Consider the following 487,826-nt stretch of genomic DNA (forward strand, 5'->3'; position numbering starts at 1 on the left):
GCATCCAGACTGAAAAGGAAGAAGTAAAACTGTCTCTAGCACAGATGACATGATCTTGTATATTGAAAATCCTGAGATCTACAAAAACTTAATAGAACTAATAAGAAAATTCAGCAAGTTTGCAAGATACAAAATCATTATGCCAAAATCAATTGTATTTCTATACACTAGCAATGAACAATCTAAAAACGAAATTAAGAAAATTCCGTTTACATTAACATCAAAAAGAATAAAATACTTAGGAATAAAGTTAACAAAAGAAGTGCAAGACTTGTACACTGAAAACTGCAACATATCATTGAAAAAAATTAAATATAATCTAAGTAAATTCCAATATGATACACAAATGGTATGGCAGATAAGCACATGCAAAGATGGTCAGTACAATTAGTCATTGGGGAAATGCAGATCTAACCTACAAGGAAATACTACTTCATGCCCGCTAATATAGCTATAATAAAAGAGATAATAACAAGTATTGGCAAAGATATAGAGGAATTAGAAGCCTCATACATTACTGGTGGGAATGTAAAGAGGTACAGACTCTTTAGAAAATAATTTGGCAGTTCCTCAAATTGTTAACTCATGGAGTTACCGTTTGATCCAGCAATTCTACCAGTAGGTATATAGCCAGAAGAACTGAAAACATATGTTCACACAAAAGTCTGTACACTACGGTTTATAGCAGCATTAATCATAACAGCCAAAAAGTAGGAATAAGCCAGATGTTCATCAGCTGGATAAACGGATAAACAACGTGGAGTATGTCCATGTATTGAACTGCTATTCAGCTATAAAAAGATTGCAACACGGGTGAACTTTGGAAATACTATGCTAAGTGAAAGAAGCCAGTCACAAAAGGCCAAATATTGTATGATTCCACTTATATGAAATGTCCAGAATAGGCAAGTCCATAGGAAAAGAAAATAGATTAGTGGCTGCCAGTGCCTGAGGGAAAGAGGAAATGGGAGTGACTGCTAATGGGTCCGGGGTTTCTCTGGTGAGTGATTAAAATATTCTAGAATTAGTGGTGATGGTTGCACAATCTTGTAAATATACTAAAAACCACTGATCGCACATTTTATATGGGTAAATTTCATAGTATGTGAGTTATAGCTTAATACTGTTATTTTTTAAATAATGAGGCACGTCAAAGGGCACAGGAGCAGACTTCAAAGAGCCTCCGAAGGCCTCAGCTTGAAAAATTTGAACTACAAAATAAATAATGAGGGTATTGATTTGTAACCCACAGAATAAAATAAATATCAAGTCCAGAGTAACATAAATATATAACTAAATAAATAAATAAATGGGAGGAAGGGACAGTCCTCCTTTACAGTAGAATTCCGATTTTAAAATGGAGAGGTGGAAATCACCACTAGGCAAACACCTCAGTAACAGGTGTTTCAGGCAACAAACATTGACGAATGCTAAACTCAGAGGCAAAAGAATGATGAAAAATTGGATACGCACTGTCGGCTGAAATAAATGCCCAGCCTAAAAGTTGAGAGTTATGTTTTATTTGGCGGGAGGACTCGAGCCAGGATGACAGCCTCTCAGATGCTCTGAGGGGCTGCTCCGAAGAGGTAGGGGAGGAGCTGGGATATGTAGGAATTTGACAACAAAGACCAGGTAGTTGGAACAACAAAAGATTACTTGCTATCTAAAGAAACCAGGCATCTCAAGTTAAAGAATGTAGTGCTTTTCTTTGTATGGGAGGAAGCAAACATTTGGGCTCATTGAATTCATTTCTTTGACAAGCATCTAGCTATCTGGGACCATTATCTTGCCCTTTATTATTCTGAGTCCGCTCAGAGTGCACCATTGTGAGTGGCTGCAGAGGCTGGGCTGCAGGCTTGTCTTCACTGGAGGGGGTGGGGGGGTGGCAGCCGCTTATGACTTGGTTTCAGCATTCTTTATTTACTGATGTGGTTTGCAGTATTTTCGTTCACAGTGCAAATTCTAAGTATCTTCCCGGCAAGATACAAAATTAGTTTACCAGTACTCTTTAAAAGGTTTATGATGGTCAAGAAAGACTGAGGAATTGTCACCACTGGAAGAGACTCAGGAGACATGACAACGTGAGCTCCTGCACTGGATTCTGGACAAGAAAAAGGACATTAGTGGGAAAACAGTTAAAATTCAAATCAGGTCTATAGAATAAAGTATTATATCAATGTTAATTTCCTAATTTCAGTAATTGCACAATGGTTATGTAAAATATGAACATTAGGGGTATCTGGATAAAGGGTGAACAGAACCCCCAGTCCTATTTGTGCAACTTTTCCGTAAGTCTAAAATTATTTCAACACATAAAACGTTTAAAAACTTTGGCTTAAACAAGTAAGTCTAAATTCATTTTTCTCTGAAAGTACAACTGTGGACCCCTGATTTGCCAAAAGAATAATGTGAAAAGCAGCAGCCCAGTGATTTACAACGAAGTATCTTGTCTTGGAAACATTCATTGGGTTTTAACATTTTCCATGCCACGGCCGCTTAGTTATATACACTTTGGCCAGTAGGTGGCGGCACTTGACCAGTTTCTCATCAGCAAAATCCAGGAAGAAGACAGGATATTGAAGAGGGGGAGATGAAACAATGTGTCCTGGATGCAGGGGATAAAGGTGACACTGTCATTATTTAATGTACAGTCATTATAGGGTGATGCCATTTTTTGGACACTTAAGTTATGAGGCATGGAGGAAATTACTGGTAAACAATGATGTAAGGCTTGGAGGCAAAATTATCCACCCCACCCTATCCCCACCCTGCTCCCACCCCAGCCTGGGGCAGGAGGAAGGAGTAGCCCCAGGCACTGCCTCCACCAAGCACTAATGCCACACTATTGAAAGAATAACCAAGGGTGAGTTTGAGAGACTTTCAAAGAAGAAATTACAAAGAAACTATAAATCATTAATAGTATGAAAGTTTAATAATTTTAAAATAAGACTACTACCAGATTTCTTGTTGGTTTTTCTGAGAATGGTGGGTCTGGAAGGAACTCCAGTCATTTCTCTGTCTTTTCTCTGCTGTCTTCTCTCTTTAACACCTGACCTCAGTATCTCAGCCGTCTTTGGTAGTCACTGAACCCCAGGCAGGTCAGGAGACTTATTTAAAAGACCACTGCCAGCCAGAGCCAGAACTAGGACTTAAAGCCAAGACGTTGGATGAGTCCAGCTCTCCTTCCGCAAGGTGGAAACCCATCCCAATTCCTGCCTCTTTGTTAAAAATGTTCCAATAAAACTTTATTTGTGGACACTGAACTGAATTACTATAATAGTCACATGCTGTGAAATATTATTTTTTAAATATTTTTGACTGTTAAAATGTAAACATCATTCTTAGCTCACAGATTGTACAAAAACAGGCTGTGGATAGGATCTGGCTCACAGACTATATATAGGTTGACAATTTCTGGTATAAATAATAAATTTAACCAGTTTCAAAATACCCTACACAGCCATTGTGAAAGAAATCCAGAATAGCCGTAGTAAAAAATTTCATCCAAGGAAGGGATGCTTTGTGCCTTGACCATGGACTCAAAAACAGAATATTTAATAGCCTCCAAAACAGGCATAGTGAATCCCACAGGTGTCCATTTGTTAGCTTGCCTGCCTTTGCAGATTATTCCCACTGGGGGACTTTTCCTTATCTGGAAACCACCAGGACCACCTTCCAAGAGTGGAGTTGAAGTTCTGCTGTTTATTTTTCCTGTTGTGACCTATTTACTAAGCTCCTGCCATTTATCTGTGAAGGAGTGGACTCCCAGCAGACAGGCACCAAGGATTCCCCCACGAAGCTGAGTTGTGCTAACTAAGACGATCCCGCCTCATGAGGGTTAAGACATATAAAATGTGTATTTTAATAATGTGTGATATTCTGGTTTCCCTAGACTGAGAGCTTTTGTTCCTTATTCCACTATCCAACCTGACTAACCTTTTCCTTCCCCCATGGAAGTCGGAGGATAACGGTGGTGAAACATAAAACCCAAAACTTCTGACCAGAGCTTCCTGCTGCTTCTGAAGCTTCTCCCAGAGTGACCTCAATCACTAGGCCTGAAACCAAACAAACAAAAGAGAAATCTATTTAAAGCTATCCTTTCTACCACTCCTAATCCATAGCCTACTGCTAACGGACAGAGGGGCAACATGCTGCCGGGTCAGTGAACACTCGCTGCCTGGCATCCTGAAACTGCCCCCCAGGCGCCTTCAGCAAAGCAGCGGGTCAGAAGGATAGAAGGAAAGACATGGCCTTCAGAATCAACCAGAACCAGCAGGGACCTCTGCTTGAAAGACATTAGGACTGACAGGAATAAGCTTTAAGAATCAGTTTCAACAGGAGCAGTTCTTGAGTTTCTGGTCCAGCCTAGGTAGGGGACACTGTCTCTGTGGGCGTCTCAAGGTCTAGTCCAAACCAACCATCAGGGAGCTGGGGGCCCACATCAGAGCTGGTTCTTCTCATTGGCTCCTCATAAGAAAAGACTCTTTAGTTAGACTGTCGAGGCACAGACAGGATTCTGAGGTCTGTTTGCTTGGAGGACACTGAAGTCCCACACATCTCCCGTCCCTCCAACCCGGAGGCCCAGCAGCTCGCTTTGACCCACAATAGGCTGAGGCCGGAGCACAGGTGGCAGTCTCCAGCCTTTTGTGCTGCCTCAGAGCCTCTTGCCACATCTGCAGCTGAATGTGACAGGATGTGGGTAAGAGGCTTGATGACTGTGATGCAAGAGTCCCTGGCTTTACATAACTCATGCCCGCTCTGCTGACCGTGCAAAACTTAATACAAGGACTCAACACCTGCAGAGAGGTCATTCAAAAAAGACAGCCACGCATGGCTGCAAACACACCCCACCCCTGGTTGCCAATGGTGACACTTCTTTTAACCAGCACAAAAATGAAAATGTCGTCCCGCCCTGTTACCCTACCCTGATTGATCTGGTAACCTTCATTTTAAGAACTCAAAGTTCTGGATGGGGTGAGGGGTGGGGTTGGGGAAAGTAGTTTGTTTTTTAGCTTCAGTGGATATCTTCTTAAAATAACATTTTTTTAATAGTCAAAAGAACATTTTCATATTAAACCAAATTAAATTTTATGTATATATTCCTTAACATATAATTCCTAGTTAAAATTCAAATTTCTCACATTATCCTTAAAAATGTCCTTTATAGCTGGTTTGTCTAAACTAGGATCCAATAACAGGATCCTTCATTGCACCTGCTTTTATGTCCCTATTGTCTTTTCATCTATAACGTTCCCTTTTCTCATGCTACTGACTGACTGGAGACGTGGGTCAGTTGACTGCCCCCCAGACGACTGAATGACTGGCCTCCTGGGTGCGTCTGATGACTTCTTCCAGATGTGGTTTAGCTTGTTTCTCTATGCTTTGACTTTCCTATAACCTGGAAGTTAGATCTAAAATTTATAGATTCAGGTTAAACCTGAATTCAAATGTATTTTATAAAATGAAGACAATGTCCCACAGAAAAGCTGAATGGCATAAATGACAATCAGATACATTACATAAAGTATCACACATGTATCCACTGGTACTGCTCAGTGAGGCCTTGTTTATCTCAATCTCATGAAACACAAAACCTACTTATTTATTCATTATATGGATGGGAGTCTACCTATAATTCTAACTCTAAAGTCTTGTAAGTCACCCACATGCAGTCTACTATGGCTTTGAAGAAGTTGACATAAAAGACATCAGGAAATACCCCTGGTTTCTCTTGGGAAGTGGATTTTTCCATTTGTTGACTCACAGCCCTGGCCCCACTCCTGGTCTGGTCCCCGTCCAGCCCATCTCCCTCATGCCTACTCTGCCTGGTCCCCACGTCAGCCCTAACCCTCAAAGTGACAAATCGGGAGCAGCAACCACAAATCCAGGTTGAAGTTCTTCCTTGTTCTCAAAGTCTCAAAGTTTACAAGAGCTCCTAATTTCAAAACTTAATTTACCCCCAAGTTCTAAATAATTTCCCCTTGGTATTGTGGAAGAAATAATTTGTTCTATGAGCTCATGCCTTACAGGAACAAGCCACCTTAAAGTGACCTCAGACATTTCTTCTGTTCCAGGAAACGTGGAGCCTCTGGACTACCCTTAAGACGGGTCAGCTCCGCCCTGTTATGGTGATCGTGGAAGATGGGGCAGCTGCTGAGAAGGATGAGCTCCATGTGCTGTTACCCTCAGAGTAAATAGGTCTGTAGAAACAAGGGGCCAAACATATGTGCAGGATGGGGCAAGGAGCCACAACTGTGTGCTCACATGCAGGTAAAAAACAAGGAGGGATGGCTACAAGGGGACACATTTTGCATATGCCTGAATATATATGTGTTATTTCTAGAAGGATATATGGGTCTCATGGGTATAACTGCAGGGAGACTGAGGATATAGGGTGGGAGGAACACTAATTTTAATGTATAACCTTTTGTATTATTTAAATTTTTTTACTATATATATATGTGACTTTTTCAACAACCTCAAGTTTTTTTGGTTATTTAATACATTCGTCCGTAAGGTAACCATTCTCAGGAGGATTTGCTTTTTCACTTGTCTTCAGCGAAAGGTGTCTGTCTGCAGTAGAATTTCAGGTGGCTGGTTATCAGGGACGGGAAGGTGTTTTGCCCAGAAGAAAGCCTTTCCAAACTCTTCTGATACCACGATGACAGCTCAGGACTGTCCCCACCATGCTTCTGAGAGAAGTGGGTGCTTGTGTTTTGGCACCTTTCCAGAAACAGGATGCCCTGGGCAGGCAGAGGTGGCTGGGCCTTACTGCCCCTCTGCGGGGTGAAGCCCTGCTTTTCCCCAGCCAGAACAGGGAGAGGTATTTTTAACCTTGGTGTTGGCTTTCATGGAGGTCCAGGTACTCTCCAGGGTGTGCTCTGAGACAAGAAGGCTGAGATCCGACATTTAGACTCATTTGTCCTACCTCAGTGTGCTGGTTTTATGCGCCTTGGAGAATTGGATTGTAAAAGCTGTAATAAGTGAAAACTATTTATTACATTTATTTCTGACACGGAAGTGTATTGCAGGAATGGGCAGCTAACCGGACCCCCACCCCCATGGGGAAGGGACAGAAAAATGACCTCCATATCATCTGCCTGAACTACACCAGGAAGACAAACCAGATGTGGGTCTATTACAAAAGAACTAGAATTACAGGTAGGCTATTTAGGTCCTCTTCAAAGGTGGCATGCATTAGTCATAAGATCTAATGGCACACGCATGACACAAGTCAACAGGAAATTGATCATGGTGTCAATGAGATGAAGACAAAAGTTGAAGTATGTGTGCTACACAGAAAGATTCTTAGGAAACTGGGGGAATCGTGGTTTTTTTTTTTTCTTACCAAATGAGAGAGTGAAGGGATACTGATTTACAGAATTAATAACAAAAGAGGGATGCAGACATACCACTTAGGTAAATACAAATTCCTGTAAGCCACCAGCAATACAAGTGCTGGGCTGGAAAGCAGCTTGTCTGGGCCCATTTGGAGGTAATCATTCCTTAGATTAGGAGAAAGGAAGGTAAACTTAAGCAGGTGGTGAGTTAGTTTCAAAAAAGAAACAAGAGGGAGATACAAACCTACAGAGATCATCAAAATTCTGATTATAAGGCTATGTGATCCTTTAATACCACGGCCTTTCAGAAAATGGAGCCCACAGAAGAACTAAACCAAGTTCAGCCCAGGTTTTTTGGGTTCATGCTGGTCTACTAATAGCTTGCTCCTAGCAGTCTCTGCGATCATGGTAAACAAAGGACCTACTGCTCTCCCATCACTGACATAGAATGCTCACGGCTACGGGGCAGGACAGGGTAATACACAGTGTCTGCCTGTCCGCCTTGTTCCAGATTCCAAAGGCCTTTCTGGAACCCCTCAAGGAGCCCTCAGGGCTGGAAGGAAGGAAGGTCACTTCCAGATTTCTGACTCACCTCAGAGAGGTAGCCTTGGTACCCAGCTCTGGCCCCTCCCCATCTCTCACGTCCAGCCCAGCTACTCGGCCCTCTTCTTCATGTTGGGTCTTATCTGTTAGCTTTTTAAAAATCACACTCCAAAGTCATAAAATAATTTTGACCGTGTGGCTATATAACTACCACAAGTTTATATTACACTTAAGACCTTTTTAACGTCTTCAGCAATGTGACATGACACGCTCGATGAAAGAAAACTGAAATCTGGGTAACTTTAAATATCAGAATTCATTTACAGGCCAAGTCCCGGTATTCTGAGTGGCTTTACGTGGTTATGGTCTAGTATCTATTGCCACATAAGCTTAACTAAACAATCTTGGTTCTTCTGTCTTGCTTCTTAATTGGAAGAGGAATCTGGAAATCATTGCCAAATAGGCTGCATGAGTCACAACAGGTGACTGTATTTTCCTTTCTGGTGTGAGGCAGTGCGAGATAAATTTAGTTTCTATTATTTCTGTTGTTTCTCAGGAAGAGCAGGACTTGCAAAACAAACGAGGGTTACAAATCTGATCCACTTCAATTTTCATTTCCTTCAGGGGTGTTTCTAAGGAATGACGTAAGGTCTTGTCATCAACTCCTCAAAGGCTCTCTGAATCAGGCCTCAGATGTGATCTTTTTGTTTTTAAAACCTATTTGGACCACTTAATATTGGACCACAATCAATTCTATGGTTGATGTAGTTTGTTTAATGTAGCGTTGACAGTACTGTAGTAGTTTTGGTCCTTTATTTCTCACCTTACATTCACTCATTTCGTAAACATGAAATTAGTGCCTACAGTGTCTGGGATTGCCTTTTGAGCTGTGAGAGAGAAGGTGTGGGATTTAGCCTCTGATTTCAAGGCAATAGTTGGTGACTAATTCTAAGAGGTAGCATGAATGGCAATATATAATGTATGCATTAATGCTAAGAGTTTCAGGAGGGGAGTGATTGTGGTGGGTGATTACTCAAGAAGCTGTAGAAGAAAGGACAGTGAAATTGGTACTTAAGAAAACAATAGAATTTAAGGCACTGCTGGCAGTGTGGCAGACAAGATCCTCTGAATAGATACTCCAACAGAGCAACCAGATCTGCAATGAAATACGCTCTCCTTTGCATCAGTGAGCTCTAGTAAGTAAGGGAAATTTCCCTGGGGCAGAGATTAAAATGCTGGTTGAATAATAAGCACACAGGAGGAAAACGGCACTTCCCCCGAGGGCAAATCCTAACGAAGCCCTGTGCTGCCTCTGTCAGCCTGCTCGGGCTGCAGTAACAAAATGCCACGGACTAGGGGACTTCAACATAGGAACTGGGGAGGCGGAAGCAGGCATAATTCAACCCAGAAGTCTAAACCTTGGGTCATGACTCTAGATTAAACCAAGAATCCTGGAAAGGGCCAAAAGGCACCAGTAGGAAAGGGGGAGGGGTATAGCTCAAGTGGTAGAGTGCATGCTTAGCATGCACAAAGTCTGGAGTTCAATCCCCAGTTACTCGTCTAAAGTAAATAAATAAACCTAATTACCTCCTCACACCCCAAAAAACAAGACAAAAGGCCCCAGTAGGTAGTGCCCCCTTTATGCAGATACAAACAAAAATTTTCCCTGAAAGAAAGTAACCCAGTTTTAGACCTTAAGGGATTAAGAGCAAATACATATGCCCTCATTACCAAAAATCAGTAAGAAAAAAAAGGCACCATGAGTGAGCATCAGCAAAAACAGCAGAATTAGAACGGCCTAAAACTTTATTTTTTTAACATTTTTTATTGATTTATAATCATTTTACAATGTTGTGTCAAATTCCAGTGTTCAGCACAATTTTTCAGTCATTCATGGACATATACACACTCATTGTCACATTTTTTTCTCTGTGATTTATCATAACATTTTGTGTATATTTCCCTGTGCTATACAGTGTAATCCTGTTTATCTATTCTACAATTTTGAAACCCCAGTCTATCCGTTCCCACCCTCTACCCCCCTGGTAACCACAAGTCTGTATTCTCTGTCCATGAGTCTATTTCTGTCCTGTATTTATGCTTTGTTTTTGTTTGTTTGTTTGTTTTTGTTTTTTAGATTCCACATATGAGCGATCTCATATGGTATTTTTCTTTCTCTTTCTGGCTTACTTCACTTAGAATGACATTCTCTAGGATCATCCATGTTGCTGCAAATGGCATTATGTTGTCGGTTTTTATGGCTGAGTAGTATTCCATTGTATAAATATACCACTTCTTCTTTATCCAGTCACCTGTTGATGGACATTTAGGCTGTTTCCATGTCTTGGCTATTGTAAATAGTGCTGCTATGAACATTGGAGTGCAGGTGTCATCCTGAAGTAGATTTCCTTCTGGGTACAAGCCCAGGAGTGGGATTCCTGGGTCATATGGTAAGTCTATTCCTAGTCTTTTGAGGAATCTCCACACTGTTTTCCATAGTGGCTGCACCAAACTGCATTCCCACCAGCAGTGTAGGAGGGTTCCCCTTTCTCCACAGCTTCTCCAGCATTTGTCATTTTTGGATTTTTGAATGACGGCCAGAATGGCCTAAAACTTTAAATACTAAAATATAATAATAATATGTGAAATGTCTAAATAAATAAAAGTTAGAATCACAAAAGTGGAAAAAAAAGAGACAATAAAAAATGATGGGTTTGACAGGAAAAAGATCTATATAGAACTTTAAATATAAATATTGAAAAATTTAAAATCCCAATGAAGAGATTAAATACAGATTAGAAACAGCTGAAGGAAAAACTGGCTAACTAGAAGAGAAAGCTTAAGAAATTAACCAGAATGTAGCAGAGAGAGAAAAGACATAGAAAAAAGGACAAGTTTAGCAGATGTCTAATCAGAGTCTCAGAAGGAATGATGAAAGGCAATGTTTAAAGAGATCATTGCTGAGGATTTTCCAGAACAACAAAAGACAAGAATCCACAGATACAGTGAGAACCATCTATGCCAAGGAAGGTAAATTTCTTAAAAGTCTAAACCTGATTGTATCATAATGAAATCTACAGAACACCAGAAACAAAGGAAAGATCTTTTTTCACAGAGAAAAGGCAGGTCACCTACAAAAGAGCAGTAATCAGACTAACAGTAGACAGTGAAACAATACTTCCCAAGTTTGAGAGAAAACAGCTGACAACCCAGCATCCTGTATCCAGCAAAACCATGTTCCAAGAAGACGCATGAAATGAAGAAGTTTTCAGATAAACAAAAACCAAACTTGCCACCAATAAACCTACATGAAGGGAACTTCTAAAGGATCTTGTCTTTGGGTTCCCCCAGGAGAATACTCTGATTTGAGTGAAAGTGGGTTATTTGAGAGGTGATCCGGAGAGACACTTGGAGGCGAGTGAGGAAGTGAGGGAGGAAAGGAAGGGAAGCCAGGAAGGGGTCACCACCCAGCAAGTCACCACCATGGGCGACTGGAGCTTCATCTCACCGAAGACACTGAGGGACACTGGGACCCGTGTAGAAAATGTCTCGGTTTTCCTCCGCGAAGGGTAAGAGATCTGGGCCGTCCACCAACTCCCTTCAGACCTGGGTTGAGGGCTGCTCCCAAGAGACATTACTGCCCCGACACCTCTTGCCTGCACCTGGCAGGAGCAGGCAGCAGCAGCCAAAACTGAGCCCTCAACCCGAGTTGAAGGTGCTGAGAGTTGGACGTAGGCTGGCCGAGCTTGGAAATTATAAATGTTGAGGGGGCGTGAAGGGCCACTGGTAAAGCCGCACTATCCATGTGCTGTGGGGAAACTGGAAGATGGTGGTGGCAGGGGAGGGTCTGGTGTGCTGTGAGGAATCACAAATCAGTAAGCTGGCAACCATATGTGTACATCCAACACTGTTAGTGTAACATTGCAATGTTAGTGATGAAATTGTAGACCGACACAAAACAAAACAGAGTGTAGCTACAATATTGGATACTAGCGTATTTTCAAGTCAGTATTATGGGCAAGGAATGAGAAGTTAGGAACCATAAGGTTTTGGTAAAAGAATAAAATGTGGCCGTCTGAGTTGATGGAAGGAGGATAAAGGTGTGTCAGCTGAGGTTACCTGACGGAAGAGAGGCTTGGAGGGAAGCTTGGAGGAGCAGGGGTTTCCAGAAATGGGGAGCGTGACTGGAGCAGAAGGACCTGGGGAGGTGAGGCAAAGGCAGGATGGCTGGAGAAAGGTCTTGAAGACCTAACATTTTATCCTGTAGGCCTGGGTATTTTTTTTAGTGCATTAAAATGTTTTAAGCTTGTATCCCTATGTATAGCATTTATACTCTCTACTAATATGTACATTATAAAACATACGCTCAAAAAAATTTTAACGAGATAGATTAGTTAAATCAGCATTTAAAAATAATTTTTGATATTTGTTTCTCCTAAAAACAAAATTAATAATTTATGTCTGAGCAATAAGATGGGCTATGATTCACTGTTTTGGAAATCGTGACTTAACAGAAGATGGGTATATTTTGACATTGGGTTTTAGTGGCTGTCATGGCTGATAAAAGACACCTCATCACAGTAAGGCAGACCCAAAGGAAGAAGGGGCTTATAAATCATGATAATTATTATTTTTCAATCCCACATACCCATGATGAAAGTATTTTTGTTGAAATGCGGCTGGGAAATTTCCATGTTCTCTGATTTCAATCCGCGGTTAATAGCATATTAATCAGAAGAGGCTGATTTACAGGGGTTTTTTGTTTTTAACAAATGAGTCCAAACCTCATTTGAAAATCATCAGAACGATTTTAAAACACATTAGAAATTTACATTTCTGAGTTTTTAAGCTGTCTCTGCCAAGAGGTCACTGCAGCTGTGTAGGTAGGAGGACCAAGGACCTCCAGGCAAGAGGAGGGTGGGGAAAGGAGGGGTCTGAGGACAAATGCAACAGGATTTGGTAATGGCATTTGGGAGGAGAGAACACGAAGAAGCTAGGACTGTAATCCCTGGGTTAGTCAGGTCCTTCGCAAGATGCAAAACTATAAGCTAAAAATCTCTATGAGTGGAAGTGGATTATGAGGATGCTCGGAATCCTAAGGGGAACAAGAAACCATCTCCTGAACTGCATCGCTGGCTTCACGAAAATGTCGCTCGTGCCATGTCAAGATACCATGTGGCTCTGGTGATCCAGTACGAACTCAGGGCTCAACTGCAGGCCTCATCAGTGGCCGAGTTTGTGACTGGGTTCCTCTGAGCAGAGCATGCTCTTTTCTTGTTTCTTCACTCCTCCTGCACAGCGCCACCCCCACCCCCACCTTCCCTGCCCACCTGCTTGTTCATGGTTTTTCTGCCTCATGCCTCCTCTTTGCTGCTTTCTCTGCGTCTCTCTCATATCCAACACCAATTCACTCTTTCAGCATCTCCTCTCTGTGCTTCACATTAAAAGTCTCGGAGGGAGAGTCTGACTGGTCCAATCACCACAGTGTTGGCTGCAGGTCTCTGGTGAGGCCAGTCTGAGGGTCACTGGCCATGCTTTAGATGGCTGCCTTTGGATCAGGTCTTTGTGCCTGGGGCCTGGGGTGGTGGGTCATGTCTCTGAGGCACAAATGAGAGCAACCTACACACTCAAGATTCCTGTGGAACACCCTAAGGGACCCCTCAGAATGGGCTGTGGGCCTGCAAACAACTCGAGGCTTCATGTAAGTGAGCCAGGCGGTGAGCCAGCCGCTTCGCTGTTTACAGTCAGTCCATCACAGCCTGTGAGATGGGAAGCTAGGATGTTCTGGATGTGGTTCTTATAAAACAAAGGCCAGTGTATTTCACTTAACACCTGAAGCTTTACTTCAGGTATTAACATAGGAAATAACAAATTTAATAGTTATTATTATTACTACTACTAAGAGAAGATGTGTGAGGTGCAGTGTGGTTAAGATCACAAACTTTGGAAGTAGACTGCCTGGGGTCACTCCTCAGCACTGTCACTTACTAGCTGTGTGACCTTGGACAAATTACTTAACTGATCTGTGCCACAGTTTCCTCTTCTGTAAAATTTGTATAATAAAGCCTATCTCATTGGGTTGTTATGAGAAATGAATTCATTAAAATATTTAAATCACTTAGAATAGTGCCTGGCATATAATGAACACCACATGAGTATTTGCTACTTTACTTTCCATTATGAGTTAAACTCCAACTATGTACTAACGTCTGTGCATTGTATCTGCCATTTTGGTCTCTCTAAATTTGGTCTCTGATTAAATGTTACCTTGCAGTATGTTCGAATTATTTCCTGTGGCTAGTCTTTGCTCTCTAATAAGGCTTTATACTTTAGTATGTATAAAATAAGTATTTTCTTCCTCAGAATTTGAAAACTGTTCTTTGTTTTTATTTCACAGCCAATTCAAGGACTTCTTAGTCTGATAAATAAGAAGGTCAAAATTCTGGAAAGGGAAATGATTCTCATAATAAATATTCTTTTTATTTCCTTTGCTCTACTGTTTGTCTCAGGATATTTGTTATATTATCATACTTTGATTGATTTCCCTCTGGAGGAGGCCAAATTCCCTGGAACATTTGATGTCATTATTTAGAGATGAAGTAGGTGTTATGTGTTTATTAAAAGTGATCCACAAGAGTGATTCAGAAACTGGGAGGAATACATCGATATTTTTTGCCTCAAAAATCTTACTGGCATGCTTCCATACTTGAATTTGAATGCTGTTTTAAATTAATCTTTTGTACAGTGATCAATAGTTGGTAGGATTCGCTCCAACTATTGAAACTACAATGTTCCACTCTATTTACAGATGTAAATTTAAGCAAATCTTTACGATATCACTTTATTTTGAAATTGCACACCCTAAATGCAGGACATAAATCTACAAGGCAATAAGCCAGTAGATACATCAACCAGTGGATCCATCACTCCTAGGACATGGGGTTGGCCCATCCCTGAACTGGACCCCAAGTTGTCCTGACCCGATCACTGCAACCATCTTCAGCAGCCTCACCTTCCAGAAATCTGGTTTGGAGCTTGTGCAGATCTCCTCTGTTTCCTCTCCCTCAAGGGTCAACCTCTGAGCCAGAGCAGTAACCCATAGACATCCTTCCTCCCTTAAGCCCTGGGAGAGAGAGAGCCAGCTCGTGCCTCCCCAGGTCCCCTGTCAGATAGCCAAAGCCGCCAGCACTATTGCCAACCTTCCCAGCTCATTCTCTTGCCCGCATCTTCACTGTCAATCATTGAGTCAGGGATTTCCTCTTCCCCCCTGAACCCGGTCCAGGTCAGATACTACTATTGGAGGGAGAGGGGGAGGCAAGGAATTTCAGATCAGATGAGGGCAGGATGCATGTTTCCAAATTAAGCTTAATAATGTAGGGGCTATGAAGATGACTCATTAAATAGAGATATTTCATTCCTTCTCAACTTTCTACCAACACTGAAGGCCTTTTAAATTAGTAATGGTAGCTACCATCTGAGAGAGCTCCTCCTCAGTCTTTGTGTGCCCCATGATCTTCAACACCCCAAATATAGTCAAATGGAATCACAGGGCTATGGTGCCTGCCAGTAAACTCCAATGTCCACACTCGGCCATGTGCCAGAATATAAACAGGTGGCCCTCCACATCATGAATGCAGCAATTTCTAAGCCAAAATTGTATACTCAGTATGATTCTGGGTGTTGAGGAAATATCATGATGCATGAGATTTTCTCTGCCCTGAAGAAAAGTATAGTCTTCTTAGAGAGCCAAGACTAGCAACAGGAAACAATTTGAAAACAGCGAAAGAGAACATAGAATCAGAAATCATAACTTAAACCAGACACCAAGATGGCAGGTACCACAAAGCATCCAGGGGTATGCGGCCTTGGGAAGAGGCATTTACTCTTTTTGGACCTCAGTTGCCTACTTGATTTTTGTTTTGTTTCATTTTCAGGGAGGGATAATATTACTCCCTTACTATCTTTTGAATGGTCCTGGGAGGCATGAATGTAACACAGTATGTGTCAGCACTTGGAATATTCTTAGCACTCTTCCACTGCAGGGCTTTATTATTGTTGCTGTAATCATTACCATGATTGTTGCTGGAATCATTACAGTACTTGGCGTTCAGAGAAAGGCAGGGTCCTGGTACTCAGGGAAGCCTGCTCAGAAAAGGAAGTATCTGGGAAGCTGCGCCAGCCTAGAAAGACGTGCAGGATTCAGAAGGGGCACGGACACCTGGGGTGTTGGAAAGACCAGCCAGAGCAGAGGCAAGGGGAGAGTGTGAAGGATATGGGGCATCAACAGGGTGCCTGCTTGGCTGAGAGGTTGCTGGGAGGAGAAACAGAACAATATTTGGATGGATAGGGAGACTGACTCAGGGCAGATGTTCCCGTCACGATAGAGCCTGGGTCCTGCAACTAAAAAGGGAAAAGTTGGCATTTCCTTTGTTCAAGACTAGGGATTTGCTTAGAAAAAGCAAAGTACACTTACCAGTTCAGATGTCCAGAGAATTAAGATGTTTCACTCCACTAACCTTCTGAAGAGCTTTCCCCTTCTTCCAAGTGAGTGCATCCTTTTCCTGCCTCTTTGGTTGTATCCAGCCCAGGGCTTAGCAGATAATAAGGACCCCAAAACTACTGGCTGAATTGAATCCATGCTGCCTGGATTATCTTCCATTGTCACTGCCACTGTTTCTCCCCAGTTCCTTTAAGTTACCAGTGACCTCATCCTAGGCCCACCAGTGGTCATTTCTTTGCCTTCATCCTTTTTGACCTCGGCTGAGTCTGTGCCTGGTCCTTACTCATTGCACGGGTTCACAGAAGGCTGTATTGTCTGCTCGGCACTGGGAACAATTCCACCCCCAATTTCCAGGCAAATAGCTTCATAGTTCTGCCTGAAATTTAAACCACTGAGATATCTATACCTGTAAAGCAGTGTTTTCCTTTAAAATACAAACACATCCAAGGTGGCTAAGTAAGGCTAAGATTCACACTTCATTGTTAATTATTTTAATTAATTTATTTTTCTCCTGCCACTTACCTATGAGCTACACTTGATGGAATGAATGAATGCTTGTTTTGACAAGTTTGGAAGGAAGGAAAGATCATCTGGAAGATGGAGAAATCATACAGAGCAGACTGAGGATACCAAAGATGAACCAAATTTTCAAACTTTTTCAAAACTCAACCTTGACCATATATCCAGGTTCCCCCACCAGCCCCCGACCCTTACTCCAGATGAGCCCCCATCCTCACTTCTCCTGCTGACAGCCTCAGAAGGGAAAGGCAGCTTCCAATACAAAGAAATATAAACAACTTTTTTCCCTCAAACAAGTCCTGTAGGGTTCTCGGGAGGGAATCCTTGGCTCCTATTCAAGACTGAGCTCAGAGTTTCAGTTGCAAATGCTCAAACTGAAAATTGCATTCCCCTCCCCCACCCACCACACTCACCCAGGAGCAACAGGGAGTGATTGTCACCCAGCTCTGTCCTGATTAAAACGTGGGCTCATTTAAAAATATAACTTTCAGGACCCAATGTTCTGGGGAACGTTCTTCTGAGAGGATAAGACTGAGTCACATGACAACTGAGGGAACACTTCTCTCCTTCTCCCCCTGTTCCATCGTTGAGCCCTAAAACAGTACCTTCTGCCCACACTGTGTTCTCTCAGGAAAGCTGCTCCCAGCTCTGCCCTTTGGGGAGGAGTGACAGATATGATGGGGGTCACGAGGGTGGAGGTCACACTGCTCGCTCACTTACTCCCTGATGGAGACCTGCCTGCACATCCTCCCCTCTGACTTTATTCCCACGAGGCAAGCAGAGCTGGGTGGGGGCTGGGGGCCTGCCTTCTGGAGGCCGACATCTCCCCGGGCCTCTTCTCTGAGTCTGATAGGGAGTGAGGGCAGAAGCTCCCTTTCCTGCAGAGGCAGGTCCCTATGCTCCACAGAGCAGCTCTCCCCACCCAGAGCGAGAGCTGACCGCCCTCCCTAGGCCACAGGTGTTCTCTGGTCCAGCTTCACCACTGGTACAGGTGTGGTTTTATTCCCACTAGACACATGTGCCTATTTCTCAACCAATGCAGAACCTGGAGGGAGGAAGCATGTGATTGATCGGCATCCTTATGATGTCAAGGACCACTTAAGGAGAAGGGCTCAGCAAAGATTTCTACTCCCTTGCTTCCCAGTGCCCTCCAAGGAACAAGCATCTATCCTGATCTATTTTTTAGAGCCCTTGGTCCCACCCTCACCTCAACGCCACCCTTCACCTCTCCCCTTCCCCATTTAGACCTGGGGCTTGTCAGATGTATCCCATGGGCTGGAGAACATGTAAATCTGGAGACGAGGACCTAGTCACTCACAAGTTCTGTCCTGTTCCACTCCCTTTCCGTGTCCTCCAGGCTCTGATTTGGGGCATGCCATGGATCTCCAGGATATTTGGAATGCTCTAAGACCCTCAACCCAAGATACGCTTCTGTCTATGTGGTTTCCCTGCATAGTGATCAGTATTAAGAAAAAGAGTGGACCATTTAAAAAATCTTCACTAGCCTTTAGGAAAAACCACTGTGGGACTACTTTTATTATTCATCATTGGGACCTTTCATAACACTAAATATTTTTATCTTTCAAGCAAATATTTGATGTAAGATTACTTTTAAAGACACTTTTTTTTTTGTTTCTCATATTACAAGTGGGTTTAGAACAACGACTCTAGAATCCAATTACATTGTCAGACTTATCGGGCGCAAACCATTATTGCAATGTCTCATAAAAAGCAATGAAATTAAAAAATAACACTGTTTTTGTGACTGGAATGCTGGCTGGCTCACTGCCATGGCCATATTCCAATTAGGACAATTATGCTCCATCTACATACTTTCCACCTATGGTTCAGCTGGACTGACCTGTGACAGGAAAATTCATGTCTCAGGTTTGAGGTCTCAGGCTTGATAAAATACCACCCTGTTGTACTTTTAGCAGTATGAAGTTTAAAAATTAGAAATACAGCAATTTCAATTGCCCTGTTTTGTAGCTGATCAAATTCTAAACCATAAAGTCTGTAGAATGCAGTTCATTTGCTATGTTACTTGAAATAACATATTTAAATAGAAATCACACATTTTCCTAAAGCATGTTGCTCTAAGACATTGCTGTTAATAAATATTTCTAAGCAAATTATTCTTAAATCTGATGCTTGGCGCAAATGCTTAAATTTCTGCACTATTCTGAATACATATGAATGGATGAAGAGTCTGGTGAAAATATTTGAGAAGGGGTGTTGCTCAGTCACAAAAAATCATGCATGCTAACAAAAATCTGAGATTTCCTAGGACAGAGGTTTCCCCCAGCCCAACCAATAACCCAGGATTGAAAATTTGTCATCTTCTGCTGCCTCCTTTCTTTTTTGTTCTTCCACATCTTCGTCATTTCTAAGTACTTGGAAATCTTCCCCGTGTGACCTTCCCAATTACTATCTCCATTTCATTCCTTTGGTCACAGCCTTGTTTCCCTTCACTGTGACTTTTGCAAGAATCTTCCAACTGCAGTGCTGTTCTTAGACCCAGGCAAGAGGGGCCCTCGCCCTGGCCCTCCGGCTGTGCCCTTCTCCACAAGGAGAGGATGCTGCAGAGCTGCGGGATACGCCACTCGGAGTCCAAGTCCCCGCTTCTAGGCCACAAATGGAATGCTATTGTTCAGATCCTGGAATTTCTTGTCCAAATAGTCCTAAGCCCGCTTCCAGAGCGTGGGTAGGCTTTTTCCTGGCGGCCATCCTGGCGTCGTGAATGTTGCAACCAGTATGCACAGGCCTGGATCTAAAGGGTGGCCTAGGGGTGGCTGTCTGAAGAGGGTGTGGCTGTGCAGTTGGTATGTGGGAGAGGCTGTCACAGAGCTTGACGGTATCAGGGGAAGGAGAAGGGGCTGAGAGCCAGGGTCAGCTCTCTCTCTGATGCCACATTTTGTTATGAGCTTCTGAGGATTTAAAATTCAAACCTGGCTCTTTGGATTGTTCTGATGGTGTACTTGTTAAGGTTGGAGAATAAAACATAATTTATTTAACCATTGGTCAGTTTAATCTGCAACTTTTAAGTGTTCTGACATCCGGTGTGTGGGCTTCTGCTTGTACTCTTGCCCCAGCTCAACCAGCATGAGCAACAGGCCTGCCTCACTGGTCCCCCGACACCCAGAATTTTTCAAGACAAACATTAGATCCTCCAAGTCCTAAGCACAATGGGGAGGCGTCAGTGGTATGTTAGGTTTTATGTCTAAGAATCTTTGGAAATATGCTTTGAGGTTTTGCCCTCAGTTATTCATTTTGTGTCACTTACAAAGAAGTAAAAAGAAAGCAATGAGTTTAAATGACAGACTGCGCTGGTGAGTCAGTCAGCATCTCAAACCGATCCAATCACTTAGGAGCCCAGAAAGCTATATAGGAAGAGAGGGCAAGTAGACCAGTCGTCCACCTGTATCTGCATAAGCCTCCGTAGAGTACCTTACCTCATCTGACCCCCACAAGGCAGTGAGGGTACTGTGTCAGTCACATCTGCAGATGAGAAAACAGCCTTGGAGAAGGTGAGTGAGGTAGTAAGTCGCCTAAAGTCGTACAGCTAATAAATGGCAGAGTCTCCTAAGGCCTGATTCCAAACCCTTGCTTCTAAGGGGTACAGGATCAGACTTACTCTAAGACACACAGATGCACTTTTTATATTTGGCAAAGCTACCCTAGGAAGGTACATTTGGCTTCCAGTTCTGGTTTGGCACCGACAAATGTTTCTTGGGAAAGTCATCCAACACAAGTAGGCCTCAGCTTCCATCTCTGAGATAAAGGAGTTGAAGCAGATAATCACTAAGGTTTCTTCCAGCTCTGTGGTTCTTTTACAGTCTATACCCCAGATTGCTTTTCACATCTCTGAAAGTGGCCCTGAAACCCAGGCAACGCAGTTGTATTATATTAATGAGTCTTTATCAAATGGCCCCAGGGGTCCTCCATCCCCCCAGGTTAATCAGATCAACTGGCACCTGTTTAATCAGAAGTTAAAAAAGAACCGCTGGGGACAAAATGACAAACCAACAGTACTTTTTTTGTTGCTGTTTCCAAACACTTTTAGGGACAAGACCACAGGGCAGTGTTTTGGCAGTGTTCTAGTAACAAGGGGTATTAATTGAATCCCTGTGTTAAACAATGTCAAATAGGTTTCTTTTGTAGAGTTCCTTTAATACTTACATAGATTATTAATTTTTAATATCCGAGAGGAAGATTTCTCATCTCCAGGAACCAGTGCTCAGAACATAGTCTTTGAAAACCCCTTTCTAAAGCATTTGGGATCTACTGATTTTTTCCAGCACCTCAGAATTTACCCCCAAAATGAAGTGTAGGTCTTGGTGATGGCTGTATATACTAAGTGTGACATAAGATAATGGGACTATTTTTGTGTTTTCTAACAAACCTAAATGCAAGGCTTTACCTGACCTGTCCACACAGCTGTTCTTCAGGTACTTCCCTAGGAGATGATGTACTTAATGCAACATCCACTCAAACCCGCCATGGTGACTGGTGGAATGATGCTGGTTGTTTTAAAAGTTCCAGAAGTGGGCTTCTGAAAATGAAGTCTGAGCAGGATGTGAGCCACAGAAGGAAATTATCTATTTATTATTATTTGATGGGCCTACCCTTCATTTTTTTGAATCCAAAATCAGCTTCACTAATGGACATTTTCATCAAACTTAACTTCTAATGACTTTTACCTACTTTTGAAGTCAAATCAACCACTGTGGCAGACTGTACTTTCCAAAGATGCCTGCCATAATCCCATCCCACGTGCTTTTCTTGTCTTGAGACTTTGAATCAGATCATAAAATATCGTACACTTTTGCCTTGCTTTCTTGGAACAAACAAGCCCAAGTACAGAGACCACAGGTGGGTGTGCCTAGCGATAACCCACACCAACTAGACATATGAGTGATGACGTCTTTATCTGATCCCATCCTTCAGCCGGTGGATCACCTGGGCCTTCTTCCCAGCTGAGGACCTAGAATCACAGAGCAAAGACAAGCTGTCCCCTCTCTGCCCTGTCAGAATCCCTAACCCCCAGAATCCATGAATATAATAAAATTTGTGTCTGCAGATGCAAGCAACCACAGGTCAAAAATATTCAGGAAAAAAAAAATTCTAGGAAGTTCCAAAAAGCAAAACTTGAATGAGCCTCATGCTCACGACTATTTACATAACATTTACATTGTATTGGGTATTATACGTAATATAGAGATGATCTAAAATACACAAAGGGAATGTTTAGGTTATATAGAAATACTATACCATTTTATATAAGGGACTTGAGCATCCATGAATTTTGGTATCCTAGGGGTCCTGGAATCAACCCCCTTGGATAATGAGAAGCAACGGTAGTTCAGGTCCCTGAGTTTCGTGGTGGTTTGTTAGGTAGAACAGTAGCTAAACAACTCCCAAAGGAGAAGATGTGTTCCTGCTAAGGAAATACAAAGGAATGTGCGATTTATAATCCTAGCATCTTGGACCCCTTTGTATTGAAGGTTTTTAGATCGGTCCTCAAATCATCAGCATTTTAGCATTTTAATTTTCCCCAATCATAGTTTATTTAACAGAAAATTTCCAGGGACTTCAGATACTAAAAGTCTTAGCATGTCCAATTCAACATCTAGAAACAGGGCTCACAAAATCAAAAGCCTCCAGGGGCCTGACAAGTAAAAGAAATGAGTCAAGTAGAGCCTTGGGAGCCTGGGAAAAACTAGAGATTTGCAACAAAATTATTGGTTGTGACTTCTCCTGGAGAAAGTGACCTGTTCCCAACTTCCCTTCTAGAACTTTAAAGGAAGCTCTGTTGACCTATTGCAATGCCTGCCTCATGCCAGATCTCTTTTACAATCTCCAGAGGACACAGTGACTTGCCCTGAGTCATCCCCAGAATCTGAATTCTTTGGATGTTGAAATATGGATTCAAAGGTTATTTTCAAATTAAACTCACTGAGACTGATAAATAGGTTGGTGCCACAGGGCAGTCTTGACGAGAAGCCTCAGCAGAAAATTAGTCTGAAAACTAGAAATGGGTCATTTGCTATCACATTTCCAGGAATAAAATCCTTTTATGAATTCATAAATGTGGCTTGGGTTCTTGAGAATTCCAGGCTCTGTGACTGACAACTCATCTCCACTATCAACACTTCTGGATGTACATTTATAGCAATCTCTGCACAAACAAGCAATTTCTTCTTTGTTTATTGTTTTAAGATACATTTTCAATTACTTGATTATTATGTTCATGGTTGTCTTTCCTTCTGGAGCTGACACCTCCTTGGGGGAGCCTTTTCCTGTCTTGTTTGCTGTTATATCTCCTGTACTCAGATAGTGCCTGGCACATACCATGTACACACTAATTCTTAGTCAATTAATGAACAATGTCCCATTCATTTAGTCAACATACATACAGTAAGTACCTACTATGTCAGGAATTGATCTTGGAAGTGGGAATAATATGAGCAACACAGGCGCAAATCTGCCCTCATGACACTTACAATCTAGTGAGGGGAGGGGACTGGAGAAATACCCAAGTAAATAAATAAACTCAATAATTTCAGTTAGTGCTAATAGCTGTGAAGAAAACAAAACAGTGTCCTGTGATTGAGGGGAAAATCCAGGGAAACCCTTAGAAAGACTGTTACTAATGAATGAGGGGGAGCCAGATGTTTATGTAAAGGGGAGAACAGTAGCAGTGGGATGAATGTTCCAGTAGCAGAAATAGCCAGTGCAAAGGTCCTGAGGCAGAACTTGTTTGGCTTATTTAAGGGATATGGTATGTTGAGAACACAGTGCAGCTGGAGCTTGATGGAAGAGGGAGGGTCACCTGGTAGGGGATAAAGCTGAGATGTTGGCAGGGGCAGAGCAGGGAGGACATTGTAGGCCATGACAGAGACTGAGTCCAGGGGGTGCAGAGCAGCAAGCTATTAGAAGAGTCAAAGGAGCTGGTTGGCCCAGGCCTGTCCCTCATGGACCTAAAACAACATACAGATACAAATACAACAGAAACAGAAACTTCACTGTTTGCAGCCACAGCCTCCCAGGTGCTCATTCTCACACCAGACCTCTGAACTTTAGGACATCTGACCTTGCTGCTGCCTTTCTTTGGGACCAGCTGTCAGCAATACGACTCACTAGCTCTAGGAATTTGGAGTCCTGAGTTCCTGTGGGGCAGCTGTCAATGACATCATTGTCATTATCATTATTGCAGTAAAACATCCCAAGCTGCTTTGCTGTAGTTTGGACGAATCAGACTGCAACATCAGAGACCAGGCCTTAACAACAAAAGTATTTGGGATTAGGAGGCTGTGACAGTCCAAGGGCCAGCTCCTCCCGCAAGCCAGAGCTCTTGGCCTCTCTAATGAGCTTCCCTCGGGTCTCGCCCTCCCACAGACTCTCCCTTCTGCCTATTCACAGCTGGAGCCGGGACCTAGGCGGCTGCTACTGTCTCCAGACTCCCAGATCCTCATCTTAACCTCTGTGGCAGGGGACACTCTGGTCTCTGTGAACAAGACCTAGTAGGTATGTGTCTGGAGAAAGTGGGGAGTAGGAAGAGGGGATGGGTGTAAAAAGATAAGAGATGGAGGGTTGTGGTGGGGGTGACAGGGTTGAAGAGACTCAGCCAGATGAAGGGATTTGTCATCGGATGAGGTAAGAGTCACCTGGAATATTCAAGGGTGATAAACTGGAAATTGGGTGCAATCTTTGGAGGCGTGAAAGGGACCTGTATACACTTTACGTTAAAAGGTCAATGTGAAGAAGAATCTGTAACTTGTTGTTTTATAACCAGTAAATTGGTCCTTTAAGAGAGACGGCAGAATTCGAGCCTGGGGGCAAAGTTCCACAAATACGTGAAACATTTTATGTGAACTTCTCATTCAGCGGTAACCACTCTACTAGTTAATTAAGTCCAGTGGTTTTGCGATGATAGATGACCAGCAAGAGCCATGCAGGTTAATAAATACTGGGAAAGGGGCTCCAGGCCAGTGACCACGCCAAATGTGAATTTCAAAATAATCGTGGGATTTGAGAGCTCAGGGAGAATTTAGACATCCTCGCATCTAGAGGGGCAAAACTGACCCACTTGCCTGGATGAGTTCTGTGTGTGAGGGGCTCAGGCAGGGCATGCTATCTTCATTGGCCCGGTCCTCACCTCACATCAGCCAGCTGCAGGAATTGTGGTACCGTTGCACCCCGGCCAATTTGAGGTTGTGACCACTGGTCAGCAAAGAAACCTCATTTTACCATGGGGGAAGGGAGAAGTCTCCCACAATATATTAACAAAACAATTAGCTATCCATGAACAATGGATAATGCTGGGGTGAGTGACCTAAGGGTTAAGGTAGGAGACTTGAAGAGAATTTGTTCAAACCAGTTGGAACAGAAAAAAAAAAAATGTATACACTTTTAAATTGGTGCTATACTATTTCTTTCCAAAAGCAGTTTAAGAGAAACTCTCTCTTCAGTCCCAATCATTTTACGAGGTAGATTTACGAGTATATCTGTTCCCACTTCACAAATTAAAAAACAGAAGCAAAGAAAAATGCCTTAACACCCGTGTCTCGATTCAAAAAATCCTCCAAAACCTGAGATGTGTGTAAAGTCAGTCTGAGAAGAAAGCTGTATAAATCACACAAGCAGGAAAGTTAGTGTCCTTGCAGTTTGGTAGCAATAACCCCATCAAGTGTTTTGGTTTCTGGGAATCCTAGGATTAACTTTCAGGGAACTATAAAGGTAGTAAAGACCTTTCCTTTCTTCTTCCTTTCCTCTCTTCACATCCCAGGAATTTCTTTCTTTCTTTTTCCTTTTCTCAATGCTTCTCTTTTCCAAAACAAGAAAATCTACTCCTAGTTTTTTCTTAGTCCTCTACAGCTGTGGGTTGTACTGATCCATTAGCTGATTATACTGTGGCATAAACGCATTTCCATGTTTGTGTTGCTCTGGCCAACTATTTGCATTTGAAGACTATTGCAAAGAGAAGACTGGCTTTCTGGTTAAAGGATTAAGACTCAGGTGAGGTTTATTTTGGGTGAGGAAGGAGAACCAAGAGCGGCCTTTACTCTCAAGTCTACCTGAAAATGTACTTGACTCATCTTTTGGAACCTGAAAGTCCCCTCCCCACCTTCCCTCCCTTTTCTGTTGAGAAGAGGCGGGTCGGGGCATGTGAGTGAGAGAAGGTTCTGGAATGGGTAAGCTGTTGGGTTGGAGTGTCATAGTCCCCCGAGCCACTGAACAGGACCCGGCTTCACTGATAGGCATTAGCCTCCCCTTTATTTTATTTATTTTTCCAAATTTTTTATTATTTAAAAAAATTTTTTTGGAGAGGAGGTAATTAGGTTTTACTCATTTATTTTTGGAGGAGGTACTGGGGATTAAACCCAGGACCTTGTATACGCTAAGCTTGCGCTCTGCCACTTGAGCTGTACCCTCCCCCTCCTTCCTTTCATTCTGTTCATTTCTCATTTTCTCCTCTTTACCCCTGTCCTAAATTAATAGCCACTAGAATTTCCCCAGGGTAACTGCACTCCTTTCTTGAAGTCCCAGAAAACATCCCTTAGCCTCCCACAGCTCCACCCTCTGCTGACAAGGTTTCTGCGACATAGAGATGGTGTCCATATGGGACTGGGCTTTTCCTGGCTCTCCAGAGTGAAACTGTTCTCAGGGGCTCCCATGTGAAAGGCAAATGGATTTAACAATTTCAAACACACTTTCATTAAACTTTTATGTACTGAAACACTGTAAGAATAATACAGAGAACTTCTGTGTACCCTGTACCCAGATTCATCAGTTTTCCAACATTTGCCACATTTCTTTTTATCATTCTCTCTCTCCTTCTCTTCTCTCCCTCCCTCACATGGCCCTGCCACTATTTTACTACTTTTTTTTTTTAACCATTTGAGAGCAGGTGGCAAGTATCATGCTTCTTCAATGTGTATTTCCTAAGAACAAGGGTTTTCTTTTCTTTTTTTATTTTTATTTTTAAAATTTTGTTTTTTATTCAAGAGTAGTTAATTTACAATGTTAATTTCAGGTATATAGCAAAGTGATTCCGTTATACATATACATACATAAATATTTTTTCAAATTCTTTTACATTATGTTATTACAAGAAATTGAATATAATTCTCTGTGCTGTAACCATAGGAACAAGGATATTCTTTTACATAACCACAATATAATGAACAAAGTCCAGAAATTTAATATTGATAAAATAATTATATCTAATCTACAGTCTATGTTCCAACTTTGTCACTTGTCCAAATAACATTTCCTCCATCATATAAGATCATATCATGTTTCTAGTCTCCTTTAATCTGAAATAGTTCCTCAGTCTATCTTTGTCATTCATAATATTGGCCTTTTTGAAGAATGCAGGCCAATTATTTTCCATGTTCTTCAACTGGTTTATGTAGTGTTTCCTCACCAGAATTAGATTCAAACTTTGCAACCCCAGCTAGATCATTATTTGGTGATTTTGTGTTCTCCCCAGACTGTCACATCTGGGGACACATGATACCTGCCAGCATTTACCGGGTGGTGTTAATTTCAACCACCCAGTCATTGTTTATTTCTTCACTATATATTTATTATTTGTACCCTTGCAACCAATCAACAATCTTTGGAGACAATGAGACCATGCAAATACCCTGCTCCTCATCAAACTTTCTCCTCTAGATTTAGCATCCATTCCTTCCCATGGTAGTTGCAAAATGGTCATTTCCCAATTATACCACCACTCCCTTTACATTTATCAAATGACATTTGTTGTAAGTTTTTCCTTCTACACCATTTTTTGTTTGCTTACAGCTTTAGTGATATAATTCACATACCATAAAATTCACCCTTGTGAAGTATACAGTTTAGTGATTTTTCTTCTTTTTAAAATTTATGGTAAAATAGACATAATATAAAATTTGCCATCTTAACCATTTTTAAGTGCATAGTTCAATGATATTTAATACATTCACACTGTTGTGCAGCCATCACCATCATCTATCCCCATAACTCTTTCATCTTATAAAACTGAAACCCTGTGCCCATTAAACAATAACACCCTTGTCCCCTCCCCGAACCCCTGGCAACCACCACTATACTCTCTGTCTTTATGATTTCGTCTACTGAAAGTACTCTCAGTGGAATCATATGATATTTATCTTTCTGTGACTGGCTTATTTAACTTAGCATAATATTCTCAAGGTTCATCCATGTTATCTCATATTGCAGAAATTCTTTCCTTTTTAAGGCTGGATAATATTCCTCTGTGTGTGTGTGTGTGTGTGTGTAAACACACACATACATACTACATTTTGCTTACCTATTCACTCACTGATGGACATTTGGGTTGCTTCCACAGCTATTGTGAATAATACTACTATGAATATGAGTGAAAAAATATATTTTCCAGTTCCTGCTTTCAGTTCTTTTGAGTATATACCCAGAAGTAGAATTGCTGAATCATATGGTAATTCTGTTTTTAATTGTTTGGAGAACTACCGTACTGTTTTTCACAGTGGTTATGCAATTTTACATTCCTGCCAATAGTGCACAAGTTTTCAGTTTCTCTACATCCTCACCAACACATGTTGTTTTTCTTTTCCTTGATAGCAGTCCTCCTAATGGGTGTGAGGTGGTGTCTCATTGTAGTTTTGATTTGCATTTCCCTAATGATTAGTGACGTTGAACATCTTTATATGTGCTTATTGACCATTTGTATATCTTCTTTGGAGAAATGCCCTTTCAGGTCTTTGCTCTGTTTTGAACTGGGCTATTGGTTTTATTCTTCTTGAGTTTGGGAGCTTCCTGTATATTTGGGATATTAATCCCTTATTGGATATATGATTTATAAATATTTCCTCCCACTCTGTGGGTTTCCTTTTTACTCTGTTAGTAGTGTCTTTTGATACATAGAAATTTTTAAAAATTTTCATTAAGTCCAATTTGTCTACTTTTTCTTTTGTTACCTTTGCCTCTGGTGTCAAAATCTTGAAAGTTCTGAATCTGGCTGGTGGGTAAATGAATGTACATTGTGCCATTCTATGTGTATGGGATTTTTTTCTGTTTCACCTTCCTGGGCTCCCTGATCCTGCCCTGCTACTCTGGGTCACCACTAGCAGGGGACAAGTTCTGTCTCCCCACTGGATGGTGAAACGCATGAAAGAAAGGCTTGGGCTGTGTCTATTACCACCTTATCCTCAGCATCATCCAGCACAATGTGACAAATAAACAAACCAGTGAATGGTTACATTCATTGTGTAGAGAAGTCATCATATCAATTAAAAAGAAAATACTAAATATTGTGTATCAGGTTTCTACTTTGGACTAGACTTATGCTAACTGCCTTTTATTTACATATTTATTTATTTTATTTTTTATTCTTTATTGAAGTGTAATCAATTTACAATGTTAGTTTTAGGTATACAGCTAAGAAATTCAGTATATATATACATACATATATATTTTCTAACTGCCTTTTATTAATAGTTGTGATTAGTAATAACAACAGCAAATAAAAATTTCATCATGACAAGACATTGAAATTACTTACTTTTCTCTAAATCATCCACCCCTTCAGTCATACTCCCCCTCCAGTCATTCCTTTGATCTCTCTTCCATTTCTAGTTCATCCATTACTTTGTCCTCTCCTCCTTAAGAAGTAGGGGATATAATCAACACAATAAACCATCTGATCTAATGGATTTACACAGAATACCCTACCCAACAACAGCAGAACACACATTCTTCTCAAGTTCACACGAGACATTTTCCAGGACAGACCACACGTTAAGCCACACCTCAAGTCTCAATAGATTCAAAATTTTAGATGTCATACAAACTGTCTTCTTTGACCACAGATGAGATAAAGTTAGAAATAAATAACAAAACGAAAACTCTTAGTCTATTCATGTGATAGTGGACATTGGGTTTTCCAGTTTGGAATTACTACAATTAAAGTTGCTATGAATATCTGGGTACAAAGCTTTGTATAGACATATGTTTTTGTTTCCCTTCAGTGTTTACCCAAGGAGGAGAAAAATGGTTTCTTATGAGTATCTTTTAAATGCCGCTTTTTCTATCTTTTGTGATTATCCATTCATTTTGCTAATTTTTCTATAATATTTTTGGTCTTCCTTATTTTTTTTAAATTCTTTGTCTATTGGGACTACTAGACCTGTCTTTTATATATGTTATAAATATTCTCTCTCAACTTGTAATTTGTATATTAATTTTTCTTAAGGTGTTTTTATGCAAAATTTTAAAAAATTAGGTAGTCAAATATATCTGTCTTTTCTTTAATTGCATCTGGATTTTGAATCATAGAAGTCCTTTCCCTATACCCATATTACAGATAAATTCATCCATGTTTTCTTCTAATATTACTATGGTTTCATTGCTATATTTAGATTCCTGATCCATTTAAAGTTTATTCTTGTATGTAGTGTGAAGAAAGGATCAAATCATCTTTTTCTAAGTGATTATCCAGTTATATTGGAATATCAAAAGTCCATTTTTTTTTGGCCCCACTGATCTGAAAAATCACCTTTATCATATACTATATTTCCATATATACTTGGGACTACTCTAGATCTTTCCATTCTATTCCTTTGGTCACTCTAATTTATGTGCCAGTACATAAAAAGAATAGGGCTTTTTGGTAAGTTTTAATTACCTGGTGGGACTAGTCCCTTCATTTTCCTCCCCCAACTAAGTCCCCCTTTTCAGATTTTCAGGTTGTGTGTTTATTTTTCTACATGAACTTTAATATCAACTTGTCTAGCTCTAGGGGGAAAAAAGTTCATTAGTAATTTTATTGGGATCATGTTAAATGTATAAGTTAACTTAGGAAAAACATATTTTCATGACAATTAGATGTTCTAACCATGAGCAAAGGACATCTTTCCTTTTGTTAAAGCTTTCTTTTGTTAAACAAGATGTGTTTAGGTAAGTATATCAAAAACTGAACCAGAGATTCTTTCCATGAGAGAGATTAAAAAATAAGAAGTCAATCTTGTTTTCTTTCCAATAAAGGAAAAGCAGTTTTAAAGCAATAGTAATACACTGCTTGATTCGCTTTAATTGTGTTCAGGAATTGTAAGCATCTTGATCTGCAGCATTCAAGTTTTCTAGATGTCACTTCCTTAGGTCTGCTCTGGGTAAATATGAAGGGCAGTTCCTTCTACATATAAATAATAAGCCTAATCACACTAAGGCTTTTTTTTTTTTAAAGGCAACTTGGATCCCTTTAAGAATCTGAAAGCTGTGAAATCCCTTTCTCCCAAATATATCAGCTCACAACATTTTTCATATGGGAGGACAGGACAGACTCTGTGAAGCTGACTCTTAGATGCTGGTTGCGAACCCCTGCACTATGAATTATATGTTACAGGTTTATTTACCTAGAGCTGCGTGGGCAATATCCAGACTTGGGCATGTTACCCACTGACATCAAATGTATTAATTATACTTTCCAATTTTTCCTGAGGGATTTGTAATTTAACATAATTTGGTTCTGAGCAGATTTTAATTGGCCTGTAAGGCCCTACCAATTTCATGCTAAGAATCCAAACTTTAGATTCTAAAGGACTTATACACTGAGAATAAAGTACTTGATACCACACCCACAAATATTCTGAGCATTACGGAAGAGGGGGCTATGTCTGGGGAGCCCCATGTCTAGTTTTAATTTCTTCAGGCTTGGAAATGTCACTTTAGAGCTGACAATTCTAGCAGACCAAGGTAAGGAGGCAAACAGAACTGCTACTGTCACGAGTATCCTTCAGTTTCTCACAGAAACTGAGTCCAAATGTTACAAAAGGGGCAAGAGTAAGATACCCCTAGGATCCTGGGCCATGGTGATCCTCTGAAGGCTACCCTGGGGACATTTCCACTTGATGTCACATTCTAAAGACTTGCACAGGATGCCTGCTGGGGAGATGAGGCTGGAGAGGGAGATAAGCAAGGACAGATTGTAAAAGGCCTTGTTTACCACCAGACAATTTTGATTTTATTCTGAGACACAGGGAATCACTTAAGTAGAATGACATGATTGGACCTACTTTTGGGGTAAATCACTCTGGCTGTTGGAGAGTGGAACTGGAGCTGGAGAGGGCATCTGAGGCAAGACTAATTCGGGTACTGTATTTGAGCAACATCAAGGACCTTAAAAGGCAGCAGCAGGCCTGAGCTAGGGATGAAGGTATTTGGGGATTGCATTAGGAGGACCCATCCAGGATGTCTGGGTACATTTACAAGGATGTGGGAGTACTGGGCCTTGGAGATCACACCCTGTGAGTTCCATTCTCCCTAGCCAAATGAGCTCCCTCAAGGACATTTTTCTATCTCACGCCTGACTGCAAAAGGAATAAAATGTTCTTCCGTCCCAAGTGCTATCGGTGTGAAGACACAGACAAGAAAGAAGAGAGAAAATGGGAAGCAGAGGTGACAGAGGTGTTAGCTAATGGTAAGGTGGTAATCATATTGCCATAGAAAACATATCAAATCAACTCATTGTGCACCTTAAACTTACACAACGTTATATGTCAATTATATCTCAATAAAAACTTCAATGAAACAAAACACACACACACACACACACAAAAGAAAGAAAGAAACAAAACACGTCTGATGGTTAGGAGGCCAACATTGTCACTATGTTCAGTGATTTCTGAGCCATTGGTTTCACCCACATTCTCCTTGGTCCAAGGCTGGGACGTGTGTGCTAACAGTGTATTTGCGTAATGTGCTTTTGCTTTCAAAATACTTCTATTTTCATTCTCCTTTTTACTCATCCAAGAATAACTTTCTTATTTTTTCCACTGGGTCAACTGGTGGTTTGTTTTGGACGATATTAAAACCATTTTCCAAATGGTTTCACCATGGTTTGAGTTTCCCAAAACACTACCACTTCTGCAGGTTTGACCAACTTTATTTTACTTAGTGAGTGATAAAACACATATAGCAAAATGCATAGAGTGCTCTAATCTTAAGCATATAGTTTGAATTTTTACATATGTATACCTCTGAATAACCACCATTGAGATAAAACTATAGACTATTTCTTGCGCCCTATGGGACTCTCCTGTGCATTTTTCCTTCTTTTCCCTGAAGGATTAATCACTATTCTGACTTCTAAAAACATCTTTTAGTTTTGCTTGTTCTTAAAGTGCATGTAAATGGAATCATGCTAGAACTGTTTTGTGTCTAGCTTCTTTCATGCCACATAATATCTGTGAGATTTCTCCATCTTGTGTTGGAGCCATTTTTAAAAAATTGATGGGTAGTGTTCCATTATGTAAATTATCACAACTTACCTGTTTGTGTGTTGAATGTTTGCTTTGTTTCATCTTTTGGGTATTATGAATAGAGCTGCTATGAACATAATGTACCAATGAGAGGGCATATGCATTCATTTCTTTTGGTGGTAAAAATGGAATTGCTGTATCATAAAGCAAATGCATATTTAACTCCAGTAGAAATTAACAGATGGTTTTCCAAAGAGATTATATCATTTTTCACCCCCCACCAGCAATTATATGAGTTTCACATCCTTGAAAATACCTGATATTTGAGGGGAGGGTATAGCTCAAGTGGTAGAGCGCATGCTTAGCATGCACAAGGCCCTGGGTTCAATCCCTAGTACCTCCTCTAAAGATAAATAAGCCTAATTACCTCTCCCTTGCCAAAAAAATAATAATAATAAAAATAATAAATAAAATACTTAAAAAAAAAAAAGAAATTGTCAATTCTCTAAATCTTAGCCTTTCTGGGGAGGGAATAGTGGCCTCTCATTTTGGGTTTAATTTGCATGTCCCTGATGAGTCATATAAATCCCTGTTGAGCTTTATTTCTTCTGTTTATTGCCTGGTTGGATATCCTTGTTTTCCAAGTTCCTGTTCAAGTCTTTTGCCCAATTTTTTTATTGAATTGGTTGTCTTTTTCTTTTTGCTTGATAGGAGTCTTTTTTTTTTTTTAAGAGTCCTTTGTCAGATGTATGTATTGCAAATATCTTCTACTCTGTGACTTGCAAGCAAATTTATTTATAAGAAAATGGAATTATGATAAAATTAGAACAACAGTTTTAATCTTTTCGATCTTTTCTGGCCTTGAACCCTGTTGGAAGTCTGCCTATGAAGCCTATAAATTTCTAAGAATAATAATTTTAAATGTGTAAATTAAAATATGTAAGAATTAAAAGGAATCCAATCATGCTGAAAAACAAAATTTTTCTTAATTATGATATTTGCTCCATAATTGGCATTAAAAAAGTGGTAGATCTAATAATTATCACAATTTCTAAGTAATCATAACTGTAAATGATGTCTTGAGAGATAGGTTTCAATGTTAATGTGATATGAAAATATCTGTAATTTCTGTTGATGACAGTCATGGGTTCTACAAATACTATGGTTTGTTGCTTATGTTCATAATTGAAAGAAATATTAAATTTCAGTTAGATGTTGGTTAAAATTAAAATGTACTTTTCTTATCCAGGCCACAGACCCAGTGCATCCTGTTTGTGCACCCCAGATGAAGATCCCTGTGATCAGAAGGATACCAAGCTGATAGAATAGACTAGCAGAAGGGATGAGTTGGAGGCAGGGAGGCCATTTCAGTGGTCCAGACAAGCTTGAATGGAGGCTGTGGCAGTGGGGTCAAGGGCCGTGGCTGATATTCGGAAATAGAATTGAGACGGGTGTGTTGGGAGTGGGTGGGGAAAGGGCTGGGGAAGCAGGAGAGAGGCCGCACTAGGAGTTGGCTGAGGTTCCGAGCTTGGGTAAGAGGCTTGTTGGCAGTCCAGACCACACTCATGCTTACCTGGATTCCTGGAAAAGCCTTCTAACTGGCCAGCAGTGTCTGTCCTTACCCCACTATGGGTAATTTCAACAGAGCAATCAGAGTGTACTTTTAAAACAATTACAATTACATAATGCTTCTGCTCAAAGCCCTGCAGTGGCCAAAGTCCTTACAATAGTCCTTAGGGCGCCAGATGATCTGGGCCTCCAGCCTCTCTCTGACCTCATCTCCTGCTGTCTCCTCCGCCCCTCCCCCTCCCCCATTCACTGTGTTTCAGCCACAGCTGCTCTTCTCAGACACATAAGGGAATGTTCCTGCCTCAGGCCTTTGCACTGACTCTTCCTCAGTCTGAAACAGTCTACTTCTAGGAAGCCACATGCTAGTTCCCTTAAGCCCTTCAAGTCTTTGCTCAAAACTCTTCAGGTCTTATCTCCTTTAACCTCCTTCAAATCACACCACTGAGTCCTACCCTGACTACTCTATTTGAAGTAGCATCTCCTCACATCCCACTTATTCTGATCTATATTTCTTTCCTGCCTTTTCCATACTGTATCAATTGTTCAATTTCTTGTCTGTCTCCTCTCACTAGAACGTAAGCTCCATGAGGACAGGGGCCTTTGTTTTGGTCACTGTGGCTCCAAACTTTCAAAGCAGTGGTTGGCACATAGCACGTGCTCAGTAGATATTGCATGAATGAAGAGGGGACGGTAATGCAGCTCCGAAAGAGGAAAGGGAGGAAAGGGTAGTAGGGGGAAGTAACATGGAAAAAATAGCCAGAAAAGATGTGATAGCAAAACAAATAAAGAGCTATCAGAGAACATACAGTAATATTAAATTTAAAAGTGGAAAAGTATGATAGGGAAATTGGCAGGACAAAATATTTTTTAAATTAGATTTTAAAAACCTGTAAAGTGTTTTTCTAATTTTGGCAATAGTGCTGTTGTGAAACAGTGGGGTTTTGTGTGTTACAAATGTTTGGTTTTAGCATTGTTTGTATTTTGTATTTCCTAGCTGACCTAACACAAAGGCACCAGATCCAATTTCTATTAATTCTTGGGTCTCAGAGGAGAAATGGTAATTATCTGCTTTAATTCTAAGCAATCTCGTATTAAAAATGTACTCAGTTGGAGGTTTAAGTGTGAAATGCAAAGAGACTGACTTGAAAAGCTGCAAAATTCTAGGGTATATTTTTGAAGAAAATGTATCCGAGTGTAAAGGAGTCACATCATATAGTGCACTTAGTTTAGAGAACTCACCTAGAGTCTCTGAACAAAAGAAAGGAGAGCCGGGTGTGAGAGGGAAGAAGACGATTTCAATAGTGCAGGCACTCCTATCTGCCGTTCCCCTCAATATCTTTTTCTATGTAAGCATGAGAAGCAAGGCTTAAACAGGCGATTCCATTAGTTGGTATTAGTTTTCACATGCTCTTAGTGTAAGCATTTCACTGTGTTAAGTGTAATTCTAGTGTTTCATGTAAACTTTTGTAATCAACTTGTCAGTTTCCATTTAATGATCTTTTGGAGATTTTGACTGAGGTTACATTTAATGTATAGATTGGGAAATCTTGTGTGTGTGTGTGTGTGTGTGTGTGTGTATCTGTTTCAGTTTTTATTTTATAAGTAATTTGTAGCAATTACAGAAAAATCAGAAAATGCATACCATAAACATATGAAAGACAAAAATCACCCGTATAGATTGAGAAATCTTACCTTTAAACATTGAGTTTTCCTATCCAGGAACATGATCTATCGTTCCAGCTATTTAAATCTTCTTTTATGTCACCATTTTTCATTAGATTTACTTCCAAGTGATGTAATGGTTTTGTTGCTACTGTGAATGGCTCCCTTTACCCTAACAGTTTCTAGCAGGTTATTGTTGAAGTGTTAGAAGCTATTCGTTTTTCAAATGTGGATCACATAATTGACCATGGTACTAATTATTACTTCTACTAGTTTAGCCATAGCCTCTGAAATAAATTTGTCTCTAGTGTGTTAACTAAAGCCTCAAATACAGTAGTGAATAGTAAAGGCAGAAGTATGTATCCTTATCTTGTTCTTGACTTTCAAGGGAATGCTTGCTTTGAATGTTTCACTATTAGGATGATGCTTGCTGTAAGATTGTTGGTAAATTCTCTGTAAGGAAGTTTTCCTTCCTTCTTAGCTCTCTAGGGTATTGGGCTTTATTTTTTTGGCATTTATTTTATTGAAGTATTGTCACTTTACAATGTTGTATCAATTTCTGGTGTACAGCATAATGTTTCAGTGATACATATACACACATATATTTTTCATATTCTTTTTCATTATAGGTTACTACAAGATATTGAATATAGTTCCTTGTGCTATACAGTAGAAACTTGTTGTTTATCTATTTTATATGTAGTACTTAGTATTGGCAAATCCCAAACTCCCAATTTATCCTTTCCCACCCCCTCTCCTCCAAGTTACCATAAGTTTGTTCTCTATGTCTGTAAGTCTGTTTCTGTTTTGTAAATAAGTTCATTTGTGTCTTTTTTTTTTTTTAGATTCTACATAGAAGTGGTATCATATGGTATTTTTCTTTCTCTTTTTGGCTTACTTCACTTAGAATGACCATCTCCAGGTCCATCCATGTTTCTGCAAATGGCATTATTTTATTAATTTATAGCTGAGTAGTATTCCATTACACACACACACACACACACACACACACACACACATATCATATCTTCTTTATCCATTCAATCTATTGAAGGACACAACGTTGTTTCCATGTCCTGGCTATTGTAAGTAATGCTGCTGTGAATATTAGGGTGCATGTATCTTTTCAAATTATACTTTTCTCCAGATATATGCCCAGGAATGGGCTTGTTGGATCATATAGTAAGTTTATTTTCAGTTTTTTAGGGAACCTCCATACTGTCCTCCGTAGTGGCTGCTTAAAGGTGTTTAGGTGCTCTAAGGTGTTTAATAGGTATTAAATTTTGTCAAGTGCATTTTTCAGAATAAGATGATCATTTGGTTCTTAGTTCCTTTAATCATTTAGTAGGGTGATTTGTATTAATAGATTTCCAAGATAATGAAGCAGTTCTGTATTTCTAGAATAAACTCTCTTAGTCTTGATGTGATATTCCTTTAATATACTGCCATATTCTGTGCTAATACTGTATTGGGGATTTTTGCTTCTTTGTTCATAAATGACATTTGTTTCTTGTGGGCCTTTTTTTGGGGGGGAGTAGCATTTTCCATTTTGGTTTGTTGTCAGGATATGTTGGTCTTAGAATAAAATAGGGAGCTTTTTATCGTTTTCTTTGCTCTGGACAGTTTATATAATGAAAGAATTATCTGTTCATCAATGGTTTGATAGAATTCTCTCAAACTCTTCTGGGCCTGTTATCTTTTTTCAGAAGTAGATCTTTGACTATCTTTTCTGTTTCTTAGATGATGACTAGTGTAGTCATGTTCTCTGCCTATTCTTTTTTTTTCTGCCTATTCTTGATTCCATATTATGGATTGTATTTTCCATAAGATTATCTACTTCAAATTAATTCCATAATTATATAAAATTATGTCAGTAACATTTTGTGGTAATTAAAGTTGTCTTCTGTAGTTGCAGTTCTGTCATCTCTTTCATTTCTAGTGTTGTCTGTGTTCTCTGCTTAGAGAAGCTGCAGGTGCTTAAATTGCAGCCTATTGAATTGAAGACAAGAGAAAATGTCCATAGCGGTACTATAGCAACCAGACCAAGTCTCACACAGCAATCAGAAGTTCAGGTGTGTAGGGATTTGAGTATCTTAAAAAGTAAACATGAAAGAGTTCAAATGGTAAAATATAACTAAGAGCATTTGTCCCTTGATGCTCTAAAATAATAGAGAGTCTGAGAAACTCTGAAGAGCTTAACAGTGTTCCCCCAATTCTCTGCTCTCGCTGGATCATCTTCTCTCCACGGAGAAAGACATTCACTCTTAATTTTAGTCAGTCTAAGAAACATAGCATTAAAATTTTTTGCCTGCCTGTTGAGCTACCACCAGCAGGATGCATCAATGTCAATTCCTTGACATTTCAATTTCACCAAGCACCAGATTCTATCTTCTCCATTTCTCTTCAATCTAGTTTAATGAATCACCTATATCTTTGTTTTCAGCCTTGTTATCTTGGGCAATCCATGCCATTAATTTTCAGTTTATCTTTTACTCAGGACGAGGAAAAATGTTCAGCCTTTTTACTTCAGGACCCACTTTCATTTCTAGGTGGCACATTACCACTCTTGAAAATGCTGGCATATGAATGTCAACACTTTATTCTCTGCTGTTGATTTCTACAAGCCCCCTCTTGTTACTATGCTTCTGGTTCTACTCAGGGGCCAGGTTCTAGTTAATAGTTTATAGTTTTGTTAACCCTGATTTCTGTTGTTTGCTTTGTTTTAAATATGGTAAATCTTAGAAAGCTCTGAACTAAACTTAATTCAGATATAAATGTAGGTACCCTTAGACTAAAGTATTAACACAAATATTATTGCTATATCCTTATCATTGTAATGTAGTTGGAACCCCATAAATATTTTTCTAAAAAGAAAACATATATAGATGACAAACTTCTGAGACATTAAGTTCAGGTTTGTCCATATAGTACATATTAAGACCCAAGGACTCTAAGTATCCCAGGCTATACCATAGCACCATACAGCCAGGAGTCATGTCAATCTTGTTTACTACTAAATTCCTAATGCTAGTGCACATCTGGCACATTGTAGGTAATCAGTACACATTGTTGATTGAATAATTGATGCACATAGGGACCCTCATTCAATAATGTATCCTAACATTTTCACTCATGATTGGAAAGCAATGTAAAATTGTGTTAGATGCTTTCAAGTTTCAAGCATCAGAGATCTTCAGATTGCCTTTGTTATAGGGGTTTATTGGAAAGATTCATGGAGTCATAAACGGAAGACGAAAAAACAAAACAAAACAAAAAATCTCAATGGGTGTACAGCCCGTCGACAAGGATTCCCATCATTTGGAACTGGCAGCACCTCGAGCAGCCTAGTTGCAGCTCTTGGTTTAAGAGCACTTAATGCTTTTTCAGAATTGGGTGTCTATTGCTCCTTTGTCCAATGCTCACCATTAGGGAGGCCTCTGTGTTTGCTCAGTTGCTACCAACTCTGCATGTCTGAAGTGCATCACTGCCCTCCCACCACCACCATCATGATGAATACGATTAGCCAGTCACTAACCAGTATAATGGTCCTCCTGCTGGGCTTCGTTCTCTAGCACTGAGCCACTTTGCAGGCCACTTGCCAACCTGTATAGGGTGCCTTCAGGTCAGGTGTTCAGTCACCTGTGGCCAAGGGAGGAGGGTCGCATGGCAAAAAGGGGACCACAAATGAGGCATCTTGCATGGCCTAGTACTACCTCAATATTAAAAGCAATAACAAGATCTGTCCCATATCAATATCTAATAATCGAAACAGCCATACTGGTTTTATTTTATATTTATGTTGCCATATCTTTGCTGTGTGGGTTTCATTGGGTAGACAAGCCATCAATACCCAATCATGTTTCCTAGAATCATCATAGTGTACCCTGATGAAGAAACAGAAATGAGTCATGATTTATTGAGAGAAAAATGTCATGTGTATGGCACACTGAAGAGAAATTCAATATATGGGCATTATGAATAAGAGCTGGGGAAGGGTTTTTTTTCTGATTTTTCATATGTGACATTCCTATAAATCAGAAAACACTTCTGAAGTACATTACTCTCAGCAAAACAATTTCTGTGAAACCTCTGCATGTTGGAGTTTGTTGGTACACATCATGAAATCATGGATGAGGGTCTGCCTGGGATATAGCACAAATGATGCTGAAGCCGCAAAATACGTGCTTGTAGTAAATCTATCAACTATTCTCACAGTTATGCCACACTGACCTGGTGTGAAGTAGTAATCTGATTCAAAACAGTGGCACTGTGAATTTCCCAATTGTGGGTCATTTTTCTGAGTATACAATGAGTTGAACTGAACCCAGGCTACTGCTGTCCATTTGTAAAAAGAGTTTCAAAATTGTTCCTTCTCTTAAGGATGACATGATTGCTAAATCAAAGGAATATTTCTCTGTCCTTACCTTATTTGACTTCTCCAGAACAGCCAACATTTCTGAGCTCCTTTCCTTCTGTGTCCCATGATAGCTTCAGCTACTTCCATGGCGTAGCCACCATTTGTATGGTGACGGTTTCTGAGTGACATACATCAGGATGACACCTCATCCCCAAGCTTCAGAACAGAATTTTCCTCTGCCTCCATAATGTCTGTCTAGACGATTTCAGGTTTTTCAAACTTAATATATCTAAACTAAATATGTTAAACCCCTATTCCCCACACCTACCCCAGCCCTCAGTAGCTAATCTGATATTTCCTTGTGTTTCCTATCTAAAAGTACATGGTGGTCCACCAGCTGTTCCAAGCCAGGGTAGGGTGGAGTGGTGGGTGGAGCAGGAATGCTGCTGCCCTCTCTCTGCCTACAACCAATCACCCAAATTCTATCAGTTCTGTCACCCAAACCTTTCTCCACTCTGTCTTCTCTACTCCCTTCCCTCTGCCATTGCCTTAGTTTGGACCTGCATACTCTCAGGGTTGGACCACTGGAATAGCTTTTTTGCCACTACCTCTTTCCATCTCCATCTTCCATTTTGTTGCTGGAGGCATCTTTCTGAAACAATCTAATTACCTATTTATTAAAATCCTTTATAATTTTCTGTCATCCACAGGATAAAATCCAAGTTCATTACTATGGCTGCATTGGTGGGCTGATACCTCAGTAATGCTGCATAATAAGCCACTCCAACCCTTAGTGGCATAAAACAACAGTTTATACTCGTGGATACAAGGGTTGGCTGTGGTGGTTCTGCCAGTCAGTGGTGGGATGATCTGTGGGTCAGGTGAGATGGATAAAGTCTGTCCCACTTGTCTCTCAACCCATCAAACCAGGGACCAGCAGGTTAGCCCTGGTATCTGTTTTCCATGGTAACGGCAGAGGCACAAGAGAGCAAACAACCAAGGCCTCTTAAGGTCTAGCTCAGATCTATCACGTTAGCCTTACTCTGTTTGTCAAAGCAAGTCATGTGGCTGAACCAGGAGCTGAGAAATAGATTCTGACTTATTGCTGAGACAGACTGCAAGTTACAAGGGAGCAGCAAGGATATGGAGAGGGATAAAGAACTGGGGTCAATGGCAAAAAATGGGAGGTCTGTCTAATATTGTACCTATTACTTGCATTTAACTTCCTTGAGTCTGACCTTTTAAGATGACATCTTAAACAAAACATTTTCTATCATGCCTCAGTGATATGACAGAGTGACATGCCAGGAGCAACTCTCCCCATCTCCATTCCACCTCATTTTGCCCATCTGATGACGTCCCCTTCATTCTCCAAAACATAGCTAATATGTTCTTTTTTCTTCTTTAGCAATCTCTTCTCCGAGAGAGAAGCAACTTTCCTTCTTTGTGCATGATTTTTTTTTCTGTTATCAAATACACTGCAGTTATATCTTTGCATGGCCACCTCCTTTTTACATTAATAAAGCTTTTTGAGGGTAAGTAATTGCTTTTCTGGCCTCTATATCTCTAGGGCCCAGCAAAGTATTTGGTTTGCAAAGTTCAATGAATGCTGAGTTGAATTAGACTTATGTTAGACAAAAGTGACATTTTGGAAATCAAGACCAATTATATTGAGTTGCAAGTACAGAATTTTGCCTGTGTAATTTGGAATAAGAAGGCACCTAATGTTCTGTTCTCTCTGAAGCATGGCGGTATGAAATTATTGAGATATACACGGCAGACAAATAAAAGAATCATTTCTAGAATTCTTTTTATGCTGCATTGAGCCTTTGTGTTCTGATAGAAGCAGCAGGAATTTGATTTATTAAAAATATATTACAGATTGCTCTATCATGCTGTGTCTAGTACATGTGAAGAATTTAGTTTCAATTATGAGTTTTCCATTTGTGAAAAGGGTTGGGGATTTTCTGCATTATTTTTTGCAGTCTGACATCCTTTTTTCTTTCTTAAAAACCTGATAGCATAATTGAACCTAAGAAAAGATTGTTTCATACAAACCTTCCTGAAGGATAAGATTCTGCTCGAAAATTTTTTTCTGAAATATCCAATCATATAGTTTATCACATATATTTTGAAACAGAGATCACTGCTTTTGTTTATATCTACATTCAAGTCAAATGGCATGGATTTTTTTTCACCATGGAAAGGACTATGGTAGAATTCTCATTAGGATGCAGTGGAGTGATATATTCTGATGAAAAGATTTAAAGGATCAGTAACATGATTTATAATAGACTTCATGTCTCTACCAGCTCATGGAAAGTGTAACTGTTTAGTGAAGTCCACACATCACTGCTTATGAAAATAGCTCAGACTGTCTGGGGTTAAGGTAGGTAGTTAGCTCTGTGTGTGATCCTTTAATAGGCATGAAGGGAAAAAATAATTTCTATGACAACTCCACTGAATTTAACATTTGTGTTTTGAAGGCTCGCTCGTTGCCGTGCCTACTATATCTAAGGTGTGCTCTCCCCGTTTTGTGGTACATTCAAGTCTCATTAGGATGCATAGAACTCTTGCTAGAATTAGGGCAAGCAAGAAGTTCCTTTAGTCCTAAATTTGAACTGCTAGAAGGCATCACTTTGTTGAGGAGTATAGCTGATTTTCAAATATCTTTTGTATTGTTGCTGCTAAGCCACTAAGTCCTAGAGCAGTGTAGTCTAATAGAAATATTATGTGAGCTACATATGCAACTTTATATTTTCCAGAAGTCACATTAAAAAATTTTAGAAAGTGGAGGGAGGGTACAGCTCAAGTGGTAGAGTGTGTGCCTAGCATGCACGAGGTCCTAGGTTCAACCCCCAGTATCTCCTCTAGAACTAAATAAACCTAATTACCTCTCCCCTACTGCCAAAAAACCCCTCATCTATCTAAAATATGATCATTTCAACCTGTAATCAACATTTTTAAAGTATTAATAAGACATTTTACATTTTTTGGTACTCTTTAAAACTGGTGTATATTTTACACTTACAGCACATTTCAATTTGGATGCTTAATTTTCATTAGAAATCCTTGACCTGTATTTACATTTTCTACAATTTACAGTTGGAAAAAGTGGATTCACATCCCCAAGTTGTCCTAAACATACTTAGTTTTTGAATAATGGAATCAAGAACCAGTCATTATACTTATATTTAAATTAATTAAAATGGAAAATTCAGTTTCTCAGTTTCACTAGTCACGTTACAAGTGCTCAATGGCCACGTGTGACCAGTGGCTCCCGTACTGGCCGGAGCAGTTGTAGAGAATAGTGACGGCCTCAGGTCTTCAATCATTACTTGAGGCTTTGTGCCCCGGCTGGTGCCAGTCAAAACAGGAAATAAAAAGGAAACACAAAGGAAACCGAGGTCACGGTTCGTCTCTGCCCGTAAAAAGATAAGACAAATATGCGGTTTTAAGATCACAAATAAAACGTGAGTTCAGAGAAAAGACAGACAGGTGTGTGTGAGTGTGGGCTTTAGAGGTAAGACTTTGGGCCTTGAAAGTCCACAAGGTTTTAGGTCGGAATTAAGGAGGAACATTATGTGGGGGAAATGGCAAAAGCCCAATGACAGGAAGATGAGGGTTTGGGTGGAAAACCAGACTAAATGGGACCACTCCCAGGCGGTGGTTCAGAACTTAAGCTCCACAGTCATGCTTCTTGGGTGTGAATCCTGACTGACACTTCCCAGTTGCTTGACCTTGGGCTTGTTTTTTAACTTCCCTTTTCCTGTTTATTTGGGTATGAAATAGGGATAATAATACTGCATGGGAATATTGTGAGGATTAAATGAACTAATACCTATAAAGCAGTCAGTATAGTGCTTACTGCTTAAGTGCTCAAGAAATGTTAGCTTCTGTTATTAAGTGTGACTATTTGCTTTTTGGAGTTTACATACAACAAACAAACCAGAGCCATTCCATTTAGAACTTATATCTTAAAGCATTGAGCCTAACTGAGTTTATATAAACCAGTTTATATTCCAAATGTGCAACCATTCTCAACATTTGTGAGTGTTAGTTTCCCCAACTGAAAATTTTGGAATAACGTAACCTACTTTATAATGTTGTAATGGAAGTCAATTTCCTAACCTACAAGATAATATTACCCTCTTAGGGTCAAATGTATACTTAATACATGTGAGGTACTGAGCATAGTTACTGTCACCAAAATGAGCAATTACTTTTAATTTTTGAAGAGATCTTAAGTCTCAATGGCTCAGAGACCTCCAGCAGCTCAGCAAACCTTCAGATTAAAGGTTTCCATGGCTTGAAGTTTAGAGGCTTTTGTATTTCTAAGTACTACGGTCACTTCTGCAGGCAGGAACCAGAGAATCATTTTTCACTTCCTTATACCTGTGGTTAGAGAAGGTAGACAAACATGAGTGTCAAAAAAGGACAAACCAGCCAACCAATTTAGAAGAAGGCGGAGGGTTGTTTACATGAACCAATACCTTAGCAATGACTCCATGATCTTTTTCCCTTAAGAAAGAAATGAACAGTAATGAATTTGCGTGAACAATCAGAAACAAGTTTGATATGGAAAAGCGAGCTTCCCTTTCATCTTGTTGCTTTAGGAATTACAAGTACACAGTTTGATGTTTTCTTTGCTTACTGGAAAAGATCTATCCATACATTTTAATTAATTTTACTAGTCTTTATTTCCATAATACTTTAGGATGAAACACATCTACCAATCAGTACATTTTAAATGGTGTATTTTCTGCTGTACACCTGAAACTAACATTGTAAATCAACTACACTTCAATAAAATTAAAAAAAATTAAAATAGTGTATTTTCATGAGATGATTCTTAACCACTTATTCATGATCATAAAGTTGTTCTTTTGTGATACTAGAGAGACTTTCTTCACATTTCCAACTGATTTACTGTAATTTTTACAGAATTAAAGAGCTTCCTGCTTTGGTGACCATTCAGAACCTGGAAGTTTTAGAAAACTTGCAGTATCAGCAATGCAGCTTACCAGCCAAGGGAAGAAAAATACGGCAGTATTCTTTGCTCGAGTTCTATATTAGTTTCCTAGGGCTATAGTGACAAAATAAACAAGCCTGAGTTGCTTAAAACAACAGAAATTTATTCTCTCAGAGTTCTGAAGGCAAAAAGGATGAACTCAAGGTATTGGCAGGGTCGTGCTCCCTCTGAAGTCTCTGGAGAAGAATACTTTCTTGCCTTTCACTAGATTCTGGTGGCTCTCGGTAATCTTCTATATTCTTTGATTTGCAGCTGCATCATTTCAATCTCTGTTGCCTGGTCACATGGCCATCTTCCCTGAGTCTCCTCTGTCTTCAAATCTCTCTCACTTTATAAGGACACTTGTAATTGGATTTTGGGTCCACTCCAATCCAGCATGATTCCATCTTAACTTGATTATATCTGCAAAGACCCTAATTCCAAATAAGGTCCCATTCACAGGCATAGGAGCTAAGACATCAGCGTAGCATTCTGGAAGTCACAACAAGTTCCTACTATTATAAAACACTGAAAGTATAATGAAAATGTACCATTGATGTATGAAGTTTGTACCACGTACTGATTTCCCAACTCTCTAGCTTTAACCCATCGAAGAGAAAATACCAACTGGTATTAGGGGTACAGTTTGTGGGCATGTATAAGAAAATTTTATAGCTGAATACAAAGGTTGACATGTATTAAGCTCCGACTCTTCGCCAGCTCCTATGCTTGGTGTTAGAGATACAAGAAGAAAAAGGCACCAGTCCCTGCTTTGGCAGAGATCATTCTGGTAGACTGGTTTCATGACCTTGGTAACAGTAACAGCCTGTACTAACAAAGTGAGCAAACCAGTTATCCTCATCACCTTAGTCAGTAAAAGACCATACAGAGACCTCATTAAACACATGGTTTTCTTAAACACTGCCCATTTCAACAAAACCTATCAAAGTTGAGGGGATTGCCTCCTTGCTGAAGTGAACTAACTTTTTTAAAGTTAACTACTTATAAGTCTTTGGAACACCAGGGAAAGCAAATTAGAGAGCAAATCAGATGGAAAAGGGGTAAGGTTCCTGCCAGGTGTTTTGACTTGCTTGCTTCACCCACCTTCACTCCTCACCAAGCAGGAACCAGAGATGTTTGTTTTGCTTGGGTGCTCCAAGGTGCAAACACACTTATCACCAGCACTTAAGAGTTGTCATGGTAGGTAGGTCCTTATTTCTAACCACTCTGGAAATGTTCTATACAATTATAGGACTGTTTTGCAATTAGAAAGGAAAGATTATTTACTGTCTGAGTCCAAACAACTCATTTTTACAGGTTAAAGAAGGCTGTAGAATGTGATTTGACCTGTGCCATGCAACTGTGATAGTCAATACTATCAGCTTCATGAAAGTAATGACCCTATTTTTGGCGACTTTTGTATTCTCAGAGACTAACATATGCCTAGCAGATAGTGAGTACTCAGTAAATGTGTGCTGAGTGAGAAAAAATAATTTGAAAAATGAATGGATGAGTCAAAAATACCTCTTTTAAAATTCTTTTTCCACTACTATAATGATCTCCAATTTTTAAACAGATTTAAGATTCTCAACAAAAAGCTACAAGGAAGTCTAACAAATGTTCAGACATCATTTATCCATGCACAATTAAAACTTAATTGTTTAAAAGAGAACTCTTTAGTTTGTGTTCCAGATTATCCAATATTCTCAGTTTCTACTGTCAACACTTTTCAAGTCTTTATACCTCTTCCAAATTTGGCAGAAGAGGAACTAAATCACAGATCTTGCTGCCTATTCACCTAGCAAGAAGCCTTTTACAATAGCTGTTATCTAGTCCCAGCTGCTGTGCTAAATTTAGGATTTTGGACTATCTGTAACTCTTCTGTCTCCCATTACCAAGGTTAACTGAGAAATGATTGTAGAACAAGTAAAACTTCAGTCCATAAAAGAAAATACATAATACAGTATTCAATAATATCGAAATCAAATCGCCTGGGAGTTAACATTTGTAGCCATTTCATAGATTAAGGAACTATCGTCCTTTGTCAGAAGTGTCACCTTCATGATGCCATAACATTTCCCATGAAAATGAAATATTAACCCTCCTGAATGTTCTGTCCTGTTTTGATTAGTCACAATCATAGTTAGTTTTTAATTGCAGTGGCACATGTAATTTTATGGTACATATGAAAACATCCAGAAAATATTATTTTTTCATAGTAGAAACTTCATGTATTTGATAGATTTGAGGCAAAAAACAAACAAAAAAACAAAACCCTGCCACCCCAATCTTGTAATCTATGAAAACTTTTCTGATGTAGAAGTAAACATACTTACTGTAAAATGTTGGAAACCTCACAAAAGTACAAAGACCAAAATAAATCACCTTTAGACCCATCTAGTACTTTCCTGTTGTGATTCTTGTATGCAAAGTTATTTCTGAAAAAAAAAAGTTTTTCTAATGAAACCAAAGAAGACTACAAATTTTGTATTTCTCCTTGTCTGTGCTTTGAGCTCACAACTCCGTATGGACTTTGTCTATAAATGAGTAGCTAATAGCTCAGACCTTGTTAGGACTGCTTTTTTAAATTACAGCAGATCCTTGTCATCTGTTTGTGCTGAAGTGATGCCACAACATCGCAACATGAAATGTCATCATGTCACATTGTTATAGCACAACAACAAAATTACAGTTCCCGAACAATAACACGGTGTCAAAAGTGTGTTCCCGCCATGAGTCAGTGTTTTAGAGGTTATAAAAGTTATTTTTAGCACAGCGAGTGCCTCGGGAGCTTGAGTTCCGAATCCTACTAAAATCCTTAGTAATTTGAAAAAATCTAGGGTGAAGGGTTGCTTTTTCTTAAACTTCCCAATCCCTGAAGCCTCTGGCTGCCCACTCTCCAGTCTCGGCCACATTAGACTCAGCTTCCACCGTGCGCAGTAAGCCACTCCGGGCTGGGTCACAACTCTGCGCCAGCATACAGTGTGGAGGAGGAGACTATAATTATCCTCCACGTCTGGGGCAGGCCCTCGGATGACATCGCCCCAGTTACCCTGTGCTCTAATAGCGCAGCTCGGATTCCTGGTCCCAGACGCGCCGCAGCCGGCTCGGAGCGCAGGCAGGAAGCGAGCGCGGCCGCAGCGCCGGGCCTCCCGGGCCGGGTCGGCCCTCGCAGCCCGCCGCACCTGCTCGGAAACCCAGGCCCCAAGGCTAGCGCCTGGGGACTGCGCGAGGCGTTGCCGTAACAACCGCGCGCCCGCCTCCGAGGCCGCCGGGGAGGAAGTGACGAGCGGTGGGTTGGCTGTTGTTGGGACACGTGACCCGGGCAGTGTTTTGACAGGGCAAACAGCAGAGAAAGAACTGGGCGAGCGAGGGGGACCGGGAGCTGGGGCGCCAGAGCTAGAGACAGCGGGCGGGCGAGGAGCTGGCAGAGGCGCGGGGCAAGCGGGCCGGCCGGGGCGACGGGCAGGCGAAGCCCGGGGGCCGCGGGGCTCGGGTGCGAGTCGGGCAGGGCGAGGGGCTGAGCGCCGGGAGCGGAGCGAGGCGGCGGCCGAGGCGGGGGTGGATGGCCACAGGGGCGCCGGGGAGCCGCGTCGGGCTTGTAGAGTCGGGTCCCCATGGTCCCCTAACGCAGCCCCGGGGGCCGCTGCGCGCCACACTCCGCTCTCGCCCGCCCTGCGCCTCTCAGAGCCTCGCGTCTGAGGTGGGAATGTGATGTGAGCCGCTGGGCGAGCGGCGGAGAGAAGTGCCAAGAGGAGGAGGGATTGGGACGGGAGAGGAGAGCGAGTTAGTCAGCAGAGGTCGGCCGAGGGAGCCATGAAAACAACTCTCCGGCGGGGAGAGGGGCTAGCGCGGCGCTCCGGGCGGCGAGGCTGAAGGAAATCCGGGGCCGCGGCGGGACGGAAGGGGCCCGCACGGGCAGGCTGCGCCGAGCAGGGGCGAGCGCCCGGCTGTGAACACCTTCCCGGGACGGCCTCAGGCCCGGCCACGCAGGGCTGGGGGGTGGCAGGGGCAACCCGGGACAGCCCAGTAGAGTTCGTTTGGGGCAGGGGGCTGGGCGCGAGGAGATGACTCGCGTTTCTTCCTGACCCTCTCATTGTGTAAACTTGGCCGCGGTTGCGGCCGGAAGACTAGCCAGAGGGTAATTACACAGGTGAGGCCGGGCCGGGCGGGCGGAGCTCTCGGCGAGGCGCTAGGGGTCTTGAAGAGTTTCCTGCGCCCAGTCAGCAGGTCGGAGCATTTCTATACCACTCACTGCGGAGGTGCCACTGTTTCCAGCGGCGTGTTTTACAAAGGGGTTAGTTAGCTTGTGTTGCTTGACTCCTCTTTCTTTCTTTCTTTCCCCTTGCCTGTACCTCCAGGTTATAAATAGATCTTCCTTTTGGTTCAGAGACGCTGTGTCAAAGAAGGACACTTTGGCCTAGAGAGCACAGGGGCGGGGAAGAGGGGTGCTCAGTTGGGAGGAGATGGGGGAGGCGGTGCAGAGAGTTTTGCTTTTTTTCAGACCTGCGGATGGTGCTGTCACCGCAGTTAGTGCCAGGAAGAGGCCTGTTAGCAGTAGTTTTCTTACAAGATCGGGTGTTAGAGCAGGACCAGATTAATTTTATTTTGATTTCTTTTAGCATTTTGAAAACGGAGCAGTAGCTACAAAATCAGCGGCGAGCCTGTTGAGAGAACCCACACGTGTATTTCACAGCACCTTGGGTGGAAATTGGTGTGAAAATGAAGCCGGACCGAGGTAAATAATTTATATAAGTAGGTTTTCTTTTTAATGTGCCCCATTTTAGAGGCGTTAACCTAATTCTGCAGTAGAATCAACTCTGTGAATTACGTATGATTACTTGTTCCTGTTACAGATTCCAGCTGGTAAGGTAGAGAAAAGCACATGGAAGAGGGAGTTAGGAACTAAATGGGAGAGTACGTTCTTCAGAAGTGTTTGCAAAGCATTAGTTTCAAGAGAGACTCTAGTGTAACTCAGTGAAATCGTCAAGAACAGCATTTATATCTATTGCCACAATACTGGGTATTATTTTGGAGCTACATTACTCATATTTTTAGGTAAAGTCAGTCTGATTTCAATTTTAAAGACGTTTACAAGCTTTTTCAACTTGAGAATTTGATCTTAATAAATTGAGAAAATTTAAGATTGTTTGAGTTGACAGCTATTATTTGTCATTGCTGATTTTTTTGTGCTTTAGGCAAACTCTGAAAGCTTCCAAAGTACTCTAGGGTTTTATTCAATATATCAGTATATACTGGACAGGGCTCCTGAAATCCCTATAATAAGTACTGTAAATTTGTTATTTCCTTTCTAAACCTATATTTTAAGGACTTATGAGAATAGTGTATGCATTGTATTTTTCAAGGATTTCGAAGGAATTGGAAACTACTTTTGATTAATGGCAAAGGCCAACTTTAGAAGATTTTAATATAGTGGTAGTTAGGAGTGAAGGCTTCTCAGTCATATGGGAATTTGATTCCAAGGAACACTGTAGGAAGAGGATTAGTGTATTTGGTAGGGAGTTGGACTAGAAGACAGATTTTCTTCCAAATCTGAGACATTTGGATTGGAAATGTTAATTTATCCTCATGAATCAGATGCTGATTTTAAAAAAGATATGTATTAAACTGGTTATTTTTTTCCATATATTTTTTTTCAAAGTGAATGAGAAGGACAAATATTCTTTTCTAGTTGAATATGCCTTTGGTAATATTGGCTTAAAATGCCCTAGAAAGAAGTGGAGAAAAACATACTTTATTTAATAGTTTAAATTATTTTTAAGTGTTTGGTTGTTTCTTAGAATCAGCTTTGTATGCATTAAGTATTAGCAAATAGATTGTGTAGAATGCCAAGTTTAGACTTTTAGATTACATCAGTGACTTTGGAAAGATGGCACCAAGGTCTGTAATTGCATCTCAGAATAAACAAGCAAATAAAATCAAAGTCGCTATTTATTTTGGATTTTTGTTGTTGTTAAAAATTGCTTTCAATTCCTAAGTAGTTTAAAAACTAGTGTTTGCACACAATCTCTATTTTAGCCAAAACTAATACTAAACATGATAAATTGTTATATATTGATACAGATTACTAGGAGAAATAAATAAATTTACGCATCAAGACTCCTAAAGAAGTGACTTTTTTCTTGTTGAAATTGTGGCTTTCTTTAGCATTATGATGTAAAAATGAGGGCATTGCAAGTTTGGTATTATGACTGTATTTCATAATATTATATAAATCTTCAGGCCCATGGCTTTCTTTTGGCCAGAATCTAGAATAAGTAATATGTTTTACCTTGCAAAGTCGTATAGAAATACTGAAATAAACTTTTCACAAAACATACTTACCCTTATCATGTGCAACGTGGTCTTGTATTTTCTATTTCTACTTTTAAAAATTGCTGGCATAACCTGTTGAACTGATTCCTTGACCTGTGGTTGGAAAGGCACAATTATGGGCAACACTTAGCTAGACAATAGTAATACTTCATTTTTTCTACATTGATGTCTAAGAAACTATTCTGTATGAGTTAATTTTCTGGATAACTGAAGCTTTACTCTTTAAATGCCCGAAATATTTTCAGTTGTAATCGTAATATGTGGATAGACCTCTAAAACAGTAATGTTGCCTTGCCTTTGGAAAAAAAAAAACAATATACAGAGTCAATGTAGTCTGACCTTTACTTGAAGATAAAGGGCATTGTTAGGAATTTCAATTTTGTAGTCTGTCATAATGTAGAAATGCCCTAAAGGAGATATTTCAATTTATGAGGTTTTTGTTTTTTCCTTTAGCTTAAACCACCTCAGCTTTTTTTTTTTATTTGATTTTGAATTTGCTGTCAACAGTCTTTGTTATCAATATGCTTATTCTTGCCTCCTTTTAATTTTACTGCTTTCGGTCTCTGGGCGAAAGAACTAGATAACCTTATTTAACGGTGGTTTCTCCATAAAATGAAAGTGAATAGAAAAACCTTCAGATATTCATTTAGAATCTGAGTAAAATATAAGTTCTAGTGTAGAAACACTGAGATATTTGTTTAGTGGGATGTAGCTGTGCTTCAGAGAGTTTCTAAATAAGTACAGTAAGAGCCTCTTATCCTACATGGTTGCGTCTGGTAGTTGGTTGGTTACTTGAAGTGAGGAATCAGAAAAAATAACAGCCTTAATTATTTCACGTGTCCTTTGATCTAGGCTCAAGGCCCTTTTTGAGGGTGAAATAGGGTCTGTTTTTCAGAGTTAGATATGTTCTTTCTTGTGTAAACCACACCAATAATGCCCACCTAAAATTTCTAGTTTTGATTTCTTTAAAGTGGAATAAGACTGTAGAAAAATCTGAGGGTGGAAATATTTTACATATAAACAATGTTAAATTCTTTTGTAATGTTTCACACAATTTTATAGGTATCTGTGTACACCAGAATTATAAGAATACTTGCATAGTCAACAGGAATTTGTTTTAGGGGGAGAGAGAATATGTGTTCATCAAAATTATGTTCATCAAAATATGCTCTTTCCAAAGCATTCAACATAGTTTTCACAGAAATAACCTTTTTGCATTCATTTCATTGGTTTATATAGTATTTAAGTAAGTTATTTATTATAGAGGGTCATAAGCAGGTTTGGGAACAAACACCAGATACTAGTTAAGCATACAGCTCAACTAGTAGGGGCAGAAGTATGCAAGCAACTAGAAAGTAACATTAGCTGCTAGTGTCTGTCACTTTGCTTTTATGGAAGATATGGAAAACACTGGACAGTCTTGCTAGTTGGTTAAGTGAAAGTCAGGTAGGAGAGCTTCTACTGGACTTTAAGATAATTAAGATGTTACTGGATAGCACAGTGGCTACATTTCCCAAGTTAATAGAATTTTGTCAGTCTGAGGTAAATCTTTTCTACTTTTTTTGTTTTAAAAAAAATGTTTAACGAGTTATTTAACATTACTTGGGCAATGCTGCCAAAGATGAGTCTTTAATCATTAGCACAGGTTTTGGAATCAGACCTGTATTTGTATCTTTGTTCCATTACTTGCTGGCTGTGTTATCTTCATTAAATTATTTAGTCCCTGGGAGTCTCAGGTTCTTTGTAAGATGGGGATAATTCCAACTTCTCATACTTGTTAGAATGACACTGGCTAGCATTTAGTAGGCTTTAAATAAATGATTATCATGTTAAACAAGACATTACAGGTGCTTATAAGTTGGTCAGTTATAAAATATGTTCATATAGATAAGGAAATAATCAAATGTGCAATAACCTAATAGTATCTTGTTTGTTTTGTATTCATAGTGTTCAACCTGCTAAGGCTCAAGCATATTTAACAGGCTTTTAATATATAGTTATCTGAGAAAATATAAAAGCTACAAAAGGATACTTGACATACCTGTAATTTATTTCTCTGTCTTTTTCTAAAACTTTTTTATTGAGTTATAATCATTTTACAATGTTGTGCCAACTGTCATTTGTTACTACAATTGTATCTCAATTGCTATATGTAGGAGGGGCATGGGTAGACTAAGATTCCTGGGAATATATTTTTAAATGGTGTTAAATGCTGACTAGAGCTGGGCAGCAATGGAGGTTAAATAATGGTTACTCCATCTTATACTCAAGTATGTAAAGTTTGGATCTGATCCTACTTATTGAATGTCCAGTGTTTAAAGAGAGGTCTAAAGTAAGGTCTTTGCATAGAAGCAATTGAAACATTTTATGTTTTTAACAGTTAATATTTATTTGTGTTATAAATGTGTTTCTAATTTTGCATATTTTTGAATGCATGATGTTTTTCTCCTATAAAAATATTTTTCAGAATAATAGAATATAAGCTTATGTTTTGATTTCAAAAGTCCCAAAGGTTTCAGAAGTCCTAAGTTCATGGTATTATACAACAATTTAAGTAGAACCAAAATCTTTTTAATTTAAAAGTTAAATGTCAATTTGCTATGCTTTGTGGTTTGGATAGAAACAGTTTATTCACCAAACATTTCTAAGAATGTTATCTGAGCTTATCAACTGTTAGGAAAGATTAAGGCCTATAACATCTAGTAAATCATCAATACATTAATAATTTAAACTACAGTATTTCAATTCATATTTGAACACATATTGTAGGTCATTTATGATTCTTAAGTAAAAACTGTTAGTGTAAAACCTGTTCCACAAATAAAATACCAAACAATTTGATTTTTTTGAGGCTAAAACTCAGAGGAATACTGTCTTAGTTTTTTCCCTCTGCTGTGGATTGAATATTTTTGTGTCCCCCAAATCCAGATGTTGAAATCCTAAGCCCCAAGCTGATGGTAGCAGGAGGTGGAGCTTTTGATAGGTGACTAGGTCATAAGGGTAAAGACTTCGTGGATGGCAGCAGTGCCTTTATGAAAGAGACCCAAGAAAGCTCCCTCACCTTTTCCACCATCTGAGGTTATAATGAAAGGACAGCTGTCTGATGAGGAAGCTGGTCCTCACCAGACACCCATATCTGCTAGTGCCTTGGTCTTGGACTTTCTAGTCTCCATACCTGTGAGTAATAAATTTCTGTTGTTTATAAGCCATTTAGTTTATGGTATTTTGTTATAGCAGACTGAATGGACTAAGGCACTCCCCGTTTTTATTATATTACAAATTTAGGCTTTAGCCTTAGTATTGCAGTGGCTTATGAACTTTCCAAGAATGTAATGCAAACCATTTTAACCACAAACAATTTTTTTATTCCTGGGCAACTGAAATATGAGGAAAGAAGTAGTAAGGACTAGAGAAAAATAGCAAAGGAGTTAGTTAGATGCATTGCTTACTTGCTAAGAATAGTTCATTGTTAGCCAGTGTAAATCAAACAGTAGAAATGACAGATGTTGGAGGAAAAGAAATGTTGACTTGATTAAATAGAGCAACCTTTTGCTAAATTCCCCAGGTGGAGGTGGTGATGGTACTATTACTAATAACAACTGACTCTTCTACATACTATGTGCCAGGCATTGTTCCAAGAAGTTTATACATATAAATCATGTAATCCTTACAGTTGTTCAAGGAATTAGATGCTACTGTCATCCCCATTTTATAGATAAATGAAACTGAGTCACAGAAAGAAGTTTGGTAACTTACCCAAGGTTACACAGCTAATAAGAGGGCTAGCCCAGATAAACAACAAATTTATACTGTATAGCACAGGGATCTATATTCAATATCTAGTAGTAACTTATGGTGAAAGAGAGTATGAAAAATGAATGTATGTATGTTCTTGTATGACTGAAGCACTGTGCTGTACACCAGAAATTGACACAACATCATAAACTGACTATGCCTCAATAAAAATAAATTTTTAAAAAAGGGAGCTCGCCCAGACTTGAAGTAAATAAGCTTGAATACATGCTCTCAACCCTCTCACTGGTAGGAGTAAGTTATATTAAAATATTATAAGATTTTGGGACCCATTTGGTTTAAAAATAAGCTTGAGGAACCTGACAAACAGATTTGCTAAGTGTTGTGATCTTGGAAAAGTATTTATCTTCTTTGTGCCTTACCTTTTTAAAGTTTACAGTGGGGAAAGCAATAGTACCTTGCCTTAGAGTTATTCTGAGGATTAAATAAGTTAGTGTATGTAATATGTTTAGAACTATGGCTGGCACATAGTAAACATTCAGATGTGAACTGCTCTTGTTACTGTTGGATATATTCTAATTAAGAAGTCAGTCATTCTGGGAAAGTGGGGAGGACAGAAGAAAGGGTCTAATTCAGCTATACATGTTTGGTATAGTCACTGTGATCTCAAGTCAGAAAATGACTGCTGTTGGCCTTTCATCCATTTACATTGACGGATCTTGACACATTAGTAGCTGTCAAATAATTGTTGGCTCGATACAACTTCTGAGATTCAGATACTACAGGGATTGAAATAGAAGTTCCCTATGTTTTTGCCTGTCATCCAGTTAGAAGGAAATGATTCAGTGGACGGAACACTGTCATTACTTGGGAGAAAAAGATAATTGGAAAGCAGAATTGAGAGACTAATGTGTACATAGGGAGAGTGACTCACAGGCTGATTTCCTTTACAAAAAGTGGAGAAATCCATGGGGCCTGAGCATTCTGCATTATGACAAGTATAGAAAAAAATTAGCTGTTAAATGAGGAATATTTATGTTCATTTATTCTTTTGCCCTTCTCAACTTTGTATCCAGTTATGGTAATATTTTTCCCCCATTTGAACTTGAGGGTTTTAAAAACTGAGGGACTATTTAATTAAAAAGTCTAACTTTATACTGACTTTTTTAATGAAAAAGAAAAATTACAGTACCAAGAAACAGTACTACTTTCTCAGTAGGTAAACCAAAGTCAATTTGTCAATAGTTAATTCTGTCTTTGCTCAAATGGGTGAAAAATCTGATGTTGATTATGTCAGACTTTCTTATTAAACTGAAACAGGATGGACTGGATACAAATGCCAGTAGCTAGTCAAAATACTAGACAGTAATCTATGTGTAATACTAAAGACAGACCTAGCAATAACGTAAGTTGAGATTTCTCATATTTTCCTTTTCCTGTAAAAGAAACTCATCCAGTGAAATTATAGTAAGGCCGTTTGCATTTCTTCCCCTTGTTCACTATGCTCAGTCCCATTGGCCAACTTTTAAGTTTTCGATTGCCATTCAGGGCCCTGTGTGCACTATTTCCTCTGCCTGAAAAGCCTTTCTCCCCTGTCATTACATGGGTAGCTCCTTGTCAACCTTCTGATCTTGGCTTAAATGTCACTTTTCAAAAAGGCTGTCTCTGACTACTGTATCTGAAGTGCTCAATTAATGTTAGCTGGTATTATTATTTATTAAGTTATTGTTCTCTTTTGTTCTGTGTCTCAGCTGTCTGTTTCCTTCATAGCATTTTCCACAGTTTGTAATTTTTGTCTTTGTTTGTTGTCTGTCTCCACAACTAGATTTTAAGTTCCATGAGGCCAGGAACCTTGTCTCTTGTTCACAGCTGTATTACCATCACCTAGCAGACAGCCTCATACATGGTAGGTGCATAGGAGGTGCTTAATATGTATTTGTTGAAAGAATGAATCACTAGTATATCTCAAAATTTATAGAGCAAATGGAAATAGAAGCAGATGATTAGTAATCATTGGTTGTTTTACTAGCACCAGCTGAAAATTCTCCCACTTTAGGTATTTCTTTGAATTATTGACTTTTTGGCTGTTATCACAACTTTATACCTAATTTTAAAAAATAGATTTAAAATATACTTGCCAATAACTTAAAGGAAGCTTGTATCTTAAAATTGATTAAGTCTCACTGAATTGAAATAAAATAACCAAAGAGTGGGCAAACGCTGTTTGGTAGGAGTGGTTCCCAGTTTGTATACATCTGGTTAACAAATGATCCATACAGACATTTGCTGGTAGCTCTCTGCTCTCCATCCACTGTGCTGAAGTTGTTCCTGTTGCTATTTCTTTGAAAGAGAGAGAGATTAAATTGGTTGGAGAACTTCAGATTTATGAGTACAAGTAGGATAAAGACTCAAAAGATTTAGAGTTTAGATTTGGGACCCATTTTGTTACTTACAGGTTCTATGATTTGGATCAAGTTCCAAACCTGTTTTCTCATCTTTAAAATGTACTGGGTTCAAAGTGTTGCCTCTAAGCTTCAGGTAAGATAATGTGTTGAAGAACTTTATAAGGTGTGAAGTGCTATATATGTTGACCGGTTTACCCTATGGACAGGATCATCTGTATAGATGAGCAAAGGGCTAGGTGTGCCCAAGCATATCTTAGTTGGGGTCACTCTGTCTAAAAACAGCCATTCACAGTGTCTGGTTTTTACTGTTTTTAAAGTTTCCCCTCGTTATCCTGCTTGAAATTATACCAACCAGAGATCCATTTAGATTAATAAATGTATATTTAATTATACATTTTTTAGGAATATTGAAATGATGGCCATATTTTGTTATAAAATTAGCTCAGATGGGTCCTTTTTAGCAAGAGTTAAGACCCTTAGGGTCAAACTTAGAAATTCTAACTTCAGCATTTATCAGCCAAATAACCTTGAGCAAATTACGTAACCTATCAGAACGTCAGTTCTTTTCGTTCTGATACTGTCAACCTTAAGGATTGCGGGAATGATGAACTGAGAACCTCTGATTCAGCACCCAGCACGTGCCTGATACAAGATCGGTAAGTTTTACTTCCAAGGACTTGGGTCAGTTGCACTGAGAAAATGAGTGTTTCAGTGCTCTGTTGTGAAAGCTAGTGATAACAGGCATACGAGATCAATGGACCCTTATTGTTTGTCACTCTGAACCTTGTATTCTGGAATAAGCAACTAGAGGAACTCAAAACCAATATTTAACTACACATCTGTAATGCATGCAATGGGAGAGGGAAAGTAGGTAATTGGAGCACACTACCTATTTCTGGGTGATCATACACCATAATAAGCAGAGCAGCATTAGGGCAGAGAGACTGGGATGGGGGTGGACGCAGAAAGAGGTTAGTGGAAAAGTATTAGAATGGTCAGATGGTGCCCCAAATTGCTTTTTTCTTTATTTCAGAAATTACCCAGGATTGATTCAGGCTTGGAGCATGGCCCTTCTGCTTCTGTGACCTAGAATTTAGACTTGTTCCATGATACTGCAAGTAATGGCCTAATGTTATAGGTTAAGAAACCTTTGGTAGGCTAGCCTGGGAATCTAGTCATAACTTATGTTTTTATAAATAATAATATTTATTCAAAGTATGACCATTATTTGGACTTTAAAACTTACCCTTTTTGAGAGCACAACTCATTTATAGTTAGGAATTAACATTTTTAATTAACATAGTTTCCATTTTTTAATTTTCCTACTTATTAAACTTACATATTCTTGAATGGACTTAAAATTTGGTAACAATAGCTGAAATCAGGCCATTTATAAAACTTTATCTTGACATCTAGAGAATTCTTTTATATTTTAAAACCAAATCAGCCGTTTTCTTTTGTGAGGAGATATCATGGTTTGCTTCATTATCTAGTGGGTCATTTATATGCAAATTTATAACAGTAAGAGTATATGAAATTTTAGCACTTAATTTGGCAAATTGCTTTATAAAAATGTTTTGATTTTAAGAACTTCAGGTTAAAGCTCTATATTGTATTTGATAAACTTCACAAAATTTTGACATACAAAATTTTTTTTGATATACAAAAGAATTGGCCATAGGATTTCTTTAAACTTCCCTCTATTGCTTGCTCTATAATATAGTTTACATCTAGTTGTTTATAGTTTCAAACCCACAGGAGAAGTTGGAATCATGCAATTAACATCTAAATACCTTTTCATAGATTGTGAACATTTTACCACTTTTGTTTTATCTTTCTTCAGAGGTAGATTAGGTAGACAGGCAGACATAGGGACTTTTTTGTTTTAATAACTTGAGAGTAAGTGGCAGACATCAGGACACTTCAGCTCTGTGTACTTCAACATGGAACTGGCTGGTAACAGCATGTGAAAGCTGATTGTCCACATTTCTTTCCAACTCTGCATCAAGTTGGTTGCTTGAAGTCAGCAACGGTGGCAATATTTACACCATAGAAACTGGCAGTGCTACAAACCAAGGCTTTTTTTCCCTCTGCAGAGCCAGTTGTTAAACATTTACCGTTATACCTCTGTGTATCGTCTAAAAATAAGAACATTCTCCCGTATACCTGCAATACAGTTATCACACCCAAGGAATCTAGCAGTAACACAATGCTAATATCTAATACACTGTTTATATTCATGTTTCTCTCGTTGTCCTGGTATTGTCTTTAGTCATACTACCTTTTGAGGAAGTCAGTTGCTTTCTGTTATAGAAAAGGAGTTAGACCCTTGATGTTGGACAACATTTAGAAAGAGTTTAGAGTACACCAAAAGGATATGTAAAGGTAAAGGTGAGTAAAATGATTGGTTTTTTGGGGGAAAAAAATTAGGTCATGTAAATAGGACAGTTAATCAGGATTTTAGTGGATTTTTTCTTATTTTATTTAGCTTTTTTAAAAAAAACATTACTTGGACTAAGTAGATTTTGGAGGAAAATGAGTATTGGTGAAATTCAAGACTTTTTCAATTGAAAAAGAATTATATTTTGAATTTTACTTTGAGTAATATCTGAATTGGAAAGAATTAGATTTTTAATCCTGAAGCCTCATGCTTCCTCTCTGACCTCGTTTCTTCATGCTTTTCTAAGTTTCCCTGTACTCAAGGCACATCGATCTTGCTGTTCTTCAGTGACTACATGCATACTGACACCATGGGGATTTGACATTTACTGTTCCTTTTTGGAATACAAGTCTTATGACTCTTTTACTACATTTGACTTTCTATTCAATTGTCACCTCCTCAGTGAAGCCTTCCCTGATCATTCTGTCAAAAGAGTACAGCTTTTTTATTCTCTCTTAACGTGCATTATTCTTTTTCATAGTCCTTATCACTGCTTGACCTGATGTTCTGTGTTACTTATTTCCTTTTTTGTTTTTCTCCCACTAGGAATGTAAACTTCATGAGGGCAGGGACTTAGTGGAGTTTGTTCACTGCTGTGTTTCCCCATATGTGGACTGGTGCCTGGCATTTATTAGCTGCTCAATAAATATTTATCATGGAATGAATGCTTGCATGCATTTTGATATCTTTGTGGTGTGGCATAAAACTTACTACTGGGAAATTTTTGTGTTTTTTTTGTGATTTGTTAATTTTGTAACTTTGAGAACTAACTCTATAGTGTCAGTTTTTATTTCTAAATGGGGATTTTACGCCTACTTCAAGGTTATTGGGAGAATCAAATGAGATAACTACACAAACGTATTTGATAACCAAAAAAATGGTAAAAATGTCTCTTATCAGTTCATAGGGAATGATTAATTTCAGCTGGGGTGATTAATTTCAGGGCAGAACCTGTCTTTTGGCAGAAACAACAGCTATATTGAGCCTTAAAAGATGGTATGATTTGGATAGATGGACATTTACAAAGATTGAGAGGGGGAGAATTGGAAGAGAGGACATTATGAGCAATTATGATGTTCAAGGGATGGCAGATAGACATGTGAATTGGAGGGATTACTTAGGAATGAGGGTGATTAGGGTTTTGGGTATTAAGCTAAGGACTTTGAGATTCATTCATTTGATAGTGGGGCACTATTTAGTAGTTTGGTATGATTAACGAGAACTTTTGGAAGAACAATTTGGCAGTGTATTTCTATTATTTCATTATAAACCAGTACAGAGCTATTATTGAATATCTGACTGTCTTAAAATCAATTTTTTAGCCCTCAAAATTACGTTATGACCTGTTATTATAAAAATTACCTGACATTCATCTCTACTGTTGTCACCCTTATTTTCTTTTCCATCTCTTCCCTTCACCACCATTCTTTGTAATATAAGAGGGATTAGTGTTTCCTTTTATGAAAATTCTTGGGAATATTAACGTGGCACACAATACTCACAATACCATGGCTATTGTTTTATGATACTCTTTGGTCAGAGTAGTAAACTGCACTATTTATTTTAAAGTAGCTGGGTGTTAGAACAAATAAGGAGGAAAACAGGATGAAGCTGGAGATTCCTTCTCTCATTCCAGATAATTGCTGGCAGAAATTTAATAATCTATAGGATTAAAAGCCCTTGTACCTCCTATAAGCTGTAGGAGTAAGGAAATCCCCACAAAACTGATAAGCTTTTCTAGCTGTGTTAAGGAGAGAATGGACCTGTGTCTTTTCCCCTACCCAAACCAGAACATTTTTCACACCAAAGCTTCAAAAAAAAAAAAAAATTGGGTGCCATAGCAGGGGTTTGATCAGCATTGTTTTGTAGTAAGTAGCAAGAGCATAGCAGAAAATCTTAAATTCCATCATTCATAACTCCTTTCTTAAAAACTTCTTCCGGGCATGTGTATTCTTCTTAAGTCGGTATACTCTTCAGAAGTTGGGGAAAGGAACGTACCTATGCCTTTGAGGAAGTATATTCAAATCTTAATCATTATTGTGTTGATGGAATTCTGGCCCTGGAGGCATATTTCTGTAGTCCAGCATAGAACAACCCTGGCCTGTGCTTTTTCTTGTAGCTCATGTTGCAGAGTTCAGGTATCTGCCAGGGGACTCTGAATGACTAACAATGAAAGTTATGCTATTGCTAGAAATCAGAGTTGGAAAGGTTATTAATGTGAGTCTCTTTCAGTTTTACAGTTGAGGAAGCACAAGGCCCAGAGAAAAAGAAGTAACCTGTCTAACTACAAAAGTAGAACTTTACTTACTACAGTACCTCTAGCAAGAGCACAATTGCCTCTGGGTTCTGGTGCCAAAAATGACACCACGATCATCCAGGCTTCCTCAAGGAACTTGAGAAAACAAAGGCTAGTTGGTTATATTTTAATATTCTTCTCCAAATAATATATATACACTTAAAAAAATTTAAGTGGTAATAAAGAGACTTAAAGTGAAAAACATTTCATCTTTGAAACTAGGATGCTAAAAAGAGAAAGGAATATAAAGAAATTAGAATGTCTAAAATTTAAAAATCAAGAAATAGTGTAAGCTTATTATTAAGAAACTTAGAGGAAATCTGTCTTTAGTTTTGTCATGGGAAAAACAGGGCTAGTAATAGTACGTACATAAAGGGCTGCCATAATGATTAAATGAGATAATTCATGTAAAGTGCTTAGAGTAATGTTTGATTCTGAAAAAATTGTCAATAAATGTTGCCTATTATTGTTAATAAATAAACATTTCTTCAACTGGTAAGATAAGTACATTTTCTAAGAGCTCTGAAGGAAACATAAAGGTTAAGAGGGTGACAACTTGGGTGGCAGGGAGAACACCCCTTTGGTTGGGATGATTAGCTAAGACCTCTCTGAGAAGCGAGGTGAGAACAAGAAGGAGCCAGCTGTGTAAGGAGTAAGGGGAAGAAAATTCTAGGCCAAGAAGGTAGTATATGCAAAGTTCCTAAATTTAGAAAGATCCTGACATGCTCTAGGAAAAGAAAGAAGACGAGGCCACATACCACAATCTGGTCTTCCCTGGCTTGCTCATTTTAGACTGCCTCTTTCACTAGAGTATTTGTTCTCCAAGGGCAAGACAGCATCTGACTTCTTCCCTGCAGTATCCCTCACACCTGTTATGGTGCTTGGTGTGGAGCTGGCATTTATTAGATGCTTGAAAAAACATGTAAGTTCCGAGTGCATGCTTAATCACTGTCAGTGCTTTGTGGGTGAGGATTTGATCTTTCCCTTCCCTTCAGACAAGAGTAAGCTAGGATGTGGTGAGTGGCATATGGTAACTTTTTTTAAAGGACATTTGGAAAACTTGACACACAGTTGTTAACTATTTCAGACATAAAATATCATACATTTTATATTTTGAGTCAGATCAGTGAGTTTCATAGAATAAAAATTTTACATTTGAAAAATTAAAGTAATTTGGGTTAACCATTTTATAGGTCTGTTTTAACCATGAAGTTCAGATTTTCTTGGGGGATAGGATGGAATAAATGCTACGTGGGCTGGTCCTGCTTTATGCCTATGTCCAATCCTTTTTCACAGTTGTCTCCTTTCACTCTAAATGTATCATCGTTTGGACAAAGATTTTTATGTTCACCCTAGTTATTAGCCATTTTGCTGTTCTGCTAGTGTGCTCAAAATTGTGTCTTCTATTAACTTGTATTTTATTCTGTCTTTAGATAGCTTAAATATAGCTTGAGGTAGACAGTTTGCCCCAGCTATGTTCTGTAGGCTATCGCATCTAATATTTTATAGTTTGTGTAGACTTTTGTACTAAATCAAGGGATTCACAACGTGGAATGCTTGCTTTGATTTTATACAAAACACTTGGACTTTGTGTCAGAAGTCCTTGATTTCTAAGATGTTTCCACCCAAACTCACATATTTTAACAAAATGTTTTTTTATTCAAAGTTGTCTGATTTTTTCTGAACAGTGCCTTCTGTGGTAAATATTAAATTAGTGATTACATCTTATATGGGTAAAATGACATCATTTTTAGAATTTACTGTTAAATAGAGTAAAACTTCGGGCAGTTGGATTCCTTCCCTTCTCTTCTGAAACAAATACTTGTTGAGCACCTTCTCTGTGCCTGACAAATATGTGCTGGAAATACAGCGATGAGCAAGAACTAACACGATCCCTGCCCTCTGGAATCTGTGGTCAAATGTAGCCTTTCCTTTCCTGACTTTTTTTTCCTGAGTCAGCAGACAAGTCAGGATTGGACAAAAATTACCCTGTGCTGTTTTGCAAAAAGCACAGGTGAAGAGTAGGGGAACTGGCCCAGAGGTAGGGCGTATCAGAGGGGCTGCACAGGCTTCTAGAACTTTGACATTCTACTACCATTTTCTGTTTGTGGTGGTCTCAGATATTTTCGGTTTGAATATAGGGGTGTGTGTGTGTGTTTTGTTTTCAAGAATGAGAAATGGAAATTTATTTTCAGTAAGTGCATGTTGCAGTTGAGGTGCTCAGTTCATGAAGCCTTGTAGATTTTCCCCCCTTGGCAATGTGGCTAAGTCCGTCCTGGTCTAAAAGCTGTGGTACTATTGAGGTACTCAAAAGTGTAAGTACTTGGCACTGGCTTGCTGGATGAAATGACTGTGTAAACTGAAAATGTGTTGAAAATGGAGAGTTTTGATAGATTGACTATAGCATTTGTGTGAATAGAAAGAAAACTACTGTCTCCCTCTACACAAAAGGTATATTAAGCAGTTATAGAATTCATACGTTCTGGTTGTGTATCTGTAGCAACTGCTGCTTCCTCAAATTAGGTAAAACTTAATATCAGCCTTCAATATGTGCTTCCACAGCCCATGTTGGTTGAATGTGGTAAGGTAGAACCAAACAACTACTTGAGAAAATTAAAGAGGGGTGGTGGTAGCTAAGGGGCAGTATCATACGGAGCAGTGAGTTTAAAATTTTTTTGACTGCCCACAGTTACAAAGATAGTTGCAGTTGCTGCCTTAACAGTCCCTCCTCCCAAACAAAAGTCATTACTCAATGTTGCTGATGCAATGGTGACTGATCTTGTCTTTTTCCTGTTTTATTTAAAAAGAAAATGAGGGTCCCAATCCCTTAAATTAATTTCATAGCACATTTAATCCTACCTACTGTTTTAGAAGAACTAAAAGACCCACGTTCAAGTTCTGATTTTGTCACCTGCTCTACGTAAGCTTGATCAAATTACTTAATCTCTGAGCTTCAGTTTCCTCATTGGTTAAAATTGAGATAATAATGGTAATCATCTTGTAGGTTAAGCTTTGTGGACTTAACAGTTGAGTCTTAAACCTACATGAGGTTTCCTTAATTCTACACAACTCTTTTACTTTACTAGATTTTTGTTAACATTCTCCAAAATTTAAAATACAGAGTCTGCCATTTGTATGACTATTGGCATAATTAGAAGACGTAATGATACCTACCATTGATAACTAGTTACTGAGGGGCGGGAAACAGGATTTGGAATTAAACTTGGGTTAGGTGAGTCACCCAGGTACCCATCAGCTGCCTTAATCTCAGTGATTCTACTTCTTCATCTGTGATTGTCAAACAGACAAGTAAATGTAAGATACATTATTTCCATGGAAATACTTTTACTAAAACTTCATTTTGTCAGAATAAAAAATTCTTGATTGGTTCTAGATTTTTAAGATTGAATCAAACATACCATTCTTTATAATAATAATAACAACATCCCAAACCACGTCTGTAAAGGAATATGGATATAGGTAAAGGGGAACCCATATGCATCTTGACACATATTTTATATACTAATGATATTTATTAATTAAGATCAAGTACTGTAGGATATTAAAAATGAATTCTTATACCTGATCTTGATACTTATGAAATCTGACTAGTGTGTATAAGATATTTTTAGACAGAGTGTTTGTCCAATAACTTAGATTATAAATAACCCCTGTTCTAGCTCATTTTAAACAATGTAGTATGAATGATGCCAAAAAAACAGGCTAGAACATTTTCTTCTCTCCAAGATCTTAGATTTTGTAAACAAGGCTCTGCTCCTGGAACTAATGTAGGTCATCATAACCCAAAATCTTTTGAAAGATGAGAATCCCAATTAAATCTCTTAGGTACTTTTTAGTATTTTAATTTTAAGAATTGTTTTAGCTCTGAAAAACACAGTATGTTTGAATTGCTTTTTGGCCACTTGGTTTATTTGTATCACGTTATAATGAATACAAATCAATGGGTAATCATTTCAGCAATAATGATCGCTAGAAATCTCCATGAGAATGGAAATTAACGTAACTTTTTATGGCTTAATTTATCCTAGTAATCACCAGCATAATTTTTCAGTAAAAACTCTGAAGGAGAAAAACTATAAGTTTCCCTGATTTCCAAAACTGTTAACAATCTTATATTTTAGTTTTGTTTAATCTTTCTTGCAAATGAGTTAGCTGTGAAATGTGTTGTTAAAGTGATACTATTTAAGAAACTTAAAAAATATCAGTGTCATAAAAATCTTTCTTTGGTAGTCAAGATTTAAGTTTCATCCCCATTGTTATTGGATACTACTAATGTATTGCCCTTTGTTTGTTGGTGTATGTGTATGTATGCATGCATGTACATTTGCCCTCTAGTAACATCCTATATTCCTGGTGTTTGTGAAAGAAAAGAGGAAACAAATTGCTTGAGAGCCAAGTACTAGGCTAGATGGTTTATATTATGTATCTCTTAAATAAATTATTGCTCCCATTTTACAGATGAAGAAAAAGACTCAGGTTAAATAATTTGATAGCACAGCTTGTTAAGTGAAAAGAACTTGAACCCTAGACTCTCTGGCTTTTCTCCATTATGTCTAGCTGCTTTAAGGAGTTTTTTCAGTAATGAGATTGGATTTTGTGCCAACATATTTACACTGTTATCCTCTGGACTGCAGACTACCAGAGATGGCAATATCCTATTTGTGTTGCATATTGCTATTTTCAAAATAATTGTATCTTGTCCTATTTGATCCTTATAACACACCAACATTGCAGACAAAAAAAAAAAATCCTGACTTAGAAATGAGCAATTTCAGAGAAGTGCTTAAGGTCATAAAGCTGATTAATGGTAGAGTTTAGACTAGATCTGTGGTTCCTAGTTCAGTGTTCTTTTCTGTTTCCTTTTTTCTCTGGATCAGGTATGTGATCTGTGATCATGAAGTACTGAAGTCTCACTGATTAAATCTTTTATTGTGTCCTCATGTAGTGATCATACTATATAGCAACACCCTATTTAGCAGTCAAATGCTGTTTTCTGTATTATAAATAGTGTATCAGTGACAGTTTTTAAGGGTAATGGGGCTGTAGTGGTGGTTACTGAATGAGTAATAAGTGGGAAATATTAACTTGAAATTTCTGTATTTAAACTTCCTTCTTATGTGATACCACATTTGTCTTATGGGAATGTAAATATGAAAGGGATTTTTAAAAGCACGCATATTAGATTTAGGAAGACCTACCACCTGGCTTTGCCCTCTTAGTTCTGGTTACTTGGGCAAGTGACAGGCCGGTTTCCTCATCTATGAGGACAGTAACTACCACAGAGTCAGGGGAGATGGGCGTGTAAATGCCTGGCCCATGGGCCTACATATATAGTAGCTATGTAATAATTACCTTTGAAGGGTTCCTTTTTTTAATTCTAGCAGTATTTCTTTTTGTTTAAAAAATGACCAAGCTAATATGGTTATCTCTAAGGTATGTTAACAGTAGATAGTTTCCAATTATTTCTGCTAACAGAGGACACAGATGATCTGAAACAGTTGATCCTTCAAATTTTTCCATTTTATATTTGGAATATGTAGTTTTAAAAAACTTATGGAAGATCTGCTTTCCTGTTTACTTCCCTACATTAGTATAATATAAGTAATTTATATTTCTTGAACAATTGGAGAGCACGGTTATGGTCATGCTAGGTTGGGGTGCAGGGAAAAGGGCATTTTTTATGGATGAGGGTTGAGAACTGAGAATCTGAGACTAGCACTTAGTACAGCATCTTATATTATTCAGATTCTTAACTTGTGGACTGTTGAGATCATTTATAATTGTGTGTGCCAAGATGAACTAGGGGAAAAAACAATCATTCTCCAGAATTATATAAAGTGCTATTTTGAAATTTATTAGAAAACTGGTAGCATGGAGGAAGCATTTCACTAAATAAATCTGTTGATTGGATTTTACTTTTTAAGGTGGCATGTCTTTTACTTTGTAAAGTGGTATGTCTCTTGGAGTTCATTTTAAGCATTTATAATTACATGTTTTTGACTAAACTGAATATTTTTTCAATAAGTTCTCTTTGTATATGTTAATCAATAGTTTTAGATTATAGATGTAGGCTATCATTAGCCTTTAATTAAGAAGCTTAAGAATTATATCTGAAAGGAAGTATTCTAAAACAGTTTAGAGATTATATATTAGTCTTCCTTTTTTCCCAAAGATATAGGAAGCAGTTAATTTTGAATTATAAAGTTATTCATCCCAAAATTTTGTAAAATTTATTTCATTTGATTTCTAGTTATATGACTTCAGTAAATAAACATGTAGAGCTGATTTTCTTATTTGAACAATGCAGAAAATGATACTTGTTCTATTTACACCTCCCCCTCCCTACCATGGTTGTGCAATGAAATCAAATATGTGGAATATAAATCAGGCATGGTGCTAGGTAGCAATAATGTGGACAGACGTAGTACCTCCCTAAAGCACTTACAGTGGAGTGGAGGAGAATGTCAAACTAGTCATTTTGCAAATAATTATTTAACATTCTGTGAGCTAAGTACTAAGAAAAACGTACAGGGAGCCTGAGACTAGCCTTGACTCAGGGAAAGCTGCCCTGGGCAAGAGAAATTTAAGGGAGACTCATCAATTGAAGGGGTTGTGGGAGACCACTCCTAGCAGAAGAGGAGTACTGTTTTGCAAAGTCTCTAAGTTTTGAAGAACCTTAAGAGTCCTTAATGACCAAATTACCAGTCTAGCTGGCAAAGAGTACCTTTTAGCCTTCACAATAGTCCTGTAAGTTAACCCCATTTTACAGATAAGAAAACTGAAGCTTAGCTCAGAATAGTTGAGCAATTTCTATAGCGCCTTACTGTTTGTAAATGGCAGTTTCATATTTTGCACACAGGTTGGTCGGCCTGGGTTCAAAGTCCTTATTCTCTCTTCTATGCCGTTTTTTTCTCTGAGTCACCTCAGAGAGTGATTGTGTTCCCAAACACATCTTCTCTCTTGTTATTTCTCAGAGGGCTTAGCAGCTCTCCCTCTGGCTAATTGTGGAGCCAATGATCAGGTTCTTTACACTAAGGTAATAATTAGATTTAACTCTTACAGGTTGTATCTCTTACTCGTATGCTGTAGAATTCCAGGGTTCCTAAAAGCTTTTTCAAGGGTAGGAATTTTGTGGATTCTGGGGCTGATAGGAAACTGCAGTGTTTGTAGCCTCTCATTTAAAAATAGCCTCATGGTGCTCATGGGGTGCTTTAATAGTGCCAACATTTACATCAGCCTCTGCTCCCTCCCTCCAAGACACTCCAGATAAACAAAGATCTGAGTAATAAACAGTATGCTTCTGCTGCAGCCTCTGCCTACTCCCACAAACCCCTCCTATATAGAAATTCTATTGCCAACACTAATAATGCATTTTTTTAGAAGAATGTTATTTAAAAGCGTTCCATTACCTTAAAAGTTTGAAAAACACTATCCTAGTTTATGTGATGTTCAAAGGAAATACTTCCCAAATGAGGACTTTTTCTGATGCTTCATATCTGTTTATCTCCTACTACCTGCATTGACTCTCTCAAACATCTTTGTAAGTTGGTGAGGGATTTTTGGTTTTGTTAAAGCTTGTGGAGATAGTGTAGACTGGTACTTGAAGCCTGGAGGAGAGAGAAAAAAAAAAACCAAAAACCTCCTATGTCTTCCTATCTCCAGATAATTTTATGATAAAGAAAATAAATGAATTCAGGCTCAATGTCATTGTCGTGTTATGTAAAAAGACATTTTAATGCAGATACCTAGTTAAATCTTATTTTTAGAGTTTACTAAGCACTTATTTTTACTTTTAAAAATCTTTTTCTAAGCAATCTGTTAAAATTAAGTTTTCTTGCTCCCTTAAAAGGCACTGCATAAATTTGAGGGGGGACTATTTTTAGGTCCTATCTCATTTTAACGAACTGATCAGTATTTTCTTGGAATTTGTGAAGTTTGTTGTTAAGTAATTCACAGTTCTGTGTAGACAGATGCTTTATTCTAATTGTTGAAAATTTTTATATTCTTTGTTTTTAGAGAGTTTCAGTTGGTAAAACCTGATTTACTTGAAATGCGAAGTAATAAACTGTCCCCTCCACCACCCCTTTGTCCTCAGTTTTATGTGAAACACTGACCGAAATAAATGTTTGTTCTATGAATTTCGCTTCTTTCCAAAAGGACCCAGAGACATACATTTTAGGGGCTTATGCTAGAATATCTCGTCATGATCACCCTGCTGATCTCTGCTTTCACGTTGCCTAAACACAGCTGAGTTGGTAAGGGGAGCAAAGACAACAAGATAGTGCTGCCAAGTAGACAGGAAGCTGTAGTGGACCCAGCGAGCAGGGGCGGCGGAGCACACCCTCCATCCAATCAGCTGTGAGTGCTGTTGCTATGTGCGCTCTTACTCTGCTGCCTTTGTGAAAACCTTACACAGAGGGAAGCGGAATCAGCACCCACCGCTGAACATTTGTTTTAACCACTGCAGACATCTGGATCCCTCAGTTACTGACTGTATAGCTGTTGACAGCCAGAAGGCAACTTCTTTTATACAAGGATTCCAGTATGGTTTTCAGTGGAAACAAAGGGCTTCACAGAGAAGGTGTGTAATGAAGTGTTTTTAACGGCTTTATTTTTAAGCTTCCAATTTTCTCCTGTAGCTGTTTACCAGTTGTAGTGTTTGCTTTGTGTGGATTTTTGATAAATAGGTCTAGCAAAATGTCTCACTTTGAAAAACATTGAACTTAGAGAATTTTCTTTAGCTTCATATAGCCTGTTTTCTTTGAACAGCATTGCTTAAAAGATTATTAAAATGCTGATCTGAACAATGAGTAGGGAGAAAAGAAACCAAAATACAATGTGCTTACTCTAACGGGGGAAAAATATGGTAAAAATGAAAAACCGAGAGGAGATTGAGAGTTAGACAGAAGTATTAACTGTACTTGGGGGCAGGAGGTTTTGTTTTGTTTTTTTTAATAAAAGCTGTTAAGGAGAATGTATTTAATATAATTTGCATATTTTTAACTGAAAGTCATTGTTTCTGAATTTGACAGAGATTGTCAGAATTTAGCTTAGTGAAAATTTTGACATAGTTTAAGGAATTGACATGCTATCTTTCTATGAAGGATTTCTGAAGATGCTACCTCAAATTGTATAACCTCTTAATTGTTCAGTGCATTGACTAGTTCTTCTCAGTTCAGATAAAGGATAGTAGCATAATCCAACTACAAAGCCTGTGTGAAAAATAAAGGCTTTTGAAGACAAACTGAAAATATTTAAGGTAATATTTTGAAATTGAAGTAGGCCTCTTAAATGTAATAATTCCATATCTGACTTGGTTAATACTGCAAATATAGTAATATCTTATTAAATTAAACCTCACTAATTCAATATTTGTAATAATTGAACAGAGTATGGGTTATAGTTTTGTTTTTATATCTGGAAAAACCAGTTCATCCAACTGATGATAGGAAAGTTTTAAAATACCTTAGGTAAACAAAAGTTCTTACATAATTTCAAACACTGTGAAATTATATTTCACTTAGTTGAGTTAACTAATGATTCTTTTAAGTTAATTAAAGCAGAACAGAATATTACTTAATATATTGCCCATTTATGAAGGATTTTCTTTTGCTTATCCACTTTCACCTGGTTGTGTAAGTGGCTCCTTTTTAATTGACTAGGTGATTTATGGCTGAATAAAATTAGTATAATAAAAATTCCAAGTTAATATTTGAGCTTTATTTCTTATCTCTGCAAGTGATATATTTTGGAATAAGATTGGCTTTGATGTTGTTCTCTTCAAGAATTCCTTTCATTAGAAAAGTTTAGCATTTTTGATAAGTGAGAAGAGAGATTTCTTGAAAAGATCTCAATATATTTCATGCTTTTGTTCTCACTGCTGATCATTTTTAATGATGTATATATATTTATATTAAGTTAAAGACTTCAAATAGTAGGTGCAGGTTTACAAAATAAATTTTCCTCAAACATTAAAATAATGTTTTATGTGAACCTATATGTTGCTAAACTTTAAAAGACTCTGGCATATTTTAGTTTTTTCAGTTTGTTAGGTGTACCCCAAAACTTGAATTGGTAAGAGTTAAAAAAATTATAGCAAAATAAAAAAAAACTATTATATTCTTTAGTCTTGGTGGCCTCCACAATAGGAAGCACTCATTTGCAGACGAGGAACTATGATGGGGGCAGGGATGGGAGGCAGAGGTATGTTGAGAGGACCCAGGTTCATCAAATATTGCTCTAACCACATGGAGATCAATCTAGGTATTTCCATTTTTGAGCTATCACTCTCATATTACTCATCTTATTTTTTAATTATAGAACCACAAAAACCAAAGTTTTGCTTGAATTGGTTTACTACCCCCTTCCCCTTGATTTATTTCTTAAGAATTAACAGACTTCCCAAGAGCAGGATGGTTTCATTCATATGCTGCAAAAATAAAGGAGCATGATATTGGCAAGAAATTTGGATCTACTGCTGTGTCACACAAAAGCTCTGCCATTGTGTTGCAGGAGGAATACTCTGGCAGAATCCCAGGCTTTATTCCTGGGCTCAGCACCTAAGGGTGGTTGTTATACTGGAACGTCTAAAAGTTCCTGTTCAGTAACAGAACCTCAGGGTAATAACTGATTTTTTAAATCTGATCAAGGCTAGTGACATTGCTAAGCAGATTTCAACTCTTTGAATTTGTCTATTATTTGACAGTAGAATTTTAATTGTCTTATTTTGTGTCAGATTTTTTAATTGGCTATCCTTTTTGGACTTCTAGGTAGAAAATACTTCAGTTCTCAAAATTAGTGATTTCTTTTTTGTCTTAGCCACTTGGTAAAGAATAGCAAATAGAAGTTCTAGTATTTATCAGATGCAATGATTGCTATAACTGATTTTATTTTAAACAAAATAAAATTTTTTGTTTATTTTGAAATCACCAGGCAATACTATGTAAATAGTGTCTCATTTACAGTTCTTCAAAAAAAAAATTTAAAATTTCAAGCTAGAAAAGGGTACCAATCTGAGTATTTCTTTTTTTTAGGTCTTCAGTGAAATCTTTTCTTTTTTAATCACTTCTACATCAAGTATTATTTCAAATGTTTGATTCCTACATGTATGTTCTAAGTGATGTATGGTATAGTGTTTCTTTGACTCTTCCACGCAGAAATTCCATTACTTGTTCATATTCTGAATCCCCCCAAAATTTGATTATTACAGTCATCTGGACAGAGAAGTTTAGTCTCGACAGTTTTTCATCAGGCATTTTCATGTAGCAACAGTGTTGTTGCAAATGTACTGCTTTTGCCAAAGTATAGTAAATCTTTTTTTTTAATCTTCAAGGGTCGTTGAATCTAAAATCAAAGACCCGAATTTTGAAAACAGTTGTTTGCAGTATTGCTTGAATCTGATTATATAATCCTTTGTGATGAGGCTGAGTTATAAGTGGTAGCATGATGACTGTTGCTTGAGAAACTGGAAATATTGCCTTGTTCTTTCTTCACTGATCTCAATTTTACTCATTCAAAGACTCCTGCTCATCAAAGGATTTGAATTGTAAGGTTTGTGATAAGCACTGGGACATTAAAATTATGAATTACAAGAAGTAGTCAAGATAGGGTAGAAAAAACAATCAGGCTCTAAGGTCATACATGATCGAGCTTCAGATTTTCCTGTAAGCTTCTTGTCATCCAGAGTATGAAAGGGAAACCCTGCCAGTTACTTACAGTTATTTACATAACATATTATTGCTAAATATTAGCCATTATCATTTCTTTAAAATTCTACATTTTAAAATCCTCAGAATTTTAAGTATATTTTTTTAGATTTTTCCAAGTTTCACATATGCAGACATACTTTTAGGCAGATATCTCAGTTTTCTAAGATCTTTCATGACCTAGAAAGTCATGGAAATGTGAGAATTTGGGCTGAAGAAAAGGCAGGGCTGATAGGGAAGTACATGACTAAACCTCTGAAGAAGGGTAATAGTCAGTAGTAGCAAGGAAATAACGAGTAAATGGGAAGGTATAGAAGAGAAAGCAGAAAAAAAAAAACATGTGTTCTGTTTGATGCAGTGTTATTTCTGGTGCACACATAAGTGTGTGCACACCCATGTGTGCATACAAGTGCCACAAGCTGACCGGCTAGAGTTGCTAAATCCACCAGGGATTTGTTTACTGGGAAGTAACTTGTTTCTGACTTTTCTTCTGAATTCCTCAACTAGGATTGGGCTAAAGGTGACCCTGTATTTACCACTCATTAATGACAAGGGGCAAGCCAGCTGTCTGGGAGCCAGAAATTAAATATTATCACATACATGATGAATGTAACGGTTTTGAAATATAAGAATTTACAGAATGTAAATCTGGTGGTGTAGGGCTAAATTTTGAAAACTCAAACTTGTAAGCCAAAATGTTTAGAAAATGCTCTTTTATTTGTCATTTTAATAAGTACACAAAATTTCAGGTTCTTTTCAACTGACCACAGTATTTTCATTGCTTTGGGTGGTAATAATTTTTAGTTATTTTGGGAGAGAGGTTTAAGCTGGGTTCCCATCCTGGTTTTCGTATTTCCACCAAGTGCTAAGATTTTGTGATTCTTACATGAACATTTAGTCTTTTAGAACAATTAGAATATTTAGTCTTCCAGTTTGCTGAAGATAAACTTTAGTTTATTGAGGATTAGAGAACAAGAAAATGTAAAGAAAAGGCAATCTCTTGCAAGCATACTCTGTTTTTTCCACTGTCAATGCATTCAGTGGCTTCTGCATTGGGTCCAGAGATTATTTTACATCTAACAAAAAGGGTAAGAGAACTTTTTTAGAAATAATTATCCTTTTTCTTACCTGATTGCATTGCATTGTTTTATCTGTTTTCGGGAATGCATACTTACCTTAAGTCACTTTTCTGAAAAATATCCACACAGAAAAAGAACAAAAAGGTTGCTCTATGTCAGTTTTTCTCATTTTGGGGTACTGACCTTTTTGAAAATCTGCTGACTTATATCAGCCCTCTTGCCAGGAGAAAAATGCATCTGTATATACGTAAGTAATTTTGTGGAACTATCCAGAGGTTCATAAGTTCTCTTTAAGAAATCTTTTTAAACATAATTTGGTTTTAATCAGAGAATAAAAGCATTAGTTTTAAAGAACTGAAGCTTCAAACAGACTGGATAAGGACTTTAGGATATGTACGCAAGCAAAGCATTAAGTAGTGAGCATGGGGTGCTGTTTTGTAGCTTCTGAGGGAGAAGGAAGATGTTCTAATGTATACTCCATAATTAGGACTCTTGCAGATGGATTTGTTCTGGGAAGTACCTCCATATTCCTGGACTGACTCCTATGTTCTGGATGAGCTTCTGATAGAGAACCTGGTAGAAGAGGGCCAGGCCTGGAATGCAGAATTGAGGTCCCCAGGACCTACATGCCATCTCTGAGCTGTAGACTGAGATTAGAGGAGACCTGGAAGACATCTCCTTTGGCCTCAGCATTTCATCTGGACTCTTGCATAAATCACCCTGCACTAGAGATGATAGGTCCACTGCAATGAATGTTACCTACTTCCATCTTTGTTCAAGAGAACTGATCTTACTGTGTATGTTCAAGTTGCTCAACTCTTAATTAAAAACAACTTTATCCATTTTTCATTTCTGCTGGAGTTTTAGGGTTCACGCATACCAGCACACACTCAGTGGAAAATCTGAATGTTGAAAATACTTAGAAGTAGGAGTCATGCGTGTGGTAGAGTGAAGGAGGTTGAAAGGACAGAATGTATTTTTGGGGACCAGCCTATGTTGTAACCATATTCCCATGAGGTAAAAATGTAAGAAAGACTAAATTAGGTTAAGCTTGGGGATAATTTTGGAAAGTTATGTGCCAGTTATCTGGGATTAGTAAAACTGGGACAGAACAAAACAGCACTAGTATAGTGGATTATTGCTTTTTTAGCACAAGGTCATCTTTTGAGAGTATAGCTAAATCTAGAACTTGTGGTTTTGAGAGACAGGACTTTGTTTCCTTTTGTGACAGCATTTTCTCAGCTTTTTGTCCCATGGTTTTTTGAGGTTTTTTTGTTTGTTTCTTTTTTTTGCATGTGGTGTGGAGTGATAACACCATGTAATCAGGAATATTCCCACGAAGAACAGTGGAAAGGACAATATTTTCTACTACATGATTTTCAGGCCCTGAAAAAGGGTGAATTAGGCTTAATGGTTTACACAGAGCACAGAGAAATTAAATAGGATAAGTGCAGGTAAGAAGGAAATGAATAAAAACTGTGTGGCTCTAAGTTTGTACCCATGCATCTGTGATGCATGGCTAAAAGCACAGTTCTGGCAGCCGGCACTTCAAGGAGGCAAAACAAAGATACCAGTAAATTTCCTCAGTCATACTGACTAGTTCTAATTCTTTCATTTTAAATATCAAGTCTCTGGGAGCTTTCTCTGATGTTTAAGCATTCCCACAGCACCCTAACCTTCCCTGGTATCAAACAGCACCATAAATAGACTTATCTGAATGTACTCTTTAAGACTGTTCTCTACTTGAAGGCAGCACAACAGCTCATTCTCCCATTGTCTTCTGGAGAAGAGCTAGAATTCATTTGCCTTGTTTGACATAAAGGTACGTCTTTTTCCATTTACCTTCTAGCCAATCTTTATATTACATAAAATTTAGTTTTCTTTCTAGAGCTTGAGTTGCCCCAACTTATCATGTAAGTAGTCAGTAGGTCGCTATGATGAATTCTCTGTTATCCCTAGAAATTCCAACAACTGATATGGAAATTAGAACTCAGAAAGTACTCTCTCTCTCTCTTTTTCATTTTTTAAAATGTAAGTTTTTTTTGCCCTGGGCTAGAGTCTTGGTGATTACCTAATACATTTCCATTATTTTAAAAACATATTTCCTTGTCCCATTTAAGAGAATTATATTGATAAGGGCGTTAAAAACAACTCACAAAAGCTATTTCAGTGCAAAATATCAAATCTAAGAGAAGGATAAAATGATAGTTATCTGGAAAGGACAGCAGCAAGCTTTTATCACTTTAACCTGAAATAAGCTGAAATAGGAAGAAAACAAAATATGGTAGAACATTAACCATTCATTATTTCAACAAGTGTTTGAGATTTGTTCATGCTACATGCTATGCTGGACAACTGTAAGAGAGTTGGTCCTTGTTCTCACAGAGCTTAATGGGTTAGAGAAGAGAGGCAAATAGTGATTTATTTTTATATATGCTAAGTTTTAGAAGGAAAGGCGTATCCAGTGAGGTCTTCTGAAAACAATAAACCATTGTGGAAGAGTATAAGAGGACCAGACGAGCTGGAATAAGACCTAATGAAGAATTGTGTGTTTAAGTTGAAATAGAGATCGTTATATTATTTCATACCCTATTCTTTTAATCTGTAGAACTTTGATCAAGTGGTAAAATAAAAATTTTAATTTCATGAGTAGAAGTTATTAGAAAATGTAATTTTAAAAACTCATGCACAAGAGCAACAAACATTAATTTTTAATGAACTTAATAGAAAGTTCTTTATGAAGAAAATTTTAAAACTCTGCCAAAGAAGGCTTATATAAAGGGTGAGATTTGAACATTTAAAAGTCAGTTTTTAAAAAGTTAGTTGAAGTGATTTTTGAGTCACTAGCCGTAATTTTGGGGAATCACTGATAAATTAGTGAGGTATCCAGAATGGAAAAGCAGTAAGAGCGTTACGAGGGTTGGAGTGCTCTCCTAATCACAAAGGATTAATCATCTCCTTACCACAAAGATTTTCCATGGTGTGGCTTTAGGAATATTGGCATATTTGGAGTGAAGGATTAAAACAACTGAGGTGGGGCTATAAGGCTTGCCAGGAGGGGAGTGCTGGAAACAAGAGGAATTCTGGTGATTCAGTGGAATACAGAGGGGTGGGATGTCTTGAGGTGGCTCTGGGAGAGAATGAGTAGGTCAGGTGGGCCAGACCATTGAATGCATAAAGGGTAGTAATGAGAGAAGAGGTTTAAAGAAAGATAGATAGGGTCCTTTTTCATCTCATCTCTTGTTCACTTCTGTTATGATTCAATGCTCTGGCCAAACTGGAAATATTGGGGATCAGATATTGGAAATTAATAGAAGCAGTCAGACTTTACTTTTGAGGGCTTATTGGAGACAGGAGAAAGGGAGGAGGCATAGATAATTCTAAGATTTTGAGTCACAAAAAGCGAAACAGCTGTAAGTGGGACAAGCTGTAAGTTTGTACTCCGACCAGCACCCCATGATTATTTTTAGTTTGTGGTAGGCTCGATGTACCAGGATCAGTCTGTGCTTGTGGCCAAAGTGGTACTGACAATAAATGGGATGGTAGTATTTTATAACTCCAAAAACTGGCACATGTAGATTCAGATATTACTTAAATTGGAAGGGGCCATCTAGTTTCACATTCCTTCATTTTATAAATGAGTTTGCTGAAGGTCACAGAGTTTAATTCCCCAAAGTCTTGGAGCTACTTCATTCAAAGTTTAAATAAGAATCCGGATCTTCTGGCTTCTTGGTATAGCATTTTCCATACTTTTTGCAATTTGCTGTAACATTTTTTCCACTTATTTTCTTTTTTATTGAGAAATCTCTCAATTTCAAGATCTATTACAAGTGTAATTGTTGGCATTAAGATCTGTTATTTAGTTATCAGCATTTAGGTAAAAGATCTAAGTTAAATATAGAGTTAAAGCAGATAGGCAAATTTATCTTCTAAACAGATGATTTTGGAATAATAAATGTTTGATCATAATAGCTATGCTCAATTGGCAATAGTTCTAATTGTGTGTATATTGGCTGAACTAAAACCAGTTTAATCTGGTTCTGGGAATTATTCTATACTTGGCTGATTGAAGTTGATGATAATGACCACAGAGTCATCCAATAAAACATTAATTAAAAGCATTACATTAGCATTAAATCCCACTGCTTGATCATTATCTTTATCAAAGGATACTGCCTTTGGCTGAGTTACCCATTTTAAAGGAGAAATAGAGCAATATGAAACTGCCTTTGAGGAAAAAAAATTTGAAAAAAGTATTGTTTCTGTTCTTACCAACCTTATATGGCAAGGTAGTATCTTTACAATAGCCATCTACAATTAAATTGTAATTTCCATCCTAAATAATTGATCTCCCCACATTTGCACGGAGGTTAATGAATGAACCCACTTGAACAAACAAATGGTTACAAGGGTGGCATTGTCTGCCTGCTTCAACTGGTTGAATCACTGAAGGAACCGGTGGGTATTCTTGGTGCTATTACATCATCTCATTTTCTTTTTGGCAAGCTATCATTCTCATTGACTTCTGGCCCATTGCCCCCTTTTTTAGAATTGGCAGTTTTCCACTTTTGTGGAACATGGTCTCTACCCTCCCCATCAAATGCTCCTTCAAATGATAGATAAATTTCTCAGGCTGATTGAGGTGGGAGCAGTGGGGAGAGAGGGGAGGGACCCCCAGAGAACTGTAGTTGGTCTCTTGGTTACTCTTCACACAGGGCCTGAAGTCAAATAGTTTTCGGGGTAGTGGTAGTGGTTCCCAAAGGCTGGTGCTCAGACCTGTGCTTGTCTAGCACCTGCTTTTCATTGCCCGTGGCAAAGATGGCAGCCTTTCTCAAGAGAAACTCCTTTTTCTGTGATCATGACTGTCAATTTTTGTTATTGAATGCCTTTTCTTTTATGAAATGATGGTCCAAGTGAAAGATAGACAGTACTTTCTTCTTTCTCTTCTAATTTTGCTTTTATTTAAGAAGTGAAATATTAAAAAAATTTCCAGGAGCTTTAGAAAGCTTATTTTAATTTTGTATATTCTCATTGATACAGATCATCTTTATATAAGCTTATATAATATTGAAAAAATTCAAATACAAAATCATATGTATTGCTGTTTAGCTTAATGGATTTTTCATGCATTTTTCTTAATGCATTTATTTTAATGGTTTTAGGATATTCCATCATCACCTGCATCAGAGGCATGGAGCTTTCTTGTTAAACATGCAAACCTCCTGAGTCAGAATCTCTGGCAGTAGGACCTGGGAATATACATTTTCTACAAGCTCCTAAGATAGTGCTTGTATTAGGACCCTATTGCTGCTGTAAGAAACTGCCACAACTTTGTGGCTTAAAACAACAAAAATTTATGGTCTCAGTTCTGGGGTCAGAAGTTTAAAATGAGTCCAAGGGCTGTATTCCATATCCTTCAAGAGGCTCTATGGGAAAATGTCTCCTTGACTTTCACAGCTTTCTAGAGGCCTCCTTTAGTCCTTGGCTCATGGCCCTGCCACCTGTCTTCAGAGGTAGCAGTGTAGCATCATCTCTCACCTCAGACCTCCTGCTTCATAAGGACTTGTGGTTATGTTGGGCCCACCAGGATAATCTAGGGAACACCCTCCATCTCAAGATTAATTTAACCACATCTTTCAAGTTCCCTTTGAATGTGAAGTTATATATACACAGGTTCCAGAGATTGGGACATGGACATCTTTGGGGGGGTCATTATCTACCCTAATACTTAGACAAATTGAAATTTGAGAACCATTGGCATACGGTAGATAATGTTTTTCTCTTAATTACTATGTATATTCAATCTGTTATTAAATAATCTGTTCTGTCTTGGAAAGTTTATATAAGGTAGAGGCCTTGAAGTTTTATATCTAATTAGTCATCTTAGGGACTCTCTATTTCAGTAGTCTTTTAATAAATACTTAGCAAAGTAAAAAAGTTGGTAATCCTCCTCTATAGTTTTTTTGGTGTTTCTTATCTGTGATTTTAAAAGCTTTTAAAGGCACATGTGCCTTGCATGTGTCTTTATTTGATTCTCCCCTGACCCCGTTTTAAAAAATTTGACTAAAAAATTACAGAAGTAGTACATGGTACAAATTTCAGTATAGAAGTAGTACATGAAATGAATTTCAAACAAAAATGTGTATAAACAAATAGGGAAAATTGCTGATTCCTCCTTACCTCTTCCTATGCTTACCTTCCCAGGGATAAACAGTTTTGTGCATGTATCTCCATTCATTCTTCTATCCTTATATAAGTATGCATAATATTAGGTATCTTAAAACTCTTTTTAAACAAAAATAGGATCATACCCTATATAGTGTCCGTAACTTAATCTCTTCATGCAACAGTGTTCGTGAGCATCTTCTGAAGAGACACACAGATACCTACTTAATTCTTTAACTTTAGCAGTTTTTTATTGTAGAAATGTATCATTTTGACTTTTTTAAAAAAGTCTTGATTATTCAGTTTGTTTATTATAGAGAATAGATGAATCACTTATTTATGTCATAGGTTTTTATTTTTGTATAGACATATATAACATAGCAAACCTATATGTAAGATACAGATGTCTAAATTCAGACATTAGACAATATATAACATAGGCTTACTCAGCCATCCTTCTCATAAAATACAGGATGTCTAGTTAAATTTGAATTTCAGGTAAATGAGTAATTTTTCAGTATAAATATTTTCTATACTGAAATTCAATTCAACTGGACATCCTATATTTTTATTTGTTCAACTGGACAGCCACAAGCATAGAAAGTAGATAATTCTTCATAATCCTATCCCCAGCCCCAGAGTTAACTATAACAAGCAGTTTGATATATGTGGGTTTTTTTCTGTAAATAATTAATATCAGTTGTGTAACTATACAAGTGTTATATACATTTTATACGCAGTGTTCTGCAACTTTTTTTCCCTTGATGTATTTTAGCAATTTTTCTTGTTAGTTCATATCAGCAATATTAAAAAGTTTAAATACTGTATTTGGTAGTATAATGAATTAAAATTTTTGATTAAAAGTAAAGTTGTGGAAAAGTAGACATTTCTTTATTTTAAACACAAATATTTTCAGTGGTTTCAAATTATAATAAAATAAAAACTGATTTCTAAATCCTTAAAATAATACAGAGACCTCTTCTGGGCCAACTCTTATTTCAGTTACTAAAAACAAAAAAAAATTGTTAAAATGAAAAACAAAATTGATAGTGAGGCCTGCATTTGACTCAGCAGAGTGTTGACTAGGGAACTAAGTACTGAAATAGGACTAAGATATAGCAATTCTAGAGAATTTCTGTGTATTTTTGAAAGATTATATAACCTTGTCTAGACTTTTTTTTGGTATTTCTTTAATCTTTCATCTGAGAGAATTTGTGAAAATAATTGAGTTAAGCTACATGAAAGTTTTTCTGACTTCGAAAAATTATAATATAAAATGTGCTTTATTTACTTTCATACAATTAAAAATGATTGATTCTAAAAACAGTAGGCCAACAACATAAAAATCTATAAATTTGACATTGAGGTGAACTCTAAGATGCAGATGAGGAAAAAATCACTTTAATAATGGAGCTTGGCTTGGTTTTAGGAACTCTGTTGTATATTTAGAAAGACCAAGTATGACTTTTTTCCCCTCCAGTTTTATTGAGATATAATTAACGCACAGCACTGTATAGGTTTAAGGTGTACAACATAATGATTTGACTTACATACATCATGAAATGATTATCACACTAACACCCATCATCTCATATAGATACAAAATTAGAGAACAGAGGAAAAAACCTTTTTTTGTGATGAGAACTCTTAGGATTTACTCTCTTAACAGCTTTCATATATAACATAGCAGTGTTAATTATATTTATCATGTTGTACAGTACATCCCTAGTACTTATTTATCTTATAACTGGAAGATTGTATCTTTTGACTGCCTTCATCTGATTCCCCCTCTACCTACTCCCTTCCTCTGCAATGATCTCTTTTTCTATGAGTTAAGTTTTTGTAGTATAATTGACATACAACACTATGTTAGTTCCTGTTGCACCAGCATAGCGATCTGATATTTCTGTACATTTCAAAATAATCACCATGGTAAGTCTGATGATATGTCACCATGCAGAGATATTACATAGTTTTTGAATATATTCCCCACACTGTACATTTCATGCCCATTACTCATTTATTTTACAAGTGGAAGTTTGTACCTCTTAGCCTCCCTCACCTATTTCTTTTCTCCCCCAACCCCCTTTCACTTTGCAGTCACCTGTTTGTTCTCTGTATGTATGACTCTTTCTGTTTTGTTATGTTTGTTTGTTTTATTTTTTAGATTCCACATACAAGTGAAATTATATAATACTGATCTTTCTCTGTCTGACTTATTTCAGTAAGCATAATACCTACTAGATCCATCTGTGTTGTCACAAATGGCAGAATTTCATTCTTTTTTTGACCGAGTAATGTTCCATTTTCCATTGTGTGTATATACCACATTTTCTTTATCCATTCATATATTGGTGGACACGTACGTTGCTTCTGTATCTTGGCTGTTAAAAGTAATGCTGCAATGAACATAGAGGTGCATGTATCTCTTCTAATTAATGTTTTTGTTTTCTTTGGGTAAATACCCAGGAGTAGAATTCCTTGATCATATGATAGTTCTATTTTTAATCTTTTGAGGAATCTCCATACTCTTTCCAGAGTGACTGCACCAGTTTACATTCCCATCAGCAGTGCCCCAGGGTTCCCCTTTCTCCATATCCTCACCAACACTTGTTATTTGTTGTCTCTTCGATAATAGCCATTCTGACAGGTGTGCCAGTATGACTTTTGCCGACTTTAAGTTAATATCTAAGAGAGAGAAAGAGATCTTAAAGATTTTGTAAAAAGTTGAAAGCCTCCTGATTATATAATGGAGCTCAGATTTGAATCCATTTAGTCTTTATTCCAAGACTCTCACAGCTATTTAAGGAAAAAAAATTTTTTTGAACCAGCTGACGTTATTTTTTTAATTACAATATAGAAAAATGAACTCAGTATAATTTTCTTATAGACCTCATACAATTATAAAACCAAAATGATTTTTAAAAACTTAATGCTAATAAAACTGTAGAACCAGGAAACTTTAAATCATTATAATGTATTACAAAATTATTGGTCAGAATTTGACTTTCATGCTTGGTATTATGGGGCAAGTCCTTTTGAGTTGAGCATATCTACAATATTATGGCTAGATATTTGCTTGTCATTTAACTCACTGTCAACTTTTGTTGATACCCTAAGGCCACCATTTTACACACAACACAAAAGCATCATCTGTCTTCTTATTAGCCCAGCGCTATTAAAGTCATATTATTTAAACAATGGCAAAACTGTAAATGTAAGTCAAAACTGTAAATATGAATGTAGCACTAAAATGATAAGGTAATCCTTGATTATTATTGTCCACAATGATCTAGAATCAGTTTGTGCTTATTTTTTGAGATTTTCATTGCAAATAAATCATGAATTAAATTTGGAGAGAGCGAATTGTCAGATCCCCAGAACCACTTCTACCTCAGTTACATGTTAAGAATCGACATTTGCAAATTCACGGTTATAACTGAAAACACAGCTCCGGTGTACATACGTTAAAGTGGGTCTCTTGCTTTTCTAATGTCACCACTGCTTTATGGCTTACCTTGCCTAATATCCTCATTTTGTCCCATTGCTTAGCCTCAAGCTTCCAACTAGAGTAGTGATTCTCAATCCTGTTGCACATTAGGATTATGTAAGAATGTAATATCCAGTCTTGCATGGTTCCCTGAGTTTTGTTTCTGGGTTTTGTTGTTGTTGTTTACTTATATTTTGTTTTTAAAGCTCTTCTGTTTGTTCAATGTGCGGCTAGGATTCAAAACCCAAGATTTGAGAACTATTAAAAGTTTATACCAAGATACTTTGGCTTATTAAAGAACAATAAAACTATGCATTATATAATAGTGCTTACTGTATGCTAGACATTGTGTTCAACACAACGTGAAATCAATGATGCTATGAAATAGGTATTACCTCCATTTTCCAAGAGTGTAAAGGTTAGACAGACTAAATAGGTTCCCTTGGGCTATACTGTTACTAGCAGCAGAACCAGGATTCCAGTTTTCTGTTATTCATGATCTTAACCATGAAACTGTAAGTATCTAGTCTTATTTCACCCTATTATTACAATATAAATTGACTTTAACCAATCATTATTAAACACACACTTTGATGAAGATATTTTACTTTGATCGATGTATAGTTTGACTAACAATCTATAAGCATGAAGTATGAATGCAGTTCACATGAACACCTGCAGCTATAGTGGTCTCTCTCTTTTTTTCCCCTTCAATTAAGAAGTTTGTTAGATAAATGATTTCATTCTCCAAAATTGGATTTCTTTTCAAAAGAGGCTGAACATTCTCATTTAACAATAATTACCTTCTAAAAGCCCTATCTTATAACATAGTCACATTGGAGGTTAGGGCTTCAACATATGAGTTTGGAGATCTCGGGGGACACAATTCTGTCATAAACTTGGAAACCTCACTTAAGAATAAAGAGGTGGTCCAATAACTAGTAAAATCACGCCAGTTATTTACTTTCCAAATATTTAGAGATTTTTTTCCAGATATCTTTCTCTTACTGACTTCTAATTTAATTCCATTATGGTTGGAGAACACACTTTAGATGATTTAAAACCTTTTAAACTTATTGAGACCTGTTTTGTGGCCCAGAATATGGTCTATCTTGGTAAATGTGGTTAATGTTTTTTGTGTACCTAGTGAAGATGTGTATTCTGCTTTTGTTGCATGAAGTGTTCTGTAAATATCAATTAGGTCAGGCTGATGGTACTGTTAAAGTTTTTTTTTATGTTCTTACTGATTTTCTACTTGTTCTATTGATTATTGAAAAGGGGGTTGTTAAAATCTCCAAATATAATCATGGAGGTGTCTGTTTTTCCTTACAGTTCTGTGAGTTTTTACTTATTCTAGTTGAAGCTGTTTAACTAGGTTTATAAACATTTAGGGCTGTTATGCTCTCTTGATGGATTGGCCTCATTATCATTATGAAATGGCCACCATTATCACCTGCAAGATCATTTGCTCTGGAATCTTTCATCTGATTCCTACAGCCACTCCAGCTTTCTTTTGGCTAGTGTTAGCACTAATTTTTAGCTTATTGTGTCTTTATATTCAAAATGGATTTCTTATAGGTAGTATACAATTGTGTCTTGCTTTTTTAACCAATCTGATTGTCTCTGCTTTTTAATTAGATCATTCACATTTTAGGTTATTGTTGATATGGGTGAGATTAAATCTGTCAACTTACTATTTGCTTTTATTTGTCTCATCTGGTCTTTGTTCCTTTACCCTTTTTGTGTCTTCTTTTGAATTGAGTTTTTTTTTTATATATAATTCCATTTTCTCTCCTTTGTTAACTTACTAATTGTAATCGGATTTCTAGGGGAAGGGCTGTTTATTTTTTCACTGGTTACTTTGAAGTATGCGATAATCATCTTTAACCTGTCACAGTTTACCTTCTAATACTTCAAGGTTTCCTTTAAATAATCAATTATATTTAAAAGTGGTTTAAAAACCAATAATAAATTATTTTTTTATTTGCCTACGTTTTTATGATTTCCAGTTCTCTTTGTAGATCCAGATTTTCAAATGATACCATTTTCTTTCTGACATAGTTCCCTTTAACATTTTTGGTAGTGTACTCTGTTGGTGATAAACTTTTTTCAGCTTTTCTGTGTCTAAAAAATCATTCTGCCTTGTTTTTTATTTTTGGGGGGTGTTTTTCCAGGAATTCCAGGTTGACAGTTTTTCTCTTTCACTCTTCTCTATTTCTCCTGAGCTCTCTTTCTGGTGTGCTCGTCTCTCGTCTGGTACCCTGCGCTGTTACTATAGCCACCTAACTTCCCTTTCCACTAATTCTTTTGTCCTTGATTCGGTCTCTGTCTGGCTTCTCCTTCCCTGTGCTTCAGCCTGGAAACTTAATCTAGGCATTAAGGTTGGGCAGTTGTAGGGCTCACCTGTTTATTTCCCTCTCAGTGTCTAACACTGTCTGTTGTCCAATGTCTGAAAACAGTTGTTTGTATTTTATTGTGATTTAAGTGTGTGGGTAAATCATGTCCCTGTTACTCCATTTCAACTGGAAATAGCCCAGTGACTACCAAAATCAAACCAGTCATGTTAGCCATCCCACCTGCCTTGTGGGAGAATTCATAAAATGGATGAATATAGAAATCAGTCATTTCTGTTCAGTATACCCCTTGGTGGGAAGATAAGGATTGTGGTAAAGTTCTGCTTTCTCTGTGCACAAAGACCAAATCCAAGTAAAGGGAAGCAGTTTCTTTCTCGCCTAACACTTATTCCCATTTTACAAATGAAGAAATTAAGTGACATGCCTGAACTTGCCCAGGACTGTCCTCACTGGATCTTACTGCTGTCTTTGTGAACACAGTAAAATCGAATTCTGCAGTGAATGTTTTACTTACTGCAGTTACAAAATAGTGACTAAAGTTCAATTTTATTTTCAAATCTTTACATGAATTTTAATTTTTACTTTTCTTTGGCCATCAGTTATGTTGTGTATAACTTTGTTTCTTTTCTGATGATAGGAACATTTTATGCTTCATAGCATTCCTTGAATCAAATACATTAGGAAAGCAATACACCTTGAAAATCAGTAAATTCTTAATTTATTTATAAGTCTTTTCCTTTGTATGAAAACTTCACTAAGAATGTCTTCTGACCATAAAGAGCAGTGAATTTGTGGTGGGTTTTTAAATACTTGTCATAGCAAGGTATGCCACAGATCAAAGGGTAGAATCTGTTTTTTTCCCCTCAGAAATTTCTCAGAGAAGTATTATTTCAACTTGCCTAGTCACTCAGTATTTAAATGTACATCTACTTGATCATAAAACCAGTTTTTTTCTCCCAGTTAGATCACAATTTAGAATCATCACAGTTCTATAGGAGAATATAAAATTTGAATAGTTCAAGTTTAAAGTGAGTTATCATTTTGGCATCTTATGTATCCCTTAGAAAAATTAATCTTTAAGATCATTTATCTAAAACTAACAGAGAAAATATAAGCAATATGGTTATCAAACAGTAAATCTCTTAGATGCCAGAGAAATACTTGAGAGCGCTCTTTGCTTAGGTTGCAGTCCGTATTTTATGCTCACTAAATTGAAGCACTGTACCTTTTGAACACGATCGTGAACTAACATCCAGATTGAATTGGCCTTTTCTGCTTTGAAATGTTTTTAATCAGTGGATATGCAGCTAACTGATGAACAGTTTGGGGCTTCTTTTATAGGGGTGCTGTAGAACATGTGTGAGAAGACAGGGAGGCCTACCTTGCAATGTTTGGAAGATGGGAGTTTAGGAAAAGAGCCTAAGGAGCAAGTAGGAAAGAAAAGCTTTTCCCCCCTTGTCTCTTCAGCTTACTCAAACTCTACTGTTATTCTATTTATTTCTCTTTTTATGTTTCTCCCCTTATTTTCCCATTTGTTCTTTTCTCTTAATCTATTTTGTTTCTTCCCTGTTCCTTTTCCTCCCTTTTTTTCTCTTAATTTTGATCACAATTCTTACTTACATATCCTTCTTCCTTTCTGATTGTTTTCTTTAAAAATACCCTTATCTCCACACAAATGACTGTGGTTGAACTGGTAGGGAGCCAGGAGAGGAATGTGGAGGGCACTTATGTATTAGAGGGTTTATGTGGGGACGCGGACTGTGGAGGAAAAGGAGATGCCAGTTACTGTCCTCTGGGAAGAGAGTCGCCGTGCAGAACTGTGTGAAGTATAAGCTTTACCTTCCTTGGCTTCTAATGAACTCTATTTACTCTTTTGTGCCCAGAAAATACCTATTTGTTAATGATTGGGTGAAAAATTCAATAATAAGTAATTGCATAAAATAGATGGGTTTTTTTTTAGTGACCTCACCAATTGTTTTACTACCATAAAGAGTTGTTTCTTTTGTGTGATGCCTTTGTAGCTCTTCCAGTTAGAATTATGTTAATGGAAGATATGTAAATACTAATGATGAATGCCGTATTTCTTTGTCATGCAGGCTTTTAATCTGTAACATAATTACCGGAGCAGTTTAAATGACATAAATTATATGCCTTTTTAAAACTTTTACTGTAGTTTATGATAGTGTTTTAAAGAACTACATAGCATTGTGTTTTTTCATTACTGCAATTTATTTAATAGTTACGGTAAACAAATTCAAACTGGTAGGTAATTGCTGTTTTGTATTATGCAGTATTTGCAAAGGTGGGGAAAGGGTTAGTACTTGTTTTATTACTTGACTGTAAGTAACTTAGAGAACCTAGAAACTCAGCGTGGCCTGAGTTCTGAGTACATAGGCTTGTCATAGCTCATATCAAAGGAGTACAATCCATACTTGCAGAATTCTCTTAGCTTCTTTTTTAGTCATAGAGCTAGAACTGTTTGGCTTTTAACATTATTTAGATTCTTGTTTCAAGAAGTTCAAAGTGCTTTGGAAAATACTATTAATTAAAGATATCTAAGAATGATTGAATGAATATCTTATATTGATATTTCTCACACTCATTACCTTTTTATTTTTATTTTATTTTGATGGAGGTACTGAGGATTGAACCTAGGACCCTGTCCATGCTGAGCATGTGCTCTACCACTGAGCTATATCCCTCTGCCCATTAAATTTTTGCGTATATATAAAAAGTACAGAACACTAGTTCTGAGCCTGATAGAATGTCTACAAACATGAGCAGCTTTAGGAAAATTTAAGAAACATTTTACAGCATTGAAAAGTATCTTGATTCTTGAAATTGAAAGTCCTAATTCTTACCTATCAGATCACTAAGCCTGCCTTCCTTTTGTTCATTTCCATTGGTTATACTAGTTGTGCTAATTATTAACGATAGAGAATTAGTGATTAATTAGCCAAAGCTTTCCCTTTGGTTTCTGTGAAATTTAGTGTGAAGATACCTACAAGACCTGACCCTCAAAATTACCAGCTTTCAGCATTTTAGAGAATATATTATCAGTTGGCAGAACTGGCTATCAGGTTGGAATTTAGGAAATAAATTCTCTTGAGATACTGATGATTGATGCCCAGGAACATACATGCATATAATCATTTTAGTGGTGTGTGTATGTGTATATGTTAACAACTCTTTATGAAAGTGTCACTGTGAATAAGTTAAATTCTTTTTTTAAAAAAACATAGTAAAATAAAAGTTACTATGCCATTTGTTATGGGGCTAATAATCTGAGCCCACCTGCCCTACAATATCTGAATTCTTCAGCATTGGTCATAATTTAACATAAATCTCAAGTTGATCTACAACTGCCAAATCTTATTAATTAGCTAAATAACTTCACTTAACCACTGTTTGATTTTGCTTATGTTTTCATTGAGCATCTCCTATGTGCCAGGCACAGTTGTAGGCACTGGTAATAGAATGATGAATGTGTCAGACCTGGCTCCTGCATACCAAGAGTTTATAGTCTAATTAGAGACAAATAGCCATTAGAGTAGAGTGACGATTGCAGTGGGGACACATGAAGTTTATGAGAGGATTTTCCTCTGCATCTACTTCCCACCTGACTTGAAATTTAATTGAAATCAGGGACCAGAAAAAGATTGGCGGATTTTCAACTTCTCCATTGGAAAGTATGCAGTTTGTAACATTGTACTCCTCAGTTAAACCTTTCAAAACCCCTGCTTCCCTTCCCTGTTTGGTGTTTTCCATCTCCTTCACAATTCTTCTTTTTGCAACTTTCAAAGTAGCAAGTTTAGTTTGGGTAGCCATGGCATATAGGAATCCCTGTCAAATTCCTGTCAAATATAATAGATCAAGGAAACAGTCCTGAGGTAGATAAGCACATTATGTCTCAGTGGCAAAAGAGAGTTCAGAATGGTTGCATGGGCAGAGAAACAAAGAAAATTCTGGCAGGATTGCAGAATAGTAGCCATGTAAATTGGAAAGTCCAGTTAGAATTTACAGGAGAACAGAGATTGGAAATTAGGCATCAAGATGTTTTACAGAAAGGACCAGAATCAATGTTCAGAGTTTGGGTAACTGCTACAAAATGAGCAGTAAGAATGGCCTTAATCTTAAACCAACAAATATCTGAAGCTGAGTCTCCATCCACAGTACTTCCCTGAGCCAGGACTGAATTTGGCTTCACTGGGGAGTAGAGTTTAGGTAGGCACACTGGATGAGACTTGGAAATAAGTCCTCAAATTTTTAACATTTTACGTACACTGAAGATCTTGATTTAAGGCCTCACTTTACCATTATGGTGCTCTGTGTGCCTGAGTTGTCACTTTAGTTCTCTAAAGTCCAGTTTCTTCATAGATTAATGAAAACACATGCCCTTTAAGGTTCCTTTGAGTTCTTTAATCACTGAATTCTATATGAAAGCCAAGACTTGGTGGGCCCCCCAACCCTTTTAACTTACCCCCCTATCTTTTTGCCCATGGAAGCTGCATGTTTTTCTTTGATGATAAAGGGACCAAGCTTGGTTTTAATTAACCATATGTGTTTTGAATTCAGAAAAAGAGCATTGAAGTATTTTATTTATAAGCAGATGTAGTTGTCCAGTTTTGCCAAACATTATGAGAATGTTTTTAAGTGGGATAACCTCTTGCTCTTTCTGAAACTGCCTGATCTAGTTCTTTTCCATGATATCTAAGTTGAGAGGTTTAAACAAGGGAGACATAAGGAAAGAAAGGAATAGTTTTCCAGATTGTTTTAATACCAGGAATCCTTTAAGGTATGTCCATCTGAAGAGCTTTCTGAAATCTAAGCCCTCAGTTGGTAAGGTAACCACTAACCTAAAAATGAGTTACTTTTGTGTGAAATGAAAAATAAGAATGAACTTTCATAACTGAGAATTGTTAAGAACTATTGGTCGTGGGAAGGGAGTCTCAGAGGTGGTTCTCTACTTACTGGATAATATGTGTGACCTTGGGCAAATGATTTGACTAACTTAGTTTTCTCATCTGTAAAATGGGAAAAAGATATACGTCATTGCATTTATTTTTATTTTAAATTTAAGAAACAATGTGCTGCTCACCATGTGCCAGACAATATCTAAAAATTTTACAAATAATAACTCAGTCCTTATAACTACCCTCTGAAGGTTGATACTATTATTATCTGCATTTAATAGGTTAAAAAGAAATAACAGAAAGAGAGGTTGTATGAATTATACAAAGCTGAACAACTATCAAGTGGCAGAACTGGTTGTCAGACCTTAAGAGTTCATGTTTTAATGCTACATCATGAAAAATAAAATGAGGAAGCACTTGATAAAACACTCTACAACTCAAGATGATAATGATTATGTGACAATTAAAATTTATAGCTAATTTTCAAAGAGCTAGATTATTATAAAAACATACACGAGTTAGTTTTTCATATGACATCTCAGAATATTTAGTGATTTAATCATAATTTTGAATTTTGGTGGTTACTGTATAATGTAGGCATAAAGCAGAAATATTTGGTTGAATTTAAACAAACCACACAGAAGTCCAGAAAGTTGCTTTTGAAAGTTAGTCTGTGATAAGTTTGTTCACAGGTCATTTGCCTTTTTTGTAATAGAATGCTGAGGATTTTTTTAAAATTCAGCTTACACTCTGTTGTTGGTTAACAATAACAAAAACAAAGATTATTTTTGTACTGGAAGATACTGTTCTGTCAGTGAAAATACTTGTGTGTAACTAGGATTAATAAAATAATACATAACATGACATATAAAATTGTTTTTCATTTAAAGCCACAGCCACTATTTTTTGCACTTGTCACAAAAGTCAACTTTATCTTTTATTCTCTACTTAAACACTTCTTACGATATATAAATCAAGTTGCACTAGAAATGAAGAAACCTGGATTTTAGTGTGCAACAGTGTACATACAACTTTGGACAAGAAAGTTGATGGGTTTTTTTTTGCCTTATTCTATTCATCTGGAAGTAAGGTAGATTAGGCTATGTGATTTCTAAGATCCTTTATAAATTCTCACTAAAAACAGAAACACAAAACACATACCTCTGAGATTGGAACATATAAATGAGAAACCAAAAATATTTCATTGTATGTAGAAGTTAACCTGTTAGGAGGCACACATCCATGAAATATTAAGAATATTTTTATAAAGAAATGGGTAGGTTGGTGTAACTGTGGAAGTGCCTGAAGTGTGGGAAAGGGTTGGCTGAGGTTAAGCAGGACAGTCTTTCCATGGAATAAAGTGATACTTACCCAGATGGAGGTAATTTTTGACCCTAGGATTGTGCACCAGTACCATGAAGTAACCATTCACAGCGTACATGGCTTATGTAAGTTCTGGAGGGAAGCACAAAGTAAGTGAAAGATAAGTGTGAAAATGAGTTAGGAAAAGGCTCTTTTGTAGGAAAAATAGTCAGGAAAGGTCTTCAGAAAGCTTGGGACTGGTGGAATAGAGAGGGGGAAGGAATGTTTAATAGATAAAAAAGAAAGCAGTGTTCTGAGGTGGGAAATGAGTGGAGCATGGTATAGGAAGCTGTTTGGGTAGAAGAGGGAGACCGTGTGGGGAACAGTAAAAGGTGAGATGAAGACCCAGGGGTGGGTCTTAAGAAAGGACACCTCAGTGTATAACTTAAAGAGGCAACATTCACATCAGAATCTGGCAGGGCGCATCCAGAGTATCTGGCTCTGTGTGGTGGCCCTGACCCTAATGCCAGGCTTAGGAGTTTACACTGGGTTCAACAGGCAATTAGGGAGCCAGTAAAACAAACAAACAAAAAGAACTTTGAGCTGAAAGGAATGTAATAGAATGGCTTTTCAGGAAGATTAATCTGCACCAGGGTGCAAGATGAATTAAAAAGGGCCTAGAGTCCTAGACCATAGCTAGGAGACTAGGGTAGTAATTTATTTGTAAAGTAATAAGAGCCTAACCAGGTAACTGTTTTGTGGTTAAAAGGTTTTGTGGAAGGTTTAATTAACTCCAAGAGAAATTTGAAGAACAAATTAGCCAAATTAAGTGACTGGATTTTAGGACCAGATAAAGAGGGAGAATCTTCTACCCCATAGACTTAGAAGGGAAGTCTTTTGGTCTTTTTGGGGGATTTGGAGACAATTTTATTTGGGTGATGATTTTGCGTATTTACTACTTAGCTTGCTTTTATTGAGAGGGCTGTGTGGAATGTGAATTGCCATTGTGTTAAGAGAGGACTAGGAAAGTAGGCTTTTGTATTTGTCATCTGTACCCTTCAGAATAATTGACAGTGTATGTCACATCATCAGTGTAATCTTCCGTCGTCACCATCTACTGAGATTGCTATTGTCAAGGTCACCAGAGACTTCCTTATTGTCAAGTCCAACGGTCATTTCTTTGTTTATATTTTATTAAACCTCATTAGTGTTTGAGACCATTGGTCATGCCCTCCATGAAGCATTTGTTTTTTCTCACAGCTTCCATGGTACCATACTTGACAGCTCCTTTTGCTGGCTCATCGTCTTCTACCAGATCTCTACTTGTTAGGGTGCCCTGGGGCTCTGGCCTGAATTCCCTATGTATGCATCTAGGTAACTCTTGACTCTTAATTCTATCCAAATGCCAATGATTCCTCAAACTGTATCCGCAATCCTGGAAAGCAACAATAACCTCCTAACTAATATACTCTGATTCTTTCCCTGCTATTCTGTTATCAACATAGCAATCAGGGCAGTCAATTAAAAATGTAATTCATATCATGTCATTTCTCTAGTTAAAACCCTCTCATGGCTTCCCATTGCATTTAGGATAAAATCTAAACTCCTTACCCTACCTTCAAAATCCTATATGATATAGTCCCTTACCAGCATTCTAAACTTTATTTCCCACCACTTTCCTTCTCTGCCACTGCCATTCCAGCCTTACTCACCTTATTTTAGTTCCTGGGGCATGTACCTCTTCCTTCTCAGCTTAACCCCTCTGTTTAGAATGCTCTTAACCCTAATTTTTAAATGGCTCATTCCTTGTTCAGATCTCAGTTTAAGTGTTATCTGCTCAGAAAAGCCTTCTGTGAACAGTCAATACAAAGCATTCACATGATAACTCTCAATTTTTGCAATTATGGCATAGTACTTAGCACCATCTGGTTTTTTTTCTTACTAATTTGTTTTTGTTTTTCTCTGACCCAGGGGTGGAATTCTAAGCAGGGTACAATATAAGCTCAAAGTTCCCGTGTCTAGGAAAGTGCTAGGCACACAGTTTGTGTATAAAACATATATGTTGAATAAATCAAGTCTTAATACCTACATACTGGTTCTATTAACTGAGAGTCCAATTCTTTGAGCATAACCTCTTCCACTAATTCTTAACATTCTTTCTCAGCTACTTCTATATATGTTTCTCATATTATCGGTATGAGATGCTAATTCTTACCTAATTATTTTTTAGAGGTTTATTTTTAAAGAAAAAAGAAGCAAGCAAAGCAAAAAAGTGTTTCAAACTGCTAAGTTCCAATTTTTTAATGCCGGAACCAGTATGCTGTTACCTATGTATTTCTACACAAATTCCTCTATTAAGTAGTCAAACTATGATCTACTTAGCAGGGGTTTCACAAATCATTAACTCTAATTAATTAAAATATATGACACTATGTAATCCGTTTATTTTGTTGTATATCTTTCTATGCATGTGTTCGCATTTGATCCTACAGGTACATGATCATAACATTCTTTCTTTTGATTCTGAGTTTGTTTTTTGGTGGGGGAGGGAGATAATTAGGTTTATTTATAGAGGACGTACTGGGGATTGAACCCAGGACCTTGTGCATGCTAAGCATGTCCTCTACCACTTGAGCCGTATCCTCCCCCCTCTCAATTCTTTCTTTTGAGAGTTGTATTTTCACTTACATTGTAGATAACCTTTCTTGTCTAAAGTAGATCTATATCATTATTTTAGATAAAACTGTACCACAGTTTATTTATCAAGTCCATTTTTGTTGGACATTTAGGTTGATTCTGATTATTTTTAACTGCTATAAGCATTTTAATAAATATTCTTCTACATTCAGCTCTGTGTACTTGTTCTATTATTTCCTTGGGATAAAGTCATAAAAGGAGGATTTTTTAAACATTTTTTATTGATTTATAATCACTTTACAATGTTGTGTCAAATTCCAGTGTTCAGCACAATTTTTCAGTCATTCATGGACATATACACACTCATTGTCACATTTTTTTCTCTGTGAGTTATCATAACATTTTGTGTATATTTCCCTGTGCTGTACAGTATAATCTTGTTTATCTATTCTACAATTTTGAAATCCCAGTCTCTCTCTTCCCACCCTCCCCCCCCCTGGCAACCACAAGTCTGTATTCTCTGTCTGTGAGTCTATTTCTGTCCTGTATTTACTCTTTGTTTTTGTTTGTTTGTTTTTGTTTTTGTTTTTGTTTTTTAGATTCCATATATGAGCAATCTCATATGGTATTTTTCTTTTTCTTTCTGGCTTACTTCACTTAGAATGACATTCTCCAGGAGCATACATATTGCTGCAAATGGCATTATGTTGTCGGTTTTTATGGCTGAGTAGTATTCCATTGTGTAAATATACCACGTCTTCTTTATCCAGTCACCTGTTGATGGACATTTAGGCTGTTTCCATGTTTTGGCTATTGTAAATAGTGCTGCTATGAACATTGGGGTGCAGGTGTCATCCTGAAGTAGATTTCCTTCTGGGTACAAGCCCAGGAGTGGGATTCCTGGGTCATATGGTAAGTCTATTCCTAGTCTTTTGAGGAATCTCCACACTGTTTTCCATAGTGGCTGCACCAAACTGCATTCCCACCAGCAGTGTAGGAGGGTTCCCCTTTCTCCACAGCCTCTCCAGCATTTGTCATTTGTGGATTTTTGAATGACGGCCATTCTGAATGGTGCGAGGTAATACCTCGTTGTAGTTTTGATTTGCATTTCTCTGATAATTAGTGATATTGAGCATTTTTTCATGTGCCTTTTGATCATTTGTATGTCTTCCTTGGAGAATTGCTTGTTTAGGTCTTCTGCCCATTTTTGGATTGGGTTGTTTGTTTTTTTCTTATTGAGTCGTATGAGCTGCTTATATATTCTGGAGATCAAGCTTTTGTCGGTTTCATTTGCAAAAATTTTCTCCCATTCTGTAGGTTTTCTTCTTGTTTTACTTCTTGTTTCCTTTGCTGTGCAGAAGCTTGTAAGTTTCATTAGGTCCCATTTGTTTATTCTTGTTTTTATTTCTTGTAAGAGAAAATTTTTGAGACATAAAAGGAGAATTTTGATTTCATATTACCAAATTGTCCACCATAAAGTTGAAAGGACATTATTTTTAGAGACACTCTTTTTTTAGCGGCCCCACAGGTTGTTCTCATGCTTCTCTTGCTATTTTATTCCACATCGTGAAGGGTGTGAAGTCTACTACCTTGGCAGGCTTAGAAGTAAACTGAACAGCATATACAGCAGCCCAGTGAGGAGGACATTCTTCCTCCACTTCTTTAGACAGAGCGTTGAAGTATTCTAGGTTTTTGTTCTAAATCAAAGATCCAGAGACACCATCAATAAGTGTATATGATGAGTACTGGTTCAGAGGGGCACCTGGTTAGGGCCTCCCAAGAAGGAAGTGATGGTTCTGGCCTCTCCCCTGGAATTTTACTGGACTACTCTGAAGAGCAGAGATACATAGTCTCTCGAGATGGAAGGAACCACTGTAAGCCTAATACAGCTACTTGGCGTCTAAATCCCTTCAACCACACCCCTGGCAAGTGTTTATCAGTCTGTCCTTGTAGATCCCTGGTGATGAAGAATTACTTCCCAAGTTAGTCTGTTTCATCTGTGGATCATTCTGACTCTTCAAGCTTTTCTTAGTGGCCAAATTGTTCACCTCTTTTGTTGAACAGAACAGATGAGGAACTTTAAGATGGCTGAACTCCAGAGCCAGAAGAGCGTGCCACTAAAAGGGCCGCTAGACTGGTCATGGCTCCTGGTCAGACTGAGGCCTTGTGGATAGAGGAACTCTAGAATCCCCAGCCGCTAATGGTCTGTCATCAATAGCCTGTGAAAACTTACAATTTCCTTTCTGTTCTCTTCAAAATCATATTTTACATCAAATAATTTCTCTCTTCTAAAATATATAACTAGTAGGTAAGCCTACAGCACCTATTTGTCCAGATTGAAAACTGTTTTGTTAAACTAAATTATTTTTAGAGACCCTAAAATTATACCTTATTTCTGGAGTGAGCCATGTCCTCAAAGTATCAAATTGTGTCTCATGAATTTTCGTTAGCATGACATGATATTTCCCATTACTTAGTCATATTCTTTACTACAGTAAACTCTGCTCTTTGGCAGAACTTTTAGAGGTTGAAATTACCGAAATTTTAACTATGCAGCTATTCTAATGACTACATGCTTCAGTATTCTCGTTTATTAAATTCAGACACCCATAAATTTTTCCTGACAGGTTTCTAAAGGTTGTCATCATCACATAGTCACATGCTTTTAGCTAGTATTTTATGTGTTTCATAATACCATTGTATAATCCATACTATTCCTTGCAATACTTATATCATAGTTACATAGATAACTAATAGGTATCTACTGTCATCTCTAATCTTTGTTGCACCTTTTTCATTTTAATATTGAATACTTTGGCTAAGTTCAGCAAAATAACCAAAGGACTGCAGACTTCAATCATGGCTTTGGAGATTTTTTTAGTTTGCTATCTGAAGAGGTAATGACCAAAGCAACCAATTCCAGTGAAATACTAAATTATTAAAAAGTGCTTTTTCATAACAGTTTAGTTTTTATCACTTGAAACTTGATAATTTCTAGTATGGGAGTAAGCCATTTCCTGCTAGGGCTTTGGAGACAAATTATATGTATTATGTATTTTTAAATAGTGCCAAATATATATGAGACATTACTTAGGCTGTGGACCATTCTTGGTACTCACAGAGTAGTTGACATCTTGGCATCCCTCAGCATTCCAGAGATTAGGAGCCACTGCTCTTCCATAATTCTTAGCTCTCCAGGATTGATTACCGCGCACACTGAGAGAGGGGAAAGGATGAGCCCAGAGAAATTTTCCGGGAGCTAAAATCACGCCAAGTAGCCAGTTCATGGCCAGCCTGAGCTCACCTTGAAAATCCACAGAACCATCAGAGGAAGGAATTTCTTTGTACATATTTTGCTTCCCTCTGAAGGACACCATGATTTAATTCAGTGGGTTTCAGGAGACCACAGGAGATCTTTCGCTTATGACCTAATTGGTTCCTGGAGGAGAGTTGAAAGTTGAGACCTCTCTTTCTTCCCCCAAGTTGGCACATTATTATGAATTAGAGTCCTTTTCCTGGAAATAAATCCTATACCACAAATATTCAAAAAAGAATTATTATAATATGTGTTAAATATAATTTTTATTAATATTTTTACAAACATATGTTAAAGTATATATAAAGACAAAATTTATAGCCACAGTGAAAGAAGCCATGTATGAAGTAATTGAGGACACAGATTCTAGAGCCAGATTTGTATAGGTTCAAATCGCAACTTTGCAGCTTCCTAGCTGAGTGATCTTGGGCAAGTTATTTAACCTCTCTGTGTTTCAGTTATGTGTAAAAATGGTGGTAATAGTCCCCACTCTCTAGAGGTACTCTGAGGAGTAAATGAGTTAATGTATAGAAAGTGCTGAGAACTGGCAATGCCTGATATTGTTACTAAGAGTTGGCTGTTAATTTTATATGTTAAAAATGGTCATTTTAGGGAAACTTTGCTGAATGATCTTAAAATACCAGCTCAATCAAGTAGACTCTCAAGGCTCCTTCTTTTCCTAAAAAGCCTTCCTAAGGTTAGAAATAGGCACTCTTCATTATACCCTTCAAGGCTGTTCACAATCTGGTTCCAGTCCTGCCTTTTCTACACTTTGTACAAGTGCTCCACTCAAATTGCACTTTCTTTCTCATGGCTCTGCTCAACTCCTACCTCTTTTGCAAAATTTACCACTATTATCTGAACTTCTTTGACATTTATTATATGCTTCAGTGTTCTATTTGTTTTTAAAATTATTTCTAAATTATAAACCCTTTGAGACTACAGGCTACATGCAGTAAAACTTTGTGTCCCCTTGTCACTTAACACAATGTAATTAAAATATGTGTTGCTTAGTTGGCAGAGATAAGAGAAAGCAACCTTTTCAAGATTGCACTACAAATTGAATTTCATGTGTGTGTGTACACATGCATGCATATCCAACCAATAGCAGGTTAACAGTTTTGAAAATTAACTGTATTTTAAAAATTGGAGCAGTTGTGAAAAATTTAAAAATTATTGCAACTAAGTGAAACATCTGTAGGTTGGATTATTTGGAACTACATAGTAATAAAAAAAAATCACACTTCATATATTGCAATACAGTCCTATATCTCCTGCTGGGTAATTATAAAATTTCTTCCTCTGAAACTGTTACCACTATATAACAAAGGCAGAGAAGGACCCTGTGGCTATGAGTGTCCACGTCACAGAATTAGAGCTATAAGAACAAGGAACTAGTTAAGGAAGGAAGAAGGGAGAGATAGGGAGAAATATGCATTTGGATCTGTCACTTTTTTCTAATATTTAATAACAGTAATAAAGCATCTTAGCTAAAAATATATGACATAATAAAACATTTTGACTTTTTGGCTATTGGCAAAGTTTTACGTGTGAAAACTATTGTATTTGACATCCAAAAATATAATTATCTGAAAGATTATAAATGTTTTCCTAAATCTTAGATATTTTCATTGAAGTTTACATAAAAACAATTTTATGCCACAATTTTAGCCAGCTTTGTCCTAACTGAAATTTGGAATTGTCTATCACCATCTGATTTTTGTGTACCTTGTGAATTAAGAGTTTATTGTATTCTAATTGCCTCATTTTTACTCTCTTTTCTCTCTTTGTTAATGAATATACTTGAATATGGACTATGACATTAGCCATTTTAGGCATAAAAAATGAGTTATTACCAGAATATATTAAAGCAAGGACCTATCTTTCTTTCTTTCTTTTTTTAATACCAGATACTCTAGATGAATATTTTGAATACGATGCAGAGGAGTTCCTGGTCTCTTTGGCCTTGTTAATAACAGAAGGACGAACACCTGAATGCTCTGTAAAAGGTCGGACAGAAAGTTTCCATTGCCCTCCAGCACAGTCCTGTTACCCAGTAACTACCAAACATGAATGTAGTGACAAGCTGGCCCAGGTGAGAACTGTGTGTTGAATACTTTCTATCTGTCTTTTATACAAACTAGTTTAAATTCTGTCATAACCTTTGTTATATCACAATTATCATGTTCACTTTTCAGTATAAAATCAGCCAAAACCATAAAGAAAAGAAAGAAAAAGTCCTAGTCTTGAACGATAGCTACTAACTTCGGCTCCTAAACGAGGCACAGTGGGTAGCTTTTTGATCAGCAGGCAGGTGGGCAGCCAGTTTCCTACCTGCCTCCACACAAGCCAGATTTAAGATTATTTTTGGTACTGTGAATTAGCTTTCTTTACTTTTAGACTCAGCCCTGGCTCATCGGCTTTGTGGTCTTGTTTATTTACTAGATTGATGTTCATGGTGATCTCCCCGATGTTAATCAATTTCCCTCTTATTCCCTCCCCTTTTTAATGGGAGGATACTTTTTGCTATAATTAATATTTTTATATAATACTGTTAAAAATATTTTGGAATGTAGTGTGTAATTTGCTGTAAGGGGTTTTTTCTCCCAGTTAGTTTTTTAAATGTAGTCCAAAATTGTAAATTTTTAAAATCTTGTTTGAGTGTTTAATGAAAATGAGTTTTTAATATTTTTCTCTTACAATGAATCTTTCCTCTGTAATTAATGATGATGTAATTAACAGACTAGGCAAGGCTGGGCCATCTTGAGGCCTGTCAGACGTTGTGCATGGCGGCAGTTCTTTTTCTACAAAATAAAGCACAGATATCCTCCCCCGAGAAAATTTGCATCATAATTGTTGTTCACTCCTAATCCCCGTACTCTGGAGCTTATAGTGCTGATCCATTATTTAATGAGGAAACCTAAATAGACAAGCCTGTGCAAAGCCCTGCAATAGGTGACTCATTTTCATACAGATGTCTGCTGCACAATTATACTTCAAATTTAAATGTAAAATGGGGTGGGCTATTGAGCTGTTACACTTATCATCATTTTCTCTAAGTGTCGCCAAGCCAGACGAACCAGGTCTGAGGTTGCGTTGCTGTGGAAGAACAGCCTTCCAATCATGGTGGAAGTGATGCTGCTACCAGACTGCTGCTACAGCGACGACGGGCCCACCACAGAAGGAATTGATCTAAATGATCCTGCAATTAAGCAAGATGCATTACTGTTAGAAAGATGGATATTGGAGCCAGTTCCTCGACAGTAAGTTATTGAACTGAGTTTGAAGTTGTCCTTGGTAAATCAGGTTTTCCATTACTTTCTATAAGTTATTTGAATAATATGTTATTTTTCTGAATCCATCTTTTTATGTAGTAAAATTTATGTTTGATACTTATGTGACTTCAAGTGATGCTGGTAAATGCACTCCTATACTCTTGAAAGCATACATTCTGAGTAATATTTTTATTTCAGCTTCTGTCTTTCTAAAATTCAGTCATTGTGTACTTGCTCACATTTAGATGATGCTGTTTTACTTCCCTTAGGAGTGGCGATCGATTTGTTGAAGAGAAGACTCTTCTATTGGCTGTCCGCTCATTTGTGTTTTTTTCTCAATTAAGTGCTTGGCTGAGTGTTTCTCATGGTGCTATTCCACGAAATATTCTTTACAGGTATGTCTAGGGCGGAAGGACAGTGTGCATTCAACTACAGTGGTGAGCTACTGAATGCTGTTTTACCTTTTATGCAGTTTATTTCCTTCATTTCTGAATATAAGTAAAATTTACTGAAGTTTCTCTCAAAACAAAGTAGAGAAATTTAGATGTGAATCAATATGAGTTTTGCTTGTTCAGTTAAATTTGGTGTAGAATAGTTTTTAGAGAAATTTTATGCTTACTTTAGAGAACTAGCAATGATTAAATACCACCATTATAAATAAAGGGGAAACACTTTCTGGGCTGCCGAATTTCCATAATGGTAGACTTACTTAATTTGGAAACTATAAACATATAGGCTGTTGAACAGCTGTCTAATTGTCTCTTTAAGCAGGTGGCCGTGAGATTGAGAGTGTCTCTTAATCACCTTGCACTATAGAATTAGTTGAATCCATTTATTTGGTAAAGACAAAGTCCTTGTTTTCTATTTTGCCCACTAATTTTGAATTACGATATTCTTGAGCTTTAATGCTTTAGTAGTATAGAGTTCTTAAAAAGAAGATCATCTCTATTCCAAGCGTAATCTGTTGTACTATTTATGTTGATTTTATCAGAATGACGAGCATGGTAAAGTAGGTAAGAGTGAAATCTCAATAGTAATTAATGCAAACAAAGTATATGACTGTGTAAAATTTTTAAAATAATATAATGATGTAAGTTTTTTAATGGAGTTATAATCGGTTTACAATGCTGTGTCAATTTCCAGTGTAGAGCACAATTTTACAGTTATACATGATCAGTTTTATAATCCATTGATTCCATTTTTTTCTGTGTGATTCTAGAATCAGTGCTGCTGATGTAGACCTACAGTGGAATTTTTCACAGACTCCAACTGAACATGTGTTTCCTGTTCCCAATGTTTCTCACAATGTGGCCTTGAAAGTCAGCGTTCAGTCCTTGCCCAGACAATCTAATTACCCAGTTTTGACCTGTAGTATTCACACTAATATTGGCCTTTATGAGAAAAGGATTCAAGAGCATGAACTTAAAACCCATCAGCACCGAAATTCTACTGAAGCAGAACAATGTAGTACAAACAGTTCACAGCGTCTGTGTAGCAAACAAACTTGGATGATGGCACCCGAAAGCATATTATTACATGCAAAAAATGGCACAACTCCAGAATATACAGCAGCTGTCAAAAATGTCAAACTATATCCAGGCGCTGGCAGTAAATCTGACTGTGGAACATCTCAAGGCAATATTCTGGGCGTTAGTGGTATAGGAGATAAAAAATCACATGAAACATCAGTGAGAACTGTAAAATCATTTTCAGTGATTGACTCCAGTGTCTCTAGATGCCAGAATTCTTGGCAGTCAGTTGGTGAGACTAATCCTTTAATAGGGTCTTTAATTCAGGAACGACAAGAAGTTATTGCAAGAATTGCTCAGCATTTGATTCATTGTGATCCAAGCACTTCACATGTTTCTGGACACCCACTTAATACACAAGAATCTAGTTCACTTAATTCAAAACTTCTCCGAGTTTCACAAGAAAATGAAAATGTGAGAAAATGTAAAGAAACTTTCTCCATTTCTTTTGGTATTCCAGAGCTCACCTCCTCAGAAAACACCAATGAGGGGAAAATTCGAGTAAAACCAGAAACCCCTCGGAGTGACACTTGCATCTCTAATGGTCTTCATTCTCGTCAGTCTGTTGGTGAGACTAATCCTTTGATAAGCTGTTTACTCCAGGAGCGGCAAGATGTTATTGCAAGGATTGCTCAACACTTGGAGCATATCGACCCAACGGCATCTCACATACCCCGGCAGTCATTCAACACGCAGGGCTCCAGTTCACTTCCTTCTAAAGTGTTCAGGAGTTCCTACGAAGACAAAAATCTGTTGAAGAAAAACAAGGATGATGCTTCTATTTCCATTTCTAACACAAAGTTTTCCTTGCTAGATGACATCAGTGAAGGGAAACACTTAATACCTAACAAATATTTTAGTTCTTTAAAATGCAGTAGTAAAGTCCAGCCTTCTTTGAAACCTCAGACAAGAAGAAATCTGTATCAGGACAATCCTCGTGAAATCCAAAGTACATTTCAAGAGACACAGAACAAAGCCACTGGTCTAATGACTCCCTCAAATATGTCTCATTGCAAAGAAAATAACTTAGATTTGAAAATCAGATTGGAAAACACACTTTCTGAGTGTCAGTTTAAGGAGCAAGAAATTAATGAAGTTGATAAACAGTATTCAAGTTGCAACAGTACTGACAAACAGATTTGCCCAAATAGGTATAAGGACAAAATAATAATAAATGGAAATTATAATTCAGAATCTTTAAACAATCACCAATTTGATCATTCAAAAATAAATGACTCAAAAATAAAAGTTACTGTGTTGGAAATGTCTGGATATTTGAACAAACACGAAAATGCGTGCTCAAATAAAGTGTCAAAAAGGCCCAAGCCATGTGAGCAAAATACTCAACTTAATAGTATAGAAAATTATTTCAATAAAGATAACGAAGGTTTCAAATGCAAAAAGCCAGATCAATTAAAAAATGAACAGGATAAGAAAGAAGATCCAATTGATGAAAAATCTCAAAACCGTTCTCAGAGAAAGAATGTAAAAGACTGTTTGTCTACGTGTGAACGACTGAAAAATACAGAGGTATTGGTAGGTAATAGCTAATATTTCAAATATAATCCTCAAACATTTGTTATAGTTTGCATTTTGTTTATAGGAGATCTAATTATTATGGCCCAAGATGCCCATTATTTATAAAACACACAGTCTGATATAGTAAACCTAAAATATAGAACTAGTATTAATATCCTTGCAAATAATGCACCCACTAAAGAGCACGTGCTAGGTAAATTCTTCTGGTTGCCCTTTTATGTTTATTTCAGTACTGTTAACAATTGCTGAAGAGTAAATAGAAGTCGGAAATGAAACTTGTATAGTTAATTTTAGTGTGTTGTTTGTTAGCAGTTCTGGCCTAATGTGCGTTATGCATTGCGTTATGCCAATGCTCAGCTAAGGATTTTAGGGATATCTGAAATGAAATCACTGGGCTGTTGGTCAAAATACTTGGGTTTCAGTACTGACAATTTGCTCTTTGAGTGAAGCTGAATAAATCACATTAACTTTCAAAAACCTCAACTTCCTCAATTTTAAAACAAGAATGATGTGTTTTTAATGCACTATATAAATCAAAGATATTTAAGTTAGTTCCATTTTATTTGACCTTCTACCAAATTATTTCTTAATTTTAGAAAAGTGTGATTAGGCTTGAATATCCTTTATTGAGATATAAATTTGTATTAGTTCTTGGAGTATGGGAAACTACTTAACTACCTTAATTTCCCTGATCCAAATTTGAATGACCATGGTTCATCTTTTTTATTATACAGATTAGTTTTGCTGGATATTACAGTCTTAAAATTATATCTTGTTCCCAATTTTTATTTTTCAACAGAAGATCTCATCTTTCCAACATACGGGTTTAATCAAATAGTAGTTTCCAATTTCCTAAAACTATAATTGTCACAAACCTACCTTGGCCTTTAGAATATTAGCTTTTCATCATCCTTTCTGGTACCTAATAGAAACGCTTACTCTGACCATGGTATTTTCCAAGACAGTAAGATTTGTTTTTTCATGGACTTGTTTTAAATATACTTGTACAGCATTTACTATGTGCCCAGGTACTCTTCTGAATGTTTTATACAAGTTGGTTTACTTAATCCTTACTTAACCGCTATGAGGTTAGGTGCTATTACTAACTCCAGTTTACAAATGAGGAGTCTAGGAGAGAGTAAGTAACTTGTGCAAGTTCATATAGCTAGTAAATGGTACAGCCAGGACCCCAATTAATTAGTCTTTTGTGATTTTCATTTATATGTTTTTATGACTTTCTGATTTCTGAGTATAAGCTTACCTGAATTCTTAAGAATTAGTCTATTTCTTGTATCACTTCAAAAACATGATACTGTGACAGTGTCAGATATATTTTAAAATTCACATTTATTATATTTTTATTTCATGCTTTACCAGATTGTATCCTCTGAGAATAACTCTTGCTATTGACATAGTTTCATATTTTAGAATATGATGCTAATTTTTTCTAACTGTGAGTTTTTTTTCCCACAAATTAAAAGAATTGAATATTAGCTTATACCAGATACTAGACTCTGGTTTATAAATAAGACCATATGTTGATAAGGCAATTGTATTTGGACATACTTTCTCTAGAATATTTGAGTTTATTCAGCATCTTAGAAAAAAACTCTTAAATACCGTTTTCTGATTGAAGTGTACATATGTGTGTGTATAGATAGATAAATAGGTCATTACATTTGCTTTACCACCAAGGATATAATACAATACCTCAGTACCTATTAAGAATAAATGTAAAGCTAAAAAAAATTAAATATTACCATTAAAATCTAATTCTTTTCCTAGCAGAGGACTACACCACTTAAACATTCAAATGTCTGGAGGAAACATAATTTTCATTCCTTGGATGGAACCTCAACCAGAGCTTTTCATCCTCGAACTGGATTGCCTCTTCTTTCAAGTCCTGTAAGTTTTTTTCTTTTATTTTGTGTTTAGAATTGCAAGCATGTAAAATGTTTGCAAATCATTTTGTCCAAACTTTAATGGAAAAAAATTTTAATATTTTAAAAATAAATTTCTAATTGGAAAACATTTTGTTTTTTGATACATTGAATAGCTAGATGCCAATATGGAAAAAGGCAGAAAAGTGAATAAAAATGCAATTTATTATGTTAGGATTATAAAATTTCTCTGAAATCTTTTGTCTAACATATTAATTGTTACCGAATGTAAGGAAAATACTTGGTGTCAAGTGAATAAATAGGTTTCTATCTTAGTGCTGAGGCTTGTTGACACGACCAGCTGGATCATCTGGGAATCAAATTTGTGGCTGTCTTTGACTTGAGACCCATGCAGTTAATCATCTTATTTTAAGACATACATGGTTCCCCACTCTACGTTTACAGATAGATGTATAGATCTGAGTGTGATGAAGAGCCTCACTTTGAGTCACACCAACTTCACCCTCGCTGTGTGGCATTGAGTGAATAATATTATCTCTCTCAGCCTTGGTCTCCTCATTTGTAAAGGGGGGGTGATAATATCTACCTTAGTGTTGGGGAGATGATTAGTACCTTTCCTGACAGATAGTAAACATCCAGTAGTTAGTCACTAGGGCTGCCATTTCAGTTAAAACAGAGGTAAGCAGTCAATATCCTAACAAACCAAAAACGTATTTATTTTGCTACTGATGTAAGATGAGTTTTGCTGTTTTGTGTGTGTATTTTAAGTAAACTCAAAGCATACAGTATCTGGCATATGTTCAAAAAATAATTCTTGAATAAGAGATCTAGATTTAAATTTACAACTTGGACCTTTATATGTTTATTTTAGAGAAGCTGAATTCCAAACAATTTAAAATAACCCCAAATATTTAACCTACCTATGAGTGCTTTCAAAATGCCCAAGTGATCAAGAAAAAAATTATTAGCATCATGCTAGTATAAAATGCACTACAGACTTCTGTTCAGTACGGTGGACTGAGTTGACACAAGAAGACCCTTCCTCGTTCCCAAAGACAGAAATCCTAGATAAAATGTAACACAACTTCTAAATACATAACATAGTGTTAGAGCGAGAAAGATAAACCTCAAAATACTAATGCTAACTTGAGGCTAATTGTGGCCTTCTGGGATATCTGAAGTACAGGGTTTAACACCTCTGCTGGAACAGGAGTCAGGTCTACACCAATCATAGCTGGGACCTAAAACCAAACTCTTCATAGAGCCGTAAACAGGGGAGGACTGCCATTCTAGAAATGAGAGAGGAGAACAAAATTCACCTATTTACTGAAGGGTGTAACAGGAAGGAATAGAGTAGGTGGGAAAAGAAGCCCTCCAAAGAATTTGGACCTAGGCCTAAGCCACCCATGGGCTGAGGGTTCTGAATTTGTACTGTCTATGAGGAAACATGGAACTATCTCATATTTATAATCCATGGCACCAAGGATGTATTGTCATGGAAGATACTCTTGCTGAACATGATCTCAGAGGAAAGAAAATTATAAAGCACTTTAAAAGAATCAGCAAGAGCAAGAAGTGAGAGAATTCAGATTTAGGGATCCTGTTTATCAGAGCAACTTGAAAGAGAATAAAAAATAATTCTGTTTAAAATGTTCTAAGAGAGAAATGAAGATAAAGACAAGGGATTGAGATGAAAGAGTAAGTGGACTGAAAAAATAGAAATTATAAATGTGAAAAATACTGTCATTGAAGTGTACACCCACATGTGCATACACATACACACTGGATTAAACAGTAGACTAGTATCAGCTGAATAGAGATCTAGTCAATGAATAGACACATGTTAAGAAAGCACCTAGAATAAAGTGCTGAAAGGAAGAGAGAGAGTAAAATATGAAAGAGCCCTGGAGGACAGAATGAAGTGTTCAATATAAACCCAGTAGAAATTCCAAGAGGAAGACTACATGGAATAAGGAAAATGCAGTATTAGAAGAAATTAGAGAACTTTCCAGAATTGAAGACATAAGAATTTGGATTGAAAATTTCACATTAAGTTCTGACTACAAAATATAGCATGTTGCATTTGTACAGCTCTCAAAAATACTGAGGTGGTTTAGACTTTCAGTATCATCTGTTCTTAGTCAGCAATTAGACTAATCACTCAGATACTTTATACATATTTAACGTTAATTCTAGTAACAAATCTATCTAACTTGCATGTTGTATACGATTTTACCTTTAATTTACACTTGAGAGTTTCATTTTGAGGATATTTTGAGTTTGTTGGTGGTTTGTCTTAAATGTAATCTAGTATACTATAGTAGTTGAATATCCAGAGTAGTATTTTTCAAACCTGTTCTCTGTGAAGCCCCAGCCAGGGTTCTTGGAAATGTGTGGTGAGGTAGGGATGGGTGGAGGAACAGCAGAGGTGGCAGGACCCCATGATCCCCTTTCCGTTTAATTCTATTTCTCCCTCTTTTTATTGTGAAGCTATAAATCATTTATTCCTACTGCCTTCCCCTAGTACAGAAGTATATGAAGTAAAAAAAATAAAAGTCATATATTATATATTGGGATTCCATGTAAGATTTGATTTTCGAAAAAACTGGTTCTGGTTCTTAAAAAATCAAAACCTAGTAAAAGTGCTGTTATTAATCATCTGTTTTTTTCAAACTAGTTAATAAAATGAAGACATAAGGTTAATATGTAATAAAGAGCATGATTTTAAGTAAGCTGTTATGGGAGAAGTTTTATTATTTTTTAAGATATACTTAAATTTCATTTGAAAATTATTGTATAAATTCAAGAAAAAATTGTACTCTTTTAAAATATCACAAATGATTATTTTAACCTTAGGTTCCTCAAAGAAAGACACAATCAGGTTGCTTTGACCTGGATTCTTCATTACTGCATCTGAAAAGCTTATCATCTAGAAGGTATTTATCTTAAAATTCTTTTGTGTATATGAAACAGTATTGCACAAAATTTTAGCCTTTCACAGTAAATAGTGTTGACTCTAACAATCAGAATTTTAATAGGAATATTATTTTCCAGCTTGTTATCATTTTCAATATGATTTCACATACAGTTATTAAGGATGAATGAGGGAGAAATTAAGACAATGAGTAGCTACTATAGAATGGTCGTCAAGATAAACATGTACATTAATTTTTAACATTTAAGTGAGTTTATATATTTCTGTCATTCACCTCCTTCTTTGCCTTACATTCCTTTGCAAAAAGCTTTGGCAATTTGTTCTATGTTGACAAATAATACTCTCATTATATTCTTTAGTCACATAATTTTGCCTTTGTATCCTATTTATGAACTGAAAATTAAGATTGATATAGAAGACTGTATTACAGTATTAAATATTTCCAGTAGATGCCACTATGTGATACATTATAAATTCCACCTTGAAACAAGAATGTTATATATACTCTTTATCAAATATTATGACAAAGATTATAAAATCTAATCAGGAATTTAAAACTAGATATTTCATACTTTAAAATTCGGTTACATTAGTTTTTTATTGTGGTAGTTTAAGTAAAATTGATTAGATTCTCCTAATTTAATTCTGCACAAAAGTAAATTAGAAGATATTTTAACGGATATGTCCATTTGCTGACTTGTTCTTGTTTTAAATAGTCCTCGACCGTGTTTAAACATTGAAGATGATCCGGATATTCATGAAAAACCATTTCTGAGTTCTAGTGCTCCACCTGTAACGAGTCTTAGTCTCTTAGGAAATTTTGAGGTAATATTTTCTGAAACTATTTTAAGAGTTGAAGTTTCTTAACCCAGACCCATGGTGTCATTTATGTCATTTGCTTGTGAAAAAGAAATAAAAAAATGGATTATATTTTTCCAAAGCCTGAAAATCAACCCCTCCCCTCCTTCAGTCCAGCACAATGCTGACAGCCATTCAAAATGGGTCAATTATTTGTCCCACATGGGGTAATCCCAGTGCCTCCTATTAGTATAAAATAGCTGGAATTTTCTAGAATTTTATGTAAGTAGAGTGATTTGGTATTGACTCTTTTTTAGGGTCTGGGGCTTTTTTCAAGTGATTTTATATGTGTGTGTGTATATATACATATATACACATACATATGCATGTATGTGTGTATGTGTATATGCATGTATGTAAACATATATAATCACCTATGACCTTGTTCAACTTGCTTATTAATTGATTTAGGGGGTTTAATATGTAGATTCTCAAATCATCTACAAATAGGGACAGTTTTATTTATTACTTTGTAATTTGTATGCCTTTTCTTTTCTTGTTGTTTGCATTGAATAAGACCTAGCATGCATGCTTTAGTATATTAGTTTAAAGTCACAAAAGTCTGAATAAAGCCAGAGACTAATATGGGTCACTGACCTTATCCATAAGCATTTTTATATGTGCTCTTTCTATGAAAATTTTATATATCTTTAGAATATTTTTCTTATTTAAGAAGCATTTATTGAGTACCTACTACATGTCATGCTGTATGCTAGGGATATGAAGCTAAATAATAAAGTTCCTGCCTTAAAGAAGTTTACAATCTACTGGAGAAGGTGGACATGTAAATAATTTATAAATTCAAGTAGTTAGCAGTGTGATAGAAATGTTCTCAGTCCTCATATATTTGCTCTCTCTGCTAAAGGGATTGGGAAAGCTTTGCTAAGAACTGTCACTTGAGCTTGGTTACAAAAGATGAGTAGGAATTTGCCAAGTAAATTTGTGTGGGGAGTGGTAAGGGATTCTAGACAGATGGAACGACATGTGCAAAGACATGTGTGCAAAAGTTGTAAAAGAGCATGATGGTGTTGAAAAGTATCAACTGGAACTGGAGCAGAAGACTGTGTGCCAATGAGGAGAGCTGAGGTAAGAAAGGGCAGGGTGGGCCTTACCTCCCACACTGCAAAGATTTGACTTCACCCTGTGTGGGAAATACAAAGTTTTTAACCTGGTGGGTGACATAAGACTTTTTTTTTTTTTAAAGAAAAACTCTGGCAGTAATACAGAGGATACACTAGAGGTGGAATAACTAATTCAGAGGTGTTGGATTTGTTCAGAGGAGAAGCTGTAAGGTTCTGAGCTAGGCTGGTGGTGGGGGAGAGAGCTGAGGCCATAAGACTGAGAGGTCGTATCAACGGGATATGGACTGGATTGACTGCAGGGCAGGAGGGAGAGATAGAAGGCTGGTTGCACGTAGTCTCTTGGTCTGGCCTTTTTGATCAGGAGGCTTTGGAATTGCTGATATCACTTTCAAATTTAGACTCATGAGGGCTTGCAGTGTTCCTTTTCAAAGAGTCTCTAAACCAAAGAAATGCTACTGACATTTCGTGATGTGTACATATATATGTTGATACTTGTATATAAAAGAGAGCCTATGAAAGGTTTAACATGTTCCTCATAGCTGAACAAATAACAACTAAATTGATAAAAGTGGTTACCTCAGCAAGTCAGCTTGGGAGATATGGATAAGGAGTTTCTCTACTGTTTGTATTTCGGTAGTTTAAAGGTTTTTTTCTCCCCCGTGTGCATTTACTATTTTTTAAAATTACACAATAAAACACGTGTCACGTACAAAAGTTTTCAGGAACGAGTTGTTTCTCAAAGTTATACGTCCTTGGCTTTCTCTTTTGATGGAACTCCTGTATATGACCTGTAACAAGTTTTCAAGCGCTTCTCCATGGCTCGCCCGAGGACTAGACTGTGAGGAGTAAGAAAACTTCTAACACTATACCTGCTCTCGTACAGCATATTTTTCTTTACAAAGATAAGAATAACACATTAAACAGTTAGGTCTGAATAATGGTGAAGTTCAAGGATAGTTCAGTGTGGGCTGGAATAGTGAGGAGGCCACACTTTTATAGGATGGCAGAAGATTGGTGTGGGAGGGGGTTAACTTCAGGTCAGATGAACATTTGAAATGAGGGCATGGCAATGGCTTCGGCCACCTCTCTAGTCCCAGAAAGCACAGTAATGTATTTCTTTAAACAGAAAGAAAGAATGACTGTGTTCAACTTTTAAATTTTATTTCTTAAAAATTCCTTTATTTTGTCTTCCAGGAATCTGTCTTGAACTATCGGTTAGATCCTCTTGGCGTTGTTGATGGTTTTACTGCCGAGGTCGGGGCAAGTGGTGTTTTCTGCCCCACTCATTTAACTCTTCCAGTTGAAGTGTCATTCTACAGTGTTTCCGATGATAATGCTCCTTCTCCTTATATGGCAAGTATTTAAAATTTTTTTTAAATTGTCTTTTCCTGTTCAAATCAACCAACTTAATGACAAATACCAATGTCTTTAAATTTAAAGAGATTTAGTTCTGCTTTGGTGCAATACTTGAACATATAAAGTACTTCCTAAGAGAAAGCTGAAGGCTAAATGCAGGCTAATATAACCAAAATATTACCTCACAACTTCTTTCTGAGCAAGCGCTAATGACAGATATCCTTTATTGTATTTGAGGATGGTGCTGAAAATATATTTCTTTCTGTGTAATCTGAAAAAATGATAAAAATTTGATTAATGACACTGGAGTCAGATCTGGGTTTTTATGTGAGGTCTTACTTTTACTGCAATAGACATAGAAATATACAGCTCTGGTCTTGCTACTTGAGTTTCCTAACTTATCACCTGGCCTAATTTCTTCCTTTTCCAATATCCCTCACCCCCACCTTCTAGGTTTTCAAAGACATCAGTAACAGTGTCTTTTGTTATTAATAAAAGATATGAAAAGGGAATTCTACATAATTGAGAAGTATCAGAGGAAGGGAAGTTATAATTTTTAGGGACCTAAATATAGCCTACTCATTATTGGCCTAGTTTGTTCAGGGAAAATTGTTTAGCCTTACTCCCTTCTAAGGGTGAAAATTTTAGTCAAGAGTCTAATCTGTGTTTCATACTTTGATAGAAAAAGCATAGTTGTGTCTAATCATTCAAAGTTTTCTTTTCCCAATAATATTTATATTTGTGGGTCATAATCATGAAGATGCACACCAATGGTTATCATGAAAGAAACAGGCCCAATTCTTCACAAACTTGCCCAATTATCACATATACCACGTGTTATTCATTTACCATAGAAAGATGTGTCCACTTCCCCGTATAATTTTGAAAAAAAAAATAACAGTTAAATTTGAATAATTAATAAAATGGAAAATATCATTGAGATAAGTTCAGTATCAAATGTGTATCAATTAACACAACACTGTAAATCAAGTATACTTCAATCAAAAAATTTTTAAAAAGAAAAAATGTTTATCAGTCATACTGGAATGCTTTCAATATTAGACTAAAGGTGCCCATTTTGCTTAACCAGAACATCAAAAATTCTCATCAATTTCACATACTCTTTTGGCACATAGTAATAGAGAGTGGAAAGATAAGGTCTAACATAACGTAATCTGTCATTAGTGTACAGAGTCCCTGATGACCATTAGGATAAGTTAGAAAGAAGATAAAAGAGTGAATTGGCTAAAAATGAGCTCAAAAAATATCTTTGAGTGAAATTCATGAGCAGTAGGTAATTTGAACTATGCTTTAAAAGAGCAAAACAACATTGTTCCTTGACCTTGCTTGACATCTAAAAAATGAAGGATTAAGAGAGAAAGGATTTTATCTCGCTGTCTCCAGAAACTGCATACAAATGATCGTAGATTTTGAAGAAATATTGGAAAGAGTTTAAATCAGGTTAAGTTAGTCTATCCTTTAAGAATTTCTTACTTACTTTTCTGTGATAATATTTTTTAATACATTTTCCAGTATGTAATTTTTTTTTCACTCATTAAGAATGAGTAAAGTTACCTTTGCAAGAAGTTACCCAATTGAAATCATAGACCACAGATATTTCCTACTGTAAAGTAATAAAAGTAATCTTATTCTTTAGGAAATTTGAGTTATGTTTTGGTAGTTTAGTCTGTTTTCAGAGGATTGATCATGTTTTGATAAGATAGTACATATCATAGACCAGCAGAGCTAAGTGGACACCAAACCCCTGTTTGTTACTCTAATAATAACCTTGAAACCTCTCATAACAAATTATACAAATGACTCATGAAGGTGAAATTTTAGGACAGAGAATTCTGTTTTTTGGTGCAGAGATAACATAGGGCTTTTCATTAAATAATTCCTGTAAGATAAGCTTGGAGGGGTGTTTAGCTCAGTGGGAGAGTGTGTGCTTAGCTTGCACGAGGTCCTGGGTTCAATCCCCAGAACCTCCATTAAAAAATAAATAATAAAATTAAATTAAATTAAATTAAATTAAATTAAATTAAATTAAATTAAAAAAATAAAAATAATAATTTGTTTTAAAGATTACCTTAAAGCCATAAAATATCTACCTCCACTTGGGTGTCAGTGGTAAAAATGTTCTCCAAGTGTTATGTAATATGACAACATTTCACTGTTTAGAAATTACTGCAGGGGGGGAGCCAGGCAGAAGGTCTAAAGCAAGTTTTTCAGGGGCAAATTCATAGTATGACTTGCATTAGTATCTTATTAACAATGCTATATAGTCTCTTCTATTTGTAATTAACCACATTAAGATATACTTCCTTCTGTATTCCCCAATCATTTAAGAAGGAGTTTTTGTGTAAGATTTTGACCAAATTTAGTTCATCTTAATCTTCCTATTCCATCCTTAAATAGCAGAAGAAAGTGTGTTTTTCTTCTTTATGTTAAACACAGTAACTTTCTAGGTGGAAATATTAATATGTCAACCAATTAAAATAATGAAATTATTTAAATACTAAATTTAATAATAATACTATTAAAATTCCAAATACTTTCCCAATCTCTTTCTAAAATTCCTAACTTACCATTGCCAATACTGGCCTTACATTGCTTAGAAGTAATTGTTGTAAATTGTTGCCTTAAACTTTGATAAGACTTTAAAAAAAATCTATTATTTCTTTATATATTGATTTAGTTACTGTTATCACGTTCTAAGAACTATTAGAATTGTATCTATTAAAGGAAATAAGTATTAACTTGGTAGTAGTTGTTGCCTCACTAGTTTTCCTATATGTCTTTAGGGGAGGATGGCAAGGAAGAACAGTAATGTATTGTCTGTAGCAATATGATTAGAAAGGTAGCTGTTATTTAGATATGTTTTGCTTTTTCTTCCTGGAACTAGGAAGAAGAGGAACTTCATATACCATAGCATTTTTTTCATGTAGAGAAGATTGTAAGAGAGAAAGTGTTGAAATTTTATTGCCGTTTTGGTTAGGAATACAGTTTGTTGATAATGCTGTTGTCATGCTTTAAATGACCGTGTGATAAATCAGATTTTTAAGAACCACATATGTCTTTTCAGTGCCCATTTCCATGAGCATTTCCCATTATTAACGTGTTAATTTAATATTCTGATTGTCAAGTGCTGTTCATTGGAGATTAGGTATTCACATATTGGAGTCTGGCCCTCCCTTTTACCTTTGTCCTGTCCTTCTTACCCCCTACCACCATCCCTGGTCTGTCTTTCAAACCTGACAGAGATGTTGCCTGATGGGACAGTCCTGTTTTATATTTGCTTTTACATAAGGTTGACATGTTTTGGCATGTACAGTGCATAATGATAGGATAAGAACTGTGGAGTGTACAATTACTCTACTTAACTACCCAAAAGAAAACTATTCATCCAGTTAAGACAAATGAATCAGCATTTGCTCCTTAAAACTATCTAGGAATTAAGTCTCACAATCACCACCTGTAGTCATTTAGTCATCCTGGTTATCTAGGGACTTACACGCATTCAATCTTAGCTTCCCTTGTTTTAATTTATACTGTTTCCAATTGTTTGGACCCCTGCAGTGATTAGAGCATCTTTTTCAGAAAACTGCTTTATATAATACAACAGTACTTCTTAAACTTTAATGTACGTGTGATATCAACTCGAGAATCTTGTTAAAATGCAGATTTGATTTGGTAGGTATGGGGAGAAGCCAGAAATTCTGCATTTCTAACAGGTTCATAGGTGATGCTGATGATGTTAGTCCATCTCTAGTCAGAAATCCATGTAGGTATATAACAACTCAACTTGCTGACTGAAGAACTGACTTCATTTTTGGGCAAGACTTAGACCCTTGCTCATTCCTGGCTTTTTATATGTCCAAAGACCAATAAATTGTTTTGCTTCTTCATTTCCCTCTTCCCACATGATACAAGAGAATAATTCTTACTTCCTTTTTAGTTAAGGAACTTCTCACTTCTGTATCTTACACCTTAATAGAAATTTCAGGCCGCATGGTCACTGATGTTACATATTGTTCATTGCAACATCTCCAGGAAGCGCAGTAAATTCTTTCCTTACAGGAGGGATCCTCACTATTTCATATTCATAGAATGTATCTCTATTAATTCTCTGTGAATGTTTTTCCATACAAATACAATTCTGAAATGTTAGTAATTACATGATTTATTATTATTTTAGTCTTTTGTGTGTGTGTGTGTATATATATATATATATGCGTGAGTTTGTACTCAATTTGTCTTCTTTTATTTCAAGGGTGTGATTACTTTAGAGTCCCTTGGTAAAAGGGGTTATCGAGTACCTCCTTCAGGAACAATACAAGTGGTATGTGTTTTATAGCCTACAATTGCAATAATCATTCTCTCACATACATATAGAACTTAGCCCTTTCTCCTGCTACTGCTGCTGCAACAACTTTGGTAAGTAACAGTGGGGCTGCAGCTTTGTTTGGAGTTTCCCTGCTCTGCCCCAGGAATGACCATTTGGGGACCTCCATAAAAGGAAAGCATTAATAAGCTAATCAAGGTGAATGCATTAGAAAAATAGTATATGACAGTTAACTTAAATAGAGCTATTTTTAATATAATTAGAATTTAGCAATGCCAGTGCCTTCTATTTAATATAATAAGCCAGGCTGAGATTGATCTATGTAAAATGAAACCCCAAATGTGAGTATTGTTTTGGCAGGAAAACTTGGAAAGCAATATTCTATTATCCTTAGTGTAATAATTTCTAAAATTAATCTAGTGAGATGGTTACACAAAGCAGAAATGCAGTCTGACAAATGTCAAGCAGAGAAGGCATCTCTCCTTTTAGTCTAGGTGTTGATCTAGTTTGGGCTCGGGAGACTTCTAGCCCAGAGCAATAATCCTTCATCATCCTTGATTCTCAGAAGAGTAATTTGGTATCAAGGCTAGTTTGCCATTGCGTTTGTTTCCAAGTCAGACCCAGGATAATCCTGTAAGCTTGGAAGTCTATTACAGTGTGGCTCTTGCAACTCTTGAAAAGAGTCTAGCTGGTATTTGTCAATTGTGCCTCAATAAAGCTGAAATTTAGAGAAAAAAAAAAAAGCCTAGCTGAGTTTCTCACACTCAGAATCTGGTCTAATTCAACAAACCTTTTTCTGACCTTTGGCTATAGTGTACTCAATGCTTTACCAGACCACGTTTACTCATCACCATTGTTCCAGTGCAGCAAGGAGTCTGTACATTTGTTTGTCTCATATCACACAGGGATGAACTGTAATACTATGCAATATATATGTGTCTATGTATTACAATATGTACACATGCATAAATTTTACTGAGGAAAAATCACTGCATATTAAAGTAAGATCTCTATGTTGGATGGATTTCCTGAACTAAAAGAGTGATCATCTTCTAATCTCTTGCCTCGGGCTATGTTGCTCTTGTTAAAGTGTGAGTCACTGGAAAGCTGGCTGTCAGTTTTCATAATAATGAGACATAAACCTATTACCCCTTGTTTGAAGACTGCCAACAATAATGGTTAATTCTGAATCTGAATTTTGGGTATGTCTTTCACTCCTTATATAAGTTTAATTATGTATAAACATGGTTTGAACTCCTGGCTTGCTAGTTATTGTAGTTATTAAATGTATTAGCCTTAATCTTAAGACTCACTAGATTTCAAAAATTGGATCATAATATTGATATATTTCTCATTTTGATTCAGTGAGTGATGTCCAGTGCCACGGATGAGCTTCTGAAAGCATGGGCACCAAGTTACCTATTGATGTGTTGGTAATTTGGTTAAAGTCAAATCAGCAGCTTGGATTTTGTTTAAAAAGTAGTACCTTAAAAAATAATATTTCTTCAATTATTAATGGCCAAGTATCAGTTGAACTTAATTTTGGTCTATTATGGTATTGATGATGATTTTTTAAAAAGTATAGTGTCACTACAGTTTTTGAAATGAATTCAACTATAAGAACATGAAGTATTACTTAGTCTACATTGTAACTAATAATAATGAACTTTATTTTCTAAACTTGGAAAATTTTCCAAATGGGAAAAGGTCTCTTTTTTGAGAACATATTTTAAATTTTATAATAACTATGTGTACCTAAAACACCAAAGTCTAGTTTTGCCAAGCTTTTACATTTTAAAAATTATATTTATTCTTTATTAAAATATGAGGAAAATTAAAATTCAATTTGAGTATTTTGCAACTGATGCATTTTAATGGAGCTAATTTTTGAAATAATTGAACTGGAATATTTTAATCCAGTGAAGATATATTTTGCTTAATCTAGTCGGACCATTTCTTAAAATGTGAACAAGAGTGAAAGTTATGTATTGTCCATTATTAATGAGACTTGTGACTAAAAATTCTAATTTGTTACAGGATCTTATATTACTGTGAATAAAAAATTAAACTGAACCATTTTTTAAAAATTGAATATCATTTCATAAACTTCTGAAATTGTATTAACTTTATTCCGCCAAACTGAATTGTATCCACTGGGATTAATTTATTATGAAAAAGCCTATTTTATTATTGGCTCAGTCATTTTGAGTCAGATCAACAAAATACTGTTTTTAAAGAATAATTTCTATATTGTTTCTTCAGACCTTATTTAATCCTAATAAGACTGTGGTGAAGATGTTTGTTGTGATATATGACTTACGAGATATGCCAGCCAATCATCAGACATTCCTACGACAAAGAACTTTTTCTGTACCTGTTAAACAAGAAATGAAGAGAAGTGTTAATAAAGAGAACATCCGACATACAGAAGAACGGTTATTACGCTACCTCATACATTTGAGGTAATGCTTCAGATGAATATTTAGAAGAAAACTCTACAATTTTTAAGTTTATTTTTAAAAACTGTTGCTCTAACTAGACCAGTGCCCCTTGGAATTTGCTTAATTTGGACACTTTTATGAGATGCCATGATGCAGAAAACACATGGCATATCTTCCTCTGGTCATCGTTGTTGAATAAGGGGAGTCTTCATGTATAGCTGTATAATAGAAAATATTTTATAGCGAAACAAATGCTGATATATCTGGGGCAGTGAAACCCAGTTTTCTAAACTAGTGTTGTCCAATAGAATAGTAATATGAGCCATGTATGTATTTCTGTATTTTCTAGTAGCCACATTTTAAAAAGTAGTATGAAACAAAGGATTAGTATATTTTATTTAACCTAGCAAATTCAAGTGTTATAATTTGAATATAAAATCTATGTAAAATTATCAATGAGTTATTTTACATTCTTTTGCTATAGTAAATATTTGATGTAAATACTTATTTCACACTAACAAACAGCACAACTCAATTTGAACTAGCCACATTTCAAGTGCTCAGTAGCCCCATGTGGCTAGTGGCTGCTGAATTGGACAGGGAAGTTTTTTGTTGTTGTTGTTTGTTTGTTTTTTGTGGAGGTACTGGGGATTGAACCCAGGACCTCATGCATGCTAAGCACACACTCTACCACTGAGCTATACCCTCTCCCCAAGGACAGGGAAGTTCTTAACCTTCATTTATTCATTCATTTGTTCAAGTGTTGATGTGTCAGGCATGCTTCTAGACTACAGGGAAATAGCAGTGACAAAATCTCTGTCCTCAGACAGTTTGTATTCTAGTGATCCCATCAGAAATATGTTTTCCTCTGATTTTTACTACCCAGCTCACACATCTAAGTTGTGAGAAACCATCTATTGGCTCTTGAGGTCCATGCTCCCAGCATCCTAAGGTAAGGTTTTCAGCCCTGAAATCTTAGTGTAGTTCTTAGGATCAATGAGCAAGTCTATTGGTTAAAAGAAAATTCCATAGCCTTTTGCCTGTAACTCTGTTCCTAATAACTTTCTGATGTTCACAGTAAGTCCTCAATCATGTCAGTGACAGTAATTTATCTTAGTGTAATTCCTTACTCCAGGGAGCCCTATTCATCAGGAGGAGGCACCTTCCTTCCAGGGCCCAGGCAGAGGACCTCTTTAATCTGTTACAACCTTAGCTGTATGTAACCAACATTAACCAAAGTAAAAATCAACTATCTCAGCTTTTATAATCCCCACATCATGATTAGATACTTTAAATGCTGTAAAGAAACTGCTTTGGAAAATATGGCATAATTCCCAAAGTTCACCATGTTCTCCTTCAGGTTGAGAAGGTGAAAAACTTCAGAAAGAATGAGTAAGCCAGTCAGGGGTCTGCTTTAATATATACAACTGACCACCAGATTTTTCAGCTAATTTAGGAATAAAGTCCACAAACACAGAATATTTCTGCTATGCAAAGAGAAAACCAGAGAAATTAGCACCAAACGGTATGTTTGACTATCTGCCAGTTAAATTTATGTGGTTAAAGCCTCCAACCCCCTATATTATGTTGTAGATTTAAGCAGCGGATAGAAGCTTTGGTAACTACTTTCATTTCACTGCTAACTTTCCTCTTGTTTTTTTTTTTTTAATGATGATTAGGCTTTATTTAGCTAGCCACTGCTGATTGATAGCAGTCCTTTCGTCCTTTCTCATCCTGTGATTGTCCTCGAAACTTGATCATTTTCTGTGATGACTTTCCAAGTATGGAATCCTTTTTAGTATGCTCAAAATTGTAGGAGGGCAAATTGTGTGAAATGGGTCATTCTGTGTAGCTAGAAGGTGCTTGGCCTTCAAAGCCCAAATGAAATATAATTGGCTGGCATGAACTGAAACTGGATGCTGTAGATGAGGAAAGGTATGTGCTGTGGTGCCGGGGAGGTAAAGCAGGATTGTACGTGAAACCCAGATATACAGAAAGAAGCAACTCTGTCATTGTAAGCGGGGAAGGGAGTACAGAACATTTAAAGAATAGGAAGAGGCACTTAAATAGCAGCACGAGCTTTGGCAATGTAAGACTTTAAATATCTCAATAAAGAGATCCTGTCAATATCACAGCAAGACTAATTCTTCCTGCTTTCAAAATGTAATTACTCAGGTTTGCTTATTTTAAACACCAATTCCCTAAAATGACGCATCTTCTTCTTGTGTCTTTGTTTAGGTTCCAGAGTTCTAAATCTGGAAAGATCTACCTCCACAGAGATGTACGGCTACTGTTCTCTAGAAAGTCAATGGAAGTTGATAGCGGTGCTGCATATGAACTCAAATCCTACACTGAATCGCCAACAAACCCTCAGTTTTCACCGAGATGTTGATAAGGAGTGACAGTTTAAAGTATTTGCTCAGTACCCAAGGTTGAAAGCAAAAATTAGCGTAGAAGGGAGTGTACCAAAATAACCAGCAGGAGAGTGAATCCTCTCCTGTTATCCTGGACCAGTTTTTATTCAAGGATTCCTGGAATGAGATCCACATATTCCAAGTAGACTGGAAATACTCATATCCTAATCCTTTTTGTACTGTTGAAACCACTTCATTGGACATGTTGCAATAGCAACCCCTCCACCCCCGCAGTTAGATTAGTGTTTACACGTTTTATTTTTCAGTTATTTAATATTTAATGTTTTCCCTAATACTCAAGTGATGTTTGTCTCTAGTGTTCTAACGTAGCACAAATCCTATGTAAAATCATACTATGTATTTTTGACATTAATGTTGAAATCTGAAATATATGCACAAGTCTTTTAATTTTGTGTGATGTGTTTTAAGTACTATTCCTTTAAGTTATTGAAAATGAGAATGAAATGTTGAGCTTCTTTAAGATTAACGCACTATGCAAGCATGTGTACTTTTTATATCTCCCGGGTTTAGTTTTTACAACCCGCGTCCAGGTTGCTGTCTCACGTGGTAGTCCCCTAACAGGCTGTCCTGGCGGTGCAGGCGGACCCAGCTGCTTCACACTTCCCTTGCAGGTTCAGATCATCATGCCCATTCATAGTCCTTCTAGAACCCCTTATCCCAGAAACAGTTCTATTTTTTCCTTAATCACTACTACAGAGGCTTTACATTAAATTGCTGTCCCGTGCTAGATAACTTTTGCAAATTGTTAAAAGAATATGTACTTTGGAAACAAATTAGTATTTATATTGTAAATATATGCAAAAAACAAAGAAACGTGTATTTGGCTTTCATTTTTAGATGAGACATTTATGTGATTGAGTGAATTTCTGGTACCCATCGGCAGTTTGTGTTCTGTCTTCACAGCTAACAAAAGGAGAGGGACGATGTCTTGAGCCTCATACCAGTTAATCACTTTCTCATTCAGGGAGGGTCACATGAAAGGCATTTGGCAACTGGGAAAACCACTGAGAAAGGGAATTTGATTGAGAGCATAAGAAGTCTTCCATCCAGCCCCCTTAGAAAGAAGAGTGGTTTTAGATCTTTGTACAGGGACAGTGGGCAACAGCAGATCAGATAACAAGACGCAAATACTGGGAATGCTCAGACAAAGCTGTGAATCAGGTAGAAAATACATGCCATTCAAGTGGGTCAGACATAGGAAACCTGGGAGTCTAGAGCCAAGTGTGCAGTCTGGTATTTGGGAGATGGGAAGGTTTTTATTTGGGGACTCATCTAGTGGATACTCTATACGAAGGTATCTGGACGAGAGTTGGGTGTGTGGCTGCAGGCTGTGGGGTGGTCAGCAAGAAGCCTCTTAAAAATCCCTTTTAAAATACCAGCTTAAAGAGAAAAGCCTATTTATATTCCATAAAACAAAATAAAAACATTTTCAGAGGCACAAATTTATGAAGATCTGTTCTTAATCGTCAGGTGTGTGGAAACAACATGGGATTAGGACCCAAAAGGTTTGGACTATAGTCCTAGCTCTAATAGTATCTGATGGGACTGATTCCAGGAATCCTGTAACCTTTCTGGGTCTGTGTGATTGAGAGGATGTGGTGAGAGTAACATTAATGTGCCTTCTCTTAGATTCTGTCATCTAATTAAGTATTTCAATACATGTATCTAGGCTTCTTATACATTGGACAAAGGTCAATACTGACAATTTTATTTAAAACTTGGAAAATGCCAAGTAGTTAAAACACCAAAATGCCTTTTTTTTTAATTTAAAAAAGTGTTACTGCTACGTTACCCTCCCTAGTGATGCAAAAATTAGTGATGTATGTGTATACAGGTATCTTTTTAACATAAATACCACACTGTAGTCTTTTCAGAATTCTTTCTAGTACCTAGTTTTCCACCTTGCTGGGCATCTTAAAGAAAATTTCAAGAAAACGATTTAAGCATCTGGATGCATCTTTCTAGCCAAGTTTGTGCAAGGGAAACAAGTGCTGGCATGTTGTCCCTCTACTTCTTAGAATCTTTTTTGTCCATGTTGACTTTCCCAGTGAGGTGAGGTTCCCCAGCACTTGTCTCTCTCATTTGCTTGGCACTGTCTCTATAATACTGCTTCTTTTTCTCCCCTTCTTTTGTCATAGGCTGAGACTTTTCCACACTTCCTATATGGCTCCTCTTCGTATTCACAGATTATATCATTAGACTGAGAGCCGGCATGCAGGTAAAGATTCTAGAAGACAACCAGCACTGCTGCCTGTGGTAGATAACAGATCCCCTCACTTACTGCAGGCTTACTGGGCAGTGACTAACAAAATGAGTGATACTTTTCTTTTCAAAGGACCTCCAGGGCACAAATAACCTTCAGAAAGTCTTTGGAAATTTTCTTACCAGATAAGGATGAAAAATATTAACAAGTGATGAAATGGGGACTGGCTGGAAGGTACCATCAGAAGGTTCTCGCCTCCTGCCATTTCACCCCACCAGGTCTCATTCCCAGAGGGCTAAAGAAAGGAAGAAATTTCTTCCTCAAAGACTGCATACTTAGGATCCCTATTCTTCCCTAATCAGTTTTGTGAGTGAATCAATGATTCGTTTTGAAATTTAATTTTTAAAATTTGTGCAATACATGTTTACTCTAAAAACTTTTTACACTATTATATAAAGTAAATGTGATAGCCCCTTCCTCTCTCTGCCCTTCTATCACTTTGCAGAGGTGCAAAATTTTGGTATATGACACTCCATATGGTCTACTAGACCTAGGAACACAGTATCAGTGTAGATGGGAAGGGGAATTTTCATCATGGTAGGCATTCACTCTCAGTCCCTAAGACTGTCTCTGTGTGGCATTGGAATCAGCTCATTCTACTCCATCACAGATTATCTGTGAGAGATATGTGTCTTAAACTTGGACACTGTGGGAGGAGAAAGAGAACATATGAATGCCTACCATGTGCCAGGCACTGTAAGCAATTTGTTATTTAATACTTAGAGCCATAAAACTCAGACAGAGTATGGACATAGTCTACAATGAAACAAGTGGAGGCTTGAACTGCTTGCCCAAAGTCCGCACTGTCAGTAGGTTGAAGAGCCAGGACTGAAATCAAAAGTTAAATCTCATCTTTTCCACTTTACTACACTGGCATTTTGCCACTTTTTTCACTAGTAATTGTGGCCTAGCACTAAAATATACTTTTCATCAATATTCTTGTCAAAAAGTCTATAATTTGCTATGTTATAAGTGATATATAATAAGGCAATGCCTTTTAATCATTAGGGGGGAAAAGATTTTTATGAGAAAGACTTTAGGAAGGCATGTCCTCAAACAACTCTTGAGGCCATTCAACTTAGTATAACGTCAGGAGGCATGCAAATACAGTTGTGGTAAGTTTTAGAAACACAATGTGGCAAGTCTTTTCTGAGATTTTAAATATTTGAAGTTTTCAAAGCTTTTTTCGGTCCCCACTGTTCATCGTTCTTTTTAATTCATTCAAAAATTCCTTACTCCAAAATTTCCAGTTCATACAAAGTTCTCTCATCTCACTAAGTCCCTAGAGAAGTGGCATGTTCCACTTCCAACACTCAAGTTGTTGAAACTTCTCTTTTTACAGTTGTCTGATATGCTTATTCAGGTAATGTTCCCTGGGTTTTGCTCACAGATGTCACCATAATAAACCTCAGAGTTTTGGGCACTCCATATCTCACTTGGTTTCCCTGAGTTGATCTAGTCTCTTTCATTCATTAAAAATGTATTCAGTTCTTGATGTTTGCCACAGTATCAGCAATGATACGGGTAGACTTCCTCTCTCAGCTGTTTGAGGAATGGATGGGGTGTGATAACTGATCTCCTTTATTCGATCCTGCAAACTCTTGAGCTAGGGTACCTAAACCTCAAAAAGATCTTTGATGTTTTCAAAATACACCTACCAAGTTCCAAGCCTGAAAAATCTTTTGTGTGTATGCATCAGAAGCACCAGGGGGAGCTCTGATTAAACATCAATTCTCTGACTTTGCTCCAGACCTAATGAGAATCTCTGCCATTTAGGGTTTCTCATTGATTCTAATTCCTGTGGCTAATTTAATTAATTAAAATGAAGTAAAATAAATTCACATTTCACATGCTCAATATTCATATAAGGCTAGTGGCTACTGTAATGGATAGCAGATAGACAAAATTTCCATCATCACAAAAAGTTCCATTGGACAGCACTGCTGACCTGGAATATATAAATGGCAGTTGAGGGTGGAAGTAATCTCTCAGTGTAAACCTAGAAGAGCAGGGGATCCAAGAACAGGATTGTTAGAATTTTTCCCTTAGGAGGCAGTAAAAACTCAACAAAGGAGATTAAGAAGGAATGACCAGAGAAGTAGGAGAGAACAAGAGAGTGGTATCCTAGAGGTCAAGGGAAGAAAATTCTGAGAAACAGGGCCCTGATGATTAGTGCATAATTTTAAACATTAACGTACATGGTCCATTATGCACAGGGGTGTTACTTGGGGAAGGATGGCTTCTCAGACAGTCCCCACAACGGGGCACATCCTCTATGAATTCTCCACTGGCCAAAATCTACTGCTCAGAAATTCAAACTTGACCTCATGAGAGTGTCACTATCTTTTAGAAACAGATTAAAGTTACATATTGCTGATTTGCTATATATGTGTCTATCTGATTTTAGCTCACAAATACATTGATATAAGATATATATCAGAATGACAACTTACTAATAAAAATACAACTGTTAGATGATTCAGTTAGCCTAACTAGTGCATTCTCCTTTCTCCTTGTAGGTCTGCATAAAGGAAAGGCAAATTTTCAGTAGGTTACTTTGTGAGTAGGAAATGAGAACGAATATTTAGTTGATCTTAAGTTTCTCAGCTGGTCTAGCTTAAGTCACTCTCAAGGGATAGCCTTGTCAAAGAGTTGGCCTCTCGAACCCTTGTATTTCATTTTATTTTTTAATCATTTATTTTTTGAGGGGGTAATTAGGTTTGTTTATTTATTTAATGGAGGTACTGGGGATTGAACCCAGGACCTTGCATGCTAAGCATGCACTCTACCACTGAGCTATACCCTCCCCCTAAACCCTTGTATTTTAAATACTCCCTTGTCTGACAAACCTCTTCTTTCCTTTCTCCAAAGGGAGTGCACTTTTTGTTTTTCAGGTTGTAATCCCAGTGCAACGCTTCCTGCCTGAGATTCTACCCAGGACACTGTGGTTGAGTTTTGATGGTTTCCAAATTCCTACGGAATTGCATTATCTGTTGCTTTTTACTAGTTTAATCCTTAGAGAGCAATCTTATTCCAAGTTTCCAAGAGGCACTTTATTGGAACTACCACATATTGCCAGTAACTATTCAGATGTCAAGTAGAGTAAGAATTAAATGTGAAGCTAAAGGATTTGGCAATTAGGAAGGTCATTGGAGGGGTTTGGTGCCAGCAGTTTCAGTAAAGTTGTGGGAATGGAACCCTGGGAATAGTCACACGAATGAAAGCCGAATTCCTTCATTAGATATGTAGTGACTACCTAGAAATTGCTGGGCTCAGGGAACAAAATAAAAGCAAATATGGAGGAAGTCCATGCCCTCATGTGACTTTCCTGAGCAGGAAAGGTGACATTAATAGAGTAATCACAACAAATACTATCTAATAATACAGCGTGCGTTGTTGAAGAACTATGCAGAGATGTGACAGCATTTAAGAGGTGGGTCTGGCGTATAGTGTCGGGGCTCAGGAAAAGCCTGAGGCGATGACGTAGTATTGGGGATGTGAAAGACACATAGGGTTAGGCAGGCGAAGCCGACTTGTGAAGCACAGAGCTTTGGGTCGCCCAAAATAGTCTGTGTGGCCGCGAAGCGGGGAGCGAGGAGAACCCGACTAGGTAAGTCTGGGGAAGTGGAAATAGGAAAAGTTCTTGCGATCAAAGGGACCAGAAGAGGCAGGCAAGGGAGCGGAGAGACGGCTCCGCCCATAAACTACAATTCCCAGGAAGCAATTCGGCAGACGGATGTGAGGTGAGGCGCGAGCCGCGACCTTTGAAGGAAAGAAGGAAGTGATTGGGCGTCGCAGAGCGGGAGAAGCGAGTAAGGTAGGCAAGGGCGCGGCGCGGCAGGGGCAGCGGGGCGGCGGGGAGGCGGCGGCAGCAGCGGAGAGTCGCAGTGGCCGCCGGCCGGGCGCGGCGGGGCTGAGTGTCGTCATAAAGCGGCGGCCATTTTCGCGGGCGGAGGCGGCCCCGGCGGGCGCTAGGGGAGCAGGGCGGGCGGCGCGGCGGCCGGGCGGCCTCGGCCACCCGGTAATCGCATCTCTTCCCGGCGTCTCATCCGCAGAGGGAGCAGTATGTCCGCGGAAGTCCCCGAAGGAGCCTCCGCGGAGGAGCAGAAGGTGAGTGTGTGCGGAGAGCGGGCCCGGGAGCCGGGAGGGCCCGGTGACGGCCTGCTCCGCTCGCAAACGGAGGGGCGCGGCCCGAGTCAGCCCGGCGCCGGTGCGGAGTCTGGGAGGCCAGACACTTCGGAATCCGTCGCCCGCAAGAGCTCTGATAGTAGCTGGCGTGGTGCGGGGTCCAAGCGTTCTCCACGTCTTGGCCGAAACGTGCCTTTTCTAAGGCCTCGACATGTCGGATTTTTCCTTAATCACTTGCTTGTACTCAAGAGCCCGAGACTCGGTCCTTAGGCGTGGGACCTAAGTGTTCCCGTGGGCCTCACTTGGCTCAGGAAGCTTTATTTTCCCCCCGGAGAATGAATCGCCAACTACTTGTATTGTCTGCGTGCTGTTAACTCCAAGGGAGGTGTCTTGTGTTTGGGCGTTAAGTTAGACCTGGGTTGGAATTTCAGGTCCAGTTACTGTTGGCCGTGTAACCTTGGTCAGTTGCTAAACTCCTCAGGCTTCAACCTCCACATCTGTAAAATAAGAATAATAGCCCTTGCTTGATATGGTGGTTGGAAGGCTTAAACGAGGTGCTAGCTCACGGCGTTGGCGCAGCGTGTCGTTCAGAAATGTGAGCCAGTGGAATTTGCATATGGTACTTGACTAAAAGTTGAAAGGTCGGAATTTAAATTTTTTTTAACAACTTAGTTGATTACGTCTTTCGTGGTAATAGGAACATTTTGTAAACTCATTTGTAATATCTTGCTGGTGTACAGAAATATGCCACGGATCAGTAGGATTCAAATTATAAATATAAATGTAAAATACAAGGGCTTTTTATTTTTCTAGGCTAGTGCTCCCTCTGCCACCGTAATTATTTCTGCTGCCCTGCCCTCCTGGGTACTTGTGGCTGGCCTACAAAGGTCCATGATATCTTGTTTCCTTAATTGTTTATGGTGAGTTGCCAATACCTTTTCTTAAAAAGACAGAGGGCATTATCATAAATAGGATTTGGTCTAATACTTGGATTTTGTAACAGTGTCTGCTTCAAATTACACCCATGCTTCTAATCAGGCTGGAAATTTGATTAGTGTTCTATAGCCATTCCATAAGTTCTTTGCCATGTTAACTTTTCCTGAATTGGATGGTTCTGTTATGATACTATTTGTAAACTAACTGGAGAAAAAAGCAATATCATAAACACCCATTAAATGCCAAGTACTGGGCAAGCAGCACAGATTAATGCAAGCCACTACATTATTCGAGAATATTCCAGTGATAACTATGTTGGATATTCACTCTTTGCTAAAAAGTGAACTTTGGGGGCAAATGTGTGTGTGTGTGTGTGTGTGTGTGTATACATATATACAGATATGTAATTAAAGGATTGTAATCCTAACTGTAATATTAAATGTTATGTATTTATTGTAAAATATTTATCATGATGTTCATTATTGCTTGGGATTTAGGAACCCAGAAAAAAACCCAACAAACTCATGTTTGTGCTGTCTTGTCCTAAACACTAAAATCAACCTGATGTACAATAACAGGTGCTATGTAATTCTCTTTTATGAGATTTGTTAGTATGTTGCCAAAGGTAGAGTGTTGATTTCTGCAGTGCAAATGCTTTCACTTGGGACAGCCTAATATTTTGTCTCTTAACAAGATTAAGGCTGCCTTGAATGTTTTCTCTTTCTGTCTACATTAAAAATTTAATTCTTTGGTTTTAGGGCTGCTGTCATTAATACCAAAGTGTGTTAGTAATATAATGTCCCTTGTTGAATTAAGGGTTGGCTGTAGATGTTAAGTGCGCGTAGCATGGATACCATCCCTAAACATGAGGAAAATGTGCAGAGTCACTTCTGTGTTCCTGTGGGCCAAATCACCTGTTTCTTCTGTTTGGAAGAATAGTTAGGTGACCTAAAAAATTAGATTATAGTCTGTGTACTGAGGTGACCTTTCAATTAAAGCCAAAGTATTCAGCCAAAATAACTTTTTATAGTTTTATGATACATAGCCTGTTGTCCCTGAAGAATTAAGGAAAGGAAGTGAGCTCAACATGGGAATAAGAGCTAAATCACTGTACATCTACTTGAGTACTGTGTGTACCCTTGTTAAGAAAACTGTAAGACAATTTTTATTGCTGTAATAATTAAATACTACAAATGTAAAAATAACTATAAACTATCTTTTATACCACTCTAAAACTAAAACAAACAAAAACAGTCTAAATTATTAATTCACTGTGGCATGGTATTTTGCTGAAACTAAATCTCCAATATATTGAGAAGATGGTAGCAATTGTTAAAGTGCAGGGGCGTTTTGAGTATGGCAAGTTAACACTCCCCTAGTTCAAATGATGACTCACTCAGTTCTCCCTTTTGAGAGTAAGCTGTATGGTCATTTAACTCTAAAGTCATAGGTACATCATTTAGATTTCTAAATTCAGCTTTGTTCTTTTCTCATTGTTCCCTGGACAAATGGGGTAGTACTGCTGAGTCGTAGTCACCATGAATGAAAGCTCAGACACAGAAATACCGTAGCACTGCTTAGACATAAAAGTGGCAATTCAGATGCCCTAGAATATGCTTGTATTTTTCTTTTAGATTATCACTGAAATGACAACAAAACATTATTTTAGCAGGGACTTTCATTTTGAATAACACTAACCTAAGACTGGCATGCACTCTTATCCTGGGGGTGGGGAGAGTCATATGGAGACTTAAAACACGTAATTCTGCTTTCATCGTGAGCATTTTAAGCTTGGGACCCTCCTTTATTTACCTCTTCTCCCATGGCACCTAGCATAGTACCTGGCATTGTTCAGAACATGTTAGATAACTGAAAAGTTCAGGGAAAAATTCATTAAAACCACTATTCCAATACAAATGGCAATGCTGGTACTGCAGTTAAAAAGAGAGAGAGAGACCATGAAAATATAAAAACCTTGGCTTAGACCCATTTAAGAAATCTGAATGAAAGTAGAAGGATGTTATATGTATATATATTTTTATATATATACTGTGGTTTTTAATTTTTTTCAAGAAGATCTTAATAGCAGGTTCTCTAGAAGACAGGTTTTCTAGAGATTTGACTGAGATTCATCAAATAAGATTTCCTGGGGAAGACTTAAGTAGAGCTCAATTTAAATATTTTCTTCAGTTTAAAAGATATGCTTGGTGCTTTTGTGAGTGGTGGAGGAGGAAGAGAACTATAATTTATTATGTCATCAGTAAAGAATGAATATAAAAAGCTTTTCCATTTTCCCAGTTGAAAAAAATTACAATTAATATTGGCATTTTTTGGGACTGTCTTGACAGTGCCTTTGGTAACTAAAAGGCTCAGGGTATTTTCAGTTTGGAGCACAACCTGCTAGTCTGGTTTGTGTGAACCATTGATTCTTAGCAGTCTTGAGGTAATCCTCAGAAAAGTTTAAAAATGTCTCTCCTTGGCATCTCAGCAGTTTGCTGTACAACAGTGTTTTAGGCTTGTCTCTGTTGTTTGTGCAAAGCTTTAATACTTAACAAATTCTATTCCTGAACTTGTAAATATCAACTATAACATGAAATATTTCAAAGGTAAGCTGATGGGGAAACTGGTGTTTAGAAAGTTTCTTAATTTTTGAAAAACAATTGGAGTGCGTTGTATTCATTCATTCGTAGACTTTTATTGCGCACCCATTAAACGCCAGGCACTGGGTAAGCAGCACAGACTTAATAGGACTAAAGAATATAAAGGTTAGTAGCAGTATTGGAACCTTCCTGACAGTATCTCAAAGGATTTATTGGCTTTCATTAATCTTTCCTATTTGTTTATCAGTTAGTGCATCATTGAACATATTGCTGAGCAGATAGAGGAGAATTTGCTTAGAGTGGTCAGATTCTTATTCCTAATGTTGCTGTGTAACTTCCCTGCTGAAGGCTGGAAAGTGGTATAAATCATTCAGACTTACTATCAAGTCCATGGCAGACTATAAAATAATCCCTAATTATTTGGATATCCTTTATTTATATATAGATTATATATATATATATATTTATACCTTATACCCCCACTCACTTACAGAAAGGATAGCTAATGTATTTCAATAGAATAGTTCACAAAAATGCAAGTGCCTAATATTAATAAATGTTAGGCCCTATGCTAGTTGTAGAATATGCAGCAAAGATTATTTTGGGGTATAGGTTACTTGTCGAGAGAATAACTATCATTTAAAATAGTGTTTTTAAGTTTTTGTTTTTTGTGGTTTTGGGTACATCCTAAGCATATACCTCTGTTGTGATATTCTGGGTTTCTGCTTTCCTAGTTTGTAGCCTAGAGTGAAAGTTTCAGAATTCGAATAATGCTTCTTCCCTCCTCCTCCCAAAGGTATTATCAGCAGAAACCACTTAGCTAGGTGAATTCACTCATATTCCAGCTCTGTTTCTAAGAAGTAATAAAATTGCTATATAACACAAAGGTTTCATGGAGAGTAACTTAATTTTTTTTTAATTTTATTGAAGTATAGTTGATTTATGATGTTTTAGTTTCTGGTGTATAGCAAAGTGATTCAATATATATGTGTATGTATACATACATATATATGTATGGTATATCTTGTTATTTCTCTATTTTGTATATAGTAATTTGTATCTGCCAATCCCAGACTCATGATTTATCTCTTCCTGACCCCCTTTTCCCTTTGGTAACAATAAGTTTGTTTTGTGTCTTGAGTCTGTTTCTGTTTGGTAAATAAGTTCACTTGTGTGTAAGTTCATTTGTGTCCTATTTTAGATTCCACATGTAAGTGATATCATATATTTATTTTTCTATTTGACTTACTTCACGTACTATGATAGTCTCTAGGTCTATCCATTTTGCTGCAAATGGCATTTCATTCTTTTTTCTTTCATTCTTTTTTATGGCTGAGTAGTATTCCATTGTGTATATATACCACAACTTCTTTTTTTGTGTGTGTGTGATGAAACTATAGGTGATCTTTATTCTTTTTTTTAACATTTTTTTATTGATTTATAATCATTTTACAATGTGTCAAATTCCAGTGTTCAGCACAATTTTTCAGTCATTCATGGACATATACACACTCATTGTCACATTTTTTTCTCTGTGAGTTATCATAACATTTTGTGTATATTTCCATGTGCTATACAGTGTAATCTTGTTTATCTATTCTACAATTTTGAAATCCCAGTCTATCCCTTCCCACCCTCCACCCCCTGGCAACCACAACTCTGTATTCTCTGTCTGTGAGTCTATTTCTGTCTTTATACTACAACTTCTTTATCCAGTCATCTGTTGATGGACATTTAGGTTGCTTCCATGTCTTTGCCAATGTAAACAGTGCTGCTGTGAACATTGAGGTGTACATATCTTTTAGAATTAGAGTCTCCTCTGGATATATGCCTGGGAGTGGGATTCCTGGATCATACAGCAACTCTATTTTTAGTTTTTTAAGGAATCTCTATACTGTTTTCCATAGTGGCTACACCAGTTTACATTCCCATCAACAGTGTAGGAATGTTCCCTTTTCTCTACACCTTTGGAGAGTAAAGTTTTGAAACCAGATTGATTTTTTAAAAATACATTCTTCTTGGTAAAGCTTGTCATTTCTCCCTTTTGTTGATCCTTTCTATTGTATCTTTGTTTTCTATTCATTAATATCTGCCTTTTATTTTCTCCTATTTTCTTTGGGTTCTGTTCTTTGTCTTAACTTCTAAAGTTGGGTGCATAGGTCAGTGAGTTTTAGTTTTCCTAATATAAGCCCTTAAAGGACACTTGTATTCCACAAGTTTGATATGCATAGAATTTTTAATATCAGTGAGTTCCAAGTATTTTTTTATTCCCGTGATTCCTTTTTTAACCATGAATTATTTAGTATTGTACTTTAATTTCCACATGGCAGGGATATATACATTTTTAAATAATTGACTTTTAATCTTATGAATTGCAGTCGTAGATTGTGGTCTGGATGAAAATGGTTAAGACTTGCTTTGTGGCCTAGTACTTAGTCAGTTTTTCCATTTGTACTTGAGAAGAATATGTATTTTCTTCTTTTTTTTAATCTTTTTTTGTCTGTCTTTTGGAGGGGGAGGTAATTAAGTTTATTGATTGATTGATTGGAGGTACTGGGGATTGAACCCAGGACCTCTTGCATGCTAAGCACACACATGCTGAGCAACACCCTCCCCCGAGAAGAGTATGTATTTTCTAATTGTTGGGTGCAGAATTAAAGTCACGTGCTTTGACTGCTTTGTCTTTTTCATTTACCAGTATGAGGAAGATGTGTTGAAATCTCCTTTGCTGATAGATTTATCAGTTATTCCTTGTAATTCTGTCCATTTTTGCTTTATATATTTTGAGACTTTTTTTTTTTTTAAAGAGGCATGAACATTAGATCCTCTGTATCCCTGAGAAAGCTTTTGGTCTGTTTTTTTTTTCCCTCTCATTTCTTGCTCTTCTTCCGCCCCCCACCCCAACTCTTCTTCTTTTCAATTGATTGATTTTCTTCTTCCCTTTTACCCCCCTACTATTATTAGTTTTGGAAGCTGTGTACTTTATTTCTATTGTTACATTGATTCCTCTTGAAATTTTACCATGCATCCTTAACTAAACAAAATGTATGATTAATATCATAAATCCTTTTCTAAATGATACAGGAATATAGAGCATTTAAACTCTAAAAATACTGTTACATATTTTTGTTCTTTTTTTTTTTTAACCTCACATATTAAAACATTAAAATTAGAAAAGTGAGGGGGCAGAGGGCATGGCTTAAGTGGTAGAGCACATGCTTAGCACAGGCGAGGTCATGGGTTCAATCTCCAGTACCTCCTCTTAAAAAAAAAAAAAAGTAATGACCTCTTCCCCCCAAAACAAAAAAGAATTAAAAAATAATACAATAATAAAGAAAGTGAATGTACCAATTATATCTCAGTAAAGCTGGGGAAAAGTTAGAAAAGTGACCTGTCAGTATACATGCATGTATATCAGTTTCTTTGTTTGCTATTTCCTTCTTTATCTCAAACCTTTTGAGGGATGTATTTCCATTCTAACTAGAATAAATGTTTAGAAATTCCTTTGAAGGATGTCCAGAAACATGCAGTTACACCAAATTTTGTGTCCTTCTTTGCATTTTTTAACATGGCTATAGGGATAAATTGCTTCTTATACCTGATTGTATCAGTTAGTGTCCTGTTCTGGAGAATAGAAACCACTTTGGTTATTTCAAACAGAAAGGGATATGATTTAGGGGATTAGGTTACAAATTGTTGAAGAGGATAGAGTAGCAAAAGGGAGAAGATGTTTCTAGAGGTGTGGGATTACAAAAAGCCTTTGACCCAGTAAGAGTGAGCACTCTTCCTAGTCCAGCGTCCTCCACCCCCATCTCATGTAGGTGCTACAGTGGCTACTATATTGTGCTCGATGCCCTCTGGCAGGAACTCACAGGAGCTACTGCTGCCTGCACTTTGTTGGTGGCATCACCAGGAACAGAATGGATTCTTTGTCCCATAGCTTTTAATCTGGTATAGATGCCATTGGCAGAACCTTACAGGAATGCAGTCTGGAAAATGTACTTTCAGGCTTCTAACTGTAGTGATTCAGAGGAGTGTTTAGAGAAGGGTTAAGTGTGGCCTGAATGCTCACGGACGCAGTCCACCGCCTGATGTGTTATTAATACTTCACAAGAAAATCTGTACCTGTGTCAGAACGTTGGTGAACATCCAAGCATTTGAACTTGCTTCTCAGTAAAGTCCTAGAACTGTCTATATCTGCAAAAGGTTTAAGAATGTTTCTGTATGATCCATTAAGAGTATTGTAGATGTCTTGATGGTATTGACTACATTTTAAAAATGTAGCTTTGGTCATATTTTTTTCCCTTTTAGGTATTAAATACAGCTGAAATTCTGAATCTACAAAATGGCAAGTAACAGGGACTTGCCATTTTGCTTTGCATTTGACAAAGTTCAAGAATTGGTTTGTTTTTCTAGGACACATTGCAAATTTATTATAAGTCTAAATGATACTTTTTCAGCTGTAGGTGCTGTTTTGCCTAAATTGTTCTTGTAATAGTAAACTTTCAAGTTAACTGAATCACTTCATTCAATTCATTATATATGACTATATATAAATATATTCCTTATTAAAATAAGGGAATGCCAGATAAGATGGCATATTGTATACAAAGTTTTTCCTCATATATAAAATGGGGAGAACCTGAAGAAACACTGGAATCTAGAAAAAGTTGCTACCCCATACTAGAAATTTTAGGGAGTTGTTCTCAGATATAGAGAACTGATCATTCAAATCAAACAGTGAAATGTAGGACTCTGTTAACACCTTTAATTTGAAGGTGCTGGGACTGAAAAGTTGGAGTCTTTTCAGCCAGTGTTTAAATTTAATGTCAACCAATTTAAAAAACAACTTTACAGGGGGAACCCAAGAGTAGATCCCTACCAATTCCACTTCTTTTTTTTTTAATTGTAGTCAGTTACAAATATGTCAATTTCTGGTGTACAGCATTATGTCCTAGTCAGCATATATGTACATATATTTGTTTTCATATTCTTTTTCAGTAAAGATTACTACAAAATACTGAATATAGTTCCCTGTGCTATACAGAAGAAGTTTTTTGTTTATCTATTTTTATATATAATGGTTAACATTTGCAAATCTCAAACTCCCAAATTTATCCCTTCCCATCCCCTCCCCCCTGGTAACCATAAGATTGTTTACTATGTCTGGGAGTTTGTTTCTGTTTCGTAGATGAATTCATTAATGTCCTCTTCCCCCCACCGTTTTTTTTTTTAAGATTCTACATATAAGTCATATCATACGGTATTTTTCATTCTCTTTCTGGCTTGCTTCACTTAGAATGATGATCTTCAGGTCCATTCATGTTGCTGCAAATGGCATTGTTTCATTCTTTTTTTAATTGCTGAGTAGTATTCCACTGTATAAATATACCACAACTTCTTTATCCAGTCATCTGTCAATGGACGTTTAGGTTGCTTGTATGTCTTGGCTGCTGTGTATAGTGCTGCTGTGAACATTGAGGTGTGTGTATCTTTTTGTGTTAGAGTTCCCTCTGGATATATAGTGAGGAGTGGGATTGCTGGATCATATGGTAACTGTATTTTTAGTTTTTTGAGGAATCTCCAGACTGTTTTCCACAATAGCTGCACCAAACTACATCCCCAGCAGCAGTGCAGGAGGGTTCCCTTTTCTCCACACCCTCTCCAGCATTTGTCGTTTGTGGACATTTGAATGACGTTTTTGTTTGCATTTCCCTGTATTGAGCATTTTTTTCATGTGCCTTTTGGCCATTGTATGTCTTCTTTGGAGAATTGCTTGTTTAGGTCTTCTGCCTATCTTTAGATTCCACTTCTAAATTGCAGCAGTACCAATACCCTGGGGCTATACTAGTGAAGTGAAGCCTCAGTGAACGCTGAGCCTGAGTCTCTGCAGTGACTCAGCCCACTTTCCTATGCTGAACTATGAACCTTAAGTTTATATTATTTCTCCAGTTTTCATGATGAATACAATGTAGTTACATCTTATATAGGGGTTAGGCTCTAAAGTTAGTAAAGCAAAAATCATGTTTATAAAATCACCCTTGTGCTCACTTCGGCAGCACATATACCAAAATTGGAATGATACAGAGATCAGCATGGCCCCTGCGCAAGGATGACACGCATTTATACTGTATAGCACAGGGAACTATATTCAATATCTTGTAGTAACTTATGGTTAAAAAGAATATGAAAACGAATATATGTATATTCCTACATGACTGAAGTATTGTGCTGTACACCAGAAATTGACACAGCATTGTAAACTGACCGTACACTTCAATAAAAATACAAATTTTTTAAAAGGCTAATACAATGCAAATCTAACTTTCTATATTTTTTACCATTTGATTTGCATATATTTGAATAAAAAGAAAATGCTTTAAAAAATAATAAAATCACCCTTGAAAAATCCCAGCAAAGTCATGATCACATTGGAGACTGACCCATCAGTTCTCAGTAGGTCAAGTGGTGGTCAGGTTTTTGTCTAAGATGCATTTGAACAGATGGCTGGGCTGATTCTTCAGTTGATTGGCAGCTGAGATAGTTGACTTGTTTTGTAGGGACTAAGTTTTTAAACACTGGAATGATAAAGAGTATGTTGACATGCTTACACTCTGAAAGATCACACTAAGGGACTGAGACCATCATGGGAATGGCAGGTTAGCATCACACACCTCACACTTGAGCAGAGCTCCTTGTGGCTTACCCTTTTTGAATGAAATGACTGGCAGAATCACTGATACTATTTTATTAACGGAGTCTCTGTCTCTGATTAAGCACACATAGTTGAATTTTTTTGTACATCAAGTGAGTAAATGATAACATGGTAAAAAGAATAAAAATCAAAATATGTAGATGCATGAAACTGCAGCATAAACAGAGGAGAGTAGAACATTTGAAGCAGAAAGGAGCGTACACATAAAAGAGGCCTCATAGAGAATGTATGTTTGATAGCAGCTTTTTTTTTTCCAAAATCCTCCAAGACTAAAAATGAGAAGATACAACAACACATAAAGAAGCTGTTCAAGGTGAAAAAAAAATATTGACAATCTATAAGGTGAATAAAGCTAATTATAAAACATTATGAATGTACTTTTGAGGAAGACATGCAAAAATTATATGAAGTTGTTTCTTCAGTTCCTCGATTGATGCAAGAACAACGGGCTTGGCATTTGTGGATAACATTCCTGCTTTTTGACTATTCATTAATAACTTGTAAGAATCAAGATATGCAGAGGTGTGTGATCTTGCTGAGCCTGGTATGCAGAAGTGAGTCCATTTTGACAGTGAGTCGAGAAAATGCCTTGTCATTGCTCAGCCTTCCCTATCAAGGCAGCCCTGTTCTTGATTCATTCTTCTGCAGTAGTTGCCATGAAGTGGTAATACTGCTTCCCTATAAAATATCACTCTTGGGAAGAGAAAAAGTCTGTTTTCTTAAAGTTAAAAGCAAATAGGCTTAAGATGTTGACAGTCCTTTGTCAGAAAACATGTTTTTGATCTATTAAAGAATGGGATCTTTGCATGAACAGTGTTTGTCATTAAATACGGGGAGAAAGTTGGCAATAAAATACACAGATGTAAAGATTGACAAAGATGATGTTTCTCTTTTTTAAAAATAACAAGGTCTTCTGCATTGAGTTATTCAAGGAATATATGATGGTAGGTTGCTGTTCATTTCTATTAAAGAGTCTCAGAGCTTCCAGCTATACATGATTTTGAACAAACGAGATCAAAAAGATCTTTTTTACTTTAACAGTATTAAAATGGTTCTCTAAATATGGGCAAAGAGCTGATGAGTTCTAAAGAAGGTGACTAACTATAAATGTGTTATACATGACTGGAAAGTAATGGCAAGCAAGACTTCAGAGCTGAGCTATCTTGATATTTTTATCCAGTGTGTGGGGTGTTAAACATGCCTCACAGCTATAATAGAGCTATCACATGGATCATATGAAAAACAAGACAGAGACATTTTAAAAAGCCTCTGCACTTGATTTCTTAGTCAGATGCTGCGTTATTTGGCATTTGACAACTAAAGTCAGAGTCCGGATAGTCAAGAGGTAGAATTATCAAAAATAACTGAATTGTAATAAAGAAGTAATTGATTTAAAATTATTTCAGGAAATGGAAGATAAAGTGACTAGTCCAGAGAAAGCTGAAGAAGCAAAATTAAAAGCAAGATATCCTCATCTGGGGCAAAAGCCTGGAGGTTCAGATTTTTTAAGGAAACGGTTGCAGAAAGGGGTAAGTTCTGATGTGTAATCTTCAAATGCTTGAGCCCTGTGAACTCAGTTTGCCAATAGAGATTGTGAAATGAGTGTCTGCGTATATAGCTCTGTACCTTACCTACCGCCAGATGTGTGTGTGTTACTTGTGTATATATTGGCTGTAGTTATATATGGATTATTTTCTCAAGTAAACCAGATTGTAAAAGGATATTTTTCCCAGCTTTATTGAGATATAACTGACATATAACATTGTGTAAATTTAAGGTCTGTGGTGTAATAATTTGATACATGTACATATTGCTAAATGCTTTCCAAAATAAGGTTAGCTAACATGCCCTATACCTCACATAATTACCATTTTCTTGTTATGGTGAGAACTTTAGGCTCTCCTCTCATAGCAGTTTCCAAATATACAGTCCAGTATGGTTAACTGTAGTTAACCATGTTGTCTATTTATTAGATCCCTGGAACTTACTCATCTTATTATTGAAAGTTTGTACCTATTAACCATTCCCCCCCCCCCCCAGCCCCTGGTAACCACCATTCTACTCCATTTTAACATTATTTTAGATTAAAAAGTTACTTTTAAAAGTGGCAAGATATAAAATGGTATTTTTTAATTATATGAAAGAATAACATTCACAGCTTTGAAATAATAGAATGACAAGGAAGAATTATACCAAAATATAAAATAAAATCCATGTTCCTTGAAAGTAATTTGGTGGGAATATTATTACAAAAATGATAGTTAATATTTGTAACACATAAAATGGTTTTTCAAATATACAAGAAAAACATTAAGGTGGCTTAGATAAAGGATTTTAACAGAGGAAGTATTGTTATTAAACACAGAAAAATGTTAATCCATGATAGAAATTAATGAAATGTAAATTAGAACAATTATACCATAGTATACCTATAACTAAATTAGAAAAAAATTTTAAAATAATACCCATTGGTGAGGTTGAAGTGAATGTAGCTAATATGCTCTTTGTTGTGTGTAGCATTACTCTTTGTGGAAAGGGATATGGATCAAGATTTACAGAAATTGTTCATATTTGAATGACTAATCATTCGTGAATTAATCTAAGGGTACAATTCAATATAAGGAAAATATCTTCACGTTAGAAGGTACACTTTGTAGCTTTATAATTAGAAGCAGCATCACTATTCAGCAGCAGAGAAATAGTTAAATTGTAATAAGTCAACAAAATAAAATACCATGTGGTTATTTAAAAAGCGTAATTATAGGGAGTGAGGAGGGGAATGGATGAAGGTAGTCAAAAGGTACAAATTTACTGTTATAAATAAGTGCTAGAGATGTAATGTACAACAGGGATAAATGTAATTAATACTGCTGTATGTTTTATATGAAAGTTAAGAGAGTAAATCCTCAGAGTTCTCATCACAAGGGGGAAAAAATGTTTTTAAATTTCTGTTTTGTATCTATGAGATGATGGATGTTCACTAAACTTAATGAAATCATTCCATGATGTACGTTAAGTCGAAACGTTATGCTCTACACCTTAAACTTACGCAGCGCTGGATGTCAATTATATCTTAATAAAATTAGAAGGAAAACAAAGCATTATGAGACCACAAGATGGGGGATAAATAAAAAGCAGAATGAGAAACATGTTCTACATTCTATGTAGAACATACTTGTACCAAGTCTCGTTTTGAAATGGTCCCATCAGGTATGATTTTAATTATGAAATAAATTACATAGTCTTTGATTATTAAATTATTATTTGGATTTAGGTTTTGACTGATTATTAGTGTTCAGCAAACATTCGTTAGCTAATCTTCAGTATAACTTAGGCTGACAGGCTTTCTATTTGACATTTGGGCTGTTGTCTTTGTCATTTTTCTCTAGCTTCAACTATTTATGACTCTAGGTATCTTCAAGTTAGAATTTATATACACTGTATCTTGGAGTTGGTGTTACAGATATAAATGGTTGTCAATAAGAAAATGCCTCTTGAATCAAATAATTATATAGAATTTGAGAAGGGAGCTCTTGAATGATTCTGTATTTTATCAAAAAGTCAATGAATAAGCACTTTTGTATGAGGGAAATGAAGTCTTATATTCAGCCATCATTTCTCACTATGTTAAAAGAGTTGATTTTTTAAAAATATCTGGGTTACAGGGTTGTAGTTTTCCTCTGTCGTAATAGGAAGCTGGCAAGTAATCTTAGTATCTTTGAACAGTTTCTTCTTCATTTGAGAATAGTGATTGGATGGATATCATTTATATTCAGTCCCTTTCTGGTTTATTATCCTTAATGTTATTCAGACCCCTATTTTAGGCTTTTAACAATATGACATGTGAGGGGTTTCAAGAAGCAGTCTAGCCTCTTGTTTTTTCCTATTTGTGGAGTTTTGTGAACTTCCAAGAAAACCGAAGATCCAGTTTTAAGAAACTTAGCCTTAAAATTTAAATATTGTCACTTTGGTGATCAGTTAGTGTCAGTGTAGTTATTAATACTGATGTAAGTATGGCCTTTAAATTGGAGTGGGTGGAGGCTTGTATAAAAGTGTCATCTAGATGATTCAGAGTATGTTAATTTTTTTAAAAATTTTCACTTAAGATACAAAATTTTTTAATTGTTAAAGACAAATAATACTGCCTTCTCAGACTGTTTCTTTCCCAATATGAGAAACACTGGTCTAGTTCATTTCTCTCCTTTGAGCAGTTATAATTGTTAACCATTGATTTTAATTTTGTCTCTAGCCACACTAAGTAAATTTAATTCCTTTTCCCCAAAGAAAGTAGCTTAATCTACAGTTAAGTGGGATCCCTTATGATGAACCTTTGGTGACTATAAAATAGGTATCATTAGAAACTGACTTTATTACATTGGAAAAAAATTGCCTAAGATTTGAACTGTGCGTTAAATTTCTCATTTTGTGCTTCTTACTCAAAAATTTGGCAAGCTGCTTTGTTCTTTTTAGAGGCAGAAGTAGCTCTCTAATGTAATACAGTACATAGAGATTCTGAGATTTTTTTTCACTACACATTTTAAAACATGCAGAAATGAAGCTGCAACAAACGTTAGAAAGGCCTGGTCCAAGTTTCCTATAATATGTTACATGAATAATGACATGTGAAAAGCGATTTCTAACTATAGACCCTTTGGCCGTCCGCCACATGCTTATCAAAGAATAGTCCCTGGAGGGAGGCATCCAGTGAGACCTTTTTCCAGGCCACTCCACGGTCTTAGACTAAGCTGTGAGTTCCGAGCTACTTCATTTACCACTTGAGGTATCTCTGAAGTCTCAAAGAAAATATTTTTATTTTTCCCCCTTCACCCTTTGTCCATGCCCTCATCTCATAATCTGAATTATTCCCTCTTGCCTACACAATAGGCAGAGATTACTTTCTTCTCCTTTGGATAACTGTAGCACCTTGTGTACTTAAAACAGAATAGTAATGGGTTTACTTGACTGTTACCCATCTTTGTATCTCTCTTCAAGATTGACACAGTGCCTCACATGTAGTATAACAGGTTCTTGATAAAGATGGGCTAAGCTTGATAGGTGGAAGTCAGAACCCAGGCAAATTCATCCATTTTTGCTCTGTAACAGATTAACTCATGTAGACTATATTAAGGTTGATATTTAGCTCCACAGTTTCTATTTTAGTGATAAAGGGTATGGTCTTTACGTTAGTCATCTCTCCAACTACGAGGAGTGATAGTTTTACTTAGTGTCTTAGGTGAAGTGGTGGTAAAGGATAGGGATGTGTATTTTAGATGATAATTTCTAAAGAGTTTATTTTTTCCATTACCCTAGCATTTATATTTTAACCCTAATTTTTATTTTAGTACACTGCTGTAATTCAAATAGTTTAAATCCTAACAGAAATGTTCATCTTAGATGACAGAGCACCAGCAACTTTAAGTAATAATTTTTAATAACTGTAAGGTTGCTTGAAGGCGGGGGTGGCGCATCCAAAATGCAAGTTGGTGAATTATGTGTTTTTATTTTCAAAATCATTTAAGCAAGAATTTCACCCTGGTTTTTCTGTTAGTAAATGAAAGATTCGCTCCTCACTCTTTAAGTCCAGGACTGTTCATTCGCAGATAGATTGATGTGGAAGTTGATGTCAGTCTTGACGGTTCCATACTGGAACTAGAATGAGGTAAGTGAGCCTGAGGAAGGGGGGATTCTTGCCTGACTTCTCAGTTGTTGACTTACGAGAGGACTCACTACAGAGGCATAGCTATTTTATGTAATTAATGTTTTTGTTTTAATATTTTAAGGCTTATTTTATATCAACAGTACAGGGTCACAGCTACATCTTAAACCAGTGTAATTGCATAGGAAAGCTTTTAAACTCTAATCTGACTTTTTTTTTTCCTTGTAGCAAAAATATTTTGATTCTGGGGATTACAACATGGCTAAAGCAAAAATGAAGAACAAGCAGCTTCCTACTGCAGCCCCGGATAAGACAGAGGTCACTGGTGACCACATTCCCACTCCACAGGACCTTCCTCAGCGGAAGCCATCTCTTGTTACTAGCAAGCTGGCTGGCTGATTAAAAGAGCTGAACTGCATGAATCTTCTAATTCCTGTTATTTCTCCTTAATATGTTACTTCTCTGCTTTTTATTTCCTTTCATTCACTAAGTCATTTGAGACTGACGGCTTTGCAGGTAGCGGTAGTGTGTGCTGCTATTGTAAAGGAATACACATGTGTAGGGTTTTTTATTAGCTTAACAGTGCACTGATGAAAAGAACATGTTAGAGCAACATAAAGTAATCAATCTACTTGAAAGTAATTGTATATATTACCTAACTCCTAGTGTAGGGCTGGTTCCAACAAGTAACAAGCAAGTTTTACAATTTTAATGTTTTGGCTTTCTTTAATTCATCTTAATTACAGCTTTGTATGTTACTCTTATTTAATATAACCTCTATTGTATTGATTTCTTCTGTATTTTTCCTTTGGATTTTGTAAAACAGAAGTTTAAGACCACAAGTTAGAAGAAAGGTCACATATTTCAAACACATAGATGGGGCTCCGAAAGATTTGTATCCTGTGCTTGAACTTGAATGGCCTTAAATCTGTTTTCAGCTTTAACAATAGAATTTTACTTGGGCAATATTTGCCCATTCTGGTGTAACTATGTGACTCTCGTGCTTAACAGCTGCTGTTGAAGCTAGCATTCTTATTCAGTTCTGTAGTGTTAGGATACGTTTTGTTGTTGAAGATGTGAATGAAGTGTGCATGTGCATTGACTGTTGAATTCACTTTTGTGCCATTTTTGTAAATACAATAGTTTTGCACAACCTCTCACAAATGTCTCTATTAATTTCACATATGAAAAAGTAGATGATGTGCCAACCAGAAGCACAAGAGTTCCTACACAAAACTCTGTATCTCATTAGAGCTTTTGTATAGAAAGTAGTTTACAGTCATGGGGTCATAGAATACCAAACTGAACTCTCTGCTCAGTCTGCCGCAGACGTAAGCTTTTCCATGCATCACTAATAATCCATGACATCCAGTGGCCTTGTGCAAATACGATATGTTGCTTAGGCATATCTTTTGTCCTATGCAGAACACTTCATTTTGACTTCTATGAAAATTATAATTCATGTAATTTATATAAACTTTTTTAATATAGAAACTTTTTACTTCCACAGTCAATTTTGGGGACACTAGAATAAAATACTTTGCCTCCTGTGGCCCCTTCCTCCTTTTTTTCCTGGCTTCTTTGACTCACATTGTGTTGGGCTGTGCTGTTCAGTCTATTCAGAAGCATAGATGTCTGTATCTTTACTCTTGAAGTCTGCTCTGCTGAATGCTATATTTTCTAACACAGTAATGATATTTTCCTTAATAATTTCCCAGTTGTTAATTAACTACTCTTAATCCTGAATTATTACTAATATTTGACAATTGTTTAAATAAAAGGAACTTTATAATGAAACAAATACTTGAGAAGACGGGCCCAGGAACCTATGTCAGGATGAGCTGGGTTTTAAGTAATTATAATGAGCTAAGTGAATTAGGTTTGTGACAATTAGAGTAATTTACATGATAGGTGGAACATATTCATGATAAATATTTAGGTGTTTTGCTTCTATAGATGTCACTTTAATAAAATGTAATTTTAATTTTATTTGTAAAGAACTTGTGGTAACTCTAGTTAGTAAGAACTTTAACTAACAGACTTTACTGGGACAAATTTACTGTTCTTTTAGGAGTAGTGCATCATACATACTGCTGCATGATGATAAGAATCCACAGCCTGAGATGATAGTATTTTTTCTTCATCTTTAACTTGGGCAGGGCCTCCCCTCTTTTGGATCCAGGCATCTTTTCTGGATCTTTGCTCCATTTGTACACCTGCTTTCCTGTGACCCCAAATCGCCGTAGATGATGCGTTGCACGTACATAGCACCTGCACTTCCAGGCTGCCTGGTGCTCTATGGAGCTTGTTGATTATCTTCCTGCTCCACCAGCTTAAAAGACAGAAAACAACAAAATCAGTAATATGCTAATTTGTTACAAGGATTGGTTATAAATAGATTTGTAATGGGAGTAAGGATATTCCAAAGTATGTTTAATCATTGTAGGACTGATTTTAAGAGTTACAAAATACCCCAAAGTAGAACTTCTGTAATGTTTAGTGGTTTTTTTGTTTGTTTGTTTGTTTTTAATGACTTTGCAAGCTATCACCATTAAATTCACATACACACCGAAGAAGATTAATCTGAAAGATGAGACCATGTTATTCTTGATTATGGTAGGATTCCTGCTGTGTTTCGTGACAAGTGCTGTAATCTCTGCCCTTGTTTTAGTTTGTAAAATACAATGCTAATATTTAACCTACCTCAAAACTTGTTGAGGATCTGTGAAATACTGAGTAAGTGCCCAAAATAAAATACTGTCACTGTCTTTTTATTACAAGTAAATTTTCTCATTAAACCAACCTGCCTTCTGTAAAGTCACAGTGTTTAAATAATCAGGACTTTCCCTCAGGAAAGACCTGTTATTAAGGATTTGTAGGTATAATTGCTTAATCTCCATTATTGGTGCTTGGGATAGAGGTTTTACATTCTTCTATTTTTGTTCAGCTTCAAAACTTAGTTTTAGGTAGACATTTTCAGGCTGTTTCACTATTGCTTGAATGAAGATTTTGACTAGATGAGCTTAGATTTCAGAATTGTGGTTTGAGAAATGGCCAATTTTAATCATTGTCCTATTTATTATAAATGAAATGTGGAGTAAACGGAAGTTGGACATAACAGATACTTCAAGAAAATTAGCTAAATTCTGAGCTTAATTACCTGTTTCATGTCCAGCAGCTTGTATTCAATAGTACACTTCTGAGAAACATTTTAAAAGCCTACATTTGACTTAACAATTATTGTTATTGGCATGTTGGGATAGTAAGGATTATTGAATTGTTTGGTGAACCGAGAAGGAGCATGTCTGCACTCTGTTTACCAGTTACTCAATATTGTTGTGCTGTTCACCTAAGAATAAGTTTTAACTGTTCATCAAGGCCTCTACTTGTTATTACGTCACTTAGAATTTGTTGCTCCTTTTACTTGATGTAACAAAAACTTTACTTCTGAATATTTATTGAAACTTTCTACTAAATCAGACATGTATTCTTTCTGAATCCAAATTAGTGAAGTTTTATCAATGCTGAAATGTGACCTCTACTTAAATTGTGCTATAAACTTGGTGTTTGGTGATCCAGGGGCAGGTAGCCTATAGGAAGAGCACGTCTGAGTGGCAACTACAGCAGTTTTCTGTGGTGGCCTTTTCACATTTCCCAGCATTTGGAGACTTTTCTTCCATTTTTCATTTTCTTTTTTCACCTCATTTTACTTCACACCCCACCCCCATCCCTGCTTATTTCTTAAGCCCCATGATAGCATTCATTAAATGGTATTTAGGGCTGATGAATTTTCAAGCCTTAACATCCTTCCCAATATCACAATTAAGGGCCCATTTTAAATTTTCTAAAACACTTTCCTAATCTGGATAATGACATATTTGAGCCACTGTCCCAACTCTGCAATTCAGCATGCACTGCCAGCCTTCCCCCATAACCCTTCTCCCCCTGATGCCACACCACACCTTGTAAAATTGGGATCAAAGAAGTCTCATCCTGGGATTGTTAATCTAAGGATTAACTGATAAAACTGATTTTAATACTGTTTTACTAGTTTCTGCTTTTTTAAAATAGGTAGGCCTATAAGTTTTACTATCTGCAAATCACCGATGGTCATGACAACCATTAATGTATGTTCATGTTATGTTATTTATCAATTAAACAGCATTTGAAAGAAAAATTAATTTCTTTAATATGCCCTCAAACCTGTTAACTGCATCTTTGTGATGCAATAGGACAGCTGCCTGTATTAAAAGGGCCAAGAGCAAATGCCTTTTTTTGTTGAATATATCTGGAGTTGGCAGTTAATGCTGAAATTTGTCAAATAGCCCTTCCAAAATTATACTTGTGAAATACACAAAAAATAAATTGATCTACTTAATTTCTATTGATTTAATTTGCAGTTTTTGTCTCCTTTGTTACATTTCTTCTGTATATTTTCTGATGTTGATCCCTTTAGATTTCAGCTACTATGATATGCAGAAAAAATTTGACTATTGTCTTAAATTTTGTTTTAATTTAAATAATGTGTGTTTATGAGATCCTAGCAGCATAACTTATATTTGTAAGGGCTTTGTAATCAAGGTAACATGTTTGCAGATAAAGACAGTACTGTCAAAAATAGAAAGATGGTTGAGACAAGGAGCTTACATTCTGAGAAATTTTGTATACAGTTGACTCTCAAACACCACCAGGGTTGAGGCGCAGACCCTCAGCACAGTTGAAAATTTGCATATAACTTTGCAGTCTGTCCGCCTAGCGGATTCAACCAACCCCAGATTGTGTAGTACTGTTGTGGGTATTTGGTGAAAAATTACACCTGTAAGTGGTCCCACGCAGTTCAAATCTGTGTTGTTTAAGGGTCAACTGTATATATATAATTTAATTGCAAAGTAGAAGTGCTATAAGAGAAGTAGAAATAAGTTCCAGGAAGTCTAGAGGAATGAATTATTCAATTTAGGGGATAAATGCAATGAATGGTAAATCAGGGAAATTTAAGAGGTGGTTTTTTGAGAGGGGTTGCTGTAGGCATGGGTGAGAGGAAAGGAAGGAATTAGAGCATTTTCAAATAGGTAAGGAGTTGGGGAAATGTGGCCCAGTATAAGGAGGTTTTGTTGGAGATCGTGGCATGTCAAGGAACTCTGACATTTCTCCCTAACACTCCTTTCCTCCTGCCTTCAACTCAGTAAATGATACCACTGTGCACTTACCCATTCAGGTACTCAGACCAACCTTAGAAGTTACCCTTTGTTCCTCAGAGGCTATGACCAACATCTAGCAAAATGTGCTGAAGTTGCCAGTTTCTCTTCGCTGCTGGCACCATTAACTCCAAGCCACTCTTTCTTGCCTGGACAACTGCTATAGTTCCTAACATCACTTTTCACTCCTGCTCCCTTGTCCATTCTGCACCCCAGCCCATTCCCCCTGCCCCATCCCACTTCCATTCTTAAATCACATATCCAAGCTCCTTCCTGCCCCTGTTCAGTGCGCTTCTTTTCCATTAAACACTTAACCCGGTTCATAGCTTAGCTGGCCCTTTTTCATTCTGATCTCAGCCCAAATTTGACTTCCTTAGAGAAATTGTCATTCTTCATTGCATCCCTGGCAACTAGAAACAGCTTATACATACTCAAATACTTGTTGAACAAATAAAGTGAAGTGGAATATTGGGTTGGAAATTGAGAAACCAGATTAAGGATGTGAATGTAGAGAGGTGGAGGTTGATTCTCCGTCTCAGTCATGGCTAGCCCTTCCTTTGTTGCAGTAGGCCTTTATACTCCGTGTTTCTCTGAATGAGGAGAAATGTCAAAGAGCTCTGCTCTCAAACTTCATGTCACTGAAACTGGTATGCCTGATTTTCCATGGCAAGGACGTACTGTGTTCACTGCTCCTCTACCCTTGCTTGTGATCATAACCTTACAAGCATTCTGCATCTGATTTCCAAGGCTCTTTCCTGCCCCGCTACCAATAACTTAGGCTGATTAGTGTCTTGTAGACTCGCTTTTCTGCAAGTATACAAGCTAATATTTCTAATGACTTTGTCTATAACTGTAAGTTGCCAGTTGTGTGGATTACTGCAGAAATGATCACTATAGAGCAGCCATATTTTTAGGCTAAAGATCAGAAGCAGACACACCAGTGGGCAGCTTTCTGTGAGGCCACACTTACAAGTTACAGAACACAAACCTTTCACATCTTCCTTAATTCTCAACCACTTGTAATATCAATATTATCAGAAGCCCCAGTCACTATGGATGTACTTGCTAAAAGAAAGACTACAAATACTATTTTAAGTTGGCAGCCAAGTACTATCAGAAGCCCCAGTCACTATGGATGTACTTGCTAAAAGAAAGACTACAAATACTGTTTTAAGTTGGCAGCCAAGTACTACTGACTGTCTTGAATACCTGTATTGAGTTAGAGCTATGGCTCAAGTGTTAACCAGCCGGGGTAATTTAAGGTAGTCATACATAGTATTACTCCTATCAAGCTTATTTTCTCATATGTTAAGTTTATATGTAAACTTCAAAAAACTATTCATTATACTTGTTTCCTATCTTGTAACTCCTGTGTATAGTCTGTTATAATAGTGCTAGCTGTTTGCAGTATATTCACGTTCCCATGGGAGCTCGTTTCTACAAGTATCAGAAGCAAAAGAGGAAAAAGTTTTCATAAGGGAAAGGTAGTCTACAGAGTGGAGTGTAGCAGAGAGAAGAGTGGGACCTGAGAAAAGGCCACTAGATTTGGAAACTGGTATCACTGCTCATTTGGAGAGAGTAGTTTCAGCAGAGCTGTGAGAGGGCATGTGGCAGAGGAACAGAAGAGGAATGGTAAGTGACTAAAGGTGAATTAGTGGCAAGGAAGTAGTTCTGAGAGATTCTGAGGTGTATGAAGGAAGATACAGTTTTGCTTTTCAGCATAGGAAAGACTTGAATGTGGTTATAGGCAAAACAAAAGTACAAAAGAAAAACCAAAGATGTAGAGGAGGCAAGAGTGCAAGAGCTGGGATTGAGAGCATCAGTGAAGAGATTGGCCTTGGCATGTCTTCCAAACGGAACGAATGACTAGAGTGCAGGTGTGGAAAAGAGATGCTGAAGGAGAGTGCTCACTGAATGACTGCAATCCTATCCATAAGAGAGGGGTTGAGGGCATTTTCCTAGAAGGTATGAAGAGGGTAGAGGTTTGCGACCCAGAGAACCTTTACCACTTTGTAAATGCATGTATGTATTAACAGATCCAGAAAGAATCTAGAAACTTAAAAGTGATTTCACTGGGATCATTGCTTGAATTCATAACTTTTATTTTTAGTTTTAGGAGAACTGAATGGAGCGAATGCCTTTAGAGGGGCATCAATCATTAGGGTAAAAATATGGAAAATGATAGAACCAAAACTTGGTTCTAAATTAAATTAGATTTCTTTTCCTGCTCTCCTTAGCTTTTTTAAAAAATTAAAATTATACTTGTAGTATTTCTGAAGTCAAGCAGTATAGAAGGAAATAGTGAAAAGCTAAGAATCACAAAATATGCCTCTACTACCAAGTTTAGCTCCCAGAGGGAGAACTAACTTCTGGAGACATTCAAGCTGTTTTGTGTTTCTTCTCCATGCCTCTCAATAGTATGTTTATATTGCTGTTTCTTGACTTTTAATTTCAGACATAGTTTTCAAGACTGGAAAGTGAAGATTTAGCTTTAATTTCTGACGTCCCCTCCTTCCCACCATCTTTCTAGGATCATATCACTTTTTTGATTCCTTTATAGACTTCCTTTACAATGCCTAGTAATATGTTTTCACCTTTATTTCTTATCCCGTCAACAGTATTTCTTGGCTCTCTAGCATGTAAGATGACAGTATTAACACCACTATTCTTCCTTTTGACTCTCCTCCCTTCTTTTTGTCATCTGTGTTCTTACAGTTACCTTATTAAGGTTGGTAACACTTGCATTCTATTTTATAATCATTAATAGTCCTCTCAGCTTTGTAGGTTGATACAGTTCACTGCAGATCACAATATGTACTATGATTTCATTTTCTTATATATATAGCTTTTTGTTTTCTTGGTGTTTCTAATTATTTTCCCCCTCGTCCTTTTGGCCTCTATTATAACCACACTTATTTTAATATCTTCCATTATATTAAGTATTCCATAGAGTCATCCTTTTGCTCCAGAAAACTCCCCTGCCTCCTGCAAGTCCCAGATTCCCTCCTCATTTGCACCTTGGATGCATTCAGCTGACCTAAGCTACGTCTCCTTTGCTTCAGTCTGAGCTCGTTACTCTCATCCTAACGCACAGCTGTCATCTTGGCACTTAGCTGCTCTCCTGAACTGAATCCATTATTTTCTAGACTGCATGTATGGCAACCGTTGCCTTTTGTCTGTGTCTTAGGTCAGGTTCCCAGAAGTGGAAGTTCTTTATTTTTTAAAAATTTCATGGATGGTCATAGGCATCATAAACGTCTTTCTCCAATCTGTGGCTTCCCTTGTCTTAGTTGGTGATATCTGTTGATACACTCCTACTTGTATTTTAGAACTTAATTCAAACATACCTTTGTGGAAACTATTCCCCTCCCCTACATTATGTTAATTGCTCCATTTTCTGACACAATAACCATTTCCATGTAACAGTTTTAGCACTTAATCACAGTACATTCTAATTGCCTTCATTCAGTTATCTTCTCTTGAGGAAAAGGAATCTTACTATTTCACTCTAGCGCTTACTTAGTCCAGTGTCTGCCTATAAATATTTTCTGAAAGAAATTATACCCTTGATTGTAGCCATTCCCATTTACCCTATTCATCCCATATACCACTCCATAATGGTCAGAGTGCTTAAAATCACAAACTCATAATTCTGGGGATTAACAGAAAGGGGAGTTATCAAAAGAGATCAGGTCACTTACAAAATTGTTGGTACAGCTGGAGAAACAGTCTTGATGTAAATCCAGGAACAATCCCAGAAACATGCTACAGCAATGATCTGATACAGAAAATGCTGCTGCCGCCACCACCAAACACAGAAAGCCAGGGGCCCAACTTTTATGTGACTACCGTTGTCCCCTAGACTTGGTTACCTCTGTTACCACCTTTATTGGCAAATGGAAGTTCTGGGCAGAGCATATTTCTTCTTATTTTTCACTTCCAACACCAAGTTTTGTCTGATGTATCTGATCTTTGTAGCTTAGGTCAGCTGAATGCATCCAAGGTGCAAACGAGGAGGGAATCTGGGACTTGGCAGGAGGCAGGACTATTGTAGAAAATTTCCCCAAATACAGAAAGGATGACAAGCAAGCACAAATATGACAGATCCCATTACACCTTCCTATATCTTTTCAATACAACCCTGCAGTGTTGTCTACTTTAGGGTGTGAGAACTTCAGGGGGGTTAGTATTTCCTTTCTCATTTTGATTTGACATGCCTCAAAGCAGTAAAAGAGGATCTTAAACTATACAGCCGGGTAGCATACCCAAGTTAAGTCAATAAATTTGTATAGTCCTAATCTTTGAGCTCTTCATCCTTTCTGGCTGGCCCCTGAGTTCATTTTGTTTCCCATCAAAAATGCTCTTTTAGAAGTCACTCAGTTCTTGACTGGGCTTCCAGTGGATCCTGCAACATGGCAGAACCAACAAGTCAAAGGCAGGAGGTGAATATATGGGGAGAGATAGGACTGAGAATTTGATTAATAATATCTTAAAATTGTATAGCACTGTCCAGTTTCCAGTTTATTTTTTCCCTGGTCCCATTTGAACCCCTTAACAACAATATACAATAAGTTCTCCGGTTTTTGCTCATTTTAAAAAAAAGGCTCAGGTTCCTCATGTTGGGAGAGTTTCCAGGTAAGCTAGGGGACGAGGTAAGAAAAATCTACATGATAATAGATACAGAGTTGGAGACATCAGTATGAACTCTTGTTTGGTACCTTAGAAATACTTACAGATATGTGTACACACACAGGTTAGTGTACACATAGTTCCTTGCTCTATGGCTGAGAGAGCCTAGAAGCAATAGTACCCTAGTAACAACAAGGCCCAGGTCATAGCTTCTCCAATGAAAAGGACCAGGGCTCCTTGGAGAAATGGCTGATTCTACGACTGTGGCAGGGAATATACAAGATGAGTTTGTAGAATCTTGTGGTGCTAGAAAGCAAGTAAGTGCTTAAAAAAAAAAAAAGAAACAAAGAAATCCCAAAACTCACACACAGTGATGGGAGGGTATGTCAAAGGGACCGAGGTACCAGGGGACTAGAATGTAGGTCATTTGAATCTAAGTCACTTTCACTACTGAGGGGCTTCCATCACCACCACGTGGAAGGGAGGTGTGTGTCAGTGGTTGTTGGAAGCACAGGATGACTGTGGCTAATAAGTACTTAAAATCAAGTAATTCAGGAAGAGTAAGGCAATGTAAAGCAAGTGAGTGCTATGGATTTGGGCAGACGTATTTAAAGATCTAGAACAATCAACTGATAGAAGGAATCAGGTACCACAGACCTTGGCATAGAGATTCAGACGCTGCTCCAATAGCAGGTGGTCAGCAAACAGGCTACCAAACCAGGAACAAAGGGCCAGAGATCAGAGATATTTTAGGAGAGACAAGATTAGAATCTAGAATTAGAGTAATAGGTACTGGGAATAAAAATAACTGAAGCTTTTGAGTTAAGTAGTATCCTTTCTATCCTGCTTGCCTGGAGAGCCTCAAAGTGTGGCTAGGCCTAAGCTCCCAAGTGAGAGGGGGTTAGGATAACTGGCTGCAGCTGGCGAAGTGAAGGGGTGGGGCCCAGTGGTACCTGATGCCTGCCTCCCATCTTTCAATCTTTCAGGTCAGTCTTACTCTATTCTTAACTCTGGTTTTTCTGCTTCAGAGCCTAGTTCCTTCTGGCTGTCCCTTTTTGTATCTTTCAGTGATAAATGACCCCCTTGCTCCCAATATCACCATTTGGATCTTTCAATGAGCCATTTGGGGTTCCCACCCAAATGTCACCTATGCCCATGCCTGGTCCTCTGAAACATTAGAATTACTACTTGATTAATTAACCCATGCGACATGGACTGCCCCTTCCCCTACCCTGCAGCCACTCCTTGCAGTGAGCTCCCCAGTCCAGGGACCATATTTCATTCATCTCCATCTTCACTACTTCAGTGCTACCACATGATTGGCCCTCAGTAGATTTTTTTTTTTCAATTTGAATCAAGCAATGACTACCCTACTAAAAACTACTGCTTTATTTTTCTCTCTCTTTTCTAGTTTTTCTCCATTGCACACTCTTCTGTGTTGAATTGTGTCCCCCTAAAAGATGTTGAGGTCCTAACGCCCACTACCTGTGACTGAGACTATTTGGAAATCGGATCTTTGCAAATGTTCCAAGTTAAGATGAAGTCATGACGGTGGATGCCAATCCAAAATGACCATGTCCTTATTAAAAAGGGGAAATTTGGACACAGAAACTCATTCACACAGGGAGAACACCACGTGAAGATGAAGACACAGATCAGGGTGACTCAGCAGAAGCCAAGGAATGCCAAAGGTTGCTAGCAAACCTGTAGGATGTAGGAGATGCAAGGAACAGATTCTCCCTCCCAGCTCCCAAAAGGAACTAACCCTGCCAACACCTTGATCTGGTACTTCTACCCTGCAGCTCACATAGTAAATTACTGTCTAAAACACCCAGTTCATGGTACTATATTATGGCTCTAGCAAACTAATACACTTATCACCATCACCTTCTAACTTTACAGTTATCTGTCTTCCTGACTAGATGTAAGCACCACAGGGTCAAGGATTTTATCTGTTTTGTTTACTCTTGAATCCAGCATGCAGAATAGTTTCTAGTATAGTGTAGCTCTCAATATTTGTTGATGAAAGTAATGCCCATGGATGCTTTGGAGGAAAGGGACTTTTCACGATAACTTGGACATTATTTTTATTTGAAAGCAAGCTATGGGGAAATGTTTCCACTTATAAAACAATAATTGAAAACTTGATCAATTTAAAATAAAATACAGGGGAGGAGGGTATAGCTCAAGTGGTAGAGCACATGTTTAGCATGCACGAGGTCCTGGGTTCAGTCCCCAGTACCTCCATTAAAAATAAATAAACCTAATTACCCTCCCCCTGGAAAAACAAAACAAAATAGAATACACAATGTCCCCTGGGTACTCTTTGGGAGGGGGAATCTTAAACCCTGAGAAGTTGTTTCCATAGTTCACTAATGACAAAGTGCTTGGGACTATGGCTATACATGGTTAAGGTAGGGAGGTCAGCCATCAGGGCCTTTTGGCTGCTGCTTCTTCCAGCTTTAATATCTACTCCCCTGAATGAGATAAAGTAAGAACAAGGGTAGAAAACCCTTCTCATCCTCATCGCCACTACCTTCCTCCCATTATGGGTCCAAATATTTGAGTGGTTGAATGTGTGTGTTCAGGAATTAGAAGAGAATAATTCTAGTTTCTCTTTTACCCTGTCATGAGGGGAAAAAAATCCAAAATAAACAAACCAAAAACCCCACTCACACCTATAACATCCTTTCACTTTTTTAGTCTTTTCTCAGTTTAAGAAAAGAAAATTTTTTCCTCCACCCTCTTAGGGTCCCTGGCTGGGTCTGAACATTAAACTGACAAAAATAGATTAACAGGAGAAAAGCATACTAATTGATATTGTTTTATATGACACAAGAGTCTTCATAAGGAAATGAAGACCCAAAGAAATGGTAAATCTACTTGCTAGAGAAGTTGATTTTGTTGGGTTGAGCAAAGAGGAGCATTTGTGGAAAAGTGACTTAACAATGGGAGGAGGTTAAAGGAAGATAAGAATTATTTTAACAAGGTCTGTTTGTATGGAATTCTCTTGATCTTAACTTCTTGTTCTTGATAAGAATGCTACTTTCCTTCTGATATTAGGGAGGACATTTTTCATATAGGAATTTCACATTCTACTTTTAAGAAAAAGAAGGCAGGTCAGTATTTTCCTTGTATTTGTTGTTTTTCAGGTTCTCCCAACTCAAAATAGTCAATATGCCAAAGCAGCATACCCTGAGCTGACACACCCTGAACCCCTTCATCAGGCTACTCAGCGTTTTTCAACGGTCTTGTGAAGTAGGTACTGTCTGAAAAGTGAGAAAACAGAGTGGTTACCACCTTACACAAGGCATGAAGAAACTGCAAGGGGGAGAATTCAAAACCTCTTAAATGTCAGTCCAGTGCCCTTTCTGTGTTACTGCTTATAGTCACACAGGTTTTCTCCTTTTTATGTCTGTGCAAAGAAAAGGTAGGACCCAAAAACACGACAGAGATTTGGTTTTAGAATTGGAAGGGACAGAGAATTCCACAGGGCTTTGGACTCTGTAGCAATTAACTCTAGCATCTCTGAGGAGATTGTGGGCAGTGAGCAAGGGGAGGAGAGGCCTGAGTTCCAGGGAGTGATGACTGCCCCCAGGTATCCCCCTATCAAATATCTTCCTTCAAATACACAAGCTACCAAGGGCGCCAGGCTTGAGAGATGGTCTTGATAGAAACCATCCCAGATTCCCCTGACTCGCACTAGGCAACACTTAGAGTTCATAGAAATAAGGAAAGATGAGCACACTAAAAAGAAGCTAAGATGAAAAAATATGGAGGTTAGCCAAGCTGGAAAGAAAGTGGGTGGGAAGAAGGTAGAGGATGAAGACAGCGTGGGGGTGGGGTGGAAAGGTCATCTTCTTGCGTTTGAAGTGCAAGGATAACAGCGACTAGATAGGGGGACCGCTACAAAGGCACAGGCCTAGGAGCGAAGGAGGTTCCAGGGCTGCCCCTGGGGGCATTTGTTTCAAGGCACCCTTAAATTCCTGTAGCTTAAAACAGGCCCCTACGCTCTGGCATCACGAAACGACCCTACTGCAGATGCCGAGGTGTTCGGGGTGACCTTGGTGAGCCTTGATCTCAGATTCCCGGTCGTTGCTCACTCCCAGACTTCTGCTAACAAGGCTCTTGCAGAATTCTAGGTTACTCTATGGCCTTCTAATGAGCCTCCCCCCCAAATCCTTTCCCTAGAAATGCCTGGAAGCACAGGAGAAGCAGCCTGGAGACTCCCGTCGTTTACCTGGACACCCTCAGTGACACCTGCTATCGCCGCCCCTCTCAGGGGCTGGGCTATTCTGCACGGTCCGGGACTCGCTTGGAGTCTGCGGGGGGCGTCCCAGGGTGGGTGTGTGTGCATACAGCGAGTGTCCTGGGCCTCGGCAGCGCGGGAGGAGGCGGCGGCGACACTGGCAGGCAAGCTGATGATGCTCGGTGCCCACAGCCGATGGGAGGCAGCGTGAGCCCGAGAGAACCCGGAGCAGCCGCGCTGGCAGCGCCGGAGCGCAGCCTCCTCCCGCTCCCACAATGCACAGGGCGGCGGCGGCGGCGGCGGCAGCATCTCCGGCCGCCGGGGCGGCTGCGGCGGTGACCCCGAGGACCCCCGGCACGCCGAGCGCGCGCCACTGCTCGCGGCGAGCCCGGGAGTGATGGTGCGGCCCACGCGGGCCGCCCGCGCCTGAGGCGCCCCGCCCCGCCCCGCCCCGCCCCGCCCCGCCCGGCGCGGCCCGCCCCGCCCGGCCCTGCCCTGCTCCCCGCCGGCGGCAGCCTGGGCGCTTCCTAGTCGGCGCGGGCGGCCGCCCAGGCGAGGTGCGGCCTCCGCACAGGCGGGGGGCGTCGGCGCCGCGGGGCCCGCCATGGCCGCGTCCGAGCTCTACACAAAGGTAAGGCGCCCCGCGAGCCGCGCCGTGAGGAGAGGGTCGCGCGGCCGGGCGCCGCCAACTGTCAGGCCGGGGAGGGGCGGGGGCGCGGGGACCCAGCCCGGCCCGACCCCGCACCACCCCCTTTCCGAGCATTTCAAAATCCCCGGCCCGGCCCCTCTGGTCGCCCGCAGAGGCATCTTCCTCGTTCGGGCGTTGATGGTTAACGCGGCGGAAGGAGGCCTGCCTTGGGGTGCCTCTCTGCCCCCTGCCACGCTTCTTGGGCTGGAAGCAGAGCGGGTTTCTGTGTGGAAAGGGGGCCCGTGTGGATTTAGTAGGGCTGGCCTGCGTCAGGATTGCTCTGTCCTCCGTCTTGCTTTAGGAAAAATCCTGGCTGGTGGGAGATGCTCGAGCTGGTGGATCAGATGGTCAGTCCCTCCCCTGGAGACACGCGCTTAAAATAACGTCTTGTGTTGGTATGCGGTGCCACTTCTACCGCCAGCCAACCTTTCTGTGAGATTTAGAAACCTGCAAACGATAGCCAGTCGATTTTCACCTTTAGTTGCCGGGTTTCAGACTGCTACCCTGGGGTGGAGAGGCCCTGGGGAAGATGCAGCCGAATAAATGCGAGCTGATTCACGGGCTAGGATGGTCGCACTCATTTGTCGCCGGGAGTTTGCAACCTGCGTGTAATCCCTTAGAGCCTTGTTAGGCTCCATGTCTTCACCATCCGCTGGGGCGAGCCTTTTCCTTCTGGGTTTAGTGTAAGGGAAGTGGCAGCCTTTTCTTTCTTATGCTAACACCAGTATTCTCTGGGGCTGGTAATCTCTGAATGGCACATTTTCCGAGAACTGTCCCTTCAAGACATTGATGGCCTTTGTGGCTGTGTGTAGTCATGGCATTTTGCACTGCTACTCCTATGTAGGTAGGTGTTTTACCAGCTATTAATTACCACTAGTTCCAGTTAACAGAATTGCCTTAACTTCAAGTTTGCATTTGCAGCAGAGTCTACATTTATGGTCCCAGAATCATTGCTTCTCAGTATAACCCAAGTAAGCCCAAGCCCCAGGTTGCAGCATGTTACAAAAGGAAGAGGCTGGGACCCACTGTGGAGAGACCTGGATTCTAGCCCTAGATTCTAGCCCACACTTACTGTGTGACCTTGAGCAAGTCACTTAACCTCTCTGTACTTCAGTTTACTTATCTGTAAATGAAGTTAATTATACCTGCCTTGCGTCTCTTATAAGGCTGTTGTTGTGAGGATCAAACTTAATAATAGGTGAGAATACTTTTTGTAACCTGTGAATTTCTCTACATATATGAGATACATTTCTTCAACCACAAAATGAATTTGTATGAAACATTCCCCGAGACCTCTTTCTCTTCCAGCTACAGATTTGAAGACTGCATACTTGGAACTTCTCTCCACACTTGATAATTCTTTAGGCATTGTAGATCTCTAATGTAGGACTGAATGCAGTTGGAAACGAATCTGAAGTTACTTTATTAACAAACATTTATATAAAGCTAACTATGTGCCAGTTGCTGTTCTAAGTGCTTTACAAATTTTAACTCATTTAATCCTCATAATAAACATATGAGATAGGTACCAAGAAAAATCAGTCCATTTTCACAAGAAGAGATACGAGTCTGTAAATATAGACCCCATTCTTTTTTTTTAAATCTTTTTGTTTTAATTTTTATTGGGAGGAGAGATAATAATTAGGTTTATTTATTTATTTTTAGAGGGGATACTTGGGGATTGAACCCAGGACCTTGTGTATGCTAAGCATGTGCTGTACCAGTTGAGCTATACCCTCTCCTGACCCCCTTCTTTACTGTGGTAAGGAGTCCATCCTTTAGCTGCCTGACTAATTGGCTGCTTAACTAGACACTGATTGGATAATAAGTTGCTCTTGGACTTTGGATCTGTTTTTTTTCCCCCCAAAAAATTGGCAATTAAAATATTTACAAGACACTGTGATTTTGGGGGGTGAGGGTATAGCTCAGTAGTAGAGCACGTGCTTAGTGTGCACGAGGTCCTGGATTCAATTCCCAGTGCCTCCATTAAAAACAAAACAAAACAAAAAAAAACTATGATTTTTAAATTGTAAGGTTTGGGGCTTTGGTCATACCTTCATCACAATATGTTAAAAATTCACCCTCTAGTCATTGTAAAGACAAATTAGACATCAATGGGGAAGTTGAGCTTAAGCTGCCTTCTAAATACACTTATACCTAAGAATAATTTGGTCACTTGGTTTGTTGGCTAATTCTTTTCGTTAATGGGGCTTAGTTTAATGGCGCACAAAAATATTTATTGAGCACCTCCTAGGTGTCAGGTACTCGGTTTAGTGTTGAGAGGTTCTAGCATGAACAAGACACAGTCCTCTGCCTCAAAGGGCTCACAGCCTGCTTCTTACATTCTTGGCCTACTTTGAATCTCCAAGGACATAAATAACCTGCTGTCACCTCAACAGCAGGCAGACAGCTGGTATGATATTTATTTGTAGAAGTTAGGGAATGGGTTGGGACATGGAGAAGGTTGGAATGATTTTAGAGATAAAAGCTCGGATAGTAATTACTAGAAGAGGGAGATCATTAGAAGTAATATCAGTGGATAAATACAAGGATTTTTCCCTTGCAGAGGATTCTAGGGAAGGAAATTCTGGGGGTAGACTCCAAGGAAAGATGTAATAGTGACAAGCCATAATTGTGGTATTCAATGTAATGGTTGAATCTGAAAAGTGCCCTTTTAAAAAATGTCAGTCAGAGCTTAAAGGCAGATTTTGATGTGTGATACAAATCGGCTTCTATTACAGTGAAAGACAAGAGACCATTCAGTTTATTCTTTTTAGCTAAAAATGATAATGGTTTTGTCACAGCAATTTAGCAGGGCTTCCTTTTTGTAAAACTTCCCAGCAGTATAAACATTTTAGGGGCAATAGCTTGGTTCCTAAGATATAAAATTTCTGGAAACTAACATTTTGGTTAAAACATGTTTGTTGTTTCTTAGAATAATGGCTTTATTGAGATAAAATCACACAGCGTGCAATTCACCAATTTAAAATATACAATTCACAGGTTTTTAGTATAATCACAGATTTGTGTGTTGATTTGTTTTTAGATCCACCTGACTTGTTCCTAAAAGAATTGAAGGTGGCTGTGACATCTTATTACTTCTGATTTTGAAAATATTTGCTAGTCTTGACTTGCCAGTAGGGATCTGAATCATGACATCACCCACAACTGCTTTCAGCAGCTTCAGAGGATTCAGCATTTGTAGAGAGCAGGGTTTAGTAATCAGGCCTGGCCTGGATGGATCACTGGCAACAGTACAATGACATGCTAGTCCTCCTGATGTGGGGGTCTCGGACTTCATGGACAGCACCATAAAAGCTGAAGAATGGTCAAGATTATCTGAAGTTTAATTAGGAGCCCTGCAGTATGTCAGGATGCTGTATTTTCTAACAGTACAAAAACAACTTAAAACCCTTCGACTCGAGAAGCTGTGCTAACTATCCTTAACTGAACCAACTGTTAGGTCAGCAAATTATGTATCTATAATCTTCCTTTCCCACCATAGTTCCTCATACCTACTGAAGTCACACGGACTAGATTTTTGGGGGTGATAGTTCCAGTTTTATATTCTATGCCATTGTCCCTTTAAACCATCAATCCTGGAAATTCTAATATTTTGGTGTTGAAATTGCATTTTTCAGACTGCTTCCAACATCTTAAAGCAGGACAGAAATCTCTTCTTTGATCATGTGCCCTGATCTGGGCTTTGGCAAGTACATTCGCTTTCCTTAAGTCTCCTGTTATGCTCTGTATTCTTCCTAATGTCCCTCGGCCCGTCCTTGCTCTGCTGTTCTCCTAGTCCCGCAGGTTGGAAACCTCTGCAACGTTTCCTGTGTCTCGTATTCTACCTCTCCTATACCAGTTCTGATTTTACTTGACATCCAACTGACAGTTCTCTATCTTAATGACCTATACACATTTCTATCTTATTATAGTCATTTGTGCATGTGTATGCCTCTCCCACAATGCTGTAAACCCCTTGAGATGCTGATCTGGGCTTGTTCACCTCCTGCAGAGCCTAGCACAATGTCTTACACATAATAGGTGCTCTTTAAAATTTGTTGGTTGAATGAAAGACTACTTAAACAGGAGAGAGGAAGACTGAAAATAATGATTTGGGATGATGAGTCCACTTGTAGGAACAAAGCAGGGTATAAAGAAGTGATTAAACAAGTAAGCACATTTTCAGACATGTTGAGCAGGATGAGTAATATCGAAGAGCTGGGAGCCAGGGAGACCAAGGAAACTTGTAGGAAACAAAATGGAAGGTGATGGAGGCCTGGTAGACGGAGGTACAGGCAGAAGTTGTGGGAAAGAAGGGGACAATTCAGAGACAGCTCTCTGTGATAGATTAGATATAGGGATAGGAAGGGGCGGGGATAGTGTAATTTAACACCACTGGAAGTTACTTCCCATTATATCATGAATGTTTGCTGACTCTGTGAAACTTGTAAGCTGCTCAGAAATACTTCTTTACTCTGCTTGAGCAAAGCAGAATGCTCCTGATTTCCTCTTCAAATTTGTTACTGTTTGTTGAAGTGTGACAGTTCGGTGTGTTGCTTAGTGGCTAAAAGATTACAAAAAGCTTATAATTTTAATGAAAGTTGCTACTGCTGGATAGACCTCTAAAATTTTCTTGATGCTTTTCGCTTTTTGAAATAGGGAGACACTGAAGGAAGGTCTGAATGGGGTTCCAGGGATTTAACTTCAACCTCCAAAGGGTTGTGGGGAGGGGTGTAGTGGGGCTGACTTTTCTATAGGAAAATATGGGAGATGGGGGTAATTTAGCTTCTTTGCTTGCTGCTTTATAGTGAATTTTGCCTCCATTGGGAGACTCTAGGGGCACATGGCCCCCTGGAGGATAGATTTGGATTTATTTGCCTCCACTTTAGGCAATTCCTAATGACGTATAAGGTATTATTGGAAATGTAAACTCCTTGCTGCTGTACGGAATAAGGTCTGGTGCTGTGTAAAATGTCGGGTGGGCGACCCCACTCCGCCCCAGCAGGCACGTCCTCTGTCCCACAGTGGTTTTCCCAGACTTCCTCCGTTTTACTACCCGGGGAGGTTGTCCTCTCTCTTCCCTCCAGCTCCTGCCTCTCTCTCTCTCTCTCTCTCTAATCAGCTTTACTGATGTGTAATTTACATGTAATAAAATTCACTTATTTTATGTGCACAGTTTAATGAGTTTTGATAAATATATTCTGTCATGTAACCACCATTACAAGCAAGATACAGACCATTTCTGTCACCCTCAAAAATTCCTTTGTGCTTAGCTTCCTCTCTTCCCCGGCTTATTCAAAGAGTTTACTGGAGTTGGCTTGCTCACTGGGGCAGAGGGAAGAATTGTTTGTTTTTTTTTGTTTTCAAAAATGTATGTTATAGTTTGACCATAACTCAACCAACAATGACACCAAGTACAGAGACCTGAGCTTGGGTGTGACTCCCATGGAGTTTCACTGACAGTGGGAGGTGGGAGTAGATGGAAAGGGAGTTTAGGTTGTTTATTTGATCTTCCCTTCACGCATTTACTGCCTTTACTAATGGTGTCTGCCTTCAATGCTTGTTTCTTCAGGTCCTTTATGTGCTAAAATGCCCTTTGGTCAGTTCTGCCCTTTAACAGTTCTCCTGCCCCACCTGCCTTGCTTGTAATGTCAGTCTGGGTTTGTGCTAATATAGATTCTTAAGTTTTGCAGGAATTTATCCCTGGCTTCTTCATGTCTCAGTCTCCACTTCTCTTTGAAGCCCTCCTCAGTTGAAAGTCTCTCTAACCAGCTGTCATTTGCATTAACCATTTCCTTGTACCACAGAGGCTTTTTGCCAATTGTAGAACTTAGGGGTGATGTAATTATGCTTTGATTTCAAAATAATGGCTTCAAACTTGATTGAAATCAAGTGTTCATGAAGACTGTCTGTCTACCTCCTTTGGTCTGATGTGCTGCTGTGTTTAAAAATGTGAGCTCAGTGTTGGACTGGAGGGAGACAGTTTTCTCTCTTTAGTGCCTCATACGAAAATGTGCATTGTCCTGGCCAGGAATCCTGTGTATGTGGTTGGTGTTTTTACTTCTTGATAAATACAGTTTGAAACTAGAGGAATTTCAAAATGGGAGAAATAAAATGATCAGGGCAGTAAGGAGGCTAGATGGATTAAAAGGGCAGAACTCTTCAGAAAGATGAAGGTGCTCTGGGAAAATGGTGCAGTATTTATTTAATATTAAGAATAAAAGTTTATAATGTCAAATTCCAGTTTAGTAAGGATACTTGTTAGGCCTGGAAGTAAATAAATGTCTTTTAAAGTGAATTTCTACTTTAAACACTGTTTTACACATATGAAACTCATTGCTGCAAGTTACGATATCAGCTGAGATGTGGTTGATAAATAGAAAGGGCCTAGCTAACTCATGGATGATAGTTTTGACACACTGACTTACCAAACCTGTCTTTGACAATGTTAAACAGTTTACCAGCCAGAGCTATTTTAGTTGGAAGTAGCAGAAACCCAACTCAAAGCCAAAAAGGATTTTATTTGCTCGGATGCTCTGAAAGCCTGGCATGGCTAGATTCAAGGCTCAGATGTGGTCTCTGGACTCTCTGTCACTGACTCTCATGACAGATTGTGCTATTTGACATTGATTTCACTCTCAGGACAGCTTTTCCAGGGTGAAAAAGATGGTCAGTGGCACTTGTGGACCACGTGATCTTCTAGCTCTGGGCCTGGAAGAAGAGAGCCTGGGAGCAGAATTCTGGTTGTCCTTGCTTGTGGTGGCATGTCCTCTCCTATCACTGTGCCGTGTAGGTGGTGGGGGAGGGAGACCATGACTGGTGTAGTCATGCTCATCTCAGAGGCCAGAGGAAGGACAGAGCGTCATGACTGATAGTCCTCCTCAGACCTGGTAGGGTGGCTGCAAGCTGTTCCCCATCAGAAGAAGAGTGCTGGAGAGACAAAGCAAAACAGCTACCCTCAATGTCCACTGTGAATCAGTCACCAGAAGTGACAGAGTGACTGAGTTCTGCCCCTCTTTTTCTGATCTTTGAGCAGATGAATGGGAGGGTTTGCATACCCAGGAAGACGATGGATATCTTTCCCCTAGAGAATCATTTTTAATTAAAAAAAGAAAAAAAGCCATGGAGAATCCATAAAAGCAGGTGTTAATAAAAGCATATCAGAAGTTGATGATTTGAAAAGTATTTTTTATTCAGACTTAATTAGGGGGCCTCTGAACTCTATGTCATCTATCCTTCTGATCTCTTCCTGCCATATTTCTTTAGCATTTTATTTCCCCTTCACGTCCTTGCATGTGTGCATTATACTCTTCCCCCATTTTCACCCAAAGATAAGTTGGAAACATTTTTATTCCCCTCTTTTGAATGTTTGAATCATCCCTTATTCATCTCCAGTGTTCTGTCTTCGTTGGCTCTCTTACCTTCCGCCCTGTCATCTGCTGCTTGATCCTCCTACTATTTTGTTTCATCTACGCACCCCTGGTGCTCTGCTGTGCTTTGTTATAACCAAACACACACACCCCCTAAAGTGGAATCAAATAATGTCTTATGGGGTGAATTATTTAGTAATAAGTTACTAAATATATATATGCTAAATAATTATATTATACATAATAAATATATGCTAAATAAGCATAAGTTACTCTAGGGATTAAGAATGGTACTTCATTTCCTGAAATCTATGTACTTTTGATTTGTTACCACTCCCGGAATCTGACATCACAATAGGAAGTAATTTTGCATGAGTTTACACAATAAGATAACCAGCAGTTCCTTTAAAGGTATGATCTCGCTTGGAAACATTTATATAGCAGAGTTTAAAAACCTTGTACACAGAATTGATTTTTCTATGTTCAAGCTGAGAAAAATCTTATTTCAAGTTTGACAAACATCATCCTCAGGTTGGGAGCAGAACTCCTAGGGTTATTTTCCATAAAATTAGGAAAAGTGTATAAATAATAAGTAATTTGGGCCAAAACCTGGACTAAACTTTCATCAGTTCAGAATGTGTATTTTTAATATCTATTTTAGAAAAGTTAAATCCACTAGAGCTAATATTGTATTTTAACCCAATCTTCCTCTTTATACTCATTTTTTTTTTCATTCTAACCAAGATTTCTTAACCTCTGTGCTATTGGCATAGGAGGCTAGATAGTTCTTTTCTTCTGGGGGCTTTTCCTATGTGTTGTGGGATATTTAAGCAAATCCCTAACTCTCTAGCCTTTACCTACCAGATCCAGTAGCATCCCCCACCCCTCGTTGTGACAACAAATCCATATTGTTTGTAGACATTGCCAGATGTCCCCTGGGGAGCCAGATCCCCCTTCCCCCTGCCCCTGCTTGAGAACCTCTGCCTTAATCCTTAAGACTTAGATTAGGGTAAGAAAAAGTAGGAGAGAGTTAAAAATTAAAACAGAAATTAATTGGAAAAACTTTTAAAAAAATTGACTTTTTGCTTTTAGAAATGATATATTGTAGACAATTTGGAAGATACAGCAACATATAAAAGAAGAAAATTAAAAATAAGCTAATTATACTACCCATAGATAATAATCATTTTGGACTATTTACTTCCTTAAGTCTTTCATCTGTATTCATAATGATATTTTATGATTTTTAAACTTAATCTGTATTGTGATAATTTTTATATTATTAAATATTCATTGAAAATGTTTTTAATGACTCCATAATATTCCATCATCTGGATGTACCATCCTTTATTTACTGTTGGGCATTTTCACTATTATAAGAAATGCTCTATGATGAGCATTTATTGTACATAATTCTTTGCTTGAATTAATCAGTTTTAGTCTATTTTAGAGTCCAAGTCTCCCTGGTAAGAGTTGGCACTTGCAGTTATACAGGGCAGGGTATTCACATTTATTTCATTTTAAAAATAGCACTTTTTATGTACGTTGCTGCAGGGCTAGGATGACCAGATGTCCCACTTCTGCAGGCTGCTTTCTGCCATCCAGTACCTTTCTTCTGTTTTGAAAAATCCTCTTAGAGTAGAAATATATAAATTTATTTGAAAAACTTAGCCTTTTGGAAATCTAAACTGTTTCCTTTTTCTGATAATTTTCCTCATTGTTCCTCTTATTCACTGTTTCTTCTTGATCTTAGGCAAATCTGGGCCAGAAAGAATAACTGAATTAGAAAGATTTTTAAAAAGAGAAAACAAAAATCCCATGAAGCTACTGTCTTAAGAGTATAAACAATATAATTTTAACTTGAAAATACATTAGCATTTCATTATAGACAACATATCCTTCTAATTAGAACAAACTGGCATTTGCCTGGACTGGTCAGAGGATGAGTTTGCTTTCAGTGGACAGTCAGAAACTGGAAAGACTCTCAGCATCAACCACCTACTTTAAAATAATTTCAATGGAGCAAAATATACCAGGGCTAAAGATAGCACTTTAAACTGGAATCTGTTGAGCACAAAAGGTATTTGGGGGTTTGTGAAGTGTCCAGGTCATTGCTGTGTGCAGCAGCCCTCCTTAAGAACTGGTAGCCACAAATGTAGCTGAAGGTTGATTGTGTGGAAACTTAGGTATTGGAGGCATAAGAAACTGAGTTGAAGCCTTAGCATCCTTGGAAGTTTCTTTGCTTTTCTTCCTCCATTAAAACCTGGGTTTTTACCTTATTTAGTTTTCACTTCTTTTCTTCTAAAAACTGTGGCTTGCATAAATGTGTGACTCCATAGTTGTATAATTATCAAATAATATTGGTTAATATTGACTGAGGCCTCTGTAGACCAGACACTATCTGAGGGCTTTGTTAAGCTGTTTCCTTCCCTGGGTTCCACCTCTCTCAGTGCCTGAAAGTCAAGCAGTGCATCATGGCAGTCAAGGTGTAATGCTACACTTAGAGCTTGAATTCTGGTTTGAAACCCTGGATTCACTGTTCACTTTCTGTATGACCTTAACCAAGCCACTTAACCTCTCTGTGCCTCAGTTTCCTTCTTTTTATAATGGGACCAATAATATCTACCTCATGTGGTTTTAATGATGACTAAATTATTTCATATATAAAAATACATAATACTACACACTTATAAATGTTAGCTGTTATTGCTGCTGTTCAGTTAGAGCTATCATTCTCCTTTCTATCTGGCTGCTTTGTCCTCTTGATAAGCTCAGCTGCCTCCTATTGCCCCTCAGAGATTGGTGCTCCTTGGCTCTGTCCTTGACCTACACTTCCTCCCACTGTGGCCTGATCTGCTCCTGATGAGTCAGGAACCAGCCCTATGCTGATGACTTCCAAATCTGTTTCCAACCTACTTGTTCTCCCTACAAACTGAGATCCCTGCAAACAACTGCATTATGGCCATCCTTAAAAGCACCTCAAACCTAGTGTATTTTAAATTGAATTTGTCATCTCCTTATGCATGCAACCCTACCCTACTTAACTTCTCTGTGTGTTAGTTTTCTCATCTATAGGATGGATAATAGTAATACTTCTACGATTGTTTTGAGGATTAAATGAGATAGTTCATGCAAAGCACTTAGAATAATGTCTGGCACATATTTAAGAAATGTTAGCCCCTCTTATTGTTGTGTTTATTTGTATTTCCAGTCTGGTGAGTAGCATCAACATCTAGTCCATTAACTGAAACCCAAAACTTAGAAATCATCTTGATTTGTACACCACCCCCATACTCTTACCCCAACTGATCAGTTATCATTTCCTGGTATTAATTTTACTCTATTTGGGCCCTTATTGTTTCTTTCCTGGCTTTCCAAATAGCTTCCTAAGCAATTTTTGGTTTTACCTCCTGCAATCTGTTTTTCATTGTGCTACCAGAGTGATCTTTATGTAATGCACATATCTGATCATGCCACTCTCTGGCTTGAAATTCCTCAGTGATTCCTCGTTGGATTTTGTCTTGAGAATGAATAATCAGTTTATTAGTGTAGTGCTTCCTAAACTTTGGTGTCCACCTGAATCACCTGGGAATCTTGTTAAAATGGACATTCTGATGGAGATCTGTGATGGGGCCTCAGGACTCTGTATTTCTAACAACTTCCAGTGATGCCAGTGCTACTGGATTGAAGGCCACACCTCCAGTAGTGGGGCTGTAATGCACAGGGCTCTTCCTGACCTACCTTCACCCTGGGTCTGCCTCATCTTGTGTTTCCTCCTGGCACTCAAGTCTTCACTTTAAGTCAGGAGCTCTCCAGGGTGCTTTCTTCCTCCCTTGCAGCATTCCCCTTGCCTGGCTTTCTCTATTCTTTGTTCACGAATTCGTTCCTCCAGATCCCAGTCTGGCTAAGATGCTCCTGTGTTTACCTCTGTCCCAACACTTACCGCACTTCATTGCAGTTGTCTGTCTCCCCATACTTCTCTGAGTCCCTTAAGGACAGGGGAGATGTCTCATTTGTTTTGTTTAGTTTTAATAACAACTTTATTGAGATATAATTCACATACTACACAGCTCATCCATTTAAAATGTGTAAGTCAATGATTCTCATCTGTTTTTCGACCCATCATCTAGACCAAGGTTTGGTACATAGTAAGTAACGAGTCCAAGATTGAATAAATGCATTAATTAAATGATATTAAATTACCATTGGTAAGTTTTTTCTAAATCTTCCTCTCTGTATCTGTATTTTGGGATTTAACATTTTGGATTCAAATCATCTTATTTATTCATCAGTAATTCTTCACGAGCTTCCTCTTGTCACCCCTCTTTTTGCTACCAGGGATGGGAACCACTTTATTCTTCTCTTGGTCAGTTTTGATGCCTTGTTATAAATCAGTTTCCTCAGTTCTCTAGGGCTTCCAGTACTCTTTTTCAGTCTATGCTGTAATGAGCAGTACTGACCCAAAGCACAGATCTTAGCGTGCTGCTCTCCAGCTCAAAACCCCTGGGTGGTCCCCAATCCCCCGACTCCCTCCAATTGTCTACTATAGACTTAACTCATTCCTTAGCCTGACCTTCAAGATTCCTGATCTTTTTCTAACTCTAATCTCTTGGCTTGATCTTTCACAACACTGGGGTTTCTCAGACTTTACTATATGTAGCAGTCATCTGGAGCACTTTTTAAAAGGTAAATTCCTGGGTCTTGCCTCCAGAAATTGAGCTAGTGGCTTTGGGAGCCCCAAGAATCTGGATTTAACCAACACCGTAAGGGATTCTGCTGCAGGTGGTCTGTGGAAGCCCACTCTGAAACACTGAAGCAGTCTTGCTACCGGAGCTTTTTGTAGCTGTGCTGACTCTGGACTTTGTTCACCATGCTTCCCTCTTGCCAGAATCCCTCACCTGGTAAACATTCAACAAGAGTTAGTTTAGAAAACAAACTTATGGTTACCAAAGGGGAAAGGGAAGAAGAGTATGGGATTTACAGATACAAATACATGAAATAGGTAAGCAATGAGGATTTACTGTATAGCACAGGGAACTATATTCAAAACTATATTCAATATAGCATAGTAACCTATAATAGAAAATAATATGAATATATATATATATATATACACACAATTTTTGAATCACTGAAACTAATGCAATGTTGTAAATCGAGCTCATCGCGCTTCTCCCCGCTCCCAGCCCCATGCCTCACTCCTCTCCGACATGGCAAAAATATCCAGCCCTACAGAGACTGAGCAGTGCCTTGAGTCTCTGATTGCTGTTTTCCAAAGTTATGCTGGAAGGGACAGTATCAACTGCACACTCTCCAAGACTGAGTTCCTAACCTTCATGAATACAGAACTGGCTTCCTTCACAAAGAACCAGAAGGGCCCTGGTGTCCTGAACCGTGTGATGAAGAAACTGGACCTCAGCAGTGATGAGCAGCTAGATTTCCAGGAATTTCTTAATCTTATTGGTGCCTGGCCATACATAGCTTGCCATGACTCCCTTATTAAGACTACCCATTTCCAGAAGTAAATCTGAGGAGCCTTTGGGCCTGACTTCCAGACTCACCCTCTTTCCTTCCAACCTCCCAATTATCTACTCCTCACAGCCCACACGTACACTGAGCCCGGTGTGTCCACACCCCATGCAAGCCATCCTGCTTCTAATAATAAAACAATATTGTTTTTTAAAGCCCTCCCCCCAAAAACAGAAACAAAACAAACAAAACAGAACAATATTGTAAATCAATTATACTTCAATAAAAATTTTTAAAAAAGAGTTAGTTGAATTGAACTATTTGTTGAGTGTTGATGGTGAGTCTTTTTAAAAGTGTAAGGTGACACTGTGGACATATTGTCAGCCACTTTTTTTTCCCCTGGCTATCCTTAATGTTTCACTTTTGATAGAATATGTGAAAAGGCCTGGCACATAGTAGTGACCCAGTAAATCTTTTTGCTATTTTTAAAGGCAACTGGAAAACCTGCCTCCCTTACATAAAACTTAATTGTGGTAAAAGATGTTCCATTACCTTTACTAATAATAGGTGTGAAATACTATAAAAAGTGACTTGCAAAATTACTTTGGGAGTTTTTTTTTAAACAAAGCTTTAAAAAAACTGTAAAAATAATAAATGTTCAGTGCAGAATCTTGGAAAATTCAGAAATGTAAAAGAAAAAAATTGCAGGTAATCCCACTATCCTTAGATACTCTTAATAGTTGATGTAAGTCTAGCTTTTTTTTTCTGTGTGTATTTTTTTAATCAAAATGATTTATTTTGTGCATACTGGTTGGTAGCAAGATTTTTTTCTCTAAGTAGTATATTGTGAACATTTTCCCATACCAATATGTATTCTTCTATACTGTGTTTTTAATGGCTTCACAGTATTATATTGCATGAATTAGTTTTATGTAAATCACTCAATCCCCTGTGGTAAGTACGTCCAATTTTTTGACAGTTTAACTGAAGAGAACCAAAAGCCTTTGTGTGTTCCTTTAAAAAGAAATCAATTGTAGTTGTTAATGAATTTGACTATAATTAAAACATCCCATCTTTCTGCAATAACAATATTGGTACAAAAACTTGGTGATTATCTTATCAATGTTAAGAAGATTAATCTAGTTAGAGCTTGGAAGGACTAAAAAAAATTCAGGAATATCAAAGCACTCAGGAATAAATCCTTAAATATAATTACATATTTGGTGTCTCAGAGTGTGTCAGCCACAGCAGCCCACTAGGAGATTCCCCAGACTCGAGAGGTAGGTAGATCAAGATTACTAGTCAGTGTGTCCTGGAGAATCAAGCTGTAAGTTAGGTCCAACATGAGAGGACAGGGGATCCCTTCCTTCTCCAGTATTTCGGGAACCATACAGTAGGATGAATTGCATTGTAAGCAACATATTAATATACTTGCTTTGTCTTGTTAGTTGAGGAGACTATTCCTGACTAATAAAAGTCATTTAATACTTGTCAAGCTCCTGCATTCATATTTAATGGCAGGATAGATTGCTCAGAAACTGTTGGCTTTAGAAATGAAAAGGTTGACCTAGGCTAAAGGGAAAAGAAAGAGCCAGTTATATCCAAGAACAAACACATTTGCTAAGTAATTTAGGAAATAATCTCTGAGGCGTGAGATCTTGAAAACTCTGAAAAGGAGTCTTTTTGTTAATGTATTTCAAATAGGCCCCCCTGGTTTACAAATACTATAATTAAATATTTTTTAGAATGAGTTTCCAACCGAAATATGTTTGGGAAACTGGCCAGGGGTTCACAGGGGCCTGGTTCTTCAGAAGATGTCCAGTCCCTTTGGGACACAGGTGACACCTCTTTGGGTCCCAGAGTTTCCTGAGTCTGTGTCAAGAGCAGCGCCTTAGACTCAGGAAAGTTAGAATCATCTGTGGACCATGCAAAGTTGCCTCCTTGGTCACTGCCCGCTGGAGTCATCGAGGTCCAGTTTGTCTCTTAGAACTGGGCCTTCACTACAGTGCGTTTAGCAAGGATCTGGACAGAACATGTAGACTGCAGCTTAACAGGTTAGAAGGAAGGACTGGGATGTCTCATCTGAGTTCATGAGAATCTACGTGGTGGGGTAATTTAGAAGAAAGTTAGTACCAATTTAACAAATCTGTGAGATTGAGTTGTAATCTGCGCCATTCTGTACATTAAGCCAAGATTCTTAAAATAATATTTTCCTTAAGGTTAAACATGTCCTGTGTTCTTGTTTGGCCTGCTTATCTGTTGGTTATTTTTCAGGATTTTCTAAGGTGACTGTCATAGATTGTGGTGACGTTTAATAAATCTGAATGAATGGAGACCAAATTAATTATTTTAAAATATATATGGGTGAAATAGGTGGAGTGGTGCCACTGTACATGATTCCAGCTTGCAGATTGCCCCTGTTGGGCAGAAGTTACGGTTTCATAAGCCTGAAATTACACAGGCTGAGTTTATTCGGAATGTGTCAGTGTGTAGTCAAGTCTCAGCCAGCGCGCCGGAACTGCCTCTGTGCGTGCTCTCCACTTTAGTCCACTTACTTCCCTAAGTAGCCAATTGTCTTTTGTTGTTCATTCTTCACTGTGGTACCCAGTGACATCAGTGCAGCTGGAGCTTAAAGAAGAGGGGTCATGTTAATTAATTCCAGTGAAACAAAAACTGCCTCGAATAATTAATGGGATACAGTCTCATTTAAAGAACTTAGAGACTTTTTTATGCTCACTCCCCCCACCCCAAGGGCTAGAGAAGAAGAATGGCACAGATTGTTCACTTGAGACCGTTTTAAGCTATTGATCCATCTTACAGTCCTCATTTGATGGTTCTGATTTCAACATGAATCATTCAGGTCATGTAGTGATTTTCTCTTATTTTCTCTTGAGGCTTCTTTGCCTTCAGTGACAGTTTTCAAGGGAGCAGTTCATGGACTGAGGCTTTGTCACAATCTAAAAATGGCCTCTCTTTTATTGTTTTATTTATAGCTGTCATATTTTAGTTTAAATACAGTTGACCTAGCAAGCAAACATTTGTGTATACAGGTAGGGTGGCAAACACTGGGTCAGGTTGCCTGCTGGGTTATTGGAGGGAAGAGGCTGTGTATGTTTCCATCATTGTTTTCGAGCAGCTGATCTTGTTATTATGAGGTTCTTTTTTTTCCCCCACCTTGGTATTCCGAATAGCTAAGGAAACAGATTATTGGACTGAGAAATCTAGAGTTAGGGAAAGGCAGGTTGAGTGATAAGTAGGAAGATCCTTTCTCACCCGTGATTATCTTGGTTTTCCAACCCCACGTCTTATTAGCAATAGAAGTTTCCATTGTGTGACCTATCCTTTAAGAAAACTAGAAAGTTTAATCTACTACTTTTAATAGTAGGTGAAAAGAGAATAAGAGGAAATTAACATATATGGTTTGCAGCTCTTTTGACAGAGTCTGGATTTTGTTGTGTTGTTGAAAATATGTTCAAGAGCCACATTTCTGGTAGATAATATAATAAAGGTGTAAAGAAAAAGCAAGTAAAAATAAATAAAAGGAACATTAAAATGTTAAAAAAAAAAAAAAAGCTGAGGAAAGGCAAGTTTGAGACTGGGAGGTTTGGATATAATTGCACAAATATGTGTCACTAGAAAGCTATGGAGCAACCAGGAAGGGAACAGCTCCATAACTCAGGGAACCAATGAGTTGTCTACAAATTATGTTGGCCATTGTGCTACAGAGGTAGCAAACTCAGAGTAGATGAAACAGAGAAGGGGGTAGAACAAACAGAACTAGTATAGATCTATAGTTATGTTTCTACTTTTATTGTTTGTACATTGTGTTGTGATGTCTTTTTGAGGGGGTTGGTTTTTTCCCTTTTTTTTTTTTCTTTTTGGCAAGTTAGTTGTAACTTTTATGTACCCTTTCTAAAATTAGCTACAAAACATTCGGATTAGCTTACTCTAAGTTTTGGAAAGATGTGATGTGATTGAAACAGCTGTGCCACATTAGGATTTGTATGAATCAGATACACTCTGTAAAGGAAGTAGAGAAAAGACTATTTATGACATATAAACAAGAGTTAAACTTTATGAATCTGAATGATTAAATAACAAATACATAAAATGAACGGGAAATACTGAGAACAAACAAGGTTAACAGTAACGTGACATAGTTAAAAGTATGGTGTCCAGTGTTAGGTTGAGCTTCTTCCTGGGTGACTGTAGGCAAATCAGTGAATGTTCTCACCTTGCAGGGCAGCTGGGAGGCTTTATGAATGTGTTTGTATGTGAAGCACTTAGCTCAGTACTTGGTACATCATAATGGAGTCCACGCATGGCAACTCTTTGCTGGTATTATTGGTTTGTCTATTTTAAACCATTTGTAAAAATTTATTTCCTTAAAAGAGAAATCATGGCTCTAGCTAGCTCTCTCCTTATTGTACTTATAAAGCTTCTGGAAGCTTCAGGACATGAGTTATGTACGCAAATACAGTTCTCCCATCATTCTAGATAGGGTTTGGCTAGAGATACTGTTTCAGTTATAATCTGAGCATTGTCAGCATCACCTGACATAGCTGTAGCTTTCATCCCAGGCCCTTTTTAATGTCTCCCTCAGCAGCATTCTCAACCTTTGTTTTTCTGCCAGAAAAAGAGGAACTTACTCTAAATCAGGGCTCTTAACCAGTTGTAATTAACCAGCATAACTAGTACTGGAAGTAGACAGGTATCATAAACTATTGGTTGAATCTCAAAAGCCAGTCCCATCCCCTTTTCTATTGCCAGTATAGAGGTTTGAAAAATAGATATTCCTTTTTCTTTCATTGCAGTTAGAGCTAGCTGTATGATTCAGTTTTGGCTAATGTGATATATAACCAGAAATCTGGAAGGCCTCTGTGGGGGAAGGGTGGGAGGGGTAATTGCTTTTTTGATAAAAGGAACAGAGGCAAGAGAACAGTTAGGATGCATTTCTTCTTTCTTCCAGTCATAAGTGTGGAATATGATGTAAAGAGTCATGGCAGCAAAGTTGCAATCATGAGATAACAAGCCTGAAATCGAAAAGTTAACAAGCTGAGGTGATAGAGCAGAAAGATAAAGAGTCTGGGTTCTTAGAGTTATTCTGAGCTGTCAGAACAACCCTGAGGTAGCCTTCTCTGGGCTTCTTGTTTCATACATTATCAAAGTCCTAATAGTTTAAGCTATTTAGTCAGACTTTTCTGTTCCTTGTGGCTGAAAGCATTCCTAACTTAAACAAGATGTAGCAGCTTTAATGTGAATAAAATTAGTAAGAATTTGGCAGGATTTTCCAATTTGTACAGTGTTGTTTATGTACAAATGACATGGGTGTATGACAGAATCCTAGAAGTGAAAGATGAATTCTAGTCAAGCTTTTGACGTTGCAGAATATGGACAGTTGTATCAAATAATCTAGTCCTAGTCATAATGTATAGTTTCTCTGGCTACCTTTGAATCCTTTCCCACATTACCTATGGCTTTTTGAAGTCTTGCTTTCCTCAGGCTTAGCCACCTGAACATGACAGAGGAGAGGATTGAAGTTTCAATAGAAAGGGAAAGGCTGGGTATGAGAAAGTGAGTGGTGGGAGATACTGGTTAAAAGCTGAGTGTGTAGAAACCATACCCGTCTTCCAGCCGGGGCTGACCCTGGGCTATCCTGCAGTTCCATGTTCTTGAATTCCAGTGGGGAAAGAAGATAACAAGATATTAAGAAGGCAGAGCAGCAGCAGCAGCAGCAGCCATTGAAGACCTAGAAGAATTCCTTGTGAGCATTAAAAGCTCCTTCAACTTTGGGCTTCACTTCCACTTGGTCTCTCAACTCTAATGTGAAGTTTGTGGTGATGCCACACCAACCATATGCTTAATACAGTCCTGTTAAGTTTTAGATTATCTAATGGTGTTAAGATGTTTGGTAAGCCTGTCCATTTGGTGTGAAAATGTAAAGTAGAGGTAGGCAAGGAAGGGAATACAGGTGAAAAAATACAGAGAACTCTTGTGGAGAAAAGTGGTTAGAAAATTAAGAAAATTTGTTGTATCATGAGATGAGCATGGTAGTAACATTTCCACTGAGGAATTGCTCTTACTTAAATTTTATCATTTGCTGAGACTCCCAAGGGAATGCCTCTTTTGTACCTTTTTAAAATTAATCATAAAACAACAAGGTGTTACTGTATAGCACAGGGAATTATATTCAATACCTTATAATAACCAATAATGAAAAAGAATATATGTATAACTAAATCACTAACACAACATCGTAAATTGACTATACTTCAGTAAAAAATGTTAATCATAAAGGAAGACACACCAAAATATTGTTTCCCAATGGCACAATGAGAGAATTATACTTTAAATGGAGGCTGACACATGCAAACTCCTATACATGTTCATCTGTTGGTTAGCAAGCATGACAGCCTTTCTGTTCTCTCACTGTGCATTTGGGAAGTGACTGGCCTTACTGATCACACATTTCTGTGGAGGCAGCATTGTTTCTGGTACAGAGCGAGGAGGAGTCTATGAAAGCACTGTAGGCTGGCAAGGGAGGGCTGCAACTGCTGCCCTGCTAGACTTAGATCTTATGTACAAGTGGTGTGGTGTGACCACAGGCTCCCCTTCGCATTTCCTCCTCACTCCATTGTTCAGTCTTAGACTCTCACATGCTTTTGATCTTATTAGAGTCTATTTTGTCTTGTGTTTTGTGAATTTTTTAAAATTCAGTTTTAGCTTACATAAATCGATACTTTCCTGACTGCTTTTAAAAAAGATAATTAACAGTGTTTCATGGATATGGATCCATGGACGATGTCCAGGATATGTTGTTAAATAAAAACCCAAAATAAAGTATGTATATATGTGTACACATATGTGTGCGTGTGTATGCTTATGTTCTGGAAGAATTTTTACTAGACTGTTTAGATTATTGAAAAACAATTGTTTCTAGAGGTGTGATTATGGGAGACCTTCACTGTTTTTTTTCTATTAAACTGTACTCAGTTACAGTGTGTCAGTTTCTGGTGTACAGCATAATGTCCAGTCATGTGTGTGTGTGTGTATTCTTTTTCATTAAAGATTATTATAAAACATTGAATGTAGTTCCCTGTGCTATACAGAAGAAATTTGTTTTTTATCTAGTTTTATACATAGTGTTAACATTTGCAAATCTCAAACTCCCAAATTTATTTCCCTTCTTAATTTATCTGTATCTATAATATTTGGATTTTTGTAATCAGCATACTTTTTTTTTGCAATCGGAAAAGAACACAAATCTTTTCTTTCTGCAAGTAGTGTAAACAAAGATGTTTCAAAGGAACTTTTTTCAAGTTAAGGGAAGTTTCTTAATAGTGTATACATGTATGAATAATATATATATTAAAATATTTTATAATGTATCAAAAATGTTTGATGCTTTCAGAACTGAAATGTCTCACTCTGATACTTTTTTAGTGTTGGAATTAGCATCTTGGATTAGGCATGAGCTAAGAACACTTTTTCAGGGGACAGGAGAGAAAGGGGAAGGCTGCCTATACAGTGTGATTTGAAGGGTCCTGAGAGAGGCTACAAATAAAATCCATGAACTCTCACAACCCAACAACAAACAGACAAACAACTTGATTAAAAAGTGGGCAAAGGATTTGAATAGACATTTCTCCAAAGAAGATATACAAATGGCCAACAAGCCCATGAAAAGATGTTCGGCATTATTAATCATTAGGGAAATGCATATCAAAACCTTCATGAGATACCACCTCCTGCTCATGAGGATGCCTACTCTCAAAAACAGAAAATGACAAGTGTTGAGGAGAATATGGAGAAATTGGAACCCTTGTAATTGTTGGTGAGAATGTAAAATAGTATACCCACTATGGAAAACTGTAAGAAGTTTCCTTAAAAAATTTTACATAGAATTACAATCTAATCCAGCAATTCTACTTAGGGTATATACCCCCAAAAATTGAAAGCAGGATCTCATGTTCATGGCAGCATTATTCTTAATATCCAAAAGGTGGAAGTAACACAATTGCCCAGCAACAGATGAATGTTGTATATATATACACAACAGAATATTATTCAGTCTTAAAAGGGAAGGAAATTCTAAAACAGGCTACAACACAGATGAACTTTGAGGACATTAGGCTAAGTGAAATAAGCCAGTCACAAATGATAAATACTGAGTGATCCACTTACATGAGATATGAGGAGTCAAATCCATAGAGACAGAAAGTAAAATGGTAGCTGCCAGCAGCTGAGGGGAGGAACGGAGAGTTACTATTTAACTGGCACAGAGTTTCAGTCTTGGAAAATGAAAAAGTTCTCTGAATGAATGGTGGTGATGGTAACACAGCAATGTGAATGTACTTAATACTACTGAACTGTATATTTAAAAATGGTGATGACGGTAAATTTTTTGTTGTGTACGTTACCACAGTTAAAAATAATGATTAAAAATAAAACCCATTAATGCTTCAGAATCTTCTCTTCTAAAACAATACCTAGGCATTCTCTTTGCAAGTTGTTATTTTACAAGCGAAATATTTATAATGTCTTATGGTGAGTAAGAATCAGTCCTTTTTGTGAAAATGACATTAGTTGGCATATCTGAAGCTAAGGATGGAGGAAAAGCTGCTTCTGTAGTTGAAAGGTCAAAGAAAGGAGGAGAATACTTTCAGTCACTGAAAACAGTTTCAGTTACATCACAATTTTGCCTTACCCTGGTTCAGCCCCATTAAGCCTTGAATCCAATAGTATCTCCAGTGTTATTAAAAATCTAAGATTATATTTTACCTTCCATATGCTTTATAGAATTTTAGACAACATTCCTGAGCCAGCAAGACATTTGTAGACATTCATATGATGTTTACCCATGCTTTTCCATTAGAAATTAATACAGGTGATTTTTTAGATAGTAATCTGGTATAGAACTGTATTTCTAAGCATCGAATGAAAGATAATCCATAAAGGGAAAAATTAACAGCCTAAACTTCTGTACAACAGCAAAACAAATGCTCTAAATGACATTAATAGGGAAGCTGAGAGGAAAAAAAAATATTTTCAATTTTTTGATTAAGGCCTCAAGATCCTTAATATATGAAAAAAAGTAATGAAACCTATAATAAAGACTAACAGCCTGGTAGAAAAGTAGACTACACAAATAGGCAGTTCACAAAAGATGAAACTTAAATAGCCTATAAACATGGCAAACGTAATATTTAAGTAGTTTCTTAGGTAACCTAAGAAATGCAAATTCAGGTGATTTTTTTTCTTTTTTTTTTTCTACTGAACTGATAATTTAAAAAAATTATACTTGTTATCTAGGGACACAAACACTGTTGTAACCTGCTAGTCTAAGTAAAATAGGTTCATTCTTTCTCTGGGGCAGGTTAGCAATATATGCATCAAAAGCCTTAGAATTTTTTATATCCTTTAGCTGATTCTAATACGTTTATAAGAATTTGTTTTAAAGAAATAAGTACAATTGAGTACTAGAAGGATGATAATTTCAATGCTGTGGACTAGCATATCCAACTGGAGACAACGTAGATGTCCATCAATAGGGAATTTACATAGATCATGTCTGTACAAAGCTAGTGTCTAATAAATTCATTGGTATTTTCAGATAATTAACTTTTGATTCTATTGTTTTTTCTTTATTATACAAATATTTTCTAGTTTGTTGATTGTTTTTGTGTTTGTCTTTGTTATTTATTTATTTTTTTCTTTTAATGGAGGTACTGGGAATTGAACCCAGGAACTCATCTGTTAAGCACACACTCTACCCCTGAGCTATACATCTCCCACACCCTGTCTTTGTTTTCTTACTTCAGCTTTTTTGGAGTTGAATTTGCTAGTCTTTCTTAAGCTTCTTGTGATGGACATTAATTTTCAGCCTTCCTTCTTATAATACATGATTTAAATACATAAATTTCCCTGAAAGTACCACTTTGGCTATATTCTTCTGGGCTTTTTTGTGGTTGAATTCTTACTATCATTCATTCAAAATATGTTTTTATTTTCCTTGAGAGTTCTTCTCTGACTCATGGATATTTAGAAATATATTGCTTTATTTCCAAAAGTGTGGCAATTTTCTAGTTATCTTTCTGTTTTGTAGCATAATTCCACTATGGACAATGGACATACCCTGTGGATGTTCTTTAAAATTTGTTGAGACTTGCTACCCCAATTCCCCAATCCTCCTGCCACTAGCCACTTTTAAGGCTTTGATCTTTGTTTTTAGTTTTCAGTGGTTTTATTATGATGTGTACACATAATGGTTTTCTTTTCATTTATTCTGTTATGAGTCCTTCAAGCTTTTTGCTATGGCTTAATGTTTTTCATCAGTTTTAGAAAATGTTTGGCCAATATCTCTTCAACTAATAGTTCTGCCCTATTCTCTCTGTCCTTCTGAAACACAATTGCGTATGAGTTAGACTGTTTCACATCATTCCATATATCTTTGATCTTCTTTTATCTGTTACTTTATTTTTTCTGTTTTTGGTTCAATACGGTTGTTTTCTACTGACCTATTTTTCACTGACAAATCCTCTCTTCTGCCATATCTAATCTATCCACTGAATTCTTAATTTTAGTTATTGTATTTTTAAGTTCTAAAGGTTCTACTTGCCTTTTAAAAAATATTCAAGCTACAACAAGGACTTACTGTATAGCACAGGGAACTATATTCAATTTCTTGTCATAACATATAATGGAAAAGAATCTGAAAAGAAAATATACGTATGTATGTCTATGTATAACTGAATTGGTTTGCTGTACACCTGAAACTAACATTGTAAATCAACTACACTTCATTAAAAAATAAAATTAAAAAAATGTTTAAGCTATCTGGTAAAATTACCAACTTTTGCATATTTTTAAATGTATCAATCATAGTTATTTTTATTGAGGTATAATTGACAAATAACATTTGCTAGTTTCAGGTATACAACATAATGATTTGATATTTTTATATATTGCAAAATAATCACCACAAAAGTCTAGTCAGTATCTATCAGCATACATAAAGTTTTTTTCCTTGTGATGAGAACTTTTAAGATTTTAGCAACTTCCAAATATGCAATACAGCGTTAGTAACTGTAGTCATCATGCTGTACATTGCATCACCATGACTTATTTTGTAATTGGAAGTTTGTACCTTTCAACTCCCTTCATCTGTTTTGCCTACTTTCTACCCTCCTACCTCTGGCAACCAATCTGTTCTCTGTACCTATGAGCTTGGTTTTAATCATAGTTACTTTAAAATATATGCATGATCAGTCCATTATTTGAGTCACCTGTGGCTCCTTTTCTGTTGCCTGTTTACTTGGATTTTGGTCATTTAGTCTTTTTTTCTGTCTTTCATGCTTATTTTTTATTGAAGGGAACACATTCCAAATGAAAAATTATAGAGGCTCTGGATGATATCTTCCAGAAATGATTTAATTTTCTTCTGGCAGGCAGACTGATAACCTTGTCCAATTAAGGATTGAGATGTTTCATTGTGTTTCAAGCTTTGTAAGGGCAGTCAGTTTCCAGTTTGGCCTTAATCTTACATATGATGTTTTAAGGATCTCAAGTGAAAACTGGCATATATTCACCAGATCTTTATTCCTTCTGGCCCTGAATGCCAACTTTTGTTTCCTCACCTCTTGAGTTGCCAGAATTTCTACTTAGCTGTTTAGCTTCTTTATAGTTGCTTTCTACTTCATTTCTCAGCCACTTTCCCTGCACATCTACAATTTTGAACCAACAAAATGCTCCAGAAATTGTGAGCAACTGGGACCACCTTCTTTCTCCAATATCCTGGCCCTCTCCAATCTTGGAGTTCAAGGCTACTGGTTCAGCTAGTTTTTATCTTCCTAGACCAGTGAGGCGGTCACAAGTTCTAGGTCAATACTCTGTTCAGTTTCTGTAGGTGAACTGGCAGATGACCTGAGGAAAAAAGGTAGTAGCAAATATAGGGCTCACCTCAGGGTATTTCTCTTCTTTCTGGGAACTTGGTCCCTAAAATCATGCTTCTTTGTTGCTCTCCAACACCTTTAATCTGCTGGGTTTTTTGGTTTTTTGTTTTGTATTTTATCCAGCTTTCTTAGTTGTTCTCAGTGAGATTATTAGTCTGATACAAGTTATCCATACAAGTATCCAGCTAGAACCGAAAGTCCTTTGCTAAGCTATTTCATAAGTATATGTTATAAGTACTTTTCTTATGCAGATGCAAGATGTATTCAGATGGTTCAGTATAAACTTTTTTTTAAGTCATTTCAAAGAAACTTTCTGGTAATTAAAGTAACAATTTATGAAAATTTTATTTCAGATATCGTATCAGTCATTCCAAAGATGTATATAACCCAGCATATGTGTATGTGTGGGTGTGAAGTAAATCCTAAAATAGCTTTCTGTTTTATAAAGGCAAACTACTCTTTCCTAATATTTTTGGGATTTTCACATTTTTGTTGGTTGTATGGCATACAAAGTAAAAACCTAATTTTAGCTAGTAGTCAGGTTATGATCTATTTATGAAAAAGTTATTTTTACGTTTTTTATTATATTTCTTAGAGATAAATTTGAGTTGTTTTAAATGTTAAAAAAATCAAACTTTAGCTGTGCATATGTATTTTTCTATAACTAATTTTCTATGTACTCAAAATTATTCCTGTCAAGCAAATTTATTTTCTATTACAGATATATTGGTTATGAGTCTTTCTAAAATATGTTATTAAAAATAGGGCAAGATTTATAACTTATTGGAAAAATACAGAAGACCCTGGTGAAGAAGTTTTTGAAAAATTAAAGATTACCCTCCAAAGACAATCAGTGCTAATTTTTGGATATAGTCTCTGTTGTAGATACTATGCTGCACTGAACAGGTCTATCTTCGAGGACTTCCACATCCTTCTTCCCAGCTACTGTGAGGTTGTTGGGAATTTTCTCAGCTTAAGGTCACACTCTTTTCTAGGGCAGCCTATATCTGGTGCCTGGTTGTTGCAAGGGTATGAAGGCCCAGCTTCCTTGTGCTGACTCAAGACATCTCTGCAGGGTCATCCACCTGCATGTGGGGCTTACGTTGCAGTTCAGCTTCTCTCTCCGCCCAGTGCTTCGTTCCCTTCCTCCCGTAGCTGTAGAGCCCACGAGCACACCCTAGTAAACAGCATGGACACTGTTCCCCATCTCAGAGTGTGCTTCCCTGCAGCTGTCTCTTTCTAGCTTTTTGCATTTTTTTTTTGGTATGGTTGAGATTAGTTTATATATGTATATATATGTGTGTGTGTACGTATATATATATATATATGCGTACACACACACACATATATAATCTATATTTCTGTGCCTCTTTTCCCTATTTATAACCTGAGCATTTTCCCTTGTCATTTAAAGTAGTTTATTTTTCTGATTATCGTATGGATTAGGCATAGTTTATTTAACTTTTCCTCTATTACTGGACATTTAAGTTTATTTCCAGCTTGGGTATTATAAATCATGCTGTTATGAATATTCATAAAATACATTTTTATATGTGTTTTGGACCAAATTCATAGACTTGATTCCTAAAGTTACTAAATATTTTAAGATACTTTCTATAAAATGCTAAATTGCTTTTCAGAAAGAGTATAGCAAGCAGTTAATGCTTCCATCAACAGTGTATTAGTAGATACAAACTACTATATACAGACTAGATAAACAACAAAGTCCTACTGTGTAGCACAGAGAACTGTGTTCAGTAACTTGTAATAACCTATAAGGAAAGAGAATATGTATATATATGACTGAATCACGATGCTGAAACTAACACAATATTGTGCATTAACTATACTTAAAAAAAGAAAAACACCAAAAAACCCCAGTGTGTTAGTGTCTTTCACCAAGTGTCCCATTGGTATAAGTATAATCTCTCCTTTCTTTGTTTTTTTTAAATACTCCTTTATTGTGGTATGGTTCCTGTATGATATGATGACTTTTGATAGATGTATACACTAATGAAACCACTACCACAATCAAGATAGCTAACATTTCCATCACTCCCCAAAAGGTGCAAATTTCAAATTCCCAATTTATCTTTCCCACAAAGAGAGGATTCTGAATACAATTAAAACTATTCTGAGTGATGGACCAACATAATAAAGGTAATAAAGGTGACGAGTACTGCAGAAGTCCAGTGAAGCTCTCATAATCTACTAAGGTATTATGGAGTGTTTGCCCATATACTGGATTACCTCAGTTCAAGAATTTTAGAGGACCTGCATTCTTCATTATAAGCATAAAATCTTTCCCTTTGCTCCTCTCTAGTTTCCCATATTTTTGCAGCTTTTCTTCCTCTGCAGTGGGTACTCTTTTGAGGGTTTTCCTAGATTGTGATGAACCTTTTATCCCCCGCCCTTTTGTTTAACTCGACATCCTCTCGCCTCAGCCATGTGTGGCTAGGTCCAGGCTGGCAACCTGTCCTATGCTGGCCTTTCCATGTCCATTTCCTGGAACTTTCCCAGAGCAGGGAAGCTCACTGCCTGTAGTTATGCCTGTAGACTGGTGGGCATCTTTCGCCAGCCATGGGGCCCAGAAACCAGTGGTTGCAGATACACACAAAGGAGCAGAGACAAAGTGTTTCCAGTTCTGTCTGAAGCCCTGCTCCTGTTTGTAGGCGTCATGAAGAGCCCCACATCCTTAAAATCCTCCTTCCCTGCCTAACTTAACTCAAGTTTGTTTAGTACTTAGGCATTACTTTTCTGCCTTTAAATTGACATGAACTTGGAACAGATAAAATTATAAAATAAGACCAGAGGAAGAGTCATTGAATGAAAACTTGAAGGATTCCCCTCCAAGTAAAGCTTTAGTACATACAAGGGCTTTATGTCTTCTCTTTTGAGCACTCAGAGGCCATTTTTCCCCTTTATTCTTAATAGTGTTCTGGATAGTTGAATTTTATCCACTCTATAAGTCAATGTAATTTTTTTAGTACTTTAGGCTGAAGTATATTTTTCATACATAGATCTCAAGAGTGACTGATTACTGGCTCGCGTTGGATTTTGTAAATAGTGTAAGGAAGACTATTTGCCCCTTGGACATAATTGAGAACTATGTATTTGTCAACCTTTAACATTTATTTAAAGGTCTCTGCCATAGTTGGTTTCCTAGTTATTAAAGTGCAAAGGTAGATAAGTTCAGCAGAATTATACTTGCTGAGATCTTGGCATTTAGATAACATTACAAGAAGTAATATTCTACCCTTTATTTAATCAGAACAACTTGCATCTTGATAACAATTATCTGGAAGGAACTCTGTGACTAAATACTGTAGTATATTTGTAACCCGTTGTTGAATGGTGCTGATGCTTTAGGAAGTTGATATGCTTTTCCATTGGCAGGAAGGATCTGTGGGTTTCAGTTTAGAACTGAGGAGACCCTTGGCCACTTATCCATCTGTATGCTTTGTTCTGGCCCCTAGCCCAGAGATTCCATCTTGTGTTTTTGGTCATACTGGCTGATGGTGATTAGTGAAAAGCCATCTCCACTAACAGTAATGTTTCATTAATGATGAGTCATTGTTGATGAGTCAAAAATGCTTCTCTTTTTGGAACCCAAGGAGGGCACCACTCAGTTATGAACACCTGTTTTCTTCATATAAGAGAGGAAAAATGTGTGAATCTGTATTCCTGGTTTGGGCTGGTCCTCCCTACCTCCTTCTCTGTCTGTTAAAGATTGAGCTGTCATGCTGTGGGGTGTTAGAGAAGGGGCCAGGACATGAGTGATGCTTGTCAAGCTGGTAGTTCACCCTCTTCTAGTTGTTTTTTCCACTGTTATATTATGCCAGCTGAAACATGGTTTTGTTATATTTTTGTTACAAATGATATATTATTAAATACAGATTATTTGTAGTTTCAGAGGAAAAAATATCTACTTTTACCCATACTTCCCTCTACCTTCTGTATACCCACCTAAGTAAACCAGAATTGAGTGGTGTCTGTGGAGGCTGCATAGCAGTGAGTCAGAATTCTCTGTATGTCTAGTGTTTGGAACTTGTTGCCACGGTTATAGTCACCCTGAGTCTAATGTCCTCCTGAGTACTGTATTATGTGTGTGAATAGCATGTTTCAGTGCTAAAGAACACATTTTTGAAATGGAAGAAACATTCTCTTTTCTTTGTTAATGTGCTGTGGAAAAAGTGGCTACAGATTTATTTTATGGCTCAGCAATTAATACTTTAAAGTACAATAAATCTGATTTGCCAAACTCTGTAAATTGTTTAAGATCATTTGTCAGCCACTTAATCTGTGGCTCCAGTTAAGTCACTCTCAAACTCTTAGCTCTGAGATACAGTTTGCCTTGGACAAAGAAGCTACTCTTCCTGTCCCTTTCTCCCAGAACAAGTTAACTGACTCTTGAGTCCTGCGGTTCAAAGCCTATTCACACGTGGCCAGGGACAACCTCTCTTCCCTCAGACTTTGGTAGCAGCCCAAGGGCTTTCTTTACAAGCTTTAGTTCTCATCCCCACTAGCCCACACTTGTTGATTCACAGCCTAAGCACTGGTTCTGAGTTTTCTCCTGTAATTAAAAATGAACAAGCAAAATATTTTATAATGGGAAAATCTAACACATATACTAAAGTAGAAAAACCAGTATAGTAAGTTCCCATGTATCCATGCCCCAGCTTCAACAATGGCCAGTCTTCTACCCCCACCCACTTCTGCTCTTCCATATTATTTTGAAGCAAGTGCCAGGTGTACTGTCATTTAATCCCAAATATTTCAGTATAAATCTGTGCAGAAAAGAGTTATCATATTAGACCTGTTATCTTTTGAGAGGTTTGCTTACAAGTTTGGCCCTTGGCTAGCATAAGGGAACTTGGATTTCAGGAGGCTTCTCACCACCTTAACTGCTCATGGGTCACTGTGCCTAAGCTTTGTACACAGACAATATGGTTTATGCTGGATTCTTGATTTCCTCCTGGGAGTCTGGAATCTTGATACATGCTAGACAGAGCAGGCTTCTCTAACTAGCCCTCATAAAAACCTGGGCGTGGAGTCTCTAATAAGCTTCTTTGGTAGACAACATTGTCACAACTTGTTGCAGGGGAGGGGAATTGATTTGATTTTGTTCTGCATCCTTTTGCTGTAATAAATCTGAGCAATGTACAGTATATAGTGAGTCCTGTGAGTCCTTCTAGGAAATCACTGAACCTAGGAATGGTCTTCAGGATCCCTGACGTAGTGTCTCTAACATAAGCACTTAAAAAAAAAATACATGTATATATGTATATATATAACCTCCACAATATTATTATTATACATAAAAATATTCATAGTAATTCCTTAGTATCAAGTCAGTGTTTGCATTTTCAGTTGTATCATAAATTGAATCAAGGTTCAGATATTACAGTTGCTTGATATTTTCTTTAAGTCTCAATCTGTATGTTCCCTCCCCTTTTTTAAAAATTATGTTTAATGAACTAAGTTGATTTACAGTGTTGTGTTAGTTTCTGGTGTACAGCATAGTGAGTTAGTCATACATATATAAATATACATATTCTTTTTCATTATAGGTTATTACAAGATATTGAATATGGTTCCCTATGCTATGTCATGGGATATTGTTATTGATTTATTTTATATATGGTACTTTGTATCTGCTAATCCCAAACTCCTAATTTATTCCTCCCCACCTTCTCTTTTTTTTCCTTGAAATTTATTTGTTGAAGAAACTGGGTCATTTGTCCTATAGAATTTCTCAAAGTCTGGTTTTTGCTGATTATATTGCCATGGTGTAGTTTAACGTGTTCCTCTGTAAATTGGTAGCTGGATCTAGAGGCTTTTTGTATGAGTTTTTGAAAGTCCAGTGCTTTCACATATCCTGAGGCTATGCCTTTATTTTTATTTGATTAATGTTTGCCAAGCACTTTGAGGTACTTGGATAAAAGGGGTTTTAACAGTAAATATCTTTGTTTTCATTAGCATGAGACTAGATCTTCTGACACTTAGAGTCTGACTCATTGCACTTTAGAGAATCCAGTCAAAAGTACATGGCTTTGTGTTCACTACCTGTCTTTCAGTTAGCAGCACTGGCGGAGTTCCCTGAGCTAAAGCTGGCTTTAATTATTTGGGGTTGGTACAGTGCCATGGGGACCGGATATTATGATGTAGGTGGAAATGTAGTTTTTTTTTTTAAGCTGTCTTCGTGTTTTTTAAGATCGTAAAACAAAACAGAGAACATTAGACTCAATTGCAATTTTACTTTTTATTCTCGAATGGTCACCTCTTCCTTATTCTTCATCATTGTTCTCCCAGGAATAGTGTCGAGTGTCTTAACTTGTCATCCTGATTTGAAGACTTTAAAAATAAAAATAAAATTACATTTAATGGGAAGAAAATTTGTTAATTTCAAACAACTTCTAGTAGTGTGAAAGCTCAGGTAGCAAGTGTCCAGAGTTGGCTGGCTCTCTGAAAGAAAGACTCTCAGGGCTGGAGACTTCTCATGGGTGGCCCTAGGTAGGGCCTTGCCTCTTAATTTTTTCTCTCTTTCTTGCGCTCACTAACTTCATTTTGAACTCAACACCATTTCTTGGAATCATCTAAATCACCTTTATTCTTCTGTAGAAGCATTAAGTCCATAGTTTATTTCATCCGTTTTTCTGATTTTATTTTTCAGGTATTGGGTTGAATATGAAGCTTTGTGTAAAGTAGAAGCAGAACAAAATTAATTTATTGATCAATTTATTTTTCAGAAATGAAAGGAAAACTTCATTTTATGGCAGGAGGGCAAAAAAGAAAAAAGGAAAAAACCCATAACCTCAAATAGAGAAAAACCTCTAATACCATTCCAGTGACTTGATTTGTAACCCAAGTGTGTGGTATGAGCTGTGTGAAGAATGCAGCATCTCTGAGGGCAGTAAAACAAATCTGAGGCAGCTTGTTGCAGATTTCAGTGCATATCTGCAGGTGCACACCCAGCGGCCATGGTAGTCCAGATTTTCACCTCTTGCATTTTCAATCTGAACTGAGCAGTTGGTAAACTTTGATTTTTTTTTTTTTTTGGTAAATTCACAAAGCTGTAGAGTGAAAAGGAATAAATAAAAAAGAAAACAGAACCCTGCTAAAATATGTGAGCCCCAACATTAATGTATTAATTTACTATGCAACAGTATTCTTCTATATCTCATTAACTAAGTTCTAATTAATTAGTTACTATGTTCCTCTTACTTCAACTCTATAGGAATAGTCCAACAACAAGGATCCAATGTAGTTATCGTGGGTCATCTTTGGAGATGTGTCTTTTTGAAATGGCCGTGTATTTGGACATTTAATAAACATTTAGAATACAGATGTACACTTTAGAATTTTTTTCTTTTTCATAAAATACACATAACATAAAATTCCCAATCTTAACCATTTGTAAATATACAGCTCAGTAAGTACATTCATATAGTGTAATCTTTGGGACTCTTTTTGTCTTGCAAAACTGAGACTCTACGCATTAAACAACAGCTCCCCATTTCCTTCTTCTTCCAGCTCCATGCCAACCACTTTCCTACTTTCTGTCTGTGAATTTGGCTACTCTAGGTATCTCATATAAGTGGAATCATACAATATTTGGTTTTTTGTTTTTGTGTGACTGGCTTATTTCACTTGGCATAAAGTCCTCAAGGTTCATCCTTGTAGCATGTGTCAGAATTTCTTCCTTTTCAAAGCTGAATAATATTCCCCTGGATATAAATAAATAAATATATATAGTAGTCCCTTCTTATCTGTAGTTTTGTTTTCACAGTTTCAGTTACACATGGCCAGCCACAGTCCAAAAATATTAAATGGAAAATTCCTGACATTAGATTTGGCAATGATTTCTTGGATACGACAGGTTTTTGTAAGTTTTAAATTGCATGCCCTTCTGAATAACATGATGAAATCTCGCATCATTCTGCTCCTTCCTGCCCAGGACGTGAATCATGCCTTTGTCCAGCATATCCTGCCTGTTAGTTACTTAGTAGCCCTCTTGGTTCAGATCAACTATCCCAGTGCTTGTGTTCAAGTAATCCTTATTTTACTTAATAATGACCCAAAGCACAAGAATAGTGATGCTGCAATTTGAATAGTCTCTTACTGCGCTTAATTTATAAATTACTTTATCATAGGTATGTATGTATAGGAAAAAATAGTATATATAAGAATTTGGTGCTTTTCAGTTTCAGGCATCCACTGAGGGTCTTTGAATGTATACCCCATGGATAATGGGAAACTACTGTACTACATTTTGCATAACCAATCATCTGTTGATGGATACTTGGATTGCTTCTACCTTTTGGATATTGTATATAATGCTGCTGTGAACATGGATGTACAAATATCTCTAGACCTGTTTTCAATTCTTTTGGGTATATACTGAGAAGTGGAATTGCTGGATTGGATAGAATTTCCATTAACAGTGCACAGGGGTTCCAATTTCTTCACATCCTCGTTAATGCTTGTTTTCTGGGGTTTTTTGTTTGTTTGTTTGTTTGTTTTGTTTTGTTTTGTTTTGAGAATAAGCATCCTAATGGGTGTGAGGTAGTGTCTCATTGTGGTTTTCATTTCATTAATTTCCCTAATGATTAATGATGTTGAGGACCTTCTCATATGCTTCTTGGCCATTTGTATATCTTCTTTGGAGAAAACTCCTTTACCCATTTTTAATCAGATTATTTTTGTTGTTGGTGTTGAATTGTAGGAGTTCCTTATATATTCTGGATATTAGCCTCTTATCAGATATAAGAAATGCAGATATTTCTCCTGCTCTCTGGGTTGCCTTTTCACTCTGCTGATTGTGTATGTTGACGCACAGACATTTTGAATTTTGATGTAGTCCAATTTATCTATTTTTTTCTTTTACTGCCTGTGCTTTTGGTGTCATTTCCAAGAAATCATTGTCAACTCTAATGTCAGGAAGCTTTTCCCCTATGCTTTCTTCTAAGAGCTTTATAGTCGTAGCTTTTCCATTTAGACCTTTGATCCATTTTGAGTTAATTTGTGTATGTGGTATAAGGTTAGAGTCTAACTTCATTCTTTGCAGTTACACTTTTACACTTTGGTGTAGTAGTGCGTGAGCACACCATCTCAAAGGCTGGGGGAGGGCTCTCACGTCAGTTACACTGCTGACAGCTGCTTGCTGTGGGAAACCTGCCTTAAGGCCTCTTCCCACGGGCAGTTGTTCCTGATCTATCTTATTTTCCCCCAAAGAATCTGTCTCAGTTTTAATAAGGAAACAGAAATTGTTAAATGTTTATTAATTATAAGTAGTAATTAATTTATAACTTTTATCTTAGATTCTTAAACTTATTATGAAAAGTTTTAAACATATACAATGTAAAGACAAGAGTAAGACAAACCCCCAAGCACACAAACCCCCAATGCTACATCAGATATCAGCATTTTGCACATCTTGCTTCTTGTCTTCCCTCTCTCAACACTTTTTCTTTTTGGAGTGTTTTAACGCAATTCCCAATCATTATAATTCACTCATATTTATATGTTTAATGTAAACATACAGATTTCTGATCAAATATGTATTATATGAGTGTGCTTTTCTATGTACTTTATAGTAAAATACTTGTGTAATCAATTTGTAATGTTTTAAACCCTAGGGCTAGGACCCTACCAGTATAATTTTGATATTTGAAATTGGTTCACAGTTTTATAATTTTGCATATTGCTTTATGGTGTTTCTTTGTTCATATCTACAACTAATATGCTACCTAAGCCTTGGGAACCCAAACCTCAGTTGTAACATTGCTGTTTGGGGAAAATATGAACTGCTTTACAGCTCTTCATGTTAGAGTGTGATTTCCAAGAATTCATTATTTACAATTATCAGCTATATATTTATAAACTGCTATAATGAGAGCTCACAGAAAAGATTACAAAAATATGCTTCTTTTTTTTCCCTCTCTCCCTTGATGTTTTGAGTCCTAGTCAACTTTATGTGACAAGACCAGCAACCTGATCCATTATTCTTTCAACCCCTTACCTTTTTTTTTTTTCTTTTGAAACTGGAGGATTTAGTAAAGTTCAATAAATTAGGGGAATTTTCTGCTCTAGATGAAGTAGGACATGGGAGTTAAGAATTCAGAAACACATGACCATTGAGTTGATATAATGAAAGTCCTCATCCAAGATTAGGAAGTTTTCTTCTTAGTCTTTGCATTGCCTGATTGAGCTCCAGACAGGTCATCTCAGCAGGCTGTTGGAATAGGGCTGTCTAGGGTGAGGGGGATCAGAGGTGTTGAGCGCTCTTGCTGTACAAGTTAATCCCTTTAATCAGAGAGGAATAAAGACTGTATAAAGGGTCTGGAAACCCAAGAATGATGATCAAGAATAATGCAAAACTGGAAACAGGAAAAGCCATAGGGCAAAACCCATTTTAGCGCACCGTTCAATACATGCCTCAAATAAATAGTTTTGTGTCATATAACCTATTTCTCCTCTTTGAGAGCCCTTACATTTTTAATATTGAGGCAAAAACTCCTATCTCAGAGTCTCCTGAAAAGATATTGAAGAAGCATTCATACATAACACAAATACTAATTCATTATTTTCTTAAGAAACCCCACATTCCCCATGCTGACATTTCAAACTTTGAATGTCTGCTTCACCCGTGTGCCAGAAGGGGTGTGTATTTGTGGGGAATCTTCCACAGATACTTAATTGTGAGCATCTGATGACTCTGTGGGGCATGATGATGGTCAGGTGTGCACACTTGGCCTTTGGAACTGGCCCCCCACTTCTCTTAGCCGTTCAGTGAATGACAGGGAGAAAGTGTAATTCTGTTTTATATCCCTTTTTCCTCCTATGTTAGAAGAATTTCACCTAAGTTACTATTTGGAAAAATATATGCAAAAGACTTTTTTTCCAACTGGAAAAGCCTCTCACAACTTACTAATGGGTCTTATCTCTTTAAAAATGTGAAGCAAATAAAATTACTAATATAAAAGGACATCCAATCTGAGATGGTGACATTTGAGCTGGGGTTTGAATAAGAAAACTCCTAATACCACAGTGTAATGTAGAGAGAAGGAAAGTTGGAACTAGACATTCTTGGGTTAAATCCTGGCTCCACCATTTAACTAGCCATCTCATCTTGGCCAAGCTACCTTACTGCACCCAACCTAAACTTTTTTTGTCTGTAAAACAGGGATAATAATGCCCAATGATAGGTCTATTTGGGTTAGAATGGACTGTGGTTCTTTGACCTCCTTTTGACGTTTGATCAAGGAAGAGAGGCCTGGACATGGCAAGCAGACGACAGGCTATGCCATTTCCCTTCACCCACCCTCCCCCTTTTAACACAGAGCCTTGTTCATAAGAGGGACTCAGTAAATACATATTGAATTAAAATTTCATTTGAAAATGAATAGGAAAAATACAGAAGGGGAATGTCACTTAAACAATTCATAAAAATAAATCATTTTATCATGGAAATGTTGGTACAACTATGTCCTCTTGACTGCATGTTTATGATGATATTTAGCAACTTGAAATAATTTTATAGAGGGATAACTCAGTGGTAGAGCATGTGCTTGGCGTGCGCAAGGTTCTGGGTTCAATCCCCAGTGCCTCTGTTAAGGGGGGATAAAGAAAAAATAAAATTAAAAAAAAAATTTATATAGCTGCTTAATGCTGGGCTCTTGAAATCATTTCTAAGGTTCAGCCTTAAAGATTCGCCATAGCATTTTCAAAAGAACCACATTCAGAGCAGACAGATAGGTTTAAATGTTGTTACAGCAACAATTTAAGAAATTTAAGTATTTAGCATTACCATATGCTAACCCCCCCCAAAAAACAGGGCAACAATCTTTATTCTTGTCTTCTCTGTTAAAGTTGTAAGACTTTTTCTACCAAAAGTGTTTCTTTTGTTGTTGTAGTTGTTGTTTTTAAAATAGTTCACCCACTTTACTTTCTGGCTGTGGTGTATAAAATTACATTTGTATAGTAAAAACTCTTATACTTAGTATCCATGGGGGAGGTTACTTAATAAATCTAAAAAAGGCATGAAGATTATGCTGATTTATGTTTTTCTTTTTATTTTATTTCAGTAAGGTTGGTCAGTACTACTTAGGGTAAGAATTTCTAAAAGGAGACCTTGTTATTCGAGAATTCAGTATCTCATGATCTAATCAGAGGTTTCATGTAGAGATCAACTGACTTATTTTAAACAGGCTGCTTAACTCATGTGACAGAAAATTTGACCTCTCTAGGAATCTCCTTAATTCCAGTAGTATTTGTGAATGTGTTCTACTTTGTTCAAATTCAATACCCAAAACATTTTTTGACATTGAAATTACTCATCACTTGACAATCTTTTTCCACATAGCAAACTCTTATATTTTATTCTCTTTGAAAGATTAGTATTCTTTCATTTACAGATCATTAGTAGAGGAGGAGTAATTTAAACTGTTAGGATCTTCTGTGTCACTTGAAGACCGATTAGAAATGAAGATCATTTTTACTGACTTGAGTACTTAGGTGTGAAAAGTTCTGTAATTATTCAACTCAGTCTCTGTTTATTATGATCACTCAAAAGAACAGTTTATTCAGTATAAAGAAGGCAATATTAGATCAGAACATATTTGGGAGAATAAGGAAATACCTGTAATTTTTGATTCTGTCTACAAAATTGTTTTATTAATTTAGGAACATAAAAAGGCACTCTGTATTTTATGGCATCTCATATAATGATCCCTTTAGAATATTTATATCTACAAAAGCCTGTGAAAACTGAGAGAATGGTCAGGGTTAAAGTTCATCTCCTGCCTTCTCTTTTGGGAATAAAAAGAATTAGAAGGGTACAGTGTTTTCCTTGTAAATATCTCCCTTCTCCCTCCCCAGCTATTGGAACAGGTTTACATTCGTATTTCTTAAAAAGAGGGGTGTGTGTATGTGCATGTGCATTCTGTTTTAGCCTCCCACCTAGCCAGGCCTCTTGTGTTCCAGTTCTTTGCATCTAATTCAACAATACTTTTGGGGAAAATGTAATGTGTAAAAGCAAGGCACACCTATAAAATGTTCAACTTTCCACAGTTGTTATAGGATACCTTTGATTCTGCTTGTATAGCTATTTATTCATTTAGTGAATGAATCTAACCAATTTATTTCTCCTTAAAATGGAGCCTCAAAAACTAGCTGCCTTCCCCCGGCCCACTTGTCCGTATGTCAGAGCTCAGCAGTCGTATACTAACGGATCTTTGAGGAGAGACAAACAAAGCAGTCTCTCTAGTTCTGACTCATTTCCTAGGGAGGCTGCCAGAGCTCCGGCTACCCTGGGTGCTTCCTGACTGGTAGAGGGCTGTTTGCAATTGCTTCAAGAAGCGATTAGCGCCTCCAGAAGCAAGGCTTTGGTCAGAACTTCTCATTTCTATAGTGTGACCTTAGCTGTACAGATCAGACTATTTTTCCAAATTACTGTGGTATAATGGTAGAAGTTGAAGAACCACAGTAAGGGCTATGGTAAGGGTGTGGACACAGCCATAAACTAAGGAAAAGCTCATCTCATTTAGGAATAGACCTTCAAATCCTTGCCGTTGTGACTTTTAAGGTCATTTGCTCAATTAAAATGCCCTTAGAACCTGGGATACTGGAGAGTAGGGGCAGATGGTTTCCTAAATTATGGAGTTGGAGTAGGTGAGGAAGGAATGCTGAATCTTGGGAATGGATTTTTCAGGAATGTCTAGGTGTGTCTTAATTGCTAAAGGCCTTGTACACTTAAGGCCTAAGTCCCTTCTGCCACCCAGATGTCACTTTTCCATCTCCTACGCCTGAGACTTCCACCGAGGCATTGCCATCATCAGTGTTTCATAAATGAATCCACAGTGCTTTCCATGCCCACAGTCCCTCCCAAGGGGAGCTGTGCTCACCTGCCAGATCCTGCTGAGTATCTGCATGACCCAGCTGCATGGCCAAGATGACTGGACCAGGGGAGGACCTGACCCAAGGATGGCTCACTTGCAGGCCGGCGAGGGCCTTACAATGTTGCCGACTCTCAGAAGTTCAGTTTAAATAGAGCCAGTCGTATTTAAGGAGCCAGTCAGATGTTCTCTTTTGGGAATCACAACTGAGGAGGATAAAAAAGATAAACTAGAGAAGAGTGGTGTAGACACATGGGCAGTAAGGGCTCCATCACCAGTTGTGCATCAGACAGGCCTCAGATCCCTTCCGCTGAGCTCCTTGGGTCTGCCTGGGAATCAACGCCACGCGTCAGTTTTGGCCTCTGTGACTCAGCCCTTCTCTAGTTCCTTACCCTTCAGCCTCCCCTGTATTCTTAATACTGTATGCCCTTCCTGTGCTTCACTTGAATGAGCTTAAGTGAGTCTCAGCTTCTCGTAATCATCAGAGCCCAATCACAGGCCCTTAGATACCTGGAGGAGTGAAAACAGGAAAGTGGTCCAGGGTGTCGGGTCAGAGTCCCAGTTCAGGCCAGGATTAGGAACCTGGGCCTCAGGCTCTCAGTCCTGAGCTGCTTCAACTTCTATACAGTGAACTGTGTCATTTTTTTTCCTAAAGATTTTTATATTTTAGAGCAGTTTTAGATTCACAGCAAAAATGAGCAGAAAGTACAAAGAATTCCCATATACATACACAGCCTCTTTTTTCATTAAAAAAAATACACTATAAACAGAAAGTCAATGTTAGAAACATCAAAAGATTACACTTCACCCTGTTGAGTTGTTTTTGGTGTGTGATGAAAGATTTTTAGAATTTATGACAAGTACTTATGTTGTCTACCTACATTATTAACCTCATTGCTTCTGTTCTATTCTGGCCCAGAGCTCCTGTGCGTTTCAGTATGGAACTGTCAAAGTTGTGTTAACTTCTTGTTCTCCCAGCCCTGGGTATTCTCTAGCCTCTTCAACAGCAGCAGAGGACTTGAGCCCACACAAAAAGCACCCATAGAAATATAAGTTCTACTCCTTCTCAGTTCAGTTTCTTTCCTCCATGTAGTGCCATGAGGAAAGGTGGGTAGTCACAGACACTTGATTTATTTATGTGGTTGTATCCAGGCCAGTGGGGGGAAAGGACATGGTTGCTATATCCAAGAAGTTCTCAAACTTATGGATCCTGAGCATCTCCCTCTTATCTTTCTCCGTATGATCTCAGCCTGTATCTTCTGTACAGACGCCACCCCAGCTCTTCCTTCTCTTCTGGTCACAAGATATCAAAACTGCCTGGCCGCTTCCTCTTTATTATGCCTGCATCTCCAAGTATCATGCTGAGCGAGCTATGTTCTTGCTGACCACGTCATGTCCTTGTCATGCTGAAACATTATGTTCTGTTTCAGTACCAAAGTGAAACACAAAGTTTGCCCATCATGCATAGCCATATGGCCATACCTTTTCCTTGAGGAAAGCTCTAGCCAGTTCTTTCATCAGCAGGTATTTGTTGAGCATCTACTATGTGCCAGGCCTTTCATGACCTGAGTTCCAGATATGTCTCTGGTTTCCTCTCATTTCTTGCTGCAGTAATTCTAAGCTGCTCATTATTCCTCACATATATTTCATTCTGTTTCATATCTTCACGCCTTTATTCATGTCTCTGTCTGAAACATGCTTCCCCCATTTGCCTGGCTAACTCCTTTTCCTCCTTCTATCCCCTCTTCAGGTGCCCCCTCCTTCAAGGAAGCCACTGTGTGCTCCATTCCTTTGTCCAAGATGGGTGAGGCTTGCCTCCCCTGGGCCCCAATGGCACCTCGTGCATACCTCCACCACCACCCTTACCATGTCAGAGTGACTGTGTCCATCTCATCAGCAGACCCTTGAAAAGGCCAATATCTTACTCATTTTTATTTCTACAGCCCTTAGAACAGTGCCTAGAATAGAATATACACATGATAAACATTTGTGGAACCAAAGAGAATCAGCCATGGTAAAATGTCAAATAGAAGATCTTGTAGAATCTCTAGGCAATCCATGGTTGCATTCAACATATTTTTCATTGCTAGAGACCATTTACCCAAATCCCCAGCAGGGACAACTCTAGCATCTGTTGCAGCAATATGTCAATCATGGATTATCGGCACAACACTTGGTTTTTGCTGTACAAGAACTGACCAGAATTTTGGCAATGTGGATAAATGTTCTTGAAACCTAGTGCTGGTCTGAACCTCCAAAGCCAATCAGTGGACGTGATTATGAAGACTTTTAATACAATGAGTATGTACAGTGTGGTCCGGCACACAGCCCAATACCATGGCTCCTGCAGACCCTCCAGTACCCATAAGTGGATGAGTATAAGGCAACCTGAGTATAAGGCCAGCTACCAGTGTACATGCTGTGTCCCAGGACCTACATCTGCACCTGGTACAGAGTCAGTACTCAGTTCATACTTGTTGAAAGAATGAATACTTTTGGATAAATGGATTTAGATATATGTGAAGAAGACTATGATTCGTCACATCATGGCTCTGTAGATTTTGATTGTGCTGGAGGCACAGCTAAGGGTTGAAGCTAAGGGGAAATGATGCTAAGGAAAAAGTTTTCTTGTGGGACTCCTTATACCACAGTCTCCAATAACTCTTTTACTAGGAAAAATAGTACAGGAAATGGAGTTTTGCAATAATGAAAGAATTTTAGTTGAGTCTTGATTTTTGCTTTCCTCTTACCATTTGTGCTGCCGTACAATTTCTGACAGATCTATTAGCTCTGACTCAGAGAGAGAAGCGACGGGAGGGAGGTAGAGAGAGAGGCAGAGGGAACCAGAAGGAGCCTTAGGACTTGGGGCTTAGGGCATCCTGGGTCTGGTGCTGGGGCTGCTCTGAGCCACCTCTGCAGTCTGGATGAATTGTCCTTGGAACTGTACATTTCCTTGTGAATGAGATGTTGGACCACATCATCTTTAACCTCTGTTGTAGTTCCAAAATTTCACACTCTACAGGGTTTGAAATAGGGGTTTCCCTAAACTCTGCAGATGTTTCCTGGGTAGGTTAAAAGCTGAAAATGAACAGATTAAATTGTAGCTGATACAGTGGAGGTTCTTTGAGTTTCAGGTTTCTAAATCTTTAAAAATCTAGTAGAGGAAAAATTTAAATTGTGCTTTTAATTTGCATTTTTTAAATACTAGTGAAATTGGACATCTCATGTTTAACTTTTTAAGTGGTTTTTATGTGAGTTGCCTGTTGTTTTCTTTTGCCTATTTTGCTGTGGGGTTGTCTATCTTTTTCTTTTTAATTCTTATTAATTTGTAAGAGCTCTTTATACATTAAGGGAATGAGTTTGCTATGAAATTTTTGGGGGACCAATTTGTATTTTGACCTTGTTTATGATATATTTTGCCACCTAGAAGTTTTACATTTTTCTTAAATATCTTTTGAGCTAGCTTTTCTTTCCCAAATATAAAGCCTTGGGCAAAAATTTTCAGCTGTTTTTCCCAGCTAAAATTCAGCTAAAAGGACATTTAGAAAAAAAGAGGCAGATGGGATCCACCTGGAGCCCAGGGGTAAGTGCTTCCAGGGTTCTTTTCTAGGTGACTCAAGCAGCCTGCAAGGTGTCCCACTCATTTGCTCCCTCTGAGCTAGCTCATTACTGTGGCCCTCTCCCCTTGCTCCCTGTCCCCGAACTTACTCCCAAGGCTCTTTTTTTCAGGCTAAGAATCTCTCCTCTAGCTGCATAAGGCAATACCAACTGAACTGCTCTCCCATTCCCTGCCCTTAGGCAAAACTGACTCCTAGTTCCTCCAATAAAAGCCCCTTTGCCTAATATGAATAACATTTTAGAAGCAATTGTGTATATTAGATAAATCCCATCTACATTCAAAATGTGAGTGACAATAGTATGCACACAAGCTGGTGGAGGGGTGAACAACTGATCACAAGCAGAAGTTGTACAGGATGTGCTTTTGATTATGATTAAAGAACTGCTGATTAGAACTAGGCTATTAGAAACATCTGGTCACTCATTACTCTGCCTAAAAGCCTTCGGTGAATCCCTGTCGTGTGCAGTATAGAGGCCAAACTGCTTCACATGGGATGTGAGGTCTTTCATATCCTATTTTTTCAGCCATCTAAACAATATGCTCATCACTTTCATCCACACTTATTTATTGGGTCTTTACGAGGTGTTATTCTAGGTTCTGGAATTAGTGGTTGTCCATGCTCTCACAGGGGGTCCAGACTAGATGGGGAGACAGATAATCCCAAGTAAACAAAGCATTGTATAGGGTGGCCAGGGAGGAGCTTTCTGAAAAGGAAACATCTAAACTGAGACCTGTAGAGTTGGGGGTTGAGGGGAGTATGCTCTAGCAGAGGGCACAGGAACAGCCTTGACATGAGAGTCTGGGGTATTGTAGAACAAGAGAAGGCTGGCACACCACAGCTCAGAAGAAGGGAGAAGACCCCAGTGAGGTATTACTAAACCCAGGGGCAGGGGCCATATTGCACAATGCATTGTAGAGTATAGTAAAGGAATTCAGATTAAGCACAGTGAGGTGCTTAAATCTGGGTTTGAGGTGGAGTAGAGGTGATGACAATATAATGTAATGATCTTAAAACTTTATCTCTCTTCTCTGTTAACAGCTCTCTGATGTAGGCATTATTAGCAACCAGTTTTATGGATAAAGTTTCTGAGGAAGGAAGTTGGGTAATTTGCTCAAGATCTTCCAACTCAGTTGGAAAATATTGAACCACTGGATCTGTCTGACTCCAAAGCCATGTGCTTAACCTTGACTCTGAATTCCCTACTGTCTAATTGCTTTGTTTTGTAAGTGAGAAAATTGAAATTCAGAGAGATTAGCAAGAATGAGGCACTGTTCAAAAAAAAAATAGTTCTCTTCAATCTGAAAGGATAAAGAATGAACTTTTTATCTGGTGAAAGTTCAGAAAGCTGTGAAGCACGTGAAGAGGGCAATATGGACTTATTCACTGTATACTTGAGAATTTAGGGGCATCTTTTGAAGCTTCAAAGAAGTAATTATAGGTCTTTAAATAAAAGGAATTACTTTTTATACAGTGAATAGTAAGTGGAAGAGGCTGATTATCCCAGATACAGATTGAAAATAAAATAAATTTAGAGTAGCTTTTATGAAGGCTGTAGAGTGAGTTAGCAAAACAGAATCTTTTTGTATGAAGCACACTAAAATACCAATGAAGTTGTAATAGAAGCTTAAATAACTAAGAAAATTAAGGTGGAAAAAAAAGGACACTATGAACTCATCTACAAAACAGAAATAGACTCACACACATAGTAAACAATCTTATGGTTACTGGGGAGAGGGGGTGGGATGGGATAAATTTGGGAGTTTGAGATTTCCAAATGTTAGCCATTATATATAAAAGTAGATTAAAGAAACAAATAAGTTTCTTCTATATAGCATAGGGAGCTATATTCAATATCTTGTAATAACCTTTAATGAAAAAGAATATGAAAGTGAATATATGTATGTATATGCATGACTGGGACATTGTGCTGTACATCAGAAATTGACACATTATAACTGACTGTACTTTAGTTGAAAAAAGAAAATTAGAAAAGAACAAGTAAGAGAAAACTAACCTATGTATAATAATTAAAAAATGAAAGCAGTTTTAAGCGTGATAATTTTGCAATGCTTAATTTTTTTAATGTATTAAGAAGAAATATATAAACTCATAGTTTTTTTTCAAGTGAGAAGCCACTGTAAAGGGATAGAAGGAAATAACATCTTCCTCACTCATCACAGACAGAATGAAATTCTTATTTCCAGGGACATCCATTTTGATCAACTGGAAGTGTGTGGTCAAGTCAGTCCCAGGACCCCAGCTTGACATCTGAGGAAAAGGTTGAGGCCCAGGCTCCTTCAGAACCTCTGCTTGCTTGTGCTGCATTTATCTCTCAAAATATTCTCTCAGCTTATGCAATTGGAAAAACTCTAGCTCAAGAACAAATGTCCTTTATTTCATGGACTAGGAGATTTTACAATCTAAAATAGAGCAACAATCGAATTTGCACTTTCTGTTATCCCACTGTCGTGTCAGTTCCTGTCAGTCCTATTGAGAACCCCAGCCACTCAATTCAGGTGCTCTTCTTTGTCAGCTCAGTAATACATTTGGCATATGAGGGCTGTCACAGCTGAGGGAAGAAGAGTGTACCCTTGGTCTCTCTACAAGTTTGGGAATTGTTAAGTCAGAGTTTCATAACCTCAGTATCTAATCATTCCTGATTCTCGGGTCTCTAGTAATTGTGTCACCACCACAGTCAAGTATGGCCAGCAGCTGGCCTGAGCCCAACACCACTTCTTCTGTGATTCTCCTCCTTCAGGGTAACCCTGGGGGCACCTGCCTCCTAGGTTGCATACACCTGTTATTGAACCAAACTTGGGTCCCTCTGTCTGCTAGTAAAGCTAATCTACTGACACCCCATTGTGGTGAAGAAGTGCAGCATTTATTGTAAGGTGTCTTACAAGGAGAACAGATGGCTTGTGCACAAAAAAACCCAAATGTTCCGAAGGGTTTTGGCAAAGCATTTTTAAAGGCCAGGTTAGGGAGGGGCATCCCAGGGTATCCGATCAGCTCATGCACGAATCTCTGGTTGACGGTGAGGTAACAGGGTGGTGTCACGGGGTTAACATTATCAATCCTTACGCGTCAGTAGGTCTGGGGGACTACATGTTCATGGTCATCAAGCAGTAATTTCTTCCATTTGGTGGTGGTTTTTGCATCTGTAAAACAACTCAGGAAATATACGTCAGGTACTATTTAGGTACTTCAGAGAGGGGCTAAAGCAGAGGATATAGGAGAGGGGTCTGTCCTGGGAAGGCCACATAGGGTTCTGCTTGGTTACACACCTAGTTCTGCCTCCAGTACATCAAGTGAACACTGCAATCTTATTAGCCTAATCTGTTGTAATTGCAATTAAAAATATTAATGCTACAAAGTAGAAATTACGAGTTTTGTTCAATTAGTTGTTATGAGGATTCTGTTGATCAAAAGTCTACCCAAGCTATGGGCAGAGGGACAGGTGGCACATAAAATAGAACTATGAGTATGTTGTACAAACCTAGAGGCTCTTCATGTTTATGTGTGTCCTGTTCATCGTCTTTCAAGTAACCTCCTGTTGAGAAATGCTGCTTCATTTCGGCAAACCATCCTTGTATTTTTAAGCGTGGGTGACGAGGTTACTGTTTTCACTCATGCTTGTACTTGGTAGCTAATGAAATGATTTTCAGTTCTATCACATTTGCCATGATTGGTGTTCTGTTTTAGCGTAGCATTCCTTCACATTTCAAATCTGTGGGAGCTCTGTGACTCCTAAAGTCTTGTCTATTTATTTATTTATTCATTCAACAGACATCTTTTGAGCATCTACTCTGCAAAGCTCTGGGCCAAATATGGGGGTGATCCTAATGGATACATCATATATTTTCTCCTCAGGGAAGTTACAGTCTTGTTAAAGAGATAGACCTATGAGAAGATAATTGCAATGGAATGTGGCAAGTGCACAGAGATAAAACTGGATATTATGGAAAGTCCAATCAGGAGCCTCAACCTTAACATAGTGGCCAAGGAAGCCTTTCTGGATGTCATAACACTGAAACTGAGTTTTTTAAATGGGTTTGTTTTATTTTTAAAATTCTGTTTTATTCCAGAAAGGCTGTAAGTTTTTTTTAGATAAAAGTTTAAAAAGTAGAAGGAAAAAATGCAGAGACATTAAATAGTGTCAGAGATGTGGGTAAGAATAATGTGTGCAATAGTAATCTGCTGTAATTACTCAATTCTAATATGTACATTGGTTTTTCACATCAAGAATGTATCTTATTGGTAGTGTCCTAGGTGTTATAAAACAGGACATTCATTTATTTCATAGGTAGCTATCAGATGCCTAATATGGATCAGACAGTATGTTTAGCCCTGGATATTAGTTTTGAGCAGTATAGAAACAGTCTCTGTCATCATGGTCTTTATAGTAAAGAAAAAGTACAGGATTATGTGAGAAAGCATAACAGAGGGGCTTAATTTAGATGGAGCGGTCAGGGAGGGGCTTTCCAAATAACAGATACTCAAACTGAGATGTGAAAGATACTAATCTTACAGATGTGAAAGATCCTACTTAGGGATCAGTCACACATCCAGTGAGGCTAAGTGTTCCAGGCCAAGATGAAGCATGAGAGGTCTTGATGCTTGAGGCAGCACGGATTGTTTAAGTGGTGGAAGGGAAACCAGTACAGTTGACCCTTGGTGGGGTGGAGAAAGAGGCGAAGCAGTGAGGTAGTAGGGACTGTCATGAAATGAGGCTGGTTCTCTAAAACCTTCTGGAGGAGGTGCCAAGTAGTGCAAAGCTCTAGAGGGTTACGTGAATGTTTTATCCCAAGTTATTATGGGTTTTAATTAAGGATAAGACGTCATCAGATTTTTCCATCTCAAAAAGACCACTATGGCTACTGAATAGAGAATGGGAAAGGGAAAGCTTGATACAGCTTTCCGCATCAGGGTGAAAGATGATGGTGCTAGGACGGGGGTGGTGGCTGTGGAGGTGGAGAGAGTTGGACAGAAGCTAGCTGTGTATGCATTGGAGGTAGGACTAAATGATGGATTTAATAAAGGGGTGTAGGAGGGAGTGGCGCTGAGAATCAGTTTCTCCCAAGAGTAGCTAACTAGCTGGGTAGAGATGCCTGTCTGTTAATGAGATGGAGAAAATGCAGAAAGGACAGATTTAAAGGAAGATTGAAGAAGAGTTCTATTTTCAACTCATTAAATTTAAGATGCCTATGAGACATCTAAATAGAGACCTTAGGGAGGTCTGTGTGTTTGATGTTCAATAGAAAGATCTGGGCTAGAGATAGAAATTTGGGGGGAAATTGCTATTTAACCTTATAGGGGTGGGTAGGATACATTGTAAATATAAAAATAATAATAGTGATTACTAATCATACTATTAATGAGGATAGCTAATACTGTTTTAATCCTCATGACAACTCTGTCATAGGCATTAGTATTACTCTCATTGTAACGCAAAGGAAAGCCCCAGGGCTGGTAAACAACAAACCCAGTGTGGTCCTAAAGCCTAGACTCTTAATGCTGCATTGGAAGAGAGGAGACTCAGCTCAGAGATCTGGGCAATTCCACCATTTAGAGGTTTGGTAGAGAAAGCAGACCTGGCACAAGAAAATGAAAAGGAGTGATTTGAGAGGTAGGAGGGAACCATGAGAATGAGGTGCCTCAGAAGCCAGGGAAGTAGTGTCCAGGTAGGTTGCCAAGGCCAGTGGTCAAATGCTGCTGAAAGGGGGGCACCCAAAGGACACACAGTCATGAAATGGTGATGAGGAAGGAGAAAAGGTTTTTCCAGGCTTGGGGATAAGGTGAATAAAAGAAATAGGAATGGAGGAACCAGATGTTGTTTGCAGTTGTTAGAAGGTCAAGTGCAAGCAGGAATGGTTAAGAGATGGGACTGGAGAAGTTGGCAGGAGCCAGGTCATGAAGGCCCCGCAGTGTGCCCCAAGTTAGCACCAGACCATGATCTCAGCTAGAAGTGTCTGTCCCCAGAGCTTGGAGGAAAACAAAGAGAGCCATCTGTTATGAACTGGAGGGAACTACTTATTTGTATTGTTTCATATAATATATATGATGTCGGATTCCCTCAAAATTTACCATGTTGAATGGTGATCACTTTGCAGTGTATAGAAATATCAAGTCACTATGTTGTGCTCCGGAAACGACCACAGTGTTGTAGGTCAATTATACCTCAAAAATAAACAGATAAACTCACAGAAAAAGAGATTAGATTTGTAGTTACCAGAGATAACCAGGGTTGGTGGGGGAGGGTTGGATGAAGGTGATCTAAAGTTACAAGCTTCCAGTTATAAGGTAAATAAGTACTAGGTATGTAATGTACAACATGATTAATATACTTAACACTGCTGTGTGTTATATATGAAAATTGGTAAGAGAATAAATCCTGAGAGTTCTCATCACAAGGAAAAACACATTTTTTAATTTTTATTTCATGTTGCATATGAGATGATGGATGTTCACTAAATTTATGGTAAATTTATGTGGTAATCATTTCATGTACAGGCAAATCATTACGCTGTACCTCTTAAATGTTTACAGTGGTGTATGTCAATTATTTCTGAACAAAACTGGAAGAAAAAATTTTACCACATTGAGATGTTTAAAATTACCCATGACTTTCAGCACTGAATCATTTGTCAGAGTGATCAATATTCTGTGTAGGAGGAAGACATCTATATTCAGAGGTACATATTTAACATGTTTTATACTTCTCTCTAAATTGGGAGCAAGTGTTGAAAATGATAGGAAAAGTGTGAATTATTTTGCTTAATTGGGCAACTTTTGTCACAATCAGGAGAAAGTGATTCATTGGGATTGTCTATCTTATTCTTCCTTATACGTCTTAAACATGTTTGAAGTCAGAGATTGTCCTGGGTTTGAATCCTGCCCCTGTCATTTATTAGCAGAGTGACTTTGGGGCTGTTTGTTGAATGAGTGGCTTCTTTAATAAAAGCAGTTATAAAGCATATTGTAAGAATTAAGTAAAGGAAAGGAAAGTTAGGAGTTTTCTTCATCCTAATCAAACAAAAAGCCTTGCAGTGAAGGTGATCAGTATGACTCCTTTCCTTGTTGGTGTTTCTGTTTTACCTTTGGTAATGTTTCCTATTGAGAATTTTGTAATGTGTCCTCAAACACCACTAGCTAATTGTAGATAGAAATAGTAATTTTTTTCCTGATGTACATTTTAAGACTGTGCTTGTAAAGAGACCTACTTCCCAAAATAATCTTTACAGGAATATTAAAGAACTGCAGAGTCTAAAAATATTCATTCTAAAGCTCTGCCATGTCACATAAAATTCTAGAGAAATAAGATTATATAACTTTTGCTGCTTGATGGTGACAAAATATATTCATTAATTTTCAAGGTTCTTGTTTTCTTCATGAAATTCAAATAATTTCAGTGCCAGCTGGAAGCTGACTTCACAGTGCATGCAGGATTACTTCAGGAGTTACAAAAAAAGCTAAAAATCTTAGTGGGGAGGGTATAGCTCAGTGGTAGAGTGTGTGCTTAGCATGCGTAAGGTCCTGGGTTTAATCCCCAGTACCTCCATTTAAATAAACAAACAAATCTAATTACTACCCCCCCACAAAGAAATCTAAAAATCTTGAATTAACCCTTTCATTTTATTCATGTATAGAAATAGATGAACCTGGAATCATCCATTTATTAAAATTTTAGTCCTTGGGAGATGATTTTTTTTTGCTGTTATTCTCTAAACTTATCTTTTGGCAGAGCCTTGTTTTGTGGTCAGAGCCAATTGGAATACTCAGGATGGATGCCAGGCTGATTGCTGTGGCTTTGACAGATTGTCTTAGATGAGACATTCTTAAGTCTCACCTGATGGCACGGACCAGTTTAATAGCAGTTTTCCATCGCAACGCAAAAAGGAACAATTTTGGAATGGGGGAGGGGAGTTTTTTCTTAATGAAATCTACTATTTTAACTAGGGGAGAAGCGAGATGGAGTGGAAAGAATGTTTGGCTTTTAGAGTAGACATGGGTTTGAATCCCAGCTCTACCGCTTTTGAGGTCTAGGCCTTGATACATACCTCAGAGATAGGTGGGTTCGGTTCTGGACTACGGCAATAAAGCGAATATCACAATAAGTGAGTCTTACAATAATTTCTTGATTTCCTAGTGCATATAGAAGATGTATTTACACTATATGGTAGTCTATCAAGTGTGCAATAGCATTATGTTTAAAAAAACAATGTACATACGTTAATTTAAAAATACTGTATTGCTAAAAATTGTTAACTATCATCTGAGCCTTCAGCAGGTCATATTCTTTTTCTAGTGGAGGGTCTTGCATCAATATTTATGACTGCTGGCCGATCAGGATGGTGGTTGCTGAAGGCTGAGATGGCTGTGGCAATTTGTTAAAATAAGACAGCAGTGAAATTTGCTGCACTGATTTTTTAAAAATTTTTTTTAACATTTTTTTATTGATTTATAATCACTTTACAATGTTGTGTCAAATTCCAGTGTTCAGCACAATTTTTCAGTCATTCATGGACATATACACACTCATTGTCACATTTTTTTCTCTGTGAGTTATCATAACATTTTGTGTATATTTCCCTGTGCTATACAGTATAATCTTGTTTATCTATTCTACAATTTTGAAATCCCAGTCTCTCTCTTCCCACCCTCCACCCCCCTGGCAACCACAAGTCTGTATTCTCTGTCTATGAGTCTATTTCTGTCCTGTATTTACGCTTTGTTTTTGTTTGTTTGTTTGTTTTTGTTTTTGTTTTTTAGATTCCACATATGAGCGATCTCATATGGTATTTTTCTTTCTCTTTCTGGCTTACTTCACTTAGAATGACATTCTCCAGGAGCATCCATGTTGCTGCAAATGGCATTATGTTGTCGGTTTTTATGGCTGAGTAGTATTCCATTGTATAAATATACCACGTCTTCTTTATCCAGTCACCTGTTGATGGACATTTAGGCTGTTTCCATGTCTTGGCTATTGTAAATAGTGCTGCTATGAACATTGGGGTGCAGGTGTCATCCTGAAGTAGGGTTCCTTCTGGATACAAGCCCAGGAGTGGAATTCCTAGGTCATATGGTAAGTCTATTCCTAGTCTTTTGAGGAATCTCCACACTGTTTTCCATAGTGGCTGCACCAAACTGCATTCCCACCAGCAGTGTAGGAGGATTCCCCTTTCTCCACAGCCTCTCCAGCATTTGTCATTTGTGGATTTTTGAATGACAGCCATTCTGACTGGTGTGAGGTGATACCTCCTTGTAGTTTTGATTTGCATTTCTCTGATAATTAGTGATATTGAGCATTTTTTCATGTGCCTTTTGATCATTTGTATGTCTTCCTTGGAGAATTGCTTGTTTAGGTCTTCTGCCCATTTTTGGATTGAGTTGTTTATTTTTTTCTTATTGAGTCGTATGAGCTACTTATATATTCTGGAGATCAAGCCTTTGTCGGTTTCATTTGCAAAAATTTTCTCCCATTCCGTAGGTTGTCTTCTTGTTTTACTTCTTGTTGCCTTTGCTGTGCAGAAGCTTGTAAGTTTCATTAGGTCCCATTTGTTTATTCTTGCTTTTATTTCTTCTAGGAGAAAATTTTTGAAATGTATGTCAGATAATGTTTTGCCTATGTTTTCCTCTAGGAGGTTTATTGTATCTTGTCTTATGTTTAAGTCTTTGATCCATTTTGAGTTGATTTTTGTATATGGTGTAAGGGTGTGTTCTAGCTTCATTGTTTTACATGCTGCTGTCCAGTTTTCCCAACACCATTTGCTGAAGAGACTTTTGCTGCATTGATTGACTCTTCCTTTTATGAACAATTTCTCTGTTGCATACAGTGCTGTTTGATAGCATTTTAATGTAGAACTTCTTTCAAAATTGGGAGTCAATCCTCTCAAATCCTGCCACTGCTTTTATGTAGTATTCTCAGTCCTTTGTTGTCATTTCAACACCTTCAGAGCATCTTCACCAAGAGTAGATTCCCTCTCAAAAAAAAAAAAAGGAAAAAGGAAAAAAAAAACCCACTTTCCTTGCTCATCCATAAGAAGCATCTCCTCATCCATTAAAGTTTTATCATGAGATTGACTCAATTCAATCACATCTCCAGGCTCCCTTCTAATACTAGTTCTCTTGCTCTTTCAACCGTATCTGCAGTTACTTCCTCCAATGAAGTCTTGGGCTCTTCAGAGTCATCCATGAGGGTTGGAATCAACTTCTTCCAAATACCTGTTAATGATGATGTTTGACCTCTTCCCATGAATCACAAATGTTCTTAATGCGATCTAGAATGGCATATCTTTTTTAGAATGGTTCAATTACTTTGCCCAATTCCATCAGAGGAATCAGTATCTATGGCAGCTATAGCCTTATGAAAAGTATTTCTAAAAGAATAGAACTTGAAAGTCAGTATGACTCCTGATCAGTGAGCTGCAGAATGGATGTTGTGTTAACAGGCATGAAAACAACATTAATCTCGTTGTGCATCTCCATCAGAGCCCTTGCGTGACCAGGTACATTATCAACGAGCAGAAATATTTTGAAAGGAATTTTTTTCTCTGAGCACTTGGTCTCAACAGTGAGCTTAAACTATTCAGTAAACCATGTTGTCAGCAGATGTGCTGTCATCCAAACTTTGTTGTTCCATTTATAGAGCATATGTAGAGTAGTTTTAGCATAATTCTCAAGGGCCCTTGGATTTTTAGAATGGTAAATGAGCACTGACTTCAACTTAAAGTGACCAGCTCCATCGGCCCTTAACAGGAGAGTCAGCCTGTCGTTCGAAGCTTTGAAGCCAGGCATTGAGTTCTTCAGCTATCCTAGTCTTAGATGGCATTACTTAAATAAAGCTGTTTGTCTACACTGAAAACCTGTTGTTTATTGTGGCCGCCATCACTATCTTAGCTAGATCTTCTGGAGAACTGCGGCAGCTTCTACATCAACACTTCGTGCTTCACTTTGCACTTTTACATTATGGGGATGCCTTCTTTCCTACAACCTCGTGAACCAACTTCTGCTAACTTCAGACTTTTCTTCTGCAGCTTCCTTACCTCTCTCAGCCTTTACAGAGTTAGGCCTTTGCTCTGTATTCGTCTTTGGCTTAAGGGAATGTTGTGGCTGGTTTGATCTTTTGTTTAAACCACCAAAACTTTCTCCTTATCAGCTGTAAGGCTGTTTCACTTTCTTATCATGTGTATGTTCACTGGAATAGCACTTTTAATTTCCTTCAAGAACTTTTTCTTTGCATTGAAAGTCTTGGCTAACTATTTAGTGTAAGAGCTTTCAGCCTATCTCAGCTTTCTGTGTGCCTTCTTTACTAAGCTTAATCATTTCTAGCTTTTGATTTAAGGTAAGAGACCTGTGACTCTTCATTTTACTTGAGTACTTAGAGGCCATTGTAAGGTTATTAATTTGTCCAATATCAACATTGTTGTGTCTCAGGGGTAGGGAGGCCTGAGGAGAGGGAGAATAGTCAGTAGTTGGTGGAGCAGTCAGAACACACACAACAGTTATCATTTAAGTTCACCATCTTATATGGGCATGGTTCATGGCGCCCCGAAACAGTTACAATAGTATCATCAAAGATCACAGATCACCAGAACAAATATAACAATGATGAAAAAGTCTCAGATATTGCGGGAATTACCAAAATGTGACACAGAGACGAAGTGTAAGTTAAGATGAATTACTTAACCTATCCTCTTACAGTATAATGTCTGAGGCCAGGAACATTCTTATAACAAACGTTTATTAAGAAATTATTATATGCAGGCCCTGTGTTGAGTGCAAAAGAGACGAAGATGAATAAGGTGCCCGCCTCTTGTCAAGTAGCCCGCAGTCTCTAAAGGGAGATAGGCAAGCCAAGTCATCATTTAGTGGGATGAAGATTCTAGGGGAAGGTTGTAGGAGGTAATGGGGATGTTGAGAATAGAGTGCCAATGAGGGTAAGTCAGGAGAGTCTTCTGAGAGGAGTCTTCTAACACGGATATGAAGGGGAAGTAGGAAGGAGTCTGCTGGCTGAAAAAGGGGCGGGATTGTGTTCCCGATGGAGGAAAGGCTCAGAAATGTGAGGCAGCAGGGCTTTTTCAGGGTACAGCAAACCCATGGTTTGGTATGACTGAACAATGGTGTGGTGAGTGAAGATGGGGGGAAAATGAAATGTTGAAGAATACATTCGATTGAAGAGTAATGGTCTATTTATTTCTGAACCTAAGTGGTAGGTGTACGGGAGTTCATTATATCATTCTTTCATTCAACAAATATTTGCTCTGTATGTGTGCATATATATAATTTCTGGAAGGCCTATTATGCTCTTTAGTGTAGAAATTCCTGAATTGTTTACATCAAAAACATGCCGTAAGGGTTAGATGGGTATATGTATGGGTTATAGTAACCATATGGAGTATCCGTGTTAATGTCAGGGTTCAGTGGAGGGGGTGCTGATGATTCAGGATTTTTCTCCTGCTTCAATTCATAGCCTAGAGAGACACTTAGTTTTTATTATAGGCTTATTTGAATTGTCGTATAAGGCATTTATTTTTGCCAACATTCACAATGGGATATAAAAAATGAACCAAGTAGATACATGTTGCCAAGATGCTTATGATTTAATAGGGGAGCTAAGAAAGATGTGCACGTATGCTGTATGAAAAGTGAAGAGTATTGTACGTGGGAGTTTGGGGAAGGAGAGAGAATCATACGAGTCAGATTTTGGGGATTCGGGGACTGGTCATTTACTGAGTTATTGCTGCCAGCCTTGTTCCTGAGGTGTCTGAGGCATCAGAAACAATTACTCTTGGTGCCCACACTTTAGGATTCCTTGACTGACAAAATGCAAGTTAGCAAAACTTCCAGTGAATCATCTGCATTAATCAGGGACCTCTTGAGTGTTGTCATTGTGGTAGGATGCAATAAGAAAGATGACTGCTATCTCCTTACGCTCACAGGGATGGGTGTAACCCTGAGAAGGTCTGAGGCCCTCCTAGGCTGACCCAGCATGTTCGGTGCCCCTCTCTGCATGTCCCCCAAACCCGCCTTTCCAGTGCTCTTCCATTAGACTCTGTTGAAATTACCTTATCATTGCCAGGCAGGCCTCAAAAAATTGTATTGTAGAAGGACAGATGGTTTTTATTTTCCTTGCAAGCTACTATGCACCTTAAATCTGTACCAGCATTATTTTGTCAGATTTTGACTGTTATCATAAAATTTAGCCCATCTCCATTTTTGTCCTTACTCTTTAATCAGGTGTTCCTTTGAATTGTCATAAATCTTCTTTGATGTGTGTTTATATTTTAGTATTATTTATTTTAAGCCCCTTTCTCTTTTCTTCATCGCCTACAGTTTTTGTGGCTTTAGTCACAGTACTTCAGATTCCAAATCCTTATTTTTCCTTCTCCTGCAGTTCCTACATCAGCATTTGCTCTTTCTTTGCCAACTACTCCACGAATCTCTTCTCTAACTCTCTGACTCCTCCCCCATTTCAACTGTGTTTTGCAGCTTCAGGAAAAGTCCCGAGGTGGGTCTGTGCAGTTTGCCTTTGCTATGTCTCTTCCCAGTTCTCCTAGCTTTTTTCCTTCTCTTGCCCTACCTCTGTCTTAAATAAAACCAACACAAAAGTCCCACTAACTGTTGGCAAGGAGCTAAGCCAACCTAGAGGGGTTCAAAGATGGCTTAAAGAGCATATAATCTAGTGGGAGGTGGATGGATCCATAAACAATGAAAATAAGGTCTGAGGTGTCATAAGTGAGGTATCTGAGGGACTCACAAGGCAATGAGGGATAAAACGAGAGTAGTGTGAGTGAAAAAGGGAATGAGGAGCCTTGCAGGGAAGCCTCACCCTGTTAGTTACATGACATCAACCCTCCCTTGTCTTGCTGGAAGCTCTGTCTGTCCAGGCTGATTCACTGTGGCTAGGCTTATCTTCTGCTAGCTGCTTCTGTTTCACCAGGTCCCCGAGCAGGCTTAGTCAGTAGGTGTGTCCACTTCCATTTCTAATTCCTCCCTGACTCTTGCTGCCACGTCACATTTCTAGGCTTTTCATGTGATCTTGGGACCTTGTCGTCTTGTCTTCCCACAGTCTTCACCCTAGTTGAGGCTGAACAAGCTTAGTCCTCTTCCTCAGGGCTGCCCAGGGGAAGAGTGGAAAGTAGGGTTGGAAGTGACAGAGGCAATAGGAACAAGCATTGCCCAGGTGAGAGTCTTCTCAGTTTCAGCAGCTAAGGTTTATATACCTTCCAAACTGACCCAGTTCTGGTATAGTTGTTTCTGCAGAGTCATCTCATTGGTTAAGATGGAAAGGGACCATAAAAAGACAATAATAGACTGATTTCTGACCTATTTCTCTTTGGATACTTTCCCAAGAGATAGAGATAAGATAAAGGGGAAGTCAGCTGTCAGAGTGATGTTTGATGTTTAAATATCTTGCCTCTGGTGAGTGTAAGGGCCTTAGCCTCCCTCTACTATATGTAACGGGTTGTTAATACGTAGCTCTTGGAAGTCTAGCCTTTGGCAAAGTACCTACTCATTACTGTTTCCAAAATACTTGTGGAAATCTGAGCTGGAGCTTGCTGTGGACAAAAAACACAAAAGGTAAAAGGCACTTCTTTTTAGATTTAATTGAAAATTTAGAACAAGTCAGCCATGCTTCTACAAACTCACTTGGACCCACTTTACTTTTTTTTTTATGTTTTCATCAGAGTGGAAACAGTACACAGAAATGTTTATTGAATAAGTAAGATTTTAGTAATGTGTACCGATATTACTCAGTTTAAGGGGCTATGTAACTGGGGGAAAAGTTATGAAACAAATTTCACTAACACTTAACATTTAACATTAGCAATCACTTCTCATGGAAAAAACACTTAGTAACAATCTCAGCATGTACTTATGTTTGGTTTATGCTTTTCACAAGGTTTCTATGTGGATAAACCCTTGAGATGAACTAGATGAGGCTTGCTATCATCCCCATTTTACATATACTTGAAATAAAGGCTGAAAGTCCAGTCTGATAATCCTGGGATTAGAACCCATAACCTAGTTTAGTACTCGTTTCTCTGCAGACTGTTTAGACAGAAAGTTTGCATGAGTCTGTGACAATAAGAGATAAATAAAGCAATGGGTGGGTTTTTCACCATATTAACTTTTACTCAATTTAAGGAGATGCCTTTTATTCTGAGATTCTTTCAACCACTACCAAGTGCCCAGCTGTGTACCAGGCACACAGGCACTTGATATAGTCTTGAATGAGACAGATGTAAGGGAAATAATAAGTAAACAAACAATAGCATAACAGTAAGTAAGTGCAAGTAATAGTAAGAGCTCTGAAGAAAATAAAGGAGAGAAAGGCTGGTGGTAGTAATATTTCCATATGATACATTCCTGAAAATGGGCAATAAGGTTTAGTATATGTTTTAAAGAGTGGTTCCTTCCTCAGAAATCCAAGCAATTATAAAGCATCTCTTCATTGTGGTGTTTAGAGGATTCATTCATGTTTATACATTTTGTTCTTTTTTTTTTTTCCCCAAAATTGACCTGAAGTCCAAAATTGGCTTAAGTGCAAAGAGTGTCTAATTGAAGCTAAAGATCTGCTGTTTCAGGAACCCTTTTTGATACCTCTTTCATGATATTGAGGCTATGAGAGCCAGACTTATTGCTGGCCAAGTAAACCATTTTTATCATTTCACTCATCTTTATAAAATAATGAAGACAAAATACTAGACAATAATGCTTTCTCAATTTTCTTCTTCTTTTTTTTTTTTTTAGCAACAGAACTTTCTTTAAAGAAAATACTAGATTCCCAGTGAGTGGTCTTCTCCACACCACAATGACCTCCAGCAAATACCTGAGAAATCATTAAGGCTTTATCTGTGTATCTTGTGATAAAAAGATAGCTGTGCTGCTGAAATTGGCACAGCCACCACACCAGAGCTTCAATATCAAGTTTTGAAACCCATGGAAGTCCACATTCATTGAGAAAGTAGATTTATATGTACATTTTAATCTAAAATTACATTTTCAGAAAGCATTTTTCTTTTATAGCAAGGTCAAATTTTAAGTTAAACTATTTCTTCAGAGCATGGTTTTTTCCCACCAGTTTTACTGAGATGAAGTTGACCCACTGCACTATATGAGTTTAAGGTGTACAGCATAATGACATGACTTACACATATTGTGAAATTACTGCCGCAGTACAGAGCATACTTTTTTATAACGTGAGCATGGTGGTACTACTGGGGCTGAAATACTTTTCATTTACTAATTTAAAAGTTAAATTTCATATTGGCCAAGATTTACTTTTTTCATAAATTGTTTAATTTATAAATAAATCCATGGTATGTTTTATATCTCATTGTAAAGTGATTGATCTGCTAGTTTAAATTTTTTTTCTTTTTGTCTTCTAGTTTGCCAGGGTTTGGATACCTGATCCTGAGGAAGTTTGGAAGTCAGCAGAGCTGCTCAAAGATTATAAGCCAGGAGATAAAGTCCTCCTGCTTCGCCTTGAGGATGGAAAGGTAAGAATTTTCCTTTTATTTGTTGTTTTTGGCATAAAGTGAAGGAAATTCAAAAATGTAAATTTGCTGTGACATACTTGACTTCACTTGGAATTTTGGCAAATTCAATTTTCTATCCCAATGGCTTAGTGAAAATAGCAGATACTTAAAAAAATCCAATTATTTTGGTTTATGAATGTATTATGACTAGGTTTAAAGTCACATTGAATCCTCCCAAAGATATTCCTGTTTATCTGTATTTTGTTTAGGCTACCGTTAAAACTATTTGTGTTAACTAAGAAAACCTCATTTAAGGAACCGTCTGAGATTTGATATGTGCTGGAAGTAGACATATGAAGAATATTTACTTAGAAGCTATTATGTATAAAACACTTTGCTAGTGACCAGAAAAACTTAAAACCAATTATATCTCTGTACTGTCCCATCTGCATTCACTGCATGATTGGACTCATCTTAGTCCTACCCTTTTTAATCTCTTCAGTACATTTCACATGGCATGTCACACTTTATTCTTAAAAACCTTTGTGACATTATTTTCCTCTAAACAACTTACAATCTCGGCAGGAAAATATAGGATATAAAGATTAGTTCAACATCACAATACTAAAGATACCAAAACACAAACTTATGATTGACTGCCAGGTGAGTAATGCTGTCCAGACAGTTAATATGTACTGAACACTTACTATGTGCCAGGCATAGTTCTGAGTGTTTTATATGCTATAACTCACTTAATCCTCACAGCAGTCCTATGAGGTGGGGCTGTTATTATTACCACTTAATGATGAAGAACCTGAGGCTCGGTTTGGGACTTGCTCAGGGCTACGCAGGTATTAAGCAATGAAGCTGGGATTTAAAGCCACGAGATTGCCTTTATGGTCTGTGCCCATAACCACTCTGCTGTACTGTGAAGACACTGAGGACTTTAGTTAGGATCCCAGTAAAGGGAAATATCACTAGGGGCTGCTCTGTCAAGGAAGCCTTCAAAGAGAAGGAAGGGTTTTGACTGATCTTAAAAGACAGATAGAGTTTGGATTAACAAAGAGAAAGAGGGTAGATGTTGTGAGGATTGGAATATATTTGGAGACAGTGAATATAGGAAGTTGACTCGAGCAGAGATTTAGAAAGGTGTGTGTTCTAGTTCAAGGCTTGTGTATGAAAGGTACTTGCTATATAACATGTTCAGAGGTGGCAAAAGGTATGCTCTCTGACATTAATGTCAGGTGAGAGTAGATACAATTATGAATACTGTGACACATGATACAATAAATATAAACAGGAAACAAAAATAGAACAGAGGGCGGAATGGTCAGAGGGTTGGTGAAGGTTAGGAGTCAGAGAGGTGTTGTCTAAAGGACAAACAGACAAGGAGGAATGCATTTCAGGGATCTGGAGGGGTCTGGGGGGCACACACAAGTTCCATGTTGTTGGGATGTGAAGTGAGAGCACACGACTGGCAAGAGGATAGGGGTGGGAATCAGAGCACAGAGGGCCTGGTGTTCATGCTGAAACTCTTTTTCACCTGGTATGCTATGGGGAGTATTGTAGTGTTCTTAAACAGAGGAAGGTGCCACGTTTGTGTTTAAGAAAGGACTCATTGGTGGCAGCATGGAGGATGAACTTCAGGAGAGCAAAACAAAGGCAAGGAGATTATTCAGGAAGAAGGCAGAGAAGAATTAGGCTTGATTAGAAGGGCCTTGAATGCCAAGGAATTAATTTATTCAGCATTCATTCATTGATCACCCACTCTGTTAGGTACACTGGGCTGTGATTTCTTATGTTAATTCTCACACCAATCCTGTGGGTTAGTAGGTGGTATTATAATTATTTTCCAAATAAGGAAGCCAAGGTTCAGATATCTTAAGTAATTCTACCTGAGATCACTCAGCTGGAAGTGGCTTTTGTGTATGGCAGGGGCCAATGCAAGGACCAGTCAGCTTTGGAGAAGGAGATTATACCCTAATAAACAGGTAGAGAGAGATCAAGGGGCAAATTGTAAAACTTTCTTCCTCATTTATCATAGTTTGTTACAAGTTGATTTTAATATTTGACCTCTATATATCTCTTTAGTATTAACAAAAGTATTCCGTGGCTTTTTACAAAACCAGCTTATCCCTCTCTACAATTATATTGCCTTTTTTTTCCTTTTCATGTGCCGTATGTTGTTTGCCCTTAATACGTAGTTGAATGACAGTCTCCATGCTTGGCTTTGCCATAAAGCCATATTCCCTTGGCTTAAAAGTGAGTAGTGTTTCCTAATTTGGGGGTCCAAGCACCTCAATAAAAATCAAGTGAAAACTATGGATTGTCTGTCTTTAAAAAGAGTACACATATGTGTGTATATTTATGCATATGTATATACACATAAAGTGTTACACCTAATTTTAGGGGATTCTTGGACCTCTTGGGGTTTAGGAGTTCCCAAATACTTACCACATGCCAGGCAATGCCTTATTTAATTTTTACCTCGTGCTGTGAGCTGTTCTATATAATGCTTTTTTTTTTTAAACCAATGAAAGATTTAGACCACAAAATGAGTAAGTACTAGTTTGGAGATTTAAACATGGTTTAATCTGGCTCTAGAGCCAAACGCTTGACCACTCTGTTATACTATCACTTTTAACAGGTGAAGGGAAGAAAAAGCTTATTTTACTAAAGATAAAAAACTCTCATCAAGGAACTAGGTAAAAAAAATTCAGCCTTTGACTTTTTGAACTACATTGGAAAAAATGTGAATATGAGTTAACATGTCTAGTGAAAACGAAGACTCTCTTTATTCTTCTGTGGTTTTGGAAGGTGCCAGGAAAAGAATGCATTTAATAGCCGAGAAGCAAATCAGGAATAAGAAATAAGCAAAATGCATGGGCCTGCTTTGTGTTTAATGTCATGATTTATCCAGATGCTGTATCTCGTGCATTTTCAGGATTTGGAGTATCGTCTAGATCCAAAGACCAAGGAGCTGCCTCACTTAAGAAACCCTGACATACTCGTGGGTGAAAATGACCTCACAGCCCTCAGCTATCTTCATGAGCCTGCTGTGCTCCACAATCTCAGAGTCCGCTTTATTGATTCCAAACTTATTTATACATATTGTGGTAAGTGTGCATTGCTGTCTGAGTGGACTGTGGATTCTTTTCTGTAATGGACATAGCCATGGAAATATTGTACATGAGGGAAGAAGGCTGTGTTTGGATCTTCTCTTAGAGACAAAATCACTTCAGTTACCAAAAAGACTTACCAGTGTTCATTAGCTAGTTGCATTGTATGCTGAATAAACTCCTTTGTGAACTTACATAATTTTGCTCAAAATAAAAAGAAGTGGGCCCGTCTTTTGGATTTTCCCCCCAACAGAAGTCATATGCCAGATTCAATACCAATTTGCGAGTTACTTTCATCTCTTGCAAAAACCACTACATGAAGAGTATATGTCCAAAGACTTACCTCTGGGTGTGTTCAAGAAGTTTAGTGTTCTCTTTTTCTCAGTGACTCAGAAATGCAGGACTGGCTTGACTTGTTCGTAATAACCATTCTTCCTTGATCTGCTTGCCTAGGCCCCTGCTCATTTCAGTATTAGCAGCCGGTGAGCCAGCTCAGGATTTTTTCTCTCAGCAATTAAGCATGCACGTGTGTGTATTCCCCCTTTCCTTCCTTTTTCTCTTTCTCTATTTTCTTTTTATTCTTTATTTCCTCCCCCATCCCTAGCTCTTTTTTCTCTACTGACTTCTTAGTCTTCTTTCACTAATCATTCTCTTCTGAGACTCAGGTCTGGGATTTCCATTCATTTCCTTCCAAGTTTCTTTGCTAAGTGTACCCAACTCAGTGCTCAGCATTTCATCATTACGCCCGTGTTTTGAACAGGGACAGCTATCTTTTCTTCTTAAAATAATTTATATTTTTAATAGCCTTGATAATTGCTCTTTTTCTTCTCTATTAAGTGAATATTTTTTTCTCAATTTTCTTTTTCTTTTTGAATGTATCTTTTTCTTGCACAGATGGTACCTTCTCAGTGAAGCCTTTCCTGCCCGCCCTGTCTTTTCTTCTCAGTATCTGTCTTCCTTCTCTGTTTAATTGTTCCCCCTTTTCCTTCCTACTATCTAACCTATGATATATATTTTTTCTTACTTATTTTGTTAATTGTCTGAGTTTCCTTCTAGAATATAAGGTCCACAAGGGCAAAGATTTGTCTTTTTTTTTGTTTGCTGTTGTAAACCTAGCACTTAGAAAAAACTTGAAGCATAGGTAGAGCCAAATAAATATTACTGAATGAATGACTTTCTTAAGTTAATACACATCTGCTGTAAAATTTAAGGACTTTTTTTTCTAAGTATAAAAAAGGAAAAAGAATTACACATAATTCACCACTGAAAAATAACCAGTATTATGTTGTCTTGTATCCTATCTGTGTGTATATAGAAGAGTATAAATAGATGTAAAATTAGAATCAGTCTATATATAGTTTTGTGTCATGTTTTCCTATGATATTTAATATTCTTTATAAGCATGATTTGTGGTGGTAGCACAGTAGTCTGTTACATGGATATAGCAGGGTATTTAATCACTTTCCCTTTATTATGTATTTTATTTCCATTTTTGACTGTTATGAATAAAATTAATGATAAAAAATCTTTATTTTAAAAAAGCCCTTTACATGGTCTATGATTATTTCATTTGGATAAATTTCTAGAAGTGAAATTTTTGGCTTAAATATTATTAAAATATTTAAACTTCTTTTAACATTGCCACAGTTTTCATTATTTTAAATAATGTAGTCTAGCTTTTAAATAGTGTTTTAGTTAGGACTAGATATAATGAGTTCAGAGGCAAAGGCTATGATGTATTTTGATCCTTAACAGTTTGTTAGTTTAATAGTAACTGAAATTGAATTTGTGTTAACTGTGATTCTCATTTTACCAAGTTTGATATGCCCAGTAGGATAGCACTGACTTTTGCTTTTTCACCTTCTCCTCCAGGTATAGTCCTAGTAGCTATAAATCCTTATGAACAGCTGCCTATTTATGGAGAAGATATTATTAATGCATATAGTGGTCAGAACATGGGTGATATGGATCCACATATCTTTGCAGTAGCTGAAGAAGCTTACAAGCAAATGGCCAGGTGGGTGGAAGCTCTGTTTATTATTTCATGAGTCTTATTAAATGCGATAATTCCTTCTTTGCTGAGTCACAGATATTTTAAAATACAGTGAATAACAACTTGTAAATTATTAAGTAAACAGCCTTGATTAATTTGTCTTAGATGGTCTGCATTATTATTAAAATAACCTCACGTTTGTAAAAGGGCATACAGTTTTAATTGTAATTCAGTGACTGTGCAAGGACAGATGTTGTTTCACAGATGAGTGGATCAGGGTTTTGGAGGTATTATGTGACTTGCCCAGTGTCATCAGCTAGTGATTGTTAGACCAGAACTAAAAGGCCTAAGTGCTAAAGGAAATCTGTCTGTATCTAGGAGAATTTCTCAAGGAAAGTGTGAATTTTACAGTTAGCATACGTTAGGGCATCAGTGGTCCTGAATAGCATCAGGAAAATGTCTTTGATGTAATTGTGGAACCTTCATATTTTGAGAGTGAAGAACAGGAGAAAAAGAGCTACTTTCAAGACTTGATTATTCTCTTAGTAATGTAATGTAATGCAAAACTATACATGCATAGAAGAATAGTCCATTTTTAACACTTCTACAGGTAAGAACTTGGCATATTGTAAATGTGATATGCGAAACCTTCAAGCAATTTATGGAGAGAAAACTAATACTGCAGAGGTTTTTATTTTCTCCTTTCCAACCAGGTAGAATGTTTGTACATGAAGGGACCAGTGTAAGACAGAATTTTAGAATTACTTCAATGACAGAGTCCATAGGAGTCATTTTGACCTTTTATTAAAACACTTATGGTATTTTTCCATGCAAATTTATCCATCTTTTCTTTTATTGCTCTGGATTTTGAGTCATTTTAAGAAAACTTTCACCTACACCAAGGTAAGAGAGGAATTAATCCTCTTTGCTTCTAGTCCTTATATTGTTTTCTAATTTACCATTAGGTCCCTGATCTCATTGAAGTTTATACTTTGGTATGATGTGAGATACGGATCTAAACTTATCTTTTTTCAAAGGGCTATCCATCTATCCAAGGATCACTTATTAAGAAACCCATCTTTTCCCCCAGTTAATTGAGATGCTGCCTAAAATTTATGATTAGAATATGATTATCCTAAATTTTCTTATGTTCTTGGATTAATTTCTTGGCTTCTGTCCTTTCAACTCCCTTTATCTATTCATGTCCCAGCACAACAGTGCTTCGGTTATTGTGGCTTTTAGTATGATTTAGTGTCTGATACCATTAAACCCCCTCCTAGTTTATCTCTTTCATTATTTTCCTGGCCATCCTTGGGTGTTTGTTGTTATATATAGACTTTGGTATCAGCTCATCCAACTTCAAAAAAATATATATTCCTGTTGGCTTACAGAGGAGAAAAACTCAGTGGGCTGCTGAATCTGTTTTTCTTCTCATGTTCTTATTTCACATTCTTGCCAGTCTTTTTTTATGCTGGAGCTGATTGCTCTCTGGTAAATGAATAACAATATTATTATTTGCCTTAAAACATCAGTTTGTTTTCTTTTGTTTCCTTAAAACCAGGTAATATTGATTGTTTTCATTTGGTATATTTTTTTGCTCCATTGTGAATAGTAAGAATAAACATATTTTATTGACTAAGTTTCATTGATGGGTTTTCTTGAAATAAATTAGTTATGTGCATAACCTTGGTGTAATGGAAAAGATAATCATAGTAGTCACAGCTCCATCAGTAAATAACTGTGTGAGCTTAAATCTTCTGGTCTCCTTGGGCCTCAGTTTTATCAACACTTTCAGTAGATGGTTTAGCTCTACATTTAAGATTTTCTGTGGTATGCATCTGTTACCTTTTTATTTCCTAGGAAGTAATGCATAAGCCTTTTACTCTTTCTAGTGGAGGGAGGACTATAGTAAAGAGCTAGTAGCAAAGCAGAAGGAGCATCTCTGGAAACTAGGAGATGTGGAATGTAACAACCCAACTCTGCTCTAACCGTGCATAAGCCATCTAACCTCTCTGTTATTGTTTCCCCAATCGAGGAGAAGATAATACCTGTCATGCTTACTTCAGAGGTGAAAATTATATTAGATGATAAACATAGAAAGCACTTTGAAAAATACGATTCAAATATAAGCTGTTAGTATCATCACAGTCTTTTCATCATGGTGTCTCATGTCTACATTCTATTTGCGTCTATTTTAGCTACCCATCACATTTTACTCCTGACTCTATTGCCAGGCCTTCCCTTAGGGTGCCCCTTCTTTCATTGCCCAGGCAGTCCCTGAATGCTTCCTGTCCTAAAGTTCATTGGCCAAGTGGATGCTGGCTGTTAAAGATTGTAAAATCTCTCCTGTTACCAACTATACCACTGACTCACCTGCCGTGTGGTACCAGGTATCCTACTTGTGCAAATAGATTTGAAGTAGTGAGTGCCACCTGATAAAGAATTTTATGTATATATAACAAGGTGGATTAACTTCTATTAATTAATAACTACCACGTTTAGAGGTATACTTTGTGCCAAGCTGATGTCAGGCATGTTATCTCTAATCTTCATTATATCCCTGAGAGCAGATGCATCATCACCCCAGTTTATAAGTGAAGAAACTGAGGAAAGTAACTTTCATGGTATCATGCTAATAAATAGTATCTGAGAGGTAAGATTTGAATCCAGCTCTGAGACTCCAAAGCCTGTCTTCTTTATTATTTAATTTTCTTACATCCAACTACATGGCCCTATTCAAACATGTCTATTTCCTCAGATTAACATTAACACACTTTTATTTATGTACCTGTTATTCAGCCTGGTATATCACTTTCCATGCTCCTTTATCTGCCTAATTTCTATTTATTCTTTATGATTCCACACAAGTTTTACTTTGAGACCACTTCAACTCCTGGTAAATGATTTCTCTTCAGAATTCTTGATTATATGAATTTGGGACTTACTGAGTACTATACACAATAAGGTTGTAGTAGGAATGAAGTACAGTAAGTATAAGAGTCTATAAAAATTACAAACAAATAAAATTGGCTATGTCTATTATGGTATCTTTATATTAACTTCATAGGTTCTATATTGATGGAACAGGAACGTCAGGTTGACGTGAAAAGGTCTGGCAGCCATGTGACAGGCTCCTCGGCAGGAACTGGCTGTGTCTCTGGGGATGCTTATTTTCATTTCCTGAATGATCTGCATGTCTAGCTTTCACCAGTGTGCCAGCACACTCTTACAGTAAATATTCACACTGAAAAAATACTAAATATTGTCCTTGTGAGCTCATTGTCTAGTACCAGCTTTAGAGTTTAAGTCTTTTCTTCTTGGGATTGATCTTAAAAGCAGAAATCTTGGAGAGACATAGCAGAGCCCCTTGGTTTTTGACAAGTGATAATAATGTGGAAAAACTTTGCACCTCTCTAACAAGAGAGACAGGGATCAGAGTCTGAAGTGAAGCCACATCACAGTAAATACACGACTTTGGAAGAATGCACCATTTTACACTAACTTAATATTTTTCCCTTTTTAGCAAGTGATCAAATAAGGGAGACACAATTATTGAGTGCCTGCAGAAAAATAAAACTAGGTTTTGTTTCAAGAAAACATTCACTTATAAGCTAAAAATTAGACCTAGGTGCCTGTACACTTAACCAAGGTACATGGCAACACTTAGTGGGTGGTTATCAGTGAGTCACCATCAAGGTAGGTGGATATAGTAAATTGTGTTCTGCATGAGTCAGGTCTGAGGCTGGCATTACTTTGTTTCCTCATTAATGACCTGGATGTAAATGGAAAGTATACTTTTTAAGTCTGCAGAGGACAAGATGATGGTCTTGGAAGATAAGAATAGTATTCAATATGAGCGTGGTAAACTAGAGATTACATTTTTAAAGGGAACAATTCAGAAGGAAAATGTATAAAATAATATGCCTGATACAAAATGAAATCTTAATAGATATAATCTAAGGAAAGGCTGGACAGACCAAATAGATAAACCTATAGATACTAAACAGACATAGATAGATAGTGGGGACCATAGAAGGAAGGTAGACTGGCATGTATCATGTCTCTCTTTCATCAACCCAGAGTGGTGTTCTGTCCTTGAATAATTTGTTTCCTGGAGTTTCAGGTGCCTCTACATTGTTTCATTCCCATTTCCTTTCCCCCTATACAACCTAGTTTTCTCCTAATTATCATGTAAGAGTCAACTGAGGCATCACCTTCTCTGGAGAGCATTTCCTGACATCGCCTCCTCACATCTCCCTCTAGTCCCATATCCTTTCTCCATGTTTTCGTAATGTCCTGGATAGACCTCTCTTCTAGCAGTTACACCACTGTACTTTAACTGTACGTTTCAGTCTCTCCCAATAGGCTATGACCCTAGAGTGTTTTATCTTCATAAAGTGCTTGGCACATTGTGGCTACTCATTACATGCTTGTTGAATGAATGAACGAAGCAGTATTTTTAGGTGGTGACTTTTAGTTCACATTATAGTCAATAGAAGCTCCATTGACTGCAACGGGTCCCAACAGTTCACCTCTGCTCCAAGGAACCCACCCGGGCCATATAGGATCACTGCAGAGGCCCTTGAGAGTACTGGCCAAGCTAGGAAACATAAATTTTCAGTTCATGCATCTGTAGGTTGCTCCAGATTGATCTGTCCTTGATGAAGAGTGGTGAATCTCTGTTCCTTAACTTGGTTTTATCAGGCACTTGATGTGATATCTACATCACAAATGTAAAAGAAGGTTCTTATAAAGACAAGAGTACCTAAAGGATTGTGAATAGTGGTTGATCAGCTAATTAAAATTTCGAAGAACAATCAGTTATTATCTACATATATGTGATAGTCTAAAGCTTACAGCTCTATGAATAGAATAGGGTAGACTCTGATACTCACTTTAAAACCATAAAATGTTAATCTCTGATGTTATTGTCAGTTTTCTCCTCATTTCCATCACACTCTATTTTGCCCTCCGCATGTCTTTATTATGCATTACCCTTCTCCCTTCTGTGCCTCTGGTTGGCTCTCTACTTCTACCTGTCTTTGCTCTTGTCTCTTTTTGACTTTTCTTTCTATGGCCACATATAACTGAAAAACATTTAAAAGACTTTTTTGTACTTATTTTGTAAAGATTTCTGTTTCCTTCTTAATTTGAAAGCAGGCATATGGATGGTTTTACCTTTTGTCTCTTTGTAGCCCTTTATTGATTTTGGCCATCTCAGATTCAGGAGTCCTATAGAGAAAAAATGTTGCTCATTTCATAATAGTCGTTCAAGACCATCTGGGTATTTGTAGTCCTACCCTGTTCCGATTGTTCTCAGTCCCAAGAGTTTACCTGGCTTAGAATATAGGCTCCAACATCTGAAAAATCAACTCCAGAGTTAGTTTGAGTATTAGTTTATAGTATTTTAGAATTTGAAGGGGATTTTAGATGTTATTCAGTCTTAAAGATGAAGAAACTGTGACCCAGAGAGGTCATGCAATTGCTCAAAGTCATGAAGCTGGTAAATGACAGATCTAAGACCAGAGTCTGATTCAGAAAGATTTATATAATGGAAAAGTGGTATATATTGGAATGCTCCTAGTAGAGCATTCCTAGTAGCTTGGGAGAAAAAGGAAAACATCTGCCAAAAAATTGGGGAAATGTAATAATAAATAATAAAGTCCTTAAAAATTATTGGTTGTATGGATCCAGGATCCTAAATCCTGGAAAAAAAAATGTATCTGATATGTGCTTGACATCAGTGTATCTATGTGTGTATTTGTACTACTCTGTGTGATTCATTTGAATAATCCTCAACTTTATTTCCTTTAATATTATTTCTCTTCTTCCCCATGACATAGGAAAGGGCTATTACATATGAATTTTTAGATTTTTTTGATGTAACATTTTGTCACAAGACTTGAAATACTATTTCAAAGGCAGTACAGTTTAGGATAGCAGTTCCCACTAGTATTTCCTTATCATCAGACTATTGGAAGCCTCTTCATCTTGTGTATTATTGGAAGGCATGCTGGGAGAATTTTGTCAAGTTAGCTGTCCTATAGGGTATAGTGACAGAACTGATCATGCAGGAATTAGGGAAAGATCATTTTTCTAATCAAACTTTAGAAGGGAGTCCAAAGACTGCTGATACTGTCCCTTGATTTATGTATCAAGAAAGATCCGTTCTGAGAAATTTTAAATGACTTGGAAGAAGGGCATTGGCACCACAATGAGAACCATTTTTTAAAAGAGTGATTTATCTTGAAATCAGGCATGAATGAACAGAGGCAATGGGAATATCCACCTGAGCCTAGAAATTCAAATAAAAAGGGAATGAGATGGTGAGTATGAGGTTCAAGGATATTTTATAAAAATGAGGATTACATGCAGGCTGTTACTATAAGAATTAAACATTCCTTAGTGTGTCACCTGGATCCTCCTGATTTTCCCCACAGTATCACAATATGGGAGTCAGAGCATTGGAACAGGCTGCTGCACGGCCCTGGTAGTGTGATGTGAATATAGCTAGTCAGGCCTGAATTGGATACTCCCATTGTATTTTTCAAGGCTTGTAAAATAATGCAGTGACCACCCACTTTCTCAATTTAAAAAAAAACCTTTACCTTAGAAAAATCTCTACTTTGGAAATATACTGCCAAGTACTTTTCAATCGCTTTGGTGTCTATGTCTCTTAAACCTGTCTGCCTCTCTCAGTCATGAGCACCACAGTCTTTATTTAGACTTTCATAACTTTTCATCTGGACCTCCTGCCACCCATATCCACATTGCTGCCAGAGTGATTTTACTAATTGGATTGTTTATTTTCTGTTCAGGGGCATTCAGTGACCTTTAGGTAAACTTTGAATTCCCTAATATCTCATGTAAGGTCTTTATGATCCAGTTCTTGCTAACCTCTGCAAACTTACCTTTCATTACTCCATGTTCTAGCCAAACTGAAATATCTGATCTTTCCTAACTTCTCTTGCATCTGAGCCTTCATTTATGTTATCTCCTTTCCCTGGATTGTTTCTTCCCTAACTTCCTTGGCCTTTGCTTGCTTTCTCCTACTCATCGTTCTGGACTTTGCTGAGGTATCATCTCCAGGGAGCCTTCCCTGATCACCTGTTCCTCCTCTCATTGCCCCATCACCTGTATTGTAATCTTGAATTATTAGTGTGTCTTTTCTATTGGACCATCAACTCCTTGAGGATGCTGATCATGGCTTTATAAAGTTGTATCCCTAGTATTTAGCACAATGTTTGGCATGCAGTAGGTGTTTGCTGAATATTTGTTGGATAAGTAAATCTCTTTTAAAAGATAAACAGATCATCTTCTATCATGAAATAACCTTCTCATTTTTTGTCCTTATTGGATAGTTCCACTAAAAACCTTTGAAGTTATGAGTCTCTGTAAATTAAGAGCACAAATGATACTACCTTTATGTACTAATTCCGTTAATTTGGTGGATTCAAGCTGACTGCTGGTTTCATCTCAGAAAGTGGAAGTTTCCTGCCTCTGTCCCAGTGGAAACCATAGCCACGGCAGATTTATTCCTAGGCTAGGTTGCTCATTGAAGTTCTGTTTCCTTATAATCAATACACATTTATTTAGCATTTGTGATGTGTCAGACCCTGGACTAGGTGCTGGATATTAATAATACAGTGACATAGGTCCTTATCCTCAAAAAAATCATGGTCTTAGGAGCAAGTTCATCATTTAGAGTTTTGAGTCATTGTGTGAATGAATGAAAGCTGTAATAGCTGATAGTCTTTGAATTATGATTGAATGAATCAGCCAACAAATTAATGATTTTTTCCTCAGGTAATGAGGATACTTCTATAAGAGCTAGAGTTTGTGGGAGACACTGCTTTATGGACTATTACCTAGTAGGCAATTTGTAATTTTAATTGAGTAGTATTTTCATATCATTCATAGGTTCCTTCTAACATTTTTGTATGTGTGAACCAGCAGAAACTCACCATGGCTCATTGATGAGAACCCAGAGAGAATAATGTAATCACATTCAGAAATGGACAGCACTGTCAGTTACTCTTTGTTTTACAGAGATGAGCGAAATCAGTCCATCATTGTAAGTGGAGAGTCTGGGGCAGGAAAAACAGTCTCAGCTAAGTATGCCATGCGATACTTTGCAACTGTGAGTGGTTCTGCCAGTGAAGCCAATGTTGAGGAAAAGGTGTTGGCCTCCAACCCCATCATGGAGGTAAGACAGCAGCAGCCTTACTGTATTCTCTTATTAAGAAACATGCTCAAAAAAATGGATTGATACAGCATACATTAGAACATTCGGCATCTCTCAACCACTAAGAGTAAGAAAATACCTTTCCGGGTATTAGTCAGACATCTAGGAAAAGTAAAAATTTAGTAAGCTAGACATTTTGTTTAAAAATCCATCTATATGGAGTCTGCTTTATTCCATAATCCTGCATATTTAAGCTCCATTGAATTATTGCCTCCAACTAGCTGGCAATGGCACTTTATTTTCTACAGTTTTTTTCCCTCCAGTTGACTCCTATCTCTTGCTCCTTGTACTGAAGTATAAGTTACTCATTTTCCTCCCAATCCTAAGCTCTTATTTAAGCTCCTTCCAAAACATTGGATTCACTATGCTCAAGCATAAAAGAGTTTCATTATTCCTCTGCCTGCATTTCATTTTCTGTACTTAGTCCAAGCTGTATAGCTATAAGGTTTTTTTTTTCCAAGTTAGGGACTATAGACTTAAATCATGATCTTTTAAATATTTTCCTTCTTGTTTCTGCTGAGCACATCACACAACTTTAGGTTAGAAAAAGAAATTGAATAACTAAAAATCCTTGAAAAAGGAAGAGCTATGAAAGGATGTCCTTCAAAAGTAGGCTATCTATACAAATGCTTATGCCAAAGAAAATAGACCTTTTTGTGTGAGAATTTGAGTATTTTAGGATTTGTAACTAGAGAATTATTTGTCAATTAATATAATTTTAAGAAAGTTACATTTTTGTAAGTAGTCCAATTAATTGGAGAAAATAAGTCTCATTCAATGGAGAGAAAGTAGTTTGGAGATGTAGAAACAAACCTTTCTTATTAGTCAGCATTTTTTATCCTGTTTTTCCTTTGTCAAGCCTTGTTTGTCACCCAAACACAGATGGCGCTTAGAACTGGCCTGGTGCACCTGTGGTACAAGTGGTTTTTGCACTAATCAGCCCGGAGGTAATTGTGCCTGGTGTGCAGTGCTGTGTGTGACACTTTAGAACAGAACACTGTGACCCCTTACCTACAGGGCTGCCCTTTAGAGCAGCAGGACTTCTATTCTTGGGACTGGGAGAATAAGATGTGCCGGGGAAGTTAAGAGGCCTCCCGGGCTGGGTGAGCTATGGAAAGAGAACTGGAAACGTTTTCTGAAATAGCACAGACACAAGAAAACAGACCTTTATGCCGAAAGATAGTAGTAAAGATTTTGAGAAAATACTAAGATTTTGAAAGAATTTAAACTACAGGTATAATGGTGGACGACACTCGTGTTACTAGTGGGGAGATACTGTCTGTATAGCCAGCTTTTTGTTTTGGTTTACAAAGCAACAAGGCTTTGCTTTCTACCATTATTTTGAGTGTTTTGATCATAACAACAAATCCTTGGTATTTGGTGGTAGTTAAGCCGTTCTTAGTCCCTAATGTTAGAAGATCCCAAAGTCGTGATTTTGATGGCATCGGAGAATCCCGTCTCTTCTAGCCCTGACCATGTAATAAGTCCGGAATGAAGCGTCTAGAATGTCAAGTTGAATGAACTATTTTACAGCCTTGCTATATTCTCTTTCAAAAAATAACTACACTTTTGTCTACAACACAGATTTGTGTTAGTAGGATGATATTAAAGATTTGGGATGGTTACAGATACTACTTTTTAATATGCAGTTATAAGGAATTTACTCTGTTTGCTAGCATGAACAAAAAAAGATGAAGTCATCAGTTAGACTTAGCTACTTCCTTCTATATCATTGTTTAGTTTCTCTGTGGGAGTTTGGATTAAGGAAATTTGATAAAGAGAGAACTAATTTTCAAAACTACAAATGAGGGCATCCCAGTTTGAAAGATTAAAATGGAATATAGGGCTGAAGAATGGTGACAAAGGGTTTACAGTTAAAGGAAGAAAATACAGATAAAACTGTTGAATATGTGACCTAGAAAATTTGTTGCTTTTCAACTTGCCTCGAGATTATGTCCCTGTATCAGAGCCCTTTACTGTGATGTCAGGAAAGGCATGTCTGGGTCTCCAGTGATCACGAGTGCCCCACACTCTAATATCACAGCACAGTGGCTAATGGGGTTTGCACATTATCCTTTAGAAAGCAAGCTCCTCATCCTCTGCATAGGCTCCTTTTGCAAAATACTAGTGATGTAGAGAGAAATAAATGGTTCTTTTTTGCTCAATTTTATGAAATTTTCTTTTTCACCCTTTTTTCTTTAGAAATTGTTATCCTAAGATGAGGATGGGGAAGATTTGGGGGGCACACTGGGTCTTAGTAGTTCTTGCTCATCTTCAGTAACTGTAGTTGAAGATTTTAATCTTCATTTAGTAAAGAAGAAATCACTCAACAATTCATTGAAATCAGTAGTAAAATCAAGACACAAAACTGCTTTCCTTAAGCAATTTCTTGCTAATTGGGGTGAAAACAGCAATGGGGAGGCTCTTGTAAATCTAGTACTTACGAGGCAGAGGCCGCAATTAGAGGGAACGGGCAAAAGGGACTGTTCATACACATAACCTTCTTCCCATACCAGGTTAGAGGCTTAGAATCATAGTCTTATTTTGGAAAAGGACCCCAGAGCTCATCTGTTCTAGTCCGTTTACACTTGGGGACGCTAACACTTCTCAGAGGGTTAAATGACAACAAGGTGGTGGTAGGGCCTGGCTCGACACCCAGATCTTCAGACTTCTGCTTCATTTACTCTTTCTGCCATTCTGTGCTCTGTGTTTATATACTTTATACTCAAAGACAAAGGGGTCTGTTTCAACCCTGGCCTACCCACTGCTGCTTCTCACAAGGCGTGGTATTGTTTCGGCAGGTTGACTGCTCTGACCTCCACTCTGAGTCGATGGTGGGGGGTGACATGTGGAAGTTGGTTGAGTCAGGGAGGGAGGAGAAGCTGTGCACCACCCTCCCCAGCTTGCTCAGGACAGGGCCTGGTGAGCACTCGGTAGCTTCCTGCTGTCGCTGCTGCTACATGTGACCCTTCATCTGCTCTTTGACACGACAGATTTTGCTGAAAGAAAATTTTGCATGTATCACTAATTTCATTTTCTGAACAGAATAAAAATAATGGGACTATATGGAGACTTTTTGTTGTGCTTTTTGTGATATTAAGAGGGAGGATATCTGAGTAAATGTATTGTTAAATTATCCAGGGCTGCATTAAATCCCTCTGTTATTTGGCTGGGAAGATAGCTTCCAGCCATTTTTTCCATCCACACTGTTAATCTGAAATTTAGCAGTGTTCTCACTGCCAAAACGAAATAGGACATTACCTGCCTTGTACTGCAGAGAGTGAAAATATGTTTTCTTTTATTAATCAGAGAACCTAATGTATTGACTTTTGTGGTTTTGTTACTACTGTTTCATCACCTGTTTTGTGTTGCATTTTTGACACTCCAGAGCTTTTTCATATCTTTCTCTCTCCTGTGGTTTCAGTATTCTAATCCTTATAGTCACAGGCTTTGCACAGTGAAAGATACTAATCTTATATGAAATTAAATTACATTTAATGTGTGCACTATGTGAGCACTTGCTTTTCTAGCTACAGCATGTTTTTTGCTTTGCCTTGAAAGAAAAATTTATAAAAGCATGTTACCTAAATCAGAAAGCAGTGCATATGCCACTTAAATTCTTTAAGATTATATTAAGAAATTTAGCAAAAAGTTACATTCTCTGTTTTCTGTAGCAGATGTCTTGCAAGTTAGATACAACTATCAAAATCCAAAGCCAGATTTTACTGTGTCTGATTTCTGAAAATGGCTTTGAATTGAGTGGATAATTACTAACACTCTGCTAATGATCAGTCCACTCGCTAGGTCTTTGTTGTCATGGAATAAGATGATGGAAACTTTTGGCTAAAGAGACCCTGAACACCAGAGCATTTCCAGGAAAATACTCATTTGTCTTAACCAGTTTATTTACATGAAACAGACTAAGCTTTTCAATAAACCAAAACTCTAATAATTTAACTCAGCGCTTGTGCCTAAGCACCACCCAGGAACACCCATTCTCTTCCTTTGCTGAGATGGGTGAGTGCTTTCCATCACCACACATGGTGGGTGAGGACCTCCCAACCTCTGGACTCAGGTCTGCTGTTTCTGAAAATAATTCCTGTGAGAATAACAAGGCAGATGCAGACTATTAGTATATACCTGGGTGGCTGTGCCTGCAGGGGCAAAAGTGGTTCTGTTCTTAAAAGAATCAGGTTTAGAGGGCTGTGTTCTACTTTCTTCTTTCTCTCCCTGAACAAACTCTGTAAATGTCATGGTGTGAAATGCACTTCTAAAATCTTATTTTTTCCCCTCTTGTTTCTTAGTCAATCGGAAATGCTAAAACAACCAGGAATGATAATAGCAGTCGTTTTGGAAAGTATATCGAGATTGGTTTTGACAAGAGGTATCGAATCATTGGTGCCAATATGAGAACTTACCTTTTAGAGAAGTCCAGAGTGGTGTTCCAGGTAAGCCGGGCTTGCACACATATCCTTGTGTTAGGTCGCGTCTAAGCCCAGAGCTCATGCTTGTTGGTACGCATTTCATCCCCAGATATTCTTGAGCACGTTATGACCCTATTACTGCAAACCACATCTGGACTGAAACGTGTGAAACAGCGCCTGTCAGAGGCAGGGGGATACCCATTAGCTTAATCATCTTTAGGACTGGGCACTGATTGATGTTTAATGAGGTTTTTGACTCTTTCCTCCAGAAAGAGTAGGAAAAGCTTAGTTAAGAAGAGGTGCTATTAGTTTAGTCCTGTCTGTCATGTTTCCCAGATGATAGGGAAGACGTTGGCCTATGCTTTAGTGAGCTACAGTTTGAACTGAGTTCAGGGAAAAAAAATTATCCTGTCTTCTTTCCTTTTTCTTCTCCTCACTAGTATGATATTGCATAGATAGGAAAATGAGATTTGAAAGGTCCTCACAACCCAGTTGTGAGCTACTGTCAAAGAATGTACTCAGATCTACGTATCTGTGCAGGATTTGCTTTCACACTATGCTCTTGCCCCTTTTAATTTGTAAGTGGGAGATATTACATATTACAACACTGGCAGGCATGCATTTACATAGTTACAGGTATACTAAGGAATGTGGAGACTTATCATTAGAAAACTCCCAGCATAGGGCTCCTGGTGACCCGCTACGTGCTGGGTTCTGTAGTTCCTTGACTGGGTGCCACTGCATTGAGGTTCAAATAGCCCTGGCGCTGCCATGTAGCAGAGTCTTCAATTTCCACTGTGTAACAGAGCCTACAGTTTCCATTGCACAAGTCTGTTGGGGCTTTGAAAGTGTCTGGGATGTACTGAGAGTCATAGTTTGGGCAGCCTAGAGCTACCCTGGCTTTGACTTTGGGGGTTGTGCCTGATTCGTGGCTGCCTAAATGTAATATTTGATTTTTATAGTGAAGTGAGAGCCACCCTCTTCCTTTGTGCTGGTATCTAGGTACATACAGAGCAATGTTACTGTACACACATGTACACTTGAATACGTTTTTAAAAAAATGTTTAGTCTCCAGAAGAAAGAATGGGGGAAAATATATGTAGATCTAAGAGAAGGCTGAGTCTGAATAGTACAGATTTGATTGAGAGGTAAATGGTTAAGGGTGAACTGGGTATGATGACCAGAGGCGAATAGTGCTTAAGATGTTAAGATAAAACATTAAGGCCTACTCCTTACTGTCTTGCCTAGAAACAATGAAGCAATTTTAGCTGTTCCCCAGTCCCCGGGCTATATAATATTGAGGATGTTTGGGATGTCCAACTGAGTCAGTCAGAGCATACCTGATACTGTCCTTCATGCACAAAGATGACCAAAGCTTTTCTGCAGATAACCCCACTTTTCCAGTTGTCTATGAACTGAATCACCTGATCTCTTACCTGATCATGCTTGTGATCATTGGTGTATTGTTAATTTATTTAGTGTTTTCTGTCCCTATAATAAACCTTGTTTACCAGACATCAGCCCCTGTTGGGCATCAAACCTGTCCTTGGCCTTCCTTGCACTATTCTTTAGTCAGTTGAATACACTACAGAATTCAAGGGTATAATGATAGAGTATAAGGATTCAGTTTTGTATGCACAGTATTATTAAAATTGTATTTTTATGGTATATATGTGGGGAAAGACTGTCAGAAAATACTTAAAAAACTTAGGATTGTACATGATTTATTTTCTATTTTATAAAATATTCTTACTGACTTTTCAGTATATAAACTAAAATGATGTAGATGATATAGTACATTTATGGATTTCTTACAAACAACCACAGTAGATGGTCCAGTCTAAAATATGCCCCAAAAAAAAGGATTTTTTTTTCAAAGTGTTAGAAAGACAATGAATCTAAGAGGTACTGTGAGAAATCATTGCATAATGGAAAAAAAATTGGTTTTAGCTTTCCCCAGAGGCACTGATCTCTTATAACAATTCCATATAGCAAGCTGTTCACTAGTTTGAAAAGCATTCCTATCAGATATTTTATGTTGAATGTAACCAACAGATACACACTCACACGTATGCACATAGCTAATAAATCATAAGGTTTAATAATTGTGGATATGTATTAGGAAATTTGGGAAAGGACAATTTATTTCACCAGCTGAAATAAATATTAAAATTTTACTTTATGATTGAATTTTGAGTTTCAGATTAAAATGCTATAACTGAAAAGTCTTCTTCTTTCAAAGGCAGAAGAGGAGAGAAACTATCATATCTTCTACCAGCTTTGTGCCTCGGCAAAGTTACCCGAATTTAAAATGCTGCGATTAGGTATGAATATGGCATTAGATTTTTTTGTGCTGGTGTCATTTTATAATAATTTCTGAGTTCATAAATTTACTTGTTAAAAAGGAGATTATCTCCCACTGGGATATTTATGGATGAAATGATAAAAGGTCTGCAGTTGGCTTTAAGATAACTCATGGGACAGGGAAGGGGTGAGTGGCTGTATAAATGGAACAGGATTGGCCTTGAGTCGATGCTCGTTTAAGATGAGTGATGAGTACGCAGGAGCTCTTTATACTAGTCTCTACACTTTTGTGTATGTTTGAAATTTGCCTTGATTAAAAGTAAAAAATTGAAGGGCGTTTATGTGGTATAACCCTATGAGGTTTCTGATGAAGGGAGTAAAGTGTTTGAAGACATTCTCCTAGCACATAGGTTGGAATCAGACCTTTAGGAAAAGACTATTCATTTCACAAACTAAGATAAATAAGCTACAAATACTTCACTCCATTATTTAATTTTGAGTTTTGTATTAAAACTGAAAACACAGGCAGTCAGATGCTAGACTGTGTACACTTGATTGTGTTGTTGCCGCCTCTGATTCTAAGTGGACATAAAGGTGGAAGTCAGAGCCTCTTCACAGACTGCAGATCTTTTTTATGTTCCTTAACTGCAGGAGATGCAAATAACTTTAATTACACAATGCAAGGTGGCAGCCCTGTGATTGAAGGAGTTGACGATGCCAAGGAGATGACACAAACCAGGCAGGCCTGCACTTTACTAGGTAATGTAATCTCGAGCCCTTTGTTGGCATAGCTTTGTATCAAGTGGTGAGAATTGTTGGGAGATTTAACATTCATTCTGAAATACATTTGGATGACATATGGACACAAGGTTTCTTTTTGGGGTGATAGGAGCTGTACTAAAATTAGCTTATGGTAATGGTTGCACAGCTTTGTAAAATGGATGAATTCTGTGGTATACAAATTATTTCTCAATAAAGCTATTTAAAATATTCAGGGCATCAGGGGAGGTGGGACTGTTTGTTTAAATTTTTACAAAATCTGAAACCTAGAGCTAAATGAAATGGGTTCCTGTACAAAAACTCATGTTTTGTAGGGTTTTTTTATTTTGGGTGTCTTCTTGTGGTCTGGAAATGTGGTTGACCTGGTTTGGTGACAAAGCAATGTATTACATGTAGTTTATTCTGTTGTTGAAATGGCTCAGATGTCACTGTCTTGTTTCTGGGTTTAAAAAAAAATTGGATCTACATATAAATAAATTGACCTTTAGAAATGTGAAGTGCAACTTTCAGTGCTGAATTATTTATTCAGAAGCCTCTGAATATGAAAAACTCTAAAGTCATATATTGGTATTTTAAGGAGCACTCTGAGGTGAGTTATTTTAATTTAAAAGCATTGCTTATCAGAGTGTGGTCCAGGACTGCTGTGGAGCTTGCGAAATTCTAAAATCTCAGACTCTATCTTGAACCTACCAAATCAGAATCTGCATTTTGACAAGTTCCGTTGGTGATTCGTGTGCACATTATCATTTGGAAAACACTGCTTTACTACAAGGACTAATTCTGTAAATAGAAAATTACAAATGTGAAAAAAAAAGAAGGCCCATAACACAGGAGATGGCAAAACATTTCTTATGAGATCAACTCTCAGTTATTCTGTATATGATTATATATTTGGGAATAATTTAACTATTTTTATTTGAATATAATTACATCTAATATTCTGGGAAAATCTTACCTTATTGAAAAATGAAGCCTGGTCTGATAGAACGCCAAGGGCTGCCAGCTTTCTCATCCCACCTGATCCTTCAGGTCCTCCCCTAACGCTGCGTTTGGACACTCGCTCATCAGGCTGGGGTACAGCACCAGCCTGAACACTTCTAATCCTGGGATCTCTTTGACTTACACTTGATCTGAAGTTAGAAAAGATAATTAAGTAATTTGTCTTAAAATAGCTTTATTGGGCTGCAGCTTGCATTTGGAGCAGAGATAAATAGAAAAGGCAATAATGTTAATAAAATACTTAAATCCAGTGTGTGACAATGATGACTATAATTTGTTTAGCACTTACCATGTGTCACACAGTGTGTTAAGCTTACTGTGTGCATTTTCTCATTTAATGTTCACAAACACCCTTTGAGATAGTCCCTACTATTCCTGCATTTCAAATGAGAAAACAGAAGGATAGAGGGTGAAGTTACCTGTGCAGGTGAGGTGGCAGGTCAGGAGCAGAGCCAATGTCTGTCTCAGTCCACAGCTCACACTCTCAGCCACAGTGCTAAACTGCATTGTGTGTGAAATGTTAACTCTGACACGTTATGATGTGTATAACACCTGGCAATATTCAAGAGTTAAAAATGGGCTTAAAGTTGTCTGCTATAATTGTTTAGTTCCTGTTCTGAAATTAATCATTTGTTCACTTACTCTGTGTTTCAGGAATTAGTGAATCTTATCAGATGGGAATTTTCCGAATACTTGCTGGCATCCTTCACTTAGGCAATGTTGGATTTACATCTCGAGACTCAGACAGCTGCACAATACCTGTAAGCTCAGAACAAGCTTTTTAGTTTTGTTGATTCTTTATGGAAACAGTGCATTTGAAGTCACTCTATTAACTAACATTAATAATTATCAGAGAGAGAATTATCAGACAGATACACTATCCAGAGTAGAATCTTGAATTGTAAATAAAGAAGTGTGGATTCAGATCTCTGGTGCACAGTGATTGTGTGTGTGTGTGTGTGTGTGTGTGTGAGAGAGAGAGAGAGTGAAGGAGGAGGAAAGAACTTGGATACATACCTGATCCATATAAACAGAGATGGGAAATATTAGATATGAAAGTTGGATTGGTGAGTCTGGAGAGAGGGCTAGTTTGGCTCATGGCACACCCACCAAGAATTGGTAACTCTATTTGTGTCTTCAGCTATGGAAATAATAATACGATTTAAAAGTTCCTGAAGAAGCCATTAGCAGTGGTTACTCCTGGGAAGAGGAGTTAGATGGCTTGGGAAGTAGGGTGATTCATGTATTCTTCTTTCTACACATAGTGATAACTGCACACTGAGAACTAAAACCCAGTTCATTTGTTTTAACTATAATAAAACCTGACAGTCTCAGATTGTTCTCATTGGGCATTTGTGACTTGTGATATTTTCTGGTCACCACCATCAAAGATAAGACACACATACACATATATTTATTAGGCATTTTTAGACTTTTTTTAAAATGGAAGAAGTTGTAATATAATTCTTTTCCATCCTGCTTCCTCAAGGATTATAATAGGAAGCAGTCTTGAGATTTATGTTTCACTCTTCAGACACCCAAGTTGATATTTGCAAATCTACATGTAGATTAATTCATGTGACTTAAATCTGGATAAATTAGACTTCAGTTTTGAAATATATGTGTCATGGTCTCTGCCTGGGTTCAATCCCAACTTTACTGTTTACTCACTCTATGTTTTGGGGTGAGTTCCTTAGCTTCTCTGAACCTTGTTTTCCTCATCTACAAAATGAAAGAGACTTCCTTTCCCAGCATTTTTGGACTGGTTGGTCTGATTGAGCTTCATGCTGGATAAATTATATTTTAAAGACTATTTAAAATAAATACGTAAGAACTTCTTAGAGGCCAAATACTAAGTGAAAACAGAAACTCAGAGAACAAAGCAGAACCCTGAAGCTGGGACTCACCTCAAGGGCATTTGCTGAACCCAGTGACCTTGAGCTTTGATTTTCATAGCCAAGTAGGTGCAGAAGACAAAAGATAAAGCCTAGGACTCATATAAACAGAGGAACAAAAAGAAAAACTTCTGCCTAAAGCTGAGACCCTAAATGGGGAACCAGTAATAAACTTGCTCACTGCCTACTCCTAGAGTACGAGGAAAAGTTAATCTGGCTCAAGTCCCCATGCTAAGCGGAAGAGGAAAAAAATAGTTCCTTAAAAATTTATGACAATAACTGACCCCTCACACGAACTTCCCAGCCTGATTTCGTAGTTCCTGGATGGTCCCCAAAAACTACACACAGGAAACTTAGCTTAAGTTGTTCCTGGGCTGGTGGTGCCCCAGCTGCCTGACAGAAGCAAATGCCATCTTCCTTGGAGGGTCCATCTTCAATCCAGGTCTCAGCAGGGTCCCATAAGGAAAGTTACAGGAAGTATTGGCTCACAGTCAAAAATCTCAAATCCCATGATGAAAGAAACAACAGAAGAAAGAGCTAGGTGAAACAACAGAGTCAAAGCTGCTAAGAATGCTGAAAGAAATTAATAGCTGATTTGACACAACTGAGGAGGGAATTGATGAGCTGAAAGTTAGAAGTGAAGAAATTATCCAAAGTGCAAGATGGGACCCAGAGATGGAGCACTTCACAATAGTTAAGAGATGAAGGGTGGAGTAATAAAATCTGGTTTTAATCTAATGAGAATTCCTAAGGGGAGAAAAAGGAGAATGAAGCAGCGTGATGTTTGAAGAGATAATTACTAACAAATTTCAGAACTTGTGAAAATGACACTACACCACAAATTTGTAAAGTAAAAAAAAAAAAATCCCAGTTAGAATAAATAAAAAGAAATCCACCCTCAGGCACACCATGGTGCACACCACAGGCAGAGAGAAAAATCTCAAAACAAGCAGAGATGAGAGATACTACTCTTGGAAAGATAGCAACTAAACTGATAGCTCACTTCCCAGCTGCAGTAATAGGAGCTGGAAAACAGGGGGCTGTCTTCAGTGTTTGAGAGTAAATTACCATTAACTTAGAATTGTCTATTCAGTAAAAATGTCTCTCTAGAATGAGGGAAAAATAGAAGTGTTTTTCAAACAGACACTTGTGAGAATTTGTCACCCATAGGCTTTCACTAAAGGTAATATTAAAAGACATAGTTTAAGCAGAGGAAAAGTGATTCAAGGTTTGAGGTCTAAAATTCGAGAAGAAATGGTGAATCAATAAACTAGTCAAGTATTGGGCAAATGTGGGTAAAATTTAATTAATTACAAAGGGAGAGGTAGTGGAGAAACCTGGCAGACATTCCCTTAACCAAGTGACCCCAGTTGCCAGGACCCATCATCATCCTGTGAATTCTGATGTGGTGCACTGAGGGGAGTGCTCATTGCTCTCCAGTATTCCTGCCAAAAGCACATGACCTGAATCTAGACGTGAGGCAATGAATGTCATACAGACCCAAACTGAAGGACATACTACTATTCTAAAATGTCAAGCTCGCCGAAAAAAAAAAAAAAAAAAGTGGAGAGCTGTTCAAATTAAAGGAGATTAATGAAACAAGAAAACAAAATCTAATGTATAAACTTAGATTGGATCCTGGATCATAGAAATCTGTCCTCCCCCCTCCCCCCCACAGAGGACATTATTAGGTCAACTAGCAAAATTTGAATTAGATCTGCCAGTTTGATAATAGTGTTTTATCATTGCTAATTTCCTGATTTTATTCATTATACTATAGTTATATAAGATAATGTCTCTGGTTTTTAGGAAATGCACAGTGGAATATTTAGGACCAAAAGGGCATCATGTTTGCAGCATGTTCTCAAACAGTTCTGAAAAAATAATATGTATGTGTATGTGTGTGAAAGAGTGAGAGAGAAAGAGAATGAAACTAGCAAACTTTGTAAAATGTTAATATTTAGGGAATCTGGGTGAAGGGAATTCTTTATACTCTTTTTGCAACTTTTAATGTTGGTCTAAAATTAGTTCAAAATAAAAAGTTTTTAAAAAATACAGTGAATCACCAGCCCCTCCTCCCTCCAAAAAAGATAGAATTAAAGTGTTGGATAACAGAGCTTACAGATTGGGATGGAGTGTTTCAAGTTAGTGTTATTTATTACATTAAGTTAACTAATGTAACTTAATATTTCTATCATAAAACAGAAACAGAAAGTAAACCTTTCAAATTAGTAGAGAGGAAAGTGAACTGAAAAAAATAATCCAAATATAGCAAAAATGGGAGAGAAAAATTTAGGAAAGATGGGAAAAATATAGCCACCAAATAAGGTAGAAATAAATAATTACAAATGGACCAATGTTTCAGTTAATATGGATTGTTAGATTGGATTTAGAATTCACATGTATACTGTTGAAAGAAGCATTGCTAAAACATAGAGGTACAGAAAGTTTAAAAATAAAAGGTTTAGAAAAGACACACTGTGGTAGCTAGAAAAAAAAACTGGCAGAGCTATATTGATACCAGACAAGACAGACTTTGAGGCCAAAAGCAGTACTGGAGATGGAGCACTATGTATTGATAGAGATGTTATTCACCAGGAAGATGTAACATTTCTAAATTTACATGTGCTTAATAATGTAGCCTCAAAATATATAAAGCAGAAATCAATGGGAACCACAAGGAAAAAAAGACAAATCTAGCACAGTGGGATATTACTGATTTCTCTCAATTATTGATAGGTAAAAAAGTCCAAAAATCAATGAAGTTTTAGAAAATTTGAAGAATTAGCAGTGTTGATCTAGTAGAACAATATGGTAACAGCATTCAAGTAGAATGTTTAGAAAGTGCTGATCCACTTCTAAATGATGTCAAAATATTCATATATAAATGAATGAAATAAGTTGCTTATTTAATAGAGTTCACCTATGTTGTTGGCAATGGTGCTGATTTGTATCTGAAGTGATTATTTTGGAGGAGAGGAGATGAAAGAAGAAAAGAACTGCTTCAGTGGGAAGGGTCAGGGGATGAAGGTGTCAGGAGACCCAGATTCTAATGATAATTCTGACATAAATTGATTGTGTGATTTTTGACAAGCTATTTATTCTCTTGGATCTTATTTCCTCATTTGTCAGTTAGAGATGACAGTGTTCACCCTGCCTATTCCCCAGGAATGTTATCAGATTCAATTGAAACATGTGAGTGAAGATGTTGAAAAATATAATGCATTAAATGCATTGAATTAAACAAGTATTCATCGAATGCATACTCATGCAAAGCCTATGGAAGACGTTGTAGGGGATACAGTGATCCCTGTAGGTGATACAGGGAATGCTTAGATTAGAGATTCTAATCTAAGAAGTCACATAAATAACTGTCAGGTTGTCTGTTTATAACCCTTCAGTGACCCTATCCCCGAGCCCAGCCCCCACTGCTCTCAGAGGAAAGACCAGCCATGGTGTAGCCTCTGCCTTCATCTCAGCTTCAGTCCCTCACATTGGTGGCTCCCCCTGCCTCCCACCACAGGACTTTTATACCAGATGTCCCTTCAGCTTGGAAGACCCTTTCCTCCCCCTTTCACCAAGTTAACATCTTCTTTTCCTTCAGATCTCAGCTCCATTTCTCAAGGCAGCTGTCTCCTGCCTCCCTGAATAGGGCACACTCCTCTCACATGGAATCTTATTATAGCATCCTTTTCTTTTGTAGTAATTTTGCATTTTAGGGAGCAATCATTTTGTTGATATCCATTTCCCTTACTGACTAAGTTCTGGGAGGACCAGGACCCCATCTGTCTTTGTTTATTGACATATAATAGGCACTCAGTAAGTATTTGTTGATAAGATGACTCATTTTCTGACTGACTGAATGAATGTTCCTGAAGAAAGATCCAAACAAATACTGCAAAAAGACAAAGGAAGAGGTAATTTTTGAAATGAGCCATAGATGAGGTTGCATAATGCTGCCTAGATGCTGGTTTGATGGATGATTGTGATTGTTACTGATCAGCTTCAAGTGATCTTGGTGTTTGTTATAACAAAGATATTGCTGGGTTTTAATTGTGACCTCTTTTTGGATATTTTTTAATAAGTTCTGACTTAATTGATCTGTCCTAGGAAATAACCCATTCTCTTTTGGCAGCCCAAGCATGAACCTCTCAGCACCTTCTGTGACCTCATGGGTGTGGACTGTGAGGAGATGTGTCACTGGCTCTGCCATCGGAAGCTGGCTACTGCCACGGAGACGTACATCAAGCCCATCTCCAAGCTGCAGGCCACGAATGCCCGCGATGCCTTGGCCAAGCACATCTATGCCAAGCTCTTTAACTGGATTGTAGATCATGTCAATCAGGCTCTCCATTCTGCTGTCAAACAGCACTCTTTTATCGGTGTGCTGGACATTTATGGGTAAGTGTATTTGGCTTAGTGGTCTGCCAGAGAGCATTTCTCTCTAGAGATTATCTCAAAGTGGATATTTGCTTTTTTTTTCTACTGGTGAGGAGAAGGGAAAATTAGAGAGAATTTCTAAAAATCTAATTTCATTTGCTAGTTTCTCTTCTCTGGGTGCCTTTCTTTAACGGTTAAAACCGTTCCTGTACATTTGTGCTTTATGATGCCTAATTTTTCATTATCTGGTTTAGTTTTTCAAAAGAACCTATGAAATTTCTATTCCCAGTTCCCTTCTGTGTGTATGTAGACACTTGAATCTGTAAATTGACAAGAGCAATGACTTTATCATAATTCTGATTGTTCCCCACGTGGGAATGAATTAGCCCTCAAATACATGCTGTTAAACACCTCTACGTGCTGCAGCCTTTAAAAAATTTCTCTGCCACTTGACTCATGCCTATCTGCTGGGCACATATTTCCTGTTACTGACTTACAAACCCTTATTTTCACTGATGTAGAAAGAAAGTTTCACAATGTTGAGAAATTTCCCCCACTTTTTCTTTCTAATGTGCGCATTTTGAGTATTTTTAAGAGCTGTTTGTTCCTTATTCTCCCCTTCCCATATTATTTTTGGTTTTACAGATTTGAAACATTTGAGATAAACAGTTTTGAACAGTTTTGCATAAATTATGCAAATGAGAAACTCCAGCAACAATTCAATATGGTAAGAATTTTCTTGCTTGAATAATACTCTGCCAAAAATTATTCTCTTGAATTCCTAGTCTATGTTTAAAGGCTGGTTCCTAAAATGAAGTTGTGAATTACAGTTATTATCCATGGTTTAAAATAGGTAAACTGCTGAGGAACTCATGATTAATAAGTAATGCAACCTTGAAAATGTTTATGGTCCAATGAGATTCAAGGCCATCCTTGGACTGCTGTCTGAGAATAGTGAAAATTTAGTTCAAATAAATTGAGAGAGAGAAGCAGAAAGTGTGTTAGGTAGTAACACAGAGCCTATGAAACTCAGCCCAGGGATATCCTTCAGTTGGTTGTTCCTGAGGCTAATTGTATGTAGAGTTATGACCACCTTAACTCTCACTTGCTGTATTAGCAAAATGTGAGAAAAAAAAAATCAGGACATATTCTCTTTTCTACATGTATTTTACATATTCTATTTCACATATTCTTTTTTCAACAGTCTGAGACATTCACTGAGACAATGTCAATGGGACTATTTTGAGAGTGGCTTTTGTGGAGTAATAATATCAAATATCTTAGAGCATTATCCTGGTGTCAGAGGATTTGGAGATGCTTAAAAATGATTGTAATAGTGAACAGCATGGACCCGCAAGATGAGTTGCTTGGGTTAGAATCCAACTCTGCATTGACTATCCAGCGGACCTTGGGCAAGTTAATTGACCTTGCTGGACCTTAGTCACCTCATCTATGTAATGGGGATAATAATAGTACCTGTTGCATGTAGTTATATGGATTAAGTGAGTTGGGATATGTAAAGTGCTCGCCACATGCCGGGCACAGTTCTAAGTGCAAGATTAAGGGTGGTTATTAGTGTTGGTGAAAGAGGATATTAAAAATGAGCCACCCTTAAGAATTGGAAGATGGAAGAGAATAGAGCTGAAGGACAGGAAAGAACTCTTTAATACTTTCATCTTACAAAGAGGGAGGTCAGATGGTATAGTCTACACTGATGAACAGAAAATAGAAGTTAAAGATATTATTTTAAGTTACAAAGTTAATAAAAACCAAAAGAAGATCCAAAAATAGTAATAGTGGGAGCACAGAGGAAAAACAGTAGAGATGGTATGTGTAAATTTAGCCTCATCTATCTTATCAAGAAATCAATAGACAATGTTTCAAATGAATAAATAAAAAATAGCCAATAAGGTAAATACCAGAAGAAATAGTCAAGGTAGTTAAAAAATGGCCACTTCCAGGGAATGAGACTGGGGCTGGGGAGGGATCGGACAAAGAATTGTTCTTGTCATCATAAAACCTTTAAACTATTTGGTTTTCAAAAATATTGCATGTACTTTGATAAAAATTTGGGCCACCTTTATTTAGCGAGCTACTTATCACAGTGAAATAATGTTGAGGTGATCTTAAAACCTTAGGCTTATGACTGTTTCCACAAGAATATGACTGATACATCTTGCATCTCTGCATAAGGAACATTAATAAAAACCTATCAGAGACTAAATTGAGCATTATATTTTCTCAAGGTTTTTTTGAGTTTCTTAAAATACCTTATTCAGTAGCACAGTCTTCTGTTCTTTCCTGGTGTATTTTGGCACAAGATGACTGGAAGTATAAGGGACCAACACCAGCCTCATTAGGGCCTGTCTAACTTGTCTATTTCTCAAGGACCTCGTGTCTCTGAAATGTGTTTCTGACTTTTTTGTTTCTCTTTCTCTTTCCCTCTTTCTGTCTCTATCCATCTGTTTCTCCTTCTCTCTCTTCACACTCTCTCTCTCTCACACACACACACACACACCCATACTGCATCTTGGCTTCTCTCTGCGCAACTGCTCCACTCCCTCTTACTATCATATGGCATCTTTCGTTCTGTTCTGTATGTATTTTCTCAAAGTTTCTGCTTCCTCACTCACTTCAAACTTCCTGTGAACCCAGCAGTGGTCGGAATGCTCCCAGCCTCTTAACTTGCTTAGCTCCCATTCATCTTGACTTTTCAGCGTCAGCTTCTATTGTTAATTACCTGTTTCTTATACCTGAGAAAGAGAGTTCTTATACCTGAGAAAGAGAACGTGATTAACCCGGTTCATTTGTTCATCAGAGACCGCTGGCAGTTGACTAGCTGTGACTAGGAGTGTGGGGGATCACAATTAAGAATTTGGTTGTTTAGGGCTGCTCTCTCAGTAGAGGCTGTGGTTTCATGAGAAACCTGGTGATTGGCATGTTTAGTACTTGGAGATGTTACCATATTGATCAAGGATCTCTTGCCATTTTGAACCTCATGCCCACATGTCTTTTTGACAATTGGGAATCAAAAATTTTTGAGGCCCCATGGATTTTCTCCAAACCAGACATAGAGACTTGTGTGAGAAACAAGCTCTAAAGTTTGGAGCAGTGTTTTTGTTGTCAATGTGGAGACTGCATATAAATTAATGAATTTTAAAAAGGGGTCATTATTTTGGAAAATATTGGTATCATCAGTCAGGGCATCCTGCTGACACATGGTGCCCTATTTGTCTTCTCATTACTCAGAAGAACAGAAGAAATTTGCTTTCTAATTAGCATGACATAGATATTCATACAGATACCCTTTTATTTTTTAACCCAAAGCTTTTTGCAGCTGGTTAGACTATAAACCCTGCAAATGAGCCAACAGCAGCATTATAATAAGTGTAGAATAAAGTGGAAAATTTCCAGGTGTATGAGGAGAGTGAGTACCAGAAATCTTGGTGGCCCTAAGTTTCATGGAGTTTTGGGTCCTGGAAAATGTGTGTTGGCTGGTAATAGCCACAGAGGGCTAGTCTTCCTAGAAAAGTAGCAAGATGTGTGAGAGAACCAAGGGAGACAAAGGAGACAAGAAAGGAAAGCAGAAGCCCTCAGGAATGAGTAGAGATTATTAGCATCTTCAGAGACCACAGTTTGTGGGTTGGCTGCATTGGCTGGACGTCCTGAGCAGTGCTTGGATTGCCCTTCCCACTTGGACCAACTTAACCACCTTTCACTGCAGAACTCAGACCACAAGCCCTTCCTCAAGGAAGCCTTCTCTCACCACCCTGTATCCATTCTGAATGAGGACTCTTGCTCTCATAGCTCACCACTATTTTCTTCTGTAACATTATTATAGTTTGTAATTATATTTCTTGTGATTGTTTGATTTCTGTCTGTTTCCCCCACTAGTCTTTAAACTCCACGAGGGCAGAGCCCATGTCTGATTTGTTAATGGTTTGCAGTGACTGGCACGTAGTAAACAGTCAACACATATTTTTGCTTAGTTGAGTGAATGGATGAGAAGCAGTGGCTGAAGCATTTAGCAGAAATAGCAATGGATTGGTAGTGGTTGCAGCTGCTTGCAGAACTGGATGTAGAATCCAGAAAAGTGAGCAGTAGATTCCCTGACTATAGATGATAATCAAGACAGACACAAAAGACTGACAGTTATCTAATTCTGAGACACATGGTTCGGTAGTCGGCGGGGGGGGTATCCTCTCTGCATAGCTGTTAAGGCCAGCTAAGGCATTTATGTGCGCATGTGGCTAGCAACAGGGTAATAATTTAAGAGGCCAAAAGGTATATAATGCAGTTTGGGATATACATATCAAAAAATCGAAAAGACTGCCACAATTATCAGCTATTTAAACATTCACATACCTAGATTTTCTTGTTTACCAAGAATCCTATATAGCTGAGGTTTTACTTTGTGTGGGTTTTTACTTGCTTTCTTATATTGTCTTTGTGTATAAATCATGTTTCTCCCACGAGGTTGTTGCTAGAAGCCATAGACTATCTCAAATTATGTTGGTATTCTCTTAAGAGTCTTTTATAATGTTATTTCTTGACTAACATTATTTATGACAATGATCCAGTAATGTCAGTTTTTTTCTTTTTCCATTTCAGCATGTCTTCAAATTAGAACAAGAGGAATATATGAAGGAACAAATTCCATGGACACTCATAGATTTTTATGATAATCAGCCTTGCATTAATCTTATAGAATCTAAACTGGGCATTCTAGATTTGCTGGATGAGGAATGCAAGGCAAGTATGATTTTCTGATGTACTTAGTGTATCAAAATTGATATAGTGAGGTCAGAAGGTAAGTGAGTTTAACCAGAGATTCATTAGTATCCCATGAGGTGCCATGGTGGCACCAAATGGGGGTCACCTTAACTTGCCTTCTGAAGGCTCATTAGACCCAAAGGGTTCTAAATATAATTGAAACTAGGAGAATCTCCCTTGTCTTTTCAGCTGATTCTAAGTTTTGTGAAAAATTGACATTAGATACAATTGCTATCAATTTTAGCCACTTTTGTGTACCTTTGGTACTTTTCATTTGGTGGTATGATATGGTTAAAGAAGTGCAATAAATTGTACAAAAGACATTTTGAATGATAGTTCTAAATATCCATAACTTTTAAATCAAATAGTTATTTTTTATTACTGACATATATGTTTGGGAGGAGTTTTAGCTTTAAGATGCAGCATGTGGGAAAAATATTGGATCCCCAACTATACTACTGAGTGATCTTAGACAAACAACCTATCCCTTCTCTTAATTTCTCTTTAGTTTATATGCCGTAGCTTACTAACCATAGGTTGATCCTCCTAAGCATCCAGATTTCCTACAACGTTAAGAATACAGAACTGTATGTTTTCACTTACATGTAGAATTTAAAAAATAAAAAAAAACCCAATGAATATAACAAAACAAAACAGCCTCACAGATACAGAGATTACCATTGGGGATTTGGTTGTGGGGAGGGGTGGGAGAGGGAAAGGGGGATTAAGAGGAACAAACTACTAGGTATAAAATAAGTAAGAAACAAGGACATCTTGTACAGCACAGGGAATATAGCCAAGCTTTTGTAATAACTTTATATGGAGCATAATTTATAAAAATATTGAATCATTATGTTGTACTGAAACTAAATACTATTGTACGTCAGCTATACTTCAATTAAAAAAAAAGAATGCATGTAATGAAAAGGTGCTCAGCCTCCTTGAAATTAAATAAAATGCAAATCAAAACAAAAATGGGATGCTGCTTTTTATCTGTCAGGGACTAAATTTGATAATATCTTTGATTTGATAATACTAAATGGATATTTATTACGTGTATACTCTTGATTGAAGAGCATGAGGTTGTACAACACATTTTAGAGGAAATTTGACAATATTTATCAATATTTTAAATCCACATACCTTTTGACCCAGCAGTTCCATTATGTATACTTGAAGAAGTATCCAAGATATATATGTAAACGAAGTCATTGTGGCAGTTTTCATGAAGTTGACAAAAGAATCAGTAACCACCTAATGGCCATAAATACAAGAATGCTATTATTAAGAAGAAAAAATGCTAAGAATTTATAGAATGATCCTATTTTGTCCATGCCTTTAAAGACAGAAAGATAAAGAAGTTGGTGAAAATGGAGAGAAGAGACTGTTCTTTCTGAAGTATATAAATAGTTCACTATGTGCAAATGTTACCTTTATTTAACAAATTTTAAAAAACACATGATAGTCATGATATTTCATCTTTCATTTGTGACTTTTGTTGTTTTAAAAGCATATCAAATATTTATTTGATGAACCCTGGTAAAGGCAGATTGAGTTGCCCGAAGATTGAGCTGAGTCGCCCATGGTAAGGTCTCAGTCATTGGTTTTCATCAGTCACTGTTTGGAGCCTCTAAGGGAGAATGTGGAAGGAATGAGTCCCTAAATTGAATGTAGAAGTTGTTAGGCAAAGCCAAAAACTGGTCTCTTGGTTGATGCGTTAGAAGAGTCTCATAACAATATTCACTTTGTTATCTTTCTTTTTTTTTCCCCTGAATGTAGATGCCTAAAGGTACAGATGACACTTGGGCCCAAAAATTGTACAACACGCATTTGAACAAATGTGCGCTCTTTGAGAAGCCCCGTCTATCAAACAAAGCTTTCATCATCCAGCATTTTGCTGACAAAGTAAGGAAGCTTTATCATCTTTTTTCTTTTTGACTACTTAAGTTCAAACAGGAAAAAATCAATAGTCAAGAGATAGCATTTTTCTTTGCTGAGCTTGCAGTCTTCAGGGCTTTATAGAAGAAGTAAGCTTAAGTGTTGACTTGTTGGTTTTCTCTTCCTTTAACCTAAATGAGATTATATTATGAAATAAATATGGGTCTACAGTCTTCTATCTATAATTCTGAAATCCAAGAAACTCCAAAAACCGTAAGTATTTTCATAATTCACTTAGTGGCTAAACCTGATTACTGACCTGAGGTTATTTATAGTCTGAGGTTATTTATAGTCTTTATTTATCTCAATTAGGCTAGATATTTACATATTTCAATGTAGAAATGTTAATGTGTTTGATTACAGATTGCTGCCTTCTGCTAAAAAATTCTGAGTTCTGAAGCATAGCTGGGGGAGGGTATAGCTCAGTGGTAGAGTGTGTGCTTAGCATGCTTGAGGTCCTGAGTTCAATCCCCAGTACCTCCATTAAAATAAATAAATAAATAAACCTAATTACCCCCCAACCCCCAAAATAACAAAGCATAGCTGACACCAAGGATTTCAGAATAGAGATTGCAGACTTTTGTCACCCTTTGTGATTGATTCAGTGGGTCCCTACTAACAAGGTATACAGACTTGCTGCTTCACAAGTCCTGCAGTTGACTCAGAAGTCCAGAGCCATGGCACTAGTTTATGTTTCAGCAAATATATATGTGGGGCAGCCTTTAGGGTAAGCTTCCTGTGGTGTCCTTTAGGAATTAGGGTTTTCTGAGTCTGTTCTACTCCTACTAAAGACCTTGGAATGGCTTTAGGGCCACCTAAGGGCTTTGTGGTATAGGCTGGGGACCTCTAGAGTGTTAGGTGATTGAAGTCACTGGAGTTTTGGAAGCAGGGAGAGTCCGTTCACGAGTAGACCCCCTTACCAAGTCATATGATATTTACCCAGCTCCACTCCATCCCTTGTCGCCCCTTCAACCTTCTGTCAGATAACCACTTGTTCCTTCTGATCCTCTCTCCCGCTGTAATCTCTTCTATCCCAAGAGGAGACTTACCCATGCCGGATGATGAGTTAGGTTAGGAGATTCAGTAGGCCAGCCTTGGAGGAGCTCTCTTTGGCCAGTGTGGAAGAAGAGAACAACTTCTTATGAGTCTGCTCACCCATGAACTGGAAGGACCTTCTAGCTCACGGTTAATCAGCACTACCGCTGTTCCCTAGGAAAAGCAACATTTAGAGTTTTAGTTTAGAGTTAACACACTTCTTACCAAGAGTGGTAGTAGTTTCTTAGAATAAAACTGATGATAACATTTTGCTGAGAGTCCACCATATAGCCTGAGCCCAATAAATATTTTTGATGTTGATGATGATAATATCTATTCAAAAGTTTTATTAGCTAAGGAGATTTTTTCCATGTGCTTTCAGGTGGAATACCAATGTGAAGGCTTTCTAGAAAAGAATAAAGACACTGTTTTTGAAGAACAAATTAAAGTTCTGAAGTCAAGCAAGGTAACCATGTGTAGGCTTTCTCCCAACGAGATATAGTCATTAAAATATTACTTAAACATTAGCTTTTTAACAATAATAATGATTTTTCTAACAAAATTAGCTTTACTGTCAGTTTTTAATTTATCAGATACATAACCTAACTTTTGTCAGTTCCTGCTTTAAATGCCCTACAAATGTTAACTCATCTAATTCTTATGATAAAGTGATAAGACCATTACTCCCATTTTACTGAGGAGGGAGCTGAGGCACAGACTTCATAGCTAGTGAGTTTTCAAGCCAGATTAAAACACAGGTTGTTGAGCGAAGAGTCTGCACTTTTAACCACTATGCAATGTAGTCTTTCAGTTATGTATGAAATTATTTCCTCCGTAGCAGTTCTAGATTCTCTTGTACCTTTGTGAGAGACTGTGAAAGAAAATGTGGGGGGTTTTTTTGTTTGGGTTTTTTTTTTTTTTTTTTTTTTTTTTGCTGTTTAATTTGGAAGGAATGCATGAGAAACATGGCCTTAAGCACTCCATCCAGAGTGGAGATTGACCTCCAGATCATTGAGTACATTTTCATGTGTGGTCCAAAGCACTTCGAAATCATTTTTCTTAGGCATAGATTCCAGAATCACTGTTTTCTAGTGGGAAACGAACAGTCCAGATTGCAAAGAACTCTGACAGCTATCTGAGATTGATTATGAGGTTGATATCAACCTCCACCCTTTGATTCTCATCAGGAAAGGATGGGGAGGGGAGTATGGCTCACTTTCATCCTATAGGAGCAAACCAGGAAGCCCATTATTTAGTTTAACAAAGTAAATAGTCAAATATTCAGAGAAAAACTAAAAATAGTCATGTGAATTCTTCTGGATTACCGACCGGCACTTACTGTTTTTCTGATTTATTCTAAGAAAATCCTTTTAACGTCAATGGAATATTATATGAACACTTTGACCTTTCTTTTGGAATAAAAACTTAATTATTTTGATACTAGAAAGTTCATGTAAAGATCAAATTCCACTTTTAACCCTTAGAAAATAATGAGTCTACGGTCTAGGAGTCTGTAGAAAAAAATCAATTTTTTCACTTATCCTCATAAGTGTTGGGCACTAATGCTGTACAGCCTATAAGAATGATGTATCTGAGAAAATTCAGTGCCAATCCCTGAGTATTATTCAGTTAAAGATTATAAATTATTTTGATTTATCAATAGTGATGAAAACCATAGGATTCTAGTGCTACTACTCTGCCTAAATAATTTAGCATAAACAGAACATTCATGGGTTCTCATTCCCCAGGCACCCATAATCAGTTGTCTTTATTCTGACTTAATTTGGCTGATCGGCGGGTGGATCCTGAATTTTCAGAATGTAGCTGTGTATACTGAGTAATCAGTTGGAGTGGCTGCCAGTCTATGCAGCATTTTTGCAGTCGGGGTGGGGGGTATGATTTACATAGTTTAAAGGCCTCTTCTGCTGCCAGTCAGCAAACCCAATCTGAGGGTATGAACTTTGTATTTTAATTTTTCTGCATTGGATAGGAAGCAAGTGTAACATAGTGTTGATTTTTCTCTTGGAAGTATTTATTTTAGAAGATCAATATTTGTGTTAATGTGTTTTCAACAGAATTATTTTTGTGGTAATACATACAGTGTAGGGTTCTGTTTGTGTGTGTGTGTGTGTGTTTCATCTTTTTTTTTCCTGTAGTTTTGCAGCCTCTAGCCAAATTTATAACTTGAAAAGGAATTAAAGTATAAAAAATTGAACAGAAGACATCTTAATTTATGTTTTTCCACCATAAAGAAATCTTCTGTTGCCACATCAAATATCAGGAAGCACATAAATGAATTGCAACTCGACTAAATACTACTAAATTACAACTCTATCAAATACCATTAAAATGAGTGGTAATCCCTACTTTCCATGTTGCTAGTTGATGAGGGAGGGGGCACAGTTCATCTTTGTGCCTTAGATCTCTCCTCTAACAAAGAGTCATGACAGTATCTACTTTAAGGTGTTGTTACAAGGATTAAATAGGTTGATTTAAGCTCTTAGAACAGTGCTTTGTGTATAAAAAGCTCTTAGTGAATAACGTGGTTGTTTCTGTTGCTGCTGAGATGATTTCCCACATCTTTAGGAAGCAGTTACTTGGATTCTCCTATTTTCTTTAACACTCCTTCCTAGACACGTAAGTTCAGTCTTAAGCAATTCAGATCCCTGTTTTAGGAATAGACAAATCAAAGAAAGAAGATGGAATGTCCAGACGTTTCTACCCACTTATGCCTGTCTGTCTATTTATCAGTCTCTCTTTAAATAAGTTGGCATCTTCTGTCAGTGGAGAATGGATAAATTTTTTAATAAATGTTTTAAGAAAATTGAGAATTTAGCAAGGTAAAGAGGTAAATGAGAGATAATCATAGGAGTTAGTTAATAACCATTTAATCAAATATTTAGATGCTATCATGTCATAAAGTGGTAAGTGCTATACAAAAAAAGTAAAACAGGGCACCAAGCTAGACAGTGACTAAGCTTGGGCAGAGGTGAGGTGCTACACTGGCTGAGGTGGTCAGGAAAGGCCTCTCTGAAGATGTGACATTTGGGGTATCCCCTGGATGGTGGGAGACAGCCATGTCAGTCGAAGAGCAAGTGAGGAGCACTGAGACTGCAGAAGCTGCTTGTGTCCAAGGTCCGTAAAGAAGGCCAGTGTGGCTGAAGTGTGGCAGGTGAGTAGGATGTTGGAAGATGGGTAGACAGGGGACACTTCTTAGAGGGAAGTGGGGTTAGCAGAATGGATTTTATTCCTGTTGTTGTAGATAGTCTGGACAGCTTTCATGTGGGGAACATGCTGCTACGTGGAGATGTGTTGGGGGGTGTGGAGATAGGGCAGTAGTAATCTGGGGGAGAGGTGGTGAACTGAGGAACCGAGGTTGTAAAGCATTGGGGATGGCTCATGATTTGTAGTAGAGCTGACAGTTCTTCTCGATGGTTTGAGATAGAGAGTGAGGAGAGGGGAGAAATTGAGGATGCCTTTGATGTTTTGGGTTTGAGATAATGGATGGATGATGGTGCCACTTACTGGGTGAAGATTTGTAAAAGATCAGCCTTCAGAAGAAAGAATCGAGACTTCTGTCTTAGACATGTTTTACCTGAGGTGGCAGTCAGATAGCCAAGTGAACATATCACATGGGAACTTGGAACTAAAAGTCAGCAGGTCAGGGGGAAAGTCAGAGTAGGTGACATAAATTTGGTAGTCTTTAGGGCTAGATGGTATTTAAAACAATGGTCCTGGATGAGATCTCTTAGAAGAACAAGTAGGTAAAAAATATTAGAGAGTAAGGCATTCCAAATTCTAGAGGCTGGCCTGAGGAAGAACCAGGAAAGAAGTCTGAGAAAAATGGCCCGTGAGGAAGCAGGAGAATTGCCTAAAGAAGATATTGTAGAGCAGTTTCTAATACAACAATGTATAATGTACTTGTTGCGGGAGTGGGTATAGCTCAGCAGTAGGGCACTTGCTTAGCATGCATGAGGTCCTGTGTTCAAGCCACACCACTTTCCATTAAAAATTAATTGATTCATTAATTAAAATGTAGTTTTTTAAAAAAGAAAACTCAGTGTAGAAAATTTTAAATTTATAATTTGTGTAAAGAGGAAGTCAGCCACACACATACACACACAAACACACACGTCTATGTATTCTGAACTCTCAACACTGAGCAGTTTTCTGGTAAATACTGTAGATACTAAGTTAAATTGTAGCACCTTGTGGTGAATATGGTATTTCAGCCTGGCTTTATTAACCATTTCACACGGAAGCGACAAAAACAGTTTAGAAAGTCAGTGCTAATGTAGAGTTAGCAATTTATTTGAAAATGATAGAATGGTGTAGTTAAGATTCTAAAATATGTGGCCTGTTATTGAATAGCCTAACATTTTAACCCGTGCAGAGTTTTCAAACCAAATCTATTAGGTACTCCAATTTTTCCCTTTATGTAATACAAGATAATGGTAAAACATTTTTTTCCTCATTATAGCCAGCCAAGCTATAATATTTATTTGGTAAAGCAAGGGATACATTCATTTGTATAGCAAGCGACCACTACCGGTAAGTTATGTATAACAATTTGTCATACACATCATGAATTATTTCTTAAATCACTCCTATAAGTGATACACACATTAATAGCAAAAGAAACTGATTTTGTTTTTTTAATGAAACTACTCTCCTAAGAAAATTATCTTTTCTGCAGATATTCTGAGATTATTAGACAAGTAATTGGTAATTGCAATTTTAATTTGACTTCTAAGAAGGATATATTTTGTTTATATGGAATGTGGCCCTGTTGTAAAGATATGTATTTATTATCAAGATGTTCCTGTTGATTTGTCTGAAGTCTCTTTTGTTCTGTAAAATTTCTTCCAACCATATTGACAAATACCATCCACCTATTTATTAACTACCAGATCTTTTAATAGTCTTTTATTTTGCTAACCTGGCAGAACACAAAATTGATTACAGAAATTATGCAGTCAAGTTATAAATTCCTTGAAAACAAATTCAGAGTATACAGGACAAGGACAGGGTTTATTTCTTTTTTTTTCCTAAAATTTAATTTTTTTTAAAAGTTACTAATTCATGACTATTTTAAAATCTTATAATATTGTAGAACTAGTTTACAACATGCTTCCTGCTGAGATTTCCAGTGGTATTTTTTTTAGCTGGGACTCACCATTTGAATTAGTGGGTAGACAAATGAAGCATGAGGATGAAACATTTTGTGGAACTGAGGTAATAAGACTTGCAATTAGTATTTTGCTCAATAAATAATTATAGTTTAAAATCAGTAAAATGTTTAGAGTGGCTATTTCCTGTGGATTAAGATTTCAAGTCTTAGTTGATTAGTTTTGATTTTGTTTCTCCCAAACATGGTTGTAGAATTATTGCATTTTTCCACCTATCTTTTGTAGCATTATGTCACCTTTCTCTCATGTTTTTGGCTCCTAACACAGTTATTGATTGTTTCTAAAATTTGACTCTGAAAGGCGTTACTTAAGGAAGGGAATCACTATGGATTGCAGATCATCATAATGTTTCTATGAAGGGTTATGTTTTGAGTTTGGGTTTAGAGTTTAATTTCCTTTCACTGTTTCTGACTCAGTTTAAGATGCTACCAGAATTATTTCAAGACGACGAGAAGGCCATCAGTCCAACCTCAGCCACCTCTTCAGGACGCATGCCCCTCACCCGCACTCCTATAAAGCCCACCAAAGGCAGACCAGGCCAGACAGCCAAAGAGCACAAGAAGACGGTGGGGCACCAGGTGAGCTCAGGGAGCCGCTGCCGCGGCGCTCCTTCCCCTCTGGCTCAGCTGAAGCCTCGGGTCTTCCTTTGTCAGCCTTCCCGGTGGGGTCCTCAGGTGAGGAGAGGCTAGAGCTTGGTGAGAACGTGGAACACCGTCCACTCATGCTTCTCCCCACCTAACTTAGACCCGTGACTCTGCTTAAGCCTTTCCCAAGGTCGTTTTCTCTGCATCCTAATTCTTCTAGCGCATATCCTCCCTTACAGCCCACTGCCGCCTTTGTGGTGTTCTCTGGTTGTTTCCTCTCTGGTATGTACCGCTCCTTCAGCGCGGGAACAGGGCCTTCTCCTATCTTTGATGTCCTGTGCACCGGGTGGAGTGGGAAACATGCCACATGTGCACAGAGCCCGAACAAGGGCTGGGGGCTTTGGACAGGAGGCTGAGCACTAGTCAGCTTGTTTTCCTGTGTTTGGGACCCTATGCCCTGTGCAGATAGGGAGCAGGACCTGACATAGGTCCACAGCCTCCATTCTGATCCCAGGGCCCTAACGGTCACCCCACCCTGGCTGTACTCTCCCATTCTCCCCCTTAATTCGTATACTCTTTTAAATCATCTGCTACTTTTTTTCAGTATCATATAACACCAGTCTCCCTGTACATGAGTAAATGACCTTAATATCCTTAAATCAAGGTCATATTTTTGGTGAAAATTTTAAGTGCACAACAGAAGTCTACATTAAAAGGGCAGCAGGTAGTGGAAGAGTGAGCTCTCATGTAATGATGGGCTTTGGGTGATGATGTGTCAGAGTAGGTTCATCAAAAGTAACAAACGTCCCACTGTGGTGGGGAGTGTTGATAATGGGGGAGGCCATGCCTGTGTCAGGGTAGGGGGTATATGGGAAGCCTCTGTATCCTCTGTCCTGTTTTGCTCTGAACCTCAAACTACTCTAAGAAAATAAAGTCTGTTTTAAGAGAGGGGTTGGGGTGGAGTTGGAGGAGCGTGAATGTACATTTAGCAGAGTGAGCATGTAAATGGTAGAGTTCAAGCAAATTGTAACTGAAATCCCTAGCATTCTTATGTAGAAGCAGCTCCTCTCTTGAGGGCTGGTCCAGTTCATAGGTGGCGAGGTCATCTGCACTAGTGTCGTTAGAAGAAAATTTTAAGTTGTTTTACATCATCTTTGACAAAACTTCAGTGCCCCTTTCTGATCTTTTTCATGCAGTTCCGAAACTCCCTTCATCTGCTTATGGAGACCCTGAATGCCACAACCCCTCACTATGTGCGCTGTATTAAGCCTAATGACTTCAAGTTCCCGTTCACGTATGTGTTTCTCAACTGCTGGATTAAAAGTGTCCATTTCTCATAAGGATTTCCAAACCAACAGAAGGGGGAAAAAAGAATACTTAGACAAATCTTCAAGTCTTGTAGAGGGAAGCTCCTAGTTAATAGAATTTTTTCAGTTTTTGTTCCCTTTTGAGAACGTGAGAACAAATAAGCAGTTGGCCTTCTGACAATTTTAAAAGTTGAGGTCAACCACACATTTCTAGTTCTGTGTTCTGTTTTGAATTTACTTCATTTCAAGATCTTTTTTGTTAATTTGGGCTTCAGTTAAAACCAGAGCTGGGTGAGGTTGCTTTGGCAAAGACTCACAGTTATCCTTGCTGCCTTTTCAACTGTTGAAACCATCAGAGAATGTCTGCTTTTATCAAACATCTCATCCTACATCAAATAGCACGCATTGAAGAAGGTTGTTCCCCAAAACGGAAATATTTCTCTAATTTTGAAAGTAACACATGCACGTTGTGAAAATAATTTTCAGAAAATATGAAATGGTATAAAAGTAAAGGGAAATTGCATTATACCCAGAGAGATAATATGTGTTAACTGGCGTAGGTCCTTCCTGATCAGTCCTTTCCTGCTCTGAGTGTGTTTGTATGTGAGAGACATTAATAAAAGGAAAGGGATCATGCTGTAATTGCCATTTTGTAACGGCTTTTAATTTAATAAATTGTGGGTCTTTTCCATGTTAGTAATTACAAATCCACATCATCATTTTAATGGCTACCTTGTTATTACATTATCTAGATGTACCAACATTCATTTAAATCATTCCCTATTGATAGCCATTTGGGTTATTCCTTTGGCCATGATAAACACCTTTTGCCAAACATTTTTGTATATATGCCTGATTATCTCCTTAGAATAATGTATTTCTAGAAATGGAGTTTGTGGGTCCAAGATTAGGCACATTTACCAAAGGTTGTAGCAACTCCCACTCCACAGAATATGAGTACTCATTACCTACACTCTGCCTCTCTTGCCCACTGGAGATTCTTTCCTAGACTGCAGGGCACTTCTGAAACACTGTTATACTCTTCTCATTGCCTCCTTTCTGGAGGATGTGAGAAGTAGGAAGAAGCTGTCACGCCCTGAGCCACACTCTTGGACAGCCCTAAAGGCCATTACCTTCCATCAGCCAACCCCATCTCCCAACAGAACACTTGGGAAGACAGCACAGCCGAAGCTTCGGATAGGTCACTCGGGGCTTAACTGGGGAGTAAGAGGAATGATCTTCCCGTCAGAAGCAGACCTTGCTGCTTCTCTTTTAGTGTCAGTTTAATACTGTGGTGGCATTTGTCTAGGGTGAAATACACATAAAATATATGATATATTATATAAAATATTTTTCATTGATGTGGACACTATTAATGCTTAGTATGTATACACTGAATTGAATAGCTTTTAAAACACCAATAACTTTTTAAAATAACCAAATGGGCCATATTTAATTTGTTCTTCTTGTTAGACAATTCTCACGAGTTTGTGGTATTTATTTTTACTGCTAATGGTCTCCTCCCTACTCTTACATGGAGTTTTCCATTTAAATCTCCAACTTTTGAATGCTTTTTTTTTTCAAGCTTATCCACTCGGCTCTTAAAAAAAAAATTCAGTCTCTGGACTGAGAAGAGTAGTTTGAGGCTATAGGCAGGCTTCTTCGTGTATTAATGACTTCTACATTTGTATGTAGGTTTGATGAGAAGAGGGCGGTGCAGCAGCTGAGAGCATGCGGAGTCCTGGAAACCATCCGAATCAGTGCAGCTGGTTTCCCCTCTCGGTGGGTTCACCGTTTCCAAATATAAGGGCATATAATTGGGGGTAGGGGGGTCCTACTTCTTTAAATAAGCTGACATGAGTTTCTTTTTATAGGTGGACTTACCAAGAATTTTTCAGCCGCTACCGTGTCCTAATGAAGCAAAAAGATGTGCTAAGTGACAGAAAGCAAACATGCAAAAATGTTTTAGAGAAATTGATACTGGTAAGAAACATTTCCACTTAGCTTTATCTCAACAGATATTGACCAAAGGCCTTGTGATTGTTATCTCTGAAAGTCCTAGGAACATCCAAATGCCACTAATGCACAGTATTTGAGGGCAGGAGGGTGGAGGGGCACACTGTCTTGGAGGTCAAGGTAGGACTAGTGAGGATGATGGTCCAGTATCAGGAAACAGGATGGTGGGGCCTGGACCCAGATTTGAGACATGTTCTTTTCAAAGGTTGATCATTATCAATAAAAATTTACTGAATACTTACTTATGAAAGACATCAGGCCAGATGCTGTGTGATTAAGAAAAAATAACCTTGTCCTCACATAACATAGTGTGTCTTAGAAATTAATGCATTTTAAAGATAAATATAATATACTTTAGTGTCTGTCAAATACTGAGTGAGTAAGACAAGAAATCAGAGGAAGGCAAAGCCATATCTGCTGTGGAGAAAGGAACATTTTCATGGAAGATGTGTATTTTGATTCAGGCCCTGAAGAGTGGGTAAGCTTAAAGTCTTAGTAGATAATTATAGAGTTTTCTTAGAAAACAGTACAGTGTTTGTTATTGTTGTTGTTTTGTTTTTTCCCCAGTAAAAAATTGGTCCATGGGATAGTCGGAAATTGGCCAGGAAATGTGGGCTGGTGTTTGGGGAGTCTTGCATGCCAAGCTAAGGCATTCTCAAACTTTAGAATGCATCAGAGTCATCTGGAGGGCTTGTTAAAATGCAGGTTGCTGGGCCCCACCCCCAGAACTTCTGATTCAGTAGGTCTGGGATGGGCCCGGTAATTTGCATTTCTAACAAGTTCCCAGGTGATGCTGTTGCTGGTCTGAAGACTATACTTTGAGAACCACTGATGTAGGTCCTGGAAAATTTAAGATCCATGAAAAGTTTATTTTAAAGAGTATTTTAACTTACTTGACACTAAGTTGGATGGATTATCTCACTTTGAAGTAATTCATCATAATTACTAGCTGTTAACTAGATGTAATATCTCTTCCTTGGTAATAATACCCTTTTTTTCCCTTGAAAGAGCTTAGGCCACTTTCCTAGTAATGTGTAGAAGAATCTGGTATATTTTGAGTTTGGCCCAACTCCTTTCTAGGGAGTAGAGAGCAGAAAGTGGGGACAGTCCCCATTGCCAGCCTCCTCACCCAGACTGCTCCAGTCTGGGCTCAGGGCCACAAGGCAGAGGAGTGCAGGCTTGGCGTGGGGGGATTGGGGGCACTGAGATGGGGCAGGGAGAAGGAAACAGAAAGAGAGAACCACTTTCTAGCTCTTCCAGCCAGCTTCCTTTGTAAAGTTCATTGATTTAAACTGAAATAGTTTTAGATAATATGTGGAGATTTCTGATTTTCTGGCTTCATGTACAAGATAGGAAATATTTACTTACAGTGACAAGTTATTTTCTCTGTTTTCATTTAGAATTTCAGATCACAGTATTGATTATTACAAATAAATTCCACTCTTCTTTTGATACGAGGTGGTTAATAACATGCATGCTTCTAGATAAGATGGATCAGAATATAATAGACCAAAAATAGCATGCATATATATTTATCTGTGTTTACTGCTCAGCTTGGCTTATAATCAGAAATCAGTGAGCACTATAGTGATTATATTTTTGTAAAAGGAGTTTCGAAATTTGTAGAGGGATTTACTGTTGTTAAAGCCAAGAGATAGCTGTTGAGAAACTTAACTCTTAACATGAATATGGAAGATTTTTAATTTTTAATTTTTATTTTGTGTGCATTAATTACATCCTGCATTTTTCTTCATGCTGGTGTTTTTGTCCCTTCAGCTTTCTCATGGAATACACAGCCTGATGTAATCCTTACAGCCTGGGTCAGTCAGAGGGAGTGTCAGCATCTCCATTTCCTTGAGATATTTAAAATACAAACAAGCAAATAATAGCTGCCTATAACCCACAACCAAGTTTTTGGCCTCAGATAATAATTCCAGGTAGAATAATTCTGGAAAATAACTCTTAAACTGCAGTTTTCCTTAAATCCCTTTTATTTGCTCAACTTGCATAGGATCAAAAAGCTGGCTCCATTAGTTAATTGTGATGTAGCCCAAGTTTTAGCTAGTAGATTCTTCCCTTTACTGAGCCTGCTTATAGATATTTTTTTCTCTTCAAAATTTAGTTTATATAGTCATCATTTCTACCTCTGAGTATACAGTTTCTTCCAAAACTAGGACAAGGACAAATACCAGTTTGGGAAGACAAAGATCTTTTTCCGAGCGGGTCAAGTGGCCTATCTAGAAAAACTGAGGGCAGACAAGCTTCGGGCTGCCTGCATCCGGATCCAGAAGACGATCCGAGGGTGGCTGCTGCGGAAGAAGTACCTGCGCATGCGCAAGGCCGCCGTCACCGTGCAGAGATACGTGCGAGGCCACCAGGCCCGCTGGTAGGTTTCCTGGCGACACGTCCTCTCTGGCTCACAGGCTGCTGAGATTGGAGAGCTCTTCTGATTATTGTACAACTTAGGACGGTTTTGAGTGGCCGTCTTCTTAGTTACAAGGAGTTATTTCGTAAGACAGTTAAATAGAATAAAATTTCACTCACCCTTATGAATGATTCAGATTCAAACTAGAAAAAAATAACAAATTACCGCCTATATTTTTATGTTTGTATGCGCTTGAAGAAATCATTTGTAAATTAAAATACTCATGAATATGACTAGTTAATAACTCTATTGAGGAGTTTCCAGGAGCAATTAGCTGAGAAGGCATAGAAGAGAATTACTCTTCAATGTGATTATGTATTAGGATAATTTTAATTTAGAAATATCAAAAGACATGAATTAATGATAAAGATTAGGAATAAAGATAAAGAAAGGAAAAATACCGTACATTAGCAACGGAGAGGTCTAAGAAAGCTGATGATAAGTATGGGATGACTGTGTAAGCTGGTCTGCTATGTAAAGGGGACATAGCCTGCGGTAATGAGCTCAAGCCCTCAAAAGAATAAACCTTTATGAGTTTCACTTTCTTTATTGTAAAATCGGGTAATATGGGGCATCCTACTTTTCAGGGTTAGGGAAGGCTCAAATGAGGTAATGAATGCACAGATATTTGGGGACTGTTAAATAACTGTACAAATTAAAGAAATATAAATGTTGATTTAACATGTATGTTATTAGAATAATGCAATGGAGGTACTACTTATTACACTGAAGATTGGTGCTTTAAGTCGCTACAAAATGTGTTTCTGGGTTTTTCTGATTACTGACAATGCACGACTCTTTTTTTCTGGTCAGCTATGCTAAGTTCCTGCGCAGAACCAAGGCAGCAACCACCATTCAGAAGTACTGGCGCATGTTTGCAGTCCGCAGGAGATACAAGATCCAGCGGGCGGCAACGATCGTTCTTCAGTCTTATTTGCGAGGCTACTTGGCCAGAAATAGGTATCGCAAGGTGAGACATTATTTTTGACTTTGTATATTCATCCCATTAATGTTAATCAATGTACATGTCTGTACAAAGTACCACAGGGGCTCCTATGAATGTAGGACTCAATGGAGACAACCAAAAACTGAAATATATTTTTAACTATTAAATATGACTATTAAAGATGACCATATGTTTATTAACAAGACATGGAAAAAAGAAAATTTGCCTTTTCCTTCCCCTTGTCTATGTAATTTGGGAGGGGAAAGTGAGTATTAGTTTCCTATGACTGCTGTGATAAATTACCACCAACTTGGTAGCTTAAAACAGCAGAAGTTTATTTTCTTAAAGTTCTAGAGGCCAAAATCGGTATCTCTGGGCCAAAATCAAGGTGTCAGCAAGGCTGCACTCCCTCCAGAAGCTCTAGGGGAGAATCCATTCCTTGCCTCTTCTAGTTCTCGTGGCCATATCACTCCAGTCTCTGCCTCCAGCTTCATATCATCTTCTCTGTGTGTCTAGCTTCACTTCTTTTGTCCATCTCTTATGAGAACACTTGTGAATTTAGGGCCTACCCAGATAATCCAGGATAATCTCTCCATCTCAAGATCCTTAACTTAATCATATCTGCAAAGACCCTTTTCCCAAATAAGGTGACATTTACAGATTCCTAGGATTGAGGGCCTTTATAGAGCCGACTGTGGTTAGCTTTGAATAGGTAAAATATATAACAGATGGATAGAAGATTGTTCTAAGAATGAAGGAAACTTGGAAGAATTTACTATGGTAGAAATGAAATAAAACACATTAATGTGATTAAAGTTGTATTGACTGGAATATGATGCTCTAGAAGTTTTTGACAAATAATCTTGGCACTCTGTGGGCATGATTGTTAGGAGGAGCAACAAAAGAGTGATTTGAGTGACTTTTCTCTAATCACAGGCCATACATGGATGTGCCCTAGGCCCCGTTCATATGTTTATTTTACTTTCTTATTTTGAAGTAATTTTTAAAAACAAAGAAAAATGTAAAGCTAATGAGCCTTGAATGAGTTTACTTAATAGCTGTATTTTGAGGGAAATGTGAAGACAGCTGCTCCAGGTCTTTCTGTCTGCTGATGCCTGCTCTTTAGTCAGGTGTTCTTGTGCAAGCATGAGCTTTCATGGGAGGGAAAAGCCTATTAAACTTGGCTTTTTAGCTGCACCAGACTGGTTACCATCCGGTTTTCCTCACTACTCTCTTCAGAAACATTCAAATTGGGTCTTGAAGCCATTGGTTTAGCAGTAGCAGTCTCTGGCCAGCTCAGCTCCCACTGTGACTGGACACAGTAGGAGTGGCAGGTTAGAGGGTAGCTCAAATATTGGCCAATAGTACCCCTTTTAGAGCCCCTTCTAGCTATGCTTCCAGTCCAAGATTCCCCTTCATGGGTTTTGAGAGTCTTAATGTGAGAACAGGTGTTATTTAATGTCTGATGGAAATGAGATTGAGAATGGAAGCTTTAATTATATACTGCTTCCATTTGTTTGAAATTTCAGAAGTGGACTAAGGTCTGAAGTTACATGGGGAAAAGGAAATGAAACAGAAAAATTGGCATTGGTATCTTTGCCACTGTGTACTTCTTGAGCTTTAAACTCTGACAGCCTTCAGTTTGACATCATGGAGTCTTCTCCAGTTTGTCAATGGTCATCCAGATAAGACAGGGGGTTCCCTCAGGGATTGTGATGTTCGGTGAGAGCTCCGGATGCCCCACCTCACTGCAGCATGATTCACGGTGACTGCACATAGTGGAAACTAAAAGCCCATTAGTGTTAGCAAAACAGCTCAAAGAAGCAGCGTTGAGTTGGCTGAAGATACTGTTAAGGTCTCCTAAACACCTGTGTTTATTTTGTATGTGATGGTTTTAAACATAACCACTTATTTCTTAACTGTATCCTCTAGAATGGCACACTTTTCATTGTTTTTCTCAGGCACATAACCTGGAAATAGGAACTGTTTTTTTTAATGATTTTACTAAACTGCTAGCTATCTGAATAGATGATTTCAGAGATTTTTATGTTTAAAAAGTTTCATAAAAGATAAATTGTGTCCATTTGTAATAATCACAAATAAGTACTTCAAGTGCATACACTTAAACACATATCATATAAGAGTTATTTCATAAAATCATAGACTCAAAAGGATCTCAAAGTTTTGCTTGCTCAACTTTTCTTAAAATCCCTCAACAATTTCTTCTCCATCATTCCTGGAAAGTGTTTACACAGTCTCTGCTTTATGGTCATTAGTACCAAGAAATTTATCTCATAAGGCAATCTGATAGTTACAAGTTGTTTATAAATTAATTTTTTTTAACGAAAATACGATACAAAATTAAAATTTGTTTACTTCACTTCATCTTACTTTTAGCTTTCCTTTTAAAGCTGTATCCCCACTACCTTTGAATCCTGTAAGTGGATTCCTGCTACATTTGAAACAGCAATGAGAAATCCTCACTAGAATTGTATTCCTCAAATGTGGCAACTAAGAGTGTCATTTTTTTTTTTGGTTGTTTCTGGGGGAAAAAGTCAGTAAATCCGTAATAAACTTTGCAGTACCCCAAGTGTTGGCTTCTATAGCCTGCTTACTGGCCATACCCCATGTCCTCAAGCACAGACCTAATGCACACTGAGGTGGTATCGGCTGTAAGTCTGTGGGTAAGTCTCTTATTTCACTAGCACGTAGTTCACAGGCTACCAAGTTCTGTTCATTTTATATTGAGTCACCTGTCTAACAGAAATCATACACCAATAAGACACTGAATGCATTTTTTCTTTCTTTTTAGACTTGTTTTCCATCTAGTGATCTGGTACTTTCTATTTGGAGAGCTTCTACTTGTATACTCTGCTTATCATCATACGTAGACGTGTAATCAGACATAGAACATGTGAATATAACACATTTGTCTATGTTTCTCAAATTGCCTTTTAGAGTCTACTTTTCAATTACTTTTTAAAGTAATGTTGTGCCTGCATGGATTTGTGATATGTACAGTCCACATAATACATTGTTGCTTCAACTCTTGTGTCTTTCCCTTTTGGTAATGTGTGGGTTCTCAGCCTGACACCCTTAGGTTGACAGAGTTGAACCTGAGTCTAGGCCCAGGTCTGACATTGCTTGTGCTTACCCTTCTCTGCAGATACTCCGTGAGCACAAAGCAGTCATCATTCAGAAGTGGGTCCGGGGCTGGCTGGCTCGCACCTACTACAAGAGGAGCATGCACGCCATCATCTACCTGCAGTGCTGCTTCCGGCGCATGATGGCCAAGCGTGAGCTGAAGAAGCTGAAGATCGAGGCCCGCTCCGTGGAGCGCTACAAGAAGCTCCACATCGGCATGGAGAACAAGATCATGCAGCTGCAGCGCAAAGTGGACGAGCAGGTGTGTTTAAAGCAGGAACCCCGGAAGTGCAGCTTGCCTAGATCCACTGGGTCATCTTCAGCATCGGCTCTTCTTGACTCTCCCTTTAGTAATAATGATAAGTAATAATGGTAGAAAGGAGTGTGGAAATAGTGATGAGCTCATAGGCAAGAGTATAATTGCAAGGACTAATAGCAGAAAATAATTTTTGAGAACACAGCCAGATCTACTAGCGCTCCAAACTGTTAGGACTGAGAGTCATATTGTATTTTATACTTTACGAAGCTCTTTCATCTTTATCATTCATTTGCGTATATTATAGTGTCCCTTTTGCAGATGAGTTGTTTAGCATTGAGATGGCAAAAGAATTAGGAAGATGTCCATGCTTCTGAGGAATCTACAGTCTATTTGCAGAGACAAAAGTTTGATTTCTTAGAGATAATTACTAAGGAATATTTTACACATGCAAATGATATATAGGTTATTAGTAATACATAAATACTAAGAAGGACATAGAAAAACAGAAAACAGAATGAAATAGGATTCATCAGAAAGGCTTTTGGAGAGGGAGGAGGAGTTTTGGGATGGTAAACAAGAAGATTTGAAAGGAACTTGTGGTTTTGAGGCTATTTTATTATTCTGATGCATCACTGGCTAGCACAAGGCTTTCAATACACACTGATTTGTTTTTAAAAGCAAGTATAGATTTTCCTATTTCTGGATTAAGAATCAGGAAAGACAATTTACTGTGGTAACTCACCATGTAACTGTGAGAAAATCACATGTAGCTCATCATGTGAAACAGAAATAATTGTGCCTGTTTGCTTTTCTCTTTATATCACTTAAAAAGGTACTGATTGTGTTACTCTAAGTGTTGGGGTACTTTGGTTAGATACTGTATCAGTGCTATGATGATATCTTATGAAGATGAGGAATAGGCATGATTTTCTCACTAAATACCTTTGATGACGTCTATCCTTATTGTTACTTATGTGTGCATTTAAAGAACAAAGACTACAAATGCCTCATGGAGAAACTGACCAATCTAGAAGGCATATACAACTCTGAGACTGAGAAACTACGAAGTGACTTAGAACGTCTTCAGTTAAGTGAGGAAGAAGCTAAGATTGCCACCGGGCGGGTCCTCAGTCTGCAGGAAGAAATTGCCAAGCTCCGGAAAGACCTGGAACAAACTCAGTCAGAGAAAAAATCCATTGAGGAGCGTGCTGATAGATACAAACAAGAAACTGAGCAGGTAGGAACTAATGTTCATATCCTCATCTACTGTTTTCACAGAGAAAATGTGCTGTCATCTAGACCTGGCCCCGGTGGCTCAGTGTCGGTGTCAATCAAAAGTAAAATACATATTTTGATTGGTTTTGATTGGTTTGATTGATTACTGTTCATTATTAGTGTTTCCTCCAAGAGTTTCTTCTATATGATGTATGAGTCTTTTAGTAGAACCTTTTGACTCTGATAAGAACAGGGGAAAGCACTATTATAAGAGAGAATTAATGGCCAGTAACCTTCTATCCACTTTTTTTCTTTGAATACATAGATTTGGATGGAGTGTGCACTCTTTTTTCCTTCAGTAAGTTTAATGTGATTAAGAAGTAAATCAGGAGGGGAGGGTGTAGCTCAATTGGTAGAGCACATGCTTAGCATGCACAAGTTCTGGCGTTCAATTCCCAGTACCTCCATTAAGTAAATAAATAAATAAACAAACAAACCTGATTACCTCTCCCCTCAAAAAAAATTTAAAAAAAAAGAAGTAAATCAAACAATGAACTGTCAATAGCTGGTTGTAGAGATCTTTATGGAAACCTGCATTAAGTCTGTTTTAAGAAGTCTGAGAGGAAAACATCCAATGTCTGCACACTGATCATAGCCAAGAGCTGCTATGCAGATAGAACAGTAACAACAACAAAGATGCTTACCGATTGATCGATGCTTCCACACTACAAATTTGTATTAACTTATGTCAAAACTTTATTAAATCCAGAAAACAGTGAGTTTCTCAGGCAGTAATGAAATGTATTATTTAAACAAAATAAAAGTACTTCAACATAAGGCTTACTGGATAAAAGTAAGAGATTTTCAGAGGTTCCACTAGTATTGCCATCTTTAAAGAAAACAGAGTTGACTCTGTTGGCTGTAACTACTGGCGAGAATCCCAGTGTGCTTTTTCTCTATTGACTTCTGAACCTTGGCAGCAGCATATACAGTGAGAACCTCAGAAGGAGCTCAGACACAATTCAGGTGGGATAGTGTAGCTAATAGAATTGTAGTCCTTCCATGGATTTCAGGACCATGATGAAATAATCCCTCCTGTATCTCTGGCAGATCTGGGCTCTGCATATGGAAACAACAGTGCTGTTAATATATATTCTTTTGACATGGCAAGCTTGTTCTATCAGAATTCATATATGCATCCAATGGGATATTTTTGAAGTTTAATATCTCTTTCTCTCTCTCTCTCTCTTTTTTTTTTCTTCCATTTCCTGAGTCCCTGGAAGCTTTCCAGAGTTTTCTGAAACTAGAATATTTAAGCTTGGTGGAAATATTCTCTTTTCGTCTTCAAAGTCAAGTTCATACCTTTCTAGTCGGATAGAGTAGCATACACGAACAGATTCAGATTTCTCCTTTCTTTTTACCTTATTATCTTCTGCTTTCTTACAGATAGCTGTAGGCAGTACCATTAATCCTTTTAGATGGATTATGGTAATGAGAAAGAATGAAAAATTTTCACTGAATGAGAGCCAGTATCATGGTCAGGAAAGCTGCACTGCCCATCAGCCTGATCAAGGAGCCTAGAAAGCCCACTGGAACTGTGGTTCTTAACCAGGAGTGTATCAGAATCTGCTGGAGAGCTTTTTAAGAGACACCTACCCAAGCTCTGGGAGTGTCGGCTAAATACATGTATTTTGGAAAAGCACCACAGGTGATCAGTTGCATACCCCTGACAAAGAGTAGCTTCTCTCTAGAGCACACAGTGAACTCAGCCTTCCTGCTGAGAGCAGATGTTGAGACCGTATCAGTACGGAGGGAAGAGACTGGACCGTCCGGAGAAACACCTCCTGCCTGACTTCTGCTGTGGCACCGTGCTGTAATCTAAGTTCCCTGTGCTTCAGGGCTCTTTCATCACGGAGCCTGTTTCTCTGTCTCTCAACTCCTGACACTTTCTTTTTATTACTAAAGTAGTTGCTTTAAGAGTGCCTTGAACTTGTGCTTAGAGAAAGGAATTCAAATTTCACTTTGTAACAAGCACACGTTATATCCAGGTGAGCTGTATGAATTAGAGCTTTGCAAAGTTACCTTTGGTTTTGATTTTTACTTCCTGAGACTCCTTATCCAACCAGGAACTAGAAAGTTACAGGTCAATGCTTTTTTTTCAATAGTGGTAAAACTATGCCTATTTGTAACATAAAATTTCCTATTTTAAATGTTTTTAAGTCTACAGTTCTGTGGCATTAAGTTTATTCACATTGTTTTAAGGTCATTGCTTAAATGTGGAATAAAAGGATTAATTTACAACCTAGCAAAACTCTTAAAAGGAAATGAAAGTGAAATTCTCTTTCTCAGGACAGAGAGCAGGGAGCTTCAGGAGGTCTTCAGTGAGTTTCCAGAACTGAAATGCCTTTCATATTTTTCTTAACCTCAGTAATCTCTCTGCTTGAATCGTGGGTACGCATAAACTTTGTGTTATGCTGTTGAGGTGAGAAGACCATATCACTGCTTCAAGAGCAACTGCTAACTAGGTGCCAGGCAATTGCTAAATACTCAAGGTACAAAGTAAAACAACAACAGCATTATCTCTGTCTTCCAGGAATTTCTTGTCAAGGAAGTAAAAGTAAATCATTTATAAGGGCAATAAAGAGGCATATACAGGGTCCTGTAGTAGCCCAAAGGAGAGACGTGGAGTTAGAGGGAATTCCAGGGAAGCTTCCTGGAGCGGGTAATGCTCGAACCAAGTTTGGAGGGTGGCTAGACATAACTAGGCAAAAAAGTGAGACATTGAGATGTGGAAGGAAGAAGTGACAGCTGTGTGGTCTTTGTATTTAGCATCGGGCTCCCTCTGTCTATGGCAGCCACCTCAGTATATTGTTTCATTTTGTAGCTGGTATCCAATCTGAAGGAAGAAAATACTTTGCTGAAGCAGGAAAAAGAGGCTCTCAATCACCTCATTGTGGAGCAGGCTAAGGAGATGACAGGTAAGGCTCATGTGGGCCCAACCTACTATGCTCCAGCCAACCTCAGACCAAAGGTGTATAAGTTACTACTTTGCTTAGGGCTTATATATTTTTAAAAATTGAGGCTATCATCAGCAAATTTTCAGAGTTCCAGGAGGCAAGCACTCCAAATATTTGGTTGAATTAGTTGGTGAACTTGTAAATCTGGTCTCCTTATGTACAAATGTGAATTCATGTTTAGTCAGTATCGTATGTAACTTTAAAAAAATTAATTATTCTGTATATATGATTTATTAGTTATGGCTTATAGGAATCCTGTTGATTGAGGACAAATTCTTGAGCTAATATGTATATGTATATGTATATGAGTATATGCATCTGTATGTATTATTTATTTTGCTAAACCAATGAATATTACTTCCTCAAGATCAATCACTCTTTGCCACCTTAAAAAAAGACACTAATAGATGTGGACATTTACTTTATTTGCTATTTGTAGGATAAATTAAAATGATGATAATTTATGAACATATACAGAAACACAGGATAAGAAGATATATCTAAACTACAGTATTTGGTGGCAGCAATGAAAAGGAGAAGATGGATAAGAGTGAAAAGAATCAATAGATTGTTATCATTTTTGATGTATTCAAAAAAGGAGAAAAAATTTTCTAAAGTTTTGAGATGAGTTATCAAAACAGTAATATTGTGTTATTAGTAATAAGGAAATTGAAGGAAACATGTCTCTGTTTATGAGACAAATTAGTGAGATCAGTTGTTAGAGTTAAAATTTGAATGTCATCTAGGGCCTCCAGATAGAGGTGGTCTGAAAGTAAACTGAGATTAATGAGAGAGTCCTCTGTGTTTTCCCCCACCCTGCCCCTTCCTTCCAGTTAAAGGGAATACAATGGAGGAAAGACAAGAGAACCTGGAATTAAGCCTTACAGGATGACCATAAGTAAGGGATAAGGTGAAGAAAAGGAGCCAGAAAAGAAAATTAAGAGGGAAGGAGAGAACAGTCATTGAAGACATGAAAGGAAGGCTGCTAGGAGGCAGAAATGCAATGGAAAACTCCAGAATGATGAGAATTCTTCTAGGAAAATAGAAAATGTTATTTGATACTGAATGATAAGAACAAAGAAAATAACAGTGGATTTGCCTAGGGAAAGTTTGTTGGTAGCCTTAGGCAGCTTCTACAAACTGATGAGAGTAAAAGGCAACTTGTGGAATGTTATACAGAGAAGAAAATTCTTCATTTATTTATTTACAAGTTATTAAAGCCCTAGGGTAGGGAAACACTGTGGTGGGCACCAGGGAGGCAGTTGTGACAAGCCACTTGGCAGCCCTTGACCTCATGGAGCTGACAGAGAAAGAAATGGTGCAGCAAGAGACGCAGGCAAGGCAGATTAAGACATAGCCACAAAATATGAGAGTAAAATGGGCCATAGTGGCAGGAAGCTTAGTATTTATAAATGTGACTGGGTCAGCTCATTGAGATAAAACATACAGCTGAGATTTAAGGCTCTTTTACTTTGCTTGATCTGCAATCAGGGGCTAATCTCCAATCTCCAGGTGACGTCCTATATAAGTGCAAGCCCCTGGCAACAGAGAGGGCAGGATGGGGTGAGTAAATGCAAAAATCAGGTTCGCCAGCAACACAGGAGAAGTAACACAGAGGACCAGGCATAGGAGGGAGAATCAAGGGAGTAATAGGACAATGAGGGAGTTCACAGTGTTGGAAAATTCTAAGATAAAACCCAGGGAATGAGGTGAGTGGGAAGACTCTGCAGAGTAGGACAGCGAGGTCCACTGAAATGTCACCACTCCCTCGGAGACTTGAGGAACATCTCTGACTTTTTGACAGAGTACACTAATTTGGCCAAAAGAATTCTATGAATAACCCGAAACAATACTACTGGAATGAAATATATATACTTTAGTTACTGGGTGATGACAAGTGGAAGTTTATCAAGGATGTGCTGTAACCAGTGAATGAACTAGTGGCACTCAGTCTGTAGTACATGGAAGAACTCAATAGATGATTGTTGTTGTTATTAATAAATTATTTTATTTTTCGGTTATGGTATTTTCTCTTTACCTGCCTCCACTAAGACACTTCACAGATCACGGTGGTGCTCAGAGTAGCACTCCTTGCAGAGAAATTGAAAGTCAGTGTCTATGTTTGTACTCATGTGTTCTGTGGAGCCATCTTTGGTATGCTTTTCCCTCTCCTTTCTTTCAGAGACTATGGAGAAGAAGCTAGTAGAAGAAACAAAACAACTGGAACTTGATCTTAATGATGAAAGGCTGAGATATCAGAACCTTCTGAATGAGTTCAGTCGCTTAGAAGAACGATATGATGACCTCAAGGAAGAGATGACATTGATGGTGGTGAGTCCAAGAGTTTTGTTCCTTTTTTTTTAATGAAAATTTTAAACATATACAAAAGTAGACAGAATAGTAAAATGAACCCTCATGTATGCCATGTACCCAAAATGGTTAGTACATTTCTGCTCCTCATTCTACCCACAATCCCATGCCACCCAATGGATTGTTTTAAAGCAGATCTGGAAGTCAGATCACTTTATTCATAAATGTTTTGTAAACTCAAACACTTTGAAGACTGGACTAAAAGATAGTATAAAGTCAATATACTGGTTTGTTTTATTGAATGATTTAATGTAAAATTTGCCTATAAAGGAAATATTTATATAAGCAAGTATCTTCTCTAATAGTTTTTATAATTTCAAAGACATATCCCTACAAAAAGAAAATTTCAGCCTTTATTCATAATATTATGTTCTCCATTTCGAGGACTCTCCTACATCTACCAAAGTACCTTTTGTACTTTTTAATAGTTCTGCACACCCTCCCTGTTCCATTCATCCTACTATCTGGAAACGAAGAGTTCTCTAGCTCCCTTGTTCCTACAACTATCGGACTTAAACATAACCTAATGGCACAAATGGCCAGAAATGCTCTGAAATATCTGTTATAAAAAGCAAGATAATTTGGAGCAATATAGCCAAGATGGCGGAATAGGAAGACCCTGAGCTCAACTGCTTCCACAGGCACACCAAAGTTGCAACTATTTATGGAGCAACTATAGGTAAGAATGACCTGAAGACTAGCAGGAACTATTTCACACAACTAAATATATAAAAAAAGGAAACACAACAAGATGGGAAGAAGGGGTGGAGACAAAGTGTAGTCAGGACCCACACCCCAGATAGGTGACCTCAAACAGGAGGATAAACACAATTACAGAGGTTCTTCCCAAGGAGTGAGGAGTCTGAGCCCCACATCATGCTCCCCAGCCCTAGGGTCCTGCAGCAGGAAGACAAGTCCCCAGATGCCTGGCTTTGAAGGCCAGTGAGTCTTGTGTGCAAGAAAGCCAGAGGGCTATAGGGAATGGGCTCTGCTCAGAAAGTGCTCACACAAAATCTCACACACTCCAAGACCCAGTGCAGAGGCAGTAATTTGAAAGGAGCCTGGGTCAGACCCCCTTTGTAACCTTAGAGAGCCTTCTGCAGGGCATGAGGCCACTGTTGCTCGTACTGGGGACATAGACACTGGCTGCAGCCATTTTTGGGATCTGCATCCATGAAGGACATTGCTGCTGGCAAGTGCCATCTTGGAGTCCTCCTGCTTGCCAATTAGTGCCAGAGGCTTGCCCTCTCACAAGTGGGCTGGCACCAGCCCCAGGTCCTTTTGAGCCCCCCATCCAGCTGCCCTTGAAACTGGCCCACCTATCAGTAAGCCAAGATCAGCCTTGAGACACATCCTCAGCCATGAAGCCTGCCACATGAGGACACAGACCTGCCCACCAGCTGGCTGGCAGTCACCACGCAGGGCAGGAGCTGGCAGCCAACCGGGCTGGAAGCCAGCCCAACCTACCAGCGCATCCACGAAGTCATCCCTGCCACAGCAGAAGGGCCCGTGCAGCCCACGTAGGGGGCACCCCTAGAGCATACAGATCTGGTGACTAAAAGGGAGTGTGCAACTGGGGCCCATAGGATGTCTCCTTCATAAGGCCATTTCTCCAAGATCAGAAACCATAAACAATCTACCTAATACACAGAAATAAACATAAATAATAGGCAATCTGAGGAGATGGAGGAGTATATTCCAAATGAAGGAATAAAACAAAACCCTAGAAGAGGAACTAGGTGTAATGGAGATAAGCAATCTGCCCAATGAAGAGTTCAAGGTAATGATCACAAAGATGGTCAATGAATTCAGGAGAAGAGTGAATGAACCACAGTGTGAAGTTTGACAAAGAGTTAGAAAATATAAAGAAGAATCAAACAGAGCTGAAAATACAGTAACTGAAATTTTAAAAATACACTAGAAGGAATCAACAGTAGGTTAGATGGTACAGAGATGGATTAGTGAACAGGAAGACAGAGTAGTGGGAATCACTAATTCAGAACAACTGAAAGAAAAAAGAATTTTAAAAAATGAAGATAGTTTAAGAGAGATCTCTGGGACAATATCAAGTATAACAACATTTGCATTATAGAGATCATAGAAGGAGAAGGGAGAAAGGGGCAGCAAACTTATTTGAAGGAATAATGGCTTAAAACTTTTCTAACCTGGGAAAGGAAACAGGTATCCAGGTCCAGGGAATAAAGAGAGTCTCAAAGTAGATCAACCCAAAGAGGTCCACACCAAGACACATTATAATTAAAATGGTAAAAATTATAAATTTAAATTAAAGAGAAAATCTTCAAAGCAGCAAAAGAAAAGCACCAGTTACATAAAAGGGAAATCCCATAACGCCATCAGCAGACTTTCAGCAGAAATTTTGCTGCCCAGAAAGGAGTGGCACCATATATATTCAAAATGATAAAAGCGAAAAATCCTACAACCAGAAATACTCTACACAGCATGGCTATCATTCAGATTTGAATGAGAGACAAAAAGAGTTTTACAAACAAGCAAAAGCTGAAGGGTTCAGGACTACTAAACCAGCTTTACAGGAAATGTTCAAAGGACTTCTCTAAGCAGAAAAGGCCACAACTAGAAATATGGAAATTATGCAAGGAAAAATCTCACTAGTAAAGGTAAACATATAGTTTGGTAGTAGGCCAACCACATATAAAGCTCATAGGAAGGTTAAAATACAAAAGTAGTAAAATCATCTATATCCACAGTAAGTAGTTAAGAGATACACAAAACAAAAAGAAGTAGAATAGGATGCCAAAAACATTAATTGTGGAAGGGGGAATTAAAACTGCATGGTTGTTACAATGTGTTTGAACTTGAGATCATCAAATTTAAATAATCACATATGTGATATTATTATTATTATCATCATTATTATTATATGTTGTCTGTGTGAACCTCATTGTAACCACAAACATATAATAGATAGATACACACACAAAAAGAAACATATAGCACTATAGATAGTCATCAAGTCACAAAGGAAAAGAGCAAAAGAAAGGATCAAAACAAAAACAACAACAGAAAACAACTAACAAAATGGCAATAGGTACATACCTATCAATAATTACTTTCAATGTAAATAGACTGAGTGCTCTAATCAAAAGACATAGAGCCGCAGAATGGGTAACTTTTGACAAAATTCAACATCCATTTATGATTAAAAAACACTCAACAAAGTGGATATAGAGGAAACCTACCTCTACATAATAAAGGTCATGTATGACAAACGTACTGTCAGCATCACACTGAATGGTGAAAATCTGAAAGCATTTCTAAGATCAGGAGCAAGACAAAGATGCCCATTCTTGCTACTTTTATTCAACATAGTGTTGGAAGTCCTAGCCACAGCAATTAGAGAAGAAAAAGACATAAAAGGAATCCAAATTGGAAAAGAAGAAGCAAAACTGTCACTGTTTACAGGTGATATGATACCATATATAGTAAATCCTAAAGACACCACCAAGAAACTATTAGAACTTATAAACGAATTCAGTAAAGTTGAAGGATACAAAATTAATATACAGAAATCTGTTGTGTTTCTGTACATTAATAAAGGAACTGTCAGAAAAAGAAATTTAAAAAATCCCATTTACAATCACATCAAAAACAATAAAATACCTAGTAATAATTTCAACTAAGGAGGCAGAAGACCTATACTTGGAAAGCTGTAACACACTGATGAAAGAAATTGAAGACCACGCAAACAAATGAAAAAATAAACTGTGCTTGTAGATACTGTGCTCTTGGATTGGAGGAAATAATATTGCTAAAATGACAGTACTCCCCAAGGCAATCTACAGATTCAGTGTGATCCCTGTCAAAGTACGAATGGCATTCTTCACAGAACTAGAACAAGTAACTCTAAAATATGTATGGAGACACAGAAGACCCCAAACAGCCAAGACAATCTTGAGAAAGAGAAACAAGACAGGAGGTATCATGCTGCCTGGTTTCAAACTGTATCACAAACTTACAGTCATCAAAACAGCATGGTCCTGGCACAGAGACATCAACCAATGGAACAGAATAGAGCCCAGAAATGAACCCACAGTTACACTGTCAGTTAATCTACAATGGAGGAGGCAAGAAAATACAAGGGGGAAAGACAGTCTCTTCAATAAATGGTGTTGGAAAAGCTGGACAGCTACATGCAAAAGAATTAAATTGGACTCCTTTCTCACACTGTTTATAAAAATAAACTCAAAATAGATTAAAGACCTAAAATGTAATAAGATCTGAAGCAATAAAACTTTTAGAAGAAAACATAGTACATTCTTTGACATGTGTCTCAGCAATATTTTTGTGTATCTGTCTCCTCAGACAAGGGAAACAAAAACAAATATAAAGAATAAAAATACTGGGGCTACACCAAACTAAAAAGTTTTTTTCACGTGAAAGAAACTATCAACAAAATGAAAAAGCAGCCTACTGAATCAGAGAACATATTTGCAAACAATATATCTAATAAGGAGTTATTATCCAAAATATACAAAGAACTCGTACAACTCAAATCAGAAACAAATGACCTGATTAAAAAATGAATAGAAAATCTGAATAGACATTTTCCCAAAGAAGACATACAGATGGCCAACAGACCACATGAAAAGATGTTCAACATTGCTAATCTTCAGGGAAATGTAAATTAAAAACACAATGAGATATTACTTCACACCTCTCTGAGTGGTTATTCTTAAAAAGACAGCAAATAACAAGTGCTGGCAAGGATGTAGTAAAAAGGGAACCCTCATGCACTGCTGTTGGAAAAGCTGCCCCTGGAGTCTGGCTTCCTTGTGGTTGTACAGATGGGTTTATTTTCTATAAGCCTGGATGTTGGGAGGAAAGAGGCAAAGAAGCACTTTGTGGCTTCTGGCTCTTTTCCTGCACCTGGGAAGGAGTCAAGGAAAGTGGACAGATCAGAAAGATCAGAGGCCTTTCTGAAGCTCTCAGGATTTGTAACCTGCAAGATCCAGGCCACTGAACCTCTCCACCTCTCCTGTTGGGGCTCTCTAGGAGTGAGGGGCTCAAACCCAGCCTTCTTATTCCTCTTCCTCCAAGTCATTCTCTAATCTCTTCTCCTACAGAAAGAAAAAGACTGTGATTCCTTATTCTGTTCCCCACAAGCTTTCTGAACACTAACTGATAGGTACTACATGTCATAAAAGTGTCACCTGGACTTTCTGAGTTAATAATCCAAGGATCTTCCCAGGATTCGTCAACAGCTTTCTTACCTCTCCTGCACGCTAATCCTTCCCACTGCTGACTCCAGAGATTCAACTTCCTGCATAAAACTAATAGAAATTGTAGTCACCTATGTGGGAACCCCTACCCCTCCTTTTATTTTAACCATTTATGCCCACATACAGTGCAGTAAAATGATTATGCTGGCGTTAGACATATCCTATGTTTTATCTGATTGCAACTCGGATGTCAGAGCTTGGATGTGGAGGCATCATACCTGTCTGTCACCCGGTGTGACTGGCCACTCACAACTTAAAAAACCCAAGGGGACTCTGCCAATGATCACAGATGGTTTTCATTCAAGCATTTCGCTTTGTGACTGTGCTCACCATGCCCTCCTGGTGCATCTTTCTCCTTCTTTGAGGAGCTCAGAAGGTGACTCTTCTGTAGGAGTTTGTCAAGATGGAGCAGACCATATGGGCATGAGAACAGCGAGTCAGTGAGTGGAGATTAGAACCAAGTTAAGGTGAACGCTGGCTTAACTATGCCTGGTTTAATTATTTAATTATGTTGTGTTAACTCTTTCTGGCTATTTATCTTGCAGAATGTGCCTAAGCCTGGACATAAGAGAACAGACTCCACCCACAGTAGCAATGAGTCCGAATACACCTTTAGCTCTGAAATTGCAGAAACAGAAGACATCCCATCAAGGACCGAGGTACCTTTGAGACACCTGTCAATAAAAGTAGGATGTGAGCATGCTGCTATTAACAGAGAACATTTCTATTCCAGAGAAGACCCCATGTGTCCATCAACATAACACTTGTTTTGAACTGCTTATTCTTCATAAATGACTTACAGGTGCTTAACTAGCTGTGTACATACACACTGATTGCATATATTTTTTGTCAGAAGACATTTTAATTTTGATTTTTAGTGTAATTTTGAGGACCAGATTTCCCCTTTTGCAACTCCCTTTTGCACCTTAACATATTCTATATGTAAAAAATATGGCCTGTCATGAATTTATTTCCGACCGAGGTAATTTATTTTAAAAGTAATCCCTTTGTCCTAGAATATTATAAGTACCAATGCCTAAGAGTTTAGCAAAACTGCTGCCTATCTGATGACAGTTTTTACCAACAAATTCCCTCCCACAAAAATGCATGAGAAACAGCTTATAAATCTGCCTTAGTGTTTTATGTTACATAGTATGAGATCAAAATGACACATTAATGTAACTCCAAGAGTCCAGTGACTTTGTTAGGTTGTTTCCAGACCAATTCTCTGATCTTCTTTTCAAATGTAATATTAGTTTCTGTAATAGGTAATTCAGGTACAACCCATCTATTTTTATGTCATATTCTTAGAAAATGGCCAAGTCAGGAAGAGACTGCTTCTGGCAGAACAGATGAAGAAAATTAAATGATTCTTTCCTTTCTTATCTTAGTTTAACTTAAGAATGAAAAGTTTCTCCATCTCATTTTGTTCATTTTTTAAAGAAGTGTCACATAGTTGGAACGTCATGTCATTGGAATCATACATACAAGAGGGCTGAGTTACTGGCCCGAGGTCACAGCTAGTAAGTGGCGGAGCCGGGATTCTAACTGAGGCTTGTCTCTTCAGACCTCCACACTCTCCCTCCTCCCACCCAGGGGGTCTACACTGCAGTCCTCCAGCCCCATTTCTGTCTGCAGCTGGCATTAGTTTGGGAACCATTGACACAGCAGTACGACCAGTGTGTAGCACGGCAAAGATTGTTCCAGTCATCTATTGCTGTGCAATAAACCACCCCTAATTTAGTGGTTTTACACTCTAGGAATTTATTATTGCTCACAATTCTTTGGGTTTTGACTGAGTGGTTCTTCTGCCCCCTATTCCCCCCTGCCCCATGGTGTTGATTGGAGTGCCTCCCTGCATTCAGCTGGGTGTGAGGTTCTCTTCCTTGGGCCTCTCCATGTGGGTCCCCTCTTCAGCAGTGTGGTGAGTGGGTTCTAAGGGTGAAAGGGCAGAAGATGCCAGGCCCAGAACTGGCACAGTGTCAGCTCTACCACATTCTATGGTCAAAGCAGAGTCCACAGCCAGCCCCCATTCAAAGGAGGGGAACAGACTCCAGCTCTTAATGAAAAGAAAGTCATTTGTGTTGGGAGGAATCGTTGGTGGCTGTCTTTGGAGGCTACCACACAATCAGACTTTGAAGATTTAAAATGATAACTTCTGAGCCTCTAGCGGATATGAAGGTTTTAGGGTTGCATTCTGTTTGTCTCAATTGGAGTGCTTACTCCCCGTAGTCCGAAGGAAGTGGGTTTATGAACTTTCCATGTCAGTGTAGCACCACTTGAGCAGCTCCTGCTTGGGAGGGAGAAGCCTGACAAAGAGGGTGTGTTTGCTGCGGATTGTGTTGTGTTGGACTCAGGGCAAAGAGGCCTCTTGTTGGTAGTTTTGATTGAGAATATTAATTTTTAAACTCAAAAACTCTTGCATGCTTTACCTAATATTTACTAGCAACATTTTTTTTTTGTCAGTTTCTGCTCTTTTCAAGTTTTCCTCAAATTCTTGCAGATTTGAGGGGAGGAGTAACTTTTCATTTCTAATTCTCACTTGTTTTCTGTTAAGTCTTTTTTCAAGTTAAGCGATAGATTAGAGTGAGATTTACTACATTTTTGTTTTTTTAAATAACGAAGTATGAATTTTACTCCAGAAATCACAGGCAGATCTTAGAGTGTTGTTACTGCCCTTCACACGCACTGACCACCAGCAGCAGGTCATGATCTGGAGGTCTTCTCTCAGTGATGAGGAAGGCTGTTCACCGAACTAGTCGTCCTGGTTCCTCGTGACTGAGTACATGCATCTGAGGTGGGGCTGGCTTTGGTTAGGAGTGCTGTCTTTACCGTGGGACAGATTACAGTAACTCTCTTCCTTGGAATGTGTCCATGATGTTAGCCTGAGTCTCTCTGTGTCTCAGTTTCCTCATCTGTGAGGCAATGGTGCTATTATTATCTTACTTTGTAAGAGTCTTTTGAAGATTGAATGAGTTAATTTTTACAAAACACTTGCAACAGTGACACATAGCAAGTGTTCAATAAGTAAATGTTTTTGCTCTGATGAACAGGCTTCCAGTGACCACGCTACAGTTCTGACTGGGCGTGGTCAGGAGCTGAAAGATGGAAATCTATACAACTGGTAATAGGGAAAGAGATTGATTCTCAAAAGGGAAGTTGGGCAGGAGAGATGAATCAGACTGCGACTGTGGCTGTGCCTTTGTACTTCTAATTACTTATGACCTCCAGGTTTGCATTTCTTCCTGCCCCTGCCTCTGAACCTGCCAGGTTTACAAATTGCCGCTTATAAACTAAAGGAAAACTTTCAATTCCTATGTGTAATATTCCAAAGAAACACTTTTAGAATCCAGTGCCAGGAAACTAAAGGAACCAGTCTTGTTTATGAATTGATTTCTTAAAAATTAAAATAGATAGGCAGTTTTGGGACACAGAATTCCAACCTCAGTCATGTAATAGTAACAGCAAAAAATAGCAAAATTTGGTGTTTAAAAAAAAAAAGAATTAATGTCTCTAGTTTTGCCAAACCCGTGGTTTGGCGTTCACAAGCCACGATGGTGCCTTCTTTGCTCCAGAGAAGTCCCTGGAGAATGCACCGACCAGCTCCTCCTGCTTTGCAGCCCTCCCACACCTCCAGCATCTTCGTGGTCTGATTCCTTTCTTGGAACCATTGCTTCTCCCTGCTCTGCCAGGCCCCTGTCTTAGTAGCACTAATTATCTCAGTTCTGCTTCTGCTCTCGAGCTCCCTCACACCTGTCAAATCCAGGGAAAGCATCGCTGCAACTTTCTCAGCTCTTGTTAGCAATGATCCTAGGATGACTGCCAGGCCTGTGGTGGTAATTTTATAAATACATTCTGTTATCTAACTGATTTTCCTCAAATGAAAGACTGTTGTTTTTTAGTTCAGCGAAAGCTCCACTTTCTTGGAAAAGCTCCAGATGATAAAGTCCTTAAAAAGGAAGGAAAATAAAACAAAACCCCAGACTCTTCTCTGAGCCAGATGGTCCAGTCTTCCTTCTCATGCATGTGGTGTAGAGGGCACAGTATCTATTTAACTGTACGTGTCATTAGGGATAAGAATGGTCACCATTCAGAGTACTCTTAAATCATTACCAATCGTTATGCCTCAAATAATTTTGCAGTTGTCAAGTGTTACAGTTTGTGTTCTGTCTCCTATCTTAATATTCCTATCTATAGAATTCTGTGCTTATCTATAGCAGTTAACCAATTCTTTATGTAGTATTAGCTGATATCTAAGGAGTCACCCCATTTTAATAAGAGGGTTCCTTTTTCAACAAAAATGCCCACTCACGGCTGAGAAGAATGATTCCCAAATGATGACAGTTTAGGTACAATGAGTGAACTACTATATTCATTCATAGGATGAAGGCTTCTATTATGGTATAAAAAGGGATTAAATAATTAAAAACTTCAGGGACACATCATTAATAGATGAACAAACATTAAAACACATTTGATGGAATGTTTACATTATAAATGAACTAAAATATAAGTATTTGTGGGATATATAGAAATGAGTTTTTACATGACTGAAATTCTGTAGTAATTTCATATTCAGGCCGGATGATACCTCTGTTCTGCTAAGTCAGGCCAGATTTTATGGTGAAGATCATATACCTAAACTTTTTCTTACTGTTGAGCATTACAAAAGTGGATGGTAAGAAAAAGTCCAGGTCTAACTAGCTTGTAGATAAGCGACCCTGACAGCCTATAAATGCCCCACTTCTTAGTTTAGTTCATTCTTCTTAGGTGTTTTTTCAGAACTTGAATAATACTGAACTTGGCCCTGCTAAGAGTTCACAAAAGACCAAAGAATGCTAATGAATATGCTAATTATTCAACCTCATCAAAAGGCAAAGAAATGTAAATGAAAACAATAATGAAATACCACTACTGATCTATCAGCTGAGCCTTTTTTTTTAATGGTAACAGTCATTGCTGTTCCAAGAAAGATGATGGTTGCTGATGCAAGTATAAACAGGCCCAACCAATTTCATATACTTAAAAATGTTAATGTTTAGATAGGTATGTCCTAGGATGTTTATTTTAACATATTTCAATAGCAAGAAATTAGAAACACTCTCAATGCTCATCAGTAAGATGAGCAAATGGTGGTACACATGTCAATACAGCCATTAAAAATTGTTTTCAAATATATTGTAAATTTGGAAAATAATTAGAATACAAACCTAATTTTAAAAGATAACACATAATTATGATGAAAATATTATTCCAGTTCTTTAAGTTTATAGGAAAAAGACTGGACAAACATTGTGGGTTTTCTCTGGATATGAGATTATACCTGCACTTTCCTTCTTTGTACTTTTCTTATTTCTTAAGTTTTCTATAAAAGCTTACTTTGCTTTTATGTCAGAGAAAGAAATTTTTTAAATTGACAATTGGATATATAATATTTACTGATCAGTTAAGAATTATACTTTGACCGTTTAATTAAATAAATAAGTTATTATTACCATTCTCTCTCTCTTACAAAAAGAGACTCTTTATCCTCTCCATTAAATCTAAAGATACAATTCTTTCTCTTCTTACCTTATTTAAAGTTCAGACCTGACGTAACAAGGTAAAACAATCATGACACGCTCAAAATGTCCATGATGGTGGTTAGTTTTTCATTCTACTTACCTTTGTTAGTGTATCTTTATCCTAATAGTTCTCACTGTGATTCTGTTTTAGAACCAATTAACATGCTTTTAAAATGCTACTCGGTTACCTTTCATTTTATTAAGGGCTATCTATGTTTTGTTTTTTTAGTTTTCTCTGTGTCTGACCTCAGGATATTTATGCTAGTATTTCACCTTTTCAAAAATAATTTTTCCTAATCACAAAACTAGTACATGCTCATTGTAAACAATTCAAATGTACAAATGTACAAAGTAGAAAGTGAAACTTTCCCACAGCACCTCCCATTATCTAAGATAACCATTGATGGCCTTCTAGATTTTTGTATGCCTTTTGCTAGTTATATTTAAGTCATGTGTTTTTTTTTAACAAAAATAAGATCATAATATAAATATTATACTGCAGCTTGTGTATTTCACTTAATACTTTTATCTAGAGCAATTTATGTACTCATGTAGATCCACCTCATTCTTTTTAACAACTATTAAGTATTTCAGAGTGTGACTATACCATAATTTATTTAAGCAGTTCTTCTATTGACCAACATTCAGGTTCTTTTCACTTTTTGGCAGTTACTAAAAATGCCGCAGTGAACACCTTTTCCCATATATTTTGTGTGTATTTGTGTATTTCTGTAGAATTGCTTCTTAAACAAAGATTGCTAGGTTAAAGGCTATACATACTTAAATCTTAACAAACACAGCTAACTTGCCTTTTTAAAAGGCTTACCTCTATTTCCAATAATATCATATAAGACAATGATACCAATACATGGCCTTATTAATCCTTTCAGTCTTTGCCAGTCTAATAAGGGAAAAGTAGTACATCACCATTGTTTAATTTGCATTTCTCCATTTATTAGCTGATTGGACATGTTACTTGTTTATTCTTTGGGCATTTCTATTTCTCCTGTAAGTTTGCCTGTTTCTCTGGCTGTTGATCATTTTCTCGTTGGCTTGTACATCTTCCGAATCATCTTGACCATTGTGATATCTGGGGTTTAGGAACCAAGTGAGAAGAAGGTGCCTCTGGACATGTCGTTGTTCCTCAAGCTCCAGAAGCGGGTCACAGAGCTGGAGCAGGAGAAGCAGGTGATGCAGGATGAGCTGGACCGCAAGGAGGAGCAGATGCTCCGCAGTAAGGCAAAGGTGCGTGGTGCTCTCCCACCCGCGGGCCGCGGCAAAGCGAGTTTTACGGTCTCTTCTTTAGTGGAAACTCAGTCTAGCAGTACTTCAGCCAAGCAGCATTTGGTTCAGGTGATGAGGGCTAAACTCTCCCCACTGTTTCTGCAGAGCAAGGAAATAGTCCAAGAGTAAAAATGTGACAATTAAAATATAACTACTTATTTACAAGGTTTTTTTAACTCTGTGTTTTTTCCTTAGGAAGAAGAAAAACCACAAATTAGAGGTGCTGAACTAGAATATGAGTCACTCAAGGTAATGGGAAGTTCCTGCCCAAGACTTGAATATCTTGTTTTGGCAAGAGACCCACTCAGTGCCTCTTTTTCTCAGAGAACGTCCTTAAGGCCACTGAAGGCCCTAGCTTAAGCCTTATTCAGGCATTACTTCTAGCCTTGATTTGTTTCCTTTTTTGGATTCTCTTTCATACAAGCTAGAGTTCAGTCTAAGCAGAAGAAGGAGCAGCAGCTGCCATTGGAGGCTAGAGAAGGTAGTAAAGGACATAGCCCCTAGTGTCAGACTGCCTGGGTTCAAATGCCAGATCTGCTGCTATGTAGCCTTATGGAAGTTATACATTCTCTCTGTGCCTTGGTTTTCTTATCTATACAATGGGAATAATGATAATATTTATCTCACAGAACTGTCTGTAGAATTATATGAAGTATTTCGTGTAAGCTACTTAAAACATTGCCCAGCACATACTAAGTACCCACCACATGTTGGCAGCTCTCATCGTCGTCCTTTTAAATACAAGCACTTTACATATATGCTTTAATTCTTAGCAACAATCCTGCGAGTAAGCATTCTACCCATTTTATAGATGAAGAAATTGACGCTAAAAAATTTAAGTAACTTACCTAAGGTGACCCCACTAGAAACTGACAGGAACAGGATTTGAACATCGGTTCCAAACCCCATGCTCTAACCACCAAACCCCAGTGAAACTATATGTCTGTAGAGAAAGATAGCTAGGTATTAGTTTGCAGAGAAGAAACATTCTAGCATACCTTTTAAAAAATAATTGGAGGGAGGAGGATGGAGGCAGGAAGTTGTATCTTCTTAATAGTTAAAGGCCAACATCTAACTGGACAGGGATGAGCTGCCGCTGTGTGACCAGAGCAGATGAGCACGGGAAAAGGCACTGGTTAGGAACAGTAGTTCCTGAAATACAAAGCATCTTGGGTAACATGAGAAATGTAGTTAAAGGGAGGAAAATAAAATGTCCCATCCCTTGATTCAGAGCAGGCTGTGCCCCACCTGGCTCCTTCTTCTGCTTTCCAGAATCAAAATTTTGAGCTCCTCGAAGTCTGAACTATCAGATTGTCAGCTATCAAGTCACCCCCAGCTTTAAGTTTCCTAGGTTACTAATGAGTTTATTAGTCTTAAATGTATTTTTCTCATATATTTTCTGTTCATGTCAATTTTTAAACCTTTTTTGCTTTTGCAGACTATAGTCTAGAATGGCTAAAGATTAGAAAAGCCACAAAACAACACAAGGAAATTCATTATTTTAAAGCTGTTAGGTATATTTAAGAATTCTTGGGGTCTAAATTGTCATGAAGTTTTGCGTTGTTTTCATTAATATTACTTTAAGTCTAGTTGGATATATTATTTCCTAATACTGTGATTTGGGACATAATTTATGCACGTTAATAGGACCCTGTCTTCTGTGAATTTCCCACGTCCTGTAGTCCAGAAATGCTGATCAGTGCTTCCTCTCCAGGCTGTATGGCACGTTGGTATAGAGAATGTCTGTCCAGTACCCTGACCAAAGCTGTAGTTCTTTGATCAGCTCCTTCCCCTGAAGATAGTTAGAACACTTCCACTGATACTTAATAAACTCCTGACTGATAAGACTTAGCATTTACCTTACAGTTTGAAAAGTTTTCTTTATACTGTATCTTATTTAGTCATTGTCACAACTTCTGAGATAAGTTTTTAATTTCCTTTTCAAAAATGAATAAACTGAGGTTTAGAACTGTTAAGATGTTTACTACCAGTTGGTAAAATCTGATTTTGAATCCAGGTCTCCAGACAATAGAAATCTTCCTAAACACCCTAGGTTCCTATCATTACTTGTTTGAAAACTAGTTTTTACCCCCAAATATAATATTTACTTTTAAAATACCCTGAAGGACCCTTTTACCCTTCCTAAATTATGACATGATAAATCTTTCGCTCCTTCAGTGGAAGTACTACTTGGGTAGTATTTATGTCTGTGGGAAAAGAAAAGGGTGGCAGCAAAGGGTTGTCTCTCCATTGCCTTTTCTGCTCTTTCTAGAAGACCAAACGATGATATGGTCATACAAGACGAGAATGGGATGGAATGGGATGGGACAGGCCAAGGAATGGGGTGGAATCTGATCTCCAGATCTTTTCCCTCAGCCTGCCTCACACAAAAATAGACAAGTAAAAACATTCTCTATAGTAGGTTAAAAATGAAGCCCAGATCACAAAATCCCCAGTTAGCTTAGTGTTTGTCAAAATGTGGTCCCTGGACCAGCTGCATCAACATCATCTTGAAACTTGTTGGAAATGCAAATGTGTCGGCCTCAAACCAGACCTATTGAATCAGAAACTCTGGAGGGTGGAGCCAGGCCATCTGTCCTCCAGGTGATTCTGATGCACATTAAAGTTTAGGAAACCCTGCATCAGCACTTAGGTGTCAAAGTAAAGACATTCATGTTTCCTGTTGCAGAAATGAGCAATGCAAATCTGATTACCAGCTGATGGGAAATTGGAAATAGGAAGGAGCATTCATTTTCACATAAGAATGGATTAATTCATGAAAGAAAGGGTTATATATTCTTAAACTAGAAGAAAACAAGGACTTTAGTCTTACTATAACAGGTTCAAAGTTCTGAGATGTGCTACAAAACCAAGAATGCTTCTCTGGAAGAAACAGTAGAATATTTTATCATTACACCAAATTGTCTCACTTGCACTGTCATAAGGCCTTAAGGCCATGTGCTAGATAAATCAGCATGGTGCTCTTAAATGCCTGTCTGCTTCACTATTTCCCAGCCAGTCTCCTCTGACGTTGCATTTTAGTGTCAGTAAATAGTGTTTAGTGTCAGAACTCTGTCCTGGGTTCCCATTTGAGCAGAGCATACAAAGGGCAGCGCTAACTGGTGACGTGAGGATGGTCGGTAGTATGTGGAAGTGTAGAGAGGGTAAAGGATGTGTGTGTCCATCTGGATGAAGGAAGAAGTGGCCCATCCTGTCCTCCCACTTCTCAAGGCTTCTGCCAGCAGCTTCACAAGCATGTCACACAGGAAAGAAGTTGCAGAAGTATATTGTTTGTTATTATCAAAACACTGTAGAGAATTTTATTGGTTTAAATGATACATAATCTTTTTATTAGAAGTTAAAAGCCTAAAATTTCAGTGGTCTTTCCCTTCTGCTTTACAAAGGAAATAGAGGATATTACTCAAGATTTCAGGGATCTGCTCTGCTGGGCCACTCATTGCAAATAACCTGACCAGCTGGACCCTTATACTTGCCCTTATATTTATCCATAAAAAACCTGGACTTCTTAGGGCTGGGCTAAACTCACCCCTTGGGACTCAGCAGTCTCTCCAGGCCTGTGAACACACCCTGGGCAGGCCTGGAATAAATGTGGCCCTGGAATTTGGGTTGATGAACCACACTGCCATTCACATTGCTCAATTCCACTTGATGTTGACTTTCTTAATTTGCAGAGCAGGGTTCCCAGTAGAACCAGGGGAGCCCATCACTAGGGTAGCTCTGAGGATCTTTTCCAGTAGAATTCGTCTACTGTCTCTGGAGAAGATAAGCATTCCGATGTAAAGCTGAGGATGACAGTGATGAACTATTCTTTGCCTCTTCATACAGCGTCAAGAACTAGAATCAGAAAACAAGAAGCTGAAAAATGAACTGAATGAGTTACGCAAGGCCCTTAGTGAGAAAAGTGCCCCAGAGGTGACCGCTCCAGGGGCACCAGCCTACCGAGTCCTCATGGAGCAGCTGACCTCTGTGAGTGAGGAGCTCGATGTCCGCAAGGAAGAAGTCCTCATCTTGAGGTCTCAGCTGGTGAGCCAGAAAGAGGCCATCCAACCCAAGGTAAGCTTGAGCAAGGGGCCAAAGTGGGTGTTTGGGGACTGGCCTCTTTCTTCGTATCCTTGCCCTCCAATTTATAACGAAGCAAACACTTAGGAGCGTTTTTAGTCTAATTGAGGATATCATCATTAAAAAAAACAACTCAGTGTTGTTTTAAAACTATTGCAAATACCAATGGAAGTGAGCAAAAAGCAAGTGAAATCCTAAATGCTCTCCAAAGTTTGACCCCTCACTCATGAGCAAAGGGCTTTTGAAATTAATATTTTTGTAGTAATCTGGCCATGATAAATTCTGATCAAAAATAAAATGCTATTAAATACAAAGATCCATTAATTGCCTTGCTATGGGAAAACATTAAATACAGTTTAAAAATATTTGTTGAAAATAGCCTGTTTAACCAGAGAGGTGGCACATGAAAAGGTTAGAAATGAGATCAGTGAATAGAATTTACGGGGAGAGGATTTCTGCTCCCTCCAGGGAGTTCTCTTTAATAATGGGAGCTGTCTCAGCAAGGAGGGGCTGTGTTTAGTGATTGCACAGAAAGTATCCATACTGGAGGAGATAGACGGCCCTTTGAAGTCCTTCCCTGCCCTCCGGAAATTTGAGATCCAACACTGCCATGTGTTGGTGAGAAATGGGCCTTTTTGTCATTTGACATCAGAGGGAGTCTGAGTAATCATCTTGAAACCTGGTCAGTGTCTCTGCCCATGTTAATGCATCAAAGTGTTACCAAGAATTAGGCAATCAAGTATCCCAGCTGCACAACAAGCCACATAAAAAAATGACTGTAGGTCAGACAGAGAAAGACACATACCATGTTATTTCACTTTTATGTGAAATCTAAAAAATAAAACAGAAGCAGGCTCATAGATAGAAAGAATAGACTAGTGGTTGCAAGAGAGGAAGGGGGAAGGGAGTTGGGTGAAATAGGTGAGGGGGATTAAGAGGTATAAACTTCCAGTTAAAACAAGTCCCAGGGATGTAATGTACAGCATAGGGAATATGGTCAGTGACACGATGATAACTCTATATGGTGACAGATGGTAACTAGACTTATCCTGGTGATCATTCCATAATGTGTAAAACTATCAAGTCACTATGTTGTACAAATGAAGCTAATGCAATGTTGTATGTCAATATAATTCAATTTTTAAAAGACTGTGATATATAATGAATGGGATGCCTGCAAGATCTGAGAGCACTTCTCTTGGAAATGGTGGGTCTGCATGGGACTAAGATACCCAGCCTGGCACATAACATTTGTGTTTGATAATGGCAGCTCACACCTGGGATCAGCACTGATCCTGAAAATATCCAATTCTGGAAACAAGATATCTGACTCAACAACCTTGGGGAGGGAGGCAGGAAAATCCCAGTAATAAGTGGAGTTATGTTAAAAAAAAATGGACTTCCTTATTTTAAAACACATTGCACACCCTTTAAGTCTGAAATGAGAAGGGTTCCAGAAGGGGACTCTCTCCTTTGACCCAGCCCTGTGCATCTCACCTTCCCAGAGGCTGGCTCCATTTGGTTCCCATGACGACCACTGTGATTTGTCCTCGAGAGACAAGGCTCCCTCTGCATGCTAGCTGGAGCAGAGTCCAAAATTAGGATTCCTTGCCCTGGTTCCCTGTGAGAACTGGTATTCTCACAGGAAACTTTAGTAAAAGTTAATGGAAAGAAAAAAGAAAAATGAAAGAGGAATATTAAAAACAATCCAGCTCACGTAGTTCTGATATCACACACTCTCACCCACCCATCTCACATGCTCCAGGTGACAGCTTCTCTCCAGCCCCTAATGGGCTGGCCCCATCTAATCAAGGTCCCTGCTAAGCTCCCAGCCTGCACATAGCATCAGCTCATTCTGTCTTAGGAAAAATGCCCAGGACACTGATTAAGACCTTTCAAACCCAGGACTATAGGTCCCACTCCATTTCTGTCATTTCACAATTTCCTTGCAGGGCAGTGGTGAGTGACATCGTGAGCCAGATAATGATCCAGCCCAGCCACGTCTAGTTTGCCTGCTTCGCCTCCACAAGTATTCTGGGAGGCTTCACTCAGACCCGTGACCTATCAAGGCATTACTAGAACTTCTAGACCTAGGATAAGAATTTCACCCAGATAGATTAACAGGAGGGTCATTTTCTCACATCCTCACCAACACTTTATAATTAGAAAAATGAAAACAACTCAAAAAAATTTTAAGAGCTTATTCCTGAGAATTAAGAGATACCATTACATAAATATATATTCCTGTGCACTTCATGCCGGTTCTGTGGATACTGATTTATTTACCAGGTTGGTTTTAGGAGAAAAAGTCACGGTTGTTTTCATTGTTTGCTTTTATCTGTTCTGATGGGGACTCATTGATGGAATTTATTTATGAAACTAAGGGTTTATTGTTTTCTCCATTTGTGTTTTTTCTTGTTTTTTTTTTGTGCTTGCTGACTTGTGATTTTCAGGATGACAAGGTAATTATAATTTTTTTTAATTTTAGTAATACTTTTATTTAATCCTAATAGTTTATAAGTCTGCCCCAATATATGCAACTGATGCTTTCTGGCCTCCAAGTCATTTTGATATTTACAAGGTAATTTCCTATTTGACTTCTCCCTATTTGAGAGGTCAGTGGGAAGATAATGGATGCCATAGGCTCTGGTCTGGATCATGGAGAGGCCTCCGTGACTTCTAGCTGACAGTCAGATCTGTGACTCACAGTGGTAGTTCTGGGAAGACATCCTCAAGTGAGGGGGGGAAGCCCTTAACTTGGAGCACACCGGAAGCACAGGCTCTCCCACACTCATTTCTACCAGCTGTGGGTTTGTTGGCCAAGGGCGAGGAGGAGCCTGAGGAGCCCAGCACACCCTTCCTGGGAAGGGTGGGATTTTCCTACGTGGTGCAACCCTTTCAGAACTTCTGGTCACTGTCTTGGTGGAGACGCTTTGAGCAGTGAGTCAGGACATTCCCAGTGCCGGCAGTCCAAGTTTGCTCCCATGCCCCGGCTACTGCTTCTTAGCTAAGGTAGGCTGAGTAAGGGAAGGACTGGCTGCTTTCTACCACCTTTCTTGTGGATTAGTTCATTAGATCAAGTTACCTTGTTCACTGAAAGTTCAAAACCACCTCGTGTAGATCCTCAGGTATCAGAGAATACATGTAGCATTATTTATTATAGAAACTGATTCTTTGAATTATTATTTAAAACTTAAAAATCCCAGTGTGGCCCTGAATAGAACAAAAAGATTGTCTGCCTTTCAATAAAAGAGAAAAAAGAAATTTTCTTTTTTGAAATGTGCACTCAAATATTTATAAAACTTACTTGAAGAAATGCTGTATGTGGTGTTTATAGTAAAGATTTTAAAAATTCAGTAAAATATAGGCTCTTGTTTATAGCTTTTATCGGATTATGTTTTGTCTTCTCTAAGTGTGCATTTATAAAGTCACAAAAGGACAGCATTAGGATAAAAGTGAGATTTTTTTTTAAAAGTATGTTTCTTATAAACTTTGAAATTCAAAAGCAACTATTTGTGGGTCTCTAACTGGCATTAAAGTTATCTTGGAACTGGTCTCTAAGATCATGGTATTTGAAGTGTATTCTGTTATTTCAACTTCTCTGTGAGACCCGGCTTTAGAGTAAATGTTGACTAAAGGATCAGCTATATACTATTTAGACAAATAGAATGGGCCCCTTGGGTTCTAAAGTGTACTTTTTTTTTTTTTTTTTTTTTTTGGTGGAGGTACTGGGGATTGAACCCAGGACTTCATGCCTGTTAAGCATGCGCTCTGCCACTGAGGTATGGCCACCGCCCTAAAGTGTACTGTTCTTTAGAGGCTACAGAGCAGTTGTTCTTACTGTCTGTTCTTGCCCCGGCTTAGAAGAGAGAGAGAGTGGCTGACTAGAAGCAAGATTTTGAAATTGCATTGGTTGTCAGACAGATTAGACCACAAAGGAAAAGCGAAAAGAATGTTAGCAGAGAAGTCTTTTCCATAAAAATCGTTAGTAATTCTGACCTGCCAGATGTTTATTTCAAAAGCTTAAGTACCATGCTCTACTGTGAGAGAGGAAAAAAGAACTGAATAACAGCAGATGGTAGATATTTACAAGGAGCTAAATCCTTCCCATTTATATATATCTAAAGATGTGAGGAAAAAAACTTAAGTTTGCTGAAGCATGTCATCTAAACACTACTTTTTGTATACTGAGTTTTTAATAGAAAAAGGAGCTTTATGTTAAACTTCTAGTGTTTATTAGAGCATTTGTTTTATTATAATTGGTCCAGAAGTAGTAGAAAGATAGCTTTGTATATTCCATTGACTCTTTGCTCAGTATTATTGCCTATATACTATGTACTTTATACTTACAGATATAGATACATAGATATATGGATATATATTTAAAAGCATATACACAGCATTGGAACAATAACCAAGCAAGGACACTGAATATATATATATATATATATATATATATATATATATATATATATATATTTCACATAGTGTAAAACACACATGACCCATCAGTGATTTTATTTACTCTAGAATTGTACCACCTTTGTAGTAGAGCATTAGGGATTCTCAAGAGAGAGACTGAAAATGCCTCTTTTTCTCAGTGCCTGTGCCTCAGTCTCCTCTGTAGTTGCGCCGGGGTAGGACTGAAGCTCTGGTGGGGCAGAGGTGTTGTGGAACATGGAAACCCCCTATTCTGGAGTAAAGAAAAATGCTGTCTGTGGTCCAAAGCTTTTGAGTTGTCTTAATGTGGAAATGTGTCTTCTCCCCCTTCAGAATACGATGACAGATTCCACAATACTTTTAGAAGATGTACAGAAAATGAAAGATAAAGGTGAAATAGCACAAGCATATATTGGTTTGAAAGAAACAAACAGGTAAGTTGATCTTTCTTTTATTTGTTTTGGTTTCATCATGTTGGTCTTTAATCCTCAAGCTAGCCTCTTGTACAAATCCAAGTGTTGTGCATTGCTTTCTTAGACATCAGCTGACCTTCAAAGCAAATCCAAGGTTTCTAATGTATTTCCAGTGAAAATCTCATGTATAATATAAGGTAACATTATAGATGAGAGATGGAAAGGGAAATGTTCTTTACATCAAGGAACTATATTTCTGTATATTTAGAGTGTTGGCCTTGAGAAGTTACCTTGAGAAAGAAATCAGTTGTTCACTGTTGGACTGTTTTGGGTAGTCACCTTTGTTTGTTATTCAGAATGGTTATTTGTGAAGATTTGTAGGGGCAACTGAAGCTTTCAGTAATTGAAATTTAGTGTCAAGGGAAGTTATGAAGTACCTGGAATCACATCAGTGTTGGCCCCATGACTTCTAGGATGGGATCCTCATATTTGAGACCAAGTTTTTGTCATGTTTCCTTAGGTGTTTTGAGATAATCCTAACTGGCGTCATCTCGTTTACGCTAAACATGAATGAAATTGTAGTGATCATTTAGCTCGTTCTTAAGAGCCTTTGGGTGGGCTGACTGAGAGTGCAGGATTTGTAGAGTTACTTAATGACTGAACTTTCCCAAAAGCTTTCCCTTTAACTAAGATTATGACAGAGTAAAGGCTCATTTTGAGGATGCCTTGGCCTTCCTACCACTCCTGCTTCCCAACAGAGTCTTTAGACTATTAAACTCTGAACTAACAAGACTACATGCTTAGAAGAGCATGGCCAGTCATGACGGCAAAGATTATCAGTGTACATTTAGGTCTGATGCTCAATATCAGGATTGGTACACAGAAATACTTCACAAACTACAGAGTATTGCCATGCAGAATGTAAGGTACTTGTTATCGTCTTTTATGGGCAAGAGTGGAGAATGCTTATAAAAGTATTTGGTTAAGTTAAATTTAAATTGATGAATCAAATTATAAGCATATCTTATATCTAAGAGTGTGTTAGTATAGAAAGAGCTGTATTACATTGTTCATCCATCCGCCCAACTATTCTATCACCAGATACGTATTACATGCCGACTTCATTCCCACTGGGAATATGGCAGTAAGCAAGGTAAATGCAGGTCTTCCTTTCACAGAGTTTATAGGCTTTTGGGAATTCAGCCAGGAGAATTGGGACTTCACTCCAATGACAGTGGAAGCTGTTTAAAGATTTTAAGTAAGAGAATGATATGATGAGGTTTGAAATTTAGAAAGCTGGCCCTGGCTTTTATGTTAGAGGATGGATAGTAGTGGAACAAGGCTGAAAGCCTGAAGACCAGCAAGAAGTTATTACCATAACTGAATGACTCATTATAGTGACTTTGACTTAGTGACAGTTGGGATTGAGAGAAATGGGACACTTTGAAAGCTACGTAAGAAGATGAAGTGATAGCCTTGCAGTGTGTTGTATGTCAATGGGTGAGGGAAGGGGGAGGAATCATGAAGTGACTGCAGTGTCTCCTTTGGATACTTGATTGGATATAGTAATGCCATTTTGTGATCCTGGGTCTGGGATGCGGAGAAGTACAGGAAATGATCAGTAGATTTACAAATATTTAAGGAGCTAGGAAGATATCCAAGGAGAGAAATTCATTAGGCAGTTGAAAATATAGATCTGGAACAAGAGAGATGTGTGGGCTGAGATATAAATGTTGAGGTCATCAGCATATAATAATACAATTGAGACCATGTAGATAAATCCACTCTCCAGAGAGAGAGACAGCAGATGGAAAGAAATAGAGGAGCATTCTCTGAAATTTGTTTTATGTAAACATGAATCAATGACAAAAGTCCAGTAAGAGGAGTGAGCACCTGGGCTCTGGAGGCAGATAGCCTGGGCTCCACTGCTTGCCAGCTGTGTGACCTCCGCAGGTAGCTTACTTCTAAGCCTCAGTGCCTCCTGCAGTGTGGTACGTGTTGGGTTACTGGGAGAACTAAATGCGGTAATATATGTGGGAGGATGTCGAACAGTGTCTGACACTTGGCAAACACTCAAATATATGATTTTTATACCCTAGATAGGAAAAAACCTATAACTAATTTTGTCTTTTTTATTTGTTAATTATCCACATTATTCATAAAATGTGTCACACCTCTAATATAAATCAGTTTCCCTGGGTCTTAAAGTTAATTTTTGACACAAAATGTCTTTTAAAGTTGTATCATAAAAGCTGAGAACTTGAACATATTCTTATTTATAAGTTACTCCTATAAGAATTTTTAGAACAATTTTAAAAATACAAAACCAGATTTTATTAAGCTGAAACAAATTCCTGCCCAGAATTCTTAAAACTTCATTTTGAAATGAATTATGAAGATTGCCACATGAAGGCAGTAGCTGAGGTTTTCCTTCTCCATGTGTATGACTGTTGTGTTTAGTCTCTAACATAGTATGTGACATGTAAGATCACTCTGCTAGCTCGATAAAGTGTTAAAAACAGAACCATTTTCTCACCTTTTTAGTCATTTATTATTTTGCAGGAAAAATAGCTCTAGATCCTTGATTATTTTAATTCCAACCCATTTACATGTGATATTACATGTTACCCATTTTTTTAAATTAACAAAAATAATTTTTGTGGTAATGTCTTAAAATCATCTGTAATTAATAAAAACAGTCTTATTGACTTCATAAAATAGTGAAATACCATGTGCTGCTCTTGACCGTCATCATCTCATCACCCTTCTGTATCCCTTTGTGTTTTGCATCGTTGTTCCTTTTGCATGGAAGATCACCTGCTCTGGATTGCCATGAGTTGAATGAGGATGGAGAGCTGTGGCTGGTTTATGAAGGGTTAAAACAAGCCAACAGGTTCTATTTGTCTCCTCAAAATGGAATGTTATTAACTTGTTGTTTTTCTTACTAACAGTGGCCTCCTGATTTTAATGTCTATATTTCTTGCATATTAATTGTCTTCCTGGGAAATTTTCAGTATAACTTTGAACCTCGAGCTAGACACCTTCTTTAAAACCTTCTCCACTAAGGGATGCTGTTGAATCTGAAATGGGTTGATGGTGAATGGAGGAGTTGCTGCCCATAACTGAAGGATGCTATCAGAGTTCCCTTCAGACACTAAAATTTGTGAATATCTCACTAGGAGTAGAAGAAAACCCAGGCCTTTCAACTAAAGCCCAAACTACTGCAGGAGAGATTAATACCTTACTAGAGGTTTCTTGTTTGGAATAATGATCAATCTAAAGGATGTATATGCCTGGACAATGTGGCTACATTCTCATATATTATCACATGTGCCTAACCGCAGTATTAAGTACATGATTTGGCATTCTGTGTGCTTGCTGTGAAATTCAAGTTTATGAAACGACAAACCAGGAGAGTTTCCTGCATTGTTACAGTTCAAAATAATTACCCAAACTCAGCATGTTAAATATGTTTAGGGGAAAGCAAATAGAATTGATACAGCAACACCTTTCTAACATAGGCATTCATCTACTCTAGGGATATTTATGTCTTTAAAATCTCATAAAAATATGATTTTAGTGATTAAATTTTAAAAATACTTAATAGACTATTTGTTCAAGCATCTTAATACTTATTCTGCTTTATTCTAATCACAAACCATTGTTATTATTGGTTCAAATCCTTTTGAAATTTTAAAATCACTAAAATATTTAGTCTACTGTTAACTGTTTGGTTTCAATGGCTTCAGTGAGTTTTGCCCAGTGATTGGTAACCAAGGAGATCAGAATAAAAAAACATCTTTTTTGTGTGTGTGTTGGTTAATCACTGTCCATAACTTTGTCTTGTCTTTGGGAAGGAGGGTGAGTGTAGAAGTGGGGGTTCCCAGTAAAGGGAGGGTGCCAGCTGGTTCCAGTATTGCCCTGCCAATGCCCCAGTCTACTCATGGCACAGCTGACTTGTATGTTTGCTTAGAGAAGCATAGTCACTTTGTTGGTCCCACTAACATTTATGTTCTAAAACCGTGTCTTGTTAGAATTCTGTTACTGATAAGGAAGCTTATGGGGAAAGAGAAGATGACATTTAAAATACATATATGAAATTCTAGAACTAGCTGTCTGGATTTGGGTAAATCTGTATGCATTTCAGAGTAGCACTCCAGTCTTTCTGCCCTTCAGAGATAAAAGTAGAAAGTAGAAACAGGACCCTGGTTGCACCCTCTGCCTGCGGTTGGTGATGCTGAGTCTTCAGGGCGTATTTAATAAGAACAGGAGTTTGTCATCTTGCCCTCCATAGTACAGTTATTTTGTGGCAAAGGTATGATCTTTGCCAACTTAAATGCTATTTTGTGAACTTAGAAAGCCAGTTTAAAGCTGTCTTTTTTAAAAAATATATTTTTATTGAAGTATAGTTAATTTACAATGTTGTGTCAATTTCTGGTGTACAGCACAATACTTTAGTCACATAGGAACACACATATATTCGTTTTCATATTCTTTTTAACTATAAGTTACTGTAAGATATTGAATATAGTTCCCTGTGCTATACGGTATAAACTTGTTGTTTATCTATTTTATATATAGTAGTTAGCATCTGCAAATCCCGAATTCCTAATTTATAAAGCTATCTTTTAATTGATTATTTTAGTCATCATTTCCTATGAACCTTTCAAAAGAGCTAAAACTCTCCTGTTTCTCAGGACCTTTGAGAACTTTGTATTTGTAGCAGTGTCCACAATTCAGAAAGATGCAAATATGAGAGTATCCTTTTCCATTTTTGGCCCTTGTTTAAGTTCCTGTACTTTAATCAAGTCAGAAGTTACACAGACACTACAGAGTCCCCACTTTTCCTGCCCTTGCAAGTGAGCATGGAGCCTCGCAGCTGCCAGGTAGGAACTCGAGTGTCACCTCTTTTTTCTACCCATGTGGCTTCTCCCACAGGCTCCTGGAGTCGCAGCTGCAGTCGCAGAAGAGGAGCCACGAGAATGAGGCCGAAGCCCTCCGCGGGGAGATCCAGAGCCTGAAGGAGGAGAACAACCGGCAGCAGCAGCTGCTGGCCCAGAACCTGCAGCTGCCGCCGGAGGCCCGCATCGAGGCCAGCCTGCAGCACGAGATCACCCGGCTCACCAACGAGAACCTGGTAAGGGAGCGCCCGCGCCCCACGCCACAGCAGCGGCCCTGGCCCTGCAGGGAGGCCCTGCTTTCTTTCTGAGCAGATATTTTTCCCAGCTGGGAAACACTCACTGCCCCACACTGATTACTCTCTTCCTCTAGCAGGGGCAGAGCAAGGAAAGCACAGCTGTGTTGGTAGAAATGGAAAAGGTGGTACTCGAGTTGTTTCTCACAGAAGGCTCTGGCGCATCTGAGCATCCTCAGACCTCAGTTGGTGGGTCTGGAAGATACCAGCCATCTGTGTGCTGGGCTTCTGATGTCCTCAGAACTCAGCTGCCCCACTTCCTCCACTTCAGCTGCAGATTCTCTGCCATTCGAGGAGGTTATATGGTTGTTACAATGGAGACTGAGGACATGCTTTGTTCGCCTTTGGTCCCCAAGCACCACTGAGGCTTTCCCAGCCTCCATCTGTAGCAGACCATGGGATTAGAGTCATGTTCAGGGGAAGGCGTTTGGCAGAACCAGAGCAGGGCTTTAGGTTGACCTTGGATGAAGCTCCCAGGTCAGGGAGGAAGGACGTCAGGATTCAAGTTTATATATTCTTGATTCTTTTTAACAGAACTTGGGCAGTGAATGAGGAAATATTTTCCTTTGCCAGATTCTGAATACTGACACAGAATCTAAGTTTTTTTCTTTTTCTTCTTTTTTCCCTTTCTGTCCTTCTTTCTTTTACAGAAAATATTTTCTAAAGTATTTCTCACTCACAAAATAACTTCTATTACAGATTTTCAGGTTTTTAAAAATCTGCTTGTTTGATAAATATACTTATTAAATTAAAAGTCATCAAAAAGTTATAATTCTATATTTCTATGTAAAAATATATATTTTAGTGTCAGCCCAGTTTTTAGAAAAGCTGTGTAGGACTGACAGTGATTTGTTTTGGTTTTTGTTTTTTAATTCAGGGTTTTAATGACCTATAATAGTCATTAGATTTTCTCTGAAGGCTTAATAATCTGGATTATCTATCCATTACCCCATTAGCAATCATTTACATTACAAATAGCTTTCTGGTGTCATCTATTCTTTTATATTAATTTGAAGCAGAACTCAGAAGTATTTTCCCAGTCTGTCCCTCTGAAGACAGCTTGCTGGTGAGGCTGCATTGTAGGAATGGGAGAGGTGGGTGAGAGTTGAGTCTGGACTCTTTCCAAAGTGCCTTGAAATGTCACTGATTTGTGGGAGAAGATCTTCTGAATCATGGAATATTTTTGAAATGTCGTTTTATTACTCTCAAGTATATTGTTGCTTAAGTTAAACTAACAATGCTTTAATGACTAAGAATTGATTAAATATACTAAATAATATAATAATGATTGATCAGCATATAAATTCTGTGCTTACAAATGATTGTCTTAAAATATAAGGTGAAACCATGAAATGAATATGCTTCTGGGTAGCAAATTCCCAGGTTTTTTTTTCACAAAGTTGGTTAAGCATTTCCCTTGTACCCTCGTGTGCACTATTAATTTTCCTCTCAATATTTTTTTAGGTAATACAAAAATAAACTAAGCCCCCACATTCTAAGCTGATAGAATCTAGTTAATGAGTTTGAATTTTAGGAAAAACCTTCATAGGTCAGCTGCTTCTCCTGCCTCCCGGACTCCTAATTCAGGAGAGCGGATTCAAACTTACGTACAGGAAATGATGCGCTTTTTCACAATCATTGTGGTTTCTCAGGATTAACTGCGCACTTCTTTAGGAAGCGCTTGGGCAGACTATTAAAGTAGCAGTGGGCCTAGGCTTGGAGTTCTTGGAAACTCTACCCTGCAAACCCTACCCACCCACCTACCCCCCAGCACAAACACTGAGATGGTTTTTTCTCCCTTCCCTAGTGAACATGCTTCACAGGCCACCCCTAAGCCGCCTTTCAGGGAAGGAAGGCACACAGCTTCTCACCAGTCTTTCCAACTTCAAACAAAAGCGCCCACTTTGCCATTTATTCGCATTTTCATTTTATTTGCCTTCCCCCAGCAAAAAGGTGCAGCAACTTGTGAAGAGGTCTGAGGAGTGAAATAACGACCTTATCTGGGGACTATGGCCCACTGCTCTGTTTACCCGCTAAATAGCCTGTTTCCAGTGAGCATGTCAGAATATGTGTGTGTATCGATAATGGGAATCATCAGTACTAGGAAAATCAGAGGGCAGTGGCCGATGACAAGTCAGAGCCTTTTGCATGTATATAGTGTCATTATTTGTGTTGTTAAATGTTTAAAAATTGATGTTGCCAAGAGGTAGCATTCCCCTCCAAGACACAGAGAGAAACAAATGTCCGTTGTGCCTGTTTTTTCAGTATTTTGAGGAATTATATGCAGATGACCCTAAGAAGTATCAATCATATCGGATTTCACTTTACAAACGGATGATTGTATGTAAATTCCGAGTGTTTCTCGTTGTCGTCGTTGGCGTTGTCCTTGCTCCTTCTAGCCCTCTGTACCTGGAGAACTCACGCTGCCCGCCCGCCCTGCCCGCCCTGCCCCAGGAAGTCTCTTCACAAACTTTCACAAAACCTGTTTCCCCCCACAGCTGTCTTTTAGCCAGTGGTGTCACCTCTATCAGTGTCTTGCGTCCATTGTCACATTTGGTTTGTTATTAACACTAGGCTTGCAGTGTGATGGGAGCAAAATGTGATTTGAGAGAGAAAGAAAAATCCAAGAAGCACAACTGAGCACTTTGAAATTTAGCAACTCTTCCCTTTGAATCATTGGTCTAGTATCTAAATCAGCTCTGTCTAAACTGGAGAATGAATGGATATTTGTATTTATAAGTGCTGTTTTTCTCTATAACCTGAATTACAGCCACAGATATCACTGTTTCATTTCCCCTCTGAACTCCCAGGCTGCTGTTGCCCACTTCTTAATTATCAATCTTTTAACTATCCCTGTCATTTGAAAGAGTTCTTGATTAGAGAGCCAATTATCATACACTTTTCTATCCCCTACTCTTGAAAGTACTGCTTTTGTTTCTCTTTTTGCATAAAGCATTTGGAATTCTTTTCTCTACAAGCAAAATTGTATCACCTGCAAGAGTTTATGGGCTTGTCATGCCACTGCCGCTTGGTCTGCAGACCGCTCTCTATCCTCTTCTCTGTGGTTACTTTTCAACTTACCTTTTAAGTCCCCAAGCTTCTTAACTTTTCCTACGTCACAGGACTAGTTTTAGCCTCTAAAACTAATGGGTGAGTCTCATAGAGACAGTGCTTCACACACATGGATCTCAGTCAAAAGACCGTACCAAAGTTCAGCCATCCTTAAAACTTCCCATACAACTTTGTGTGCATTCATCAAAATTTATTTTGCCCATTCCCTCTTTAAAAGAAAGCTTTCCCCTGGATTAACAGTATATTTTATGAGCATTTAATTGTTTTGCCCACATGGAGTCTCCTAGGAAAGACTCCCCAGCGAGCCTGCTATCCATCACGCTGTAAAGGAGTTGATTGCATTGTATATTTTAACATTTCGCTTTCATTGTAGCTGCATTCCCCATCTCCTGCCAGTTTTAGCTGGGTGGGGCTCCACCAATGAGCTTTTCTGGAGCTTTTATGTAAAACTAACAAACGCTGTTTCTCTGATTTTGTGTCTGCCTTCCTTCTGGCATTTTAGAAGGCCTATTTTGATCTGTTATATTTCTCATTCTGATCTTTAGGATTTGATGGAACAACTTGAAAAACAAGATAAGACTGTCCGGAAACTGAAAAAACAACTGAAAGTATTTGCCAAAAAAATTGGTGAACTGGAAGGTATTTAAACTTGTTTTTATAACAATTACTGAATCTTGGCTTTGTGTTGCTGTACTAGTGGCTTCGTAGGTTTGCATGCAAATATTAGGGATGATAACAGAAATGACTTTCAGCAAGTCTGGCCCCTGTGGAGTGGGAATTTACATTGCTAGGTGAGGGGGAAATGTTCTTTTCATGGTAGTAATAATTTCTGAAGAAAGAATTCATTCCATAGACATCTAATGACCATCTTCTGTATGCCAGGCACTGTGCTAGGCAGGATAGCATAGAGGTTAAGAGCATGTATTTTGTAGCCAAGCTTCTTGGGTTCAAATCTTGGCTTTTCCAATACTAGTTATCTAATATTGGGCAAGTTAACTGTACCTTTCTTTGCCTCAGTGTTCCCACCTGTTAAATGAGAATGATAATGGTGTATACCTGACATGGTTTTTAAGGATTAATTAAGTAATTTGTGAAATGCATTTAGTATAGTTCCTGACCATAGTAAATGCTATATACAACTTAGTTATTATTACTGTTATTCTTAGTATTAGGAATTCTAAGAGGAGTAAACTAGAGTCTGTGTCCTCAAAGAACTTATCATCTGATGGAGAACAAAAAGAAATCAGTAAGAAAAAATGAATTATGATTGTAAAGAAATAAGATTTTTTTTAAAACAACTCATGATTTGTATATGATGATGATGGGAGAACACCTTGAGAAGTAATTAGACATCAGTTGTCATTATTATATACAAACGATTCTTCTTTTGTGGATTAGTGTGTTTGTTCCTTCAGTAAGTATTGATGTGCGTGCCAGGGACATAGCAGTGAGCAGGGCTAAGGCCACATTCGAGGCTTATTCCAACAATGCTCTCATTGTTCAAAGGATTTAGAGACCCTCTGTGGAACTGCCTTCAAACCTATGCAAGCTGGTATCATTTTGACCAAAAATGATACTGTGAAGTCTGACTGCCCATCTCTTCTCTGAATGTTACTCAGCATAATTCTTTCTCAGCTCAGAGGGTGAAGATTGCCCATCACTGGGAATGTTCAGAAGAATCTACCCTGATTAACTGTGTGGCTTTCATTCCTCCAGCCAGCCAGGCCTGTCTTAACTGTTGCTTCTGTTTGATCTTCCCACTTCTCTTAGTCAAGTCCTGCTTGTCCTTTGAGACCAGAGTCATATGTCCCATCCTCAGGAGTAGCCTTTCCTGATCTCCCAGTCAGACCCTGCAGACACCACAACTTGGCTCCTGTCTTTTGTGGTTTTCATTGTCATATTTTTAACAGTTTCTTTCTTTGAATTACTGGCTTCTTCAGTGTACTCTGAACTTCCTGCGTATTGGGACACCTCTTATTTCCCCCCGTTTTCACACAGACACATAAGCATAGTGTCTGACCTTTCATAGTCATTCCATCAATGTTTGTTGAATGTGTAAATAAGCTTCAGAAATATTTGGAATGGCAACATGGATGTTTACTTTGAAGAGCATGATACTCCCTTGGATGTACAAATGTTGAAATATTTGTTTAGAAGTCAGATATTACTTTGCAGTCATTTTTATATCATCCTTTAGCATTATGTGATTCACATATGACATTAAAATTTTGAACTTCCAAGTCACACACATGGGTGTAATGTCTATTGGCAGAACTTTAAAAATCTTTATTCAGAGAGCCTTTGTGCACTTTAACTCTGCATTAATTATGAGATGATAATTAGATAACAGAGTATTTGCTTGAAAGAAACTGATTTTAAGGGTATTGTCTTGTGAGATTATTTTTTAAACTTCTAATGTTTCCTTTGCCATACATGTGTAACTTTGGATAAACAGAAAAGCCACTTATTATTTTCCATTGTTACTTAGCTTTCTTTGATATGTATATTTTTACTTGATGAAATAGCCTAGAATATCTCAAGATGTTAGCAGTTTTAAGTCATTATCAATCAGAAATCAACCTCATCAGTTAAACTGTCCTGCCAGCTTTGTTCTTAAATTGTAAGTACATTTGAGAAGGCAATTCACAGATTAAGTGAAAAAGACATACTATTCATAAGAAAAGTTGAGTTAGACGATCCACGTCTAAAAGATGAAGTAGGTTTATGTGACTTGAGCATTTGCTGAGCACAGAATAGCTCCCCTCCCCGAGGCAAAGGGTAAAGGTGACAGCCTCTCCTGACGTCTTTCTCTTCCTTGTCCTTTATTCCCCACAGTCTGCACAGAAAGCACTGATAACCTTGCACAGCAGAGCACCTTCTAATACCTAAAAGTTTTCTTATACTTTTCTAAATGTATATAATATACTTAAATTCCTCCGGTTTAAAATCGAGAGACCCTTGCTTCCTCCTATGGGCTACACTTAATTAAGGAGACATTTTTAGAAGCCATGAAGACTTTTTTTTTTAACACCAACATACATAATTTTTAGCAGAAATAACCTAGCTAAGTGGAGGGTATTTCAAAATTTGATCTGCTTTGTGCTCTATTTTAATCCAGGAGTGGGTGTGCCATCTCAATTTTCATAGACTGTGGGAATTTAGATCTAAAAGAGTTCTAGAAATCAGTTAATTACTTCACAGGAGAAGAAAGCCGAGGCCCAGAAACCATAAGTGACTTCCAGTGTTCCAGCCACTTAGGCGCCAGACAGACTAGAGCCCAAGCCTGAGGACCACTGACTTTTCTCTTTTGTGTCGTATTTTTCACAAACTCTCTCTGTAGGAATTCATTTGACCGTCTCAATTAAACCTGAGATCAAGATCTTCCCTGTACTAATGGGAGGAAAAAATTTTTTAATCTTCTAATTTCCTTTCTTTTTCTAGAACAGAAAGTTTCAGGAATGTTTTTCTCTCAAGTATAAAGAATCTAGAAAATGAAATTGCTTCAGATCTTTCTAGAAGGATGTCTGTATTAGATGACCCCCAGGGTCACTTGAGTCTGAAAACTGAGTGATATTCTGGCTTCTTTCTTTCCAAAAGGCTTTGTATTTTCCTGATACTGCATAGGGTTGACATTTTATTTAAATTAGTATATGATTTGTTCAACAAATCAAGGTTATGTTGAGCTGACATCTATATTTTATCTGTGAGTTTTGTAAAGACTCTAATCTCTGGGAAGGATTCAAAGACAGAGAATTTTTAATGAAAGTATGGCAAATTTTATCTCTGACATTTTTGTACAGAACCAAAGATATCTTTGTTGGAGATTTTGCAAAAGGAAAGTGAAGCTTTCTTTTAAAACATAGTATCTCTTAAAGTAGTCACCTGAGTGTTTCATAAATACTGAGGTGCACAATTTTTCACATTTTAACATCTCTAAAATTAGGATATATGTCTTACAACAGTTGACATTTGACAGTTGGGTTGTAATTTAATTGGCAATATTTTTCCTTCTTTAGTGTTACATAAAATATATCTCATAATCAGTGGCACCTTAGATATGATTAAAATCAGTAGGTTTAAAACATTCATTTTGAATTACATGGAGTCAAAATATGTGCATTTATTGATAACCTTAATGTGTTGAATCTGTTTCCTCCGAGTTTCTCCTCTTGAAATTGTTCCTGTGGCTTAAAGCAACTGGTAACATAGATGGCAGGGATTTTATTATCTTGTGTTTTACATGCAGCATGTGTGCATGAGCTGTGAAGGCCCCTGTGTGCTGATTCTGAGATCCTCATGGTGTTGTGTTTAAACTGACTCCAGATATAATTTATGTAACACTAAATAGTTTGAATCTCCTATCTCTTATAGAGGCATACATTTGATAGTTATTCCTGTGGTTCCAGACTGCGTGACACACATGAAATGCTAGATTATGGTGGATGGCCACAACCTTGATTTGTCCAATCACAGTATGATCACTCCTTAGATATCATTATGTTGATGGATGGTGGTGATGTTCTGCGCTGGTGGTCCCAGTCGGTGGTGACGCTGCGTCATAAGGTGGACGAGTGTCACCAGGCTCTCTGCCACATAAGCAAGAGCACTGGCAGGTATTGGTATTCTCTGTGTAACCTCGTCCTGTGGAGCTGACTTCCCAGAACTAACTCAGGAAATTGCCCAATGACAGGAGAAGCTGATAGCCTTGTATGGAGTCAGCGGTGTTCAGCTTTCTAATGCATCTGACCTGCGTTTTGTTTGTTTGCCAAAAGTCTCTGAACTCAAACTTAATCTGTACCTAAATAGATTTCTTAACCGCCCTCCCCAACTTCCTGCAGATAAAAGAATTAAAAATCTGCTTACTAGCATATGTCTCCACAAACACCATCATAATTCATGTATTCCCTTGCCTTCCTTTGCAGTTCCCATTCAGTTCTCAATTTTGAGATGAAATTGGAGGCCTTTTTTAACCCTTAGCTTAGTCCTTCTCTAACAGCTGCATCATTAAATACTTGAAAGGTGGTTAACCAGTGGTTGTACTTTTATGGTTGCAAGCTTGTGGTAGGACTTTTAGCACTTTACTAAAAACAAACAAACCAAAAGCTGAATAATATTTAGGAAACTTACTAAAGAGAGGTTGTTTTTTCTGTCCATGATTTCTTTGGGAATGGGGAGTGACAGGAGAAAGTTGATTCTTTGCTTTATGGAGCCTTTGTGAAAAGTAGTACCTTTCACATCCCCTAGTGTGAAGAGACACTCTTCTCCCAGCTGTCTTGATGTGGTTTGAACTGATTGCTGTGATACATGTAAAGTAAATGTTCTTTTTCTTTGATGACTAGGTTCGTAGAGCTAAAAGTAAAGGAGAATCTTTTATACTCTGGCTACCTCTTTATAGAATATTGTTTTTTTCCTTCTGTGAATTAAAATCTAAATATATTTAGACATTTATGATTGATATTCATTAGTTAACTAAGAATCTAAACCACTTTGGGGACATTTAATCTTATTACAAAGTAAACCTTATTACAAAAAAAATGCTTTTGAATCAAATAAGTTTCTTTGATGTTGATAGTAGTAGTAGTTGTCAGAGTGACATTACCATATAAATTTGCCATCTATCCACCCAATTTTACCAAAAAAAAAAATACTTAAAGGATAATTAAGTGGCAAATACAGCAAGTTTCTTTTTTTACATAGTTCACTTAAAATTATAGGAACATGGAACCCTCTTTTCTTTTCTACCTGGAAAACATTTTTCTTCTTTCTGTTTCTCATGAAGTGGGCCAGATGGAGAACATATCTCCAGGACAGATCATCGATGAACCCATCCGTCCAGTCAACATTCCCAGGAAAGAAAAGGATTTCCAAGGAATGCTGGAATACAAGAAGGAAGATGAGCAAAAACTTGTTAAGAACCTGATTCTGGGCAAGTATTTTCTGTGTGAGATAAAAGGTCTTTCTGGTACATGTGTCGGTGGTGGGAAAGCTTAGTCACTCATGTATTAAATATTCAACACGGGTTTCTTTAGTCATCATCACATACTGTGCCTATAGTGCTGCAGTAGCTTCCTGACCACATCATGCTCATCAGTCAAACAGCAGGGACATCTCTTGGGCTCCCCTGAAGCCAGGCCTTCTCAGCTCTGGTTGCCTGTTAGAATAACCTGGGAAGCTTTTGAAAAGTATTGGTGTGTGTTCCCCACTGCAGACTGACTACATCAGAATGTCTAGCAGAAGGAGCCTGGCCATGTCCATGGGGGGTGTGTGTGTGTGTGTGTGCGTGTGCATGTGTGTGTGTTTTAATCGGTCGGGATTCTGAAGTATAGCCACAGTTGAATATCACTACTCTGGCCATTTAAGTTCCTGAATTTCTATTAATTCCTTACTTCCCTAGAAAGTAAGTGACTAAGTATGTCAGGAACAACAGTTTAGTGATAGGGAAGAAACAAAAGAATTAAGGAAAAGATCCCAGCAATGGAAGGAGAGGACCTGACAAAGGAAATAAGAATAAAAGAAGTATTTCAGAGCAGCATAAGGCCTTTAAGTTTAGATGTGAGCCTACTTGCTCTACAAGACATTTTAGGGGAGAGTGGGAAGTAGTTCAGGAGTGCATGCAGCCCGTAAGTTGTGAGCTGGAAACGCTGCAGATCTCTCCTTTCAGCCTTTGCATAACATTCCTCCCCCAGGTACCAGAGTGACAGCAATGTGATCGGCAGTATTCCTGATTTAATGTTCCCAGGGTTCATGGCATTCAACTGTGTACTATATATAGGTGCAGAGGTGCTTAAGTTTCAATGTGATCTTCATTTAGCAAAAATGTTAAGAAGCTACTGGTTTTTAAGCATAAGAGTTAAAACGAAGATTCATCAATTCAAGAAACATTTAGTGAGCTCCTACTGTGTACTAAGCACTTTCTAGGTACTGAGTAATGAACAAAGTAAAGTCTCTATTCTCATAGAGTTTATATTCCAGTGGAGGAGGGTGGGTAGAGAAAACCAGATAAACAAATAGTGGGATGAAAAGGGTAAACACTGAAGGCAGGTGTTCTAGTTCATATAAAGTTATTAGGATGGGCCTCTCTGATAAGGTGGCCTTTGGACAGAGACCAAAAGAAGTAACGAAACAAGTCTTGCTGATATCTAAGGAAAGAACATTCCAGACAGAAAGTGCATAGGCTTGGGGTGCGAGCATGCCTGGTGTTCAGCCAGCAGTGAGGACACCCATTTAACTGGAGCATGGTGAGCTGGGAAGGGGAACAGGGCCAGATCACACAGCCGTGGTGAGAATTTTGGATTTTATAAGTGAGTGAAGTCAGAAGCTACTTAGATTTTCAGAACAAGAGTGACATGATCTGACCTACATTTTCTAATATTCTATGACAATTCTGAACCCAGTTGTGGTATGGAAAACTACTGGGGAGCAAGGGATGAATTAGGGAGACCAGTTTGGAAGCTCTCACTATGGTCCAGAAGATGATGGTAGCCTAGACTAGGGTAGCTGGTAGAGAAGTGGTTGGATTCTGGATATGTTTTATGGGGAGAGCCTACAGGATTTGTTGATGGATTAGATGTGTGATATGAGAAAAGGAAAGACATCAAGGATGATGATAAGGTTTATAACCTGAGAAACTAGAAGACAGGAACTGCCATTTACTGAGATGGGACAACCCCTGGGAGAGCAGGCTCCTAGGGAATCAAGAGTTTGTTTGAGACAAACTTGTGGTTGCCAAGGGGGCAGAGAGTGGGAAGGGATAGGCTGGGATTTCAAAATTGTAGAATAGATAAATAAGATTATACTGTATAGCACAGGGAAATATATACAAGATCTTATGGTAGCTCACAGAGAAAAAAATGTAACAATGAATATATATATGTTCATGTATAACTGAAAAATGTGCTCTACACTGGAAAAAAAAAGGAGTTTGTTTGGGGATGGGCAGGGGTGTCAAAGTGAGTTGATACAGGAGACTGGAATTCGAAGGAGAAGTCAGGGCAGGAGATAGAAATTTGGGAGTTGTCATTTTATAGACAACTGAGATTCATATATCCCTGCATAGCTTCAAGAATTTCTCCACTTAATGAGCTATTAAAATATGCTTTTTTTAATATGATCTATATACCCTAAATGATTGAACTCTTACATGACAACTGTGCTTTTATATCTCAAAAAGTATTCCTTATGAAGGCTTTCTGTGTTATATAAGACTATTTTTCCTCTTTCTTTTAGAATTGAAGCCACGTGGGGTAGCAGTCAATTTGATTCCAGGGTTACCAGCATATATCCTGTTTATGTGCGTTCGACACGCTGACTACCTGAATGATGATCAGAAAGTAAGGTCGTTGCTAACATCAACAATTAACAGCATCAAAAAAGTATTAAAGGTCAGTTCATGTTCAACAGTAATCTCATAATGCACATTAATGATGACAGAGTCTGCACAGGGGTACTTTTCCTTCCTTACGCTTGAGCACTTAGTTGCCAGTTACAGCCACTTTCCAATCGTAACTGGTAACTGCCATTGTAGGAAACGGGCGTTCTTGGAACGTGTCTGTGTGCCTTTTTTCAAAACAGGGCTCAAGTTGAACAGTAATCAAAATTAATTTAATATATCTGCATTTAATTGTGGAATAAATTAAGTTGCTTTATAGAAATAGTCTGCTTTGAGGTCTTACTTAGAACTAAATTAAAAATACTTAGTGAAGTTCATGTATACAGGGAATATGATGCTCTAGTTAAAATAGGTGTTAAATAAGTTCAGTACTACATAGCTCATTCATATAAAAAGAGGTCTGATAAGACATAAAAATTTCTCTTCCAGCTTTTCTTCTCATTATTCTCCAACTCACCCCATAATTTTTTTTGTTACCTAAAGTGCCTGGTTCCATGTGAGAGCAACACATGGAAGCTCAGCAGAGAGAAAGGACTTGGAAAGGCAGCAAAATTATATAACAGAACAGAAAGCCCTACATAACCCAGTAATCACTGAGTCACATTGCATAATCATCCTCTCAACTCTAGAGAAACAAGGAACATTATTCTTAGTTTTAACTCAACTGTTTCTGTGAGGAGCTAAGAGAATGTGCTCCGGGTACTTTGCTGTCTGATTATCTAACTTAACGAGAGCTTTTAGGATGCGGATGAGTGAACAGTTAATATGCCTCTTGGATTCTCTCAAATCTAGGATGTCTTTTGTGAACAATTTTTTTAAATTGTGATAAAACATACACAACTAAAATTTTACTATTTAACCATTTTTCGGTGCATAGTTTCGGCATTAAGTGCATTCATATTGGTGTGCAGCCATCACCACCATCTATCTCCACAGCTTTTTTACCTTCCCCAGCTGAAACTCTGTACCCATTAAACACACTCACCCCCCTAGCCCTTGGTTATAACTTTTGAAAAATGCTGGTTCTCAGTCCCTATTGCACAGATATTCTGTGTAGTCACATTCTACAGTTACTAAAGTGGGGGAATTTCTGAAGATTTACATTCAAAAATTGATGAATGTCTTCTGAATGTAACTCACTTAATTCTTGGTGTATTGATGCTGTATTACATTTAGATAGACTACGAGTTTTACTGCTCCTTAAGTCAACTCCTACAAAGGCCACAAAACCAGATCATGAAGTTTTTTCCTTCTCATTTTAATTGCAAGAAGGCATTTATCTAACTTGACTAATAATTGTACCAAATTGTTTAAAGATTAAAAAGGAGTAAGTCCTAGAACATAACACCCTTTTGATACCATTTAAAGTGGGTGTACATTTGTTTCACATCCCTGTTTTGAACTGAAGTGTGTTTGTCTTGCATCCCTGTTTTGATTTAGCAGAGGTTGTTTGACATGTGGCCCAGTCCTGAAGAAGAGCAAGCTCTCCACTGCTCTGCACAGGACTTCCTCCACCCCGTTTCTCATTTGCTGCTCAGAATTGTGTCTTATCATCGAGAAGATTTTTAACCTAATCTGGGTTTCAGTGCTTCACAAATATTTGTGATTCCCTTTTGTGCTTTTAGTCCTTTCTGATTCCCTTCAGTAACCCTCCCCTCTGAAGTGAGTTTAGGTAAACTGTGGCTTGGTGAATTGTCTTCTGCTTAAAGGGACTGCTAAGCTAATATCTGAATGAATGGGCATCATTTTCTAACGGCAAGAAAACGGATGCTAAGCAAAGTAACAACCAACCAGTGGTTGAAATTCTTTAGCAGTGATGTAAGGCTTTACAGCTGCAATGTGATTTATTTTTATAATTGTCGGCGCCCGGCTAGCTCAGTCGGTAGAGCATGAGACTCTTATTTTTATAATTGTTGTTAATGGTAAGTGAAGGAAATGGGCCTTCTGGTATCTGTTCAGTTTTTTTCAGGCTGTTATTTCCCTAAAGAAAGAGCTAATTTAGGCTTATTCTCTCTTTCAGAAAAGAGGTGATGATTTTGAAACTGTCTCCTTCTGGCTCTCTAACACATGCCGATTTTTGCACTGTTTGAAGCAGTACAGCGGAGAAGAGGTGAGAAAACCTTGACTATAAAACCATCATGCTGTACTTTCCCTGACCTTTTAAGGAAGAGCCTTAAAGCACAAAATGTTTAACCATTTGTTAATTTAGAAACCTGAATTCAGAGGTGACTTGAAAGTTCGTATCTTTGTTTGATGTGTATTATTTACAAAACAGTGACGTGGGGAATGACGTAGTTTCTTCCCTCCAGGAGTTTTTATTATGAGAAAGCATAGCAGAAATAAAATGAACACTGATCAGTGAATAGTTGCCAGCACTGAAACTTTTTTTAAAGATGTGAAAGCGGGCTTTTCAAGGACTAATAAAGGAATATTGAGCTATTTAAAGAAATTAGTCAATTTTGGCTTGCCATAATACATTAAAGGTGATGAAGACATGTCTCTTTAGATTGGTCCAAAAATCTGTTTTGCCTTTGCATGCAGTAGTGAGCTCATCAGTTGGTGTGTTCATCAGTTGCTTTCAAAACTATGTAATTTATTAGGACTTACTATTTATTAAGGACTGATTCATATATATCAGACAGCATTTGCTACACATTATGTTATTTAATACTTATAACATCTCTATAAGGTAGGAGTTATAACCCAGTTTTACAGGTGAGGAAACTGAAGCTCAATTAGGTTCATCCCTTTGCCCAAGTACTCTCAGCCGTAAGGAGCTGACCTGGGATTCTGGGTCTACCCACCTCTGAGAGCCTGTGCCCCTGACCACTGCTCTCCGAGTCCCCCAGTCCTTTGCTGGGAGGGCAGGCAGAGAAGCTGAGCAGTAGCACTTTCTGAGCACCTGGAGACTAGGAGCAGAGGACTGTCTGACAGATGATGGGAAATACAAATGTGAGCAAGACATGGTCCCTGAGCAGGTGGGGCTGACAGACCAGAATCCCCCGGAGGGCCTATTAACTGTCCTGTCAGTCACACTTCTAGACCATGTTGGTAAGTAGGTTGCAGGGAGGCAGATGCTTGACTGTGGGCAGAATCCATCAAGTAGGTAATTGTTCTTGTCGGGCAGTCCCTGACCAGAGTACCTGCCTAGACAGCTGACTTTCCATTTTAACAAGTACTGCCAAAAGATTCCATTCTAAGCTTGAACCGAGAATCATGTGTGGATACCATGAAATATAATACAGGGAAATTTTTTATTTATTCACCAGTCTCTGTAGAAATTGATCAGTTTTGTTTTAAGAAGATTATGTGTGCCTTTAAGGTGCAGTATTTATAAATGGACTATATATAGTAAACTAAAGTTAAGAGATTAGTACTTTAGATAATTTAGTGTTTGGCAGTGAACCAGCTGTTTCTTTATAAGTGAAAACACTCTTTAATTTTTTTTCAAATTAAGTTCCCCCATCTTGTTTTGTTGACACTGCTAGTGAAAAGGCTTAAATGCTAGGCTGCCAAGTTTAGATATTATTCAAATGCTATTGAGAAGCAGAAGGGAGACATGATGGAAACAAACACACACAGAATTTGAGAATGATTATCCTGGCACTTATGTGTAGCATGGATGGAAGCTCTTTGGAGAAAGGAAAAAAGAGCATGCGGATGCTGCTCAAAGTAGGAGACATTTTATTTCGTGTGTATCATTAACTCTGCATTGTGGCTCCAGGGCTTTATGAAACACAACACGTCTCGCCAGAATGAACACTGCCTCACCAATTTTGACCTGGCTGAGTACCGGCAGGTGCTAAGTGACTTGGCCATTCAGATCTACCAGCAGCTCGTGCGGGTGTTAGAGAACATCCTTCAGCCAATGATCGGTAAGGCCAGGGCATTGCTGACGTCGGGGTCTGTCCATCTCAATGCCCACCAGTAGATGCCCATCAGTGGCACGTGTTTCAGAGCATGTGTTCATATGGAGAACATAAGGCAGTAGGACTCAGTCCCAAAATTAGCTGAGGAATCCCAGAATCCCAGCCATGAGTAAGTGGGCTCCATCAAAATCACTGCCTCCACATGATAGAGATGGCAGTGTCTAGTTTTCCTCCCTAGCATGTAACATCTCTCCCTTAAGATGGGGTTATACTTTGTACCCAGCAGTAGACCTCATACCTCGTCCAGTTCTCAAAAACACGTTAAACTTTGGTCCAGAGCACTACTACACGGAGCTTCCTGGGGACCCATCTAAAACTAAGGAGGCTGGAAAGGGTTTGCATTTTGCCTGATAGGGTACAGTAACAGGGCTGGGAAGGTACCATGGCAACAAGAACAGGTCTCAGATGCTCCATGCTGAGGTGTGCATCTCATGGCGCCTGTGGAGTTGTTAAAGGCAGTTTGGTTTTAAGTAGCAGTTTCTCATTGGATGAGCAACTGAGGGTGTGTGTGTGTGTGTGTGTGTTTCTACATGTGTCATTCCATGTTCCTTTCTTTATATGTGTGCACTCAGTCTGCTTGTGTATTTTTGTATCATGCTACCTATATTCCTTTGGAATGTGTAGCAGGTGTGAAATAGGAATTAGGAGGCATGTGCATATTGCCGGCTGTTAATTTTGAATGCATTGAATTTTTTTTTTAATTTTAAATTACCAAACTATGTTATCTTCAGGCAAAGTATCAACAGCCTCTTAAGGCTACTCCCAGCTACCCTTTCTTCCTCATCCATGTGTTTTCCACATTTCATTTCACCTCTGTGGGCTGCTGGTATTCCATTTTCTACTGTAGGCCCACAGTTAACCAACTAGAAACTTAGAATGCGGAAGCCATGGGAGATGGCAATGATATCTTCAGTTGTCCCCTGAAAGGTCATGAATTTAAAGCAACCTAGGTCAGCTAAAATGCAAGAAGTAACACAGATGCAGAGAAGGTCAGCTTCAGCCAATTCTTTCCTACTTTTGCCTGGTTTTATTGGCTAAATAAGAAATTTACCTTTAGGTGTCACACTTTAAACCACTAGCCCCACCTCCCAGTGATTTTATGGTGACAAATGTTTTGAGTCAGTGTGAGGGTCTGTGGAAGTTGTCTTTAGCTCTAGGACATGTAACAGTGAATCAAGAACGGCCCCTGCTCTCAGGGGGCTCCCAGTCCACGGGGTGGGCATTCCAGAACCGTCCTTTGGGAGGCATAAGCCAGATGCTAGGAGAGCACAGTGGAGGGAGCAGCATGCCCAAGACGCGGGGTCCAAGTCCTGGGAGACTAAGGGCAGCCCGAGGTCTCCCTGCTGTTCTGGGAAGCTCAGGGCAAGGAAGGGCCCAGCTCTCCAGCCCCACAGCCCTCTCCCCAGTCTTCTCCAAGAGCACCTCATGTTCTCCTGCCTTTCTTGCTACCTCATTTGTTTGCCTCTGGGGCTCAGACATTACTGGAGAATGCTTATCTTCTCCCTGACTGCTCCATGCCTCTCTCAAAAGCCCTTCCTAGATACCACACATGTGTTCTATTACAGACTGTTGCTTCATATTTTAGAAAATAGGCCATTAAGATTTGCTAATTCGACGGTAATTTTTTGCATTTAAGAATTATTCTCTTGTTAAAGTTTAAAATCTAGGAACCCTTTTATTTGAAGTTCCTTTTCCCTCTATTTTGATGCTCAAATCATTTTCCTAAAGTTGAATGTGTGTGTGTGTCTGAGTCTGTGTCTGTTTGTGTATGTGAGTGTGTGTGTGTGCGCGTGTGCGTGTGTGCATTTCCTTCCAAATCTTTTCTGACAGTTGAACTTCTCCTGCAGTGTCTGGCATGCTGGAGCATGAAACCATTCAGGGCGTGTCTGGGGTGAAGCCCACAGGACTAAGAAAGCGAACCTCTAGCATTGCCGACGAGGGCACCTACACACTGGACTCCATCCTGCGGCAGCTCAACTCCTTCCACTCGGTCATGTGTCAGCATGGCATGGACCCCGAGCTGATCAAGCAGGTAGTCAAGCAGATGTTCTACATCGTGGGGGCCATCACCCTGAACAACCTGCTCCTGCGGAAGGACATGTGCTCCTGGAGTAAAGGCATGCAGATCAGGTGAGTGAACACCAACACCTGCTTGGCCTCTTCATGCTGGCCAACTGCCCGCCAGGGCGCGGAGAGTCCATGGCTTGTGTGGGGTCAGTGCACCCAAGGGCTGCCACCCCTGGCCGAGCAGCAAGGGAAGAGGACCAGACATGGAGCCACTTCCTCTTGACTGGCTGTGATTTGTGATTGCTCCTGGCTGTGCCTTTCAACTTGCTGCTTGTTAGGAACCCAGCTCCAAGTGAAGCTAACTCATTTGAGGGAGTAGAGATGGTGAAAATCACATAAAGATGACATAGCTGCTTCTCTCCTTTTGTGTGTGTTTTAATTGTACAATAACAAAATATCAAACTGTAATAAAGTTTTTTTTTCTTTTTTTGGGGGGGTGGGAGGTAATTTGTTTTATTTATCTATTTATTTATTTTTAGAGGAGGTACTGGGATTGAACCCAGGACCTAGTGCATGCAAAGCATGCACTCTACTGCTTGAGCTATACCCTCCCCCCAGAACTATAATGAAGATTTCTAATGTTTGATTGCACTTAATAAATTTATTTTGACAGAATATCTTTTTGCACCTATGGCCATAAGAACACGTCCACTAGATCTTTTACTAATGCTTAAAATATGCCCCTCTCTATTTTAAGAAAAGATGTGCTCAATTTTTTGTCCGGCTACTCCTCAGCATAACCTTACTAGCATAATAGAATTTTCTTTGCAAATAATTTATTTTAAAACAGCTAGAAAAATCACCAAGAGGGAAAAAGGATCTCTCCTACAAAAGCCTGTAGTCAGTCTCAGAAAACCTTGGCATTCTCTTCAAATTTTCCATTCTGACTCACATCCATTGTAGATAGTGTTAAGAGGATAATGCCTCCCACTCAGGCCGTAGAATTTATTTGTTACAAGCTCTGTTTATACCTGTGAATCCCCCCTTTGCCTGATTACTATGTCTTGACTGTGGGTCCATTTACCTCACTCTTGTTTGAGAACAACTGTCACTTGCTTGACCACCTTTTGAAACCTTAGCATCTGTGTAGTTTCTGTGTCTCTCTCCATATCTGAGGTCTTTGTCTCTTCCCACGGCCCCCACATGCCCTTCTTGCCTCTCATCCCTAAGGTTCTTCAGGCCCCTGCCTCCATCACCCAGGCTCTTCCCCAAAGAAGGCCAGAGCGCAGGGTCTTTGTGAGAATCTTGCTATTCAGTCCAGGAGCTTGGAGTTTGATGACATTCAGTAAAGTTGCACTCACCCCCCTTCTTTTTGGCATAGGTACAATGTCAGTCAGCTAGAAGAGTGGCTGCGTGACAAGAATCTGATGAACAGTGGAGCTAAGGAAACCCTGGAACCTCTCATTCAGGCTGCTCAGCTTTTGCAAGTGAAAAAGAAAACAGATGATGATGCAGAAGCCATTTGTTCCATGTGCAATGCTCTAACTACTGCCCAGGTAAAACACCTTTCCCTCTTCTGGAATGATTTAACATTCATCACCGGTGATTTTTAGGGAACTAAAGAAGGCATCTAGCTATTGCCCTTGTCTCTGAGCTGACTTCATGCGTGTCAGAGATACACTACAGATCTTGAAGAAAGATTTTACCAGAAAGTAGATTTCAGTATTAGTCACAGTCATCCACAGTTAACATTCATTAAATAGTTATCCATGCTTTCCAGCATCCTGTGTAATGTTCCAGACACTAAGATAAAACCACTACAAAACAGACCCTGTTTCACAGGGTGTACATTCTATGCATTCTGTGGAGCTTGTACTCCATAAGAGAATTTTCCGTATTAGTTGAGAATTGAATGATTCTTTAGACTTTTCTACTTTAAGAAAGATAATTCTTTAAAAAAAATTGAAATATAGTTGATGTATAATATGATGTTAATTTTGGGTATATTGCACAGTGATTTGACATTTGAATACATTGTGAAATGATAACCACAGTAAATCTAGCAACCATCTGTCCCCATACAGTTATTGCAATATTATTAACTGTATTCCTTATGTTGTAGACATATGCCCATGCTTCATTTATTTTAGAACTGAAGTTTGTACCTCCTAATCCCCTTCACCTGCTTCACACACTTCATGCCCCTCCCCTCTAGCAACCATCCATTTGTTCTCTGTATCTGTGAGTCTGTTGTCATTTTTTTTTGTTTCTTTCTTTGTTTTGTTTTTTGGATTCCACACATAAGTGAGATATTGCAGTATTTATCTTTGTATGACATTTCACTTAGCATATCGTCTGCAAGCCCCATTCATGTTGCAAATGGCAGGATTTCATTCCTTTTTGTGGCTAAGTCATACTCCTCTGTGTGTGTGCGTGCGTGCGTGCGCACGTGCACACACGCGCACACACACGTACCAATCTTCTTTATCCATTTACCTATCAGTAGACACTTAGATTGCTTCCATATCTGGGCCTTTTGTAAATAATGCTTTAATGAACAGAAGGGTGCATATATCTTTTCAAATTAGTGTTTTGTTTTCCATACTGGTTGCACCAATTTACAATCCCACTAACAGTATACAAAGGGCTCCCTTTTCACCAAATCTTCACCAACACTTACTGTTTGTTGTCTTTTTGATGATAGCCATTCTGACCAGTGTGAAGTGATACCTCATTATGGTTTTGACTTGGATTTTTCTGGTCATTAGTGATGCTGAGCCATGAAAAATGTGCCTGTTGGCCATCTGTATGTCTTCTTTGGAAAAATGTCTTTTCAGGTCCTCCACCCATTTTTTAATCAAGTCATTTGTTTTTATGATTTGAGTTGTAAGAGTTCTTTGTATATTTTAGATATTGACCCCTTATTAGATATATCGTTTGCAAATATGTTGTTCCATTTCATTTGGTTGATAATTTCTTTCACTAGGCAAAAGCTTTTTAGTTTGATGTGGTTCTGTTTGTTTATTTTTGCTTTTGCTTCCCTTGCCTGAGGAGATAGATCCAAAAAAATATTGCTAAGACTGATGTCAAGAATGTACTGCCTGTGTTTTCTTTTAAGAGATTAAGGTTTTACATATAAGTCTTTAATCCATTTTGAGTTTATTTTTCTAAGAGGTGTGAGAAAATAGTTTGATTCTTTTGCATGTAGCTGTCCAGTTTTTGCAATACCATTTGTTGAAGAGACTGTCTTTTCCATGTTGTATATTCTTGCCTCATTATTGTAGATTAATTGACCATGAAAGAGTCTTTTTTTTCTGGGCTGTCCTTTCTATTCCATTGATCTATGTGTCAGGTTTTGTGCCAGTACCATACTGTTTTGATTACTGTAGCTTTGTAGTATAGTTTGAAATCAGGGCATATGATACCTCTAACTTCGTACTTCTTTCTCAAAATTGCTTTGGCTAATGAGTGTCTTTTGGGTTTCCTTACAAATTTTAGAATTATTTGTTTTGTTCTGTGAAGAATGCCTTTGGTATTCTGATAGAGATTGCATTGAATATGGTAGTTGCCTTGGGTAGTATGTTTATTTTAACCATATTAATTCTTCCAATTTATGAGCCTGATATATCTTTCATCTTGTTTGTATCATCTTCAGTTTCTTCGATCAGTGTCTCTTCCAAATACAGGTCTTTCACTTCTTTGGTTAGAGTTATTCCTAGGTATTTTATTCTTTTTGACACAGTTGTAAATGGGATTATGTTCATAATTTCTCTGATAGTTTATTATTAATGTATAGAAATAACACCAGTGGTCTGTATATTAATTTTTTATCCTGCAACTTTGCTGAATTCCTTTATTAGTTCTAATAGTCTTTTGGTGGCATCTTAAGGATTTCTGTGTATAGTATCGTGTCATCTGCAGACAGTGATTTTTACTTCTTCCGTTTTGATTTGGATTCTTCTCACTTGTTTTTTCTTGTCTAATCTCTGTGGCTAATATTTTCAATATCATTTTGAATAAAAGTGGCAAGAGTGGGCATCCTTGTCTTGTTTCTAATCTTAGAGGAAATGCTTTTAGCTTTTCATTGTTGATTATGATGTTGTCTGTGGGTTTGTCATATAAGGCCTTTACTATGTTGAGGTATATTCCCTCTGTATGCATTTTGTTGAGAGTTTTTATCATAAATGGATATTGAATTTTCTCAAAAAGTTTTCTACATCTATTTAGATGATCATATGATTTTTATTCTTCACTTTGTTAATGTGGTGTATCATATTGATTGATTTGTGAATAGTGAAACATACTTGCATCCCTGGGATAAATCTCTCGTGATTATGGTGTGTGATCCTTTTAATGTACAACTGAATTCAGTTTGCAGATATTTTGTTGAGGATTTCTGCAACTATGCTCATCAGTGATGTTGGCCTGTACTCTTTTTTGTGGTGACTTTGTCTGGTTTTGGTATCAGGAAGATGCTGGGCTTGTTGAATGAATTTGGAAGTGTTCCTTCCTCTTCAATTCTTTTGGAACAGATTGAGGAGATAGATTTAGGTGTTAACTCTTACGTTTGGTAGAAATAATCTGTGAAGCCATCTAGTCCTAAATTTTTGTTTGTTGGTAGTTTTTTGATTACTGATTTAATTTAATTACTGGTCATCGGTCTGCTCCTATTTTCTATTTCTTCCTGATTCAGTCTTGACAGATTGTACAGTTCTAGGAATTTTTCCATTTCTTCCTGGTTGTCCATTTTGTTGGTATATAATTATTCATAGTAATCTCATGGTTTTTTTGTGTAGTGTCAGTTGTAACGTCTCTTTCATTTCTGATTTTGTTTATTTAGGCCCTTTCTCTTTTTGTCTTGAGTCTGGCTAATAGTTCATCAATTTTGTTTATCTTTTCAAAGGATCATCTCTTACTTTCATTGACTTGTTTCAGGTTTTGGGTTTTTTGTTTTGTTTTGTTTTGTTTTGTAGTCTCTATTTCATTTATTTCCACTCTGATCTTTTTTTTCCCTCCTAGTAACATTGGATTTTGTTTGTTCTTTTTCTGGCTCCTTTAGGTAAAAGGTTTAATTGTTTATTTGAAATTTTTCTTGTTTTCCAAAGTAGGCTTGTATTGCTACGAACTTCCCTCTTAGAACTGCTTTTGCTGTAGTCCATAGATCTTGATCATTGTGTTTCCATTTTTATTGTCTTTAGGTATTTTTTAAATTTCTTCTTTGATTTGACTCATTGGTTGTTCAATGGCATATTTTTTAGCCTCCACATGTTTGTGTTTTTTCAAGTTTTTTTTCTTATAGTTTACTTCTAGTCTTATAGCATTGTGACTGGAAAAGATGCTTGATATGATTTCAGTCTTCTTAAATATATTGAGACTTATTTTGTGGCATAACGTGTGACCTATCCTGGAGAATTTCCCATGTGCACTTGAAAATAATGTATATTCTGCTGAATTTGAATGGAATGTTTTGTATATATGTGTGTGTGTGTGTGTGTGTAGTGTATGTATATGTGTGTGTATGTGTGTGTATTCCACCATTTGATCTAATGTGTCATTTAAGGCCAGTGTTTCCTTATTGGTTTTCTGTTTGGATGATCTGCCCATTAGTGTAAATAGGGTGTTAAAGTCTCCTACTTTCATTGTGTTACTGTCAGTTTCTGCCTTTATGTGTGTTAATATTTGCTTTGTGTATTCATGTGATCCTATGTTGAGTGTATATGTATTTATAATTGTTGTATCTTCTTGCTGAGTTGATCCCTTTGTCAGTATGTAATGTCTTTTTTGTCTCTTGTTACAGTCTTTGTTTTAAAGTCTATTTTGATAAAGTCTTACTGATATAAATATTATATATCTTACTGATATGTTTGCTACCCCAGCTTTTTTTTAATTTGCATGGAATACAAGGCATATGCGTAAACATGCCCACTTTCCTTTTGCCCAGTTAGTTCTGTGCTGACTCTTGGATTTTTTAATGTTCATCACTTATCTCAAAACATAGAAATCTTACATAGATCATACACAGAATATGTATAGAAAGTGACTAGCTGAATACTCAGGACACTCAACTGTTGCCACTTTGAGAGGATAGGAGTGGGGGTACTGTCACTTTTCATGCTTTTTCAAATTTATACTGCTTCTTAAACTGTATATTACATTAATACATTCTTATTGTAAAAATTTGAATAATAAAGGTAAATGGCCTTCAGACCAACTCCCTCTCCTCTCTTGCCCTAACCAAGCCCTGAGTAGAACTGTATGCAGAGATCCTTTTAGTTTTCCAGATTGTACCCAGCATATATTTGATAATATGCTAAAAACTTTCATCATGTTATTTCTCACAGATTGTCAAAGTGTTGAATTTGTATACTCCAGTTAATGAATTTGAAGAAAGAGTCTCTGTATCATTTATTCGTACTATACAGGTAAGGTCCCCTGGGCATATAATTTTATCTTGTTTTTATAGAGTATTAACTTTTTTGATAACACCTTATTGGAAAAATGAAGTGATTTTAAAACAAATGTAAACATTTTCATTAGTTGGTAATTGTTTGGTAGAATTTTGGCAAAAAAAAACCAACTTTATAGATTCATAAAATTGATGCTTTTTTTTGTTTTTCTTTTTTAATCTTCTCAGATGCGTTTACGAGACAGGAAAGACTCCCCTCAGCTGCTCATGGATGCTAAACACATCTTTCCTGTCACCTTTCCTTTTAACCCATCCTCCCTCGCGCTAGAAACCATCCAGATTCCAGCCAGCCTGGGCCTGGGATTCATATCACGGGTCTGAAAATGATATCACGGCAAACATTGACAATGCATTTCTTGCCTGAAATAAGAACCCATTATTTCAAGTGAGCTACTGAAAACACATTTTTGAAGAGATAGTACTGATCATCTCCCAAACAAGGGGTTATTGACTGGAAATCTCCCTGGAATACTTTCCATCACCGTGGAAAGGAAGATAGGCTCCTTCGTGTTGTGTTACCTTTATAACAACACTCATCCTTGGTCAGTTAGGTATCTGCAGTTGAATGACAGAAGGAAGGAAAAAAATGTGTCTTCAGCTGACATCATTTATTTTAAATACTTACCACGGCATCTGAATGATATAAAAAAAACCACATAAATTCCAAATATGAGCTGTTGTTAGGAAGGCACCAACAAGGAACCTCCCGTGCACTAACCAGAAGAACTGAAAGGAAAAATTACCATTGAGTACATACCATGTCATTTTAGGAATCAATAATGTTGATACTGTCAAAGAGGAACAAAGAAATAAACTGGCAATATGTAAAGTAAATGGTCCAGTAGCTCCCTTCTATGTGTCACTATGATGTAGAGATATTAAGAGAATGGTGGTTTGCTATAGCGCATGAAAGTCTGTCTATACCGTAGTTTACTGAGCATTTTAAATTGCTGCTACATACTACGTTCTTTAAAATGTAAGTGGTATTCATGTTAGACACTACAGTGATAAGCTTCTCTTTTATCAACTCTGTTTACAGTTCAATCAGATCACAGTTTTAACTGGATTATGTGCACATATCTACAGATCCACCTGCACGAGTGGCAGACACTGGGCAGTCGTGAGGTAACATGACAGAAGTTGACATTTAGGGCTAGGATTAGGCAGGGTGGCTATTGCTGATGTCATTTATTCGGAATGTGTTACATTGATGTGCTCATTAATTTTCCCTGGTGGGTATCACATCAGGGTTCCGTGTTCTGTGACGTGACTGATTTTTAGTTACCAGATCTGATTCCTTGACAGGGTTTCTTTCTTCTTAATTTATTAAGAATTAATCTCAGTCACTATCTAGAGAGGATTATCAGAGTTTTCATGATTTAGGTCTTATTTTATAAATTATGCAAAAGAAAGTATATCATAAGTAATTATGATTCAGTTTTTTTTAGGCTTTATAACTTCTATAAATGTCCTCAGTACCACTAGATACTTTAAAGAGCATCACATTAGAAATACTGTAAGACCTATACAAAAATATAAGAAGATTGCTGAATTTTACAGAGGATTTGGTTTACTAAGACCCAGATTCTGTAAGTTTTCATCCTGAAATCCCAGTTAAACACATTCTCCATTTTCCTACAAATCTTATTCAATAAGTGTTTCAGGTTGTGCTAAAGCAAATTCTTAGCTTTCATTAGAAACTCTGGTTCTGAATTACAATCATAGATTTATATAACTTAACTGTTAGATGATCTACAAAAATGACATCTTATTAAAATATGTGCAATATTATTAATGGAAGTAGAACATTTTCAAATCAGTGATAAAGATTGTTATTAAAAGATAAATACTGTCTGTTAACTTATTTGGGCCTCAGATTCCTCATTTATATAAGGAGTGTTAGCTATTTCTTAAGGTCCCTTCCACATCTAAAGTTCTCTCCCCTCAATACTTGGACCGTAGAGAAACGAGCTGCAGTTACTCAGTCAGGTCATCCCCTGGTGGAAAGACTGCTGTTTGGTGCCTGTTAATTCTGACAGATCAGTAAAATGTAAAATCACAGGTTTGTGTAGCTATATTTCTTAAATGTACATTTCCTTACATGCTTTTAGAAAGTTAATTAGTTTAGGTAATTTTTACTGAATCGTGAACTGCTCTGTTCAGGTCAGATACATTTATTCATTTGTAAAACCAACCAAAACCACTACTAACTCCATCAGATTCTCTCAGTTTTCCCTGGTTGTCCATGTGGTTTTCAGTGAACAATGAACTGTTGAAAACATTTGGTTAGTACTGAATGCATCAGAGTCTAAGAGCATAGATGGGACTTGGGTGGGAGAGAAGCCTCAAAAATGCCACCGTGCTTGCAGGCGCTGCCCCTCAGCCCTAGAAATCCTCCCAGGCCCTCTCCCAGCTCGGCCCTCGGCAGCATGTTCTTGCACACCCTGAGTCTTGGCGGGTCTTCAAGGTCACACTTCAGCTTCCGCTGCCATTGCAGCCCCTTATCTTTCCCCCAGATAGCTCGTGTCCTGAAGTGTGTCTCGTTCTGGGTCTTTCTCTCCCTCCTGTCGCCCATCTTCCTGCTGCGAAGTGCTGGAGCCTCTGTTCCACTCCTGGGCCAGAGTCTGCTGTCTCGGGGATGGCCACACAAAAGATTATGGTATTTCAGGGCTCATGCCAGCTTCCCCCAAGGCCCACCCAGAACCCCAGGTGGGGATCTGAATCAATTTCTCTTAGTGGCCCGAAGATCTTTGGTCATAACAAAAATACCTTACAACCAGGGAACCCCAAGTCCTGGAAAGTCACTCTGTGTACTACTTTCTTGCGAATGCAAGATATACTGCTGACTGTGGGTATCTTTTGGCCACTTGGAGGACTGCTCACCCTTACATCTGTCCATCCACACTTTCTCACCCAGCTTCAAACACATCTCCACCAGCCCTCCAGTCTATCTACCACCCATTTATCTGTTCACTCTTCCCCTTCCCTCAAGCAAACCATGTATCCCATCGCCTGTCTACTCACCTGCTCTGACTGCATTGAAGGCAGTGGATGGAGTTAGTCCTCGGCTGCCCTTTTGGCCTGCCAGACCAATCTTGCACAAGTTCTTGTCACTCTTACTTCTCCGCAGTACAGCCTTTAGCATTATCACTGATTTGCTTTTTCATAATTCCTCTTTGACACCCAATAGGAATTCAAAGAAAGATCTTGAAAAAACAATGGTTCATTGTCTCAATAGCCCCTTCTCAGCAGTCTCCTCCCCACTCACCTTACAGAGATTCAGCTCACACCTTGGAAAGCGAAGCTGAAAAATTAGAAGTTTTCCTTCTTGTAGCTTTTCTTAGGTTAAGGCATTGCTCTGCCTGAGAGTAACTATAATGAACGAGGAAGGTGAATATGGGGTAAAATCCATGAAGTATAGCTTCATGATTCCTTTTGAAGTTTTAAAAATTCCCCATGTACTGACACTTTCATCAACTGCATATAATATTGCATATAAATATATATTCCAAAGCCAGCCGATAGGAGATGTGGGGACTGGGGTCAGTTTGCGTCATTTGCTTTTTTTATTTGCTTCATTACAATGGATAATTGAGAGCTGCCTCTTTCTGGGTGAGTAATTATGTATAATACAGATCAAGTCTTTTAATAACAATGGCAGGGGCTATGAAAATATTTTATTTTATTAGAATTTCAGTATAGTGATTGTTGTGAGAAATTGGTTTCCTGGTAACTCTAGGTAAAGAGGCACCTGCCACCACCCTGCAATGTCCTCACAGGCTCTCTCTCTGTCACACACACACGCACACACACAAGAGTCTGCAGTCTGTGGAATTCCCCAGAGGTATAATCAAGGACTCTCTGGGTAAGTTCAACTGTTTGGAATAAAACAGAAAGCAAAACTTCACGTGTGGCCCTTCAGTTCTGGTGAAAGGCAGTGTTGAAACAGTACCGTGTGTCTGGCTCTGCTTTACTTCAGTGCGCTTTCTCTGTGTGACCCAATGTGTCCTCACAGCAGCCCCAGAAAGTAAGAAGGGGAGCTACTGCCATCCTTTGCTGATGATAACTTGAGAGAGAGAGAGGTCAGCGCCTTGCCTAAGGTCCCTCGGCCCTCCAGCTGTGCAGTTGTACCACATGCAGCAGTGGCAGCGAAGGCACATGGGGACAGGAGACTTTTAAAAGTCGTGAGGTTCCGTTCTCTGCTTCCTGGTACCCATGCGGTGCCCTGACTCAGCAAGAGATGCTCTGTTTCCTTATCAGAGTTGGCAGCTGGCAGGTGGAAGCTCCAAGTGCCGAGCCCCGAGTTCTTGGAGCTAACGAGAAGGGGCGCCTAGTGGTTTCCTTTGTGCGGTAGTTACCCGCTGTGACTAGGTTTGACGGCTGCTCCCCACTCCCCGCCGCCCCGGAGGGGGCAGTACTCCGGGTTTGGGTCATGAAGCAACAGCAGGCGGTCCCAGCCTGACAGGAAGCCTGCAAGCCTCCCAAGAGTTAAGAGGAAGGTCACCCTCAACACGCAGCCCTCAGAGTCGCCGTCAGAGCCCCCAGGTGGGCTGGGCAGCCTGCAGGGCGGCCGCAGCCGCGGGCCGCGCCGCTGGGGCCCCTCTGAGGGCCGTCCTCCCCGGCGGGCAGGCGCATGCCAGCCAGTCAGTGTGTGTGAACGTGACCGTGTGTGCACGCTGCTGGTGCCGCCTTTGGAGCCAGGAGGTGTGCTGTGTGCGCCGCGTGCAGAGGGGCTCTATGTGTAGATAAATGCTTTGTGATTTCTTCTCAGGCTGCGCTGTGGGGGCCGCCTTAACCCCTGCTCCCTCACCTCCTAGTGCTGCCTTAAGTTCTCTGAAACTTCTCCTCTGTGAAGGGGATGTCCTGCCTGGAAAGGCTATCTTGCCCAGTTTGTCAAGGTGGGTGCAGCCTCCTTTCTCCCTTTCTTCCCTTTCCCCGTGACCCCAGCAGCCGCCCCGGCCCTCCCTGTTACTTCTCCTTCCTTTCTTTTCCCTTATTTCCAAACAGGTATGAGAGAGAACTCTGAGGCAGCAACAATCTCAGAGCCAGTGAAATGTGGGCTTACAGAGTGTTCTCGAGTTTGGAGGCTCTGTCACAAATAAGCAAATGAACATGTGGGAAAATACAGAGATAAGTTAGATTCTTGGTAATACTTAAATGGCTTGCTTTCCGCCGACTTTTCTTTGTGAAGCTAAAGGGTACAACTGTAAAACCTTTCATGGACATTAGTTAAAAAAATTTTTTTAAGAACCTTTTGCTATATAAAAGATGAAGTAAAATCAAGAAAGTGCTAGAAAGTCTAATCCACTGTATTACCCTAAATTAAATCAACCTGGAGCTACAGTAGTTTTCTCAATAGATCAGGAACTTAAAAGCACTATGTAAAATAGCTGCCAAAATGCATTTTATACATTTTTTTATTTTATAATTTGGTCCAGCTGAAATGTTCATGAGCTCAATTTAATGGGTGTTATTAGATTCATAAAATGCCTGAAAATGACTAACAGATTGTTAGTACTGTATTGTTGCTTGAAGTACTTGAAAGAAAAATGTTTTTTGCATTGAAGCCGGTGTGTATAATTCAATGCTTAGTAGGTCAGTTCACTTGCAAGCATTTTTCAGAGTCAGTAGTTTCAAATATCTTATTGTTACTATATTTTTTAAAGTTTTAGCTTACATTTCAGGCTCTTTACATCACTTGAGCCATTTAATTTTTTCCAACAAATGGTGAGTTTTTCCTTTAAATGTGGATACATGTGTTATAATTTATGATTACTAGTTATGTATTTTTGTGGAAGCCTAGAGGAATGTTACCTTTCTTGTGTCCTTGGAAAATTTAAATTGCTCTAACAATGTTGCACAGAAATGAGCTTATGACATATAGTGTATTGTATTTCACTTACTAACTTTAATTGTTAATTTACTGTGAAATGGATATGCCTTTTAACTACCATGATATTGAACATTACAGTTTTTCAAATATTTTTCCTTGTTGGATCTGGAAAAGGAATTCTGCTTTGACCTACATAGAAAAACATGATATAGTTAATCTTTGAAAAGTCCTTAGGTAAAATATTCATCTATTAGAAAGGAAGAAAAAGTCTTGAGAAGTGAAAAGCATTATCAACAAACACTAGTTTTGAACTGAACCCACCCCAGCATATCTCACATGGAATTTTTAAAAGTAAGTTAATAATTCAACAAAAGACTTTGAAACATGGATTTTCAATAGATATCACCTAGTGCTAAGATGAAAACCAAAACAATATCAGATAGACATTTACGCTCTAAATTTGTAGTTGTCTAATGTTGTACTTAGTAAATGTGCATCATTAATTCTGTATTCTCCTAGCTATTACAGAAAACTGTTCAAATAAAGATATGGCTATAAAGGATTTTTGTTAATGTCTTATAAATAAACCCACAGCATATACACCAACACAGATCATGTTTTGAGCTATAAAACACAAGTTTAAAAATTTTTTTAAAAATAGAAATCATATAATGTATGCTCTCAGATGACAATAGAATTAAAATAGTAGAACTAGAAATCAATGATAGAAAAATAGCTGGAAAATCCCAAAATACTTGGAGATTAAACAACACATTTTTAATTAATGCATGGGTTGAAGAAGAAATCTCTAGAGAAATTGTAAAATATTTTGAACTAAATATAAATGAAAGTACAACTTATCAAAATTTGTGGGATGCAATGAAAGCAGTACTTACAGGGAAATTTATAGCACTAAATGCATACAATAGGGAGAAAAAAGAATGACTTAAAATCAGTCATCTAAGAAACCAAAAAGGGAAGAGACAATTAAATGTGAAGTAAGCAAAAGAAAAGAAATAAATATTAGAGCAGAAATCAATGAAATTGAGGACAGGAACTTAATAGAGGAAACCAAAATCTGGTTCTTTGAAAAGATCAATAAAATTGATAAGCCTCTAGCTAGGCTAACTAAGAAAAAGAGAATGTGGAATCAAAAAAATAATACAAATGAATCTATACACAAAAACAGAAACAGACTTACAGACATAGGGAAAAAACCTCTGTTTACCAAAGAGGGAAGGGATTGGGGGAAGGATAAATTAGGAGTTTGGGTTTAACAGATACAAACTACCACACAAAAAATAGATAAGAATAAGGATTTACTATATAGCACAGGGAACTATAGTCAATATCTTGTAACAAAGTATAATGGAAAATAATCTGAAAGAGTTTATATAACTGAATCACTTTGCTGTATACCTGAAACTAACACAATATTGTAAATCAACTGTACTTAAATTAAAAAACAACAGCAACAACTGGGATTCTGACATTCTTGCCTGGAGCTGCTCCCATCATCCTCCTCTCCCCAAACTGTCAATATTCTATTCTCAGTTAGTAGCAGAACTAGGTAGAGAATCAGCAAGAATATAGAAGACTTGAAAACAATATCAACCACCTTGATCTAAACTGACATTTATAGAACACTTTACCTACGTTCTTTTCAAGTGCACACAGATCATTCTTCAGGATAAATCATATGCAAGACAACGGAACAAGTCTTAAAGTGCATTTAAAAGTACTGAAATCACATAAAGAATGTTCTCTGACCACAAGAGAATGGAATCAAATTAGAAATCAACTGAGAAATTTTCGACATCTGCAAATATTTGGAAATTAAATATGACACTTCTAAATAACAAAGAAGAAATCACAAAGGAAATTACAAAATATTTTGAACTGAAAGAAAACAAAAATGCAACAAAGTTCATGGGATGTAGCCTAAGCAGGTCACAGAAGGAAATCAATAGCTTTACATGCCTTTATTTAAAAAAAAAAAAAAGACATGTCAAATCAGTAATTTAAGATTACACCCTAGGAACCTAGGGAAAAGAGCAAACTAAATTCAAAGCAAGCAAAAGCAAGGAAATACTAAAGGTGAGAGTGGAGATCAGTGAAATAGAAAACAGAAAGACGAGAGAAAATTAATGAAAATGATGAAAAATTAATAAAACTGACAAACTTTTACCCAGATTGATCACACAAAAAAAAGAAATTACCAAAATCAGGAATGAAAGAGGGAACATCACTTCTGAGCAGGATAAGTAGATAAGTCAAGCAGGGCACTTAGGATGCGAAGTTTAGAGAGGCAGAGTCAGGCAAAAACAAGGCTAACACCTGTGAGTGCGTCACCTCCTTAAATTCTGCACCTTTGGCACCTCACTTGTCTCACCCTCGTCCTGGCCCCATTACAAAGACCCTACAGAAATGAAAAGAATTATAGTAGAATAATATGAGTGACTTTGTGCCAACAAATTAAACAATTTAAATGAAATGGACAAATTCCTAAAAAGATACAAATTATGAAAACTGACTCAATAGGATATAAAACTTAATATATGTACAAGTAAAAAAGTTAAAAGAGTAGTTTAAAATCTTATCATAAAGAAAAGCCCAGGCTCAGATGGCTTTACTGGTAACTCTTATCAAATATTTAAAGACAAAAATAATACCAACCAACTTTGATACCAAAGCCAAACAAAATACATCATGAAAAAAGAAAACTACAGACCAATATTCTTTTTGAAAATAGATGCAAAAAAATTACCCCAAAAATTGCAAAAAACATTATAAACTAACTTCAGCAACACATAAATAGGATTACATACCATGACAAAGTGGGATCTATCCTAGGAATGCAAAGTTGGTTTAACATTCAAAAATCAATTAATGTAATACACCATATTAACAGAATAGAGAACAAGTCCCTAATGATCATCTCAATAGTCAGAGAAAAATTATTTAACAAAATCCTATTCATCATTAAAAAAATATATAGTAACAAACTAGGAATAGGAGGAACTTCTTCAGCCTGATAAAGGACATCTGTGGAAAAAACTTATGACTAAACTTATAGTTAATGGCAAAAAACCAAATGCTTTCCCTTTCAGATTGGGAATAAGGCAGATGTCTATTTGTTCTTACCATTGCTATTCGACATTGTGCTGGTGGTTCTAGCCAGTGCATGAGACATACACCCCTACACACATACACACAAGTTAAAGGCATCCAGATTGAAAAGAGAGAAGTAAAAAGTGTATTTATCTGCAAATGATAATCTTATACTTGAAAAATCCTAAGGAATCCATAAAAAAATTTACTAGAACTAATACATGAATCCAAAAAAGGACATAAGGTATAAGATCAATATACAAAAATCAACTATATATACTAGCAATAAAAAATCTGAAAATGAAATTCAGAAAACATTCAAGTCATTCATAATTACATCAAAAAGAATAATATGCTTAGGAATCAATTTAATAAAAGAAATGCAAGACTTGTACACTGAAAACTACAAACAGGGAAACATTCCATGAATTAGAAGACTCAGTGCTACTGAGATGGCAGTTCTCCCCAAATTGGTCTACAGAATCAACACAGCTCCTAACAAAATCCCAGCAGGCTTTTGGTAGAAACTAACCAGCTGAAACAAAAATTTATATGAAAATGCAGAGGACTCAGAATAATTGTCAAACAATTTTGAAAAAGGAAAGCAAAGTTGGAGGAATTACACTTACCAATTTCAATGATTTTGAAGCTACAGTAATCAAGACAGGCGTGGATGGTGCTGGGATAAATACTGACATAAATCAATGGAACAGAAATGAACATCCTGAAATTATGGTCAAGTGATTTTTGACCAGGCTGCCAAGGTAATTCAATTCAATTCTTTTCAATAAATGATACTAGAACAATTCAATAACCAAATGTTTAAAAAAAAAGATTAATTTAGACCCTTACCCCAATAGTACACACAAAAATTAACCCAAAATGGATCATGATCCTGAATATAAGAGCTAAAACAATGAAATTTGTAGAAGAAAATTTTTGTGACTTTAAGCTAGACAAAGATGTTTTGGATACAACACCAAAATTGTAATCCATAAAAGAAAAATAATTGATAAATTAGCTTCTTTAAAATTTGAAAATTTGCACTGTGAAAGATACCATGAAGGAAATGAAAAGCTAATCCACACAGTGGGAGAAAATATTTGCAAATCATATATCTGATAAAGGATGTGTGACCAAAATACGTAAAGAAAGATTGTGGATTTAATGCTTGTATTGAGCTCCTCTTCCTCCTGAAGCACCAATAAATGATTTAAAAAAATTTCAATAAGAGAAAGAGAATGGAATAAAAGTGACAGCAAATTTTGGAAGATGAAAAACAGATGACAAGTGTTATTTATTTTCATGACCCAAGAAGATTGAAACCTAAACTGGCAGAGGTGGGGAGCCCAGAAGTACCAGAAGCAGCCTAGTTCACAGGGCAGAGATGGGGAAAGAACTCAGAGACAGCAAACAGCACTGAAAGTGATGTGCGGCTGAAAAGAGAACTTGCTGTAAATCTGTTTGAAGAGCAGTTTGAGTGTCCTGAAGGCTTGAACAGATATTTTGGAAAAGAGAATGCCAGTATGGTCAACAAATAGTCATCGTGGAAATGCAAATTGAAACCACAATGAGATATCACAACACACTCATCAGAAAGGCAAACATTTAAAAAACTGAAAGTATCAGTTTTGGTGAGAATATTAAACAGGTGAAAATCTGGCATACTGTTGATAGAGGTAGAAATTGACACAAGTTTAAGAAATTCTTGCACTATCTACTGAAGTTGAGCACTTTCAGACCTAATGATCCAGCAATCCTATTCCTTTTATTTACTCAACAGAAATACATAAATATCTGTGCAGCAAAAGATCTATGTACTAAATGTTCACAGCAGTATTATTCATAATAGCCACTTTGGGGAGTGGAGGTTTTCCCTCTTAGTTCTTTTGGCTGGCAATTAAAATGAAAGACGGCTGATTAACAGGAGAAAAATCAAACTTACTATGTGAGCTTGGGGAATCCGAGAATTCCAAAAAACAGCAAGGTAGGATGAGGTGTATATATGTATGTGTGTGTGTATATATATATATTACTCTGGACAAAGGAGAAAGAAGTAGGGGGGATCTGAGACTCTAAAGGGAAGTCAGGTAATTTACAGGAAGATAAAGTTAATGTTTGGTAAATGAATATTTACTGGCCCATCCAAAGGCAGTGGGACACAGGGAGGACTTTGAGCAAACAGACCTTGCTAGGTGCCTCCCTGTCTCCCACATCTAATTCATATTTTACTAGAGTTGTCTATGGTGATAGTGCCTTCCTGGGACAGGCCTCCTATCTTAAATTCTTTTAGGCAGTAAGGGTTCAAAGTTTCTTCCTTAGTCTCTAGAGCCTTGCTTGTTTTCAGCTCAAAATAATCTGCATACCAGAGTGGCACATCCTGGGGTGGCCTGCCCTGAAATTCATCACCACAAACTGAAACAACCCAATAAGAGAATGGATAAGTAAGTTGTAGAATATTTACACAGTGGAATACTATTCAGAACAAAAAATTAGCAGAATATAGTTACATGCAACAGTGCGGATAAATGTCATATAAAAAGCAAGGTGCAAAAAGTTGCATACATGATTCCGTTTATAAAAACATCTGAAGTTGGTAAAACTAACCTATCGTGATAGATGTCTTAACAGTGGTTATCTCTGAGGGGTAATGGCTTGAAGGAACATGGACAGTGTGAGGATGCTGGAAATGTTCTGTCTACATCGGGGTGGTGGTTACTTGGGTGTATTGCTGTGTTCCATGTGTAAGAACACATTGAGCTAGACACTTACTATTTGTGTACTTTTCTGTACATCATACTATTCTTCAATAAAAATTTTATGTAAAGAAGAAAGTAGTTAGACTTTCAGATTCCTTTCTTGACTCTGAGAATCAGGCAGCTGTCCTGATACACTTCATGCCTTTTCTTTTTCTTTATGTTATCATTTTGGACAATAGGTGCACAAAATTGAATTGACCATAATTCTCTTTTTCTGGCACTTACCAGTGTTGGGCCATGTCAAGCCCTTTTTAATATTTTTAGTTTCCCTTTTTTCTTTAGGCCAAATCCCACTTCCCTCAACCTCATAAATATCCCCTTGTGCATACTTAGTGGATGTCTTTGTAATTTATCTTACAAACGTTTATTTACATACGCTCGTATCCATGAACTATGGTATTGAAGTACGGAGTTTAAAAATATATATAAGACCTATGCTAGGCATCTGTTCAGCATTGTTTTTTACGTCTCTCTGAGGGATACAAGTAGATCCCACTAGCAGCTGTACACTTTCACGTTCTACGTATACCCCGTTTTATTTGCTCATTTCCTATCGATGGATATTTAAGTGCTTCCAACTCTGAGATATATAACTGTGTTGTGATGAACATCTACTTAACTGTTGCTTCGGGTGACTATGTGAGAATTTTTCTGCCTAAACTCATTTTCACTAAGTATTCTCAAATTGCTCTCTAGAACGAAGAGTATTAGTACAGTCAGCCCTCCACAGCCACAGGGTCTGCGTCCATGGATTCAACCATCCTCAGACCCAAAAATCATATTTCTTAATTCCAGAAATTTCCAAAAAAGCAAAACCAGCAACTATTAACATAGTGTTTACACTGTATTAGGTATTATAAGTAATCTAGAGATTATTTAAAACACACAGGACGATGTATGTAGGTTATGTGCAAGTACTATGCCACTGCATACAAGAGACTTGAGCATCCAAGGAGTTTGATTTCCTTGGGAGCCCTGGGACCAAACCCCCCTTAGATACTAAAGGATGACTGTAGAGTTCCCACCAGCTGAGTGAGCAAATAAGTTCTGATTTTCTCACATCCTAGGCATCATGTGATGTTGTTCAACCTAAATATTGTTGCTAATCTTCTGGGTGTAAAGTGATATGTCATTTTCATTTGTATTTCTCTACTAAGAAAGTTGACATCTCTTTACATGCTAACCAGTCATTTGGGTGTCCCATCTGCAAATTGCCTATTCATTTCCTTTGTCAATTGTCCAATATTTAAAACTAGATTTCCTATCTTTTCTTTAACCAATTTACAGTAGTTTCTTATATATTCTAGATTAACATTCTAGATATTAATTATTTGTTCTTTAAATTGTAAATATATTTCCTAGTTTGTTGCCTTTCTTTGTGAATGGTGTTCTTCATGGAACAGAAATCTTCCATTCTGATGACCTCAGATCCAACATTTCTTCCGTCCACGGCTGTGCTCCTTTGATCTTAACTCATTCTTTCCTAAACCAACATTTAAGAGACAGTATCCCTATTTTATTACCCCTATTTTTTTCTGAGAATTTCCTCATTTTACTATTAAGTTTTAATCATGAATCCATCTGGAGTTTATTTTTGGATGTAGTGTTTGCCATGTACTTGCTTGTATTTTTCTTCCACATAATGGGACCTTCTATTAAATTATCTTTTTGCACCCACTCTGGTTCTCCAGGCCACTATATAATACAGGGTCCTGTTGGTGGACTCCATTCTGTTCCATTATTCATTTATCCATTCCCATGCCAGTGTCACATCATTTAATGACCATGGCTTTGTGATATCCCTTAATAAATGGTAGGGCGAACCACTCCTCTTTGTTCTTTGTTTTGAGAACTGTCTTAGTTACACATGGACTTTTATTCCATATAAAATATAAAATCACTTTACAACTCTCCAGAAGTCCTGATAGGAATTTGACTCCAATTATATCAGGCTTATGTATTAATTTGGATACAGTTGACACCCATACAATATTAAATATTCCCATCCATGCAACGATGTCTTCCCGTTTAGTCAGGCCTTCTTTCACATCCTTGAAGAGAAATCTGAACATTTTCTCCACAAGGGCCAAGTGCACTTTGGTTAGTGGACACTTTATATTTTCGTTGATATTGCAGATACCTTGTTTTCTATTTTTTTTTTCTATGTTCTATTTTCTAAATGGTTATTGTTCATACTAAAGAAACTTATTCACTTTAATATCTGATTTTGAATATGATCTCCGGGCTGAACTGTAACAAGTTCTAAGAGTTGGGTGATTCTTCTCAGTTTTCTATGCAAATGTTTATAACCTCTGCTTTTTTCCAGTAAGCACGCTAAGGGGAGCTAAAACTCGGGCTGGGAACAGCTTGGAACACACCTGTTTCCTGCCAGGAGAGCTAACGAATCCCCGCCTGGCTGGCTCTGGGCGGAGCGCGCGGCTTCCCGCCAGGTGGACCCACTTTACTGCGGGCGCTTGTGAGGAAGAGGGCGCGCCCCGCCCGCGGCCCCCGCCCCGCCAATCACAGCGAGGACTGGCCAGGTGGGCCGGGCAGGGCCAATCCGCGCCTTCTCTCCTGCCGCGCTGCAGCCCTCGGGGAAGTTAGTCCGCCGCTAGGAAACTTCTCCCTCAGGGTGGCCCGGCGCTGATTTGCGCTGGTTTGCACCGACTTGCGCGGAGCGGAAGGTTACCTGCCCGGGGCCTGAAAAAGCCTCCGGCCCGGTCACCGAGCCTCGCACCTCGGCGGCCCCTGAGCTGCTCTCTGTCGCCCATGGCGGTGGCCGAGCTGTACACGCAGGTAGGCAGGGGAGCCCGATCTAAGGGAGGGCGCGCGCGAGGGAAGCGGCCCGGCGCTAATGCTGACTGTACCTGGCGCCCGGCCGCACCTGTGCACCTGGCGCGCTCGCCGCGGGGAGGGGCCGCCGAGGGGCTGGGGGCCTGGGGAGCGTCGCCCTCTTACCCTGCCGAGGGCTCTGGTCTCTGTCCGCGGGTAAGGCGCCCTCGGGATGGGAAAACCGAGTGCGAGAGGCTGCTTCTCCGGGCCCGAGCTTCCTGTCGTCCAGGGGTCGCTAATCAGCCCGCGTCTCCCGCGACCCGCGCCTCTCAGCCCCCTCCTCCTGAGCCACAGGTGGATTTGCCCACGGGGACGTGGAAAACGCAGACACGGGTGAATAATAGGACCCATAACCTTCCCTCTCGGGAGCCACTTAAACAGCTCGGCACAAAAGCTAGGCCGGCGCCGTAGTCAGGATGCTTTCTGGAATTCCTGGGTCTTCTCAGAACGCCTGCACGTGCACTTAAGTTCATCTGATGCCCGAAGCCCTGGCTGCCTGTGCGTGTGGCCCAGGCCTCACCCGTAGTAGTAGCTGAGGGCTCTTGGGAATCCAGGGGTGCAGTCACAAGCTCTTTACGCACATTTATAGGGTATCCAGTTTATTTAAAAACAAGCAAACAAAAAACCTTTCTCATATACTCTGACTCCAGGAATCACTGTAGAGCACTCCTCTGAAACCTCCTGGTCTCCTGTCCAAGGGCTCTACCCCTTTTTTAGGAAGGCTAGTATTCCCAGTAGGCGCCCAGAACCTTCTGAGATGAGCTTGGTTAATCATTTGGATAAAAAGTGTGAAAGTGTTGGCCCTTTTGAAAAAAAATCTATGGGAATAGCCATAAAGCCGGATCCTCCTGTACCCCAGTGGGGGAAATCTTTGGTCACCAATATTCAGATGGATGAGACTAGAATTCATCCGTGTCCTCTGACACAAGCCCTAGCTTTATATTTTAAATGACATTTTGGTTGTAGGTATAAACGATTGTTGTAAATAATTTGTTTCAATGGTTTAGGCAAACTTTTTTCTTCTACTTTGCTTAATTAGTAACAATACAGAACCAAATTTACCAAACAGTATTTCCCCCTCTAATGTGTTTCCATTAACTAGAGTTCTGTATGAAAAATGTTTGAATAGTTTTAGCAGTGAGGCTGTGAGCCATCTGATATTCAACAGTCCTTCTTAGGTCTTCAACTTACTGAAGGTAAAAGAAAATTCTGGAGCAAAACTGTTCTTGGAAGATACTTTGGAGGACAGAGAAAATTGTTGATGAATCCATTTTAAGTAACAATTTTTCCTGCAGCAAAAATACACGGGTGTGAGCACCCCTGTCATCTAGTGCCTCACACCACAAATATCTATTAAATACCAACCGGGCACAATGCAGGGAAACTAACATGCATGAGTTTTCTAGAGGTGAGCTTGGGTGGACAGAGACTCTGACTCAGAGCCAGAAGGAGCCTTCAGGACCATGTCTACCCACTTTGTGTCCAGGTTGGCTCCTGAGCCTCTAGGCTGCCACCTCCCTTCCAGGTGGCCAGTCAGCCTCCACTTTGTCGATTCCAGAGGTTGGAAGCTCCCTGATTTGTGTAGCTGCGTGTTTAGGTTTTAGAGAACTTGCATTGTGAAAGAATTCTTCCTTAAACTGAGACAAAACCCTAAACACTCTCCCTTGCTCCCCTACCACTCCCTCCCACCCTCCTGGGTCCATAAAACTAGCTAACTGGCCTAAATCGAAGCTTGAGACTGGGGCCTCTTGGCCTCATTGAACCCCCAGGAGTACTCTCCCTGCTCAATCTTAGCCTCACAGTGTTTTAAAACAACCTGGAACCCCTTTCTGCACTTAGAGGCCAGTGGTGACCCTGTGGCAGGATGACAGGTGGGCTGTCCATTCAGGGATCCCTGTGTGACATTCACCTCCTGGTCTGCAGGCTGCCCCACTCACCCACTTGACACTGCTGTCACCTGCCTGGCCCTGGTTTCATCACCTGCCTGTGTGGAAGACAGGCGTATTAACTCCCATAAAACACTTGTTTAGCATTTTCTGTATATAAAACATTTCAGGAGTGCTCACGTCTGTATATAAACATTTGTTTAGCATTTCTGCTGGGGAGAGGTTAGAAATTTTTTTTTAAAAGTGATACTCTTTCCTCTCAAGGAGCTTTCTGATTCGTGAGAAATGAGAAATATCAAGTAATTCAATCTGCTGAGGCCTGGAAGGCCTGGAGGAGCCCGCTGGGCAGAAGGGTGGGGAATCGGAGAGTCCCTGCAGCCAGAGTTAGGTCAGGGCCTTATACTCCAGTGAGGATCTTGAGTGTGGACCACAGGACTCAGGGTAGGGGTTTAGGAAGTCGAGTAAGCCAGCAGTGCCCCGGGAACTCTGTGCCCGTGTGAGAGTCAGGTAGCTGAATTTGCAGGTCATCCTAAGGGTCCAGGAAAGAATTAGGGGTGCAGTATTGGAGATGGAGGGAGGAGGCGGAGTCCGCAGAGCATGTGGAGGTGGGTGAGGAGAGACTGCACTGGGGTGTGTGAGGGAGGTGGGTGAGCCGTAGATGACCGAAGCAGGGTGGTGCTGCTGACAGGGACATCACGGGGAGGAGATAGCAGGGAGGTCCTGAGGCAGGTTTTGTACCTGCAGGGGTGGAGGTGGTGAGGGGGCATCCAGGGGTCGGTGGTCTGGATGGTTGGAGGCTGGTGTAGAAGATAGGCCGGGAGTCTTCTGCCCAGAGGCACTAGTCAGAGCCCAGGCACTGAGAGCCTCATCAAGGGAGGGAAGAGGGCCAAGACAGGACCATGGAACTCTGTCTATTTGGGGGTTGGGGGGAGCAGAGTGGGCCCAGAGGGAACCATCGCAGGGAGGAGGAGACAGGAAAGCTGGCATGGGGCCACAGGAAGAGGGGCTCTGAGAAGGGGGACTTCTGGGAGGAAGTGTGTTGAGAGTGGTTGCTGCCGGTTGACGTGTAAAATGACCCAGCCCTTTTCAAAAGCTATTTGGCAACATGCCTTAGAAATTTTCAGAGCATTTGACCCAGCAGTTCCACTGCTTGAGATCTCTCTGAGAAAAACCGGCCTAGATATCCTGTGCTTGAGCCCCTCTGGAGGCCCCCGTCACTTTCGGGTTCACTGACCAGCCACGAAGTCCCACCTCTGCACGTACCCTCCCCATGCCTGCCCACTCCTATCTTGGCTCCTGCCGCCCTCAGTGCACTCCTGCTGCCGTGCCACTCCAAGGCTTGGCGCACGGGGCTCCCTCTGCTTGAAATATCTGTCTGCTCTGCTTTCCAGTGCCTGCACCTTCCAAATTCAATTTGAGCAGTACCTTTTCTGAGAAATTTTTGCCTCTTCATCCAGGCACTTTTCACAATGACTTGTACCAGCTCCTTAACTCTGTCTCCCCTGTTGACCAAGAATTTCTAGAGAACGGGGAGCAGTGGGGGTGTAGTAAATGATGTGCGCATGCCTGAATGTTTTTCTGCTCTCAGAAAGAGCTACGGGCATGAAGAAGATAATGATGATGGTTACTGTTATCTCACTGAGTACTTATGTGCCAGATGCCATCCTCAGAACTTCATGAGCTTTATCCTCACAATGTCTTGCCTTTATCTGAATAAACAATGCCATGTGTTAGGTATTGCTGTCTCATTTTTACAGATGGCTCAGGTTAAGTAAGTTGCCTAAGTTTATATAGAAGCAAAGGAGCTAGGGTTAAAAGCCGGTGTTCTTAATACCTCCCACTATCACCACCTCTATCATCTTCCTCCTCTTTAGGGGATCTGACCTTTTCCCAACACAGAGGACTTGTGGAAAGTCCATTCACTTCACAGCTGCCTCCCTCAATATCTGGTTATATTTATCAGATTATTTCTTTTAATAACTAAAATGGAACCAACCCCAAATATCCAGTAAGAGGGCTAGAGTTGAGTGAACTATAGATAGAAGAATAGAGATGTACATGAAGCCATTAAAAATGGTACTTATGAAGAGTTCGTAACAACATGGGGTGATGTTTATGTTACGTGGAAAATGAGGGCACAAAAATGTGTCTGCTGTGTGATCATCAATATAAAATAAGCAAACAAAGGGAGAAGACCATGTACGTAGCAATTCTGCAGTCAGTTCTACAGCTGCAGGGAAGTCACGGAGGATGAAGGCTGAGGAAACGTCATGAGACTGGGCCACCAGGAGGTCCTTGGCGTTGCTTCTCTTTCAGTAGAGCTGTGAGGGACGGAGGGGCCACCTGAGCATGGTCACAGGCTGAGGGAGGGAACCAGCGGAGGACTGGCACCTGAAGATGTAAGAAAGACACCAGGCATGGAATAGCGTCAGAGGGGAGTGGGAGACCTGAGGCTGGGTGGCAGGAGTGGAAGACATGGAGATATAGAGAATGACGTGTGGGCAGGACTGAGAGTTTGGGGAGAGTGACAAGACCACCCATTTTTTCTCTTATAGCATCACTCCAGCCCCTTCACCATCAAGGCCACCTTCCTCTGGGTGAATTTCAGTTCCTTAATGCCATCTTAGCGGCACTGTCTTCTAGGTCTGGTCTGCTCAGCCAAGGTGCGGCGGGACTTGTGGGGCTGCAGCCTCCCGTGAGCTGCTCTCAGCGCGGCGCTGAGTTAGTGCTCTGTTTCAGTGGAGCAGCTGCGCGCTGCCCCGGAGCGCACGTGCCTGGTGCCTGCGGTTAAGTCTTGGTTCCGCTGTTTACTAACTGGGTAACACTGAGCCAGTTACTTAACCTCTCTGAGTGTCCACACCCATAGAATGGATTTAAATCTCACCAGTCATTGTAGGGATTAAATAACCTGTGTAAAATCCTTAGCACAATACCTGACACACAATGCTTAATAAAGGTTAGGGTTTTGTTTTTGTTTTTTTATATTGATGCTATTGGAATACAGTTAAATTCTGGTATCTAAATATTGGACTTTACATTTATTCCTATTAAGTTTTCCATCTTGTTGTTTAGTGTTTAGTGTTCTGCAGCTTGTCAAAGCCTTTTTGAATCTTGATTGCCTTTACTCATCATGTCATCTGCATGTTTGATATACATGTGTTCTGGTTCTTTCTCGAAGATATTGGTGAGAGTGATGGAGGATGAGACAGCAGCTCTAAAGCATAAGCCTTCTAGAGACCGTTCTTAAGTTCCTCTTTCTCCCATCCAAGTACTAACCGGGCCCGACCCTGCTTAGCTTCCGAGATCAGACAAGATCGGGCGCATTCAGGGTGGTATGGCCATAGACTTAAGTTGCTCTTTCTAATTAATCATCACTCAGGTTGTGACCAGTTTTAGCCACAGATTCACAATTATATTATCCTTCATCTATCTGTTTTTCTTCCTTGTGCTTGAGGATCTCACAAGACATCTTCACAGAAGTTCTGCTGCAACTCAGATGTGCAAGGTCAAGAGAAATGCAGCCAGGGTCTCTGTCTAAAATAAGGTCAAATTCAGTTTAATAACTGTCCATTTGGCTATTAGAAGCAACTTTTATAGTTTTATATTTCATTAGCCACTCTGGAAAATTAAGTGTATCCAACTGCATTACATATGGGTAGTTCAGAAGAGTAGGAAAGGGGACATAAAGACTAAAATACCAAGTTTAGTCTTTAATTGGTGGAACTACTGGGAATTTGAATTTTTGTTCAGTAGATGTCTATTGGAGTGCTAGCTATGGGAAAATCATACTGGGCTCCAGGCACAGAGACAGGGCTCTTGAAGCTCACATGCCAGTGGGGCAGATGGGAAGTTACCCAAAACCTGGGGACGGGGCAGAGAGAGCTCTAAAGAGGAAACAGCCAGTCCTGCTGGGAAGGTGGGGGGCTGGGGAGCACTGCACAGGGGAGTCTTGAGCTGACTCTTGACTGCTCAGAGCAGTCTGCTCACTGGTGGTGAGGGGAGGGGTGGCAGGAACAGAAGTGCCCAGCACAGAGCCAAGAGGAGCTTGGCATGTTCTAGACACTACGAGTGGTTTGGGTGGCAGCAAGCAGAGGGTGGACTGAAAAGAAGGTGAGGCTGGAGTAGGAAACTGGCTAGGACAGTGGCTCCCCAGGCCTGGATGTTCCTCAGAATCCATATGGGGGGGACTTTTAGAGCTTTCATCTTGCTGGTCCCCACCCTCGGAAATTCTGGTTCAGATGTGGGTAAAAGAATCTGTCCACGGAAACTTGGTGCTCAGCCTGGTTGGGGAAGCACTCAGCAGGCTGTGGTCCTCAGCAAAAGGGGGAGCTGACAGATGGCCACGGCGTTGGTGGGGGGGGGGTGGCTGGGGCACACAGGTGAGACCTGTTTAAGACGTAGGCTTTCTAGCACCTGATGACCATTTGGTTGTTGAGGGTGGAGGGAAAAAAGGGAGGCGATGCCCAGCGCTGTCCCGGGTTTCTGATTTGAGGGGCCAGAGAACTGAGGAGGACTGGGTGTGGGACAGGCGTAGTGACCACTCGAGCTTGGAGTTTGTGTCAGAGGACATTTAGGGGCTGATGTCTGGGAGACCATGGAAATGTGGTCTAGACCCCCTGAGACACCTGGGCTGGAGGCATTGATGGTGTGCAGGCCCCAGCACAGTCACAGAAGCTGTGGGAGTGGATGAAACGCTCCAGAAACAGCCTGTCGTGAGGAGAGGCCAGGAAGGACCTAGGAGTCTTGAGAGGAGGCTGGGGAGCCGGGGGGGGGGGGGCCCTGAGGAGCGAGTGAAGAGGAGGAGGAAGAGGGCTGACCCAGCCTGTGGAGACTCCCTTCTGGTCCAGAGAGGCTCAAAAGAAAACTCCTGTCATTCCACACTCCATGGAAAGTCTTCAAGCCATTTCTGTGGCCGATCCTGTGGACCCATCAGCTGGGCGGGTGACATGAAGAGATGCTGCTCTCATCTGAGCGTGTGGGGTGGGCGGGTCTGGCTTTTCCTGACGGTCAGTCCTCCAGAAGCCTTCACCTCATTCCTGAGCCTCTTGGGGCTTGGATACACCAGGATTTCCCTCCACGAGGGAGGATTCCCAGGAAAGCCTGGGAGGCGGGCCTCCCCTCTCTCCTGCAGGAGGCCCCACAGGAAGGAGCCACCCTGGGGAGGTCATGTGAGAACTAGTCACACTGTTTGTCTAAATGCTGCAAAGTTCCTCTCCCTTGGGTTTGAAGTGTTGCCTTGTGGGTTGAGGAATGTGAGACGGGAGGGAGGGAGGGACTGAATGGGTGTAACTTAGGTGGAACCGGGTAAACTTAGGTATGTTTACTTACCAGGCTGGGTCTCGGCTGCGGCTGCGGGGCCCTAACTGGCTGACAACCTTGCCGGCACAGGCACCAGGCCTGGCGGGGGGTGCAGATGGCCTGGGGAATCCAGGGCTGAGGAGGCCACTGTCTGTGCCAGAGGAGAAGCAGACTTCCGGTTCCATATGTCCTAAGATAGTAAATGCTACTTTTTTGCTGAAATAGACCAGCCTGTGCCCTGTCGAGTAGATGGTTGCAGCTGAGAGTTCAGGCTTATTTCAGGGCCAGTCTTACTCACTTGACAAGTAGTTCAGAGGAGGAGGCCCAGGCCCCAGCTCTGTGGAGTCCCGGCCTTTGAGGTTCTCTCGCTGGTGTTCAGTGAGTTATTGACCCCTCTGGTCTTGAATTTGGGGATCAGTAAAACAAAGGGCTTGGTTTGGCTTGGTGACTTTTACATCACTTCTTAGAGCTCCAGGCTTCCGTGGAAGGGCCTGAGGGACCTCAGCTGCACAACGTGGTGGGCTGCCACCATTTCATTTGAAGTAAGCTTTCGGTGGCTTTAAAAAGAGCTTTGACAGACAACTTGAAGTAGACTATTTCCTGGGACTCTTTCAGCTGTAAAATTCTATAGTGGCCAATTCTTGATAAGTGGGATCTTTCCAATTATCGTAAAAATATTATCCCATAAAAATATTAATGAGTTTTAGCTTTATGAGATTAGCAATAAATGTTTTCAATAGCAGACCTGAGATAGACAATGGGAGCCTTTTGGCAACAAGTCTGTGTGGAGTGTGGGTGTGTGTGTCTGTGCTGGTGAGGCTTCTGTCCACCTGTTTGCATGGGTGTGTGTCTCTGAGTGTATGTCAATCTCCCACCAGGTCATTCTTCCATTTTCTCTCCCCCTCCCTCCCTCCCTTTCTCTCACAAATATGACTCATCCCATGCCACATTTCAGTAAGCTTCCTGCTCTTAGCTAGCTGTCAAGAATCAACCTAAGGAGTCATGATTGATATCCAAATGATGATAGACATATATTGTTTGTTTGTTTAGTGAGGCAACTTATATTAACTAATAGATTAACAGTTGTGCTCCTCAACTTTGTCCTAGTACTGATGCCCCGAACTTTCCTTTATACTTATTATGTCCTCCACCTTATTATGAAAATGTAAAGTCTACAAACAAGTTGAAAAAATTTTACTGTGAGCATCTGTCCCACTACGTAGACTCTAGCAGGAATGTTTTACCATATTTGTTGCATCACATGTTTATTCATGTTTTTTAAACATTTTTTATTGATTTATAATCATTTTACAATGTGTCAAATTTCAGTGTAGAGCACAATTTTTCAGTTATACATGAAAATATATATAATTCATTGTCACATTTTTTTCGCTGTGAGCTACCATAAGATCTTGTATATATTTCCCTGTGCTATACAGTATAATCTTGTTTATCTAGTCTACATTTTGAAATCCCAGTCTATCCCTTCCCACCCCACACCCCCTTAGCAACCACAAGTTTATATTCTATGTCTGTGAGTCTGTTTCTGTTTTGTATTTATGTTTTGTTTGTTTATTTGTTTTTTTGGTTCCACATATGAGCGATCTCATATGGTATTTTTCTTTCTCTTTCTGGCTTACTTCACTTAGAATGACATTCTCTAGGAGCATCCATGTTGCTGCAAATGGCGTTATGTTGTCGGTTTTTATGGCTGAGTAGTATTCTATTGTATAAATATACCACCTCTTCTTTATCCAGTCACCTGTTGATAGACATTTAGGCTGTTTCCATGTTTTGGCTATTGTAAATAGTGCTGCTATGAACATTGGAGTGCAGGTGTCATCCTGAAGTAGATTTCCTTCTGGGTACAAGCCCAGGAGTGGGATTCCTGGGTCATATGGTAAGTCTATTCCTAGTCTTTTGAGGAATCTCCACACTGTTTTCCATAGTGGCTGCACCAAACTGCATTCCCACCAGCAGTGTAGGAGGGTTCCCCTTTCTCCACAGCCTCTCCAGCATTTGTCATTTGTGGATTTTTGAATGACGGCCATTCTGACTGGTGTGAGGTGATACCTCATTGTAGTTTTGATCTGCATTTCTCTGATAATTAGTGATATTGAGCATTTTTTCATGTGCCTTTTGATCATTTGTATGTCTTCCTTGGAGAATTGCTTGTTTAGGTCTTCTGCCCATTTTTGGATTGGGTTGTTTATTTTTTTCTTATTGAGTCGTATGAGCTGCTTATATATTTTGGAGATCAAGCCTTTGTCAGTTTCACTTGCAAAAATTTTCTCCCATTCCGTAGGTTTTCTTCTTGTTTTATTTCTGGTTTCCTTTGCTCTGCAGAAGCTTGTAAGTTTCATTAGGTCCCATTTGTTTATTCTTGCTTTTATTTCTTCTAGGAGAAAATTTTTGAAATGTATGTCAGATAATGTTTTGCCTATGTTTTCCTCTAAGAGGTTTATTGTATCTTGTCTTATGTTTAAGTCTTTGATCCATTTTGAGTTGATTTTTGTATATGGTGTAAGGGTGTGTTCTAGCTTCATTGTTTTACATGCTGCTGTCCAGTTTTCCCAACACCATTTGCTGAAGAGACTGTCTTTATTCCATTGTATATTCTTGCCTCCTTTGTCGAAGATGAGTTGACCAAAGGTTTGTGGGTTCATTTCTGGGCTCTCTATTCTGTTCCATTGGTCCATATGTCTGTTTTGGTACCAATACCATGCTGTCTTGATGACTGTAGCTCTATAGTATTGTCTGAAGTCTGGGAGAGTTATTCCTCCAGCCTCTTTCTTTCTCTTCAGTAATGCTTTAGCAATTCTAGGTCTTTGATGGTTCCATATAAATTTTATTATGATTTGTTCTAGTTCTGTGAAATATGTCCTGGGTAATTGGATAGGGATTGCATTAAATCTGTAGATTGCCTTGGGCAGTGTGACCATTTTAACAATATTGATTCTTCCAATCCAAGAGCATGGAATATCTTTCCATTTTTTAAAGTCTTCTTTAATCTCCTTCATCAATGGTTTATAGTTTTCTGTGTATAATTCTTTCGCCTCCTTGGTTAGATTTATTCCCAGATATTTTATTACTTTGGGTGCTATTTTAAAGGGGATTGTTTCTTTACTTTCTTTTTCTGTTGATTTATCATTAGTGTAAAGAAATGCAACTGATTTTTGAACATTAATTTTGTAACCTGCTACCTTGCTGAATTCTTCAATCAGCTCTAGTAGCTTTTGTGTGGACCTTTTAGGGTTTTCTATATATAGTAACATGTCGTCAGCATATAATGATACTGAACATTTTTTCATGTGTCTGTTGATCATTTGTATTTCTTCCTTGGAGAATTGCTTGTTTAGGTCTTCTGCCAGTTTTTGGATTGGGTTGCTTGTTTTTTTCTTATTAAGTCGTATGAGCTGCTTTGTTTATTCATCTTTGTACCCTTCTATCCAGTCCTCAGCCAGTCTTATTTTTTGAAGCATTTTAGGCTAAACTGCATACATTAACACATATAGTCCTAAATATTTTAGTATGCGTATCAGGAGTTCCATATTTATTTAGTTCTCCGTGTAAAAGTTTCAGACAATGAAATGCACAAATCTTAACTCTGCATTCTCTGAGGTTTGAAAAGTGCTTAACACCTATGTAACCCAAACCCCATCAAGGAAGAGAATGTTGCCATCGCCCCACGAGATCCCTTCCACGGCCCCATCTACCTCCAGAGGTAAACTGTTGTGATTTTTCCCCCCACATTCTATTTGTTTTACCTGTTCTAGTCCTTAGTTTAAAGGACTCGCACAGAATGTACTTGTTTGTGTACAGCTTCTTTGACTCAGCCTAATGCTTTGGAGATTCCTTCATGCTCTTGCCTCTATCAGTAGTTGATCCTCTTTATTGGTAAGTAGTGTTCCATTGTATGTGTATACCACAGTTTTATTTATGTTTTTGTAATTCATTCTCATATTAGTGGACATAGTCTGTTTCTAGGTTTTGGCCATTAAGAATATAGTCACTATGAACATTCAGGGACAAGTCTTTTTGTGGACATATATTTTGATATTTTCTTTTTAAAATCATATATTTTGATTATACAAGTAGTAAATGCAAACTATAGGAGATAAATAAAACTGTAATGAAGAGAAGTAAAGTGTCATAATTACTGCCCAGAATTTTTTTTGTAACTGAAAACTCCTGAAGCTACGCTGTCTCAACCCAAATGAGTATTTCCTCCTGCTGGAAAGGCACCAGCCGACCACCGGCCACATGTTCACCTGGAGCATGTCCAGGTCATCATTTGGTTGTGATATTTCCCCTCTCAGCTGGCAAGAAGCAAAGATTCACAAAGGGTATTGCTTGTGACTGTCCCCAGAGTCAAGGATGGTGCCTGGTGAAAATTTAGTGCCCAGGGACTGTACTCGGGAGGATGGCAGGCACTTAGGCACAAGTGCAGGCTTTCTCTCCTAAAGCACAAGAGTTAACAATTACCTTCAGAAAGTCCGTTTGTCCCAGTGAGGGACAATGCCAGAGAACCAGTATTCCTTTGGGCTGTAAGGATGTGGAAAGGAGAAGCCACTCTAGGTGCAGGCCTGGACTGCGTGCTCATCTCAGCTCTGCCCCTGGGGAACTTAGAGACCCTTGGGCTGGTTTTCTCTGGGAAATGAGGGTTAGTTGCTGGACAGCCTCTTAGGCTTTATCTAGATCTGGGATCCTGGGCTGTTGAGCCTTTGAAATTCAGGAGCTTTCCGAGGTGCTGCTTAATGTCTCCATGTGAGTGCTTCCTAGTTCCTGTTCCTTTTGGCTTGGTTATATTCCAGGACATCAGGGCATCCTGTAGGGGTGCCCCACTAAAAGAAGCCGCTGATGTGTGAGCAGAGAGATGCAGATATACACATGCACACATGCGGCTCCAGGTTAGAGACTGGCTGGGTCAGTAGGAAGGCCATGGTGACTGAGGGGATGCCTTACCCTCTCAGTAACCCAGCATTGTGCCAGACATATACATACTAGATGACGCAGGAGAATGTGGAATGTGGGGTCTGGGAGAAAGTGCAAGTGGTCCATGCCTGATGCTGGCAGCGTGCATGGAGGAGAGACGTAAATCATGGGACCCTGTGATAGGTGCAGTGTATGGACATGGCAGTCACCTTGTGTTCATCTCGAGCAGCCCTCAGGTGCCATTGTGAGTTCTGGAGAGTGAGCCTGCCGCCTTCCCAGTGTGTGAGGGTGGGTATTAGATGTGTGCGTTGGTCGGCGTGCGCTGCCAAAACAATATACCACAGGCTGGGTGGCTTAAGCAACGGATGTTTATTTTCCTGTAGTTCTGGAGGCTGGGAAGTCCAAGATCAAGGTGTTGGTAGGGTTGGTATCTGGTGAGGGCTTCTCCCCTTGGGTGCAGACAGCTCTTTTCTCACTGAATTCCCATGACCTTTCTTCTGTGCACGCAGGTGGAGAGAGTGTGTGTGCAAGCTCCCTGGTATCTCTTCTTAAAAGGACAGTAATCCTATTCGATCTGGGCCTTCTGACCTGGTTTAACTTTAATTACCTCTTAAAGACCCTGTCTCCAAATACAGTCACATTGTGGATTAGGGCTTCAACAAATTAATTTGGGGGGACAATTTAGTACATAGCAACATGATACATCAGAACTAAGCCAGGTGTGCTGATTACCTGTTAGGAACTGAGCTCAGGACTTCTGCATTTCCCACGGCGGGAATCCCTGGCTGCTGGCCAGTGTGATAAGACTGTGATAACGCTGCTTTAACAATAACTTCTTTAGCATTTTGCAAAGTACCATCAATTACACTATCTAATTTAAGCTCCCCACAAACCCGTGAAGTAGGTATTGTTGTACCCATTTTGGATGAGAAGAATGAGGCACAAGAAGTTAAGTATGTGGCCCAGAGCCCAATAGTTCATCAGCAGTGAAGCAAATCCCTCTGCTCCAACTCTTGTAGACAGTGCTCAGATCTTCCTATTAACGGGCTCAGATTTCCTTTCCACTCGCAGGCTTCCTGTTTGCAAGATGAATTTAGGAGGCTTTGGGAAGTTAGTTGTGAAATTAAGCAGCTAGGCCTAGTGCATCGCATATGCTAAAGATGACCTCATAAGCAAAAGTGTTCCTAATGCGTTTACTGACCTAGTGGACAGAAAGAAATCTCCCTGAGTCTAATATCTAACAATTTGTGTTTCGTTTTTCAAGTGCTGAAATTAATCCTGTCTTATTCTGTTGATCAGTACAACAGGGTTTGGATTCCGGATCCTGAAGAAGTTTGGAAGTCTGCTGAGATAGCAAAGGACTACAGAGTTGGTGACAGAGTCCTGCGACTCCTGCTGGAGGATGGAATGGTGAGGGTCCTTGGTCATAGCTACCATGATGTCGGAAGGAGTCACTGGGGTGTGTGGGGGCGGGGACAGGCAGGTGTTCTCCATGGGAGCAGCCCGGGGGAGGGCACAGGAACAGGGCCCTAGAATGGCCAGCTGGTGCTATGGATCCACCCATGTGTTTATGCCATGCCCCCTTCCCTCCCCACACCCTGCCCCCACCTCACACTGCTGGAATGAAGACATAAAGTGCCCGTCTCTGGAACAAGATGCAGTGAACAGGTCTGTGCCCTGTGCTGTCTTTCTGTGGATTCAGCATCGTTGAGAGAATGCTGGAAAATGATTAACATTTCGGTTTCATGGGTCTCAGCACAGAGACAGAGAGAAGATGAAAAACTTGGAGAGGAAGTAGGTTGAGCCCCAGACATAAACTGGTTGAGAAAAACATCAAGATGGGAAGAGGAAGAGACATAGAAGAAAGAGATAGAAAAACAGGGAGAGGGGGATGTGGGAGGAGAGCGGAAGGAGAGAAAGTCAGTCTGTGGATGGATAGGAAAAGGTAAGAACTGGGCCCTCCAGGAGGGCGCATACTAGGGCAATTGGGGGTGTGACAGGAGACAGTACAAGCTGACAGGAATGCTCAGCTGTGTGTGACATTATGAGGTGTCTCAGTGTATGAGGTGAGGGAAAGGTGAAGGACGAGCAGGAAGATGGCATTTGTCCCAGTGGTGGAGCATGCCGTGAGGTGTGCCTGTCAAAGGCTGGTCATGGCTTTCCATTACCAGCGTCTGCAGATTTTGCCTCTGCTTTAAGTTATCCATCACGAGTCGTCCTTTCCCCCCATAGCTGTAATGACATCCCACTGGATCCAGAGCTAAGCTGACCTTATGTTTTTAGAATCAAGCATCTGGATGCAGAGCTGGACAAAGGATTCATGATCCATCTAGATGTCAGAGTTAGTCCAGGGAATATCACATGAGTATTAAAATGCTGAAATTTCCAAGACATGGAAATGGTCTCTGTAGAGACAGGATGCAGTGTCACCAATCAAGACTGTCCTGGATTTAGGAGTCATTTCCCAAGATCCTGGGAAGGGATACAAACATAGCAGTTAAGGGCATATCCTACAGAATCAGACTATCTGGATTCAAATCCTGCCACAGCCATTCACTTAGTTTGTGAAGGTGAGCACCTCGGCTTCCACGCATGTGAGATGGAGTTAGTAACAGCAGGCACACAGGGCTGCTGAAGATGAGATGAAGTAATCCCCAGGGCATGTGCAAATGCAAGGGACAAAGCAGAGCGGCTGCTGTTGCCATTTAGCCTTTCCTTTCCCATCAGAATCTACTTGGGGCATTTATCAGGTACCTCCTGTGTGCAGTCAGGGTTCTGATTTGGGATCAGGTGGCTTTGAGGAGAAAAATCTCAAGGCAGCAGCTGCAGTGGCAGTTTGCTGCTTTAGTAATCTGAGCTAGGCTTCAGGTGGTGACGTTCCTGGCCCTGAACCATCTGCCCAGAGGAGAAGCGGGAGAGGCAGTGAGATGGCAGGCAGCCAGACTGCTCTTTAACTTAACCTTTTGTACCACGAAGGACAAAGCCTACTTTGTGTAAGAAGATGTCACCTATGTCTCTACCTGTCAATCTCATGTTCTTCACATTCGAATTTTCTCCCAACCCCACACCAAGACTGTCTCTCTCTCCCTATCTGTTTCTTTCACACATAAAACACACACACACAGTTGTTGAACTGGAAAAGGAGGTTGTCAATTTAAAACAGATAACAGAAAGACTCAGAGGAAGTAAAAATTATGTATGAGCAGCACTTTATTCTCAAACATGTGTAGGGTAAGAATATCCTGCTTGGGGCAGGTCCATAAACATATGTGCATTGATAATGAGCAGGCAGCTGCTGTGAGGACTCGTGCCCAGATGTCCTGGATTGCCCTGAGCTGCTCTCCTTATGCAAAACAGAAAAACAAACAAACCAAACGCCTGTCAGTGTTGACAGGAGGCATCGTGGCACAGGCTTGAGTCAGCCAGACCCATCTTACCTGTGTGACCTTGGACAAGGATCTTAACCTCTCTGAACCTGTCTCTGTCACTGTTAGGGATGTCATGCCCTCTGTGGAAAGAAGTTTTGAGGAGCAAATGAAAATCCAGTGCTGAGTTCTTGGCATTGGGGCTGCAGAGTGGCATCTGCGTCACCTCATCCAGGACTAGGCATGGAAAGGAAGGCTGCCTGGGAAGGAAGGGAAACAAGCCTGCTGGCTGACCTTGCTCAAGTCACTTCCCCATGCTGTGAAATGCAAGTGAAAGAAGGTAGAACAGGTGGTAAGAAGGTCGCTTCATGCTCTGGCATCTAGAAGGCCCAGTCATCTGTGGTATCAGCACCATAAGCACGCTGACCTCTCCTTCACTCTGCTCAGGCAGCTACTTGAGGAACACACATTGGTGGAATCAGCAGAAGAGAGGCCGTTCTGGGCACGTTACTCAGCCCAGGGCTGAGGATGATAGAAATAGGCAGCCCTGTAGGGGAGCTGTGAGCCCTTAGGAACACGGGCGGCTGCGGACGGGCGTCACCTGCACCGGGGGCCTCTCAGAGAGACCACCGCATGCACGGGCGCCTTTAGACACTTCTCAGCACCAAGCATGTCAACTTCCAACAGCAATTGGGCAGCCTTAGGGCTTCAAGGGACCTTTGATAATTGTGTCATTTAGCAGCATAATGCTGTTTCCAAAAGAAAAACTTTCATAGCACCCAACATCTACCCACGTACAAGCTGAGCCCCTGGGGTAGAGCTGGGTTCCCACCTGTGTGGCTTCCCTGTCGCCCCTCATTGAGCCTTCTGTCGCTCTAAGGACCCCTGATCTGATCCAGCTAGTCTTTTCACAGTTGAGAGGACAGAGGCCCAGAGAGGGTGAGTGACATGCCCTAGGACCCACAGCCAATACCCTGATCCTCTGGCACCCAGAAGTCAGCCATGAAGATTATGTTCTCATTGCCCTACACAAATTTGTTTTTCAGAGTGTCAAGGATCACTCCAAAGAGGGCTAGATAGGAAAGAGGACAGTGATTCAGCAGAAACACCCAAAATCTTTTACTTCTGGAACTGTAACTTGATCTTTGTCCACAGGAGCTGGATTATCCCATTGATCCAAAATCTCTGCCTCCGCTTCGGAATCCTGACATCCTCGTGGGTGAGAATGACCTCACGGCCCTCAGCTATCTCCACGAGCCCGCCGTGCTCCACAATCTCAGAATCCGCTTTGCAGAATCCAAACTCATCTACACCTACAGTGGTAAGCGATTCCAGGAGAGCAGGAGTGACACTGCAACTTAATGTTTGCTGTCTAGAGCATCCCGATTACGTTTTATATGATATTTATGTTAGAATCGTTGGTTTCTGTCAAGATGAGTGATCACACCTAGACATTTGCTCAAATTTATACCTAAATGTTATAGACATTTCATCTTAGGGAAGTTGTTCCAGGTGGGAAGAATCTTCAACGAGAACTAAGATTGGAATACCAAGGAAAATACATACGAAGAAAGCTTGTGTTTGAGTTTCTTGTTGGATTGTATAAATTTATTACTTATTTGGGACAGTGATATTACTATGTTTATACTAAGAATTGCAAAAACTTCTCAGTTTTAGGGCATTGCCATCTGTCATCTCATCTTAACCTTCAGAGTAGCCTAGAAACGTTGGTGGCATCTGCAGGGAACTGATATTTAGAGCATTAAGTGACCTGCCCAAAGTCACACAGAAGGTTTAATAAGTGACAAAGCTGGGGATTCTCAAAAGAACCTAGAGAAAGAGGTGACAGCAAGAACCCCATCACTGCATCCAGCATCTTTCCTTAGGAATCATCCTGGTGGCCATGAACCCTTACAAGCAGTTGCCGATATACGGAGATGCCATCATCCATGCCTACAGCGGCCAGAACATGGGCGACATGGACCCGCACATATTTGCTGTGGCAGAAGAGGCGTACAAGCAGATGGCCAGGTAGCCTCCTGCCAGACAGACCTCCCTCTCACTCTCCCGACACTCCTGCCTTTGCTGGACCCTCACAGTGGAAGGGAGATGTCTGGCTTGGTTTCATGAAAAGCGTTCATTTTACTGAACTGGGGGCTTGGTAAAGCAGACTGCCTGTACCGAGTAGCAAATGACTGTTGTATATACCTGACCTGCCTAAACCAAGTTTCCTGGTTTTTTCCCTTCTAGGTTGTCAGGTTGGTCCTATTAATCCGGGAGTCAGATGCTTCTCTTCCAGTGTGTTTGGTTGGGAGAAAATTGATTTATTCTCCCCTGTGAGGTGTTTAAGCTTTTTCACTCATCCAAGGCAGGAGACTCGAATGGTAGATGAGCACAGGTTTTAGCTGTAGGAGATCTGAGGTCTTATTCTAATTTTACCACTTGTTTTTTTTTTTTTTTTGTATGGCTTTGTGGAGTTCTTGTTTTGCCAGCAAATGTTTGTTACAAGCCACCTGTGGCCAGGCACTGAGCACACACTCCCACACATCATCGTGGGTGCCCTCGGAAGAGCCTGCGATGAGGATGCCTGAGCTGTCAGATGACTGAGATTTGAAGCCATCCACCCAGGGTCGCCCAGCTAGAGGAAGGCAGAGCTGGAATCTGTGCTTGGATTTTTTGACTCCATGTGTAACTTATTTTCCCCATAACTGTCCTATTTTGGCTTCAATGTCCTACCCTGTAAAAGGATCTTTGTAGAGCCTTAACAGTTTGCAAAAGAGCTTTCACAGACATCTGTCTCCTTTGAGTTGTGCAGCACCTGTGACGTCAGCTGCCATCATTGCCCTTATTTCACAGATGAAGGAAGACCTGAGACACAGGATCTGGATCTGCTACGATTTACAGCACAGCCTTCATCTCCCTCAGCTTCAGGGTCTTCATCTGTGACCTAGATGCTCCCGCTCCGTGCTCCACTGCTTATAATCAGGAAAAATAATGGTGGTTTAAATAAGAGAAGTGCATGGTTCTGTCCCCTAGAGAAGTCTGATGAGCAGTCCGGAGCTAGCATGCTGTCTTTACCAAGTCATCAGGGACCCAGTGCCTTCCACTTCCCGATCCTCAGTGCTCAGCCCTCTTCTCTCTATTCTAGGCAACAGAGTGCCCCAAGGGAAAGGTGTGCTCTCCTGGTTAAGGAAGGCTTCCCAGAAGCTCCACAGAGCACTTCTACTCACAGCTCACTGGCCAGGACCTCCTCACATGACCATGCCTAGCTGCAGGGGAGACTGGGACATGTAGTCTTTCATATGGGCAGCAACATGCCCACTAAAAATTGTATCCTAGTCCCTAAGAAGCAAGGGGGAGGACGAATGCTGGGTAGAGAATTACCAGTTAATAACCCATAACTTGGGACACCCGATCCCACATCCTCAGTCTCAGCAGGTGTCCTCCATGCCTTGATGCACCAGTCAGGCCACAAGGGACTCTGACTCCCTCTCCTTTGCAGACATGAGAGTCTGGGAGCCAAGCAGGCTCTGCTCTTGAGGACACTAGCTGGACCCAAAGCTGCCCATTCCTACTCTGATGCTGTGACTAATGATGTAAAATCACTCCCTTTCCTGAGCCCTCATGGTCACGTGGAGGCTCAGGAGCAGAGCGTAGCCAAACATGATGGTGTCAGAAAATAAAAGATCCTGGAGGTTCTGAAAAAAATTGCCAGTTACCTTGGCTTCTGCCACAGCAAGTTTCCTTCCAACACTAAAAAACCCCCGTGGTTCTAGGATTTGCCCTGGCCCCTGCAGATCTCTAGGGCATCTGCAAGATTAGCATCTGTGGCTCAGATCCTGACAGGCCAGGGCTGCTCCTGGGTGTCCACAGTGTGAGCTCGTTGGAGCTGCAGGGCTGAGCCAGGTTTAAGCTTGAAGAGCCAGTTTTCTCTGCAGGTCTGTCTAACTGTAACAGCAGAACTAAGCACAGGGCAGGCTCATGTCAGACTTGCTGATGCTAGACTGGGAGACAGGAGAGCCTGGCTTTAATAATCCCCATCCCACTCTGCACTGCTGAGGGACTCAGGGGGTGTTGTTCACCTCCTCAGCATCTTAGCTTCCTCTTTGGGACCAGGAGCTCTCCCTAAGGTCCCTTCCTGTGTTCACAGGGGAGCTGTGTGCTCTGTGCCTCTCTCAGTCACTGTTTTAGTCATCTGTAAAATGGATATACAGTGTGTGGCACAGGATTTTTGTGAGGCTTAAATGAGATTCCCTGTAAAGTATTCACTAGGCACCCGACACATAGCAGTGCTAGAAGGGTACTATAATAAGGTTCTGCCATCATCATCTTGTGAAAAGTTTAACATATTTCTTCAGATCTCTAACTTACGTAACAGAGCATATTGGCTTACAGAACATGCATGTTCCCAAGCATGTTTCAAATAATTGCTCTCCAAATAAATATCTTTATATTTAAGTGGGGATATGCAGAAGGGAGTTGGCACAGGCCTGAGACTGCTGTCTTTAGAGGTCGGCTTGCAAGGCTGGCACCTGGTGAGCCTCTGGGAACTTAGATTTCAGGAAGGTTCCCACCACTTCCTAATTGGTAAGAGCGGCTCACCGTACCTAAACTGTTGGTGTGAACAATGTGGTTCATTTTGAACACCTGCCTGGCTTCTGGGTGTCTGGAATTATGGTATGTGCTAGGCAGAGGATGCCTGTGTGGCCAGCCCCCAGTAAAAACCCTGGACACTGAGTCTCTGTGGAGCTTCCCTGGTAGACATTGTGTCCCGTGTGTTGATATAATTCATTGCTGGAGGAAGTGAGTGCGTCCTGTGTGACTCCCCTGTGAGAGGACTCTTGGAGATTTATACATGGCTTCCTCTGCACTTGGTCCTTTTCCTTTTGCTGATTGGCTTTGTACCCTTTTGGTGTAATAAATCTTAGCTATGAGTACGACTGTGTGCTGAGTCCTCCCAGTGGATCATTGATCTGGGATTGGTCTTGGGGACCCTCAATACAGGGGACATAGCAAGAAACAAAGTTGCGTGTTCAGCAGGGTCACAGAGAAAAAGACTCTAAGTAAATTCACTGGCATGTTAGAGACAGTTACTTTAGAGAGAAGGAACAAAACCTATTCTGGCTTTTCTGCATTTTTCTTTTTCTTTTTTTTTTTTTACATTGTTTATTGATTCATAATCATTTTACAGTGTTGTGTCAAATTCCAGTGTTCGGCACAATTTTTCAGTCATTCATGGACATATACACACTCATTGTCACATTTTTTTCTCTGTGATTTATCATAACATTTTGTGTATATTTCCCTGTGCTATACAGTGTAATCTTGTTCATCTATTCTACAATTTTGAAATCCCTGCGTTTTTCTTAATGGGTATATATTGCCTTTTTAATAGGAAGAAATGAACATTAAAAAAAATCCTTTTATTTATTTGCTTTAGAAACAACAAAAATCAGTCAATAATTGTAAGCGGGGAGTCGGGTGCTGGAAAGACAGTGTCAGCTCGGTATGCCATGAGGTACTTTGCCACCGTCAGCAAGTCCAGCAGTAACGCTCACGTGGAAGACAAGGTTCTGGCGTCCAACCCCATAACTGAGGTGAGCACCCCGTGGGGCGGGGAGCAGGGCCGGAGGCCGTGGCGTGTGTGTGGAGAGGCGGGGTGGTTTGTGTATACGGGTGCGCCTGCACTTCATTGTGTTTCACCGATACTACTTTTTTTTTTTAAACAAATTGAAGGTTTGTGGCAATCATGCATTAAGCAGGTCTGTTGGCACCAGTCTTCCAACAGCATCTGCTCACTTTGTGTCTCTGTGTCACATTTTGGTAATTCTCACAAATTTCAAACCCTCCACCAGCAAAAAGATTATGACTCACTGAAGGGTCAGATGATGGTTAGCACTGTTTAGCAATAAAGTATTTTTTAATTAAGCTATGTACATTGATTTTTTAGACATGATGCTTTCACACTTAATAGACTACAGTACAGAGTAAACATAACTTTTCTATGCACTGGGAAGCCAAAACATTCATGTGACTTGCTTTATTGGGACATTTGCTTTATTGTGGTGGTCTGGAAACAAACCCATGGTATCTCGGAGGTATGCCTATATGTTGTCCTTGCTCACTTGAGTTCCCACCCTTGAAAGACCAAAGAAGTGAGGGCAGGAAAGAGCCAGGATGTCTGTCCCTCAGTGGGATTTGGAGGAAACTGGGGCAGAGGTAGCTGATTCCAAGGCTTCCCTTCTCTACTCACTGGGCTAAAAATTCTACCAGCAGATTTCAGAAGTCTTCTGTTTATGTGTACATCTCAGGAAATTTCCTCAACTACAGACACCACTGGTGAAATAAGAGTAGTGGTGGTCGCTCGCCAATTGGCACCAACTTACGAGACCTGATTGTTAAATATTCAGGATTTTTTTTTTGCAAGTTATTGTTAAACCTTTGGTAGTTTGAAATCAGTCATGGTGGGAATATTTACACCTTACAAATTGGCAAATGCCGCATATCAAGGCTCTTCCTCCCCTGGCTGGCTTTGACATGTAGGCAAGGCCAACCGTGATGGTACCCAGAGGTAAGGGGACAACTCTCCAGGCAGAAGGAGCATCTCACAGGCTCAGGGGAGGGCCCAAAGGCCAGCTCTGGCTGCCTTGCAAAATGGGAAGAGGGTGATTTGGATTTACTTGGATGCATAGCCAATAATTAAGAATGTTAGGTTCCTAGACCTTTTCTCCCTGTTTTACTGAATCGAAATCCTCAGTGAATATTTATCAGACCACCTATTTGGTTTCAGCCACTATGCCAGATACTACAGGAAGCGATGGAAAAGAATAAGACCCAATCCCTAATTTTTAAGATTCCTCTGACATAGCATGTTTTAAAGTTAAATAGAAACATAAATCACAATTCAAGATAGCAGTAAAAGGGTTGTGAAGAAGCACTGCCCGTTACATGCCCAGTGGAGTATTTTGCAGGCTTACCTGCTCAGGGTTGGTCTCGCCCACTGTTGTAAGCCCCGTGAAGGCAGAACTGGACCCACTTGGTTCACCGTCACCTTCTGAGCACATGACCCACAGCAGGTGCTCAGAAAGGGTACATTGTCAGAAAGCACGATGGCCTGGGCAGGAGTGCGGTGTGTGTGCATAAGAAGGGTCCTTCTGGACGGAGGGTGCCCAGGAATGGGGAGGGGGTGGGTAAGAGGAGAGATGGAATTCAAGAGCAGAGGGGAAAAAGCAAAAATCCCGCTCAGTATGGGAGGGATGGGAGAGGGCAGTTTTTTGGTCAAGTAGAAAGGTTAAGTAGAGAAGTGGTAAGAGATAAGACAGAAATAAAAGTCAGGTGAAGCACGTGGACTTCTAACTGAGCATCTGTAGTATTTCAGGAATAGATGAGTTGAGGCACTTTATGTTATCTCATTAATCCTCCCAACTCTAAGATGCATACTTTCCCATATTACAGGTAGAGAAATAAAGACTGGGAAAGATGAAATCACTTTTCTAGCATCAGACAGATAGCAAAAAAGGAACCTAGGGCCATGGAACATCAGAACCTGTGCTTTTTCTGATCCTGCTCAGTGTCTCCCAGCAAGATCGAGGAGAGTCTTGAATGGCAGGCTGTGTCCTGTTGCCTGCAAGTCTCGAGCTGCTCTGCCTACCCCTCGACCTCTCTCTGCTCATCGGACCTTCCCCCAGCTTACAGGACTGGATTGTACTGTAACGGCTCCAAGAATATTGATGCAAAGGTCTTTTTAATGCTGTTACTGTGTTTTGTAGGCTGTTGGAAATGCCAAGACCACCCGCAATGACAACAGCAGCCGGTTTGGGAAATACACAGAAATCAGTTTTGACGAGAGGAATCAGATTATAGGAGCCAACATGAGAACTTACCTGCTAGAGAAATCCAGAGTTGTTTTTCAAGTAAGGACCAAAACATTAGTCAAATTTCCTTTCCCCTGACTTTTAAAATATGTTCTGTGTTTACATACTCATTAGCCAAACTACATTGTTCTGTGACTTGAGGAATAGAGTTTTCCTGTCTCTCATTTGTAGTTTGGGTTATTTTTTCTGTCTCTTAAAAACAAAAATTGATGGACAGGTGCCTTACCTGTGGAGTTGTGTGGTTGAGGCGAAAGGACGACTTTCAGTTTGGGAGACTTAAAAAATCTTTAGCATTTAGTATCACATTTACCTTGCTAGAACACAAAAACTACTTGAAATAGGCAACACTGTTAGACTGGCTTTCTTATCAGGAAGGGGATGGGATCAGAGCTGTTGAAGTGGCATTTAAGAGAAAGGCTCTTATGTCCATAAAATGAAGAAAATTCTCATAGTTTTGGCCCCGGAGAATAACGGCAAGCCGTGCACTGCAGGGAGTTTCTTTAAAATTTCAACTCGTATGAATTGTATTATTGCCATTTCACAGAATGTTTTCATTTAATAACAGTTTCTCTGGGGTAATTATTTGCAAGGCGATCTTGGGCTGCCAGTTCTTCCTCTGGGAGGAAGGGCCCCTGTGAGCCAGCAGAGGCAAGAGTTTGGGTCCCAGCAAAAACACACATAGACATCCATGTCCATGTCAACCCAGATTAGCATCTAAGACCCTCTTGTGGAAATCCTCACATTTTCACTTGTAAAGAGTTTGGTGTAATTTCAGGACTTTTTTTTTTTTTTTTTTTTTTACAGTCAGAAAATGAACGAAATTACCACATTTTCTATCAGCTTTGTGCATCTGCACAGCAGTCAGAATTTAAACATCTTAAATTGGGTACGTAATGGATGAATCTCTTTTTTATGTTAAATTCTAGGTTAATTTCTTCTTATCCCAACATCACGTTAAAAAAAGTATTCTGTCCAAAGACATAAGGTCTTTGGGTTCCAGGGGTGGACCTGATGCATTTAACTAAGGTTAGTTAGGGGCAAAGTGGGTCCAGAGAGAGGGGACCCTTCAGTCCCAGGGTTCTTTTCAGAGCTCCTGGGTGACTGTGGTACCCATCCAGAACCACCTGTAGAAAGAGGCCTCCCGACCACTGGGACCTAGAGATCTAAGTCCCCAGACTTTTCTTTTTGTCTTAACTTCATCGGATGGCCATTTTTCTAACATGTATGACATATTTCCTATCTTCTGAGTCAGAGGACCTCTACCATAATTTGAACTTCCTTGATGACTCAAAATCACTATAATTTGCAGTCTTAATTAATGAGCTGTTTATCTTTGAGTGTAAATGAACCAGCTCCTGTGGTGTCTCAACTCTCCCATCTTGGTCATTTGTGCCGTGTCGGCAGATAAAATTGTCAAGTGTGTTGGTGTTGAATGCACACTCCCTAATCCTGGAGAAGTTGCTTGCGCTTGTGGAATCTTAGTTTCTTCAGTTTTCTTATAATGATAAAATCCATGCCTTGTCTGTTAAACAGACTGTGAATAGCAAACACGGAAGAGCTTTCTGAAGGGCCATCTACTATTCAAATATTAGATGTGCATATAGTTATTATCTTGACCATGGTGATGATTTTATAAGGGGAATTGTATATCAAGGCTCATCAGGTTTTCTGCAGTTCATTGTACATTCAGCAAACCTCAGTAAAGCTGTATGAAATTGTTAGGTGTGGGAACAAAAACCAAGAGCTTTGAAGTCGGACCTGCGTTTAAATTCTTGCCCTGCCAGCGGCTGTGGGACAACAAGCAAGTCACTTCACTTCTCTAAGCCTCAGCTCATGAGTCAGCGACATAGAATTCTAAGGGATGAATGGGAAAACATTTGTAAGGTGCTTACTATGGTGCATTAAGTGTGAACTTCTCTTCTTGCTTCTGATAAACATGTATGTCCAAACTTCTGTGTCACAGAAATCACGTTACGTTTGATTTCAGGGAGTGCAGAAGAATTTCATTACACGAGAATGGGAGGCAGCACTGTCATTGAGGGTGTGAACGACAGAGCTGACATGATAGAGACACAGAAGACCTTCCGTCTACTGGGTAAGTGAAAACATCCTATTCAAGGAGCAGCCACTGTCTCTGAAAAGGCTGGGATGCCCAGCATGAGTGTGTTCTGAAGACACCTAATAAATTCTAATTTTAATATAAGCCAACCAAAACAAGTTTGGAGGCCAATGGGTTGAGACTGCTTCTTCCCTTAAAAAATCTAGAAATCAATCCCTTTGCCCTCAGGCTCGCCGGCTTGCTGTGAATGCTCATAAGCTCTTCTAGGCTGACTACAGAGAAGACAGGTGAGAGCTAAGGTCCGAATCAGTTCAGAAGTGTAATGGTGACCCTGCCTGGCCTTCACAGGTTCCCGATGATGATGGTAAAATAGCAGGTGCCCATGTGGAGTTCACTGTGCGCCAGGCACCAGTCTAAGCACTTTATTACCCGTGTTAACTCATTTAAACCGTACAACCACCTTATCAGGCAGATGCTGGTATTAACCTCATTTTATAATAGGGAACCTGAGGCACAGAGGTAGTGAGTAACTTACCCAAGGTCGAGCAGCCTGTACAGAGCAGAACTGGAATTTACACTCAGGGTCTTAAAACATCTCATTTTCATACCAAAAAACCTAATCTTTGGTTGCCAGGACACTGACACAGGGGACGCATTATCTTCGATCTTCCCCACCTTTCCTGTCCCACAAGGAGCTCGAGTTTGGAAAGACTGTCTACCCGTGGCATTTATAAAAATAGCCATTCCCTTTCCCATTTTGTATTAGTCTAGACATCCACACGGAACTGCCAGTCTAAGCTTCTGGTCAGTGTGAGACCACAGACCATTTTTCCATCCTGCAGAAAATACTCGTCTCTTATTAGACCTGGTTGTTTTTGTTGTTGTGGCCAACTGACTGTATCTGAATGTAAAAGACAAAGAACTTGAGGTTAAATTATCAGAGCAATAGACAAGGTGAGCACTATTGCATAACTGAGAATAAAAATGAATGGTTTCCTAAGCAAAATGTCCATCTGATGTCAGATGGGAACAGCACCAGTACTTACTTCAGAGAGTGTGAACAGCAGACGAGGTGATGCATGGGAAGTACTGAGGACGGAGCCTGCTTCAGAGTTCCTGGGCTTTCCCTTCTGGCTTAGCTTCTGAGGTACTTAAATGGTTCTGGGACCCAGTTCCAGTGTGTGTGTATGCGAGGGCGGGAGGTTCCCCACACCAAGTAATTCCTTGAACCTTAGCTAGACGTCTACAGTTCAGCTCAGTTCTGACACTGTCTGCCTGGGAGAAGGCATCAGCTCTCACAGGTGAAGGGCTCTGTCCTACAAGATGGAACCCTCACCCCCCACTGTCAGAGGCCTGTCTCAAGTCCAGGTTGTTACTTGTGCTTCTGACCAGATGACTGCAAATCAGAGGTTCCGACAACCACCTCCTTGGGTTCAATTAAGTTGCTAGAGCAGCTCACAGAACTCAAGAGAAGCATTTTCCTTACTAGATCACCATTTTTTGTAAAAGGGTATAGCTCAGGAGCAGCCGGTTGGAAGGGATACACGGGGCAAGGTATGTGGGAAGGGGCACGGAGCTTCCATGCTGCCTGAGTGTGTCACTCTCCCCAGTCCCCACGTGTTCACCAACCTGGCAGCTTTCCAAGCCCTGTCCTTTTGTGGGTTTATGAAGACTTCATTATGTAGGCACAGTTGATTAAATCATTGGCCATTGGCAGTTCGATTTCTAGCCCCTCTCTGCTCCCTGGAGGTCAAGGGGGGAGCCTGAAAGTTCCAGCTCCCGATCACAGGGCTGGTTCCCCTGGCAACCACCTCCCATCCTCACATGACCTAGGGCATTTCAGAATCACCTCATTAACAAAAGGCACCTTAATCTCTCTGACCACTTAGGAAGTCCTAGGGTTTCAGTAGTTCTGTGCTAGAAATTTGACGAAGTATGTATTTCTTAGTGTAAATCACGACATCACAGCATCATAGGTGCTTTTGCTGGTCACAAGTTACCCCCTGAGGAAGCAGAATGGGACGTATTTTGATCAAGAGTTCATTTCCTTTGTTCTTCAGCTGACTCTCATTTGATTCATCCTTTGATCTTCGCTTGGCCATTAAGATCGCAGAAAGAACACCCTGGAAACAGTCAGGCCTCTCCTGGACCTCAGGCTGGAGGGACTTGACCATTGTGTTACTCATTGAAATCTAACTCGGGCCAGCAGTTCTTCTGCAGTGATTTTATCTCCCTAAAGATAATTACTTAAGCTCTTACATTCTTTACTTGAGATCATCGCTTTGAAGCTGTTACTTCACTTTTGTCGGTTCTGGACAGCACGGAGTCAGTAATGGGTCATGCAGAGAGCAGGGATGTCAGAGGCAGATTCCCAAACTTTGTATTCGTAGTTGCTTTTTTTCCTCCTCACACTTACCTGCCATTTATCACGGTGGCGCCCAGCGGTTTATTTCTGTTGCTGTCATCTGTCCTTCAGATGAAGGTGTTTGCTCCGAATGGAAGGGTGCATATGCCTGGACTCAGACTGAGCTGGAAGCGTCTGTATAACTTTGGTTTGAAATCACTTGTGACTTTGGTTTTGTGTGATCTTTGAAGTAGGTCTTGGAATTATTTAAGAACATGCCCTCACTGCTTTTGAAAGATTCCAATTGTCCTCGGTTGAGAAGGAGCAGGCGGCCGCAGGGGCTCTCACGGGGCGTTTAGGGCCTGCTGCTCCTCTGCTTGCAGGGACTCTCAGGCCTCCACTCCAGTTGCCTCTCTGGTGTGGACCGGGAGCCTGGGCGGGGGTGAACCTGCCCTACCGTCTGCACTGTCTTTAAGCTCCCGGACTTACTGCAGTGTCCTTAACACCACCTGGCGCTTGTCCCCATCCACCCCGCTCCTAGCCCAGCCCTGCTCCTGACTGGCAGCTCCTCCTTTGTGATTTATGGGGGTAGGACACCAAGTCCTTCCTCGCAGCCGGTTTGGTTTGGTTTTGGCTTCAGGAAATGTGCTAATCCCCTCATGGTGCCACATATATTATATCTTCATGAGTGATAATCCACATACATCAGTCTGGCTCCCGAAGGGAAACATGGGGCACATTCAAATGGGATAAAAGGAGGAGGGTTTATTTACGGAGGGAGCAACTACAAAGGTGTGGATAGGGCTTTGGGGGCTACAGGGAGCCGGAGGACCGGGGGACAGCAGCAGAGCTGTTGGCACATGGTGTTACTGGAGCCTGAAAGGAGGGTCAGGGAAAGTCAGACCCAGACCAGGAGCAGTGACCTTCTGTCAGCCAGCAACACAGCCAGCCTGAGGCAACTTTGTAGGGAAAGAGCTGGGACGACACACCCAGCACCTGTCTCCTGCTTTCTGATCTCCTGCCAAGGTCCCCTATGGTTAAACCCCTCTGAGGCCAGAGAGCATGAGAGCCCATGGCCTCAGTCCAGACAGGCCAGCTGCCTGGGGCAGAGAGCACAATGCAGAGCTGGAGGGCGATGGCATCCTTCCAGCATCCACCATGAAAAGAATTCAGGGCGCTTATGAGCAAAAGGGAAAAATATAAAACATTAACAACCAAGAAAGCACAGCACACAGAACAAAGGAGAGGCGATTCTCCCAGGAACCTGACGTGAAATGGCTACTCAGATACTAATTTTTGTGTTGAACTTCCTAGCAGCCGCAGCAAAAGGAAAAGCTGGTGGGTCATAAGTTCACATTGTGTGTGCACACGTCAAACTAGAAAGACAGAGAGCCAGATTCTCCCTGTCCCCCATTCCCTGTCCCAGCTCCTGGCACTGATGTTGCCAGAGAGTCTTAAAGGGATTCAGGTGCTTATCTTGCTGGTGATGAAGCCAGAGGAGAAGTGCAGTATTCCTAATTTGGGAAAAAAATTTTTTTTACAGGTTTCAAGGAAGATTTTCAGATGGATGTTTTTAAGATCCTGGCAGCCATCCTACATTTGGGCAACGTGCAGATCACAGCCATGGGCAACGAGAGATCCACAGTCAGTGTAAGATGTGTATTTGTTTTGCCCTTCCTGCGACGGGAGGGTCATCAGCAGACCCTCGCTTGGTCATCCTGCCTTTGCATCTTAGCCATCTCAGCACCAGGCACACTGGGGCTCCTGGGAGACCAGTTTAACAGGAACCAGGAAGGTGGGGGTTTCCATGGGTTACCTTCAAAGAGTAAAGCTTCTTCCCCTTTGCAGCAGTAGAGAAGGGGGAAGGGGTATTCTCTGTTTTTCTTTTATTCAGCAGATTTTTACTGAGCACCTACTGTATGCCAGACACTGTTGTAGGCTGTGGAGAAACAGCAATGAACAAAACGAAGGCTTTCCTGAAGCTTATGATCTGGGGGAGGGAGGTGGAGGGAAGGAGACACAATGAACAGCTACAGATGGCAGTAGCCATGAAAAGGGAAAATAAAGCAGAGGTGGGGATGGGCTGTGCCTTTTGTGTAGGGCGTTCAGAGAAAGCCTTTCTAGTTTGGTAAGGGAGTGAATTGTGTCTTTATCTGGAGGAAGAACATTCTAAGTTGACAAAACAGCAAGTGCAAAGGCCCTTAGGCAGGAAGTGTTAGTGGGAAAATAGCAGAAAGGTTGGTAAGTGCAAAGAGGAGTGAGTGCAAGGAGGGGTGGTAGATGAGGCCAGAAAATGTGTGTGGGGGGGTGCAGATCATGTAGGACCTTTCGGGTATTGGACAGTTTTAAGCAGAAAGGACACCTCCTACCTCTTGACATGTGCCTGAATCAAACACCAAAGGTGCCGGCTTCCTCTCTGGAAATAGATTCCCATGTAAGTTTTGCGAGGGCTTTCTTTATTTAGTGTATACAAGATAAGTTTATGTGTATGTCTCTTTGGCAACAAACATTATGGTGGTGAATCTTGGTGTGGGGTTTGGTTATCCTCAACATTGTCCATGTTAAGAGGACAATCATACAGTTAAAAGATGTTTCTGTGAAATGCAAAATCTCCTGACCATTGAAGCTTTGGATTAACACGTGTGTCTTAGCCAACTGCGGCTGCCATAACAAAACACCACAGACTGGGTGGCTTGATGACAGAAATTTATTTTCGCACAGTCCTGGAGGCTGGAAAGTCCAAGATCGAGGTGCCAGCATGCTTGAGTTCTTGGCCAGGGCCCCCTTCCTGGCTTGTAGACAGCTGCCTTCTTGCTGTGACCTCAAGTGTCAGAGAGAGAGAGCGGGCTCTGGTCCCTTCTCCTCTTATGAGGACACTAATCCCATCATGGGGGCCCCATCCGCATGAGCTTATCTAAACCTAGTTACCTCCCAAGGGCCCCACTTCCAAACGCTGTCACTTTGGGGGTTAGGGGTTCAACATATGAATTTTTTCCCGTATAACTGAAACAGTCCGTAACAATGTCTGTGTTCCTGTTCCCCAAAACAACTGATGGGAATAATTGTTAATTTTGTACACCTGGTCCTTTCTCAGCTCTGGTACCTGCAGTTTAAGGGGGAAGAGCACTGAGCAGAAGTGGAACATGCTTTTTTTTTTGTGGCTCAGGCCTGTTGCCCTGTGACCAGGAAGTCATTCTCCTTCCTCTTCCCAAACTCTCACAGTAAGCACCCCACCTCCACCGATATCCAGTCCTCCCAAAGCCAGTCATTTCACAAAGACTGGGGAGTTGGGGGAGAGGTGATGGCAGGCCTGGGGTGGGGACATGCATGGAGTGGGTGTTGCTGTGGTCCTTGCTTATTTACCTCAGAAACAGGCTTCTGCGCTTTTCCTTCTCACACTCTCAAAGGCTAAATGCATGACTTCCTCCCGGCAAGCACCCCTGCTTTGGACTCTGTCCCATGAAGTTTGTTGTGAAGGTCATATTTTGAAGGAGGAGTTAAAATTGATAGACTAAAAGTCCTTTGTCTAAAAGTCAATCTTAGGAGACAAGTTCTACCAAAAAAAAAAAAAAAGAGAGAGAGAGATGCCAAACTTTTGTAGAAAATGACCAGTCCTGTAACTTTCATTCATTTGCATCAGGAACTCGAAATATTGGGCAAACTCAATCTGGATGAAGCCATCTTACTTTTTAAAAATTGCTGCCCTTTGCATTCCCCCCTGTCGCTGCATCTGTAGCTGCATGGTTCTGGCTGAGAATGTTTGGTTCCTGCTTAGAAGGAAAGAAGCCAGTGGCTCTGCCAGCGCCCTCCCCAGTGAGTGCCGAGCACATCGGAGATACGCTTCATGTTATTGTGATCCTGGTCAGAAGGGGTGTGGGTGGGCAGCAGGGAGGCAGCAGGACTTTTTAGATTGTTCATTCCACCACAGTCCAATGCTTTTTAAATGCAGTCATCGCATGGTTTTCCCAACCGGCTGAGACAGTGTCTACAGGTGAGCTTGCCCGGAAGTTCCCCTGCCTGGGAGGAATGACAGTGCTCAGACTCATGGGCTCGTATCTTCTTGCCTAGGGACAAGGGCCCATTGCCCATGCTGCCTGAAGACAGAGGGAGCAGACCTCCCCTGTCCATTGGCCATTGAGGCAGTCTCATGCCCAGGCTGGGAAGAGAAACAAGGTTCACTTCGTATGTCCAGGAAAAGTCCTCCTCCACAGCCCTCACGTCGGCTGGGAAGCTGCCTCAGCCCAGGGAGCCCACTAGGTCCTCTCTGACAAGGACACCCAGCTCTCTCCTGGGCCAGACCCCCGGGCAAACCCTGACCACACAAGGAGGGATAGGGTGAGTGCACCCTCTCACCGGTGGCTGGGGTGTGATGCAGAGGAAAGAGAGAGGCCCCAAGGCTGTGTCCACATGCACAGGAGTTGAGGACGGATTGCTTCTGTGGCTTAAATCACTGCATTGTTTGGCCAGAGCGAAAGTCCAGGTGGGACACAGCCCAGGACGGCCTGGCATCAGAATAGGGGTGCCCTGCCAAGGACCAGGTGCAAGGACCAGGTTCAGGTTCGGGGCCCCTGCCGGCCCCCTGGCTTCCCTCCGGGGCCTGGCTCTTGTCTCTTGAGGCCTGGTCATGCCGGGGCTGCGGGGCCTAGCTGGACAGGCTGGTGCCAGTTTAGATGACCGGGAGGCCCTTGTGCTTTTTTATCTTTCAAAGGAGGACGACAGTCACCTGAAGGTGTTCTGTGAGCTCCTGGGCCTGGAGGGTGACAAAGTGGCTCAGTGGCTCTGCAATCGCAAGATCATCACAGCCTCGGAGACGGTGGTGAAGCCTATGACCAGGCCCCAGGCTGCCAACGCCAGGGATGCACTGGCCAAAAAGATCTACGCGCACCTGTTTGACTTCATCGTGGAGAGAATTAATCAAGCCTTGCAGTTTTCAGGCAAGCAGCACACTTTTATTGGTGTTTTGGACATTTATGGGTAAGATTCTCTTCCGTGAGCCTGTCTTTCCTCGTTTAAATGTCGAATGCCTGTTAGTTTTAGATCATTTTATTCTGGTTGCCCCTTTGTTTTTCACACGATCAGCATATATGGATGTTAAATATCGTCCCTGAAGCTACAGTGTCTTTTATTGAGAGTGCATTCAGTGAATTCTAAATTAATAATGGCCAGCCACCATGCTGAGTGGTTTCCATGCACTTTCTCATTTCTGAAACAACCTTATAATTATCCCCATTTTACAGAATGGAACAGTTAAGGCTTTGAAGACTCATTCATGGGTGCTCTGCTGGTGGGAGAACCCAGAGCTATACGAGCTCTCACCCACTTCTGTTTCCCTGTAGAGGCCCCATGAGGTGTGGAGCTCTGACACACCTTTCCCATTTCATAGGGTGGAAATGACAGCCCCAGAGGTCCTGCCCCATGCTCATGCTTAACAGGGCCAGAGGTAAACTCAAACCCAGGCCTTTTACCAAGAACTTCCTCACACCTACATCCTCTTCTATTCTTGGATAGTAAGGTTTGTGTGTTTGCCCCAATCTCCAAGAATTCTGATTCATTTGGGAGACCGAGTTCCCACACTGGAGTTTTTTCCTTCCTTCTCCTCTTGGTTCAGTCCTTTTCTAAGTCCCAGGTCAGACACGTGCCAAAGATGCTTGTGGAATAGCCAGAGAGAGTGAGTGAGGGCGGGCGCAGAGGCGGGCCCTGAGGGGTTAGCACTCAGGCTTTTGTTCCTTAGCAGCTGGCCTCAGGTTACCCACCCTCCCAGGCTCCCAGGACCAACCCTGGTTTCTCAGGGGAAGGAGGGGTAGATGGTCCCACGGAAGGCATCGCGGGGTATTCTACCCGGATTGGGGGGTATCCCTTGACACTCTGGGAAAAGCAGCTCAACCTCCCCTCCCCTCCCCACACAGAGGAGACCGGCCAGCTGGCCTGCTGCTGCTGCTGCTGGGTGGGCTGGCGGCCTGGAACTTCTGCCCGTAAACAGAGTCAGCTTTTCCCATGGCTGTTACGTGAGACGGTGCCTCAGGGGAGTGACTTTGCGTAACTTAGGTTCTAAGCTACATATGACTCCCAGTTAATAGTGTATGTCAACAGCTATAAAATAGTGAGGCACTGCCAATAGTCTAGTAAATTATTTACCTTGTTCATTCTGAAAAAAAAAAAAAAAGATTTGGGCAGCCAGTAATCATTTAAGGAGACTTTCAAAAGGGAATATTCCTGCTTAACAATAATTTCTTTCATTGTGGTGGAAATATGTGATTGCTACATTATTCTGTTATTTCCTGTGCTTTTAAAATGTCTTTAAAATAAACAGCCCTTCATTTTGAGATTATTTCATTTAAGAAAAATACTCGTGTGCCAGAAATTGTGTCAGGTGTGATTGGTGAACAGAATAGACACATGGCCCCTGCACTTTTGGGACTTAAATTTTAGTGGCGGAGGCAAGCAGCTAATTAGAAACTGGGATGATTCCAGGGGAATAAGCAGATGGATGTGCTAGGGGTTAACAGGCATGAGATAGAGAGGAGAGTGGCTGAGAACAAGGGGCAGTGATTCAGGAGAATGGCAGGCAGGCATCAGATCCACAAGGTCGACAAACCATGTAATGAGGAATTTGAATTTTTTGCTAAGTGGGCAAACCTGAGACAGGAGTAACAGTAAATTCGTAAGAACTTGTTAGAGTATATTTAAAGTTTTAATTTTAATATTAAATTCCTCCTTGGAAATGATAAAAGTAACATGCTTACTGACACCCACGAATTCACTGTACCCCTACAAAAAAATAAGCGTTCCTCTTTAAGTAAGATTGCTACTATCTAGGGTGAATCCTTTCACGCCTTTCTCAGGGCCAGGCTAGCCCTCATCCTCGCACACCTGTGACTGTTGGGAGACCTGAGCTCCGGGTGATCTGGAAATAAGGCAGCCTCAAAGGAAAAGGTGCCATGGTGAAGGCCATTAAAAGCTGAAGCAGTGAGCCTTGAGAGTTCAGCTCAGAAAAACATGAAGGCTGTGGTTCCCCATCCAGCAAGACGTCTCTGTTCTGGACCCAGAGTTGGAAGGGCCAGAGCTGGGAGTCAGACCCCTGGGAGTGGGCACCACACCATACCTGTTGTGTGGCTGTCAGAAAGTCACAAAACCTCTCCAAACCTCAGTTTCTGTGTCTGTACGATGGGGCCTCTCTCGCGGGTTATTACAAAGGTCAGGTGGAAGAAATCGTGTAGTCATTTTAAGAACAATAAGCATTGTTCAGATGTGAACAGGAAAATAGTCATTGATGCCTGACAGTCTGCCCCTGCTCTGGGGAGTCCGGCCTTTGGCCTTGGCTGTGGGCTGCAAAGCACGATGAGGCCCTCTTGACTCTCCTCCTGGCGCAGCCATGGCCCAACCGTGTGGAACAGGGCTGTCAGGACTGTGGGTCCTGTTTCTGCTCCAAGTCAGACTGGAGCTGCTTGGAGGATAGTCCCGGCCTTTAACCTGCCCCCCAGGAATTCTGAATGGAGCCACACGGGCTCCATCAAGTGAGACTCCCAGGGGACCCATGGTTGGGTTTGGCAGGAACTTCTCAGATTAGAATGGCTAAGAACCAAGGTTTTAGAGGCACCAAGAGCTGGGGTCAGACTATGTGTTTGGCACCACTCTGCGATGGTCAGCCTCTCTTCTGCCCTCGTGTGGAGCAGCGGGGTCCCAGCAGCCCTCCACCCAGGGCTGTGTTAGGGTGAGGTGAGGGAAGCCCTCAGCTTCCTCCTGGCAGGTGGGGAATTTGGTGCCCCAGTTTTATCCAGCCCACAGCATGTTTCACAGAGCAGGGTAATTCATGTAGGGTCCAGGTTTCTGGATTCTCTTGGGAATCAGGTGATCTCATATCCTGACCGGCATGAATCCATGGCCACAGTTGGCTGCAGCTGAGTAGCAGCTGCCTTGCAGGGCAGTCCTGGTTATCACGGGCTCTGCATAGTTCAGCCTGCTCCCCATACTGTCACCTGCCAGCCTCATCTCAGCTTGTGGGTTTGCAACTCCAGAGGCAGCCACTGAAAGTCTGAAAATGAAGGTGGGGCGTGTCTGCCCTGGACCTGATGGGGTCTGCTGGGCTATGGGTATTAGATGGCCTTCCTCTTTTCCTCCAAGGACTATGAAAGCACCCCTGGGGGAGGCAAAACTGTGCTGCCTCTGACTTCAGCAGAGTGGGGGAACAGGAAACAGCAGTGCCTTTTCACCAAAAGCCTAGGTGTTACAGTCAGGTGGGCTGGCAGCTGAGTCTGACACTGCTCTGTGACCTCAGGCAAATTTCTTAACTTCTCGGAGTCTTATTTCCTCATCTATAAAGTGAGGATAATAACGCTGATGTCAGTGTTGTGTGGATTAAATGATATGCCGTAATGTGATGTGCCTGTTTTAACGCCTGCCTCAGGTGGGTGTTTGTACACACCAGATTCCTTCTGGGGGCAGCCTGAAAAAAAGGTGATTTGTAAACTGCTGGGATGTTTAAACCAGAAGCTTTGAGGCATATTTAAGACTTGTAGAAAACAGAAAACTTTTAAGCTATGAAGTTTGTCAAAAAATACTAAATATAAACAAATGTGTGAGTCCTTCAAGTTATGTCTTAACTTACTTAAACTGTATTTCAGTTTTGAAACCTTTGATGTGAACAGCTTTGAACAGTTTTGCATTAATTACGCTAACGAAAAGCTGCAACAGCAGTTCAACCTGGTAGGTGACTTTTCTGCCTTCTTCAAAGTATTGGGGTGTGTGTGTGTGTGTGTATGTGTGTGTGTGTGTGTGTGTGTTTACACAGAGAGAGGCGGTCTGGCTCCTTCCCTCTTCAAACCTCCCAGTTATTAAAGGAGTTACATGCTGGGTCACTGCACCATCTTGTGGCCGTTATCTTGAAACTGCAACTTCCCATCCTATTTCATCTTTGTGGAGCCACTTGCCAACTTTTCCATTTCAGTTCAGCACCTGCCATTCTTGGATACAGACCCCCCCTGCAGCCAGACCAGATGACTTAGTTTCCCCAAGGCTCCTGTCCTTGTGGTATCTGCACCTGCTTCTCTCTCTGCTGTCACCCACCTGCCCTGTCCTTTCCCCATCCCTTCATCTCCACCTGGACAACTCCTTGCCTGTCTTTTGAAATTCAGCTCCTCCCACACAGACCCTGAGGAGAAGATGGTGTGACATCAGGGAGAGCATGGGCTTGTGTTCAGACTGAACTGGGTTTGAATCTCAGCTCTGCTACCTCCTTTCTCTGGGACCTTCGGCTCTTTGAGCCTCAGTTTCTCTGTTTTGAAAATGGGTTAGTAGGATCTGCCTAATATTCTGGTGAAGAGAAGACCTAACATTGACTCATATGCAGCAAATGTTTCTTTGCTTTCCTATTTCTTGCTCCAGAATTAATCCATGTGTAAGCGTTAGATTTCATCCCATTGTGAATTTCTATTCTGTTAGCATTCTCAAGGATTCCCTGAAAGTTTAGCATTTAGTAACTGAAACTAAGGTTTATTCCAAGTGGATATGCAGCATAACTCACCTGAAGTCAAACTGTATCTGCAGATCCTGGCCCTCTCAGGACTCAACCTCAAATAATACATTTACAAGACACTACCCACCACCCCAAATACATATCAAAGTTTGCAATTCCGTTTTTTCTTTTTTTTTTTAATTCTACTTTTCCTCCTCTTCTACTTCATCCTCCTCCTTTTTCCTTTTTCCTTTTTTTTTTGAGTAATCTATCAATGTGCAGATCCTCCTGGGAGGCGTGATATGTTAAAAATACCAGCATAAAAGCCCTAGTGGGCCCATCTCTCCAAGCACCTGTCCCATAAATCGGGCCATTGCTAGACCCTGCACCTGGGCAACCTCAGGGAGATGAACAGTGACAAAGCACCACCTTCCCCTCTTAGCCTCCTTACCCTCTACACTCCTTTTTGTGGTTAATGCATCGCCACTGACCCAGTGTCTTGAGCCTAATGTTCATCCCAACCTCTTCGCTCCTGCTCATCTTCCTCCCACAGTGCCCGGCCACCTCAGAACACTGGGCTGGGTCCTGACTCGGCTTTCTGCCTCTAGTCTTGCCCTCTTCAAAACCATCCCCACATCCAGACCGAGTTATCTTTCCTGAACCCAGGTCTCCTCGTGAACTCCATGGATCCTCACTGCCCCTAAGAAAAGGCCACAGGACCGAGGTTCTCTGGGGCCGGGGGACAGAGGGCTGATGCGATCTCCCCTCTGCCATCCTTTGCAGTCTCGTCCAATCGCCCCCCACGCCACCCCTATTACTCTGGGGCGCTCTCTTCCTCTGGCCTGTGCAGGTGCCCGTTGGTTCTCAACCACCACTTGTTGGGCTTCCTTGCAGTTCCCGCTGAGATTCTCCTGTGGGAGCCTTTCTCCTCACAGCCCCTGCCCCTCCTGCCACCTACGGCCAGGATGAACCTGAGTCAGCCCTCTGGGAAGTCTCCCTGACACCCTCATGGCCCAGACAAGCAGTGAACAAAGCTCTCCATGTTGTTGGCTTCTCACACGGGCCCTATAGCCAGCATTCTGGGGCAGGCTGGCTCCCACCCAAAGAGGTTGGGTCTGCCTTGGACAGTGGCTGTGGCTGTGAACAGAGAGGGGCGCCAGAACCACCCTGGGTGCTGGAGGTGGCAGACTGGCCAGGCCTTACACCCCAGGATGTGGGGACCCACTCAGTCTGAGCAGGAAGATGACAGCTAGACCCACGTTAGGACCTCAGCAGCGTTGATCACAGGCAAGGGGGTGGCGTGAACCTCAGGGTCTTACGTAAACGTTACAGATTAGTCATGGTCTACATTGTCCAAATACTTATGACCTCTTCTTCAGAAACACACTCATATACTCATATTCTCTTTCTTTCTGTATTAACTTTTGGATTCCTAGCACGTCTTTAAACTTGAACAAGAAGAATACATGAAGGAAGATATCCCTTGGACTCTGATAGATTTCTATGACAATCAACCAGTCATTGACTTGATTGAAGCAAAAATGGGTATTTTGGAGTTACTGGATGAAGAATGCTTGGTAACTTTTTTAAATAATTGGGATTTTTTTCAACTTTGGAGTAGTCATAGATGAATGTATTGCAAAATGGATTTTTTTAATGTACATGTAAATTCCAGATGTGTTATCAACTGGTTGGATATTAATGCTGGGACAGCAGTCCATAGCAGGAACCTCAGGGAGCTGGGTGAACCTCCCACCTTCAGCCTGTGTAGCCCACCCCTGGGTGACATGCATGACCTCTTAGGTCACGCCCAGCAGGGAGGAGCCCTTTGAAGCTGTCCCCAGAGATATATATATGGAGTGGACATGGAAGCAGCAGGTGGCCGCACGCCAGTTGTTCATAACTAACAAGAACTGAGTTTTGTTTTACTTCCTGATTCTATGAGTCACCCATCAGGAGGTGCAGCTGAAAATCAACATCATAAAACTGAGAAAAGAGTCTCTAGGAATTTTCCTAGTATTATTATTACCTTCTGGGAGGAGCAACTTCACAGTGAGTCAGCCTAGCAGTGTCCCCCGTGGGGCCACAGGAAAAAACAGTCCCCAGGACAGTATTCATTTTTTGGTTTAAAGGTTATATTTTGATGTTTAAACATGTATCTTATTTCTTGTCCAAAGATTTATCGGTTCCCCCTCAAAATAATTATGTTGAAGACTTCCGGGGGCTTTCTCCCTAGAGTTCTCAATCCCATGTTTCTTCTCACAAATTGTCCTTTCTGGTGCCGCCTGTGCTTCAGCCCCTGCAGTGATGTGAGATTGAAGGCAGGCATCAGGGCCGTACATCTGGAGTGATCTACTGGGGGAAGGGTGCAGAGGCCAAGTAGCCTCTAGGCCATATTTGTACCCCCTCTACAGAGACATTCCCTGGGTGACCAGTGTCACAAAGACGTATACAGGAGTCATTTGGACGCAGTGGGGTATTAGATGTGAATTCAGGCTGAATGTAATTGATGGCTTCAAAATCACCAATGTCAAGAACAAGTTTTGCAACTAGCTTAGTTTGAGTAGGTAAGGTCTTAGTTCAAGGAGGTAGTTATTAATGAGGCAGTGAAGTAAAAGAAAAACTATTTTCCTGAGGCAGAGGATGGGGAGGACTACGTTTGGGTTCCAATCTTCCCCTGTTCAACTGAGAATAAAAACCATGTTCACCTAATGGAGTCCATGCTACCTTTTCCTGAACCTTTGGACTTCTTTGAGAAGAAAAACTAAAATACTGCCAAATTTGCAGAAATAAAACCCTTCATTTTTACATTATTATACAACCGTTTCTTTTTTGTCAATAGTATCTTGTTCTTCTAAAAAGGCACTGATACGTCCGTTTAAATATCACTCTAAAGAATGTTAAGATCAAGGACACATTTATGCCTAGAGCTGCTTTTTAGAAAGGAGCCTCAGATCTAGCGCAACCCCCTCCGAGGTGGGAGCTCATCTTGGTTTCCTAGAATTAGCGCATTTCCCCGCTTCTGTTAATCTTTCATCTCTAGTTTTCCTACTTGCTACTTGGTTTGCTTTTCTCTTCCAGTTACCGCATGGAACTGACGAAAACTGGCTTCAAAAGCTGTATAATAATTTTGTCAACAAGAACTCTTTGTTTGAAAAACCCAGAATGTCAAACACATCCTTTATCATCCAGCACTTTGCTGATAAGGTAAAGTCTGGACCAGTGCCGTCTTCCTGGGAGGAGCAGGCAGGCCGGGACTTTGCTGGTGGGATTGCCACACTTAGCATGTAGTTTTGATGAAGGATACGTGCGTGTGTGTGTGTGTGTAACAATTCTTAATTTGTTTTTATCACAAAGTCCATGAGTTTCAGTTGTACTGCTTTAAAGATAAACGTGTTGCCAGTGGACCTCATTTCTGATTTTGAATTTATTGTAAATTCACTAATCTTTTATCAGTTTATTTTCTCTATGAAATTATTATAATCAAGACAGCATAGTTGTTTCCTACATTGAAAGGTATGTCTTTTTTTTAACGCTTTCCTTTTTTATTGTCATAATGTATTTATGACATTGGTAACATAGGTTGACTCAAGATGATGGGTTTTCTAGGTGATCTTTATTTTCTTCTTTATCTGTCTATTTTTTATGAAAAAATGTTACTTTAATAAAAATTTATTTTAAAAAAATCACATTATAGAAAGCTTAGGAAATGAAAGGAAAAAATAAAAATCACCATAACCACCTGCCCTAAATATGCTTCTCATCTTGTTTTCCTTCCGTAAGGAACTCCTGCCCTCTGTGCCATTGTCCAGTCGGCTGTTACTCCAGTGGCCTGGCCAGTGCCTGGGGGTCATGGGGACAGCCTGTGCTTGACTGTCCTAGAGGCTGGTGCTGTGGGTTAGAGTCTCTGGTTGTGCCTGAGTCCCTGAGTGGGCAGGGGAGGGGACAACCAGCTGGACAGCGGTAATAACCTTTGTGGGCTAGAGGAGCGCTGTTTAACGTGACTGCCTCTCAGTGCTCAGAGTTTCTCAGATAGGTTCCTGAAAAGATGCACGTGAAATGAAGGATGATATATCAAGTTATATTTTCTAGTTGTCCTTCATAATTTCACAGTTGTGACCTCATGGGGAAAAGAGAGAAAAGGATGAGACTTCATGCAAAGCACACATGGGATTTACTTCAAGAGACCATCCCTCTAGTACAGAGTTTCTGTACATTTAACTCTTGTCACCTGGCACTTCCAAGAAGTCCCTCCTAAAAGGGCTAACAATGCAGCATGTTGTGTGGACTGTGGGTTGGTGGGGAGAAACCACACACCCTGTACAGTTAGCTTAGGTCCTCAATTTCATTTGCCGAGGAAATAAAATTGTTTTGAAAGTGAGACAGCTGTGCGTAGATACAGCAAGTCAGCTGTATCCCCAGGGCCCCCAGCAGAGGCACTCAGCCGCCTGTGACACTGTCCCTGCAAACAACCTCCCAGGATCAGAAAAACTCTGTATTTTTTTCACCTTTGCTCATTCATACCAGAGCCTCACACACAAGCTTGGAAGAATCCGGACAGCAATCCATGTGCTTTATTCACAAAGGCATGTTTACAGACAGCCAGTGTTCCTGGTTCTTAGCCCGAACTCTGCCCTAGTAAGGACACTTTCCTACCCAGGGGACAAAGCAGAGTCCTTGCTCAGGAATCTCTGAACGCCCTCTCTGCCTCCAGATTCCAGCACCTCTGACAGCCTGTTTGCTTACAATTTTTTATTTTTTAATTTTGTGAAGAATATATATCATGTATTAAAATACACAGTCCAGAGACTTGGCTGTTGTAAATAATGCTGCAGTGGGATGCAGTACAGATGCCTATAGATACATATCTTCTCATTTGTGTTTCTGTTTCCTTCGGATAAATACCCAGGAGTGGAACTGCTGAATCATATTGTAGTTCTGTTTTTAAGTTTTTGAGGAATCTTCATACCATTTTCCATGGTGGCTGTACCCATTCACAATCTCATCAGTGCACAAAGGTTTCCTTTTCTCCACTTCCTCGTCCACACTTGCTATTTGTTGCCTTTTTTATGATGGCCATTCTGACAGTTGTGAGGTGGTATCTCATTGTGGTTTTGATTTGCGTTTCTCTGTTGATTAGCAATGTTGAGCATCTTTTCATGTGCCCGTTGGCCATCTGTATATCGTCTTTTAAACAAATGTCTATTCAGATCCTCTGACCATTTTTTTAGTAGAGTTATTTTTTCTTTTTGATGTTGAGTTACATGAGTTCTTGGTATATTTTGGATATTAACCCCTTATCAGATATATCATTTGCAAAAAACTTTTCCCATTTAATAGGTGGCCTTTTCATTTTGTTGATAGTTTCCTTTGCTGTGTAGAAGCTTTCAGTGTTGTCCCATTTGTTTATCTTTGCTTTTGTTTCCCTTGCCTGCAGAGACATATCCAAAAAAGTGTTACTAAGACCGATGTCAAAGAGCACACTGCCTGTGTTTTCTTTTAGAGTTTTACGATTTCAGGCCTTACGTTTAAATCTTTAATCCATTTTGAATTTATTTTTGTGTATGGTGTGAGAGTGGTCCAGTTTGATTCTTTTGCATGTAGCAGTCAGTTTTCCCAGCACCATGTACTGAAGAGGCTATCTTTTCCCTGTTGTACATTCTTGCCAACTTTGTCATAGATTAATTGCCCATAAAAATGAGGGTCCATTTCTGGGCTCTCTCATTGATCTATGTGTCTGTTTTTGTGCCAGTACCATACTGTTTTGATGACTGTAGCTTTGTAACTACCCAGAGATTTGAATGTTTAAGCAGCCACCATGAATGTGTTGTTGTTTAAGGAATTCAGAAAGCCTTATAAATCAGAAAGGCCTGCATGGAGGGTTTTTCTAAGTCAAATTCAAACAGGGCAAACACTGACCCACTCTAAACCTAACTCTAAGGGTATTGTGGCCTTGGAAATCTGTGTGGTCAGCTGGTCTGTTTTTCTTTCCTTTCTGCCACATTAATGCTGATTAAGGAAGACATTTCTGTTTGAACCAAGGGACACCACTGAACTTTCTTCCTTGTCCTGGTGGCTTCAAAGGCAGAGGGAGCCCTGGGTCAGATTTCCTTATATTAACTGCACAGGTTGACTGGTCACCTGTGGCTGGATAGAACTAACAGGTGAGTGCAGGGGGATCAGCAGCCAGTGGCCGGTGGGAAGTCTAGGCAGTGGGAGAGCCTGGGGCTTTCCGTCAGATGACATAGTCCCAGCTTTCTGAGCTTCCGTAGTTTGGTTGCTGTGATAAATGGAAACAGAATCTGTTTTTAAAACATTGCCTTTACAGCCCCTCCATTAATCTTTCTTTAAAAAGAAAAGAAACCTGTGGTACTTAGATACTATCTGCTTTTGCCTCTTTGGAAATAATGAATTCCTTTCTTTGCATAGGTAGAGTATAAATGTGAAGGTTTCCTTGAGAAGAACAGAGACACCGTGTATGACATGCTGGTTGAAATTCTGAGAGCAAGCAAGGTTTGTGAAGTCCTGATCGGTAATGTTATTCATTATGTACTTGACGTGGATCTCGATGTATATCAGGAGAGAGTGACAAGTGTGTGCGTGTTAATTGTCTTGTAGTGGCAAGTTATAGCTCCTCTATACAAAAAAAAAGTGACAAAAGAAGTGACTATTTTAGAATTGGCACTAAAATATGTTTCTAGCTTCTGAAAAGGTGCAGATGTCCACTATATACAAAATCAGAAAACGAACATGCAGGTGACAGAGGAGAGGGACAGCTAATATGATCACTTAAAGAATCGTAATTCACAATTTATTCATTCACTCTCAAATACTTATACAGCACCGACCATGTGCCAAGCACTGTCCTAGATTCTGGGGATACATCAGTGCCCAAGGCAGGCAGGGTTCCTGCCCTCCTGGAGCTCACATCCCAGAGGGAGCAACATACCTTAAACAAGAAAGCCAGCAATGGTAGGCAGTGCTCAGTGAGTGCCCAAGGGAAACCAAAGCAAGACGGAGCGCTGCCCTATGCATGTGAGCCCCTCGAATCCGTGGTTCTGCATGAGGAAGTATCCTCCAAAGAGTGACTTCTGGCTTTTTTCTTTTCCTATTTAAACATTTCCTCCAATTTAAGAATTTTAAGAATTCAAGTTCTTCAATTTGAGAATCCTTCATTTTTGCGACAATTTGATTGTCATATTTATTTTCCTTCTTTTGAAATTTTGACAGTTTCCCAGATGAGCCTGAGCACTTCCACTAGTAATCACAAATAAATCACAGGCCATGACAACTTCAGTTATTAAAACCAATTTATGACACAGAATTGACTGTAGAAATGGCCTGTATTCCTATTGTGTCCAAAATTAGTTGACTTACTTCTCCAGTTGTTCACTCACCCCAGCTTACCTGGGGTCCGGTCTGGAAGAGGAACACAGGTCGCAGTGAAGTACAGATGGGTCTCTCCACTAAGCCCACCAGCTGTCAGAGGCCTGGGGATCTCAGGTCCACTTGTTCCACGGGGGCTGCAAGGATGCATCAGGCAGGAATTCTCCCCCGAAGGAGATTCTCAATGTCTAATCTAAAGGAAAAAAACATGAGATCTACTCTAAGAGAGAAGATAAGACATTAACTGATGCAAGGTAGGAAGTAATGTGTCTTAAAAGAGTTACAGATTAAAAAAAAATTAAGAAAGCTCAGAGGAAGTTGGGATTAATTCATGCTGCGGCACCCGGGAAGGTATTGTGAAGGGGGTGGGGCTGAGGATGTTATAATAGAACCTTGAATGATGGGTAGGGTTTGGATCTGTGGGGATGAGAATGTGGGGTTAGGAGGGAGGAGATTCCAAGTACGGAAGCAACATGAGCCGTGGCACAGAGGTAGGAGTAGTAAATGTTTCTACCTTCCTGACACTTGGAGTGATACCCACATATAGACATTCACATGGCTTCCTTCCTGCTCCCATTTCCTGGGAAAGAAGCCACCAGTCATCCCGAGTGAGGACACCCCCCTTGTGGAATTGAGATTCGGCCGAGATTGTTTCTGTACCCCCCACGGGTTGAGATGGGATTGTTGTGACCATTCCTTGATTGCATCAGCTGAGGGCTGTGGGCGAGCACCTTGGACATGAAAACCCTCTCTGTTCCTTCCAGTTTCATCTCTGTGCCAGCTTTTTTCAAGAAAATCCAGTTCCTTCTTCCCCATTCAGTTCAGCAATCACAGTTAAATCTGCAAAGCCAGTCATCAAGTCAAACAACAAGCATTTCCGGAGCACAGTGGGAAGCAAGGTACCGAGACGTGTGTGAGGGTGAGGGGGCTGAGGGCAGAGAGCCAGGTGTGGATGGGACCCATTCCAGGCATGGACATGCGCACTGGGCTTCTTCAAATCTAACACAAATGCAAAGAAGAGTCGGAGCTCATCGTGCCTCAACCTCTAAGGCCATGCACACCCGAGCAAACCACATGTTTGCACAGTAACCTGATTCATTAAGCCCTTGTCTATTTGGGAAGGGCTCTGTCCACTACAGTGGGACATGCTCATAAATCCAGACGAAACTTTTCAGATGTTTATGGAAGAAGTTAATTTTTCCTCTTCTTGAGTAACTTGCCAAGGTTGGACCTTTTTTTTTTTTTAACCTTGATCTCAGCATTAAATTCCAGCATGCCATTTGTTGTCTGACCTTGTTTCTTAGTTCCGCAGCTCCCTGTACTTGCTCATGGAGACCCTCAATGCCACCACGCCCCACTACGTCCGCTGCATCAAGCCAAATGATGAGAAATTGCCCTTTGAGTAAGTATTCTTCTGCAACAGACAGGGAAACACCGAGGAAGTCATGATGCTGGAGAATTTGCTTAGCATTATCTTGAAGTTTACTGTTTCTGGGTTTTTAAATGATTCAAAACAGTCATACCCTCTACGTATCATGTTAGCACAACCCCTCTGGCTAAGCTCTCATCTCCAGGATTAAGCAGAGGGCCTAGATTTGAAAGAATTAGTTTATAGTTGAAGATTGTGCAACTGCAAAAGCCAGGACATTTCCCTAGACAGTAAGAATTTGTGTTCGAAGGAAAAAGGCCACAGCGGGATCTGAAGTTTTGCCCTCAAACATGGCATGAGCCCTTAGACTTGTTCTCTGGAGACCCAAGGCAAAGACCCAGACCCACGAGTGGAAGTCAGGAGTCTCTTAGCTGACTCGAGCCAAGAGGTGCCTAAGTGGGGAGCTCTGTCCTGGAGGTGGTGACTGTGTCTCTGGGTCCCCAGAGGGTCAGACCTAAGCCAGAGGGCCACCTGTGGGTGTCTCGTGAAGGGGACCCAGCCTCCAGTAGGCGCCAGGACTGGTGAGCTTGGACATTTCTTCCACACTCATCCATTTCCCCACCAGGCTTCTTGTGTCACCTCCATCAGAATCTGCTTCTCTTTCTCTGTGTTATCAGTGTAGCTTTCTGAACTGTTCCACAGAGGTGCTGTCTTCATTTGACCTCCAGCATGTATTTACTAAGTCTCTGCCGGGTGCCTGGCCTGGGGATTACACAGGTGGACCCTGCTCCCCAGAAGCTCCCTGTCGGGCCAGGCCTGCTACACTGTTGATGGGCCTGTGCCTCAGTTATGACGGCTTAACACAGTCTCACGTTGTCTTCTTTAAGGTTTGACTCCAAAAGAATCGTTCAGCAGCTGCGAGCCTGCGGGGTTTTAGAAACGATTCGCATCAGCGCACAGAGCTACCCTTCCAGGTACGCTGTCAGTCCTTGTGTTGGGGAAAAAGTGCCCAACTTCAGGTCTGTGCTGAGAATCAGAGGAGGGGCTGCCCTGTTTTCTGCCAGATACTTTCGTAAGATTCATAAGCTTTCATAAGGGCCAGAGAGGGCAATAAACAGGCAGCATGTGGGACAGCCACAGCCCCTCCACCCCACCGCTGTCTCTGCACTAGTCAGGGTGGCCCACTGCCCCCCACCCGGTGCTCCTGCGAAAGGGAGCTGGAGGACGGGGGGAGCAGGGCAACTGCTAGAGCAGGGCATTATCAAGAACCTGCTGTGCTCAGGTGAGGTTTGGGCAGTGTCCCAGGGAGCAGCGGGGTCTGTCCCCAGGACAGACCCCACCCCGCCCACCACGGCAGGTAGGCCCATGGGGCCCGCAGACACCACGCGCTCCCTCCAGCCCGACTCATTAGGTCCGCCCTGACCTTCCAGGTGGACATACATCGAGTTCTACAGTCGCTACGGGATCCTCATGACCAAGCAGGAGCTGTCCTTCAGTGACAAACAGGAGGTGTGCAGGGTGGTCCTGCACAGGCTCATCCAGGTCAGTCCCACTCCTTCTGGGACCGTGGGCTCTCGCACGCTTTCTGTGCCTTTGCCTCTGTCTCAGGGCTGTGACCGTCACGAATGCCTAAGAAGCAAGGAAACGTGCCCCTAGCATGTGTGTGCTCTGGAGACCAGAGTAGAACCACTCCCGGGGCATCATCTCCTGACAGCAAGAGGGACCGAATTTGAACTCTGGCCTCCCCAGCCCCACTGTGTCCTCCTGTCCTGCTGTGTCCTCCCACAGCCTAGGGAGCTTCCGTGGGCTGGGCCTAGGCTACAGTCAGCTAGACGTTCACTAAGCCAGGAGTTCCCAGTGTGGCAGTCAGTGTGGAGTTAGAGCCATGAGTTGTGGAAGCGAGGTGGGGAGGCAGCTAGGATGACCAGGAAAAGGGTGGTGAAGGGAAGCCAAATGGAGATGGAAACCAAGCCTTTCCAGGTGCTTCTGCTCTTCCCTGGAAACCACATACAAGAGGCAGGAGGTCCCCAGCGGTCCCACCGAGAATCATCAGCAACGTCCCCCTTCCCACCCCACAGACACCTCAGCCTCGAGCCCATTTCTTCCCCCAGAGAGGCTTTAAACAAACAAGTGACAATATGAACTTCTAGGTCACGATCAGAACTTTTATGATTGTTGTCAAAGAACGGATATGTCAAAATAACAATGTTTATGGTGTGTTTGGATCTCTACACATTCATTCCCAAATAACTGTAGGAAATCTGAAAGATTTGTTTCTGATTATGTCATTTTTCTCTTCCAGGATTCTAATCAGTACCAGCTTGGTAAAACCAAAATTTTCTTCAGAGCAGGGCAAGTGGCTTATTTAGAGAAACTCCGGCTGGATAAACTGAGGCAGGGTTGTGTTGTGATACAAAAGCACATCCGTGGCTGGCTGCAGAGAAGAAAATTCCTCCGAGAGAGAGGAGCCGCCCTGGTCATCCAGCGGTACTTCCGGGGTCAGCAAACCGTGAGGTATGTTGGAACCAAGAAAGTGTGTGGGACTGCACTTTCTTCGCTGAGCACCTCCAGGGGGCGGGCGTCCTTTCTTCTGGGACCTGGGCGCAGACGTGCGCGTGCATGCGTGAGTGCGGTCCCCGAGGCGGCCCCAAGCATTGAGGCCGGTGTGTCCTCAGGAGCAGGTAGTGCTGCCTCTGCCTGCTGTCCCCATGTGGCAGAGGTGACAACCAGGACCCTGGAGAGAGGGAAGCCCCTCAGGGTGTTGCTGAAGAGGGTCAGAATTCCCAGGGAGATCAGCTAGAGGGGCTGTGCCCCTGGTTCCCGGGAATTGAAAACGCCTGAGATGCTCAGAGTCCTAGTTGAAGCCTCTGAGTAAACACACCATCGATAGCCGCTGACCAGTGCAGGTGGTGGGTGCAGACAGTGCGGAGGGGGCCCTGGCAAGGCTCTGGCGGCAGGCCCTGAGCCCCTGGGTGGGGCTGCCTGAGAAGAGGGCAGTTCCGCCGGCCACGCCCCTCGCCCCTCCTGCAGTTTGCAGTGCTCCCTAGAGCCATGCTGGGCTCCTTCCTGGAGAGCACTCTGTGCTTCTCTGTGTCTGCCCTGCCTCCCTCCTTCTTTCCCTGTGAGGGTGATCAAGGAGGCAGGTGTTCAAGGGCCATCTGGACTTGCCTTCCGGCACCCCAGAGCCATCATCTTAACACGCACACACAGCCAGCCTCACCCTCGCGGGCCCTTGGTTCAGTTCACAGCAGCAGTCTCCCGGGCCTGGCAGTCGACGCCGCGCTCGCCTCCGCGTCTGTCCCATTCATTCCATTTGTGCGCCCTGCCCAGGATGAGGCCTTCATCGTGGCTTTCCTCCCACTCTTACAGCACAGCCCTCCTCCAGCTGTCCTTCCCTCCCGTCTTCCCAAAGCAGCGCCTGAGTGAGCCACGGCCCTGCTCCTGCCTTTAATGCCTCCAGAGCCCTTGTTTCCAACAGAAGAGCATTCAGCCTTTGACCTGTCGTTCAGGGCCCCACTGGGCCTAGACGCAAACATGAGAATGGAAGTGCTATGAGGACATAGACCACACCTGCCTGGTTCCCACTGCATCTGTATCTAGGACCCAGCACAGGGGCTGTCATTTAGTAGGTGTTCAACAAATATATATATTTTAACAACAAATGGTCCCCATCTATTTTTCTCACCTCATGGACTACCAATTTGCTCCACGTAGCTTATCTTCCAAAGATTTCAGACAAATTCTCTTTTTCTATTTCAGGCACTGCTAAGGCTTCCATGCCTTCGCCAGGCCCTCAGCCTGAAGTGCCTTTTCCAGCCTTCACTGACTTCAAAAATCCTACTTTTTCATCAAGGCTGGCTCACATGTCAGCTCTTCCTGTGCAGAATGGTAGTTCAGTAAGATCTCTCTTACAGACCTTTTAGTAGTTCTGTTTTTCCTCTTATCCTACTTGACCATTTCCAAGACTGTCTGACTCACGAGGTAGGAAACTCTGGAGGTAAAAACTTCGTCTTCACCTCCAGTCCTTCAGACAGGGGTCAACCAACTTTTTCTGTAAGGGCCAAACACTCTGGGCTTTGCGGGTCCTGCATTTTCTCTCACAACCATTCAACTCAGCCTTTGTAGCCTGAAGTCAGACATGGGCCATGTGTGAATAAGAGGTGAAGCTGTATTCCAGCAAGACTTGACAATAGCAGGTGGGGAGGCTGCAGATGTGGCCCCCAGGCTGTAGTTTTCCAGCCCCCACCCCATCCTGATTTGAGAGCCTCCAGTGTGATCTCCCACAAGAAGGAATGTCGGGGGAATGAACACGTGCAGTGTCAAAGTACAGTCCTGTTGTCAGAGTCTCTGTGGGTACTTGAGTGATGGTGGGTTGCTGGGCCTGAATGTGAAGGGTGTAAAAGTTCCCATGTGGTGTCTCGTGCCTGGAGCAGATCCACATTCAGATCAGGGTGGGAAGGAGAGGTAATGACACTGATCTTAAGTCGCCATTAACATAAACCACATACAGAGTTTACTGTGTAGATTTGCAGAATATTTGATATGCCTTAGTGAAAAAGCCCTTCGTGAGCTAGTCGATCTGGAGTAGAAGTCCGGGCCCCATGGATAACAGATTTACTCTACCTTTCTTTTAACCAAGGAGAGCTGTTACCGCCAGAACCTTAAAAGAAGCGTGGGCAGCCATAGTCATTCAGAAGTACTGTCGTGGGTATCTCGTTCGCAATTTGTACCAGCTGATTCGTGTGGCCACCATCACCATCCAGGCCTACACTCGAGGATTCCTGGCGAGGAGGAGGTATCGAAAGGTGCGGCTTTCCTGGGACTCAGGTTTCCCAGAACTCAGGCTATTTTTCACTAACAGTAGTTGTGACAGTTTTTCTGCATGAAGACATTGCAGGGAGTGGGGGTTCTGGGATGTGAATGTCAGTTTGAAACTGTCAGCTACACGTGGGATTTGGTTATTGTTTCAGAATTCTAGGTAGTAGGGCTCTGTGGATTGATGACAGAAAACTGGTGTTTTACCCTGTGGAATTACTTTGGTAGTTGCATCTCCCACAGTGGAGGGGTTGATGAGAAAAAGTGGCGATCCAGTTAGCATTTCACAAAATCTTGTTTTAAAGATGCTGGAGCAACACAAGGCTGTGATCCTTCAGAAGTATGCCCGAGCATGGCTGGCCAGACGCAGATTCCAGAATATCCGACGATTCGTGCTCAACATTCAGCTTACTTACAGAGTTCAGCGTCTGCAGAAGAAGCTAGAAGATCAGGTAGGTATTCAGAATGCGTCTTTCATATTTAATTTTTCTAGCAGATTTATTTTGTGCTGGGCCAGTTCCTTAGCTGTGCTCTAGATGAAATGAAATTATTTTAAGGCAGGACAAGAAAAATGTAACATAAAATGTTCTCTGCTGTTTGAGCCACGATCCCCTCCCCTTTAGTGTGTATTGTGCATCTGCTTTGTACATTAACTAGATCCCCTTAGAAGACACAGGAATGCCTACTTACCACGTTCCTCAAAAAAGCAATTTCTTCCTGGTGCCAGCAAGGTAGCTCCTTAAGAGATAACATTTCTTCCTTATTCCAGTAAGGAATCACAATGACCCACTACTTGCCTTGCTGGACTGTGTAAACTGTCAGTGTAATTACTTTGATATATAACCTTTTGTCTCAAAAACTTACAGAATTTTGCTTTGGCCTCTAACAGGTAGAACAATCCTCAGAGCTTTCTGAAAGACTGTCTCCTGGGTTAGAATCCTCAGATTGGCTTGAATAAAATTCTCTATTTCTTTTTTATATTGACTGTTGATAAACTAATTTTTTTCATTGATACTGTTAAGATTAATGCCCATGTGAAGAGACTCCAACCGTGTACATGGACAACCTGAGCTGGGAAACAGAAGCACACTCTAAAGGGCAGAGATGTATGGTTGTATAGGTTGCACTGCACAAGGGCATCCGCCCAAGAGAGCAGGTGGGGCTGAATTCCAGTCTGGCTTCACTTGCCAGCCGACATGTCTTGGTGAAAAGCTGTACTGCCTCGAAGCAGGAATGCCTTTTTCTAATTTGCACAAAGATGCCAAGTTCACGCCAAGCCATGCTCCCTCAGAGGTGCGTTGGCCCAGAGGAGTTGCCTTTTCCTAGCTTGCCTAAAGGTCCGTGTGGTTTAGCTGCAGCCCTGCCTAGTTTGGGAAGATTCCTCATACTACTCCCACTGGCAGGAAAAAACTCCCTCTACCTCCAGCCAGTGGGGGAGGGCTGTGGAGTGTGCAGGGTACAGATCTAAAAAACTCACTCCTGCATCTGCCTCAAATAACAACAAGTTTCTCCTATAGTAAACTTTAAACTTAACCCTAAGCTGTACCGTAGGGTCCTTGGTGAATGGATGAATGTGCAAACCAGAAACTTGGGGTTTTGATGCAGTTTCCCCTCCTTGTGCTGTTGTGCACAGGCCTGCATGTTGTGTAGCTTGCGCAGAACAGCACTGAAAAACAGCCATGGCCCATGGGAGTCCCCACATGGCCTGAGCTCCATGCTAGGTGTTCTTGCACTCCAGCTGCCATAACAAGCCGGTGCAGACTGGGCAGCTTAAGCCACAGGCATTTATTTTCTCACAGTGCTGGAGGCAGAAAGTCCAAGATCAAGGTGTTGGCAGCGTTGTTTTCTTCTGAGGCGCCTCTCCCTGGCTTGCGCATGGCTTCTCCCTAGGTCTTCACATCATCTTCCGCCTGTGTGTCTGGGTCCTAATCTCTTCTTACAAGGACACTGGTCAAGATTAGCCAGTGGGCCCACCCATACGACCTCATTTTACCTTAATTACATCTTTTAAGATGTAATTCTCCAGTACAGTGATGTTCTGAGGTACTGGGGATTAGGACTTTGAATTTTGGGGGACAGAGGGGACACAGTTCAGCCCACATTAGGATTGGCCTGGAGCTCCAGGACTGGACTGAAAGAGCCACCAGCTCAGGAAGGCATGTGCCTGACCAGCCCTGCCTCCCTGTGCTCGCTGGGGTGAGGATGCTCAGACAAGCCACTGCAATGACGGACATGGTCAGTGTGAATAAACCTCTGGTTTAGATGAAAGTTGTGTGAAGCAAGTGGAACGGCCTCTTTATTTGAGATAACCCCCAAGTATCTGACGATTCTTTTCTCCAGAACAAAGAGAACCATGGGCTGGTGGAGAAGCTGACCAGCTTGGCCGCTCTTCGGGCCGGTGACGTGGAGAAGATTCAGAAGCTGGAATCAGAACTGGACAGGGCAGCTGCCCACAGGCACAATTATGAGGAGAAGGGGAGGAGATACAAGGCTTCTGCGGAGGAGGTCAGTGCTGGCTGTGACTGTGGACATAGGTTGTGAGCCTTTCCACGGGCAAGAACACAGCGCAGCATTTTCCCACAAAGCAGATTTCTTCAGAACAAATCAGATATTTCTGTTGGCTTCCATTACCAAAGGGAGCCTGCGTTTTAGAGGAGGGGAGATCAGAGGCCTAGAGTCTAGGGGAGGAGGAGGATAACCCTTCAAGAAGCAACACATATGGTTTCCTCTTCCATTCGACTTGTGTGAAGTGATGGAAGGCTGGAGAAGGAGCTAGGGCCAGATGCTTCCCTCTCTTCCAGCACGGCCTGGGTCCCCTGTCACTTGTCCGTCTGGTGTGTGCCCTGGAAGCATCTTCCCCAGAGCAGCGGTGCAAAGCTTGGGCAGTTGTCATCTCTGTGGTGTAGTAAAAAGAGCAGTAGATGTAGAAATCAGATGTGCCAGGTCCAAATCTCGTCTTTGCTGCCATCTGGCTGGGCAACCTTTGGCAAATCACTTACCCTCTTGGAATTTTGGTTTTCTCATATGTCAAATGAGAATAACAAAAAGGGACTGACAGGGTTGTCGTGAGGATAAAATTATGAGGTGGAATAATTTAGCCAAATGACTGTCATAGAGCCCTGCACAAGCATGAACTATTTTCAAAGTAGGTGGTCTTTGTTACTCTCCATTCTGCTGCACCTTCTGAAGTCCTACAGCACCCGGGGCTGTGGCAGCCTGGAGCCTCAGGGCATCCCTCTGCCCTCCTCATGACCAGGGGCCCGGCTGCACCAGCACGGCTGTGGGCATCTCCCGCACTGCCAGCTACTGGCCGTCAGCACCCAGGGGCCCCCAGCTTTCAGCCCAGCAGGCACTTTACCAAGAGAGCTTCTATCATGACCACACATCCCTCCTGAGTCATAACACTCTAAAAGTGTGAATCCACTTTCTGTCATGAATTACTTATATCATGTTAGATATATAAATACTCTGGCTATTTATAACCAAGAAAAAGACAAAGGAGTTCTCTGGCTTTGAGGAGACTTTGGATTTGATTCCTTGTCCTTGATCTCAGCCGTTGCTGGGCCAGGCTGGACACCAGTGTCTGTTAAAATCACATGGAGCCCTTGCATGTGGAGCTAAATGCAGCATTTGCAGTGGGCTGGTGCCGGCTGTTACCTGTGGACGGGAGCCGAGACCAGAAAATACTGATTTAAAAATACACAGCTCTTCACCGCGAAAAGCAATGGAGACAAAACTCGAAATGAAGTTTAAAAAAATGTGTTTTTTTCCTTCCCTTTGCTAGAAATTGGCAAAGCTTCAGAAGCATAATTCAGAATTGGAAACACAAAAAGAGCAAATACAGCTGAAGCTTCAGGAGAAGACTGAAGAGATGAAAGGTAAAGCCCCGGGTGGCCCAGCGCACGCGCCTCCCCGCTCACCAGGCCGGCCATCCGCGAACCGGGTCCTGGGCGGGAACCGCCTTCCAGGCCGGACTGGGGATCTCTGGTGTCATGAGGAAACTTCCGCTCCAGAGAATAACTTTTTAAAAATTGTGGCCATTCTGTCCTGCAGATTCAGCTGGTTTATTTGCATCTGTTGTCAGAGCTCAGCAGACCCTGTCTGTGCCGCAGGACCTCCTGGACCGTTTGCAGGAGTACAGACGGGTGGGCTGTAAGCTGCTGTTGTATCAGAAGGAGGGGGTGTCTGTGTGTGTGCACCCGTGTGTCTGTGGGTGACGGTGGCCGGGGTGGTTCAGACATCTGGTTTGTTGTTGTTGTTGTTTGTTTTTGTAAACTTTGTGGTGATCCTGACGCATAGTCAGGGGACTGTTGGGGGCATGTTTGTGCCTTGCCAAGGATTTGCACTCAAATTTCAGCTCTGTCCAGGTTACTTAGTCCAAATGGTACTCAACATCCTCAGCCACTGTCCTGGCTGTGAGCAGGGGGCCTTGCTTAGCCCTGAGCCACATGGGCCCCGGGCTGTCAGATGCAGACCCTCGGGACCCGCAATATCACTTCCTTTGGGGTGTGGAGCAGCCACGCTTGGCCTAGCTCTGCCTGTCTGTATTTGTCCAACTCAAATTCTAATTGCAAGCATTTGCTAAATGCCAGAAAGGGCAGCAGGGACATGAGCCTGGTGCTTCCTGACCAGATGGGTTCAATCCCACCCTGGATTATCTATCTTGTTCTGGATCCGTTCTTTAAGCTCCAACGTAGGGGGCAGCAGGAGCACAAGGGTTCAGACCCAGGGTCTAGCACACACCTCAGGCCCAGCCATTGCTGGATACGCCAGGATCTGGAGCAACACTGGGGGCTCTGGTCCGAGTGCAGGAGAAGCATGTGTCAGGAAGAGGAAGTAAGCACCCTGAGCCCCGGCCAGCAGAGCAGGAGGGCATTTCAGGGATGCCAACGGTGGGCACGACCTCCTGCTCCAGATGCCGCATGCCCCTTCCCTGTGTCTAAGGGCTGATGACCTGGGTGTTGGAGTCTGTGTACGTGTCAGTGATGAACAGGAGGAGGTCAGAGTTCTGTGAGTAAACCTTGAACCTGAGTTAGGGAAGGGCTCACCCACCTTCACCTTTTTTTTTTAATTACAATACCTCTTGAATATTTGGTTTTGGTTTTTTTTCCAACTTTTAGAAGGGGAATTTCCCAGAAGAAAAAAATTTTAATTCCTACAAGTGTGTCCTGAAAATTATGTATTTGACATGTTTGGATGGATAATTTTGTGCCTGAAAACTTGCATACCCAGTGTTTATAAACTGCTTATCCTGTGTTATCTCCCTACACATGGCAAACAGAGTATTATGAAAGCATCAACCTCCATTTAGCCTTGTGACGACTGGCTAAGAGATGTCATTGAATGCTGTTTCCCCTTTTTGAGATTCCAACTTGGGCAAAGTTGCTTTGGGGAAGAAAGTCCCATTTGAGCAGCCTCTTAAGCCCATTTGAAAATGTCCCAAGATGGTAAGCACCAAAATTGCCGTCAGTTCTGTGAAAGAAGTAAAAATTGAAATTATACCAAGTATGGTGGCTTCTCAATTAAAGCTTAAGCATTTTCCCTAGTATTTTCTGGCCAACTCATGACATTCTGAAGCAATCATTTTGATTCAGGGACATTTTACACTGCATTAGCCAAACTATTAAACTGGTGCCTTTTTTTTTTTTTAACCAAGTAATTTGAAGGATTGCTATTGCCACCTCATCCCTGGGTTCCCCTCCAGGGAGGACTCAGAAATGAGGTAGAACTCAAGAGTGAGGTGTACGCTAAGCACACACTGGGCTGTCTGCATCTGTCATTCAGCCCCCATTCTGAAGGGCACCTGTTGTGTGTGGACATGTTGGGAACGTTGGGCTGTCCTAACCACAGACTGTCCTGAGCCCCAGTGACTGTTTCCTAGTGGTCAAATCCTGCTTGCCCTACACTTTGTGTTGGATTCTTGTGTTTAACTGCAACAGCGGCTTTTTATGTTTCCTCTTCCCCAGATGAAGACAGATGCTTTATCTTCTTGGTTATCATGAATGAGTGGTTCTCCACCAAGCCAGTTTTGTTTCTCTCTCCCCCTCCAGGCATTTGGCAATGTCTGGAGACATTTTTGGTGTCACAACTAGAGCAGAGGTGCTACTGGCTTCCAGAGGGTAGAAGCCAGGGATGGTGTTGGACATCCCACAGTGCACAGGACGGCCCCCTCTCCACAGCGAGAAGTACCTGGCTGAAGCATCAGTAGTGCTGACATGGAGAACCCCATAATTGATCATTTTCTTTCCAAAGGGTTTCTGTTTTCTTTTAATATTTATTGTCTTGACACCAACATACCTATTTTAATAAAACAAATGGTATTCAGACCAATAAAAGAACTATGAATGAAACTATAGATTCCAACACAACAAATGGGTGAGGACGATGATTTTGAAATTCTTTTATCTATATTGCAATTTTTAAAAAATGACAGTTGCCCTCTCAAGTCCCATTAGGAATAAATGTCACATGGTTATTCTTGCAGTCTCACTTTCTCAAACGTGGCATCAAGTGATAAAGGTGTTGCTTTGCCGACACATTTCAAAGAGCATTCTCTTTTCACAGAAAAAATGGACGACCTCACCAAGCAGCTCTTTGATGATGTTCAAAAAGAAGAGCGACAAAGAATGTATGAAATCTAGTTTGTGTTAAAGCCGCTGCTTTCTTCTCTCTCTGCTGTTTTCTGTTTTGCTTCTCAGCTTGCAGTTGCAGATCACAGATATAGGAGAGCAGGGTGTGAATACTTTTAAGAAGTGAGCGACTGAGTTTTGTGAGAGCTAAGTCCCCAGTGTACACCTTTCAGACACTGTACAGGTTCTGCACCCGTGGGCACAGTGCACCCCTGGGAATTTCTTGCTTTCCCTTTATTGCCAAAACAGAAGTTCAGAGACTGCTACCTCTTTCAGCATCCATCAAGTCCAAGGATGAAGATGATTGCCTTTTATAAATCTCCCTCCCTTCCCCCTACCCCACATTATGTCTGTTAACTTGACTCTTGTCCCAGAGAGTAAGGGATGTAACCCACCCCATAAAAATTAAAACAGGTCCCCATGACTTTTTACTGTTCCAGCCCCGCCTTTCCTGTGACAGTAGTAAACCCTTTGCTAAGGTCCAAAGGTTCCAGTCTGTGCTCCCCTCTCTTCAGGAGTCAACTCACAGGTTTTTAAATCTCCAGGGTGTTGGGGGAAAATGGAACATTCTTGGCACGTCTCTGTCGTCTCTGTCAAGGGCTCAAAGGCCCAGGGCTGCCTGGGTGGCAGGATATACAACTTTCCTGTGAAGTTAGGAGAGCCTGGGTCTAGGGGGCTGGGGCAGGATGCCAAGAAGTTAGAGGAGAGAGTGTCACTGAAGAGCTCCAAGAGTTAACAGATACATAAGGAGTTTCATGATCCTACATCAATTTTTTTTAGATACATAGTTGACTTAAAAGTATTATATTAGTTTTAGGTGTACAATGTAGTGATTCAAAATTTTTACACATATACTCCATTTTTAATTGTTGTAAAATATTAGCTAGACTCCCTGTGTTGTACAATATGTCCCTGTAGCTAATTTATTCTCTACATAGTAGTTTGTACCTCTTAATCACCTAGTCTGATCTTGCCCCCCCCACTGGTAACCGCTAGTTTCTTCTATGAGTTTGTTTCTATTTTGTTATATTCATTCATATGTTCTACTTTTTAGATTCCACATATAAGCGATAACACACAGTATTTGTCTTTCTCTGTCTGACATTTCACTAAGCATAAAACTCCCCTGGTTTCATCCATGTTATTATGAATGGAATAACTTCATTCTTGTTAATGGCAGAGTAATAATCCATTGCATATATATGCCACATCTTTATCCATTCATCTGTTAGTGGACATTTAGGTTGTTTCCATGTCTTGGCTATTGTAAATAGTGCTGCTATGAATACGGTGCGGGGTGCATGTATCCTTTTGAAATAGTGTTTTCCTTTTCTTTGGATGTATACCCAGGAGTGGAGTTGCTGGATCATACCTACATCAGTTTTTAAATAGGGATAGCTAACTCTTTACCTTGACAAGTCTGTTTTTCAGTGAACTCTTAACTCTAGAAGAGGAGCTCAGCTATTGGCATCTCGTGGTGTTCCTTGGCCACTTGGGAAAGGTTATTTCTAGCAGGGACTTGGAGAGCCAGCCTGAGATCAGATCTCTTTGAGCTCTTTGCAGTCCTCATCAGCACTCAACTTCCACTCAGTCCCTGTTTGGCTGACTGGGGAAGACTTGGTCCCATCTCAAACCTCAAGAGCCTCAAAGATCCCACAATCAGTGGGTGCGCTCCCAGGCAGTTTAGTCTACAAGTCTAAGATTCTCTTTACATAAGGTTTCTGGTTGCAATTTGCTTCTTCAGATGTATTTTCCTGGCCTCATAGGACCACTGTTGTTCTTTTTAAAACCTGAAGACAAAGTTTAAAAGTTTGTTAATACCTATAAAAAGAAATGAAACAAACACCTATCAGGAATGAAACAAGCACCTATTGGGAATAAGACCCTCTTCCTCAGGGTTTTCCCCTTTGTGCTGTAAAAGCAAGTCATAAAATGGACTGAGCTGATAGCCCTGCAAGTAGAAAGATGATTTAATAACCTCACAGAGCTCCTAAGGTGGCTTCAGTTCTGACTGGGCCCCCCGTGGGCTGTATTGGGCTGGTCTAGGTTCTGTGTCTCTCTTTGGTTATTGTTTTGATCAGTCACCCCATACTTAATTGAGCAACCATCTCTCAAGGAACTGGCTTTTCATGGCCTTTTGGGCACCTGGATTTTGGCAATTTATTCTAGGGTTGGACCCTTTGACACATTAAATGGCTCTATGAACTTGTTTAAGCCAATCTGCTTCAGGATCCTTGTCTCTGAGCAGGGGACAGAACTTGGCAGAATGTGTGTCTTTGCTGAGGGAAGTGACCCCTGTTGGGGACCTTATGGAACCAGGGTGGCTTGGAGGGATACAGCACCCCAAAAACCATTGAGTCTTTTTGTTTGGTTTTTGTTTTTTGGGGAGGGCGGGTAGGGGAACTAGGTTTATTTGCTTAATTATTTTAATAGAGGTACTGGGGATTGAACCCAGGACCTCGTGCATGCTAAACACGACTCTACCACTAAGCTATACCCTCCCCCACCAACTGAGTCTAAGTTCAGCCTCCCTCTACTGTGTTTGCTGTGTGTGTTCGCTGTAGGGCTGCACTTCTCTGAGCAGAAGGTATAAGAAGCTCCCTTACCCTAAGGGAACAGAAAGCAGTCTGCTAAAAATAAGACCATTGTCTATTGGACCCTCACAGTAGGTCCTAACCTAGCTCCTCCTTTCTGAGTCTCCTCTGATTTTCAAAATGATGTGCTGCTCTAATTCAGGGTAAAAAACTTCAAAGACAGTTCCAAATTATTTTCTTCTTCTGCCACTTAGACTTCTTGAAAAAAGTTTTGAACTGAAAACACAAGACTATGAGAAGCAGATCTGGTCTTTGAAAGAAGAAATTAAATCTCTCAAGGGTGAGAAAATGCAACTGCAGCACCAGCTGGAGGAGGAGCGGGTCACCTCTGACGGCCTGAAGGGGGAAGTGGCCCGGCTGAGCCAGCAGGCGAAGGTAGGGGCTGCTCCTCACTTTCTCAGCGCGTCTGACCTGCGCGCGGCGGGGCAGGTCCTCACCCCCACCGGCTCAGCTAAACGCGCCCCCGTGTGAAGGCAGAAGGACCCTGATTCCTTCAGTTCCTTCAGGAGTAGCCCCAAGACTGCCTTTGCCTTAGGAGTACTGCTCTTCATGTTTTAAAAGTCAGTATTCTTACTTTACAAAAATTCCATTTACATAAAAGTTACTGGAATATGTTGACCTAGAGAATACTTCCATATGAAATTATAAATTGACATGAACCACTGTTACATAATCCATCATGTTGTTCTGTATCTACAAATACCTGTATTAAAATTAAATTACTGTGTCAGAATCTTCCACTTCAAAATGTTAGCAGATAATGGACACAAGCAATGGTCCATGCTTGGACAATCGAGGCTTATCTGAATTCCTTCTCTATCAGAAAACACAGACCTGTGTGTCCTTTCTTCCTCAGTGCCAACCATTTCACTGTAAGTTTGGGTAGCTTTTAAGCATCCACTAGATGTGTGAAACATGTTAATAGAATAATTGTTAAGATTACACAAATATTCTCTGCAATTGTCACGGAATAGCCATGCTAGCCAGGCATGGTTTAGAAGATGTGTCACTTCTAAGATTACACCTGGGTTCTCTCTGAATTTCTCAGTAGAACTGCCCATATTCTCTGAGCCCTGGTTGCTTATTGTTTAAAAGTAGGAGATTGGACCGTTAAATCAGGAAGGACCACATATGCCTTTGAGTGCTTCATTCTTAGCAGTCACGTAAGACTGATGTCCCTCTGCGGGAGTCACCTCGTCTGGCTATAGTCTGTGTCTTGGGAAGTCACGTGGCTGCACTTGGAGTAAGACACCAATATTTGCCACTGACTTCCTCTTTGGTAGCTAAAATGATGGTCCAGTCTCTCCAGTGTGGTGTATTAAGGGAATTACTCTGATTTTCAAAGAAAACAAACCCATTATCATCAGCATCTATGTTATAATCAGCCTAGAAGTGAATTCACATGTGACTTGGAACATTACAAAGAGCAGGGTGGGTGGTCCTGGGGCCCCTGCCAGTTCTCTGTTTGATGCTGAACATGCCATTTAACTTCTACGCAGCTTCAGTGTCCTCATCTGTAAAAGATCATCCTACTCACCTTGTAGGGCTGTTACAAGGATGAGGTCATATATATAAAATGATCAGTAAATGTCAGTTTGATCTCCCTTCTCACCCCCTGTGGAAACTGGAGCTGTAACGTTTAAACAGGCCAACTGAGAAGACACTCTGGAGGGGCTATTCGCCCCTGGATAGCTCCCACAGCTACAGAGCACATACCTGGGGTCCTCACACTGAGCTTACAGGTGAATAGGGGTAGCACACAGCCTCTTCCCCACAGCCAGAACTTCCCCTCGTGGTCCCCAGTCATGCCCCCACTGCCAACTCCCACACCTCCAGGGCACACCCTAGCCCTGCTGCTGGGCCAGACCCACAATTACAAAGGTGGTGACTTTGCCCACTTCCTCGCCTCCACGATTTCATCATATGCTGAGAAAGAACTTAGCCCCCATGACCACCTCCTCCTCCTCACCCCAAGCTTGCAGTAAAAATTTTTTTCGTTTATATAGTAGGAAAGCAAATTCTACTGATAGAACCAAGTACGTCTAGGAATAACAGTATTTTGAGCAATTGAACAATGCTTTGAGGCCAAGTTTTATGGGCAGTGATGGTTTAACAAGATTTTAACTAAGCAGCTGCAGTGAGAACACCTTGTATGGGTGCATAATACAGTGAAGTGCTTCTTTTTCTGATGTGAATCACGGTATCTGTTTTTTCTTCACCTGGTTCCATCATTGCTGTGATTCAGACAATCTCTGAGTTTGAAAAGGAGATAGAGCTACTTCAGACACAGAAGATAGACGTGGAGAAACACGTGCAGTCCCAAAAACGGGAAATGAGAGGTAACAAAGACACGAATCACTGAGTCCAGAGGGTGCGGGCTGTGTTGATCAGAGGTGTCACTGCGAAGGCAGTGTGTCCTTTGACTGGTCTGAGGCTGTTGGTTAGCTGGTTGGTGGATATATGATAGGTTGAATAGCTGGTTGACTTCATAGCTGGTAGATAGGTTGGTTGGTTGGTTGATTGGTCGGTCGGTCGGTCAGCTGGTGAGTTAATCAGCTGATGGGATGGGTAGCTAGAGAGTCTGTGGAGCTGGAGAACTGGAAATGGGAAATGAGAAATCACGCAAAAAAATGTAATTTATATCAGCTCTGCCTTTTCCTCTCAGAACAGATGTCAGAGATCACCAGGCAGCTTCTTGAGAGCTATGACATTGAAGACGTAAGAAGCAGGTAATCATTTTTGCAGTACCAAGCACTTAGAGACGTGTAACACATGAGACATGATTTTCTTACTCTCCTTGTGTTGTAGGCTCTCTGTGGAAGATCTGGAACATTTAAATGAGGATGGAGAACTTTGGTTTGCTTATGAAGGACTAAAGAAAGCAACACGGTGAGAAATTCCCCTCAGGGTTCTTTGTGATTTTTCAGAAACAATGGACTACCAGAAAGTCAAAATTTTATGTTACGTAAATTTGATACACAAAGTAAATTTCCTACGGTAGAATGGTCTAATAATCCCTGGAAATATTTCTTCAAGGATTAGATAATTAGTTTAGTAATGAAGAACTATCTCTTTGTGGGATACATGGCCAAGTAATAAAACCCATAACCTGTACAATGAAAACTAATTATATCAAATAAGTCAGCTAGTGTTACTATAGATATATAGATATGTTTAAATTTAAGATGTCTGCCGTTTTTTACATTAATAAACGTTTATTTTATAGAGCAGTTTTAGATTCACAGCAAAACTGAGCAGGAAGTGCAGGGATGTCTCACATAACACCTCCTGCTCCCACACATGCACAGCCACTACCAACATCTCACCAGAGGGACGTCTGTTAAAATCGGTGAACTTACATTGACACGTCATTATCACCAAGTCAGTAGAGTTCACTCTGTGTGTTGTACACTCTATGGGTTTTGAAAAGTGTATAATAACGTGTATCTTTATCATTGTTGCATCTTACAAAACATATTTTAACCATTAGATTAAAAATGTAATTTTAATAATGTCTAAAATAAAATTTTTCACCATTAACTGCATGAACACCACATAACACTTCCTAACTAGCTAGGAGGTTTTTGTAATTGTGTGTTCCTAATTCCATAGCCTGTAACCGTGTGTCTGTAAGTGAACTTTGTGTGCTTAGTGCCTGGCTGTCATTGTGGGTTCTCGTAACAGCTGCACAAGTGCACGTGCAGAGTCCTCAGCACAGCAGGGTAAAGGCCGCGTGGTTAACTTCTTGACCATCCTCTAACAGTGTCTTGGAGAGCCATTTCCAGTCCCAGAAGGACTGCTATGAGAAGGAGATTGAAGCTTTGAACTTCAAAGTGGCGCATCTCAGTCAAGAAATCAACCACCTGCAGAAATTATTTAGAGAAGAGAATGACATCAATGAGAGCATTCGTCATGAAGTTACCAGGCTGACATCAGAAAACATGGTAGAGTCTCTGCCCCGGGCCCCAGTCCTGGCCGTTATTCGGGAGATGTTACGCATTAGTGAAGGAACGTTCAGTTTCTCGGCTGTAAAATGAATTATGTTTTCCAGGAGGGAAATAACTGGTTCAGAAAATAAAATTATAAAATTATCCCAGGCTGGAAAGCATTTTGAGAGTGTTTACCATAGTATGGGTGCAAATTCTGTAATTCATGTGGGTGTGTTTAAACCTATGTATTTAAAATCTAGCCCTAACCCCTTGGAAAATAACAAAAAGCATCAAGGTGAAAGGGCATCTTTTGAGAGGGGCGTGCGTTCAGAAGGCAGGTCTCCTGCTCATCTCACTGTTTCAACATCCTTCTTCCATAATGCCCGTTCTTTCCCACTGCATCCTTTCTTCTAACTCATACCTACAGGCCTGAAGAAATGTCTTAGGAAACTTCTCATCAAAAAACGTTACTTTCTCCACCCCACACCTCCTCCAGCCACCACTCAGTCTCTCTGGGGGCTTGGCCGTGCTCTTCCATGGCCACCGAGCTGTGATTTCTTCCCCCTCACTTACTCCACAGCTACCCCGTTCTGCCGTGTGTCCCCGCCACTAACTGCATCTGCCTGCTCAGGGCTGGGCACAGGGGCTTCCTCTTCACCCTCGTCTCAGTCTCTCAGCAGTTTTTGGTGACTTAACCACTTTCTGTCCCTCCTTATTGTTCTGTTGGCTTCCAGGTCACCACACTCTCCACGTTTTCTCATCCTGCCTCACTGGCTGCTCCTTCTCAGCTTCTTTGCCGACTCCTCCTCCTCTGCCCAGCCTGGGAGCAGTAGGAGATCTCAGGGCTGTGTCAGCAGGTGAGATGTGATCCTGGGCACAGCGGATGTGTGGAACTGTAGTTAAGGACCGCACATCTTTGTTTATTCCTTGGGTGAAACTGTAATGAAGAATTTGCAGTGAGGTCCAATTATGCAATCAAAAAATTCTTCATTTGGACTTCAGAGGCACAGGTATTTTTATAAACTTGGACAACAGAAAAGCTCTCCTTACCTGACTGAGGGTGGAAATGATGGGCCTTTAAAGAGAGATATAGCTAGACAAGGACAGAAGATTTTGAAACACATTGGATCATTCCAGATGTCCACTAACAGAGCCGTGCACAGCCTGGAATTCGAAGGGCACAGTGGGACCCCTTTGAGATCATTCACCTGTTTCTAGATGAGGAGATGATGCCTCTGGGCCTGGACCAAAGAGACTGGCTGCATTTCCTCACATCATCCCTCCCTCAACTCAGAGAGAATCCCCGTGTGCCCGCCCAGCTAGCACACCTCCTTCTCTGCAGGAGCCCTCGGTGATGTGGAGGGTGGTAGCCGTGTAAGAACCACTCACTCTGAGCCTGCTGGTGTTTCTTGTGACCATATAGGTCTTGAGGTGAAAAACATGACGTCTGTCTAGCCTAATGCCTTGGCTGCCCCCTTACACGACCATACTGGACGCATGTCCCACGGGGTTAAATACCTAGACGGTTTAGTTTGCTTCTGAGTAGCTCTGGGATTTTCAAGTTCATACATGCAAGAATTTTATATTCTAATATTTCTATTTCTTCTCTGCAGATGATCCCAGACTTTAAACAGCAAATTTCAGAACTGGAGAAACAGAAGCAAGATCTTGAAATCCGCCTGACTGAACAAAACGAATCCATGAAAGGTAACTGGGACGCTCATGAAGCTGCTTTTAGGAAATGGTTTCTTGTGCCCGGAAAATGACACCCAGGGGTATCAAACTGAGTCTCTGTGGGGCCAGGCAGGTGATGTAAATGTGAGAAGTGGGCTAGGTGGATGTACCGGAAGGTGCATGGGCACTTAAAGGCGGCAGCTGCCTCCAAGCTCCGTTGATTGTTGCTAAGTAGGGAATTAGGCCCCAGTGTTGATACTCCTATTTTAAAAAAATAATAAAAATTCGGATTTTTGTATGAAATATCATAATTTTAAAATAATGCCTTGAAAAGTTTTTAAACACTGTTTGGACCAAACAAAACCTAATCTCTAGGTGAGTACAACTTAGAACCCTTGGTAACTAAAGATATGAAAATACGACCAAACCCGAATCAGAATGCAGTGATGTGGCCTCCAAAGTGCCAGAGGTTCTTCTCGTTCCAGGAAAACTGGAAGAATTGTCTCATCAGTTGAATCGCTATAGAGAAGAGGAAGGAATGCAAAGAAAGTAAGTGTTAACATGCATGTACTTCAAGTTCGCGCTTATGTAATGCCTTTCTTTTCAGAAATTGTGGGAGATACCAAGATAGGTTATTAAGCCAAAAAAGCAAGGTGTTACTTAAGTTGTATAATATATTAGCATTCGAATGTGAAGGAAAGAAACACACACACACCCCCTTCTCTGGAAGAGTGCACAAGAAACAAAACAAAACGTTGGTTGCCGGCGTGGAGGGTCACTGGGTGCCTGGTGCACAGGGGAGAGAGGAGACTTACTCTTCACTGTGGACCCTTTATGCCCTTAGTGTGTTACGCCATAGGCATGAATTATCTCTTCAAAAAAGTGATAAATTAAGACCGTGTGAGAGAGGACAGCTTTCCTCTTAGCAGACCCCTTTGAGTAAGGCCTAAAATCCAAGTTGATAGAGAATCTTCATTGATAATCCCCCCAGATTCATCCTGGCCAACAGAGGGCCTGGGGTTCTGGTGCAGCCTGGTGAGGAAAATGTTTCGCTGCCAGCTTGTTGAGATACTTAATGTTTAGAACAATAAATGGACACTCTGCACCCCAGAGAGCACTTTCAGTCATGTAGCTTCGTTGTAGGATTGGGACCAAATGGGGGTCCAAAGCAGTAGGAAAGTGTCAAGCCACCCTTTTGGGACTCTTTGAATGGGTTTCCTTTTCTCATCTCTCTGAACCGAGGCTTTCTGAGTGTCTGGTTCCCAGGCTGTTCACAAAAGAGATGGTCATCAGGGTTTTGGTCATAGGGTATGAATGGGAATAGATGCCCTGGGGGAGCAGTCAAGGGGTGTAGGCTGGGGTCATGGGATGAGGGCCTCTTATGAGGCTAAGCAGACTGGGGCCGTCCAAGGGCAGTTTCACACCCCACTAACCCTGGTCTCTGCCCCCCACTTCAAGCACTCCCCTGTCTGGGTACTATTTGCTTTACACACACGTTGGCCAGTGTATTTTTCCATCTTCGGAAATATCAGTGCTTGCTTGATGATGAGTGACTTCTCCACGACGGTCAGACTGATACCAAAATTTCCTCAATCCTTTTCCCAGGACCGTAGAAGCCCAAAATGAAATTCACACCAAAGAGAAAGAGAAGCTGATGGATACGAGTCAAGAAATGCAGGAGACCAGCGAGCACTTGAAGAAACAGTTTGAAACTGAAAGTGAGGTCAAGAGTAGTTTGCAGCAGGAAGCACCTCGTCCCACTGTGGAGAACAGGGTGAGACGCCCTCTGACTTGCTGAGAAATGACTGCCTGTGCACAGGAATCACTGAAAGAGGGGGCTGGCCACCTGGAGCATCCAGTGAGCAGTGTCTGCTTTTTTGCCAGAGCAGCCTGTTTCCTTATCTCAAAAGACAGGTGGTCTCTGAGGTGACAGGTGCTGCAGGGGAGCCTGGGATTTACACGGACGAGAGTGGAGGGGCGGTGAGGTCCTGAGCACCATCCCCTGAGTGGCACCTGTCTGAGACGATGATTCTCTGGCCCAAAGCACGTTGAAGACGGCAGGCTGATGTGTGAACATCTCTGAGCACAGCTTAGCCTAGCAAAGGCCCATGCTTGCTTCTGGGGGTATGCCTTTCCTACAGTTTGCGGAGTTAAAATGTTCTTCCATGAAATGGTCATGATAGGAGATGACTGGCGTTTGAAATTGTGAAAGTCTTCATCAAATTGTAAATGTCCTTATTGAGTGAGTTGTGGGAACTCTTTGACAGTTCCCAGCAATTCTTCTGAAGTTGTGCTGGTTTGTGAAACCCACAAGACTGAGAAGCACCAGAGTAGCAGATGGGATGCTTTCCCGGGAGGTGGACAATCTCAGGCCCCTCCCTGGCCTGGCCGCCTCCAAGACCCCGACTAGGGGAGGGCTCAGCAGGGCAGTGGTCCACCTGGACCTGCCCCCGGGCCCTGCTCCCCACTGTCAGGGCCCCATGTTTCCTATCTCACAAGAAAAACATGATAGGGTAAAATCATATTTTACAGCGTCAGGATTTACCTTGAAGAGTAATTATAGATAAAAAGAGGAATCCAGAGAGTTTAACATTTAATAGAAGGTAATACATTCCAGTCAGGACACCTGGATGATGGCTCTTTTTGGAGGGGTCTGGCTTTCTCAGAGAATAGACTTCTGAAATCCCACCAGACAAGCAACTGCCAACTGAACTTGTGTGGAAGGCTGTCCCACCTTCTGCCACTGTGCCTGTGTGTGTGTCTCTGGGTCTCAGCTGGTGGCAGTGGTAAGGAGGAAAGGGTAGGAGGGGGGGTCACATGTGTTGCACGTCTTGTCCTATGGGAGCCTTCCTTCCCTAGCTGTGAGAGTGTGGCTCTGCGTTTTGTCAGTCCCCGAGTTGTGTGGGACTTTTGTGCATTTGTTTCCGGTGCTCCGGGAGCAGTGGGGTCCCACTCAGGAGCCCCCCTGTGTGTGTGGCTCTGCTCACAGGCAGGGAAGGGCCAGGCCTGTTTCTTCTGCAATGTACCGAGCAGAGGAGCAGTCATATCCACGTGGTCATTCCAACAAATCAGTTGCCTCAGTGTTACAAACGAACAGATGAGTATGCAACAAAAGAATACCATTTCTCTCTCTTCAGTGGTGGATTTTGCCTGCAAATGAGATTAAACTGTATTAGTTTCCCAGAACTACCATAATAAGTTACCATAAACTAGGTGGCTTAAAACAACAGAAACTTGCACTCTCACAGTGTGGAAGCCAGAAGTCCAAATTCAAGGTGTGAGCAGGGCTGCACTCCTCTAAGGTCTCTAGGGAAGAGTCCATCCTTCCCTCTGGCAGCTCCTGGCGTTCCTTGGTTTGTGGCAGCATAATTCTACTCTCTGCCTGTGTCTTCCCTCTGTGTGTCCTTTTCTGTCTGTTATAAAGACAGTCTCAACTGGATTTAGGACCCACCCTGGTCCAATATGATCTCACATTGACCCTTAGTTTAATGGCAAGTGCCAAGACCCTATTTCCAAGTAAGGTCACATTCTGGGGTTCTAAGTGGACATGATTTTGAGGGGACACTATTCAATCCACTATATTATCCTTTGAGTCAAAAAAAAATCCTTATTAAAAAAAGAAAAAAGCTTTAAGTGATCATCTCATTATTTTTCAAATAAATTTAAAATTAAAACTAGGTATTATTTTTGCCTCTCAAATAATAATGATCTTACAGTGCTGGTGAAAACACCCTGAAGTGGGCTGTGTCACACATAGTTCCTGGGGACTGAAATTGGTGTCAGCTTTCTCAGGAGTGGTTTGGAGGCAAATATCAGGAACCTCTGAAAGTGCGTTTTCTTTGACTTGGTAATGTAATTTCTAAGATTCTATTCTAAGCAAGTAATTGGATATGTGGACAAAAGGATTTTTGTTTAGAGTGGTCAGCATAGTGTTATCAGTCATAGCAAACAAAAAAAAAAAGGAAAGAAAAGGAAAAAAGGATGTTCAGCGACAGTGGGCAGATTTAATTATTATATAATCATGTGATTTAGCCATTAAAATGACAGTTTGATATGTTATCGATAAAGGGAAGTATCTGCAGAGAAATGAGAGAGAAGTACAGGATTTTAACTTCATATGCAATGTGACCCAATTTTATAAAATGTATATGTGCCATATTAGAAAAAAAGAATGAAATAAATCAACATGTGAACAGTGATTTCCTCCAGGTTCTGGACTGATGGGTGGCTTTTTAAAAAAATTATTAGATGTTTTTTAAAATAGACTCAAATAGGAGGGAAGAAACAGTACCTACACCTGACTGTAAGGCCAGATGAAGTTCCTGACAAGGTTAGCCAGGGACACAGAACTGTAGCAGGGAGAGGTGGCCTCTGAGGAGAAACAACACACTTCCCTCGGCCCTGGGAGTCCCCAGAGGGCACGTGACTGATGGTGGGCACTGCTGGATTGGAGAAGCCTGAATCCTTTCTTTGTCAAAGCCCTCAGAACTGAGGAAGAATTTAAAGATTCTCTGCCCTCTGTAGGAAGAATTTATGGACATCCAGGACTCTTGTGGTTCTTGAGCCAAGTTCAGCACCGGCAGGGCCACCCCCTTATCAGGAAGGAGAGGCAAAGTGGGGACCCGAATCTCTGACGTTCCTGTCGACCTCCAGCCGCTGACATCCAGAGAGCCCATTTTCACACCTGCATATTTTTAAATTCTCTACAGTGGGCTTTATTTTATTAAGGGAAAATTAGATCAAGATAAATGTGATATATCCATACAATAGGATGTTATTCAGACACCAAAAGCGGTGAAGTATGGATTCATGCTCCAGCAGGGATGAACCCTGAAAACGTAATGCCAGGTGAAAGAAGACGAACATGAAAGGCCACATATTGGATGATTCCATTTATAGTAAATTTCCAGAACAGGCAAATACATAGAGACAGAAAGCAGATCAGCAGTTGCCAAGGGCTGGAAGAGTGACAAGGAGGTGACAGCTAAAAGTTAGGGGTTTTTTGATGTGATGAAAATACTGTGGAATTAGATAATGGTGATGGGTGCACAGCTGGCTATACTAAGAAACCATGTAGTGTGCGTCGTGTGGCATGTGAATTATAGTTCAGGAAGGCTATTACCAAAAAATAGATAAGGAGCTCCTAAGCTAATGTCCTTGTTTCTTTTGATTTCTGTAGGATCTTGAGGAAGAGTTGGACATGAAGGACAGAGTGATTAAAAAGCTACAAGATCAAGTGAAGATTTTGACCAAGACAATTGAAAAAGGTTGGAAAAATAACTTTCACTTTCCTATTTTTTTGAACTTTCAGCTGAGGTCAACATGTGTTGATGTGTTATTTGCTGGTTTTTGAAAACCAGGGGATGAGTCTCAACTGGTGGGTTTGGAGCTCAGGGATGGGCTAAATGATCCTTCGCGGCAGGCAGGTAGCTCACCACCCCCCACATAATCCCAGACCCTCATGTAACTGTAAGGGGTACCGTATAAAGAATACTTTTAACCTCTTTTTCTATTAGCTCTCCCCTTGTGAAAATGAAACTGAACAAATTTCAAATTTAATTGCTTTAAAATTCATGTTCTCTCCCAGTTACATGGGATCAATATCCCAATTTCTATTAGAAAAAAAGAAGTAGAGAACTAAAAAGCCAGACATTAGTCCTGAACATGAACTGAACTTCACACCGAGGGTCCTCATGAGCTCCTGGGAAAAGGACCACCCCCACATCTTTCTTTCCTTCTCCTGCTTCTGTGTCTGAACTGTTCTGACTTCCCTCTCCTAACGCTCTTTGCTCTTTTGTTCAGTAGTGCGTCTTCCTCCCGGCCTTTATCACTGAGGCTGTATCTTCAACTCTCTGTTCCTTTTTCTATACTCAGTCTTTGAAGGGCTCCTTTGTTGTTATTTATTCAACTCACATCTCACATTTAAAATGTCCAAAATGAAAATGAGGATCTTTCCCGCTCAGTAATAAATGGTACAGGTCAGTCTGCTCCATGAGGGCAGAGACCGTGTCGGTCCTTGCCATTGCCCCCGTGGTGTCCCCATTGTTGGAATGAATGAGTGAGCTGCCATCTCTACACAAGGACTTCCAAAATCCACTCGTCATTCCTCACTTTCCCTGAGTCCTGGTCCCTTTCTGCTTCTAACTCTACTCCTTCACCTTTCTGTTATCACCTTCAACCCAATATGTTTAAAGTGGGATTTAGACATTGGCTTCCCTTCCTGTGTTATCTGTTGTCATATAACAAACCGTCCCAAAATTTAGCAGCTTAAAACAAAAAACACTTAACAACATGCAGTTCTGGAGCTTAGGAATCCAGAAGCAGCTTAGCTGGGTGGTTCTGGCTCTGAGTTGCAGTCGAGCTGTGGGCAGAGATGCAGTCATCTGAAGACTTAACTGGGGCCGGAGTGTCTGCTTCCTTGCTCATTCATGTGGCAGTTGTCGGGAAGCCAGTGTCTCTTGGACACTCCCTGGGTGGCACTAGCTCCCAAGGAACATGCTCAGATACAAGTCACCGCCCTTAAAAAACATTCAAAGTATGATATTCTGATCAGGTATTTCTGCTTCATTTCTTCTTCTTCCTGATCCAGATGCAGTTCACCAATGAGAGGTCATTCTTATCATAAACAGGTTGCTTAGTAAAGCCACTAACGTTCTACCTTTATCAGTCTCCACGGAGGCAGAGCTAGAAAATCAACAGGACACACGCTCATGCAGTGGGAGAGTGTTCTGTTAACTCTCTACCTGCTGCGTCTTCTTTTTCACCCATCAGAGCCTGCTCACTTTTCTTGGCCCCGCTGGAGTGGTACCTCCTTCCAGAAGCATTTTTCAACGGTCCCAACCCACCTCTGCATAAATCCTTATGTCCCCTGTATTCATTTCCCATGGCTGCCTAACAGATCACCATAAAATTCGTGGCCTAATAGAACATAAATTTATCATCTCACAGTTCTAGAGGTCAGAAGTTCAGAATGGTTTTCACTGGGTTAAAATCAGCATGTCAGCAAGGCTTCTGGAAGTATTAGGGGGAGAGTCTGTTCCCTTGCCTTTTCCAGCTCTAGGGGCCTTCCACCTGAGTCTCCTGGCTTGTGGGCCTCTTCCATCTTCAAATTCACCAGCATAGTATCCTCAGAATCTTTCTCTCTAACCTGTGCTTCTATTGTCACGTCACCTGCTCTGTGATATGATGAAGTGAAGGATCTTGAGATGGGGAGAGTATCCTGAATTATCCAGGTGGATCCAATGTAACGGCAAGCGACCTACCTTATAAGAAAGAAGCAGGAGTGTCAGAGTGAGAGAAGGTGATGTGATGATGGGAGCAGAGAGAGAGAAAGATGTGATGGTGGAAGCGGAGGTCAGAGTGATGTGGCCACAAGCCAAGGAGTGTAAGTGGCCTCTGGAAGCTGGAAAAGGCTAGAAATAAGTTCTCCCTCAGAGCCTCCAGGAGAAACATAGCTCTGCTGACACTTTGATTTTAACCTTGTGAGATCTCTTTTATTCTTCTGACCTCCAGAAATGTAAGATATTTTAAATTGTGTTGAAGAAAATTGTATTTTATGCCACTAAGTTTGTGGCACCTTGTTACGGCACATAGGAAACCGGTCCAGCCACCTTGGAAATCATGCAGTTTGGTGCTTTGCACACCAAATGTTTTGTGAATCTCATTTCTTTACCTGTAGCATCAGCATCCTGAAGGCAGGAGCAACACCCTGGATTGCTTTCCTATCCCCCTGTGCTCAGTCTATCCCAGGTATCATGGGGCTTCCCTGGAGGATAACACAGCCTTTTCAGCAGCAGCTGCGCTCACTGGTGCACTCACAGATAAGAGTCACTACCAGGAGAATCCTTCAGGACTCAGTAAAGTTTGCATTTATCGGAAAGCCGCAGGAGTTCAAGTGCTAACCAGGCAGAATGGGTTATGGAAAGAGACAGAGCAGTCTCATTATAATGCCTGTGGAAGTTGTATTTGTGCATTTAGCTGATTGTTTTGCCTCTGCCCACAGCCAATGATGTGCACCTGTCCTCGGGACCCAGGGAGTACCTTGGAATGCTGGAATACAAGAGAGAAGATGAGGCCAAGCTCATTCAAAATCTCATTCTTGGTAGTGAAACCTGGAACTCTGAATTGTTGCTTTGGGAAATGAGCATCAGTTGTTGCCGCCGTCCTGGGCCGGAGCAGTCCCTCTTCTTCCTCCACTGCTTCTCCGCCTAGCACAGAGTTTCTTGGCCTCACCACTGTTGACCAGATAATTCTTTCTTTGGGGGCCTTTGTCTTGTAGGATGTTGCACAGTATCATTGGCTTCTGTTCTCTGGAAGCCAGTAGCAATCCCTAGTCATGATCATGAAAACGCCCCCAGACGTTGCCAGATGCCGTCTGGGGGTGTCCTGCCTTCAGCTGATATGCACTGCCGTAACCTCTTCCCAAGTCCAGTCACACGGTCTGTGTAGAGGACACATCACCTCACCTTTGCGTCTCAGCACAGCAGCCAAGAGAGGGGTCATTGTGGCCCCCGTGCTCCATTTGACTTCTGCTGAGCAGTTTACTTCAGGCGGCATGATGGGGGCTTCCCAGCTGCACCTCAGTCACAGGAGTCTCCCAATGTGCATGCTTCAGGATTGGTGGTCTTAGAACCAATCTTGCTAGACTGTCTTCAGTGTGAAAACCACGTGGTTTTCCAGAAAGTAAGAGAAAAGCTGTCTCCCTATCAGCTGGTCCCAGAATCTCAAAGCAAAACTCCCATGTGTAGCCTTACTCCTCTTCTCCTAAGCGGCTCCCTTCAGAGCACGTCAGCCCCTACCCTTTCCTCTCTACCCCTGCTGGAGCACAGGGGCCTCTTTGTTCCCCCGTCTTAATGCGGGTACTGGGAGGTCTTTGTTTGCCGGTCTTACCTTGTCCTATAGTTTCTCTCTTTTCTTCATCCCCACTCTGTCTCCCTGCCATCCTCTTCACCTTCAGACCCGCTAGTCCTCCTCTGCAGGACTGTTGTGTGCCTGCTTTCTCTATTCAAGACGGGTGCAAGTGACCGCTGAGGTCTTACTCCATCCTCATCATAGAGGCTGACATGGGGTGCATGGAACTGGGGTTCCTCTCTTACCTTAGAGATCTGAAATCCAGGGTCTTCACACCAGGGAGGAACACAAATTCTGTCTTTTATTCAACTTAAAAAAGAAAAAGCACTTGGCAAGTGAGAAGTAAGAGGAGCAGGTGATACCTTTATGTCTATTTTTGCCAAGAAAAGAGCCAGACTGAATTCCTCAAAAAGACAGGCACCCCAATGCATCTGGGCACTGCATCAAGTACAATAAAGCAGACAACCCCTGTTCCATAGTCAGAGGTTCCCCAGGGGAGAGCTGACCGTCAGCTGTAATCCTCATCGACTCTCTCTGCTCCAGACCTGAAGCCCCGTGGTGTGGTGGTGAACATGATCCCCGGGCTTCCAGCTCACATCCTGTTCATGTGTGTGCGCTACGCAGACTCTCTCAATGACGCCAGCATGCTCAAGTCCCTCATGAACAGCACCGTTAATGGCATCAAGCAGGTGGTTAAGGTAGGAACCTTTGACATTGACCCTGAAGGCAGGAGCAACCTCTTCTGTTGCTTTCATATCCCTGCTGTGCTCCACATTACTTACGAGGATTAACCTTCCTAGGTTAACCACGTGATTCCCCAAACCAGCCTGAGGACCCACCAGTGAAAGCAGCCAGCCACGCTGTTAGGAAAAGCACCTTAGGGCAGAGAGCCCTAGGGGTGGGGATCTACTGATAGACCTTAATCTCTTACTTGTAAGACCGCAACCCCGTGGCCTCCACCCCACCACTTCTGCCCTCTTAGGGGTGAAATTCCTGGCTGCAGGGAATACGTGTCTATCCACGTAACAAGTGTGAATGCCGAGGAATGGGAAAGACTGAAAAGTTACTCATCTCTTCCCTTCGCATGAATTTAATTCTCCCTTAAAAAAACTACAGCCCCTACTTTTATTCCCAGCCCAGAAAGGAAGAAGTAAAATATAGAGTCGTTATTTGTCATCCCCTTTCCAAATAAGAAGCAAGTTCGATTCTGAGATGTATTTGATTTTTTTTAGTTGGGAAGTCTTATCTCACATTCAGTAAAATATGTAAATCCTATTTTAAATACTCCAGGAAAAGGGAAGAATAAAAAGAGTGAATGAATGAGAGGTTAGGGGATGGGTAATTCTTCCCTCCCCCCACCCAACCCCCCAAAAGGTTTTATATTAAGAATTCATTATCCATCAGGAGTTAGGAGTGGAAAACTAGCATTGATTTGGTGCTGGGTGCTTCATAGTCACTGTCTTCAGGGGAGCTACCAAGGTGTTCTTGGGAGAGACGTGCACAAATTGTTGTTTTCCCTGTCCATATTTGCCTAGATTGGGTTTTCTCAGGACACACTTGTGTTCCAGGCCATAGGCACACAGCATGTCCCCCGTTTCGCTGCCCTGGAACCTTTAAATCCTTAGAAACCGAAAGAGGCGTGGCGTGAGGAGTGTAAATCCTTTCTTGCCAGCAACTTCTCCAGTGGCTCCCTGCCGCCCCCAGCCTGCCATCCAGTGCACAGCATGTGAAAGCAACCCTCACTTGGTCCACAAACCCTCTCGGGCCACTAGGCCTTTTTCTCCACCCCCCCACACCCCCGCTGCCAAAGTACTTAAAATAGTTGTCCCCAGTTCTCTTTCACTCCTTGCAATCTGACTTCTTCCCCTGTCACTCCACGGAAGGATAACCAGTAGTTCCTCGTGCTGAATCCAATGGTATTCCCGTAATTTTTATTTTCTTTAAATGGACTGATCTGGTAGCACCATCTCTTTGAAACCCTCTGACCTTGTCTTTCAAATCCCATCACTTTCTCACTTTCCTCTCACCTCTCTGATCACTGTCCCTTTGCCTCCTGTGCTTGTTCTTCTTCTTCCAGCCCCATAAGTTGAGGGAATTATTGCCAACAGAATCCTTAAGCTTGAGCTCTTGTCTGTCTACCCTTTCCTTCAAGGGGGACATCCTCCCACCTCTCTTCTGAGGTGTCCTCAGCTGCCCTGGTTCCCCATCATATAGGCACTCGGCCACCTGTTTACCTGTGTACTTATATGTGTCACGTCCGTCCATCTCCCCGGTCAGATTGTGAGCTTTGGAGGGCAGGGACCGAGACTTACATTTCCCAGGCGTTCCTGGAGCACCTGCTTCAAATGTCATAACCTGCACAGAAATACTTCGCAAACTATAACCCGCTAACTAAATATGAGCTTATCTTTGTAGTTTAAACTTAACAAAGGCTCTAGTGAATAAAAGAGGAGTTCATTTTGGTCAAAAGCCACCAGCTAACCAAACAGGTAAAATATGTCTGTTCTTGGTTCAGAGTAATCACCAAATTCAACTTTGCCTTTTCTTGGTTTTTTGTTTTTTAAGGAACATTTAGAAGACTTTGAGATGCTGTCATTTTGGCTTTCCAACACTTGTCATTTCCTCAATTGCCTGAAGCAGTACAGTGGAGAAGAGGTAGGGACGCTCGCCTGCTCTGTGTTCTGTGCAGACTGCCGGTCTCACCGCTAGGAACGGAAACACCCAGCTCCAGGGACAGCCCCCGCTCCAAATGCCTTTCTGGTTTCCTTCCCACCTGGGAGGTCAAATTCACATCTGTTTGGATGGAAGTCACAGGCAAGAGACTTTGAGAAAGAGGCTTAGACCTTGGGCATGCTACTAGCCTCAGTTTCCTTGACTTAAAAATCCATGAGATGGATTCAGTGATTTTTTTAAGTTTCTCTTTGGTTGTCAAATTCTGAAGTTTTAATATGGCTCTAAAATACAACCTTTAGTTCAACATGCCTGTTTCTTCATAGCTGTTCTCTCTACAAGATTCTGATTGTTTCCTCCATAATTTATAAATCCTTTGCCCTCCTGGCTCTGCTTTCAAGAGGCTGACCTCATCAAGAAGTTCTCCCTCTTCAAGTACTCACAGAGCAAAATTTCATTTACCTAAAATAGAAATGGCTTTTAGGGTTTTCACTGCTCTCCAAAATGGTTATACCATTTTATAGTCCCAGTAATAATGTATGAAGGTTCAGTGTCCCAGACCTTTACCAACCTGGGTATTGATAGACATTTTATAATTTACCGATCTCATGATCATCAAATGATACCTTGTTGACTAAAATTGCTGTGAATTGATCATCTGTGAGGTCAAGCATCATTTCATTTGCTTACTGCTCACCTGGGTTGCCTTTTAAATTGCCTACTCACATCCTTTCTTCATTTTTCTTAGAGTGATTTTTTTTCTTATTGATTTGTAGGAGGTCTTTACATATTATAGATAGATTGTGGCTTATCTTCTAACTTTCTTTATGGAGTCCATTGTCATACACAGTTTTTGAAGCTTGTTGTACTTAAATCTATCAATTCTGTCCTTTTATGATTTAATATATGTCTTAGTGTCTTATTCAAGAAATTCTTCCCTGCTCTGAGTTCATGAAATTATTCTCTCTCTTCTAAACTTGTAATTCAAATTTAGAGTTCACAGTTAGGATTTTATCCAAAATTGGTGTGATTATTTACCTACCCCCAACTGACATGTGAGGTAATGATCTCATATCTTCTTTTCCATGGGTAGCCAAATGTCCCAATGGAAAGTAAAATAAAATGTAGAAGTAATCCTATTTCTACTCATAGGACAAAAGGAGAAATAAGTAAAGAAAATCCAGCCTCTGACTAAAAGGAATACCAAAGTGGGGTCACAGACCAGTCCATGTAAGACAAACTGGCACTTGTGGGGCATTCATGGAAGACAATACTGTTTAATACCATTTTTTAAATCTTTTATTTGCCCCCTTCAGCCATGTATACAATATTATTGTCCCTGTGTGTCTTTTTAATTACTATATTTTTATATCTAAAATGTCAACAGTTCTTTTTCACCTCTGCTTCTTATTTTAATGTCCTATTCTTGTCATAATGTTTTCTTTTTCTTTTATCTCTTCAAACATGTTAACCATCCTGTATTAGTCTGCTTGGGCTGCTGTAACAAAATACCACAGACTGGGTGGCCTAACCCACAGAAGTTTGTTTTCTCGTAATTCTGGAGGCTAGAAGTCTGAGGTCAGGGTGCCAGCATGGTTGGGCCACTGGTGAAAGCTCACTTCTTGGCTTGCAGGTAGCCACCTTCTCATATGTTCTCGCATGGCCTTTCCTCAGTGCATGGGGTTGGAGAAGGCGAGACTGAGCTTTCTCGTGTCTCCTTTTGTAAGGACACTAATCCTGTCTGATCAGGGCCCCTCCCTTATGAACCTATTTAACCCTAATTACTTCCTTGGAGGCCCCATCTCCAAATATAGCCATCCTGGAGGTTAACGCTTCAATATACAGAGCTAGGGGCAGGACACAAATATTCAGTCCATAACACACATTTGAAAACATTTCAGATTGATCTACACTCTGTGACTATAAAGTTATGAATCTCATTTATTGCATCTACTGACTTCTTACAGCGGTTTGTTTTCTTGGGGGCTGTGCAGTTTTCCTGTGAGCTTCCATGGAAGTTGTTTTCCACTGTAGTCTATAGGCTTGGGGCGGGGAGAGGGGGCACATGTTTGGAGGGGAAGTAAACAATACAGTAATACTTACAGTTGACCCTTGAGCAATGTGGGGGTTAGGGGCGCCTACCCTCAGTAGATAACTTTACATTCGGCCCTCCACATCCCCAGATCCACATCCTCAGATTCAACCAACTGCAGGTCATGTAGTACTATAGTGCGTATGTACTGAAAAAAATCCACATACAAGTGGACTCATGCAGTTCAAACTGTGTCATTCAAGGGTCAACTGTAGTTAGTTATAGAAAATAAATGCCACCCTGAACATCAAGAACTCATTTGATACAAATCAAACATTAATTTGCAAAGTGTAGGAGTTATAATAGAAGCTGATTATGATATCTTTAGTAGAGATAGAATTTTAATTTTATTCTGATATTTCTATGCTCAAAATTACTTTCAGGAGTTCATGAAGCATAACAGCCCACATCAGAATAAGAACTGCTTGAACAATTTTGACCTTTCAGAATACAGACAGATTCTTAGCGATGTGGCTATCCGAATATACCATCAGTTCATTATTGTAATGGAAAATAACATTCAGCCAATAATAGGTAAGAAAAGAATTGATGCCCAAGAAATATTTATATTAACGTCGATAACCTTAAAAAAATAAGTCTGGTGTATAAAAATGTATGGTTACAAAGAACACAATTTTAAATCAAATTTTAATAGTGAAAATGTATATTTTTTAATCATTTGTTTGCTTGAAATGGTTATATATATGAAAGTACCTGGGTCACAGTTTTCTTTCTGTAAGGGGGATTCACCCTGAAGGGAAAGACTTGGGAGAATTGCTGCTCCTCGTGTGGCTAATCCTGGTTCTTAGTCACGTATTTTTGAAATTCTAAAGACCCATTCAAATTCTTATATATGTTCTTCAATTTTCTGAAATTTAAATACTTCAGGCTTTAAATGGTTCCAGACCATAAGTTGTCATGCTAACCGCCTCTGTCTCCTGTGAAATTGAAAGAAGAGGTTCTCCACACCCTGCTGTAGACAGCTGTGTGCCCCCATCCGCCTCACACCCCTGGGCCCCCCAACCTCCATTCTTCTGCTTTCTCTGTCACAAATACAGGTGGAAAACCCCACCTCCTGAAACAGACACACAAGTGCAGTGGACATGTCCTCTGGGTGTCCCCACCGTGTGTGCAAGAAAAGCTTCCATTTTCCCCCTAGTGCCCGGCATGCTGGAGTTTGAGAGTCTGCAGGGCATTTCCGGCCTGAAGCCCACAGGCTTCCGGAAGCGATCATCCAGCATAGATGACACGGACGCCTACACAATGACATCCATCCTGCAGCAGCTGAGCTACTTCTACAGCACCATGTGCCAGAACGGCCTGGACCCCGAGATCGTGAGGCAGGCAGTGAAGCAGCTCTTCTTCCTGATCGGGGCGGTCACCCTCAACAGCCTCTTCCTGCGCAAGGATATGTGCTCCTGCAGAAAAGGGATGCAGATAAGGTAAGACCCATAAACTAGCACCAACCCTGGAGAGGCTGGCTGGAAAGGATGCTCTTCAAGTCCCGGGCCACAGTCCTGCCCCTCCCTCCACAAGAGCTGCACTGGGTATGCAGAGTATGCAGGATGACTCTCAACACCTGGAGATGTGGGTCCTCTGATGCCCAGGCACTCCTCCCACCACTCTGCACGATGCTAACTTGATGCTCCGACAGAGTGGCTTCAACTGGGAACTCATAAGTGTGTATTTTAAATTCTGTCCCTCTGTGTCTATCATATACTCAACTAATATGTATTGACCACCACCTCTGTGACTAACACTGCTGGTGGGGGACACAGGAAACAAAGGAAAGGGCGATTTGATCCCTGCTATTGAGAAGCTAAATGATGATTCAAGGCCGCTGTGATTAAATCGCAAACAAGTGGTGCAGGAAGTGCTTCAGAGAGGAGAGATTATTGTGGACAGAAAAGTTGAAGAAGCCTGAAAACTGTGTGTGACTGACTGAATATGGGAGAAGAGCATTCCAGGCAGGGGAATGAGTGGGCCAAGGCAGTGGTGGAGCTGAGTGAGGACCCTCCTCAGCAAGAGCACACAGCTCGGTCTAGATGAAGCAGAGGTTTGTGTCAGGAGCAGCAAGGCCATAGTTGAGGGGCAAGTTGGGCCCAGACTGGGAGGCTCTGGGATGCCAGGCTAAGGCCCTGAGAGTCCATCCTGAGGAAGTGATGATCCACAGTTTTGAGCTGTGGACTTCTCTTTATCTCTAAATTGAGGAAACATGGACCATGAGCTGTTGTTTGAATGAACACTGTCACATGATTAGAGAGCATATAGTATGGGGTAGATATTCAAGATTTTTCTAATACGTACAGGGATTTGATACCTGTATGTGATAGGAGAACCTGGGGCAGTGATGATGGCAGTGAGATAAGAGAAAATGACGGAAAGGGTGTATTGAGCCAAGAAATAAATGTGAGGCATCCGTTACATCTTTTTAGTGTTAGTGAAGCTTGGAGTTAGACCTCCCTACAAACCAGTGTCGCAAATTCCCTTGACAGACGGTTGTGATTTTCAGAAATGAGGGGATAGTCAGAAGCACCGTGCTTTGTGGACCTTTCCTCTTCATTGAGAAAGGAAAGAGTTCTGTTAATTTTCCAAGCCCTGAGCAGATGCCCTGTAGGCCTCTGAAGTAGGCTTCTGGCCTCCTTTAAGTAAAGCTATAAACCTGCATGGGCCACCAGAGTCTGTGCTAAATAACTCTCATTCCACCAGTAGGTCCCCCAAGGTGAGTGAACAGGGACTCGAGCAAGATGCACAACTCCAGAACCCACAGCACCTGCTTACAGGGAAAACCCCATCTGTCCCCGTAGGTGCCCAGTCCTTTCTCCTCTCACCAGCTGAAAGTGGCCACCAGGGTAGCGCCGCCCTTCCAGGGTGTTGCTCTGAGTTTCAGCACGTGCATTTTAGAGGCATGTGTTCATTCAGATATTGATTGAGCTCCTGCTGTAAACACAGCACACCAGGATTTGCAGTGGCTTTGCCATGACAGCACGGCAGCCCAGTAACAGAACATGAACACAAGTAGGAGATCAAAGCTGAAGAACAGTATAAACAGTGGACAGAGTAGCTGGAAAACTGGCTCAGAGCCTTCTGACTGCCAGGAGGAAAAGCAAAACTCCATCAGCTCTCTGAGCCCATCTGGTATGGCAAGGCAGACCAGTTCCTGGGAAGAGAAAAAATTTCCCTAGTTCCTAATTTTTTCTGTTTCTAGTCATGAACTATAAAAATAAGGTCTCACGTGGAGCTTTCTCTCACCATCTCTGCAATAGCACTTTTACAGCAAGTTCCCCTGTGGCTGCTTTGCCTGTGGAGCCAGAATACTGTGGCCCGAGCGCAGGCATTGCTTGCTGGCCTGAAGGAATCTGGGATGAATACAGAAGGCCCTGATTTCAGTCTTGAAGGGCAGGTAGGATTTCAGCTGATCGAGAACTAGAGGGATGGACACAGGCCTCCATGAAGGAAAACTGAGGGCAGGGTGTGAATCGCCCCTTGCAGAGACGCACCAGGAGCAGTGGGAAACCTCGAGAGGTGGGCTAGAAAGAGAAAGTGGAATGGCAGCGGGAGAAACGCATGCGTCAGTGCCTCAGGAGTGGCAGCCGCCACAGATCCTTGCTTTTCTTTTTCAGAAGGTTTTCAACTATGAATTCAGTTTCTTTAATAGTTGTAGGATTATTCAGTTTATAGATTTCATCTTAGATGCATTTTGGTAGTTTTTGGCTTTCAAAGAATTGATCCACTTCATCAAAGTTGTGGAGTTTATGTGTGTAGAGCTGTTCAGAATATTTCCTTATTTTTAGTTTCTGCAGAATGTGTGGTTCTACCCGCCCTTCCACTCTTCCCTGGGTAATCTGTGTCTTCTCTTTCCCTTGGTCAGTCTTGCTAGAGGTGTATCAATTTTACTTTGAAAAGACCCAGTTTTTGGTCTCGTTGATTTTTGTCTTATTTTTAAAATGTAATTGATTTCTGTTACTGTCTTTATGATTTTCTTCCATCTGCCTCCTTTGCATTTATTTTTCTCTTCTTCTGGTTTCCTGAAGTAGAAGCTTGTATCACTGACCCTGAGGCCTTTCTTTTCTAACATAAGCATTTAATACTACACATTTCTCTCTAAGCACTACTTCAACCCTACCCCACAAATTTTGATATGTTGTATTTTCATTTTTGTTCAGTTCAAAATATTTTCTGATTTCCCTCGAGTCACTCTTGGACCCAACACATTTAGAAGTATGTTGTTTAATTTCCAAGTGTTCAGAGACTTTCTTGTTACCTTTCTGTTATTGAATTTTAGTTTAATTTCATGTGGTTAAAGGACATACTTTGTCAAACTCTTAGAAACAGAAGGTAGAATGGTGGCTGTCTGGGGCTGAGGAGAGAGAGAAAAGGGGAGTTGTTCATTCAATGGATATAGAGTTTCAGTTTTACCAAGTGAAAATGTTCTGGGAATCAGTTGCGCAACATGGTGCATATAGCTAACACTGCTGTACTATACACTTAACATGGTTAAGATAATTTTATGTTATGTGTTTTCTACCACAATTTAAAAAAAATCTTAAGGTGCATACAGATTAAAATATACTGTAGATTATGTTACTAAAGTTACCAACCATTCTACTTTACCTGAGACTTTCGCAGGTTTATTTTTAAAATACAAACTTATACATATTTTTACGTTAAAAAAAAACTTTGTATGATTTCAATTGTTTTTAAATGTGTTAATATTTACTTTTATTACCCAGAATATGGTCTATTTTTGTGAATGTTCCAATGCAGATGAAAAGAATGTCTATTCTGCTGCTGTTGGGTAGAATGTTCTGTAAATGTCAAGCAGACCCAGTTTGTTGATGGTGTTTTTCAGTTCTTCTATATCTTTGCTGATTTTCTGTCTGTCAGTTCTATTGATTGCTGAGAGGAGTGTTGAAGTCTCCAACTATAATTATGGATTTGTCTATTTCTTCTTTCAATCTGTAAGTTACTGCTTTATGTATTTTGAAACCCTGTTCTTAGGTGCATACTTGTTAAGAATTGTCATGTGTTCTTGGTGTGTTGAGCCACCTTTTATTATGTAGAATCTCTCTTTATCCCTCCCTGATAGTTTTCTCTACTTTGAAGTCTGCTTTGTCTGAAAGTCTATTTTTTATTTGGATCAATATTTTCATAGTATACCTTTTAGCATCCTTTTACTTTTAACTTACCTGTATCGTATTTGAAGTGAGTTTCTTGTAGGCAGAATATATTGGGTCCTGTTTTTTTTTTTTAATCCAGCCTGACAATATGCTTCTTAATTGGGGTATTTAGACCATTTTAATTTAATGTAATTATTGATATACTTAGATTTAAGTCTACTATTTTTTATTTTCTTTTTGTTCCGTCTGGTTTTTATTTCTCTGATTTCCTGTTTCTGTCTTCTTTCGGGTTCTTTGAACATTTTTGGTACCCCTTTTAAATTTATCTATTCTGTTTTCACTATATCTCTGTACATTTTTTAGTGGTTGCTCTAGGAATTACAGTATGCATACTTACCTTTTTCAGTCTACTTAGAATCAGTATCTTATCACACCAAGTGGAATCTAGAAGCCTTATCATCACATAGGCCCCTTTCCCCTCTTTGCTTTATGTTGTAATTGTCTTATGTATTACATCTACATACACCAAAAACTCTGCCAGACAATGTTATATTTTTAAACATTTTTTATTGAGTTATAGTCATTTTACAATGTTGTATCAAATTCCAGTGTAGAGGACAATTTTTCAGTTATACATGAACATACATATATTCATTGTCATTTTTTTTTTGCTCTGAGCTACCACAAGATCTTGTATGTATTTCCCTGTGCTATACAGTATAATCTTGTTTATCTATTCTACATATGCTTGTCAGTATCTACAAATTTTGAACTCCCAGTCTATCCCTTCCCACCCCCAATCCCCCTTGGCAGCCACAAATTTGTATTCTATCTCTGTGAGTCTGTTTCTGTTTTGTATTTATGTTCTTTTTTTCTTTCTTAGATTCTACATATGAGCAATCTCATATAGTACTTTTCTTTCTCTTTCTGGCTTACTTCACTTAGAATGACATTCTCCAGGAACATCCATGTTGCTGCAAATGGTGTTATGTTGTCATTTTTAATGGCTGAATAGTATTCCATTGTATAAATATACCACATCTTTATCCAGTCATCCATTGATGGATATTTAGGCTGTTTCCATGTCTTGGCTATTGTAAATAGTGCTGCTATGAACATTGGGGTTCAGGTGTTATCCTAAAGTAGGGTTCCTTCTGGATATATGCCCAAGAGCAGGATTCCTGGGTCATATGGTAAGTCTATTCCTAGACAATGTTGTATTTTTTGTTTTAAACCATCCAACATGTTTTAAAGGACTCAGTAGAAGAATACTCTATTATATTTACCCAGTTATTTATCATTTCTGTTACTTCTTCATTTCTAATATTCCAAGTCTCATTTTTCCCCTGATATCTCATTTTGATATCACTTCTCTTCTGTCTGAGGAAATTATTTTAGTAATTTCCTTTTAGAGCAGGTTCACTGGCAATAAATTCCCTTAACTTTCTTTCATCTGAAAATGTCTTCATTTCACCTTCATTCATGAAGCCTATTTTTGTAGGCTGCTGACAGCTGGATTCACAGTCCTTTTTTTTTTAGTTTAAAAATGTTTTGCTTTTTTCTGGCCTCCATGGTTTCTGATGAGAAATGCACAGTCATTTGAATTATTATTTCCCTGCAAATAATGCATAGTCTTTCTCCGCCTTCCAGATTTTTTCCTTTGGGTTTAGTTTACCACAGTTTTATTTTGATGTGTCTGGATGTGGATTTTTTGAGGTTTAGCCTCTTTGAGATTCCCTGCATCTCACCAAATTCAGGACATTTTTCAGCCATTTCTTCAAATATTTTGTCTGCATAATACTTTCTCCTTTCCTTCTAGAACTTCAGTGACACAAATGTTAGATCTTTCACTATTTCATTATCCCTAAAATTCTGTGGGGGGTTTTTTGTTTGTTTGTTTGTTTCAGTTTTTTCCCCTCTGTACTCTTCAGATTGGATAAATTCTATTGATCCCTTGAAGGTCACTGACTCTTTTCTCTGCCGTCTCTATTTGGCAGTTGAGCTCACTCAGTGAGTTCGTTTCTATTATTTTATTTTTCAGCTCGAAAATTTCCAATTTTTTAAACAGATATTTCCTTTCAGAGACTTTTCTCTCTTTCCATTTACTTCAAGATAGTTTGTCTTTACTTTTTTGGAGGATTTTTCGTATAGCTTCTTTAAAATCTTTGTCAGGTGATTCTAACATCTGTGTCATTTCAGAGTTGACATCTGTTGATTGTCTTGTCTAATGTGACTTAAGATTTTCCTGGTTTTCATATGCCAAATAACTTTGAATTATATTCTGGACACTTTTATTATTATATTAGGAGACATTGGGTCTTTAAATCCTATGGAGAATGTTGATATTTTATCAGATAAACAACCCATTCGGGTTCAGGCTGCAAGTTCTGACCATCCTCTGGGGGTTGTGATTCCCATGTCAGTTCAGTTTCCAAAGCTTTTGCAGTGCTGTTTGGTTCTGTCTTGTGTGTGTCACACTGTGGGCAGTCTGAAACTTGGGTGATGCTCAATCCCGTAGTTTAGTCCTCAAAGTTGGTGTGTGCTGTTGAGGGTCAGATCCATGCATGGGCTCATGGTTGTGCCCAGGAATTCATAAACAATTTAAGGGTCACTTTCCCAAGCTCCTCCCTCTCCATAATACCCCTGGTACTTTCCAGATCACTGAGGACCCCCTCTTTGGTCCTCCAGACAGAAAACTGGGTTTTTACTTAATTCACTGTGTGGCACACTTCCTGCAGATATCCCATGTGGGGCCAAGTGATGGGAGGATGGAGCAAGTGGGGTTCACCCATCCTCTTGAGCCACAGCTCCTCCAGTTGAAGAAAGTTCCCATCTCTCAAGAGTTTTAGATTCCTACTGGACCCTGTTGCCACCACCATGGGATTGTTTAGGGCTTGCACATGAGAGAAGGTAGAAAAAGAAAGGAAAAGGACAAAAAAAGAAAAACAATTTCCACTCTCTCTCAGAGCATTAGGATACCCCCCTTCAGCACCTCGAGCCACAACTGGAGGGCTCCTCCTGGAGCTCTTTGTTATCACCAGTGCCCGCTCCTAAGTGTCAGGCTGCTTTGAGCTCAGGCCAGTGAATAGCAGAGGGGAAGATAGTGTCAATTTGGAGATACTTCAAATTCTGCTTTTCCTCCCCAATCCACCTGCTCTGTTTACTTCTCAGAGTCCTCAAATTCCTTCCAGGTTTTATAGTTGCATTCAGTGGGAAAGACAAAGTGGAGTGCTTACTCCATATTACCAAGAACCAGGACTCCAACCCAGATTTTTGAGTGGGAAAATTAACCTGTTCAAAATTCAGATTTAGAAAGACTGTGGCAGGATTGAATAGGATGGATTAGAAGGGGTGAGATGGGAGGCCCATTAGGAATCTTAAACTAGTGGGGCAAAATTAACATTGCCAAAAGGGATAAACAGTGCAAGAGATGTTATCTCACACTCATTAGTCCCTGTGGAATACATTAATTCAGCATTGTTGTCCCAGTTATAACCAAAGAGAAGACCCCTACAGGGAGTTGCTACTCAGGAAGGTCAGAGCTAGGACTGACCTCAGAGATCAACATTCAACTTTTAAAAACATCTTCATTGGTCCATAATTTACGTGACACAAAGTTCGTTATTTAAAGTGTATAGTTCAGTGGGTTTGGGTATATTTACAGAATAACGCAACCATCACCATAATGTAATTTTAGAACATTTTCATCACTCCAGAAAGAAAACTTACACCCAGTTGCAGCCACTCTTATCCCCTACCCACATCCCACTGGGGAGTCCTCTCCCCCTCTACCTAAGCAACAAATATCTTTCTTTCTCTGTAGATTTGCCTATGCTGGACATTTTTAAATAAATGGAATCATGAAATAGGTTGTCTTTTGTGACTGACTTCTTTCACTTAGCATAATGTTTTCATGGATCATCCATGTGGTAGCAGCTATCAGTACTTCACTCCTTTTTATGGCTGAATAATATTCCATTGTACGGACAAAGCACAATTTGTTTACCCATCAGTTGGTGGATATTTCAGTTGTTTTCATTTTTGGCTATAATGAATAATGGTCCTATGAATATTTCTATATGGTTTTGTGTATGTGTGTGTGGACATGCTCTCAGTTCTCTTTAGTAAATATCTAGAAGTGGGATTGCTGGGTCAGGTGGTACTTCTATGTTTAACATTTTGAGGAACTGCCAAACTGTTTTCCTTAACAGCTCTACCATTTACATTCCCACTAGCAGTGGGTGAGTATTCTCAACCCTCTGATTTACCCAGAGAGGTTGAGTAACTCTCCAGGCTCACACAATGGATTGGTAGGACTACAACCCATGCCTCTTACCTTGTAAACCTGTGATAACCAGTGACAGAAACAAGGGTTAAAAACCCCAGTGGCCTGAAAGAAAGCCTTCTACCAGTTGAAATTTTTCTGCCTATTTAGGAAAGGAAATCAAACAATTTTTATACCAATGTATGTCTTACCTTCAAATATTGCTATAATTTTTTCCTTTAATATATTTTTGAATCTATTATTAAGGCTACTTTAATAGATGACTTAATAAATAAATTATTGTAGTCACTGTTCTTTGCTCAGATTTTCTCCCAAGTTTATGGCTGTTATGGACCCTCCGCCTAGAACATCAACTGTCCTTAAAACCATGGATCATGACGATGTTCTAGGACCATGATCATCTGGTCCAACTCTCTCTTGTTACAAATGAAGAAACTGCTGGTCTGTGGTCCAAAGGATCTCAGTGAACTCCGGTACCATATCGGGACACACTAGGGGGTTTGGCAACCTCCTTAAAGTGTTCTAAATGGATCACCCACTGCTCTCTGCTCCCCTGGCTTTTACTCCAGGTGCAACATCAGCTACTTAGAAGAGTGGCTTCAAGATAAGAATTTGCAGAACAGCTTGGCCAAGGAAACTTTGGAACCTCTCTCTCAGGCAGCCTGGTTGCTTCAGGTCAAGAAGACCACAGACAGTGATGCCAAGGAGATCTACGAACGCTGTACCTCCCTGTCTGCTGTGCAGGTGACCAGGCTTGCTGAGTGTCTCCCTGATCCTCCCCAACAGATGGTGTAATTGGCATCGCCTTCGCTGGCTCAGCCAGCCATGCAGAGCATCTGCCTCCCTGTGTGCTCTCTGAGGAGCATACATATCTCCCATGGCCCACCTTCTTTTCTAACGAGCATTTATTAAATACTAACTCTAGGCCTTAAAAACATAAAAGTGCATGTGACACGTTCTCTGCCCACTAAAATCACAGATGTGGGGGGGGAGGGGAGCAGGGAAGGAGGCTGGAAATGGGGGATTCTCTCACTGTCGTCTAATTATATGATTATCTTTGCTCCCTTCTATGCTCTTCTCATTTGTTTTCTCTTTCCTTGCAAAAACATAACACATGGTTCCTGGAACCAAATTACAGTGTAAAAGAACCACCTCTGGTTCCCGACTCTTCCCAGACCATCGGAACCATTATCTCATGGACAGAGTTGTCCTTTCTCCTGGGCTAACACCAGCTCGTGTGCTCTTTGCAGATCATAAAGATCCTTAATTTGTACACACCTATTGATGACTTCGAGAAAAGAGTGACTCCATCCTTCGTTCGCAAAGTGCAGGTGAGATCCTTAAGGAAATACTTTTTAATTTTTAGTATAAGAAAGTGATATGTAATTAACATTATAGAAATTCAGGAATAAAGTACATATACCGAACAAACCTATGAAAGGTGCCCAGCAACAGCAGCAGGAATTTTCCTTGTCAAATTCCCCCAATTTTCAGAACCGTGACTCACATTCTGCTTCCTTCAGCATGTCTTATTTCTTGTCAGCCTTTGAGTGTGTGCAGGGGAACAGAGGCTGAGTGGAAATAGAGAACCTGTGTACCCATTTTTTTCTTATTTTAATCCCTACAGTTTCTTCCCCAATGAATTAGGGCAGCAGTTCTCAAAGTTTGGTTCAAGGGTCCTTGGAGGTAGGGGGGTGTCCTTGAGATGATTTCAGGGAGTCTGCAAAGTCTTCCTTTTTCCAAATACATACCTGTGTGAGACAGACTTTTGTTCATAGACTTCAACCGATATAATATATCACAACAGGTAAATGCAGAAGCAGATAAGGGATTCCGCCTGTCATACTAAGTCAGACATTAAGAAGATTTACAAAATTACAAAACCGTACCACTTCTCACTAGTTTTTTGTTTGTTTCCAAAAATAGTTATTTTTCAATAAAAATATGTTAACATGTATTGGATTTGTTCTTATTATTTTAATGAATTGATGAATATTTTAAACTACTGTTTTAATTACTAATATGATAGATATCAATAGCTGTACCCACATTCACAAAAGCTGCTTGCGGTCCTCAATAATTTAAGAGTATAAAGAGGGTCCTGAGACCAGAAAAGTTTGCACACCACTGAACTAAAAAGAAATATAAATGCTATAAAAATTTAATATTGAGCTCTACTCATGTTTGGGCTTAGAATTATGCCATGAGAATAGGTAAGAATAGAAAACAACGATTTCCAGCCAGTGCATCCTGTGGGAAATTAAGTAAGTATTCCTGAGAGCTGATTTGGAAGTCCTGGTCAGACCATTTCACCTTGGAGCTGTGCTGTTAAAAAGTCCTTCTGTGTGTCATCTCCCGTGATTTTGAAAGGAGTTTCTCCTGGACCTAGAGTTGTTGTGTTTTCCTTACTCTTGACTTGCAGACAGCAATGAAGCAGAACACGCTGGTTTCCTTATTCGTTTGTCCTCTTGGTTCTCATTCCAGGCTCTCCTAAACAGCCGAGAGGATTCATCACACCTGATGTTGGATACCAAATACCTCTTTCAAGTCACATTTCCTTTCACCCCCTCTCCACATGCTCTGGAAATGATCGAGATCCCCAGCAGTTTCAAGCTAGGCTTTCTCAATAGATTATAGCAGGAAAAGGAAAGTAAATGCGCTTTTCCCTCAGTAGCTAAATGGAGGTCAAATGTGAGGGATGTGGCTTGCTCGTTGGAACCAGAAATGCTTTGGAATATGATTTAAAAAAGGAAGTAAGAATTCTCCCAAATGGGCCACATCTTCTTTTGCTCAGGGTGACAGTGCTGCCGCTGTCACCTTGTAAGAATTCACACCCACCAGCTGAGGTTGGAAAGGCCACATCTAGCCTTGGAATCTCAGCCAGCTTTTACTGGAATTCCTGCAAGGCTCATACTTTCTGCCAGGTGCCTCTTGTCTAGATCTGTCTTGTGACAAGCGTCCTCCCAGGGTGAATGAGACCTGGGGACACAGTTTCTCCCAAGTTTTCTAAGGTTCATGTGAAGTCCAGGTACATTTATGAAGCCACAAATGGGTTCCGGGGGTAAGTCTTCCAAATAATCCCGTTTGGCCGTGACAGCCTGTCAGCAGTCTTCTCACCCCACGCCTGCCTGAGGGGGTTGGGGTGCTTCCCCTGACCCTTTTTACTAAAAATGCTCCTGCATTAAAAAAATTTATTTCAGGCTCCTCTAATTTTTCAAGAGACTATTCAATCTGAAATGAATCATATGAAGAGTAGCTTTATGTATTTTTCTGTATAGAACTAATATGTCATTCAAGCTTAACTGCCACACCATTATCATCTCCTCCAAAAGAACTTTTTTAAAATTTTATCTGCCAACATATTTGCCACAATTTTTCATTGTTTAATATCTTTCATACAGTAACTTTTTTAAAAAAAATGAGTTTGAAAAGGCAACCTAAATGATTTTCTCTATCATATCAGCATTCAAATATGTTTAAATTTTTTCTCATAAAAATAACTGAAGAATTATGTCAGTTCCTCCTTTTGAGAAACCTGTTTCCCAGGTTTTGTGGGCACTGACTATTCCTTGATGCCCCACACCTTCTCATTTCTTCCTTCCAGAGCATGAAACGTCATTTGACAAGCACTCCTAGCCAATGGCCTGTGGACCCAGTGCTCTCCCGCAGCACCCCAAAGTCCCAGGCAATAGCTGTAGCTCTGTAACACAGACATACATCTTAGGGGTGGAAATTATCCATAATTCTGAAGCAGCATCACTTTACCAATGTGTAATAATGTCTTTTCATACTAGAAATGATTTAATTCATCTAGATACATTGTATATGTAGGAATGAGGAGTAGAACTTTGTAACATTCTAATCAATAAAATGAATTACCAAATGAATTGGGTCAGATTCTTTTAATTGCTAGGAGATTACTTTTTTTAAAGTGCACAAATTTGATGCCTTTCTTTAAGGATCATACTTAAAGATGCAGGAATCTTTATAAATTGATAATACCTTATAAAGACATACATTAAACTGTTCAGAGAGGAACTAAATTTGCCCTAAGTCCTGGCTCAGTCTGTGCCCTTGGGGCTCCCAGACTGTGCCAGAATGAGGGGTTACTTGGCAGAGAGTCAGCTGGGTTTCCTATCAGCACCTGTGGCCTTCTCTGTTCTCCTTCCAGATCTCCCCAATGCCACAAATGCTCATCACCCTTCCTGTTCGGCTCCCATAACTCAGGGTTCCTGCCTGTTTTGCAGCACTTACCCAGGCTATAAACCGGTAGCATTGGCCATTCCCTCGGCTACCCTGTGAGCTCCTGGAGAGCAGATCCGCATGGTGCTCATCCCTGAGGTCATCCTGATGCTGGAGAGCAGGAGAACTGCAGGAGCCAAGCCCAGCAGGGTTTGTTGGGGGTCAGCCTTGGGAAGGTGTATGTCTTGTTTGGAGACAGCGAGAAGTGCAGAGGCTGAAGAGTTTATGCATGGGGAAGGGGGAGAGGGTCAGGAGAGTGCTCACCCTACAGCCTTGATCAGTTCTACAAAGGGGAAGGTGGGAAGCATGGCCAAAACAATGAGGTGCTGGTGGGGTGAGGACTGTGAGGCATAGGAACTGCTTATAACCTGCAGTCACAGGTGAATGTCAGGATTGCTAAGTGAAGCAGAGGGTGAATTCACGGGGGGTCAAACCTGCCAAACTCTGCGTCCTGCAGAGAGCAGAGAACTGAGCCCAAGAAACTGGTCAGTGGGGTTCTGAGGGCACCTGGCAGCATGGATGGTCAGAAAGTTCAAGCGGTGAGTGAGTGATGCAGACTGTAGCGAGTGCCCCAGCCGTGAACACGGAGCTGCTGGTGGGAAGGAAAGGAGCAGCTGAGCTCTAACCCCGGATGAGGAGAGGATAAGGAGATTAGTTAGATGGGCTGCAGTTGCTTCAGCACATTGGAGCTGCAGCTCTAACTTCTCGCCTTTCTGCTCATCAGTTCCAAGTGTTGGCTCTGTGGAAGGTATGTGTTAATATTACATTAAAATACTCAGGCTGTTCTAAATTCTCAAGAAAGCATTCAGGTGTGTGCACACCAAGGTGTTGGCAGTGGTCTTTCCATGTGCTGGGAGCTCGGGTGAGAGGTGATGGTGGTGGTTAATCCGTATGTTCTAATTTCTCTACAATTCACATGCTTTTCTTTTGAAATAGCTACAGTGGGGTTTTTTCCCCCAAAATATATTTAGTGTTGGCATCAGGGGAAAAATTAAGCATCTTTACAACCATTTACTCAGTTTTAAAAATTGATCCAGGTAACACTTCACATGTCAACATAAACCTCAGAGTGCAGATTATGGAATAAAAAGAGGTTTTGACACTAAACATTATATAGGTTTTATAATAAGTCTGTGAGATACATCCACACTGCCATGTGTACCAGCAGTTTATTCTTTATTGCATGGACAGATCACAATTTATGTATCTAGTCTGTCTACTGATGAACATTTTTCCAGTTTGGGGCTATTATGAATAAAGCTGCTATGACATTCTTACTCATTTTTTTTTTTTGAGGATCTAAGCATTCATTCCTGTTGAGTAGATATCAAGGAGAGGAATTATTGGTGTGTGTAGCTCTAGTAGGTCCTATCAACCAGTTGTCCAAAGCGCTTGTTCCAGTGCATGCTCCCACCAGCAGAAGAGGTCCGGTTCTCTCCATCCTTGTCCACACCTCATACCATCGGTCTTTTCTACTGTAAGGTACACTGATGGGTGAGTACTGGATTCACAGTGTGGTTTTAACTTGCATTTCTTTGATGACTAATGATGTTGAGCACCTCTTTATATATATATTTTTTAATTGAAGTATAGTCAGTTTACAATGTGTCAATTTCTGGTGTACAATATAATGCTTCAGTCATACATGAGCCTACATAGATTTGTTTTCATATTCTTTTTCACCACAAGTTACTACAAGATATTGAATATAGTTCCCTGTGCTATACAGTATAAACTTACCTATTTTATATATAGTAGTTAGTATCTGCAGATCTCAAACTCCCAGTTTATCCCTTCCCACCCCACCTTTCCCCTCTGGTCACTGTAAGTTGGTTTTCTATGTCTGTGAGTCTTTCTGTTTTATAAATTAGTTAATTTATCTTTTCTTTTTTAGATTCCACATATGAGTGATATGGTATTTTTCTTTTTCTGGCTTACTTCACTTAGAATGACGATCTCTAGGTCCATCCATGTTGCTGCAAATAGCATTATCTTATTGTTAGGATTCCACTGTATAAATATACCTCAACTTCTTTATCCAGTCATCTGTCAATAGACATTTAGGTTGTTTCCAATGTCTTGTCTATTGTAAATAGTGGTGCTGTGGACATTGGGGTGTATGTGTCTTTTTGAATTAAGGTTCCCTCTGGATATATTGGGCACCTCTTTATATGTTTGTTGACCATATGTATATCTAGAACATTCTCATCACCCCAAAAAAGAAACCCCATGCTCACTCCCAAGCCCCTCTCCCCCTATTTGTTGGCAACCTCTAATCTACTTTCTGTCTCTGTGGATTTGCCTATCCTGGAAATATATAAATGGAATCACAATTTGTGGTCTTTTGCATCTGCCCTATTTCACTTAGCATAACATTTTCAAGGTTCATCCATGTTGGAGCGCACATCAGAATCTCATCCTTTTTTGTTGCCAAATAACAGTCTACTGTATGGACAGACCACATTTTGTTCATCTGTTGATGGACATTTTTGTTGTTTCCACTTTTTGGCTTAAAAGCGGCTATGAGCATTAGTGTATGAGTTTTACGTGAGCATACGTTTTCAGTTGTCTTCAGATATACCCAGGAGTGAATTTGCTTGGTCATTTGGTAACAACTCTGTTTAAATTTTTGAGTAACTGCTAAACTGTTTTCTACAGAGGCTACACCATTTACATTCCCACCAGCAAAGTATGAGGGTACTTTGCCCATTTTTGGTTGACAAAATGGTTGACAGTAGGTACAGTAGAATGTACTAAAATTAAATTTAGCTCATGTTATAAATACTAAATGAAAAAACATCAGGTTGTAAAAATATGAACAGAATACATGAACAGTATGACCCCAGTGAGCCTAAAATTCTGTTTTTGCATATGCGAAAGTGTGAAAAGGAGTCTCTCGGGGCAAAGGGATTATAGGTGACTGTTTTCTTCTTTACCCCTTTTTTATTTTTCCAAACTTTCTACAGTGGCCAGGTATCACATTTATAGTTTTAAGATACTGTACAATCTTTCCAGTTTAGTTTGTAGCTTGCTCACGTTCAGCCCACCAGATCGAACATGCTAGCTATGCAGTGTGATTTAAGTTTGATCTGATTCAAAACTTGTGGTCGCCATTTAAAAACTAGCATTTTCCAAGAATGTGCAATGACATGTGGAGATGAACATACTAAGCAAAAAACTAAAGTTCAAAATTGCACACGGCACGTAAGTTCAATTTTTTAAATGTATACACATATGTGCTTATGAAGATACTAGAAGAGAACATAAAATGCCAGTAGAGGTCAGTCATTTGTCAGGACAGGGCATGTAGGTGATTGGTTTTCCTTCCTCATGTCCTTTTGTTTCCAATTCTAATGACCACGTATGGCTCTTATAATTTGAAAAAAATGAAAATTCTGTCTGAGAAGAAAAACATTGCCTCTGTCCAGACTGGGAATACTGGCAGTTTTTTCTGCTTCTCCCCTTGTGAGGGATGACCTCCTAGCTATCCTTCTCCACGTGGCCCCTCGGGTCCCTCCTGCCTTCCACTCCTGCAGCTGCTGCTCTGTCCCGAGCTCATTTCCTCCTGCCCAGAACATGACGACAGTCTCTTAACCTAGCTGATTGTCCTGCTGTTCGTTCTCTCTCCGACCTACTTCTGGAAGCGCAAATGCTGGAATAATCCACGTCAGGGACGCGGCTCCCTTGCTGAAAAGCCCACGGCTCACCTAATGCTATTACCTGGAGTCCTCAGCACGACCTTGCGCTGGCCGCCTCGGCTGACTGGGGCCACGTTACTGGGTCCCCAGCACAGGCCGGGCTCTGGTGGGCAGGCCCTTTCACTCTCTCTACCTCAATTTCTGTGACAAAGCAGAGCAGCCTGATCGTGCCAGCTCCACAGTAAGGGTCGTAGAGTCCCACCACGTACAGACTCAGCCACCATCACTGACCGTGACCTCGTTTAATCCCTCAGCGTCTCCTCAGTGGTAACACAGATGCGCTGCCTCCCTCCCAGGTCAGCTGTGGGAGGTCAGGGCCCAGCACTCGGTGGTGGTCAGTAGCTGGTTCCCTCTGATATCTCACCCTTAGGGACTGTCCTCTACCCACTGTGTTCCTTAGAGATCTCAGGAACTATGCCAGCTGCCCCTTGGCTGTAGGCACCCAACACGAGCTCCAGCCCCGTCGTGACCTCTGTCTGGTAGACATTCCCCCTCAGAGGAGTCCCCACTGCCACCCACCCCACAAATACATCCCTCTCAATTTGGGCTCTGTTCTAATGTTCAGATCAGTGCCCTGAAATACCTTCATATTCCAGGCGTCACTTCTTTGAAACTTGACGTGGCCCACTCCCTGGAATGCCTACTAAATTGGCCCAGCTTCAATGGCTGCCCCCTCCCACCTCTCCCCCTAGTCCTCCCCCTCCGACATTGGTACCACGGCCCCTCAGCCTCCCAAGCAGAAACCTAGGAGACGTCCTGGGCCTCTCCCTCTCCCCGTCCCCACACGTCACCAAGTCCAGCTCCCTCTCCTTCAGAAGCATGGTCCGAATCCATCCCACAGCATTGCTTTAGTTCAGACCCTCATCACGTCTTGCCTGAACGGTGGCCACAGGCCCCTTTCTGCTCTTTCCACATCTCCAGCCTCGCCCCCTCCCCCCTCCTCCCCCTGCTGCTCCAGCTGCTGCTGCTGCTGCTATCGTACCCACTAGCAGGGCAGCAAATCCTCGTGTGGCACTCACTGTATCCTGGCTTTGAGCCAAATGCTCCATGCACTGCCGCTCATAATTCCCCTGACAATGTTATGATGATAGATTTCAAGTACCCGTTTGACAGATTAGCAAACAGAGATTTAGAGAGGTCAAGTAACACCTAAGTAGTGGGGCCAGGATCTGGTCAGCCAGAGCCCCACCCTTAGCACTAGACAATTTTGCTTCCTCAAGCCTGTCCTCCCTTCAGTAGCCTGCGCCTGTCTGTTGACTTCTGGGTGGACAGGCAGCCACCCCTGGGGCTGTGACTGTCAAATGTTTCATTAATGAGATGTGTTCCTTGCAGGGAACCAACACCGCATTTTCTTGGCCTCATGGCATTGGTAGAGGTCAGGCTCTGCCATTTTCTGACTTTTGTCTTTACTCCAAAGTCCGCCCTAGGAAAGGGGGTATAGCTCAGGGGTAGAGCATTTGACTGCAAAGTCCGCCTTGAGGAGGGGAATTTTTTTTTTTAAGTTTTAAATTCTAGTATCCATTACAACTGCTTTCCATTGTGAGGCCCCACAGGATTAATACTGTGCTGCAAAGATCACTTGTGTCCATGCCTGTGAGCTGTGGTTAAACGTAAGTTCAGAAAATCTGTTGTCTGACACTTTCTTACTGATTATGTAAAAGAACTGGTGTTGACCTAGGGTGTTGTGATATATCAAAGGTTACAAATTAACTGCATAGACTATTCCGCAGGGAGAGATCTGAGCAACTACCATGATCATACACGAAGATGACGTTTTAAAAAGCTGTTTCTGTTAGCTTTTCTCACACACCCATCTCTTTTTTCCTCTCTCTCTTTCAGTTTCATCTTGGGGGAAAGATGTGTGATCAGACCTTTCTAGTTAATGTCTTTGGCTCCTGTGACAACTGTTTCAAACAACGGGCTCTGAGAACAGTTTTCAAGAAATCTCAACAGCTCAGCTACTGTTCAATATGTGCAGAAATTGTAAGTGCCACTTTTTAAAGCCACTTTTTTAAAAATTTAAGCCATTACCTGTCTTTAAACACTGTCTAATGTGAGGGTTCTGTGACAGATGAGTTGCTATGGAATCAGTTTACACACACAAACACTGGCAGCACACACAGGATGGACACGACAGCACAGTGTGGGGGTTTAGGAAGTGGACTCTGGTCTCTGACTGCCAGGGTTCAACTCTTAGTTACGTCCCTTGGGAGCCTTGAGCCAATGGATCTCACTTCTCCCAGGAGGTCTGTTTTCCCATCTGGAAAAACAACAATGATGGCAATCTATCTCATAGGGTTTGGGGAGGAACAAAAATGAGTTGATTTGATAGTGTTTAAAACAGTCCTCAACACAGGAAGTGTTTAATACATGTTTTCGCTTTGTTAGGACTAATGCTTTTTCCTTCCATCTTCTCCTAGTCGGCTTGGCAGGCAACCAAGCTAAAAGGGACTCTGGTAAATAAACAGCCTGGGAGCACCTTCCCAAAGGCCCTGGGCCAGCTGTCCTTAGGAACAGCTCTGGTGAAGACTGAACCATACAGGCCATCAGTAGTGAGCAAAATCAAGCTCAGGGAAAAGTGCTTCTTGGGCCTAAGCCCTCAGTTGAGGGTAGGGACTGAACACAAATCCTGGCACTTTTCAAAGTACACAGGTTAATCCTCACCAGAGATGGCTTTGCACAGGCTTCAGATCTTGCAACAGCATGGCTGAGGCTCTAGGAATGAGTCCTGTCTCACAGGATTTTTTGCAAAGCTGTGCTCAGTAGAGCGGCTGAGTGGAGCCCCACCTGGTCACAGGTGGTAAAGCACTCTTCCCCACAAGCTCAATAGGAAATCCCCAGTGATCAACTCAACGAAATACAAAACATATTTAAGAGAGGAAAGATAACTTTTACATTTTATCTAACTGCAGAGGGAAGATTGTGTTTATCCTTCTGGTCCCACTGTAATCCCTGACAGTAATCACATTTTAAAAATTCCTATAAAGCAAATGGCAAGTAAGCAGCCTCAGGTGGCACACAGACTTTGGTACAGCATAGGAATCCTAATGTCGTGGGATTCAGGCTCAGTGTAACAGGCTTCTACTTGCAGCACACTGTGTTCTAAACTTGGATTTGCAAATTGCAAACTGAGGACATTCAGTTCTTGAACCTGCTTTCTGGTGGCCCTACCATCCTGGGGCAGTGCTATTTATTAATCTAGCTTATCTGTTTTTGAAACAATTTCCTCTGTGCATAGAACGAGCCCAGAATCCCAGCTGTCATGTCCTCTGTAGCATCACAGATTCTTCCCAGGTCAGAACCCTGCCTAGAGATATCCTTCAGAGGATTGTCGCCAGCCATCTCCACCACAAGCACTTGGGGTTCCCAAATATTCAGATGGACTCCTTTGGCTTAGGAGACATCCAAATGATTGACATTTAATTTTTAATTCAGGTGTTTGGGATTATGTAGACACAGCCCCCAGTGGACACTTTTCATGGATAGGGGCACCCCTGTAACTCCACCACTGCTGAAACTTAGCAGATCTCAACTTTTCTGACGTCCACTTCCTCACTTATAAAAAGCAGTGAACTCCGAAGCACAGGAAGGCACTTTGCAAACTTTGCCATCCATTAAAAAGTTAACATGGCCTCATCTCTAGATGGTAAACTCCCCAGATGTTTAGGGAGGATGTGTGTGGGGATTATTTTACACAGAGAATCTTCAGAGGAGGGCACACACCAGTATGAAGAGCCACTCACCCCAGGTCTTCACAAACTGGCAGACCCTGAGGCAGGCTCACACATCCCACGGTGGGCCAAGAGGTGCCAGCCTGAGGAGGTGATGAGAGGATGCTGCCTTCCCCAGGCCTTCTGGGATGACCCTTGTGAGAAGCGCCCCCCATGACTTACTATCTCATTTAAATTACTTCGTGTGAATTGCTCAAGGGTCCCAGGCAGCCTTAATACTTTGCCATGTGTGGCTCTGAATGCTCCATGGAGTCACTCCTGATGAGGACCCTATGAAGGAGGTGTTATTTATGGATGAAGGGCCTGAAACACAGAAAAATTAAGGAAGCTACTCAAGGCCACACAGCACACAGGATTTACCCCCCAGGCAGTCTGATCTAGAGAGAGCCTGTGCTCTTAACTTTTTGCCTTAAGAACTCTGAAACTGTTTCTGAGAGTGTGAATCAAGCAAATCATTGAAATTTTCAGTGCCTCTATTTCCTGATTCGTAAAATGGAGGTGACAGTAGTACCCATTCAGGGTGACTGCTGTGAGTTGTTAATGTAAAGCACTTGGAACAGTGCCTGGCACTATAAGGGACTGGAAGGAGAGGATGCTGGAGTCAGCCACAAAGTCACCAAGCTTGCTTCCTTGAGGGAACCTCTAGCAACACTTCATTCTAAGGTGGAAGTCACCTCAGGAGTGGTGTGTCTGAGATCACTGTGCATAGGCTCAGAAGCCCTGAGTTGGGCCCGTGTGTGCCCCCAGCCCCATCACTACTTGCTTTTGCTGTCCTCAAGCTAGGAACTTAATACCCAAGTGAATAAAAGAAAAGCAAGGGCAAAGACCTCATAACCCAGAAGTAGTTTTATTTTTGTATATTTAAGTCAACAATCGAGTAGTTTCCAGTTCGTTGTACGGGGAGCATCAGAGCTCCCAGGGCTCAGGCCGGGTACCAGTGCCACGAGCCAGGCCCCCTTGTCTTCTCCTCTCTCGTCCACTGTCTGCACGTAGAAGCCACTGGGCAAGCGCATCAAGTCGCGAGGAGGGGAGATCTGTGCGGGGGAGTGGGAGGAAGGGGTGATGGCAGGGCTGTGTAGCTGGAATTTCACCAAACCTCCAGAGGCCGGGCAGTCCTGGGTTGGAATCCCAGCTCCGCCCTCACTAAGTGCGCGTCCTTCAGCAAGTCACCTAGCACCTTCCAGCCTCGGTTTTCTCACCGGTAAAATGGGCACGACCGTCCCTGCGTCCCCAGGTGGCGTACGCAGCGGCACTAACGCGAGCCTACCTGGGGGCACTGCGCGGGGGCGCGCACAGCGGCGCGGGGCGCGGAGGGGGCGCGGGTGCCCGCGGGCGCAGCCGGCGGAGGGGAGGTGATCGGCCGCCGCAGCCCGGCTCGCAGCGGCCCGCGTCAGCGCCGGAGGGCGGGGCGCGCTCGGGGAAACGGCTGGAGCTGCGCCGCCGGCGGCTCGGCGCCCGCTCGCTGGCTAGACCGCCGCCGCCCGCTAACTCGCATCCCTTTTCTCCCTGCCGCGTCCCCGCGCGAAGATGGCAGCCGACGGGCTGCACGAGAACGAGACGCTGGCGTCGCTCAAGAGCGAGGCCGAGAGCCTCAAGGGCAAGCTGGAGGAGGAGCGGGCCAAGCTGCACGACGTGGAGCGTGAGTGCCGGCCGGGGCGGGGGCTGCGCGCAGGGAGGCGGGCGGAGGAAATGAGACCCACTCCCGCTCCGGGGGGGATGGAGGGGGGCGGCCTGGGCCCCGGGCCGGAGCCAGGCCCACGCCACCGCCCTGGTTAAGGGCTCCGGTGCCCGGGCTCCAGATGAGGCGCGGGTAGCGGCCCGAGCCCCCGGACGCGCGGGTGGGGGCCCCTAGCCTCGCAGCGCCCCGCCCGCTAGCGGAGGCCAGCCGGCCTCTGGGCGGGGGCGCCGGGTGGTAGCAGCATCCAGCTGCTTCCCTCCTGATGAAGGATCGTGGGACCGGTTACCGTCAAAACCTGCCTGGAGGGTGCAAACTGATCGTATTCACGCCCTTCCCTAGCGGAGCGGGGTGGAGGGGGTTGCCAGCGGAGGCAAACGCAGCGAGCCCTTGTGGACGCGGCCTAGGATAAACTCTTGTTTTACAACATTCGGCTTTCTCTATCACAGTTGTCTTTTCTTAATTTTGCTTTTGCAGAGAATCAGATTCTGATTTAAAAGCTCACTTTTCCACTCTGTTCCCTCTTTTTGAAGGTGGAGAGCCAGATGAGGGGAAGGGAAGCAGAGGAGCTTACCAGATCCAAACATTTAGTTCATTTAAGGCTGTTTAAGAAGCTTTTGGATGGATGCGGTGTGGTTGGCATGGAAGAGCAGTATCAATCGTAAATACACTTACATTCTTGACTACAACCATAATTCAGAACCAGCTCTGTGATTTTTATGGGTGTGCAACAAAATAGCCAGGCTACATGACTCTTGGTGGGATCAGCTGCCCTTTACTCTGTCAGATGTTCTGTCCTCAGCAGAGCTTGGGCTCAGGCTAGGCCTGGGGAAGTGGCTTTATCTGCTTTCTTTTCAGCCCCTTGCTGAACACAGCCTCCCCACGGTGCCCTTAGGCACACCTATACGTTGTGCTTCTGCCATTCCTGTTGCTATTATCCCCTCTCCATCCTGTTTGGAAAAGAAAAATGGAGTTCATGCTACTAGATCCTTTAGCACCTGATTCCTTTCTTTGAAAAAAAAATCACTTGATAGAAACAGCTGACCTGAATCTCGAATGTGCTGTGCTTTTGCAGGGCCCTCCTTTAAATAGGAGGCAGGCTAAGCCCTATACCATTTAGAAATGTGTTCAGCTACAATTAACTATAAACTCCAAATAAAGTAGTTAAGCAAATTGGGAGTTATTTTTCTTAACAAGAACAAGGGGAGGTGATCACCAGCTCTGATTCAGCTGCCAACATGCCTCCAGGAACCCACACTTTTTTCTCCACTACCTGAGAGCACTGGCATTTGCCCCATGGTGATAATATAATGGCCCCAGGCCAAACATCACCTCTGTATCCAGGGCTGGAAGAAGGGGGGACATGAGTACCAGCCTCTATTTCTCCTTCTTTTCAGGAAGGCCAAACTTATTTTCAAAACCTTCCTTTCTCCCCAACAGATTTCTGCTTGCACTTCATTGGCCAGAACTAAGGCACATGGCTAAGGCAAGGGAGGCTGAGAAAGGGAGAAGTGAGCTGGGCACGTTACCAGCCCTAAAGTTGGGTTCTGTTACCAGAGAAGAAGTAGGGGATGGATGATGGTCTGCCCCATTCCCCTTTGCAAATTCCCACACCCTGCAGACGATAGCGCCGGTGCTGTAAGCAGTATATTGGTGCCTCTCAGGTGGGTCGTCTGATTTCTCCGTTTTACAGATGAGGAAACTGAGGCACAGAGAGGTGAAAGGATCCCAGTTAGTAAGTAGTGGAACCAGGATTCCAGCCCAGCCTCACTTCAGCTTTTTTGCCAAAACCCTTAGTGCTCTATGCAGAGGGCGGTCTCCAGAAACTCTACTGAAGAGTACAGGCTGCCCACTGGGATATTTTTCAGTCTTTTCTGTGAATTGGTAAATTGCCTTAAGGCACAGAGATAGTCAAGAGCCACTTTCCAACAGGGAACCCATGTCCTGCCAAGAATGCAGTACCCTCAGAGGCCAGGGCCAGATTTTGGACCCACAGTGGGAGGATTTATCCCCACCTGCATATGTCAGAATTTTGGAGTTAAAAAGCCCAGAAGTCACTTGGTCATGGTGCCCTTTATTTTTTCCGCACTTCTGGATCACTTCTCTTCCACTCCCGTATAAAACCCTGCTCCTTTGAGGCGCCAACCATTCAGTGATCTCCCTTTCCCCTCCACTGCCCCCACCACACTCCATGCTGCTGTTTCCTGAACCCCCTACTTGCCCCCATCCAGGCTCCTTATTTCTTAAGGACTTTGGCACATGGCTTAAGCCTTCCTTTTGGCCCTAAGCCCTGTCCCATCGCTGATGTCTTCAGGTCCACAAGGGTGACCCTCGTAGGAGGCTGGCCTCTCCATACATCATAGCCCCCTGGGATCACGGAAGCACTGAGCACAGTCTGTCCCACCAAGATCCATGGTCTCGGATCACTGGGCTGTTCTCTCTTCCGGTCTTTCAGCCTCTTCCTGAGCGTGTGTGTTTTTGCATTTTGGTGTCATTGTATTATAGGTGGCCCTGTTGGGAAACCTTTAGGCTGCAAGCTGAGGTGACCAAGTCATCCTGGTGCATCTGGGACTCTTCAGTTTTAAAACAGAAAGCCTTGCATTCTAGGAAGCCCTTCGGTCCTGGGCAAACCGGGACAGTTGGTCAGCCTTCTGTTAGCTCTGACTTGCCTAAATTCTTGCCTTAAAAAAGTCAACACAACAAAATTACAGAGCATAAACTTGGAGGAAAGTGAACTTAACTGAGCCCCAGACTCTCATTTCTTCAGCTCCCATCCCTTTGACCCTCAGTCCAGTGTCCGTCCTGTTGGGCCCTCATCCCCATGTCAGATCCTGGGCTGGCATTAACAGCAGGAAGGGCATTTATGGTGGCCTAGGGGAAGACAGCCTACATCAAACTCCACAGCCCCCACCCCGAGTCCCTGCTCTGCCTTCCCCTCCCTCCCCCAGGGCTTCCTGCTTCTCAGCACCTGTTCCCCTCATTGCCTTCTGCTTACCTTCTACCGTGGGTAGGCGCTCCCTTACTTGACTCTAAGGCATTTTAGAACCATCAGGTGACAGCTTGTATTCGTTTCCTGTTGCTCTTGTACAAATTCCACAAACAGAGTGGCTTAAAGCAACATAAATGTATTCTCCCACAGTTCTGGAGGGGGGGAGGTCTAAAATGGGTCAGAATGCATTCCTTCTGGGGACTTTATGGGAGAGTCCATTCTTTGTCTTGCCCAGCTGCTGGAGGTTGCCTGCAATCCTTGGCTCATGGCCTCGCATCACTCCAACCTCATTTCTGACATCACACCACTTTCTTTGACTTTGAGCCCCCTGCCTCCCTCCTGTAAGGATCCTTATAATTAATTACATTGGGCCCACCTGCATAATCCGGGATAATCTTCCCGTCTCAAGGTCCTGAACTTTATCCTATCTTCAAAGTCCCTTTTGCCACTAAGGTAACACTAAGGTAATTCTGGGAATTAGGATGTGGACATCTTGCGGCCGGGGGGAATGCTATTACACAGCTCTTAAAACTAGAGGAGTCCCCTGTTTCAGCCTCAGCCTTGAGGCTCAGAAAGTTTTCTTCTCCCAGCAACTCCACCCTTTTCCTTATGGGTGAGGAAGCAGCTGAGATCCAAGGAAGGGTTAAAGGGTTTCCCAGAGGTTATGCAGCCACTCTGAGGGAGAAGGGGCAGTAGTCACCAGGCTCCTCACCGTGCTGGGCCACCTCTCAGAAAGCTGAGAGTCACATTAGAAAGGGGAAAAAACCTCCGTATGTGTGTGTGTGTGTGTGTGTGTGTGTATGAAAAGATGTCAATATTAAGTAAAAAAACCCAAAATGCCCCACAGTGTATATGACATGACCTCATTAAATGAGATGCTTGTGTGTGTGCTACATCTGGGAAACCTGTTACCTCTAGAGAGGAGAGTCGGGGGGACGTAGAGATACTTTTCATTCTATAGCCATCTGTGCATTTACTGCTTTTATGTGAATACTGGAGTGGGAGTCAAGATCAAGAAGAAAGGGAGAGAGTTCAACTTTAAAGAGTTCTAAACTTGAAATTAAACTGCTAAATGATCGGATATCCAGGCTGAGAACAGGCAGCAGGAGGGAGGCCGTGTTCCTTTCAGACAACATGTATGACCGCCTGGTGGGCCTGTGTGGGGGCTTCATCCAGGGTCCCAGCTCCTTTGGGGAAGGTTCTATTCTTGTCTAGGAACAGAGCAGCTCGAAGAAGATTTATGTTATTTCTGTAGGCACAAATCTAGACAAAATGTGGGAAATCACAGGTTTTATCATCCAATGCTATTCACTTCTCTGTTCTCAGTGTGACTTTCTAAAAGGTTTTGTTCTCAGGGGCTTTATGGCTAGAGTCTTGGTATATTCTGATTTTATGGTGTAGGGAGAAATTTAGAAAAATCAAATTTCTGGATTAGTCTGAAGCAAAGATGTTGATTCACTTTTTCTGCATTCTAAGGAAATATGCTGTGGGTCCGGAGGCTTGTAGACGTGAGTTTCCCAGCAGAGCAGTCTCCTTCCAGCTGCTCTTCTGCGTGTAGCCTGCCGTGTCAGAAAGAGCAGAAAGCAAACTTGCCTTTAATTTCCTCTCCCCTTCTCCTTGCTCTGCATTCGTAGTTACACAGAGCCAGCTAATGCAGGTGGCTCTAGAAACTGTCCCAGTGAAGTGATGTCCACCGTAGCAGATTCAGGCGTGCAGACAAATGAATCCTCCATGACCCTGCCACCCAGAGGTAGCCACTTTCAATATTTTGATGTATTTCAGAGCTTCTCTGCTCGTGTTTGTGTCTGTATTTATAAGCGTACTTGGGACTGTACTAGGTATAGTTTGAGTCTGGTTTTAATTTAACCCAATGGATTGAATAGCTCCTTGTGTCATTTTACAGTTCTTTTCACTGTCAGTATTTAAAAATTATGATTTGGAACCATGTAGTACTCCATCATAAAGGCTGCACCATAACTGAACCCTTGCAACTTTTAATTTGGGAATTCAGGGTAGGTTTTTTCAGTTTGTGGCTAATATATGGTTTGGGGGCAATTCAAAAATCTCTGACAAGTACAGGTGAGGTCACGTGATTGTAAATATTTTTCCATCCATCCAACTGTTTGAGGCTTCTATATACATCCCACCCCATTCTACCTTGGAGTAGAATCAGACAGAATGAGTTTCTAAAAATTAGCTTTGAAGAATTTTTCCTCCTTGATTCCTTTGCTCTTCTACCAAATAGTGGCCATCACAATACTGTATGTTGGTGCAAAATTTAGAAGGTTATTCAAGTTCATTTTCAAAACAGTTCTGTTTTCCTGTTTAAAACCTCTCACTTGTTTTGAACTTGTGTCTGTGTTTGCAGTCGATTTCACAGTGTTCATTGTCAGGGAGATTTTAGAGCCTTTTGCTGCTGGGGCCGTTATTCCACGGCCTCTGGAACACTGGGAGTGGCGCTGTTGTGTATTTTCACTTTCTGAATTTTCATGGCCTGAATTCATGGGTATTAACCTGCATGTTCTACATTTTACTTTAGGTTCCTGTGTGCTCTGATCACAAAATAAATAACAAAACTATTCCCTGAAAGTTGAGAGGAAGCCACATCTTGATGAAAAGTTCATCTTTGCCTGAAGCCAGGATTACAGATTATTTCCAAGATCCCATCCAGATAAACCTTTCACACCTTCCTTTTACAGAGGAGGGCACAGGCTCAGAGGAGACATTTGTTTACCTCTAATTTATCAGTCCTGCCCTCCCCTCAGGCTTCATTGTCCTTTCCTGAGAAGTGACAGGCCTGCACAGGGACAGTGCTCCCACCTGCTTGTTGAGACAGTAGGACCCTTTCTGGCTCTAACTTTGCACCCCCTCTCCCAGACAGGTGGTGCCGAGCCAGGACGAAGGCAGGTTTCTTAACAACTGGTCTAACTGAGCCATTGCTCTGGCTACATCAGGAAGTGTGGGGGATCCAAGGTTGGGGTGTCTCCTTGACCAGGAAGCCATTGTCACTGCCTCACCTTGTCCTTGATTTTCTGAAGAATCAAAGCCACCTGCCCAGAGTTGACCCCATGGTGGGAGGAATCTGTCTTTTCTTAGGGGTCCAGGTGGGTGTGCATAAGGTCCTTAGCCTCTCTGAGCCTGTTTCCTTTTCTGTAGAAATGAGGATAAAGCCTGTGACCTCAGGCTGAGTGTACAGCTCTCAGCCCAGCACCTGTCACGCAGGAGACATGATGTGAATGGTGGGTAATGGCCGCGTGCCCTGAAAGCCTTTAAAAATGTGCTTTCCCTTTCATTGAGCAATGCCACGAGTTGGAATTTATCAAAGGAGTATCACAGAGGCCGCAGAGCATAGTAAGTGTCCACTGGTAGGGAATTTTTAGATAACGGTGTATCCATACAGTGGAATGTTCTGCAGCCATTAAAAATAACAGATAATTACATTTGACATGGGAAGACACCCATAAACATATCAGGTAAAAAAACAGGTCCCCAAAATTGTATGTGGAGTGTAATTGGCTGATACACATACATACATATATGCCGAGAAGAGGTCTGGAAGAATATATATCAAATTTGAGAATTGCTTGGCAGCTGAAGCAGAGATGATGGGTTAGGAATACGGAAAGACACAGAAAAAGAAGGGAAAGCGGCTTAAAAGTTACGTTAGCCCACCAAAACCAGTTGCTCAGGATTGCTGCAGTTGATTGAACTTTAATAATCACTGAGCATTTACCTTATGCTTTCAATAAATATCTACTGGGTACCCACAGTGTGCCACACTGAAGAATAATAGCTAACACTCCTCGGGTGCTCCCTTTGTGCCAGGCGTGGATGCTCATCCCAACAACCCTGCGCGGGACGCGAGGCGGCGGGGAGGCTGGCGGAGGCGCAGCTGGTGTGCGGCTGCGCGGGGCTGGGACCCGCCGGCTCCGGACGCTCCGCTCCGGTTATGCTGCAAGGAGCTCCAACGAGGAGGCACCCCCTCCTCCTGCCACTTACCTTCTGGTGGGGTTTCTTAAACGGTTATCATTATATTCTAGGAAGTTCTTATTATAGAAAGCAGCTGCTTGTGCTCATCGTTTCTTTTTTTTTTAAAGAAAGACAAAGTTAAGTCCTGAAGGGGTAGTTCATCAGAAGGCAAAGGAGAAACCACATCGACCCTGATCTGAACTCCCACAAATGATTTACAGAACCTGTTAAGCTTGTTTCCAGTTTTTTTGTTTTTGTTTTTATTTCCTGGTATTTCAACTTTAAAAAAAAAAACAAAACCTCTTTAATTCAGCAGATGTGAGACTGGGCTGATAGAAGCAGGATAGAGTGGGTTGGGAGTGAATCTGCATATGGGGAAAGAAAATGCAGTGAGAAAAAATAATTAATAGTTGGGATGTGTTCAAATTCGCATTGTGTAAGGAGGCCCTATTTTGGTTGGCAAGTCATCTTTTTTTCTTTTTCTTTTTTTTGTAAGAGAGACGTGAAATAGCAATATAATGCTGAACTGGGGGGAGCAGCAGTAATACTGACATCAAGTTTCAAAGTGAAATACTATCTGGAATAGGGTCGCAGCTTGGAGCTGGTAAAGGCTTGTGGAAAAGGCCTATAAGAAACTAGAAAAATTCAGTCTGTTTTTAAATTTCATTCAGTGTGTTTTGTGAAGAATGTGTCCATAAAAGACTAATGTGCTGTTTGTGGCTATAAACAACTCAGTGTTTTCGCAGAAGCCATGGTGTAATAATTGCACGCTCGTGTAGCACTCTACAGTTTAGCAATTTGTTTTGTTTTGTTTTTTTACAGCTTTTTAACCTGTTCACTCTTTTGTTCTTTCCTCACAATGAAATGGGGCAACTGAAAGAAACCAAGACTTCTTGGAGGGGTGGCTGCTTCCGGGGGGTGGGGGGCGGGCAGGAAAGAATAGGAGCCTGCAGTAAGACATGCCCAGGATGGTGGGGGCCTGCCAGAAGGTCTCCAGGGCCTGCCTGATGGGGTCCCACTGAGCAAATCAGGGATGAGTCGGACATCAAAATAAATAATAGGAAAGGATTGTGATCTCTTAAAATGAGAATCCGTGAGCCCATACCGATGTAAATGAATGAATACATTAGGGAGGCAGGAACACTCCTCTTTACATTAGAAAGCAAATTTAAAAATGCAGAAGGAATGATGGAATCAGAAAAGTCACCACTTGCCAACATCATAATAATTTGGTTCAGGCAAGAATCATTAAAGGATGTTGAAAGTAGGGTGTTCAGCTTTGATGAGTAGCAAGATATTTAGCTTCTCTCCAAGTGCATCGCCACAAAGTACTTGTTCTTGGCAAAAGGCAAAATGGTAACTGTGCAGTGGAGAACTCTGGAAGATGCCACCTTAACCAGATGATCAGAGTAAACATTGCTGATGATAGGACCGCCGGACAGCAGCTGCCTCCTGACAGGACAAGTGTGCAGGCAGGACCTCAGTGCTAGTCTGTGGTTTTCCTGCCAAACGTATGTTACCCGAAGCTGATCTTGAGGAAGCATCAGACAAGCCCAGACTGGGGAACGAAATGACTGAAGACTGAAGAAAGTGACCACTGAATGTAACACGTGATCTTGGAATTTCTTTTGCTGTATAAGATATTGTGGGGACAATGGAGAGTGTCTCCATAAAGTCTAGAGATTGGACATAGTATTGTTTCAGTGTCAGTTCTCTGACTTTGATCATTATAGTGTGGTTATGTAAGAGAGGTCCTTGTTTTTAGGAAATATACACAGAAGTGTTTGGAGAGAAGGAAGGGAGGATTTCTCGAGAAGGGACGCTGTTGTCACACTGTGGCTCAGAACCTGGTCCTCGGCCACAGGGTTGAGTGTGCCTTGTCCTTTTAGTGCACCAGGTGGCAGAGCGGGTGGAGGCCCTTGGACAGTTTGTCATGAAGACCAGAAGGACCCTCAAAGGCCACGGGAACAAGGTCCTGTGCATGGACTGGTGCAAGGACAAGAGGAGGATCGTGAGCTCGTCACAGGTACGTCACACCTGTCGGGTGGTGGTGGGCAAGTTTCTGATTTCCAAGCTGAGGGGAAAGAGAGTCACCCTTTCAAAAAAACCCTCTCTGAATGCTGAACATCATGACTGTGTATTCTCCAAAGGACACGAGTTAGCTGCATGAAGAATTCTCTGGCCCACTTGAGAACTAATTCACTAATTTGGGTAGATTTGGTATTGGTAATAACTGAAATTTGTAAACTATGTTTGACAAACCATTTTTCAAAGTTATTTCTTCTTGAGCGTATTCAGGGTCTTATTTGTGGGTGAAGCCATTATTTAAGCAGCAGGGTTTTTTTCCTGCATTGAGGGCATAAGTGATTGAGATGCCACTGTGGCTTCTTTCAGTTTAAGAGTTTAGCAGTTTTTATGCCTTAAAGAACAAATTTAAGATCTGTATTTTGTGAAGTATGATTTTTTTCATTCATTTTGTATAGCTGACATAGTTTATTTTACATCTTATGTCTTAGTTAGCTACTGCTGCGTAAAAAATTACCCCCAAATTCAGCAACTTAAAGTATTTAGTATCTTACATGGTTTCTGAGAGTCGGGGATCTGGAGCAACTCAGCTGGGTGATTCTGCCTCAGGGTCCCTCATCACATTGCAGTCAAGATGTTGATGGGAGATGCAGTGATCTGACAGCTTGGCTAAGGCAGAAACTCACTTCCAAAATGACTCATTCACATGACCATTGGCTGGAGGCCTTAGCTCCTCACTGTGTGGGCCTTTCCACTGGGCTGCTACCACATGGTAGCTGGCCTCCCCTAGAGCAAGAGGGGGAGACAGGCAGAAGCCGTGCTGTCTTTGATGACCTCGCCTCAGAAGTGACATCCCCTCCCTTCTGCCCTATTCCACTGGTCACACAGACCAACCCTGATCTAATGAGGGAGGGGCCTGGACAAGGATATGTATTTCAGGAGGCTGGCTACCAGTGCTTAGGGCTTTTTATGTCTCTTTTGATGTTACATGCATTGAACATGAAACCATAAACTGAAGTCATATGTTTTTACGGCCCCCAGCCTCTGCCTCTACCTTTAGTCTAGCCTTTTCAAAGGAAAATTCAGTTTTTATTTATAACTCTTTTAAGCATAAAAACTGTACATAGTCTAAGTAATCCATAAACCCTAATGTCTCTGTCAGTACTGTGTTTGATAGCACAGGTGTTACTAATCTCCTGTTATTACCTACAAAACTCGTCTGTCACATTGCACTTGCTTTTTTTATGGTCATAAAAATTTTAGTTTATTACTTATATATTTTACTGGAAAAGAGAACAAAGAAAAGGTTTTTACTCCTACCACCCTGTCACAGTCATTATTTTAGAGCATTTCTTTCCAGACTTTATTCAAATGCTCATTTCTACAAAGTGGTTGTTGCGATGTACATGTTGCTGCCCAGACTTTCAGACTTTTTTTTTTTTTTTTTTATCCTTGGAAGGATACCGCATGTTGGATTTTCTGTTTCTCACGTACCACTCTTACTAGAGAGGCAGGGAGGGAGGGACGCTTGGGCCCTGCTGACTCACGCCATCCATCCACGTCTGCAGCACAGAGACAGGAGAGGTGGGTGGGGTGTGGGAGGAAGGTGGAAAATAGCATGAGGGCTGCGGAGCAGACTTTAGTGACTCAGAGCAGCCCTTCTCCCTTAAATGGTGGCAGATTAATCCGCCTGACTGTGTGGGTTAGGGTTCGGGGTGGAGGCACAGCCTCTCCAGGTACGTAGGCCCTTGGTGTATCTGTCTGTGCTTGTGGAGGACGCTGCGTTTAGTTATGAGACTGATTTTAGCCCCTTGGTGCCTTGCTCTCTCCACAGCATACAGTGGGTGGGCAGTGGGCCCAGGCAGGCAGGCTGTGCGGTGGAGGAAGACTGAAGGGGTCTGACTTGGGCGATGCACTGATTCTGTATCCCGCCGCCACACTCAGCCCCTGCTCTCTGCTCTGCGCTGTTACCTAATCCACCCACACATCACGATCACGTTTGGGCGTTTAGTCAGAGAGATTAGACTGGAAGAACCAATGTGCTTAGGAGTTTTGAAAGGCCCCAAGCTGCCGGCTTTGACCTTGATCTTAGCCTCTCAGCCTCACGCAGCACCAATACGGACATCTTCCATCAGATCAAGTGAAGCGAGCAGCTGTCACTTGAGATACCCAGACCTTGCTGGTGCCCTTCAGTGGCATCCACCTCACTCACCAGACTGGGCTTCACATGGCTTGAGTGATAAAAAACATCAAGCCTGCCGCAGAGGCTGCAGACTCACCATCCCCGAGGATGCTCCGGGGACCCATGTGCTGAAGGAAGTTGGCTCAGCCGTCCTGCTCCACTGCCAGCCAGAGCCCGGGGGCCCAGACAACCCGCATACCACGTTCTGGGCAGGTGACTGCACTGTGGGGACCGGGGCTCATGTGGGTTTGTCTCTGGTGGGTTTGTATTACAAATAAATGACCTCGGAGCCCCTCTGCACCCCCCACCCCCTACTCCGTGACGGCTGTAGCAGCGGCTGCAGTGAAGGTGGCAGCACTGTCTGTGGCATCACCAGCCCAGAGCTCACCTTCAACAGGGAGGGCTCTTTGTTTCCAGAACAGCTGCCCCCGGGGGTCCCCACCATCACAGGTGTCCCATGTTGTTCTCAGCAGCTCAGGTGTGGTGGGTGTGAAATGTCTGCGAGCACCTGGGGAAGTCAGACTGATCTCAGGCCCACCCAGCCCCCGTCCACGGCTTCCACGAAGGGAGGATGGAGGGCCCAGAATGGGGTGGAGCTCTTGCACGGTCCTGCAGGGAATGTGCACTCAAAGGTGCTTGGTAGAGAGGACAGGCTGGTGGGGATGGCGAGGAGAAGGTCAGAGAGTGTTAGTTACCGTCAGGCATCTGAAAGTGATTTCAGGCTTCTCTTACCTGGTTAACTTACCGACACTGACGGGCTGTGGTGGTGATGACAGTTTACTAGCAGTTTGAGCTTGATTTATAAGTGGTGCAGAGGAAGTGTTGGAGCATTGCTTTCTGTGGTCGTACCTCCACAAGGGATGCAGGGCTGAGGACTGAGCCTTGCGTCAGGCTGGGAGGTTCTTCAAGGGTAGGTTGAAGGGTCTTGATTGTCCAGCTGCTTGCCCGGGCTTCCGTTTGGCAGTGCCCAGCTGGATGTGGCTTTCTGAGCAGGTCTCAGCAGTTACGTGGAAAGGCTTGTGGACAGTTCTTGAACCGTTTACTCTTTTCTTCTTTTTTTTTTCCTTTGAAGTATAGTTGATGTACAATATTATATAAGTTACAGGTGTACAACATAGTGAGTCACGATTTTTGAAGGTTATCCTCCAGTGATAGTATAAAATATTAGCTATATTCCCTGTGCTGCACAGGATATCCTCGTAGCTTATTTTATACACATAGTTTGTACCTCTTCATCCCCTACCACCGTATTTCCCCTCTGCCTTCCCTCTTCCCCACTGGTGACCACTAGTTTATTGAACTGTTTACTCTTTTCCCTCCAGGATGGGAAGGTGATTGTGTGGGATTCCTTCACTACTAACAAGGTAAGGCATGGTCCCCTGGATTGAGGCTCTTCATAACCCCAGCCCTGTCCTCATCCTTGCCAAGCACCCCGCTAGTGGTCGCCCTGCCCTTCAGGAGCCTGTCTCGGGGTGCAGACCCCATGAGAGCCCATCCATGTTCGGGCAGCCTCGCAGCCCACTGTAGTGTTCCTTCCACTCTCCAGCCGAACCCCTTACCCAGAGAAGGGCCCACAGGGCTAACGTAGAGGGTACTGACACCAAAACAGGAGAGGCCGTGGCCTGGAAACTTGTCCCATTCACACATGCTCCTGCATTTATGATTTTTCTTCTGACTGGTGATGAGAGGTACCACATCCCCAGTTCTCTCTGCCTCCCTCTTTGACTTGACCCCATAGCTCATGGACTTGAGCTAACAGGATGGGAAGCTGAGGCTGTGGTGGCATCAAACGGCACTTCCCAGGGATGCAGTCTGTGAGCCCCCTGCAAGTCTGGCAGAGGCGTGCACGGCCCCAAATTAGACCTAAACTGAGACTAAATAGAAAGGCTGGAATCTATGTGCAGGTGTGCTTTCGTGCCTGCATTTGTGTTGGCATTTACAATAACAAGTACTGTGTATTAAATATGGATTCCAGTAGTTACTTAGAAAGAAAGTCATCCTTTTCACTGTCTAAAAAAGGAAACCTGTATCTGTCTCAAACTGAGCAGCGTCCTCATTCCGTGTTATTGAATGTGTTCAGTGAATGTCACATGCATGTGTATATATATGCACACATACGCACACACACACATATATACTTTTTCAGATTCTTTTCCATTATATGTTATTACAAGCTATTGAATATAGTTCCCTGTGCTATACAGTAGATCCTTGTTGTTTATCTATTTTATATATAGTGGTGTGTATCTGTTAATCCCAATTGAATGAACTTCAGAAACCATCCACTCCCAGCCTCCCCCTTCCCAGATGGAGAAGGAGACTGAGGTTGGACAGGTGGTCGGCCTCCATGAAGCTGCACATCTCACTGCTGCCGGGACCAGGGCCAGGGCCCATGTCTCCGTGGAAATAAGGCTGCAGACGCAGAAGCGTTTGCACTGGGCCTTTGTTTTGGCTTATCTGCGTGCAGGAGGATGTGAGTGACTCAGACACCAGCCAGGAGCCAAGGACTTACACCTCGTTCTTAAGGCTTCCATTTTATGGGTTCCCTGAGCACAGCTCCGCTCACCCTCCCCACCCCCACCCCCATCATAACTGCCCAGGAATGCTTTAGGACCCTGAGGGGGCAGAGGCTCTTGTATACTCACTTACAAGTAAACAGACTCATCATATACATGTAGAAAGTTTTTTATTCAGGAGTATTTTTTGTTTTGTTTTGGGGGGTTTTAATAAGGGGGGAGGTAATTAGGTTGATTGATTGATTGATTTTTAGTGGAGGTACTGGGGATTGAACCCAGAACCTCATGCATGCTAAGCATGTGCTCTACCACTGAGCTATACCCTCCCCCCATCATTCAGGAATATGTTTTGATAACAGAGGGAATCTGAGTAAATAAGGTAAAGTGTATACGTATCCAAAGTGAAATTCGGATGGACCTTTCAGAGAAAATGAGCCCCAATATGCATTCACAACAACTATAGGAGTATAACATTAATAAAGAAGTAAAACATTGAGGCTGTTGTTTTGCTGGTTGAGATTTTTAACTGTCAGAATATATGACATAAAGTTTGGTTGATGATAGGGAAGCTGGGTCTCCTCGTGGGTATTGAGCCAGTCTTTACCCCACTCCACTGCCCTTTGAAACTAGAATGTGATTTAATAGAAGCTCCAGTGATTTTATTTGTAAGAGTTGACATTTGTGTAGAAGCACCCTTCGTTCCTTCTGTGACGGTGTGTGCTGTGTTTCAGGAGCACGCGGTCACCATGCCCTGCACGTGGGTGATGGCGTGTGCGTACGCCCCATCGGGATGTGCCATTGCATGCGGGTAAGTCAGGCGGCAGCAGCCTCTCACACGTCCTCTTAGCCATGCAGGACTCCTCTGTGGACAGAAACAAGCAAGCAAATAAGAACTTGTAATTTCTGTTGTTTATTTAAGCAGTGTGTAATCCTCTCTGAATTTTATCAAAGAAAAAAACTACAAAAAGTATTTCATAGTTATTATCATTACAGATTGATTGTAGTGTAAGTGTCAAACCTATCCTCTCCACTCTCAAATGATGTTGGCAGGGACTATAAATTGGTGCAAGCTCTTTGGAAAGCATGCTGGTAATGTATATCAAAAGCCTTGAAAATATATAACCCTTGACCTAGTAATTCCACATCTAAGAATGTTTGAAAAGAATGATCCAAAAATATAGAAAAACCGTATAAACAATAACACGTATTGTAGCATTATTTAAAATAAAGCAAAAAAGAAAAAGGGGAAACAGTATGTCCATCAAAGGATATTGTTAAGTGAACTATGATACATGAATTGGATGGAATATTATATAGCCATTAAAAATGAAAAATTCTTAATTATGATAATTGAAGAGTGTCAAGATTCTTAGGAAAATTTTCATTATTAATCTCTGTTCTCCTGGAGCTCAGTTTAACAGAGTTGGCTGTGAGAACTTCAGCCAACATAATTTTCTGTCCCTATGTGAAACAATTTTGAGACCATTCAAAATATTTCCATAGTAGGATCTCAACCATATTTAGAGAAGAGGCATTAGTATAAAGGCTGTGATGAATTATACCAAAAACACAACAGTAGTTCTTTCTGGATGATGGGACTATGGGTATTTTTCTCTTCATCATAATTTTGTCTATTTTCAGTTTTTAAAAATAAGCATATGTTATCTTTATGATCAAGAGAAGTGAGTTTTATTTCAAATATGAAAAGCCTGGGCCTCCAAGCAAAACCTTTGGCGCCTTCTCCAGCCAGAGTCACACCAGCCATCATCCCTGGTGTCACCTCCCTTTGGATGACTGCTTGGGGGCAACTTCCCACTCTCAACACTTGCTGAGACCCTGTGTGCCTTTGGAGACATTGCTTACATACATGTATTTCATATTTTCAAATTTTTTAAATAACTCAAAAGTAGATTGTATCTTCTTTTTATAACTGGAAGGTAGTATTTAGATAAAATGTATCCCCATCTACTTCCTGAAAGGAAGTGACCACAATAAAAGACACACACATATAAATATAGATAAAGATACAGCTGTAAACACACATATATCTAACACATTTATATACATACGCCACAATTACAAGGTGGTGTGGAGGAGTTCGGCCCACTGAACGGTTACAAGGTGCAGCCCCACAAGGCTCCCCCCAGTTCAGCCACCAGCCAGTTTCCCCACAATCACCATCAGGCTCACAGAACTCAGGAAAGTGCTCTGCTTAACTCTCATTTTTATCACAGTTTTATCACAATGAAAGGATACAAATTAGAACCAGAAAAGGAAAATGTACAGGGGGCAGAGTCCGGGAGGGGTCCAAACGTGGAGTGTCCAGTCGTCCCCTCCCTGTGAAGTCACAGGTGGCGTTCCTTCCTCCTGGCCACAGTCGGAGTATTGCCTACGGGGAGGACTCACCAGAGCCTTCGGTGTCCAGGGTTTTGGCGGGACTCCATCACAAACTGCCCACGGCTGACCTTGAGGCTCCAGTCTCTCCTGGAGGTCAGGCTAATACCTTAAATCTCCACTTCCTCCAGAGGTCAGAACTCATAGGATGCGTCCCAAAGCTCCCATCATAAATCACAGTGTTAGACTGTCCAGTAGCCAAAGCCCCAGGCAAACAAAGACACCCCCAACAGGCAGAGCATTTCAGGAGCTTAGGGATCACCTCCCAGTAGCTGAGGGCAAAGCCAGACCTCTTATTAAGTAAGGTCAATTCTTCACTACTCAGTAGGAATAATAAATATTCTACATTAAAAAAAAAACCCTAGGGTAATATGTTTCTAATTGGGCATTAATTCTAGCAAATGCATAGAGTTGGGTGGGTTATATAAATTTATCAACATTTGAGATTGAGATATCAGAGATCTAATTTCAAATTAGAAAAAGAATATATTGGGTAGCTCCTGCGATGTGCAATGAATATGATAACCATAGTGTACAATGTCTTCAACAGTAGTTTAGAAAATGATTCTGTAGGCTATTTCTTATTTTAATCCTCACTAAATGAAACCCAGTGGAAGAATTTTACAAAGCCCAGGTAGACAGCTTCCTGGTGACACCCTGATGCAGAGAGTGCAGAGCAGAGGGATGGCTGGTTCTTTAATCTCAGTCATCTGGACCCTGGCAGGTGGTAGAAGGTCAGGACCTCCGCTGGCTGCCTCGCAGGTTGATGTAAAAACCAAAGCAGAAGACGTTCAAGTTGTGAATATTTATGAAAGCATTTTTTAAAATATGGGGAGTCCAGTGGGTGAGGAGAGAGCTTCAAAAACTAAACTGAGAAAGACTGCACCCTCTGCCCTGCTCAGACCTTTCCTAGAACCGTTAAGAGCAACTGTGATTCATTTGAGTTTCCAGTGATAATCTCGCATAGTGTTTCCCAGCCATGGCTTTGACATCCCTGTAACTCCCTTATCACACAGGCCCACACCTATGCCACGTTCTCTGAATGTCTGTACAGGCGACGACAGGGGTGGGTTTATCTTCATCTGCCTGACTACTGGGTCTATCTCTTAGTTGGCTCCAAACTCGAAAGCTAAAACTACACTAGTATTTACACAATCCACTTCTCAAAAAAAGTGCCAATTGATTTTATATACATATGTATGTATTTTTTTATTTGAAGCCATATCCCCAGGAAGCCTTTATTCAGGTATTGTGCACTGATATGAGCACCTGTGTGCAAAGCACTATTCTGGGTGTCCTAGGGGGATTCAAAGATGCATGAAACATAGTACCTGCCTCCAAGCAAGAGTATTAAAATAACACTAATGACCACTTACTGAGCCTCTGTCATGCATTGGGGGCCCATACTGAACTCTGTGTAATCTTCACAACAGCCCCTTGTGATGGGTGGGTGGAGTCTACTCCATTTTATAGTTAAGGACACTGAAAGCTCAGAGAACCTAAAAACGTAATCAAGACCACAAAATGAGTTGGGTACTAAAGCAGAGATTCAGTACCTGGTGCATCGCACCACAGGGCTTTTCTGCTTCTCATAGCAATGCAAATAACCCACGGTGTGAGTATCCCAACCGAGCGACAGGAATTACTCCGAAGCTTCAGAGAACTGTTTTCGCCTGGAGGATCAGGAAAGCACATGGTCTGGTGCATGCTGGTTCATTGTCACAGCCAAGTGCAGAGCACTCCCACCCACATGATCTATAAACAAGCTCGCCAAAGCTAACTGCTGGTAATAGACTACCCACATCTACACCTGCACCTCCAAGCAATTGGAAAGGCAAAGGGGTCCCCAAGCTTCCCCAGGCCTCTGGAGAGAGTGCCCCTCCTCAACATCGTTCCTGCTAAATGGAGGCAGGGCTCCCTGGAGTAAGACTGCTTGTAGGTCTAGGACAGGAAGAGAATGAAGTGAGCTCCAGATATTTTCTTGTTCCAGAAAACAAGGGAATATTCAAGTCTTATCAGTGAACAAGGAGCCCTTTGAAGAGGCCCTCACTGTCCAGAGTTGTGACAATTTCAGCATTACATGGGATGATGGTAGTATTGGATCAAAGCACAGTTGAAGAGAAAAAAGAATCCAAGTGAGCAGAAAAGTATCAGCTAATAAATGCAGACGGAATTACCAGATTAGAAGATCACTGTTTTGTACCCATAAAGTAATATTTTACTCAAACAAGGATAATCATGCTAAAGCCGTTTGTATAATGGTTTCTGAGAACAGGGTAGTCACGTGTCCTAAAAGTGTCACACCAGAGTGTCATCACAAGCGTACCTTGGAAACACTGTGGGTTGGGTTCCAGACTACTGCCATAAAGCGAATATCACAAGAAAGTGAGTCACACAAATTTCTTGGTTTTCCAGGGCATGTAAAAGTTGTGTTTACACTCCTGGAGTCTGTTAAGTGTGCAATAGCATTGTGTCCAAAAAACCAATGTGTGTACCTTAATCAAAAAATGCTTTACTGCTAAAAAATACTAACCATCATCTGAACCTTCAACAAGTCATAATTTTTTTTGCTGGTGGAGGGTCTTGCCTCAGTGTGGATGGCTGCTGACTGAGCAAGATGGTGGGTCCTGAAGCTTGGGGTGGCTGTCAGTATTTCTTAAGATAAAACATCAGTGGAGTTTGTCGTATGCATCAGCTCTTCCTTTCACAAGCAGTTTCTCGGTCACGTGCAGTGCTGTCTGATGAAATTACAGTCACAGTAGAACGTCTTTCAGAATTGGAGTCCATCCTCTCAAAACTCACCACTGTATGTCAGCTAAGTCTGTATAATATTCTAAATCCTTTGTTGTCATTTCAGTCACCTTCACGGCATCTTCACCAGGAATAGATTCTGTCTTAGGAAACCACTTTCTCTGCTCACCCGTAAGAGGCAACTCCTCATGCATTAAAGTATCATCCTGAGATTTCAGCAGTTCAGCCCCATCTTGAGGCTCAGCTTCTAATACCAAATCTCTTTCTGTTTTCAGCACATCTACAGTTACTTCCCCTACTGAAGTCTTAAACCCCTCACCCCCAAGTCGTCCGTGAGGGATGGAATCGACTTCTTCCAAACTCCTATTAATGTTGATATTTTGACCTCTTCCCAAGAATCACAAGTGTTCTTAATGGCATTGAGAGTGGTGAATCCCTTCCGAAAGTTTTCAATTTATTCTGCCCAGTTCCATCAGAGGAATCACCTTCTGTGGCAGCTATAGCCTCACAAAATGTATTTCTTAAAGAAGACATGAAAGTTGGAATTTCTTCTTGACCCACGGGCTGCAGAATGGATGCTGTGTCAACAGGCATGAAGACAACATTAATCTCATTGTGCGTCTGCATCAGAGCCATTGGGTGACCATGTGCTTTGTCAATGAGCAGTAATATTTTGAAAGGAATCTTTTTCTCTGAGTAGTAGGTCTTAACAGTGAGCTTAAACTATTCAGTAAACCATGTTGTCAATGGATGTGCTGTCATCCAAGCTTTGTTGTTCCATTTACAGAGCACAGGCAGAGTAGACTTAGCATAATTCTTAAGGGCCCTAGGATTTGGGGAATGGTAAGTGAGCACTGGCTTCAACTTCAAGTCACCAGCTGCACTGGCCCCTAACAGGAGGGTCCGCCTGTCCTTTGAAGCCTTGAAGCCAGGCATTGACTTCTCCTCTCTAACTATGAGGGTCCTAGAAGGCATTTTCCTCCAACACAGGCTGTTTTGTCTGCATTGAAAATCTGTTGTTCGGTGTCACTGTCTTCATGAATGATCTGAGCTGGATCCTCTGGTTAGCTTGCTGCAGCTTCTGCATCTGCACTTGCTGCTTGCGTTTGCACTTTTATGTTATGGAGATGCCCTCTTTCCTTAAGCCTCATGAACCAACCTCTACTGACTGACTTCAGTCTTTTCTTCTGCGGCTTCCTTGCCTCTCTCGGCCTTCATAGAATTGAAGAGGCTTAGGGCCTTGCTCTGGATGAGGCTGTGGCTGAAGGGAATGCTGTGGCTGGCTTGATCTTCTATCCAGACCACCCAGACTTGCTCCTTATTGGCAGTGAGGCTGCTCTGCTTGCTGATCATCCTTGTGTTCCTTGGAATAGCACTTTTAATTTCCTTCAGAAACTTTTCCTTTGCCTTCACAACTCGGCTCACAAAACTAGAGGCCTAGTTTTGGCTTATCTCAGCTTTTCATATGCCTTCCTCCCTAAGCTTAATTACTTCTAGCTTTCGATTTCAAGTGAGAGATGTGACTCTTCCCTTCACTTGAACACTGGGAGGCCATTGTAGGGTTATGAACTGGTCTAATTTCAAAATTATTGTGTCTCAGGAAATAGGGAGCCCTGAAGGGAGGAGGCAGATAGAGGAACAGCCAGGTGGTGGAGCAGGCAGAACACACACAACATTTATTGATTAAGTTCCCCATCTTATACGGGCCTGGTTTGTGACACCCCAAAACCATTACGATAGTAACATTAAAGATCACTGATCACAGATCACCACAACAAATATAACAGTAATGAAAACATTTGAAACATTGTGAGAATTACCAAAGTGACACAGAGACACGAACTGAGCAAATGCTGTTGGAAAAATGGCACTTGGTAGACTTGCTTGACACAGGATTACCACAAATCTTCAATTTTTTTAAAAAAATGCAATAAAGTGAAGCACAGTAAAACAAGGTATGCCTCTAATTACAAACAGATCATCTTTACCATGGAGAGATATCGTGGTTCCCACTTTAACCAAGTAATCAAAGTTGGCATCATCAGACTTGGGGCTAAAGGCATTGCAAGCCCCTTAAAGTAAAGCGGTGGAAAAGAAGTGCATAATCTCACCTTTATATACCACACTTATATTATTACTACAAGTGTTACGCTTGCATACAACCATTAAGAAACAGTGTGTCAAATCCAGAGTGTGTGACATTTGTAAGACAACTAACTGACCTAAGATCTCTAGTCATGAGCGACAGCAAAATGTGTCTGTTCTTCATTAAAAGATCTTAAAAAGATATAAAAACAGAATGTAATGTGTGTACCTAATTGGGCCCTGGATCCTGGAGACAGTTGGGAAAGACTGAATGCGGTGTTATGTGGTGTTGTAGAATCTTTGTTAGTTTTCTCAGATGTAATCATGAGTTTGTGATCATAGAAGAACATTCTTATTTTTAGGTGATGTGAATTTGCAAATTGAAGTATTTAGATGTAATATGTCATGTCTGCAACTTGTGTTCAAATGGTCCCAAGTTTGCTCCCATGGCAAATACACCAAAATGTTAAGTTAGTGAACCTGTGCGAAAGGGTCTGGGGCTTCTTTGTACTAATTTTTTTCAATTTTATTGTACATTTGAAAATCTTCAAAGTCAAAGTTGAAGGGGAAATTACAACATACGATACTGCTAGAGGAAAATACTTTGAAAAGTTTGTGGGAGTGAGAAAGTCTGCATATAGTCTATTGCCCTGTATTAACATTTGACCCTTCTGTCTTTCCATACCAGTGGTTTGGATAATAAGTGTTCTGTGTATCCACTGACATTTGACAAAAATGAAAACATGGCTGCCAAAAAGAAGTCTGTCGCTATGCACACCAACTACCTGTCGGCCTGCAGCTTCACCAACTCTGACATGCAGGTCAGTGGGGGCCGGCGTGACGAGGGCCAGCCTGCTGGAGCTGGTCTGTCATGGGGAGCTGGGGGGGTGCAGGTTGCGGGAGAGGAAGCTGTTCTGTCTCCCTCTTCATAGCAGGGCAAGTGCACGCCCGCCTTTGGCTCTAAGAGAAAGCTCTTGTTTCTCGTTAGTTATATTATTATTTTTAATAAAATCAGAAACGGGGGAAGTCGGGGCTGTTGACTGTTGGTAGAGCTGAGTGAGCTCCATGCCGTGTTGAACAACCTCCTCTCGTTGACTTGGTGGGGGCGGGAGTGGGTCAGGCAACCTTCTGGTGTGGTGGAAGCACCTGCCTGGGTCTGGGAGGTGGTTCCCAGGGGCTTCCGTGTGTGAAACTTCCCTGGTGCCGAGTTTCAGAGCTCTGCCGTTGATACCTCATCGTTGATACCTCTGCTCATCATACCTACTTTACACGCCCATTTTAACAGATGAGGAAAGAAAAGGCTTGGGATAGTACATCTGTGCCCTACTTTGAATAAACCACAGAGTGGAAACAACACATTCGACACTTTGGCTACACTTTCTTTCACAAGTCACGAAGCGTCCCGTAGTTTGTTTGTCCCGTGCATCCAGCAAACCTTCTTAGGTACCACCACCCACGTTGCCAGATACCAGTGGTGACTGGACAGCAGGAGAGGCTGGGAGCTCAGGACAGGAGTGCGGGATCGCGGACTTGCTGTCCGGCGCTGCCTTGGAGGGTGAGGGTGTTGTCAGTGAGGCGTGAGGGGAGCAGTGTGGGAGGCAGGCGGCTGGAGACGTGGGCAGGCCCAGATCACAGGGTGCCCGGAACGGCTACGCTCACCCTATAGACTGCAGGGAGCCATTGCGGGGGCTGGGGCCGACTGGGAGAGGGTCTGAGTCAGATCAAAGCCCCTCTGGCTTCAGCTGACTGATGTCAGGAGGGAAGGGGAGGGTAGTGGCAGGGACACCAGGGACCTGGGTCATTGCTTCCCTACTGACCTGAGGGCCGTTGGGACTTGGAGGGCAGTGTTTACACCTGTTGTTTGCAACCAGGAGTCTTGCAGGCCTGTACAGTAGGGGGCGCTGTGGCCCTGTCTGGTATCTTTGGGCCTGAGGAGCAACCAAAGCAACAGAGGACATTCAGTCTAGCATTCCAGCTGGTCGGTCCTAAACAAGGTTTTATTCTCTGTGTTTCATTTTTCTCACCTGCAAGTGAGGATGGTAGTAAATTCCTCTCTCAGGTTTTCTGAAGTTTGAATGAGATGATTCGTGTAAAATACTTAGTGCAGTCCCTGGTAAATATTAATAAATATTAGCTCTTATTATTTTATTATTAATATTAACACAAAGCTTCATGGATGATTCAGAGGCATGGCCTGGTTTTGGCTCCAAGAGGAAGCTCTTGTTTCTCGTTGGTTGTATTACTATTTTTAATAAAATCAGAAATGGGGGAAGTCAGGGCTGTTAACTGTTGGTAGAGCTGAGTGAACTCCATGCCATATTGAACAGCCTCCTCTCATTGACTTGGTGGGGAACTGGTGCACCTTAAGCTTCCTTCCAGCTCCGGGTTAGATGAAAAATGAAAACCTCAAGAGGCTGGTGTAAGACCTGAAAATTCTCTACATTCCAGAATAAACAAGGGGCAGTGAGTCAGAGGATCTGTTTCGTGCATTTATCATAATTGAACGTTTGGTTTTTGAAATTTAGTTTTACTTATGTTGTAATGAAGATCACAAAAATGCTTAAAATATTTTAAAATGTTTTTTAAATATGAAGAATTTACTTTTAACTTTTGAAAACTATTATTTGATTGAAAAGTATGGTGTGGAAAATTCCCATCAAAGAGCTAGACAGGAGAACTCATTTAAGCAACCGTTTGTTTGGACCTGATGTCCCAAAAGAGACTGGAGATCACTGGCCCCTTTGCACGTGTTAGGACAGGAATGAGGTGGAGCTTCCACTGAAGTGTGGGCCAGCAGAGACTGGAGGGGATTGTAGCACATGACAAAATGCAAGTACCCAAATTAAGACATCACCGAAGTCTTGTGTGTTCATAAGCTCCTTTTCCCTGCCTGGGTCATCTTGTTGGATGTACACGGGCCTCTTAAGGAAAGTCGATGCTGGAGGGAGGCCTGTGGACAGCTCGGGTTTCCCAGCCTTGGAGATTCTCCACATTTGAGATTGGGGCTTTCAAGAGGCCCTTGAGGGCCTTGCCCAAGAAGCCTGAGAGCTCCGGAACTCACCCAGCTTTCTCCACGGAGGTGGCCTCTCTTGGCTGCAAGGAGATGCTAGGCCCCCAGACAGCTGGCAGGAGACCCACTCCAAGATGGTGTGGCCAGCGGGCGCAAGGCCAGGGTGGGAGTAGATTCCCTCCCTTGCAGAAAAAGGGAGCTTCTTTTATAAATGCTAAGCCTGGCATGCAAGAGAGAAGGGAGGAGAAGGGGAAGGAGGGAGAGGATGAGAGAAGACCACCAGCCCGTGGAAACTGGACATACATTGTGGTCAGTGGGTGCACTGAATGCTAACGGTCCTCTAAGGCCAACTTCCTGTTTCCTTTCCTCAGCCGTCAGTATGTCCAACCACAGAGGGTTCTCTGTTGTGGGCACTTGTAAGAGCCACTTCCTGTGCTGCCTTATCAGCTCGTCTGAAAGTGGGTGTAGGGAGGCTCTACCATCCAGGGCTTAACCCTTGTGGATCCTGCTCCCATGGCTGCTCAGAACCAAGCTGGCTCCAGGGCTCTGGGTGCCATCAGCTGGGTCTGTGAGACCATGAGCCCTGGATCCCTCTGCCTTTCTCCCAACTGCACCAGAGCCCAAGCCTCACACATGCTGGCAGCAACAAAATTTAGAACCCTAGTTTTAAATATAAATGCACAAACGGGGAGGGTGTAGCTCAAGTGGTAGAGCACATGCCTAGCATGCCTTGAGTCCTGGGTTCAATCCCCAGGACCTCCACTGAAAAATCAAATAAATAAGTAAACCTAATTACCTCCCCCCTGCAAAAAAAAAAAAAAGGAAGAAGAAAGAATCCTCGCTCTATACACAGGCACACTTCTCGTCCAGCGCAGAGGTAGGCCTTCACCTGCAGCACCTTCCCCTCCCCTGGCCAGCTCTCACTCATTCTCTAAGATTAACTCAGATGTTGCCACAGCTGGTCTGGCTCCCCTCCCGTGGGCCTACCAGTGTCTCAGCACTTCTCACTCCATCACAAGTGATTGCTGTCTTGTATGCCGAGACCGTCAGAAACACCAGCAACACTACGTTGATTATACCTGCCGCAGCAGAGATCCCCAACTTGACGGAATTGCTGTAGTTCCTCAAAATAAAGAAATTAGGGAAGCATACTTAGAGGGTCTCAGGGTCCAGGGAGAATGATATTAAGGCGGGTCTTTCAAGGTGGGAAACTGGTTATGACATAATAGCTTTGGATTGGTGAACCCAGCACAGGAAGAGTCTTAAACCGAGTCTTGGTGGGTAAGATGTTGACCTGAAGTAAATAGACTGCCAGCTGTTTCTCTAGCAGGTATTGGTTTATTCACAATCAGCAGAGAATTGCAGGTCAGGGTCTACAACCATGGCGAGGCACGTGCAGGTCCCCACACAGCAAGGGAAGGAGAATTGTTTTATAGAGGAGAAAAGAACATTGGAAGGGCTGTAGTAAACAGAATCCATGACTTTTCACTGGCTGAGTCTTTGCCAGGGAAGAGGAGGAGTCTTTCTTTGTGTTGGGCTCTGCTGTCATCACAGCATGTGAGAGCGCCCCCTTCTGGTCTCCAACTATTTAATTAAGGTTTCTGTTTCAGTAATTTTTTACAAAGCTATTAGTCTTGATAAGTTGTTTGGTTGGTTCGCAGCCTTATCTTGCAGGGGCAGGTATTTCCTGGAGCAGGCCGCTGGCTTATTTTTACTTGGTCTCGGTATTGTCTAACAGAGCACCAGGAACGTGTGCCTGGTCCTGGAATTGATTAATGTGGGGACAGGGGGTTAGGTGGGTTTCAGTTCTTACCGCCAATTTTGTTAACTGAGCTCCCAGAGAGCAGAGACCAAGATACAATCTTTGTGAGAGAAAGAAAAATACCATGTGATATCACTCATATAGAATCTAAAAAAAGAAAGAAGACGACCCTAATGAACTTATCTACAAATGGAAACAGACTTACAGACATAGTAAACAATCTCATGGTTACTGCAGGGAAAGGGGGTGGGAAGGGATAAATTGAGAGTTTGAGATTTGCAGATATTAACTAGTATATATAAAATAGATAAGCAACAAGTTCCTTCTGTATAGCACAGGGAACTATATTCAATATCTTGTAGTAACTGATAATGAAAAAGAACATGAAAAGTATGCATATGTATGACTGAAACATTATGCTGTACACCAGAAATTGACACGTTGTAAACTGACTACACTTCAATTTAAAAAATCGGAATAACAACCAATAAAATTTAGATGCATATTTAAAAAAAAAAAAAGACACAATCTTTCTGCAAACCCTAATGCCTAGCAGAGCGCCTGGGTATCATTAGCACATCGCAGATGCTGGTTGGCCCTGTGTGTGTGTGAGTGTCGGCACCTCTCAGAGCCTCTGGCGGATGGAGCAACAGGAGCATGTGTCTAGCAAAATGCTCCAGATGGGGCCTGCCGAGCAGTGTCGACATCACCTGCGAGTTTGTGAGAAATGCAGAGTCTCAGGCCCCACCCCAGCTCTAGATGAGCAAGCAGCAGGGCGAAGCGGGTAGGGCGCACATTAACATCTGGGAAGCACAACAGTGGGCTTGGCTGCTTGTGGGAGCTGCTCGAGGTTGTGTTTGGCAAACGCTCACAGAGCACTTTTACGTGCCAGGCAGGTGTCAAGCCCGCAGGGACTGCGGGGAGGCCTGTGGGTTTCCTACTCCCGGGCAGGCACGTAAACACACAGCTCAAGGACAGCAAGGGTGTCGAAAATGAGCCAGTCCTGTCTCAGTCCGGGAGAAGGAGTTCTGTGCTTGAGTCTAGATTTAGTGGGTGTGCATCGTGCGCGTGTGTAAGGAGCCTCCTCTTCCCTCTGGAACTTTAAGCAGCTGATTGGCACCCCTGACAGGAGTAATCCCGACAGCCACCCCCATCCTGCCCCTCCCCCCGCAGATCCTGACGGCGAGTGGCGATGGCACGTGCGCCCTGTGGGACGTGGAGAGCGGGCAGCTGCTGCAGAGCTTCCACGGGCACGGGGCCGACGTGCTCTGCCTGGACCTGGCCCCCTCGGAGACCGGAAACACCTTCGTGTCCGGGGTAAAGACCTAAGGAAGACCTCTGGGGGTCATTTGTCCACGAGGGAGGCCTGTGGTCGCGGTTCCTGTCAGTTCATGGGACCAGACTGGATACTTCCCTAGAAGGGGCTGGGGAGCTGTCCTCTGCTCCTGCTGCAGTGGCCGTGCTTGGTGGGCATCCCAGCACTGGGCTGTGTGGGGCTCCCCTGCTGCCACTGATAGTCAGCAGTCTGCAGAGAGACCTGGAATGTTCTCCGGGTGGGAATGCTGCCACATTTAAAACTGTCATTCCTCAAGTGAATAGCAGAGAGTTAGCATCTGAGAGCGTGAGAAACTGCTCCAAGGGCACCAGGCAGTGCAGGTGGCAGGTGTGATCAGGGCTTTGGTGCTGGTGGGACACTCTCCCGCCCCACCCCTGCCGATCACCAGACCCTCCCACTCCTGGGTACAGGGAACAGTGTATTTGAAGACTCAGAGTCAGGCAAGCAGGCCACCAAGGCAAAGGAGCAACAGACTAGGAGTCAGGACACCCGGGCCCCACCTTTGCTACCTGACTCTGCATTCCGTCCTGTGTAAATTGGGCATAGGGCACAATAGCATTTGCCCCCCACCTTCCCCAGGATATTATGAGCAGTGAAGAGTTTATAACGTGTGCAAGTAGGAGAGGCGAGTATTTCTGTAGCCACCTGGGAATAAGCGTGGAGGAGTGATCTGGCCAACCTGCCCCCTGGGTCCTGGCTCCTCAGGACCTCCGTCCGGAGGCAGTGGTAAGAGAGGACAGTGATGCGAACACCATCCAATGACGTTTGCAGCCGGAAGACATAAAGGCCCTTTGCTCCGAGCTGCCCACATCGTGGTCCTGGGCCTCGAATCAGCAGGGATTTTCTTCTTGGGTATTTGGCCCCATTTGTATGTTTCATTCCTATGTCTGTATAACTGTGTTTACCGCTACTCAGCTACGCCATCTTTTCACATTGTTGATATCACCGTAGATTATATTAACTCTTTCAGAATATTGAACTCCATCTAATTCAGGTCCTCTAAAGATCTGAAGATGAAGACACCCCTGAGTCCTTTGTGCTTATTCTCAGTAAAGATGCTCGGCATGCTGAACCCCACAGCAGGTCTTTCTGAGATACCAGTTATGGTTTCCTACTCATGCTTTCCTCTGGGTTCAAACCATCAACTTGGCATGAACGTTATCCTGTTACTCCTTCTGTTTGACTTTTAATTATACTACCCACGCTTGCTCACGGGACTGCTCTGCAGGAACTTATCAAAAAGCTCCTAGCATCAGGGCAGTGTAATGTGCAAGTCCTGTGTTTATGATTCTCTGGGTCAGGTTAGCAACCCAGAGAGGGTTCACCTTACAGGTGTTGAGGTAGAAACCCAGGGAGGTGACCTGCCTGAGCCACCCCGCTGACTGCTGGCGGCGCCCTGACTGGGCTTCTGGTTTGCCAGTGCCCGGCCTGGCAGGCTGCTGGGGTACAGCTGGCCCAGGGGCATCTGGCTCCCCACCTGTGCTCAGGCTGCCCCTTACCCCTAAGACAAAGCTGGCAGTTCTCACCACATCCTCCCTTCTGGGCTGATAGAGGCAGAGATAAAGGGGAGGAGGGAAGGAAAGAAAAAAGTGAAGAGAAGTGCCCAGGGGGAAGGTGAGAAGGAGGGCTGGAGAGTTTGCACCCACTCAGAAAGGTGCAAAAATAGAAAACATGCTAAGAAGGGTGTCTGGGTGCCTTCTCTTACTCCCCCCACTCCCTCTGAGGGCTTATCAGTTGAGGAAAGGGGCCCTAGGTAAAGCTGCTCTCGGAAAAGCACATCTTCAGCCATTTACTAATGGGAACTAAGCAGTTTCTGTGACATAACCAGAACTCATGCTTGTCAGTAGCCAGTCCTTGCCGTGGCCATAACTTTGGGTAACTTTGCATTTGTAGGGATGTGACAAGAAAGCCATGGTGTGGGACATGCGCTCCGGCCAGTGTGTGCAGGCCTTTGAAACACACGAATCTGACATCAACAGTGTCCGGTCAGTGAGTAGAATGTTCACATTGCTTTTCTGTCCCCCAGCGTTCCCCAGCCTGGGGTAATGCTTATTAGCCTCCAGGCTCAGTTCACTTGGTCGAGAGAAGCTTTCCAGCAACAATGGCTGATTTGTGGTGGGACCGAGTGGTGCTCCAGATTTTTCGGAGAATTTTAATTTGGCTGTAGTAGGGGGAATGGGTATTACCCTACCTAAATCAAGTCAGTATTTTTCATTCAACAAATATTTACTAAGGACTTCTATGCTAGACGTTATTCCAGGAACTGGGAATGCAGTTCCCAAAAAGGTAAACAAGATCTCTGCTCTCCTGCAGGAGACAAAGACAAAGCACAAATAAATGGACAATTTAAGATGCTGATAAGTGCTATTAAAAATGTAAAGCAGGGAAATGTGACGAGATAGGTTATTTCTTAGAATGATCGGAAAGGCCTCTCTGAGAAATAGATGTTTAAACTGAGGCCAGGATAGTGAAGGAGCCAGGCTTGCAAAGAGCTGGTGGGAAAAACATGGAGATAAGATGTTCAGGGACCTAACACAAGGCCAGGTGACCACTAGAGGGTTCTGAGCTGAGGAGGCAGCTAACACGATCCATGCTTTGCCTGTAAAAGATCACTCTGGCTGCTGTATGAAGAACAGATTGTAGGGGAGCGGGAATGAAAGCCTGACAGCCAGTTAGAAGGTTGCTGTGTGAGCTCAGGAAAGAAATGATGGTGGCTGACACTAAAGAAGACACAGTGAGGACAGAAACGCCTAGAATTGAGAAGGATATGAGATTTTACTCTAGCTGCAAGCTATCAAGTAAGGCTGCCACAGTTTCATGGATGCTCTAAGAAGCACAAGACTCCTGGGTTAGAAAAAAGGGCAGTTTATTACTCCTGGTGATGGCAGTAGCCAGGGTATCAGTATTTTTGTGCTGGTTACCACAGTAAAAGGGCCAGATGACCCCTGCACATGCAGAGGGTTTGCATTATAGCAGAAGAACCCTGAACTCAGGGAACCCACATCTTTTATAAGGGGAAGTAAGCACTGATCCATTTGCTAAGACCAGGAGGACTGGAGGCACGGCAGGGAAGAAACAGTTATTGCACATGGATCCTGGAGCTCTGTTTTGGGCCAGGGAAATATGAGGTTCCTGTTATACAACCAAGTGGTGATGTCGGGGAGGTAGCAGGATCTGTGAACTGGATCCCATGAGAGAGCTCAGGACCTGACATGTACATTTGGAAGCTGGCACTGTCAGGACAGGAATTAAAGTATAATCAATCAAGAATTGTCATTATGCTTAATGGCATAATGGCATAATAATTCCCCTTAATTTTAAGGGGAATTATTAAAAGCCAGAACACAGTAAGAATATTTAATTACGTTAGTAGTAGGAATGTTCATGAGAATTTTCTAGTTCTCTTATCTCAAATGTAGGAAAGGAAAAAAGGGGGAAAATATCGCTTCTTGCAAAAGTGCAGTAATTACCTAGAAAATCAAAGGAAATCAATCAAGAAATTATTACAGATAGCAACTGAAGTTATTAGATTAAGTTATTAAGGAGAGACTAGAAAGAGACAGAAATAAATTAAACCCCTGTATATTCATGAAGTAACAGCTGAGAAGTGCACATTCTCCCTCCCGTGCTGTGCCCTCTACCCAGACCCCTCTTGCTCTAACGTCCGTCAAGTCTCAGCTTAGACTTCCATCTCTCCAGGAAGCCTGACTGTGGAGCCGAGGATGAGGGTGACAGTCATAACCATCATGTATTACGAGCCCTTTGTTTGGCGCTGGGCCACATTCTTGCGTATGCTGTCTCACTCAGTCTTCACAGCAGGGAATGCGCTTTGTCCTCCTCACTTTTCAGATGAAACTAAGCCTGGGCCAGGTAAAGCCACCTGCCCGAAGTGTCGCATGCAGTGAGTACAGAACGCTGCGTGTGGCTCTGTGTTGCAGTGCCTGTGTTTATGACCACTTTCTAAGCCTGAGCTCTGAGCCAAGTCTTGGGAATGGAATTGTGATCAAGGGACACCAGGGATACTGGGGGCCTGCTCTGTGGTCAGTGCCTGGTGCAGATACACGTATTACCTCATTTCCTCCTCACCAGCACTCTGCCCGGCCAGCGGCACTGTCCTCTGCTTACAGAGAAGAAAACTAGAGGCCAGTGGGCCTTCGTGATGAGCCTCCCTTTCTGGCCTCCATAATGAGGGGTCCTTGTGTCCCTAGAAGAGGAGATTGGGACTTGGACGGCCGAGCACAGGACAGCCCTCCTTGTTGGTTTGGATGGGCATCCACAATGAGGAATCACCACTCTGAGTAAAGTGCTTTCTCCCCACACTCTCTCTCTGCAGGTACTACCCGAGTGGAGACGCCTTTGCTTCGGGGTCAGATGATGCTACAGTATGTTTCTAAGTTACTGCGAGCTTTTCCTCTTCGAAAGAGAGTTATGCTGACTTATTTTTATTTTTCAAAAATACCTTTTTCCTGATTACAGAAGTAATGTGAATTCAGTAAGGAAAACTTGGGGGGAAAACTAGATTACCTTTAATCTTTCTAACCCAGAAAATTCAAGCTGAGTGAATTCCTTTCTGTCTTTTTACTTTTTTAAACAAAATGCTTTATAATTTGCTTTTTTCACTTAGCAGTAGTTGTGAACATTTTCCCACACCAGTGAATATTTTTCTACATTATATTTTCTTAGTGATTGAATAGTTTTTCATGTTATGGACATGCCATCATTTACTTAACCAGTCTTCCACATTTGGACATTTTTTTTCAAGGTTTTTTTTTTCCTGTTTGAAACATTACCATAAGCAAATATTTTTGGTACCTCTCTTATTATTTCCTTAGAATTAATTCTCAGACATGACCTTGCTGAGCAAAAATCAGCCTAATGTTAAGGCTTTTGATATGAATTGTCAAATTTTGTTGACCTATTTTTCAAGAAAAAAATACCTTCTTGTGCCTCCAAAATATCAAGTATCTTATTAAATAATGGATTCCATCCTAATTTGCTATTGTGGAAGAAATTACAAAGGAATAGATTGAAAGTTTTGATAATAATGAAAATGTAAAACTTCTTTATGTCAAAACATATATAACAAAATATAAGAGCATACATTTTGGGAAAATTCATGCCATATGTGTGACAGATTGAGTTCAACTCCTTTAGGTATGAATGGAGTTGCATAACCAAGATAAGCACCCTCATTTAAAAAGAGGATAAAAAAAAAAAGCGTGTGTGTGCGCGTGCACACACACACACACAAAATAAAAAAAAATAAAAAGAGGATAAAATGCAGACCATCTACAGAGCAGTAAATCTAAAATGGCAAACCCCTGAAAATGGTTTTTTTTTTAAAGCAAATCTCTGATCCCATTTTATTTTATTCACCTTTACTGCGATATAATTCCTGTACAGTACACTGAAAATGGTTTCTTTTAATTTTTATTACTTTTGTTGTTGTTTTTGGTGGGGAGGTAATTAGGCTTGTTTATTTATTTATTTTTATTTTTTAGTGGAGGCACTGGGGATTGAACCCAGGACCCCATGTAGGCTAAGCATGCGCTCTACCACTGAGTTCTACCTTCCCAACCACCAAAGTGTTTTGCAAGTCACCTGTAATCCCAGAAGTGCAAGTTTCAGTGATCAGATCCTCACTTGCCTCTTGGATTTGCCAAGAAATGCCCACTGTTGGAGACAGTGCAGTAAAGGAACCTTGGGCGAGCCTGGGTCAGGCCCTTTGGTACCTTCGTCTGGAGGGCAGTTTTGTGATATGAATCAAGAGCTTTCAGAACTTCCCTGCCCTTTGATCTGGCCATGCTATGTATTGGAAACAATTCTATTCTAAGGGTTCTATTGCTTAGCTATTCTAAGGAAAATGTCAGAGATGCAGATAGCAATTTGTGTAAAAAAATGATCATGGCTTCCCCATAACTTGATTTATAAAAGGGACAAATTAGACACAATCGAAACACTTAGCAGGCTATGGCTAAGTAGATTCTGATGTATCCACATGAGTACTATAACAACCATGTTCATCAAGATTATTTAATGACATGAGAAAATACTCATAACATAATGCTAATAGGAACAGTAATGAAACATCCACCCCATTTAAATACACACATAAAATAGAATAAGACTAAAGGAAATGGCCCAGATGTTAGTAAATGCCTCTAGGATAGGGGGTAACTTTTACTTCCTTCTCTATGCCTCTCTGAGTTTTTCTGAATTTTCTACAATGAACACATACTCTTCATCAAAAATTAGAAAAGAGGGCTTTCATTTCTGTTTTTGTACCCAAAGAAGTCTGTACTGGCTGTTTATTTGAATCTCCAGTAATCCGTGGAGATTACCAAGAATCGGATTTGAGGGAGAAAACACTAGGGGAGAGAACGAAAGAGGTTGCCCCTCACCCCTCAAACGCCACAAGCCGCCGGCACCAGGCCGTAGCTCTGACGTCATTCAGGCACCAAACAGGATCCAGAAACAAGTGCTTCTTTGTCTCCTTTGTCACCCAGTGTCGCCTCTACGACCTCCGGGCAGACAGGGAGGTCGCCATCTATTCCAAAGAGAGTATCATCTTCGGAGCTTCCAGCGTGGACTTCTCCCTCAGCGGTAAGCTTTCGTTTCAGAAGCTTTCCCGGGACTGTACGCCAGGACCTGAGCGAAACGCGGCTCTCCGTCAGGCTTCCCCTGGGCCCCGGTGCTAGAGTCTCTTTTTGCGCTGGTTTCCCTCCGCTCACTGCGTTTGTGACCCCTCGCTTGGCCCTGCCCGAAGCGGCTTCCCCAGCCCCGCTCACTTAGGGGGGACTGAAGGCTGGGCCCACCTAACGCTCATCTTCAAGACAATCACGGATCAAAACTCCATCTGCAGAGCCTCTAGGCATGTCCTCCCCAGCCTTCCATTTTCCCCTTCGCACCTGAAAAGGGACTTTTTTCAGAGGTGGAAGCAGTGAAGCAAGAGTCCCTTTCTTAATGCCCTGGGGCTCGGGGCACCTCTGCCCTCCCAGCTGGGGAAGCCGCCGGTGAAAATTCGGGCAGCACTGACAGGATGGGGCTGTTCAGTTCCCCCAGACACCCCCCTGTTCTGCAGCGGTGCCTTTGTGCAAGCATGCTGCTGCTGCTGCCCAGGACATCTTTTCCCTCCCTCCCCTGCAGGGCAGACTCCTATTCATCCCTCAAAGGCCAACTCAGATGTCGCTTCACCTGCAGTGCCCTCCTGGATCCCCCTTGCTCTGTGATCATACAGCACTTTACACATAGCTGAGCACTTCTGTTACAGCCCTAACCACGCAGCCTGCCCGATACCACCCTCCACAGGGGGCAACTGTGCTTTCTCCTCTTTGAATCCCCAGAGCAAAGCAAGGTGCCTGGCTCGTAGTGGGCACCAAATCCCTGTTTACTGAATGAATAAATGAGTGAATGAGCAAGCGAGCCCATGAGTAAGAGTCATGAAAAGAAAAACAAGAAGAAAGGAACTGATTTAAAAACCATCCTGTCCTCCCACTTTAAGGTCGCCTGCTGTTTGCTGGGTACAACGATTATACCATCAACGTCTGGGATGTCCTCAAGGGGTCCCGAGTCTCCATCCTGTTTGGACATGAAAACCGTGTTAGTACTCTACGAGTGTCCCCTGATGGGACTGCTTTTTGCTCAGGATCGTGGGATCACACCCTCAGAGTAAGGGAGAAGTTTTTCTACTTTCCTCTGTGTGTGAGAGCAGAAGTGATTAGCCTTTCTGAAAGCAGAGGGGTCAGGGTAAGCTAGGATGGGCCTGGGCAGCCAAATAGAGCTCCAGTTTCAATTCTGATAGCCACAGGGGGATGATTTGCCTGCGGAGGTAGTGGGTTCCCCATCAGTCAGACACCCTGAAAGTCTGAGTCTAACCTTTAACAGACCAGATTGCCAGTCTCACCTCCCAGTGGTGCAGGGTTCTTGCTCTGTGGTCACAGACCCCTGTGAAGTGTACACGGGGGCTTTAGGAGACCTATAAAGCCCCTACAATTATATGCCAAATTGTGTGCATTTTTCCAGAAAAAGGATCCTCATTGCTTTTATTAGATAATAGATTCTTAAAGAACTTCATGACTTTGTCAGATGTTAGCTCCCTAGAAGTACCACCAAAATAACGTGTACATCAAAGCCTACCTCACTGTGGGAGATAACAGACTTGACAGTCTTACTAGCATTTCTGAAGGGGAGAGCAAAAGCAGATACTCATGAGGTTTTAGGAGTCTGGTTTAAGGCTAGGATTGGACAGATTTGTGGCATAGCTTAAGAGTGTTGAACACGGGGTTGGAGGAGGGAGAGAATTTCAAAGACGGCCTTGAAAACTAGCCAGTCATTTGATGCTCTGTATCATCCTGAGAAGTGACTAGCTCTTCTAAAGAGGGTAATTGAGTCGTCTAGCCTTAGGGTAAATAGATAAAAGGATTTTTGCCAAGTTCCTGAGACAAATAGTCAAGTTGTTTGTGACTTCATCGTTCTGGGTGAGATTTCCTAAATTAGTAAAGCACATCAACGTACCCAGTGAGCTGAGTGGGTCCAGAGGGTGCTGGTTGTCAATGCAGGAGTTACCATCCCTGGTAAGGAGGCCACCGATGCCCTTCAGACAATTAACTAAGGGAGGCGGGGAGCCAGAGCCAAAGAAGCACTTTTGAGTTGCTAAGAGTAATGTCATCCTTTCAAGACATGTGACTGCTCTATTTTGGATGAGGTGTGTGTGTTTGTGTGGAGCAGACTTTGATTTTATCTCTTTAAACTTGGGTTTTGCAAGTGGTTAATTGAAAACAGACTAAAAATTATCTGTTTGTGTCTGCAGGTCTGGGCTTAATCACGATGCGCGCAGGTACCTGAGGATAGAACTTGAAATCGTCACATGTAAATAGATCTTGCTTCTAGAGGATGTGAGATTGTATTGCAACTTAGCTTAAGGGAGCAGCTCCATGACAACGTTCACCAGGCATCTCTGATATTACTATTTAAACCACCACCCCGGAAAGATAGCAGCTTGAGCCGTCAGCACTATGGGAACACCTTCAAGTACAGTGTTTTTTATTTTGAACACTTTTTAAAATGTATCTATTTTTAAGGTTATTTTAAATTATACTAGTCTCAACTCATTCTATTACCAGTCGAATTCAGCATTTAATATATTCCATGTTGTTTCCTTGAATCACATTTACTTTCCAGGGCACTTTAAAATCTGATTTTTCTCAGTGTACACTGTGACTTTGGGAACTTTCCACTGGACATGCTGATTCCAATGGTCTGGGTGAGAAGGACTGTGTTCATGGTCTTTGACAGAAGAAAAGTTCCAATTCCAAATGTAATTAGACAAAATCAATTTTTTTAAATGTGTTTTTGTGAAAGTATCTTTTTTCAGCTTTGCATCCTATTGTCTTTTTTGAGCTGAGACATTTCCATATATGTGAACAGTTACAAATGAAGCAGATTTGCATAAAATGGACAGAAGATTTGATTTATGAATCATGCGATGGTGCGATGTATCACTGTATCACATGGACAGGACATTTTCTTTCATTTGCGGGGAAAGCTGAGTGCTGCTCATGACACAGATGCTTCTCAGAGCAACCGAAACCTTGCTGTGTGGGAACCCAGGACAGTAAACTTGACCTATTTGTAGTGTTAGACGTATTAGGATTGGTAGCATCCTCTCAGGATAAAGTGAATGTCATCCTTATCAGTTACACTCATATTTATTGCATTGCAGGTGTAATTACATATACAAATTATTTGATAGGTCTCGAATGATAATGTCTTTGCTTCACTTATATTGAGAGAAAAATACCATAAAAATATCTTGTCTTTATTGGAAACTCAGTAATTCCTTCTGGGAGATACCAAGTGCTTTAGTTACAGGATCGTTTCTTTTCTGTTTTGTTTTGTTTTAAGGTGTAGAGGCTTATTCTTTGTTTTAGAAAACACCTCATTCATGAAGATGACATGCGTCACTTAGAGAAATAAAAGGTCACCTCAGACCAAAAAGCGTTCCTGGGTGAGGCCTGCCCTGCGGGTGGTCTGGGGTCCCCCGGCCAGGCCCTTGTGGCGCCCAAGGACTGGGTGTGCTGAGTCCCCCCATCTTCCGGCCGCTTCTGGCCCTGCGCCAGCCTGGCCCTCCTCCGAATGGTAGTTCTGGCTTTGCAGGCCAAGCCCTGGCTCTGCTGCTTGAAGAGACCCTTCCAGAGCTGGAGCCTCAGGCAGGCCTGGACCTGGTGCAGGCCCTCCTGTAAACCTCAGAGGGTGGGCCTGGCCCACCCGCAAAACTACTGTTCAAGTATCAAGATGGGCCAGTCAGAAGTCACCCGGGCCAGCTTGCCCATCAACTCTTTTTAAATAAACATAATCGTTATATTTAATCATTTCCCAAGAAAACACAGTAGGCCCTGGGGTGGGGGGAGAAAAAAATGCAAGGCCCCTGCCTACCACCCCACCCCCACCCTGAGAGCCCAGAGGGCAGGGGGAGGGAGTGTGGTCCGAAGGGACCACTTTTCAGCCCCCTTCTCCCCCTAGTGGCTTCCAGTCTGGGCAGTGGCTCCAGGAAATGGGCACAGGGGCTACCCAGCTCCTGCCAGCTGCTGCAGGGGTCAGGCCCCCTGTGAAATTCCCCATCTTGGCTCCCAGAATGTTCCAGAGTTTGTTCCTGGGCTCCTAGTATGGCATCCCCTCCTCTCTCTCCCACAGACCCTTTCGTGTCTCTGCATCCCGATGTGGGCCTCCCAGAAGTGAAGGAAGTCAGGGCGAAGGAAAAGTCACCCAGACTCAGGGGAAGCAAATTCAAGGTTATATGTTCAGAGATGGAGGGCGTCTTCACTATGTCTGCAAAGTAGCCCCTAACTTTCCAGTCAAAAAAGTGACTTTCGGGGCCCTGTGGGAGTGTTCCCTCACTCACTCACCCCCATGGGCAGTAACCCAGTCCCTTATAAGCATTTAATGTCACAGTAGGTGGTGCTGAGTATTTATTGAGGCAATCCTTGGCTGGGAATATACTACACCATGTGGAGTCTCAAGGGTAAACTCCAGGTAATAAATTGTATTTTGCATATTAAAAATAGTGCTGAGTGGAGTTTTTTAACCAGGTTTTCTTTTTTTTTTTCTTTTTTTTTTTTTTTTAGAGGACTTGGAAGCAAACCTACCAAACCAGTTGTGGTGAAGGGGCCAAACAGATGTGCCCCTGGGTGTGCATATCCTTGGACGCCCCCCTTCGCAGCCAGAGAGAGAAGGGTTAGACAGGTAGAGGGGTCAGACAGGAGGTATGTGCTGACGGGTGCTTGTGGGAAATTCCTGTGAACTGAAACTCAAGCAGCTGCTTTGGAGGGAGTGGCTGCCGGCCTCCCAGAAGTGGGGCCCGACTGCCAGTCCTCTTCTGGAATGAGCCAGAGGCGAGAGCAGGACCTCCATATCCACTTCCCTCTTCCCACCCTTGATGTCCTCCACACCTTTCCCTGGATTATAAGTGGCTTAAAAACAGCACAGGTTGTAAAGGCCTTTGCATCCCGGGCTCTCATAGTTTCTCGGCCATCTGGCTAGAAAGTGGTCCTGCTAAGACTGGGATTCATCCGTAAGAGGGGGACAGCATGAGGACAAAGTATGTGCACCTCAGTTCAGAGGCATCTCCACCAGCTTTACAGGAGGCGTAATATCTAAGTTTCTTTCAGCCTCAGTTTCCTCATCTAGGAAATGGGACAGCCCTAAAGTGTGTAAAGCATGCACCTCAGCCATTGGTGCATCTTCAACAAGGGTTAGTTCCCTGCTTCCTCCCTTCCCCTCCTCCCTTTCCTGTTCCCTTCCCCTCCTTCCCCTCCTCCTCTCCCTCCTCCTTGTTCATTCTTTTCTCTCCTGTCCCCTCCACATAAGGGTTCCCCACGCATGCATCAGATTAGTAATTACCATCAATTAGAGGTTCACTTGGGCCAGTGGTTCTCAAAGTTTTCCATCTTAGGATCCCTCTACACTCTTAAAAAAATTACTGAGGACCCCAAAAAGAGGTTTATGTGGATTATATCTATCAATATTTATCATATTAGAAATTAAAACTGAGAAAAATAAAACACAGGAACACAGAAGCACACCTTCTACTGGTGATCCTTTCACCACACATCAGTGGCCTTTGGAAAACTCCAGAGAAAGTGGGAGTTTTCAAAGCTACACATACCACAAAAGAGTCAGTATTATTATGAAAGTAGTTTTGCTCCTGGAGGAGCCTGGGAAGGACTCCCAGGGCCAGAGCTACTTACCTGGGCTAATGAGCCCTTTTCCGGCCCCTCTATGCAAGACCGCCCTGGGGCCATTCAGGCCCTGGTGTGTAGGAGCCCCGGAAAAGGAGGAGGAAGAGGAAGGTAACTGAGAGAGGCAGACTCACGGGGAGGCTCTGGGGCAGCCACGACCATGGGCAGCATAGGAGGGTCCTTGCGGGCACAGAGAGTGAGTGGGAAAGGCGAGAGACTGATGGAGGCCTGTGAGTCACTGAAAATCTTTTTGAAGGAGAAACCTTGAGATTCTGGGCTAAGATTCTGATAAATTAGAAGATTGACTGGTGTTGGGGTTGGAGCCACATCTTTGTCAACTAGCTTCCCTCCAAGCCTGGGGAGCTGACTGAGCTGGGATTTGGAGATCTGCATTTCCCAAACTTGCCCTCTGGCCCAACAGCAGGCTAAAAATACAGACCTTAAATTAAGGCCCCTCTCCTGGAGTTGGGACCAGGCAGGCCTGAGGTGGGCCAGGAGTTCTGAGGAGGAAGCAAGTTGGGGAAAGCTCTGGTGAATCTTCCTGTCTCTGTGGATCCTTTGGGGGTGTGTGCAGCTAAACCTCTCACTGGTGATACAGGAGAATCGGGTCACTCTTCCGGGCATTCACGGACCCCCCTCTTTCTCTAGCCAGGACTTGGCTGGAGCTAGGCTGGCCTTCAGGACTGGTCAGTCTCTACAGCAGGCTGGCTCACAGCTAATTCTGGTGAAAGAAATGAAATGAATATGTTTCCGTCATTGTAAAAAGGATGTAGACCCTCTCGTGACGGAGTGGGATCAGAAACAATGCACTGGTTAATTTAACCACATAAATATGGAAAATTTAATGTAAATATGGGATGAACATTTACACAAAGACTGTGACAACAGGAAATGACTATCTTTGAACCCAAGGTTACCTAACCAACACACCACTGGTGCAGGCTTCACTTTGTCCTGAACCAGGAGTCACTGTTTCCAGCCTATCTGTGCTCCCCAGTAATAGGTGGCCTCCCACTCCTAGGTCTGTATCCAAAAGAAATGAAAACATGCCCACATAGAAACTTGAACACAGATGTTCATTGCAGCTCAAAGTGGAATAACTCAAATGTTCAACAACTGATGAATGGATGGTTGACCAAAATGCGGTATATCCATACAATATTATTCAGCCAATAAAAAGGGATGAAGTACTGATTCATACTACAACATGGATGAAAACATTATACCAAGTGAAAGAAGACAGTCAAAAAGGACCACATTGTGTCTAATTCCATTTATACGGATATGTCCATAACAGGCCAACCCATAGAGACAGGATATAAATTACTGGTTACTTAGGGCTAGGGGACTGTGTTTCCTTTGTGATAATGAAATTAGACAGTGGTGATGGTTGCACTAACTTTCAATATACTGAAACCCACTGAAATACATACTTAAAAAGAGTAAATTTTATGGTATATGAATCATATCACAAGAAAGCTGTTAAAAATGTATGGGGAGAAATTGTAGGTGGCTTCTAGCTATTTTTAGTATTTAAAAAACAAAACCGGAAGCCATATAGGTAAGGCTCACCAAAACGTCACATCTTGGTTTTTTGGTTAAAAGTGGGACAAGTGAGCCTGGTAACCCTGGTCAGTTCATACTAATAATAAAAGCTGCATTGTAAAGAGCGTCTGCTATGTGCCAGGCACTATGCTAAGGCCTTTGCACATACTAACTCAGGTAGTCCTTGTAACAGCCTATGACACAGACAGTTTACAACCTCCATCTCTTTTGGGGGGGAGGGACAGTTAGGTTTATTTATTTAATTTAATTTTTCTAGCATGATTACTGGGGATTGAACCCAGGACCTCATGCATGCTAAGCATGCACTCTACCACTGAGCTATACGCCACCACTTCTGCCTCTATTTCTTAGATGGGGAAGTTGAGGCAAGGAGAACTGCACAACTTGCTCATGGTCACCCAGCTTCTAAGCGGCAGAGCCGGGACTGCAACCAAATCTGACTGCAAACTGGATGGGAAATTCTGTGTGGAGGTTAATGTATTAATTTCTTGTTTAATTCAACTGATAATTATTAGAGTTAACCAATGGCAGGGCCAGAGGAGTTACCACTAACCCCCAGCAACTCCAAATCTAAAACTATGCTTGCTGCTGAAAAAAAGATAAAAAAAATCAAAAAGATAAATGCATGACTCCCTTGCAAAAAAAAAATGAACATATATCAAAATGTTTATTGAACTTATCAATTAATGAGGGAACTCGTAAGATGTCACAACCAATTCAGTTTGATGTACAGAGATTTGTATTCCCTCTGACAAAATTCATTTGGCTCTCCATAGAGGAATCTCTGGCGGTGCCCAGTCAGGCACCCGGCTGTAGCGTTAGCCAGTTCAGCCTTCGCGGGAGGAATTCTGCTGTTGCCACATCCTCTCTTCCTGGTGCATGGCCTCTTCAGTCACTGGCCCATCAAGCTGTGTAAAGAAGCTCTCTGAAATCACAGAGCACAGAATTTTGTCTACCTGATGACTAAGAGTCTTCTGGTGGTGGCTGCCCTTTGGAGGCATTGACATGGGACATGAATATCTTCAACCTGTACCTGTTCAGAGGGGTCCAGGCACATACCTCTTCCCAAGATTTCCATGTCACCAATCTTCCTGTCTTTTCCTTTCAAGGCCCTGACTATCCAGCCAAACCATCAGCAACTGCCCATGAAACAATGTCGATCTGTACTCTGGCCATCTCTCAGCCCAGACACAGTGTACAGTGAGATATCCTGCTTGAATTTCTGCTCACTGGGAGGCTTTTCCTTCACCACTGTCTTCACAACCCCCCCCCACCAAGTTGAGCTGTAATGTGCCAGCTGTCCACTTCCGTGTGTACCAGCGTATCATACAGACCCATCTGTAATCCAGGCTTGAGTTCTTCTCCCTCAGTCATTGGTCATAAGCAAGCCCCTGGAGGCCACAGGCATGGGATGAGGGAGGAGGCAAAGCAATAGGAGTTGGACCCACTTGCTCATGCAGTTACTTGTACCCAATGGACTTGCCTGAGTCCAGCCTCTTAAATGCCATTTCCACTTGATGACAGATTGCTACTGTGCACACCCAGCCTTATAACATGGTAGGTGAGACAACGTCCATAGTATGAAGAGAGCTGAAGCTGCATGGTCACCTCATTCAGCCTCTACTGAGACCCAGTAGCAAGCCAGAACCTGCTTCTCAAAAGGAGAACAGTTATCTGCAGAAGAAGACAGATTTGACTCAGGCTCCTAGAGGTCCGCACTGTCATTCTGTTGGTGCTTGTCAGAGGCTCCTTACAGCTCCGCCATTGGGTCTGTTGGATCATAAGACCCAGTGTAGAGCAGTTGGTACTGCCTATGCGGGCTGCAGAGCCCTCTCTTGTTCTGCTCCCCAATCAGCCAGCCTGCAGGTGGTTGAGGGTACAAGCCCGTGTGTGTACACTTGCCTCCAAAGTGACCTACCAAGACCTCTTTCTTCTTGCAGATGATAAAGATGCAGCAACTCACCTTTCCCTGGGGGTAGGGAGGAGGATACCTCAAAATGCTCCAGACCAATGAATCCTCACAAATTTCACTGCTGGTGCCAATTCTGTGTCAGTCTGGGTCCAATCAGGAGAAAGAAGCCATAAAGTAACATGAACAGAGAAAGATTAGTGTAAGAAGTATTAACTATAATAGGGAATTGGATTAATGAGGGAATTGGCCAATAAAAAGTGGAAAATTCTAAGCAATACAGGGATGGTAGCTTTAAGAAGCAGCCACTATCGTAGAGGTGGGTACTCCCTCAACTTGTATTAGACCGATAATGTAACTCTACTGTTAAACTGCCTGTTTTTTTGTCCCATCACTAGATTGCAGTGTCCTTAACAGCAGAGGCCACATGTCTTGTACTCCATTGTATCTCCAGTGCTAAAGGGGAGACAGCCCCCCAAGACTTAGAGTAAATGAGTGGATGAATGAATGAATGCAGCCAATATGGGCACTCTAGCAGCCTGTAGGAGAATTATCCTTCCTGCCACGTGTGCCAGACCCAAAGAAAGGTATCACCAACACACTTGGACGCTTCCATCCAATCGAGAAGATGCTGAT

General features: G+C 40.3%; 5 protein-coding genes, 2 long non-coding RNA genes, 1 other non-coding gene and 1 pseudogene across 30 annotated transcripts; 8 read left to right on the forward strand and 1 right to left on the reverse strand.

Moving 5' to 3' along the window:
- Positions 1-24,217: 24,217 nt before the first annotated feature.
- Positions 24,218-124,040, forward strand: ATOSA (atos homolog A). 15 transcript variants are annotated; one of them, XM_072962399.1, is made up of 15 exons: positions 49,063-49,241; positions 49,899-50,042; positions 50,368-50,483; positions 57,660-57,740; positions 101,868-102,052; positions 103,018-103,220; positions 103,502-103,627; positions 104,452-106,297; positions 108,086-108,205; positions 111,058-111,137; positions 111,853-111,961; positions 114,271-114,429; positions 118,706-118,774; positions 121,040-121,239; positions 123,457-124,040. In XM_072962399.1, exons 3-15 carry the CDS (start codon positions 50,468-50,470, stop codon positions 123,608-123,610), a joined length of 3,348 nt encoding a protein of 1,115 aa, XP_072818500.1. In that variant the 5' UTR covers positions 49,063-49,241; positions 49,899-50,042; positions 50,368-50,467; the 3' UTR covers positions 123,611-124,040. The 15 variants fall into 15 exon arrangements, 13 of the variants coding, with proteins under 13 accessions (XP_031528625.1, XP_072818507.1, XP_072818501.1 ...); XM_031672765.2 differs by lacking the exons at positions 49,063-49,241; positions 49,899-50,042 and adding an exon at positions 24,218-24,429; XM_072962400.1 differs by lacking the exons at positions 49,063-49,241; positions 49,899-50,042 and adding an exon at positions 48,811-49,037.
- Positions 124,041-129,628: 5,588 nt separating this feature from the next.
- On the forward strand, positions 129,629-146,369 carry ARPP19 (cAMP regulated phosphoprotein 19). 2 transcript variants are annotated; one of them, XM_072962407.1, is made up of 4 exons: positions 129,629-129,733; positions 129,972-130,026; positions 141,702-141,824; positions 146,180-146,369. In XM_072962407.1, the coding sequence occupies exons 2-4, from the start codon at positions 129,982-129,984 to the stop codon at positions 146,348-146,350; spliced, it is 339 nt and encodes a 112-aa protein (XP_072818508.1). In that variant the 5' UTR covers positions 129,629-129,733; positions 129,972-129,981; the 3' UTR covers positions 146,351-146,369. The 2 variants fall into 2 exon arrangements, with proteins under 2 accessions (XP_072818508.1, XP_006208393.2); XM_006208331.4 differs by lacking the exon at positions 129,629-129,733 and having other exon boundaries at positions 129,766-130,026.
- On the forward strand, positions 139,624-139,728 carry LOC116278056 (U6 spliceosomal RNA). The gene has a single exon (XR_004187478.2). It is a non-coding gene; the product is annotated as a U6 spliceosomal RNA (small nuclear RNA).
- Positions 146,370-160,513: 14,144 nt separating the features above from the next.
- On the forward strand, positions 160,514-328,788 carry MYO5A (myosin VA). Of its 4 annotated transcripts, XM_072962395.1 has the most exons (41): positions 160,514-160,655; positions 219,412-219,522; positions 222,446-222,617; positions 224,493-224,637; positions 232,663-232,819; positions 237,163-237,306; positions 239,525-239,606; positions 240,238-240,345; positions 242,020-242,126; positions 247,396-247,661; positions 248,286-248,367; positions 252,252-252,392; positions 254,193-254,318; positions 255,769-255,852; positions 260,992-261,153; positions 262,356-262,453; positions 264,162-264,248; positions 264,341-264,449; positions 266,657-266,868; positions 267,721-267,877; positions 271,020-271,259; positions 272,245-272,493; positions 275,356-275,449; positions 277,671-277,819; positions 283,662-283,775; positions 289,782-289,925; positions 290,160-290,213; positions 293,811-294,038; positions 298,818-298,918; positions 301,710-301,790; positions 303,836-304,034; positions 306,357-306,431; positions 307,709-307,802; positions 312,943-313,089; positions 315,390-315,544; positions 317,573-317,662; positions 319,277-319,427; positions 321,329-321,611; positions 322,870-323,044; positions 327,830-327,910; positions 328,123-328,788. In XM_072962395.1, exons 1-41 carry the CDS (start codon positions 160,629-160,631, stop codon positions 328,273-328,275), a joined length of 5,634 nt encoding a protein of 1,877 aa, XP_072818496.1. In that variant the 5' UTR covers positions 160,514-160,628; the 3' UTR covers positions 328,276-328,788. The 4 variants fall into 4 exon arrangements, with proteins under 4 accessions (XP_072818496.1, XP_072818497.1, XP_072818498.1 ...); XM_072962396.1 differs by lacking the exon at positions 306,357-306,431; XM_072962397.1 differs by lacking the exon at positions 301,710-301,790.
- Positions 168,462-173,856, forward strand: LOC102533021 (protein S100-A11 pseudogene; annotated as a pseudogene).
- LOC140696788 (uncharacterized) lies at positions 172,615-189,521 on the reverse strand. Of its 2 annotated transcripts, XR_012073301.1 has the most exons (4): positions 189,472-189,521; positions 181,739-181,796; positions 176,110-176,182; positions 172,615-172,983 (listed from the first exon to the last, which is right to left on the reverse strand). It is a non-coding gene; the product is annotated as an uncharacterized lncRNA (long non-coding RNA). The 2 variants fall into 2 exon arrangements; XR_012073300.1 differs by lacking the exon at positions 172,615-172,983 and having other exon boundaries at positions 175,895-176,182.
- A 3,918-nt stretch (positions 328,789-332,706) lies between the features above and the next one.
- Positions 332,707-333,094, forward strand: LOC140696787 (uncharacterized). Its single transcript, XR_012073299.1, has 2 exons — positions 332,707-332,852; positions 332,962-333,094. It is a non-coding gene; the product is annotated as an uncharacterized lncRNA (long non-coding RNA).
- Positions 333,095-342,263: 9,169 nt separating this feature from the next.
- Positions 342,264-434,997, forward strand: MYO5C (myosin VC). The gene is made up of 41 exons (XM_072962408.1): positions 342,264-342,453; positions 355,908-356,018; positions 359,129-359,294; positions 359,860-360,004; positions 363,414-363,570; positions 365,743-365,886; positions 366,652-366,733; positions 367,835-367,942; positions 371,794-371,900; positions 374,959-375,224; positions 378,872-378,953; positions 381,138-381,278; positions 382,783-382,908; positions 386,131-386,214; positions 387,852-387,986; positions 388,392-388,489; positions 389,344-389,430; positions 389,887-389,998; positions 390,759-390,970; positions 393,096-393,261; positions 393,577-393,723; positions 395,612-395,776; positions 397,056-397,149; positions 399,836-399,899; positions 402,689-402,869; positions 404,740-404,833; positions 405,160-405,223; positions 405,303-405,383; positions 406,258-406,438; positions 408,037-408,130; positions 408,583-408,646; positions 409,703-409,871; positions 413,277-413,364; positions 416,100-416,198; positions 417,491-417,645; positions 419,513-419,602; positions 422,093-422,243; positions 422,869-423,151; positions 431,684-431,858; positions 432,365-432,445; positions 433,599-434,997. Exons 1-41 carry the CDS (start codon positions 342,427-342,429, stop codon positions 433,749-433,751), a joined length of 5,229 nt encoding a protein of 1,742 aa, XP_072818509.1. The 5' UTR covers positions 342,264-342,426; the 3' UTR covers positions 433,752-434,997.
- A 1,742-nt stretch (positions 434,998-436,739) lies between these two features.
- On the forward strand, positions 436,740-481,306 carry GNB5 (G protein subunit beta 5). Of its 4 annotated transcripts, XM_072962409.1 has the most exons (13): positions 436,740-436,850; positions 440,894-441,037; positions 444,313-444,424; positions 453,308-453,444; positions 456,948-456,989; positions 458,873-458,949; positions 466,060-466,192; positions 471,317-471,460; positions 473,373-473,464; positions 475,813-475,861; positions 477,986-478,082; positions 478,981-479,147; positions 480,289-481,306. In XM_072962409.1, exons 2-13 carry the CDS (start codon positions 440,912-440,914, stop codon positions 480,298-480,300), a joined length of 1,188 nt encoding a protein of 395 aa, XP_072818510.1. In that variant the 5' UTR covers positions 436,740-436,850; positions 440,894-440,911; the 3' UTR covers positions 480,301-481,306. The 4 variants fall into 4 exon arrangements, with proteins under 4 accessions (XP_072818510.1, XP_072818513.1, XP_072818512.1 ...); XM_072962412.1 differs by lacking the exons at positions 436,740-436,850; positions 440,894-441,037 and adding an exon at positions 443,969-443,986; XM_072962411.1 differs by lacking the exons at positions 436,740-436,850; positions 440,894-441,037 and adding an exon at positions 444,002-444,019.
- Positions 481,307-487,826: the final 6,520 nt, after the last annotated feature.

The sequence above is a fragment of the Vicugna pacos genome, chromosome 6, assembly GCF_048564905.1.
Source record: "Vicugna pacos chromosome 6, VicPac4, whole genome shotgun sequence".
Classification (NCBI taxonomy): Eukaryota; Metazoa; Chordata; class Mammalia; order Artiodactyla; family Camelidae; genus Vicugna; species Vicugna pacos.

Coding starts and splice junctions, on each gene's coding strand:
- ATOSA (XM_031672765.2), top strand. Junction 103,628..104,451: donor CCACGAAATATTCTTTACAG/GTATGTCTAGGG, acceptor GTGTGATTCTAG/AATCAGTGCTGCTGATGTAG. Junction 114,430..118,705: donor ATGCTCCTTCTCCTTATATG/GCAAGTATTTAA, acceptor TTTTATTTCAAG/GGTGTGATTACTTTAGAGTC.
- ARPP19 (XM_072962407.1), top strand. CDS start 129,982: ATGTCCGCGGAAGTCCCCGAAGGAGCCTCCGCGGAGGAGCAGAAG. Junction 130,027..141,701: donor CCTCCGCGGAGGAGCAGAAG/GTGAGTGTGTGC, acceptor AAATTATTTCAG/GAAATGGAAGATAAAGTGAC. Junction 141,825..146,179: donor GGAAACGGTTGCAGAAAGGG/GTAAGTTCTGAT, acceptor TTTTCCTTGTAG/CAAAAATATTTTGATTCTGG.
- MYO5A (XM_072962395.1), top strand. CDS start 160,629: ATGGCCGCGTCCGAGCTCTACACAAAG. Junction 248,368..252,251: donor TCCAGCAACAATTCAATATG/GTAAGAATTTTC, acceptor TTTCCATTTCAG/CATGTCTTCAAATTAGAACA. Junction 319,428..321,328: donor CATCCTTCAGCCAATGATCG/GTAAGGCCAGGG, acceptor CTTCTCCTGCAG/TGTCTGGCATGCTGGAGCAT.
- MYO5C (XM_072962408.1), top strand. CDS start 342,427: ATGGCGGTGGCCGAGCTGTACACGCAG. Junction 395,777..397,055: donor ACAAGGCTTCTGCGGAGGAG/GTCAGTGCTGGC, acceptor TCCCTTTGCTAG/AAATTGGCAAAGCTTCAGAA. Junction 408,647..409,702: donor GAGGAAGGAATGCAAAGAAA/GTAAGTGTTAAC, acceptor TCCTTTTCCCAG/GACCGTAGAAGCCCAAAATG.
- GNB5 (XM_072962409.1), top strand. CDS start 440,912: ATGTGTGATCAGACCTTTCTAGTTAATGTCTTTGGCTCCTGTGACAAC. Junction 456,990..458,872: donor ATTCCTTCACTACTAACAAG/GTAAGGCATGGT, acceptor GCTGTGTTTCAG/GAGCACGCGGTCACCATGCC. Junction 473,465..475,812: donor TCTGACATCAACAGTGTCCG/GTCAGTGAGTAG, acceptor CTCTCTCTGCAG/GTACTACCCGAGTGGAGACG.